Genomic DNA, 488518 nt, shown 5'->3' with positions numbered 1-488518 from the left:
CCAGTATTTTTGTAATTTTTTTTTAAAGGACTTAAAAACCAGGATTTTTTGCAAAAGAACTAACATAGCATGTCGTCTTGGGGTAAATGTTTTCAGTCTGTTTTTTTCCTCTCCTTTCCTTTTTCTTTCCCTTAGAATCTGACCATTTGGTGTCACTGAAACTGAAAGTGATGACAATCCGCAGTTTTCACATACATCAGATATTCAGGACACCTTCCAAGAACCTGTAATGTATGACAGAAAATACCTTTACACTAGGTGGCAATCGTAGAAAAGTTAACTTTCCCGATATACAGTACTTACAGAAAATAAGATGGTGTGTAGAAAATTACATTAAGAGGGTAGATCTTTTTAAATTAATATTCCCATGGAACTCTTTACCTTTTTTATAAAAAAGAAAAAAAAGGCTGTGCTATCAAGAACTGTGACTTTCCCCAAATAATAAAACTACTTTACTGCCCTAATGTTCCCCATGTTAACATGTTGCTGCTAAATTACAATGTAGAGTTGGTAATCAGTAGTGGGTTGTGTTCTTCTTTCAGTAAAACCCAGGGTACCCTGTAAAAATGCAGATGTTTTTTCAATTTTATTTTATTATTTTTTTTACAGAAAAGTTAGATGTACATGTGTAATGCAGTGTGCTTTGTCTTATTTGGACTGATATCAGTAATGTTACTGATGTTTGTAAATTAAACAGATATTTACTTCACTAACAGCTTTTATTTGTATTCTTCTGAGAAGTTTAAATTGTCTAACAGCCTTTAAGTAAACATCTGTAGTTGCAAAGAATAATTGGTAAAAAACAGAATAAAACACAACCCTAGATACAGTGTATTCTTTGCTTAAAATCTGAAAAGGAATTAACTTGGGATTATCACACCTACAGGCAGTGACATCTGAAAATGTCGGTTCATTATGAGCACAGCTGAACTCATACAAAAATTAACGAAAGGCATAAATAAAGTACACTGCATGAAAAGGCAAACTGAGTCTATCCTAATACTTTAATGGTTATACAAATGGCAGCACGACAGTTGTCTTAACAAGTAATTTGATTCTTCAGAGGGACTCATTTTCACTAATCTTGGACTAAGTATTTTAAATTTAAGCAATTGGATGGGATGATACTTAACCAGTTTTCTCTTTTGTAATATAATTTTTATATATAAGTCTCTATTTTACTTAGTCCACATTAGAATTTGTCTAAATACACAATGAAACATCCTTTGTCTTGAGGCCTTCTTCGCAGTTTCTATGATTTCTAAATAATATTCTGTAAATAGGAGTAGCGTTGAGGAAAAACGCCATTTTTGTGTAACAGTACTTAACATTCTTGGAGAAACAGTATTATTTTTCTGTGTATGATCAAAATCCATGTACCAAGTATCTGGAGTTGAACTGCTTACTGTCCTTATACTGACAGAGAAAGAGAAAGAGGAACTTTGCACTGGTGTTCAAGCAATGCTGGCAGCTACTGGTGATTCTGAGTCTATCAAGCCAGGGACTTTTTGTGGTCTCTAAGCAGAATCAAACAAAAAAATAGGAATTTAACAGAATAAAAAAAAAATGGAGGGGGAGGGGGATAAAACAAAACAAAAAAACCCAACCAACCGAAAACATTGGCAGGACCACTGTGAAGGGGCACCTCTGGATAAGGCACCCACATCAAACAGTGACTTAGCTCACCTTAGAAACCTGAACAGCCCTGTAGCCTCATCACTGAAAGTCCTTAAGCATCAACAAGATATGCCTCTGTTCATGACTAGAGATAACTTTCTCAGTCTGATGGGTCATCCTGACACATTCTTTATACCTAAATCAAGTTCCTTGTAATACTGCTATAATCAGCGGCCTTGTACCTGTATTCCTCAAAAGGGAAATGGAGAACTGCGGCTTTAGGCATAGCTAACACAGTGAAGAATTTAGTTCAGTGCAGAACACTCCAGCCTCATGGGTTTTCATTCAAAAACATAAATTATGCAGCTTTTAACACAGTCCTCAGGGATTAGGTTTCTCTTCTAGGGTCTGCCGTCTGCTATAGGAATCTCTGTCATGCAGCCCACTTTTAAGGTATTGAATAAAATGCATAAACAGCATTGGGTCTGAAGTGAAATTCCCATTCCTGAAAGCGTTCAAGGCCAGGCTGGATGGGGATTTCATCAACCTGGTCTAGTGGAAGAGGTCCCTGCTCATGGTAGGGGGATTGGAACCAGATGATCTTTAAGGTCCCTTCCAACCCAAACCATTCTATGATTCTATGACATGACTCAGTACAGTGACCAAGTTCCTCTCTTCAAGTTAATACTGCATACAATTCAAATCATTTTTTCAACAGAAACCAAGAAAACCAAAACTTGCAGATTTCATCATTTTCTGCCAGTATTCTTAAAAGCTATAAAAGGGAAAGCACATGAATATTGCTTAATTTGTACTGGCTTATGAACAGCTGCTACTGTCATCTCATAGATGATAAAAATGTGACAGAGCATGGGAAAAAGACCATTCAGAAACAAAGTAACAAAACAAGTAACAAAAGTCATTGCTGCTTTGTTAACATTGAAAGTTAATTAAGAACAGGAACTATCAGACATGAAACCAGATTCTGCAGGCTGTATTAACATTTCTGGAGGAAATGGATATGTGAGTGATAGAAACAGTGTTTTAAGCAAAACAATGGTAGGCTTGACTTTGAATAAGCTTTGAGAAAGATGGGCTTTTTTTCTAAGCTCTACTGTAATGACAGTTTTGTCTTGTGTTCCAAATACTTTTTATTGCCATATGGGGATACCATGAGAGTCTTAGTATTACAAGAATCATTGTAATATGATGATGCTCTGTGTAGGTGCCACAGTCAATATGATACTCAGATGACATTATGAAGGCATTTGCCTGGAAAAAAACAGAATGCAGAGGTTTTGTAGATGACAACAAATCTGGCAAACCTAATAATCCATAGTGTACTTGCAGGAATAGTAGCATGGCAATAGAGAAAGTGGATGTCGCTATGTTAGTTTTGATGAGATGAGTGATGATTAAGAGATGAGGGGGAGAATGGTATGTTTTGGAAAGGAGCTTTCTGTTAAGAAGAAAATGCCCAGAAGTTTTGGAAAAGCATCAAGAGTGTTGGAGGCTGTTTGCATTGGAGCTCTATTTTGGAAGCCTTATATGTTATTGCTTGAAACTTACATAAGACACAAAAATATTAAAAGGTACAAAAAATGTACACTTGATCTCTCTATCTTGAGTCAACTGTACTGTTTGAAGAAAAGTTTATCTTTTCAACGCAATTCAAAATCCTATCTTTTAATTCCTCTTCTCTTTTAGAAGCGAGCTTTATTTTTGTGGTAGCTTGTTGGGTATGCAAGTGTCTGAGATTCAGCTCTCCCACCTTGCACCGGAGAGCCTGGCACGTAATTTCAGTTCCCATAAATTCCACAATTCCCTAGCTGAGCCATTTAGGATTCTTGGCTTTTAGAAGAAATATCTATACACTGAGCTGGTATCTCCAATCTGTTTAGGATTCCTGGCATGGAAATCAGAAAATTGTTAGTAGTTGTGACTATGCAGGGGCTGTTGATAGTAAAGTAAAACTGATGTGTTTGCCTGTGTAGCCCGCTGAGCCTGGCCCATTCTGGAGAGCCTACTGTTTTACTGTGTTCTTTATGTACTGTGTTCCTGGGAGAACGGGCAGTTGTTGTGCTCATCCTTTCAGATGAGAAAGTAGAGTAGAGGGATTTTGTGTTCTTTTGCAAATGAATTGTCTAGGCTGGAAATTGTAGGCCTCTCTGGCCCTCAGCCAGGTTAAAATGTGTATGTATACCTTAACATCAACCATCATCTTGAACACCAACAGCTCCTGATGTTAAAAAAGTGAATAAATCTTGTTCTCAGTTTAATAAAACACAGATGGAAAAAGCAAACTGAACAGAGAGTTAACAGCTCTATTCACTAGTCTCCTGGGCTCCATGTGATTAAATCAGAGTTGGAGGGTATGTTGTTGCTGCTGCTGCTGTTCTGGCCAGTGTCCGTAGGGGTGATGGCCAGCAAAGGAGAAGTATTCTGTCATTGCTGCATGTCATTTGTCAAGCTGAGAAAAAACAGTAATCTCACCGAGCAGCAAGACTTCTGGCTATCCAAAGTCCCAGCAAATATGCTCCAGCTCTACAGCATGACACCCATGCTGCAGGAATTTTACTTAACCATGGGAACAGACTTTAAAACTGCCTCCCAGATGCACAGCTTCATTTCAAAATGTTGATCTTAGTAATGCTTTCTGGTCTTTACAACTCTATCCTTTTATTTCATTCCAGTTTTAGTTCTAAACATTAAGCTTTAGTAATCTTAATCCACGCCCTATACTACATACGGGAAACTAAGACTTGTTATTTGTTCCTTTTTTAGGTATTCATTAATATTTGTAGAGGGAGCAGAAGACCTGCTTTAAAGAAGAGACAGGTTACACATCCAGCTACACAGATCGGACATTTCCATGTCCCTTGTAATTTGGAAAATGTTATGTTACCTCCTGTGGAACAGTCTGACATCCACAGATAGATATAAACCTAGACTGATATAAACTTACGTATTTTATGGATTTATAGACTCAGACGAGGGGAATTGTTATCTGGTTTTGTCTGCTAGTTGGTTTTTTTTTTAATTCCTGTTAGGATATTTTCCATATCATAAGAGACAAGTAAAGGTAGAATTAATGTGCCCGGGTTGCTTACTCTGTCATTAAAGTTCCTTAAAAAGATCCAGTAGCCTTTTTCCAGAATATTTTTCTTCTTTCTCATAGCTTTTAACATTCTGGGCTTCAATCTGTTGTTTCTGTTAGAAACTTTGTTCACTTTGTTTTATTTCTAGGACAGATTTAATCCTTCTGAAGAGAGGAAAAGGATACCTTTTTTTTCCTACAGCTGTGCCTAAAATCTCTCACAGCACATCTTTAGAAGTATGTTTTCTTTCAAAGTCCTCTGAGAATAGGTTAACGTGAGCTGGTTTTACTGCAAATTTGTTTTTTTTTGCTTCTGATTAGCTTTATTTATTTAATCACATTTCTGTGTTTCTGCTATGGTAACAGCAATAAGAGGGAACCAGCTGACCTGTGCTTTAGAAGTTGCTTGCTGTTTTGAAATGGCAAGTTTAAAGACCTTAGAGTTTGCCTGTGCTCTCTCCTTTGTTTTTACTTTCTTTTTTTTTTTTTTCTTTTTTTGCCTTTTTTTTTCTTATTGGATATCACTCCTTATCCGTTCACTCATTTTTTTGCAGTTTATGATGATTCCATAGAGGAAAGGTAAGGACATGAGTCAATGTCAACAGAAAATTAAAGTGACAACAGAAGACACACAGATCTATGCCATGGTTTAAAAAAGTTACTTCTAAATTCTCAGAAAAATCAAAAATTAATATTCATTAGTTTTTACCTTCCTTTTTTGCTGAACAAACTGTTACATGATTATTGAACAAAGCTATTAAGCGGCCTCCAAGTACACCCTTAAAAGTAATTAATGCAGAGTGTCCAGGACTAGAGAAGGAAGAAAAAGGAGAAAAAGGGGCCTAACTGTTACCTAATTCTAATCCAACTTTTGTGGAGAGGGAGGTTTGGGCATGTTTCTTTGTATAAATATCCACAGTGAGACTATGTGGCACTACACAGACTCTGTGGCACTGCACAAAAAGGTTCACTATTACCTTAAATTATAAAAATAAAATAAAATCTAAGAGAAACTTTGCAAAGCAGCTTAAAAATTGGAAGCAAAAGGTTTGTTAAGTCCCACTTGATCAGAACAGTGTTCATCATTCATTATCACAAACCACAGACCAGCCTTTGGCATCCAGCCCTTCCTTCCAGCTCCAGGCACTCCAGACACCATTCGCTCCCGCCACTTCCCACCCACCCAGCTCTGGACTGGCTTGTGCCTGTCATTCTCACTGCCCTCCCAGATGAGACACTTCTTCCTTCCCTTTGCAGCAAGTCACAGCAATCATCTTCCTATATGTACAGTCACTAAGATAACGGGAGGCAGCCAGTGGGAGCAAAACACCATGCTGTTGATGGAAAGAATGCTCTCCAGATAATTCATATTTGAGCATTTAGAAATCTGCTATTATTTATTAAACTGTTACAGCAAAGTGCTTGTACCAATCACCAGAAATGGTAGCGGACAAAATGCTGAAGTAATAAAACTCGCATTCTAACATGGAGAATGGGGCCTCTTCATTTTCATTCTGAAAAGCATGCATAACTTCACATTAATTGAAAGAAAGGATAAAGAGACTTAGTGCTAACTGAAAATCTGCTCAGCAGTCACATTCAAAAGCTACAAACAAATACTATGCCCCAGTTTGGTCTTGTTGTTTGTTTTTTGTTGTTTTGGGTTTTTTTTCCCTACTAAGTGAACAAAGAATAAGCAATCAATCAAATACTTGATTGTATTTGTACATAATGTACGAGTAAATGTACAGGTAATGTATGAGTGCCTGGGAAATTAGAATGCAAGAAAGGAACCAACTCAGGCTATATCAAAATGCTGGGCAGTGAACACACAAGGGAATTAACCACTGCAATTGCTTGTAGGTAACAAATACAGCCATATGTTTTCAAAATTTTGTAGAAGGGACACTTACAGCCCAGAAAGTAGTGACCATCCACACAAGCCATCCTACTGTTACTTCATGCTGACATGAAAGAACCATTTGCGAGTAACATCTTTTAGCAAAAGTGACCACAATCCATTTGAATTTCAAATGGTAATGAAAAGGCTTGTAAAATGCAGGAAAACAACTATATTAGACCAGAGAGAAGAAAATATTAGACTTAAGACATCTAGGGCCAGATTCACTGTAGGCTTAAGCTTCTTCATGCTGTTTCAGTGGGGCAAAGCAGCTGCAAACCCAGCTTAGCTGGCCTGGAGCCACTACAACATCTATCTGCTATAAAAACGGGTTAGTGGTTCCAGTACACTGAACTTGGGTTTTGAACTGTGATCCATCCTTCAGTGTGTTGGCTGAAGTAGCCATCACTTGTATTACTTTAGAAAACCCTTTGTGCCCCTCTCACTTGGCTCTGCCTCTCTTCCCCATGAAAGAGGTGCTGAGGACTTGTGGGAAAGTAGCTCGCTTTTCAGTGCTGCTCTCCAAACTCCAGAGCAGCAAAGAGAATTGGCAGTTCCTCTTCAGCAACAGCAATCAAAAATGAAAGACAGGAGGTCTTTAACCAAAAAAATAAAATGAAATGAGTACTGTTGTAGTAAAACTTCTAGTGAAGTGATTTCTTTAATACTCACTTTTAAAGACTCACTTAATTGTGGCTCCATAAGAAAGCATTATGGAAAACAGATCCTTCTTGTAAAATCTTTTCTTTTGTGTGTGTGTATATACATACATATATAGGGGTAGAAAGTACATGCTTTTTTTGTTTGTTTTTCAGGATGTAATCTTATTTACGCTTCTTGGCTTCCCTGAGCAGCTCTGAATAACAGCAGGTATGATTAAGAATTCAAGGTAGCTGGCAGTGAGGGAGTTTGGCCTAATCTACCTTGACTTTGCATTTAAACGCATGTCTGTGTGGAACACACTGTAGTTCATTGGGGTACAGCATATCTATTTTGGTCACATGCATGCACTAAAATAGCTGTGTGCACATGTAAGTCACTTCTTTTTTTTCTTTTTTTTTTTTTTTTTAGCTAAATTAGGGGATCAAAGCCATGTAAAACCTTTTGTAATGAAACTTGAAGCCATATGTAATGAAACTGGATAGGTTTTCCTTTCTGATCTAAAGTCTTTCCTGTTTTCAGGCATTACTATAAACCTACATCTTGGTCCAGTCTGTAACTTGGTCCAGCTTGGATTAGATTTACAAACAGTTTGATGAATCTGGGATGATTTACAGCTTGAGGTAGAAAGAAAACAAACAACAGAATCTAAAGTTTGGCCTGCTTTAGACTCAAAATCAAGCATAATCTCCTACTGACTTCTTTCGGATTTTTGTGTCTTTTCAAACCCCCAAAGGAAGGTGCTCTACTGAATACTAAATCCAGGCTGAAAAAAGACACTGCAGTGTCTTTTCATAATTTATTATATATATTTATTATATATTTTTATTATATATATTTATTATATATTTCGTTTCATAATTTATTATATATTTCATAAATACACTTGCCTTTTCTTGGAAATTTCTAGTTAGACTTAGATGAGGAATTTGTGCACAGGGAGATTAGAGGAACTATTTCTTCCTTAATATCAAGAGCTGAACGTAGTCTTACTGGTTCAGAAGACAAGAAGTATATTTATCAAAGAGCACTTTATTCATGCCATCCACAAACTTGTTCATTCTCTTTTAATTTGGCTTAAAAGGAAGATGACAAACATCAGCAGGAAGCTGTTCAGCTAAAGGAAGTGTAACATCCTGAAAAATCAATACGGATTCGCAAAGAGACAGTGGCTTAAAATTAGCATTAAAATACTGTGAGTTATAGCAGCTCTAAGGGTTCCCATTTCCTATCTACTTTTAAGTATAGTGAATCTAGATATAAGGTATGTCTTAATAAGAGATATCTGTGAAGAATATCCTACATGATTAATTTTACAAAGTGGATTCTCTAAAAAATGCTTCTTTACTGGTTTAAAGAAATCAATACAGGCAGGTTTTCTTCAGAAATCGTGCTGGTTCATGGTATTTCTACCTGCAACCTATGCACAGGCACCAGGTGACACTCTTATCTGGGCCAGGCCATGTCTGCTTTTGGCATCAGCAAGGAGAAGGAGAACAAACCAATCCCACAAGAATCTGCTGTGCAAAATATGCCTTGAGCAACATCCGAGTGAGCATATGCTTTGCTGCATTGGACTGCTGTGGGTGACACTCTGTCCCACTTAAGGAAGAAGCTCAAATATGTAGCTATTGAAGTTGTTTGTGTATTCCAGTATTTGGGCAGAAGGAATGGGGTATATATAGAGAGAGACATCTTAATTCCCATATAACTAGAAAATAATAGTATCAACAATCACAGGTCTTTAAGAACACAATACTGAAGGTAGCTCTGATTCTTGGAAAAAAGCCTTTAATGCACAGAAGTAAGATTGCAGAAGTGCACCCCTACAAGCCTGAAACCATAAATCTTTTCACTACTAAGATTTACTTCCTGGGCTAAAAGGATTTCAATCTGTAACACATCACAATATATCCAATATTTAAATTATGTTATTTAAAGGCATCCTAAACAAGAGATCAGTGTTTATGTTGCAACAGGTCATGTTTCCTATTATTGTCAGCAGTGGGTACTCTCAAAGGACAGATGGACAGTTTAAGGCTTAGCAGCCTAGCATGAAATCTATCCACACCTTGTGTAAGGTCAGTCATGCACAAACCTATTTAGCCACCCTTTAAAATACACATGAGTCCTTTAATTTAATCTAGATCAAAATGCTGTTTCCCTCCATCTGAAGCATGAAAATGCATATAGCGTATTCAGAAAAAATCCACATAATTATCCTGGTTGGATGTGAAGTTTCCTTCAATCTTTGATCTATAATGTAGTAATGTGTCAGCCCAACCAAAGTAGTTTTATGCACAGGAAATAAGACGAGCTGTGTAGGTTCATGGTTAATTGATTAAAAGGTTCTAAAGAAGGTGCAAGATCAAAGAGCAACTTAATGGTTTTATGTTACTCTAGAGAACTGTTGGTCCACTTGTCTGACAAGACTGACCTTGGGCAATGAAGTAACAGGCAATTAAAAAAAAATTGCAAAACTGAAACACAGATCATATTTATCTAGTTCAGCATCCTTATTTCCTTTAGCAAGTAATAGGTGGCAAACCCCAGTGCTCTAAGTTTTGTTTTGTTAGCTTTTTAAGCTATACCATCTAAATACTGAGCACACAAAATTGACTGTTGCCTATACTTGCCCTGAAGAGAAAAAAACAAGCTCACAAACTCAGAATCACAGGATGCAATGCTGTTGGTTAAAAACCTATGAAAGCAAATAAATGCCAAACTATAGCTGAAGGATATTCTTTGTAGGGTCCTTGGCCTGTGGAATCACTATGCTTGCTCCCTCAGCCATCTTCGCTGGCACTGGGAACTGATAATGCCTCGTAGCTTACAAGATTGGATCATTTTGAGAAATGTATTAGGAAACAGGAGCTGCTCTAAAGTAATATAACTGCTTGCAATAAAGGAAATAAAAGAATTATTAGTGCATTGACTCTTAAAGAAGAATTTAATAAAGCCATTCTCTAAATGGCAAATTAAAACACTAATACTTTCTGATTAGGCCATCACCAAGCTATTCAAGACTCTCATTAGCACATTTTGGTTTACATCTTCTGTATATCAGCATTATACTTACACAGAGGTAAAAGAGAAATACTGGAATTATTAGGCAAATGAAGGCAAGAACTGCCCACAGCAAGATTTCCGCAAGTTGCATATGACCAGAACCCAAATTTTTCTGAGTCCTGATCCAATGTGGTATTTTGCACCTATGACCGGGTAATAGTTTGCTTTACTTAACAGCAATGACAATAAGTTAAGGCACAACACTAGTATGGAGTTGAGACTCAGTCTGGCTCTCAATTCTACCAATAACTCAGTCGCCAGCACTCGGGCTTCTGGAAAACAGTATTGCAGGTGCTTACAAGTCAGACACAGTGTCCCTTCACACAGCAATGGCTTCACAAGTCAAACACAGAGTTATATTAAAAGAAAAAAACAAAAACAAACAAACAAAAAAAAAACACACCACAAGACATTTATCCTGTTTTGCATTAATCCTACTCTCCTCAAAACCAAGGTACTGTAACATGTTTTTCCATGTATTTTTCAGTGCTTCTCTAGATACTCTTGCCACTCACCAGCAAATTCTCACCTTATTACTGCGAATTAAGGCCCCTTCCTCAGGCAGTCCTGCCAGGTTTTCCACCTTAGCAAAGAGAACTCTTTCTTTAGGTATTTATCTGCCTCCAGTATCATCAGGAGACCTTAGCCTTGTAACAAAAGCTGTCACAAGATGCCCATCACTTGGAGCAAAGATATGAAGGGATCTTTGATTCTGAAAACAATTTCCCTTGAAGGAAAGCTATTCTACTAGAGGCATCTAGGCAAATGACTTGAATAGTCTAAGCTATTGCAGAGATAGACAGTCAGAGAAAATGTCACAGGACACAGCATTTTAGGAAGACTCCTCTGTGGATTATAAATTAATTAACACATCTGCCCAGTGTGTTAATGACACTGTAGTGTGCTCCACCATTAATGTCTTCTATTTACCCGAACATGACTTTCAGGTCAAGAATTTAAAAGTTTCCTGTTGTTCTATTTACTTAAAACAAACAAACAAACCCCTACTACTGCTCCTGCTGGCCTGCCTCACTTCACAAAGAATACCCGACTTGAGCTGACCAGCTGACAGCTCTGCTAAGGGCCTGATACTTTACTGGGTCACCACTGAGTGGGAACTTCTGAGCTGTGTAATGGGATTAGCTTTCCCACACCATTCCCGGAGAGCCCATTGTCAAAAGCGGAATAGTTTTATTCATGGCAACAAGTCAAACACAAACCCTTGGCAAATCAAATTAAGAAAAAATAAACAAACAAATGGAGTTTTGGCAGAATCTGGAATTTGCCCTATTGGAAATTTCTTTGTAAACTGATGGACAAGTTGACCGAGCTGGAATGGACCACTACATTTACAATACAGCTAAAGAGTAACTCACTAAAGACTCCTCTTTTGTTTTGATAAAAGATCTTTCATTACCTCAAAGATTTTTACTTAACAAAAGTCTGGAAAAAACAATTCCAACACAGCAGCACATCTTTGGGATGAGGGGGAAAAATACTATTACACTTTCTGAGGAGTCTAGAATTAGTCATTTTATAGTTTTGCAAGGACAAAAGGCAAGGAATTGTTGTGATTTAAGAATATAATAATTTCCAATGCACAAATTCCCTTTACTGAGTATAAATGGTGTCTTGAGGGCACATGACAGCACTGAACTGGGCCTGGCAGAAACAGTTTTATTGTATCCTATTGTGCAGAAACAATCACTTTAGTACAAATGGTCACATGCCATTTTTCAGGCTGATCAAGTTCAGTCTTATGATTGTAAATTACTTTATAGTTACGTGGCATATCCAAACATTTGAGGTTAATGCTATCTTGAACCTTTTCTTTTATAAACTAAAGTTCTCTTTTTGTTTTGCTCTAGCAAGGAACACTTTTGTCCCCATGTAAAATTTTACAGCCGTGCTTCCAGTCCAGGCACTTTTCACAATTCTTTTCTAAGCCTCATTCCATTCTCCAAATGGTTCTGCTGCAGTGCGTAACAGCACTTCAAAGAGATCCACTGGAACTGCTGCTTCCTATTTTGTTTTCCTAAATCTTTCATGGACCTAATGTGTTTCCAATGTATCGTTATCAACAGATTGTCACTGAGGATTTGTCGGTGACAAATCTTTTTGGTGCTTCTATTTTTCATGTGGCCACCTATACAGTTAAAATGCATGTGCATGTGCAGTTGAACTTTGGACTTCAGCTTGGTGAACCGCTCACAATTTAGTTAGCAATAATAGTATCTTCATATATCACTTCTTTTTGTTCTTAATGCAGCAACCAAGCACATGGGGAAATAGGGCATTGTGCAGAATTTCACAAATCTCAAAACTGAGCACAACTGAGAAGAGGGGTGAATTGTGCTGGGGCAGGGTCACAGAAATGCATATATACTGCTGTAGGGATTAGCAGAAAGCTCTGTGAAAGGAGCCAGGTTTTGCTGTGTAGACATACCAGCTCAGCTGGAACTAATTTGGGAAACCCTCATCACTACACAGTGTGATTTTAAGTCTGAAATATCTCAGGGTCTTCTGAACATAAGAATTCTCTCTTATTAAAATAACTATTGATCTTTCAGATTGCAGAAAAGACTTCTGGTACCTATAGCCACCACACCAGGAACTGGAGAAATGCAGTGCTGAGCTGCAGTTAATAAGCCCAGTCAGACCTTGATGAGAGCTAATGAACTCTTACGGCTTCTTGCTGACTGTAAGGCGCCATGCAGTTTTCTTGCTATCCTTTCAGGTCCAGGGGTTCAGTGTGGTAGCTGCTGGCACGAGTCCACAGGTCTTATTAACGCCACAGCCCCTGCTCTGCATGGCATAGGCACACACTGCTTCTGGGCCCATGCTGGCTCTGGAAGCAGTACTACATTTGTACTTGCTCTATACCTAGTTTCACAAGCTCCCCGGCACAGCTGACACTCGGGACCCAGCTCTCAGGTTTTGCTCTGATTAGTGGTGAGGAAACAGCACTCCAGACAATTGTATTTGAACCCATAAAACTGAAGGAAGTTATATAAGCAGATTTTAAAAAGCACACACATCAAAACTAGAATACCTAGATAAGTTTGTATCAACTATGAGATTCAGCTAAAGAATAAAATACCCGGAGCTTGTCAAAGCAGTGGATTAATCTTTTTGGTTTTCCTTTTGACATGGTCCAGTGTCCAATAGTGAAATACACTACTGGACTACTAATAGACTACACTACTCATACATGTACCCTATGAAGTACAACATTCATGGCTAGGATGCAAAATATTGTTGTAAGTAATAGATCAGGTCAACAACAGAAATCAAAGAGCAGGTTTAAATATTACCTCTTCAATTTAAGAATAAATTATTGAATAAATTCCTAACTGCCACTGTCACTATTCAAAGCTATATCATAAAACCGAGTGCAAATTTGCACTTTGGTGGAGAAGGATGGTGTAAATAATATTATTATTATTTGAGTCAAAGAAATAATACACATGCTGAAAAAAACACTTATGTGGTGTGGCATTTCACGACACAGGCTCAAGTTGATGTAGAGACTCAAATCCTCGTTTATTACCACCAAGCCCTTTTTATCCCCCTGTTCGGTACTTTCCCAACCTGCACATACATACAACAGTCTCATTGGTCCCTGTAAAACTCTGCAGGTAAATAGTCCAATCACAACATTGCAGACCCTCTCACAATCCCCACGTCCTCTGGCCTCCAACTGAGATTCCTGCCACAACTACATCCTGGCCCATCTTCTCAAGGCTTGCTTGTTTACCTTCTCTGTCCTTCAACATTCCAACTCATCACTCTAGGGCTTGTCAAAGCACAAGGCCTCAGAGCTCATTCCCAAACTCTTTTTCATGCAAATCTTATTGCCTTCACTCCCCACAATGTGGCACTCCTTGCCCTTGATAGATAATTAATACTCAGCAAAAATCACAAAGCATTAAAACACTTACACAAACAAGAATGTAGCTAGTCAGAATAAACAAAACCAACCAAACAAACAAAAAACCTCCAACTGGTGACCTAACCTCCCCCCCACACTGCTTTTCTTCACTACTTGGGGAATGCACACAATATCTGCCCTAACAGATACAGTCCTTTTGTGACTGTGCAAGGACACCTGCATATTTACCATTGTTCATCCCTCACTGATTGCTTCACTTTCCACATGAATAATAATACCACTATTATTTACTGAATCGTCTTTAGAACACTGTTAACAGTTTGCAAGACTGAATACCACACTATAACTTACAGGATCATTTTAGAAGCGCATTCTTAGTATGCTAAATAAAGTGAATAGACAAACAGGATGGAATAATACTACATTGCTCTCAAGAATATATTTCACTAATATTTTCAGTGGAATACTGAACTTATGAGATTGGGCTGGCAATGAAAATGGTGCCATTTTCACTTTTGTGGATAGAAACTTACACCTACAGTGACTGATAAAAGCATGTGAGAGGTGGGGCTGGAACAGCGAACAGACTAGAGTGGCCTGTCCAAAAATTCTATCTATTTCAAGATGAGCAAAAGAAGCAAATAAGCAAAATAAACAGCAAAAGAATGAGGATAACAGGAGAGAACACCTTGAGGTCTTCTATGTGTTGTAAAATTTCTATACACAGTGTGAGCCATCTGACAGTTACAAAGCACACACTGGCCCACTACAGAATGAGCTGCTTTACATTACTGAATAGAAAAACTGTTATAATTAAACAAATTGTAATTTTACAGAATGTCTAGAAAAGTTAAATCCTAAAGAAGTTTGGGACTTTAGGAACAAAGGGAGGGTACTGAGAATCTGGGAAGTGACACCATATTTTTCATTAACTAGTCAAAAAACAACCTGTGGAATGACATAAACTTTTCCTATTCTTGCTTTAACCTTGAAAAAACCTGAGCAGAAGCACTGTTTGATAAGACTTAGAGCTAGCAGGTAGCAAATTCACAACCAACATGAAAAGGTGAGTGTGAGCCATGAGACAACTTGTCACTGGCTACTGTGAATACTAATAGTCTCCCGAGGTTCAACAGGAGAAATCCAGATGAGAGAAATCCATTGAAGATTACTGAATATGCAGCAGTCATCCCTGGCTCAGGATGTTCCTGAATGGCAAATGGCTGAAAGCTGGGAGAATACTCAAGGGAAATTTAATGTACAGTTGCTATGGTTCACATAGGCTTCTGCAGGCACCCTCTTTGGTCGTCTCAGATGGAACACTTAACTACAGGACACTGATCTCTTAATCTTTGACCTGACCCAGTGTTCAACGAAATTCTTTCAGTTAGAACACACAGTACTTTTAAAATGATTTTTTGGTGAGGTGGCAAGTTCATAGTAGTTTTTTTTTAATACACAGTTCTCTTGTGAACTTAATTACCTTTCAAAACTCAAAGCTGATAAATGATACACTGGTCACTTGCCTCATGGCAAATACCTGTACCAGACAGGCTCAGTAAGCTTCCTCTTTTGCATCCCATACTACATAACTATTAGATTTTATCCTACAGAGACTACCAAATTTCCAGGTCATCACATTCCCAGCCTCTCTTACAACCACACTACTCTTTTCAACCTGCTCTTGAGATTAGTCCCACATGCTGCAGCACCTTCCACAGAGACATCAGCACATGAGTTTCACCAGCCAACCCAAACACGTGGGATGATGTTAGCATTCAGTGACAGCAGTGCAGTCTGCAGCACAGCAGTGCAGTGAGGTACTCATTCCCTACCTTTACCCTTCCCATTCTTTCCTTTTCCTTTCTTAAAAATATACACGCTTATATTCTGCTATTTCAAATAAAGACTACGGAAGTGTACTATGATGAGGAATATAGCAAAAGCTCCTGCCCCGCCAATACCCCTCTAGTTTCTCTTTCCAGGTCTCTTTGCATACAGAAAGTTAAACTGTGGAAAACCAAAATTATGTCTGAATTACAGGAACTAGAATCCATGAATAGAAGTCTAAAAGTCATGATCATGCCGTGCTCTGCTTGTGGTTCCCTCCTGATATCCTCAGTTTTAATCCCCCCCCGCCCCTTCCTCTGCAACCCCAGTGCACTGCTCCTTTTCCTCCCCCAACTTCCACCACCCTTTCCTAGAAAGGCATTATTTTTCTACTTTTTGCTTCTTTTTCCTGGTGTGTTTGTCTGTTTGTTTTACAGAGTCTGAATTCCTCTTCCTCTGAAATCCAGTAGAGAAAGTGACAGCAGTACAGCATTACTACCCCACTCCTGTGTGGGCAGGAACAGAGGGGCTTGTGGGCTGTTGCTACACCACTTTCTGAAAAGAGTAACTACCACCACCACCTTTGATTCTATCTATATTACCACAACTCTCATCCTTATCACCATCACTATAGCCAACACTCATAGGCTGTTACCAGTCCTCAGCCATGAACTTGAATTGAGTTCTGCGAACCTTAAGTCTGTCTTTCAAGCCTTTGCTATATCATAAAAAACATATTTATTCTTACCATCCCTGGACTTGTTATCTCAAGTACCTGCTGTGCTTGGTGTGTGGAGGACATCAAATGCTTTTGTGAGGCAGTACATCCAAGCTGTGTGTGCCTCAGAACACAGCCTGATGCTCTTGCTGCAGCTCACCTCTATGTCTGATCCACCAAAAGGAACCTCCTGGACTCAGGGAAAAGCTGAAAGATCTGTTAATGTTATAAAAGACGACACTGTGCCCAGCTACAGCTTCTGCAGAAATATTTTTGGTTAGCCTGGGCAACAACACCTCCGCCCCATTATGTTCGCTGTAGACCAAGAAGTCCTAAATACATGGATTTATTCCTGCTGTTGGGGGGGGGGGGGGGGGGGGGGTGAGAAAAGGAAAACCAACTAAAAAATAAGCACTCTTGTGATGCCTTCTTAACTCATAGGCGACTTTTTCGTATTTACTATTGTTTACCTCATTCTGTACAGGCCTATAAAGCCCAGTAGACTTGCTCTTAATCAATGCTTTATATACCACTACGGATCCATGCCCTAAAAAAGAACAGTAAAAGGTTTCCTAACAAAGAACACAATTTCTCTGACAACTGAAGTATGGAATACTTCCATTTCCACGTAACAAACTCTTTTATTTTGCCAACCTTGATATTTGAAGTAACAGAAAACTTTGGGGTTTCGCTTGTTTCTTTTACCAAACCGAGGGACTGCAGAACACAGAGCACTAGCTTTCCCAGAGAAACCGCAGAAACAGGAAGGCACCACAGTGAATGATTGCCACCAAGTGGGAAAATAGAAAACTGCAGAGTGTGCCTCAAAGGTTTTTAGTTGTACTGTTTTTTATTATGCAGCCCTGATAGGAAAAACATGTCGGCCAGCTCTCATAGCAGCACCCTAACAATCAGCTGCAAGTTTTCAACCTTTGCTTAATTATTTTGTTAACTAGAATTTATATTATGATTATCCTTCTTTAGAAATTTAGTAGAAAGATTTTATTTTCAAACAATTATAAAGTCATTTGGTGAGCACAGTTAAAGCCCATGCATGTCTGTCTTGCATTTAAAGAACATTATCCCATGAAAACTTTCTTGTATGCCTAAAAGCAAATTCCAGCTTCACAAAAATCAGCAGGAAGAGAATAATGGCATTCTCGGGGGGGGGTGGGGTGGGGGGGGGGGGGGGTGGTGGAGAGAAAGGCCAGCTTACTTGCTCTTCTATTTGCGTAGAGTGGCACTCATCATACAAAACTATCTGCAATATAAAACAGTGAAGAATATTTCTCAATGCACACAAAATTGTAATAAAGTAGTTACCCTTGAATATTCTTGTCCATTTTTTAATGGTAGATTCTGATTTATGTAGAGAACGTGCTGTTTCTAGTCCTGTTACTATTTTCTGGGACACTTGGTACCAGTTCATCTTTCAGGATTGCTATGCTCACAGATACAGTCTCTCTGTATTTTTCAACCTACAGGTACTTGCACCTGTTTGGTCAAAAGCATAATTAATGAAAGTTGGTACTCTGGGACAATCAGAGACATCCTAAAGCAGCCAAGAATAACACTTGGATATACCACCTTGTATTCCTCAGGTTTGGGAGGCAGGAGAGCCTGGGTTTGAGTCTATGCTCCAAATCAGGCAAAAGCAGATTTTTGAACCTGAGTTTTCCATAACCCCGTAAGCCCTCTAGCACTGCTTCCAAAACCTTTTGTTAGCTTTGAGCACTTTGAGCACTGTAAACTCCAGACAAGAATTCACAGATAGATACCCAACTCCCTCTTTTCTTTCCCCCAAGGGCTTGGCACCTACTTTCCTCTGAAACCGCAGCTTTCTCGTTAATGTTCCCCATGAGCTACTGCTGGCCACTGCCTGCTCACCTTTGGTACTTTCTGTGAGTCTTGTTCTTAGTTGTTTACTTATAGACATTTTGTGGTAAGGACTCCTTAAACAAATTAGGACTCAAGATTCCAGTGAACAGCAGGGAGGCAGGAAATCAACTCTCATAAAACTTGGATTCAGATCCAGTGATTCAAGGAAATATAGGTTCCCAACTGTTACTTTTTTGACTGTGGGAATGGATCTTTCTCCATAAATAAGCAAAGTACTTTTACAGAAGTAGCTGTGATTGTGCCACCATCTGAGAGATGGCAATGGAATTAATTGTTCTTCCTGAACAATTGGCATCACCAGAATAAAGAACAAACTGAACTGCCATTACTGATGGCAATATGAAAATTTAGAAGAATCAGAAAGAAAACAAACAAATCCTTATATATCTCATTTTAATCCTAATTTCATTTTTGAGGCAGTACAGTTCATTGATATGTGGGTATAAGTGGTCTATTTTGGCTTCTGACAGTACGAGCTAACTACAGGAGATAGGAATGTTGGCTTTGTATGGCCATAAGTACAAGATGAATAAAAGTATAACCAAACAACTGCACAGATGCTGTAAGCACTTACTTTCATAAGTAATGAAAAGTTCCTAAATTTGGGTGTCATGGTTGTATGCATTTTTGTTACTCACCAATATGAAAAACTGAAAGTATTCCTTGGATCAGTCTGGTTCTTGGGAGTTTGCCTGCAAATTTTCCACAGGACTTTGATCTGCTAATCCAAAATCCTTAGAGCAATTTAGCACTTAATAATAGGTGATCAAGTAATTACTAGTGTGTTATGGAAAAAAAAAATAAAATAAAAAATAAGCAATATTAAGCAATCCAGTAATATCTATGGATTGTTATCTGGCATACTTCAACTGCACTATTTTCATCAATTTTCACTGAGGATATAAGGGAACATTCACAGGTCTATCAATTTCTGACAATGCCTTGTCAATGAAAGTCCCTGGAGCATCCAAATCTTTGCAGAGGAACCTAAAAGCTACAACTAGGTATCCACAGTCTATTCTGTAGCTCACATATATTGCCAAACCCTGTAAAATAGCTCCTTTTTATGGGGTACAATTTATAATGCATGCAGAGTGGTAAAGTCAGAATAAAATCTCTGGGGAATGGTGTTTGAAGACTATCTAGGAAAACACTCCTAGAGATTTGAGTTTTAAATGTGCACTTTTTGAGAGACCAGTGAGAATTTCTGACTTTTCAGTTACTGGAAAAATTAAAAAGGATTACCAAATATGTTGAGGAAATGTATTTTGTTATTTTACTGTTCTTACTAGGTTATAAGAGCTGTTAGCCTCCAACTGGGGTTAAAATTGCACTTGGTTTAGAAAAATTACAAAAATCCAAATACCAAATCCCTTCCTTCCACATCCAAAAGTCTGTACTTGTGAAGAAATATTCTCTCCACCATTTCCCAATTGCAACTGGCCAAAGGCCAAGCCTAAACCATACCAAACAAATTAGCTTAAAAAAAACACAAGTGTGCTCAGACAAAAAGACCTAACACGTGACTGTTTTATGTGATATTCTATTAATTAGCCATAGCCCAGTAAACCTCAGTTTTAATTTCATAAGCCTCAGAATTCATTTCGCCTTGTTGAATTCTCCTCCCCCTAAGCAATTAACTATTTAACTGTGACTAATGAAAAAAGGAGTCAAATTGCATATTGGTTTTATCAGCAGTAATGGATAATTAACTAATCATTGGTTCTACTTAAGTTGGTTGAGTATTGTTATTATGAAAAACTAATTAGTGCAGAGTTAGCTTTTATTTTCAAATTTATATATACTCACCTGAACACAACTCACGTACATGTCAGTGACCACATTTCTTTTAATGATAAAAACTCCTTGCAAATTATTCATATTTTTGTCTTTTACTCATTTTCAATCATTCAGAGAGGCTTACTGCAGTTAAATTAAACAAACTAAAAAATACATAATAGAGAAACTCTCAATAACTGGAGCTAATGCTACACAAGTTTAGAATAATAACAGCAGCTCATGACACCATATTTAAGACTGCAAAGTGGCATCAACACAATGGACAAAAAGCTAAAGTTGGTCATGTTTTGTTGAACTATACACAGTATAGTTCTTACAGTATTTTTCCTTCTAAACTGTCCATCCACCAAATATGTTTAAAATGTCATAGACTAGATCCTATTACAACTGTCAAAATAGTGGGACACAGTATGAAAAGCATTTTATTTTAACAAACACATTTTAATACAAGTATTTTGACCCATATTCCCCATGACAATATTCAGCAACACATCACCTCTCATTGCAAGGCAAGCAGTGTAGTCCGTATATTCAACAGTAAACGTACAGCAAGACTCCCCGTTGTACCATATACATCACCATACCGTAACACTCTTTTATTTTTCGTTTTTCAGGAAACTGATTGAACTATGAACTAAGCCCTGCTCTTGCACAGAGGCTGGAGTCTAACTCATCCTTTTACAACCCAGCCATTTCTGTGCCTCCAGGAACTCAGTGGGAGCTGTTGACCCCACAGAGCTGATCAGTGGTATTTTGCTTCATGCAACACAGCAGTTCATACCTCCTACTGACTTAGGAATTGTACTACTACTTTCTTCCATGCTTGAATGTAGTTGTAGTCTGCTCTGCACTCCCAAAGCAACTACATCAGATATATGTATAAAATGACACTAAACCACTGAGCTAAATATAAACCTTGCTCAGAAAAGCAGTTCTTTTATTATGGAGATGATCATGCTGGTCTGTACTTAGTAGTTTGATTTTCAAAGACTTGCACAGTCTGCCTTAGAATTACTGGATTTTTCTAAGATCATTTACCACCCTGTAAAATTTATGGATAAAAAAGACATACATTCTCTATTGCCTTTAGTACTGTGGAACAACACAGTAATTTTGTGAACGTACCGTAATGTCTGTTGGGTTTAGTTAAAAATACTTAGAAACAAATTTTAACTCTTCCCTTCTCCAGCATTATTTTTTTTTCCTTCTGTATTTCCAAAAGGCCTCTTACACTAATGCATTCCAAAGGCATTTAATTATGCAGCCCTATTTTAACTCTTCAAATGTCCTCACTTACAACTTCCCATTACTGGCAGATACGAACTATTCATGTTGGAGAAACTAATTATGAAATGCCAGCATTCGCCAAACTCTAATGCCAATGGTAGTTTTCAAATAGTAGACAACTACTTCTCAACACTGTCAGTGCATTCCCTTCTGGGTTTTTGTGGAAAACCAAAAAGTTTCTCTTATCCACTTCTCTAGTCCCAGTCAATTTCTTGTTAAAAATTACATAAATGAGAAAGAATGCAGTGGCGGAAAGGTTGTATCCCACACAATTCAAGCAAACTAAGAAAGTATCTTGTATGGAGATTTATTGTTGTGTGCATGAAAGAATAAACCCATCTCTTGAAGAAAGCAAGGAAGCGTTCTCATAATTATTTGGGCCCTTTTAACCAAAAGGTCATTTACCAGATTCAGATGTGATGTTGCATGAATAAACACTGTATTCATGACAAGAGATTTCAGTACCATACAAGTGGGTTAACTGAAAAAAAAACCCAAACAACCAGAAAGTAAAAATTAACTATTGGAACAAAAAGGATCACAAATGGGAATGTCGCCCTGTCCCTGAAAGCCAAATTTTTGTCACATAAAAATAAAAGGAAAATAAAGTATTTCCCAAATTGCGTTTCCAATGGGTAGTGGATAAAAATGAGTGGCAATGTCACCTGGAAATGCACCATACGCATTCTAATCACAACCATATATGGAGCCTTTTTATCTAATTTTTGCCCTTTCTTCAGCAAGTACTGAACTCTGATCAGTTGAAGACGGTGCCCCAGCTCCTGGCACTTCCTAGCAACCGAGCTGCCCCGGCAGACATCGCCCAGCACGGCAGGACGGCGCCGGGGTAACCACAGGCCGCCGGCGCAGCCATATCAGCTCCCCGGTCATCGTGCTCGGTCACCGCTGAGCGCCGCTACTCCCCTCCGCCGCGGGCGCGGCCTGCCGGGGAAGATTGGCCTCTCGGAGGCCCGTAGTTTCCCTGGCAACCGGCAGGAAGCGTCGTAGGTCTATGTATCGTGCGGCTGGGATAGGCCGGGCCCGCGGGGAGCCCTCGGAGGGGCCGTAAGGATCGGGAATACTGCTGCCCACCGGGCCGGTGGTGCCCTCTGGGAGGGGTGCGCCTCCCGCGTCTCACTGGGTCTTTTGGTGTCCCTTGGAGAGGATCGGACCTGCGGCTCTGTGGTGACTGCCAGAGCTTTGCCTTTTAAGCATCTTGGAGGTGCTTGATGTCCCTTACTTCTTTCTCTGTCTGCCCTAGGTGCGCTCCGGGAGAACTGACACAGGGGTAAGGGAACAACCTCACCTTTAAAATCCTACTTACTTTCATTCTGCCTTTCTTAAGTGACTTCTAGAACCCAAACTCCAGGGTGCGCTTTTCCTGCTTTGGAAGACGTCTTTTAAAGGTGCCTTTTTTATTTCTGTTCAAGGGTTTCTGTCCTTTGCTTGAAGTCTGTCCTCTGCCAGTAGGATGGTTCACTTCTGTATCAAACCTGGTGTGATAGTCGTTTGACTCAGACTATACTTCTGCTCTCTGCTCTCTCTACAAATGCATGTGGTGCTCCCAGCTCTTGACTACACAAGAACTTTCATCTTGCCCTGAAGACTAAGGCCTCCTTGTGAAAAGTCCTTTTTCCACTCTCTGCCACCTCCTCCTCTGCCAATACATAGGCATGTTGTCTCAATTTAGTTTTTACAAAACCCTTGTCACTGTCCTCAACTCCTGTCTTTTGTCCCAAAGGGCTAACGTTGTTCCTGCCTTTTGTCATGCCCTTTATTGTTTACTTTATCTGATGGTAACTCTTTAAATGCGTCAATATTTTGTCATTATTTAAAATCTTAGTGAAGTCGTTGGCATGCATCTTGATTACTTCTTGGAAAAGAAAAGAATTTGAATATATCTGAATTACTTCTGAATAATTTTCTGAGAAAAAACATTGTTAATAGCAAGATGGCTGCATTATGAGCAATTGTACATTGAGAAGGTTGACACTGATAGCACTATTTTGTGATATATAATGCTAATGTCAAGAATTTATCTGGTGTTTTTATACTGTAAAGCCATTTTGATTCTTATTTTTCTGATAGATAAAAATGAGTTTTCTAACACTAGTGGGGTTAGAGTTTTGTGATAATGAGCTGGCACTTACAAAATCATTAAATTTTCTTCCTATGTTATTGTTTATCTGTTAGGGCTTCGGATTATTTCTGGGTTTAACGATCTGTGCTTTACAAGCAGAACAGTTCCCATAAGTGTCATGTAAGTTTTTTAATGCTCCGAAGAGAATTAATTGTCTAATTGTGGTATGTTAGTTCTTCTTTTAAAAAGATTGTCAGTAGAAAATTATTATTATGAACATAGTAGGAAAAAGAAAACAAGATGTGCAGTGGGTGAACTGATGTACGTCACTAGTCCTGATCAAATAGTCAAGCAAGAAGTATCGATTTATCCTTTCAATTTTAGTTTTTCTTTGTATTTTAACAAATATGGTGATCATTATTGCATGTTGTTTTTCAACATTCAGTAAAAACAGACATCACGTTTAATTCTTTTTTGCAAGTCATAAGGACATAGCATACAACATAAGTGCTGGGACCTTATCACTTCTTACCAGAAATAATCCTAAAGATTTGGAAATAATCCTAGTACCTGACTAGAAATTCTGTTTGGAGGGAAGAATTAGAAGCTAAGCAAGGGCTGCATGTACAAGATTCTGGCAGAGATTAGGGCAGGTGGCTTATAAAGCTGAGGGCGTGGAAGCAGCATAGCAAAAAAATCAGCCACTCTAGTTCATCCTTATCACAGTGTTTGGAATGTAATCATGTTGTAGACAAAAACAGGTGTCATCAACTTGGGAAAGGTGATGGCTGGATGGCAAGCACCATGATCATCCTTGTGGCAATATTTGTTTGTGTGTATTATTTAATTGGCTTCCCTTTAATTTCTATACAGTGTCATTTTTTGTTTATTAAAGGAATATAATTTCTTATTTACTACTTCTTTTTTTCCACCCAGACTGCACCGCAGTATAAATTACTGAACATTAACAATATTCAAAGCTAGCATTTTCACATTTTATAATTTTATTAACGTTTGGAAACCTCTTGCCAGGTTTATTCATCAGCGTCAGGCTTGGCAAGTTAAAAGGCAGTAGTCTGTTACTTTTGTTAGGGACATTTTAACCCAATTACAAACATATATAGTAACACCTGTAGCTGGTGCGTTAACATTTAGAAGATATGTATACCTAAATCAGTGTTTAAGGATGTATGCAGAAAGCTATTTTTTGCATTCTTTTTAAGAAAATACTTTTAATTCTTCTTACTGAATGAATTAGAATTAATTTCCTGTGTTCTTCCTTTGCTGCTTTACATTTCTGTTCTCTTGTGTTACTGATTCTGCTTTGTTTTTTGTGTTGTGAATCCACTTGCTCTTCCGTTTATTCCTTCATCCTGGCCATTCCTCAGATTGTTACTGTCCTCCGCTGTAACTTTACGCAACCAACTTATTTCACTCCTGGCTGTTCTGCTGAGCACCGTAATACTGCTGGGATTTCAGTAGGCTACCCTAAAATCAAACTGTAGCTGATTTCACTTTTGCTGCAGGTGTCAAAGTACAGAAGTAAAGGGGAGGATTAGGAAATGTGTGTATTTGACAGATGGAGTGACAAGACTGTCATAATTATTGCATGTACTGCATAAGATATGTAAGAATAAGCATTTGTTTTCTAGTACACTTACTGAGATTTTCTTGATTGATTGTTCATGTCAGTCTTCAGGTTTGGGGATTCTAACACTTGACACTCTGTCATATAAGAATGTTAATTATTATATGATTTTAATCTTTATCTTTTCTAGAAGGCAATGTTTTTAGGATGTCATCAGGTATCCAAATAAAACCAAAGACTGCAGTACAGAAGAGCGAGACGTCTCCTTTGCCACATTCTCCACAGCCTGCAACTAAACCAAAGCCTAGTGACAAGCTGAATCCTAAAACTATTGATCCGGTATGTATAAAATCATAGAATCATAGAATGTTTTGGGTTGGAAAGGATTTTAAGATTATCTGGTTCCAATCTCCCTGCCATAGGCAGGGACACCTCACACTAGAGCATGTCATGCAAGGGTCTGTCCAACTTGGCCTTGAACACTGCCAGGGATGAAGTATAGGTGATGAGTTTTCTGTTTGTTTTAAACAGTTCTCCTGTCAGAAGAAATTTCATTACTTTATGAAATACATGCAGGATATTCTTTTTCTGGTCCTGTTGTATAAATTTAAACTAAACTTTTGTTATTAATCATACATTCCCTAATATCTAAGCATAAAGACCTGAGGAGTAAATACGTTTATTACTTTTTTTAAAGAAGGGGAAAAGGGGGCTTGGTACAATTGTGGCATGGATGGTGACATTTTTATTTTATGTGTACTTTTGCCCAGAAAAGAGATTTAGAACTAATTGTTAAAAAGCGTTGGAGTTCATTTGGTATAGTTATAAATTTTGACACCTGCTACTTTACAGGAGCTAATTCCAATTACGCAACAAAACCAAGAATCAGGTATCATCTTGATGATCATCAAGAACTCATAAAATCTAGCAAAATAGAGCATCACTTGAAACTTGCAAGTACTATGAATATGTAATACTTTGGGAAGAATTTGGGTTCTCAGGAGAAGGATGAAAGGAGTTATTTATTCACGTAAGACTTGCAAGGAAGGTGTTTGATCTGAAAATTGAATGATCATGCTAACAAATAATATCATATTTCATATATATAAGAAGGATGTAGGTGATAAAAAGCCAAATTTGGATAGGCTTTCCTCCTGTGAAGCTGCTAGTTTCCTTCTCCAGTGAGTCTTTCCTAGATTCTCAGCCAGTGTGAACCTTGCTGCTGATTTCTAGTGACCTTATACTGTCTAACCCAACATTTGGAATTTCTCCCACATCTTTCCACCTTGTCCTTTTGTCTCTACTTGGGCCACGAGGATGATCAGGGGACTGGAGTACCTCCCATATGAAGATAGGCTGAGGAAGTTGGGGCTGTTCAGCTTGGAGAAGGGAAGGCTGTGTGGAGACCTCATAGCAGCCTTCCAGTACCTGAAGGGGGCCTATAGGGATGCTGGGGAGGGACTCTTCGTCAGGGACTGTAGTGATGACAGGACAAGGGGTAACGGGTTAAAACTTAAACAGGGGAAGTTTAGATTGGATATAAGGAGGAAATTCTTTCCTGTTAGGGTGGTGAGGCACTGGAATCGGTTGCCCAGGGAGGTTGTGAATGCCCCATCCCTGGGATGGTTTAGTGTGAGGTGTCCCTGCCCATGGCAGGGGGGTTGGAACTAGATGATCTTGAGCTCCTTTCCAACCCTAACTATTCTATGATTCTATTCTATGATTCTAAGATGGAACTGGAGTTCATGCCTTCTGCATGTTACCAATATAACAACAATAAGAGCATCAGGAAAGTGGGACGTCCTTAATCAATTAAGGAGAGAACCCATAAGATTTCTGAGTTAAGATTTGCAAGAGATAACAGAAGTACTGGGTATTCCAGTAGGAAAACCCTGATCCCACATTATTTACTAATTTTCTCAACTTCCTAGCCTTCTGAAAAGCAGTTTTCTGGTAAATGTAGCAATATGTTCTCCACCCCCATAGCTGCAGGGTTGGGGTATTTTATTAGTTTTAGAATCATATGACTAAGTTCCTTCTCTTTGTAAACTGGAGTTGTAACATATTCGTAAGAGTTATCAAGCATTGTTATTAATAAATAATGCTTTTTTTATTTTTCTGTTCTTAAAGTTTGGTGCTTATTCTCGACCAACTACTGCATTTGCTGCTATATACGCTAAAGGTGGCATTCCGTGCAGGTGGGTAGGCTGTCGTTTATTTTTTTACTAAGTATATGATGGTTAGGTAGAATTACACAGATTGAAATACATCTATTCATGTTTGATCTTTTAGTTAGGCTGTTTGATTCCATTCATTTCCGAAAAGATTTTTGATACATATCCCTTTTCAGAACAGAGAGCAATTTTCCATGTCTTTGAAATTGTCTTCTTGTGGTTCTTGTTTTTTTTTCTTATGTTGTGCGTTAATACCAAAGCTATTTTTTAAAAGTGCAGCTAGGTATTTGCAGGTTTGCTAAAGCTCTTTCATGAAAGAAGTTTATTTCTTCGGATAATGGTGTTTACTTCTCCCTACTAACAAAGACAATAGAATACGTGCCACTTTAGTAAGTAGACATCTTGCAGTCTTTTTTGTCTGGAGTAGTATAATAACATTTCTTGAATGTTTGAATTCTGTAGTTGTCAGCAATATTACATTAACAAAACTACTAGCAATTAATAGTTTGTGGTTCTTTAAGTTACTTTTGTTCATTATATATTTGCCTAGTCAATAAGCACTTTAGTGTTTTGCAAGTGGATGCAAAATTACATAACAAAAAAATCAAGTAATCATTAATGCATGAATATACATGTATAAAATAGTCATTAATACACAGTATTTTATGTATCTTAGGAGTAACTAATGGATTCAAATGTGATTTTCTTTTAGTTTCAATTGACTTCACTTACCAATTGTTATTTGAGGAAAATGTTTATTTATATTTATCAAAATAAGTGACTTTGCAAGGAGAGCATCTTCTGTGTCATTATGAGAGGCATCTATGAATTTTATACTGTTTTTTTCTGATTTCTATGTGATTGGCAGCAGAATTTTGAAAACCGCCATATTTGGAAATAATAATAATTGCAGTGTTAAATACCATTATCCATTTCACTAAGGATGTATTGAAATTGTGTATATAAAATTTTAGTAATATTGCAAACCAATTTGTGATGTATTAAAAGTCAATAGTGTTAGCAGTAAATTATATATTATTATATGTTAATTTGTTAATAATTTATTTTTTATATAGGTTAGTGCATGGATCAGTAAAGCACAGACTGCAATGGGAATGCCTTCCTGAAACTGTTCCCTTTGATCCTCTTCTTGTGACATTGGCAGAGGTAAACTCAATTTTCTTGCAGAGTTAGGGATGCAGGATTTCCTAATTGAAAATGGCACTTTGTAACAAGTTAGGCAAGCTATCTCAGACTCACCTCCTAGGGAAGTACAAAAAAAAAAAAAAATAATTGTGAGGATCTTGTATGAATGAAGATGGGCAAGAACATTGCCATTTGTAGTTCTTTAGTTAAGAATATTCTCTGAGCAAAGTTGCAGTGGCTCCACATGGTGGGGTTAGCGTACTTCATGTTTTGAAGTGATGTAATAAAATCTAAACATCTTGCTGGTATGTGCAACTTCTTAATTGTGTTTTTGTTTAAAAGAAGACTCGCTGTTAAGCAAACATGTTTTACATTTGCAACAGGGTCTGAGAGAGACAAAACACCCCTATACGTTTGTTTCAAAGGAGGGTTTTAAAGAATTACTTATGGTTGATGGTGCTACTGAAAAAGCAATTCCCTTATTGCCTCGTCTAGTTCCAGTCTTAAAGGCTGCACTGGTATGTCTTACTCTTCATGCAGACATTTTAATACAGGTTGTTTTGTTGTTGTTTTTCTTTTTTTCTTTTTTGTTGTGCTGGTGAGGACTACATGGAAAATATTAACATAATAAGTCTATTGCATAGGCTTTTGGCTTCCAACCCGAACAATTCTATGATACTCTGATTTGAAAATTCAAAACCTGCTACAAAGATAAACAGAATATGCCAATGAGAAAAAGGGAGGAATACAGTTAAAATCTCTAACGTCATATTCTTAATTTTTTAAACATTTTTAAGTTTTCTACTCATTCAGAAAATAAAGTGAGGTAAAAGTATGGTCCTCAAAAGTAATCTCTTTTGAATCTTTTTCATAACTTTCAGAGCTCTTTTCTGGTTCAGCTTCTTGCTATCCTTCAGTCTACGTGTGTTTTAGTTCTGGTTTTACTGAGGTCACTGAAAGGTTGAAAATTCTTTGTGATCTCAGATCAGAAGTGTAACAGAAGATCAGAATTGTGTGTTATGAGTATCTTTGGTTCAGTTTGGAAGACAAATTAGAAAAAAATATTCTTATGTGTTCTTCCCATTACTGTTATTCATCTGGTAATTTTCACTGCTGCACTACTTTGGTATAAAGTCTTGTTAAACCTTCTACTACACAAGTAGCCAATGACTTCTAACTAACAAGAAAATGTTTGGGGCCCAAATGTCAGAGTGGAAAATAACTTTAAATAAAGGTCAGTATTAGTACAAGAACAAAATAGATTGTTGTGAATCAATTTCTCTGCTAAGGGAAGAGTGAAATAACTAAACCATTAGAGAACTCAGGTATAGAAGAACCTTCCAGTGGGAGTAATAAGAATGACAGAGCACCCTAGAAGTAGATAAGAGCCTGAGCACTGCTGCAGGTGACAGAACTGGCAAGGGACTAAATTAATTGAGCCAGAAAGTCATTGGCTCCTGTGTTTCTCCAACAAAGACAATTATTGTTAAGTATTACATAGATTCAGGGTACTGAACCATTATATTTGTAACTAAAATGTGATCTCCCAATTTCAACATATCAGTATTTGAAAGGCTCTTTCTAATATGCTGGGAGCACTGAAGTTGTTGGTGTAGTAAACTGTTTGGTTTACATGCCAAATTTTTTATTTCATGATTAATAAATTATTAGTTTCCTTGTTTCAAAATAAAGGCAAGAATTTCACTGACATTTTATGGATAATTTTGTACTCTAAAAATACATGGTTTTTAAATGTTACCTCTAGATACTAATACTGTTACATTGTACTTGATTTCTAAACTTGTAACATTATAGCAAGTAGCAGTTACACAGTAATTTTGATTTTTAAAAATAACTTGTGCATTTGTCTGAGTATTGCTAATGGAATTTTTCTTTCCCCCTCTGGAGGCCCATTCAGATGATGAAGTATTTGGAAGAGGATTGGATGCTTTAGTTCAACTGAGTGCTGTGGTTGGCCCGTCACTTAATGATCATCTTAAGCATCTACTCACAAATGTAAGTTTTTACTGCTATAGTAAAATATGATCTGTATTTTTATGGTACTTTCATTGGGATGTTTACTATAATATCTGCATAGATACAGTACAACTCAACAGTTCCATGAAAAACAAGCTTCATGTATTCCCCTGTGTAAGTCCATAATGCTTTAATAATATGGTGACTTATAAAGTTCAAGCAAGGTTCAAAAACTGTTGTTAACATAAATTAGATAATAGCGGAAGATAAAAATAATAAAAAGATGCAGCTTCAAGCCTGAGGTGAAATAGCGGCTGTGTTTTGAAGGGAAGTTTATGTTCAATTTTGCATTTGAAGTGTGAACATTTTAAAAGATCAGTGAAAGTTCAATAAATTAAGCAAATATTCCCACTTCTTTCAGATGAGAATTTTGCACAAGAAAATTTTCATTAAATAAAATTAGAGGGGGATTATGGAAAGTATTTTTATATTGAGTCCTTATGTAGACATCCTTCCTCTGTCAGACAGGCTTGTCATGGTTTCATTTAGCCTTCTTCCAAAGTGTGTTTTTACAGCAAAATAAAAGGACCTTTTAGGCATCCAGTGCAGAAAGGAGAAATTGCAGGAAGCTGTTTTTTATTGGGGTTTTTTTATCATTTGCACGATATGCAAATGATAAATGATATGCACGATTTGCATTTTTCAGTGCATATGAAAAATGTGTAAACTTTTCATCTGGACAACACTTTAAGAATTACTTTTTATAAGTTGATAGGTCTTTAAAATTTGTTTGATGAAAGAAAAAAGAAGTATTTGTTGGCGAACAGATGAGCTTTCTTTGAATTAAAGTTTCTCATCACTTAACGTTTTATTCCTTTTACCTTCACTGAGTTCCATACTTTGACATCAGTGACAAGCTATAAAGTAGTTCGTTTTCATCTTTATTTCATCTTATCTGTGGAAATTTAAATAAAATAGAATTATATTGGCCTCTTTGCATCTACTGTACTATATTGTGCAACTAACCTTTTTATTTTACATTTCCAATAGCTTTCAAGGAGATTAATGAACAAGAAATTTAGAGAAAAAATTACTGTTGCTTTACAGAAGTTGGAGCAATATGGTGGGAAGGTGAGCTGATCTCATGACTATTCTGTACTCTTCACATTTGAATGCAACTTTGCCAAAACAGCTTCCGTCTCTGGCTTTCAGATTCACCCCATTCTGAAAACTGCTTATTTTTACATGTCACTACTATTCATATAGCATAAAACACAGAATTTTGCACTATGGCAATCAGCTGAGCTGTGTTCCAGTCCATAGTGAAAGAGTTATTTTAGTCTGTTGATACATTGAGTTTTAGCAGAAATGACATTAAATCTAGTCTGGATAATCCATATCCTGACAGTTAGGCTTCGTTGTCACCCATTATTTATATTTCACAGAATCACAGAATCCCAAGGGTTGGAAGGGACCTCAAAAGATCATCTAGTCCAACCCCCCCGCAAGAGCAGGGTAACCTACAGTACATCACACAGGAACTTGTCCAGGCGGGCCTTGAATATCTCCAGTGTAGGAGACTCCACAACCCCCCTGGGCAACCTGTTCCAGTGCTCTGTCACTCTTACAGTAAAGAAGTTCTTCCTGATGTTAACGTGGAACTTCCTATGCTCCAGTTTACACCCATTGCCCCTTGTCCTATCACTGGATATCACTGAAAAAAGCCTAGCTCCATCATCCTGACACCTACCCTTTACATATTTGTAAACATTGATGAGGTCACCCCTCAGTCTCCTCTTCTGCAAGCTAAAGAGACCCAGCTCCCTCAGCCTCTCCTCATAAGGGAGATGTTCCACTCCCTTAATTATCTTTGTGGCTCTGCGCTGGACTCCTTCAAGCAATTCCCTGTCCTTCTTGAACAGAGGGGCCCAGAACTGGACGCAATATTCCAGATGCGGCCTCACCAAGGCTGAGTAGAGGGGGAGGAGAACCTCTCTTGACCTACTAACCACACCCTTTCTAATGCACCCTAAGATGCCATTTGCCTTCTTGGCCGCAAGAGCACATTGCTGGCTCATGGTCATCCTCCTATCCACCAGGACCCACTTTTCATTTGTATTTTCCATTGTTTTAATCTCTGAGCAGGAAATTCAAGAGAATGTCTCAGTAAAATATTCCAAGGGATCCATATATACATAGGAAGTTGCATGGCTGGACTCTTACAGAACAGCACACCAAGCCCCATTCAGGAGACCTCTATTTTTTGGAGCAAGTGCACATACATGTGGATTCCTGCCTATAACATTTGCTTGGAACATTTTATTGTCCTTGGTGGGAAGTTTATACAAACTTAGCAGTTAAAAGAAATACTTGCTGCTCTTTCTTGAAAATTCTCCTTTTCTCTAGAAAGACTTTTTTCCCTCCAGGGTTTGAACTGGTGTGACAAATGGATTAGTTGTGTGGGGTAAGATCTAGGATGCCTAAGTCCTTACTCCAAGTAAAGCATTGCAACACTTCTTAGAAAGTTAGTTAATGCTTATGTTGAAGAGTAAAACTTGTGAGGTCCTTGTACAGTAGGGTAGGCTAGTTGTCTATGAAGAATGATCCAGGAATTCACCAAATGTCAACTAGTAAATAGCTTCCTTCCTTTTCTGGAATATTGACACCTGAGTCGGGCTGGATGCAGGCTATGTGTTCCTTTCTTTTTGTGAGCCTACATACTTTTCTCAACAGGATTTACTCTGTCTAAAAGAGACTTTTTGCTGTTATTGATGATGGCTGACTATTCCCTCTAATAGCTTATTATGGAGGTCATTTACTTACTGTGGAAATCAGATAGTCACATTCCAGCCCACCTTGGTTAACCTAGAGGTTAGATCTACAATTTCTATAAATTAAAAATCAAATATAAAAAAAAATCTTTAAGTAGCAGATGGAAGATATATTTCTGCTGAACACTGTTGCCATTTTTGTCGTGTTATACGTGTGCAAAGAGAGAAGAAAAAAGAGTATTGGCTTGGATATTCATGCAGAAGAGAAAATATTGGCTTTCTTGACCCTATGAAAACTTGCATGTATTATATTAAATGGTCATTGGTAAAGAATAGGAGTAGCCTAAAGAGTAGGGACCATAAATATAAGTCTACCAGTTCTAAGCTTGTACTTCATTTTCTGTGTGTGTGCGTGTTCTCATGTTCATTTAAGGGCAAAAGCAGTGTTTGTATTATAGACCTGAAAAACATCACAACAAATAAAGCAGCAAGAGAGTTTTTTATTTAAATGAAGTGAGACAGGAAAAGGAAAACTGCATCTCATCTTGATGACCTGAAAATTCAGTTCTAGATAATGTAACTAATCCAGAGAATCACTGACCTCCAATTCTTCTGTCTGTCCGCTGATTTATTGTAGTCTTACCATTTTTGTAAGTAGATCTTTCTGTAAGTCTTTTAAAAAAATACTATAATAAGATAAACTGGAAACAAACTCCTAAGTTGTGATTGTACTCACTATTATATAATACAACTAACGAATTTATAAAATTTCTATTCTACTTTGGTTATAATGTATATGATTCTTACTTTTATTGGAAGGCCCTTCCAGAGTATTACTTCTCTGTTTAAAAATCCATATTATTTCATGTCTATATTTATGCCCAGTTTTATGTATGAATTTGCATGTTTACTCTCCAGCATTAGCAATTACAGTGGTCCATTTTTTCAGTTCATTGTTTTCAGCATTTTTGATAGTAAATTTCTCAGCAAATAGCAACTTTTCATTTTTTTACGATTTGATAATAATGAAGATAACTAAGTAAAAGTTGTGAATTATACAATTTATAGAGACTATATGAATACTGTCATATGTAGTACTAGTGCTTCTTGTTTCGATTTGTTTTATTTTCTCAACAGGCAACTGTGGCTATCATCAAATCTAAAATTCCAACGTATTGTTCCATCTCCTCTTGAACAAGAAAACTGTAGCAGTTTGTACTGTAAGGTGAAGTTTGGAAAGAAACTGCCTGTGAATGTCACTGACACTTATTTGGGGTATGATATACTCTCTTAAAATAATCACAACTTCTTAGTATGATGGAGAGTGGGAAAAGTCCTATCAATTTATGAGTATGTAAAAAAGTTATGAATATTATTATATGTATGAATATGTAAAAAAAGTCTATATTGGCTGCTTTTTGCATATGCATTGTGCTTACAATGACATTGACTAACTGGCTATTATTTCAAAAGCAGAGTAAATATTGATTCTTATTTTGTTGTAAATTACATTGTCCTTTAATATATCAGCAGTTCTTAATGTTTTGTTCATTTGTGTGATGCAAAATAATTTGGCTTTAATTACTAAAATAGTATCTTAGTATTATATATGTACACCCACTTTTCAGACACGTAACTTATTTTGTGCTGCAGGCACAGCTGATGCATTTTTGGTTCATCAGGATTTACTGGGTTAGATGTAAAGCTATGAGAAATAATCTGGACTTCTTGAGAGTCAGCTTTTAAAGGTATGAATAAGAATACACTAAACAGGTGGCGTGCAGTGCAAAACTGAACTTGCTGAGTGCATTCTCAGCACATTGTTTTGAGAAGCTGGAGAAGCTCTGGAGAACACAGTGCAGAGGCATCATGTTGCTCCATATTGCCACAGCCTAGGTTTTGCTCAACCAATCATTTCCAGTTAGCTTTGGGCCTACTGAATATAAGCTAGATGTATCAGGCATCTTTGGAGTATTTACATTGTGCGCCCTTTGCATTGAGTTCTGTAATGCCACAGATATGCTTAAGACCAGCCTGTGAATTCAGCACCAGACAAGCTAATACACTTCTGAATGTAGAAGCTATAAAACCCCCCCCATGAGTTAAAGACAATAAAAAGATTGCAGAAGTCAGCTTACCTGGCTGTCAAGCCTTGTAGGGGGCAGCATTTCTCCATGAACATATTTGAACTTGATAATAAAATAATTCCTAACATGTCTTGTAATAAATACCATTCAGGGTTCTCTGTGAGGGAGAGCTGGCAGAGTAACAATATATGCCACAAAACTTTTTTTCCCCTGAGGAAAACTAAATTCCGGAATTTAAATTTATTTTTTAAAGGTTGTGTTTTGTTGTTTGGGGTTCTTTTTTGTCATCAGAAGATACTATTTCATGTGCTATTAAAAAAGTTTGTTGTATGAGCATATGAAAGTAATTTCAGATTTTGTTTTTAAATTACCACTGCTTGGCTAAATTAAATTTACTTCAGGACCATGCTAAGATCAGAACTGTGCAGGAGCAAGATCTATGTATTTAAGCCTCTTAAAAAAATTAATCTTGTTGGTAAAAATGTTTAATTTGAAGAAATACAAGTATTTGCTTAACAACTTAAAGAATTGATCATGCTGCTCATTTTTCTTCATGTTTATTTTATTTTTTTTAACAAAATGTGCACACTTAGTTTACACAAACACACTACAGCAGATTTCAGGTGTACATGTATTGTACTACTCTTATCCTACACTGGTGATAGCAGAGCAGCCTTCAACATGCCTCTAACGTCCCATCTCTACACCAGAATAGATACCTGATTTATTTTTCCAAAGAATTCACTCGCAACATTCTTTCTATTTCATTAATCCCCTTTCACATTTTCTGCAGCAATGTCACAACGAAGATTGGCCTATATCTAATAGCATTTCATCTCTTTTGAAGAAATCTCTGTGGACTGTGTATCTTAAAAATTACATGAATAGGGGGGCAGTATTATATTTAGGTATATATTTTTATAGAAAAGTCTTTCCAGGTTCAGAATTAATCTAGCTCCAATCTTAATGAAGATGTGATCCTAAAAAAAATGTAATGCATTTATTACACATAGATGATACTGTATAGCTGAAGTTTCCCATTTTTCTTGATTCTGTCTCATAATTAAAGATATAGCAGAAAGCTGATACAGATGTTAGCCTGTCTAGCAATCAGTCATTATTAATATATGCTACTACATAGTAATATTCATTCTGAGCACTGAGGCAGGATGAAAGATTCCAAAGTTCATGCCTTTTTCTTCATTAAAGGCAGAAAGACACATACTCATGAAAACAGTTTTGGGTTTCTTCATGAAAAATTGAAGTTGGAAGATCCTTAATTTTAAGCAAAGAACTTTGCAGACACGTTGAAGAAGAATTAGAAATACAGTATGTAGGACTCCTCTCATGATAAATTAAATGCAGATTCATTAGTTAAGTGTGATTGATAGAAGCTTACTCATATTTGTTAAGGAGTATATCTACCTATAAGCAATGTCTTTTTTGTTCTACAGCAATTCTTCATTTCAAGTTACCTATTTCGTTAGGTTTGGAGGGTTTGGTTTTTTCTTCATAGAAAAGCAAGTCAAAGGTGGAAGGCAATAGCAGCATGATGTGCATTGCACTTTAACTCAAAGTATTATTTAAAAACTGAGGACTACACCATACAAATGTGGAAAACAAAAAACAAACATGGTAATGCCTCTATATAAATAAGAAGCTAATATTTGAGAAATACACTCAGACATCTGGAGCTTAATCCAATACAAATGAGTAGCAAAACTCAGAATATTTAGTTAATCTCCTTGTCATAGTATCTATTTTATCAATGTGTTGGAATTATAATAATGTAAGGTCTTATTTTGTTTGGGTTTGGAGTGAAAACATGACTTTGCAGAGCAATCTTATTAACTAACTAGCCACTGCTGAAGTGCTAAATTGTATAATTTAAAAATTTTTTGGGGGGAAAAGTTTATAATAAAAAATTTATTTGCATAATACGTCTCAGTGTAAAGCTGAGTAATTTTATTTATGATAAAGTGGAAATCCATCTTTTAGATAATATTGCAGAATAACATATTTGTCCATTAATTGTAGACCTAATGTCTTCATTAAATCACATTTTCAAAGAGCTGCATGGATCGCATTATGTTCTCGTCCTGTAAAAAAAGAAGACAATAAACCAAAAATTATACACCATTACAAATATAGTTGGCCAGTATCTATAGTGCAATGGGGTAGAGCTAACTGTATTTTAGTTAATGCTAACATTATTTTTGAGCTTGTTTGGAGAAATGGTTAGGAGAAAAAGGCTGGTAATGGATCTATGCTTAAATAGGTTTGTGTATATATTAATTAAACTAAAACTATTCTATCAATAATGCAATAGCATGTTAAGACAGTTAAGTCTGCAAGTTTTTGGCGGTTACAAGTTTATATGCAGTATAACAAAACACATATAGACAATAAATACCCAAGGAATAGTTGTACCTCAAGCGTGAATACATACATGAAATTTCTAGTCCTGTGTATCGCACACAGGAGCCTTCTTGCAAATCTACTGCATTCTATTGCATAGCTAGGGGTGGCTCAGATCTAAATGTGCATCTTTGCATGAACTGAAGGGTCAGTCAGTTCCATCACAACACTCTGACTCCTCAGCTAAGATTTTCTGTGTGCTCACACTGAAAGATGTTTCCCATGCTACTTCTGCTTTCTAATTACTTTGCATTAGGTGGGTAACAAACCCTTTGACACCCGGGTTCTGCATAATACTTTCCGATGCATCGCTATGTACTTTGGTTTTATCAGTAACTAACTCAGCAAAGCAGTCAGCAAAAATTTTTTTTTGTAAAAAAGATATACCTTTCAATGTATAGAATAAACAGTTTACTTGTAGTAGCCCATATTTGGTGGTGTTTTTGGATCAACAGTTGGTAGTACAATAAAAGAGATATTCAATACAAGAGTATATTACATGCTCATTTACAATTTGCTGGTCCCCAATGTAATAATCTTCTCTCTTAATTTTAGTGCAAACCCTTTAGTACTTGGAGAGATAATCTAGCTATCTTTAATTCCAGAGAGTGAAAAGACTGAATTTCATACACTGTTTTAGGAAGTTTCATGAAAGAGGTGTATGAAACCCCCACTTGGGAAAGTTGTCTCATGCCATTCTCCTATGTAGGCTTCCTGTACATTAATGTCCCAATAACACATGTTCAGTATCCATTTCCAGATAAATTATTCACTGTTCAGTCTAGTGGATGAATTGCTTTATAGAAATGTCAAGTCTGAGTAATTTTCTTAATTTATGTTATGAAACATGCACAGTGGGGTTTTTCATCTTTGATCCTGTATGTCATCTCATGTGATGTTGCTGTAAGAAGTAATTTGTGCACTATTTTGTGCTCCTGAAGTAACTTATGAAAGCAGTAATACATAATTTTTTTTTTTAAAGAAGATTAATGAATAAAAAACTTGTATAGGAAATTTACTGTATTGCTGGAAATTAACTATTAAACTAACTTTTTTCCCACTACACTGTTTTGAAACACCAATGCACTGTTGAAGATAGCTGACTAATGTAATGTTAAAGTTTGGTTTAACTGAGGGAATTTGTCATTTAATTGTTTACAAATGTTTTTTGGCAACTAACATTGGCAACTAAGCTCAACGTGCCAAGCAAGCAACACTAATACAGAAAGTGTTTTGAAACTTCCTAACAATTTTATATGTATCATAACTAATCATAGAGTCGTACCATAGAATGGTTAGGGTTGCAAGGGTCCTTAAAGAAAGACCATCTAGTTCCAACCCCCTCAGGAATACCTCAAAGCCCCGTCCAACCTGGCCTTCAATACTTCCAGGGATAGGGCAACCACAACTTCACTGGGCAACCTGTTCCAGTGCCTCATCACCCTCATGGTGAAGAACTTCTTGCTAATATCTAATCTCTTTCAGCTTAGAGCTATAACGAAACTAGGTTTTCTAAAATCAGCTCTATATTCAGGTTTGCTGTTTCCATATGGATAGACTTCCAGTGCCCTTCCTTCAGTCAAATGGGAACAGTCTTCACAAGAAAATACAGGCTTCTATTTGGAACAAGGTGACTTTTAGTAGCTTTTTATTCCATCTTCAAAAAAGAAAAAAAAGCAGATGCTTGCATCAGAATCCTTTGGCAAGTATATCCTTCTCATTTGTCCCCTTTTTTTAGTACATTTTTCTAAACAATTTTTTTGTCATGGATTTGTTTAATGATTCCTAACTCAAGACATTAGGAAGTGTTAGTGCATATGAAAAGATAGTCCATATGACACACAAAACATGAATCAGTGAACTTTCCTAGGTCGGACACAACTTTTAAGCCGACTTCGAAGTTTGCCTTAGTGAAGTTTGAGATTGCTCATTTGTTATAATTTAAGGCTAGCCCAGACCATCAGCACTGTGTATGGAATAGGTTACTCCTGCAGAAAATATCTATCCCAGAAGCCTTTTTATTATTAAGACCTTTACGTCATTCAACCTGACATTCGCCTATGCACCACGCATGCCTTAGTCCTTTGCCTCTGTAGTAGTGCTGCTGTAGATAGGAAGCAATGCCTGAGTCAGAGCATTTTCCACCAGCACCAAGCAGTGAAAGGAGGAAGGTGGGGAACTGAAGAGCACCTCACCCTCAAGTTACCGAACTTCTGTTTCCCAAGACCTCTCTCTGCTGTTTGGTACCTTATACAAAGCAGGACACAGAACACCTGCTTTTGCGGGCTCAGTCAAGCATACTTAGGGCCGTTTTTGCTGTGGGAGCAGCTAGACTCCTGGAGTCTGAATGGCAGACTGGCATTCAAGCACATGGGTAGGGAGGGCAGGGAAATCAGGTCATACACATTCCCTGTCCAGATAGAGGGATGATTAGGGGAAGCACTTTTGCTGTCCTCACTTAACTGTGGGCAAAGAGTGGTCCTTATACCCAGTGACCAGAGACAACCACACTCAAAACCTGAATGATTTGTAAATCCATACTTAACTGTTTAACATTCTCTGAGTGGACAGCCCATTCTTTGTATTGGGACCATGAATTAAGAGTCTTGAACTTGCTGTATACTTCATGCTGTACAGTGCTACTGCAGTGATAGCTGTGCCGAACTAGTACTTAGCACAAAGTACTACATACTTTATTAAAAAGCACGTGTGTATGAGTGGTTAAGAACACACCAGAGACTCCTGATGTTGCAAAAAAATCTCAAGAATCTATCCCAGGAACCTGAAATGAAGTCTCTCTATTCAGAGTGTGTTTACTTTAAGAGCGAGAAGGAACACAACAGAGCATATCTGAATATCATGCAACGTGTCTTTTTAATAAAGTACCACCAGAGCTGTCAAAGCCTAGAGAGCAGCAGGTGTGCTGTGCCACTGTCCTGAACATCCTGATTTTGGTAAGCAACAGTTAATAGAACTAGCAGTGGTGTAGAGAGAGGGCCAAGTGTGATTAAGAGTGTGGACTGGTTTCCCTAGGAGGAAAACCTGAACAAATGAGTACAGCTCAGAAAAGATACTAAGGGAAGGGCAATAACAGCACTATTTTACGTAACATCAGAACATATAGAAAACATAAAAATATTGCATGGTAGGTCTAAAGCACAGGCAAATTCACTACAGAAAGGATCACAGGATCATTTAATTTTGCTTTTGGCATTATTAAATGCTTATGAAAGATGAGACACCTCACTCCTGGAGTGGTGTGACTCACTGCATGCTGAGGCAAGACAGGAACATGAACCTTACCTTTTCAGGTCGGTCTTGTACCTATTAAGATATTAAAAAGAGGTTTTCCTACAGCTGTGTTTTAAAAAGAAGCAGCCACTACTGTCCTTTGTGAAAAATGTAATGTGAAAAATGGTTGAAGCCATGTTAACACCTGAAACAAGTTTCCTGAAGGATTCAGCTTGAATCCTAACCCCAAATCTCATTTCTCAACCAAGTCTTGATACAAGTATGAATTACACACTTTGCAGCTCAGATGTCTTTATAGAAGAACAGGTCTTAGTAGGTAGAGAAATAAGAATTTAGGCAGCAAGATACTTTTGTATCAAAAAACATTGCCACCTTTGAAGTTAAAAGCAAGAGAAGGCAAGTGTCAAGATGAGAACGTTGTCTGTCATGTAGCAGTTTAGAGAACATCTTTCTCACATATACTCTGAATACTCAGAAGAGGTAAAAAAGAAATCTAACAGATGTAAGAACCTGTTGAACCACACTGGAAAAGGAGACCAGGCAATTCCTTACTGAAGGTACTAATTTTCATAAATTAATCACCCAGCCCATCACCATAATTGCTGTCATATCCAGATCAACCTGTCATTTAACTTCCAGAACTTTGCAGACTCTCAGCTGGGAAATGAATCTCTTCTGCATTTCTAATGGTCACTTCGCTTTAGCAGAGCAAGAACAAGACTGACAAGCTAGAGCCACTGCAGTAGAGCACTGCTGACAGTCAAGACATTACCCAGTACCGATTGCTAAGGGTATACAGAATAGCCACAGAATAGCTGTTTCTTTCTTTTCATCCCCCCAAATCAGTGGATTAAAATCAAACAGAATCACTTGTAGGCAGCTGTGCTCATGAGAGCAGCCCCAAGTAATAACTACAGAGGCATATAAAAATAGAACAATTCTAGAGCTTCTTTTCTATTTCCTTTTCACCTTTCCCTATTGCAGATTGTTAAAAATCTTATCACTCACTAACTGCATTTATCTTGCTAGTCTTGCTCTCTCCTGTCTCTTGTCTACTACTCTCGGTATAGAAGTTAAGCAACACACAGAGGCCATATTGCTGGTCTATGTCAGCTTCATATTAATCAGTCAGCCTAGAAAAGGGATCAGTAGGACACTGTAATGATTCCTTATATTTATCACTGTTACAAATAGCATCAGGTTTATTTACTACATCAATTTTGATAATGTATGATTACCTTATCACTGGATCTAACATGACAATTTACAGTACTTAATAACCTCTTATCACACCAGAGTCATCATCATTATTCTGTACTATATCCGGTTTCTTGCATTTTTAGTTGACAAATTAACAGTAGTTCCTTACATTTCTGAAAATACAACTTATCTTTCATTATAACTGCTCCTGGTCTGAGTACAGGCTGTAATTCCTGCTGCAGAAGTTTATTCTCATTCCTGGCTCTAGAGGCAAAGAGCTGCTTTCAGCAGCTGAAGGAAATTAACAGCCACCTGGGTAGTGTAAACACTTGCAACTGATAATCACAATCAGTTCTCACTCCCTTGCCTTGACAAAACTTGCCTGCTGTTAACTCCTGCCATCCAACACTGCAAGTTCCTTGTACTCTCGCTTTTTAAGGCCTTCAGCATGTCATGATTTGCTGGTGGAGAAAACTCCTATAGATGACAAATTTTCAAGCAGTATTAATATTATTGCTATGCCTGTGTGCCAATTGTAAGAGGGATGTGTTCCCCAGCATGGGCAGAAGATAGAAATAAATATTTATCTGAATGTGAAGAAATCTTCTACCATCAGATACAAACAAAGCACTGTTAAAGAGACCAGGGATGCAGACAGTTTTCCTGTGCATAATGACAGCTTGCATATAGCATTTCTTCTAGAGATTCAGGACACAAATTTATTTAGATTGTTCAGTGTTTTTCTGTGATGGTGTACATACATACTCTACCTTGGAAAATACTGCCTCTGGTTATTAGGATTACCATCACTGTCACTCCAGAAATCTGTGTAGCGCTATGATACATCTGACAGCATTAACAGATAAAAGTTCAGTACTTATCACTGGGTACTTACTTTCTGGCAGCTCTCGATGAATTCATCTATGGTAACTACTCCATCTTTATTTTTGTCCATTTTCTGTTGAGAAAGAATAAGAATGTATGTTTATCCTCCTGAAATCCTGTGTAAAACAAGTCCTTTTTATTATCAATTTCAGCTATATGTCAGCCTAAGGAATGACCAGGCCAAAATGCTGTAAAGATGTGGTAAGCGACATTGTAGAATAAGTGTAAGGAGCTTATTGTTGAAAAAGCAAGGTGTGATGTGTAGACCTGAGAAACATGGGACAGAACAACATAGAAGAATAAGGATTATAAAATCGGTAGGATATACAATGTAACATACCTGCTAACAGAGCCAGTTTTTGGCTCTATGTTACACAACCCACCTGGAAAAACGTTTCCACATGTTGTCTAGGTGCATCCTCCTTGAGAATAGGATAGGTGCATTTTCCCATCATATCATATATTGCTTTCATGATATCAAGCATTTCCTGAAGAAAAAACAATATGTCTGTGTAACGTAAGGTGCATTGTAGATACTGCTTTAATGCAGAACACAAAAATTATTTTAGGATTTACATTTTAGAATAAAATTTTGACATTGTGCCTGTCATTTTGTATCTGAACAGCTTCAAGGAGGAGCTACTATGTTCCGATGTTCCTAGAAATTCTAGTGTGTTTGTTCAGTTTTCATAGACACGCTTCTTAAATACATGCAGGTGTATAATTTTGATTTTAAATGGATTGTGGGAAGAATCTCCTGAGGTCTTGTTAAGAAAACTAAACAGAAGAAGTTCTGTAACACCAAGTGAATGGTCAAAACACATCAGCTTCTTACAACTGAGTTTTTCATAGAGAAAACAGAAACACCCATGCATACACTTGCACATAAGCATTCTTCCTTTTATATCAAAAACTTTGAATTTTGTTCATAGAATGGCTTGTGAAAACTAGAATAATTATAAAAACAAGTCTTATGCCAGTATGCGGCAAAATTATTCTATAGATCACCCTTTTGTAATAATTATGAGGTGATTTTTCTAAAAGTGTAAAATTATGTATAATATTTGCATAAAGACCCACTTTGAAAAAAAGTTCTATTTTTGTGTGTCTTAAACCATGACATTATGAAAGCACTTATTTGGTCCCACTGTAATTTAAGTACATGTTTGAATCCTTCCAGAATAAAAGACGTAGAAATCTTTTGATATAAATTTTGTTTCAAATAAAAATTTTTAGACATAGGTTCATAAAATGAGTAACAATTATGGCCCACATACTCTTTCTGTCCAAATAGCCTACCAGACTAATTTACTCTAGTGACTCTCTGTGCAAGTACATAGGCATAAGTTGAAGCCAAACATTTCCATACCTGAAGAACCATGACCTTTTACATTTTCTGTGAAGAATTCCCCTTTTCAATTTTTATATATGCTTTCAAAATGAGAAAATTGCTTTTTTTTAGCATGTCTAGTTTCATAATATGTTTATTTATTAATCTGTCTAATTTGACAATGAAGCCATTCTTCTTTGAAAGCAAGACTTACATATACAACCTCTATTTTCAGTGATTAGTGTAAAAAGTATGTCTTACCTCTTTAGTTATATATCCATCCTTATTTATATCATACAAATTGAAAGCCCACTTCAGTTTCTCTTGTACTGTCCCTCGGAGTAAAATTGAGAGACCCATAACAAAATCCTAAATAGACAAGAGGTCTTAGTCAGTTTGGGATTGAGCAGTTTTTCACAAACACTCAGCAATCCATAATAATACATTTGTCAGAAGCACAGGTGTCTGGAAAAGTGGGTTGTTTCTATTATTTTTGCTTCACATTAAGTCATAAGGATTGCTGTTTTTTCAAATAATTAACAATCTGAGCACTGTTTGCCATATTCAAAATTAATAAGTAAATTAATTTTCTATAAAATAAGCCATAATTTTCTGTTAGTGGATTTACAGAATCACAGAATCACAGTAAAGAAGTTCTTCCTGATGTTAACGTGGAACTTCCTATGTTCCAGTTTACACCCATTGCCCCTTGTCCTATCACTGGATATCACTGAAAAAAGCCTAGCTCCATCATCCTGACACCTACCCTTTACATATTTGTAAACATTGATGAGGTCACCCCTCAGTCTCCTCTTTTGCAAGCTAAAGAGACCCAGCTCCCTCAGCCTCTCCTCATAAGGGAGATTTTATCCTCTGAAATGCCTCACATAAGCAGTTCCTCAACTTAATACCAGGGAAAAGCAATTCCCATGGTTTAATGGCCCAAAAAATAGCTCAAGTGGCAGTTAGAATAAGCACAGGAGACCAATTTTTGAGAAAACTACTTACTAAGGAACATTAAATTCTTGTTAAATCTATACCTTGTTGGAAGTGGAATATGTGGTCCCAAACGTATTAGAGGAATCTGTTTCAGCCAACATCTGATATTTCATGTATGCTACAGTACACCTCAATACTTAAACCTTTTATCACAGGTATTATAGGGAGTAATATTTATGATGTGTATAACCTTAAAGCTTTTGTGACCCACCAAAGCTCTATTATTGTAGAGCTATTCCACAGAAATAAATTAGACGACTTTTGACATTATATATAGGTTATAGATTTTTGTTTCATAAGTAATACTCTTTAGACAGCACAAACCTTATCTACATTTAGTAAGCATCTTCCAGACAGGGGAAAATATCAACTGGGATGTGCCGTCACCTGTCTTCTGTATTTCTTAGCATATTAACTTTTTTAAAACAATGGTTTTTTTCCTATCTTCTCCCCCTTTCCCATTTGATAAGCTTGTAAACCCATAAATCTGTGAAACTCTCCCCATAATAGGTTGAGCAGAATATGGCAAGAATTTATATCTAAGTATGCACTTCTACATCATTGGTTAAGACATACAAGATGTCTTAGAGTGACATTAAAACAGAGATAATAAAAGCTGAAAAATTTCTTACTGGCACCAGCAAAGTTTATGCATTTCCTTAAAATAGTAACAATGGAAAAGACTGCACTGAGGTTAGACACCAATTACAAAGGTCTGATGTACTACACAGTCAAGTATACCCAATAAAGTGACGCACACACAGATATCATGGCCTCTGGTGATCTAGTAGGGATAGACATCTCCTTTGACAGCTTCAGGCTTCTTAACAATTCAAGTAGTATGTTCTGGATTTGCTCAGCCTGTCATTGGTATATGTGCCCTTTGGGGTAAATGGATACATGAATCTTGAAAGAGTTTTGCACAACTTGTCTACATCTCGATGACTAATTGAGGGTCACAGGGTTAAATCTCCAAAAGCTCTTTAACAATGTACTATTAAGTATTAAAATGTTCAAAAAATTCAGAACAGATTTGATCACATCACAGCATTAGCAATTAACCTTTTTAATTCAGTACTATCTCTTTGAATCTTTTCTGCAGTTTCACATTCTTGATGTGGCTTTTCCTGAAGTCCTTACCAAAGGTCTCCAGTAACTTTATTTCCTGAGAGTTCAGAACTCTGAATTAATTTTTAATTTGGTACCAGCAACATTTTTGCACTTATTCTACTTGAACCATATATATTTTTCTTTTTCTTATTATTTCTCTTTTTTCCTTTCTTTTGCATCACTGCACCACCTGTATGTTAGCTGGCTTCCTGGCATCATTTGTATCCCCATTTGCAAAGCTGCCCTTCTATCACAGGTTTTAAAAACCATGCATAAACCCCCTTGACCTTATGCTGTTTTGCATGGCACTGACTGTCTTTCCAGGTGTGTGCTCTAAACATTGCAAGAATGGGTCTTCTCCTTTCATGTTGCATCAACAATGCTTGAGAATCATACATAGTTCAGTTCAGAAGCATTGACTTCATCTTGAGTGTTGTACAGGAGCCATCTCAGGAACAATAGAAAGGATTTATGGTAAAAGTGGGGGTAACTTTTCTATGTACTTACTTTCATGCAATTGAAGTATACAGAAATAAAATCATATAGAAGCAGAAAATCCGATTCAGTTGACATAGGCAAAATCCACAGGGTATTTTGGACTAGATCCTCAAAGAGAAAAATGTTCTGCATGGTGGAAGGCAATGTATATGTCAGGAGCAATATACCTATGCTAGCTGTTAAGCAAGTAATCCACTGCAGAATGCTGTAGTAAAGCAATGGTGGTAGGGTTAGCAGCTAAGCTCAGAGAGTGTCTGTCTATATGCTTGTTACCATCAACTTAGTGACACAAGAATCAGGCACACCATTTAGAAGGCAACATGAACATGATGCCCCATTAGAGTATCAGAATAGCCAGATGTGCTTTCATTTCTGGTTTAGACAACTCTTCATTAGGAACTGTAGTGGTAGGACGAGGGGTAATGGGTTCAAACTTAAACAGAGGAAGTTTAGATTAGATATAAGGAAGAAGTTCTTTACTGTAAGGGTGGTGAGGCACTGAAATGGGTTGCCCAAGGATGTTGTGAGCGCCCCATTCCTGGCAGTGTTCGTAGGTGGGGTTGGACAGAGCCTTGGGTGGGATGGTTTAGTGTGAGGTGTCCCTGCCCATGGCAGGGGTGTTGGAAGTAGATGATCTTAAGGTCCTTTTCAACACTAACTATTCTATGATTCTATCCTATGATTCAATGTTTCTAACTGATTTTGGAGAGAGGAATTCTACTTATAAAGCCTATTTATTTTGTAAAAGATTCACAGTACTTCTTAGACACTTACATGCCCTAAAGATGCCAACACTGTCTACTGAGAGGGACAGTCCTGCTCAGCTGAGCACCTGATGAGCATGCTAATACCTGTGAAGACCTCCATTAAATGCCAAACTGTCCTGTGCTTAACTTTGATTCTGCAAGAAAGGGGGATGTCTCCCTGAAGGGTGACAGCCTCACCTGTACTGGAGGCTCTCTGTGCTCGCTATCACAACTTGCTCACATTTCCATTCTGCACTACAGCTGTATAGAGCCTCCGGCTATCATTTAGGATTAACTTGCATTTGTTTGGGTTGTTTTTCCTGAAGTAATTATCTCTTAGAAAGGTTGTTGATGACTTTCTGATTGCTTTATCAAATCTTTGGGGAAAACTAGTTCATTAATAAATTAATTTACAAGCTTAATAGTATGCTGCCCATATATCCATAGGAAAGCTTAAAATTATTTCACCTGATCCTTCGTTCAATACCAGAAGTAGCTAGGCAGGCACCTAAATCCATTTTTGGATTTAGATCTTGGGATTTTGGAAAGGCACCAAGTGATGAATGTCAGTCATACAAGCGGTAGAGCCCTGGCATGCACAAAACAAAGAGTAGGAGCTGCTGTTAACAGGAAATATATTTCTTTGTAGCTACAGCTGGTATTAAAATGCTCATGAGATCACTACCATCCTGAGAAAAATTAGCTTATTTCCTACATGACATGAACAGGGCTTTTTGCATTGAACACAGAGAACTGCACTTGTGAACCTCATGAAGTTCAATAAGGCCAAGTGCAGGATCCTGCACCTGGGTCAGGGTAATCTCAAGCACAAACACAGGCTGAGCAGAGAATGGATTCAGAGCAGCCATGAGGAGAAAGACTTGGGGATGTTGGATGACAAAGAGCTCAGCATGAGCTGACAGTGTTCACTTGCAGCACAGAAAGCCAACCACAGACTGGGCTAAATCAAAAGGATCCTGACCAGCAGGTTGGAGAAGGTGATCCTGCCCCTCTACTCTCGTGAGACCCCACTTGGAGTACTGTGTTCAGGTCTGGAGCCACAACAAAAGAAAGATGTGGACCTGCTGGACTGAGTCCAAAGGAGGGGCAAGAAGATGATAAGAGAGCTGGAGCACCTCTCCTATGGAGACAGGCTGAGAGAGCTGGGCTTGTTCAGTCTGGAGAAGGCTCTGGGGACATCTTAGAGCAGCTTCCAGTGCCTAAAAGGGACCTACAAGAAATCTGGAGAGGGATTTTTTTACAAGGGTATGAAGGGACAGAACAAGGGGGAATGGCTTTAAGCTGTCAGAGGGGAGATTTAGATTAGGTATTAGGAAAAAATTCTTCACTGTGAGGGTGGTGAGGCACTGAAGAAGGGTGCCCAGAGAAGCCCCATCCCTGGCAGTGTTCAAGGCCAGGTCGGACAGGGCTTTGAGCAACCTGGTCTAGTGGAAGGTGTCCCTGCCTGTGGGAGTGGAACTGGATGATCTTTAGGGTCCCTTCCAACGCAAACCATTCTAACTATTCATTAAACTGCTATCCTCATGTTACTGCCTTGCAAACAATGACTGTTTATCACTGTAGTGAAATATCAAAGTTGTGTTTGATTAATATCTGAACTGTCCTATCAAACTGAGTTAACATGCTTGTTAATTCATTAATTAATGCAAACTTCTCAGGTAACAATTGAGGAATAAAGGAATCAGAAAATCCTTTGATAAATTCTTTGCTAAGAAGTTAGTTTTGGAGAAACAAATGTAAGTTTGATTTTGTTTTAAAATGTCAAAACCTTTAAACATCTCCATTACATTTAGAATAGTTAGGGTTGGAAAGGACCTCAAGATCATCTAGTTCCAACCCCCCTGCCATGGGCAGGGACACCTCAAACTAAACCATGTCACCCGAGGCTTTATCCAACCTGGCCTTGAACACCGCCAGGGATGGAGCACTCACAACCTCCCTGGGCAACCCATTCCAGTGCCTCACCACCCTAACAGGAAAGAATTTCCTCCTTATATCCAATCTAAACTTCCCCTGTTTAAGTTTTAACCCGTTACCCCTTGTCCTGTCACTACAGTCCCTGACGAAGAGTCCCTCCCCAGCATCCCTATAGGCCCCCTTCAGATACTGGAAGGCTGCTATTAGGTCCCCACGCAGCCTTCTCTTCTCCAGGCTCAACAGCCCCAACTTTCTCAGCCTATCTTCATACGGGAGGTGCTCCAGTCCCCTGATCATCCTCGTGGCCCTCCTCTGGATTTGTTCCAGCAGTTCTACGTCCTTTTTATGTTGAGGACACCAGAACTGCACACAATACTCCAGGTGAGGTCTCACAAGAGCAGAGTAGAGGGACAGGATCACCTCCTTTGACCTGCTGGTCACGCTCCTTTTGATGCAGCCCAGGATACGGTTGGCTTTCTGGGCTGCGAGCGCACACTGCAGCCGGCTCATGTTCATTTTCTCATCGACCAGCACCCCCAAGTCCTTCTCCGCAGGGCCGCTCTGAATCTCTTCTTTGCCCAACCTGTAGCTGTAGCTGGGATTGCTCTGACCCAGGTGTAGGACCTTGCACTTGTCATGGTTGAACTTCATAAGGTTGGCATCAGCCTACCTCACAAGCGTGTCAAGGTCCCTCTGGAATGTATCCCTTCCCTCCAGCGTATCAACCGGACCACACAGCTCGGTGTCATTGGCAAACTTGCTGAGGGTGCACTCAATCCCACTGTCCATGTCAGTGACGAAGATGTTAAACAAGACCGGTCCCAACACCGATCCCTGAGGGACACCACTCGTTACCGGTCTCCAGCCGGACATCGAGCCATTGGCCACAACTCTTTGTGTGCGGCCGTCCAGCCAGTTCTTTATCCACCAAGTGATCCATCCATCAAATTTATATCTCTCCAATTTAGAGAGAAGGATGTCGTGTGGGACAGTGTCAAACGCTTTCCACAAGTCCAGGTAGATGACATCAACTGCTTTACCATTGTCCATCAATTCTGTAGCCCCATCATAGGAGGCCACCAAATTGGTCAGGCAGGATTTCCCCTTAGTGAAGCCTTGCTGGCTGTCACCAAGCACCTTGTTGTTTTTCATGTGCCTTAGCATGCTGTCCAGAAGAATGTGCTCCAAGATTTTGCCAGGCACAGAGGTCAGACTGACTGGTCTGTAATTCCCCGGGTCTTCCATTTTCCCCTTCTTGAAAATGGGGGTTATATTTCCCTTTTTCCAGTTGTCGGGAACTTCACCTGACTGCCATGATTTTTCAAATATGATGGCCAGTGGCTTAGCAACTTCATTCGCCAGCTCCTTCAGGACCCGCGGATGGATTCCATCAGGTCCCACAGACTTGTGCACGTTCAGATTTTGAAGATGGTCTCGAACCAGATCCTCTCCTACAGTGGGCCCAAGGTCTTCATTCTCACAGTCCCTGCATCTACCTTCTAAGACCTGGGTGGTGCTGTCAGAGCCTTTGCCAGTGAAGACCAAGGCAAAGAAGTCATTCAGAACCTCAGCCTTCTCCAAATCCTGCGTAGCCAGTTCTCCCAAAAGCTTCCTCAGGGGGCCTATGTTGTCCCTAGTCTGTTTTTTGTTTGCTATGTACCTGTAGTATCCCTTCCTGTTATCCTTAACATCCCTGGCTAGGTTTAATTCTAACTGGGCCTTAGCCTTCCTAACCTGGTCCCTAGCTTCCTGGACAACATCCCTGTACTCTACCCAGGCCGCCTGTCCTTGCTTCCATTTTTTATAAGCCTCTTTTTTCCTTTGAATTTTCCTCAGCAGCTCCTTACCCATCCAAGGAGGTCTCCTGGCCCTTCTGCTGCACTTCCTTCTAGTTGGGATGCAGCACTCCTGAGCTTGTAGCAGGTGATCCTTGAATATCAACCAAGAGTCTTGGGCCCCCCTGCCCTCCGGGGCTATATCCCATGGAACCTTACTACGCAGGCTCCTGAAGAAGCCAACACCTGCTCTTTTGAAGTCCCGGGCAGTGAGCTTGCTGCACGCTCTTCTCACTGTCCTGGGGATCTCAAATTCAACCAAATTTGGGCACAGCTTTGCACTTTAAGGCACTGAAAATTAGTGAGGTTACTGAGTAACCTTCCCCTCATCAAGATCACATTCAGAATACCCTTAACCTGCAGATACAACAAACTAAACTGATTTGGATATTTGTATGTAGTTGTAATGTGCTTTACATTTGAGTATTGAAGTTAATTAGCCTCAATATTCCTGACTCTATAAATAGGCTCGAGGGCCAGATCTTCATTTTGGTTCAGTTATAAAATTCATGCAGCAAGTGAAAACTTTGCTGTCACATCTGTCTCTGTCTGATTAAAAAAGTTCACTAATAAGCCAAAAGACCTCTTCAATAGCTGGGTCACTAGATTGCCTGAAAGTTTTTCACTGATGTTAAAGCAAAACTAGTTGGCATAACTAATTTTGGAAATAAATTGATGTCAAAATTGATACAATCATGGGATATGGAAATACAGGTTCAAGCAGTTTCATGAGTTTGTTTTTTATGCTACATAAAATGCTTCAGTGGGAGGGCCTGACTCTTATCAGAGCATATATCGATTTAGGGATAACAAAACTCTAAGGACATAGCAGTCTCACCAGGCAATCTCATCCAATGCAGGTATGTGTTTAAATTGTCCTAAAGTCTAACACTTAATTGTTGATGATTGAAAATCTGAGGAAAAAAGAGCAAAAAGATGGAAAAGATTTTCCCTTTTTAATTCCCCACAACTCCAGCTACCACTGCTTCATTAGAAAAATGAGAGTGCAACACCTAAAATGTCACTTACCTACATTCTTTCAGTACCATTTCAGTTTTTCATATCCTTTTTACATAGAAGAGAGTGTTTTCCATAATTAGTTGTTATATTAAATTGTATTTACTCCTACATTTTGATGCAGAAAGTAAATTGGGATGATTATTTATTTCCCAAATTTTCAAATCACTCTCTCTTTCTACCTTTTGTGCTGTTTGGTTGGTTGTTTGGGATTTTTTGGTAGGGGTTTGTGGGGTTTTTTTGTTTTTTTTCTAATAGAAATTAGAAAACTAGAGTGCAGATTGGCATACAAAGAATATGGCACAGTTGCACCTGTGATAAAAAGGAGCAGGAAAAAAATGATGATTGTATTTTTCACATTTCACAATACCTACTTTTCACATTTTGCAGCTGCTTTCACATGATTAGAAAAGAACCTTAATATTTCTAACATAAGAAGGATGCTTTTAGAATAGCTGTCGTATAGTTTGTAAGTATAATGTTGCAACATGGCACAAGGACACAGAAGCAAGAGTATTTTGATGGCAGTCGAGTAATGCTGGTTTCACAATTAGTGCAAATAATAGCAAAGCCTGTATCACTCTTTTGAGTCCATATTGAACAAAAGTAAGCTGGAAATCTGTTTTGCCAATGACAAAACTCCCACTGCTTCTTTTATTTTCCTGGTTTATTTTATTCCAAAGCCTTTTTTGTACTAGTCCTGCACTTTTGAGGTATTCAAATCCCTTAAACAGGGACTCATATTTACTGCATTTCTTAAAGCTTTCTATCTGTGATACAAATGTCAACAAATTGTTCAGGAAAGATACAAAAGCTTCTTTTATTCTCATTATTCTTAATGTTAACAGCAGAAATACTTCTCAAATACTGATGCCGAAAATGTTTTCTCTCATTACCTCTGCTTTTGCTGATTTAACCAGAAAGATTCCTTGTAGAAATAGCTTATGTAGAGAAGATGTGAATAAAACCTCCATTCCTGTTTCTACCTTCACACAGAGCCCATTGATTCCAGCTGCCCATGAAACAGGTAGATGGGGTTCATGTTTTTCTAAATAAATGCAAATAACCCCCCCGAAAACGACCTGGTTATGGTCCCAGCTGAAGTATAGATTTCCAATTGCAATGCACCTACCTGCCTGGTGAGGCATCTCCTTCTATATTACATCAATAATAAAGCAATGGAGATGTTTTTAAGAAAGTTCTGGCAGACCTCACATCATCGTTCACTCAAGTAAACCATAAAAACATGTATAGGACATTTGAACATATTTAAAGTGGGTGTATTTATCACAATCCAGTCTCAAGCTATAAGGATATAATTTGTCCATTATAAACAAAACAAGGGAAAACATGACAAAGCAAACATATGCTTTTGCTAATGAACCAAGACTATTTAATTTTATCCCTCAAAATAATGGCTCCCTCACAGTGTTTTGTACACCCTGCTTTAATCTAAGCTATTGCAGTGAGTTGCCTTTTTACCATATTGCATTGATGACCTCAGCCTTAGCAGGAAGGGCAGAATTTTGAAAACAGATTAGGCAGTTCAACAGAGGGAGAATGAATTTCAAATTCTTGTGCTTTTAAATGCATTTGCTTTAAAGCCTTTTTTTCTGTAGAACCTTCTCCTGGAAAATAATACAGTATGTGAGCAATCCCATTTTGGCTGAGTCATCCCCATAACATCAGTTGTTAACAGTCCTTCTCACCTTGCAGAGGCAGGGAGGATGATAAGGATTATTTTATGTAACTTGCTTATAAATTGGGTTACAGATTTATAAAAGTATTGCATAGCCGTATGGTTTGAGTTACCATTTAGGGATATACAATTATAAAATAATAAATATTACTGTTGTTAATACTTTGGAAAAACTTGAAATCTGAGTCATATAAGCTAAAGTTTTAATAATGTAAGAAAGACATATAGTAAAAGCCAACAAACTGAACTTAATTACAAAGCATGGCAAAATATTCAATTGAAGAGAAAGCACTAACAGCATCACTTACCTCAAAACTTACAGATCCATTGTGATCAGTGTCAAATGCATTAAACAGAAAATGTGCATAAGTTGTGGAATCTACAATTTAAAACAGTAAAAATAATTCATAGTAAGCACATCTTATCTGAACAAATAACAAAGTCACATTACTGTAGTCTGAAGCAACCTGTCTTAATGGGAAAGCTACCTTACCAGTTAAATGACTGCGATGGGGTCTATCTCACCTGTTAAAAAAGAAAAATGTGTTCATTTGCTCACTTTAAATGAGGGAAGCAGACGCTGCCATCTGCGCATCTGGCATATTGGTTTTACTCAGAAGACAGGCCTGTCAGCCAGGTTGAAGTTGAGCTCGTCAGAAAGCTGCTGCTGCACTTGCATCGTATGCTCAATTACAGGTGAGATAAAATCCTGTCCAGAGAAGCAGATTCTTAAAGCTGGTTTGCTGCTTAATTCCTGTAAACATTTCATAAGGGCTAGCTACTTAAAAACTGGCTGTGACTAAGTGAAGTGGTCAATAAGACTCTGAATGATGACCTTAAACAAGTGATCTCTTCACTATTTTACTTTACTCTTCAAACCTACTAATCAGGGCATATTGACACATTTTAGAAACCCAAGACAGCATGAATATAAATTTGTCAAACCTCTAAGTTTTTGTAGAGATCTAGCTTTGCATTTCCTTCCAACAGGCACAACCTGCTCCAGGAGATACCTAGGAAAGAGAGAACTCCAGAGGCTGCGCTGCTGATGTGAGCTGCTGCTGGGGTTTTGGGAAGACAGCTTTCTTCAGCGTCTTTTCCCTCCCTTAAAACCTATGGAAATTAATGTAGGCTGAAGTATTGTTTACTTTTAATAGTTATTATTTTCCTCTTTCTACTTTGTGTATTTACATTAATTTTATTTTAATTAACAATGACCTCGCAAATTTTTAGTAAAGGGAGGGTGTTATGAAATCTGAATCCCCTTTGTAGGAGAAAACCTTTCACATCATCAGTTCTGAGAAGCCTTTTGATGACTTCTTGGCACTAAGCCATTTTAACTTTCATATTAATCCAGAAAAACTTTTATTTGTCACAGCTCAAAATATTGTTTTGAATTAAACTGAGTGATAGTCTTGGGTCACTCACCTGAAATGCCACCTTGACCCCAAGGAACCAAATATACCAAACCTGAAAACTCTGTACTTCACAGATTCAGAATTGTTATTAGCAAGTAATGTCTCTGGTCTTACTTTAATTTATTAATTTAATATGATGTGAAATAACTACAACAAGAAAAAACTCTGAAACCTTTAAACCTGTGTCTGTTAATCCATTTTCAGAGAATAAAAAAAAAAAAAAACAAATGCCAAAGCCAAAACACTATGGAGCTATTGAGACATTCATTCATTCATTCATTCATTCATTCATTCATTCATTCATTCATTCATTCATTCATTCATTCATTCATGTATCCCATTATAAGTGTAATTGCTCAAGCATAACCTAGGAGATATATTCCTACTTTAACAGAAAAAATGAAAATTTACTTCAATTTATATTTAGGATTTTAATAGTTATATTTTCTATATCTACTGAGACTTCTGTTGTGCAACAGAATACACTATGCAAGCCATCCTTAGGGAAAATGCATATTACAGTGGCATAATTACTTTAAACTGAATTTTAAATAGCTTCCCAGTCTCTTAGTATTTATTTCTTAGAAACACGTGGAATATTCCTAATTATTTTCTGTAGATTTACAGAAAACACATAGGTTACCACAAAGATTTTTTTCTGTTTGTTGCCCATACGTGATATAATATACGCCCTTTCTTGTATGACAGTATATGAAAAAAAATCCCCAGTTGAAGAATCTTTTCTTTCTAGTAACCCCTTTTTAAAATATAAAAAGAGATATTTTTCAGGCTTTGTTCAGGTAATTCTGGTCTGAAATTTTACCTCGAAAAACACAGCAGTATGATGTACGCTAGTCTTTAATTAGAGCTCCTTAATGTCATTCCCTTCTGCCCCCACCCCACTAAATCTTGAACATTAATCATGTTAGACAAAAACTTGACTTTCTAAATAAAATATGTTTTCTTTGTAGGGATGTGATATCATAACTAGTGGGCTAAATTGATATTTTGACAGGTTGAGACAGGAACAGATATTGAAGCAGATTTCCTTTGAAATACACTATTAAATCATTTTAAACATCAGAGAAAAAATGCTAGTCATTATACATACAAGACTAGGTCTTGTAAAACCCTGAACATAATCTGTTCTGTTCATAACATGAAGGAGGAGTGCAATAATTAGTCAGTGTGTGGATTCTTATCTACAACTCGCCCAGCCGAAGAACAAATCCGAAGTTATACGGCAGCAATCCACTGCATGAATGCAGGGGGCCTATTCATTCACCTGTATGGCAATGGGTTTGTAAAAAGAAATTACTGGAGTGCCTTTCTGTCATGGAAAGCTCTTTACAAATCTACTTCTGCTTTTACTGCAATCCGGTGTAATCTCCTTTGTTGCGGTTGTTCTTTCTATTCGTCCTGTACTTTGTCCTAGATAGTCTTGAAAGTTGCTTGATGAAGTGATTTGCTGGTTGTCGTTGGAAAATTAATTTCTGGTGGCTTTTCACCCTGAAGCTTAAAATCTTACACAACATAATTCTGTTTGCTCAGATATGAGTTGTTACAATGACACATCATATTGTATCTGGTTTGGCATTACACAGGCATTTGGTATCCAGTCTGTCTGCTTAACTAGACACTTAAGTATGATGATCTCACCCTGTTGTTAGCATGCAGGGATATGCAAATAAAGACAATTAATTGGGCTTTGAATATACCTTGGCTAATGCGAGGAACAAAGAATAGCCTTTGGCTCCCATACCTCTCAGAAAATGGCAAAGCCAACACAGGCACCTACAAAACAGCACAAAACCTGCACAAAACAGATCCAGTCTTCATGGGTGCACAGAAATTAAAGTATTACCGATGTGAGCTGTCACTCTTCCAAGAAGACTGAGCTCTTCTTCTGTTTGCACTGAATATTTTTCCTGAAATTTTGAGGAAAACTACATTAGGTTTTCACACCTGTTTGTGCTGTCTCTTCGTACCACTAGGGCTGCATGACCTTGTGTGGAGGCCATGGAGGAGGGGGGACAACTTTTGAGTGTCACTTCCCAGGACTCTTCATTGAGATCTCTGAAAATGCTTTATTATGAAAGCTAAAAATGCTATTATGAGTGCAGAACAGCATATTGTTGATGAGTGAATTATCTGTATTTGGTACTTGTCTACCCTGCTAAAAATCTAACTTTTCACTGTATTTTACTGAAGTTAAATGAAGCAAGAAGAAATAGGTTTTTATTTTTCCCTTTTTTGTTTTATTTTTAGGAAAGTGTAGCTCCCTTGTTGCAAAGAGATTAATGGCATTTCTGAAACTCCAATGAACCGTGTAACCGTGTATTGCCATTGCTAATAAGAAGCCACAAGCTTTATAGGATGCGTGCCCCAGGACAGAGGCTCATCAGCTTGCAGACATGTTTCCTGTGGGTTAGCTGTGACAGCAATCTCTCAAATTGATCAGGTTTCTTAGGCTCATTGATTTTAGTTCTGTGGTGCAACTACAGCTTTACACATGTAACAGTAACAGGCAGTTATTTTATGTAGAAGCAGGTATTCATGACTAACATAATGATGCAGTGGAGAGAAGAACATTTTGCCCCATACACCAACACAGACCTTGAGCAGCTGAGAGATGGGATTTAGCACAGAGGAGAGCAGGTGTGTTATGAGAGGGCTCAGGACGAAGACTGCCAGTAGGGATGCCACAGCTACAAACAACTCACTCAAGGTCAGTTAAAGAAACGTGGGTATGGAGCTAGACGAAACTGGTTTTAGGGGTAGCAATGAAAAGAAATAGTATCTAACACATGTAAAAAGTCACCACCTATATTCAGACTTGGGTGTAATGTGGATCTGCAAACAAATGGAGAAATATAAAGGCTTAAAAACATGTTAGCAAGCATGTAGAAATGACCCCAGGTAAATCCTAAGTGAGGAAGTTGAAAGCACCAACATGAACATCCTATTCCTCCTGGGGAAGTACTCCAGATGCCGACAGTCCACTGCAGTCGCCACCTTCTCCTCCACATGATGCCACTGCCCTAAAGGCCCAAAGGAGCAGTGGAAGGGTGGGCATTAGCACCAGGAAAAGGGGTAGAAACTAAGAATTGAGTATCTGTCAACTTCAACTACATTAATATTCTTTCTGTAACAATTAGGTCTAGACTAATAAAGATTAGGCTTTTCAGATTACATTTATCCTCACAATACGTTTTAGATCTACTTTTAGAAAAGATGTGCCTTCTCTTTGCCCATAAACAATTTTGAGTGTTATAATAGGAAATATTATTAAAGTGTAGTAAAGGTGTAGTCACATGCAATGAATTCTTTTTATTAGCCAGGGTAACTAAAAAAATATAATACCTGAAGCTGTAATTGTTAGCTTGATTTAAAAGCTTAGATACAGAAACAATCAGTAGGCAGGTCAACTCTTCTAGCCTTTTGTTCTTCCCTATTGAGTGTGCCTACTTAGTAAGGATTTCAGTGATGGTAATCCATACTGAATGCTACTCTTTACCTTCTGAGTCTTCATTCAAAATAAAACCAATTGCTACATGTTTTGTTCGTACCAATTAAGTGTGTGGGTTTTTAAAATACAAATGAACAGAAAGAGCTATGAACAGTCCCAGGGAAACATGCAAATCTCAAGAGCTGTGGGAGAAGATGAAGAGGCAGCACTGAAGTGCTGTAGGAGAATATGAAGAGGGAGTATTGAATGATAAAAACAAGAGAAAGGGAAGAGAGGAAAACAATTCAAATTGAAAGAAAATCCAAGGTTTAGGACAAAAAAGTGTTACACATTTTTGTATTCTCTTCATTGCACTAAAAGGTAATAAAGAGAAAGAAAGCAATGAAACTCCTGGGAGTTGATTAATTGAAATTAAGGTTAGCAAAGAAAAAAAGCCCTCATATAAGTAGAGAAATCACATAGAAGTCAAAGGGGTTCGTCCATTAATATTAGAGGGTACCTGTAGTGCCTCCTAGAGTTTTCATTCCTACTGTGAATGAAAGATTTTGTGGAATAAAACAGAATGAGGAAGGCTGTGTAGAAATTTTAAAAAGAAATAATCTGCTTGGAGAAACCTGGTTTTCAAAGGTACCCAAACACAGCTAGCAACTTCATAATAGAAGACTGACTGCTTGTAGGTATCATTGCATTTCATTCAGAAATATATACGTTAAAATGTGACCATTCATCAAGAAATCATCCCTTGAATTCAGATAGAGCTTGAGACAGCAACCTTGTCAATTGTAGCAATGGGTCTTTTGTCAGACTTGGGAACTAACAAACAAAGCTCTTTGTTCACTGTAGTACTAATTACATGCACTCACCTCCCTGTGGAAAGAACTGAGAGTAAATCTCTTTGAAGGTTTCTTCATTGACAACACCACTGGGGCATTCCTGAAAAAAAGTGAAAGACAAGAAATGAATAGCATCCAATCTGGTCCAGTCAAATTATGTGTTCATGAGACTCTACAGAACATGAATGTAACTGAGAGTTTAACATGTCCGATTTTGCACTCTCAACCAAATATTAATGCATTAAATGTTTATCACTTTGAAGCATCTTCCTAAAAAGTTCCCATGGAGCAAATATTTCTTCTGTGCCATATAACTCAACTTCGGTGTTGAGACCTGAGTTAGATGTGAGCAGCAACCATTCTGCTGCAGTGCATGGAGTTATTGGTGTTGCTGTGGGACATGGGTGGTTGCTCCTGCAGCTGCCAGCAGCATTTGTGTGGTATGGAAACCAAGCATGAATGTAAATTGCATTTGCAGTTAGGAGTACTAATATATCATGCAGTCATATTATACTGGAACAGTTATACTCAATGAATTCAAAAGACCTTGCAACAGAAGATTCTATTCAAGCCTTGCAGATCCTTCTGCCTCTTTATATATTTTTCATAAGCTGCAATATGTAAGAAAGAATAAAGTGTCAGAGCAGAGTTATTACAAAGAAAAAGAAAGGAAGTAAAGGGGAAGAAAAGAGGATTAGACCAGTGAGTTTAAAAGAATTACTTATGTAAAGAGGCAGGAAAAGCAGAAGGAATACTATTTTGTTTACTAAGTCACACATAAACATCAAAGGCCAGACAGACAACTTCTAGTCTTGAATTTGTCAGACTGAGCAGATGACTCAGGCAATGCACTTAATTCCCTTTTGTATTTATTCCTTTAACACAGAGGGTGAAAAAAGCTTCTCAAGCTCTTTAAAAGGAAAGTATTTCTAGAAACAAAAGTAAATAAAAAAAGACAAATTAAGTACTAAGATTTATATATTTATTTTTGTCTATTGCTATGCTATGTGGAGTGATGGCTCAAACTTACTGTACTCCTAGTCCTAAACTGGAGAAAGGAAATAGCTTTAAATGAAGGTAATGAACAGTGCAAGATCTTTTACCAGTGTAACAACGGATTTTCCTGTGACAGCAGATGATATTTTTATTAGCTCAAATAAGGAACACTGAGATATTCCTAGTTATGACAGCTTCTGCTAAGAAACAAACGGTGTAATCTTGCTAACAGAGAGACAAATGCAGTGCCTGAAAAATGCATATCAGATCTGTAGATCTAGGATTATTTTGATTTATGTCACCTATCCTCAGCCAAAATCAGCTCTCCACCATAACTAAGCACATGCAAGCATGGGGTAAGAAACAATTCTGTTTGATCAGTACAGATGTAAAACAGATGTAAAACAGATGTCATAGAGACAGAAGTATGAAATTTGTTCCTGGCCACAAAGCCTGTCACTGATTAGACTTAGAGCACACGTCTCTGTAAGACAAGGTATATACTGACCACAGGGCCACATTACCTTTCAAACCAAAGCCTTCAGGGAATGGGAGGAACAGGAAAATTAATGTAGCATCTCTGCCCTTCGTCAGGAAAGGAGGAATCCATTAGGTGAGGCGGTATCTCCCTGCCTGTCATGTATTTGGTTGTGAGGACATTCTAAAACATCTCTCTCTACTTCCCAAAAAGACTGTAGTCAGACGGTATACCGTTTTTGTGGTCCCCAGCATGTTTACTAGCTTGTCCTTTTATGTGAAGCCTTCTGGTGTTATATAAGCGCATGCAAAAGAGCAGTGGTTTTACTTGTATTTGAAGCACAATAAAGAAAACATCAGAGAACTGTTCAGGTACTCGTTGATAAAATGTTATTCAGCGTTGAAAATTTGACAAAAGTATTTCATAAATTCCAAGCATACATTGGTATGCAGTCTACACCATTCCCAGACTTGCCCCAGGAAGAATAAGGCAGCCTTCTCCCCAAGATGGGTGGGAGTGTGAAAGGACAATGCAGTATTTTAAAATCTAGAAAAAACTGCTGTGGCTCCTTTTCTGCTCTATATGCAGTATCTTTTCAGACAAAAAGCTAGGCATATTTTGAGTGAACTAAAAAAGAAAACCAAAACAAAATCCCTCTATATATTTGAATTTCTACAATTCAGATTTTCCTGTTTTGTTTTTTTTTTTTTTTTGTGTGTGTGTTTTTTTTTTTAAATAGTGAAGCTTAACAAATAACGAATGACAAGATGTGCTCCTATGTCCATCTAACTCTGTGGCTCATTAACATGTACAGCAATTTTTCTAACTTTTCCTTGGATAAGAAAGATATTCAAAATATGCTCATTTTGCATAGAGTGCAATTCCCTTTTTTACAGGAAATGCCACAAACTCCATCTGTGCCAGTCCTTAGTCCGAAGCTGTGAAGAATCAGAGTCCCATTTCCCAACTGCATTTAAATGTTGTGATACTAGAGGAGAATTAAGGGTACTCTGGAAAAAATTGTCTGATTTATTCTTTGTTAGTTCAAAATGAGTTAGCGGCCTAATTTTAGAGAAATACGTGATATACATACCTCATTTAAAGGTAATACCTTTTTCTGTCACTGTTTGAAAGAAACGTTGCTTGAAAAGGCAACCTTATTTCACAGAATTACGCATTAAGTAGAGGCAGGAATGACCTCTTGAATTTACCTAGATTGACCGTTTGTATTTTCCTCTGCTCTTTATGACATCATTGCCAGTAGCACCATATCTTTTCCATTCTTGGAGGTCTGTAGTAATCGTATCTTAAGGACATTCATTAAAAATATGTGATGCTGGCTAATTACTCTTATCAGAAATACCAGTTAAAATCTTTCTTTAGCTTGGATCTTTCCTTTGAGACTACAAGACAGTGAACACTTCTGCTTTTAAATAATTTAAGTCTAAACATATATATATATATGTAGCCAGCATCATTTACGTCCAAGACTGCTGTTTTCATGACTCATAAATCTGGCTTTATTGTGTTTATCAGGAGATTTCTCTAATTCCATGAAAGAGATTTAATACTGTAATTGTAAAGTATGCTCCATGGCTTTATGTCAAGTTATTGCTGACTTTGTCCATTCTACCCACTATAATGAAAAAAATCTTTCTAACCTTTCATTAAACTCTTACAAAAGAGAGGAAAATAATTAAATTGTTTGAAAGAAAAATGTGAGCCTTATTTAAACCATTTCATAGATTCTCTTTTCCTCCAGCTGTATATAATTTATTTTGTTACAGAAAATTTTTGTTTGACAGTCTTTTAAAATTGCATTAATAATGTATTATGTTTTCCTTCTGGAGAATAAAAAGAGGGAAATTTCATCTTGAGCTCTTTTTCCTGAGTCCGGTGCTCACTCCTTTAAAAAGAATACAAACTGACAGAAAGAAGAGACAGAGAATAATAAATATGATTCTGCCTTTTGATCTTTCTCGCTTGCAGTTCTACTGCTGGGAGATTACACCTCCAGCACATGGTCTTACGAACCACTCCAAACCTGTAAATTATTTACAAGCTTCATGCTGTCTAAGCTGTCTTTTTTTCAATATCCCTAAGAATACTGCAGTGAGTGGATTCTTCTTTACCACCTAATCAACACACTTTTTAGACAAAATACAAACCCCAAAAGACAAAAAAGGAGAAATAGTGAAATGTAGGAAAGAGAATGGAGAAACAAACTCAAAGCTCAGACTTTTGTCTGTATAACAAACAATCTTGTATGATAGATAAAGCCGTATTAAGAGCTTTGGCAATTTAAAATATATTTATATGCTTTTGCATGACAGATTCTTCATCCCATGCTTTATCTGCTGTCAGTTTTCATTCTGTTTATTTTAGATTTATGTTCATGTCCATTGATTTCATTATTTCTAACTGATAATATTTTCTCTTTTTGCATGGACTTCTATTTTGACCAAAAATTTAAATGTTCCATAAACACAAAACTTGATGGAAGAACACATATGTAATTTTGAAATAGCATGCAGATACTTTCAAGCTAATTCTACCAAAAATCCCACAACATAAACTCACAGTGGCTTTTCATAGTCCAGCCCAGTGCAAAATTTTTCATCTGCGTATAATAGTGTTTTGATCAAAACAACATGAAAATTTAACAAATGGCCTGATCTAATAACATAAATAAGTCAAATTAATAATGAATTCTGGGCCAATAGGCACCTTACAAAGCTCAACAAGAATCACAATGTTCTGTGCCTGGGAACAAATCATCCTTTGCCCCCGCTGAATGGCAGCTCTGTGGGGTTACAGCTGATGTCAAGCAGCATATGAGCCATCAAAGGATTCTCACTACAAATAATATAAACCACCTATTGGTCCAAGGCCAGCAGGCTGAGGGAGGTATTCTCTCTCTCTCTACTTGGGACAGTCCTGGGGCCCCTCCAAGGATGTGGAAGAACTGAAGAGGGTTCAGCAGAAGGCCATGAAGACTACTAGGGATGAGAACACATAGCTAATGAGGACCAAGAGAGAGAGAGCTTGGCTTCTTTAGTTTAGGCCATTGTTAAGGTCTGAGCTAGTTAGCAGCCCATCTTAAGGGCAGTGACAGAGATTAAGGAACAAAACTCTTAGTAGAGACAGACAACTTAAAGTTTGGTGGCCACAGTCTGAAGTTTGTCAGCTCACATTAGACACCAGGAAAACTTTTTGAACTCTTCTTGGTAACCTGAAGTGTAGTGATGCTTCAGACAACTCTTAATTTCAGTGGAAGTCTGTGCTGCCTTGGAAACACAGCCAACAGCCTTGGAAAGTTGTCTATGTACGTGGCAGAGCTTTTCTAAGGGATGAGAGGAGAGGCTTTGACAAGTGGATTTTGATAATTTGCCATTATGAGCAGGAACATACTGACCGGGCAGAAGAGTGTGAGTTAGGGACTTGAGACAATAGGTTCTGAAGCTTGTGATTTTTTCAGTCTTCAATGCTTTTAAGGATTATGTAGTTTTATGCACCTCCTACTTTCAAAGCTACATACCGAAGGTTGATTGAAGTTCACTGTATTTAATGTTCATTCTGATGTATGTGATTGAAATTATAGTTGTGCAATTCACATGGGTTGCAATACAAATTAATTTACCCCGCTAGTGGTTTTGGACCAAACATCTAGTTTTATTCAGAAAAAAATCCACATGTATTTGCTGTTTAATCAGTGCACATTGATGTGCGTTTAGCCTATATTGCCCTCCCATGGCAAAATATCAGTGGCTTTGTAATAAAATTACTCAGAAAAATTATCAGCAATCCATTAGTCAATGTGTTATCTGACAGAAGCATTTTTAGTGTGGCTACAGGAATGTATTATATCAGCAAAGTTTATACTTGAAATGTACAGTGTTTTTTCTAAGCTTATAGAAAATTTAATTGCAAGGGAACTCAGGTGATCTAAAAATCCAATTGCTAAAGTATTTAAGCACTATATAAAATATCTGGAACAAGCCCAGGGATACCCAGCTCACAGATTACTCCTATTTTGATCCTCCTCCAAAATAAAATGTGTCAAAAGCAGCAGACATAAGAAACAGGTACTAGCAGCCCCTCCAATGATAGAAAACATAAAGGCTTAGGTGAAACATGTCTAACATGATCTCATGCCTTGGAAGAAGCAGAAACACCAGATGAATCTCACGCTAAAAGGACCCCTTTTTGCTCTGACACTTAAGCTGACACATTGACACGGGAGGGGTGTTGGAACTAGATGATTTTACGGTCCTTTCCAATCCTAACTATTCTATGTTTCTATGACATTCACATGACATCCACCTGAAGACTTTTGCCAAGAACAGCATTGATCAGACATTTTACTGCAATTGTTGAGCCAAGCAGATATTTTTTGTAGATATGACACTTGATCCAAAACAACAAAACTTACAAATCTTACCAACTGCCACTTTCAAAACCTAAATATTAATCTCAGATGCTCGGTAGCCTCCCTAGGTTTTGCCAGTATTCTTTTTCTCAGTGTTACTGCTCAAGTAATGGCTCTGTAGCCATAGGCTGATGGGAACCAGGAAGGTAAGTAGTTACGAAAGCAGAAGGGTGAGGGTGGGAGGATCAGAGACAAACAGAAAAAGTTCTCTCAAACAAACAGTATCACATAAAAAAAAATGGTTTGAGTTTGTTGAAATGACAAATATGATTCTAAGTGCTGCTAAGATTAAGCTGCTGGGTCATTAAAAATGCATATCTCATGTTTAATTGGAATAACTGGTTGATTAGCGGTGGTGAAGTTATACTGAAAAAAAGTTAAAGTTGCAAAATAAACCCAAAAACTGGAAGTGACATAAAAGCCAAAGAGCAACAATAGCATGGTGATAGCAATTTCATTGTCAAGATTTCTGAGGAAATCAACTTTCCTTCCTACAGCTGCAAATTCACAACAGCTTGTTTTAAATACCTTCTTTGAGTGCCTGCTGTTTAATGTAATATCCCAGTTCACCTCCAACACAAGGTGGCCCAAGCTCTTTTTCCCAGATTTGCTAATCCACTTGGCTTGGTTGTGCGGAAGGATGGATCTTGTAATTTCCACATTCATTTCCCTCCACTCTGCAAGGAGAGCTCTCCCCAGAGCTTCTTCTTAGTTCCTCTGGCTGATGCTTTATTTCCGCCTGCCTTTTCCCTTTATCTTTGCAATAGAGCACCAAGCCCTGTTTCACATAGTCTCTCTTTCCTAGTTCTTTGAAGAAACCATTTTAAGAGCCCCTCTCTGAATCCCCACATCTCAAAATCTTTTCCAGATCCTAATCTTTCCTTTCAGAAGCTCCATCACAAGTAACCCTTTATTAGGCTATCACCAAATATTACGCAATTTTTCAGACATAACAATCCAAGGTCACACCAAGAAGGCATCAGATAGATGCAAATCTCCAGTCAGACAGATGTAAAATCTCAGCTCACTTTTAAGAACTGGCACCTTTTGTGAAAAGAATGAAAGATTTCTCTTTCCTAATATTCTTCTGCATTTTCGCTTTGTGTCAGATCTTGCCTTGTGCTGTTTCTGTAACAGAAGCCAAAGGATGCAGAGAGAGAACCCTTTCCTGGGAAAAAAAAGAGGTGAAATTCAGGATTTCCAGCACAAGTGATAGCAACATGATACACCGATATGGTAAATTCTTATGGCAAACAGGAAAACCCAATGCTCTTTCAGCAACTGCTACATTTCTGGGCTACAAGAAAGGGGTGATACTAATCTGGCAAGCAGATGCAATATTGAAAAATTACATATTTGGACATTAAAAAAAAAAACCTATTAGAAGATGATGTAAATCAGTATGTATGCTATTAATCAAAATGTGTTTTATCGCAAATACTTAATGGTAGCGGATAATGTCCTGACATAGGACATGCAAAAATGTTAGTTAGAAGTTTATACCCTAAATTTGTCTAAAAATCTTACAGCTTGCAGACACAGGAAGAAGAGAATTCAGTGGCTGCTGCGCCTTTTTTTCTTCCAGGACCAACGCAGGAATTGGCTTTTTAGAGTTTTATTATGCCTTACGGCTTTGAAATTTAGCTAATATCCAGCTGACATGGTATAAAATGATTTAGTCATGTCTGAAGGCCAGTGAATATACTTCAAGCAGAGTAGAAAACGCAACTACAAGCTAATATACTTCTAGACTAAACTTGTTTATATTTTATTTATACTTAATAAAACTGTTTATATTTTATAAGCATGCTGCTCCTGGCTGAATGCTGGCTTTTGTTAGGTTATGTGGTAAAAACTTGTCTGTGCACCCACAGAGGAGCACAAAGAGACAATGGCAGCTTGGGGAGCCCAACTAACACCCTGCCGTAGCTGCTTCCAGGACATCACAGGAACCACCAGACCATCAAATGCCCTGCTCCACAAGCCCAGAGGAGCACAGAGGTACAAAGGTACGCAGGAACCCACACCCTGGCGCTGTCCCAGGAAAGCCTCAGCCCCAGTGTCAGGGCACCAAGATGAGTGAATGCTTGGACTGAAGAGGGCTGCTGCTTCAAGGTGATGGACACATTCCAGCACGCAGGGGAAGAGCATTTGGGGATTGCACAGGTCTTATTATGGGATGTTTAGTGGCAAAGAGGAGTTGGGGAAAGGGAGGGATTTAGGTGATTTGGGGAGGAACAAGTGTAGGAAAATATCGGTGTAAGGGGATAAAAAGTCCTGTCGATATGTACACGGTTAGCTGGTCAGTTTGCTTATCTGGCCATGCCCTGTGCCTGACCAGGGCAGTCTGTCCTATCTTCTCAAGCTCCTTTCCAACAATTCCCTGGGCAGTGGCTTTCCTTTCTGTGTGTGCATGAGTGTGTACAGGGGTGTGGATGCAGAAGCTGAGGTCAGACCATGGGTTGGAGGGCCCATGTATCCCTGGGGCAATAACTGGAGCATGTGCAGGGGTGTGAGTGCTAGAAAACAGCAAGCTGGATGAGCTGGTGAGCAGGTGATGTGACCTGGGACCCAGGATGTGAGTGGGTCTCTAACTATGACACCATGGTGGGGTTGGCTCCTGGGACCCAGGGAATCCTGGCCAGATTTGTGTGTGCACGTGAGATGGTCTGTACCAGCAACTGCAGTGGGGCTACAGCCTCAAGGGCTCTTATGCACAGTATCTATGTGTGTATATATATGTGTGTATTCTCATTTGTAGACCTCCATCCTGCTCAGACTCGGAGAAGGCTGTTGGTGCTGCCTGTGCTTATGTGACTGCTCTGTGCAACTGTGAATTGTGCTGCTGGCTATGTATACAGGTATATATATATTATGCATACATGTGCTCTATGTGTGTGTGTCTACTGTGAATACATATAGAATCATAGAATAGTTATGTTTGGATAGGACCTTAAGATCATATAGTTCCAACCCCCCTGCCATGGTGTCCTGGGGTTACCAGGAGCCGTTTTGCTCCTTCTTAGTAACTGGTGCAAGCTGTGTTTTGACTTCCAGCCTGGGCAGAGAGCTGATAACACCGATTGTTTTCAATTGTTGCTAAGTAATGTTTATTCTGGCCAAGGACTTTGTGAGTCTCATGCTCTGCTGGGGACGAGGGGAGACCGGGAGGAAGCAGAGACAGGACACCTGACCCAAACTAGCCAGAGGTATTCCATACCACAGCACGTCATGCCCAGGGGGGTAACTGGGAGTTACCCGGAAGGGCATGGTCTCTCTTCATGGGGGTCAAACTGGTTCGGCGGTGGTATTGTATTCTCTTGTTATTTTCTCTTAGCAATATTACCACTGGTGGTAGCAGCAGTGATTTGTGTTATACCTTAGTTACTGGGCTGTTCTTATCTCAACCCCTGGGAGTTACATTCTCCTGATTCTCCTCCCCATCCCTCTGGGAGCGGGGAGGGAAGGGGGGGAGGGAAGGAAAGAAAGAGGGAGACAAAGAAAGGCGGGGGGGAGTGAGTGAACAAGTTTTTGTGGTTGGGTTTAAACCACGACACATGGGCAGGGACACCTCACACTAAACCATGCCACCCAAGGCTCTGTCCAACCTGGCCTTGAACACTGCCAGGGATAGATCATTTGCAACTTCCTTGGGCAGCCCATTCCAGTGCCTCACCACCCTAACAGGAAAGAATTTTTTCCTTATATCCAACCTGAACTTCCCCTGTTGAAGCTTTAACCCGTTACCCCTTGGCCTATCACTACAGTCCCTAATGAAGAGTCCCTGCCCAGCATCCCTATAGGCCCCCTTCAGATACTGGAAGGCTGCTATGAGGTCTCCACGCAGCCTTCTCTTCTTCAGGCTGAACAGCCCCAACTTTCTCAGCCTATCTTCATACGGGAGGTGCTCCAGTCCCCTGATCATCCTCGTGGCCCTCCTCTGGACTTGTTCCAACAGTTCCATGTCCTTTTTATGTTGAGGACACCAGAACTGCACACAATACTCCAGGTGAGGTCTCATGTCATGAGAGCAGAGTAGAGGGGCAGGATCAATAATGAAAAGCAAGTTCTATTGTATTATGTATGAAAACAAAACAATATAAGGCTGTTACAGGAAAGAAAGTAGGGCCTAGAATTTCTCATTCACTACAGTTTTACCTCCACTGGAGATAAAAGGGTATGATCTCAGCTGATTTAATGGGGTTCAAGTTAGTCCTGCCTCCTAACAGGGATGCAGTTTTCAGACTAAGACCAAAAAAGAAATGAGGAAAAGAACACCCATAGCCAGACGCTGTTCCCAGAGGAAGACTGGGGGGGGGGGGGGGGGGGGGGAGGGAGGGGGGAGAGTGGAAAAGGGGGAGGGAAAGAAAAGAAAAAAATTTGTTTCTGCTATAAAAAGCTGCCTTTGGGTAAGTATTTGTTAAACCATGTTGTACTTCCAACAACTTTTCAGCCATGTTTGAAGTCAGTTCTATAAACATGACTCTATCTCCACCATGAGTGGTATCTGCAAGAGGAGCAAAAGTGAGTCCTTGAGCACTTGACATGCCCATCCCAGCAAGTGCTCAGCTATAAATATGTAAGTAATCTTTTGAAATTACTGAAGAACAAAGTTAACTATCTGCAGGACCTGATCACATCTTCAGCCTCTCTTCTGGTGGATCTGGGAGCATGGCAACAGCCTCTTCTCTCTCATGCTGTTGAATCTTGCCCGACATTTTCCCCTAAGAAATGTAATGATTTCATTTATTTGATTTAATACATTTATATAATTCAGCACATTAATTCATCACTATTGTATTGATTTTATTTGGAATACCTTTATATATATGTTGGTATTTGGTAAATACATTTTTAATGTATTTACTATGTTACCATTTTGAATGTATTTACCAAATACCAAAAGGGCTAAGATCAAGTTTTAACCAACTTTAGAGCTGCATGCTGAGAAGAAATGTTTGCAATTTATTGTAAATTAAACAAATAAATTTGTAATTTTGTAACTAACTTCCTTGTAGGAAGTATAAATCTACTTATCTTTGATATATTCATCAGGAATAGATTTCATTGCCTTTTTATTTTTAAGTGATTACTAGTGTGATGAACTTTTTGTCCTGAAAGTACTTTTAGAATTCAGGGCTCATTTTTGTGCTCTTTGTTTTGGTTTTTTTTTTTTCTATAAAAAGGCAGACCACATATCAGAAAAGGGAATGGGTGGCACTGCTGGAGTTCAGGTCACATTATTGGTCAATGTAGGAGAAACATGAAGAGCAGGGTTAAAAACAGCAGCAGCTAATAAAAGCAAAATTATTTTAGCAGGACTTCAAGGTAGATAATATAAGCAAAATGAGGTTTCTGGGGGAAAGAAGGTTTTGATGTCATTAAAGGAAAAGCTAATGTAGTCTGAAAAATACATGAAAACATGTGCTTAAAGAAGATGCCATGCACTAGGCTAGCTAGCCTGTGAAGCAGCCTCAAAAACACTAACTCAGAGAAACCGTCTCTCTTGAAATATTTGAAATGTGGCTGAACAAAGCACTGGAAATTAAGACTGGGAAAACTAACTTGGGAATAGTTAGATAGTTCAAAAGATCTTTTCCTTTACTCATTAATACAGATTAAGAAAAAAGATGCCAAACATATTTATACTCCTTTTCATTTTTCTTTTCATTTGCTCTAAATACTTCTAGAAGAAGAAATAACAGAAGAAGATATGGGGAGAGGAAAGCAGCTGCTTTTCTGCCACAGTTAGATTCCCCCAAGAGGACAATGAATTCACAGAGATTGAACTATAAGTATTGTCCATTAGATGCTGGTAAAGTTTCAAGGGGTTATTTCTCCTATGAATTAAAAGAGAAAAAATAAAACAACCCTGTGTCTTTGTAATGTATTATAGACAGTCATTTCTCTGAAGAGCTTCTTTGAACTGGCAACTTCTAGAATCCTGTATTGTCAGTATTTGGGCTCCTGCTTTTTAACACCTCTTTTTGAAACTAGATGAATAATAGAAACATTCAATTTCCTTTGTCTAGACATATCATTCAAAACCTCAACACATCAAATGGGAGCTTTGAGGGTTCTTAGGAAATCAGTGCATGTAGAAGATAATCGCAGTGACTACAGAAGAGATACCTGCTTCGGCTCTTTTGATCAGGCAATTATATTATTCCCTCACCTCTGTGTTCCTCTTGAGCTTTGCTGTTTGCCTGCTATAAAAGCCAGTTTGTCAAAGGACTGGAAGGGTGATTGGCAGGACAGTGTCTCAAACTACTCACAAAGGATGACAATTGGTTTTATTCTATATTTACACCTATCATTTTGGGGTCTGGCCAGGCCAATGATATAATGGAACGAGTCCAGAACTTACCTGCCTTTCTTCTGCAATGCTGTTGAAGGAACTGCTGTTAATTACTGAGAAATATTCAGAGATGGGAAGATGAGCAGAAGCAGGCTGCACTGGAAGAGATGGGTAAAAGATGGGTTTCTCATTTTAGTTTTCTCAGGAGTGGGCTATAAAAAAGAAGATTTCACAGCATCTTTTCTGTATTGAAAGAGTTCTTAGTTTACATATAGAAAGATGCTGTAATCAAACAGTAATGAATTATGAAATATGCTGACCAAAGGTGTATCTCAGACCAGATTTATTTGATGACTTCAAGAGGCCCAAAATTTCTTCCTAAAACAGCTTACTATTTTGTTCTCAATTATTGCAGAATTAAGCTTTATAGATTAGAACATAACATACTGTAGTCTTATATACTTGAATATACTTGTGAGCCTTGAAAGCTAGAAACAGAGGTGAAGAAATATTTTCTCTTCCTTGTAGAAGCTGTATGGCATGAAAGACAGAGTAATGAGAAAGGAAAGTGTTTTTTTGTTAAATGGTTAGGGATGGTTATTTCAGTCTTTGTCCCTACTCTAAAGCCTTCCTACGAATTTGCCTATTTATAGTTACAAGTGTAAAGCATAAGCAGCTTTTGAAAGAGGACCTAGAACATAGGAGGCATTCCCAAATGGAATGCACTAATTGCTGGGTCTAAAGGGACACCCTTCCTTTTGATATTTCCTCCCTGATCTAAAGTGCAGTGGAATTACTTCAGTTAAAGGTTCACAAAGGCAACACCTCAGGTTGTTGCATTATAATTTCTACCACAGGAGCTGTGGACTCATTTTATAGCTTATTGGTGGCAGTCTGTATTTCTAGGAACATCGTGGAAGCGAGTGGATTTGATAGCATAAGTCTCCATTGACATCCACTAGTGAAATATATGTAAAAACTCCTTCTAAGCCTTGTCCTACCACATAAAATACAAAACTTCTTTCTTCTATTTAGTACATAGGAGAGTTATGATAATGTTTCCAAATGGCACAGCAAAGATGTACACGATTTTGAGCCTCCACTGGAAGATACTCTAATGAACAAAAGCCTCTTCCCACCCTCTACTTGCTATGGCAGTTTCAGAGGAAAACAAGCAGAAATAAAGGAACTGGCTCACATCCAGCATAAGCGGCTTCACACAGTAAATAACAATCAACACATTGGCTGCTTCCACTATGCAGTGGGAAAAGCGCCAGCAACACTTTAAATCAGTGCTGTTCTTTGTTTAACAAAGATCCTACTAACTAGTGTAATTTTTAGTTTATTATTAGCACGGGCAGTAAAACAACAGCTAACAACATGACTAAAGATTTGAACTTAAAAGATCACCCCGAAGCTTGACACACCAAACTTTATGGATGAGTCCCTGGCATCTGAAACATACTTACTGTTTCTGGCCTTACTTGTCTCTGCAGGAGAGCATTTTGCAATCCTGACTTCTCAAATTGGCAGGAGCTATAATTAAACTAAATGTAGCAGAACCCATGCTTCAGATACTGAGCATTGTAGCTTGCTGTAAACACTTTGGCAAAGACAAAATACTCAGCCTCTTGGGAAAAGCTGTATTTAGGAGAGCACTGATTCTGTGTGAGATGCCTTTCACACATTCCTGTGTGAGTGCTTTTGATCATGTCCCTTCAAATTAACTGACATTCTAGGTGAGAGGAGGAATAGCTCCTTGCTGGCAAGTGCTGGTCTCTCAGGTGCACTCCCTTAGAACAGTTCAAGCAATTGACTTCAGCAGAATGAAGGACATCACCAGTCCTCAACAGCGATAGTCAAGTATATGTCAATTCTGTACATGAATGCCATGAGGGGTTTTATTTTGATTTTCTTACATGAGGGGGTTAGAATCTAGAAGTTCTGCTGGTGCTTTTGCTTTCCCTGCAAGCTCCCTGTACCCTCAAAAAGTAGAAGATTCACTAAGGAGGAAACCGTTCTAACAACCTTCTGCTTAAGGTTAGCAAGCTTGCTCCATCATAATTGCTAATATTTTATAGCCATATCTGACAATGAGAAAGCTTGAATTTATCACAAGATATTTATGAAGCAACCTCAGTGTGTCAGGGTAAAAAAAAGACAACAACAAAACAACTATATTCTGTCTAAATGCTGAGCTGTTTTTTTGTTTGTCAACCAGCTGGATGAGAACACTAAGTACTGACACCGAATCAGATTTTCATTTTAATCATGAAGTAAGAACACTGTGAGTTTTTTATTCCTGAGACACACGTCTACGTGAAAGACACTCAGCCTGAAAGTGTGTCCTAACTCATGTTATTTCAGTATTTTTCAGAGTGGTGGTTCTTCCTTTACTTCAAAGATGTGCAGTGGTAAAGGCAGACGGGTCAATATTTGCTTAGTGCTAACTATGATGAAAAGCACCAAGGAATTTCAGCTCCTACAGAATCCTGTCTGCTTGCAGAAATGGCAAAGAGCATAAAAGTCAAGGGGAAGCAGGTCAGAAACTGGAAACCAAACATTGTACTCATTATTTATATTTTATATAGTAATACATTTATACTTTAACAAAGGTTTTTGCTTTCATCCTTTAAAAAAGGTTTTTGTTTTCTCCACTATTAGCAACACTTACTCTCAGGATAAAGTATCACAAATATAAGAACAAAATTGTTTAGCTGCATAAATATTTATAAAACTGACATTACAATACATAGGACCTGATTCACAAAGTATAGTGGTGAAAATCAGAACCAGTTAAGGGAATGAGGTGTATGAAGCTGCTCTGAGTGAGAAGGATGCAGTCCATGGCAATAAATATTTCCTCCCTGTTAACACACCGAGGGCAACGTGCCTCATCCAGGAGGCTCTCTGGCATTCAGTCACAGGCTCCCTTCTCTATGTTCCAAAACCCCCCTGTCACACCTGCACTCCCATCACACCATCTCCTTTATTCTGCTGCCCAAAGGGCTCCTTAAAGCATCGGTCCATGATATGGAGATATCTTCACCACTAGAGCTCTGCTGTTCATGGGCCAGAGTGGGCTTCATGGAAATACATTGACCTATAAATCTAAATGCCTTTGAGAAGGAGAAGTGAAAGGTTCCATAAGAAAGATATACCATTGTTACTTATAAATGATTGTTTCTACATTGTTCTCTAAAGCCATGAGAAAAGGAACAGAATGGAATTTGAAGTTTGGTCAGGAATATGAGCTGATACCTTTTTAGCACAGCAAAACAAACCTAAACAAAATACATAAATGTCCTTTAGCCTATTCTGAAGCTTTCCTTGTCTCATATGTGGATATTCGATACATTGCTTTTGGCAGCATATGTAAAATTTGTAGCATAAGTCAAATCGTTGGAACTAAATACTGGGATAAATCTAAATAAATGGTGTTGATATTTTCTGGCCTATTTTGTGAAATGTGAAAACATGAACAGCATAGAGAAACAAAGAAAAAAATGTCAAAAGACATTTCCCAGTTAAAACAAATAACAAGAAGTGAAAAAGAGAATCAGACCTATCTGAAAAAGAGTTATCTATTGTACATGCTATGCCTAAGAAGGAGCTTTAATTTCTCTTAGTTGTATAATTCCCTATGGAAACTGAAATTGCTGGGCATAAGCACATCTTGCAAAACCTAACTTTAGGGCTCATAAAATTTGTCTTCATTCTAGAACTACAGCTTCTGAGAATGGAATAAGAAAATAAGGCTGTTATAACTTGGGCTCCATTACAGGGGATGGTCCTACATCTCTTGCTCAGTAAAGCAGATGCTATATGACGATTTATTTATTTTCAACACTACTGGAAGTGCATATTGAATACTGAAATCATATTCAGTGTGGTTATTTGATCAAGTCTGAAGGATCATATGAGACTCAGATCTGGAGAATTATCCTACTTAGCAATAAGAAACAGAAAAAATAATTGATCCCTGTGCATAACCTTCTAGCCTGTTCAGGGACTGTTTAGTGTTGAGACAGTTACATTAATAGAAAAGGGATGGGCTTCTATTTTAGGATCCTAATTAGGTCTTCACTGGAAAATGAAGCAGAAAACTAATTCTCAGAGTACCTTGAAACACTGCTCCAAGGAACTTTAAATGTGGAATGCAATAACCAGATGCAGAAAGGCATCTTGTTTGCACAGCAAAAAGTGAGTTTAGGTCCTCAGTTGAACAACTGAGAGCTCTGAAGAGGCTTGGCATGCTCCCAGTTGAATGGCAGGAATGTCTTGACTGGGATGCATACTTTTTCCTGGCTTACTAATGTAGGAGTAAAGAAATAAAATATTCTGAAGAAACCAGAAAAAGGATTAGATTTTTCCAGCATAGGGCAACAAGGACATGTACCTGCTTATCTACTGGTTAAAAATTAATATATACATTTTTGGTATTGCCTTGTAATATCTTCCTCTGGAACTGGACTGGAAGATTTTGGAGCCAATTACCGCTTAATTACAGTTGTCTGGCAGACTGTAAGAACAGTTCAGCTCTTTTCATCACAGACAGTTAATGTGGTGGGGGACGACCCAGCTGAACAAAACTGTATTTGCTACATTTCTTTCTAGAGTTCTGGAATCCTTGAGAAGGCACTCTTGTAGTGAAAAACACATGAAGAGGGAAAAAAACCTCTGCATGACATTTGGGCATGTTCCATTAAAATAAATGATTTTTTGCAGCTGGTTTTTTTAAAAGAGGCAGGATTTTTAGCCTGGAGGAGTAACAATATAAATTCACAAGCTAAGTGTTATAAGTATCTAGAATTGGTGAATCTATAGAGGCAGTTAAAAACCAATAAACAAATATTCCATTACTCTCTGGTGTCAAGATGAATCTTATTTTGCATCTGCTTTCATATTAAAGTTCTTTGCTGTTTTATATTGTGTAACTCTTTTCTCATCTTGCTCTGGCAGAAGGTAAGAAACACTACTGGTCTTAAAACTTTATTAATAATAATGCATCACCTATGGTACAGTAATTTTTACCAGGGATGCATTAATCAGGGCATGGAGAAACACCAACAGAGAGTTTATGCCCTAAAAACTTAGGAAAGAGGTGAAAAAAGAATGTGAGATTAATTGGGCTGTTCAGCAGGACAATATGGCAGTTAGTTATTGAACCTAGATTTCTTCCCTATTGATCCAAATCTGGTAGCCTTCACAATATGCTTCCTGTGCACCTAGATCCAGTGCTTCATGCTGACATTTTAAATCACAAGCAAAATCATGTATCTGTTCTATAATTGCTGGTAGATAGTGTGCCAGAGATAAATACTGCTATATCCAGCTATTGGGGGTTTACTTGAAAAAATTATTCTTGACACTTCTTTTTGTGAGGCCACAGTGAAGCTGGTTACAGCATCAGAGATGCATAAATTGAGCAAGTAAATAATTCTTAGAAATACCACATAGAATGCTTCCTAGGTCAGTGCTCTTTTCAGGCATGAGGTTACTGTTATTTCCACTTGACAGATACGGAGCTCGGTCATGGTGGGCTAGACAGTCTCACTCAGATATGCTGTCCACAAACCACACATTTAGTCTTAATGCTGAGGAATTCAGTGTTCATTTTTCTCTCCTTCATTTTTCTGAACTTCGAAGTTCAAAGGATTAACTTTGCTATCTTCAGCTCCTGGGAAAGTTCAGTTTCCCACAGCCACCAGCTCCCCCACTGTTGCTCCCCACTTTGTTCCCGGGGCCCGTTAGAGGAGGCTGGGAAGCGTCTCTCAGATAGCTGGGGATGCTCTAAAGGTTTTGGCTGTCAGACCAGAGACATTAAATTAGGCAGTTGTCAATGTGGAGCCCATGTAGGCAGCAAAGCTCTGGTATAAAGCACTTTTGCAACCCAGAAGACTTTTTAGTGTGACAGTTAAGGCTTTTAAAGGTGTGTGCCGGTCAGTAAGACAGACAGAGAGCCAAAAGGCTGGTCTTTTCACTTGTAGTTTCATGCTGTGTTTACTGAATCATGCCATCTTCTGAATTATTGGCTCCTACTTCTTCTGTTATCCTCACCATATCTAAGGTCCTTTAAGTATATTCCACAACAGAATTGATTGGGTTGAATAAATTCCCTTACTTGAAAGTTAACAACAGAGTGCAGAGCAACTGTGCGAATGTCCAGCTGATCTAAATATTATAGCCTCTGTCAGATACTTGATTTTAGACTTTTACTCAAGGGAAAATGCAAGTTGGCACAAGACTTGACCTTAATGCTTTGTCACTCGTGATTTGCTGTTTTATTTGAAGATTTACAAGGGTTTATTTTCAGCATATATATAGATCTAAAGACATTTCTAACCAGAAATTAATTCTGTAGAAATCAAGAATGGACTTTTGATGTGTTTCACTGCTTTCTGATGAAACTTACACACTGCTGATTTTAAATTGCCCTGGAGTTTAAACAAGAAAAAAATTACAAAAATCCAAATTTACTTGGAATTTGCTGGTATTCAGAACAGATCCCTGAGTCCAGCACATATAAGATTTTGACTATAAAATTTTGAGTACTCAGGACCAAAACAGATGAACTGCTACATCCGGCAGTATCACTAGAATATGTATTTACTCCCTCTTCTCTCATTTTGCAGGCTTAGGATGCCCATCTGAAAATATGTGTGTCCTCTGTGCCCCTGAACTGCAGTGCAACAGGGAGATAACTTAGTACAGTATTACTACAGAATTGTTTTACATAAAACCTCTTTAAAAGTAAGAAAATCAGTAGCAAGAAATACAAGTAAAGAGATTTTTGAATGCTGTTTTCTCAACTGATATTTTAGCTGTGCAGTGTTTATAGGAGTACAGTTAGTATTAATCTCGCTTCATGAAGAAAAGGGGACAAGTGGGAGAAAGGGGAATAAGAGGTGACTATTCACCAAATTTTTAAATGACAGGATTATCAGTGATGCATTGCAGCAAGTGTTACCTTTTATTACCCAGAAACCAAAATCCAACAATTTATATAACTCCAGTACCAAGCTTGGTAATGTTTATTCCAGATGCAGCAAAAAAGTAACTGCATGGGCTGTAGCCAAAGAAGATATTTTGACGCTCATATTCTAGTACATCAAAATTTATGTTCCTCAGATATCACACATGAAATCTCTGTGGTAGAAAACAGCTCTACTAGCAGATGAGTTACACTGAGCAGCTGGCTGGCAGAGCAGAAGGAATATACCATGCATCAAGCGTCATCCTGGCACGAGTGATGCCACGCCTTACCGTGAGCCCCTGTGAGAGTGCACAGGACAGGGTACTGCCCATTTCAAATAGGCAGGACTGACTAGCACACAGAGGAATAGAATTTTACTAGAACATAATATTGACATTTTTAGAGTAAAGAATAACTTGAGAGGTATTTGATGCTCTGGACTATTACAGATACTGGGTTCTCCTTCTATATGCTGCTTGTTAGCGACTTGGCATCTACATTTTTTCAGAGATAATCACTACTACAAAGACAGTCCTTGGTATACTAGATGCCAGTTTTTCCCAAGTGAACACAACGTGAAGTATCTCCAAGAACAGCAGTAAGTCATGAGATGAATAGAAGTGTAGAGACCAAGTTCATTATTAACTTTCAAAAAGAAGATTTCAATCTTTGCCAGCAACTGCGAGACTAAATGAAACAAGTATCTCTGCTGAACACACTAAGGTCTGTAAATTTGTGACGACTGACAACTATACACTAGATCTGTCAAACTGTACCTCCAAATTATTTTCACTCTTCTATTTGAAAACTTCCAAGTTTCCTGACTCACTAACTCCTGATGGAAATATATAATGCACATAAGTGTTATTTATTGCTCAGTTTGTTAAAAGATTTTCACATAGCCTTGTTTGAAATATGAAAAAGTTCCCTCTAAGCCCCTAGTAAACAATTGCCAGTGCTTTTGAAACAAAATAACAAATTTCTGCCAAGTTTCTTGGTTTTGTTTTTGGCTTTTAAGTTTTTTCTTCTGTCATCTCAAGTTGAGAAAACAGTTGATCTGAAGCACAGCTGGTAAATAATAACAACTCAATTTTTTAAAAAACGGAGTTTTGAGCTATGTGTATTACACATGCCTTCAGGAACTCTCTTTAGGTAGAGAAAGATAGATTCACAGAAATCGGGCTGTTGACATATTTTGTTGACAAACTCCTAGGTTTACCTCCTTGGAGTTTCATCATGCTGTTGTCTATTGTTGAGTTTATTAAGGCTAAGCAAGTCACAGGAGTTTTCTAACATGGGAAGGTGTTTATTTTCAGTGTTTATTATTACTATCTGATTTTCTATTAAGATTGAGAACTTCCTTGTTTTTTTCCCATTTTATTGGCATTTCTATGCTATTAATTTAGCAGATTCATATGCATGAGGCATGACTCATGCTTGTTTGTATACACATCCTCTTTGTATCCACAACACTACTATTCATACAGTGCCTTTGCAGAACAGTCATCACCTCTATAAAAACTTACAGCACAATGACCACATTTCATGCAGTGTTATCCACTAGAGCAACCCCATCCCCTGTTTGATATTCAGTCACAGAGGGATATAGGTTAAATGGTTTAAGTGTTGTTTCATGCTAGCCAAGAGAACTAGGTGGGAACATTTAACTGACATATATTTTTCTTCCAGGCTCTCTTCTGTTTGGTCAGAAGAAAGTCTGCATCTAGAAAGATCCTGTTCTTGCTAAAATTAAATCCTGTGTAACCCAAGAAGTACAGACAGTTGTCAAATCTTGAGGGAAAAGCAATTGTACTGACTGTTGGTGAAATCAAATATTCCTTGCTGTCTCCATGGGAAGGATGAAAAACATATTTAAGTTCTAAGCTACCTGATCTACAAAAGCAAGCTTTGGAGGACCTATGTGAGTGGCAAAACACTCTTGTACTAGTGTGATTGTCACTCGTGCTCGGTTTTGTCTTTTCTCTCTATTCTGGTCTATATTAATCTTGAATCTGCACATATTCATTACAATACAAACACATGGATTCAGTGTGGAACTGAATGGGATCACAATGAACTGAAAATATCCAATTGATTGTGAGATGGGGGACACTGATGACTCAGAGATAGCTGTTCCAAGCTGAAGTGTCATTTCTCATAGTATGAAATCCTGTGTCTCATAATACATGGTGTTCCAGAGACCTAAACTAAGAGCATTATGTTGTCTTTGCTCCTTGTCATGCTTTGAAAAAAGTGGAAAAGTTTAAGTAAGGAAGCAAGGAAAATGGAATGGACTTTCAAACTCTTTTCGAATGATCACAAAGGTATTCAAACTCTTGACAATCACCCATTTTCTTAGTTTCTTTTAAAGTTAAGTGCCAATGTTCCTTGTCAGCCTTTACTGTCCCACAAATATAATGCAAGGAGACACATTTCTATTTGTACTAAATAAATACTAATCCAGTCATTGATTATCATAGAAACTAAGTTTGAAAGCCAAAAGTGAAAGACGAAACTGTACATCTTTAGTACTCCTAGATAAGAGGCTGTGCAAACAGAATAGCAGTAAACATAAAAATGTTATAAAAATTAAAAAAAAAATATTTAGGACATTGAGATGCATTTCTTGTATCTCCTTTCTTATCAAGTAATTTCCAATTACAGTGAACAAACCAAACATATTTAGTGTTTCTAGAATATCGTGCATACAAAGAAAACTTGAACCAGTTTAGAACATTCAGATGCTTCAGGTTTTGCACAAGCTATTGCATGTACTGCAAAATGCACAGAATATACCTAACTATCTTCATCATTAAACAAAATATTGCAGGTGTAGAGAAAATACTTATACAGAAAAAAATATTCTACTGGACCAACTTAATTTTTCCAAGTCTTTTATCAAATTTATATTTTTTTTGTTCACTTGTTCACATGAAACTCATGCCATGGGAATATTCACATCGTAAGTGGATTGAAGTTTTGAGGGCATTAGGCTGCTATGCACAATACATAAACAGAATTAGCTTGAAACCACCAGTTAATTCTGTATATTAAATTACTTATCTGAATGTGGCAGTTCAGATCACACACTGGTGGAACTGTTCACAGGAAGAGACCTCTAGAGGTCACCTAGTTCAAGTTATCAAAAATATCCTATGAATATTCTTACAATAAATATGTATGTATACCTTAGAGGGATAAATCCCCATGACATGAACTGTATGTTTTTATTTCCTACTCATTAGATTGGGAATATAGTCTATCAGATAAAACAAGCACTTTCTCTTTTTTTTTTATTTTTTCCTGTAAGATACTAACAGAAAAGCAAAGAAAAGGAATTTTACAGTAAAGGACAATGAGAATAGTTGTATTTTGTCATGCAAAAGTCAACTACTCTAGACAATCAATAAATGAGATTTATAACCTATAAAATGAGTTTTCATTAAAATTTCTGCAAGACTCACAAATTCAACATATAGTCATATACTGCTTCCACCAAACCATAACTGAAGCAGAAAAATCTTTGAATAAATTAGCATATTTTGAGTCTTGCACAAATGTATTCTTATATGGATAGGTAGTGTGATGGGCGAACCTATCTCTGAGCTGTAACATTATCAGAGTTATTTTCTTACTATCATTGTTGCCTCATTTGCTAACAGCAATAGGGAAGAAAGGTGACTGAGAAATGTTTTCTCAATAAATGTCACAAATATGAAGCTGCCAATTTAAAGCTACAGTATGTATCCAGGGACGCTTTTGCGCATGCACAACTTCAATTTACACTTTCTCTGATATACAGCTGGGTAAGATAAATGTTTGTCAAAAATCCTTTCACTTTTCTGGGAAAGTCTAGTAGTTTCCCAATGCAGGGTTCTATAGGTTTGTTATTTTTTATGAGCATAATCAACCAAAATGAAAAGATCATTAATATTTACATTTAGCACAGAAGCATCTTTTCTGCAGCAAATGCATTATCTAAGTATTCTTAAAATGGAAATGTGCCATAAAACAGGGACATATTTAAAACTGAGAGACCTATCAACGGACAGAAGAGAAAGACCACATGTTGAGTGCATGCTTGATAGTCTGTACAATTTATTGTGAAGTACCACTTGTACTAGGCCTGCCACAGAGCCATTGGCTTGAAAGGTTAATGACTGAAGCAATCACAATTTCAATTTACAAGAAATGGGATGACAGGAAGCCAAATACAAAATGGAAAGGTCCTACTGTGATGGCAGCTGAGCAACAATTCATCAACAAGAGTGCAGGTAGATTGTAAAACCAGAGTGCTGGGGACAAACTTTTGAGACTGGGGAGGGCTTAGGACTTCTGTTAAACTCATTTTTCAAGGATAGTATAGAAACTTCAAAATGGCTAAATCACCAAATACAGGCGTAAGTTCGTGCTTATAATAAGCCCTAGGTCATCTCAAAGTGCTTGTCCCACTTTCTGTTTTCTTTAGTGTATCTTCTGTATTTTAAATGTTGATCTCGACCGCTACCAAAATAGCCACTGTCATGACAAGCATTTTAGTGATATTTGGGCCTTTCCTGCAATTACACTGTACTCTTGTGTCCTAGAGCATCAGCTATACTACAGTGTGATCTGAGACTTTGTAGAGGCTTGCAGGTGTGTACATATACACAGAAATGCTTCTGAGACCCTGTGCTCCTTCTGCCTGAATCACATTTTCCTGGATTTGGCATGTAATTTGTCTACACTGGAAAATCAAATTAATGAAAATGTCCTTAAAGGTTTACAAGGGCAGCCAGTGACAGGACAAGGGGGAGTGGCTTTAAACTGACAAAAAGGAGATTTAGGTTAGATGCTAGGAAGAAATTCTTCACTATGAGAGTGGTGAGACACTAGAAGAGGTTGTCCAGAGAAGCTGCGGCTGCCCCATCCATGGAAGTGTTCAAGGCCAGGTTGGATAGGGCTTTGAGCAACCTGGTCTAGTCAAAGGTGTCCCTGCCCCTGGTAGGGGGGTTGGAACTAGATGATCTTGAAGGTCCCTTCCAACTCAAACCGTTCTGTGATTCTATGATTCTGTTGATAAGATCAACCTGATCCTTCTCTTTTTGAGGCTGATCAGACCCAGCTTTTAAACTTTCCTTGCAGGAGTGGTTCTCCAGTCCCTTAGTCATCTTTGTGACCCTTCACTGGACCCTCTCCAGTATGCTGATGCCTCTGTTACTGGGAAGCCGAGAACTAGACACAGCACTCCAGGTGTGGCCCCACCAGTGCTGAGCAGAGGGGAAGAATCACCTCCCTACACCTGCTGGCAATATCTTTCCTAATGCATCCCAGGATACCGTTTGCCTTCCTTGCCACAAGGGCACATTGTTGGTTCATGCTCAACAAGCAACGCTGCTTTCTAGCTTGGTGGTTACCAGCATATATTGATGCATGAAACACACACGTAAAACATACATGGAAGGAGATATTGGCAGGATAGCATTCAGCTGCATCCAAAAGAAATGGAACGAGAAGGGAGGTGGCCTGTGGCAGGCAGAAGCAGGTGACTGATCACTGTCAGGGGAAGACAGGAATTGTGATCTAGCACCAAATTTTGCAGTAGAAACTCATAAATATAAGAAACAAAACAAACATGAACTCAACTGAAAGTTTTGAAATCCTTCATTTCTGAAGTCTCTCGGCTAAAGACTATGTCTTTAAACTGATTTATAACAGTCACTAGCCTTGGCCATGCTTTACAGCATTTTTGAAAGTAATTGATAACTTTGCAACTATATTAAATACAAAAAAAAACCTGAAGCTCATGCTTATTAATTTTATATAGTCAACGCTATTTATACGTGCATGTCTTGAATTATCATGTACTGATAAGGAAATGAAACACCCAAATAAAGATGTACTACAACATATTACCATAGACACTCTTTTGATGTAAGTAGAACTTACATCTTAGAACACAGAGACATACAAACATCTGGATTCCTCTTTTCAAAAAATGATGAAAAGGTAATAAATTAAAGTATTTCCTTATAACCTATTCTCTTTTTCCATACCTCACATTACATAGAGAATTATAAAGGTCCTTCATTTCTGAGAGTCTAAAAATAATCATCCTTGGAGAAACAGACAGAAGGCTTATTTTATCCACTATACTTTGTACCTTTTTGCCTTCGATCTAGGGACATTACTTAATGATTTGCAATGCCTAGGGAATACTGTCATTAGCAGGGGAATGTTCTCTGGTACCCTGAGGAAATGAAAGGCTTTTAAGAGCAATCACTGTTAATCACTAACATGCCAACATTATATATGTTCTGGAACTGAGGATGATATATAGACAGGACGCTTTAGGTGAATCCATATTTTACTTGCATTGTAAGCTTCTGATAAAAACGTATTTTTAAAACATCCCTTTGCATGGCTTGCTTTCATTATAAAATACATGTTAACTAAGAATTCTGCAAGATTTACACTTGCCCTTGTACAAGCTATTGAAAATATCCCTCTGATTCCACAGTTGACCTTTATTGTCTTTTTAGCATTATTATACTTTGTTACACAATTTCATTTGAATAGTAAATGCCGAGGTCAAGAAGGTAATCCTTTTTAAGCGTGAAAGAAAAACTAAATCAAAAGGTGATAAATGCAATTAAATTCATCTTTACCTTCAGCTCAGCAGAAGACTAAGCACCTTAGCACAGCTGCAGTATTCACAACTGAGTTCACAAATTACACACAAATTATTCACAAGCAATTTCTGTTATTCATTTTTTTAATATCAAGTGTTTTCTATCCAATGTTACTTGCATGTTATATCCTACAGAATTGTTAATCACATGAAAGATAGTAGAGGAAAACAGAGAGAAAAAGCCTTTTTTTAACAGTTTTTTTTTTTTTTTAACATAGAGTATTAATAAAATCGGGGCACCTCTTAATTTTAGTATAGAGCCAGAATTTATTATTAATTACTAAAACCTTTCTGCATCTTATTTCTCTGATATTCTAACCATGGATGCCTCACATATCAACAACAAACCCAGCACCACAGGACAGCAAGTACATGCTGGAAAAGAAGACAGACTGTACCCGTGTACTGAGGTCCTCAGTGGGGATCCCTGCCAACTAAAAATGTTTGGCCTGCAAATAGAATGCAGATATCATATATTGCTATGAATGACTCCTAGCAAAGGGATCAAACAAATTTACAGATTTAGATTACAGAACTAGAAAGGACTAAAGAAGTCACCTACTGCTGTTCACCTAACAAAAAATCCCTCTAGTGCAGTTTAAACCAATTACTTCTCGTGATAGCTACTGTGAACACAAAAATCAAAATCTTCTTTACCAAACAAATTCTTCAGGACTTACATTCTCTCCCATTATTGCATTTTTAGACAAACTACCTCAACACAATTTTCAATCCGTATTTGAACAAAGTCCTATTATACTAAATTATAATTATATTCTTCTGGATACTTTTCTAATTTGTCTACATCTTTTGGTCATTAAACAGACCAGTTGTTGCAGAGCGGTTGTTTCCTCACCTGACCAGATATGCAATATTTAGCTACTGATCCCATGAGCTCCAGTGTCAGTCATTCTCATATTGATGGAACTGCAGTGGCCTATCCGGTAAACAGATGGTAAAGTGAAAAAGGAAGTGCTTACATTCTTGAAACCTCTATATAAGATCTGAAGTTCCTTCTTTGTGAATTTACTCTGTGCTTCCAGTAGTTCAAGAGCTTCAGGTCTATGTCGTACTGTGGCCATTTCCATTTCATCTTCTACAGTGTCTGCAGAATACAAGAGATGGAAAAGGAAAGCTCAACAAGAAATATAGGATACAGAACCATCTAATCCTTGCAGAGAAAAAAAAAAAAAAAGTTAAATGACATTCTCTTACAGAACAGCTTTTGCAACTGTAAAGAAAAATGACATGTTCATTTCAAACTCATAGGGAAAGGGTACCTGATCTGCTTCTGTGGCTGCACAGAACAGGGAACAGCAATGATGATCCAGCGGTCTGGATATTATCACATCAGTACAAATAGCAATAAACTGAAAAGCCAACATTCTGCAAGGGCATGCATGACACATTCAGTATGGCTTTTCTGTTTCTGTCACTCTCAGACCAAAGAGAGCAATTTTATTAAACTTCAGTAACTCCAGGATACTAGAAATTTTTCTTTGGTTAGTTAATAGATGTGTATTCACTGTATCAGACTGTGATTTTCAGTGTCCTCCTTTTACTGTGAAGCTGTGCTTCGGAAAGCATGTGAGAATGATGTTGCACATTCAACAACAGACCTTACTTTCAATATGGTATAACAAAACCTCTAAGGCAAAAATTATTATTTGTGGTGAGCAGCCTAAGTGGGGAACAAGATGACTTCATTGACCTCATCAATAGGTGAATAAGAATGTGGTTATTCACATTCAAGGCTTATAGTTGAGTGCAACCCTAAACAATGAGAAACAGCAATGCATTTTTTCCAGGTAGCGTTTTAAATGTGAAAGGAAAGTTCAAGAGAATAGCTAAAGAAACTTACAGTATGATTTTTTTTTCTATAGGGTGCCAACCATATGCCTGATAAAAATATGAATGTGTGTATCCATCTTAAGTACTCCCAGTATTATTGTGTAGTACTGCAGACTAATCAAATCACTGCCTTATTATGGTTTAAGAACTATACTGACTATAGAAATGTAACTTGAGATAGCATGTTGAATTGTCACTTCCACAGTGCTGAAGATACGTATTTTATTTTACCAGTGTGTGGGACTGCATTCTTAAAATAAGTTTTATTCAGTTCAGTTTTCATAAGAGCACAATATTAGGATACTGCATTAAAACAGTACTATGCTTACATCTTCACGTATTTCCTTTGTGCTACAATGCAGTAATAACAACTTTCAGCTGCTTGGCAGAAATCTGGCATCAGAATATATAGCTCACTTAAACAAAAAAAATGAAACCACTAGATAGAAATAATCATAATATATAAACTATTTGGATAAATCTTCACAAAACTGTATGGCCTTGTCTCTTGTTTTGCAAAGAGATGTTGCTATTAGCACTCATCTCAGGAACATAATCTTGGCGTAACCCAGATGATCTCAGTGCCACACACAGTCTTATGTCAGAATGTCCACTGGTTTTTGGCTTATGGATAAACTATATTATGTTTCTTTTTCATTTTTCTTTATGCATTACTTCACGTGAGTCGTAGAGCACTACCATCTTTGTGAAAATTTCCAGTCTAAATTCTATTGACAAACCCAGCAACTGTCACAACTTTAACTGACTTTATGATGCTTGATGATAGTTTTAAAGGGCCAGTATCTTACTCACAAGATTATAAAAAAAAAAATCAGCTCTCTTTAAAAGAAATCCTGAGGTGGAAAGAGGTCCTGTCTTTATAGATGAATCTGGAATAAAGTAGTTCCAAAGCTAAGAAATCGTCTTCCTAACCTATGGAAGGTGTAGCAAAGTACTTGAGTCCCATTTTAATTCTGCATAAAACATCCAGGGGGAGTTTAGATTGGATATAAGGAAGAAATTCTTCCCTGTTAGGGTGGTGAGGCACTGGAATGGGTTGCCCAGGGAAGCTGTGAATGCTTCATCCCTGGCAGTGTTCAAGGCCAGGTTGGACAGAGCCTTGGGTGATATGATTTATTTGTGAGGGGTCCCTGCCCATGGCAGGGGGGTTGGAAATAGATGATCTTAAGGTCCTTTCCAACCTTAACTATTCTATGATTCTATGATTCAGGGTTTATTTTGTACAGTTCCTAAATCCTTTCCATCATGTTTTAAGGGATTAATCTTTTTATATTCTCTATACTGTCACTGAAGTATCTGTAGCAATGTCAGGATATACATATGCAGCCGATTATTTTCTTTTTTTTGGTCAACTGCAAGTCAACACCAGGTGCTTATTCTAAATTCGCAAGAGAATCAATCTGAGAATAAACATACTTGAAGTCACTTATATTTTATATTCCAAGAGTTATATGGAATTTAAATGGACCATTATTTAGACAGAAGGCGACTTAACTGGAAATGAGCTCCCTGAGCATCCATTTGTGAAACATCTGGCTACCTAGAGAGACATCTAGAAGCTTTTCTAGAAGCAAAATGAATACACATAATAAATGTGAGGCTAGAGATAAAGGCCAGACAGTGTGATGCTGTGTACAATGTTTGGCATTTCCTTAATAATATTTTTATAGTGTTTTAACTATATGGTGATAATGTAGAAGACTGCAGTGTGGTGATAATGTTTTTCTGTAATTAAAAGGTTCACTATAACACTCTTTTCACACTTTATTTCTCTAGACTCTGACAGATTTAAACAGTCAAAAAATAAAATCACCATAAACTTCCTTATAATGTGCCAAGTATGCAGATTAAAATGCTATAGCATTTACGAGTTGCAGGAGTTTTTTTCTTCACACTTATGGCTACCATTATCAAGGCTGGGAAAAAAAAACAACAAAACTATATACATTGAAAATATACAGTGAAAATGTGTGAAAATATATCTACTTCCAAACATTCGTGATTTCTACGGCATTAGCAAAAAAATAGTTATTTCAGTTCTGTAGTTTCTTCAGCCTAAGAAAGTTGAGGGTTCTTTATTCATTTTATAGAAGGCTAACATATGTAAACTGAAAAACAGAAACGTTCATATTCACTCAGTATATTGAACAAAATATTCTTATTGATTTCATTGATCAATAGATTTGTTCTAGCTAAATAATAAGGACAGTTTTTAATGTATTTCCCACAGGAGCTATGCTTTGAACCTTTCATTATTCATTAAAGAACAAAGGAAAAAAAAGCAATGCAAAAAGCACACATACTCTTTAAATAATGGCAGCTGGAGAGGCATGTCCAAAGTTAGGCCTCAATTCATATCTGTAAAAACTGTGCACATGCATTTGCCGGCACAAAACCCAAATTATAGCTCCTGAATCTATCTAATGACTGCATGCAAACATGCTTTTCCTTTCCAAAACCATTCTTGAGTCTAGTCCTATCTCTAACACATGCCTTTAGCTAAAGAAGGATGGATTTAAGTTTAATTTTACTAAGCTAAACCACAGGTAACCTTTGTCTGCATATATTCATAGAAGTTAAGAGCAGAAGTGCAAATTCATGCTATTTATATTTCAACAAAGTACTAGTTTTAAAAATATTCCCCTTAAAATTTCTAAGGAATTCACATTATGTGGCTGTCATTGTAGGTAGCATTGGCTTCATTCCTAGTACATTATCATGTTGCTTATTTCATGTTAGCAGAAATCAAATATCACATTATGTCAAAGTGGTATAATAACAATGTGTGGCTACAATAATATTTAATGTAATATTTTCACTTAGTATAACATTCATACTTAACATAGCACTTCATTATTGACGGGTATATGGAAAAATGTCAAATTAATCTGGTTTTATGTTTTGGTTCTACAATATGAAATATTTAATACAAGGTGAGGTTTACCCCTTATTACTCAAACCAATTTTGTATTCTATGATTTCTTTTATAGTCTAAAACTATATTATTCAGGCCTTGTAGCTGAAAGCAACTTTTACATAATGAATTCCTACTGGGTGTCATGACAGCAATGGAGCAGTTTAAGAGATCTTATTTTCAAATAAAACATCAGTTGAAGCCACCATGAAAAAAAAATCACATCTTTAGTCCTTCTCATCTTTCAGACGTCAAACACCTAGAAAAGAAAGCAAGCACCACTGTCTTCTCTCTAGAGAAGCATGAAAGGCAGTGATGTGTGACAACAAAATGAAAGCCTAGATCCATACCACTGAGGTTCAGACACTTAATAGGGTCCTGTATTCACACCCAAGTTGCCTTGGGTTTTCAAGTATTCACTGGACATGGGGAACTGCTTCTGGAAGTATTTTTTCACCTTTGATTGGGATACTTTATCAGAAGAGGAACCACATATACAGGAACCACAAGGACCACTGATCTTACAATTTTAAGTGCTTAGATTACTGCCTAGAATAAAGCCAAATTAATCTAGACTGAATTGGGTACACAGGGATATTTTAAAATCATTTATAGTAGCCAATTTATAAAGGAAGACATTAGTTTTATTACTAAAATTAATCTCTAGGTATATATACATATATTTATGTACTTTTGTATGGCTCACTTTCTCCTTCACTCCCCCTGTTTTTATCTGTTATCTATCCTAGAGAAATGTTACTTCCTCACAGCATATCAAGACTTTAAAGGTAGTGTCAGTGTGCTTTTCCTATACCTCCACATTCACACACATTTTTTTCAATCATCTCATTATTTTTTTCTCAAATGCAGACTTTAAGTCGCATTCTCTAAATAGTTTGATTTAGTCAAAACCTGCTGAGGCAAGTCTTTCCTCCCAGACTAGTACTGCTGATACTATCATGTGTAATGGATAGCAAGCATACACAGACACATGCACACACGTAAATGAAAAGATACCACTTTTCAAATACATTGAGAGCAGGTATTTAATTGAGTCACTTCCAGAGCATACGTGCCAACCCAGCACCTCCTACGCAGTGGACCCTGGCATTGGTATACTGCCATAGTGCTCTGCACAGACAAATCTGTTACCAGCCCACAAATCTGTTCATCATTTTATTTTAAACTGCAATAGAGCATACATTTATTTCAGCAGGTATCGTCTCTCAAATTAGCAGTTAATGAAAGTGTAACTTTTGATGCATGCAACCTAAAAAAAATCAAATTAAAAATAAAACTTGCTTTGAGTAACAGGAGAGGTCGTTTTGGCAGCCGAGCAGGGCAAGAGCTTCATAAGTCGCTCTTTAATACTGCGTTTGGCACTGTTCTGAGCGTAGAGGAAACCTAAAAAATATATTATCAGGACTGTTAACACAGGCTTGAGAACAATTTCTGTACATGCTGCAGAGTTCATCATTATGAAGTATCCTGATGGGAAAAAGCCAGATAGACTGCAGCCATCCTGAATTGCAAAAGGCAACCAGAATTTTTGAACAGGACAACAAAATTATATTGTCTTTGTATCTTTCCAATTAAGGGCATTTTTTTTTTTTTTTGTAAGTGTGCATCTCTTGTAAAGTTCTTATAACCCCCTTCAAAACAGCTAACAGAGAAGTACCAGATTATGTATTTCAAACAACCCAAGGTAAGAGTGTTCATAAAAATTTTAAAGCTAAAATGCTTAAAAGATAAGTCAAGTCTATTTGATTTTGAAGTTTAATATGGAAACCAAAACCAAAATCAAATTAAATCCCCAAGATATCTTTTGTTGTCCTTTCTGGCAGTTTTCTAGTTCTGCAGCTGAGTTTTCCCATATATGTCATTTGGCAACTGTAATAACAAACCTGGTACTTTTGCCTTTTCTGAATATTAAAATGTCAACCATGATGTGTAGTCAGTCTCCCTTTCCTTTAATATTTGCCATTCTACATATAAACAAAAGTATTATTTATACTTTCATCCTTAAATACTGACATGGCTGAATAGTTAATGCACACATGCCGTAAAGCAGGTGAACAGGATTACCCTTCCTTATTGTGAAGGAACTCATCAGAGTAACTGCCTGTAAGGCCTTGGTAAACATTTTATACAAAATTGGTGATATAAGCAAGCATCCACTGGATGGATATCTACTGCAAATGACAGATTTAACATCTGTAAAACAGATGAGTAAATTATTTTTGCTCCTGAGAAAGGTAGAGCTCAGTCTGGATATTACACAGCTCCCTCACTTTTCATATTGATTGCATGTGCTCAAATGTAAAAGCTGTTCTGCCATGGCTCTTGCTACAGCAGCATGAGTGTAAAACAGATGGAGCAAGAAATCAAACACGAGACTGAAAGTTGCTGTTCTAGCAGCACAGTCACTAGGATAATCCTGGGTTAGCCCCACTATTGCACTTGTGCTGAATACTAGTGCTAGTGGCATGATGTAGAATAGTTTTTTTTCTGCCAGCAAACCGTCTTGAGAAAGTACATACTTGTATTTGGGAACAGAAGGAAAAAGTGAGAAAGCTTCAAGGATATTAAACTTTGTAAATGAAGAAAAAAAAAAGGGGGAAATTACTCAGTTTGCATATGAGTAAAACACTGGGGGAAATGAAATCAAAGAAAAGGGGAAAGCTAGGAAAGACTTAGCCACAGCCTTTAAAAATCAACTATTACCAGGCAAATTCTGCCCCTGGGAGAACAGGAGCTCTGGTGAATGGATGAAACAATCCAGTCTCAGCATAAGGTCAGATGGACCTAAATGGCCATCTCTGGAAATGTCAAAACCTTTTAATACTACTAATAAGAATGAATGCACTCATTATTTACAGCATTTAACTATCAGCTCAACTTGGAAACACTATGCAGATAAATGCATAAAAAAGAAGGCACTGAGTGATCCAATGGGTATCTCAAACTCCATATTTTTAGTTTGAGAACAAAACCTGAGCTTTTAAATGTATATACCTTGTGGTCTCAGCTGGCAGTATGTGCAGTATCATGCTAATACTGTACTGTAGATACCTGAACACAAAGGAAATCTGTTTCTCTTAAAGATTTTTTTTTTTATGTATTAGGAATTCTTCTAGCATAGACATGATCTAGAAATATCTACTTCTAGCTTATGAATTTGAGTTGAGGTTTGCAAAAGTTTAATGCCCATGTACTACTTGCATAATTATATAGATCCACAATATACGTAATTACTGAAGATGTATACAGGGCTTTGCAAAACTTAAAGGGATTTATTATTTCCAAAGCCTGGAAGCCCAAAGCCCTGAGTAAGCAAACAGTTTTGCTACTTTTACGCTCAGAAAAGCTCATGGAATTCAGTGCAAATCATATGGGCTTATGATATCTTATGGGCTTATCATATGATCACAGTCATATGATATCATATGGGCTTATCATATAATCACAAAGATAAAATGAAATATATGGGAGAGAGTTCTATCAGAGGAGTAACTTAGGAGGACAGTATAATTTTTGTACTCACTTCTGGCAGCTAATTTAAGATGTTGACACTAAGATCAGGGCAAAGGTTTAGCTTCTCACAGCATCAGAAAGCGACATGGAAACTTTTTGCTTCCAGTGGCTGCAGTCAGTTTGTCCTGCAGCTGTTGCAGTCGACTGTCACAACAGTGTGGATCACCACTACAGCTTTCAATGTGACTTTTCTTGAGTAAAGGGCTATTTAATACAGAGAAAACATGTTTCACACTGGGCCTATGCTGAGCCAGTGTTTAATACACGTCGAAACACTAAAAGTGTTAAAATGAAATACTGTTATAATCTCTGTGAATTCTGTAGCTATTTCCCCTGTTTGAAATGCATTGAGGAAAAAGTTGTGGCCATTATGAAGCTAATTAATCTAAGACAGAAGCACCAATACACTGATAATGATGGACTGATACTGCTTCCTTCGAACTTTCAGAGTAGAGTAATAGTAATTCTTAGCCTCAAAACAATATTCCAATAAATTTTCCAAACACTTCTTGATTTTTTTTTTCTTTAATAATTAGTTGACTAGAAATTTCATAGCTGTTATTCCCAACCCAATCAGTCAGAAACTCCTCCGGGCTAAGTGTGAAGATTCTTCAAATTTAGGTTAGTTAAATAGTGCTGCTTGCTCTTGGGCTTGATAACTTACTCCTTTCCAATGAAATTTAAACTGTGAGACACACTTTTCCCCAGAATTCACTGTGGGAATGTCCCAGAACTCACCTCTTTAAGACACTACCTGGAATTGTGTGTGATTGTCCCAAGAGGTGCCTCACCTTCACAAAACACTCTGTAACTGGAGCACAGCTTACTTATTTAAGTACTGCTGTAGTGATATAGGTGCTGCATATAGACATTGGGCACACTAGACACCTTAGGAGTGACTGCTACTTAGCATGATTTCTACCTGCACTTACAACTGATAAATGCATCAATGGCTTAAACCTGATTTACAGATATTTAAACTAGAGAACTCTAACACTACCACTTTTTTATTAAATATTCAGTAGTGAGAGTATCATGCATACTTATGGTCAGTAGAACCATTTTCTAAATTCTTACTTTTAAAAAATATATTTGGTTATGTGTGTGACCTAGTCAGTCCAATAGCACAGTGATGGCAAGCTGACGTAGATCTAATTGGTGGAGAAGTGATTCAGAGCAGCCCTGCAGAGAAGAACTTGGGGATGTTGGTTGACAAGAAGCTCAACATGAGCCGGCAGTGTGCACTTGCAGCCCAGAAAGCCAACCTGGGCTGCATCAAAAGGAGCGTGACCAGCAGGTCAAAGGAGGTGATCCTGCCCCTCTACTCTGCTCTCGTGAGACCTCACTTCGAGTATTGTGTGCAGTTCTGGTGTCCTCAGCATAAGAAGGACATGGAGCTATTGGAGCAAGTGCAGAGGAGAGCGAGTATGATAAAAGGATGGAGCACCTCCCATATGAAGATAGGTTGAGAAAGTTGGGGCTGTTCAGCCTGGAGAAGAGAAGGCTGCGTGGAGACCTCATAGCAGCATTCCAATATCTGAAGGGGCCTACAAGGATGCTGGAGAGGGACTCTTCATCAAGGACTGTAGTGACAGGACAATGGGTAATGAGTTTTAAACAGGTGAAGTTCAGGTTAGAGATAAGGAGGAAGTTCTTTACTGTGGGGATGGTGAGGCACTGGAATGGGTTCCACGGGGACGTTTTGAATGCTCCATTCCTGGCGGTGTGCAAGGCCAGGCTGGACAGAGCCTTGGGTGGCATGGTTTAATGGGAGGTGTCCCTGCCCATGGCAGGGGGTTGGAACTAGATGATCTTGAGGTCCTTTCCAACCCAAACCATTCTATGATTCTATGATAGTACTGCTGGTTACAGAAAAATACACAAAGAAGCCCAAATATATTTCCTCATTAATTAAAAATTAATACAGTCTAAAACACTAGGAAAAAGGATATGTTAGAATATAAAAAAATCATTTATAAATAATAAATGATTTATAAATGACCATATATTCCTAATCATATACATCTATTCCTATGCTATCTTAACTCTACATATCCACTTTTCTTCAGACCTATGATCCCTAATTTAGAAAGACAGATATATGACATTTTGCTCTGTTATTACAGACAGGTGAGACTACCCCAGGAAAGTCTGTCAAGCCAAGAGATTTTTGCAGGATTTTCAGAGGCAAAGTATTTCTCTTTCTAAAAGTTGATAGTTTTCTTTGCAAACTCCTTGTATTCATGAAAGTGAGGGCAGGTAGGCCACTTCTTGCTGGTGTGGCAGACAGATCTGTCTCGCATCCCCACTAAGTCCACAGGATGGACTGTGCTGTGGTTGCCCTTGGCCCCAAAGACCTGCCCACCTTTCCTGCCTGCATCAAATGCCGTCTATTCAAAGAAGCACTCTGCTGCCCTGCCTCTCGCCTCATTGCTGCCTTTTTGTAATAGGAATTTGGTGGTAAGCCTCAGCTTAGTAGGCAGTTATCTGAGTACTAAAGCAAGCATGTGGGGCAGGTAATCATCCTATTTAATAGAAAGTTCAGAAATTATAAACAGTTCTCCTGAGAAAATCTTTCTTCACTGCCAGTGGAAGAGAGAAGGCACCTGTAAAGCTACCTCTTTTCTGCCCACTCTTTTTCCCTTCATGTCTTTTTTACTTTTGCTACTTTCCTCCTTTTCAAAGTCTCTGTCCCTTATTCAGCAAAGGCAGCGGATGAGCTTCCAGTGTTTGTCTCACTCAACATTTTACACAGAAGTATCCACAATCCCTTGGCCACATCCAATGCCTATACAGTACAGCTAAACTCCCAGTAGTTCTGGAATCTGTATTTTGTTCACCTACAGAGTTATATGTCTTTCCATAATAATGGGGAAAATGCCTATCTTGTATTAGTTCTGAATGTGACCTTTTTGGAAGAGGGTTAGTAGAAGACCTGAGAGCCAAGCTGCACAAGGCACTTTCCTAAACGAAAAGTTTTGGTAGGAAATGACAAAGATTCTGAAAACCGAAAGGAGAAATGCATGAACGTTTTTCTCAGCATAATGGTTTATGCTCAATTTCTGTTCTACAACGGAATTTCTACCAGGGCCTTAGGTGCTGGCAGCCCCACTAAACTGTTGATGGTTCAACACAGATGGAGAGGCAAGGGACACAAAATGTAGTGCAGATTTCATATTCACAGTTCAGCACTTGTGGAAGAGAGCCAGCTCAGAGTGTGTGTTCCTTCTGTGCATCGAGTCTGGGAATTAAATAAAATTATGTACAACATAAATATTTATAAATCCCAGCCTCAGATCTTTGGAAACACCTGCCAAGAGACTGTGTGAGTTGTCAGTAGGCTATTCCACAGAACATCAGCATTTTTTGCCAAACCATGAAAACATTCTCACCATTCGCATTTTCTTGCACATACGTATTTTTAACGATTCTTCCTCCACTGCCCCTAACTTTTCTGCTTTTCATTACCTAATATACCTATCAGCTTCATAGCACACTTAAAACCTATAAACCACATCAGACCTGCTACAAGGAGAAGCCATGAAAATACTGAGTTGAAAAAGTGGATAGCAGTCATATCTTAGTAAGGACTACCTTTAAACACTCATTTGAGAGTGAGATTGCTCTCCTTCACTTTAAATTCCCTTGAACATACTGTTTTAAATCAGCCTCCGAATGGCAGACACAGATTAGGAGTCGGTAGCCATACTTCCAATAAATTGGAGGTCAGAGTCAATTGAGAAGCCTGGAGACCATTAGTACTTCAACATGGATTAAAAATTAAGAACAAGGAACAGTGATCTTGTCAAAACCAGTAACTACATTTGGGAGTCTGTGGGATTGCCAAATGGAAAAGAATGAAATAAGAATAGAAAAAGCTAATGCCACAGGAGAGAAAAAACAGCGTAGAGAAGTGTTGAAGTATAAAAAATATAAACCAGAAAAATGGCCACACTATCATCATTACAGCCTTTATTAAATTTTCCAAATATACCTTTATTATTCAGAGTACATCTTCCCATGATGTATCAACCTGAAAAACTGCTCATGTTATGAACATATTCTAAGCAAATGTTTAATGCAAACATTACCTAAAACTGTTATAAACATCTCCAGGAACATGAGCACTGAAAATTACAGTTTCTTAAGAGCAAAGATGGAAACCTTACTATTCTTTCAATACTGCTTTGTTCATTTAATACCACTTAATACACTTGCACACACACTCCCAGTATATGTGTAAAACTAAGCTGGTCCACTATGACAGGAAATGTATTTATATCAGATCACCTGTTTTCTTTAGAAAGATCTCATTTGGAGTGCACCATCTGAGTATATAAGAGAATGCAAAATGAAACAGATTTGTTTAATTGGTACTCTGAACTACGTATTTTCATTCATTTTATTGCCTTCTATTGTTTATAAGAAGAGCATAGGAGTTTTTAACTAACTGTAATATATACAGATGATTATAGAATAATTACATCTACAGAAAGTTAGTTGTCTTGTGGTGAGGTAGGAAGGAGACAGATTAGAGGGAAGTGGTTTGCATGTCAAAGGAGTTGAAAGGAAAGCAATACTTGAATAAGAATGTATTATATGGGGAGTGAGGGGCTCAGTGCTAGCAGCTGGATGGCGACCACAGGTCACAGCCCACGTCTGGTGCTGGCTCCTGGAGGGTGAGTGAGTGCCTGTGTCTCCCCCCGATTATGCATATGGGGTGTGTTATAGCACCCCTTAACAAGCATGTCTGTACTTTGTGGAGAAAAGTCTTTTCATATTCATGAGGAAGGTTAGATAAGACCAGAAAGAGATACTTCTAGTTAATAATTTCTGGAGCATACCTTCATAGCTTTCACATTATTATCCAATTACTCTGAGTGGAAATAATTAACCTGCAGTGCTCTAGACTGTCACTGTAATGTGTTTTTTAAATGCTTTATATGGATTTAGTTATTAGGACGGATGTTTCGCTGGCAGTTCGGAGAACTTTCACAAAACGATGAAACAAAACCAGTGCACACTTTTCAATTCTGCTGGACTATGCAGTGAGCCAGCTCTGACCTAGATCATTCAGGAGTAGGTCACTTCAAAATCCACTATCAAAGTCAACAGCAGATTTTCCACAGAGTTCAGTAATATTTGTCTGGAGCTTAAGTTTTATATGCCATACTTGGATTGCTCATGTTTTCCTGCAAATTTTGGTGGCTTGTGTAAAGCTAAATGCTCCATCCCTGGCAGTGTTCAAGCCCAGGTTGAATGGGGTTTGGAGCAACCTCCTCTAGTGCAAGGTGTCCCTGCCCATGGCAGGGGGTTGGAACTGGATCGTCTTAATGTCCCTTCCAACCTAAACCATTCTATGATTTTATGATAGTGACACTATATCACCTTTGTACAGAAGACACAAGCCAGTTTTACACACTGATAGCTTTCAGTTCCAAAGCTGCCAGTCTCGAGGTAAACTACTTTCCATTGATAATCTGTATCCTGCTCCCATAAAAATAGTATTTTTATACAAGACGGTAAATGGGTATGGCAAAGGAATAACGAATACGCTTTTCTTTTGCAAAGAGATTTAAAGAAACCAAAGCCAGTGCCATGCATTAAAGGATTAATTGAAAGAATAAATAGAAGAAAAGATTATGAAGTCCTTCCTGTTGGTCAACTAGCCTTAAAACCAAGTATAGCATGATATTCACATTTACCTTTCCTTGGTACGGAATTATTATAAATTAACATAGATGCAGCACCGTTTTCCTGTCAACAAAGTAGTAAAAGCAGTGTTTTATTTCAAAAGTGTTCCGGTTTCCTTAAGAATGATGCAGCTGCTCTTGTACCTTTTACAGTTGTGTGTATTTCCAACCTGAAAATCACTTCTAACCATGCAACCGATGACAACCTTAACAAGAACTACTTAATTAAAAATACTTAGGATGTGCACATGATGAATTTTAGAAGATGGGTAAGTGCGACGGATTTGTGATTAGGCTGGCTAGAAGTAACACATTCTTGCAAATCTACATAAGAACTGGTGTGTAATTTGTTACACAAATGTGACCTTGTGCAAAAATGCTGAACTTCTACTCAGTCTTCTAGTCCATCCTGAGTGCAATTGCTTGCTGAGACTATAATTAATCTCAATTTAAGAATTAATGATCTGGATAGCACTATTCAAATACTGTCAATTTTTCACTAGTGTTCTAAAAGTCATAATTAAAGAATCCACTTAGAAGAAAAAATTCTCCTTAGTGATGAATATAAGATCTGAACTGGTAAAAATTTCATGACTTTACAGGCTCACTAAAATTCAGCAGGCACATATTTGCAAAAATGTAGAATAACAGAATATGTTTGCACCATTTTGAAATAATGTTTAAATAATGTACAAAGTACAAAAAGTACAAAATTTTCTCCTCTTACTAAGTTTGTGATTCAATAGCAGCCCCCAGTTCCCTGAGCTGAGGGTCTCTAGTCCTCTCTTCCCTGATACTAACTCCCATCACAACATCACACTACTTAAGAACAGCACTTTCCTTTGCAAACCTAGTTCTATCTCCTGATGCAGCCGACAGCACAGCTCTGCCAATAATTTTGTTTGCACGCCAGGGGCAGGGATGTATTTGGGTGGAATGAGAATGAATGGTTAACCCGGGAAAGTGACAGCTTCTTAGGCCTGTGTTGCTGTCAAAGCTCTTATAGTGCTGAGCCATGACCCCATTTTCTACACCACAGAACTGGGGGGAATGTTCAGAATATTGGGACTGGCACTGTGCAACATCTTTATCAGAGACATGGGCAGTGGGACTGAGTGCACCCTCAGCAAGCTGGCCAGCAACACCAAGCTGTGTGGTGCAGTCGACACACTTGAGGGAAGGGATAACATCGAGAGGGATCCAGACAGTCTCGAAAAGTGGGCCCATGTAAACCTCATGGAGTTCAGTAAGTTCAAGTGCAAGGTCCTGCACATAAGTCGGGGCAATCCCACACACAAACACAGGCTGGGCAGAGAAGGGATTGAGAGCAGCCCTGAGGAGGACGACCTGGGGATACTGGTTAAGAAGAAGCTCAATATAAGCCAGCAGTGTGCACTTGCAACCCAGAAGGATGGACTGCATCAAAAGAAATGTGTCCAGTGGGTCAAGGGAGGTGATTCTCCACCTCTACTCTGCTCTCATGAGATCCCACCTGCAGTACTACCTTCAGCTCTGGGGTCCCCAGATGAAGAAGGACATGGACCTGTTGGAGCGAGTCCAGAGGAAGCGCCATGAAGATGATCAAAGTGCTGGAGCATCTCCTTTACGAAGACAAGCAAAGAGAGCTGAGCTTGTTCAGCCTGGAGAAAAAACAGCTCCGGGCAGACCTTACAGCAGCCTTCCAGTACCTAACTTTCAATAAGAGCAAGTAGTGACAGGACAAAGAGGAATGGCTTTAAACTAGAGGAGGGTAGATTCAAGTATTAGGAAGAAATTCTTCACTATGAGAGTGGTGAGATATGGAACAGGTTGCCCAGAGAATCTGTAGATGCCCCATCCCTGAAGGGTTCAAGGCCAGCCTGGATGGGGTCTTCAGCAGCCTTGGTTTAGAGGAAGGTGTCCGTGCCCGTGGCGGAAAGACAAAAAATCTTTTCCTTCTAATCCTTGCAAAAGAGAGAAGTTGAAGTATTCCAAGCAACTTTCTGAGATTAGAAAGCAATTGTCAGCTTTGTTCATCAGTGTATTGAAAGGCATCTATTCTATTTCAGCTGAAGAATTTAATGTTTAGCAAATTCATTAAATTATTAACTTATAACAGCCTGAAAAATGTTAGATGATTATACACTGTCCTAACAATGAGATTTATCTAATGCATGCAATAGGTATGTGGGAAAAAAATAAACCAAGAAAATCTATTTCTGTTAGTTTTTCTGTGAGTTACAACATTTAAAAGGCTGGTTAATTCACAGAGAATTCTGAGTACAATTGCAACAAATTCCTTTTCTTTTCACCAGCTAAAAAATGATAATGAATTTTTTTTTGCTTGAACAAGGAGATATGAGATCTGGCTTATAAAAGAACTTCGAAACCTTTGCATAAAAGCATTAGGAAAGAAGTTTTAACAGACGACTGACTTTTCATACTGATGCTTTTGCTAACTGTTGCAAAGGACCTAAGGAAGGAATAACACTGAAATATAAAAGAAAGGTCACCTACTGAAAAGTGTTCAAACCTTTGGTTTTTGCACATCTTTTAAAAGACACTTCTCTATAAATCAACACTTTCACACACAAGTATACACACAAGCATTGACTCCAGCATTCTGATGCTGATTACAAGTCTTCCCTTTGGCAACTCAGGTCGCAAGATAAAAGAAATAAACTGCTGCAACAGATGGTGATGTTTGATTACATCCTCTTGATTTTGCAATTATTAAACCATGCAGTTTCCTGTGGTCACAGGGCTTTTCAGTTGCCAGTGCTCAATTTCATCTCTTTTCCCTGCAGCTTCCATTTCACTTCATAACCTTCATATTACAGTTCTCAATTCTTGTGCATTTATTACATTTCTAGTGTCACTGAGTATCTCCTGCAGTCTGTTCAAAATCTGCTGCTAAGATAGTTGTCTTGCCCTGACATAAACTTATTGCTTGCTGCAATGTGGTCTGGCTAAACATCTCTCTCAAACTTCCCTCCCCATATCCTTCCTCCAGCAGCAATACTCTTCGTGTCTTGTGGAAACTCACCACAGTTTAACTACATACAATTCATTTAGACTAGTTACCTTAATACAAGGTTGATGACTCCCTTTGCTCCCTTGGTGATCTCAGCATTTCATCATCCAGTTCCCTGAATTTCTAGCTAAGAATTTCACTCTTTCTACTCATATCACTGCATGCACAAGGAAATCACAACTGGACCACAATCTTTAGCCATCCCTTTAAACTCTTCTATTTGTGGATTCGGCTACAACTAGATTGAATTTTTACATAGAAACATGGGGAGCTGTGAATGACATGAATAAGGGCATTTAAAGCCTGTGCTGCTTTGTATGATATTTGTCTTTTATTTTTGCTTTTATCAATGGCTCCTCATCTATTTACTGGTCGCTTAGGTCCCACTATGTGTGGGAGGACAAAGACATTAATTTACATTCACACGGTATCTACTGCCATAAATCCAAGCTGACTCTGATTCTTAGGCAATAACCTCATACAGAATGTTTAAAAATAACAAAATATTTTTTAAAAACTCAAAACAATTACTAGAAAGAGCAGGAGAAAGACTAGTGGCAGCTACTGAACAGAAAGAAGTGCGAAAGCGGCTTGGCAGTTCTCTGTCATGAGCTACAAGGAGCAAACTCTGACAAGCCTAAAAGAGCTTTCAGCTGTGAAGAAAGAATATGCGCTGGTCACACAGTCCTAATCCTTTTGTTTTAAATTGGCCATTTACAAACAGATCATAATTTCTTGAAGAGGATACCGTGTCTCATTTTTTCTCTTGCTTACTTGGCATTCTTGAAGAGGATACCGTGTTTCATTTTTCTCTTGCTTACTTGGCATCAATCAGCAGAAATACATCTGACTTTTGAACTTGACAGATCCTTGTGTAAATCAGTTGTGACTTGTTTGCTATACATAAAATCCCTATGTCTTTTTCATTCCCTGTTACTAAAAGTTTTTCCATTCAGTGTTCAAAATTTTCAGCTAAACCAAAGAAAAGTAACCTCATGTGATAACATATGCCAGCTTGTGTTAAAAGGAGCAACCAAAGAAGCATCAATTTGTGACTGACTAAATGTGTGAGAGAGAGTAGGTAGGAATATCACTGGCTATCATAATGCTAGCACACAGGAAACACAAAGAAGCAATCTCCCAGCAGAGAACCCCCCTGCCCTTAATGTCTTACCACTAATAAAAAAATGAATTTGCAAAGTCCTGTTAGAGCAAGGGTTATTGATTTGGGAGTTCTTGCCAGGGCAAATCAGTTGGGATGAGAGTGATTCCACGGGCATTCTGACAAACCATAGTCTTGCTATACTACAGTAAATTTTCTTACTGGGTACTGGTGTTTAGTAGGCCTAAAAGCAAGCAAATCCACTTGCTTCTTTCTTTTACAAAAAGCTCTGATAGGTTGTTTGATGGGGTTTTTTTTTAGTTTTCTTTTCCAGACCACTTCCACTGTAGACTTCAATTAAACAAAATGCCTTAGACTTTTGATTATTATGGTTTGGTAACTGTTCTCATGCTGCTCTCTTCCAGCAGCCCATTCACACACCTATCTCAGCCTCTCAGGCACAGCTGGAAACTGCTGCCAAGGATAAACTGAAATTCCTTTTGAGTTCCTCAAGACTTCTTCAAATCTTTGCTTCCTATTTTATACAAAGTAGTAATTTCATGTTTTTTCTTCAGAGTGCTCATAACCCGCCACTTCAGACTAGAAGCCACAGAAAATTCTTTAAACTCTGAAGTATAGAGATTCAGCAATAACTCTCAGACAATGTAAACAAGGCAGACATGACAGAGAAATTAAAAACAGTAATTATGGATTCTTACACACACGCACAAACCCACATAGCACAGCTGTCTGATGTCATCTGCTAGAGACAAATGGTCTAAAATGCTATCTGTAAAATTAAATGGTTTTTGTTGTGCAGTTTAAACTTAAGTGAGCAGAGATGTAACCGTATTAATATATGGATAAGTATACGTAGTTATAAAAATATAATTATAGCATATGTCATGGTTTAAACAAAGTCAGCCATAAATCACGTAGTCACTCTGTCACTCTCCCCCCTTCTTGCCCTCCCCCTACTCCCGGAGGGACGGAGAGGAATATCGAAAAGAACGCAACTCCCACGGGTTGAGATAAGAGCAGTTTAGTAACTAAGGTATAACACAAACCACTGCTGCTGCCACCAACAATAACAATGATAAAGGAAATAACAAGGTTAAAGAATACAACACCTCAACACCAGCCGACCAACAACTTGCCCAACCCCACCCGAACGAGCACTGACCGATACCTCCTCCAACACTGCAGTCCCCTAGCCCTTCCGGGTAACTCTCTGTTACATCCTGGGCATGACATGCTGTGGTATGGAATACCTCTTTGGTCAGTTTAGGTCAGGTGTCCTGTCTCTGCTTCCTCCTGGCTTCCCCTCCTCCCTGGCAGAGCATGAGGCTCAGAAAGTCCTTGGTCAGACTAAAACATTTGAGAGGTAACTAAAAACATCAGTGTTATCAGTGTTGTTCCCAGGCCAAAAGTCAAAACACAGCACTGCACCAGCTACAAAGAAGGAGAAAAACAACTGCTACTGCTGAACCCAGGACAACATAAAATGCTTAGGTCATACTAAAAAAATCCAGAATTATTTACATTTTTAAGAAATAATTTCTAATTAAAATACAAATACATGCCATATGTAGATATATAAGTAGATATATGTGGCAAGCAAGTCTGTAGTAATTTCTTAGAAGAATCAAATAAAAACAGAAATTTAGAGAGCCCTTGGCATATAATTCTCACCTGACGTTTGAATAAAGCACTTGATTTTTCTAAAGTAAATCCAAGCAGGAATAGTACTGCTCTATTTGCAGTCCTTCTCACTAGCTTCCAATTATGGCATTTTTGCAAAACTTTCCATATCGTTTTGTAACAGGCTGCAACAGAACAGCTTTTCTATCTGGTTGGCTTTATTTACTTTTAAAGAAAGAAATCTCCTAAGTATACTTTTTCTTTGTAAATAAAAAAAAAATACAATAAATAAAACAAGCAGAAACCCACCAGTTGGTATTTTCTAAAGAATGACAATTCAGTAGTTTTTAAAGGTCCTCTAGGAGACAGTGAACAAAGTGTTGCTGGTGACCTATAGAACACCGACAAAAATTAGATTCATTTAAAAAGGAGCAGTTATTGCTTCAGATATTATTTCTGAAGTTAACGACAAGTTAATGACAAATTTTGTAACTTATATGCATATTTTCTTATTAAGAAATAAAATCACTCTACTGGGTTCTGGTGTCCTCAGAGATAATAGAATCATAGAATCATAGAATAGCTAGGGATGGAAAGGATCTTAAGATCATCTAATTCCAACCCCCCTGACATGGGCAGGGACACCTCACACTGGACCATGTCACCCAAGGCTTTGGCCAACCTGGCCTTGAACACTGCCAGGGATGGAGCATTCACAACCTCCCTGGGCAACCCATTCCAGTGCCTCACCACCCGAACAGTAAAGAACTTCTTCCTTATATCCAATCTAAACTTCCCTTGTTTAAGTTTGAACCCGTTACCCCTTGTCCTGTCACTACAGTCACAGAATCACAGAATCACAGAATCCCAAGGGTTGGAAGGGACCTAAAAAGATCATCTAGTCCAACCCCCCTGCAAGAGCAGGGTAACCTACAGTACATCACACAGGAACTTGTCCAGGCGGGCCTTGAATATCTCCAGTGTAGGAGACTCCACAACCCCCCTGGGCAACCTGTTCCAGTGCTCTGTCACTCTTACAGTAAAGAAGTTCTTCCTGATGTTAACGTGGAACCTCCTATGTTCCAGTTTACACCCATTGCCCCTTGTCCTATCACTGGATATCACTGAAAAAAGCCTAGCTCCATCATCCTGACACCTACCCTTCACATATTTGTAAACATTGATGAGGTCACCCCTCAGTCTCCTCTTTTGCAAGCTAAAGAGACCCAGCTCCCTCAGCCTCTCCTCATAAGGGAGATGTTCCACTCCCTTAATCATCTTTGTGGCTCTGCGCTGGACTCCTTCAAGCAATTCCCTGTCCTTCTTGAACAGAGGGGCCCAGAACTGGACGCAATATTCCAGATGCGGCCTCACCAAGGCTGAGTAGAGGGGGAGGAGAATCTCTCTTGACCTACTAACCACTCCCTTTCTAATGCACCCTAAGATGCCATTTGCCTTCTTGGCCACAAGAGCACATTGCTGGCTCATGGTCATCCTCCTATCCACCAGGACCCCCAGGTCCCTTTCCCCTTCACTACTTTCCAGCAGGTCAACCCCCAACCTGTACTGGTACATGGGGTTGTTCTTCCCCAGATGCAAGACTCTACACTTGCCCTTGTTAAATTTCATCAAGTTTCTCCCCGCCCAACTCTCCAGCCTGTCCAGGTCTCGCTGAATGGCAGCACAGTCCTCTGCTACAGTCCCTAGTATGAATAGTCCATCCCCAGCATTCCTATAGCCCACCTTCAGATACTGGAAGGCTGCTATGAGGTCTCCAAGCAGCATTCTTTTCTCCAGGCTGAACAGCCCCAACTTTCTCAACCTATCTTCATATGGGAGGTGCTCCATCCTTTTATCATACTCGCTCTCCTCTGCACTTGCTCCAATAGCTCCATGTCCTTCTTATGCTGAGGACACCAGAACTGCACACAATACTCAAAGTGAGGTCTCACGAGAGCAGAGTAGAGGGGCAGGATCACCTCCCTCGACCTTCTGGTCATGCTCCTTAAGCTGGTCTTGAACCAGATCCTCTCCTACAGTGGGCCCAAGGTCTTCATTCTCACAGTCCCTGCGTTTGCCTTCCAAGACCTGGGTGGTGCGGTCAGAGCCTTTGCCAGACCAAAGACATCATTAAGAACCTCAGCCTTCTCCAGATCCAGGGTAGCCAGTTCTCCTGATAGCTCCCAGAGGGGGCTACGTTGTCCCTAGTCTGGCTTTTATTCACAATGTACCTATAGAATCCCTTCCTGTTATCCAAAACATCCCTAGCCAAGTTTAATTCTAACTGGGCCTTAGCTTTCCTAACTTGGTCCCTAGCTTCCCGGACAACATCCCTGTACTCTTCCCAGGCTGTCTATCCTTGCTTCCACCTTTCGTAAGCCTCTTTTTAACTTCAGAGTTTCCTCAGCAGCTCCTTATCTATCCAAGGAGGTCTCCTGGCCCTCCTGCTGCACTTCCTTCTAGTTGGGATGCAGCACTCCTGAGCTTGTAGCAGGTGATCCTTGAATATCAACCAAGAGTCTTGGGCCCCCCTGCCCTCCAGGGCTATATCCCATGGAACCTTACTAAGCAGGTTCCTGAAGAGGCCAAAGTCTGCTCTCTTGAAGTCCACGGCAGTGAGCTTGCTGCACGCTCTTCTCACTGTCCTGAAGATCTCAAATTCAACCATCTCATGATCGCTGCAACCAAGGCTGCCCTGAAGCATCACGTTTCACACCAGCCCTTTTTTTCCTTGTTGGTGAGCATGAGGTCAAGCATGGCACCTCTCCTTTTCATCTCCTCTATTACTTTCAGAAGGAGGTTGTCTTCTACACAATCGAGGAACCTCCTGGATTGCTTGTGCCAGGCCATGCCGTCCCTCCAAAATATATCAGGGTGGTTGAAGTCACCCATGAGAACAAGGGCCTGTGAGCATGAGGTTGATCCTATCTGTCTATAAAGTGCTTCATCCACAGAGTCCTCTTGTTCAGGCAGTCTGTAACAGATCCCCACAGTAATGTCTCCCATCGCTGTTCTCCCTTTAACCCTGACCCACAAACTCTCTGTTAACTGCTCACCTGCCCCCAGACAGAGTTCCATACTCTCCCGCCTATCCCTAACATAAAGGGCAACTTCCCCTCCCCGCCTGCCGGGCCTGTCTTTTCTAAAGAGCCTGTAACCTTCCATTCCAACACTCCAGTCATAGGAGCCATCCCACCATGTTTCTGTGATGCCTATTATATCATACCCCCATAGACATGCACACATCTCTAATTCCTCTTGTTTGTTCCCCATGTTATGGGCGTCTGTATAGAGGCATCTGAGCTGAGCTCCAAATGAAGCCGGCTCATTGGCTGGAGTGGCTGGGATATCTCTACATTGCTCCAAGCATTTATTATAGGTGCTGGCAACTGACTGGGTGTGTTGGGATGGAATGATGCCCCCCTCCTCCAACACAACTAGTTTAAAGCCTCCTTGACCAGTCTTGCAAGCCTCCTACCAAAATTGATCCTCCCCTTCTTTGGCAGATCAGCTCCACCAGCCCCCAGCTGAGCTGGCCTACTAAACTGAGTCCCATGTTCTAGACACCCAAACCCCTGACTGTGGCACCACCCTTCTAACCATTTATTAACCTGGCCAATCCTCCTAGCCTTGTTAAAGTCCTCCCCTTTATCCTGGAGAATTGATGAAAAGACTATCTGAGCTCCAGAGACCCTAACCACCTCTCCCAGGCCTCTGTAGTCCTTTATGTTCTCTGGGCTACTGCTATCTATATCACTAGCACCCACATGGATCACTAGAAGTGAGAATAAAATAATAAATAAAAAGAAAAACAATAAAAAGGTAATGCAAACCAGAGATTAAACATACTCAAAGAGTTAAATTATTAATTGCAACAAAACAAGCAGTTTTTTTTTATATATAAGCATGCTTTTCAAATTGATGCTGCTAGTCTAAATCTAAGGTGCTATACCAGGAATGTTTGTATTAAAGCCTGATCCTGTGAGTAGGACAGCAGCCTCTCAGAAAATGCTTTTTTTGATGACCTGTGTCACAAGGAGGCTTATTAGCCAGCTCAGAAAAGTAGAGCAGCACTCTCTTCCTTTCATTTTTCTTCCAGATCACTTGTGATTAGGGAAAACCCATGTCCTGGGTTCAGCAGTAGCACTCATTTTTAATCCTTCTTAGTAGCTGGTGGGGTGCTGTGTTTTTGACTTTCAGCCTGGGAACAGCGCTGATAACACCGATGTTTTCAGTTACTGCTCAAATGTTTGGTCTGACCAAGGACATTCTGAGTCTCATGCTCTGCCAGGGAGGAGGGGAAGCCAGGAGGAAGCAGAGACAGGACACCTGACCCAAACTAGCCAAAGAGGTATTCCATACCACAGCATGTCATGCCCAGGATGTAACAGAGTTACTCGGAAGGGCTGGTTCACTGCTCAGTTGGGCTGGCTATTGACAGGTGGCATTGTATTCTTTCCCCTTGTTATTTCCCTTATCATTATTATTACTGGTGGTAGCAGTAGTGATTTGTATTATACCTTAGTTACTGGGCTGTTCTTATCTCAACCTGTAAGAATTACATTCTTTTGATTCTCCTCTCTGTCCCTCTGGGAGCAGGGGTGGGGGAGGTAAGAAAGGGAAGGAGTGAGAGAGAGGACTGCGTGGCTGACTTACGGCATGGGCTTAAACCACAACAGCCTATCTATAGGGACTGGCACTCTGGACAGTCAAACCCATTTGAATGGCTGCACTCCACTAGAAAATGATGCAGTCAGGCTTATATCATTCTGTCTGCAATTACCTGTAAGGGAAATCTGGGTCTTGAAATTTCAGGAAATTACTGAGGTTCAGGAAGTGGGTCAGCTGTAAGAATTTCCTTTGAGACACCTTTTAATAAAAGAGCTTGGACTGACTGAGAAAAAAGATACCTAATAAAGCATCTTTTGACAATCACTTTGGCAACTGTTTAGAATAATCAATGATAGCTATATTAATGCTAGCTAATTAAGCTTTAAAAAAAATCTGTAGGTATTTGGTATTACTTTTGCTTGAGCAATTTAACACAATGTTGGGTTTGTTTTTTTTTTCAAAATGTCACTTCTATTTATAATTATTGATTTTTAGAAGCTCTTTACACTCTTTAATCCTTGTAACTAAAACTGTAATGCTTTAGCCATTCTGCAGCACTAGCATTGGTCAGCTTTGCATACTTGCTAAATTAAAAAAAAAAAAAAAGGAGGAAACAGGATAAGGAGCATTGAGAAATCAGCCTGATCACCCATCAGTCAGTGTTTCAGAATCAATAACCAATTTACTACAGTGTTTTATTACAGTATAGCTTAATGAGTTTTTGAGATCAAACCTGGTTACTTTTCAAGGCACATTTTACCCTAAATCAACATCTACCATTTCCTTTTCCTTTCTTTGTGTAACCAGTGACACAACCGCTTTGGCAGTTAATTCAGAAATAAAATTTCATTACTCAACATATATATATTCTAAGACATGTTAACAAAATACTATTGAAACTGTTTACACTAATGTGGTTTATTTTTGAGACTGAGCTAATAGATCTGGGAGGACAATAATCTCCCCAGAGTGACAAATGGCTGTGAGAAAGCAGTGGATAATAATCTCTCCTGCTGGCAGAGCTGTAGCTGGAAGTGATTAAACCTTTAGGGTCCTACTGCTGTCAGGGTTGTAACAGTTTCTTTTGTCAGGCAGGATAACTATGACAAAATTAAAAGAAATACCTATCATTAGCAGATAGAAAATACATGTACCAAAATAACTGTTTACATTTATATATAGAAAATACATTCCTAATTGCTCTTCAGCTCTGAGTCAAACATTGTTTGAAAGCATGATGTGCAAAAGAATTTTATCTTTTAATCACAGGTGCAGGGAAGATGTATCATAGAAAAGGAAGCATATTTTCCAGTGATGCTTTTGTTCTGATGGTATTTCTAAGCTGAAATGTTATTTTTCCATATGTGATTTTTATTATATTCTTCAAAATATTAAGAATATTCACCTGGGGAATTAATAATCACACATTTTGTCCAAACTTTATCTACTATTGTTCTTAAACATTCATTACATAAATCTGTAGGACTAACATGTCTCATTTGGCATTTGATATTTTTATTTCATTCACTCAATGATGCTACTAAACAAGATGTTCCACCACTCTTATCAAAAACCCTCCTAAACTGACTTAAGCATATAATATCCCCTAAGTGAATTCATAACAAAAGCAAAAGAAACATAATATTTTCTCCCCTCATATTACCAGTTAATACCTTCTACATTGTGAGCTTTTTCAGATTTGTAGAAAATTTATCTTTCTGCCTTATACAGTGCAGGGCTCATTACAGCTGAATAAATGAAAGTCTAGCAACTGCTTACTTAAAATTGACTTCACTTGAAAATGCATGTTTAAAAGGGCTCCTCTCTATCCTTGAAATGCTTCTTTAAGAGATGATTGCATACATTATATTTCTAAGCAGTGTCAGTAATTCTTTCAAAATAATAGTGTGAGAGACAAAATTCTGTCCAAACATAGCCTAAAGATCAGGATTAAACCTTTTTTTGTAGTGGATGACACATTTAAGACTTATTACATCAGAAGCCTAAGCTTCTTAAGATAATATTCTGAAATATTGTTAAAATTTGTTGAAATCTCTTAGTGTGAAATTTGTAAGACTGGTTTAGCAATGCTCTAACCTTTCTGAAGAACAACGCAGGAGGAAATCAAAGCCTGGAAGCAGCACACTGTTGTGGTTTAAGCCACACAGCTCCTACCCCTACAATATTGTCTCACACAAAAGCAGTAATTCCATGAGCATAAAGCAAACAGCAGCAACAGCAGAAGAAGCAGTAAAAGGATTCAGCAGTTACTTGCAATATGAAAAAAGATAAACCAAAGGGTTTAGAATTTCTCTTTAGCATTAGGGTCCTGCAGAGCACATTCACATTCTTCACAAACATAGCCCTGTGCTCTTTTCCAGGTTCCAGATTCTTGAGATTCTATTCAATCAAACCAGCTGGACTATCCTGGGACACTGCACGATAAATCTGTCAGCATAGTTCAGACTTAGACAGAACTAGGCCTAAGCAAGACAGAAAGTAAATGAGCAGTAACATTGTGCCTTCATGGAAGTGGCTTTAAATAACTAAAATAAAAAAAAAAAAATCATTCTGAATTAAACCTTCTGAGGATGCTCATAATGTACACTAGAATTATTTAACCAAGGTACATTTCTACAGATTAAAAGGAACAAGCAATCTAATGATATTTGAAAAGTCAAAGAAAATGTGGCTTTATAGGCTAAAAGCTGTGCTGAGTTATTAGCCAGATCTTTCATGAGAAAAAATAATATGTCAAGGACGCAGAGAATGTGGTCATATTTTCTCCTTCACAAAGTAAACAAATCTTTCAGTTCTATAAATTAAATCTTATACAAAACAGAGATATTATCTAGTGTGACTCCCTGTTACACTTAAAGATAGAAAGAGTGGTAGTGTCAGAAGTTTCCGATAGGTTTCACTGCAACCACAATGACATTCTCACAGCTAATATGCTGAATGACCAAAGCATGATTTATTTATAGTGATAAAATCATGCAATAAAGTCTGAGCAAAGTAAGACTTTAAGGACTGTTAATTTACAGGGGTGGTGAGCATTCTAGGCATTAAGACAGCAAAGCCTTAAAGCATATAGGTTTGATGGATTGGGGTCAGAATCATAGAATCATAAAATCAAAGAACAGTTAGGGTTGGAAAGGACCTCAAGATGATCTAATTCCAACCCCCCTGCCATGGGCAGGGACAACTCACACTAAACCATGTCACCCGAGGCTTCATCCAACCTGGCCTTGAACACTGCCAGGGATGGAGAATTCACAGCTTCCCTGGGGAGCCCACTCCAGGGCCTCACCAGACTTACAGTAAAGAATTTCTTCCTTATATACAGCCTAAACTTCCCCTGTTTAAGTTTTAACCCATTACTCCTTGTCCTGTCACTACAGTCCCTACTGAATAGTCCATCCCCAGCACCCCTATAGCCCCCCTTCAGATACTGGAAGGCTCCTATGAGGTCTCCACGCAGCCTTCTCTTCTCCAGGGGTGGCTGAACAGCCCTAATTTTCTCAGCCTATCTTCATACGCGAGGTGTTCCAGTTCCCTTATCATCCTCATGGCCCTTCTCTACAGTTCCATGTCCTTCTTATGTTGAGGACACCAGAACTGCACACAATACTTCAAGTGAGATCTCACGAGAGCAGAGTAGAGGGGCAGGATCACCTCCTTCGACTGGCTGGTCATGCTCCTTTTGATGCAGCCCAGGATATGGTTGGCTTCTGGGCTGTGAGTGCACACTGAAGCTGGCTCATGTTCATTTTCTCATTGACCAACACCCCCAAGTCCTTCTCTGCAGGGCTGCTCTGAATCTCTTCTCTGCCCAACCTGTAGCTCTGCCTGGGATTGCTCTGACCCAGGTGTAGAACCTTGCACTTGGCATGGTTAAACTTCGTTGGCATCAGCCCACCTCACAAGTGTGTCAAGGTCCCTCTGGATGGCATTCCTTCCCTCCAGCATATCAACCAAACCACACAGCTTGGTGTCATCGGCAATCTTGCTGAGGGTGCACTCAATCCCACTGTCATTGCATTGTGTCAGTACACATTGCATTTCAGGATTAAATTATGGGTCGATGATATCACTTTTCTTTTGACCTTATGAATGAAGAGTCATCATGAAAAATATTTTGAAACTTAGGTCAGTTAGTTTTATGCTCTAAGTTGTTATAGATCAACTGAACCTTACTCTTTATATGTCCCCATATCTACAGAGACCCTGAAACCCACGGCTACAGATTCCGGTCTTACTCAGATGTTCTTTACTGTATTTTCAATGATGAAAAAACCTGAAATAGGTATCGGGATCTGTTGCAAGAAATTCTATGAGTTATAATGATAGAAATAAAGGCAGCAGAGTAACTAGTAGACCTGTTATTTTTTTCCAGATCCTAAATCCAGAGCTAGATTTGTTGAGATATTTGAAAGGCTATCCTCATCATCCTCCTCTACTGCTGGCTATGTGGAATATACACTGTATTGTGTATTTTACCTTGTAAACTGTATTTGTATTTGTAATTGTATTATTTTACCTTATTTTCACTTAAGAGTTACAGCTGAAAGCAAGAGAAGAAAACTGCGTACTATATGCATACACTTAAAGAACTGGGCTTTGAAAGGCCCATGTACTCTTGGAAGATCTTTCATGAATACCTGGAACAGATGATTTTCACAGAAAGAATATCAAATTAGCCTAAATTATTTCATTAAAAATGTCAAAATGGGACTCTAATAGACTTTGAACCCTCCATAAAAATCCAGATCACTGTTGGGTGTTTTCCATTATATTTCTTTCCGTACTCCAACAAGAATCAAACTAATAATCTCAAATGAAAATGTGCCCCAGGGAACATTTGATTAAAGTGTATAATATTGAGGAACAATGATTCATTGGTAATCATAAATTTGTAATACTGATGGCAGATGAAATTGTATTATTTTCCAGAAAGCAATATCTTTTCCAAGAACAGATGGATTTGAATTAATGGCTAACACTGAATTATGTAAACAGAAACTATACGGAAAAGCACATGGAAGTGACCTTTAGTCTGATTGACTAACACATCCTATTACACATACATGTTCCCAGAGACTGAGATATCTTCACTGATTTACTAGATTAACGTCGCTTGGGTGTCACTATTGCATATCATTATGTCACACAAATAAGTGTAATCATAACAATTAGAAGTTGCATTAAGAATGTGAGAGGCAGACAGTGGGTGGATATAAACTGCTGTAGCAACAATGAAGTCATTAAGGCTATACTGGTTTGGATTTGGTTGCTAAAATGCAATAATAATACAGAACTGGATTTGTATTACGGCACTCTTGAGCAGGAGGTTAAAAGGGAGTAAAATGCACATTCCAAGATGCACAGCAGAAATGTAATAGTAGAAATTCATAGTAGAATTTTTTCATAGTAGAAATTTTACCTTATCTGGTAAAATATGCTAACCAGAAAGATCTCTTTGCAAGTTGTTAACTTCACTTCTAAGACAAATAATTTACATTTTTGTGTAAATAATAACGCAGGTATTCTGTTTCAGTACTTCAGCTGAAAACTGTTGATGAAGCAAAACTGAAAAACAAGCCAAATATTCACATCAATTTTAGTATTGTAAATACTTTAAACTGAGCTTATTGATTACATCAAAAGCAGGGGAAAAACTTATAACTGCCTATATAACTGGCTGATCTTGCTATGATCAGAAGGCTTTTCTGCCCCAAACTTATATCTATTTCAGATAATCATATCCCAACACCAGCAAGTTACATGAAATATCTGCACAGACAGTAAAATTAAAATTACCTTCTAGCGATTGTTTTAGAAGAACTAGAAACTCACTGAAGACAGGATTAGATTTCAAAGAGATTTGGACGAACCAGAAAAAAAAAAAATTAAAACCTCAAGAATACAAGTCAGTCAAGACAAGTGCAAATTGCTCCCTGAAGAAAGAACTACTTGGCAAAATTAGTAACGCTTCAAATATGGGTTTATGTCAGTGTCAGGGAACTGGTTTTCAAGGACACAGACCTGAAGAAGTGAGTTCACAGATGAGTATCAGGAATGAAAAGGATTCTAACAGAAAGAACTTGAAAAAGCAAGGGGGTTTAGGACAAGGAGGGTAAGACTGAAGAGAAATAACATGACGGTTTTCACTCTGCAAGTTTGTCATAAAAAGGAAAAGAACCTTCTAATGTTTGTTGGGTAACAGAGAGTAAGTAACAAATTTCAGGAAAGATTTATGGGAAGAGGTTTTTGGGTTTTTTAAAATATCATCCAAATAATATGAGCCAGATTTCCTAGCATGTTATGAGTTCATCACTGCTTTAGTTATTTTAAAACATTTGTCAGAAATGGCTCAAGGCCCGGAGCTAAGCTAAATGATCACCTGGCAACCTTACCAGCACTGTTTTTATGTTTCTACAGAAAATGATACTGCCCTAAGAAAAGCGAATGACCCCTTATAAATTATAAAACTCTTTCTCTAAGTACAGCCTCAAGGATCTTCAGATGGGTCAAATATGACTTTAGATTGTTAAATATTTGAGGCAGGGACTGTGCATCTACTTGAGTCTGTAATATGTTAGCACAGCGATTGATAAAAACAAACTAACAAATGATACCAGTAACCTTGTTCAGAACAGTCTGGTATAGCACCGTGAATAAGCTCTCAGTAAAACCTATACACAATTCCTGATGATAGGCTCCTTCCACTCTCTTCCACTCCCTTCCACTCCAGATACTTGGATAATGTGGTGGCTCTATTCAATATTCAGGTAACTTCAGTCATTAGTAAACATTTATTAAGAATTTTTTATCAAGCGCAGGACGAAATACAATGCTATATAAAATCATTTAAAGAAAATATTAAGATTTTTAATTTTACAAACATACAGAAATAAGGAACCGTGTCAGCCTTCGACTACATCAGACACTTTACAACCTTAAAGGTCCTGTTACTAACAGCTGCCTTTGAAATCAAAGCCTTTCTGGTTTTCTTTCTCATTTGGGGTGTTTTCCTAATCAGCATCAGAAAAAAAAAAAATTCTGACCACCCAAATAAAGACAAAAAAAGATGCATTTTGATAGATACATTTTAAAAGTCTATTTTCTTCAATATATATTTCTGTGCCTGTGAAGAATAACCTTTTAGGAATCAGAGTTGCCTTTATGGCTAATGAAACAAAAGACCTGCATTCAAGATCAAGTGCACAGCTTCAGTTATGAAAACAACATTCCTTCTGGCCTGTAGGAACATTAATGCTGCCTCGTTCTCCTCTGCGGTAAAGTGTGGAGAAAGCAGCTATTTACCGGTGTTTGAGTTTTGTAATGTTTCTCTTCAGCACTTAGAAAAATCTAATTTCCTGTGAATGCAGCTTGTGTTATCATCCATCAGAACCCTTTTATGCTGGCTCGTCACCAATATTGGTCATAACAGCTTGGACTGATGACTGTGGTCTTCTCCAAGTACAGATGCTTGGACTTAAAACAGATGCTAGTCAAACAATATGTATTAGGGCAGTACCAGCAACACACAGTAAGCTTTCTCTTCTAATTTTTTCTCTGAGGTTAATAAAAGATCTTCTTTACCTAATTTGTGGTGTTTGAAGTATTACCCTACTGCTGTCATCAGACTGTGTTATTAGTAATTTGACAGCACTGAAAGCTGAAAGAAAGCAGCTGTCAATGGAATTCTAAACAATCCAGTTATTTGATTTTTGGTGCCATACAGTGGGAAGCATACACCAGGAATTTTGGATATTATTTTTTCATGTCTTTCTATATATGGCTTGCAACTCAAACCTAGGTATTTTTGATATTGAGATATTTTGATAGAGAGATCTGTGCCCTGAATAATTAGAAGCACACAAGCAAAACTAAGACATACAATAAGTTTAAGTACAAAATGCATGCAATCCCTGCCAATTTTGCTTAGTTCTGAAAGATAAGCCAAGTTACACAGCAAGTTAATTGCATCAATAAGATATTCAGACAAATTTTCAGTACCCCTATTGCTTGTCTACAAGCTGGTAGAACAATACACTGCTTTCAGAGAGCAGAAGATAATATGCAATTCTGCTTTTGTTCTGTGCTGGCGTTTTTTGCAGCTCTTTGATAACATGATTACAGTAAAAGTTACAAAACGCTTTTTAAGACCAATTAGGTACAAAATTCAAATTATATTAGTAAAGAATTATTGGTTGAAGACCTCAGCAAGAGTCTTTGAAAGCTGGACAACTACCCTGTTTTTAGCCAGATAAAGATTTTCAGAACCATGAGATAACTTTTTTATACGGATAAGAGACTTACATTTGTCATACTGATGAACTTAAAGGTTTGAATTCTAAGTAAAGAGCTACCTGGAGCTGGCTAGTAACAAAGCTCATGGAAAGGTATTTGTGCAAATACTTCTGACTTCTCTGGAATAGATTCTTCTGACTTCTCTCAACAGAGAAGGACTTGGGGGTGTTGGTCGATAAGAAACTTGACATGAGCTGGCAGTGTGCACTCACAGCCCAGAAAGCCAACCATACCCTGGGCTGCATCAAAAGCAGCGTGACCAGCAGGTCAAAGGAGGTGATCCTGCCCCTCTACTCTGCTCTCGTGAGACCTCACCTGCAGTATTGTGTGCAGTTCTGGTGTCCTCAGCATAAGAAGGACATGGAACTGTAGAGGAGGGCCATGAGGATGATCAGGGGACTGGAGCACCTCCCATATGAAGATAGGCTGAGAAAGTTAGGGCTGTTCAGCCACCCCTGGAGAAGAGAAGGCTGCATGGAGACCACAGAGCAGCCTTCCAATGTCTGAATGGGGCCTACAAGGATGCTGGAGAGGGACTCTTCATTAGGAACTGTAGTGATAGGACAAGGGGTAATGGGTTCAAACTTAAACAGGGGAAGTTTAGACTGGATATAAGGAAGAAGTTCTTTACTGTGAGGGTGGGCAGGCGCTGGAATGGGTTGCACAAGGAAGTTGTGAATTCTCCATCCCTGGCAGTGTTCAAGACCAGGTTGGACAGAGCTTTGGGTGGTATGGTTTAGTGTGAGGTGTCCCTGCCCATGGCAGGGGGGTTGGAACTAGATGATTTTAAGGTCCTTTCCAACCCTAACTATTCTATGATTCTATGATTGACATAATGTGTTTAGTATTATTTGCACTTGAAAAGCAATTGCTATCATTAGTAAATGATACATTAAAATATGTTTGAGATGTTCAAAAGAAGTTAATAAAGGTTCTCAATTGCAGGACAAGGAGAAAAGTAGATGTCATAAGGGCAGAATACATCTTTTTGCCTTCAGCCTTCCATGTGTTTTAAGTCAGGCCCCTATCAACAGGTTATAGCTGTGGCTTAATTTAGAACCTGCAGTGATTTCAGCAAAGCTCTAGACTTGTTTGAAGGGTCCTTAAAACTTCTGAAGTTTCTTTCTATGCAGCTCAGTTTTGCAAATATTCTCATCAGACTTGTGAATGGCACTGGTTCCTTCTCAAATGTCTGAAGCACTAAGTGGCTAGAGATGGGGAGATGTGTACTGAGTGGTACTGAGGTCACACTCACAGAAGAAATTATGCTGTTGTAACAGATTTTTGAATTTGAGCATGGGAATGTTGTCAGGGAAGAAAATTTTAACAAAGTTTATCCTGTCACAGAGAAAAATTTTATTTTCCTATCTGTTCCCTTATGCATATGCACTTTTACAGCAAAGATATCTAAATCCATTTATCATATTTAATTTCATTGTTACTATATATAACTGAAATCAAAGAGCCAGACAAAACAGAGTCTTTTCTACACCAGAATTTTCCTTCTTCTTAAAACATAATGTCATAAAATTGTCCCATCAAAGTTAAAAGCAAATATCAATTGTATTCTTCCATCTGAAGTTGACATGGAAACGGAAAATTATCTTTTTCTTTCTACCTTACTGTACAGCACAAACGTAATACAATGGGGGATCACCATTGCTTTCATACTGCTTTCAATCAATACAGCTGTATTCAAACCTTCTTTTTTAACTATGGGAAGAGCCAGACTTCTATATCTTGTGTGATATACAAGCTTGCATTGGTGGATATTAACAGAAAATGATACTTGTTCTAGCTTTCAGTGGCACTGTAAAAAGTGATGTGAATTATAAACCAAGATAAATGGTTTAACAGAGCGCTAACTTTAGTGATTATTGGCATTTTATTATTTTCTAGACTTACTTCAGAATTTCATGTCATCTTATACTCACAAAACCCCTGATGACTTGAAACAAAACAGTTTTTACATAATTTCTTCCTAAAGATGACTTTCCAGGAGTCCTAACTGGCATCCTGTGTAAGCTGTTGAATCTTGAAACAAGGTACAGCATCAAACAGTGTTAATTAGCAGGGACAGAGTTCAGAGCAGATACTTCTTATTTGTAGAAATAAGTAGCTTGTAGTCCCCTGATAACAATACCTTGAAAATCTTTGATTCATGGTGTCCATGAACCAACTAATGTGCCACTGATAAAACTAATGCAGATAAGTGGAAATATAATAGGGAAAATTACTTATTTTCAGAAAACTCTATTAAATGGTCAACATTTCTAAGGAATTCTCTAACAAAGAAAATTATCTCTTTAATTTTTGTCCACACAGTTGTTGTATGCATTTAATTTTCTGAGGAAAGTAGCTGATCTAATAAATTACAAATTGACCAACAAAAGCAAACATAGTGAGAACTAAAAATTTCCAAATTTACTGTAGCATTATTAGGGGGCTTCTTTCCAAGTGAAGTTCACTTATTTGTTCAGTTCAGTTTTAGTATTTCACTTTTTTTTCTTACTTTTGCTTGATTTAAGCAACAAATGTAGCTTGACAGGCAAGGAATATGTGAAGAAGCCAGAAGTCCCCCAGAAATCATAAGCCTATGCAGCACATTCCATTAAAGGCTCTAATGCAATCTGTCTCAAATTTGAGGTGACTGAGAAGAGCAATTCCTTGAGGTGGGATGATGGCATATGTCTGTGGGAGTAAGAAAGCAAAAAGAAATGAGAAATCCAAGGAAAAGATGGTTTACCTAGGTAAGGAGGCAGGGTGTGTAATTCCTCCATGTCGTATCACAAAATACAGTATTAGACATTGCAGGAGGGGTTGTAAGGCTTTGTTCTTGCTGTCAGGATATGCCCAGAATACTGTTGTGCTGCAGGTGTCAAGGCACAAAAGTTGTGCCAAAGGGACCTCCAGGAGAATCATACACAGCACAACACAGCAGTCTGTCACACCTATACACACACATATGTGGTAAATTTCTTGAATCAACATGTCGCTGCAACTTCAGGTTTTTCAGAGCTCTAGATAATAACAACTCTCTTCCTTTAGAAGGAATAGCATTTCTTGAGAAATGTGGTTCTTGTGATCTAAGAAATATATCATCTGGGCAGCCAATATGTGGAAACAAAGCAAAAAAAAAACAAAACAAAACATTGCAAAACATCCTCTGTGGGAGTTGTAGGATGTGCATTAAAACTTTACTTTCAAGAATCACTCCTCTGGGGTATTTCACAAAATGGGAACCCAAAGAAGGCATTCAGAAGCCTTCTGAAGAACCAAAACGATTTACCCCTAAGCCTCCTCTTTTCTGCATGAAAAGCAAAACAATACACTTATCAACAATCAAAGCTGAAAATGCAGAAGGCTTGCCTGAGCTATTTTAGGAAGAGGTTACATAAATTATCATCATCCTCGTTTTACAATTTTGAGAACTAAAGAACAGAAATTTTAAATCTCAAATCAAAACTTAAGTGGATCGAATAAGCTTGAGTATTTCATACTATATCCAATCCATGAGTTCTCACAACTTGAAGTACCATTCAGGCATAGTTAGGTGCATTGGGATTTGGGTGGTAGCTCATGTATTTGCTTCAAATATCATCAGTACTAAATATTGGCACTGGTATAGGTACAATACCCTTATTGCATGGTGGTACCATGCAAAGTTCTGCTCAGTCGTGTTTGTGAAAGATGGTCTCAAATTGAAATAAAGACAAAAGTTCCCACAATGACCTGCAGCTTGTTTAGTTTTGTGAATGCAGTGACAAGAAAGGATATGGCTCTTGACTGCAAATATACCAAAAATGCAAACTTGAAAGCTGGAAATAATGCTTTTTAATCCAAAGAATAATATCGGCACAAATAGATATGAAGTCACTGCAAATACTGTTAAGCTAGAAACTAACATAAGTTCTTCAGCTACCGTGAACCGGGAGTCCTTGAATAGCACTAGGGTTAAGAACATATCTAGCTTCAAAGTAAATGCTTGATCAAACAGCATAAAAGATTGTATGTCTGTTACCTTTAAGCCTGTTGGATTCTGTGACAAAGAACATATCCAGTTGTTTATTTGTACTTGTATTTGGTTTAAGTAGCAAGATCTTGGTAGTGGCAGGGTGGCTGCAGAGCAACCTCTGCAGTGCAGAGGAGCCCACGCCAGAACAGGAGGGTGGGTATTCCTGAAAGAAGTTGAAGCCAATGGAGAGATGAAGCTGGAGCTGCAGATCATGGGAAGAACCCACACAAGAGTAGGGAAAGTGTGAGGAGGAAGGAGTGACAGAGGTGTTATGAACTGAATGCAACTCCCTCATTCTTCATATCCCTGTGCCAATTGGCACAGAAGAGGAGATAGAGGAGCCAAGAATAAAGGTGTCAAGTTAGTTATTGGTTTTCAGTATCCAACTCTAATTGGCAATAAATTAAATTAATTTTCTCTTTTTTTTGCCCAAAATGGTACTGTTAAGTAATCTCCCTGTCTTTATGTCCATCCATAAGCTTTTCCAAGACATTTTCCTCCCCACCCACTAGTTGGATCAGAATTGCAGAAGTTGTATGATCATTCCTTGCCTCTTGGACATGAACTTTTTACCCCTTAGCAAAATCTCTCTCATCTATTATCCCCCTCTACAAAACACTGGATCAGAAAATATCTTTTACAACTTCCACACATGTTCACCAGATGATGTCTAGTACCTCGCTCAGGTAATCAAACATTACCTGTGGCAACACCCAGAATTGTTTAAAAGACTTGCATGTAAAGGATAATCAAAACTTGACCATCCTCTGTTGAAAAAAAAAAAAAAAAAAGAGGTAGAAAATGGAGTGAAAATGGAGTTTTCAGCCTGACACAGATGCAAGTAGAGAGTTCATATTCCCAATGGGAGTTCAGAAATTACACATAAGCATATTCCCTAAATCACCACTGTAATTATTGTGACCTAGAACAGGGACCTTCATTTAATATAGTGTTAGTTATGAACATTGGTGAATTGCAGAAGTCTGGGAGAGAATCTGAGGCAAAGCTTTGCCAGATGTCAGGTGCAACACAGGGGCTCCAAAAGAGCTCTGGGAAAGAAGCCTCTGTGAGAATATGTCAGGACTAAAGTCCTGCTTCAGTTTTGGTCCCCGCTCCTTGCAACACCTAGAAGTCCTTTAACACTTTTCAGTGAACTTCACTAAACTGCATTGTTGCGTTATGGTTTGACCAAAACCATATATAGCAAAATAATCTACTGATCATAAATATGTTTAAGAGCTTTATAGGTCAAAATACTCACATGAAGTGACACCATTTAAACAGCTTTGTGCATATTAGAATGCTGAGAAAATACCAAAGTAAACAGTAAATAACAAAGGACTTGAACTTTTAGTGTGACTATTCTTATTTATATTTAATAAGTTTGCATACCTTTTTTCACTGGCTGCTTTCGACAGTTGTATGTGCACTGTGGCTGCACTTCAGTCAAAATTTCATATACTATAGTCAGCTTTTAAACTTTTGATTGCTTAGCTGAACCGACAGTTTAACAGGGGCTTTTTGGTTATCTCTTTAGACATAAAATGGATTTTGAAGCCGTTATAATTGACAATTTGTTCGCCTAAGCACTTATTCCTTTTAGCTAGGAAAAATATCCCAAAATACCTGTTAGGAAAAGATATATGACAATCATTTGAAAAGCTAATAGACTGTCTCCCTCATGCATATCCTACATTACGCTTACCTAACATTGTGTTTATCTTTCCGCAATTAATACAAACAGTTTACCTCAGTAAACTCATGCCACAATAGTGCTTCAGAAATACCTAATAACCCCTCAGTAATCTCTCATGCCTTTCCCACAGATGATAACACTTCTTTCTAAGTACTTCTTATGCTATCAGTGTGGCTCACAAAACACCCAGGAGCTATTCTGGAAGCATTTTTTCCTGTTTTTCCTAGACCTGCAGAACACAGCAGAACAGGACCTGAATATTTTATTACCTTCTCTAAAAGGAGGAAGCATCTATGAGTTACACACCATTTCTGTATCAGCAACATTACAAAACTAATCCACAATAATACCATTGTCTAATCAGTTTCTTACTGTGGCAGTGACTGAATCTACACATTAATATAGCACAGTTTTAACATGGTTTGTTGGAGACCCATAAATTTCCACAAAAAAAAAAAAAAAAATCCAGCCACTACCTCATCTCTAGCACAGCCAAGTGCTCAGACACCTGCAGGATTTATTTATGTTTTTCAACTCGGCAAGAGAATGTATGGTTTGTAGAGCAAAGGCTTTTGCATGTGCATGAAACAACAGCAGTATCCATGTATCACTCTGGTAATTGTTGGGAAAGGTTGTTTTTATAAAGATGACTAATGCACATTTCTAAGTACACTAGAAGCAACATCAAACCTTGTTTAAATAAAAGCTTTTTATGATTAATGTATCTTGCAATCTTCCTTAATTTTTTGTGCCATAATACAGTGACACCACATGACAATGACTAGTCTCCAAGTTGTTGACTTTCACTGGTTTTCACTTTATACCTGTCACCTCTATCACTGATAGTTTTCAAGATAAACCCAATACAGCACCATAAATTAGACCTAACGGCTAACCATGTATTTGAGCCTTTCAAGCTCTAATTACTCTGATGCTATCCTAACTTTGTCTAAGTTTAAGCGCAGTGCATTCAACTGATTTTTAAGTGCACAGACATTAATGGTAATAACAGCCTTTTAATTTATGCATTTCTGTAATTATTTTTCTGTACAAGTGAAACATGATTAGCACCCTGCAGCATCAAATTATTTGTAAATAATGCTTCTATAAAGATAAGCGACAGATGAAGAGTTTCAAGGCCATACAAATGGCCTAAGTCACATCTGAGGCACAATATTTCCAACACTTGTAGCATGCAAAAAGCTATGGTACCCATTTTGAGGGTGGACAAAGGTATGATCTGATCTGGAATTAAAAGTTCAATCACAATATTTTTATAAACACTAATCAGAAAAAACACATGTATTTTATTGTTTGGTTTACTATGGTATCAACTGAAAATGTCAGTCTGACATCCAGTCTGTCTCCTTAATCAACTCTTTTTTTTTTTAAATGTAGACAGGAAGAATGAAGCTGGGAGAAAAAAAGACAATACATCTCTACATCACTCTTGAACACTTTCTCAATCTTCAACACCACTAATTTTAACCGTAACAAACATTTACAGAACAGACCAAGTTCACAAAGCTGAGAGGTTATTATAAAGGTGAGTCATGGTGATAACTTATTAGAGTGATTCCTGTAATGTGTGGAAGTATATTTAGAAATAAATAAAGTACCAATTTTTCAATGTAAAAAGGAACTTCGTGAGCAAAAAAGTTAGAATTTACTATCATTAAAAAGCTGGATAGTGGGGAACATCTACTTGTTTACCATAAGGGATCTAACAACAAGGAGTTACTACAGCTTCATACTCTAAAGCTTGACAGAAAGCTCCCAGTAAATTAGATTTAGACTTGTGGCTGCAGATAAATTCCAAAATTTAGTCGACCCTGAGTGAGGGTAACTGATTTCTCTCTCAAGCAGATGAGGTTTACCTGGCTTACTGACAAATATAAATGATAAAATCTTCTTTTGAAAAGAAGTGAAATCATGACAGTCAAGATAACTTCTACCTTGGCAGCTGTAGCTAGAATAACTTCCAAGCTTGAAAAATGTAGCTGCAGACTGCTCCAGAACAGTTAATGACCCTTTTCCTCTCAGCACTTTGTTCAGCATTTTCACCATTTATCTTAAAAAAAAAACAAACCCAGGAATTTATTCCATGGGAAAAGTTTGCTCCTTGCTAAATCAATCAATTTTGTCTGGCCTTTCTCAAAGCAAAACTTGTAAAATAATTACTTTCCAATTTGTAATTGTCTGTGTTATAAGTGTTTGTATAAAAGAGCCTGTATACTATATTCAATTATTTCTTTTATTTATGGAGATGGTTGATGTTGCACTACATGTAATCATCACAATATAGTAAATTTCCTTCAGGAGTATTTTGAATGATCAACACTTATAAATAAATTGGAAATTTGAGTTGTGTCTGTCCCACTACCAGTATCTCCAGCAGTACTTAAGTGAAGCTGGATATCTCTTCTTTAGACAGAAACTTTAAATATTAACTCTTCAAATTAGCAAAAAGTAAAACATAACCTTACACTAGAAGGTTGTGAAGTTTCTTAATACACAATAAAGTACTGAATAAATGAAAAGGGTTACAACTCAACAAACTCTTAGATACCCTTGAAACACATTTATATAAGCTTACAATGCAACATACTGTATTGTCTTTCTGAGATATTAATCTCCTTTGGGCTGTAGTACATTGGGAGATTTGCAAATGGTGCTGTGACAAACAGACAACAAAGTACTACATGGAGGTCTCTTCTATAGAAAGGATAGGAGATGAGTGACAGAAAGAAGCATTTTTTCCAAAAATACACAAGTTATTTGTTGCATTATATACAAAAGCAGATAAGTTAACTTGCATATTCATGCATGACTAAGCTACTGGTTATTATTATTCCCATCCTGGTAACCTTGTTTTGGTTATGACTCTAATTTTACAAATCCAGAGGTGTTTGAAACAAGATTTCCCATACTTTTCCCTGGTCTGTGGAAAAACATTTCTGTTATTCTCATTAGTAGGAAAATATGCTTTGTTTTCCTGACTTAAAATGTTCCCGAAGGCCTTTGTCAAACTGCCAGCTTTGATATTAGAAACTCAAATTTAGCAGGTAGTTACTTGAATAGACCTTTGGACTCTCCTTTAGAATCTACTAAAATTTGGCCATGACTGTAAATCTTTGAAACTGAGGTTCACAAAGACACTGTAGAAATCATGAGAAACTCATTTCCTTCAAAGGCTCAGGCAAGGAAGCCAAGGATCCACAGGATTTTCTCAGCATTAGGCTGCACACAAGTAGCCTGAACTGAGAGTAGGGAATAAAATCTAGGCAACATGAAGGAAAGGTCTTCCCAAAATTAAATACTCCAAGGACAAGAACTGGACTGGCTGAAGTAGTAATTTGAGAATCTGAATTTAGAAGGCAATACGGAAACATTGAAAAAAAAAACAAACAATGAACAAAATCAGGATTGGAAAAAGTTAAATAGAAACTCTGCAGGAAAATTTGGAAACTATTTTTTTTTAAATAGGATTTAAATTAAATTCTAGCTCCAGAACAGTTTCGGACTGTGAACTGAAAAGAAATCCTGTGAAAATTGACTTTACATCATGATTATGCCAATCATTCAAGCATGTGAGTCATTCTAGATTAAGCCTAGTTTTATGTGTGTATGCTGTATTTCTGATGAGAAAGGAAAAATTTTGGCTATGAACAAAAAAATATATTTTTTCAAGTTCTTTAATACAAATAGATTATGTTATGAGGTTGTACTGACTTCCTGATTCCAGATGGACTCAAAGAAAAGGAATTAAACTACTCAGACTTTTGCAATCCCCTGTCCAGTATAAGTAAATAGTTTTAAATTAGATCTTACTGTTTTCAGATAGTTTTCTTATACTTACTACACAGGATGTAAGAGCAACCTAATATTTCATATTTTACTCAAATATTGAAAATATGATGCAGATTAAATTTGTCAGAGAGCCAAACTTCACTTTTCGCCATTCGTATCTGTATTTTCAGGCAGTTAAAAATTCCCAGTAGAGAACTCTGAATAACAGACCAGCTGACAGGACACTGCTTCACTGTGAGAGTTATACTCCATATGAAACACCATCCTTCACAGAAAGAAGTTCACATTTTGCCTTTTTTTTTTTTTCCCCTTTTCACTTTTTAGCCACAGTTAAATTAAACAGTTAAAATGTGGATCTGAAATTAATAATTTAAGAATTTAAACACAGTATACCTGTCAACCCAAAATCTATGCAGAAGCACTAAGAAAAAGATACAAGTGCATAAAAAGTAAACCTGAAAATAGTTCTCCTTCCAAAACCTGCCCAAGTTTATCTGCTGCAACTCCTTTTATAAAAAGAAATTGAAAAAAGAACTTGGGTTTTTTGGTTTTTTTTTTTTTTTGGTTTTTTTTTTAAGAACTATTTTGAAGCTAATTTTTAAAGAAGGGCTGGTTTTCCCTCAATAAGGAAAGTAAGGTAAAATGAACCCACATCTGGCTTGCTTTTTACTTGATTTTGTAGATACAGTGGGAAGATCCCCACAATGTTTACAAGGACAAACATATATTTTTCCTTGAAGATCTTGAATTTCATGGCCTTTCAAGAATTTAGACCCATAAAACTGAGAATGTCAAGAGAAAGCTTAGCATGCCAAGTGATCATTTTTTTGGTTGGAAGAATTCCACTGACCCAGAGACAAACAGTTTCTGTGGGGGTTTTGCAGTACTAAGTGAATAACACTAGTGATTAACTTTGATAGGACAAAACCATAAAGGTGGGTGGGCATTTAAGCAGCAGTGCAGTAAATATAACAGCAGAGTAACTTTTGCTTAGCATGTGAACTGCTACGGACTGGATACACAGGTGAAGATTTATAGTCAGCAATACCCGGGAAAACAGATCAATATTACAGTTAGAATAGGCAGAAATTTTTGGAGCCTTTTCCGAAGAGCCTGGTAGAAAATGCACTGTGTCATACTGTGAAAAATTCTTTCAAAATGGTTGCTATTGCTAAAGAGGAGCAGAAGTATTTCACTTTACTTTCCTCATATATTAAGTTTCCTGGAATATACTTTTGCTACATGCAATAACCAATTAATTTATACAAAACATCAGTCAAGTATAATAAATATTCATTTTGGGGGTCCACTGTAGAGAAATAAACACAGCAAGAATTTACTCTTCTGAAACCTGCAAAAGCATGACAAATTCAAAAACCTGATTCTTGAAAAGTCTTTACCAGATGTTCATAGGTTTACCTTTTGTATCTATGCACATTTCAGACTATATTAAGATTTAGCTCTCCAAGAGTCTGAAACAGGAATTGTTTTATGCTGTCTTGCAATGCTGCATTCGGTGGCATTTGACATTTACTTTCCAACTTTAGGCTCAATTTTTAAAAATATGAAGGCAAGTGTGAAAATATTAATGCTAATTAAGCTTCATTTTAGAAGGATGATGGAAAAGGAATTGTGGAAGTATGCATTCTGTTTGCTTTATTGGAGGCAACTGACAGCAGAATGGATTAAAATTATTAAAAGAGCAAACTGGACAATTGGAGCAAGTCAGTTAAAAGAGTTCAAATTCTTAAGAAAATCTGATGGGAAAATGAGTAATGTCTTCCACAGAGAGGCAGGGAGTAAGATTCAATTATTCTCCAGACTGGCTGTCTGCTTCCATGACACATACACGGTGGTTCTCCAGGCAATTTCTCCCCTGGGAATGCAGATGCCACTTTGTTACTGTGAAAACGGTAAAGAGGGTCCTGCTGAGGGTTAGGCAGAGCTGTGCCATCCCCAGATGGCCCAGATGTGACAGCCTGCCAGTGAGTCTTGAGAAAGGACTAGTGCCTACGTCTCACATTGCTCCTGGAGACTTTCACTATGATAATTTAGGGCCAGGATATTGTCCAATCTGTCCCTATCTGTCAGCTGTCAGAGGCGGCCTCACCCATGTTGCTTTTGAACTGTGGTGCTCAGTGGCTGGTACTCTGCATGGCTGAAAGTCCGGGTGGCAGAGTGGCAGCCTCCATGTTCCAACTGGGAGAGCCTTGCAAAACCAATTACCTTTGCTGAACTATTTTTCTCTGCTAGCCTGTGACCAATGGAGATTAAAGGTTTCAAAAGCAGCCAAGAGGTGATTTTACTACAAATGAATTGCCCAGAAACATAGATTATAACAGTTGGCCACTGTGACACAGTAGCTTGGTTAAGAAATGTCTTTCAACTACTATATATGTGCTAGTGGAAAAAACTAAATGAAAAACTAAATGAAAACCAAAAGGCAATTACTATTTTATGTCAATAAATGTCTCATTCTCAGAAGGGAATTTGTGAAGAGATAAAATTGTGCATCATCTGAAAAGGAGACTGAAAATCCTTTGACATTTAATTTTTTTTCCTCTCAAAAAAAAAAAGTTCATTATTAATAGGTCTTATTAAACTAACAGTAGCAAGCAGACAATTTCAATCTGTAAAATACAGGTAGAAGCTGACCTTTACACTATTTGAAAAACAGCAATTTATTCATATTATCTGAAGGTTATTGTTTTGCTGATAACAATAAGAATGACTCATTCTGAATTTCTTATATATTCTAAACTCCTGGTGACTTTAACAATGAAAATTATCATCAAGTGTTCTACATGGGGAAATGGCAGAAAATTCAGGACTGGATCCAAGTAGCTATACATTATGAATGTATAATGAGAACTATCACAAATGTGTTTTCTTGTTAAAAATAGCTTTTATATGAAATAGCTATTCAGAAAAGTAACCAGCATATGGTTCAGTGCCTTCATTTGAATGTGACAGGTAAAGCGCCTCAGTGTGTATTACTGTAATTTAAAATAATGTTGCAGAAGGAATAATAAGAGGGGGTTTAACCCAAAGTTCATTTCAATTACACTGAAAATATTATTCCTAATAGTCTGTGCCATCTGAAATTTGCATTGGTGCTGAAGTGTTACGTGGCACTCCATGTATTTTAAATGCATATTTTAAAAGGAGAATAAAGAGATTATCTGTCTCCAGAGACACATCATGGGCACTGACATACCCCCAAGCTCACTGCTCAGTGGTGTGGTCGCCTATTTGCCATATGGAGCCAGTATTAGACTAAACGTTTAAGTGTGGTAAGATATAGCTTGAAATGGGTACAAAGAAACTTTGTAGATCCAGCCAGTGAGTAGCTAGAGGAAGATAAGGAAGCAACACTCTGCAGTACCCAACGGTTAGAGAACACAGAGAAGTCTAATCCAATAAATATTGACAGAAGTTGTACATTTTCAGTTAGCTTTGACAATGACCTTTATTCTACAATTAATTAAATAGCCTTGCTTCTGGAGATTAATAATGATAGCGGTTTTTTTTCCTTTTTATGTGATACTTTTTAATTAGAGTCCCTAGTGGTGTTCTGGGAATTTGTAGACAAATATTGTCCTGGTGATACAATACTTAGATAGTTCTTGTTCCAAGAAGCTTTTGTTACTTTCTACTACAGTGTACAACAACAAAATAAATCATTATTAATGAATTCTGTAAGCAATCTTCAGATTGCTTTGACTCAATTTCTACATTTTAAATAGATTGCTGAAGTATGGTCCTAAACTATGTGACTATCTTATGACGTCTTTGACATACATGTGCTTACTGAGCACTGCTTTTCTCCTTTAAACCTATTATGCTTCCACTGCATATCACACCTTCACACCTTCATAATCCAGTACTCTATCATATAGTCATAATTGTAAAGTATAATCACTCTAGTTAATCCCAGACCAGTTTTTCGCATGAATCCTTCCCTTCCAGGAACAGTTGTGAATCACAAAACTTTGAACTAACTTTTGCTGTTATTTTTTAATGTCTTACTACTTTCAGGAGCGTAAAGAATCAAAAGATGTAGCATCAAAAAATGTTACTTGAATTTATTCATTAAAAATGTTATCTGCTACCATGACATCTAGAAATTCAATTTTTAAATGAATTTTAATTCTCACTATAGTATAACTTGGCGTTTAAGCTACTCAGAGGTTATTCCCGTCCTCCTCTTGTTTGCAACTGATGAAACATGGCATTTCCGAGAATCACAGGAGGACACCTGTAGCAACTGAAGAAAATATCTAAATTTCAGTTCTAATTTAGAATAGCACTTTCAGAGATACTTCCTATCTTCTATCTTGCTGTTGAATGACAAACTCCTGGCTGGTATTAGACATGTGAAGAACTGACAAACATTAAACAGAATCTAGTTATTGAGCACTTAGTGTCATTTGATCTTCCACAAAACAAGCTGAAGCAGCTGATTGCTAGCTGAAAGTATATGATTATACACTTGCAATTTGGGGGCTAGAAGAAATTTGCAACTCAAATAAAAAAATAAATCTGCAAAACCAGATAGTTTCTTAGAAAATCCCAACATCTATTGCAAGAAAATAATCATAGCACTATGCAAAGTAAATATGCAGTACATTTTCATACTTCATTACTTACAGACTATGGCCCTGTTAATAAGTTAAAAATCTCATGTTATATGATTAATTTCATGTACATGTTTAAAGATATGGTAATTCAAGGAAAATTAATTATTTACCCAAAGCATAGAAACATAGAATCATAGAATAGTTAGGGTTGGAAAGGACCTTAAGATCATCTAGTTGCAACACCCCTGCCATGGGCAGGAACACCTCACATTAAACCATACAACCCAAGGCTTCATCCAACCTGGCCTTGAACACTGCCAAGGATGGAGCATTCACAACTTCCCTGGGCAGCTCATTCCAGTGCCTCACCACCCTCACAGTAAAGAATTTCTTCCTTATATCCAAACTAAACTTCCCCTGTTTAAGCATGAACCTGCTACCCCTTGCCCTGTCATTACAGTCCCTAATGAATAGTCCATCCCCAGCATCTCTATAGGCCCCCTTCAGATATTGGAAGGCTGCTATCAGGTCCCCATGCAGCTTTCTCTTCTCCAGGCTCAACAGCCCCAACTTTCTCAGCCTATCTTCATACAGGAGGTGCTCCAGTCCCTGATCATCCTCGTGGCCCTCCTCTGGACTTGTTCCAACAGTTCCATGTCCTTTTTATGTTGAGGACACCAGAACTGCACACAATACTCCAGGTGAGGTCTCACGAGAGCAGAGTAGAGGGGCAGGATCACCTCCTTTGACCTGCTGGTCATGCTCCTTTTGATGCAGCCTGGTTGGCTTCCTGGGCTGTGAGTGCACACTAAAGCCGGCTCATCTTCATTTTCTCACTGACCAACACTCCCAAGTCCTTCTCCGCAGGGCTGCTCTGAATCTCCTCTCTGCCCAACCTGTAGCTGTGCCTGGGATTGCTTCAACCCAGGTGCAGAACCTTGCACTTGGCATGGTTAAACTTCATGAGATTGGCATCAGCCCACCTTACAAGCATGTCGAGGTCCCTCTGGATGGCAATCCTTCCCTCCAGCCTATCAGTTGAACCACACAGCTTGGTGTCATCAGCAAACTTGCTGAGCATACCAGTCAGGAACTCATTTTAATTGTCATGAAATTACTATACATACATATTACTCAGGTTGCTTTCTTTTGTCATTGTAAAGCCATATTTCAGAAACTGAAATTTTATTAACTGGGAAAAAAGATGTAATTAAGGAGTCACATACATATATAGCTGTAATGCAGTGCAATGCATGCTTTTATAGAAGAATATGAAGTTAAGGCACTATAAAAATCCAACTTATGACTTACTCTGAGGTATTAAACAGTTCTCTGTGACTTAACTTCTGTACAAGTTTTGTATAATTATTTTCAAAGAGCTTTCCACACTATTACTGCATTTAGGCAGACAGATGTGGTTAAAAATTTCACAAGAGGCGGGTTCTCACAAAAAACTTTATCCATTAGGAACTACCCTCTACAGAGTTTTTCTGAAACCCATTGCAAAGAGAGTCTGGTATTTCTGTCTGCTTTTGAACCTTCCATAGTCTCATCTTGAAAACCGCTAACTACTTAGGATGACTAGAGGATAAATTTATGTTAAAAGAATACATTTGGGCTAGGAATGCAAAGATTTGAAATTAATTAATTTTATTTCCTCCTTTTTTTTTTTTTTTGTAACACTATTTTTGCAAGTTTTGGCAATGAAGAACATTATTTGAATGTAAAATATTTATCAAATACAAAACCAGCTATTAAATAAGATAATCAGAAAACATTGAATCAGGCGAAACTTTACCATATTCTGTCAATTCACATTCCTACCACACCCAAGAATTCCTGAGTTTTAGCCCTGTCAAAAGGTTGCATTTTCAGTTTCTCTCCATAAATGCTAAAGGAAAATAGATAAAAACTCAGTTCCAATTTACAAGCTTATTCTTCCTTCCTCCTACACATAATAAGCCAGAAAGACTTGACAAAATTCTCTATAAAATTTTTTAGGAACTAAGGTTTCATCTCAGAGAAAGAGCACAACTGAAAAGAAAGCAGTAGAAAATATGAATTATATTCCCTATGTTTTAAAATACCAAGACAATACGTTTTTTTTCCCATTCATTTTTAGAAGTAGACTTTCTTAACTATTCTCAAATACATTCCAAAGCAGAGCAATGTTCTAATTTATTAATTCAATTATAATAAAATTAAAGTAATAAAACTATTATTAAATTAATTTTTTTCTCAGAAATGTGCAAATGTGTAGTACAGTACTAATACATTGTGAATCACTTGGTATTAAATAATACTTCTTACTGCCTGCAGGGTAAGATTAGTCTTTATAGAAATAAGAATGAGGGAGATTATTCAAAAAACAAGTCTATAAAAACTGTTTTCTCCGTGGGAAGTGGTTTAATGTAGTTTCCAGGCAGCTTCCTGGCCATCTGGGTGCACTACACTTCACACCAAACCACAGGCCTGCCTGGATTCATCTCAGTGATGAGACTGATCATGTAAAAGTCCTAAAAACCATCAGAAGAAAAAAATATTGTCTTCTGAGGATAAATACCATGCAAAAAACCACCAGTGCTTAAACTGCATTTTCAAATGTAGATGCCTAAGACAGGTCACGAAGATTAATATCTAGGAATTTGAATTGAGGAGGCCTAATTTTCAGAAAAGTTTGTTCTGAAATCCACCACAGTTGTCACAGTTCAACACTTCTAAAAATCAGCATCCTTATTTTTATTTCCACATTGCCAGCTACAGGCTCCTTTGTTTGAAAGGTTTCAAATGTTCGCTTATCACCCAAAACAGTAAATAAGAATCATTATCTTTGCCATGAACTGTGAAGCCTATTGTAATTGTCCTCCAATCTTTCTTACTCTTAAAAGACTTCTAACATCACCAGTTCCTTAACAAACCCTGCTGATATTCCTTCCTTTCAGTTCCTCAGGTGTTTGACTCTTCTAATGAATTAACCCATAATAGCTCTAAGCCCTCTTTAAAAACTGCATTCAAAATGTGTTTAACTTTTTTCTGGGCCTGGCTGTAACCCTTCTACATAGCACATACAAAATGTCCAGCTGCCTTTGCATGCTGTTGCACGCAGATGTCAGGTCATTCGCCACCTCCCCAACTCTGGAGAAGAGTTGAGGACCTGCTCTGTCCTGCTTTCTGCTCAATGCAACCATTGCATTGAATCTCCACTCTCTTCCTCCCATGATTAGGATGCTATGCAGAGTGACAAGTTGAGCTGCTGTAAATATTGACCTGCTGCTACTTGTTCCTTCTCAGCAGCAGAGAACTAAAAATGAGACTGATGCTCCCTGAGTCACCAGCTTTCTCTCTGGCTGCTTCTGAAGCAGTACCACTAGAAACAGCCCTGGAACTGTAAAGCCTTTAGACAGAAACTCTCTTATTTTTAAAATAATAACCAATAGAATGGACATGACTACTGTCTGTGGTTAATACAAATAATACAAAATTGCACAATTTAGTAAAATTCATAAAAGCAAGAATTTGCTACTAAGGATTTTACTTAATTATGACTTTTCAGATGCTTCTATTCAAGAGTTCATCCAAGAGATACTTGTTTAACCTGGCACAGATAAAAGAGATCTGAATAAAAGCTTTTAATAACACCATTTTCATGAATTTTATCTCCATTTGGAAAAAAGCTAGGAGCAAAAATTCACAGTAATGTATGGGTACACAGTGAAGCATCCATTTATTAGTATTATTCTGGAATTCTCTACTTCTACAAAAACAGCCCATATTTCTGTGGCAATTGCTATATTCAGAATGAGCTGTTTCTTGCACAGTATTCTGCTGAGAGAATAAAGTGATGGACACATAACCTCTGTTAGATAGTATAACCTCTGTATATAGGACAATGCATTAGACTTATTCATCTGAGAAAAACACGTATAAAAGTTACAGTTTTCTGACATAGCTGAGGGGGCTGAACTAAGTCCCAAAATGATTACTGCGAGTTAATTGATTGAGCTCCATTTAGTGACTTAAGTAATTAATTGCCCAGAGGGAGAAAGAACTGGAAACAATTCTTTTTTTAGCAATGTAAATCATATTACTTATTGAAATATAACAAAGGAATATTTTTTGCAGTGCATCATTATTGGAACATGAGGAAGAGTCTCTGTTATGTTAAACTGTAAAAAAATCCTTCTGTTATTATTTATAATTTTACAAGTTTAAATTAAAAAGAACTATATTTATGTTTGGGAAAATAGAAACATGTAGAAAACCCACATTTTAATAACAAAAGAGCATCTTGTGCTGAAATAAATAGTACATTTGTATTACAAATATGTTGCATTAAAAGACTATTCATGTAAGAAGGTTAAGAAATAGGGCTTGTATTTTGAAATATTTCATAGGAAATACAAATCAGCAAAGATTTTTTTTAAGCTTTGTAGTCTGTGAAATACTGCAAACTGATCTACTTGCACTTAATGCACCATAAATTGAAATCTAAAACTATTTTCCATTTATATTTCACTGCATATTTATATATATGTATTCTATATGCTATGTATCTCATAAAGGAGTGCATTCCTCTCTATACATATACATACCAGTTCAAATAAATTATATTGCTCATAATAAATAAAAATGAAACTGCAAGGTTTGTCTTTAAAAGAACAGGTGATATGAAGCATTTATAACTGAAGAAAGTATATACTAGCACAACCTAAGATACTATGCTACCACAAAAATCTTACTGTAATTTATTTTACAACAGCTTTTTACTGGAATTTGAAATGAGACTAGCTGTTTTATCTACAAGAAAGTATATACTATTTGTAGTAAAAAATAAAGTCTTGCATATTGACGTAGGCAAACACATTTCTAGTTGCATTCAGTGTGCCTTTTTGTTTAAGAAGTCTCAACAGGTTGAAGCTGTTTATAACTCTATTGCATAGCATGATCAAGTTTCAAACTTGGGCTCTTGGTTTGGACGGTGAGATAAAAAGAGATCTATCGATGTGTGTCTCTCAACACTCGAATGGCTTTAGCCACTTTAGCATCTGGTGCAACTTTTAATCTATTTACTCTCACAACAGGCAGTGAGTTAGGTAGTACAATTTTCAGGATTTTCTAGATGTGCTAAGCTCACAAAAGAAAGATGAGGGTTCCTGAATGCTAACTCAGTTTTCTTAATATTTGTGACTTTCTTAATCATGTAACTGAAGTTGCTGACAATTGGGATCGGTCTGACAGAGAAATAATGAAACACCTTATAAGCAACTCAAACTACATGAGAAATATAGGGAAAGGCTGAATGCAGACTAGCTAATAGTCTAAGGATAAGAATCACACATATTCCTGTAAAAAATAACTAGCAGTAACTATTTTAATGTAAACAATGCCACAGCTCTACCATAGTGATATCTTTCACCAGGAGTGATATTTCACAAGTGGAACATTCTTCTGTTGCCATCCCAGAGGAAGGAATTCAGATTATTGCTTCATAAATATAAGTTTGCAGGAAAAATGCTGACATACCCAGTTTGCCTTAGCTCAAATTCCATGATGACATTTAGAATCCAGAATGTCATCTTTTATTGAGAAACAAAGAAATCTAAATAATTCACAGTACAAGAAGGATATAGAGCAAACTGCTAGCACATAGGTTAAATATGGCTGCATTTTTCAGATGTAGCTAGGCTGAAACCAGTGCTTCTGTCACTGTAGGTATCTAGAGAATCACAACTTAGGTCTTCCCCATAAGATCACAGGGGAATATAATACTCAAGTTTTTTTGAGCATGGAACGCTACATTTCCTCTCCTTACACAACAGTAAATACTCAAACGTAGTATGATTGACGCATGACAAAAATCTAATTCACTGAAACTCCTGAGCATTCCTGTTAAATTTCTAATTATTCAATCTGATTTTAAAAAGTTTGAGGCCCTCCTTACCTTGCTACTTAGTTATTTGGTGACAGGTCACTAATCAAACTACACTTTTTTTTCGTTATTTCTCAACCATTCCTGCTAATATCACTCTCCCACTTCAAACCCAGCAGTTTTGTCTGCAAGTAACAAACCTTCTTCAGGAGCATCATGAAACAATCACTGAACTATTGAACTTAATTCTGATTTGACTCCTTTCAATGAATTTCAGTCAGTATCCCTCCTTCTAACTTTCAATAGCACTATTTGAACAAAGATTTGTTTTACATGACATAACTCATTCTTTCTTAATTGATTAGTGGAAGGCTGAAAATGTGCCCCAAAAATGGGCAGATGTCCGTCAGATATACTCAAGGTCTGTTCAGCTACATACATATCAAAAAATCACAGAATCACAGAATCCCAAGGGTTGGAAGGGACCTCAAAAGATCATCTAGTCCAACAGCAGATGCATGTATGGAATCCTTCCATCTACTTTCAAACATATATAAAATAACCTGCACAACAGCTTGTCATTTTAGTATGGAAACAGACTATTCAGCAGTAACATATTTTACAGAAAAATAATGGATTGATCAGTAGTGGCAGGACTGTTTGTTTTTAAATTTAAAAGTGACCTACTTGCACCTCTATCAGACCTACAAACCTATCCCTTGGGATACAATACCCATTAAAAGTTATTTAGTGTTAAATTTGATAGACAAATACATAATTTTAGATTATTTCTTTCCCTTCAACAACTTATGTACACATATGTATACACACATTCACTCAACCTACCATTAAGCTATTTCTGAAACTTCACAGACTACAGACTTTGGAAGTGCATATTACATTTCTGTAAATGGACCAGTCTGATTTGAGCTTTTTTTATACTGCTACAGTAAGATGAAGCAGTTATACATCATTAAGTATCCAGATGAGACTGTAAAACCAGCTTTATGGATGCTTTTGCAATTTTTCCCAAAGGAAATTCCATAAGCATTTTTATTATGAGCTAAAATGCATACTAGACAATTAAATTATTCCTTGTCTAAAAAATACATTATTATTTTCACTTTACATGGAATAGATTCAAATGCTTTGTAAATCTTGATATTTCATACAGGTCTGCACACAATCATATATATAAATTCCTACAAAATTCACTGAGTATCTCCCATGACTCAATATCAAAGGTCAAAAATACTGGTCAAAAACTGCATCAGACATGAAATAAATAATTTAAGAAGTCAAGAGACCAAAGGTGACTATGTTATTTCTGTATCAGTGTGCTACTATGGATGCGTTTTTTCATTCAGCCATTCCATCATTGCGCATATTTAATCTTGTTCTATAATGTCACTTTAGGCAATGATTATGTCATTGCAAATATCATATTCTAACAGTAAAGCCTACTAGATTCTCAGCCATAACATACATTAGTGATTAGGTAATGCTTTTCTCTCCTCACCTATAGTCAGCTGAGTGTAGATATTTTTCAGAAGCATACTTTGTCATACCAAATCTCTGTCATCTTAAAATAAATTACTTTATATGGAGCTACATTTTAAAAGCAGCCTGAGCCTGAAGCAGGAGCAGAGTGCAAAAGTAGTAAACTCCCAGACTTCTTTAGATGAATGATCTTGTTAAGATGAATACACAGCATCTCTTGAAGAAACTTCAAAAAATGCTCAAATGTAACTATATCTTTGCAAAGACAAGAACAAGTTGAAGCTGGCCTACCTGCTTGTCAATCCCTCAGGCTAAAATGACTATCATCTAGAATGTTCTCTTGGGGGAAAAAAAAAAGGAAAAAAAAAGAAATAAAAACAAAACCAAAACCAACCAAGGCTAGGAATATAAATGTCCAAGTGGATCATCCAACGATTGAGGGGAAGGGTTCTTGCAGAGCAGTGGGGTCAAAAGGAGCTCTCTTTAAGTTAGGATGCAAATGCACTGTGTGATCATGAGCCAGAGAATAAAGTTTTAGTACAGTGGATGAGTGCATACTAAAAAGAAATGTTTTATCTAAGCAGTCAAAAAAATCCATAATGCCTGATCCTTTTGTGAACTCTCATGTGAAGAGACAGTACATTCCTTGCAGAAATCTTCCTGGTTTCTACCAGTACCTCAAATATTTCTCTCCACTTTTCACACAGACAGTATCTAAACAGTATCTATGTCCATGGGAAGCAGTTAATGAAAAGAACTCCACGAAACAATAAAGCCTTCCTTGAAACTCTTAAGTAAATTGTCTCATTTAATTCGTAGTTCACTAAAAGCAAATGTTTAGGCTGATGCATGATTTCCCTGATTTTGATATGAAATAATGAATTTTACTCTTTGTAAAGCACATTAATTTACATTTGTATGTCATTTGTGCATCTTATCACCAGGTTCAGATAGGAAAGTCACTAAGGTAAAAGCAAAGCAAAACAAAATTTTTAGTTTCAGTATAATTATATTAATGTTCTAGTGTTATTACATAAGGTGGTTAGTCAAGATAGTGCTTCCCAAACCTGAAAGAGCCTGGTCTTTAAAGAAAGGTGAAGAGTAAATAGAACATCTTCAATAACCCTGAGCTCAGGGTAATTTTCAGCAAGTTTCAGCCTGTCTCAGACCCAAATATAAATATAAATATACGCATGTGCAAGAAGACATGACCTTGTAAATGAGTGTACTGAAAATTGCACCTTAATTTTTACATCAATTTGGATCAATATTGGACCTAAAGCACCAACTTAATTTTAGTCCCTGCTGTGCAATCTAGAGATATTTCTATAGACTGACTTTCCTAAAGTGACCTTCCAGAATCCAGAATCTCTGTCAAGATTTACAAAGAGGCTTGGCAAAACACCCAAAGAAGAAAAGTAATCCAGGATTTTCACTTATGAGGGAAAGAATTATGCTTCTGGGAAGGTAATGTTTGAAACTTACCAACTTTCATCTACCTGTATTCAGGAAATAAACAGTGTATGCGCACAGGCATTAATCCATTTGATGCTGAAGGGATTGCTAATTCTCATTTCTGGTGTGAAAGATTGACTGGTGATCAACGGAAACCTGACAGTACCTGGATGTCATGAATTGGCACTGAAATATCAGCATCCATGAAAAGGAATTTTTTGAGGCAGGCAATAGATACTTACTCAGAATACATTAGTTCCCTCAATTCTAACTATCTCTGGAGAAGCAAAACAGTAGAAAATGGTCATTTCACCATGTGAAAACTGAGCAGCTTACTGATATCAGATCCTAAATCAGGTGTTATAAGCAGCTGCTGAAAAAAAGGCAAAAGGACATATACTCCTGTGTTGTTTGTTCCTTACTTTTCTGTTTATTGTGGAGTTCTGCTACATTGCATCCTATTTGGCTGAGAGAGGCAATACAGGAGAGGGACCACCTGTTGGAAGCTGGACTTGTAGCACAGCACCAGTGCACAGGTAGGTCATTTAAATTAGGGGGTTTCTTTTCAGCCACATGTAGACAAGGAGAAAACTCCCTTGCTTCTGGGAGTCCGTTTCCTTAGAAAAATATGAAACAGTGGAGAATTTCTCAGCACTGTGTCTTTCCCTATATCATTCATTTCTAAGAGTGACAAAATACAGCACTCAAGACAACTTTTTAAACCTTATTGGTTTTGCTGGACCGTAAGGGTAACTAACAACATGTTAACACAGATGGCGGCAGACAGACCTAATGTTGTCCTCTATGTGCTTTTAAGTATTTGAGCTATGAAAGAGGTCACATTTTACAGCACATTAGTGTGACAGAACAGATGAATGTACTAACACGATTTCTGGACTGCAGGTGGCTTTGGTCCACACAAATTAGATTAGAAACAAACAAACAAACAAACAAAAATCGGTCTTTCTGTACCTGCAGAGGGCAGATACATCCTAAAACAGAAAACTACCTCTGTTTGTAGAAAATACACCCCCCTTTCCTCAATTTCCAAAGTCTAGTCAAAGCATCAAATTACTCTGTTTACACTCAAAGCCAACTGTGCAGTCAAATGTTTATTGATAACTGTTAGTGAACTGCTTTTTGCTTTGTAACACAGTAAGAGAAACTAAAGATCAAATGTTCCTACCTATCTTTGATGGACTATTGAATTGAAAGACATGTAGAAGTCAATGGGTCCTACTAGCCAAAAGATGTTGAGTTTGTAGGACATCCATATGCCAGTCAGGAAATTTATACCTGAATAAACATTTGAAATGTAATAACAAGCTCTGGAAACTGTTAGAGATTAGCAGAAGGAAAAGGGGAGGAATAGCAAGGTCTAAAATAGATTGCAATGTTGGTTGATTCTACTCACAAGTGTAAGAAAAACATTTCTGTATGAGGTGTTACATTTCAAAACATAACCAATGCATGATGAAGAGGCACAAAGTTTGTCCTTTTACAGACTCTGATTTATACAGTCCCCTGATGTTTACAAAATTGCTCACACATATTTACATAACCTCTTTGTATAGCTACCACTTGGCACATATTCTGGATACACAAATGCAAGCTGAATCCTTCATTTTGCCATTTGTTCCCTCCAAGTTTCTGGTGGATGAATTCCCTGTAAGCTTGGTGCTGCTACTCTGCTTCTCTAATCCTTTGCTTCAGTTCTGATTGCCCACCTTTCCAGCTGACTAACACACTTTGCAGGGATGATGCCCAGCAGCAAAAGTGTCAGGCAAGGAAGCTGGAGAGAAGATACTGATCAGTGTCAAACCACTTTCAAAGTAATGGAAAGAGAGGGAAAGGAGAGAGTTTCATCAGAGAGGGAGAGTTTCATCTCTTCTAGTAAAAGCAGTATTGATTAAATTCTGTCCTTATAACTGAAATAGTTTGCTGGCTGCAGGGAAGCCAGCTTTCTTTTTGTTCTAATCTCTCCTTCCTTGAAAAGTGGAAGATGGATAAAGTAGAACATAGTCCCTAGTCTGGGATATGGGATCAAATCAGGTTTCCTATTCTTCCAAATGTTGAACACTGTGACAAAACTAAGCAGATTGCCTGGATTCTCCAAATTTCCCACAGAGTGAGGGCAAACCAAGCCCTTCACTATACCTCCTTTGCTATGTAAAGTAAAGGAGGGTGATTGTCCACCATAGCACAGTGGGTGACCCATTTTTTGCTTGCTCAACTGAAAGTCCATTTTTGCTGGAGAGATGATGTGCACACTGAAGAAGCTGTACTGAGTAGAACACTTCCAGTAGTTGTGTTAAAGAATAAGTTTTTCTGCAATTAAAATATACTATTTTATCTTTCTTCTTTTTTAAAAAATAATACTGAAAGAGCCTATAATACAAAATATAGGATATTTTATATCTTGGTATAAACAGCTATAAAAATAAACAATAAACAAGTTGTTGCATTTTCACAGTACAAACAAATTAAAGAATAGAGCAATGAAGCTAAAGCTACCTCTACACTTCTGTGGACAGAGAAGAAAAGTGAACTGGAAGGATGGACACACTCCAGTTACTCAGTCCACGATGCTTCTGTGGATCACTTTAATACCGCTCTTATTTCTGCTGCTGACTCTTGCTTTGGGCTTAGACAAGTCAATCTACTGATAGAAATTGCCATAATGCATCTTCACAACCTCACTAAAACCAGTGGAGTCGTAACAAGTTAGCAACTAATGATTTGTCATTTAGCTCTCTTATTTGTCTTGTAATAACAAATATCAGGACAAGCATGCTGCCTTATCCTTCTGTGGTATTTTCAAAACAAGTCAATATATCAGGGGTATTTAGACAAGAATGTTAAGGTATCAGAAAGCCTAACTACAGTAGCAGCTTTGCTTCAGCTCATGGCTCATGCCCTGCCTCCACTGGGCGCATGGGGAGGGCTAATTGCTCATTTTGGCTTCAGGATCAACACCGACTATTCAAATATAGTCCTGCTTGTATACCAACAGAAACCCTGTCCTTGCATTCACTAGAATAACAACAAGCCACTAGTTCTGAATACCCTAAGAAATATTCCTTAATCATCTGGGGTGGAATTCTTGTTTAATGGTGATGGCAGTATCCCAAGCATGGAGAAGTTAAATAGCACAAATCAGCCCTAGGGGACTTGGAAATCCCTTGAGTCTCTGAAGCTATTCACACTGAGGATGATATAAATATATCCACTGTACCTTTTAATGTTGTTTAATCTTTTTACATTTAGAGATTGGTTTTATATTGCTAGGATGTTTTGAGTGAAATTATTCCATTATCATGTGAAGACAATGCCATAGCACTAATGGGTACTTTAAAACAAAAAGTTATATTTCAAATTATATATCTTCTTGAACTTATTTATATTAACATCAGTACAAATTCTACTGGGGGCTTTTTTTTAAAAAAAGGTATTTAATATCCTTGAAAATATATGAAACATCTTCTCACAGACTTAATGGAAAGATCATTTTGTCAGAAATCAAGAATAGGATCTCACTCAAGATCTGCTATAAAGCAATATTGTATTTTAATCTTTTTTTTCTGTCTGTTACCATGTGTCATAAAGTCAAAGCTAACACGTTTCTAGGAACTGGAGTTTTTTAGATGTAAAAAATGCTACACACCAAAAGCATAAAAAAAACCCCAAAGCCAAACCAAAACAAAATGAGCATCAGTTACGAGGGAAAAAATACTCATTTGTTTAGAATTCAAAAAGTAATTTTACAATTCCATAAACAATTCATTATATAGATATAGTAATATAGCAAATGTTGTACTTATCACCACATACAGTTTTAAGGATTATTTATTTCAACTGTTCAGTAACTGTAAAAGTGCTGTGTTAAAGATTTCACATTTTATCAGCACCCTGAACAATTTTATGAGGTGATGATGTGAAAAAACATCCATCAAAGATGCTACTCCATGATGAAAAGTTAATGTTTCAGAAAACTGGAGTGCTCTCCTTGGCTGTGTGATTCTGACTGAAAGCAGTTACACAGCAAAAAGGACTGGTTTGGGCTCACATGTACAAACATACTGCAAAAAGCAAGTATTTTTTTGTGTAAGGGCTTCAGTAAGCGAACAGCTTTTGTTTACTAGAGCAGTCCACACCAAATGTTCTCTTAAAAAAGCTGAAAAGTTGTCAGCAAAAGATGTCATTAACAACTGAATCAAAACAGCTTATTTCTATGAAAACCACCTCACTACTGAAATAAAAATCCTAATAAGTTAATGTGAAGCCCTCTTTAAGAGTAGGTGACCCCTATAGTAGAGAGCAGACAGAAATCTGAGCAAGCAATCAGGAATTTTAAAACATATATTCATTATATATATTTCAAATACCTACATTTAATGTTGGCATCTCTACCTTTTTTTGAAAGATATCATACAGACTTGATCCTAAAGCTTAACATGAAGTAGCAGTTTTGCATTTATCTATGAAATGGAGTTTTAACACGCAGATTCTGATACAGAACAAAACTCTAACTGCATGATAAATCAGAAGAGCAAAGCATGTTATAAACATGAACTGAACTAAAATTCACTGACTCTATCAAGTTCAGCTTTCAAAGACAACTGACAGACAGGCTTTATGTTCACTATTTTTAGTCTTTCCAATAAACATTGACTCATTGGCACTTGGAAATTCACTGGAAAATACAAATATTATGCTATCACCTACTTCTGTTTTCAGTAACAAAGTAAAACCAGCAGAAGCACACCAGGATTTTCAGTCTGAATGTTATTTTCACTTTTCAAGCCTTTTCACAGGTTTTATACCTGACACTCTCTATTTTAGCAGATCGGACACCACGCCTACAAAGAGCACAAACTGTGAGTGACCACTTTACCTTCTGAAAAATCAATCAGTCCCAGCAAATGAAGCAGCTTCAGAGATGCAAATATAATCACAACAATACCCACTGTTTGCAGTCCCTCCGACTCCCACTCGAGAGTCAACATTCTTCCAACAGGCAAATCATTCCAGTCTTCACACTGGTTCACAATCAGAGGAAAATTAGAGGATTTTACCAAGAGTTTGCTTTGAAGAAAGTTGCAGCAGTGTAAAGCAGCGCTGTACTGAGCTGTGGGGATTCACCAGCCACTCCGAGATGAAATATTAGACAAAGCCCCACATCTCATGCTTCTCTAATCATTTGATTTCATCAGTAGCGAGTCCTCTTAGAAAGCTGAGGTGGACCATGAACCCCTGGGTATGACATTGTATCTGGCGAGCAGTGTTACTTCAGAGCTGCTGGAGCAACATCTGTGTCTGAGCTGGAGACTTGCCTGTGTCAGTGCCAAGAAGAAACTTGCACTAGGGAGCACGCTGCTATCAGCACTCTGCACTCCAGTGCTTCCAAACCCAGGCTTTGCAATTCTCCCCAGCTTTGGAGCCCTTCCCCAGCTATCCTTAGCACAATTTGTGCTAAGTTTGACCAATGGCAGTTTGCTAAAGGCAGACATCTGTTTTCACGTGTGCTAAATGCTGCGTATCAGATATATACTGCCCTCTGCATTAGAAAGAATAACGTTCAGAGAAAACACTGTCCTTTCATCGTCTTAAGCATCACCAGAATCTAATTAGACTCTTCTGTGGACATGAGAATGGAAATTAAAGAAATATACATCAGCTAGCAAAATGCCTCCAGCTGGTAAAATACAGAGCTGTCAAGGAAACATGCAGCGCCCAGACCCCCGTTCTGTAGCCAGGGAGTGTGTAGTTTTTATTGACTGAAAAACAAAACAGTGCTTTTCTGCCTAAGGACATGTGCTGAACCCTAAGCTAATATATATGAATGGGAATTAGGCATTTTACACAGATCCTGGGAAGATCTTGCCCAGGCTACGCATCAGGGGAAAAAGAAAAGAGACTTATGATCCCAGCTGATTTGTTGGATAGTCTGTATAAAACTAGTTGTCCTGTGTTTATTAATGCGATTACCACGAGGATACCCAGTGGACCCAGCGGGAAGGACAGGCTCTGAAGAATATTTACGCAGCACATAAACATTATGAGTTTAGGCCTAAATGCTTATTATTGTGCCCAGCCTAATTGTTTAACTAAACCCTGCCCACTGGTATATAAGGCAGTAGGATAAAATGAAGCCTCAGAAAATATAATTTTAGACACCCCTATTACTGAAGAAACACATATGATCTTAACACTAAAATCAATCTTGTAAAGGATGTCCAATATCGACGATTCAACATAGGTTGCTTAACTCTATTAGAAACAATTTTTACTAACTTTTGACAAGCTCAGAAACTTTTATGTTTTGGTCAGAAAGCCATTATAATCTTAAAGCACTACAATAACAAATTCTAATATTAACAAACTATTGTTTATGGACTACCAGGTAAAGAAAGAAAAATTTAATCTCCAATTTTCTCTCAGCTTTTTCTTTGTTTTTCTTTGAAGGCTTTCTGCATGGAATTACAATAGATAATAGGAGTCACAGATTTTTCCACATAGGCAGCAGACTATAATCTGCATATAATTTGTTCAAAAAAATATGTGTCTGTTTCAGTTAATTTCAGGTTCTAATTAGGCAATATATAAGCAACAATATTCTTTGATTTTGCTCATTTGGGTATTTAATATTACAACGTCATGAGTTCTGTATTATTTATATATGCTTTCAAGCTGACTGTCAGTTCCTTTCTCTATTAACCTGTAGATCTAAAATGGTGTCTAAGAGGAAAGCACAATAAAAATAAATCAGACCAAATACACTGTCCCAAGATTTGCACTTTCCAAATACATCATTACCTCTGTCTCATTCTGAAAGACTTATTTATTGCATTTTCATGTTAACTTCCATTCCTTTTAAAATAAAATTAACATTTTGTGTGCTCTTTTTGATTTATAATTATTCCATAATATCTTCTCCTTTTAAGGCTCTGACATGTTCATTTTTAACTCATTCTCATCTCTGTCTTCTATTTTCTCATTGAGTTTATTCCTATTTATTTTTATCTTTCTCTTATTTTTCCCTCCTTTCCTCAAAAGATAAAGCACAATCAAATGCTCATGAAACTGCAAGGCTTAATGTGATTCTAGGATGCAAACTTTGACCCATACTGTTTTATGGGCATTAAAAAACTATAATCGTAATATACTACAAACAACCATATTAGAACAGTGAAAGAGGCCTTATTAATTGTTAACAAACAGTATCATGGAACTATTAAAGTGGAGAAATCTGTCAGTCTACATTCTCATTTCATGCAATAGGTCCAGGCTACCTTGTGTTCTTGAGAGCATAGGCCTTTCTACTCCACGAATGAATGTGCCAACCCATGTGCAGAAATCCACCCAACAAGTAGTCCCAGCCATAACCAGTGTTTTGTTTTCTGCTTCCACACAAGAAGGGAGACCTAGATTCTGTCTAAAAAAATGAAAAGGCTGGAGATTATTATTTTTTCATGTTGTTTCACGTGAGAGTTCTCTAAGTTACAGGAACCACACACAGACTTTGTGAGTCAACAAGTCTTAGCTCTGAAAAGTAAATCAGTGAGGGTAAGAAACTATGTGGAAGGAAAAGGAAGTCATATATGAAATGTTTTCTTTAATACACCGTGCAACAGATTAAAACAACAGTGTCATTTACAGACATGAATTCTTCTGGAAGTGTTTCTATCAAGAAAATTCCATGTCTCAAAGCATTTGAAAATGAAATCAGTCTTGGCCAAGAAGATAATAAAATTCAATTATATATAGGGCACCTCTTTGTATTCTGATCCCTACCTAAATCCACAGTCAAATGGAATTTCTCTCTCTCACTTTTGTATTTTGTACAAGTATTTCAAAATAAATATTTCTGTGACATATCCTTATGGGGTGCCTGTATTGACACTAGTAGCAAATTAGAAAAGCTTTTCAAAGTAAAGGAGTTCATTCATCAATGCCACCCTCAGAAAACAAAAGAACACCATCCTTTACATGAAGTACTGAAACCAGGGGCTGACAGCTTGCAATATCCAAGCATTGCTTTAGCTGCAAGTCTTTCTCTAATTCCTACTTTCATTTTTGACACTGCAATGCATCCTCGTGATGATTAAGTAATATATTTAAATATTTGCATAAAAACTTTCTTGTGATTTTTCAGTAGGTTGCATATTAAAAAAAAAAAAAAAAATTGCTAGCACTGTTAGGAAGTTAAGCCATCTAAACTGTACATCTTCACCAGCTACAAATTCCTCTCCACAAAAACTTGAAGTCGAACCTTTATTGTTTCCTGGAAACTTGGGAGCTATCACCCTGTGGGTTTACTGAAGCATGAATCATGAGAAAGCATAACCATGTTAGTACTAAACTCCAACACAGAGCACTCCTGAATTAGCAATAAACATGTACACAGAGCTACAGCATTAGGCTGATTTGCCTCTGTTCCTGTCCATGGCAGGGGGGTTGGAACTAGATTATCTTAAGTTCCTTTCTAAACATAACTATTCTATGTTTCTGTGATATGCTGCAGTGTAAGGTTGTGGTGGGTGTGGGTACATGGCACGGTATGGTGCTCCTCAAGGGATGGGGTGGAATTCATGGCCATGGGCGTGTTCTCACCAGTTCCTTCCCGCTGGTGATTAGCTTTGCAAACATGAAAAGATGATCTGCCATTTTAAAACACTATTCCTCCTAATTTAACACACCACAAGAAGTAGCAAATGTCGAGAATAACATGTAGGATGCTATGAATTGAACAATTAAGGAAATAATAATTATGTAGTCAGTGTATTAGGGTATAAAATCTTCCTATCTTTTTATATGATTGCATAGTGTCATGGTTTAAACCCAGCTGGCAACCCAGAACCACCCAGAGCTACGCAGCCGCTCGCTCACTCCCCCCCACATCCACCCCCCACTTCCACCCCTCACTCCCTGAGGGACGGGGAGGAGAACCGAAAGAATGTAACTGCCACAGGTGGAGATAAGAACAGTCCAGTAACTAAGGTATAACACAAAAACACTGCTGCTGCCACCAGTAATAATAATGATCAGGGAAATAACAAGGGAAAAGAATACAACCGCTCACCACCCACCGACCAAAACCCAGCCCAATCCAAGCAGTGATTTAACCCTTCCTTTCAAACTTACACAGTATTATCATACGTTTTTTATAAATACTGGTAAACTACTTTAATTCCAGTAAACTCTGTTTTTAACTATAATCTGTCACTGAAATTAGCACACCTAAATGAAGTGTTTTCCTTTAATTACTTTAGTTTTCACAAAGAATTTTCACATTTTTATTTTAATGCTTACAAAAAGTTTTCACTGTAACTTATAAACTTCCTCTTTTCAATTTCTTCTGACTTTTGTACATGAGATTAGAGAAATATGAAAGCCTAGCTGATCCCAAGTACATAGAAGTGGTTTATGTCTTTCCACTATATTTTGGTTGTAACATCTGCTTGTAAACAGTATCAGTCTTCTCAGGCTTTTCACAAAGAGGAATCTCTTCATACTTAGAACAATTTTCATTTCTGTGTAGACATCCTGGATTTGCTGTTGTCTAATATAGAATGAAGCTGATCAAAACTGAACAGTTTTCAAAGCAAGAATGCATTATTATTTATTAATTTACTTGAATTACACTGCTTTCCTAAGTGATGAAATCTTCCCAGTATTTTAAGTAATTTAGAGAGGGTGACAGAATAGGGGAAGAGGAATAGAGAAGTGGTATCTTAATTGGCTAGCAGTTATAGTTCATTAGACTCTATCTGATACTTTACCCCGATGTAGCTGAAATGGGAAACTGCTGATGAGTTAGAAATAGAAACAAAATCTGTAGTATTAATTAGCTGCCATTCTTTCTTTACTCTCTTTTTTTCCAGAGGGATCCAGTCAACCAGAAGAGAAAGAAACTGTCAGATAAACACAGAAAGGGCACCTGTGTACAGGTCAGATGAATTGCTAATCTTCAGCTTCTTGTTTATGACAGATCTAAGCTTATTAGGAAGGTTATCTTGTGGATAATGAACTTAGTCCTATTAGTTAGCCAGTAAGAAATCTGTTCACAAGCAATAATCTACGGTTTTCTACCCAGAAATTTTCTTAGATCTTCAGAAGAAAACTATGTCCACTATAAAGCATTTCAAGAAACAGGAAAAGCAGTTAGTTTACACATAATTCTTAGGATAATTCAAATTCTTAGGATAAAAGAATTAATATTTTTGAATGCAACATGCTGCTGCAGCTAATCACAGAACACTGTAAAATCTTCATAAAATTTTTGAATGCAACATGCTGCTGCAGCTAATCACAGAACACTGTAAAATCTTCATAAAATGTTAGAAAAGTGAGACTAATGTTTGGAATTACTTTGTCAATCTTGTCAGCACTGCAGCTGAGCACAATATTGCACTAGCAGATAACTTATCCAACCCAAACTGCAGATAAACTTTCGCTAGTCAGAAGAGCTGAGTGTAATTACCTAAGATTCAGGCTTCACATATCATCTACACTATTTACACTAAGTGCCCTACACCTTTAATGGCTGTAAGTGAATATAGTCTAAGAAAGAAAAAAAATCAACACCTGTACAGACAAGATAAGATTCACTGGTTTGTAATCAAGGGAGAAAATATGATATCAAGCTTCTGAAGGTTTGGTGTCATGCTTAGAAGGAAATTACACCAAAGTAATATTGCAGCTATAGCTGCATGAAGTTGATTTCCTCATTTTAGTGGTCTAGTTCCATAGTATGGATGGGATTTTGTTACCTTTTTTTCTTCTTCATTTTCACCTGACTCTCACTTGCTCCTAAGAACCCTTTGTTCTTGCTTTGATCTAAATCAAAGGACAGCTGCCATTACTGATCTGAAAACAAGAGTTGAAAAGAATCCCACAAGACAACAATTACCAACTCCCCCTATAATATAACAGCTACAGGTAGTTTCATTTTACTATAAAATTGCTTTAGCATATTATACAATTATGATTAAAATAGCTAGTATAAATGTGGATTGCAAATTAAATGACATGTTGATGGGAGTAACAGTAGCATTTTAATTTATCAAGCTTTAGGAAAGCATTACAGAGAGGTTTTTTCTTTCCTAGATAAGGTTAAATTACATTTAGTAAGAGTAAGCAATCGAATTCTAGTTTGTTTTACTGCAAAGCTCACTGGGTTGTTCAACAAATGAAATTATCTCTAAATTATGTGACTAAGCCTTCAGCCTACAGACCTGTTTTTCTTTTTATATTAAATCATACTTGATCGTGCAGCAGCAGGAATTGCCACCACCAAGTTTTTCAGCATAAATGTAAGTTGACACAGTTTAGTGGAACTACTAGGGGCCAGTCAAACCCGACTACATTATTAGCTGTGTTATAAAGCTCAGACTGGGTTAAGCTAAAAAACAGAGAACCATCAGTAAAGATAAATTTGCTAAAAAAGGAAATCTTGCTGTAGATTGACTTTAAAAGTAAATGAATTAAATGACTGCTGTCTCTGGCCATTGAACTACTTGAGTGGGAGTGCAAAGAGTATTTTTAAGAAAGCTCAAGCCCAGGCCATGCCTCACCTGAATATCTTTAATTCCCACACTTTCTCTTGAAGTATTATCTGAGTAAATCTTTCACCTACCTTCATCTGACTGAACACTCATGGCCCAGTAGTGTGCACCTGCAGCCCAGAAAGCCAACTGTATCCTGCATCAAAAGGATTGTGACCAGCAGGTTGAGGGAGGTGATTCTCCCCCTCTACTCTGCTCTCATGAGACCCCACCTGGAGTACTGTGTTCAGCTCTTGTGCCCCCCAACACAAGAAGGACATGAAGCTGTTGGAGCAAGCCCAGAGGAGGATAGTCAGAGCCCATACATCTAAGAAGCTATGTTTTTATGGACTGTGTAGTTAGGTGACCTCAGATTGAATTCCTAAAGAAAGAGACAAGTATTTTCTGCGATGATGAATGAGAAAGCAAATGAACTGTGTATGCTAGTAATAAAAGCTAACATTCTAGTAACCAACAGGAATATTCACCATTCCAACCTCCAAACCAACCATCTATCAATTTAAAATCTTCAACCTGACAACATTGTTATCAAAACTGGTGAGTGTGGTCCAATGAATGGTTAGCAACTAAACTGAAGGAAAAAAATGTATTATTAAACATGATCATAAGAACAACTCTACTGTGCAGCTCTTTTCTTGTGATGCCCCTGTCTTTCTCTAATATAAAGTACCCCATATACAATAAATGTTCTATTTCTCTCCCTGGCTTTTAGAAAGGTGAATCACTCTTTTTTTGCCATAGCAACAGGAAAGTATTATAAATGAAGTCTGAAGAGGCTGACATATTTCTACATTTGATGTACTTGTTAAAAGATGAGTGTATTTGTGCTATAATATGAGCTACAATAAATTAACCCGTATTACATGGCTGTAGCACATTCAAGAAACATAACAACCCCCCCCGTAATCACAATGATCTTGTCCCTGAGGTCTATACAATAAGATCTGGATTACATACTACATATGCACAGATTTGATTACAGATCTGCAGCATGTGGTTACCACACAGAATTATTCAATATTTAGAAACAGTCCATAGCATCTGCTTATATATTATTGTGTGGTTTATTAGCAGCTCCTGAAGCATGACATAGTTTATTTCTTTTGTCACTGACAAAACAAACAAACAAACAACCCTCATTAGATGAGACCACACCTGAATCACTCTGCCCAGTTCCCAGTGCAAGGGTAACATGGACATACTGGACAGAGTCCAGCAAAGGGCCATGAAGATGCCTAAAGGACTGGAGCACCTCCCCTGTGAGGAGAGGCTGAGAGAGCTGGGAGTATTTGGCCCATCAGTGAGAAGGCTCATCAATGTATATCAATATCCAAGGGGGGCTGCAAAGATGATGAAGTTCTTCAGCAGTGCTCAGTGACAGGACCAGAGGCAACGGGCACAAACTGAAATACAGAAGATTGCCTTTGAATATGAGGAAACACTTTTTAATGGTGAGAGTGACTGAGCACTAGCAAAGATTCCCAGAGGCACTGCATAATCTGCCTCCTTGGAGCAGAAAGCTATCTGGACACAGCCATGGGCAACTGGCTATAGGTGACCCTGCTTGAGCATGGATGTGGGACCAGATGAAGTCCAGAGGTCCCTCCCACCTCAAACATTCTGTGATTTACATCCCTTCCAATAACATTTTAGAACTTTCTTTCCTCAGCAGACCCATTTTCAGGTGACCTAGTTTTTCATGTTATAAAATTTGATATTTTTTTTATGGGCAGCAACTTTAGGTTTAAATCTAATTCCAAGTACACTTAAAAACAAAACTGACATAGATGACTTTATTTTATTTCCAGTGTAGGGCCTGAAATTCACACAGAGTGAATGGCTTTACTGGTAGGAGTAGCAACAAAGTGAAATGAAGATACAAGAATATAAATGCATATAGTCCCAACACTCACTGACAGTCCTCTACCAGAGCTTTCACTTGACTGGGAAACTCAGAGGTATCTAAAGCTTTCTAATTCCCTCATCAAAAGTATAAGTTAGGCTGAGTACTAACAGTTCAGGAAATGTAAAGGTTTTGTGAGCAAGACTCCCATTCTTCACAGAAGGGGGTAAGGGGGAATATGGGGAAGGGATTGGAAGAAAAAGCATAACTTGATGTTTCTCAGCTCCTAATGCAGTTATTTGTTGGCTTACAGCCCTATCCCAATGTAGTGATATTTGAAAATTCATGCACAATGAAAAATTTTCTGCTCCAGCAAATATGCTGTTCTGGCACTCAGGAAAGCAGAAGCAGTATAAAAACAAAACCTGAAGAGAGCAATGAACTTAGAATGCCTTATCACTTAAGTAAAAGGAAGGTTACAGCTTTTCCCTGAAGAAGCATTGTAATGTCCAGCCAGCTTCAGTATCGTGAGGTTCTTGTAGTTGCTGATGTGAGGGAAGCAACAAAATACAGAAGCACACTATCTTGAACCTTCAAAAAAATCCTGTAGATGCTATTAATTGCATAATGCTACTGCAGGGATCAAGTATTTTCTTCTTTAGTAGCTTTGCAGGGTTCACCACAGCCTCTATACTATCAACGCTTACAGCTTAGACAAGCAGATACCGCACTTTGCGCAGTGGGGCTGCAGGTCATGAGTAGTTTTTCACATGCTTTTTGACATGCATATAGCCATATCCAAATTTCATAAATGAGACAACTGCAAGTCTTCCTCCTACTAAACCAACATAATTTGGACCTGTCTGGATTTTTAAGCCATTTTAAAGATATTTTCAGTCATTTTTAAGGCCAAGAATATTTTTGCTGCCATTAATACTTCAGGCATCATTTTGTCCCAATAATCATCTGTGCACTAGGCTATGAATTTTAATTTCTCTAATCTTCTCAGAAGCAATTTCCCTAGCTTTCCAATCATGCTGCTCTTTTCTGAACTCACTCTAATTAGGCAACACAGTTATATGGAAAAAATTTAGTACCTAGTTTTTAGGCAGAGTTCAATCAGTCATAAGCAAGATTGTATGACGAGACAGGCAGCCATAGTCGTAGCATTTCATCAACATCTTCCTCTCATAAAAATAATATTAAGTATCTAATAAAATTTTGTCTTGCTTATTACTGAAAAGCAAATAAACTTCAGGTACCCCAAGAGTGTGCCAAGACTTTAGCCCATTTCCTCACTGCCACTGACGCTTGATTCGGTAATGTCTATTCTTAGAGATCTTTCATTGCTAGCAGTGACAGTAACACATGCTGCCTTTCACTGAAGCAACTCTGGAGAATAATTAGGCTGTTCCAAGGTTGCCTGAACCAGTCTCACAGTTTATTGCTCTGTCTCTAGCATGTTGTCCTTTCTGCACTTATTTTGGTGCTTGTTTGATACCATGTGAGCTTTCACAGATTGTTAAGTCAAGCAAAATACAATTTGATCAAAAAAACCCAAAACAGTGGAGCCTTTAGTCCTGTCAATCCCTAGGGAAAACAAGATGGATACACGCCAGGTGTGGAGGAGTGGTGTTCAGCTCACTTTTGCATTTCCAAGCTTTCTGATGGCTAAATCAGTATTTTGCAGAGTATGCCCTTGTGCTGATAAGCATCAAGAACAAGTGGAAGTTTTGAGTCCCTATTTGGCAGAAGCAGCAATTTTAGAACACTTGTGGGAAGAGAAAAAGGGTCGAGAGAAAAAAGATCCAGATATCAGATCCCAGATGCAGCCTTATATACAGTCTAAATGATTGGTTCAATAATCTGTGCAATGCAGCTGTCCTAAAGCAAAAGAAGAAAAAGCAGGCACCACCATGCACTGCAGGGAATAATTAGCTAATTAATGTTTTCGGGATATCTGCAGCATTTGAAATACATCAAGAGCTGTTTTGCAAAGAGTAAAGAGGTTGATACTAGACACACAGTCCCAGACATAACTGAAAACTACTCTATGAAGCACTTGTTGGCCAGTGACCCTAGTGATTTGGTACAGTATCCTCTTTTTAGTTCAAAAGTGACTCACATTTTGAGCGGATAGCTTTCACCTTATCATTATTTCCATTATGTGCCCTGAGCTATCAACTGCTCAGCAGTAAAACAATGTTGAAAAACATTTTCAGCCAGAATCATGACCTGATGTACTAAAGGACACAAAAACAGCAGTGAGAGGGCAATGAATAGTGAAAAGCTTGTCACTTTTGTGTGTGTGTGTTTTAAGGATAATTTGTCCAAATGATTTCTTGGTTCAAATTTGGAGGTTTTTGTTGTTTATCCTTTTCTCATTCTGTAAAATTCAAACAACATTTCTGTGTAAGTGTTTGAGTTTTGACATGTAGAAGTAAATCTTTAAATGGACACTGCTCCTATACATAAACATAGCATGAAATAGAATACTCGGCCACTGCATGTACCAACATCTATCAAGGTACGCTAATCCCTATACTATATAGTTTACTGGTAAAGTTGGTGATTTCTGTTAGAAGATACAGGATTTTTGTCTTTTTAAACATGATGTTGTTAAAACCAGCCTTTTGCCCTTGGGCAAAATTACTAATGACCTTCAATCATAACACTGTAGTATTAGAATTTAGAAGTTTAAATTTTGAAAACATTATCTTTAGGATATGAGGGAAAGACTGCCAGTTCTGGTTTTGCTTAAGAGAAACAACAGGAAGAAACATACGTTAACAGGCTGCTAAGTCCAAAGACTCAAAACATAACAAAAATCTGAAACTATTAATGAATCATAAATTTTTACTCCCTTTAGACAACGATGAACTATATAACCTATATATATGTGTAGACTCTTTATATTTCTTTCTCTACTCCTGTACTTCAAACAAACTCCCCTAGGATATTTATAAGCAATACCTTATTTTACCAGTGGAAGTACATATTAAAAACACAGACTGACAGTAGGTAAATGTATATCTGACATCTAAGGCCTACTTTTAGAGGCTCAGGAAATGTATGTATAAAAAAACCCACATCCACCTCTGCCAACTTCTTTAAAACTTGTAAAAAACTGATTGGATCACAATATCATAGCAAATGCAGTTAGGAGACAAACAATGTAGGAAAGCTAGATAAAACATGTCTCATGATGGACACTTGAAGATTTGTGGAAGAAAACTTCAGGTCCTTAGGTACTTCCGATTCAAGGATGCACATGTCAGAGTGCCTGCCCCAGCCCAGGATTTTAGCTGGCTGTGCTCAAGGCCAGCTTTCTGGGGGAGCAAGAGCTGCTTTAGGGGCTGCAGCTGGCCATGAAGCTGTTCAAGAAAGAGCTGGAAGAAATCACACTATTTCTCTTGGGAGCTACATTTACATGGAGGCTGTTGCTCTTGCTCCCTCCCTGGCTACATTGCAGTCATACCCTTAAGCAAAAAAAATACATCATCTACATCAGAAAAGATTGCATGTAGAACTACTGATATCTTTAGAGTCAAGGAAAACATTTTTTATTTCACAATAATCTATAATATACAAGTAAATATGACATGAATGTTTGAGAGGAGAGATCTCGTATTAACCAACAACCATGCTTGTAAGAACACAGGGCACCACTGGCAATCTGTTTGTACACATTATATCATACAGAAGTTATTTTTTTCATTTTTGGAATGCTAGCCAGTCGCAGAATAAATACCAAGGAAGATTTATATTGTTACTGCATTCAAATACCTCAGGGACTTGAGTCCCTATAATACTATGCCACTTACATCCATCTGCCATCTTTATCTGCTGTTTTCATTTTCCGTGAGAACTAAGAGCAGCTTTACTCACACAGCTATAATCTTTCTAGCTGTGCCTCCAGCACTCTATAAAAGAGTGACCATCTACATCTGTTAAATCTATTTCCTCCCCAAGTTGCAAACCAATTTATAAAGAATAGCAAGTTACCAATCTGCTTCTAAATTTAATGGAAGAGATAATCATTATTCTTGCTCATCAGCTGCCCCTTCCTTCCACAACAACTGTATTTGTATCTGTGAGACCTCACCTGGAGTATTGTGTGCAGTTCTGGTGTCCTCAACATGAAAAGGACATGGAACTGCTGGAACAAGTCCAGAGGAGGGCCACGAGGATGATCAAGGGACTGGAGCACCTCCCATATGAAGATAGGCTGAGGAAGTTGGGGCTGTTCAGCCTAGAGAAGGCTGCGTGGGGACCTAATAGCAGCCTTCCAGTACCTGAAGGGGGCCTATAGAGATGCTGGGGAGGGACTCTTCGTCAGGGACTGTAGTGATAGGCCAAGGGGTAATGGGTTAAAACTTAAACAGGGGAAGTTTAGATTGGATATAAGGAGGAAATTCTTTCCTGTTAGGGTGGTGAGGCACTGGAATGGGTTGCCCAGGGAGGTTGTAAATGCTCCATCCCTGGCAGTGTTCAAGGCCAGGTTGGATGAAGCCTTGTGTGGGATGGTTTAGTGTGAGGTGTCCCTGTCTATGGCAGGGAGGTTGGAACTAGATGATCTTGAGGTCCTTTCCAACCCTAACTATTCTATGATTCTATGATGATCCCCTTTCCACTCCCAATTAAAGCCTTTTTCTACTAACAGATAAAACCACTTTGGTTTCCAGTTCTGTACATTTGTGGACACATCAGACTCATCAGATACCACTGCTGACACACCAACAACTCTGCTTGTGCTTTGTTTAATTGTGTGGTTAATTTCTGCTGCTTAGCAAAGACAAAATGATTATGCTTTACAAAACCAGACTGAAAAAAAGTAAAAGAAAAACAACAGAAGTGAGATAGAAAACCAGATACAAGTAGTAAAAAAATCTCTGGAAGATTAGCTCAAACCAAGGAAGACCGTGCAACTTTATCTTATTTGGTGATCCTGCCTTTATTTTTAAAAAGGCTGGTGACAATCACCATTATGGAATTACTAGGAATCACTGGAATATCTCTCTCCAGTGGCCACTGCTCCTTTGTCAGCAGCTGCAGTGTTGGACAGCTGATTAAAATCTTACAGTAAAAAAAATAAAAAAAAAATAAATCCAACTTAAAATAAAAAGTCCTTGCTTCTAAGTTACCTGAGTTACTAAGATTCTGCTCTAGACAACTAGCCCACTAAGCCCCAAATAATGTCTAATTAAACTCCAGGTGTATGTGTGTGACCATATATACAGTCAACAATAAGTGAACAATGTTTACTAAGAGTACAGATGTAGGAGCAAATGAAATTCAGGATCCACCTTTATTAGGAGATCTCAACACATGCATCCCTCCCCCAGAAATGGGCTACCATTTTTCTTCTGGATGAACTCTGACTTCAGAATGTACCATTTCCCAGCAAAGACAAGTATTGACTCTCCTATAACATGAAGCCTGTTTTTCTCTTAAGGTGCCTTTGCAACAAAAAAGAACCAATCTGCCTAAAAAAGAAGATAAAAACCTGTTAGTTTCTCAGCTGTATTTTCCCAGACTGCTTCTGGGAAGTTCTATATCAGACATTTATTCAGATATATCTTTGTGCCCATTGAAGACCTGAGAAAACTCCCTTCTACTTGTATATTGATAGGTACACTGTATTTCAAAAATAGCTGGAGAGGGTGAAGAACACCTAAAGGGGAGTCACAGTCAGAGATTTCATGGTTTCCTTGACATCAATCTTCATAGACTCCAGTTCTCCTCCCTGCCCACAGCCACCCCTTGCTTGCTGCCATCCCAACTGCCCAGCCATTTGGGAGACAATATTGCTCTTCTCTTTGAGATTTTTCACTTTTCCCAGGTCTTTCACTGTCCCACTGGGAATGGGAATTGCTTTTCTTCCTCAGTAGAAGCAGTGGGAAATGAGGGGCATCTGGACATGGGAACCTTCACTCCCCCCGTATCAGTTGCTTTTTTGATGGGACACTGATTTCTTCCTGGCCCTCCCAATAGGAAGAAAATAAAAAAAGCTTAAATTTACCAAGCTATTACTTGTTAATATTGATATAGTGTCTGTCTTTGAGTCAAGCAAAGCTGGATTTAACTTTCTAACTAATGCAAGGCCCCAGACTTGGCTTCCAACCAACAGCATTCTTGCAGAGGTCTGGGCACAGCTGCTCATATGTATAAAAGCACATTCAAGAGACAATTGCCTAATCAGCTGGCATTTCAAGTCACTAAGATTCAATCTCCAAGCACATTTAGTGTGCATCCTGGCATGTTTTATTAGGCTATTATGTCTTTTCTGTAGTACAATTACTTAAGCACAGAATCCAGCATGATCAATATAGTGGGATAGATTATTTACTATAACGGTCTGGGTTTTTTTTCCGCACCTCTTCCATGCATTCCAGCAAGCATATTGTCAAACTGACTTAAATTTCATGAAGCATTTAATTGAACAAATGCAGAACAGAAACTTGATCACAGTGTTGTGGTGAAAAATCCTGCCCTGACCACCCACTGTTCAAATACTAAACCGATGTGGAACTGTGCAGTTTCAACTATTCTTTTCCATTCCTCCAGATTATTACTACCATTATAATTACAGTGTACATTCAAACATTATTCATTCACATACATTAGAGAGCAGTAACCCCAGCTGGTTTAGCAGCACCGTCCACTTTGAGTTGCAGGCTTTCCTGCTGCTGCATTACATTGACGACTTCAATAAAAAATAATACAATTTTAAATAGCTAGCTTTCACTGTCTTATGCAGTAGAAAAAGCAGTTTAAGAAAGATGAATAAATATATTTTAAATTATGTATTAGTTCTATACATTAGTTCTATACATCTTCCTTATCAAAACCAGTTACAAATAAATAAAACATCCCTGAGAATAGGTAATACATTTTATCAAAAGAAAAATTGCAGGGAATAATAACTTATGTTTGGAAACTTTTTGCAGTCGTTAAGCTGCATTTTATCATTAAACTCCTTTGCTACGAGTGAATTGATTGGTGTCTCGCAGTAAATTGACATGTATGCATTTATCAGGGTTTTTTATTCCCATCTCGGACATCTATTGGATTTCTACTCCATCCTGCCTGTGTGGATGATCCCTGGTGTGCTAAGTTTCGTGCTGGGCAATAGAGGCAGAGAAGTAGGATCACTGTCAGCAGAGCCATTTTGAAAGCAGGTATGGCATGTTTTGACATACTGTTCTTTATAACAAGCAAAATTTTCTAACATGGCTTTTTGCTCAAAGGTGTTAATATTCTCACCATGAACACCTCATGACTCATCTGCTCAGTTCTGTCAAAACTGAAGAGGGTACTAAGATTTCTACAGGATGATAAAAATTTCATTAAATGAGACAAGATAAAGAAGACCAAAAAGTTATTTTTAGTGTAAAAAGTGTGAGCAATCTAACCCTGAAAGCATTTGTTCTCTTATTACATTTTACTGAATATCTCAAAGAAAATTTTTAAAGTAGATGATTCTTGGCCACAGACACATCAATGATAAGTTTGCTACTGTTTCAACTACAGTAATGTTTTCACCTGCTGTAGATAAAGACTGTGTCCATTGAGACATACAAAAACAAGCAAACAAATGTTTTTTATTGCATGTTTTTATGGGCTGTGTGAATTAGCTTTTGAGTATTAATGGAAGTTTAGTGTCTACTTAATTTAAATACTATGAATTTCTAATCCAATTTACATCTCCAGATACGGACAAAGCTGAAACAAGCAATAATGATAGTACCATCTAAATTAATACCTTCCAACATGGTAGTAATGCTCTAAATGACAATGCAGAAGTGCATTAGCCATCTCTTGAACGATCTTTTAGCTGTTACAGTGTGGATCACTTGTTAATATTCTATATAAAGAATAAAGATTGTACTATTATCAATTACATTATTCATTAGTCCTATTTCCTAACTAAAATTTATTTTCACCCTGCAGCTTTGCTGTGCGTACTGTGGTACGGATCTTACATTCAGATTTTCATGCTAGGTAAGAATAATTTCCTCCTGATGTATTATGCAATTTATATCATTTGTAAAAAGAGTTAAAAGCAGAAGATATCTGACTGACCAGAAAACATCTGTAACAGATACAGCGACATCTTAGTAGCAAGAAATACAAGATCTGCAAAACACAGACAGAATTAGTAGAGAGGACTTCAGCTTTGCAAAGAAGTGGAAACTATATTTTTCCCCCACTGGAACATGAGAGAAACCTGTGCACAACTCTCTGTTCTGGAGAGAGATACTGAACCAAATCACAGCCAATCCAATTGCAATGTTTTCTGATAGGGCATCTTTGGTTAATATTACATAGAAGTTAGGATCAGTGTGTAGTCATTTGAAAGAGTAATTTCAATTTAAACAAAAAGATGAACTTTTTTTCCCCAAGAATACATTCCTGAAATACTGTCAAGATTATGTTGCTATGCATGGTCTCCTAAATGAGACGCTTAGGTGTTTCTCAATGATATGATTTAGTCAACAAGAGTTTGTGGGTCATGGTTAACGGGAGAACAGAGATGGGAGACATTACTGTGGGGATCTGTTACAGACCGTCTGATCAAGAGGAATCTGTGGATAAAGCACTCTACAGACAGATAGGAATGGCCTCACGTTCGCAGGCCCTTGTTCTCATGGGGGACTTCAACCACCCCGATATCTGTTGGAGCGACGGTACGGCCCAGCACAAGCTATACAGGAGGTTCCTCGATTGTGTGGAAGACAACTTCCTTCTGAAAGTAATAGAGGAGCCGACAAGGAGAGGTGCCATGCTTGACCTCGTGCTCACCAACAGGGAAGGGATGGTTGGAAATGTGATGCTCGAGGGCAGCCTTGGTTGTAGAGACCATGAGATGGTTGAGTTCGAGATCCTCAGGACAGTGAGAAGAGCGTGCAACAAGCTCCCTGGACTTCAAAAGAGCAGATGTTGGCCTCTTCAGGAGCCTGCTTAGTAAGGTTCCATGGGATATAGCCCTAGAGGCAGGGGGGCCCAAGACTGTTGGTTGATATTCAAGGATCACCTGCTACAAGCTCAGGAGTGCTGCATCCCAACTAGAAGGAAGTGCGGCAGGAGGGCCAGGAGACCTCCTTGCATGGATAAGGAGCTGCTGAGGAAAATTCAAAGGAAAAAAGAGGCTTATAAAAAATGGAAGCAAGGACAGGCGGCCTGGGTAGAGTACAGGGATGTTGTCCGGGAAGCTAGGGACCAGGTTAGAAAAGCTAAGACCAAGTTAGAATTAAACTCAGCTAGGGATGTTAAGGATAGCAGGAAGGGATTCTATAGGGACATTGTGAATAACAGACAGGCTAGGGACAATGTAGGCTCCCTCCAGAAGCTACTAGGAGAACTGGCTACCCTGGATCTGGAGAAGGCTGAGGTTCTTAATGACGTCTTTGCCTTGGTCTTCACTGGCAAATGCTCTGACCAGACCACCTAAGGCTTGGGAGGCACATGAAGGGACTGTGAGAATGAAGACCTTAGGCCCAGTGGAAGAGAGGACCGGGTTCAAGATCATCCTAAGAACCTGAACCTAACCCATGGGACCTGATGAAATCCATCTGCAGGTCCTGAAGGAGCTGGTGAATGAAGTTGCTATGCCACTGTCTATCATATTTGAAAAAATCATGGAAGTCAGGTGAAGTTCCTGATGACCTCAAAAAGGGAAATACAACCCCCATTTTCAAGAAAGGGAAAATGGATGACCCAGGGAACTACAGACCAGTCAGTCTCACCTCCATGCCTGGTAAAATCTTGGAGCAGATTCTCCTGGAAGGCATGCTAAGGCACTTGAAAAATAACAAGGTGCTTGGTGACAGCCAGCATGGCTTCACTAAGGGCAAATCCTGCCTGACCGATTTGGTGGCCTTCTATGATGGGGCTACAGAACTGACGGACAGGGGTAGAGCAGTTGATGTCATCTACCTGGACTTGTGCAATGCATTAGACACTGTCCCACACGACATCCTTGTCTCTAAGTTGGGGAGACATCAATTTGATAGGTGGACCACTCAGTGGATAAAGAACTGGCTGGATGGCTGCATGCAGAGTTGTGATCAATGGCTCAGTGTCCAGCTGGAGACCAGCAGTGTTGCTCTGGGACTGGTCTTGTTCAACATCTTTGTCTGTGACATGGACAGTGGGATTGAGTGCGCCCTCAGCAAGTTTGCTGATGACACCAACTGTGTGGTTTGGTTGATACGCTGGAGGGAAGGAATGTCATCCAGAGGGACCTTGACATGCTTGTGAGGTGGGGTGACGCCAACCTGATGAAGTTCAACCACGACAAGTGCAAGGTCCTACACCTGGGTCGGAGCAATCCTAGGTACAGCTACAGGCTGGGAAGAAAAGAGATTCAGAGCGGCCCTGCGGAGAAGCACTTGGGGGTGTCAGTTGATGAGAAAATGAACATGAGCTGACTTCAGTGTGTGCTCTCTGTCTAGAAAGCCAACTGTATCCTGGGCTGCATCAAAAGGAGCGTGACCAGCAGGTCAAAGGAGGTGATCCTGCCCCTCCACTCTGCTCTTGTGAGACCTCACCTGGAGTATTGTGTGCAGTTCTGGTGTCCTCAACATAAAAAGGACATGGAACTGTTGGAACAAGTCCAGAGGAGGGCCACGAGGATGATCAGGGGACTGGAGCACCTCCCGTATGCCCCTGGAGGGCAGGGGGGCCCAAGACTGTTGGTTGATATTCAAGGATCACCTGCTACAAGCTCAGGAGTGCTGCATCCCAACTAGAAGGAAGTGCAGCAGGAGGGCCAGGAGACCTCCTTGGATGGATAAGGAGCTGCTGAGGAAAATTCAAAGGAAAAAAGAGGCTTATAAAAAATGGAAGCAAGGACAGGCGGCCTGGGTAGAGTACAGGGATGTTGTCCGGGAAGCTGGGGACCAGATTAGGAAGGCTAAGGCCCAGTTAGAATTAAACCTAGCCAGGGATGTTAAGGATAATAGAAAGGGATTCTACAGGTACGTAGCAAACAAAAAAAAGACTGGGGACAAAACAGGCCCCCTGAGGAAGCTTTCGGGAGAGCTGGCTACACAGGATTTGGAGAAGGCTGAGGTTCTGAATGACTTCTTTGCCTTGGTCTTCACTTGCAAAGGCTCTGACTGCACCACCCAAGTCTTAAAAGGCAGACGCAGGGACTGTGAGAATGAAGACCTTGGGCCCACTGTAGGAGAGGATCTGGTTCGAGACCATCTTCAAAATCTGAGTGCACACAAGTCCGTGGGACCTGATGGAATCCATCCGCGGGTCCTGAAGGAGCTGGCAAAGGAAGTTGCTAAGCCACTGGCCATCGTATTTGAAAAATCATGGCAGTCAGGTGAAGTTCCCGACGACTGGAAAAAGGGAAATATAACCCCCATTTTCAAGAAGGTGAAAATGGAAGACCTGGGGACTTACAGACCAGTCAGTCTCACCTCCATGCCTGGTAAAATCTTGGAGCAGATTCTCCTGGACGGCATGCTAAGGCACATGAATAACAACAAGGTGCTTGGTGACAGCCAGCAAGGCTTTACTAAGTGGAAATCCTGCCTGACCAATTTGGTGGCCTTCTCTAATGGGGCTACAGAATTGATGGATAAGGGTAAAGCAGTTGATGTCATCTACCTGGACTTGTGCAAAGCGTTTGACACTGTCCCACACGACATCCTTCTCTCTAAATTGGAGAGATATCAATTTGATGGATGGACCACTCGGTGGATAAAGAACTGGCTGGATGGCCACACACAAAGAGTTGTGGTCAATGGCTCGATGTCCAGCTGGAGACCGGTAACGAGTGGTGTCCCTCAGGGATCAGTGTTGGGACCGGTCTTGTTTAACATCTTCGTCGCTGACATGGACAGTGGGATTGAGTGCGCCCTCAGCAAGTTTGCCGATGACACCAAGCTGTGTGGTCCGGTTGATATGCTGGAGGGAAGGGATGCCATCCAGAGGGACCTCGACATGCTTGTGAGGTGGGCTGATGCCAACCTCATGAAGTTCAACCATGACAAGTGCAAGGTCCTACACCTGGGTCGGAGCAATCCCAGGCACAGCTACAGGTTGGGCAAAGAAGAGATTCAGAGCAGCCCTGCGGAGAAGGACTTGGGGGTGCTGGTCGATGAGAAAATGAACATGAGCTGGCAGTGTGCGCTCGCAGTCCAGAAAGCCAACCGTATCCTGGGCTGCACCAAAAGGAGTGTGACCAACAGGTCGAAGGAGGTGATCCTGCCCCTCTACTCTGCTCTTGTGAGACCTCACCTGGAGTATTGTGTGCAGTTCTGGTGTCCTCAACATAAAAAGGACATGGAACTGCTGGAACAAGTCCAGAGGAGGGCCACGAGGATGATCAGGGGACTGGAGCACCTCCCGTATGAAGACAGGCTGAGGAAGTTGGGGCTGTTCAGCCTGGAGAAGAGAAGGCTGCGTGGAGACCTAATAGCAGCCTTCCAGTACCTGAAGGGGGCCTATAGGGATGCTGGGGAGGGACTCTTCGTCAGGGACTGTAGTGATAGGACAAGGGGTAACGGGTTAAAACTTAAACAGGGGAAGTTTAGATTGGATATAAGGGGGAAATTCTTTCCTGTTAGGGTGGTGAGACTCTGGAATCGATTGCCCAGGGAGGTTGTGAGTGCTCTATCCCTGGCGGTGTTCAAGGCCAGGCTGGATGAAGCCTTGTGTGGGATGGTTTAGTGTGAGGTGTCCCTGTCTATGGCAGGGAGGTTGGAAGTAGATGATCTTGAGGTCCTTTCCAACCCTAACTATTCTATGATTCTATGATTCTAAGATAGGCTGAGGAAGTCGGGGCTGTTCAGTCTGGAGAAGAGAAGGCTGCTTGGAGACCTCAGAGCAGCCTTCCAATAGCTGAAGGTGGGCTATAGGGATGTTGGGGATGGACTATTCCTTAGGGACTGTAGTGATAGGCCAAGGTGTAATGGGTTCAGACTTAAACAGGGGAAGTTTAGATTGGATATAAGGAAGAAATTCTTTCCTGTTAGGGTGGTGAGGCACTTGAACAGGTTGCCCAGGGAAGTTGTTAGTGCTCCATCCCTGGCAGTGTTCAAGGTCAGGTTGGCCAAAGCCTTGGGTGACATGGTCCAGTGTGAGGTGTCCCTGCCCTTGGCAGAGGGGTTGCAACTAGATGATCTTAAGGTCTTTTCCGACCCTAACTATTCTATGATTCTATTCTATGATATCTTAGATGAGATGCATTTTATTTCTTACCAGTTTTTTGTGGATGGATGGCTAGAAAAGAAAACCTGCCATTGGAGAGGGTTGCAGGCAGAGTACTGTAGCTCATGAACAGTGCTTTGTTGCACAGCTTGGTGTGGTAGGAACTGTCTGAAAGTTCCATGGAGGAAAAAGCAATATCCAAAATGATTATACAGTTTACTCCAACTTTTTGTTTGTTTGTTTTATGACTTATCAAACTTGTGGTCAGTGCTACCAAAAGTTGCAGATAAATCCAAATGATTACTACACTTGAGTTTTATTACCTATATAAACTAATTATAAACTCATTTGATGCAAATGAAGAATATAGCCTATCAGGCTACAACAGTGGCTGAATGGAAATCATTTTAAGAAATTGCAAATGATTTGCTAGCTGCTGTCACAACTGACTTGATACTGTGTGAAAAGAAAGGAGATAGCTTTAGTGGTTTTGCCCTGAAAATAGGGTCTTATAACTCATGTGAAAGAAACATAGAACCTTTAGCATGACAAGGCGTTAATGATGACAACAAATCTCCCTTGATCTTTATGACTTATCAAGAGACTCACAAATCCATTTCAAAATCCTAGACTGTCTCGTCAGTGAACCTCAATGACGAGCCAGGTGTTAAAAAAAATAAAGTTATTGTAACTCCACTTCAGAGATTTACTGTGATACAAAAAGGCAGTGAGCAAAATAATCGGAGTAAATTCTGAGAACTTTCTAGCAGGAAGAAGCCATGCACTGTGTCAAAGCTATCCAGACAGAAGCAAAAGTTAAGGAGTTACTTCCACGACTTAAAATGCACAGATAGCTGCTTTGAGACACTCTAATAATCCATATGGTCCTATGCGTATCTTTGTCTTTATAATGGATACGACTGTTGATAAGTATAGTGCTGTAAAACCAAAGAAACAATGCTTGGCTATAACAAATTCACTTTTCAACAATAATTTCACAGAAACATGGAAATAAAAAATTACTGAAGTATACCCAGGGATAGATGAATCTGGTTTCAAGAGCATATTAACAATGTGGACTTCATCAAACTTTATGCTGACATTACACATTCCAAAACAGAGTACAGAAGTTGATAATTTTCTGCATTTTTTTCCCTTATGAAAGATACATACAATAGGATAGAATTTTTCATTTGGAAGAGATTCTACAGTGATCAACCAAGTCCGACTGCCTGACCATTTCAGGGCTGACCAAATGTTACAGCAGGTTGTTAAGGGCATTGTCCAAATGCCTCGAAATACTGACAGGCTTGGGGCATCGACCACCTCTCTAGGAAGCCTGTTTCACTGTTTGACCACCATCTTGGAAAATAAATGCTTCCTAAAATCCAGTCTGAACCTCCCCTGGAGCAGCTTTGAACCATTTCCACATGTCCGATCGCTGGGAGGAGATCAGCACTCCCCTTTTCCCCTTCCCCTCCTTAGGAAGCTGTAGAGCGCAAGGCTCAGCCTCCTTTTCTCCAAACTAGACAAGCCCAGGTCCTTAGCCACTCCTCATAGGACATTTCTTCCAGACCTCTCAAAAGCATTGCTGCTGTCCTCTTGGATGTATTCGAGTACTTGAACATCCTCCTTAAACTATGGGGCCCAGAACTGCACACAGTACTCAAGGTGAGGCCACAGAAATGCTGGATACAATGGGATAATAACCACTTTTTTTTTTTTTTTTTTTTTCTTGGCTGCTTATGCTATGTTTGATGCACCCTAGAGTGTGGTTTGCCCTACTGGCTGCCAGGGTACACTGCTAGACTTGTATTGAGCCTGTCGTCAACTGGCATTGGAGTCTCCTACACTGGAGATATTCAAGGCCCGCCTGGACAAGTTCCTGTGTGATGTACTGTAGGTTACCCTGCTCTTGCAGGGGGGTTGGACTAGATGATCTTTTTAGGTCCCTTCCAACCCTTGGGATTCTGTGATTCTGTGATTCTGTGATCCCCAGATCCCTTTCTGCAGGGCTGCTTTTCAGCCACTCTTCTGATTTATAATTGTGCCTGGCATTACTGTATTCCAGGTGCAGAATCCTGCACTTGGACTTCTTAAATTTCATGCCACTGATGGTTGCACAATGCTCCAAGCTATCTAGATCACTCTGCAAGGTCTCTCATCCTTCAAGAGAGTCAGCAGCACCTCCCAGTTTGGTATCATCAGCAAAATTGCTAATGGCACTTTCAACTTCGGCATTCAGATCATTGATAAAAATATTGAGCAGAGTTGGCCCTAGGATTGAGCCTTTAAAAGCACCACTGGTGACCATTTCCCAGCCAGATGTAGCCCTCTTCAGCTACTTAATTTTAGGTGTTAAAAAATGCATGCCTTTAGGAAAGAACAATGAAGAAATAGCAGGATTTGGTTTCTTATTGAGGGGAGTGCTAAAAATGCACTCAAAACCTCAGGCTCTTTTCCACCTTTGTGCTCCAGTATGTCTTGCTATATTTGAGCAAATACTTCACTTTTGGCCTTAGTTTGCTGATCCGTATATTGAAGCTATGCTTCTTTATGGAAAAATGTAGCTTTCTGAGATCTAGTTTTATCACATGAAAGAAGTTTGAATTATTGCTTTTATTATCTTTCTCCCTCTGATCTAACTTACGATCTCAGAGAATTCATTTTATCCTCTTCAGTCTTTCACATTTATCATTTTAGGGCCTGAGGAACATACAGTAAGAACAATGACAAAGAGGTGGAGTCTGAACAGATACCAGAAGTATTTTATAGATGTTTACACAGCCTGCTATATTAAAGCTTTCTCATTAGTAGCCTTATGTTAATGGGTAAAACAAAGGCAACGAAGTTACAACATTTTAACTTTTCAGTTATTACTAGACTGTCAGAAAAAGAGCACACCTTGTCTTCCCACGCTGAAATATATACATCAAAAATGTTACAGGAAAATTAGTGGAAATACTGGCAATTATGTAGTAATTATAGCCTTAGAACTAAGTATCTAGTTCTCATAAATTACTGCATGCTTTGCTCTATCAAGTTTTGTCTACAATTTTTCAAACACAGGGGGTTATAGCTACAATAGCCATGAACAAAACTCACTGCAAACGTTCTGCATGAACTATTTTATGCCAGCTTTTTTATTAAATCTCTTGAACAGTAAAGATGCAGAGGTCGTAGTGACACATTCTCCTGCAGATACAGATCTTTAAAGAAAGTATCACAGTAGTCAGATTAGCTGAAAATGATGAAAAATAAACTCTATGCAACATATGTATTGTTTTTAAAGAACCTAATTAATGAAATAAAAAGTTGATGATGTAAACTTTGATTTATTTTTGTTTTAATCTTGAAGATTATGTAAATTTGCTGGTTTTATCACATTTCCCTGTGGAAAGGGAAAGCACAATACACCTGTATTGGCATAACTTTACATATAAAAAATCATGAAAAATGTGGTGTGACTGTGCTTTCAATAATCGTTGGACTTCTGAACACAGGAGTACATTCCATTGGTAATATCCCGTACATACTTATTAACTATACATCATGTTGTACAGCATGCTAAATAAGTATTGGCTGCTCCGTGAAAATCACCTTCCAATTTCTCAGTAATCAGATCTTAGGAGGCATTCACAGGGCATTTCATAGCAGGTGTGAATGTATACACTCTGTTTACATCGGCTCTTCAGATTACGGATTAAGTACCAAGTTCTACCAGCAGTAAACAGAAGTGAGAGAAGTTACCCTGAAGTCTCACATTCATCGTGAGGCAGAGACCAAAGGTATAAACACAGGCTCAGAAACATTTGGATCACAAAATGAAACAGATGAAAAGCTGTAAGTAGAGGTTAGATCTGCTTTCCATGATTCAGCTTTAATCACCAACTTATTTTTCCATTCCAAGTGATTTACTGGATTTCCAGAATAATGAAGGATTTGCAGGATCCAGTTCATAGGAAGCAAGCAAGCAGAATTTGGCTGACTACTCAAGAATTCCGTCTTCCAGGAAGTTAGAATAAAATACTCATATTTCTCTTTTGGTATTCAGTGAAATCCCTCAGCTGGAGTCACTTTCACAATGGGAACTACCTGAATGGTTACTACCTTTTGTTCTTCTTAAGTATTCACACATCACAGCACACTGTGAGATTAATTTTGATTTAGTTATTTACATTTACTTATTAGAGAGAAGCAGGTATTTCTCTACTTACGTTTTTCAACACCAGCAATAAAGAAATGACCCAAAAGAATATACCTTTCTATAAAGGATTTTGTCCAACTAAGGCTGTGCAAGGCTGTCGTGGTTTAAACCCAACCACAAACCTCTTTTACTCACTCCCCCCCTTCTTGCCCTCCCCCAACTTCTGGAGGGACGGAGAGGAGAATCAAAAAGAATACAACTCCCACGGCTTGAGATAAGAACAGCCCAGTAACTAAGGTATAACACAAATCACTACTGCTACCACCAGTAATAATGGTGCTAAAGGAAATAACAAGAGGAAAGAATACAACACCTCAATACCAGCCGACCAATAACTCACCCCACTCCCCCCAGCCAAGCACCGACCAATACCTCCTCCAACCCTGCAGTCCCTCTACCCCTTCCGGGTCACTCCAAGTTACATCCTGGGCATGACATGCTGTCGTATGGAATACCTCTTCTGCTAGTTTGGGTCAGGTGTCCTGTCTCTGCTTCCTCCCGACCTCCCCTCCTCCCTGGCAGAGCAGGAGGCTCAGAAAGTCCTTGGCCAGACCAAACATTCGAGCAGCAACTGAAAACATCGGCGTTATCACCACTGTTCCAAGGCCAAAAGATCAAAACACAGCACTGTACTAGCTCCTAAGAAGGAGAAAAATGACTGCTGCTGCTCAACCCAGGACAAAGGCATAGGTTATAATGCTCTAATCTGAATTTGGACTAATTCATAACATATCTTAAAAAGGTATTGATTATTACTGTTACCTTTTTCATCAGAAAAACAGAGCTAATATTTACCAAAGCCATTTAAAATCAGCTCAAGAAATGTACATATCCTTTCCATCTTACATGGCAGACAAGAACATCTATTGAAACAAGTGGTTTTGACAGAACTTCACAAAGGAGAAGGTGTTTATTGCAGTTTTGAGGTTATATTTGAGAAAAAAAATTCAAGGAGACTGAAACATGATTTCTTATTACTAGAGGCTACCATAAGCAATCATAGCTCTGCTATATTATACCATAATGCTTGTCAAAAACTTGCTCATTTTTGTAAGCCTTTGTGGGTAAAAAAAAAAGTGTTTTCATAAAATCCTGAAAAATGGCAGTATAGATTTTTCAGAACTTTGATATGATTCATTTATTCATTTACTGAATAAAACGTAACAGAGTATAATACCTAGAAGGACTGTGCAGCTTACATGACAGAGACAGTGCCTTAAAACCACAAAAACCCCACACCCACAGGCAGAGAAACAAGTGAATGTGTGTTGTCATAGATTTGTACATCAAAACCATAGCTAAATAAATTCAATACAGCCAAGAGAAAAACTGAAAAGAATTAGTGATGATACATTGTTCCTATTCGTATAAGAACAGCCATAGCCCTACATTATATAACACTGAGCAAAAAAAAATCTCTTGAGCAGTTTAGGAGAATAAACAAATTGTATTCCATAAATACTTTTCAAAGAACTGCTATCTAACTTAATAAAACACATTGCTCACTTGGAGTCAAAAAGCATCTTTGACATTGCTTCACCAGTATCGCTACAAAACCAGAATTTGAAGAGAGTCCTGAACATCCACCATTTAAAAAAGACTAAATAAAAATTATTAATGTTATAATCTCATTGCTATCAAAGGGCAATTACTGGACTAAAAACTAGTAACAGTAACATTTTGCATAGAAATTGGATTATTTAAATTTCAGGTTCCAGATGCTCACTTGCAATATAATTGCAAATTTGTTATCTTTTTAACAAGCTGCTTCAGACTCCTGTATAGATTATAAATTTATGCATTCTTCACACACATATTGAATCAAACCTACTGCAAGATACCTGTTTTAGCCTAGTTTTAATGTAGTAGGAAAACAGTCTTGAATAATTTTGTTTGTTGGGAAGTAGGAAGTTCTCCAGCTGTGATGAAATGTTACATTTTAGAAGCTCTGTTAATTTGGGATTCAGGGGCCCACATTTCCAAGCCTGAAAGGTAGCACCATTTACCCCTGTGAAGCAGATGACAGCCATTTATAATTTTAATGGTACAGGGGAAAAATAATACCAATTCTCTGTGATTAAGTCAAAATGAAGCACAGCATGTTGGCTTTAGCAGGTGGTAACAGTCACTCACAGCTTAAGGCAGGTCTGCTCCCATGGGTTGTTTTTTATTGTTTTTTTTAAATCTTTTCACCTGCTAACATGACTTTTAATAAGTTTTTGAATCTCTCTGCTGTGAGGTTACCCAGATGCCTTTTGTTCCAGTCCTTTCTGCACCTATTTCTACTTTTACTAGTTCAGTTAACGAGGGGTTACCTACCACCAAATCACATTATTAAGCTAATGGAGAGCTGAAATCATACAACCAACTGTGCTTCTCAGGAAAACAACAACAACAAAATAACAACAACAAAAAACCCACAAACAAACAAAAGCAACAAAAAAAAAAAAAGAAAAAAAAACCCACAAAAAAAAAAAAAAAAGCCCAACAGAACCAAGCAAAGATGCAGAGAAACAGAAAGGCCCTTCACAATTCACAAAGTGAAAGTTCCATTTAAGAAAAAACAGGGAGACTTTTCTTCAAAATGGCATGAGAGGAAGGAATAGTTTAGGAAACACTGTTAAGCCCCAGAAGTAGAAACTAGAGTGGGTGCAACTCCTCCTCCACTGCACACCTTGCCAAAAGAAAATTCTTCTCTAAGTTTAAATTCAAATCACGAATTTCCCAGGAGAAATCTAACAATGACAGTCACGCAATGAAAAAATCAGACACAACCAAGGGGAAACCTACCAAGACTAGGGAGTGGCAGAACTCAGACTATTTACTTGCAAATTCTACCAGATCCATATTGCAAGAACTAAGACACACTCAGCAAAGGAAACAGTGATTAGTGAAACCACCACTTACATACACATCTTCTACATAAGATAGGGCAATATTAGTAAATTAAAGGCAGAGTGGACACAAATTATATATCATCTTATTAAAAACTAAGAATTATTACTAATGTTAAACCTTCAGTCTGTGCTTTGACCCTAGAAACTCTCCCGTTAACACACATTCCTTGTTGAACCTTATGGGTTCCCCTCACATGTGCAGCCCCATCAGGGCAGGGGACCATCACCCCCCTCAAGACCACTCAAGTCTTTTGCTCAGGTATGGCTGGGAAACCACATCCTGCAGAGCTCCTACACACCTCCTCTGTCCATAGGCCCAACAGGTCCAGTTCAGCTGAGGCCTGGGCACCGTGCCTGAGCTATGTCATGGTTGTACCCATTTTTGGCCATTTCCCTGGGGCCTTTGAACCTCTGCTAGCAGTATTAATGGCTCTCTTCCCTCTGTTCCTGACTGGGCTTTCAGGATTGACCCCCCAGATCTGACTCATCACATCACTTTCTCTGATGACAGTGGATGGTTGACATCTGGATGGTTGACAGTGACTCTATCAGCACCGTTGCCCTGCTCAGCCCCTGTGGGACCATGCCCTGGTCTATGAGGGCACTGCTCCTGGCTTATCTGCTTTATGGAGATACTTCCACAACTTTTTCCTCCCACCTTTAAAAAAACAAACAAACAAACAAACAAACAAACAAACATAAAAGCAGTGCTCTCTGGCAAGCCAGTGGGCTCACATCTGCCCACTGAATGATGAAGACTGAAAAACTTAAGAAAACACCATTAGTGAAAAGCAGTGCAAAGTATTCCTACAGTTAACTGAGCCTTTTTTTTTCTGTAGAGAATATGACATATGGGAATACATGCCGTGAAAATATTCAGGAAAAATGGAGGCTTAAAAGTACACAAATAGTTTCTTGCTGTTATGACAGAGGTATGACATAGGGGTACTAATCCTACATCAAATCTTTTTATATTACGTTTTTAAGTTACAATAAAATTTAAACTTCCGTGGTCAGGATCCTTAACCTGAACCTAGCACATTGAACAAAATAAATTCCCAAAGGAAAACCCAAACCCATCTCATTAATAAATAGTGGCCAGATAACACAATTCTTTCAGATACTTTTACTCATAAACAGAAAAGATTACAAGTACAGAGCTGCAGGCTGAATCCTATGCCTGGCTGCATTGTTAGAACTTTAGGTGCAGTTCGGAAAGTACAACAGAGATGTATTTCTGTCTGAACGGAAGAGGTGCAGGATCAAGGGTCTAGCCAAATAACTGGACAGAATAATTCAGTACAAAGTATAGCCTTCTAAAGTTTAAGACTCATTCCTAATCTGCATTTTTGCAGTCTACATCTGAGGACAGGCAATTGTCCAAGATACTCTTTTTATTAAAGAGAATTAAATTTCAAAGAAAATTACAATCACTGTTTTGTTTTTATTACAGCTGTGTTGTTGACATGTCTTACAATGCTCCTTAGAGATCATCTAGACTACAGCATTATAACAGAACAGCAGTACCAAACTTTTGATTATATTTTAAGTACTTGTAAAGGCTCAAGATGCTCATGCAGAAATTTTTTTACCAGAAAGTAGCAAGATAGAGTAATTTGCTGCTGAGTAAATGAAGCATATGACTAAAACCCCCAAGTGTTAAAAGAGCCCTGATCAAAGCAGGCTGGAACTGAAAGCACATATTCAAGAGATAAGACATTTATATATTTTGAAACGTTACAAAGTGTGCTAATTATGATTATTACAAAATCTTGAAGTGAGTAACAAAACCAAAGTTCTTTTCAATGCATGTAAGGAGGACACCACTTGCCTCTTCCCCAAATGAACAATAGTTGATAAAGATTAATTAAATAATTAGAAAAAAAAAACCTAAAGCAAAATATATATTTTTCACTTATTAAAGGCACAATACCTTAATGTAATTTTGTTACTCTAACTTGTTTGGAACAGCATTTGCCACACAGTGGGGAAAAAAAGGAAGAATGGAAGCTCTTCTATTCACTACCTTTGGAAGGCCTACTAGCACCTCATAGACTCTTCCTTGCTGTCTCTCTAGTTCAATAAAAATAATGAGTCTATTTCCTCCATAATTTTCTTAATCATAGTCTGTTCTCTGCACTCAGGAGTACCAAACTATTCTATGCTTCCTAATTTTGAACACAAGAATCTGCTTTTCTCTAACGGCATTTTTTTCTGTCTGCTCTCGCTTTTAGTTTATTCACTCTTAGAATCTCAAGACCAGTATGTTGAAGACCTATGGTTGTGGACTGGTAGTTTCTTGCTTTTTTTATGAATTTCCACATCATCTGTATATAGCCTGCTTATCTACTATTTGCAGGGGGTGTGAGCACATATGCGCATTTCTAACCAGGGATGCAGAAGCACTTCATTTTGCTATTGTTAAGCAAAAAGTAAGAGTACAGTGTGCAATAATTTACTTTGTATTATGTTCCTCAAAATACGTGTGCCTTCAGAGAAATAAACAAGTTGACTTTTAGATGGCAGAAGAGTTTATGCCAAGATTATCCACTGGGGAAAAAAAAAAAAAGTATCACAAACATCTTTGTTGTGTTGTTCTGCTCTTTTAATTCTTAAGGCACTGCTAATGTCACATGAACAAGAAAATTGGACACAGATTCCATAAGACTGATGAACTGAATAAATGAAATCAAGTTCTTTTCTGATGCATGTAGATTCCTTGATTTGCACTTTGTTATCCAAGAGAACTTTGTGGCTCAGTCGTTTCCTCGTTCTTATATTTTCTGATGAATACATAGCAAAACAGAAGCAAGCACAGAGTACAGACTCCAAAAGCATAATTTGCCCTTTCAGATGGCTCAGATGGTCATAGTTTTAGAAGCTATAAATAACACCATAAAAGGATCAAATCTATAGATCCCAAAAGCCATTCACTTGTGAGCATTACTCATACAATGGGACACTTGCACTGTATTTCAGTGGCTTTCTTCCCTCAAGACTGCAAGATATAAGATGTGATACTGCAATTAGGACTAATAAAACATAAACAAAATAAAAAAAATAAAAATCATAACATCTCAATGAAACTGATCCAAATTTTGAGCTAAGAATAAAATTGTAAAAGACAAACACACTTCTATAAAAATTAATATCATCTTGTAAAGGCTGAGGAGTTTTTAAATAGCAGTATAAATAATTGCATTCCCTTCTTGCCTGTCTTCTTCTATTGCCACTAAAATTACACATTTTCTTACTCCAAAGATCATCCAAAATACATAAGAACAATAATATTTCACAATCACTGCTTCAGAATGTACTTCAGTACACTTTCTTTCAGATCCACTTATAGCCAATTTATTATCTGTAAAATCCTGTTCCTAGCTCTATTACAAAAAAGTGAGCTTTCCCTTAATGCTAGGAAACATTTAGCAATTAGAAGGCTAGGAAAAAAAAATGTAGCTGATACTGCAGTTTTACCATTTCTCTCAAGTGCTGAATTAACTGTTAATAGTAAGAAATATATCATTCAGAAAAAGTTGGCCCCAACTCAAACCCCACAATATCCTGAAAAATTAATTAAAGTACAGTCTTCGCTTTTCAACAGTCTCCAATTTCTTTATCACCTTATTTTAGCTAAAGCTGAGGTTCCATTGTTTCCTTGGATCAGGAACAGGTTATTTAGATGTCTTCAGAATTATTCTCCAAGCTACTTAGTATTTATAAGCCCATGCATATGTCTAAAATTGTGTATTCTTTGAGATAGAAAACAGAGTAGTTCATGATCAAAAATCGCAAAATATACTTTTTTCCAGGTTAGATCTTGTGTATAAGTACAAGAACTTGCAGGGGAAAAAAAAAACCAAAACCAAACCAAAACAACAACAACAACAAAAAACCCCACAACCCAAACACTAAACCACAACAAAGCCAACAAACAAAAATTCCACCAAAAGAACTTAACATATTGAGTTTGGAATAGAAAGCGTTTGCATGTATTGTTTTGTCAGAAGTCTCAATGAACTGAAAAATGGTTAAAGCATCAAGTGACAAACTACTGACAAATTCCTCTATCTAAGTAATACCTCAGCCATGGAAAAACCATTGGCTTGGATGACTGGATCTTGTTACATGGCACAACAAATCACTACTGTCTCCTGTAAGTTCCAGATTCCTTGAAACAAGGGCCAGACCGGAGAATCATCTCAGCCTCTCTGCAGCTGCCAAAGTTTTGACTTCCTTGGCCACCACAGCATGCTGTAAGGATAGATCACAGTGAAGTATCATTATTTTACTGGTGAATTGATTGCCTAACACTTAGTTTTCTTTCAGTTCTAGAGCTAAAATAGTGCTAAAAAGACAACTAATCATGCTTCCCTTTTCTACTTTATACATGAGAAATTGGAGGCAAAAATTAAGAGATCTTCTTGTTTTCAGGTACACAGATAATGGTCCTAGTGGACATGCCTACAGACTGAAATCTATAACTAACTTGTCTTACACAAAAATTGAACTTAAGATTTGCAAACTATCAGACTACCAATAAATGGTCTGAACATGAGATTATTTTCTTAATCAACAGTCTAAATTAATTAAATCATCATACTGATTGTGAATTTTATTAAATTTAAAAGCTACATTGAATCCCACTCTTCAAGCTTCATTGCATTCATGTTCAGAGAAGTCAATATTAGAGCCACAATAGCAGCCTCAGTGGCATCACAATACAGCATGTGGGCTGCTAGAGCAGCAGTGAAAGTACTGAACAGAATCTAGCTACATATTTTTCCCCCACAAATGCCATCAACACACTGTTTAAACTCCCTTCCATAGGCTCAAGGAGTAAGTATGTGGCATTATTATAATAACAGCTGCCAGCTTTTCCTGCGGTGCAACTATTAACTTTTTTTCCAAATTTGCACAAACAAATAATTGAGTTTCTAATTCCATTATCACATTCGTATACGGGCGGATAACCATTACAGATCAACTTCACCTAAAGTAAAATCATTCAGTATCACTGTATATCCTCTTCACTTTGGCAGAACAGAGAAAAAGAGAAGGGCATGCCTAACAAAGGTGTTAAAAAATTAAATGGAAGAACACTAAGTATTTGGCAAAGTATTTCTTCTAAGAGAAAAGTGATGTTCAAAAGGAAAGGAAAAGATAATCAGAATGGGAGCCCTAGGTTCTCAATCAGAGGATTGCTCAGGGAGCTAAACACCACTTTTATACTATTAAATCCCTAGCATCAAAAGATTCAATGATATTTACTTGGTTCAAGTCCATTCATTACACCTCTGCCTCTTTGAATTCAACTGTCAATCTCGATCCTGATAAACGAAGTGTCATAAACCAAAGTGAATTCTCACAGGCTCTGATCCACATACAAAACAGGCCAATTACCCAACAGTCACAGCCCCAAATATATCAGGGAAGGAGTTAGGTCCATCAGACTTACAAATTCAGCAGGAACATCAATCTTTCAAAGCTTTTCTCATCCTTTACCTCAGCCACTTCCTCTAAGGTTCACTACTGCAACAGCTAAGCAGGCTGTTGCATGTTCCCTCAGAGGGGAGCAGACACGGGGCTTGCGTGACCTGGACCTGGAAGAAGAGCTGCAGTATCATGCACAAGCCGTGTGTCAAGTTCATTGGTGTCTGGGCCTCCTCATCTCAGGATGGCAGGGAAAGGAGCAGTCATGTTTCATGTGCTCACTGCTGCTACACTGGCTAAGTGTAAACCCAAACAAAACCAGTAAATATAATACAGGTAATTAAAGTGCCTAATGGTGTTTTTCAACTTTTGCAAAATAATTAATTCTCACAGAGATAGTGAAGCTACATTTTTGAAACTAGGGTGCACCTGATCTCCCTTCTATCTCTACTGCTACAGCTTAAGATACTCATCTCTGAGAGAGAGACTCGCATTCAAACCAATCTTGTACTCAAGGTGAAGAAAGGATCTTTCTTAGAGCGCGCACCACACCAACAAAAAATTTTAAGGATTCCTGGCTGTGCTTGTTTTCCTTTCTGCACTTGAAAAATACAATTAAAAATCCAAGGTACACAATCAAAATGTATTAGGCCAGAGAAAAATAAAGTGTGAGCATAAATTCATAGGCACTAAGTTCCTAAAATATCATATGGATTGGATGTGAAACTGGCTTCTGTTCTGGGCTGTGAACAATGTTACTTTCAAGAAAAATAAAAATAAATCACAAAAAAATAACCCCCCAATCTCCACCCAAGACCACAATTTGGAGTCTGTTAAAGAAAAGTAAAATGATTTTGAGATGCCTGTCAGACACATACATAGAGTCTGGCAAATACAGGAGAAAGCTGTATAGAACTAAAATGTTTTTGCCTTTTCAATCCAATATTTCAGTTTTTTTGAGCAAGACTGTAATAGGCAGGCTACATCTGCTCACTATCATCTGCAGTATTTCCTATTCATTGAGAGAACAGATGGAGCCTCAGTAATCCTTAGCAGATCTTACTGAACAATGTTTTGGAATAACATCAAAACAGGAATACACAGTATTTCATTGATGGAAAAAAAAACCCTCAGTTATGGCAAAAACAAAAGGACAAGCCACAAATGAGCCAGTGTTAAAAGAACTTCTTATTTTTCTGTAGCAATTTATCCCACTGAGCTCTAAAATGATATACAAAATATTTATTTTTTTCCTAATGAAAAAAGACATTCAAATTAGAGGTTTTTTTAATTGGATGGTTTGTGCTACATCAGGGCAAGCAACTAACCACATTTAGGGAATATTACTGTCTTTACACCGCTGGTTAAACAAAGCAGAGGATAATCACCTCTGGTATTTGTATGTTTGTGCACTTTGGTTTCTGTCGCTGTTGCTAGTGACATCAGCAAATAATTTTTTTCAAGCAGTTTAGATGCAAAGTACACTGCAGTTATCTCATTCAAAGAACAGTTCAGGGAATGAAATGCAATCCAGCCTATCTGAACTCTTCCATCTCCCTTCTCTCTCTTAGCATAAAGAAGTTTGCTATGAGGCAATCCTACTCCCAGCAGTTTCAACTCCTGCGTAAAACAGCAATTTAATGAACTGTGCAAAGAAGAAATCACTTCTGCCCCCAAGTCCTCTATATGGGTGCCTCAGGTTTCCAACTCTCCATCTGGCCCAATGCAAGTCCTGTTTCCCAGGCAAGGGAAATGTACAGCTTGTGTAGCATTTAGGCATACAGCCTAGTTAAAAAAAAATTAGCATTCTGCCAATGCATAACAGCAAACCTTCAAGCAGAGCTTATTGGCTGTGTCTGATTACATGTTCCTAAGAGCCTTGTTACAGTCAATAAAAGGTATGTGAAGAATGATGACAGTGTTAGGACAAGAATACATTTCCACTAAGAGAAATTTATGAGTTATAGTCACTAACATTTCAACGTAGCATTTATAGTAATCATTAAAGACAAATAATCACAAGTCTGAGGGAAGAACTTATCCTAGATGAAATATTCAAACCCCATTTCTTTTTGAGTTTTCTATTTTGTAAACCTACATAGAGTAAACAGCACATATGTTAAAAAGCATAACTAGAAGAACAGTTGCAATTTTTGGCTGTTGTTCTTCAACTGTTTCCGCTGCAACTAATTAAATATCAGATATGGTTTGTCTATGGACAACAGCTTACTGAAGTAACAAGGTCTTCAAAAAAAGAAGCAAAGTATTAGAGACCTGAAAGGAGGTATTGCTAGAGAATCATACAGAAGAAATCTTTTCTTCAACTAATAAGAATCATAGTGCCTATGCAATCATAACTGCATAGGCACTATGAATCCTCATTGAATGCAATTACCGAGTCTTCCTTCCACTCTTATTTTGCTTACATCCTGGTGCTGGGTTTCAGAAATCTTATTTAGTAACAGCAAGTAAGTTTAACAGCAAGAAACTGTTCATAAGTATAGGAATTGTTGGTTGTAACTCAACTAAAACTTGCATTTTATCACATATTAGTTAAAATGGATTTTGTATTTTTCAGAGTTCCTTGTCTGTTTGAAAGCATAAAAACATTTTTAGCACTAGTCTTGGGCTGCACAAAATAACATTTTATCAACTCATAAACCATTATAATTCCTTGAAAAGCTTAAATACTATTAGAGTTTTGCTTTCGAGTCTTAAAGCAATGTAAAACATGGGAATAGCTTACAGGAAAAGGTGTTAGCTAACTGTTTAAGAAAGCACAAGGCTCTGAAATACAGATACAAATTTTGTTTCAAAACGCTGTCTGGTTGCTTCATTCTATGTTCTAGCTTGGTTCATCTCAGAGGATATGAAAAATACCAGCACTCGAGTAAAGTACACATGTGGTATTCAGAATTATGAGCATTTCTAGAAAGCTTCTGCATGTACAGTGAGACAAGCGTTTTTAGTACTGCAGTAGCAGTTAAAATGTAAGCTAAGAACTTAGTATTTAAAGTAAACAACACCTGCAGGAATTTACACATACTTTGAGACTACAGAACTAATCTTAAGTGCCAACTAATTACTACAGTTAGCAATCATTGATGTAACAACTGTTCACAGAAGCATGACAAATATTTTATAAAAAATCATTCAAACAGCAAAAGGTGTATTTTGGCTTACCAGCGCATTCATTGACGTAAGACAACATAGCTTAACAATTATTACTCTCCAATGGATTTTCAACCATATTTGTGAAGCTAGCTGATCTAAGCCTAGTTATTAATCAAAAAAAAAAAAAAAAAAAAACCATCCAGATAAAAAAAAAAAAAAAGGAACTAATAAAATGTGGAGACTTAATTGATGCTTCATTCCAAATCCAGTGCAGGGTCTATTAAACCCTTGGTTTAATGGTTTAAGAGTATCTCTCCTTCGTCTTTAACAGATTTTGAGTCAGAACATCTATCATTACTCCTTTCTATAGTAGCTGCCCAGCTCTAGCAAGACCTGGGAAAAGAAACTTAGGCTGCTTGCTTCTGATCTTAAACTTTTTAGACTCAGGGACTGTGAGAATGATGACCCTACGCCCACTATAGGAGAGGATCTGGTTCAAGACCATCTTAAAAAGCTGAACCTAACCCATGGGACCTGACAAAATCCATCTGCGGGTCCTGAAGGAGCTGGCAAATGAAGTTGCTAAGCCACTGGCCATTGTATTTGAAAAATCATGGCAGTCAGGTGAAGTTCCCGACGACTGGAAAAAGGGAAATATAACCCCCATTTTTAAGAAGGGGAAAATGGATGACCCAGGGAATTACAGACCAGTCAGTCTCACCTCCATGCCTGGCAAAATCTTGGAGCAGATTCTCCTGGAAGGCATGCTAAGGCACATGAAAAACAACAAGGTGCTTGGTGACAGCCAGCATGGCTTCACTAAGGGCAAATCCTGCCTCACCAATTTGGTGGCCTTCTGTGATGGGGCTACAGAACTGATGGACAGGGGTAGAGCAGTTGACGTCATCTACCTGGACTTGTGCAAAGCATTCGACACTGTCCCACACGACATCCTTGTCTCTAAATTGGAGAGACATCAATTTGATGGATGGACCACTCGGTGGATAAAGAACTGGCTGGATGGCCACACACAAAGAGTTGTGGTCAATGGCTCAATGTCCAGCTGGAGACCAGTGACAAGTGGTGTCCCTCAGGGATCGGTGTTGGGAATGGTCTTGTTCAACATCTTCGTCGCTGACATGGACAGTGGGATTGAGTGCGCCCTCAGCAAGTTTGCCGATGACACCAAGCTCTGTGGTTCAGTTGATACGCTGGAGGGAAGGAATGTTATCCAGAGGGACCTCGACATGCTTGTGAGGTGGGATGATGCCAACCTGATGAAGTTTAACCATACCAAGTGCAAGGTCGTACACCTGAGTCAGAGCAATCCCAGGCACAGTTACAGGTTGGGCAAAGAAGAGATCCAGAGCAGCCCTGTGGAGAAGGACTTCGGGGTGTTGGTTGACAAGAAACTGAACACGAGCTGGCTTCAGTGTGTGCTCTCAGCCCAGAAAGCCAATCATATCCTGGGCTGCAGCAAGAGCAGCGTGACCAGCAGGTCGAAGGAGGTGATCCTGCCCCTCTACTCTGCTCTTGTGAGATCTTACCTGGAGTATTGTGTGCAGTTCTGGTGTCCTCAACATAAAAAGGACATGGAACTGTTGGAGCAAGTCCAAAGGAGGGCCACGAGGATGATCAGGGGACTGGAGGACCTTGCGTATGAAGATAGGCTGAGAAAGTTGGGACTGTTCAGCCTGGAGAAGAGAAGGCTGCGTGGAGACCTAATAACAACCTTCCAGTACCTGAAGGGGGCCCATGGGGATGCTGGGGAGGGACTCTTTGTCAGGGACTGTAGTGACAGGACAAGGGGTAACGGGTTAAAACTTAAACAGGGGAAGTTTAGATTGGATATAAGGGGGAAATTCTTTCCTGTTAGGGTGGTGAGACTCTGGAATCGGTTGCCCAGTGAGGTTGTGAGTGCTCCATCCCTGGTGGTGTTCAAGGCCAGGTTGGATGAAGCCGCGGGCGGCATGTTTTAGTGTGAGGTGTCCCTGCCCATGGCAAGGGGGGTGGAACTAGGTGATTTTAAGGTCCTTTCCAACCCTAACTATTCTATGATTCTATGATTCTAAAATGGAGAGTTCCAGCTCAATTTTGTTAATGAAGACTCTTTACAAATATGTAATGTGGAATATGTAAACACCCAGGACCTTTCCTTCCATTTTAGTGGCATGCTCATTAGACTAAAACTATGTCTTGGATGATCTTTCTTTCGCTTGTCTAGTGAGTCTGGCTATTTGGGCTGCACAGACCTGACACTTTACTGGCAGCCCTCGAGTTCTAAGTTGTCCTCTGACCTAGATCATCCAAATTTAATTCTCTCAAAGTAGGGATGGAATTGAGGAGCTGACAACATCTGTGGGATGCAGGAGACTTCTTGGCATACGCAGTACTAGGCAGTATGTTATTTGTATAGATGTATCTATAACTTGACATAGTAAGAATGCCAGTTCTGAATTCGAACTGTCTCCCATTTTGCAAACAACCAAAAATTCTACCATATAGCACCAATTTTCATATAATCGAGATTGGAAACTTCATTTCTGCAAGTTATTTGGAATCCCACAATTTTTTTCTTCTTTATTATAAAAAGCAGTAAGGACTTGTCTTTCAGAAGTGCTCAGCATTCAGGTCAGACCAATCAGACTTCATGGAAAAGAATTCAAGTTTAACATGAAAAAAGCAGAACGTCTCCATTTTTTTAGTTGATAGGCCTTCGTTTGTGCGCATGAGGAATACCTAGTGATTCTCATTGATATCAGTTACAAGTCATGTGAGCCCATGAATATTCAGACATCTTCAACAACACCAAAATATCTACAGTTACCTAGACAGTTCCAAGACTGAACTTCTTAGAACAACTTACAATATGCAATTACAAAAATGAAATTACACTTTCCTGTCAGCTCCATTTAGAAATAGAACATTGTGTTTGTGCAATAAACAAATAAGCACTTGCTATTTTTTTCTTTTATTTAAAAAGAACTTTCACAAAAAGATAAAAACCCAAAGAAATCATTTTAATTAAAAACTATGTTCAGAGTGGTGTCATCCTGTTAAAAAAAAAAAAAAAAACAAACAACAAAAACCACAAAACAACAACAACAAAAAAATCCTCAAAATGAATTCTGGATGGAAACCCAATTCCTCTCTGAGTCTTTAGCTCTTGCTTATTTTGCAATCCAGAAAATTTGTAATTTTCCACATTTTTTTGTTACATCCCTCAAACGATGGAGCCCTCCTGCCTCCCATTTCGCATCAGAATACTCTTGCCAGTTGGCTGTAGCATTCTCTGCAGAAGCCAGTATCTTCTACTGTTAACTAGAAATTTTCACTGGATTTAGTTCTAAACAAAGTGATATTGCATGGCTTTTGCATAATTAGACTTAAGGCTCACATTCAAACAAGGAAATGGGACTAAGTCAAATAATTCAGTGCTCCCCAAACTGAAACAGAATCAACTTTTCATAAACTGAAGTTATTACAGCCCTCCCTGAATCTTAATACAATAATATAGAATCTTAGTAATCTGAAATTTTTGCAAGCTTATATTATCTCTTCACTAAACAAGAAAGAATGAGATCCATTTAATCTTCATTGTTATAATCAGAAATCATTAACCTAAACTAGGAAGGTGTGAAATTAATGCTGCATCTACATCAAATTTCAGTATGTTTGCTGAGGGATTTTTTTTTTTTTTTAAAGCAGCATAGCATAGGTTCATTGCTTCAAGAGAGCTGAAGAATAAATCTTCTCCAGATTACTCAACAATCTCTGAATTTATTGTTTATTGTTTAAAATAAAAAACAATTTATTGTTTTTAAACAATGGTGTACTTTAATCTAGTTATTCAGCTTTTGCCAGCAATTTCACCATTTAGCATAATATTTGCAATTTAATTAAATGCTAATAAAATACATCACTTGTATCACCTGCAGACCAGGATGCGAGTAGCTTAATTACTTCAGTGTTTACAGCTCACTGAGCTGAGAAGGGCAAATAGAAAGTTTTTCATATTACTAAACAGCACTTATTTGAGAACTAGCACTAGAGGAAGATATGAATTCTATGTCTCAGATTAATATACTACAGAATAAATAATACAACAGAATAATAAATTGAGAGGCAAAATGGTTCTATCAATATACCCTTATGATAAAAGAAAACTGATTCATAATTAGGACATTTTAAAAGGAGCAACGTAGCATTTGAAGAAAAAGGAAACATGATTTTTGTTGTGCTATTTATAAGTGCTTGTCTGTACCAATCTTAGTCTCGTATTACTTCTGGGTTTTATACACATATTTGTAAGGTGACTTTTAGGTGTTTTTCTAGAATTATTGCTTGCTTTTTTCTCCACCATGTTGATTACTGCCTTTTTTAAAGTCATTAAAATATACAATAGCTCATCAAGGCCTGGTGAAATTCACAGGTACCCTTCACATTTTCCTCCAAGTTCTAAGCAGGTATGAAAAAAGTCTGTTCTACCCCAAACACCTTTAATGTTTGCTAAACTAAGGAAAAAAAACCAAACAAACCAAAACCAAAAAACAGGAAGGTTTCAGCGCAAGGTTCAGACTTTCCTATGTAATCTTCCTTCTCTTGGACTCATTCTAATAGAGATACTATAGATACAGATACCATATCTGCATGCAACTGCAGTCATTTTGGAAAATACTTCAATCTGTGTTCATCATGCATACCCTGGGTACCACTTTTCTTTGTTCTCTCTTTCAAAAGACATCTTCTTTACTTAAGCAGCTACCACTTCACAAAATTGAGGTTAAGCATTCCTGCTCTCCAGCTGCAAGGACCAGATGTTGGCCACTGGTGTGGTAAGCACAGGACAGCACAGCTCCACAGGAAGGGTCTGAGACTGCTGCCAAGCAATCTCTGCTGTCCCACTGCCCCTCTGATGAGGAACAAGCATGGGTGAAGGAGACCAAGAACATGAGGTAACACAGCAGATGACAGCTGACACCATCCTCATTCTCAGTTGCTATTCAAGTGGCCAACAGCATGAACTTAAACAAGTATGCTTTGAGGAGTCATCTCTGCTTCCCTGGTACATAGGACTTTAACAATAACAGACAAGCCTAGTCCTTTGTAAAGTGTCTAGAGAAGATATCTCTGGACTGTTCAGAGGAGCCAGTGGGTTGCAGGCAAACAGACACAGGAACCACAGGACAGTTTTGACAGGAAGGACAGAAAACACAGTAACATACTGCTGTCAGCAGGGGACAAGGGAGCAGTTTCAGAGGAACTTCAGAATAAAGAAATTCTAAATCAGAAAGACAGTACAGGAGAACATGGGGGGTGGAAATACCAATATGCATACGCTGAAGAATACCCCAGAGAAGTAAAGTTAGCAGGCAAAAAAAAACACCTATCTCTCTTCAAAAGAAAGAAAAAAAACCCCAAAAAAATTCAAACCTTTATGTTCACACGAGCAAAAGTAAGGTATTATTTGTGTGTCTGATTTGCATCAACCCCAGCATCAAAGATCTGACCAATGTCAAACCAGCTTTGCCTCAAGTTCTTTGTAACAATGACCAGTGTACATCTGTTCATGGTTGAAGAGCAGCTGCTGGCAAGACTTCAGAACAGAGATTTGAGCCTTTTTCTAGAGCAGCTGCTGGCAAGACTTCAGAACAGAGATTTGAGCCTTTTTCTAGATCTACAAGAAAAAACCTTAAACACAACCTTATTTGTATATGTTTTGGGAACTACCTAGAAAGTTATCAGTTACCTTCTGTTGTTGACTCATCCTAGAATTTTGCACTTACTTGAAACACTGGTGACTATTGCACAGTTAATCTACCAAGCTATCAACTCAGCTGTTATCTTCACTCAATTTTGAATCCCATCTTGAGCAATAAGCTACTTTTTCATTTAGGTATTTTTCTCTCTGCTATACTTTCTGAATCTGTATGTTCCCTATTTGAATAAGTTCAAGTTCAGCAACCTCTCTTCTGATAAAGTCCCATTTTCAAGACCCGTATAAACCGTTGTATCTAAAACATACTGATCAATAGATCAGAATTGTATATACTGAATTATGCTCCAAGGAAATCCTAGGAAATAAAGCTATTGTTTTTTTATTGTTAATATGTTAAGAGGTTAAAACTTCATGACAGTGATATGAAAATGGCTGTTTAACAGTAATTAACCAACAAACATCACTTGGCAAAACCTACTGCTTCTCCAGCTGATTTGGATGCTGTAATTACTCTTCAGACTGATGACAAAGAAATGTTAGACTTTCAGTATATAATGGAACACTGAAGGCAGAAGTTGAAACTTTTTCCTCCAAGAAAGAAAAGCAGTCCTGTTAGTGAACTTCAGTCAGATATTGAAAGAAAAGACTAAGGAAATGGCCACTACGAAACCTCCAGGAAAACATAGAGGAAAGATATTTTATATATACCCACAGCTAAAAACACTCATGTTGGACAGAGAAAGGGTACTTTAATTAGCAGATTAAGCATTCAGGAATGGAAAGTGCTGTATAAAAGAATGGAGACTAGAACAGGGGATTGTAGGGGAGCACTGACAGAGAAACGTATAAACAAAAGCATAAGAAATATGCTAAAGAGTAAAACAGTAAGCATACAAGAAAAGAGAACAAATATAGAGTTCTAAATTGTTCTTGAAACCTCATAGCATTGATTTTGATTATATGTTTGCATTTTATCATCTGGTTAGTCATATCTAGGTTAGGGGTTTTTATTGCTCATTTTCTATTCCTTCGCTTTCCTCTAGTTTTGTAAGTAAACAAGCGTATAAAGAAAGACTGGTGTGGCTACACATTTTTAATCTTGTGGAACAAAAAAAAAAAAAATCCAATAAAAAAAAAAACTAGATTCTTTATATTTTCATATGATTTGCCAAAACTGGGAAGCATGAATTTGCAGAATCGGATCCATTTTTAATAGAGACTATCATTTCACATGGAAAAAGAAAGATTCAGAAAAAGTATTTCATTATTAAAATGTCCACCACAATCTCTTTCACTGCATTTTTCAGCTTCCACGTGAAACTGTACTTGGAGGCACAGTATTATCAGGCTGCCCAAGTTTTGTCAGCATACATACACAGTATAATACACCCTCTAATACAGATGTTCATCCTAGTATAGTACATGAAAACGAATGACAAAGAATGGATGACAAAGGAGAAAGCCAAACATGTTGGAGCGTGATGCTTCCCATTCAGGAGCAAGTTTCAATAAGTAAACACATCAATCTGTACCGACTGCAACACTAGGAACAATGGATTGTGATAAACAAGTTGATTTTATTCCTTGTGTCAGTATTAATAAAAATCATAATTCAGACAGCTTTTGAAAAAATATTTGCAAATTAAATTATTTCCAAAGGCTTATTTTAACTGCATCATTCCAAAAAACTTGGAAGACCATCAAAATTGAACGAGCTTTAGTGACTCATAAGATGTTCTTACCTTTCATTGGTTAATCAAGCTTATCACTAGGGAGAAAATATTAAAATTTTATAAAAACTACAGTATGGGAAAGTCATGGCAGAGTAGAAAGTGTTATGGCTACATACTCAAATATTTTCAGAATGATTGCTTTTTTACCTAAAAAAACCCAAAAAAACAAAACAAAACAAAAAAAAACACCCACTAAACAAACAAAAATAACCACAACAAACCCCCCCAAAAAAAACCAAAAAACAAAAACAAAAACAAAAACAAAAAAAAAAACCCACCCAAACACCAAAACCAGCAAACCAAAAGTCAACTGGTAAGATTAAACATAATAGGACAAGGAGAAATTTTTTACCTTGAGGAGTTCTAACTGTAGTGGAGTCAGTAAGCCTGAAGATAAAGCATGCAAGACTTGCAAGGGAAATTTTATGGACTGTGCTGTGTAGAGATAGGAAGACATAATAATCTCTCAAATAAGGTCAAATCAGGATATTTCTGTGATGTAAAGATATTACGTCCTGCTAATCTCTTGAATACTTCAAATGAGTCAATAAAACAGTGGCATGGGTACAGAAAAAGAGGCATTAAGCTAAAAATCACAGCTTTAGGTAGCCTTTAATATTTCAGATTAATCGAAGATCAACTCATTAGATAAATGAGAAGAATTAAGTTATCAGTTCCACGATTTTTACATACAGTACTACAGAACTCATGATTGGGAGTATATGTGATGTTACTATATCCTTAATATCAGTTAATGCCCTACTTAGAAGTGGAAAGAGGTTTGGAATGTTTTTTCCTCATTAAAATCTCCAGGCATGAAGCATTTGTGGCTGATTAGAATTCCCCTGAATTTATTATTTTAAATTTTTGAAGTTAGTGACCTTTTTAACACCAGCAATAATAAATCAGTTTTAATGGATTTTTTGAAAAATCATAAACATTAAAAAAGCTACTACAAAATTATTATAAACTAATAAAAAATTAATAATAAAGGTCACAATAAAATTACTTGCTAACTCAATGCATTAAAAATGATTACTTTACATTCCAGATCAACATAACACATTATAAATAAATCTTGCGGCTGACAGAAGAAAAGATTATGTAACATTAATTCAGTATCAGAATATCAAAGCATTGTTTTCCTTTAATCTAAAATCCCAGATGTTACTTTAGCCAGAACAGTAATCCAGACCTAAGTGGTAAAGGACCCAAACAGCCCTTCTGGTTCTTTTGATCAAGAGCAGTTTCCCAGACCAAGCAGTGAAATCAATTTGGCAGGTCCTAAAGCACCAAAAATTACTATTCCAGCTCAGCATTTCAGCATTTTCTACTCATTTTTTTTCTCAGAACAATTCTCTTTTTCCTTCACCATGTATACCGCAACACTAAGTGCATACAAGGACCTTGCCTGGGGTAACAAACAGACTAGTCTTGCAGTCTAATATGTCAGATGCCGGTAATCCTTCTTTAACCCTGATGGCAATTAGTGACTTTAAGATATCAGTTGTGAGGTTTCATAGAGGTTTTCAAGGTGCAACAAAAATTGTGTGCCTGTATTTCTACAGTTTGTTGTAGTATGGAAGACATTTTCTCCCATGAAAAAAACCCAAACCCTAAATGAACTAGGAGATGCCCCTGATGGGCACCTGCCTGGCGCCTGCCCTGACACACACGTTACAAGTGTTCTGGAGGAACATCAAGGGTTAACCATGTAGCAGCACTGTTTGTTGCTTCACAGTAGTTTCCTGAACCTTATAATGAATGAATGCAGTGGCTATTGAGAGCTGCCTTGGTTTTGTGCAGAATTTAACAAACAAACAAACAAACCCCAACAAACAAACCCCCAAACCCACACAAAATCTAGGGAGGTAGCCACAGGATATAATGCACATTTACATTTGTTGCAGTATAAAATGTGTTATTCTGGATAAGGATCCCATTTTCACTGGGGTCTTGACTTCTACCATCCATTGCTGGTAAAAGGAAGCAGCGTTGTAAAATGCCTTTGGTTCACTTTCTCAGCTTTTGCTGGAAGGATTCCTTGGTCTCATGGTCAATTAGTAGCAGTAGTAGGTAACTCAAAGATTTACATGGACAATGAAGGGGGGCAAAAAAGTATACGGCAAGAAGAGGAAGGAGTGAGGTAGATATGATTTCTGGTGCAAAGAGCTTACGATTTAGATGTTTTACTTGACAGACCAAAATGGTTTAGCTCATGCAGCCTAACGATTCACAGCACAGACAAAGCACTGCTAACCCAGCCACAGCAAGGCAGCTACAGAGCTTCAGTTCTGCTAGAGCAGGCAATCCCAGTCACAGTTCACTTCCCAAGTGAAACAGCACAAAACCAATTTTTACAGCATAACAGATTGCACAGTAATGTCTTTTGGCAGTACAGCTGTATAGGTCAAACTCACCTACCTCTAACTTTGACACACATAGCCCTGTAAAATTCAGTTATGGTAAGAACTGTATGCAGATTAAAAAAAAAAAAAACCAAAAAAAAAAAAACCTTGTGAAAACCAAAAGGAAACTGAAAGGTTTATAAAAGCACAATACAGTAGTGGTCACATCAGAATTGCTACCCAGTTACTCAAACATTATGCAGTCATGACAAAAGACATGCCTTCCTTCCTAAAGGGTTGCTCTGAAGATGTTTTTCAGGGTATCTTCAAAGCAGGAGTTAAAATATTCAGTAAAACAAGAAATCCATATGAAAACAACTCCTAGATTCTTTTACTCCATTTTTCAAGAAAAGATGCAGTATACTTAGTTGGTTTAGCTACTGTGTGTTAGCACAGTTTGCAGTGTTTCTAACTTTGTAAAGAAAAAAACCCCAAAACCATTCTAGACATTTTCTGATAACATAAAATAGATTCTTTCTTTCTGATCTAAAAAAAATATAAGCTATGGAAAACAGCTGAGGATTAAAAAGGCAGTATTTGAAACTGTTAGCTTTTCCTTAAAATCTTGTTTGTTAGTTAAAAAAAAAAAAAAAAGAAACAAAAACCCTGTCAGAACAAAGACTTCTAAGCACAGTTTTAAGGGAATAATGTCTGGCAGTTCGTAACCCCCCTAGTGAGCAAGCTTAGTTTTCAATGTTAACAGATTGTTCATACATCCTTCAAAGGCTTTTAAAATATAAAGCAAAATAAAAACGTAACAAAACACAGAAAACTACAATGCCAACAAATTTCAGGCAGAGCTTTGTCAAGAAAAGCATCTTCAATTTTGGTTTAAAATGTTTCTACATTCATTTCAGATATAAACTACTCAATGCAGTATGAATGATGAGTGGTGAAGCCTCTGAAACTGATTATGAAGCTTTGTGTGCTAAACTAGTGAGAAGTTCAAATCAGAGAGTTATACTTCTTCATTCATGCAGTTATGTTGCGGAACTCCTTGCCAAGACAGAGTCATACAGATTTAAAAGTTACAAGACAAAGAGTGGAGGGGAAAAGCCCAAATCTCAAGACATATTAAATGCATGCCTTCTGACTTTAGAAGTCTCCAAGATACACATCATTTGGAACTGGAATACTAGGGAAGTGCCAGTAACACAATTTCTATGTTCTTTTACACCTTCCTTAAACATTGTCAAGACCATTCACACAGACTCAATTCAAAGTGAGAAGAATCTTTGACAATAAATCCTATATTACCTCCTATATTCCTAAATAAAAGCAAAACTAAAACTAGGACTGAAAGACACTTAATCATCCATTTCTACTAATTACGTGTTCACAATAAGGTGGGTAACTGTTAAAGAGAAACTCGGAAAAAATGTGTAATTTCCTGTACTAACCTCGTAACGGATTGCCCCAAGTAAGCATAACATTAGTGATTATATTCAATTAGAAATTTGAGAATTAACAGACATCTAGTCTATTCATCCTTCTGCTGAATATATTAACACACATCAAAAAGCCAACGTAGCTACTTTCAAAGTATGGACTCCTTTCAGATAGCTTGATGAAAGGTAGCACAAGAAGAAATAACTTGTATGATCTAGTTAAATCCTGAACTGCTGACAGACAACTTAGAGAGGATACAGTTTTTTAGGTTTAATTTCTTTGAAATTTTCTCTCTCTACAAATTGATTACCTGTGCTAAACCTACTAAAATGAGGGAGCATCCCATTTATCACCGTGTGGAAACTCTTGATAAGTACTTTTATAACACCACATTATGTATAATGTAATGGTAGCTGACAACGATTTTACTCATACCATCCTTAAACAAAAAAGAAAGCAGTAAGAAATGTTTCTTTTGAAATCCCTAAATAAATATCTTTTTTTGTTTGTGTTACTAGTTACTAGAATAATTAGAAAAAGTAATTTTGGAGTTATTTGCAAATCTAATTTCAATAAACAGAAAAGATACACTTTAGTTAACTTAGAAAACTAGCATCCACTTGTGGAAAAGACAGATAATGCTTGCAGTTAGATGGTAATCTCAGTCTAATCTTTTTTACTTCCTTGTTCTTCCCACCAAGTTTGCGTATGTTTAGACCATACTACCTCTACTAACTTCAAATTTCTTGCAGAACAGTGGGAAAACAGCCAGGTTCCACCTAGTTTATGACTTCGTCTTTCTAATCTGATTTTCTCCCTTAGTGTTGTCTTTTGAAAAAGCATTCTGAAGGGTTAAACAATTTTCAAAACACAAAACCTTCTCACCTCATATTGAAGAAAATAAGATAGAATGAAAATATTCTAGTGATCTATAGGACAGTATTAACATTGCTTACTTTAGCTGTCATAACAAATTTAACATCTAAATTCAGGAAACTAATTAGAGTCTCTACATCGCAAAACAGGTGATTAAGTGGTTCACTGCTGCAAAAAGGGTAATGCCATTCCTCCCACTCTTCTCACTGTGCGACCCTGCTGCTCTCCGTTATTAGCTCTGGTACTTGCCTGATTGCCCAGTAAACTTATTTAACCATCAACAAGGGGAGGTGCAGGCAGAATCGCTTTCTGTGCTAAGGTGGTTTTGTACAGGTTACTGAGCTGCACCGATTTAGCACAAGAACAGATAAGGAACAGAACTAGCACAGAACAAGTTATGGTATTATTCAGCCAGAAGCAGAGGGGAAAGGAGGGACTGAAGAATGGTGAGCAGACTTCCCCAGGGGTGAAATCACAGCCCTACCATCTGCCATGGACTGATCCAGACTGCACTGGAACAGGGGCAAGCTCCAGAACACCCGCAATACATTGATGACATATCGTGTGGGGTGATACAGAGGAAGAAGTTTTTGAGCAAGGGAGGAAAATCATCCATATCTTTCTGAAGGCTGGTTTTGCCATAAAATGGAGTAAGGTCAAGGGACCTGCACAGGAGATTCAATTTTTGGGAATAAATGGGCCCTTATCCACAGAGCCTGGGTATCCTACCTCTTTGCAGTATCAACAAAAATACAATTATTGTGATGTTTAAGTCACTCTATGCACTTTTTATATTGCACCATAATAAAGATATCAGATCCTCAGCTCTGCTAAAATAAAATAAAATAAGAAAGTTAATTATTAAAACAAAAACCCTCACATTTTTGACTATACGTGTAAAACAGTTTCATTGGAGAGTAGACACATTTTAGAGTCATTTGAGCCTTAGATCTGGTAAAGAGAGCAAGTTCTGAAGAGCTGCTAGAGTTCAGATCAGAGGGCTCATATAAGCATATGACTGACTGAGAGGAGTTTTGGCATATAGAGTGAAATGATTCAGCACAGTCACCAAGAATACCTAAATAATCCGTTGAAAACAAATGCAAAAAAATCTGTAAATGTAAGCATGCAGATTCTCCTGGAGGGTATGCTAAGGCACATGAAAAACAACAAGGTGCTTGATGACAGCCAGCATGGCTTCACTAAGGGGAAATCCTGCCTGGCCAATTTGGTGGCCTTCTATGATGGGGCTACAGAACTGATGGACAGGGGTAGAGCATCTACCACATGACGTCATCTACCTGGACTTGTGCAAAGCATTCAACACTGTCCCATATGACATCCTTTTCTCTAAATTGGAGAGACATCAATTTGATAGGTGGACCACTCGGTGGATAAAGAACTGGTTGGATGGCTGCATGCAAAGAGTTGTGGTCAATGGCTCAATGTCCAGCTGGAGACCAGTATCGAGTGGTGTCCCTCAGGGATTGGTGTTGGGAGCGGTCTTGTTCAACATCATTGTTGGTGACATGGACAGTGGGATTGAGTGTGCCCTCAGCAAGTTTGCCGATGACACCAAGATGTGTGGTTCGGTTGATACACTGGAGGGAAGGGATGCCATCCAGAGGGACCTCGACATGCTTGTGAGGTGGGATGATGCCAACCTGATGAAGTTTAACCATACCAAGTGCAAGGTCGTACACCTGGGTTGGAGCAACCCCAAGCACAGCTGCAGGCTGGGCAGAGAAGAGATTCAGAGCAGCCCTGTGGAGAAGGACTTCGGGGTGTTGGTTGACAAGAAACTGAACACGAGCTGGCTTCAGTGTGTGCTCTCAGCCCAGAAAGCCAACCGTATCCTGGGCTGCATCAAAAGGAGCGTGACCAGAAGGTCGAAGGAGGTGATCCTGCCCCTCTACTCTGCTCTTGTGAGATCTCACTTGGAGTATTGTGTGCAGTTCTGGTGTCCTCAACATAAAAAGGACATGGAACTGTTAGAACAAGTCCAGGGGAGAGCCATGAGGATGATCAGGGGACTGGAGCACCTCCTGTATGAAGATAGGCTGAGAAAGTTGGGGCTGCTCAGCCTGAAGAAGATAAGGCTGCGTGGAGACCTCGCAAAAGACTTCCAGTATCTGAAGGGGGGCTATAGGGACACTGGGGAGGGACTATTCATTAGGGACTTTGGTGACAGGACAAGGGGTAATGGGTTAAAACTTAAACAGGGCAAGTTTAGATTGGATATAAGGAGGAAATTCTTTGCTGTAAGGGTGGTGAGGCACTGGAATGGGTTGCCCAGGGAGGTTGTGAATGCTCCATCCCTGGCAGTGTTCAAGGCCAGGTTGGACAGAGCCTTGGGTGACATGGTTTAGTGGGAGGTGCCCCTGCCTATGGCAGGGGGGTTGGACCTAGATGATCTTGAGGTCCTTTCCAACCCTAACTATTCTATGATTCTATTCTATGATTCTATATGTTGAAACATTCTTACCTAAATGCTTGCAGCTACATATAAGTTAATGACTATTGAAATAATCTAAAATAAATACAAACCATTATCTATTAACCTGGTGAATTTATTGCTATTATTTAGGATGATATTTTCCTCAGAATATTTGTAGTATTGTCAATGTAATGTTGAATCTTTGCTTTCTAACCTGGGAAATAAATGGCTGAGTAGCAGTAGCACAGAGAAGGTTCCGATAATTAGATTGAGCTATACATTTCAGAAACTGTCCCTGCTTCCTCTGTTGACTTTGGTGATCTGGAGGAGAATCCCCTACTGGATTACTCTGACAAGTTTTAGCCAAATAAAGACACACATAAAATTAGACCAAGCAGAGACTATGACAAGAAAATTAATAAGCTTAGAGACTGTGATCTGCAAGGAAGGGCTGGCCTTAGGGAAAGAAAAAGGGCAAAGATATACGGGAACAGTATTCAAGCGTTTGAAGTGATATTACAAAAAGAATGAACAATTACAAGGTTTCCAAATCTAAAGCTGTAGAGAAGTAAATGGCATACCTCTCAATAAAGGAGACTTGGCTTAGGTACTGGGAACCCAACCACAGCGTAAACTATTAAATTAACCTAGTATAAGGGAAACACATAAACCACGGGAAATGGTGAACTGTAAGCAAGTAAGGTTCTGAAAACCAGATACTATTCTTGATACTCATCTGTGTAAGTAAGTGCTGCCCATCAGACTTGAAATTAAAGAGTCCTATATCCTTTCTTGATACTGGATCCAGCCACACACTTCTGATGTTCTAAGGCCAAAGTATGGTTACTGTGAGTTACAGCAAGGAAGTTGGAAGAACTGGAGCAGGGGAATGATGAACATACATTACGAAAAAGAGCAAAGTAGTATATATTACCAATGTTAAAGAAATACATTCCTAGCTGAGTAGTAACAGAAAGTATAGTTTCTTCTGGTCTGATATGGGAATCTAAGTTTTGTCTCCAATATATTGGAGAGAAATATACTGCAATATATTACATTTTCTAATACATATTATACCTTTGCTCTCTTCAAAAAAGAATCAATGAGCCATATCCATTTTTATTTATTCTTTTATCACACTGCTCTTCACAGGGACTGCTGTTCTCTTTTCAATTTCAGTGCAAAACAGACTTCAAGATCAATCTGATTGAAAACCCCATAAAACTGTAACTTTACACACATATATATTATTATTATTATGAAGATATGTGTGTATATATATGCTATGGTTATGCTGAGTGCAAGTTTCAACTACAAACTCTAACTTAAAAGAGGGTAACAGTTTTAAAGACAAATGATATGTAGCAACCTGTTTTCTCCAGAGACATACATACTTCTCACACCGATAGAGAATAAGAAGTCACAAAAAAAGCCAATTCTTCCATCATAGCCACAGGCTTTGCGCTTGGAAATGATTAGTGCCTGCACCAAAAGTAATTAGGTTAAGTACTGGGCAAAAAGAAATCATGGAGGTATTGAAATCTAATGAAAGTTTGCATCTTGTTATAGGTTTTGCATTATTTCTGTAGAACCCAGTAACAACTCAGAACTCTTTGTTTCACCCAAAGCCAGTCTATAATTCTTCATTAAAAGATAAAATTAAGAAGTTTTAAGGTCTCTGCAACTGTAAAAACTACTTATTTCTACTCTTCTTCTTTTATTCCCACATTCTTAAAAGTTTAAAACACTGTATTGCTTCTGTAGACATTAATTTTTAATGAATGATGGATGTGTGCGCATTTGACAAAATAAATAAATTAAAATAAATCAAATCTAAAGAGCAAAATTATTCTTAGCCCTCTGTGGCTGTCCGAGGATATTAAATGGATTTATTCAGAAGAAAGGCACAGCTGTAGCTCCAGTAGCAGCTGAGCCAGGAAAGACGACGGGAAGCACAGAACAAAGTGCACCATTGCCCTCATACAAGTCTACCAGAGGTATGTGCCCTTCCAACTTCTGACATAATATCTGTATTTTAATAAGCTTTACATAGCAGGACTACTATCTGATGGCTAAGAGTACTACCTAGTTCCAAAACTAACATTAAATCGCAATGCTGCACAATATTTCCTTCACTGAGTATTAGGGGATTTTTATCTACTGAGTGATTAACTGACAAATCATTAGTTGTAAAGGACAATGAGAGAAGAGCTGCACACCTGAGCCCAGGAAAACAGAACCATAACACCCTTCACTGATGTACACAAAGAGAATTTGGATCTTCTGATATTCTATTACTTTTAAAATACTTTAATATTTTCCTAAACTGGTCCAAAATTTTAATACATGGTTCTGGGAAAATAACAACAACTCCTTATCCTACCCCCCTCCCCCCCCAAGAATATGAAATATCACAGTTAAATGACTAAGAAGAATGGCAAATGAGCTATAATGAATCTGATTCCATTAACATTGAATGTCAAAACTACTGATAACCCTTTCAAGGATAAGACTACATGTGTGGGTTACAGAGAATAATATACTGCATCTGGAATGTCAAAGAATTCTTTAAAGAAAAAGCAGGTCTGATCTGAAAGCGATTTTCCAGTCCAAGAGGAAAACAATCACTTTTTAGGCTTTTATTACATGAAAGAGTGCAACTTGCTCTAAATAGACAGTGAACTAGTACAAATTAATATCGCAGCCCGAGTTGTCAGATCTTGTATGAATGAGTATATTCCATAATACGTTATCATTCCTGCTTCTTTTTGCTGTGAGTGTGCAACATCTCTGAAGGTTTTTAGACAGCTACATGCACCTTATCACTAGGAAAGACTTTTTTATGGGATTCTGAAACTCCACATGGAATAAATAGCATAGCATATGATGTGTTTAGCAACATCCCTGACATTCTCATTGCAAAGTCTACTTCTTTTTTTATTAATTTGAACTAGAAGTCTTTTCTTTGTTCTTCACAACCCATATTTTTTCACTAGCAAAAACATAGTCATATATAATTAAACAGCCAGAATTAGGAATTCTGAGGTTGCTTCTTTCTGTCAGGTAGTCTCCATCTCAGACCCACTGCCAACTCTTTGATATGAAGTAGAAAGTCAACCTCACTCATCTTGACAAGAGCAGGGAAAAAAGATATTCTTTCTTTCAGCCTTTTGTTCTGATAACTCTTCTAGTAAAACAAGTTTTAACTTTAAGGTATAAGATTGCTAAGAACTTGTTCATTGTGTAAATCCACTTTTGTATACAGGGTTGAGACAATTTTGTCATAAATTATGTCAATGCAAACACATAAGGAATTCTTAAAATCCAGTATAAAATAACTTCTCCCAGCTGACCAATTACATGTAACACTTATGGAACTGATAATACCATTAAATGTATTTAAAATACTTCCAAAATAATGTCTTTATCTACTTTTTTCTTGTCAATTATGATATAAGAAGAGGATACACGCTTCCAGATAACACCACAGCTGAAAATGACAATTTAAAGACATAATCTGTTTATAGTTTAAGTATAAATTTTTGCACTAACCAAACCAATATAGCTGATTTAAATAGATACTAAAATGACTGCATAAGGTTGCTGTAATTAAATTCTTTTTAAGCAGATTTAAATTTAATTAGAGCAGCCTAAGCATGTAAACAAACTTTCTGACACTAAGTTTGTATATGCCATTAAAGAAACTTAAGTTTTCATCTTCAGAAGTAGTAAACAGTAGAATAACTTCCCTGCAAATGCCAGGTAAAGATGCAAATTCTTGAAGTATTTCTTGTTCACACATGTACAGATGCAACACCTTGAATTATTCCTCCTCCATCATCAATACACTACGTAGCCTTGTGTCTTGGTTGCTAACTTTGCTTCCTTTTCACCAGTTTCTCTGACACAATGACCCAATTTATTTTCCTAGATTAAACTTCTGAAAACATTTCCTTTAAAGCCTGAGTCCTGAAAGCCATATTTCTCTGTATTCAGCATCTGCTGCACTTGAGACCAGGGGAAGGTTTTCAAACCTTTCTGATATAAATTTAGTTGCCTTTGTATCCACCAAGACACCTTTGAGTGCATCCCCCAATACACCTCACAGAAAACCAGAGGAACACACTGAACATTTAGACATGTCCACTATGCTGAGTTCAGATTTACCTGAACAGTCCAACATCAAGCACTGAAGAGAAAAACATTTCTAATCCTACCTCTCCTCAAGGCTCAAAGCGCTAGAGGAAACACATACCAATGGCTAATAGCTAAATAGCTTAACCACATACATGCAGACTTCTCTTTTAGAAGTTAACACAGATATTACTTCTTTTCTCGCAAATGGGAGATTTAGTCCATCCCACTCTCACCTACTACATATTAACTAAGCAACTAGATTTGATTTGAGAGAGTCTCATCTTTTCCTCTGTCAGTAAGAATTCAAGCTTATCCCTCCTACTTTCCAGATAACTGACTACTACCTGTGCCACTCAGCCAGTCTCTGGTCCAGTCATCTCTTCAGCTACACACTGACAAACACACCAGTTTCACTCACCTCTAATACAGGGGGAACTTTTCGTGTTTGAACTAATCTTCTGCTTTGCACACCATTCTTCCTTGCAGAAGTCATTGAAGACACTAAAGCAAACTCCTACAAGCTACAGAGCAGAGATGCAGCTCAGAAGAAACCTTAAGTAGAAGGAGGTGCCCCAGATATGTCCACTAATACACCTGTTGGCCCTCCATGTTTTTGCTTCATAGAGAACAGAAGAAAATATATTTTTCAGAGCAACACCTGCATTTTTTCCTGTAAATTATCACCAATAAAATAGGAGTAATTAGTCTGTAAGAGTAGTAGAGGGAAAAAAACCCTTTTCTTTATTTTAGTGCATGGAAGTTTCTTGTAACATTGTTATTCTTAAATGTCTTTAAAGTTTCTTTCAGCATTTTTTTCACAAAATATTCAGCATTTGTCTGATGGATTCCCAATGATGTCTCTAAGAAATAAATAGGTGGGTCAAAATGTTTTTTTCTTAACTTACACAAGGTACAACTTATCAAACTTTATTGTGGCTTACTCCCTCTTGGAAAACATGTCCCTAGATAATTATACTAGAAACATCTGAAAGCTTTTCAAAGTCTTCTCCAAGCTTTTCTGTATTCTTTCTTCCCATTTCGTGTCTATGATAGAAATTGCTTTAAGAAGCATTATTGTTTTAATTTTTTTTATAGTTTTATGATCAGAATTATCACTTAGAATTCTGTGGTTTGTTTTAACATATAATGCAGGCAGTCTAACAGCATTCATTCCTTATTTATAAACTTTAAATTCCCATTCAGTTTTTCCAGAAAGTAATAAATTCTTAATTTAAAAAGTTAAGTCTTCAACATTTTCCTTTTTGAAACTTAATTAGATGTAACAAAGGGGTTTTTCTCATCTTGCTTCACCCTGGAAGCTTCCACATATTACTATTAATTTCTGTTACCTCTTACTGACTTTTTATTTTCCTGCTATAAGCTCATAGTTTTACCATTTTCACCAGGAATCTTCTTGTAACATTCTAACAAAGCCATATGAAAACGATGCCTATGCTCTGGGGAACAAGTAACTTCAGATTCTCATAATCCTCCTTTCAACTAATATTTACTAGATGAAGAAGAAAGAAATTCTAAAATGAAATCCTACTACAATCTAGTTCCAATCATATTTTATTTGTCGAATTAAAGTTTATTAAAGAAGCATAGATTTGCCTCTGCTTAAATTTGACCTTCAAGTGCAAGATTTAATAGGCTGAAGATTAAAGTAAATCACAGGGGTTTGCTCATTCTTTTGCACTATGAAGAACTGCAAGCAGGAACTAAAACATGAAATGAAAAAGGAAGTCAAAGTTTGTGAAGGCAGATTAAGAAAAAGTATGAGCATTAGAAAGAGTAAGTTATAAGCTAGTCAAAAGGAAAATAATTATAATATTCTTTTATATATTGCTCATCAGATATATGTGAAATGTAATCTACAAAGGACAGTATTTATTTGTTGTCAATCTCATGGAGAGTACAAAAATTCAAAACAGTTTGCTTACAATATTATAGCTTTGTTTCTTAATGAATATATAATTAATAAGTAACATATAATCCACCACTAATTACAACCAAAATAATTGCATAAGTTAAAAGGTAACATAGAGCTGAATTATAATAAGCAACTGGTTTCAGAAAGTAGATGCATAGTATTATCATGGTTATACTCACAGTTAACTTTCTATTAATATATTTGAAAAAGATCTTCATTAATATGAGAGAAACTCTGTAATGCGCTGTCCCTGTGTGAACAATGGATATTGGTGTCATGTCACTTTAAATAAAATACAAACAAATTCACCAAAAATGTCTTAAAAAAAGAAAAAGAAAAAATCCAACTACTAAATGGCATATTTATCCTTCACCCTAAATAACAGAATTCCCAGCTTTCAAGAAAGTTTTTATAGACTTCATTTATCAGAACCTAGACTTGGACACTGGATATGGAGAAGGTTCATTTTAGGCCCTATGCAACTTATTATTTCATCCACACAGGGTAATCCTCTACATAAAGTGCTGCTGCCACCTCTACTTATGCCCACTGATTTCTCTCTGCTTATCATCTCCTCAAGAGGCTTATTTGGTCTAAATAACAATCAACAAAAATAATCAACAAAATTGCTCTGTCTGAATGGAAGTGGGGGAGAGGGGGGAAAGATTTTCAAAGGAGCACAAAGCAGAAACTAGTGAGGTCTCCACAAGTCAGTTGTGTTGTTGGGGATGTACAGAGTAGCAAAGCCTGAGTATGAAACTTGTCCAAGGCAAAGGCAGGAGCAGTCAATCCCAGTGCTCAGTCATCCTGGCAAAGCAGACACTGAAATGAAACAGATGACAGCACTGTTTGTTTAAATAATGCCTGCTTAACAAGAAAATCAAGAAATAAGGTGAAAATATGCACTTTCGTGTTTATGCATCCTCTCATCTGTACTGTTACTTGTATTACACTGTGTGTATGCATTAAAACATTTACATGGAGAATCTTGCACTAGCAGCTGACTGTAGCAAACATGGGCATTTCAGCTTTCCTTTTAAGTGACTTTTGTTTTTACACTCTGTATTAATGAATTTGAAAGCAAATGTTAAACAGACGTTGAAGAGTCAAGAAAGCAATGCCAAAACCAGATAGAAATTTCAGTTTACAGAAGATGCTGAAGAACAACCTCTTGCCTGCTAATTTGCTTTATGCTTTGGGCTATCAGCTTCCATTCTCTCATTCACCCTGTCTGATGGCCCTCCATATTCCCCTGTCCTTATCCAACATTTATTTTTCACATTCTTGTTATTTTTTTTTCTTAAATTCTGTAGAAGTCTTTCTGCACAAAACTCCACCTAGGAATACAATTACTTAAATAAAAGGAATTCCACCGTCAGAATCAAGATGCCATCTGCACGCAGTCCTTTCGTTTTGTTTTGGTTTTGTTTAGCCTTCATTTTAGGTGTTGCCTTGCCTACAGTTTGCCCTTGGTACTTAAAAAGAATGTAATCTCTCCCCTTCTGAGACTGAATCTCATCTAACAAGCATACTATGTCTTGCAAAATAAGAATTTAATATTGGTTCAATACAAATACTGCTGTGACAGTAATTATGGAATGACAGTTAGTAGTATCCTTCTATTTAATAAAATGATGATTTAAGATCAATGAACAACGATTCATGAAAGGGTTCTTGTAATTTTTGTTAATAACCCTCCAAATAATTAAAATAAATAAAATAATTACAGGGTGAGAATTATAATTTAATAAATATTAAACCTTTTCCATTCCTAGTTTGAGTACACTGCACCAAAACAATTTGTTAAAAAAATATTACGCAGGTTGCAGTATTATGCATTCATGTGATGAAATACCAGAAATAAATTTCCCAAAGAACTCCAAGCCAGGTGCTTTGGGCATATGAACACTGATATGATCTTTAATTACACGATTTCATTATTTTGCTTCAAGTCCTTTTTTCATTACATTTACAGAAAGGATGGTACTCACGTAACAAAGAGCTATTTCGTATTTTCTCTCCCTGTTTACCCAGTCTGTGGTCTCACAACTAATTTGTTGCACGCTATTCAAGACCTGCTCTGAAGGAAGAAGTAATATTTTCCTCATCAGCTTTTTTACAGAGCTCATAGTGATAGGACTTCAATGCTCCATAAATGTGACCAAGTTTACTTTTATAAAATCTCTGTGACATATTTGCTCCTAGTTTGCAATAGGAATACTGAAGCACAGGAAACTAAATACAAGTTATGTTAAAACTGAAAAAAGGGGAGAGCTACTGCAATTCATGTTGGAATTATGAGAAATTCGTAACGCTTTTCGGCATTGCCCAGGTCTTGTGTAATCTAAATTCAAATCGCGTTTCTAGTTTGGACCTGAGAGTTTCCTGCACACCAGTATTCAGACAGTTATACAGACATGATTCAGTGTAAGCAGATAAATTATAGCTGCCACCCAAGCTTCTTTGAAGTGTATAAGCATGAAGCAGCCCCAACTCCCTTACCCAGGGGGGCCTCGGTGTGGTGCAGAATCCTTGGTGCCAAGGGGATGTTATTCCTACATACACCTATGTTCACATGTTTCACAGGGTTTTTACTCTGAACTACATACAGTATGTCCTGGAACTGAATATTCCTTAGTGGCTGGAACATCTATTCTAGTTATATAGTTTCTGAAAGTAAGACGGCCCCATGCGGTTAGCCAGAGCGGAAGAATGGCTGTCATCTAGTCTGGAGTACCACTGCACAACAAGCATGCAAAAGCCACAGAGGCAGAACAAGGAATACATATCTCTAACAGCATTGTTAGCATACTCTGGACAGGAAAAACTGAGGCTGTCGTCCTTTCTACACTGTAAAATTGCACAAGTATCCTTGTGATCAGAGACCAGAAAAAAACCCTGTAACACTGAAGTACTAAAGTAAGGACTGTTAGAATTATTTTTAACCCTGTGTTATGAATGTCTTTACAATTAACTATTAATATATGTGTCACAAGAACAGTGGAACCCTGACTGCATGTAAGTCAGTGGAAAAAACTCCTATTGACCTTTATGGGGTGAAAATTTTACTACAAAATTTAAAATATTTACAATGCCTAGCAAAAGCGTTGAAACACAACAGCAAATTTTAAGATAAACATGAACATAACCACCTACTAAGAATAAGGGTGACCTAAAAATAGTTTAGGCAAAGTAATATATCATGTGAAAGAAATAAACAGAATGCGTTTTAAATTAAAAGGTTCTATAAATGAATGCAATTTAAAGCGGGCATATTTTGCCCATTGTTGATTCAACAGCTTTTTTCCCATACATACTTGTTCGTAACAATCATACAAAATTATCCATCCCTCATGCCAGTTCAGAACTGCAATAGGATTTTGCAAGGGCAGACTCACAGTTAAGTCCCTATAAAATATATCATTGCTGCTCTCTGCTGGTCAAAGGAATTCTTCCTTTATTTAAAACCTGGTGGAAGAAATTCAGAATATTTTGTAGGAATCACAGCAAATATCACATGAATAGGAAGCTCTTTTATGGCACTTAAATCACTGTCTCAAGTCATCACAATGATTTGTTCTCATTGGTATATTTGCATTCCTGAGACCATCAAAATTAGTAATAAGTATTGGAGTTACACAAACAACAGTCCACCTTCACAAGCCATGGCATTACAATTCATAGATGTACGCATCTAGAATCACTTTTTCTTATAATACTCAAATTTTGAAATCACAAACAAAGCAGACTCTAGAATTCCTCACAAATTAACAATGATGAAAATGTAATACTATGAGGTTCACCAGACATGATGGAACAGTACACTGTTAGGACTGAAGACAATTTCACAGACTAAAGAATGATTTCCACCACCAGGTCATGTCATTCCACATACAGAGAAGTGTGACAGTATCAGTGTGTATTAGAACAATGCAGATCCTATTTTTTATACTGCACTATGTTAGAAGAGGTTGCTGTCTGAAATTACACCAGCATCAAACTAAACTGCAAAAGTCCAGAAATGCAGAATTTAAAGTTGCAAGTCACAGTTCTGCAGGACTGTGAAAAAAGGAACAACTCTCAGATTCATTTTTTACGCATAAAACATATGACACAGAAAGAAAAAAGTTAGAATGAGAGGAATAAACTGTCTACTGCAGTTATAGAGAAACCTGTCTGAGAAACAAAACATTTAGAATCATAGAATCACGTAATAGTTAGGGTTGGAAAGGACCTTAAAATCATCTAGTTCCACCCCCCCTGCCATGGGCAGGGGCACCTCAAACTAACCCATCTCACCCAAGCTCTGTCCAACCTGGCCTGGAACACCACCAGGGATGGAGCATTCACAACTTCCCCGGGAAACCCATTCCAGTGCCTCACCACCCTTACAGCAAAGAATTTCCTCCTTATATCCAATCTAAACTTGCCCTGTTTAAGTTTTAACCCATTACCCCTTGGCCTATCACTACAGTCCCTAGTGAAGAGTCCTTCCCCAGCGTCCCTATAGCCCCCCTTCAGATACTGGAAATCTTCTGCGAGGTCTCCACGCAGCCTTATCTTCGCCAGGCTGAGCAGCCCCAACTTTCTCAGCCTGTCTTCATACAGGAGGTGCTCCAGTCCCCTGATCATCCTCATGGCTCTCCTCTGGACTTGTTCCAGCAGTTCCATGTCCTTTTTATGTTGAAGACACCAGAACTGCACACAATACTACAAGTGAGGTCTCCAGAGAGCAGAGTAGAGGGGCAGGATCACCTCCTTTGACCGGCTGGTCATGCTCGTTTTGATGCAGCCCAGGATACGGTTGGCTTTCTGGGCTGCAAGCGCACACTGAAGCCGGCTCATGCTCATTTTCTCATTGACCAATACGTCAAATCCTAGCACTAGGATGAAGCACTAGGAAATGAAAAAGCAATAGATCATTCATTACTTTTATCAAAACCAAGATTTGTCCCATCCATTTCTATTAAGCAAGAATGCTTTTCTAATTGGTCCCTATAAAATTTCAGATAATTTTCCCTTGGCCCATGTAATGTGGCCAAAAGCCTTTTACTCATCAGCTGAGAAAAAAGAAGATAAACCAAATCGACATGTAAAGCTGATTTGTCACTCAAGCTCTTTACCTCCCTTCTCTGAGCACGGGTTTGTATAAAGCTAATTGCTTGGTGGTTTTGTGGTGGGTGATTGAGATACTGAGATGGGGATTAAAATCATTTGCTTCACCTCTCCTACTCTCTGAATAAAATATGGATTTAGATAGAAGACTCGAGTTTCAGCCTAGGAGAAATTCTAAGCAGCTAATCTAGCCTATCACAAGAAATCCAGAAAATTTCTGTCTTCTACTGCATTCTTTCTGAGTGCATTGCTTTACTGGATTCCCAAATAGCAGTGGCAAATCTGCCTCATCTCCTTCTGAGTGCATTGCTTTACTGGATTCCCAAATAGCAGTGGCAAATCTGCCTCATCTCCACTTCACCCTCTCTGCATCACTGTGGTCAGACAGCTTGCATCTCCTCTCCACAGCTTTTTTGACTGCTGATTTCTTTATCATCGTGTGCTCATTCATGGCAACAGCACAAGAGCAGGCATCTGGATGTGGCAGAAGTGGTAGATTATGGTATACCAAAAAAAAGTATAGTACACTTCCTACCATATACTTTTTACCTGTTTTACAGTGAAGAAATCAAGATTTCCTAATGATGTCTCTAAAGATACAAACAATCTGGGATCCATGTCCAAAGAGATGATATCCCTCTCTATGACCTCACAGCTGAAAGCAACCAGAGATACATTAATTCAGCCACCCCTTTCACCATCAACGTATGCATAATGCTAACATCCAACTAGTAAACGTGGTAATATTGCTTTACCAATCTTTATTCCTCATGACATTTACCATTCTACCTTTCAGCTCAAGCTGATAAACCATTTAGTGTCACTGAAGTCTGAGCTCAGCATGAAATGAGAGGAGGCATGAATTGCACTGTGCTCTGGGTTAGACTCAGTGGTTTTAAATGAGTACCCCAGGATACATAATGAAAGAACTCGAATGCTTTTTCCATTATCATTTTCTGTAATGATTTTTGTTGTGACTGATTAGCTCCATCTTATTAAGAGATGTGGTAACCATTTCAAATTTCTGTATGAAGGTACGCTGAGATAAGAGAAATGTAACTAAAGTAAATTGAAAAAAAAGAAGGAAAGCTCGCTGTCATGCTGTTCAGTGTTGTTTATCATGTGCTCAGGGTGTCTCTGGGATAAAAGCACAAACTTCACACTGGAAATTCAGTTCCTACAAACATTACAAAAACTTAAAACTTCCTGGGGGCCTGGCAGAAACAGTGAGGAGCTGAGGCTTCAGCAGGGATTCTAGATACCTTCAAGGTCCTGCCTGCTTCTTCACACTTAGGACATTGGTCAAAGGGAAATGAAAGTGACACTGCTTGAGCATGGGCTTTCCTCAGGCCCTTCTAGGATTCAAACACTTGCCCAGGGCAATGCACCCACTGTAACACTGCATAATAAAGTGGGTACCCTGGCATTTCCTACCTCCCAGCACCCACTAGTGATGCAAGGTTTGAGGTTTTGCACAACTTTTGGAAGTCTCAGCACTGTGAGAGTCTGTGAGCCTGTGGCCAGATTGCCAAATGTAACTCATCATTGGTCATGAAAGAATCCACTGCCAGGAGTGAAGTGCCCTGTGTAGATCACCTCCTCACCAAGCATAAACATAAGTATCAAGGGCTTACAATTACACTGGTGTCACCAGTGTTTGTAAGCCTTGGGCAGGAAGGCAGTTTCCTTGGAAGAAAGCAGGTAAGGTCCCAAAAAGTAATCGAATGGCTTGTATACATGGTAATCTGTAACTATGATGATGCCATGGATGTAAATTCTCTCTTAACACCTGTGAAAACACAAACATGAGCCATTCCAGTGAAAGTAGAAAAGCTCACGATACATAATGCAAGCCTTATAATAGGGAGGCAGATTAAAAGCATCACTCAAGGTAAGTTCCCACAGAGTAAAGCTTGCTGTATCTTATGCACTGCAAAGAAAAAGATTAATGTCATTTTATTCATGTCTGCATTTGATTCCAGCTTCTTATCTGCAAGATAAAAAGAACTGTACAACTACTGGAGGTCTGGGCTGAAAAGTCTGTATGTGCTCTAACACCCTGTAGTGCTACAGCAAATTTTCTTTAACAGGTATTATCAAAAATTAATTACATGCTGCAAATTTGCTTTCCACCTCTGCCCTCAATACAACGTAGACATTAAGTTTTCTCTGACAATAATCCCCCATCTTTCAACACCAGCTGGATTTAATACTTTCAAAAATCTTGACTAGGGAAGTTGAATAAACCTTGAGCTAAGAGTGGGCGCTTTTCTCTAGTTTATCTCCGACAACAAATCAGCAGGGTTCTTTGCTTGATATCCTGATATACATGGACTTCCATAATTGCAGCTAAGAAAAAACATTCAGAAACAGTGGCTTTTTCTCCCACTGTATTATTTGAGCCAAACCCACAAATTACACATCATCTCTTCCATTAAGAAAAAAGCCTTTTACAGCGGTCTATAACAGTTTTTTTTATTCTGCTGGTGATGATCAAACCACCAGAGAGGCCCTGAAGATTGAAGGAGAGGAAAGAGTCTGTTTCCTAGAAGAGGACAGAAAATTGTTTTCCCTTTGACAGAAAAAAACTGAGAAACAAAAAGACGACTGAGAAATTCAAGAGCTGTTGGATAAGTACACGGTAGCCAATGGGTTGCCCTGATGTGCTAAAAGTTCACTGGAGATGAGCTGAATTTTACCAACAAAAGCAGTATTGGATCCAGTGCTCAGAAGATGAAGTTAATGAGAATATTTTGCAAAAGATGTATGTATAATAACCTGAAAAGCTATCAAAATATGTTAGCGTAAAAGTCATGTAGTGATGGATTATCCTAAGGTTAAGAAGTACAGAAGTCTTGAATTATATGCATTTATTCTCATACACAAACAGATGTTTAAACAAATTTACCATTGAACTGACTACTTATTCATTTATTTATTACTGATGCTTTTCACAGTGAGCATTTTAAGATTCAGTGAAGCATTTTTCCTTATCAGTTCTCTGAGACTTCTTAGCATATTTTAGCTAATAAGGAGGATATCTGTATTCAAAAGAATTGCTAACGTTACACGTACCTCCGTTTGTTTCCTCGATTTTAATCTCTTTGATTATCTAGCGCTAAAGCAAAAACATCACAGAGAAAAGAAACAAACAGAAAAAACAAAATAATTACAAAGATACACGGCACAAATAACTTCTAGAAAGTTATAGTACTACTGACAGTGTTTGAGGGTTGTTGCAGCTTAGATGTGATGGGATGAAGCTGTGCATTCATGCAATATTATGTGATGTAGGCCCCAGCTGGTATTAATGGAACAGCTAAAGCTGCCTTATCCTTCTCTGGCTCAATAAATCAGTGCCTGAGTTAGACTCATAAAAAGGAAAGAACTATTTTCCAGGCAGCAGGCATAGTTACACAGCAGGTTTGCCAAGTCTTCAAGTATAAAAGACATAAACAATGAGAAACTCTCCCCCAGGAGCATTTGTTTTAACCTTTTTTATCTGATTGTATAGCAATACAGCATGTAAAACACGTTTAATCCGCTCCTTTACTTTCTTAGTATGCACGTTAATGCATACACTAGAAAGCTGTGCAAGCTGTGATTTAAAACGTATTGGCTTCTGTACTTTGAGAACTTGAAATACTTTTCAGGTTCTCAAAATTCTGCTTAAAAATAAAAGTGTATTAAGATATGGATAATCACTTCCACAGTATTCTTTATATGATTTGAAACCAAAAGAAAACCTCAAGCCCCACCCATTCATAAACAGGCCTGCTTTTATGTCATTCGGTGTGAATATTTGCTGTTCAGGTTTGAGCATATGCTGTCATCACTGAATACTTTTTATCTTTTTCCTTTATTTTTTTCAAGCAATAACTGTAGTAGATTTCCTGAGCCTGGGAGCTGTAAAAAAGGGACACTTGAAACAAACAAGAATCATGAAAAATAGAAAAATTGTTACCTCAGAGAGTCCTGAGTTTATTTCTTCAGAATAGATGAAAATTAAGCTATTTCATCAGTGATATACACAGAACAACAGTAAAAATTCTCAGCTTGCATTTCCATGCAGTTATAGGATTTATGCTGAAGGTGACAATATTTTTAGTTAGGGATGGGATCCTATTTGAAGTCAGACTGACAATGCCTCCTACTGTCACATAGGAATTGCATATTACAAACCCTTCATACTACATTCACCTGAGCAAAGCAAGAGCAGATTCAGATCCATTTGCTCTTCTGTAAAACAATTATAGAAAGCAGCAGTTCTCTCTCTCAAGCTAGCTGACGGGCTTGTTTTCTTCCAAATCTCTACTGTGGTGCTTTAACTTTTCTTAAGCTAACTGTGAAGGTCAGTAGAAAATGTGCGCTATCACAACTAAATATAAAATCTTTCCAAAATGAGCACCTACCGAACTACATATTGTAAGGTATATCACTTTCTGTAATATTACTTGGCTCCATATGTTTAGCTTAGGGCAACATGAACATTTTCTTATGTTTCAGCTTCCTCCCTGCAAGACGGCAAACTAACTCATTTATTTTCTTAAAGCTCCAAGGGACAGATCTGCCAAGACCAATAAAAAGCACACTTACAGGTTATATGTTTGCTTCATGTTATCTATAAATGTTGTAGCATTTGCAGTGCCATAGGTTAATGATTCTATATAAAAAATCACATTCTGCTAGATCTTGAAAGTTTCTTTTTAACTAGAAGAAAGACAAATCTAAGAAAAATACTAAAACCTCTGACTCTGAATATGTGGCTGTACAGAAAAACAGGCCCAATACCTGCTACAAAGCTTTTTATTTTTCCTAAAGAAAAAGAATTAATATATGTGACAGAAAAAAAAAAAAGAGTGATATGAATTAATATATAGCCTAAAGAATAAAAATTTTATTGCTCTAATTGGACAGAAATTAGTAAGATTAATTTGAAGATGTGTTTTGAGGTCCCTTTAAATCATGGCCTCATAAAAACAAACCCAGAAATTACAGCAACTTTTTGCTCTCCACCAAAACACAGAAGTTACATGAAAAGAGATAAAAATTTATTATCATTCAGTGCTTTCAAATTCTAGTCAACTTCAGGAAGGAAATACACTACAGAAAAGTTAAGACTACAAAATCACTGAAAAGCTGAAAAGGATATGAGGAGGAATATTCTAGAGAAATTACTCTTCATGGGTTTAATTGCTAAGGAAAACCTACACTTAATCAAGGTCACTGACTTCCGGCTCAGCTTTAACTGAATTGTATTCCTGCCTTGTAATCAGTGATGAATTTGTGTACTGTATTCCTGTCATCCTATTTCTTAGACAACATTGGTGTTTTCTCATCAGACATGCTTCTTTAGGTAGAAAAAGTCAAGTACTGGCATAAAAGAGAATTATGGTTTATGAATGTATTGTCTTTACCTCATGTCCCTACACATACTATTAACATTAAAAACAATTAATACACTTCTTAATTATAAACTGTAGAAGAAGGACTTGGGGGTGTTGGTCGATGAGAAACTTAATACGAGCCAGCAGTGCACGCTTGCAGCCCAGAAAGCCAACCGTATCCTGGGCTGCATCAAAAGGAGCACGACCAGGAGGTCGAAGGAGGTGATCCTGCCCCTCTACTCTGCTCTTGTGAGACTTCACTTGGAGTATTGTGTGCAGTTCTGGTGTCCTCAACATAAAAAGGACATGGAACTGTTGAAGCAAGTCCAAAGGAGGGCCACGAGGATGATCAAGGGACTGGAGCACCTCCCATATGAAGACAGGCTGAGGAAGTTGGGGCTGTTCAGCCTGGAGAAGAGAAGGCTGCGTGGGGACCTAATAGCAGCCTTCCAGTATCTGAAGGGGGCCTATAGGGATGCTGGGGAGGGACTCTTTGTCAGGGACTGTAGTGACAGGACAAGGGGTAACGGGTTAAAACTTAAACAGGGGAAGTTTAAATTGGATATAAGGAGGAAATTCTTTCCTGTTAGGGTGGTGAGACACTGGAATCGGTTGCCCAGGGAGGTTGTGAGTGCTCCATCCCTGGCGGTGTTCAAGGCCAGGTTGGATGAAGCCTTGTGTGGGATGGTTTAGTGTGAGGTTTCCCTGCTCATGGCAGGGGGGTTGGAACTAGATGATCTTGAGGTCCTTTCCAACCCTAACTATTCTATGATTCTATAATTCTATCTATCCCTGGCGGTGTTCAAGGCCAGGCTGGGCAGAGCTTCATGTGAGATGGGTTAGTGTGAGGTGCCCCTGCCCATGGCAGGGGGGTTGGAATTAGATGATTTTAAGGTCCTCTCCAACCCTAACTATTCTATGATTCTATAATAAATGCTACTGCTACTGTGATACTCTTTGTGGAATTGTGGTTATTTAAAGTACAAAATACGTTCACATAATCATAGAAAATATATCCAAAAGACAATCTGATGGGTCAAAGAGCATTTCTCTTGATGAAGAAAAAAATCAACTTACACTTTGGTAATTCCTGAAAATATTTGCCTTTTTTTTTTTTTTTAATTTGAAATCCCTGTTAAGCAGTGGGGTGGATTGTCTATGTGCAGCATACATGAATTGTTCCTAATATTCAGCTTTAATAGGGTTTTAGCTGGAGTATTAATTGCAAGAAATTTGTGGACAACTTGGAGAAAGTTTGGAAGACATCAAGATTTAAGACTAGAAGACTTAAGGACCAGGAAGCTTGACCTAGCAGGGAAGACTGAAAGCACAGGGGTTATTTAACCTAGAAAAGAGTTCAAAGAGACAATGGATAGATAGGATAAAAAAAATTGCTATGCGAACCAGGGATGCTCCTTATAGCACCTAGGAAAAGAAGTACTTTCATTAAAAACTAAATATGTAAACGCTCAGTTTTCATATTTAAGGAAATCTTCCTAAAGCCAAACTACCAATAAGACTGCTGAATCTCTACCCAAGTATTTCCCTGGAAAGAGGCAAGAACAGTTGACTGTTTATGGCAAACAGGACAGACTAAATGACCTCCTGCTATTCCCTCCATTCTGGTTTTCTAAGACTTTATCCTTTTGCTAAGAAGTTGTTGTTAATACCTAACTTGAATCTATCTTTATCACATTTTCTACTCTATCCTACTCTGGTGGCAGTGAGAACAGTTTCTCTTTTTCCACTTTTCAGCAATATTTCACTCGTTTGAAACTCTTGCAATGTTTCTCCTCTGCCTGCTTTCAATTCTTCATAATGGTGTCTAAACCCCCCCCCCCCAAAAAAAAAGTCTACTTCCCTGCCATTCCTTTTCTTCTCACTTTTCAGCAATATTTCACTTGTTTGAAACTCTTGCAAAGTTTCTCCTCTACCTGCTTTCATTTTTTCCTAATGGTGTCTAAACCTGAAAAAAATATGTCTATTTCCCTGCCATTACCCTTCTTCTCACCCTTCCCTTTATTCTCTAATGTAATTTATTCTGCTAAATACTCAGTAGAAGAAGTACAACCAGGGCCACATTTGTACTAAATTAATTATTAAGGAAATTCTGATATTTTGCAGATACAGATGAACACATAGTTGAATTTTCTAAAACTGTCACCAGTAGGCTGCAAAAGAAGGATGCTAGTGAAAAATCTGTATGACCCCACTTGCCTTAAAAAGTTGCTATGGCAGGAACTGTCAAGGATCTTTAGATTAACAAATAGCAGTTTTAGATGTCTTTTCTAGAATGATACACTAGTACAACTCAAATATTTTATAAATCCATTTGCTAAATGCTTGCTATTAGATAGTTTTAAAGGGTGGGGTTTTTTTTCTCTCTTTCTCTTTTTTCTTTTTTTTTTTTTTCCTGTACTACAGCTGGAATCATAAACCAAGTAAGATTGCTCTGAAATTCCAAACAATATAATAATATATAATAACAATATATCCAGTGACACTATCGGTGGCATAATTTCAGTGGTATTTTTCTCTAGAGTACTGTTTATATGCAGCTGGATAAAGACTACTAAGGAAGTCACAGAAGCCATCACAATTCTTGTACGTTATTATATTTTGACATGCAATCATTCGATACTGGTTGCTCTTTTCTCAGGCTAAGGTAATTATCACTTCACGGATTTCCTGTTACCACGATGCATGCAAATATCCCTGCACAACACTGTCCTGTGCACTGCAGGTATAATAGCTTGTTTGAAAGCATATTGGGTATGTTTAATACTGTAAAAAGCCATATGATACTAAATAGCATTTCATGAAACTTGGGGGAGAAAAATGTTTAAATAGCTTCAATCCTTTATTCCCATGCTCTTTTCCCCACTTTGGATTCAGGTTGGTTTTGATAGTGGACATGCTAAAAAGAGAAAAAAAGCTCTACGTGTAATAACTGCTAATGATTTGGCTGGTAACCTAACACAGCTCACTAAAATATCGGGGTTTGCGTTGTTTCACCTGTGTTATTGTACAGATAAGAACTTTGGTCAGTGTAAAGAATCATAAAAAAATTTAGTAGGCAACTCAGTGAGCAGCAATGCAATCTGAGCTTTGTATTTAATGGACATTTTTTACTAATATTAAACCAAGCTTTCACTTGTCCAAAGCACATTACTGTTCAGAGTGTGCTACTGAATAGCTGTGTTACATCTCAATGGAGTAATTAATAGAAAACTCTTTAAAGAGCAGTGTGTAATGAATGGTGTTCCAGTGTAGTAACACAGGCAGGAGTGAGAAATAAAGAGTCATTGAGGAAAGTTAGGTAGAATTTAGAAAGGCAGGGAGAAGAGATGCTTTCAAATTCACAGATTAACTATGAAATGGCAAATTTACTATTAGAGGGTTTTGGTGCAGTGAATGGCAATGAAATAGCATTTTTCAAAGAAACTGGTAAGTGGCGGTTAGGTCTGTAAATTTTCTTTTGGTCTGACAGCAGTAATACTATAAAGATGATAACCTCCAAGCTAAGAAGATGGCCAAGAAACAGGACAATGAGAACAGTCCTGGGAATCAGTAAGAACATTTGTATCATGGTTTCTAACTACTACATATGGAATAATTTGTACCAAGGTACCAATTATTTCAAATGATGACCAGATTTTTGAAATGCCATTTTTTCTTGCGCCATGGGTGCTTACCTGTGTTGTGGTTTAATCCCAGCCAACAACTAAGTACCATGCAGCCACTCACTCATTCCCCTCTTCCCCACCCCACATAGGATGGGGAGGAGATTCACAAAAAGATGAAAGCCTTGGGTTGCTCTAAAGACAGTTTAGTAACTGAAATAAAGTAAAATATAGTAATAACAACAACAATAACAATGGTAATAATAGGTGGGGGAAAGAGAGGAATAAAACCCAGGACGCACAAGTGATTCACAGTACAATTGCTCACCACTTGCTAACTGGTGATGGCCAGCTCCCCCCCAGTTTATATACTGGGCATGATGTGCTGTAGTATGGAATATCCCTCAGGCTAGTCTGGGTCAGGCCTCTGCTCCCTCATGGCTTCTTGTACCCCTCCTCACTGGCAGAGCATGAGCCCTTGATTAGAATAAGCATTACTTAGCAACAACTAGAACATCGGTGACTTATCAGCATTGTTCTGAGACTAAAGCCAAAACACAGCACTGCACCAGCTAATAAGAAAATTAACTCTATCCCAGCTGAAACCAGAACAACCCTCAAAGTAAGAATTTTATGCCTGTGTAGTTCAAGAGATTCAAACCTGTGCATACAAATGTTACCACAGCTTGGCAAACATACAGCAGTGTGGTTTAACACAGCAGATGCAACTTTGTGAACACAAAGTCACTCAAGAAAATCTGTCAAGTAACTTTCCTACAGGATACAGACATATCAGAGGGCATCTTTTAACACATTATTTTTAAAATGGCTGGAAAATGAACTGTGCTTTGGGAAGTATATTTAATGGAACCCAGAGATGTAAGCATTTCTTAACTGTCAAAATCAGCTCTATGCAGGATGTCTTTCTCATTTCTCCAATTATTTTTCTTGAACAATGGGAGCAGGAAGATTTAAGAAAGACCCCTAATCTTGCAGATTTAACTTTGTGCCACCCAACCAATTTTTGACTACTCTTATTTTATGCTGCTGAGCCTTTAGGCAAAGAATTGATGATGAAAATTCCTGTTCTCAGCAAAAGCATCCCTGAGGCCAGTAGTTAGCACACATTAAAAATGTTGCAAAACCACAATGACAGCAGATGCCAGATATGGCAGAGTGGGGAGCAAATGCTAGAGGACTTAGACATCAACCAATACTTATCAGAAAACTATTCAAGCATCCACTGTGACAATACCTGTTGCAGCTTTGGTTTTTACATGTATTAGAATATCTCTAGAAAGAATGGAGTGCAAGTGAAGTTAGTATAATTTTGTCAAAAAACATCAACTGCTGAAACAATTCCTTTTGAAATAAACATCCTCTTCAGTTTTGTGAGTCAGACACTCAGGTGGCACAAACCAGTACAGCTATACTTTGGGAAAGCTGTGGTGGAACAACTGAGGACTTCTTGACACAGAAGAGTTTCCACAAATACAAGTATGTTGAAAACATGACATTTAAGGCCAGTGTTGTAAAGGCGAACTGACTATGCAGTGCAAATTTATCCTTTCAATACTGGCTTTAACCAACCCATCTGCAAAATTCAGGTCCCTGTGGGAACACCCCCCCTTCTGAAGTGCAGATCTAAGTGAATAATGCTTGAGAGAGAATACACACAAAAGTATGCTAGGTTTTTTACTCATGTCATAATTCATAAATCTCTATGTTAGAGACAGATTCAAGTATTGATTCTTCCTACAATAAACTAAATGGAAATTTACTGATAAACAAAACTATAAAATAAAAAGGCTGGCTTTTGAAATACTATCTTCTTTTGGGGAACTTGATTCAAACTTTTATTCTCTGTGCTTTCTCTGTTCAGCTCAAAGTCAATAATTCTGCTTCTATTTCACAAGAGTGATGTAAAGAATTATTAATGTCCACAAAGTCAATTGATGACAACTTGATCAATTTCTAACTATAAAATTGATCTTTGTGGTAATCCTGAAACCTTGTGAGTTGATCCACGTGACTGAGAACTCATTTGCCTTTTTTTTGTATGGATGAACTTAGATGTCAGCAAGGAGAGATGGAGAAACACCACCTACCTCAAAATTACTTTCAGCTTTCAGAGGAAAAGGCTTAGGATGTGCTGAACTAGGCTTTCATAAGATGTACAAGCACAAAGGGAGTTCTAGTCCAGTATAAACTATCATGCCTTTGCATGCGTCACATTGGTGCAAAAGAAAAGCTATGTTAGTAACATTCATCTTTCCTGCATTGAAATGTCACAACTTCACAAAGCTGAAGGCAGTAATGCACCTAAACAGTTAGGAGAACTTAATTAAGAAGTCATTTTGCTTGGAACTGCCACCACACATCTTGGTGCTGGAAAAGCCACGATTTCACAATTGTGAAACGACACTCTAGGGAAAAAAAGAAAAAAATGTGTAAAGGGGAAGACAAAACCCTCTGCCTACACAGCAGATGAAAAAAATGAGGATGACAGCTTCACTGGTGACATCAGTAACACAACCTTAAAGCTATGCTAAGCAAGATCTGCATGCAGAATTGTTAAAGGAATCTCTGCCAAAGGCCAAATTCCAATTTCCAATTGCAGTACAAATTCCAAGCATTTGAGTTATCAGTTGGTAAACATGAAGGTAAAAGAAATACAGAGCCAGTACTTTGAATTATGGCTAAACAAGCTGAAATGGTTCTAAGCTGGTTTTCTAGTTTTCTAGTGTTTGGCCACTTCTACTCATTAGAGGAATCCTACTGCATATTTGTTTCACTAATTTTGTTCAGAAGCTATTCCCAGTATATCCAAGGCTAAGAATTCATTTCATCCCTCAGTATTTGTAAGAATCAGTGCCCAAATAGATTGCTTGAGCCAATGTCGTGGTTTAAACCAATCCACACAGCTCGTCCACTCACCACCCCCACCCCCCCCGACCCTCCCTCTCCCGGAGGGATAGGGAGGAGAATCAAGAGAATGTAACTCCCATGGGTTGAGATAAGTACAGTCCAGTAACTAAGGTATAACACAAATCACTACTGCTACCACCAATGATAATATTGATAAGAGAAAATAACAAGAGAATATGATACCACCGCCGAACAAGTTCGACCCCCATGAAGAGGGAGTGTGCCCTTTCGGGTAACTCCCAGTTACCTCCCTGGGCATGATGTGCTGTGGTATGGAATACCTCTTTGGCTAGTTTGGGTCAGGTGTCCTGTCTCTGCTTCCTCCCGGCCTCCCCTCATCCCCAGCAGAGCATGAGACTCACAGAGTCCTTGGCCAGAATAAACATCACTTAACAGCAATTGAAAACAATCGGTGTTATCAGCTCTCTGCCCAGGCTGGAAGTCAAAGCACAGAGCTTGCACCAGTTACTAAGAAGGATCAAAATGGCTCCTGGCAAACCCAGGACAGTATCCACCCCTTATTCCATACCATTCACATCATGCTCAGATCCCACATTTTCAATATACCATCTCTCTTACATATATATATAGCCAAGTATAAAGGATTTCTTCTTTTTACTCATTACATGACTTACTAAAACAGTGCCATAAGTTTTATAAGAATTAAATCAGTGTAAAGTCCTTCAAGGCTTTTTGGTTGTGCTCATAATGTGGAAAAAGAAACCTCCAAAACTAGTGGAATGAATTACATTACCTAAAATTCTTTTTTTTTTACTCCCTACTTTAAAAATGTTTCCACAGGTTTTGTCCCTGTTTTCCAAATTTGATTTCTCTTTCAAAACTGACTTCTCCTTTTTCAGCTTCTCAGCTTCTTTTTATCTTAACTTATCATCAATAAAAGCTTTCCCCATGTTTCTTTGCTGTTTAGGTGTTGACATAAACATCTATGTATTCTCTGATGAAATTTTCTGTTTTTAAAAAATCACTCACTTTTTCTAAGCCAAACTCCATTTTTTGGGACCTTACATGGACAGTGCTTATTCTGAGATCCATTCTGAGCTTCCAAGAGGCTGCACTGACTGTCAGTACACAGACAGAACAGCAGATCCCATTGCCTCACTTTTCTGAGAGACAGAAGAGTAGCAACCACCTGCCTTTTTTAACCTGCTTTCCCTCTCCAGCGTCATAAGAGGCAAATACACCTCCTCTGCAATCAACAGGAGGCCAGTATCATCAGTAGCACCCATTGCACCCATTGCTCCTCATTCGCTACTGCATCCTCTTGCTTTTCTTACATATTGCATAATTCTTACAATGGCATAATTGTTCTCAAATTAAAAACCTGCTATGGTATAGCAGAGGGGAGAACCTGGGCATGAAATGGGGTGGGAACCTAGTGACAAAGAACTTTGAAAGGCTGAGGCACTCAATACCTTATTTTTCTTGGTCTTTCCTGACCAGATCTGCTCAATGGCCTCTCTGGTCCCTGGTGCCAATGACAGTCATACAGCTTATGGCAGAAGATGGGTAGACCTGAGGGAAACTGTATGTACACTGCATGTATGGAACTGGCTGGGATGTTTCCAAAGCATAGCTAGGGGAAAGCTGAGAGCACTGGGTTTTTTCATCCTGAAACAGAAAAGGTAAAGGAGAGGGTAACCAATGCTTTCCATTGCCCAGTGGGTGGCTGTAGAGAAGATGAAGGCAGACTCTTCTTGGAAGCATGCAGAGAAAGGACAAGAGACAACAAGCGAGGTGCAACAAGGGAAATTCTGAGCACATTATGGAAAAAATTGTCCACTATAAGGCTGGTCAGACACTGAGACAGGCTGCCCATAGGGGTTTGGAGATACTCAGACCTTAAATGAAAAAGATTCTCACCAATCCTGTTTAAGAAGCTGGCCAAGTTTTGAGCAGCAGATGGGACAAAGTGATTTCCAGACACTCTTTCCAACCAAAGTTGTCCTACGATTCTATATTTTATAAAATGTGAGCCTAGCTACAGCCCCATTTTTCTAGGATGAAAGATTATATAAATATTCAATTTTTTTTCTATGGTAACAGTTTCAATTGGATAACAGTTGTGCCTTCTATGTAAAAAAAAAAAAATGCAAATTTTCAGTTTGTGAAGCTTTTAATTCATCTGGGAGAGAGCTTCTATTCTAACGGTATAGGTCAGGAAGTTCTGCTCCTGAAGTGTTACATATGTGGCCAGCTGTTGCAACATTCAAATAAATAGATCACTTTCAGCATGTTTTTATTATTCACACTCCCTTTACCCACAGGGTACATATATAAACAAACAGAAAAAGCCATAGGTAGGGGCAAGAAAAATATCTGATGAAAACAAGAAACAGTTAATAAATAAAGAAAAATCTGAAAGAGCAAGCTGCCGCGATGTGCTCATTCAGAATGGGAAGAAGAAAATAACATCTGATAGCTGTAGAGCGTATCTAATTAAAACCTTTGGATAGTTCAGTTGGCAGCTGACATGAGCACTCACATCTTAAGGACCAAGAGAAGGTGCAGCAGTGTAAATGGATCGTGTGTATAATTATCTTAGAGGGCTACAGTAATGCTGAAATGCCGTTACTTCAGAGGCACGTTACAAAGAGTCACTTTTATTTCAAAGTCACTTTTTCTTACATTCTATTGAGCAGACCTGGCATCTCTGCACTTCAGTAGGGACAGTCCTAAATTTATTTCATCTGAAGCCTGTAGTAAAGCAAACTAAATATCTATGGTTATATTTTGATTAGTGTAATAAAAAAGGCACAAGGGCCTGGCCTGTAATTCAATGTAAAAACCAAACTGCCAAGCCAAAGACTTTTGCTTTGACTGAGGACAAAAGGAAAAGCTTTTAGTGACTGGGAATGAAATCATTTTAGGAGCATCAAGTTACCTTTACAGCTTCTGGTTGTTTTTCACATTCCCCCAAAACACAAAACATCCCAAACTTGTTCTTTTATTTGCTATTTGCATGGTCCTCTTTCACTAGAGTTGTATATATTTTCTTAGGATGTTGTCTTTTTGCTATGGCCAGAATTTTTAGCTATATATATATATATTTAGGATACTATTCTTGTCCTCTCTTTCACGGACACCCCCTTGTCGTGGGGTTATGGTGTCATGGACAAAGTGTGTCCATGGGCAGGATGGGCTCACTAGCCTTCAGGCAACCATCCTAGGAGAAGGACAACTCTAACTTCAAACCCGGGCAGATGGAGCTCGTTTAGCTCTGTAAGGTCATCCGTCTAAGAGAAGGACACTCTAATCAGACCTACGACCTGAGGACTTTGCTGTCACTGTCCAAGCTCCCTAGGCCCTGGCAGATAAACCCCAGGTGTAAAGGGTGGGGGCAGTTCCACGCACGCAGTGCCTCACCTAAAAAATCCACTGCGCAGGCCTGAAGGGTTTACTCACGCTTGCAAAGCCCTGGCGAGGGATGGGGCGCCTCCCCAGGCGAGGGATGGAACAGCAGGTGATAAGGTGCACTGGAAGTCACAGACCCAACCCTGCATGCAGGCGGTTCAGGACATCGGTCACCCCGTAACGCCGTTGTCTCCTTTGAGAACTCACGCAGAATTAGTCTCGAGGAGAAAAGACAATGTACAAAGAATCACCCCCTGCCTATACCACCCAAGGAGACCTTTCACTGTGCTTTTTGCAACCAGATCTGCCTATCCCACATTGGCCTTTTTAGTCATCAGTGTGCTTGTAGTAAGCATGAGTAAAGCCCTTCCCAAATCTTCGTTTGTGAAGTCAAGCCATGATGATGATGATTCTTGTCCTAGAAAGACTAGTAAGCTAGCCAGAGCAGGAAAAGTGGCTCTGACCATCCAGGATTGTCAGATACCTTCTATCCTGCACACAGTCATGGCATGGGCTTGTGTCAGCTTGGCAGAACACTCACAGTAAGTTAAGTGCTTTATAAAAAATGTGGATGATACAGACCATGCATGTAAAATTCTTTCTGGAATTGCTAAGAAAGTGAAACAGACATTGCAGCTTCACCTAGGTAGCAGTTTTCTGTGGATGGATTTTTAGCAAAGAATGGCCACGTTCCCAAGTCAGCAAGTGCCTACGTGGAGTTCGACATGAATCAAGGATGAAGGAGGACGTGGGTAAAGAAGCAAAAGTAACAGTGCAAGCAAGATAAGAAGAAATTGGAATGTGCTAAGATACAAAATAGTGAACTGTTAGCAAGTTTTAAAGGTTAAGTTCTCATGCGCTTATTTGACAAATTGTTACTAGATGTTGTGTGCTGCAAGAATATGTATCAAAGTATAGTATACTAAGCTATTGTATATGTATCCATTTATAATACAGCAAGCTATTGAAGATGTATCTAATTATACTACAGCAAGCTACTGTATATGTATCCTATAATACAGTGAGCTATTGTATATGTAGCCGTAGTTGTTGTGTGTTACAAGAATATGTATCTGATTGTAATATAGCAAGCTACTGTAAGTAGATGCAGACAACAGTATAAAAAGGATAGATGCTTTGTATTAAATGGCTTTTGTCTGATCGCATTGATCTCTGACTGAGTCCGTAATTTTTCTGCAGCAGTTTTCTACTTCTCTTTTTATGAGGTACTGTATCAGGTCATGTAACTACCTTGAAACATACCTTGAACCTACCAGTCAATGCAATAATGAGAAGCATGAAAAACATAATAGAACTTAAATAACTACTTAGTAGCAATAAAATGATTGGGAAGTATCTGGAGAGAAAGCTGCATCAGTCCAGAATGCTGTTTACAAAATTAAGACAAGATCTCTTAGGTCAAATAACTGTACCAAAGCCAAAGTACAACAGAAGCTCTGTGAAAGGAGAATGAGACAGACAAACAGTATCTGATATAACTTAAAAATGTCTGGCTTCCTCATCCATGAGAAATTCCATCAGTAACTATGAATAATTTTAGCAAGAATATTAAAATCTGATTTCAGACCTATTCTACTGATGCTGCACAATCACAAATAGATCATTAATGGCAATAACTATCAAAATAGCACTTCCATTTTTTGAAGTACTAACAATTACACAGATGTGTGAAAAGAGAATTAATCAATGCTCAAAATTACCCCCTTGAAGTATGAATTGCAAAATAAAAGTACCAGAATACCATAAAATCCCATTAAGTCACTTCCATTAAAAAATGCTGTTAGGGTTGGATATTTTGGTGCCATATTTGAATATTGTGAGGTGAGCACAACATGGAGGGGTATAAAAGCACTCAGTCACTGGTATCTACATACACTTCCCCTCAGTAGAGCTCTAAGGGTACATGTGTGGTGTTTACTTTCTACAAGTAGTTGAAAAGGACATTTTATCTGAACTCCAACAGAATCAAAGTAATTCTTTAACAACATAAAGAACAAACAAATGCTAACTTGGAACTAAAATCCAGGAAACAAAAAAGTAAGACAAAGCACAGGTAAACGTCAAAATAAATGGAGCAACATCCTTGGCTTAGACCTTTACTGAAAAGACCCCTCAGTCACAAACACTTTTGATTAACAATATTTCATCTAATGGACATCAGCTGCTTAGCTATTTTTGCCACTAACATAACTGTTTACAACATCTAACATGCTTTAAGCAGAAGTCTACATATGTCAACTGCAAGGCAATCTGAATGAAGCCCAAGTGATATAAGTAAACTACTGTGGGTGTAGGGTGTTTATGGGACAAAAAAAATCCTCCATCAAGACTAGTCATTCTAAAGGCTAGAGCTGGATATAAGGTTAATATAACAAATAAGACCAATGTGATACCCAGTTATATATAACAGGAAGAGTTTAAAAGTTGAAACATTTACCTCTTTGAACCAAAGAAAGTGCTTGGTGTGAAAACACAATGTTGCAAACACATGGGCAATTTTAAAGTTTTGAGAATGAAATGAAAGTAGTGAAGAGTAAAAGCAATACAGAATGGAATGAATATAGAACAAGATGAGACAAGTAAAGCAGGTAGCTGTGATAGGAGATTTTGAAAGCAAAGCAGAAAAAAATTGGTAATATCTGAAAAAGAGTAAGTCGAGTAAACTTCTTTTTAAAAGAGTACAAATAATTTCCTTAAAGTAAATTGTTGAAAAGAAGTTACCTATATAGGTGTCACAGCTAAAATTTTAAGAGTGCAGTGAGAAACTAAGCAAAAAACTGCACTGTTCTGTTTTCAGTTATGTTCCAGAATGCAGACACATTCAGGGATGGATTCCCCTACTAATGCCTTCAGGGAAAGCAAGCTGAGGAAACAGTTCAGATGCAGCACTAGAAACTCAAAAGTTTCAATATATGATTTCTTGCTTCAGAACACATACATGAGAGGATGACACTTATTTTCATCAATGACCTGGATGAGGGAACTGAGTGCACCCTCAGCAAGTTTGCTGATGACACAAAACTGGGAGGAGTGGCTGACACACCAGAGGACTGTGCTGCCATTCAGCGAGACCTGGACAGGCTGGAGAGTTGGGCGGGGAGAAACTTGATGAAATTTAACAAGGGCAAGTGTAGAGTCTTGCATCTGGGGAAGAACAACCCCATGTACCAGTACAGGTTGGGGGTTGACCTGCTGGAAAGTAGTGAAGGGGAAAGGGACCTGGGGGTCCTGGTGGATAGGAGGATGACCATGAGCCAGCAATGTGCTCTTGTGGCCAAGAAGGCAAATGGCATCTTAGGGTGCATTAGAAAGGGAGTGGTTAGTAGGTCAAGAGAGGTTCTCCTCCCCCTCTACTCAGCCTTGGTGAGGCCGCATCTGGAATATTGTGTCCAGTTCTGGGCCCCTCAATTCAAGAAGGACAGGGAATTGCTTGAAGGAGTCCAGCGCAGAGCCACAAAGATGATTAAGGGAGTGGAACATCTCCCTTATGAGGAGAGGCTGAGGGAGCTGGGTCTCTTTAGCTTGGAGAAGAGGAGACTGAGGGGTGACCTCATCAATGTTTACAAATATGTAAAGGGTAGGTGTCGGGATGATGGAGCTAGGCTTTTTTCAGTGATATCCAGTGATAGGACAAGGGGCAATGGGTGTAAACTGGAGCATAGGAAGTTCCACGTTAACATCAGGAAGAACTTCTTTACTGTAAGAGTGACAGAGCACTGGAACAGGTTGCCCAGGGGGGTTGTGGAGTCTCCTACACTGGAGATATTCAAGGCCCGCCTGGACAAGTTCCTGTGTGATGTACTGTAGGTTACCCTGCTCTTGCAGGGGGGTTGGACTAGATGATCTTTTTAGGTCCCTTCCAACCCTTGGGATTCTGTGATTCTGTGATTCTGTGACACTTGACATGGCATTTAAACAACAGGACACACCTCGATGCATTCAGCCAATCTGTCCTGCCTAGACTACATCATCTTTATTTATATAGTCAACTGATACTTCTCCACGTGATTTTCAGTCTTCTGTCTGACTGATCAGAAGACACAGCTGTCAGATGTGTGACTTTTCACTAGCTCTGAAGACATAGGCACATCTCCTGTGAGCGTTGGTATATCTGCTTCTCCAATTTAATCAGTGTGCCCAGAGTTACGTACAGAAGGAAAGTCACTGTTGAATTACTCAGCCTTACATTCCTTGTCTGGACCCATGAAATCCAGGCTATTCAACAAACAAATAAGGACTAGGGATGGTTCAAGGAAGAAAACTATATTCTTAACTCATACACTTTGGGAAGTTTTACTATTTACGCTTAACCCTCATCTTCAATTCAGTATCATGCTAATATTGTAAATAAAGGATAATAAATAAAAGCCCTAAACACCACAGCTTTTTTAAAAAAAATAATAATTTAAAAAGAATAGCCAAGAAAATACTATGGACTTGTAATATTACTTCCCTCTTACAAATTACATTAATGAAAGAAATGTGCATTTCAGAATTAAAAACATGAGAATATAGGATGGGAGAGTTGAGCCCTATTCCTTGAGGCTTTCTGTGCTGCAGTTCTATGTAGAAAATGCAATACTGATGTTGTAATAATCTACTTATAACTGCCTTGTGGGTGGGATGATCAGACACAGGAAAAAAATTATAAATGAATGGCTAATATGGGCCATTTGCCTACAGAGTAGCAGTAAAACATTAAAACCTAAAATGTATAGATCCTAATTCTTTGTAACATCTTCCCCCCAGACTGATGCAATTACCATTTTATAATCTCCACACTGATTTCTTCCTTTATTTACTTGATATGCCTAACTGATATATACAAAAACTACAGTGACTTCAAATTACCTGTAAGAGTTATGTTTTTGTTTCAATTCCATAAACCATTCAACTACTTTGGTTATAGATCTCCAGATTATCTGGAATTAAATTTAATTTTTAAATGTCACGGGCTTCTGTCATACCTTTTGGTATTTGACTCTTCAGCTTTAGTTCCTGTACAATGTAAGGGACCCACTATATAAATATTAACTGCTGTGAGTGCTTTTTTTAAAAAAAATAAAACTAACTAACCAACTAACTAACTAACTAAATAAATAAATAAATGGTACTATACTATATTCAAACCCAGAGCCAAACCCCTTGTATTTCAAAATCATAGGTGAATGAAATGAATGCCATGAATATGTCCAATTTTTATCTTCTTTTCAGTCAGTAAGTACACTTCAAATACATCTTTTAAGACAGAAGTCAGATGTTCATAAAGGATTTTGCACTTCGCTTGTTTTCTTCTTTTACTTCATACGAGCTTCTTCAGCTGTTGCCCATGGAAACACATGCTGCACAGCTGACCTCTAGTCTCAGCGCATGTGTCAGATCAACAGCTGGGAAAGCAGTATTATTTATTAATATATTAACCAGAATTAAAAGTGGTTTAAAATTTATCTACACTTGCTTCAAATTAAAGGCTAGAGTTATAACCACGTTTCTAAAAGGAGATCAGATCTCTGAGCATCCTCTACACTGACTAGGCAGTGTAAAGTCCCAATTTGAGCCAATCTGAGCCAAATCTGAGCCAAAATCCCAGTTTGGCTCAGATAAAATTTGAATGACATGATGTCTTATAAGATATTGTCCACAGAAATAAATTGTTCACACTGATGAAGATGTAGGCCACATATTTGTTTAGCATTTGACCCAGATACACTAAAAAGTTATTAGGTACACAGCTGCAGAGACCGATCATTTTAGTTCCATGATTTTCTGTAAAGACTCCCTGGCTAATAGATCTGCCTAATTAACCACTGTCAAATATGCTACGGATCAAGGACAGTTGTAAAAAATTCCTAGGTTAGAACCATATGGATTTATCTATTCATTTATTCTAATGCATATTATGTCAGTAACATTTTGTTAGCATATTTTAAAATTATCCATGAAATAAGTATAATCACAGGATGTGAAAAAGATAGTTGACAATGAACTGCTGGTCACGAAATGCAATAGCATGACAGGTGGCAGACTGTACATGTCCTGACAATAGGCAATATTACCTGGACTGGGGCTGAAACTGTTCATGGCTCAGGATTTTTTATTTGGTTTGGTTTGCTTTCTCCTTTTTTTTCACTTGAAAGCTAACTGAAATCAGAAATTTCTTACTTTTTCTTTCTGATGACTATTTTTAATTTAGTTATCGATGTTAAAGAGGAGAAGAAAATGCTGTTCCAGCCTAATCTCCTGGAATATTTTTTATTGCACAGAGAATAGCTTGCTGTTTAGCCAAGAAACGTTTAGGCTGAATTTCAGATACACTGGTACAAAATATATTTTTTCCAGTTATACAATTTTGGCAGTGAAAACTACCATATAATACAGTGATAATTATCACTTTCATAATTATCACAAAAGTGAAATAAAAATATATCAGCCTGTCAGTTTTAAAGAAATTTGAGTGAGATCCAGACTCAGTAAGAAGGAGCAAAAGGAAATCCTATTTATCCATCCAATTTGTGACTGATTTACAAGGAATGAATTTGTCCATGACAGTATTGTATATTTGGCCACATTTTCCCCAGTCTCATACCAGACACTGCATGGATTCTGTTATGAGTAAAGGGAAAAGAATAGAAAAATTAAAACCTACCTGTTAGTTAGTGACTGCAAAATGATGTTCTCTATAAACAGCAAAATCTCAATCCTATGCAAGTAAAAATATTTTTCCAGTTCAGCTTTCCAGCAATTCATCTCTGAAATGTTCATTCTACCTTAACATTGACTGTCTCTGAATCTAAAAATAGCCCTTTTCATGTGCCATGTAATACTCAGGTTCAGGTTTATTTGAGCTGATTAAAGGATAATCAACGTTTGGCACAAATGCTTGATTAAAACTCACATCCAAAGCTGGATATGCAGAGCTGTATGTTTACTCCTGTCACTATATTCTACATACTACAAACCAAGTGCTGTGATGTATAAATAATGCATAGATATGCATTGATATTGTTTCTCTCAAGTAAGTTCAATATTCAAATGAGAGGGGCTGGTATAACAACCTTTAATGGAAAATTGTGCATCAGAAATTGTGCTTAGAAAAAACACACCAAACACAAACAACCTTTAATGGAAAATTGTGCATCAGAAATTGTGCTTAGAAAAAACACACCAAACTTAACTGAAAAAGACATGTGGAACATGGCTTATCTATTGCTAATCTTAAAGACAGATAAAAACTTACAAGTTCTTCCACAAATCTTTCAAGAAATTCTCTCTCTTTCATTCCCTCATGCATGCATTATATCACATGCTTTTCAATATGGAGAGAAAAGAAGATAAAGCAAAAGATCCATTTTTAAATAAACTAAATTCTAAACCATTTATTGTTGTTAAAGCCTCAGTTATTAATCTATGCAGGAACAGCATATGTTTTCTCTTCAATTTTCTTTGTTTTGTACTATGCACATTATTATTACTATATTACATAAAGTTGACTTCACCACTGAGTTAAAATCTTCAATTCCATACTTAAATCTTTAAAAAAAGAAAAAAATTAAAAAAGGACAAAAAGCTAACATGTAATTATGCATTCTGTTACTGCACTTTATTGCAGAGCCCATATCTGAATGACTGGACCCATATTTTATTAATTATAACATTATCAATTCTTCACCTTTGGACAGCTGGCTCTCATTTCTCTTCAAAAAATACTCTAAATTAGAAAAAAAAACCTCAGAAAAACATAATAAACATAATAAAACCTCAGGGGAAGTTTAAATTGTATATAAGGAGGAAATTCTTTCCTGTTAGGGTGGTGAGACACTGGAATCGGTTGCCCAGGGAGGTTGTGAGTGCTCCATCCCTGGCGGTGTTCAAGGCCAGGTTGGTTGAAGCCTTGTGTGGGATGGTTTAGTGAGAGGTGTCCCTGTCCATGGCAGGGGGGTTGGAACTAGATGATCTTGAGGTCCTTTCCAACCCTAACTATTCTATGATTCTAATATTTGATGTTCTCAAAACACTCTTGAAAATAGTTTAATAATGGTTTTGTTTGCTAGGAATATAGACGGCCCTGCAAAACTACCTAAAAATAGACAAGTGGATAGCCTGTCAGTGAAGCATTATTAATTCTTGCTTATTTCTTTCTAAGATATTTAACTTCTGAATGGAAGAGGGCACAATGAACACCGTGCTCCTGTGGTCACTTTTTCTCCTTCATGTATTGACGCTGTTTTCCAAACACGTCACTTCGAATGAAAGAAGCACCTTCAATTTCTTTCTATGTTTCCAATTTTCATTAACATTTTCCTTCAGCTTTATCCAAACCCATATGAAAGATAAACTGAGTTAAGCCTTAAGCTGCACTTTCTGAACTATTTCTGGAATACATGTTGTATTCAATATACCACACGAGAACTGTGAAACAGCAACTAATGATACAGGCTTCTCTTGATATGACTCAGCAGCTCCTGGGACTTAGTATTTTTTCCTAGACTCAATAGAATAGTTTCTGCTTCAGACTACATCTCCAAAATAGTTGCCTGCATTATTTCTGTAATAAATCACAAAATGTCAACCTGACATGAACTGTAATCATGCTTTGCTCTGTCTTTCAATGAAATGTATTTCATTTACCAACTACTGACACTACAGTAGTAAATACACATCTTAAACATATTAGGAGTCAGTGATGTATAAAGATCTCCGTTTCACAAGTACTTTGTTGAACGGCTTTAACAGCCAGTAATATGTACTTCCTACTAAATAACTGTCAAGTGTCTATAATATTTGGAACTTCATTTTTTTTCCCCATGAATATTAAAAAGCCTTATTAAAAAAAGCTTTCTCTGAAGGAATTTTGTAGGGTGGTATGTAGAAATTGTTCTTTTATTTGCACTGAGATATATATTATTACATAAGTCACTATTGAATGTATACGATTAAGAAACAGAGGAATATATTATCTATAACATCTAGAAATTTTGCTGTGCTGAAGAAAGTAACCTACCGTGTGAAGAATGAACATGTACGCATTTAAACTTTGGGACTGCTGTATGCAATTTCTCTTATATAATCAGGTTGTTTTTTTTTTTTTTTTCTAGCTTTATTCTGTTCTGACAAAACAAGTACAAAAACTTGTGCTTACCAAAGTAAGACCTTCCTTAGTATGCATTTTGATACTCCAATATGTCATGCTGTCATGTTAAATCACATGCTTTTGTCCTTTCAGATTAAATCTCAAACTACTTATATTGCTTTTTGTTTTAAACTTGGAGTCACTATTAAAGCACAGTGGGGAAATAATCAAAGGATATACTAAATATCAGACTAAATTTACCAAAGGATTATGCCTGACTGCTTTTTACTTTAGAAAATGTGCATTTAGTCACAGAATATTCAAGATAGTGAAATGTCTGTTTTTCTGCCTTCCAGTTTCTTACATTTCTCTCTCTATCCTGTCCTCTCTAAATACACAAAGTAATTACAGGTTGACAACGAATTTCAGATGGTGCTACTAATCCTACTGAGAACATAGTGACTTTTCATGCAGCTTAGAAAGGAACCACTTAAAAAAAAGGGAAAAAAAGTATGCTTCTTTTAATTACATATATGAAATTTATATGTAAAAACATACCTATAAGGCCAAAATATATATTTTATCTGAAAATAGCAATTTTTGTATTATTTGGAACTAAAATTATTCTGCACTTTAAAAATCACTTTTCAGTTGCATGATAAGTGCAACTGAAGAAACTTGCTAGAAAGCCAGAGGTGTTTTTTCACAGTTATGATGGCCATGAAAATAAGAGACAGATTACAACCTGTTTTACTGTACAAGCTTGCTGAATTTTCATAAAGATGAATAAAAGAGAAAAATGACTATTGGTTACACTAAACTGCTGAAAAAATTATATGTGCTTTAAAGGTAGAAACCAGCCCAAAATGGGATGGTGAAAACAAGAAATACAATGGTTGTGCCAAGAGAAGACAGAAGAAAATTAGCAATTAAAAAACAGATGTGATTGTTGGGTAACAGAGGAGGACTGAAATATGCAGTCCAGCAATTGCATTTCAATTTCTGTAATGGATAATTACGTGTTAGACTCTAATGTGGAGGAGATTCCTTTATAAAGCAATCCCTCTATCATGCATTATACATCACTTGCAGTGCATACAAGGAAAAAAATCTCATTTTTCTTGCAAACATTGAGCAATTACTTCTATAGATAGAATATAGAATATAGATATAATATAGAATATAGATATATTGAAAAAAAATATTGCTGCACATAGTGGAGCCCTCACAAGTTTTTATTGCAAAAAATCAAAACTTGCTTTGAAATCTAGGAAACCTTCGTGAGCTTTATGCAACAATTGCATGTTAAGATTTTAATTAGAGTCCTGTAGTTTGGAGTCAGATTAGTAACTCTGAATGCATAAATAGTTCTGCTTAATTTTTGGTAGTCTTTTTTGTATTTCCAGTATATGTTCTTGACATAGAACTACCAGCAACAGAGTATCAGTGGAGATTTTCGTTTTTGTTAGAAAGAGTGCTTAAAGGAGGTGAAATTCTTGGATTTATTTTTTTAATTGATGCAAGTAATTCAGAGCTTCTGGATATCTGTGCTCCTAAGACCACTCCATTCCACAGACACCCTTCCTAGGATCTCTAATTGTGCTCTATTTAATTTGCTTAGTGCAAACCTTTGCCTTTAAAGAAACTGGCTAAGAAGTGGAAAGGTGGTAATCAGGTAGAAACATAAAAAAGGAAGATGTTTTCCAGACAGTATGTTTATGCCTGTTACATGCAAGAGTACCAGATCCTTACAGTGAGTAACAATTCTCTGGGAAATCACAATGTTGGAATTTGCTGATATGAATAGCAGTATTTATTCCTGCCATAAAGAAAATGCTTCCTATAAAAACCAATTAACTATCGCAGCTGTTTTAGTCCCACTGTCCCAGGTGATCTGCCAAAGTCCAAAACCCCAGTATCAGAAATACACTAGAAGAGTGTAGGCAGTTATAAATTCCTCTCAGATTCTGCTTTGGAGAATAGTTCTGAGCTGCTCCAACAGAAATTAATTAATCCCAGTGATAAACAGTGACAACAAATAACACTACTGCTGCTGTTGCAAAATACAGTGCAAAAAAAGAATCTAAACCAGAGAAAGGAGTAAAAGATACTTGCTAGCCACATGCAGATGAACTGAATATGGTATTGCAGCACTGTTCCTAGATAGCAAAGGGTATCTGTGAGAACTGGAAAGCAGAGATCCTGTGGCATGGACTGATTCATCAGAATGTTTGGTCTGCACTTTTAGTCTGCCACATCAGCAGCATTGCTTTCCAGGTATTATCTCTACTGTTGCTTTGTATAGATGGAAAAAAAATATTCCACACAGGACGTTTTTAAGAGAACATTATTACAAGTAGTTATAGTAAGTCAGATCAGAAATGGGTAAGAAATATCCTAGCTGAAGTTTCTGCTTAGAAAGGATGAGTCTGAGAGACTGCATATTAAAGGAAGCCACCGTCCGAACTTGTATGAAGCATCAGTAAACAAGGTACAATAGCAATAAAATAAATCATTAGTAGCAAGCTGTAGCAAGCAGGATTATATCCCTTCACTTGGGGAAATAGTGGGAACTTTAATATGAAATTATAAAGTCTATACTACATATAACATGCTCCTTATGCCAGACAAATGGCAGCAAACATAATATAAACACTCAAGATGAGCCTGGAGAGTTAGCGAGACTAGCATACACTGCTCCTCTGAGCTCTGTACACCATTGACAGAGATAGGCTCCTAGCCAGATTTCTAGGTGAACCTCAGTTACACATTCAGATGTTTAAGGAACAAAAACTTTATACTTGTTTACTTGTACCTTCCATTTGCCGCTAAATAACCTCCCTTTTTCTTTGAAGTCATTATCAGGACACAAATTCACTACAGTGCTATCATTGTTCCACTACATCCACCAGACTGAAGGAAGCTAAGAGGGCCAAGAGAGTGAGGTGACTGGGGAGAAATGAGAAAGAGGTCTGATTCTTAAGTTTTAAGGCTGAACTGGACAAGAGGGGAAGGTAACTGAATGGACCTTCGCATTACTATGTTAAGTGATGTCTGATGTACAATCCTTATGAATGCCTTTTTCAATTAAAGGGAAACACTATCATAGCTTCTCTCAAGTCAGGAAAATCCCAGCATTCTTATAGATGCGAAAGAAGCATCTATAGTATTGTGGTTATAATGAGGATTTAACTCCTAACAGGTCATGGCATGAAGGAATACCAAAGCATACACTTTTATTTCTGTGGCACTACTGCACACACTACCACTACCCGCAAAGCAAAATGTCAACTGACTAGAAAATAAGCCTGCTTCTTCCATGAGCACAAGGACTCAATGACAACGATCTGTCTTTAAGATTATGGCACTACAAAACACAGTTGCAAACCAGACTGATTCACCACCTGTTGATTTGTGCCATTCTCTAGAATAGCCACCCATAGCTATGTCCACTGTTGAAAAACACCCAAAAATCCAAACCAGGTCAGGCTGAACCTGTGGTTGACTCAGAGGGAAGTAATCATTCTTTTGCAGTAATTATCAAAGAAAAGACCTTATACTGACAAGGTATCTGATGGATGAGTGGGGATGTTTTTCACCTTGTATCTGCCTGGCAAGGGCAGTGCTGGAGGTCTTGAATTACTTGCAAATTACAGCTCACTTCCAAGAAACAGGCTAAGGTCAAGACTATAATCAGCTTCAGCTAGATCCAAATAACCATGTATTTGGTTACGGATATCACGACATTTAGCAGTTTATTGTGATTTTTGCAATGATAATTCAAAGGTGAGGTCTTCTCACTGAATGGGTCAGCCTCTGAGCTGATTGAGAATTCCTTCCTGAACTATTAAACCAATTTTGATCATGGGCAACTGAACTATATTTCATTATCTCAATTGCCAACTTGCTAAATAAAAATTTCAAAACTACATTCTGCCTTCAGTTATACCTTTCCACTTCTGTAAACCATTACTCATGCTCTGGTAACCTGATTCAACTCAGATTACTTATCCAGCCTTAAAACTGGCCAGAATGTGAACTCTGAGCTTTGTGGCAATGAGTAAGAGGGGAAGAGCTCTAACTTGTCTTCAAATCCCAAATGGTTTGGAAGCATGGCATTTACATTGGGACATCTGTGTAAGAGCAGGACTTTTATCTGCAAAATAAGTCTCAGAAGACTTAAAATCAAAATTAATTAAGACAATCTAGATGGATGCTGTAGAAAATATACATAATGAACATATTAAGGTAATTTTTGTTCAAATACATTAAAAATTTAGAAAACTTAAACTGTGTAAATTTCCTTTTATCATGAGTTGCAAGTTACAAATGAAGCAAGGGCAGCCTTTCAATGCACCTTCTATCCTTGGGATCTTGCTAGGTGTTCAGTGGCAAACATTGTTTCTAATGAAAATATGATCAAGGACTTTAATCAGATGATAGATTACTTTCCAAGAAGACAGACTACCCCTTCTATGATAGTCAGAACATGGTCTTACCCTCTAAGAGAGTTGCACACATGCATTACAGATAACCTGTACAAATTTGGGCTTTCCAGAAACCTCAGGTTCACTATTCATGCACTACAAGATAAAATTCTGCCTGCTTTTTAGGCACACAGATAAGCATGGGCTGCCACCATCAGAAAAACTTATGCAGGCTGAGTCTTGTTGCTGAAAGCTCCTCAGACACAGGCAAAAGGTCACTGTATATCAGTGATTTTTTTTCCACCAGAAGCAATTGTCTTTCCTGGTGACCTACAGCCATCCCTTTGTAGAGGTCCCGTAAGAAAAAACAGTGACTGAGTCTGAGCTTCTGCTACTAAAAGAACAGATCAATTCTGAGATGGCTTGTTTGCGGCATTTGAAATGCTTGACCAGGTATTTTCCAAGAAAACTGGCCTGATAAGCGACAATTAACATGTGAGCTGCAAGATGACTCTCTGATCTTCTGAAAAGCAGGGTGGGAGAGGAGAAGAGTTTGTTTCTGGGCCTTACTGACGTGACATGCTGTCTCACTTTATCAGTCAAGGTGTTGAAAGTTTTGGATAAAATTACTCCAATACTTACAATGCACATGGCAGATATACGCATGTATAGTAATTTATCTTTAATACAAGAGAGGGCACAAGGTTTTCTAAATGGAGGTAATAGTAGCAATTAATCTTGAAGTGTATTACATTAGCTTTGAAATATTTGTAAACTACATAATAAGAATGTTTTAATATGTATCTACTTTCATACCGCATTAGTGGACTTAAGACTGTTTTTCAAGAAAATACTAATCTTTGTTAACAACGGGGTTTTGACAATACTGTAATATAGGCACAACGCTAACCCATGTGTTGAAGTATTCAGAAGTATAGGTATTGCTTACAACTATTCATGTAAATTCCATAGTTTAGGTAGGGAAATGGCATTCTTGAGGACTCAGCTAGAAGAGTAGTCTCTAGAAGAGGTCTCTTGTCAGTTATTCATTCATGCTAAGCTAGAGAGACAGTGAGTATGGATAATGTAAGGGATTCAAAAGGCATCTTTTTCTTTTTATAAGTGTCCTAGCAAATATTCATGCAACTGTGTGGTTTGTCATTCTTTACATAGTACACACACTATTGCCTTTGCAACACCAAGCCATCACTGAACACAAAAGGTTGTCAGCCTGATGGAAAAGGGTAATCGGGACCAGAAAACTAGTGTCATGTGGATTTTGTGTAACTCATGGTCCCCTCTGGCAGAGATAATTAAATAAAGCTATTTATACAAAACGTAATTTGGAAATTAAGTTTGTCATAAAAGGCAAAGCCAAATTAGATTTACTCAAAGTATAGGCAAAGAGAAGATGAATCAGGTCTGTGCCCATACCTCCCTATCAGACCTTCCTGATGTAAGTAGACCCTGGACGAAAAGAATCTACTCTGATGTACCTGTAACATCAGGTGAGTGTTATGCATTAACATAACGCATATGTCCAGTGAAGATATCTTCCTTAGTGTCCCAAACAAATCACTTCTCTGCTAAACCTTTTTTCTGCTTCAGACATACAGGTTTATTTTGTTGGAGTTTTATGCATTAGAGTTTGTAATCTGAAATAAGCATTAAACTTACAATCATACTTCTTATGTAAAACTACATATTTCCAACAATAACTACTGGGAAATAAATATCTGATTGATAATCCGGTATTCACTTGATCAAATCTCTTTTTCTTTCATTATTTCACATTATCAACAATGAGAAGATAACTGTTGTAGCCTGCTTTGGATGGTCCAAGTTCTATCTGTCTGTTTGAAGAAGAATGGATTATTGATCCCCAAAAGAAAATGTGCTTGGAGAAGTGTGTATATATATTCACACTTCTGTAGTGTTACCAGAAAATGACAGTAAGGGCTATGAGAAAGACTAGACAACTACAATCAAAAGTTACTTCTAGAGGGTATCTCTAGATACCTCTAGGTATCTCTAGATACCATTGGGGAAAATGACAGCAAAAAGCAAACCCAGGAATATTTTCTCAGATCAAATCATCTGCCTCATTAGATTTAGATAGCATTCAGTCTGGCTGGACAGAATTTTCCACCAGGTGCTGAGCTATTCATTGTTAGCTACCACAGAAATAGGTCAGATAAAGAACCCTCCTATTAACAAATAAACAAACAAACAAAAACCCAACAGCTAAAACATATGATCTTCTTTATTTGTAAATTTATTTGTAAATCTGGGCAGAAAATTCAGGAAGGAGCCACAGGGCAATGTAAAAACACAAACTGTAATACTAAATAATAAACTGTCTAGCACACTTTCGGTAATGCTGCTTAATCTTTCACCTTTGATACAAGAATACATAAGACTAAAATGATTGAGCATATTTATCTGACCTAATCTTAATCAGCCAATTGTAAAAAAAACAGGAAAATTCAACTAAGATTTCTTGCTCCAAAAACAAGAGCATGAGAAGGTAAAATATTGGGAAATAAGCCATTTTCAATGTGATGATTATCATGATGCTGATCCACGTGGGTCTACCTGAATCAGAACATGGAATCTTACAACGGAGTGCAGAAGAGAGTATGCTGGTCAGAGACTAGCCGAAGCAAGTAGCAGACTGAGTTAATCATAATGCAAAGCTCACAATCACAAGGCAAGGACATGCCAAAGCCTACAACAGGTTTTCACAGAGATACTATCAAACTACAGAATACAATTACATATGTAATCTGTGATGTGAGAGAGACACAGACTTGAAACTGCATGGTATAAAGTGCCTGAAATTTGGAGTTACTATTCTCTAACAAAGAAACATTGAGCTAAATATAAGTTATAGGTTCAATATCCTTAAAATAGAAAGACACTAGGTCAAAAGTAGTCAACATAAAGGCATGAGGGCCTCTTTGCATTGTATGTGAGCAAAATTAATGTAGTCTGAATTCAAAGGGTGTGTATCTAATATATCTAAATCCATATATCCTTTGTGTGTTGAAAAGCCTGAGTTTACGAAGCTGAGGAATATTTTGAGTGAAGGTGACTGATGGGAAAATCAGACAGAAAAATATAATAAAAATTAGGAATTCAATAGGAAGATGCATTAGATAGCCAAAATGCTCCTTCTCTTGTCATCTTTAGAACAAGTCAAGGTTTTGGATTCGCCTCACCTAACTTTAGAAAGCCTGTAACTCTCACAATTTGAGATATCACTGACCTTAATGTACAGATCCCAACTAAAAGTTCACTTGGGCTCTCTAACTAAATACCTTTCATGTTTTAATGAAAACATGTTATGGGCTTCATAAAAAAGTACCGAATGGATGAACGTTATTGCCCTGTGGCATGAAGGACTTTCGAGCATATGACTTCTTATCTTTGTGTATCAACTTGTGAAACATTACTCTCTGGCTTAATTTTCTTGATATATTTGCATATATCAGGAGATAATTCTATTTGCTGTTGTAAAGTATTTTTAATTCTACAGAAAAAAAAGTGCACAAAGTATTATTTGCACTAATATATTTCTAACTAGAAATGGTAGACCTCATTTCACTACCCAGTTTATTTTCTTCTATCAAGTTCAGTATGCTATTTTCCCCCTAAACATTTACAAAACTGTGTTCTTAGAAAAAAGTTTACTCTTTTACTCATGAAACTAATTAGCTCTAAATATCGTATCTTAAAAAAACCATAACATCAGTTTAAGTTTTATTGTTCTTTGATAATCAAAAAAGACAGGGTTTTTTTTCAGGGTTTTTTTTGTTTGTTTGTTTGTTCTGGTTTTGGTTTTTTGCTATTTTAGCCTTAAGTCCTGAGAAGTAGTAAATTTTCTCAAAACTTGTTTAGAAACTATTGCATGAGCATATTTTGATTTATACCACCCACATTTACTGATAGCTAAGAAAGTGGAAAAGTGAAGAAGTGTCAATAAATATAACAAGAGGGCATTTATAGGTTTGCATTAAGAGGGAACTCAGTCCTTGTAGTAAAAAATACTTAAAAGTAAAGGCATTTACAATGGTAGGCAAAGACTGTGTGATATATAATTTTCTTCTGCTTATGGTGGCTCTTTGGCAGTAGGTAGGTAGTATTTACTTATTCAAAGTAAATAAATAAAACAGTGACTTTGAAAATATAAATTCTATATTGAGTAGCCAGTAGGAAGCAGGAGAAGTAAATCTCAGAAGTTATCCCCTTGTGGGAGACAAAACAGACCACCATCCCACCTCTTTCTCATACCCAGGTTATTTTTGTAAAATTTTCTAGGTTATCACCTAAAATTACAAGAATAAAACTGAACAATAATATTCTAGTATTTTTCCATTTCATAGTAGATGAGATGATTTATATAAATTTATATCACCTTTTTCTCACGCACACTGCCAGCTCTGGCTAATTATTTCACATATTGGTCCATGACTGCCTTCATAGTTCAAAATTCTGTGATAACTCTCTTGAGACATCAAGACTGATCTTAAAAACAAAGGCAGAAATGACACTATATTTATTACACGACACTATATTTATTAATTTATTAATTACTATTTATTTCTAATATGAATTGCTAGTCATTATGAATCTTCTGAAATGAATATTCCTCCATTTCCATCTATGAAAAACACTGTGAAGAGGGACTTCACTGAGGAAATTCCCATCAGATCATAGCCTGGATGACAAAACAGCTTCAGTGGCTGCTAATTTCAGAGGAACCCAAAGTAACTTCCACCACGTTCCTAGCCATAACCAGTCATTTTTAAAAAGAGTTGCAAATATCACAAGCAACAATCTACATGTGGTTTTGCTGTTATCCAGCTGATGAATGGGAAGTTTTCAATAGCCAGGATTATTAAAATGGGATCAGAAGCTGCTTTGATATTTTAGGGGAATCAAGTGTTTCAATAATTTAACTCAGTTATTACAATTTTAGCTGTAAAGTTCTACTACTGCCACTCTCAGTGCTCCTAAACCAGGAGTTTAGACAGATATCAATACAGAAACATGAAATCCATATTCCATAGTAACCTATGATCACTTCTACACCCTTTTATTTTTCCTATTAGAGGTAGTAACTGCTTAAGAGTATTTTCCAACAAACAGGGTATTCTTATGTAAATATCTTTAATCACTCATATCCTTCATATTTCTTCCCTGAACTTTATCCCCACTGGTGTAGGTTTCAACGCTTCCATTGATGAAAAGTTGATTTTAAATAAAAAATAGTAAGTGATTTGGCTTTTGAAAATCAGCCCAAGTTTCCCAAGAAACATTAGGACAAAATCATTTTAACTTAGGAAAGGGCTGATCTCATGACTCTTCAATCACTATCTCCAACAAATTGCCCAGAATAACTGACACACAAGGAAGATACTCACAAAAAAACCCTCTTCTATGTCTTGATTAAGTTTATATGATCCTTACAAATGAAGATCACAATCTTCATAAAAATACTATAATTATACTGAAATCATATAAACCGATATCCTGAATATTGCATAATCTTAAAATGCCAACATACTGTATATTCAACTTGATTAATTCTTGTATCTCATTTTAATTATACAGGACTTTTGGACAAACTGGACATACAAGAATAAATATGACTTATTTTAAATTTATGCCTAGGTATATCTAGGAATAAACCTTCCTGATTAAGTAACAATACATTACTTCTTACACCTAATACACCTGTTAAAAATAAATAAATAAAGTTTAAATAAATCAGTAAAGTTTATTAAGGAGGACATAATCTAATTTATGAAGGATTAAATATCTAACCCAGAGACAAAGTCTGTGCAATCCACAACCCATGAGAGTGAATAAATCAGTTCTGCTACTGATCACTTTAGAAGCTGTCACACAATATTAAAAAACATCTATTTGAAAATAGTTTTACAACAACAGTAAAATCACTCAGCAGTAAAAGAGAGGCAAAACCACAGAAAGCATACTGTGATCTAAGTGAGTGCAATACATCATAAAATAACTGTTGTGGTTTAAGCTAGTGCTGAACCCAGGACAATAATATTTAACCTAAAGTCTCTGCAACTTTGTATAAATCTATTCTGCTACTTACCGCTTTCAGAGCTGTCATACAATATTAAAGACATCTATTTGAAAATACTTCTACAACAACAGAATCACTCAGCAGCTGAAAGCAACTGGGCAAAACCACAGAGAGCATACTGCTGAGTGCATACCTCAGAAAATAAGTATAAACAAGTATATACAATTTGTATACTGATTTTTTAATTATTTTTATTATGAAAATAATTGCATACTTTATGATTATACATGTAATTTGTACTGCGGAGTCTGAAGAAAACCCGATATTATTTGCACTTAATTATGACACTGAAAAGAGGAAAATGAGATTTTACTATTGGTTTACAAAATTGCACCTGATTTTTCCAAATTAATGTGGAAGTGGTTCACAAAGTTCACAACCATGACAACCCAGTGTAGGAAGGAGGGTAAGTTTGCTTCAAGCTTTTGTTACCACGATAGGGACTGATTGTGAAACCTAGATCTCTATCAAAGCTTCAATCTGATTTAGAGAGTTTCAATTTAACATCCTGCTTTGGGTGCACTGTATTACAGATTACTTTTGACTCTATGGATGATTTCCAGATAGACACAGGATGTGTTTCATATGCCATAAACTATTAATTCATATGCAACATATTAACCCTTGAGAGAACAACAAGAAGGGATATAATCTATCCAAAACCAGACAACTAAAAATATCCTTAAACCAGAAGACTTTCAGAAAACTGCAACGAGCTTCCTCACTGATTTCTGGAAAAGTACATGGATAGTCTGAGTACACTTGTAAAATTCATTTTATCTTAACATTCTACTTAAAAACATCTCTAACATTTGCACAATTTTATGATGCTTGCACTTTTCATTCATGGGTAGAAATGAATAGCCTTGATACTTATTTAAATCAAGACAGTTCTTCTCAACTCCCTAGTAAAAGTGTATAAAACTACCTTTTTTCCTATTGTAATTGGTTCAGATCTTTAATTATCAAGTTTAAGAAAAAAATAGGCAATAAACCTGCACTCTTCCTGAACTACAAGAAAACAAATTCCTAAGTCTGTGACATTTGGCTAAGCCCCATTTTCATGCATCATTGTTTATTACTTGATTCCCATGTAACATGCCTTTTATCTCATTCAAAGCAGTTGAACACCACAGAGGAATGGGGCATCTATGTCTTTCTGTGGTTTCATCTAGCTGGCATGCTAGAAACCTGTCCTACACTATACTATGCAAGAAGAAATTTTTGGCCACTGAGGCAAAAAGGGCAGATGAATCAGAAACTTATTTCTTACAGAAATCTTATAACCACTTACAGGCAGCTTCACTACATTTCTAATTATCTTCTTATTGCCAGCTTTTTCAGCCCTAAAAATAAGTACAAAAAACAATCAAGTGCTAAATTTTGCCAGGGAACCTGACCAGATGCAGTGATCAGACTCGACAGGGTACACACAAGCCTGCCGACAAATCTGAAAAATAAATATGGCTTGTTTAATCAAATCTCTGCAATCTCTAATGCTGGAGATAATTTATCATAACATTTCTTAAGTTAATTGACATTTCTATTTACAAGTGAACATGAAACGAAAAGCAGAAGTTCATACATTTGAAGGGTATCTCTGCATTGTCATTTAAATATGCACTCTATATTATAACTCAATATAATGCACTCTAATGGCTACATAAAATCTTAATAAAAATGCACTCGATAACATGTTTTTGAGTCCCTTGCAGGGTTTTCAGATCAATACTAGCAAGTACGCACAAGACAGCAACATGGAGAAACAGCTGTGTGACTTCCTTATTTAAAATCTGTAAAACTGTGTTTCTTGAAAGGGTTAAATCAACAGGATTACTTTAGACCTTTTCATAGGAGCAAATTTTGCTTATATTCTCACTCGTTAACACATGCGACCACAATCTCTAAGTCAACAAAGTTCCCCTTTTCTTAGGCATAAGTATATACATGGTACTCAAATGCTAGCTTACAGGAGATTTGAGAACACAGTATTTCTTCAATATTTGAGAAACAGACCATTTTGGTCTGGAACCTAATAAAACACTGGGATGCAATGAATATCATTACGTTACCAGCCACGCTGCAATCAGTGTTTTTTTGAGACTAACTTCTCATAACAGCACTTTCAGAAATGAGGTATAAAAAGCACATTTAAAGTAAAGTAAGATTGCTATTTTTTTATTGTTACTGCTTTATACAGAAACAGTATTGCTAAGAAGTGGTGATCTATGATAAACAAAGCATCCATCAATAAACGTTGCACTTGATTGTCCCAAGTGAATGTTAGTTACTTATTTTGAATCCAAGTATTGTAGTTCCTTTTCCTCACACACATTTTATAATGTTAGCAGTAAATTAAATATTCAACAGGTTTTTAAATACTGTAAAGAATATATTTTGGTATTATAACAATTCCAGTACAGATGTTAACATGAATAGATTACCAAACAATTCTGGATAGATTGCAAGACAATTTAAAGGCAATATAACTTGTATTTGCATGTTAACACCTTGAAATCTGCTTTGACCCCTACTACTTTAAATTTTCAGATTTAAAACAGGAATAAGAGATTTAGATTTTGAGCCATTTATCTTTGATTAACATCTATGTTTGTACTTGTAGTATTCAGGATATCAGTTTATTTTTTTGTGAAAGCAAATCACCTCAACTTCAACATCAACCACACACAGCCACTGATGTGCACATCGCTCTCGAGGTGGATCAGGTAGTGCCTTACACCCAGTTTACAGGTGCCCTTTGCCTAGCTGCAAGAGGATGACAAGAACACAGAAATGACAAGCCACTGAAAAGCACTCCCTTACCTTCTAAACCTGCTTCAATCAGCCCAAACTGTTCCAACACTTTAACAAAAAGCACAATCACGATCAAAACTGCTATCATTTCGAGCCCCTCCAAGTTCATGATGAGTTAGGTCATGGCCTGACCACCGCCACTGAGAAAAGTGCTCTTCTGCCTGGCTTTCTTTGCAAAACCATTTAACTAGGCGCAGAAGGCTCCTGCGAGGTAAGGGGGCGAGCGGGAGGGGAGCGGAGGGGAGCAGCGCATCCTGTCTGCCCGGGCGGAGGCCAGGCGGGGCTGGCTGATCAGCCCCAGCCCGCGGGGACCGCCCGGCCCGCCACCCATGTGGGAAGCGAGGGGCCGGTCCGAGGTCACCCCGGAAACGTCCCCGGACAGACGCCGCGCGGGAGCGCCGGCAGCGGGCTGAGCGGGCTGGAACCGCTCCGCAGCCCGGCCGCGGCGGGAGGCGGCGTCGGGGCCGGCAGCGCGTTGCCTGGGAAACGGGGACCGGGACGGCGCCGGGCACCGGGGGACCGGCCGGGCGCGCAGGGCTGGCCGCATCCCTGCCAGGGAAGCACAGGCGGGATCGGGTGGAATCCCTGCCGTTAGGAAGGGGCGTTCACAGCCATAGCCGCCCATCACCGTGGCGAGCTGCGGTGGTCTCTAGTTGTGCTGAGATAAGGATTTGGCAGGTGATGGGTTGCCAACTTGTCCATTACTTTCGCCGGGTGAAAAAGCTGCCCCAGGACTATGAGGTACAGACTGTTGCATGTGATAAGTAATACACAGCATTTTATATGCAGCAGTGCATTAAGATTAGAACAATCAAACCATGCTGTCTCAAAAAGGCTTATTCAGTGGGTTTACCTGGAAAACAAAAATTCAAACACTGAGGAGAACAAAAAGCAAGCTCAATATTTTTGATAGTTTCTCACTTCAGTAATAATTGCTAAACAAAGTATTTTTAATGGAAAATATGAGAGGTGAAATACAGGAATACAAATCACAAGACTGAATCGTAGAATCATAGAACGGTTTGGGTTGGAAGGGACCTTAAAGATCACCTAGTTCCAACCCCCTGCCACGGGCAGGGACACCTTCCACTCGACCAGGTTGCTCAAAGCCCTGTCCAACACATCTTACACCAGTAACAGCCACTGGCCTATCCGTAGTGGTTTGCAGTACTGGCATTGCCTCACCCAATGCACAACTCTATTCACAGCTAAGGATTTACTCTCTAAATCCCTTCATAATTTAGCATCTAAGAAGGAATTTACATTAGAAACACAGTGCTTCTATTGCAGCAAAATGAGCAGAGGAATAATTGCAACAAATTTAATCCTGTCTGGTAGAGTATTGTCCCTCACACAGTTGAAATCAATTACTGCCAAGGGCTCAGTTTTCTTTCTTTCTTTCCTTAGATAAGATTCAAATACAATCATAGTGTCATGTGAGAACTGGCAGCAACTTCTTGGTCCCCCAGGTATACTTGCATTATGATGAGTATTACTGAAAACAGTGGAATGAAGTGGGAGTAAGGGGGCTGGCAGATAGAAAATAGGTACCTATTGGAATACAGAAGGAGCCTGGCCTGCATGAGTAAAAATCAGTTTGATTTTTCAAGAAGCTCAGATTAGTGATCTGAGCTAATCTTGATGACTGTGCATCTGGGATGCACACATGCACTGCTGCACTAACAAATCTGGGGGAAAGCTATCACTAACCAGGTGGTTAGTGGCAGAGCTAACTGGCAGAGCTGGGTGCAAACAGGACAGCTATGAAAAGCATGAGAAAGCCAAAATGGAATAGCACCAGAGAGAGTCCCAAATCACACATAATGTCTGAGAACAGAGCTTCTAACAGAACCAACAGTTTCTCAATTTTGACTGAGAACAACCTAAATAATACTTTTCAACATGTATATGATGAGGTTAAAAATCATAATATAAAGGTAGGTCCGTCTAAGATAGTTTTAGAAGCAATGTCCCTGCAAATTATTACCAAGATAAATACTGTTTTCTCCTATCTTTAATAAGAACAGCTTTGAATAAATATTCTAACATCCAATAAAATCATTAAAATATTCTGTGTCTATATAAAATAAGTTTATATGTTTTTAATCTTAAAAGGGGGTAAATCACTCTTATTTCTAAAGGAAAAATGGGCTACAAAATCTTGATATATCATAAGTGCAAATACATTATTAACTCAGCAGCTGTCATTACACTTATGTCTCCCTTTTTCTGTCTCTTAAATTTACTACTTGCAAAAGAAATGAACAAAATAAAAAAAAAAATCCTGTACTTTTTTTAACATATAAAACCTGGCAAATCTTCTAGCCCATCAAATCATTGAGCAAAACCAGCAAAAAGATACAAACTTTTGTCTTTTAGTTTTCATTTAACCTATTTTCTTAGTAAATATTTAATGAATCCTAAGAAAAGATACAAAATGCTATGATTCATTCAGCCATTATAAATTTTAAATCTTATAATACATAGTGCATCTTCCCTCTAGGCATTGTGCTAGCACGGCTTGGTTTCCATAGAATCTTTCCCAGATCTAGCACTGGTAAAAAAAAAAGTAAAAAACACAGCAATCTGATATTACAGTGCCATATTTCTACCTCTTCACAACTTTTCTCTAAGTTTACATCCCAAAATTTGTCCAATGCTTTTCACTTGTCACAACTCATGGAGTTACCTCAGTTCAGACATTATGATGCTTACATCATATCAGAAGAATAATACTTCCCAGTCCCCCCCAAGAAGCCATACTAGTGATATGCCTGATGACACCATAAGGAGGCACTTCAGCCCTGTGTCAACAGGAAGCGACAATTTTGTGGGCTGGCATGAAGGTTGTATCTTACCCAAAATGTCTCTGGTTGTGAAGGCAGGTTGTGGAGGCAAGATGAAGTCATGAAGCAGAAGTCCTGACTCTTCACACTTGGTGCATATTTAGATGGCAATATATAAATCCTGTGCTTTTACATAACTGATTAAACAGAAAAAGTTATGTACTGCATAAGTAGGCTTTTCAAAGAGTTTGACATAAAACATCCTCACCAGCCAACTGAAATGTAGTCCTGGTTGAAAATTATACCTGAAGATATGGATTGTATCATAAGCTCACTTTTCAGAAGTTTTGGGTTGTTATAAATGTGAGAAGCAGCAGAATCTGTCAATATGTCCATTATTCTAAATATTCTTCTGATATCCTTCTGGGTATTCTGGAGCCTATAAAATGGAATTATATTTCAAGTTTATCTCTTTCCATGCAGTGAAAATACAGCTCCCTGAATCTGGCAGTGTATATTTCTGGAAATGGATACAGGTATCATACTAACTGTGACCTTGAACTATATGTCATTAGAAGACAGAAATTTTCTTATCATATGGAAAACCCCCATTCCAATGACTCCTTTACTGAAGGTCTTTAAATCTCATTAAAAATAAAGAAAAATCTTCAAAAAGGTTCAACATCTTAAAATTACAAGCATATTTTAAAACTCTCTGAGGAAACTGAAGCTGAAAAATTCTTGGCTGTTGTAATTCCACAGATGAAGCCCAACTGTTCTCATGATTTGTTTATGCTACCTGTTTATCAGCAAGGGTTTTTCTCACTTGAATTTTCAAGTGTTTTCAATTGAGGAAACATCCTGATCATTTTCCAAACTACAGAGAAAGTCCTGTCACATAGAATTACAAGAGATTTATTAACTGTCATTTGTAAAAGTCCTATGCATTTTCAGCAATGAGAAACTAATGCAGCAAGCTTCATTTCAAATGTTGAGATAGTCACAGTATGTCAAGGGATGGTGTTTCATGGTATTTATTTTTTTCTGAATACACATGGCCTCAAATAGCTCATGTTCAGTGCCTCACACAGCTGTGGGGATGCCGCAGGTGGTAGCAGGCTCCCGACAGCTTGTTTCACCATGCTTTCCTAAGGCTGTTAGTACATGACCCTCACCTCCATTATATTCAATGTTGTTTAAGAAACTGTTATTGTGCCAAAGTGTAAGCATGTGAGCTAACACTTGTGAGTGACAAAAGTAGTTTCATTTAAACTTTCCTAGCAATGTCAGTCCTGCAGCCATTTAACCTGGGTATCGTGTCTTAAGTTATTTCTCCCACTATACCTTCAAATCTAGGGTATATCTGATGCCTTCAGTGCAACAGCTCTAAGATTCAATATTTATTCCATGACAGATGACAAAACTTTTAATTTAGACTTTCATGGTTTTGTTGCTCAAATACTATGACCTTCTCTTTCTGTCTTTGTCAAGTGCTGTCTTGCTGGTTTTTATCCACTCAGGATGCTGCTGCAAAACCACCATTCTGGCTTACCACTTCAACTATCTCAGCCTTCTCTTTACATTTCTAATGGATGCACTTCCTCATACACAAACTATTTGCCATCACCTTCAAGGCCAGTCTTAACATTATACTGCCATATCTATTCACTGTTGACTTTTGGAGAACATCAAACTGTTAACCCTCTCAAGCAATAATGCTAGCTTTACTTGTTTGTAAATTCAACTTTACTCACAAGAGATGTTGCTGGCTCTAATACAGCCCCTAATATTCTGAAATATTGCAGCATCTGTTCTCCCTGTGCTACAAAGTTTCTGTTATACACAGCAAGTAGATGCTGATATTTTTGAACCCATAGCTATGGACAGAGGGTGAGAATTTCATGACACAACATCGTAAAAATTTCGTACAGATAGCAAAGGAAGAAGACATATAATTAATAATTAGACATATAATTAATAATTAGAAATACATTCTGCTTTTTGCTACCTTTTTTTGCAACGCATTATTGGAAAACTGCCACGCTTCTTTCAGACTTTAGCTGTGAACACTGTATTAAGTTAACTTTATCATAAATATGATTAGGAAACTTATCTACGGCCTTCAAATAAGAGACTGACAGAAGAGTTCCTCCAGTTCAATTGATGCAGCATGTGGATATTTGCCAGCTTTTCTTCCTAATCCCTTGTTGCTTCATTAGCAGCTCACTGCAGACAAGAGACTGTTATGCCAATCAAGAGTAAAAAGTCACTGGAAAGCCTAGCTCATACACCTATGGAAAACAGAGAGGTTGAAGCAGGACAGCATCTTTCATAGTTCTGCTTAAAAAAAACCCAGCAAACCACAACAAACCAAATAACCACTAAAGAAAGCAGAACAAAAAAGCTAAGGAAATCTGAAGCCAATGTCTATTGAGCCTTGAAGTCTGATTTAAGCACTAGCGTGCTGTTAGGGTGCATTTCTAGTCCAAAGGGTGAGCTTCTACCTTGCCCAGAGCTACTCATTAAAACAAGAACAGAAGAGTGTTAAATTCAGTATCTTGTTTCAGACTGGTTATACAATGCTAACCAACATACATAAAGGAAATAAAGCAAGCCGACAAAAGTACTCAGTTTCCAACTGCCCAATTAACCTACTTGGAGCACTATAAAGGAGCCCAACAAGTTTTTTCCGAACAATTTGACAGTGTCTCTTAATTTCTTTCCTGCAGACCTCAACCATGTATGAACCTGATACAAACAAATCTGTGTGCCTAAGCAAAGATTGCTGTGGATTAAAACACAAGAGTCTTAGTTTTGCTAGGAGTTTTGGATTTGCTAGGAGGTTGATGCTAAGTTATCTTATAACAGAAACTCACTGAAGGATGCCTGAAGAATCAAGGGGGATTGTTCCATTTTTCTCATAGTGAAAATGTGTCTTACAAATAACTTATACCAACCATATATTCAATAGTAATGTTTATCTCATTGATAGACAATGATTGTTAATGGTTGTTTTAGACCAGCTGACAAGGATAGATGGCCCTTTCATGTGAGCAACTGTACAGAAACAAACACAAAACATTTAGGTTGGCAGTCTCAGCAGGCAGTCCTAATAGCTCAGTTGCATGTGTGGTCTTTACAGCATAGGTTTGAAGAACACTAGTGCAACAGTCCAGAAAAACATAAAGCACTGATATTTGCTATTTAAATGAACAGAAGATTTCTGTGCATTGAGCACCAAGACTGGGAGACTTCCAACACTGCTAAACTCAGCACAGCTAGTCTTTAATAGTCAGGAAATTCTTCTTGTCATCTAAACTCCTCTCCATCTTCTGTCTTTATGCAATACGGATGCCTGTATTACCACTTCCTTCCTCTCTTAATACACTCTTTGGTGTGCAGTGAATATTTTTCTTTATAAAGTGGTCATTTGCATGCCAAAAATATGACTTCTTTTCAAACAGCTTAGTAATTCTATAGATTGTTTAGTCTGTATCACTCTGTGCTTTTTATTTAAATTCAGACTTGCTGTGCTGGAAAGATTAGGTCTTGATTTATCCCTTCTCCACTTAGATCTCTAAGGTGAACATGTTTCTGTGTGAGCTGGTAACCTTCCAAAATGGTGTGGAAATTTCAGGAGCAAAGACAGGCCCAGTGGAGACAAAAAGAACAAACGAGACACTGGAATTTGTTTACATATTAATCCTTAAATGTGTCAAAAGAGTGTTGCTCTTTCATTTTAATATCTTAGAAGAATTTCCATGAGAGTCCAGATAATATTTGCTTTGCTTTTATATTCACTGGCAATATATGATGAAGAGAGCTCTGAATGTTCCAGGGAGTTCAAAAAAGTAAAACAATATGAAATATAACGTTTAATGCACCTTACTTGTCAAAACAAACAGAAAAACAAGTGCGATGCCTGGAAAGCCTCACTTCATTTAGGTGTTTATTTTGTGTTACTTATTGCATTCTCTAAATAGCTCATCAGTTTTTTGATTGAAGGTCAATCCCCATATTCTCTTCCACCATGAAAATGACACTTCACTATGGATAAACTAATCTGGTAGGCAACCATGGTCTGTTTTGTGCAAATTACATAAGAAAGTATACATAAGGGGTAGATGACTGTGACAAGACATCTGTTTTATTCCTCAGGAATGAAAAAGAACAAAGAATGAAAACACAACACCAGAGTTACAGTAATTAAAAGTGAGACAGCAATCAAAGACAGCAGGTACCCATAGATCTAGTTTGGTCACTTCAGGGCTTTGAGTGGCCCAGGTCTGCCAGGTTTAAAGGATAGACAGGCATGAAACAAAAAAAGATCAAGTTTTTCTTTGAGACTTTTTGCTACCATTATTAGCACAGCTAGCATTCCAGACACCGTTGGGTAAGACAGTCCATATTTTCTCCTCTTCTGTTGAAAACATTAATGGGCCTACTCAAGAAGCACTGTAAGGGCAGTCATCAGAGGATGCATTCAGAGCATGATGGCCCACTAAAACTCTTTCACCCAGCTGTCTGTCAATTTATATGACAGAGGAAAGATCAATTTCCACAGGCTGCCAAGTGATTAGAATATCCTGCAGAGTAAAACAAACAAAAAAAGTTGAATGCTTCCCTTCACATGGAAGGACTTAAAAAAGTATTTGAAGCAGATTGTGTCTGTGGTCTCAACTGGAAAAGTACTAACACTGAAGTTTTGCTAGATAGGCTAAAAAAAAACCCAAAAAAAAAAACCGTAAAGAGCTCCAGACCAGTATTTTGAGATTGTCTGCAAAACCAAGAAAGTCTAAAACCGAGCAGAGCTAAACAAAAAGAGCACTACAGAAGAAGGAAAAGAGATTCTGAAACACTTTCTTTTCCCCCAGCTGGGAACCAGATAAGGTTCAAATCACATCCTAATACTACCTAGAAATTAATTTCAGAATGTAATTGAGATTCAGCCATGAATACAGCCTTCTCAGAGCACAGGAGAATTCTGGAATTAAATATATATATACTTATATATACAACATGAGAGTGGCTGGAGGTAACAGTGATTCCCATCTTATTTTCTTCAGCATTTTCAGTATGCTTCAAATTCAAAATTCCTCCTTCAGACATTCCTTGGGTTTTCTTCTCTCTGAGGAAAGTCCCTCTGATGCATTTGCAGTGTTTTACAGAGAAAACCTGAGTTCTGTATTCAAAGCAAACAGCAAGGTCTGGCCAAGGGTTCCCAGGGGAGGAGAGGTCTTTGCCAGTAGCGAGCTCTTCCACAGAAATTTAATGCAGCAGGACTGATGTCTGGAGCAGAGTTCACCACTTTTTTCAGTCTTACTGCATATGAGGAAGGCAGCCTGTAGGTAGATAGCAAGATGAGTATGCTTCTGCTTCCCAGTATCCACCTTCTCCACAATGTAGGCTCCACTGCTCCCTCAGTGAAAGGATCCTGCACAGCCAAGCTGTACACATCCATCTAAACCCTATATAGGATCCCAACAGTATTTCACGATATGTCTTCCACCTCCCGGCAACAGAACCAGGATCAAGATTTTTCCCATTATTATACCTCTAGAAATCCCACAAACCTAAAGCAGTGACATTTTGATTCCTGTTTTGCAATCTGCCGGCCATGGTCTGTGAGCTTGACTTTCCATGCTGGCAGAGTTTTGTGTGACTTCACTTTTGAAGGAGTATTTTCTTCTCATTATTTGCAGCACTTATAATTTCAGTATATTTTTTCTGCATCTTCTCTGATTGTTTTGTAGCTTTGCACTGTTTCCTGCTGACACTGCCAGTCACTAACAGCATGTGTCATTCTGTAGCATTCTGTAGCTCCTCTTTTGGACAAAGCTCTCACTCTTTTCCTTTGTCCCCAGCACTCATAATTTGAAATATGAACATCAAATTGCAAGAAAAAGGTTTGCTATGCTTTTTTCAGGTTCTATTCTGAACTGTTATTGCAGTAAAGACTAACTTGCAGTTGAGCCACAAATCACTGTATTTTAACAATTTAGTTGTGTATCCAAGTGATAACACACCGTTCTTTATCCATGTCACACATTAACCATCACTTGCTATCTGGTATTTCACTGTCAAAGTAAAATCCAAGTGTAATCTTTCCTACACTGCCAAGCAATGGATGGATCAAAAATACTGCTGCAGTAACACAAAGAATTCTCTTTGAATTTATCAAAATACTAAAACATACATTCACCCTCCAGTGAATAACATATTGGTATGAGCTGCATGTAATATCCTACCCATTCAGTATTAGGATTCTGGTCTACTGTCTATGCTCAACTATGGCTTCATGTAGCATCTTCAATACATTACATTACCTGTGACACCCTAACAAACACCCTCTTTGCTGTGGCTTTCCACCATGATCTTTTTGGTAGTTCTGTCATTTCTACATAGGAAGTTTCTTCAAATTTTAAAAAAGTATACATGCAGATGTAACATGCTGCATATGACTACAGGAAGAACTGAACTTCAACTACGTTTTTCACAAATCCATTTTGATTGTATCCTTGCTAAGAGGTCTTACAGTATGTTAGTTAAGACTCTGGCAAGCACAGCATGAAAAGCTACAAAACAAAGCCCAGGATTTAGGGCTTTTTGCTCAATAATAGATTTAACGCAACTGTTATCCTCATTAAAAGTAATGGAGTGCCTTGTTCTGATGAATGTAGGGAAAATACGAAAGAATTATTTGATGCAATATTCAAAGTACCCAAAGTGACTTTTAAAACTATGCTATAGTCCCTATAACTGGTAGGCTATGAATCACAGAATTATAGAATGGTTAGAGTTGGAAAGGACCTCAAGATCATCTAGTTCCAACCCCCCTGCCACAAGCAGGGACACCTCACGTTAAACCATGTCACACAAGTCTGTGTCCAACCTGGCCTTGAACACTGCAAGGGAGGGAGTATTTATCACTTCTTTGGGCCTATTCCAGTGCCTCACCACCCTCACAGTAAAGAACTTCTTTCTTATATCTAATCTAAACTTCCACTGTTGAAGTTTAAACCCATTACCCCTTGTCCTGTCACTACAGTTCCTAATGAAGAGTCCCTCTCCAGCATCCTTGTAGGCCCCCTTCAGATACTAGAAGGCTGCTATGAGGTCTCCACGCAGCCTTCTCTTCTCCAGGCAGAACAGCCCCAACTTTCTCAGCCTGTCATCATATGATAGGTGCTCCATCCCCCTGATCATTCTCATGGCCATTCTCTGGACTTGCTCCAACAGTTCCATGTCCTTTTTATGTTGAGGACACCAGAACTGCATACAATACTCCAAGTGGGGTCTCACAAGAGCAGAATAGAGGGGCAGGATCACCTCCTTCGATCTGCTGGTCACGCTCCTTTTGATGCAGCCTAGGATATGGTTGGCTTTCTGGGCTGCAAGTGCACACTGAAGCTGGCTCATGTTCATTTTCTCATCAACCAACACCCCCAAGTCCTTCTCTGAAGGGCTGCTCTGAATCTCTTCTCTGCCCAACCTGTAGCTGTGCCTGGGATTGCCCCAACCCAGGTGCAGGACCTTGCACTTGTCATGGTTAAACTCCATAAGGTTGGTATCAGCCCCCCTGACAAGTGTGTCAAGGTCCCTCTGGAGGGCATCCCTTCCCTGCCGTGTATCAACCAAACCACACAGCTCGGTGTCATTGGCAAACTTGCTGAGGGTGCACTCAATCCCCCTGTCCATGTCACTGACAAAGATGTTGAATAAGACCAGTCCCAATTCTGACCCCTGAGGGACACCACTCGTTACTTGTCTCCAGCTGGACATCAAGATGTTGACCACAACTCTGTGTGTGTGTCCATCCAGTCAATTCTTTATCCACTCGGTGATACACCCATCAAGTTTATGTCTCTCCAGTTCAGAGACAAGTATGTCATGCAGGACAGTGTCGAACACTTTGCACAAGTCCAGGTAGATGACATCATAGGTATGTAAGCCTGTGGAATCTAGCAGTATGAAGACATGCTCTTAAGCTAAACATGCTAAGTTATGTGAAAGCTCTAACAGTATTAAGTTTGTGATGTCAGAATAATGCCGATCCTTCTTCTCAGCAAGATGTTAATTAACGTGTTTAGTAGTTGCTTAGTAATAGCGACTTTGAAGTGTCATCAGCATTAGGCATTTCAAAGCTTCTCATTAAAAAAATACCCAAACAACAAAAATCAAGTGAAAGAACCAAACATTTGGCATATTACAACCTGACACTTAACTAGGTATGACAGCTTTTGAGATACTCCTCTCATCAAAGTTCTGCAGGCAGGGAAGGTTAGCAGACTGTCTGTGTTGGGTTTTTTTAACTTTTGTATTGGGACAGCTTTCAATGACCCAGAATAAATTCAGAGACATTTTGAAGAACTGCACATTTTGCAGGGAGTCATTCCTCATTCTGATGACATACATTGGTGAAACTTGTTCTGTGCATACAGCTTTGAAATCTGTCCTATCCCACATCACTACTTCATATTTTTGTAAATATAGTATAAATGTCAGGTCAAGATTTTAATATAATAATTATCTTGAACTACAACAATGTTTTAGTGATTATCATTGAGATGCACCTAGCTCTGCTAAGAGTTAAATACATATAGACTCTATGCTTCAAGTTTCAGAAGAGGGATCACTGAAGTTGAATAAACCCTAGAAAACATGGTATATGCAAGTCAATAGCAAAACAAAAGAATTCCTTTGGGAAAGAAGACTTAAAATATAGCTGTCAAAAAAAAAAAAAACAAAAAAAACACTGACTAAAAATATTTTTCAAAGAATTCTTTGACTCAAAATTGCAAAGTTGTAGAATTTTAAGGGCTAACAGGAATTTGCCTTGTCCAGCCTCTGGAATTGTACTGTACTGACAGTCATTAAAAAAAAAAAATGAAAAAGAATTAGAGCCCAAGCCCCCGCCAGGACTCTATTATTTTATCACTCTCTAAGTTGACCCTGACCCCAACCCAGTGTTTCCCCAGTCTCTTTTGCTGCCATTTGAGACCATTTATTCTTGTCTTTTTCATGCATCTCTTTAAATCTGGCCCTCATAGAAGCAGATCTCATCTAAAAAGTTTAAACTGAAGCTACTAGAATACTTTGAAGCAGTCACTTAATTTTCGTATGTCCTTTCATATACATCCTCTGTATGATGCACTGGTGCATTTTTTTTATATCAGAAAACTGAATATCTAAAATATTCTGTCTATTTTTAAAACAGTTTTTCAAAAAAGAAGAAAAACATTCTCAGAAATGCATTTTTCCTAACATAAAACTGTAGAAATTTTAGAATCACCCAGAATAAATTCTAAATTATTCCACAGCTGCAGAAAAGATAACTCTCATTAAAACTGACTACTGCATACTTTGCTTTTACATTGTACTCTTTCCTCTATTTTTCCTCATTTTGGTTAAATGCTTCCCTTGGCATTGACTGTGTTGTTGTATACATTCAGAAAGTCATCCCAGGTGTAACATAATCTAAATTATAAATTTTAATAAAATGAAGCTAAGCATCTGAGATATCTGTTTAAGTTGAACATGACTTAACTGAAAAGCCTAATGGAGCCATGCTTTCTATTTCATTTGGAAGTCACTGAATACCGCTGTCTCTATAAGATCATTTGCCTTCTCAAATTCAGATCAGCTGCAGCCAGAACAATTATGAGTTATACAGCATTTAATGAAGGTCAGCATGTATCCCTGATTCCTATGTGTCCTGAGTTCGGCAGTAGCAGTCATTTTTTCTCCTTCTTAGTATCTGGTGCACTCCTGTGTTTTTGACTTTCAGCCTGGGAACAGCGCTGATAACACCGATGGTTTTAGTTGCTGCTTTGTAATGTTTACTCTGACCAAGGACTTTCTGAGTCTCATTCTCTGCCAGGGAGGAGGGGAAGCTGGGAGGAAGGAGAGACAGGACACCTGACCCAAGCTAGCCAAAGGGGTATTCCATACCACAGCACGTCATGCCCACTATATAAACTGGGGGCAGTTACCTGGAAGGGCTAGTTCACTGCACAGTCAGGCAGGATATCAGTTCGCTGGTGGTGAGCAGTTGTATTCTCTTCCCTTGTTATTTCCCTTATCATTATGATTATTGGTGGTAGCATCAGTGGTTTGTGTTATACCTTAGTTACTGGACTGCTCTTATCTCAGCCCATGGGAGTTAAATTCTTTGGATTCTCCTCCCCATCCCTCCGGGAGCTGGGGGGGAATGGGGGGAGTGAAGAGAGACTGCGTGGTTCTGATTTATGGCTGGGTTTAAACCACGCCACTATGAATGCATACTATGATCACATTCTCTGAAAAAAATAAGCACATGGAGACTCAGGATGTTTGTCCATTGCACTGGAAAATAAACTCCCGTCAGACATCCCACAAATACAGAGAATGTTTCTGCATTTTTAGCACTACATTAATTGGAAGACAAATTAAATTAGAAGTAGTCATAGAGCTCCTGACTCGCTAAAACAATTATGCATCTTGTATACAGTATTTATTCAAGAAAAGCCAGTGTCTGGTGCATGAAATAAATTTTGCACTGATATGGTAGTTTTGTCTGGAGAGACATAAACTGTAAGATATGTTTAAGGCAGGACTCATTTCAGGGAATTCTGATCAGAAATACATATTTCTGACCCAACTCTTTCAGAGAAGTTCACTATTCCATAAGATAGACTGCTTTATACTCAGGGAGCTACTTCCAAATAGTCCATATATAAATTATTCTATTCTTGAATATGTTGATCTCTTGGCAGAGATTAGCCCTAAATAACTGTCTCATTGCATGTTAGCAGTTTATGTGGCTGGATATCAATTCCATGTAATTTAGTGAACACCAGAGAGCTTTATTATAAGGTTCATAATAAATTAAATGAAAATCAAGTACAAATCAAGTATGGGTCATCCATCAGCAGCATTCAAAGTGATGCTGGAAAGCAGAATAGCATATATCAACTGCATCCAGCAAGACAGATGGATTTCCAGTGCATCTGTTTTTAGAAACAGAAAGTGGTTTGGCTGAAGTTGGACTGTATCTTCTAAGAGAAGATGCTCAAAGAAATTGGGCTAAGAATCATCTGGATACACTTCTGTCTCTGCTTCAGTGTAAACCCATTCTCATTTTGAGTACAGAGAAATAGCATGTGATTTCACAGAGATCAGGGAAACAATATGTGAGCTTATGTCTCTCCTTCTCCCAGTTGAAGTAGCTCAGCTAAAAAGAAACAAACAAACAAGCTAGCAGAATCCCTATGCAATTTGTAACACAATCTGTGAGCAACAAGACCTGCATAAACCAGTTGTCCCAAAGGTACAGGACTTCATTTGCTATTGGTTTGGTATATACAGTCCTTTCCAAAAGTACAAAATGGGTGTAAAATTTTTCCAGTTCAAAATGATATATGACATTTATTTAGTTCTGGAGTACTACATGGCATGTGGCATGCTTGCATTTAGTATTTAATATGAGCATGCCAGCATTAGAAAGGTGACCAGGGTCAGCTGAAAACTGCACAGCAAGACTTCTCTCTTTCTGAAGTTGATGCTTACAGTTTTCATCTCATGATTTATGTTTGACTTTACTAACTAAAAATGAAAGGAAAAAGACAGAATGAGTTATTCTGTACTTTTTCTTTCCAGCTGTGTTCTGGCCTTGCAGTATATTGGCTATGATTTCTGATATATGGAGAGCATACAGTTACAAGGAACTTTTCTCTGTGGGGCACTCTCATATTGCTGAGGCCTGAAGATGGAGGACTGATTAGTCTTGTTACAACTACTATTATATCTCTGTGCAACTAGTTATTAATTTACAGAAGGAACAGGTAGTTATTAAGTTATGCCTACTTATTAATTAGTTATTAATTTATGTCTTAACTTACACGGGGGACAGCTATGACTTCAAGCCTTCTCTCTCAGTCAAGGCACTCTCACTACACACACCAAGGAGGACACAACTGTATACAAGTTGGCACCACAGGCCTGGCCTGTCACCACACCAGGGAACTGGCAGGACCATGTCCTGCAGGGACATGATGGCACTCCTGCCATGGGCAGCACTGCTCACTACCCCAGCTGTGGCTCATGGGTGTACACCGGAGTCCCTTATGAAGAATTGTGACCAATATAATCATGCACGCTTACATCAAATGCAAGTAAAATACTGCTTGTCAGAATTCTCTGGTCATATTGGCAGGTACTGCCGCCTTTAATTTGGACACCTGGGTGCAGCTTGTTCGATAGGGGAGGAAGAAGACAATTCCCAGCTGCTAGCATCTGCATGGGCAGCACAAACCGCAATGGAAAGCCTGCTTAATATAACTCCTTTTTCTGCAGAAACAGACAAGCAAGAAACATAGGCCTTTAGTCATTCTGAAAACAGGCACCTTGTATTTTGTATAACTGTAGTAAAAGAAAAAGTTTATATTATTAAAGTATGATTCAGTTCTTTAAAAAAATCACAGCCCAGAACTCCCACACCCCACCCCCCTCAACTCCACCCCAGAACCCAACATTGATTGAAACTCAGTACCTTATTTAGACTAGGCTTTTTTAATGTGGCAGAAAATACCACGTAAAGGCTATTCACAAACAACATTCAGCTCTATATTTCTGCTTGCTTTAACACAGCCTGATGGAGTGCCTTAGAGCGCAGTTACATTTTTAAAAATAGAAGGTACATGAATAGGCATGCACCTCAGTTTTTAAGAGAAATGAGTCACAGCTCTTCAATTACGTTTCTTTGATCCTGTATTTTAAATTTAAGAAAAGACCTTTTTGTGCATCCTACTGCATCCTTACCAAAATCCTGTGAACAAAGTTAATCTCACTTCATGTGATCGGGATAACAGCAATAATAACACTGTGAAAAGCAATAGACCTCATTGTTAATGTGGTTTATTGAAGCAGATAATGAGATCTGTTATTTTACCTTGAGGAATATTGACAAGTAGCACTTCACTTGGTAAATATTCTTGTCTATGAGTTGGATTCCATGCGAAGGAAAATTCAATTTCTACTATGAATTTAACTTCACCAATGTAGTCTTAATGCATTCTGGAAACTGAAACTACTTCTGGCTATATGTGCTTTTCCCATATTGTAACCAAAAGTACGTAAGTACTATTTTGGGGAAGGTACTAATAAGTACCTGCCCAAAAATCTCAAAGTATTTTGCAAAAGTGTTTTGCAGGAATACTTGTTGCTTACCTTTAGAAAGGGAAAAAAACTAAGAGGTAATGAGCTGTTTTTCATAACACATCTAAAAGTATAACCTGCATATCCTGTTATCCATCCTGGTATTCAGCCTGTCTGCTATAATAAAGCCTAAAAGTATCTACAACAACGCTCTAATTTTGTTGTTGCAATTTCTGTAATTACTTTAAGTGTGTTAGTCTGCTGTGAAAGATTGAAGGAAAGAAGGCTGAGTACGGTTCTTGCTGTGAAAAAAAAAAGTAATTTAGAAAAGGCAGAAGCAAAGTTTTACTTCATAGAGTAACAGCTGACTATGGTGTTAAGATTAAAGAGTCTCCAAAATACTTTGAAATTTGTCAGCTTAAAGAGTTTCTCCTTACGGAGTCTCAACAGTAATGACTTAACTGTTGAAGCTCACAAACTCTTTAAAATCAAAACTCTGAAAAATGTTCTAGCTGAAACAGCATAGGATGCTACATGACATGGAAGCTTCTGGTAATCCTGAAGTTAAATACAATCAGGATAGCAAGAACTCAGTTTAGTACTGCCCTGCTTCCAACCTCTTCCTAGAGTGATAACAAATCTTGATCCAAGCATTGTGAGAAAGAAGTGGAAGACATCCTAGAATGAAGGAGCTGAGCCCACTGTCTGATTGTTATTAACCATCTCTCCTAATTTTGCACTGCATTATTTGGGCTAGATAAAGTGTTGGAGTTGACAAACTAGATTTTTATATTCTGGGAATGAAATATAGTCATTTAATTAATATAATTTCTGCCTTCATAGTAACAGCAAAATCCAAACGCCTTAGTTTATATCTCCCTATTGATGCTGAATGTGAGAAAGGAAAGCCTGGAAGCACTTAGAAATAACAGGCGGATAAAATTTTGAGTTCATATACGCAGTCTATAGCTGTGATGAGTTTTGATTTGAACTGCACATGCTATTGGAACACATGCTCTCAAATGCATAATATAATTCCATAAAATGTATGCAACTTAGAATAAAACATCTGGATTTTGCCACCGCCTAAAACTGACCCATTACTACACATACAGTCAGACCAGTGAGCGGGGACATGTCCTGCCTGCCAGGACTATATTGCTTTTGACTTTGCAGAGGTGAGTAATTTTCATGGCAAGGAGAACCCCTTGGAGTTGTGCACAGAACTGTCCACAGCACAATCAACTGGGGCTTGGTGAGATCAGCTGCTGAAAAACTGACCTGAGCCTGTCTGGTGGACACATACCCAGGTGTGAGCATGACTGTAGCTATGTTTTTAAATGAGCTGGCTGATGTTTAGGAAATTCCATCAAATTGCTGTATCCCGCTTTTTCCATCTGCCAAGGTGATTAGCTCCAGAGAGAACGCCTTCAGCATTGGAACATGGTGAAACGCAGTGTTCAGAAGCCTTGATCACAAACAGCCAGAACTACCAACAGAGCCCCAAGGTCTTACCAGACCTAGCCAAGGACCTGGCACCGCTGCAGACCAAGCCACTGATTCATAGAGGTGGCACAGGTGGGAAGGCACCGCCCCTGTGAGCAGATAAACACTGCCCTTGGGGACACGGCAGCTCCCGCAGGCAGAACCTGGTATCCCAGCAGGATGTAGAGGTGAGCTCAGCCCAGGGTCGTAGAGAGAGTGCTCTAGGATGGCATCCTCTTGGCTGAAACCAAACTAAGTCCTCTCTGCTGGCCAGGAAGGACATGGCGACCCAGACAGATGCACCTCATGAACACGTAGCTGTCCCAGCATCTGGCTGTAGTGAGCGCCAGAGCCTGATGGCAATGGTAGCTGTGTAAGATGTCAGCAGGTTGATGATTTGCTCTGCACAGTGGCAGAGCTATTGGAAAATGTGGAATGGCTAAGGAGCATAAGGGAATCTGAGGAGGAGACTGACTGGTGGGCACACACTCTACCGTCCCTCAGAGAGCAAGCCAGCCACCTGAATCAAAAGAACTTAAGGATCCCCTACCTTCTTGCCACCAGGCGGATGGAAGGGACCTAGGAGACAGGGAAAGCTGGAAATGGGTTTCTTCTTGGAGTAGATGGTGTATTAACCCCCCCCCCCCCCCGCTCATGTCACCTTCCCAAATACCCCTTTACAACAAATTTCAGGATCAGTAAAGTGACCAAGATGATGATAAGGGATCATCCAGGTCAGAACACTTCCTATGAAAGAGTCGGAGAACACCTCGTTTTATATCTAGCTATACTAGAGGAAAAAAAAAAAAGAAAAAAAAAAAGACGACTGGTGGTGATTGGTGATTCCACCCTAAGGGGAACAGCGGGTTGTTTAGTCTGGAGAAGTGAAGGCTCAAGGGGAATCCTATTGCTCTATGCAACTACCTGAAAGGAGGTTGTAGTGAAGTGCGGGTTGGTCTCTTCTCCCAAGTATCAAGTGACAGGAGAAGAGCTAATGGTTCCAAGCTGTACCAGGGGACGTTTAGATTGGTATTAGGAAAAACTTCTTCACAGAGAGGGTGATCAGGTATTGGAACAGGCTACTCAGGGAAGTGGTGGAATCGCCATCACTGGAAATGTTCAGAAACTGTGTAGATGAGGCTCTCAGTGACATGGTTTAGTGGTGGTCTTGGCAGTCCTGGGGTAAGGGTTGGACTTGATGATCTTAAAGGTCTTTTCCAACCTAGTTGATTCTATGATTCTATGAAATGTAAACCATTCAAACAGAATGCATATTTACTTTGTAGGTTCAATACAAAGTGTATCAGATATTTCTGAATCTGAAACAATCAAAAAATTAAGTAGATTTGCATTTCCCACCCCAGGTATTTATTTGAAAATCTTTAGTTATTTGTCTCTGAGAGGGTAAAATGCTGAAATAAAGCATAATAAAATTCCAAGGCAGAGAGAGCGACTGTGATGGATTTATCTGTGTACTATCAGAGAGGTCAAAGGGAATCTGACTGAAAGTTTCACTTCTCTTATTTGAGTTGCAGTCAACAGTAGTAAAAGAGAAAAGAGCCTCCTATGAGGCTTAAGTACTGAGAAAAGGAGGAAAATTATTTGGCCCAGAAATGAGACATTCTGAATACTGCCATTTCCCTACCTGCTGATACACAAGATTGTTTTTGTCTTTAAAATGAGGGTAATGGAACAAAAGAACTGGAAAGAGGGCAGGCTCACTACAGCCCTTATCAGACTTCCCTTTTACTTGGTTAAGAAAATAGGAAGTTAAAACGGAAAAAGGCGCCTATCACCATATCTATTCTGGGTATCAACAGGTGAGAAAATGCAGTATTTTAAGTCTTAAAAGCTGTTATTTCCTTCACGCAGTCTCCGTGAAGATGAAAAGACAGAATATAATGTTTATGTGCGGAAGCCATTGAGCAGTTTGTGGAAGAAGATGTGGGAGGCTTGCATTAAACGAGGTATTTAAATTAAATATTGCATGTAGCTGAAGGACACAAATGTATCAAAATGACATAAAAGGAAAAAAAGTTCAGAGTTATAAGGATACTGTGAGGATGGGTTGAACTGAAAGATAGGTGAGAAAAGGAATGCTTGTAGACCACAAAGAAACTGGCTGAAGAGATGTAAGAGATTTCACTTTTCCTTATTTTCTCTGTCTTCAATTTTTCCTTCCTTTTTCTTTCCTCACTGGGGATCTTTTCCTTAAATTCTCACTATATAAACATATTTACATTTACACAGATCAGAATTTATTTACCTTTCAACTTTGCATATCTGTTGGTTTTTTGTTGTTTTTTTTTTTTGGTCTCAAAGACCTTGGCAGAGGTACCTCCATTCTCGTATGAGAATTTATGAATATACATAGCTAAATAAATCATGTCTGACAGCTTCAGCTAATGTGGGCAGGTAGATTTTACTCTATGAGATGCACTTCATCCATAACAATTGAAGTGTACTGCAGAAGTTACGTGAGCAAGAGAGGCGAAGTGAGTGAAAAGAGTTAAAGCTTCCATGGTAACCTCAGCAGTGAGGATGCAATTGGCTCACAGGTCCCTTCTGTCATGTCTTGATTCCATGCCAGCAAATCATGAACTGTCCATCATTTCACACATCTATTTTTAGAGCATCCTCAGCTGCTTTCAATAAAATGATAAATGATACACGTTCACAGGGGGCTTATACTGGTCATAGAAAGGGCTGTTTGCCTCTGAAATGCAAGCTGGAGTTTTGGAGAAAAACAACATGACAAAGGTACTGACCCTCAGTAAAAGCAGATTAGAGCTCTTGGTCAAACTGCCCTTTGCTTTTCTTAGCAGCAATCTGTTTGGAACTAAAGGCAAACAAAATCTATGCCAAACATGATCAAATATGCTTGTAGCTATTAGGGGAATTGTTCCAAAGGGCTAGTCTCCCTCAAGTGAGAGACATTTAAGTATTGCCTCATCTACACTGGAGTAGCTCCTCTTTTGTGCTTTAAACAGGAAGGAAAGCTGAACATGTTTAAATAATGAAATATGGGTACTGCAAACAGAGAATCTTTAATAATGCATTTCTCTGGGAAACAGCTCTATTCATACAGGATGCCCAATGAGTATAGTCAAACAATTAACAGAAATTGCTTCTGTTGTACCAGCAATTTGTTGTAGTGTCTGCACTATAACAAAAACAAAGGCAAATATATATATAAACAAATGGGGGAGAGACACTGTGGAAGGGGAAACATAAAAATAAAGTCCTTGGGTGGTCAGATGTACATCGGCAGAAGTCATAACATGGCATAGAAACTCAACACTAAACTTTCCACCCAAAGTGCCCTCAGTGCCTACAGATGATAATGCTTAAAAGATGAAAAACAATACCTCAGTGACAGCAGTCTTCGTAGTTCTACTTGTCTCTTTCTGTTTGACCTTTATTACTTGTCTCCGTATTCTGAATGCTCTGCCCATAGTTTGCTGTCCTCCAGCATCACCTGCTAGACATAAAATATCTTCTGGACTTCCAAACCAACTTTTATATACATACTCAGATTTCTGTATTATTTCATAATATATCCTGAAGACACACAGCTCCATCATTTCTAAGCACAGAGAATTAACTCAATATTTTATAGGTTACAAATACTGATTGGCAACAAAGTTTGAACTGCTACTATTTTGCATTAACTTCATGTAATTTAAAATATGGACTGAAAGGTCTTTGAAGAACAGATAGTAAATTCTTAAAGCTGTAATCAGTCCCCAAATTGAAACTCCACTCTTAATTTAAAGGTTTTTTTCTAAATAAAGTCAATTTGCTTTTAGTGTTAAAAAAGCTTTTGTGCACGTATACTAATGAACTTATTACACCGAGGACAGCAAACTGCAGGTTTGAGATTGTTTTCCTGACAGACAGAATAAATTCCAAAAATTAAGAACAGGAATAGCATTTCCTTTATTTCATTTGCTAATCTGCCTGTTTATGTGACATCAGAGAGCTCTTTCATAAAAAGATAAATTTCTATTTTAATGCATTATGTTTGCTTCAGAAGCAGAAAAAAGGCTTGGGTTTAATATATTCTTTTCTATATATTCCTTGTCTGAAAGCAATAAAATATATAGGTAATTGAGATTTTATATACTTTAAAATTACATATTTTTCTAATAAAAGGCTGGATGAAACTCTGCAGTCCTGATATGTCTGAAGTATCAAACAAAACTTTAGAAGTGTTGCTTCATCAATGTTTCTCTCCTGTTCTACAAAAGAAATTTTCCTTAGCTATGAACAAGGCTCATTTTAGCATTTAAGAAAAGATTTGTTTTTGTTTCCATGCTACTGGAAGGCACTGGAATGAGACATGCTAAAGGTATTTCTTAAGAATGGTTCACTTGCAGTTACCTTAATCAAGACATGTTGCATGTACTTAGTAGGGAAAATAATTCATAAACTTTTCATTAAGTGTTTAGAAACCCCATGAAATGAAAAAAAAATCAATTAAAAAAACCCAGAGAATACCTTTCAAAAATGCATCTTTTTAGAAAATCAGCTTTGTTACAAAGCTAATTGTAAGTGTGTTCAAATGCAATAATCTGTTAGCTCATAGATGAGTAGAATTATGTCAGATTCCTTTTCTCTCAGTCATTTCACTGTTTGGCATCAGTAAGAATTAATTTTCAAGGCTCATTAGAAAGTTCTTAGTTCTTTCAAAGCCACTTGGGTATTAAGATGACATAGTGACATAGCAAAATAAGTATCCTGCTCATTAGTAAGATCTACAAGGGCAGAGGTGCTTTCACGGTACTTCTAAACCCAAGGTTTAAACATCAGAGTCACCTTAATTGGGGAAACTGTAGAACGCAGCTAGGCATAAAAGACCACCTCCTGGGCAGTCCCATGGCATGAGGAAAAAATGTACCCCCAAAACTCCTCGTTAGAGTATATTGAATTAAAGTGGATGCTTCGATCACACAACACCTTCCTTCGTGTTTTTTACTGTTACTGCCAAAGTTATAAAGGGAAACAAGTAAAAAGGGAAAGGGGAAGGAGTAAACCTGAAAGCTGTCCTGTTGTTTACAGGTCAGGGAATAGTCATCTGGCTCTGCTTGGCACTGCCTGCCTGTTCCTGCCTTCTGCTCAGGTACCTCCTTCTTCAGGAGAAGAGGGGAAGGGACTTCTGACCACTTTCCAGTCCCTCATGGATCACTAGTGAACAAAGACACTGCTGAAAGGAAATGAAGAGTCACTCCTTAGGAAATAGATATTTTATAGGTTTTTATTTTTTTTTTCTGCTGTTTTCTCTGATATTTCTTTTTTCATTCAATACAAATAAAAGCATTTGTGATTTTTTTTATTTATTTATTTATTTAAATGTAGGTGCTTAGCTGCATTCTGGCCATTGTGTCAGCACTGCTTATTTTGTTTGCCATTCCATAGTATTCTGTGAAAATACTGATGTATGATTGATGGGAGTCTTCATTTACATACAACTGATACAGCACATATACAGAGTCACCTACAATGGGGAAATTTAAATTCACAGGCAGTAATTCTTTGCTCCTCAAAACAGCTAGATTAATTAATTGGGTAAGTTTCTGCGCCATGTGAATAAGAGTGGCAAAACAAGGCTTTTAGAAAAATATTTTCTTGAAAAAAATGGATAACCATGACCCTATTGGTGCTGTCATTAATAATTTGGAATATTTGCATAAATGTGAGCAAAGATGGATGACTTTAAACAACAGTCACTAATTAAGAGACCAAAAGAAATAAAGGACTAATAACAACTTATAAAACAAGACAGGCATATTAGCATACTGTATCTCATATCATTGTGGTAATGTCAGAAAGACAAATAGTCCTGATTACACCTGAAGCCATACTATAACTAATGCAATCAGTCACAGCATAGGACTTTTGCTTACTGCTCATTTCTTACATAAACTCTGATTTTTAAATTAGGTATGTTGCTGAAATGTACATATATGAAAATGAATAAAATTTGTTGCAATAATATACAAGCTGAAAGATCTCCCTGCAACTGAATTGTTAGTCGCCATCTCCTAAAAGTAGCTAATCATTACACAGATTTCAATCTAAGTCATACTGTTGGAAGAGAATGACAGATCATTAGAAAAGTCTATTTTTCAGATTTCTTGCCAGAAAAACTGTTTGCTTTCTACACAACAACAAAATCTTTTTGGATTAAACATTTGTGAGACTTTTTTGAATTAGCCAAAGGCTGAAAAATTACTGAAAAAGAAGTAATAAAAAAATCATTTAACTTCAGTTAGCACTGCTCTGTACTAATTAATGTATTGCAACTATTTTGAATTACATGCTTTGGGACATGTGCTGTGTTAAATCCTTAAAACTGATATTCTTTTTCTTTGCATCAGCCTCTGAAAAGCAGTGGTTCCACTTTTCAAAGACTTCTCAAAACTAAGGCTGCACACATTCTTGTATATGATGTGAGTCAGTAGACAAAGTTACAGGGGACTAAGAAATTATTACCATATTTTCTACAGGGTATAAGACCTATGAGGGAATGGATGTACTCTTACTCATAACCCTGAACTTTGCGAACAGTGCTGTCACCACAGTTCCCATGAGCATATGGCAGGGCACTCCATCAATTAATAATATCAGTCACCATTCTTAATAGCAATCTACAATAATCTAGTCCCTTCGGAGAATGGTTCCTGTAGTATTTAAAGGATTAATTATTTTTCTCTCCCAGGAAAATATAAGCATCGTTGTATCTCCTACACATAAATAGGTGAAAAAAATAGGGAAAAAGAGATCATCATTCAAAAATGTCTTGTCTTTCTGGATCTCTCAGTTTTTCAGTGCCCCTTCAGGATATCTTTGCAAGTACCTTCTAATTTATTCTGCACATTCATACCCTTGTCCTGGGAATTTGGATAGGCCCTGGAAATAACTATGGCTTTGGTTCTGGTCTGTATTCAGTAAAAACAAACAAAAGTGTGTACGTCAACTGCTGTTGTTTCCTACTCACACTAGAAGATGGGGGCATCTACTTCTCAGGATTTTTATACCGTGTTTTAGCCAGACTCCTTGACCTGTCTACTGACAAGCACTCCTCTTTTTCCTTATTGAGGAGAGAACATGATGGTAGAACTTTTACAGCAAAGTGGTGGTGTTGTAATCACAGATGGTTTCTTCTCTTCTAGTGAAGTAAAGCTCTTGATTCTACTTAGAAATCTGGGGAAAACAATGTGCCAGCAATGTGACAATAAGACAGGCAGCCTTCAAGGACACTATTTATTGCATCTTGGACAATCTCAATACCAAAACTTAATGCTACTATGATTTCTTCCTACCTCTTCAAAACACTTTTGATGAAATAAATTTAACCTGTGATGCTTATTTAAATAGGTAGGTAAATACTAGTAATAGCAAAAAACTAGTTTTTGTATTCTTTGTACTATTATCTGTGATTAGAAAGGTTTGGTTTGGTTGGGGTTTTTTAATGAAAATTTTTAGAGTATGTTAAACACTGAAATGTGCCAATAATCAATATGGAATAAGAGATAATTTATTTTCCTAAGCGATAACAGCTTAATTTCATACTGTTTCACTATGGAAACAAAATATTAGTTTGATGTCAAGTGGAACTGTGAGTTACAGGTTCAAGTTTCAGATTCAGTTGTTCCATTTTATAAGCCTCATAGCCCAAATTCATTGAGAAGCCCTTGGAAGTGAACACAGCATAATTTGTGGTTCTTGGAGGCCAGAGAAAATGAGCTGTATTTTGTCGGTGCTCAGTGACAAACACTCCCAGAATGATGCCACAGGCTTATAACCCTGAGGTGAGTGGAGATTCTTACTGCAGGTTCTGCCTGGAAATTAGAAAAATTAAAAAAAGAAAAACACTACCATTTCAGTTCTTTTTTTACCTGTCCGTACCCATGAAAAGAAAAAAGAAAAAAAAACTCCACAAACAAACAATACCACAGATTAGTTAATACAGAGAGAGCATTAGAAACTACTGTCTGGAATCCCCAGAAACACTCTCTTGCTTCTGAAAGCCAGACATTACACTGTTAAACTGTTCACCAAAGATCTGGAGTTTAAGTCAATACATCACTACTGTTTCCTTGCATGACCCTGGCTAGGAAAAATTAAATATATATGGCAGCTCCATCATATATTTGACAACAGTGACTAGCAATGGCATCTGGCACATTTGCAGTAGTTTTAAGTAATACTAGCTCTCACTCATTATGCTTACAGAAAGCAGCAACCAATCTGACTTTAAATCAAAGGAATCTGGGGCTAGTTGATAGACTCAAAAATCAGTTATCTCTGCATCAGCTGAAATATCAGAATTTATACAGAGAATGATTACAACCAGGAAGAAATCGCCTCCCTCTCAAGTATTTCGGTTCACTCTGCACTTCTGCACAACAGTGTGCAATTACCCATGCTGCTAGCGCTCCCAGGGCTCTCTTCATGCTTGTTAGCACTAGCTTTTGGAAATGCAGAACCTGAGCAAGAAGCTGATCCCTTCCTTACTCTTCGATCAAAGAGTTGAAAGAAATTAGGAAGGGAGTTCTCTGCTTCCTCTCGACTTTCTCCATAGATGTAGTTACCACTGTCTCTGACAGAAAAAATTATGTAGGGCTGCATCTCCTGCTGCTCTCTATTACTGTCTGAATTGAAGAAAGGAGACAGACCTTCAGCTTGACATGCTGTTTCTTCACGTCTGTGTTGCTTTTGCTGTGCTGGGTAAAGAAAGGCTGTTATTCTGGTCTCTTCCATTACTTATTTTACCATATCCATAGAAACAAATGCAGTAGAGACAAAGCATCCTGCTTCTAATGTGGTCTTACTTCTCAAAAATGTAATTATAAAACTCTCTTTTCCACATACAGTGAGTGAAGTTCAAAAGACATCAAAGCCTTAGCTCTCCTCCCCAATACTGAGAACAGTTTAAACAAGAAAAAAAGTGTGTGCCTGCTCTTCTGGGAGTAAGAAGGAAAACTCTTGACAAAAGTCATGATAATGAATCCATCCCTGCTTCAATCAGCTTTCTTCTTCAGCCCTCAATCATTTCTGCCTCTGTTTCGTCTTTGCTCTTTCTTCAGTTATTGGCAGTCTTTGCTCCCAGGCCACATAAAAAGTCTAGGAAACTCTGGGAAGCTAAAGGTTTATTGGTTTAATAAACATGAATAGACAAACTCTAGTGTGAGCAATTGTTATAAGAACAAGGAGACATGCTTTTTTTTTCTTCTTCAGTACTGATACGGTGTTTTGGTTTGGACTCCTTCTACTTAGAGATAATTGTAGTTTTACTATGCTAAACCGAGCAACACTGTACTGAACAAATTGCAAAAAGGCTATTGATAACCAAAGAGTCATAACACTACTTTTAACCTCTTCTTTCTGTCATCGTATTTCAGCTTTGTCCTAATAATATAGATAGCAGTTCTTTTGCTTTCAGGACCTCTTGGACTTTCAGCCATGATTTTTTTCTCTGAAGTGCTCTTCTTAACAAAAATTGTTTCACTTTCCTTCTACAATGGCAGGGACTGTTTTAAACCAGGAAATTCAGACTGAGAACATTGTAAGTAACTATCATCAGGGATAAATGAAAAACTGGAATGGAAGATATAATAACACAGTAATCTTCCCAATTTACATGTCATAGTAGAAATAAACTTCTTACCCAGTTTGCTATATTTCAAAGATTTAAAGAGCAGTCCCTTAAATCCTATTTTGCAAAAGAAGCTTTCCACTAGAGGAAAGAAAATGTTCAAGTAATGCCTGAGATAGTTAAGACACTCTTGCAGACATGATAACTTATTTTTTGTTTTCTGAATTGTTCAAGTTAATTGTCAGAAGCTGCTCTAAATTTTATTAGGTTTTTGTGGATTAATTATTCCCAATTATCTCATAAAAAGCATTTAAATTTTGACTGAAGGGTACAACATTTCTTAATGAATTAGCAATGCATATGAGATGCATTCACATATTTTTTGCTTGCAAGCTGAATCTTAACGTTGATAGCTATGCAAGAATAAATGTCTTCAGAGCCATTCCCAACCTATGTGATCCATAGCATATGCAAGATTAAGCATACACACAGAAATAACACAAAAGTCAGCATTTGAAATGCTAAAATCAAAATACACAGAGTAAAGCACTGTGAGTACTACAGTAATGAAAGTGTATGAATTGCATGGTATTTCTTTTGGACAAACCTCTTTTTTTGTTTTACTTGCACAGCTGTACTTCCTTAGCTGACAACAGTAAAGTTGATGGAGCTATGAGGCCTTTTCAAATTTTTAGTGATGATCAGTTCATACTGTACAAGAATTCTCAGAACATTCTAAACTTGTTTCCAATGGTATTTTTGAGGTTGAAGGGTTTAAGAGCTATGACAGCATAGTTCCCATTGATGAAAACCTGTAAAAGTAACTGTTATGCAAAAATGGTGAAAGAAGAAATATTAGAAATATGTGATTAAAGAACATGCAAGGGGAGTAACTCCCAGGCAAGATGAAAGTATAAACACCATGGAATAAGAAGCTACTAAGTTACTAATATAAAATCAAGTACACATCTCTGGCCATTCCAAGTCCAAGAAAAATTAATTTGAACTTGATTGGAATAGGTGAAAAAAAGAGGATTTCACTGTTTTTTAAAACCCTGCTCTCTTCCATGAAGAGGCAGACATTGCAGACTTCCCCTTTGTGAAAAGTCAAGAAAGGTTGGCTTGCTTGTTACAGCAAAACAATGGGTAAAGATACTAACTCTGGCAACAGCTGAATGAAAGATATAAATACAAGGGACAGAGACAAGCTATTTAAATTGAAGATAGCATCAATGATTAAACTGCCCATGAATAAGTTTTGACAGGAAATTGGAAGATTTTCTTAAAGTTCCTGAAGACTCACAGTCTTAACCATACTGCTTTTTTTGTTTCTTTTTCTTTCAGTAGCTTTGAGCCTGGACTGCAGTCTTTCTTGCAAGCTTCCTATCTTTGATTGATAGCTCTTAAATTGGGTTTTACCCCACTGGTTCTGTCCAGATTAAATATATTTCTAGCACAGCATGACACAATGAGACAAAGGAACAAGTGACAGCTACTTTGCCTACATTTGTCTCCTACATGGTTAACTATCATTTAAACACTGAAAAAAAAGTTGGGAAAAAAGCAAGTTGAGATAATAGGATGAATCAAACTGATGATGTATAATCTATAATAGTTTGCAAATAAACTTTTAGAAATGTTTTTGTTTTTTTTTTTTTTAAATCCCAGGAATGTTATTTCAATGAAGAGCCAAAGAAAGAGGCACTAACCAAGACCTTGACAAGCTAAAACATATCAGTACCAAAAGACCGATAGAGTGGATGAAACCAGCTCGTTGTACATGACTTGCAGAATGTTTTTTATTTAAAGTATGAGTGTTCACAGTTCCTTCGGGTGCTAACAGAATAGTAAGTAAACATAATAATGGTTTAAATAACATTTCCACTGCCATGCTCTCGAAAAGCACAGAAATATTTTCTCCTTATTAGTAACCACATCCCTTGTTGACAAATACTTGGTAGGACACACGAGAGGACCACAACACCAGCAGACAGGAAGTCTTTGGGGGACATAGCCACTTCCCATGCAGTAGATGTTTTCAGGAGCTTGTGCAGAGGTTTTAATTAATGCACTGCAGATGACTAAAAGGGTGTATGAAAAGACAGACAAATGTACACCTGTTTCCAGATGTAAAACCTAAACCTGTGGACAGAACCCTCTTTTCATGTCCATCCTGACAGTCACAGAACTCATACAATTAAACCAAAAAGAGATATATAGGCTTTGAAAATATGGCAGTACATATACATGCTACTTTATGGTATTCATGTTATAAAACTGATCAGATAAATAGAAAACCTAGCTTTTCTTTTCTCAGACAGGAGAAGGATGAGTATATATATGGCCAGAAATGTTTATCTTAGGTGATGGTGGGAAACATTTAAAAAGTACAACAGACCTATAATCTCATTCCTTCCATTTCTCTTCTGTTAGGTTCTTCCCTCTTGTGAAGAGATCCAAAGCCTAACTTTGTCAGAAAGTTTAAATGAGAAGCCTTTATTAGTGTGATTTGTGGCACTGATGGTAGACTCCCTACTTGTTTCTATCTACTGAATCACATACACAAAAAAAAAAAAACTTGAAAAGCCATTTAAAATGCTTTCCTGATAATTGTCCTGTGTACATTTGTTAAACATAGATTTGGTTGCATGGCAGTGCTTTTACAGATCTCGGTCTTACTCTACATGAAATTTTGACATAGGCATCAAGAGGATATTCCCCTGTCACAAAAATAAAGCTGAGGTGATTTTAGGTATTTGCTGCTGACAAGTCAGAATTGCTTTTATTCTCAACCCTGAAGACATTGCTCACTTAAGAAAAATATCACAGGCAAGTCAAATTTTGACAAGGAGCATGTCCTAAGCTGCTGTTGACAGTGTCACAAATGCATCTCCACTCTAACTTTTTAAGTTTGTTATTTTCCTACTAGCTCCCCTGGCTTTCATAGTTATTGCTTTTGACAACTAAGGCAGCTACTGAATAGCTGGGAGCCTACAGGTGTATGCATTGAATCACAGCAGGGTGTTCAAGCAAACTGGATATATGGGTGTTTGCTGAAAGTGGGAATCATCTTTTTAAAAGTTTAGGTGTGATGTGCATTATTTTGAGAGGGATTATCATAACCGTGCAATTCCTACCTTAGTGAGCACAGGGGGTGATTTAATCAAAGAAACAATGAGTGTTTTTTATTCAGCTGGGAGTTTTGGCAGTCTTCCTCCTGCCAGCTAAAATTGCAGGCTGCTTGCTGGGGCTATATGCCAGGCAGTTTTACCCAAAAGAAAGTGGAAACATTTTATGTTATCCTTCACAGTGGTGTGTCACTGACATTAGTGTCAGTTAGCTCTGTGTATTAGGAGGTGTCCTAAGTGGCCCAGAAATCATACCTATCCTCAGTTTCCTTTATTTTATAGCTGGTATATTTTCTGGTTGAAACCTTTTGGTAACAAGCTGGAAGTGTTCATCTTCTGCAGCTTTTAACCCTTTCTGTTATGTTCCAGCACTGAATCCCTCACTGATACTACAGAAGCAGGAGGAAAGACCTGAGGTCTAGCTCTCCAGATCTGAAAGTTACTGTCTCTCTATGCCAGGTGCACATATTTTAAGACTCCTTCCGCAATGAGCACAGACCTTCCATTGTGCCTGCGGCATTGAGAAATTAATGCATTTGGTACAAAAGACTCCATGACCCTTTTTTTAAAGCTACTTTTGAACTAAAAATCTGAATCAAAAATAACGAGACGCATAGTGTACTACTTCTCTCTTTTTTTTTTTTTTTACTTCTTTTTTTTATTCCTAAATTATTGCTTTGAATGGCAATATTTGTGGTAGCTCACATGCAGGAGGAAAAACCATATGCCAATATGCCAGATTTTTAGGCACCACAAAAAAGGAGTCCAGTAGGTCAGCTATTAAACAAAAGTCAACACTCTCATTCAAAAAGCAGTAGTTTAGAACTTCAGCTTCTTCCTATTTTAATTCAGGTATATTTAGACAGATATATGAATGAACACATTAATGCTGAAAGAAGCTCAGAGTATCAAAAGCTGCTAATTGATAGTTACATGTGAGCTTATTTTTCATGTGAAACCGTTGTACTATATTCATTGTTGAAATAATAATAATAATTTTCTTTGTGACATTCTCTTGAGGAATTTTAAACAAAGCCTTCAATAATTGCTTAGTTATTTCAGACCTGCATGGCAATTTTCCACTGTATTAAAAGGTATTTATTACTGAGAGTGATGGAAAAAATGTACATGTCTGCTGGATGGAGCTTTTACTTATTTTCAGTCAACATAATTACCTTTTATTAACACACCTGGTGTCTGAACAATAGCCTACTTTTAATATATTTGACTAATACTTCCCTAGGTTCGTATCTGTAGAATATCTATACCCTTCAAATAGCAATGAACAAATAAGGCTGATTATATGGACAAGACTGCATTTTCAGGGTTTTTTTTGGAAAAAAAAAAGTGGTTAACCCTACTCACAATAGAATAATTGTGGTTATATGTAGTTGTAGGTGAAAACCTAATCCAACAAACTGAACTTATAAGCCTCATTTAGAAGAACAAAAATAACAGCACTAGTACTAAAAAAGCTATTTTCATAGCATATGTATTATACTCTGGTCACTTTGCAAGGTAAACAATATTATGAAAGGTATTTACTATTCATATATTGGAGTATTAAACAACTATCATCCATCTAAAGGTCATCTTGATCACTAAATATTATGTGATTCTCATGGTTAAGCCCCAGCCAGCAACTAAGTACCACACAGCCGCTCGCTTACTGCCCCACAGGTGGGATGGGGGAAAGAACTGGAAGAGTAAAAATGAGAAAACTCATGGGTTGAGATAAAGACAGCTTAACAGGTAAAGCAAAAGCCAAGGATAAAAGCAAAGCAACATAAGATGACGAATGCATTCACCACTTCCCATGGGCAGGCAGGTGTTCAGCCATCTCCAGGAGAGCAGGGCTCCATCATGCGTAAGTTGGGAAGACAAGCATCATCAATCCAAACATCTCCCCCTTCCTTCTTTTTCCCCCAGCTTTCAATGCTGAGGATGATGCCATACGGTTTGGGGTACCCCTTGGGTCAGCTGGGGTCAGTTGTCCTGGCTTCATCCCCTCCCAACTTCTTGTGCACCTGCAGCCTACTCACTGGTGGGGCGGTGTGAGAAGCAGAAAAGACCTTGACTGTGTGTAAGCACTGCTCAGCAATAACTAAAACATCACTGAATTACCAACACTGTTTACAGCATAAATCCAAAACATGGCCCCATACCAGCTAATATGAATAAAATTAACTCTACTCCATCCAAAACCAGAACAGTGATGTCATTTTTGTTTCTTATCAAACTGATTTTGTTACTAGATCCTACAGTACAATGAAAACTAATACCCCTTCAATACTTTCAGTATCTTGCACCCCATGTAGGAATTACAGTGAGGTCAGATGTGAGACCTCAGAGTAGAGGTCATCACCCAGGACCTCATCAGTGTGATCACCAAACAACATAAAGTGTGTCCCTGTACTTTAAACCACCCTGGGCTTCATTAACTCTATAAAATAAATCCTGTGATGTGTTCTGAGGCTTCACAACAGTAGAGAGCTTTTGTTACACATTGCTATTTGTGATCAGCTTTTAAGAGCAGCTGCCATGTTTTTATTGATCAAAGATGCCCCGAGCACATCCTCCTCCCTTTTGCCTCCAATACAGACCCATGATCACACCTACAAAAACACACTGTAGTGTTTCCTGCTTTTATCTCTGCCTCTCACCTGCTTTTGTGCAACAGGATAAGCTTTGTTTGCAAGGGACTCGGGGTATCCTGTAAGGCCCTGATTCCACAGCACAAAGTCCTCCCACGTGGGAGGAGTGTGTAAAGCTGCTGGGCTGCCTGCTAGCCGGTATGTGGAATAGGTGGTGAGTCTATAAACGTCTCCTTCAGCAAGTATCATACATATGAACACTATTCTCACATAGGTTTAGGTCAGAACATGTATTTCAGCTCTAGTAGCATAGGTCCAGCTGTTTCAGCCTTAACACTGATGTCTACATGTTCCTTCAGCATGTTGACCTGGTCTGGCCCAAAGAAACAACCTTATCTCCCTCATTCAGCAGATATGCTCCAGCTGGAACAATGCATGGAGAAGAATGCCATTTAACTACATTTATTGAATGCTCAAATACTGTTCCCTTGACATATTACTTATTTAGGAATATTACAGAACATTTTAAAATGAGTTATCTAAGAATATTACAACACATTTTCAAATTAAAAACCATACTATTAAAGCAGGAACATAAAAAAATGGATTCAAATTAATGCCAGACTATTTCTGTTGCTTGGTAATTTAAATTAAAAAAATATAATTTTATTACTGAATTTTAATATAACCTATATAGGCTCATTTATAATTTTCCTCATAACTTCAGAGTTACAGATAATTTTTTATATATATATATATATGTATTTAAAAAAAAAAAAGTAAAATCAACCATGAACAAAGGATTTTTCAGTCAATATGACCAGAAGTAATGATTTACCATGGCATGAATTTCTGTAATAGATGTGTGACCCTTCTCATATTCAAAATCTCATTTATGGAGTATGCATTTTTTTGAGGAGACACTAAACATATTTCAGAAAAGTTGATTCATTACTTCTCAACATTAATTATCTTTTGTTCTCCACATGCAAGTTCAAAATTTAGAATTCCTATGTTTGTTTTTTTTACTTTGTACAAGAAAAGCTTGAATTTATAGTTGTGTTAGTGAAGTTAGTGAACCAAACTCTATTCCGTTCCATTCCAGCTAACTATTCCTTGGATCAGCGTCTCTTCCTTTAGAACAGTCTCCTTACTGTTTTGTAATATGAACAAAAGTTTCCAGGAGCTGAATGAAAAGCAAGTTTATTTTACTGCACTGCTGTTCTAAAGTTACAGGATCAGACAGTTCATGGTATATGAGCAGCATCCAAAGGGAAAGCAGAGAAGAGTTATCAACAAACACTGAAGTTGCTAATAGTTAAAAAATATAAAAAATTATTTAAAAATATTTAAAAAATCTTTAAAGTACTAATGTTCCACAGGTGTCTCTCAGTCTAATCAATAATAGTAAGCTGAATCTACTTGATGAGTTCAAGAGTACATTCAATGGTTTCTGAAATATACAGCAGGAAGCTTCGAGCTTAAGACGCCAAAACAAATGTCTGTTGTTAAAGTTGGCACAGGAGGAGACTGGAAGCAGAGCTGGGGACTTCATTGAGCCAGCTCAAGTCTACCATTTGCGCTCCTATGGTGCAGCATTTTATAGGATTAGAGTCTTTAAAGGCTCTTTCTTAATAGTAAACCAACATCTTAGAGTACCTTTTCCTGTTTTAAAGAGAAGGATTTACTAACATGTCAATCTTGGTAATCATAAAGTCTCATTCATTTACATTCTGGGTATAGATACCAGACAAACAGGCTTTCCTATATATAATTTGAGCAGAGAAAAATATGCCCTTATGATTTAAGCACTGCTTCTCTCCAGAGAGAGATTTGTGCTCAAGTTCTGCTTAGCCACAAATACTTCCATCACTCAGGGCATGTTGTTTAGGCTGAACTCAAAGTGTCAAAATCCCAGTTCAGATAGAAGATGCTCATGTTTCCAAAAACAAATTTGATTGCCTGAGCCAGGAGGCACTTTGAACCCACTGGATTCCTTATTTGGGACTGTGGTGACCGAGTGGTCTCACCTGTGGTTTGGAGGCATATGAGTAAAGCCTCAGTCACTCAGCTGGTGACAGTATAAAGCAAAGTACTCCAGTTTCACTTGACTTTCCAAAAGCAGAGTGGAGGGAGGAGAAAAAGAGACAGGTTTGTTTTGCACAATGACTGACTAGATCAGGCAGTAATCCAGGAAGAGATGGTGCTGAAAGCCATTTCCAGCTGGCATCTTGTAGCTTTTTACCACAGGACCTTAATCGCCAGGCTAACGATGGGACTCTGGCAAAGCAGTCCTCACCTGTCTATTGAACTGGACCCCAATTTAGGGCAGGAAGAACCACCCTGTCAAAAAGCAGAAGGCATGGTGTCCAAAAGAGCCCAGCAGACCGCCCAGGACTGGGTTCAGGTCTGTCTTCACAATATTATTTACACATTTTATTCAACCGGTCTTCAGTGATGCTGCAAGCACATTCTTTTTCATTCAGCATGCCCATAAGGCAAGCACTATTATCTGACTGTATTACAATAATCTTATTAGTGGTAATATAAACATGCAGCAGGAAGATTACTCTGGTTGTAGAAAAACACATTTTCAGGAATGTTCTATCTATTAGCTTTCCAATCATTATTTCTCAGTCACTTTATAATTTAAAACTTTCCACTGAAAACAGTTATTACTTTATATTGCTTTCCTAATACAAGCATTTTTACTTCTAGGAGCTTCTCTGCTGCCCTCTTAAGCACTTTGCTAGAACAGCAGAGCTGAATGAAAAAAGTTTATGTTCGGCAACCAGGTGTTTGAAATAGTTTCTGCTTTGACTCTAACTACTTTCAGTAACATAAATATTTTCTGATTATATATAAAAATACTCATCCAGAAATATATTTTCTAACCAGAAGTGTATATTGTATATCAGTACTATATTATATAACTAATATAAACTTTCTAATATTAACTATTATAAAGTAAAATAGAGTTAGAAAAATGAGGAAACCAATAATATGGACAAAAGGACAATTTTTTGTGGGCCTATTTCATTATCAGTAATTGCCTCTTTATTTCTATATACACCAAGATAGCGTGTCAATTTTAATTTTGGTCCACTTTTAAATTTTTTTCCACATATTTCTGTCTTAATATCTTCCTGCAGTAAACCAAATTCAAAAAACCTTTTAAATCATTCTTATGAAGGACAAAAATTATGGATCCACTCATTTGCCTTTTTTTTTTTTAGTGCCGTGAAAACCTGTACTTGCTAATAAGAAAAGTGTAAAGGCTAGTTTTATCCTAAAATGGAAAAAAAATATTAAAATCAATTTATTTATATCCATTATTTTCTGTGTTAACTAGACATTATTATTAATTTGCCGTACCCTGAAGCCTTAAACTAACTTTTTTAGAAAACAGAAGCTAAACCTACTTATTTTAACACCTACCTTTACTTATTTTCAAATACTCACTTTGTATGACAATCCAAAGATCAGTGGCAGAGGGAACAGGAGGAAAAATTCATATTTTCTTTTTCCTCATACCTCTACCTGTTGAATACTATTTGGTCTTGCAGCCAATTATATACTCTTTATCAAAAACATTTCTAAGCTCTCCTAAAGGCAACCTTTAATGCTCCTGAGATGTCTTGAACTACCTGGTGTACTTCACCATGCATGAAGAAGGCAGAGGAAGCTATCAAGGCAGATTTGTACAAATCCAAATATCATCTCAAACAGGGACAGCAAAGAAGTCATTGCAATCCAATTGCCCAAAGGCACTCTTACTGCTGAGGAAATTATCAGATACTGAAATAGGGAAGATAGGAGGAGTCGACAGGGAGAGGTGCCATGCTTGACCTTGTGCTCACCAACAGGGAAGGGATGGTTGGAAATGTCACGCTCCAGGGCAGCCTTGGTTGTAGTGACCATTAGATGGTTGAATTTGAGAACATCAGGACAGTGAGAAGAGCGTGCAGCAAGCTCACTGCCCTGGACTTCAAGAGAGCAGACTCTGGCTTCTTCAGGAGCATGCTTAGTAAGGTTCCATGGGAAATCGCCATAGAGGGGAGGGGGGCCCAAGACTGTTGGTTGATATTCAAGGATCACCTGCTACAAGCTCAGGAGTGCTGCATCCCAACTAGAAGGAAGTGCAGCAGCAGGGCCAGGAGACCTCCTTGGATGCACAAGGAGGTGCTGGGGAAAATTCAAATGAAAAAAGAGACTTATAAAAGGTGGAAGCAAGGACAGGTTGCCTGGGAAGAATACAGGGGTGTTGTCCAGGAAGCTAGGGACCAGGTTATGGAAGCTAAGGCCCAGTTGGAATTAAACTTGGCTAGGGATGTGAAAGATAATGGGAAGGGATTCTATAGGTACATTGCAAATAAAAGAAAGACTAGGGACAACACAGGCCCTCTCCAGAAGCTATCAGGAGAACTGGCTACCCTGGATTTGGAGAAGGCTGAGGTTCTTAATGACTTCTTTGCCTCAATCTTCACTGGCAAAGGCTCTGATCACAACACCCAAGTTTTGGAAGTCAAACGCAGGGACTGTGAGAATGATGAAGATAGGCCCACTGTAGGAGAGTATCTGGTTTGAGACCATCTTAAGAACCTGAACGTGCAGAAGTCCATGGGACCTGATGAAATCCATCTGCGGATCCTGAAGGAGCTGGCAAATGAAGTTGCTAAGCCACTGGCCATCATATTTGAAAAATCACGGCAACCAGATGAACATCCTGACGACTGGAAAAAGGGAAATATAACCCCCATTTTCAAGAAGGGGAAAAAGGATGACCCAGGGAACTACAGACCAGTCAGTCTCACCTCCATGCCTGGCAAAATCTTGGAGCAAATTCTCCTGGAAGGCATGCTAAGGCACATGAAAACCAACAAGGTGCTTTGGTGACAGCCAGCATGGCTTCACTAAGGGGAAATCCTGCCTGATCAATTTGGTGGCCTCCTATGATGGGGCTACAGAACTGATGGACAGGGTTAGAGCAGTTGATGTCATCTACCTGGACTTGTGCAAAGCATTCGACACTGTCCCACACGACATCCTTGTCTCTAAATTGGAGAGACATCAATTTGATGGATGGACCACTCAGTGGATAAAGAACAGGCTGGATGGCTGCAATGTCCAGCTGGAGACCAGTAATGAGTGGTGTGCCCTCAGGGATCAGTGTTGGGACCGGTCTTGCTCAATATCTTCATCACTGACATGGACAGTGGGATTGAGTGCGCCCTCAGCAAGTCTGCCGATGACACCAAGCTGTGTAGTCCGGTTGATACACTGGAGGGAAGGGATGCCATCCAGAGGGACCTTGACACGCTTGTGAGGTGGGCTGATGCCAACCTTATGAAGTTCAACCATGACAAGTGCAAGGTCCTACACCTGGGTTGGGGCAATCTCAGGCACATCTACAGGCTGGGCAGAGAAGAGATTCAGAGCAGCCCTGTGGAGAATGACTTGGGGTGTTGGTCAATGAGAAAATGAACATGAGCCGGCAGTGTGCGCTCACAGTCCAGAAAGCCAACCGTATCCTGGGCTGCATCAAAAGGAGCGTGACCAGCAGGCTGAAGGAGGTGATCCTGCCCCTCTGCTCTGCTCTCGTGAGACCTCATGACCTCACTTGGAGTATTGTGTGCAGTTCTGGTGTCCTCAACATAAAAAGGACATGGAACTGCTGGAACAAGTCCACAGGAGGGCCACAAGGAGCACCTCCCATATGAAGACAGGCTGAGAAAGTTGGGGCTGTTGAGCCTGGAGAAGAGAAGGCTGTGTGGAGACCACATAGCAGACTTCCAGTATCTGAAGGGGACTTATAAGGATGCTGGGGAGGTACTCTTCATTAGGGACTGTATTGATAGGCCAAGGGGTAATGGGTTCAAACTTAAACAGAGGAAGTTTAGATTAGATATAAGGAAGAAATTCTTTACTGTGAGGGTGGTGAGGTACTGGAATGGGTTGTCCAAAGCAAGCTGTGAATGCTCCATCCCTGGTGGTGTTCAAGGCCAGGTTGGACAGAGCCTTGGGTGACATGGTTTAGTGTGTGGTGTCCCTGCCCATGGCAGGGGGGTTGGAACTAGATGATCTTATTATGGTTCTTTCCAACCCTAACTATTCCATGATTCTATATAATTCTTTATTCTTAAGTTAGGCTTTCAACCTGTCTATCTCTCTGCAAACACAGAAACTCAGAAAGCAGCAGCTGATTCACCAGCAAGAAACCCACAACTTCTGGAATTGCTCCAGTCTAACTCATGGGACACACAACACAACGGCATGTCAGATTCATGTTTCCCTGAAAACATAAACCAAATGTATTCCAATACAAAGCAAGTTTAGCCTTCTCATCCCCCTCTTCACAGATATTATATCATGGTTTAAGGAATTCCCAAGACAAAAAAGTTTCATCACTTACAAGTGTATTTTTACACCTAAAATTTGTTTTTATTAAAAAATATATGCTATGTTGTTTAAAACTAACTGCAATAGCTTAGTGAAGCCAGTGAAGACTCTTTAATTAAGAACAAATATTGTCCAAAACATAAGCTCTTTCAGAATACTAGGTATTTTTGAAGGAAATGTTTTATTCATTTCATAATGGTGCATCCAAGAGGGTAACACAATGTTATATGATCATACTCTGCCTGAGGAGATTTCAAAATTCAATTAAAAAACACCCCAAAACCTTCTTGTTAGAGCTGCACTTTTATTGATGTTAACTTCGTGTTTGGTGACACAGTATAGATCCTAGGCAATTATGCTGTGAGTCCATTGGATAATTCTGATTTCATCTTATGTGTTTTGCTTGAATGGCTTTGAATCGAGTAAGCATTGTGTATCAGGCAAAAGTAATCACTTTGCATGACAGAATGTATCTTTGGAAAAGTTAAACAGTGACAGATTAGTGAAACAAAGGGAAGAACTGTGTTTATACAAATTGATGGGAAACGATGGGCCTGGTCGACACGTGTCACCAGCTTTGGAGGAAAGCCTGTTTTCTAGAGGGAATACAAATGAAGAATTTCATAGGTGAGTTGCCTTAAATGCTACTGGTTGCCTTAAATGCTACTGGTTTTCTTCATAATTTTAATGATTAATAAGAAAATGCTTTTTATCCCCTATTTTTGTAGACAGAATTCTTCACTTGAACATAAGGGATCTCTATCACACTGGTAAGAAAAAAAGGAAAGGTCCTTCAAGGAAAAATTGTGTGGAACCGAAGTTTTTAAGATGAAAACAGCAACAGACTGAGCATGTGGCCATCTTGCTGGACTTCTAGCAAGGTATCTGGAGATCCCAGTTAGAGCTTTTGAATCAGAGAAACTGAAAGTGGCAGTTTTTAAAAGCATTATTTTAGGGCCATCCAGAAACCCTGAAAATGCATGTTATATATTCAAGTCTAAACAGTAGTTGACTTTATGTGCTATTCTGCTATATAACCAATGTTTGTTATGATTTTATGCTTTTGCTGTTCAGTTAAAAAATTAAGAAAGAGATAGAACAAAAGCTGTTGAAGTGATAGATGCAATGTATTTATCACTAAATTTTATCAAACTTAGTGTAATTTATGACACATAATTAATCAAAGCTTTACTTATAATATCTTTACTGAAACTGTAAGAGCAAGATTCAGGAAGTCATACATTTTACAGAGTATAGAGGCCATGCTACAACAATGTCGCTTATATTGCATTCATTTCAAGTAAATAAATTTAAATGTAAAGTTCTTAATTAAAATAGAGAAACGATTAAATAAATTGGAAAATAATAAACATAAATTGATTTTATCTTTAATGTTCCACAATAGAGGTAATCCAATGTTTTAAAATTACATTAGAGAGGATGTGAAAATTATGTTCCCTTTTCCAGGCTTTAATATCACTCATTTAAACACTTTAATTAAAATGCAAATTCATCTATAGAGGCAGATGTAAAGACAAAAGCTTTAGTGAATATGGAACATCTGAGAAATCATTAGCCAACATCACAGCATATTAGATTACTGCCACTGAATTGGAAATATAATGTTCACCATGATGAAAATATTATAAACTAAATCAGATGGTTGTACCACCTAGTGTTTTAATTTCCACAAATTTAACTCTGAAAAATCCTTAGCTTAAAACACTGCCTTCTCTTTGTATGATTTTTCACCGAAAGAGTCTTTTGTATGTCATGTGTTGTCAGCTGGCAAGCAGGGTCAATGCGGTCAATGTGTTATATATATATATGTGTGTGTATATATATATGCTTATATAAATAAATAAATGACAGAAAAATAAAACAGTGCTTCCTGGGAATGTGAGAGCTCAGCAAGTGGACAAGTAATTGACTCTGAGGTACATTTGCTTTCAGTAGATTTCATTAACTAAATAGTTTTTACTCATGAATTAGAGGTCTACAAACCAAGCACATGCATATTTCTGTACAGATGTGCAGACAGATCAGCATCTATTGCTACCCACAGCTGCCAAAGCACCCATTGCTGTTACATGCTGCACCCCCAAGCTGACAAGGCGTTGAGATGTTTACAGTGATTTGCACTTTGCCACATTGCTTTGTTTTGTTCTCTGAACAGGCACCTTAAATGTTAGTTAGGTATGAATATTCCTGTGCTTTTCTCCATATTAGCGAAGACAACATAAGCAGGTGACATGGCTGTGCTTCCAGATATAATCTGAATGACAACTCCCATGTCTCGCTTACCCACCTGTATCTGCCCACCCTGTCATTCATGCAAGCACAACTGCCTGGGAGCTGCAGTCCACCAAGCTGTGAACTGACCCAGCTTAAAATACTGTTATTCCAGGAAAAGTGAGCAGGCAGCCCAGGCTGGAAGTCAAGGTGTGTTTCCCAGGTCATCTGAGCCTGCTTAATAGTCGTCCCTGTGGAAGGGCACAAGGTCTGCTTGCCCTGTGCTACTCATTTTGACTTGGAAGCTTCCATGCCATAAAAAGTGTAACCAGACTTTCCAGGTTATCTGCAAACCTTAGGCACTTTGCTTTGGAAGTTCATTTTAATGCAATATCAAAACCTGTAATAATTTTGCTAAATATGTGACTACAATCACAGGCATGATTTTTTAGTGTTTGGGTCATGCTGAGTGTTGACTGCATTTAGTTCCTATTATCGAACTAGTGAGCGCTCAGTAATTCACAGCATCCTTTAGAGCTTAAAAGTGCAACATAACACATGGTCTGGTGTAGGCAAACACAGCCATGTGTTACATCCCACACATGGAATGTGCAATGTAAGTGTAAATGCCAAGATCCCCTGGGTTTCTTCCCATGAATGAGCATGCCAATCTCAATTAACCCCACAGTGTTTATTTAGAAAGTTAGGATCTTAATTTCTGAAGGCAGCATAGGATGTGAGCCACTTTCTTCAAATACAGACAACTGCAGTACAAATTGACTTATACTTCTTTTCCAGATGTAAAAGTGATAGGTGAAAACACATCTTAATTGAGTGGTCCTAGTTTTCATGGTCCACTCCTTCTTTGCTGAAAAGAGCAGACTGTAACATCATTGTGACTATACTAGCTGTGTGCTGCAGTAAGATTTTAAAGGGTTCACTTTAGTCATATTTTATACAGCTACTGCCTAATAAGATATTCGATCTGCTACTGACATCAGCTGGATGAAAGGAGACTTTATGCTTACAACCTATTGCAGAGTAAAATTAATTCCTTAATTCATCAGCCTAGATTATTGTCCCCAATATAATATAAACACAGCTGCCACCTCCACACAAATTTGACTTATCATAAAGCCATAGCCTTTTTACTCCAAAAGCTGTACTGATATAAGCACCTTCTGATTCCCTGCCTTCCCGTCCTGGATCTCCTCCAAGGCTGCTTCTCCTCCTGTCCATTCTGCTGGCACGACCGTTCATGCAGCTGGATGGGTCAGGGATGGTTCAGCTTAAAAACAACTTTTCTTTTTCCTCCCTTATTTTTCAGAGGCATTAGCTGTCTGATCATCCTGTGAGGAGCAGGGGTTGTACTCAATGATTCTTACCTGTCCATTCCAACTCAAGATATTCTATGATTCCATTCTGTGATTCTGTAATCTAGACCACTATGTGTGCTGCATGCAACCATCACTCTGCAAGTGGTAGTAAAATAGAGTACGAGTACAGAAAAGCTGGGGTCTTGCTGCTGCTGGAGAAATTGAAAAGCCTAGTCTGAACTTAGTTCTCTAGATTTCACCCCTTTGGCTCTAAAGCAGCCTGGCCTTCTGGAAATATATTCCCTCCCATCTGCTGTGCAGCAACAATGGCCACTGGTGCTGAGTTACAAAGCAGAAGAGAGGACTGATTCCAAAAGAACAATGGCTGTGCAAAAGAGCTGTAAGAAACTCTGATATCTTTTATTGATGCAGTAAAGCCAATCACAGCTGGGTAAAACAAAGACACACACACATACAAAAAGATATTAAAATTGTAGGAAAGAGTTTTCTTCTCCACAGATGTAACAAGATTACTAATTATATGAGACTCTGGAAGAAGCAAATATGAAATGTTAAATATATAAAGGGAATATAAAAGAATGCAGTTACTAGTGAAAAAATATGGATAGCTACTTTATTTTCCCTGTTATTTTCCCTTATTTGTACAGGTAAGATTGCATTCTACTATCGTTACCTTGAAAAGATAAAATATGTTGGAAAATATCACCTTTGTTTTTGTACTAACACATTAAAAGGAAAAGTAAAGAGGACATAAAATCTCAAAAACCTTAATTCTTCTGAAATATTTAGTGAAATGCAGAGACTGAGTAGTGACAATTATTTTACTGACTACCTGGGTGATTTACGAGTTGCTAATTCTTCTATGTCTGTTATAAAGCAACTGTATATTGTAACAGAGTCAAGGACAGTCTATACCAGCTATGTAAAAATTCTCAGTTAAAGGTGCTCAATTATGTTCAGCTGTAATGTAAATACATGTGTACTAATCAAGGCAAATACAGCTTTAGACACAGCAAAATATTAGCAAACATTAGACCCTTGCCTGAGTTGCAATTTGTAGCTGCCTGGATACTCCTAGGTGATATTTTATCAATCCTCTTTTTCATGGCTTTTCCCCCTGTACTACTCTGTACTAACAAGCTTCTTTCCCCCCAGAGTCTTGAATTTTCATGAAGCAGGTGGAAATGAATACCTTTAAGGAATCCACCCTCCACCAAATCTGAATGAAATTAGATTATTTTCAAACGTTATCAGGTCAAAGCTAGACCCCACACTATGCATGCCTGCCTCCAATTAAACACACGCAGGGTAACAATACTGGATACTTCGTTTCCATGGGAAAAAATGTTAACTGTATTTCACTTAAAAGCTTCACCAGAGCTGGTAAGTATCATCACACATGTGATCAGAACATGACAACTACAGCTTTCAGAATCATATATGCCTTGTTTTATATGTTTTAGCATGAAGTCTGTTAAATTTTTTAACAGCACATTGCGGGTGTGCTAAGTACTCTAGGACATCTCTCTTTTTATTTGCACACAGACCTTGCAGACTTTACTGAATTGTGCCTTATAAATTTACTATTTCTCTTTAAACTGACAAGTACAGCATGGAAAACATATTGATGCTCCATATGGCTTGAAAGCTTATAAGAAATTTTGTTCCTAAAATTGGCATATTTCAATGCTTTTAGAGCTGTGAAAGCCTTCTATGTCTGCCAGCCTTCTACACCACTACAGCCCTGAAGCAGTGCTTATCACTGGAAAATACCAGCTGGTTCCAGGATCCTGTATGCTGTTCTTCCACATTTCCCTCCATGGATCACCTGCCAATGAATCACCAAGGAAACTTGTTACCAAGAGCTTAAACTACACTGAACGGTTCTGCTGACTGGCAGCAGACAGTGGTATTCACTGGACCACTCAAGCGTGTTATTTCTTCAAATGCTGTGCTTCTGTCATGTTGAACGGCTGTGTTACGCTGTTTCTCATTCTCATTTGTCATTTAATTTCAATCTCATCTGACTCACTGGTGTGGGTATGATGTCTGAGCTTCTGCCAGAAAGTCTGTGCAAGGCTATTTTAACGGCTATGAAAAGACAAAATGCAGTTCTCATTCTTTTCACTTGTCATTTATGTTGAAGAATTAGCTTTTTCATTAGCTTAGCTTGGCCATATCATGTTCTGGATGAATGAAAAAGAAAGTGAATCCTTTCCCACTGCTTAATGTTCACCTGCAGTTCACATCAGGCAGTAATTTTCCTATTTCGGTGCTGCCGATCTCCAGAAAGGTTCAGCAACTGCTAACACAAAGATCATGACTCGTCTAGACCTCATTCTAAGGTTTAAGCTGCAACCTGAATGCTCCATACCTTTTTCAAGATGCCTGCCAGCACCAGGAAAATATTTTCAGTGACATCTTGAAGCCCTCCATAATACTACCTTTGAAGGCTTGGGTCAACTTCTGCCTTTCCCACCTACTCTCTATATCTATTTTGGACCCTCACTTGTATGTATTTTCCCAGGGACTCTGCTGGGACTGCAGCAGTTGGTGCGGTGTCCTGGCCAGCTATCTGCACTGTCCCAGTGTAGCTCATTTCTTTTTATCAAATGTAAAGAATGAGGGTCATCTCATTTGCTCTTGGACATCCACTCACAGATTTAAGGGAGTGGCTTCTCATTAAAGGTGCTGTATCCATTAGCCAACCCACCACAGCACAGCTCAGCAGTTCAAAGCTGATCTCACCAAATATTTTAAGCCACCAGACGTCACTGCTCCCTAACTTTACTGAGCAGAGAGTCCTCCACAGACAGTTCGGTTACCTTTCATCCTGATGAAGCTCTGACCGGTTTTATGAGCTCTTCCTACTTAAACGAATCTATCACACTAGTGATCATATTAGTGCAGTAATTTAATCCTGGTTATAGTTTCAAGATTCTAAAATCTAAATTAGAGGGTTTTTTTGTTGTTATTGCTGTGTTTTTGTTTGTTTTTCTTTTGTGGGTTTGTTTGTTTTTTTTGTTTGTGTGGTTGTTTGTTTTTTTGTGGGGCTTTTTTTTGCTTTGTTTTCTGTTATAGCTACCTTTCTATTACTATAAAACCAATGACAAGTTCTTATTTGAAAACCTGACTTAGCTATTACTGGCACATCTTTGCTCAATAATGGCATCTTTTTTTTTTTTTTTTTTTTTTTTTCAAAAATCCAGCAGTGGACATTGACAGACAGAATTTAAATGAGGATAAAACTGGAGTGAAAAATGAAGACCAAAACAGCTCAGGGACACTGACTAATCTGAGATATTTACTGACATGAAAAGCATGGCAGAGCCATGGAGATAAAAATCTATTTAATCTACTGATAGATTAAAAACTTAGACGATAGTTACAGTTATCATCTATCCAAACACCACAGATTTTTAATAATCATGAAGAAATGAAGGGTGATTTTAGAATGTGATTACAGTAAAAATAACAGTATTCCTATTTTGAGTATGCATTGTATGCTGACAGACATCTGACAAGATTCAGAGATTCTGTTGAAAGTCACATCACCATGTCATCATTTCAAAATGTCATTATTTTATTCAGAGACCATTCTTGATAAATACTTAAATTCAGGATAAAAATTAAAGAACTGTGTTTTATTCTTCCTATTACTGATAATAACACTTGTTAAGAAATCAACTTAAATCTACTGTGAATCACGCATCACTAAAACAGTAGGTAAGGCTTAGATTATTTCTCAGTATAGGTACTGATGGTAAATTAACTGCTTCCAGTTACAAAAAAAAAAAAAAAAAAAAAGGAGAAAATATTTGTTTTCACTCTTTGTTCAGGCACTGAATTTAAGCAGTTGGGAACAATGGTCCTCAAATCTAGAGGTCTTAAGGATCACTTAAGGCATTCAGGCTGGTAAAGATGTAATAGAGCCTTATTAAAGCAAATGGCAAAACTTCTGACTTCTTTGTAGCCACAGAGCTCATAAAATACTGCCTTCCTACACATGTAGCCCCATTCATTTCTGTAGATCTGGTTAGGTGTATAAATTTTGACTTGGTTGTCTGGTTAACAGAAATAGTAATGACAACAATAAGCAGTGCCCCTGGTGAAGGCCAGATCTGCAGCACTTATTTTGAGTGGAAAGTCCTCACAGGCTTGAAAGATTGAAATTGCATGTGAAAGGAGTAAAAAATTGAAATATGCTCTAGAAACAGACTGAAGACCTGGCACAAAGTGCTTGTTTGTAACAAAGAGGAAAGCTTTGATTACAAGGCTGGGAACATTGTATGAGAGCCTTGAAGTTGGAGTAGTTCAGGAAAATTTTTTAATAGTTCTGAAGTATCATGAGCAACTTCAAAGATAAGGAGTGTTTGTTGAGCAGAAGCAGCATTATCCTTTAACCTTTGCCATCTACCTTTTTTTCCTAGGGAAAAACTATCTTTACACTTATCTTTTTTTGTTCCCTCAAAAACGTTTCAATGAGTTTTCATTGATATTAGCAAGGATGTATTTTAAGACAGTAAGACTGATGCAAAACATGATGCAATATATCGACAATCTTTTGACAATTGTCAAGATTGTCTTTCTTGACATTCCATTTTTTTATAAGAAAAAAATATAATGCTGGCAGACTGAGTTTACACTAGCAGCTGTAATGTTAGATCACATGCTTCCATCCCCATGTTTCATCATAACTGAAATTGTTTGTCTTCCCATGTAGCACAAAGGTGACAAATTAAACAGTACCACTGTAACTCCAGATTGTCCCTCTGGTTTAGCTGGCATAATACAACAATGAACCCTAATCAGATCACGATCTGATCAAAATCAACCTGGTACTGATGAGTAATGCAGGAGGGATGATACTGCTATCACAGAACCATGCAGCTAAGCTTAGATGCCATTAGAGACTTAAAAGTATAACATTCAAAATCCTTCGGAAGTTATATTTAATATTGTAGTCACAGGCAAAGCTTACTTTTTAATACAAACTTTGTGTTGTTATTTATTACAAAGCAGGGAAAAGCTCCTTTCTTATCTTTTCCCTCATTTTGCTTTCAGTCATACATTTACAAGATGTGGTATTTACAGAGAAATTAATGTCAGCTACTTCAGGATTCATTCCTTCAGTGGCCATACCACTACTTTGTGAACATGTTCTGCTGCACTTCAATTACTCAAGACAAAGTTGCCTGGTTATAATTATCATTAAGAAACCTAACTTAGATTCCTATTCATTCTGACGTGATTTATATTGCTGTGACAGTTTTCTGCTTAGAAGTCAACTAAACAGCAGCAATGTTGCTTAGACAAGAATGACAGTTTGTCTTTCATTTAACCTAAATTTACCAGGAGTGCATTATAGTGAAATATAATTTATCACATCACGACCTTTTAATCTCTTAAGTAAGAAATTCCCAAAATGCTTTAGTAGTCTTGATCACTTAGCAGCACAGTAGCAAAGATTTTAAATGTGAAAACAATTAATAGAAGAAATAATACTGGGCTAAAAATACTAAAAAGACAGAAATCTTTAAAGTCTTTCTATTTTGATAAAGACTCTGAGAGCCACTGCTCTCAGACACTGAATACATCCAATATCTTCCAGATATTGGAAGACAATACCTGCTCTCAGATATCACTAGAAGGCACCACAGGCACCTGTGCACCCTCTTCAATAGAGAGATAACTATCAAACATGACTTTAATGCAGTTATGGCTGCATATCTTCTGAAAACTAAGTTTTTGCAGATTATTTACGCTTTAAAAAAGAAATGTCTTTGGGAAAGCTGCATCTCCAGGAGGAAAGTCCTAAAGCACAACAGAATCTTTCCTGTTATAATAATTATTTTCTTATTCTGTGATAGCTACTGAGCTACCATAAATTAGACAGAAAAATAACAAATGTCCTACATACTGTCCTCACACTCTAAAGTTCTTCCTGATTCATCCCCTCTTTGGCTGCACACATAGATGCACATATCCATACACATTTGCATATATATTTAGGAAGTACACTTGGAAGTTAGTGTCTGGCCTGGAAAACTCTCTTGAATAACTGCATTCTAAGGTTTTCCTTTCTTCTTTGCTTTACCTTGTAGGGTTTTCTTTAATGAAAGTTTTCCCATCTGTCTGTGAAATTACAGTTACTGCTGTTGGCATGATGAATAGCCTAACCCAAGGTGCTGGTCATCAAACACAGAATGTGACAGGGACATCTGACTGCCTGCAACCGGAGCCTTGGAAGCTGCAAGTGTATCTGTACTAGGCAGCTAGTGTCCTTGCTGTAATACCCTGCTAGAGTGTCCTTGCTGAAGTCAGTTCTGCTGTTATTTCCTTTTACTTACGACTTTATAAATGGCAAACTGAAGAAAAGTTTTTGCTCAATCAGAAACCCTAAACCCGTAATTATCACTTCCTAAAACTACAAGCAAAATCTAAACAGCACCATGGAGTCAACTTTCACTATGCTGGAGCTTGACTGATATGAGGAAAATTATTGTGAATAATTTATTTAAGACAGCTGATTTACTTAAGACTGCTTTTTACGTCTAAGTAGTTAGCATTTCAATTTCCTCTGCAGATATTCAGGGTTTTTTCTATTCTCAAAAAAGCCCCAAATAAAACCAAAACAGTAATTTAATTAAAAATAGTGCTTAATACAGCTCATTCTATGGCAGAGACAATTTCAAAGTTTAACTCTATATAGAAATCACGTATGTATGCATAGAAAAATAGTCTGTAAACTTGCAGGCAATGCTTACGTGGTTCCATATATGAAATTGAAACAGGTCAACACTGCTTCTCCCCTCTTTTATAAACAAGAAAAAAATCACCATCATAATACTGGCCTTCACCTTCTGTCCTGTATCTCTGTTTCTTGATATCAATTTGCCGCATTAGGGATTCTCCATCACACAGTGTATGGAAAATGAGCTAGGATTGTAAAAATAAAACCAAAGAAGGTAACAGTTGTTACCAACTGCCCTCTCATGAGCATATGTCTCTTTACAATCTAACCATTAATATGCCTGGCTCTCCAAATTTTCTATCTTGATACGCATAATCAGAAATCAGAGGCATAATTTAGTGGAAAAGCTTGAATATCATCATAGAATCATAGATGATATGACACAATATAGCATCTTGCACACCTCTTCAAATTTCAAGTGCTATTAAGATACAAACAAAATTGTCTATGTTAAATAGCCAGTGTAGGGCATAGCACATGGTAATATTGACTAAATAAGACTAGATTGTGATGTGGTTCTGGATAGGTAAAGGTAGAATTAGTTCCTCCTTGTTAAAAGTTTCTAGAAAAAAAGTTTGCAAAAAATTAATATTTTTATAATCTTTACTCAGAAATTTCTGAATGTCATATGGGCCCACAAAGACTGATATTTCACACAGTTATTATCATCAAATCCTTGTCCTTTGATGCTCTTTAAAAAAAAAAATCCATCCATTTTCAGGTTCCTTTGTCTGAAACCTCAGTGGGACTGAGCAATCATAACTCCCAGGAAAACTAGCAGAACTTCGTCATTTCTAAGAATTAAACCCATTAGAAGTAATAAAATGTAATCACATAATATTTGAGTCAGGATCTGTAAAATCCACAGGTCACATCCCTGTAACAGAAAGAAATACTTTACCTCCCCCTAGATGAATTTACTGCAGTTACCACTGATGTAGAGTGGTTTTTTTCAGGGAACTGTGAGAACAGAAGAATTAAAAAAACAAAAAAAAAAAAGTCTGAAAATTTGCTCCTATTTTCAAATGCTGTAATGCAAGACAAGGTCTAAGCATTTCTGGCTTTAATCTTGAATAGCATTGCTCCATAATACACATAAATAATAGTGGTTAAAATTAATCAGCAGAAAAATGTTTTCTCCCTCAAATCATAGATCAGATTCTTGCCTTGAAGCATCACAGAAAAACCGCTATTTCTAACCCAAAATTAATTACAGTCCACAACTTTGAAGCACCTTTATCTTGTTCCCACTGATTTTAGAGCTCTTGATTTAGAGACAGAGTATATTCTCAACATGCCTGCTCCGCAGACTTTGTATAACTCTTTGTCCTGCTAAAGAAACTTCAGCGGGAGGATGGCCATGCATTGCAATTATATGAAATGCAAACAGAGGCATGAAGAAACAGCTGTTTTCCCAATATAGCAAATCCTTTTGGGAAATTTGTGCAGAAGGAAGCAATAAATGCATCAGCAACCACTGACACACTCTGATAATTACTGCAGAGCAAAAGAACATCTGCATGCAAGAAGCAGTAAAACCAACACTACAGATAATGAAAAGAAAAATGAAAGGAAAGAAAACAGCCTTATGATGGGGAGTAGAAGAAAAACATCTTTTTCCTGAAGACATCTCTAGCATACTTCTCAAGAATTTAATTCTGGTGTATTTTTGATGCCTGACAGCTTGTGCTTTTTTTGACTGAAACAAATTATGCTCCATTCAGCATCAGAACCTTCCCTACTTCTTAAAAAACACCTTCCATCGAGAACCTAAAAAAGCCAGCTGTGATATGCAGTGGAATTATTTAATACCCAGCATCCATTCCTGGGCAAGCCCATAGCAAGTCAAATTCACCTTGCAGTTTATTGAAATCAAATGAGCATTCTAGACTCATCCTAAGACAGGACATGAAAATATTATGCAAAACAGCAAGTCATCCTATTCGCTCGATAACTTTGCAAAAGTTCATAGGAGAATGTGAAGCAGTATGTTCAAGCACATATTGGAAGGTTTGAATAAACCAGCTGGATGGAAATCTTATATTTTTATCAGAAGAATAATTAACTTTAGAATTGTAGGTTGTTTAGGGGTAAAAATGCCCAGCTAACTACTCTGGCATGTTTCTGTTTTGTCATCCCAAAGAAATGGGACCCAAGGGACACAAAATGGATTATTCTGGATTTGAGTTGCTGTTGGTACAACTTTCTTTTTAATCACAGAATCATAGAATAGTTAGGATTTGAAAGGACCTTAAGATCATCTACTTCCAACCCCCCTGCCATGGGCAGGGACACCTCACACTAAAACATGCCACTAAAGGCTTCATCCAACCTGGACTTGAGCACCGCCGGAGACAGAGCATCCACAGCTTCCCTGGGCATCCCATTCTAGTGCCTCACCAGCCTCACAGTAAAGAACTTCCTCCTTATATCCAATCTAAACTTCCCCTGTTTAAGTTTTAACCCATTACCCATTGTTCTATCACTACAGTTCCTAATGAGGAGTCCCTCCCCAGCATCCCTATAGGCCCCCTTCAGGTACTGGAAGGCTGCTATGAGGTCTCCACGCAGCCTTCTCTTCTCCAGGCTGAACAGACCCAACTTCCTCAGCCTGTCTTCATACGGGAGGTGCTCCAGTCCCCTGATCATCCTCGTGGCCCTCCTCTGGACTTGTTCCAACAGTTCCATGTCCTTTTTATGTTGAGGACACCAGAACTGCACACAATACTCCAGGTGAGGTCTCACCAGAGCAGAGAGGGGCAGGATCACCTCCCTCGACCTGCTGGTCACGCTCCTTTTGATGCAGCCCAGGATACGGTTGGCTTTCTGGGCTGCAAGCGCACACTAAAGCCGGCTCATATTAAGTTTCTCATCGACCAACTCCCCCAAGTCCTTCTCTGCAGGGCTGCTCTGAATCTCTTCTCTGCCCAACCTGTAGCTGTGCCTGGGACTGCCCCAACCCAGGTGTACGTCCTTGCACTTGGCATGGTTTTTCACAATTTCTGACTGATATTAGCCACCCAACCCACCTCAAAAAGTCCATAAAGAGGAAGCAAATAATTTTGAGGTGGCTTCAAATTGTCAGTACTTTTTCGTGGTTTATGTCACTGTGAACTTTACAGAATCAGACTGGGACTTGATATCATCCTACATCTACTTTGCCTTTCTGTGATTCTATTCCATGCATACATTTTCCCTTGTTTTTAAAATAGTTATAAAATCAAAATTTTAAACTTGAGCAATTTTAGGAAGTAGGTATAGAAAACATTTATAATCCAGATAAAATTAACCACTGCTACTGATATTCTGTGAAGTGCAGAAGTCCCATGAAGACAAAAATAACAGAAAAAGAATCGTGTTCATAGCTATAACACAAATTCCATACGTCACAAATGTAATCCAGAGTGAATGGTGATGATAGTAACCATTTTACCAGTGAATTAAATGCTAACACTTGATAAATGGTGTTTGTTATCAGGGGGTATTTTCCCTCCTTGAAGAAAAACAGAAACAAAAAGATGCAAAGTTTTCATTTTAGGCGGCCCTCAGATCTTACACATCTAAGATTGTGTGTTTGGAATTTTAGTTCCCATGACCCATTGATGGGAGAAAGTTATCACCTCCAGAGCCCTGAAAACTGAGGGAATTAAAAATGACATTTTCTGCCAGCCAGCTGATTGAGTTTTTCTCTATCTTGACTGCTTATATCGGTAGCTCTTCTGCTGCTTTCTCTGTACTTGTATCTGGAAAAACGGAATCCTGGTCTTTGTTCCTAGGGACTGCTATAAAAAGCATAGACCCAGGGGCCAGTGAACACCAAGCTGATCATGAGTCATTGTTGTTCTCTCACAGTGACCAAAGCTATCCACACGCTCAAATGCATCAGGGAGAGAGTAAGCAGCAGGGAAATGCTTTTTCTCTACCCATGGAAGAGGGGTTGACTAGAAGATTTTAAGGTCCTTTCCAACCCTAACTGTTCCATGACTCCTCTCCTCTATTTTGCACCTGTGAAACCTCATATGGAGGACTATGTCCAGCTTAGGGCTTTGCAGTACAAGAAAGACTCACAGCCAGGGCCAGAGAGATTGATTGTCAGGCGGCTGGACTATATGACGTTATGATGCTGCTGAGAATGCTGACATTTTTCAGATTGGCAGGAAGAATATTAAGGGTCTCCTCTGTAAGGCTCTCTAAGAGCTGCCTTCCACTACCTAAGGATACTCATAGAAAAGATTAAGTCAAATCTTTCTTGGATGCACACAATGACAAGACAAGAGGCAAAGTACAATCTAAGGAAAATTCCTTAGACATAAAGTTTACCATAAGAAAAGTTAAGTGCTGGAGCAGCATGACCAGAGAGACTGTGAAAGTTCAATTGTGGGGATTTTCACAACTTGACTGGACAAGGTCTTCCACAACTTTAATTTCTTACTTAGCTCAAATTTCAGCAGAAGCAGGTTCCTTCCAACATTAAATGTCTGCTGATTCTGGTTCCAGGACTTGCAAGTTCAACTGTTATTGAGGCTGTTATTTATTTATTTGGTAAAGAGGAAAACATGTAGATTCAGAACTGCCATCATTCCTTTCCAAAGTTCTGAGAAAATTCAGAGTCTTTCAATACAGAAAGTGTACACTGGGGAAGACTGGTGAAGAAACTGATTTTCATTGTTCTCATACTGGAAATTAATCCCAGACTGATTGACTAAACTGCTTGTTAAAGGTTTGGAAATCACCTCATGGCCCCACATTACAGTGTGTATATCATTATTAAAAAAATTAAATGAAAATAAATACTAAATGTTCTAAGTACAAGTTTACAATTTATCCAACTATATGCTTTCATTTTTTATTATTTACTGCAATGTATCCCACCAGATTTCTAGTTAGGTTTTTTCCATGTAAATTTCATCTTGTTTCTAAGACTAATATGCATGTCTTTACAGGTAGGACAATCTGGTTTTCTATACCTTAGAACTATGATTATCATAGGACTTAGTCATGAGACAAGGCAGCATTAAATTTCGTCAAAACACCAGCTGATTAACTGACAAATACCTTCTGTTGCAAAGCTCTTTCCAAAAAAATCCAGCTTTGAGGGAAGTATGTGAAAAGTGCATTTACTGCATTCTACTGTCTCATGCATGCTCACAATAAACCAAGATTAATGTTATTTTTACCTTTTAACTACAGAGAAGTCAGTTGATACCTTTTGGTGGCTTAATTAACAATACTTTCATTTATTTTTTTGCTTTTTAATAATCATGCTTTCTGCGATACACAAATTATCACTCCAAATATTGCCCTTAGGTTTTGCCTTTCCTTTCAAAAATCTTTGTTTAAAAAATTCTTAATTTAAAAGAATTGAAAAAATAACTTCTTCACCATCCTTAAGATAATCACTTCAACATTATACTAAATAGTAAGTAGATTTTATGTTTAGTGATACAGTGAATATTTTTTCAGTATAAAAAAAGTCATCTGAAGTTCATTTCCCTAAGAGATAGTTAAACATATTATAGTTTTAGACATGGACACCAAAGGAGCTCTGTGAAAATTCTAGGTAAAGGAAAAAAGAAAAATGAGGTAAGATGGATAATTTTACAAGCATCAGTTTTGTCAGCTGTCATATTTTGTTGTTTAGGTGGTTAGATCTGGCTCTAATATTTCCAATGTCAGAAGTAGATTACATTATTTAACTGCATGCAAGCCAAAGTATTTTAATTATACGGTTACTGGTTTCTATACTGACGTGTTTACAATGCGCCTAGATTTACCAAGTTTGAGAATCTAGAAATTTATTTCATTTTTTATAATTCAAAAAAACACATCATGGTTTTGTTTTATTCTTCTGTGTTTTCATGTATTTAATACCTTTATTAAGAACTCTTAGAACAGTGTAGACACCAATATCCTGGAAGTATTATGAATTAGTACAATTCAGCTGTGTCATCTCATGCTTCACTTGCAACTGTTTACTGTGGCTCAGCCTATGATTAAAGGATCTAATTCTTGGTTAGAGCCTGAAAGCTACTTTTTATTAATTTCCACTGCAAAACATCATACGGCCAGGAGTGCATGCCTCCTCTCCTCTTTAGCTTAGCCAGAAAGTTCAAGTTTAAAAACAAGCTATAAAAGAAACTAGGAGAAGGATATAAAATAGAAAATGTCTATATAAAAAGTAGAAAGCAAAGAAATAGCAACTTGTGAAATGAAAGATGTGATAAGGGTAACATGAAAAATTATGGTTTTGTATTGAGAACAATCTTTTTTCCTAAGTTTAAAGTCTTGTAGATATTCATGGCAGAAGTTGCTGCCCTGCCTGAGTCCTGTCACATAATTTTGCTTCATCAACATTCCATGTAAGATGCAAATAGCATTTTTAAACTAGGAACACAGAGAACATCTTAAGGCAGTCCGGTAAGAAGATTTTATGCTTACATGTATGCTTACAGCTCACATGTGTGGATGTGCTAATGGGAGGACCTTGCCTATGGTGAAGATAATGACCTTCCTACAAGGTGACCTGAGCAGGCACAGGGCTGTGCCATCCTGCACATAACTTCACCAGTTATTCCTACCCAGGGAGCCTGCATGCATCTCCCACTTGGTACCAGCAACTATGCCACCCATCTGTGCTTATCTTTAGCTTAATGTGAAGCAGCTTGTTCTCATGTGAACATTTGCTTGGCAGTAGAAATGATGCACAGAATTGCTCACTACTAGGAAAACCAACTACAAGCAGGATCTGAGCAGTATGTTTTGCCCATTGGTCCATCTGAAGGGTTGTAAGTATATCTACACTGTCCTCTTTTCCTTTCTACTGTTAGTGCCAATAAATGGTATTTTTATTCATTACTTTGTGGAGTCTGAGTGCCTTTTGTACTGAAATCTGTAACAAGCACTAGCTTCAGTGCGTTACACCAGGGCAGCATTCTGGTCATTGAACCTATCTTTTAAAATATAAATGAAAATTAAGAAAATAAAACTAGAAACAAAACAAACAAACAAACAAAAAAAAAAAAAGCAACAGAAAAAAAGAAAAAGGCATGCTCAATTTCTGTCCTTTGGACATGCCTTACGTTGCTTATACAGTAACTGGTGTCTTGGCTGATTTAAAGCAGAAATTAATCTGGAATGGAAAAAATGGAAACATTAATTGAAGGTTGGAACTAGATGATCTCTAAGGTCTGTTCTAACCCAAACCATTCTGTAATTCTATGAGCTCAGAAGAGTCACATCGGAAAACTTTTTTTGGTTCTAAAATTTCATTTTATTTTATTTTTTTACTTATTTCCAGTTTATTCTTAATATCTGCAATGACAGAACCTTATATATATTTGTTTTTTTTCCTGGACCTCTCATATATAAATAGGAGGAATCCTTAAATTGATTTCAATCAGTCCTCTATTAAAATCACTTTCTTCATATTATTGCCATTGTTGCCCTTCCCAACACTGTATTTTTTAGTTTATAGTTCTTTGGCTGTCTTTTTGAAGGGTGGATTGGATGCTGAGAAGACGTGGGAACTGAGCTTGTGTGTTATTTATATCTGCAGTTAAATGGAATAAATACTTTTTTCCCCACAGTGTGGCAGCAAAGCCTTTTAAGAGGCACATCTGAAGAACAACTTGCTAAGTTGAAAACTATGAATAGCTGAAGTCAGAATCCATGGACTCCTTGTCTTCAGCGAACCGGATTCTGTTTGGAAGACTAATTCTCTGCTTTAGAATTCCAAATCACTGCAGGACCCTTTTTCTTACTTTACCACAGTTACTGATTTTGTTAATGGTCCTTTTCCAATAATAAAAGTCTTGAAATGCAAAATGGTTCACAAAAATTTTGCATGGTGTTTTTTGCTGCATTATACAACTATGCTGCAGACCCACAGGCAAAAATGTGAAAGAAACCTTCTTCTGTAATGCCTGATTGGAGGAACTCAGGAGCACGCAGGCAGGCAGTAAGTGTCCTGCAGTTCAACAAATGAACCATATACAGAAAAGGCACAGAGCATTCAAAGGCAATTTATGTTGGCTTTTTTACTTTTCAATGCCTTGTGTGTATGTGTGTGTGTGTGTGTGTGCAAATGGGCAAGAAGGCAAACAAAATCTAAATCCTGGAGGTAACAGGTGACAAAAACATCTACAGCCCCAGTCTGTGATCCTCTAGATTTAGAATCACTACTTAAAAAAGCAAAAATCATGACCACATTTCTGTAATCTATAGCTAACTCCCTCCTGATTGCAGCAGTGTTCCAGCCCAATTTCCCATCTTATTTGAAATCATTTGAAAGAAATTAAGGAACTGTATGACCAACCTTATAGCCTTCTATGAGGAAGTGACTAGGTGGAGGGATGATGGTAGAGCAGTAGATGTAGTTTTTCTTGATTTCAGTAAGGCATTTGATACTGTCTCCCACAGCATCCTCACAGATAAGCTAAGGAAGTGTGGGCTTGACGATCAAGTAGTGAGGTGGATCGAGAACTGGTTGAGAGGAAGAAGGCAGAGAGTTGTGGTCAATGGCGCAGATTCTAGCTGGAGGTCTGTGACTAGTGGAGTTCCTCAGGGGTCGGTGCTGGGACCGGTGCTGTTTAATATTTTCATCAATGACCTGGATGAGGGAACTGAGTGCACCCTCAGCAAGTTTGCTGATGACACAAAACTGGGAGGAGTGGCTGACACACCAGAAGGCTGTGCTGCCATTCAGCGAGACCTGGACAGGCTGGAGAGTTGGGCGGGGAGAAACTTGATGAAATTTAACAAGGGCAAGTGTAGAGTCTTGCATCTGGGGAAGAACAACCCCATGTACCAGTACAGGTTGGGGGTTGACCTGCTGGAAAGTAGCGAAGGGGAAAGGGACCTGGGGGTCCTGGTGGATAGGAGGATGACCATGAGCCAGCAATGTGCTCTTGCGGCCAAGAAGGCAAATGGCATCTTAGGGTGCATTAGAAAGGGAGTGGTTAGTAGGTCAAGAGAGGCTCTCCTCCCCCTCTACTCAGCCTTGGTGAGGCCGCATCTGGAATATTGCGTCCAGTTCTGGGCCCCTCTGTTCAAGAAGGACAGGGAATTGCTTGAAGGAGTCCAGCGCAGAGCCACAAAGATGATTAAGGGAGTGGAACATCTCCCTTATGAGGAGAGGCTGAGGGAGCTGGGTCTCTTTAGCTTGCAAAAGAGGAGACTGAGGAGTGACCTCATCAATGTTTACAAATATGTAAAGGGTGGGTGTCAGGATGATGGAGCTAGGCTTTTTTCAGTGATATCCAGTGATAGGACAAGGGGCAATGGGTGTAAACTAGAGCATAGGAAGTTCCACGTTAACATCAGGAAGAACTTCTTTACTGTAAGAGTGACAGAGCACTGGAACAGGTTGCCCAGGGGGGTTGTGGAGTCTCCTACACTGGAGATATTCAAGGCCCGCCTGGACAAGTTCCTGTGTGATGTACTGTAGGTTACCCTGCTCTTGCAGGGGGGTTGGACTAGATGATCTTTTGAGGTCCCTTCCAACCCTTGGGATTCTGTGATTCTGTGATTCTGTAACTCAGCACTTTTCATTCCATCCACTCTCCACCTCTACTTACTAGGCACCACTTTTCTTCTAATCAGGTCAAAGCTGTCTAACTTTGAACACACATCTATTTTGATCATCAGTTGACTTCTTACCGTCTCGCAACACTACTTACTCTTTCATTCCTGAAGTCAAATTCCTTCTTAGACATAGCCTACTCTCCACCCCACTCCCCCTGCCCCGAAAATTATTTCAGTATGTTTCAAAGTAATCCATCACAGAAAAGATTTTATATAGTCATAAAAATAATCAAAGATTTTACTATGGCTATGCCAACTAAGCAAAATTAAGCAGTATGGTTGATTTATTATCTGCAAATAGACAAAAGAGAAATTATTACATTTTAGGAAATAATGTGAAAATATATAGTATTGACTGCATTATAATCAGTTAATTAAAAGTACTATTGTATATCATCCTATGTGAAGTGTAGTATATACATAGTATCTGGTTAAACCCATGTCTGCAGTGTAATTGAATAATGAAATTATAAGAGAATCTCTCTGAAAAGATGTGTGCTCAATATGAACATATATGTATGTACTTTCCTATGCATCAGTTGTGTTAATCTAAATCTTCCTATGCTAAATTTGGATTTGTAGAAATTCAGACAATCTAAAAGGGACACAACATGCGACATTAGAGAAGTTCATTTCTCATCTGGGACTTGCTGACTCATGTTTTGAACGTACAGTGATAAATTACTTCTGGGAAAGAGTCTAATGGTGTGTATCAAACAGAAGAAGCTATTAAATTCTAATATTTAAAACTGTGGGAGGAAATAAATATTTGGCTACATTCAAAACAGTCTTGAAAAAAAGGGAAAGTTTTTTTATTATTACAAAAGTAGCAATTTCCTTCAATTTTTAATCTCAGCAATGCACATGAATAGCGAATGACTCAGAATATAAATCTTTCAGAAATCCTATTGTTATTGTCGTATTCTGTTAAATCAATACAGACTTCCTGTCTTGTCACCCTCCTTTATCTTTGATAATGGAACAAGGTGGTTTTATCAGTATAAATCAGATTTATCACTGCTTTGCTACAAATGACTTTAAGTCCATTTACTATGAAACTACTGCTACAAGAACATCCATAATCAGATCTTAACTTCAACATATTATAAAACATTTCAAATTAATTTCAGAAATGTTTAATGAAAAGAGTTAAAGGAACAGAGCATAGTAGCTGCCTGTGTGCTGCCTGAAGCTATGACATGGCCTATTGGTTTTACAGCAAGGTATTACCTATGTTCAAAAGCTTGTTATTAAACATCAGAACTTCATAGTCATATGGTGTAATTTGAAACAGACATTTTTAGCTAACAATTTTTAGGTTTAGAGTAGGCTAAATGTTCTACTCTATTAAATCCCTGAATTTAACAGGAATAAGGAAGAATATATAGCAAATATTTTACAAGGATACCACTGATAGCTTCGACTCCTTACTGAAGAAAGCTGTAATGACGCATACATACACACAAATATACTTGCTAGATAGTTACATGTATTTTACAAAGAGAATCTGGATTGCCTGATTATTCCCCAAGTTTAATAAATACTGCTTTATTCTGCTGAATTAAAGGAGACTGTAATCTTCTATGGACTTCTGAAGGTACTAGAAGCATTCCTAAAAGTATACAAAAGGAAACTTAGAAGATAAAATTTATTATTGTGATGCCAAAGTTCTCTATGCAGTGTTCTGTTTCACAGAAATAAAAAAAAAAATAAAAATCCTGAAATTATTGCTTTACTAGGATTGACTAGCACAGTCACTAGCAGTCAGCATGTATGACCACTAAAAAGGAAATGTCTTGAACTTAATGAGAAGCTGGAATCAGTTTGAGTCAAAATTGGACCTCTGTTTGGCTTGAAACCATGTATCAGTATCTTTTCTTGCTACCACTTTCAGTATCTGCTCTCCAGCAAGGCAAAGTAAAGATAGTATTCAAATAAACCAAGGTAGGTACTGCAGCAAAGCAAGCATATTAGGGAAGTGAGGTAATTTATGTCATGGAGCTCCTTACTGCTGTGATTAGTTAAAGTTTAGCCAGCTCTTTTTACACTATAATGCAGTCATCAGGATAAATATTCATATTCCAGCACTGTCTTTAACAAAGTCCTTATTATGCTTCATATGAGTGACAGTGAACCAGTCCATCACAACCAACAACATGCTCTGGCGAGTCCTTCCTTGTCACACTGGGAAACATCTGCACAGTGTTCTCTTAACAGGTTATCTTTGCTTTAAAATCACTATAAATCAAATTAAAAATACACACACAAATAAAAGAACTGGGTTTAGAGGTTTAGGGGAGGCCTAAATTTTTACTTTCCTTCCCATCCTCCCAATGTTTGGTGCTTACCTAGCTTCAGGATAGGGAAGGTCACTTCATGAGAAATGGGTTTAGCTTGCATGAGAAAAAAAATCAAAGTTTACCTCAGAGAAAAACAATTAACAGAATTCCAAGATCTTGTAAAATACTTTAATTGCTCTAGAAAGGAATGAATGTTCCACAAAGTGGATGTGATGGCTTAATGAAGCGAGAAATTATTTTTATATGTATGCATATAACTTGTGTGTTTGCACACAAACACAGAATACAATTTTCTTTTATTGGCCCATACTGCCTCCACAAGCAAGCATTCAATAAAACTACACAGCTATAGTTTATCTAGTTATTCCAATTGTCTGTTTGTTTTTCATGTTGTGAAGGAAGTAATGGCATAGAAATAATAAGTAAGACAAAATGTTTTGAGACAAGGTATTACAGACATTTAAAAAAAAAAAAGCTAGCAGTCATTGGGTAATGCTACCCTCTTAGTCCTTAAATTTACATTATTATACATGCATATATGCGCTTCATATAGTTAAATATTGCAATAGTATCTTTATGTAACATGGGTTTAGAAGATACTGTGAAGCCATAATTTTGGTCTCATAGGTAGCGTCTCTACTTACTGTCCCTGAGCGGATAGTTAGACCATCTTCACGAAAGGAATGAGGCCATGTTATTTTGATCACATTCAGTCAGCTGTCCCTGCCTTGTTTTCTATATATACTCAGGCTATGCAATGGACCCACAACCATCTTCCCATGTGGCCTTTCCAACAGTTCTCATCAACACTACGTTCAAGTGTTTCACAGAGACTGCTGAACATGCTGAACATGGAAGAAATGGTGACTTGTCCTGTCAATACAGTGTATCAGGGTTAAAAAACAGATTAAGCATCAGGCTCTCTAAGTTAGAAGACCACCAAATGTGATGAGTCAAAACATTTAACTCCACCTAACCAGAACTGGGGGAGCAGTGAGTAGTTAAAACTTTTTCAGACAGGTAAAGATTTTCTTTCTATTTCTCCATAACCGCAGTAGGGAGAGGGTACTTACTAGATTTTGCACTTGGAGTTCACCTCGATCTTTTCAGTTTGCTTATTAAGTCATTCCCTTTAATTAATCCCAGTTTAGCACAGTTTTATAATCATTTACTCTAAACAGAGTGCAGCAAAAATACAAAAAAAAAATAAAAAAAATAAAAAAAATCAGCACCTAAACAGATGTGCAGAACAGAAGGTATTCTGGACCTTCCCCTTTTCCAGCCATAGTAATACAGTTCTGAAAAAGCACCCTTTACCTTCAAAAAAATATGGGGTCCTAAAGAAAACAAAGTAAAGAATGGGCTGGCAGAGGTATCGTGATATTCACCAAAAAGTTAAAAAGTTCTGGCTAAGTAATTATCCAGAAAGAAGTCATTCAAAAACAGGAGGCACTTTTAGAAATATAAGGCCAAAAATGTACATACACTTATCAGCAAAATTAACGCCATTACTCCTGAATTGCAAAATATTTGTGTACATCTGTAGTTACAGAGATGCTCCTCTGTAGAAAACTAAAACATGACCTTCAAATGCATTGTTTATTCATGGCAGCATCTTTTTCCTACATTGTTAAAAACTTTCCACTTTCTTACAGATATTTAAACTACTTCACATTTTTCAAGGGAATATACTTGGGAAATTACTGTTTACTAATTTTATGGTATCTTAGCTCTTAGTAAAAGCTAATGAGCCCTATCTTCATTTCTGTAACAACAAATGAATAGCAAACACTTTAAAAAAATAAAGGTATATATTCCTCTGTAATTAATAGAAGAATTAAGTTCATAGAAGCTAGGAATAAGCATGGGGGTTGTGAATTTGGAGGGAAAAAAGGAACTAGTATACCAGAAAACAAAAGAATGAGTATGTCAAGCACTAGTACCTTCACTCTCAAAGAGGAAATCAGGCATAAATGAAATCAAGTACAGCTGTGCCAAAGCTTTTGAAGGATTCACAGTATCCCTGATGTTTGGGAAAACATCTGCTTTCGGCAGAAGGCAACTTAGAGCTGTGATGTCCTCTCCAGCTGAGGTAAAAGGATGCTTATCCTTTGCAGGGAAGCACCACGTGGCCAGGATGAACTAACACAGGACAGACACTACAATTTCTCCATGTCAGCTTAGAGGACAGTTAAAATTTTCTTACAAAACAGTTATTCAGCCCAACTGTGTGGGCTGAAAAACACAACCAACCACTGATACATCACCAGCTCCCCTGCAGTCTACACACCTCATGATGAAAGTGTATGTGTTTTGATCCCATGGCACATGTGCTTCCAGCCAGGTGAAGAAAGGCCTCCCTAGATAAAAGGGCAGCTGGGAGGGATCTGCAGGTAGTTGGAGTGGCTCATGCAGCTCTGCCCTTCTTCTTCTCCAATGATGAGCAAACCTGACATGCACAAGCCATCTGTCTCCTGTCAAGTGTAATAGCCAAGCTACTGTTATTCTGCGTTGAGAAAGAAAAACAGAGGGGGTGTAAATTTATAAAATATGTACAGCTTTAGTAACAGAAGTGTGTTCACGAAAAGTGGTATATTTGCCTATTCCATTTTTAGTTTAAGAGGGTTGTGCTCACAGATACTTGTACACTTTTATGAGTACCACACATATTGGTGAAAATAACTAAGCTGTTATCCTTAAAATTTCCCTCTCAGAAAATCATGTTTTTTTTTTTTTTTTTCTGTAGAAATTCATGGCTACCCCACATTTACTTTTTTCTTCCCAGTTTCTGGCACTCAGAGCAGAAGACCATTTGACACAGGCTTCTGAGAGTGCAGAGCCAGTCATGCTGCCTTTGTTTGAGGCAAGGAGTGCAGAACACTCCATTGCTTTATGATGGTGTTGTCTGGTGCTGATCGCAGGGCTGTCAGAAAAGTGCTTTATTTATAGCAGTCTGCTGAGTCTGTCTGAAATTATTCGCCTCTCACAAATTATGCTTCATGACTGGCTTTGTTATGAGAAAACACGTCTGCATAATTGATAGCAGAATACAGGAAGGTGCTAACAACTATCAATTTCTGTTGTCGAAAAGCAGCTGAGGCTGAACTGTGCTGCCTAATGTACTGGCAAGAGTATTGGATACATATATAAAATTGTTTAATATCTTATAACTTGGAACCAATTTTATAATTATTTTCTTGTTTTAAAAAATACAGAATAAAACCAATCTATGATACTGGACTTTCCACCAAAGTTTCAGAATTTGTTTCTAATTCTCAGTGTATTAAGTGGAAAGATATAAGAATTTGCAAATGTAAAATATTTATCAAATAAAAGACATAGTTAGAAATACAAATCAATATTATAAGTGGCAAAAGAAATCAAATAAAACTATTTGCTGCTTTGCTCCAATTAATGTTTAACTACATGATATTTCAACCTCAGTCTTTCAGGCAGTGACTGCTTCTCTAATAGCAGGGACTAACCAGACACTTCACACTTTGCTGCAAGGACACAGGAAACTTCCCTTTGGAATTATTTAAAACCCTTTGAATGCAGCTAGGGTTCACAAACCTGACAGTCTGTTGAATCTCATGCTATGTTGCATTATCAGAAGACTAAAGATCATTGGCAGCTTGATAAAAAAAGAATTGCTCTCTCTACCAAGCAGAAAGATAAAACGTGGCAAAAATGAGATAAATGACTATTTGTTAATGTCCCCATTTTTCCACATGGATTTTTACTATTCTGCAACAATTATCAACCTCTCAAATCTAAGCTAAAAAGTAGCTGTCTCTGTGGATTATGAATTTAAAAACTAATCTACATTAATGAGTGTAACGTATGTCCAAACTCACAGACCAGAAAAGAGTATGATAAAAAAAAAGCCCTAATTTCACAAATCCAACAACTTAAAAAAATATTTTGACAGTTAATATCAGAGAGGAATTTCCTGACATTTTTTTCCAGAGAGAATTACCAGTCTTCCCAAAATAACAATAACTTTAGTAGAAGTATTGTAAATGCAGTTTCTACATTGCAGAGAGATTTGCCAGTATGACCACATACTGCTCAAAACATTCTGACGTGGAATTTGGAACTGTCCTTAAATGGGCACTTTCTCTGTTCTGAAATAAAATTCTGTTTAATGGGCTCTAAGAAACCTCCGATACATGTGTCTGTGACTGAAACTCTTTCTGTGATTTTGTAGCATTATCCAAGCCCTATTCACTATTTAATCTTGCTACCTACAGTAGATGGAATTCTCTGGCAGAAGGCTTTGGGCTCATTTCTGCAGTCTTTTCAGGGCTTCTTTTCTGCTATGAGATGAAGAAAAGATTCTCATTCCTCTGCCCCCCCTTGCAGGATTGCAGCTTCTTTTTTTACTTCATTTTTCACAGGTACAAGTTTTTCATTTACTCAGATTATTCTTCCTTTGTTTGTTTAGCTAATCCTAACAGAGTAAAAAGTCTTATTTATCAAAACCAGGGCTGCTTCAAGGGACAATTTTATCATGGATGATCAATTGATCAGTGACCCAGAAATATATGGGCACTTACCAATTTTAAATTGGATGCAAGGACATAAGTCAGGGCAGTATAAGAGTCAATGATAGCACCACTGAAAAAAAAATATGAAAAAAAGTAAAATTAAATAAAACACAGTTAAAAAAAGAAAACTAGAGTGTTGAAAATGCAGAGCTTACCATCCAGGTTTTATTTTCATTGGGTATTGGATACAGTTTTATCAGTTTGTGATAGAAGTTCAAGGTATTAGTATCATAATACTAAATTTTTTGTCTTACCCAAAACATGTACTCATTAGGGAAGGATGAAACTGCCAAGGAAACATTTGCAGATGCCTCATAGTTTTGGAAGGAGTCTATAAGCACTGTAAAGAGCTGAGGTGAAGGCACTCGATCATTTCACAGTTGACACATGTAGAAACTTTATTGCCATGTCAAGGGAATACCAAAATAACTCAGAAAAGGTCAGATGTTTACATGTGCAAGACAGAGAAGAAAGAAAGAAAGAAATAAAAGAAAAAAGAACAAACCAACTAGTCAATTGACCGATTAGTCATGTCAAGACCCAAAAGATTTAAACAAGCAGATCAGAACTGAGAAATTTCTTCCTTTACAAGGGAAAACCTTGTTGGAAGGATAGCTGAAGAACTGCATCTGATGAATTAATAGAGTTCTGTCAGCTTCCTTTAGATGAACAACATGTTTGTGCACATTTGAAATTCCCTTTGGGAGAGTGTTTCTTCAGTTTACCATTTAGGTTCTACTGTTTTCAGACTTTGAAAATTTAGAAGAAACTTTACGTTTTTGATGGATGAAAGGGTACAAAGATCTACAAAAACGACTTTGTGATCAGGAAAGGAAAACTGAAAAGCACAACTAGAGGCTGTGATCAGGAGAAGGTCAGAACTCTTGGGCTACAGCCAAATGTATACAAATATTATACTGTGTTCAAAAGAAAAAGCCACTTGGCAAAAAGTTAACCTTGCACAGTATGGCCAAATAACAACTAAGCTGACGCTTTCACAAACAGGAATAGCAGAACAAAGATCTTACTTTAGCTAAGTTAAAAGCCCACATCGGTTACCTGATAGCAGTACAGGAACGTCCTAATGGTCGCAAAGCTTACTGAAGGCTCTGAAAGCATTTAACTGAATTGGCCAAAGTCCTAAAATGCAATGTCTGTTTTCTTGGGCATGCACAAAGAATGGCATGACATCCTAGTGAACATGAGAGGGAAGAAAGTAAAGAGAATGAGATGCTAATTCACAAGTGAAGACATAACCGGGACAGCAGAGCTTTGTGAGGCAAATCACAGGACTGAAAATTTGGTGTGGAACAGTCACTTGTTTATCAAGCTCTCTCAATGGAAAAAAATTGCAAATATTGTCCTCTGTTTCAAGAACATGTATAAATGCTAGAAAATAAACAGATTTAAACAAATAAACAAAAAATGTTTGCTGCAAATCTTGGGGAGTGGGTGCAAATTAAAAAAGGAAAAGAGCAGACTTGCTAAACTGAGACAGAAAGTAAGCACTTCATCTTTTATGACGGGTTCAGGTGGTTTTTGTGAATGAGAAACCTTAAAAGGACCTGAAGGTGATGTGACAGAGACTTTAAGTACTTAAGGTACCACATGAGAAAACTAAGACTCAGGTTGTTAGGATGTTACATTGAAGGCAAATTGTCATTTCAGAGTAAAGGAGCTACCATGGGAGTGGTTGTTTTAGATTTGATGCTATCTGATAGGAAAGAATGGATTAACAATATGAAGAGAGGTCTTCTGGGGAAAGCAGTGACAGACTGATATGTTAGGAAAAATAATAAATGACAGCTACAGAAATACAACAGACACCCTCCCACTGCACCACTACCATCAAAACCAACAGATTTCAGCACACTGTGGAAATTGATTAAAGGTATTTTTGAAAGATTACTTAAGGATAGACATGTGCAGGTATGCTGGCAATTTAGGCTACATGAAATGCACAAATCATCCCAAAGAACGGAAATAATAGGTAATTTTATTTGGAAAGAAAACAAGTGTCAGTGGTAACAGGAAATGAGACAAAACAATGCAGGGAAAGGTAAAACATTTATCTAGTATGTCCTTCGCTCCAGCCTTCGTAAAATGGTAAAGCTTGACAATGCATTCAACACAACTTAAAATAAAACAACACCAAAACAAACACACACACACACACACAAAAAGCCAAACAAAAAACAACAAAAAACCCCACAACAAAACCACAAAAAAACATACCAAACCATATAAACAAACAAACAAAAAAACCCCAAACAAAAAGCAAACAAAAAAACCCAATAAAAACCCTAACTGGATTGCAAGTCAAAGTATGCAATGAATGAATATTTAAATAAGATAGATGTGTTCAAATTGTCTGGGCCTTATTAAATTCACCTTAGAGAAACTAGATAGTGAGTTCTGAATCATTAACAATTATCTTTATGAGGACAGGAGAGGTCCAAAAGGACTACAGAAACAGATACAGCATTTGTGTCTTACAGAGAAGAGAATGGAGGACTGATGGAATGACAGACCAAACAGCTCAATTTGATTCCTGGAAAGATCCTGTACCAAACTACTAGGCAAATATTTTGTCAGTGTCCACATAATTTTCAGAACAGACTCTTCTTATTGCAAACTGTAATCCTTAAAAGAAAATAAAAAATCCACACAAACCAAAAATACCCAAAACATGTTTGTTTGTCAAACCAGTACCAAGAAAGTACTTTTTTATAGGGTAGGTGGGCTGGTTGAGTACAGAAGGCATGGCAGTTCACAAAATGCACAAGTAAAACATGCATTTCTGGCATTTATGTGCCAAGAGAGATAAACAGGGTCAATATTCTTCCACAGAGAATATGATTGCAAGAATAAAGTAATACTTTATGGGAAGTCGCTTTAAAGACTGACTCAGGAGAATTACTGCAATTGGCAAGGAGAGGCAGAACGTACAGAAAGGCTTTTCCCCATTAAGAAACAAAGCTTTATAAACTGATTTCAAGTCCAGGAGTAATACGGTAGTTGCACATTCTCTGCTGGCCATATAGGACTAGATTACACAGGCTCATGCACTAACACAATTATAAAGGCTGGACACAAACCTCTGCAAACAATCTGGTCCAGCCTCCTGCTGGAAGCTCAGCCAACTTCAAAGATGGATCCATCATAAAAGTTAGTTCAGGCTGCTCAGGGCTTGTCCAGCAAGATCTGAAAATCACTCAGAATAGAGATTTCAGTCTATCTCAGCATCCTGCTCCAGCATTTGATCACCACCACTCAGAGTTGAGTTTTATTTACAATCACACAGAATTTCCCTTGTTGTAGCTTGGGTACATGCACAAGTCTTGCTTTGTCTCTTCTATAACAATCCCTTAGGTAGCACAAGTTCCTCTTTAGCTTTCTTTTGTTCAGGCTGAAAAAGGCTATCTCTCTCAACTGCTCCTCTGTATCATATAATCCAGCCCCTTAAACCTCTGACTGGCCTCAGCTGGACTTGTTCCAGTTTGCAACCTCCCTTTGCAAAACCAAAGCTGGGCACAGTCATCTGCAGCACTCATCCTCTAATCTCACAGAGCAAAGAGGCTCTGCTGCAGAACAAAAATCTGAAACACAGAAAAAGCTAAGACCTTCTCTCATTTTATTAAACTTGACTGTAAGTCCTCTAGAGATGAACTTGCTTCCTACCCCACAGTCACCGTTAGGCTACAAGGCGAGAAATCACTCTCAGGCCTACTATAGCTCCCTTGAGGGGAATTATAGCTGAAGTACGAACATCACAAATGTTAATTGATTAAATAAAAAATGTATTTTTAACTGGTGAAGGAAATCAATATGAGTTTAAATCACCTTATTGTCCCACATGCTTCGCTAAACTGGTCTAGGAAAAGCCATTTCAGCCAAACTGCTGATTTGATCTTTCTCCTCTTTTTCACGTTCAGAAAAGTAAAAATAACACAAAATAAAAATAGCCTCTCTTGTGTACTGCCTCAAACAACACTCAGACAAAACAGCACAGAAAACATCTTAGCAAATTCCTAGGTCAGCACAAAGCAAGCAAAGACAAGTTCCACACACAAAGTTTCTCCCACTGTAGGTGCGTTGAGAAGCAATAAGCCTTCAGTTGCCAAAGGACTGAACTTATAGTAAGCTTTATACATACATGGTTGAAGTATTAAAGTTCACAGTACATGACTAAAGGAAACCCAACTAATCCCTGTTTTTAGACTCTGTCTCACAGGTTCTGTCTGTATTCTTCCATCCACATTTTGAATTATTCTGGCTCTAAAATGCATGATTTTTGGCAGAGAAACAAGGCAAGGTAAAAACATTTCCAAACATTAACCATTCATGCATCTTCATAAGTTATGATACATGTAAGAATTCTTAATACTGCACAAAACATGGATAAAAGCTATTTACAGTCCCTTTGTAAAAGCCGAGAAAACAATTCTAGAAAAGCCACAGGGATTTGGAACTTGCATGGTCTGAAAAACCCATGATTCAGTAAAAGCAGTCAGCTCTTTGTTTTCTAGAATACTTTCAACAGGAGCATTAAGCACAGTGGTATTTGTAGTGGAATAGAAAATTAATCATATTCTTTGTGTTCTCCTCATAGCCCAGACTGTAGCTGTATTTGGGTTTATGTCAGTATTTTCTAAGGAAGGTATTCTTCCTCTCTGCTCATTACTTCAGGGCCAGCACAGGCCAGCTCCATAATTTAAGAGCTTTTTGTACTGGAGCAGGGCAAATGCACCTCCAACTTAGTACCTTGTCTCCACTAGTAGCCAGACGTAGATGTGTGGAGGAGACTAGAAAAGTGATATTTCCTTCAAGGTGTCTTTGATGTTTTCAGCCAGGGCTTTCTGAGAGAGAGCTAAATCTCCTGCATCCTTTCCCTGTTGGATTTCTCTTCCATGAATGTATAAAATTGTTTTTTTATGAATCCTTTTGAGCTTTGGCCAAAATAAATAGCATTTACAAGTTGCCAGCATGCACTGTGATAGGTACATCCCTGCTACATTCTGAATCCTTATACTTCAGTTATGAGAAACAACAAACCTCTTTATGTCCCTTCATGCCACTCACTTTTATAACCTTCTATCTGGTCTCCTCCATTAGTAATTTTTTTTCAAGGCTGAAGAGCCCCAATCAGCTTAAACATGTCCTCATACTAAACCCTTTCCATACCTTTGATCATGCATGCTGCTTTTGTCTGTACCCTTTCTAGCTTTGTATTGTCCTTTATGAGACACCAGAAAGAACATACAGGTTTCAAGATAAAGGCAATAGATTCATATAGTCATATGATACTTGCTTTTGTTCTCTTTTCCTTTCTAATAATTCTTAATGTGATATTTACTTTTTTGATAGCTACTCAGCACTGAGGTGACATTTTCAGAGCACAACCTATTATAATTCACAGATCTCATTCTTGAGTGATAAAATCAAGAACACATGCCATTTGAGATGTAATGGGAGGAATGTTTTTAACATGCACATTACATTTATGAGCACTGACATTTTATCACCCATTCATTCTACATTCTTCTGCAATTCTTCAGTGTTGGCTTTTTGCCCATCCCTAAAGGGTACTTCTCCCTCCCTGGCTGTCCCCTTTTGCCAGGATTGTGATAGCAACAATGAGGATGAGATTTAGACTTAAGAAGGTCACTAAAATAAAACACAGTGGTTATACTTTTTTTTTTTTTTTTTTTTATAAAGCTTGGAAACTACTTTTTCTAGTAATATGAGCTATTTTCCACCACCTGCAATTATGAATCAAAGGGTTTATTTTAAAAACTTTTTTTTTTTTTTTTGTTTGCACTGAAGGGCAAAATAAATCTCCAAAAAGATAAACAAGGTAACAGAGACTACCCCTTAGTTTTAACTACAGCAATAGTATTTCACAGGCTTTGCCTCTAGGGAGTCAGTTACACGTGAACTGTTTTCTACTCTTGTAGAATACTTCAATCAATATTTAAGTAACAAAATCACTTTAAAGATCATTTGATACATTAGTTGAACTTTGTATAAGATAGTCCTCTCTGCCTGCTGCTCTTGTTAGCCCTACTTTGCACCTCCTCCTTCTGTAACACTTGCTCCTGTCATGCTTTAATAATCTCCCCCATTTAGTTAACTTCACAACTTTTGCCAAGTGTTGCTGTTTCAGTTCTTTGAACATAGTGTGCAATGTAAAGAATAAAACAGTTTCTCATTCCACAGGAAGCATTAAGATGGTTTCAGTGTTCCTCTGGAGAAGACTACCCTGCAGGTCTTCTTTTCAGCCTTTGCACACTCATGCTAGATGACAGCACCCAGGTTTAGGGAGACCTAGGGCATATATCATCTTGTAACACACAGCCTGTCATACAATTGTCTGTGTGAGGAGATACTCTAAGCCCTTCCCCATCCTTCACATGGATATAGAAATTCAGATTCATTTCGTCTTTCCACTTACATAAAGTACTCTGTGATTACCTATTGGTCCTCTAGACTCTCTGTAAGGCTTTCTGCAGCTTACACAGGGCAAACTATCTTTTTGACATTTTTTATGCCTTTACAGAATCACAGAATCACATAATCCCAAGGGTTGGAAGGGACCTAAAAAGATCATCTAGTCCAACCCCCCTGCAAGAGCAGGGTAACCTACAGTACATCACACAGGAACTTGTCCAGGCGGGCCTTGAATATCTCCAGCGTAGGAGACTCCACAACCCCCCTGGGCAACCTGTTCCAGTGCTCTGTCACTCTTACAGTAAAGAAGTTCTTCCTGATGTTAACGTGGAACTTCCTATGCTCTAGTTTACACCCATTGCCCCTTGTCCTATCACTGGATATCACTGAAAAAAGCCTAGCTCCATCATCCTGACACCTACCCTTTACATATTTGTAAACATTGATGAGGTCACCCCGCAGTCTTTAGCCAGTTATTTTCAAGATTTCATTGGAATGCGATAATATTTTTATAGTTAACTGTGTAGATTTTTCTAGTTTCCTTTCTTGGACCTTCTGAATATTGACTTTCTAGGTAGTAATTTCTTTAAGCCTTTTTATTGAACAACACCTTTTATTTCGACACTAGAATCTGTTTTGATATGCTAGTCTGGGTTTTTAACGAGCCTCTAATTTGACATTTTAAAACCAAAATTATCCCCATTACATCTGAATGTACTTTACCCTTGTGAATGGTCCTTTCAATTTTCTTTTGATGAACTTCTAACTTTAACATAAATCTTCTTTTCAAGTTAGGCACTAATATAATGAGTTGTTCTTTTCAGAATATTGAATCTAATTACATTACACTGACCTAAAGAGTTGAAGGGTAGCTCTTTGTCAGTAACATTTTGAACTGGATCCTGTGTACTCTTTCCAATCAAATAAATTTCTTCTTTTCTTGTGATTCCTTAAGTAGCTGTTACATGGGACAACCATTTGTGGGGTTTAAAAATTGAAGTTTAGAATCACATTTAACCTATCTTCAATGGGACCAATGGAATTTTCCCATTGTAATTGTATTTTTTTAAGTGTCATGTCCTGTGGCATACTTCAACTTAGATTCACATACTAAATTCTTATATTTGTTGCTGAATACTAAGAATAAAAAATAACCATGTATTACTATTTAAAATTGTTCTTTGATACGGAACATATCGCTCAAATAGGATGGAATGCCAAAAAAGCATAATGAAATAGTAGCAATATGTTAAACTTAAAAAACCCCAAAGCCCTACAGATTGACACCCAAGGCATCAGAAAAATGTCTGCAAAAAATCATCCCAGAGCCTGACTCCGATTTGTCACAATGCATATAGACAGGGAAGTTTTGATTTATTATTTGCATTAGTTATTAAAAATTACTTTACCAAAGAGGTTAATGTTAGTAACTTATTTTCCACAAAAAGCCCCATGACATAAATTGCCTTGTAAAAAGGAAAGATACAGAGTACTGAAAGTTTTATGAACATTGTTAAAATGTGGCAAGCTAGAACAGAATTTTGCTTCAAGTACAATTTGCATATTTCAAGAACACAAAAGCTCAAAAAATGTTACAGAAAAGCAAAAATATTTACTCTCAATGCTCTCATTGTCCTTCAAATTTTTATTTCAACAGTTTTATAGAGTGTGGTGAATGAAAGGTTAGTTTCACCCGTCCGGAGCGGAGAGGGGAGAGATCAGCGTCCAGGAGCCTCACCTCAGAGCGACAAGAGCCACTGAGGAGGGAGCCTCAAGTCCTCAACAGGACTTGCCCAGGACTCGGAAGCTCAGCTCCCGCGAGGGGCTGACTCACAGGGGGCGGAGCCAGGAGGAGTGGCACCAGCTGGGAGTGGCTAAAAAACCTTCCCAGGGAGCGCGGCGAACAGAGCCGGCAAACAGAGAGCGTCGAGGCAGAGGGTCGAGGCAGTTTGCGCGGCAGTTCGCGCGGGCAGGCGAGCGGGCAGGCGAGCGGGCAGGGAAGCGTTCCAACCGCCTCATCGAGAGGACTCGCCTGGAGTACAGGAGGGGGAAGGAGTGCTGAGGGACGTAGACGGATTGATTGACCAGATAGATCATGGTTACAACACGATCGAAAGCTGTAGTGAGTACTAATGTGGGTATCCAGACTGAGCCTTCCTGCAGACATGCAGCTGTGCAGGTCTCTGGCTGCAGCGAATGCCTGAGCCTGGCACTTGTATTGGAGGGAGCCAGTGATACTGCTTGTGTTCGCTGTGAGCAAATAAATGACCTGTTCAGGCAGGTGGCTGAACTGAGGGAGGAGGTAGAAAGGTTGAGAGCCATTAGAGAGTGTGAAAGTGAAATAGATTGGTGGAACCACACCCTAAGGCAAGGGCAGAGGGAAGTGGTTCAACAAGATATGGATCCCCTTCCCTCCTACCATCAGACAGAAGGAGAGAGCTTAATGGACAAGGATGGATGGAGGGAGGTCCCTCCTCGGAGAGGTAAGCGAAAACCCTCACAATCCCTTCCTCCCTCCCAATTGCCCTTGAATAACAGGTACGAGGTCTTGGAAATTCAGGGCCAGGTGAATGGAGATGGTGAGGCAAATCTATCTAGTGAGTCACCCAGGGCTAGTCACTCACCCACATACCTCAGAACTTCCCCAACCAAGAAGAAAAGAAGAGTAATTGTGGTGGGTGACTCCCTTCTGAGGGGAACAGAAGGGCCCATTTGTCGACCGGATCCACCCCACAGGGAGGTCTGCTGCCTGCCTGGGGCTCGGATTAGAGATGTTAAAAAGAAGCTCTCTGAACTGGTGCAGCCGTCTGACTACTATCCGCTGCTGGTTTTTCAGGTTGGCAGTGACGAAATTATTACGAGGAACGTAAGGGCGATGAAGAGAGACTACAGGGCCCTGGGACGGCTGGTTAAAGGGTCTGGAGCGCAAGTGGTGTTTGCCTCCATACCTGTTGCAAGCGAGGGTGAAGGGATATATAAGAAGACTCTGCAGGTTAATGTATGGCTACGTGACTGGTGCCAAAGGCAGGGGTTTGGGTTTTTCAGTCACGGGCTGCTGTATGGGACACCTGGTTTGCTGGTGACAGGCGGGATACACCCGTCCCAGAGAAAAAAAAGGGTTTTGGGGCAGGAGTTAGCAGGGCTTATTGACAGGGCTTTAAACTAGTTAGGAAGGGGGGAGGGGATTTAACTGGGCCTGTTGGGGACAAGCCCAAGAGGAACATGCTAGGGATTGAAGGATGGCGGGCTAAGGAGGACTATCAATCTCTTGTTTCACTTGTGGGAAAGGATAGCTCTTTAGACCCTGTCCCGCAGGGGAAAAAGGGTACTAGGACTGGCTCCCTGAAATGCCTGTACACCAATGCACGCAGCATGGGGAATAAACAGGAGGAGTTAGAAGTCTGTGTGCGGGCTAAAGGTTATGATCTAGTGGCGATTACAGAGACATGGTGGGACAGTTCACATGACTGGAATGTGGTCATGGATGGCTGTGTCCTTTTTAGGAAAGATAGGTCAGCAAAGCGAGGTGGTGGAGTTGCTCTTTACGTGAGAGAGCAACTAGAATGTATTGAGTTCTGTCCGGGGTCGGATGAGGAGCAAGTGGAATGTCTGTGGGTACGAATCAAGGGGCTGACTGGCACGGGTGATACAGTTGTGGGGGTCTATTACAGACCTCCTGATCAGGACGAAGGAGTTGATGAGGCTTTCTACAGGCAACTGGAAGTAGCCTCGCGACTACATGCCTTAGTCGTCGTGGGGGACTTTAATTACCCCGATATTTGCTGGAAGACTCACACAGCCAGTCATTCACAGTCTAGGAGGTTCCTCGAGTGCATTGAGGATAATTTCTTAATGCAAATGGTGGACGTACCAACTAGGGGAGCAGCGCTGCTAGATTTAGTACTCGCCAACAAGGAGGGTTTGGTTGAAGTGGTGACGGTCAATGGCAGCCTTGGCTGCAGTGACCATGAAATGGTGGAGTTTAGGATCCTGTGTGGGAGGAATAGAATACCTAGCAAAGCCACAGTTCTGGATTTCCGAAGGGCCAACTTTGGCCTCTTCAGTCAACTGCTAAGGGAAGTCTCATGGGAAAGTGTACTAGGCGGTAAAGGGGCTCAAGATAGTTGGTTAGCATTCAAGGACCGCTTCTTCCAAGCTCAGGATCGGAGCGTCCCAATGAGTAGGAAATCAAGTAAGGGATCTAGGAGACCGGCGTGGTTAAACAAGGAGCTGCTGGGCAAACTCAAGTGGAAAAGGAGAATCTATGGATTATGGAAGGAGGGGCTGGCCGCTTGGGAGGAATATAGGACAGTTGTTAGAGGATGTAGGGAGGCAATTAGGACAGCTAAGGCCTCCTTGGAACTCAATCTTGCTAGTCGGGTTAAAGACAATAGAAAGGGCTTCTTCAAATACATAGCAAATAAAACTAAAACAAGAGGCAATATAGGCCCACTGCTGAACGAAGTGGGTGCCCTGGAGACAGAGGATATAAAGAAGGCAGAGGTGCTGAATGCCTTCTTTGCCTCTGTCTTTACTCCTGCAGACTCTCCCCGAGGGCCCCGGATTTCTATAGCCCCAGAAGGAGTCAGGACAAAGGAGGAGTTTGCTTTGGTAGATGAGGATTGGGTTAGGGATCAGCTATGCAAACTGGACATCTGTAAATCGATGGGTCCGGATGGAATGCACCCACGGGTGCTGAGGGAGCTGGCGGAGGTCATTGCTAGGCCACTTTCCATCATCTTTGGTAAGTCGTGGGAAATGGGCAAGGTGCCTGAGGATTGGCGGATGGCAAAGGTCACACCAATCTATAAGAAGGGCAAGAAGGAGGACCCGGGTAATTATAGACCGGTCAGCCTTACCTCCATCCCTGGAAAGGTGATGGAACAACTTATTCTTGACTCCATCACTAGGCATATCAAGGATGAGGGGGTCATTAAGAACAGCCAACATGGTTTTATGAGGGGGAAGTCATGTATGACCAACCTTATAGCCTTCTATGAGGAAGTGACTAGGTGGAGGGATGATGGTAGAGCGGTAGATGTAGTTTTTCTTGATTTCAGTAAGGCATTTGATACTGTCTCCCACAGCATCCTCATAGATAAACTAAGGAAGTGTGGGCTTGACGATCAAGTAGTGAGGTGGATCGAGAACTGGTTGAAAGGAAGAAGGCAGAGAGTTGTGGTCAATGGCGCAGAATCTAGCTGGAGGTCTGTGACTAGTGGAGTTCCTCAGGGGTCGGTGCTGGGACCGGTGCTGTTTAATATTTTCATCAATGACCTGGATGAGGGAACTGAGTGCACCCTCAGCAAGTTTGCTGATGACACAAAACTGGGAGGAGTGGCTGACACACCAGAAGGCTGTGCTGCCATTCAGCGAGACCTGGACAGGCTGGAGAGTTGGGCGGGGAGAAACTTGATGAAATTTAACAAGGGCAAGTGTAGAGTCTTGCATCTGGGGAAGAACAACCCCATGTACCAGTACAGGTTGGGGGTTGACCTGCTGGAAAGTAGTGAAGGGGAAAGGGACCTGGGGGTCCTGGTGGATAGGAGGATGACCATGAGCCAGCAATGTGCTCTTGTGGCCAAGAAGGCAAATGGCATCTTAGGGTGCATTAGAAAGGGAGTGGTTAGTAGGTCAAGAGAGGTTCTCCTCCCCCTCTACTCAGCCTTGGTGAGGCCGCATCTGGAATATTGCGTCCAGTTCTGGGCCCCTCTGTTCAAGAAGGACAGGGAATTGCTTGAAGGAGTCCAGCGCAGAGCCACAAAGATGATTAAGGGAGTGGAACATCTCCCTTATGAGGAGAGGCTGAGGGAGCTGGGTCTCTTTAGCTTGCAAAAGAGGAGACTGAGGGGTGACCTCATCAATGTTTACAAATATGTGAAGGGTAGGTGTCAGGATGATGGAGCTAGGCTTTTTTCAGTGATATCCAGTGATAGGACAAGGGGCAATGGGTGTAAACTGGAACATAGGAAGTTCCACGTTAACATCAGGAAGAACTTCTTTACTGTAAGAGTGACAGAGCACTGGAACAGGTTGCCCAGGGGGGTTGTGGAGTCTCCTACACTGGAGATATTCAAGGCCCGCCTGGACAAGTTCCTGTGTGATGTACTGTAGGTTACCCTGCTCTTGCAGGGGGGTTGGACTAGATGATCTTTTTAGGTCCCTTCCAACCCTTGGGATTCTGTGATTCTGTCAGTGGGACTGAATAATATTCCTAGGGATAAGCGAAATAGAGGTTCAAATCTCCATTCTTCCAAGGTTTCAGCATTTCCATACCAAGGCCAGTCATTTCCACCTCCTATTATGCAAGGGTTAAGAAACTGATGCCAGTGATTTTTTGTTAAACCTCTTTTGCAGATAAAAGCAGTTAATGCACATCCCTCATTCTGGGATATAGCTCAAGTCACTTTGGGGAGAAAGGACCCCAACATCAGCTCCTCATTCTCTCAAAGGCTTGTGAATTTAAGCTAGGGTTTTTACTAAATGCATAAGAAGACAAGCCTTGTTATTTGAACACACATATTCTTTCCTTGAAAAGTCTTAAAACCTTTTTTATTTTTGCTTGATTTGATTCACTTGCTGACCAAATTAAAAATACATTAAAAAATAAAAATATATTAACAAATAAAAAGAAATACTGCTACTAATAAAAAAAATATATTATTTATATCGCCAATTTCTTTTATCACAGCAATGAAGACTGGAGATGTGGCTGTAAATGATGCTATGGCTTTATATAATCCTAGAAGCCTATTCTGTCAGTGCTCACCTGGCATATCCATGACCGATGCCTTTAAAGAACAAAGCATTTTACTTCATTTAACTCCAAAAAGCCACAGACCCGTGTGTTTATGTGATCCCACAGGAAGGAAGAAGGTAAAAATAAACAAATAGCATTTTAGTTTAATAAAAAGATTAAAAAGCTGTGTCTGCAGTCTTATGTGCATGCTTTCAGAAAAAAAAAAAAAAGTAAATGGCAGTCCAAAACTACATAAAACATAACAGTTTAGCCTACAAAGGACAACAAATCTCAGTCTGGGTCAGAGAACCCTTATATGTAATGAAAATGCATGTTCCTGTGCCATCTCTCACCATGCCTCTGAACACTTTCTGAAAAGGTAAAATAGCCTAAGCTCACTCAAAATGAATAGATCATATGGCATAAATGCTCTTGAGAGATAAAGCATTCGATAACTTCATTGAGGAGTCAACTAATCACTGTAAAAGAGATCAAGTTACAAAAAAAATAAGTTCTTTTACCATAATCAAAAGTTCTTTAATAATGACTGAGGAAAAAAAGGTAATCTTTATGAAGATATCTGCTTTTCAGCACAACTTTTTCTTGCAAAAGATACCTGTACTACACAAAATATAAGAATGTTTATTTCATAAGCATAGAAAGATGATTCAAATGCAAACAGCCATTGCTCTTTTACAAGGGAAATGAGTTTGGGAAATGTAAAAACAGCTAGAAATCTCTTAAAGGATGGTCCTTGGTTTCAAAGATCCTAACACCCCCCACCCCCCAAAAAAACAAACAAACAAACAAACAAACAAAAAAAAACAAACCCAAAACCCTAAGACAAATAGTTGGTTCAGTTTCAACTTGTAACAGGACTAAAAGAGGGACAGAGAAAGGCAGGGAGCACAATCAAAGATAAAGAATTAACAAAATGTGTCAAAATATAAAAGTAAAGACCAATAGCTCTGTAGCTGTTCCATCTGAAAAATTAGAGAGCACCCAATGAAACAGGATGGTGGAGAAAGAAATACTTTCACACACTGAACAGTTAAGATACAAAGCTCTTTTTGACAGAATGCTGCAGATTCTAAATAAAGAGATTCATCAAAAAACAGTTTTAAAAATTCATGGATGAAAAATATGTCAAGAACTATTAAATATAATGACATTATCTCCTGTTTGGGAAGTCCTTGAATTGTAAATATCTCAGAAACAGAGAGCTTTCCTAGGACGTCTTAATACATGCTTTTCTTATTCTTTACCTTCTCTAAACATCTTGACCTTGATATGGAGCTACATGAATTTCAGTTCATTTAGTCTGACCTACAAGAGATTCTTATGTTCTTTTTGTCATCTATATGCCAAACTAGAATTGTATTTATACGCCTTTAAACCCTCACAAACTCTTCAAAGAGGCTAATAATTCTTATAACAGGTAAACAGCTATACAGCCTAAAAAATTAAATACTTGACAGGAAAAGTTTGGAACCTACCATAACCTACTTTAGGGTGAAGATAAACATGTTTATAATATTTTACAACCTCCATGGTGTCAATACCATGCAAGACTACAAACACATATTCTACAAGTGTGTGTATAAAACAACCAATTATGCATTATAAATAGTAAACAGTACTGTGCATTACATTGATATCTCTGCTAACATGACAGGTTGACATGAAACTGGAATACAATAGGGAGAGGGTCTTACTATGTCTGGAGGCATTTTCTGTCAGCGATCAAGCAGGCAGCAGAAATAAAGAATCCTCTCACCTTCTTAGAGCTGCTGAAATGAAATGTTTAATTGACTAGTAAGTCACAGTGTAGACTGTGAAGCCCAAGAAACAAATAAATTTAACACAGCCTCCCATAGAAGTAGGTCACCTCATTTTCATGGAAGTCATGTAAATAAAAAGAGAAACCACCTAAAATACAGATAGACACCCTTGCAATCTGAGCAAGATTAGAGGCTAAAAGACTCTGGATAATTTAGCCTCTCTTTAACAGAATAAAAATATCTTGTGTAGCTTAAAATTAGATTGCTCTTGCTTGCTTTTAAAAAGTGTTTATGCATTGCATAGTATTGAATAATAAATTGTGGTGTGATTATTGATCTTATTTCTGTATCTACAGCTCGTAAAGAATGTCTTTGTTTAAGACTTATCACCCTTGTTGCAACCAGATTGTGTCAACATAGCAAGAGACAGTTCCTTCATCACTGCCCCAGAGAGCTAATTCTCAGAAAGCATTCCCTAGTGTTTGTTGTATGTTAGGGGAAGCTCATTAAACACAGTAGAACAATCCCTGCCATAATATTTCAATTTTATAATCCCATATTGCTTACAAAATCCCACTGCTTTTGTAAATAAATTGCTAAATATGAATCTTAATTTAATCTTTACCAAAGGACAAGATTGCATACTGTAACCTGATGGGAATCTATGAGTCTGTGTTTCTTGGGTTTAGGTTTTCACCTGTAATATTTGTACCCTCTACCTAATCATAGATGAATCCCTTTTTGTGACTTTTCCAAGGAGAAGCAGACTAAGCCTTTCATGGGTTTTAATCTTAAAAAATATAGATCAACTTCATGTTATAGAAACCTACCATGAGGTTTGAAGAGATACCACCACCAAATCACTCTCACAATTGAAGAGTCTGAATGACAAAATGATGAAATAATATTGCAAGAAAATATTTGAGGAATCAGAATTTGCAGCCAGTAATCCTTGCTGGATTAGAATCTCGGGTTTTGTCCAGCAGTTCACACAGGAATACGTAGGCTAAAATAATAAATCAATAAAATTTAAGCACTAAAATCCATCTTAAAACACTGAGCACAAAAACGAATGATTATTCACAGGGATTTATTTAAATCCATTCAGAAGAGATTCAGGGGTCAGTTATCAGAAAGTATCGTCATGGTGACTGACTGTTAAAAAGGCAAATATAGCATTATGGATTTTTAGGAAAGGACAAAAAACAGAAGGACATTTTTGTGCCTTTACATACTACACTCCTGATACTGTGGACAAAGACTGATTTTCCAGTCTTTGAATATAAAGAAACAAAAAACTTTCAGAGGAAAAGACAACAAGGATGGTCAGGCATACAGAATGATTTCTGTGTAACAACAGTTCCCACCAGAAAAGAGATAGCTATGGAGAAGTGGACCAAAACCATAGTATGCTCCAATTAAAATATCAAGTAGCAAGTTTAAAACAAAGGGAAGGGAGCAATTTTCCTGCCTACCATGTATCTAACTGTGGCATTCGTAGCCAAGGGATACTGGGAGGTACGAAAGTCTCCACTTTTAAGTAAAAAAAATCATAATTGGAGAAAATTTACTGCTCAAGAAGTTCTTAAATACCTGCTTGCTTGAGCCTAAGATGCCATTCAAAGGGAAGAACACACTAAATTTACACTAAATTTCTCCTATGTGTACAAATTGAATTGAACACTTAATCTGACACAACTGCTGGTATGTTTTGATTTCATTATTTTATCACTATTTTCTTTTTAAATATTTTTTATCTTTATCTTCATTGCAACACCAGGATATTTATTCTGAAAATTTGGCTGATGTCCTTAATATATTTCTCTTTTGTCTAAACAGATTTTCCTGATTTGAAACACAAGAATCTCAGAAAACCACAGGAGCACAAATCAATATTTCTCAAATTCTGTTCTGACCTTCACCCCACTCACTGCATGTCCTCCTTTTCTACTTAACACTTTTCTCTGACAACTCTGCTTTCCTTGAAAATCATTGAGCCACAAAATTTAAGTGACAGCTATCCTCCAGTGGAAGATTAACTCTGTTTAAAAATTATTCTTTATTAAGTACCTCCATATCACACTAGAATGAGATGCTTGGATTAACATTGCAAAATTTAGAAATATGATTATTGTATTATCATTTAATGATTTTCATTTTACAGCTAACTTTTTTAATAAGAAAGCCATTTCTCCATTTTATGCTCACACTGTGCCTACTGACTTAGAACTATACATCTAACTATTGTGGAACAAAAATAGCATAAAAAAGAGTCTGCTCAGAAAGAGAAATTACCATATTCATGACTTTCCAGATAAACTTTTCAGAAAGCAGTAGAAGACAGAACTTGAACCAGAAAAAGTTATTGTCAAGTTTTCTGATTAAACAGAAAGCTCCTCAAAATAGCAGAATTTGTTAAAAAGAATTATGAGGGAACATGTGTTTAAAAGTAATTAAATAAAATTATACATTCAAGAGGTCTAAAGTGCACAAACAACGTTAGATGCTTTTTCTACATGCAAATTCGGTTCATTAAAGCCAATAAGGGATAAAAGATAAATATGTATTTTAGAAAAGCAAAGTAGATAATAAAAAGCAATTTTCCAATTTTAATCATTGAAAAGATTAATCATAAGTTTGATGAAGTAATAGGGTGCAAAGCAAGCAATTAAGGAATACAGACTACTTGTGTTTTTGTAAAGCAAGCAATTGATGAATACAGACAACTTGGGTTTCTGAAGCACTAACTCATTGTCCTCCTTTATGTTTCTCTCCCAAAGTGCCCTATTGTGAGAACCAAAGAAAAAAAGTGTCCTAGATCTGTATTATCACAAAAATGCTGAGAAATTTAAATGTATTTTATTGTTTAAATGTCTATTTAGACTCTGAGTCACTGAGTTTCTGTACAGTGACTGCAAGAACATCTTTTTGTATTCAGATCACATTTTCTAAAATAGTTTGGTCAACACCTTTCAGAAAACTGGTAGAGTAAGAAAACTCATCCCTTTTTGGTCTCAAATCTTTCTCATAATGAAAAGAATCCAAAAAGTAAAATCACAAAATAATACCCCAATAATGATTACAGCAGAGACTTTAAAACCCATTGTCAAAACTACTTTTATTTTAACAGCCTGCTTCACCATCTAAATTTCCAGTTTGGTTTAGCTAAGCACAGGTAAGAAACAAACTGAAGAGAATATTTGTTCTCCTTCGGACTATAAGCACTGTTTCCTACTGAAAACAAAACACTGGGTGACAAAAGGAGGAGCCTGCACCAGAGCACTGTTTGTGCGGTACAGGTTGTTCAGATGCACTTATTCCTGCCAGGCTGGCAACTCGCTGGTGTTTCTTAACATCTTAAAAACTAAAACATGTTAGTATTAGGCTGCCTTGGTTTAAGCCCAGTCAGCCACGCAGCTTGCTCCCGCACTACCCACCCCACCCCCCACCCCCCCAACTTCCTCCATGGAGGAACAGGGAGGAGAATCAAAATAATGTAACTTCCATGGGTTGAGATAAGAGCAGTCCAGTAACTAAGGTGTAACACAAAACCACTATTGCTACCACCAATAATAATGATAAGGGAAACAACAAGGGAAGAGAATACAACCACTCACCACCCGCCGACTGATATCCTGCCCGACTGAGCAGTGATCTAGCCCTTCTGGGTAACTGCCCCCAGTTTATATAGTGGGCATGATGTGCTGTGGTATGGAACACCTCTTTGGTTAGCTTGGGTCAGGTGTCCTGTCTCTGCTTCCTCCAGCTTCCCCTCCTCCCTGGCAGAGCATGAGAATCAGAAAGTCCTTGGTCAGACTAAACATTACTAAGCAGCAATGAAAAACATCGGTGTTATCAAGCACTGTTCCCAGGCTGAAAGTCAGAAACACAGCGCTGCACCAGCTACCAAGAAGGAGAAAAATGACTGCTAGTGCTGAGCCCAGGACATAGGCTTATTTTCTTGAGTTTGTTAAGTTTCTTGAACAATCTTGATTCAAAGTATGTCAGCAGCGTGACAACTGAAAGTGAGAATATTTAGACATTTAAGATGGAACAGCACTTTTGAACAAAGATTCTTTTGCCTTCCCTCAGAATTTAATGGACCATGACTGACTTGCTTGACAGGCAAAGAAAAAAAAAAAAAAAAGAATATGATCATCTATATAGATCATTTGAAAAAAAGATCAGATATCTAACTTGAACTTCAGTGTTTTAGTTTGAACCCATTACGTATTCTCCTAATGCCACAGTCCCCGATGAAGAGTCCCTCTCTGCCACCCTTGTAGGCACCCTTCAGATGCCATAAGGCTGCTATAAGGTCTCCATACAGCCTTCTCTTTCCCAGGAAAAATAACTGCTCTACTGAGTTTGTGGCCCCTCCAGATTGGCAAAAGATGAATACAACCATAGTTTTTGTCCTCACCATATCATAGCTGAATCTAAAGACTGATAAATACCTTAATTATCTCTCTACTGGCACTGTTTATTTTCTTCAGGACACTGAATACCTAGTGAAGCACACCTTAAATTAAAGGCAAAGTAAATATCAGAATGTCAAAAATCAGAATCAGAGCACAGAACTATTACTGGGACACTGATGAACTGCTGACAGGATCCAAATCTCTCTCTTCAGGAATTTGCAGCTGTCTGTCCACAATATCTAATTCCTTCCTGCAGAACCAGTTATGCAATGGTCTTGTGCCTTAAGGCATAAAAATACTCAGATCTTTCTACAAAATCATCTCTGTACAGCTGGGAACATAGGGCATATAAGATTTCCTGAACTGAGCACATTGGTATCCTTTGACTAATGAAGGAGGAAGTTTGCCAGGCTTGTGCAGGTGCTGAAATGGTATCAGACTGGGGTTCATGTGAGCAGCATGCAAAAAGACACACAGTTGGAACAGGGCAAGTAAGAACTTCATGTTAATTTTGGGTTGCATGCAAACACCAAGACAATAAAGAGAATACCAGCAGCGCTTGTTAAAAATAACAGATATTCAGTTGCTGTGAAACTTTTTCTTAGACCATTATGCTTTGAATACTGGTAAAGAACGTACTTAACTGAGATGCAATATCAGGCAAACAGTTATGTGACCAGAATGTGACAGATAAAATCCTGCAGGGTGGCTACCTTTGCATTATTCTAAGCTGTAAGGATATTTTTCCTTAACATACCGAATTGGAAACTAAGAATCAGGTTAAGTATAGTTTAAGCTGCATCGTTTAACCAAAGCATAATTAGCAATGATGAGTTGTTTGCACAGTGAGGTGATGGGAGTATCGTTAGTTACAATATAAATTTGCCATTAAAATATTAAAGAAATATATTTAGTGGTTAGTGAATAGGACTTAATAGGATGTCAAATGCATTCACTGATTTATCCTGCCTCATTTATTACTGGCTCCATTCAAAAGGGATTCTCTTTATTTCTTAACAATATCTATTCAGATACTATTATATGTTTTGAAATACTATATAAACACTTCAGATTGATTCTCTTCATGAAAGCCCCCAAAAGAGAGAAAAGCAGCATTTCATTCTGGCGTTTCATCTACATTTCAACATTTACAAATATAAACATGCTAAACAAAAAGCCACATGCAGAACTAGAATAGCTGTGGTGGCAAATTTTTAACCGCATGAAGTTTAGTTTTGTACTATGAACCTTACAGTAATTTCAACTCTGCTGGCCTAAACAAAAAAAGTAGGTCTTTTCCGGTGTACATATATAGAAGATCTGTTTCAGTAAGCTTTTCTCAATACATATTACACTTCACTGCACACTCACTGTGGACATGATGGAAGAACAAACAACAGTTGACAGATGTTAGTCACATCACCCAATGTACCAGCAGCAGGCAGGCAGCAGCCAACATATCACAGACATGAGTACAATACAACACTGTCTGTATGCTAAAACACTGTGTTAATTCACTTCTACATAAGGAGTTGGGTCACTTTTGAGTAATTATTTGGTGACAACCTCACTGATTTAATATATTAGTTTCTATTTCCTCTCTGTTATACATGGGAGTCAGAAAAAGAACATTTATGTTAATAACTGTAATATGCCTGGAAACGTCTCTGAGTACTGGCACACTGGCATGGCAACTCATGGCTCTGTTAGCAAACTCTCTTATCCTCCAAGATGGCATAACTTTGTGCAGCCATTTGGGAATAATCTCTGAAAAGTTTAAACTCCTGAATGGTGTTCAGGAATTGATGGAGAAAGAATGAGTTAGCACACACCAGAAGCTTCCCTGGGACCACAATACAAGTATAGATTATTAAATCCCAGTGTCTGGGACATTCCTGGGTAATATTTAATACATTAATACAGTGGCAGAAAAGTAATAAAGGGAAAGCCTTACACTTTGAAGCAGTCTTTATTTCATTGTGTCACAGTACCTACACATTCAGATTGGGCTACGTCTAAACCCTAAACCACGGCCTCTGGGAGGTGAGTTTCCTTCATGCAGCAGAAATGTCTAAATGCTGGAAGCCATCTGAGAATCATTCAGTGATGGCATTACAAAGCTGTATAAGATGCTATGAAGACCTCCTAAAAGATAGCCAACCCGGAACAAAAAAATCTGCAAGAACATCAGCAGCTACTACCACTAACAGTTAAAAGTGTGCTGGCAACAGAGTGCCTGAGGTAGTATGTATCACTCTGTTGCATGTAATGGTGGAACAGTGAATACTTCTGTCTATATTAATATTCATAAATCTAGCAGAGCAAACAACCTTTAGTTAGGATAATATGAGCAAGGACACGTGAAAGATAGATGATTTATTATGTCAAACAGACACAAGAGACTACTAAAAGCAATAAGCCCAGTAGGGATAGACACTTAACAGCTGCAATTCATTGAGTACATATCCAATAAAAGCAGCAATGTGACATTTTTATTGGTATCCCACTAATGCCAGATTCAAATGGAGTAATTTAGTTTAAGCAACAGGTCATGCAAATAATCTTTTTAGCTTAGTCACAAGCCTGGCAAGTTACATAGCACTTCAGTATAAAAGACTGCTTTTTTGGTATTATTCTTAACATCCTTATTATTATTCCAAGTTCTTTATTGTAGCTTGTAATCCAAAAATAAAAGTTTCTTGGTCTTTGATGAAAAATCAAAGCAATTGCCATCCATCAAATTTCTCTGTCCTATCACTAATACATCCAAAGTACTACAGAAGCTTAGTTAGACATGACTTCTCTTGAATGAATTCCTATGTTTTCCTTGAACAACCCTTTATTTTCATATAACTTAAATGACCACCAGTTTCCAGTAATCACTACTAGCTCAAAACCAGCTCAATTTAGCAATAACATAAAATTGTGATTTTAGATAGCTGATGGACCATCCTAATGTTGTTTGGTCATATTGGTCCAATTAATAATTACAATCAGAAAAATCAGTGCCAGCCCTCTCCCTTTGATACAGTGCTTACTGGGCAACCAAGAATTAAAAACACATGACATCATTAATCCAGCTTCTTAGTGTTATATGTGATTGAAATAATGCCATTATTCATTCCAATTTTTAAATCCAGATCTTCAGTACCAGCTGAAAAAGTCACTTAAATAAGATCTTCCATTGCTAACCAATTTAGAGCACCTCTGAAGTCTTAGCGTAACCAAGTCATCTTAATCCATTTTATTCCAGTCACATCATAGTTTAAATTATTCTGCCTCTCTCCCTTTTACAGTCTGCAGTGCTGTTCAGGTAATCACAGGGTATTGACACTACCAAACTTTCACACAAACTTTTTGGGACAGCTCTGATTTCACTGTATCCAGTGGAACTGCTTAAAAATGTTATCTTGCATGCAAAAACTAAAGGTGCGTCAAAACTATAAATACCTGCTTATTGAAATAATGGCCATATTGAGGCTGCTAACACCTGGGGATTTTTGCATTGCAGATGAGATCTAATATTAGCCTGTGTCTTGCAAATCTTAGTTTGGTTTTAATATGTTTCCAAGTACAAATAAAACAGTGTTATCTTGAAACCACACTTAGGCTCCTTCTAAAAATAGGAAAGTTCTGGAGGTGACTGTGTGGTGAAGTGAACACACAGAAGAGCATAAGTCATTTCAAAGATAACTTGGAGTCTGGTTTTAACATTACATCTTGCTTCATTTTAGCTACATCTATCTGCTTCTTTGCATGTGTCTGTTAAAACTTCCTAAAGGATATTTGAGAAACTAAGTCTGTTCAAGAAATAAGGTGTCCTGGGTTTACCAGGAGCCGTTTTGCTCCTTCTTAGTAACTGGTGCAAGCTCTGTGTTTTGACTTCCAGCCTGGGCAGAGAGCTGATAACACCGATTGTTTTTAATTGTTGCCAAGTAATGTTTATTCTGGCCAAGGACTCTGTGAGTCTCATGCTCTGCTGGGGATGAGGGAGGCCGGGAGGAAGCAGAGACAGGACACCTGACCCAAACTAGCCAAAGAGGTATTCCATACCACAGCACGTCCTGCCCAGGATGTAATGGGGAGTGACCCCGGAAGGGTGGGAATGGTAGGGTTGGACGAGGTATCGGTCGGTGCTCGGCTGGGGGGAGTGGGGCGAGTTATCAGTCAGCTGGTACTGAGGTGTTGTATTCTTTCCTCTTGTTATTTCCTTTAGCATTATTATTATTATTGGTGGTAGCAGTAGTGATTTGTGTTATACCTTAGTTACTAAACTGTTCTTATCTCAACCTGTGGGAGTTGCATTCTTTTCGATTCTCCTCTCCGTCCCTCCAGGAGCAGGGGGAGGGCAAGAAGTGGGGGGAGTGAGTGAACAAGGTTTGTGGTTGGGTTTAAACCACGACATAAGGCCAAAACATTTTCTGAGGGGAAGAATCATAGAATGGTTAGGGTTTGAAAGGACCTTAAGATCATCTATTTCCAACCCCCCTGTCATGGGCAGGGATGACTAACACTAGACCATGTCACCCAAGACTATCCAAGCTGCCCTTGAACACTACCAGGGACAAAGCATTTACCACTTCTCTGGGCAACCTGTCCAGTGCCTCAGCACCTTCACAGTAAAGAATTTCTTCCTTATATCTAACCTGAACTTACCCTGTTTAAGTTTAAATCCATTACCTCTTCTCCTATTGCTACAGTCTCCAATGAAGAGTCCCTCTCTGCCATTCTTGTAGGCTCCTTCAGATATTGGAAGGCTGCTATGAGGTCTCCATACAGCTTCTCTTCTCCAGGCTGAACAGCTCCAACTTTCTTAGCCTGCCTTAGTATGTTTTTTTACTAAAAAAACTGTAATAAATTATGGTTATTTACTATGGTTATTTATTATTAAGATTTATTAGTACTTTCAAATTATTTTTACAAAGTGAAATTGGCACTAGTGTTGTTGTACACATTGCTGTGCAAATCTGAAAGATCTGCAAGGAAATGGACTGAGGGTAGGGGTACAGTGTATACAGTATTAGAGTAAGTGAAAACGAATTATAGAGGTTTTATTGTTTCCTATCTGTACTTCAAGAAATGTGGTGGAACTCCCAGAATGGAGGATTAATAATGTATAGACAACTACTGCTCAACATTTGCACACATTTTTCTCTCTCTAGATAGGTACATGCAAGGTCAGATCCAAACCACAGCCAGTTTTGCTGGTGTGTTCTTGTCTTTACCATGTTAAATTTCAGACCTTAATTAAATTTTATTGCTTCTCTTCAGTAACTGCTATTATCTAATCCAGTCTGTCTGAATTGATTTTGTAAGTTGAAAACATCAGTATGAATCATAGAACGTTTGGCTTGTTGGAAAAATAAGTATAATGAAAACAAACATTCGAAAATTGAAGAGCTGGCTGGTAGGTAAACACAAACAAAAACAGGGTTATATTCATGATGGAGGCTGCTGCTCCTCAAAGGACGGTCCTTCTCTGAATGCAAGACGTTTGATATCCCTCAGGACATCACCTTCAGGTTTACTGCTGTCTGTTACAACAAATGTGCCTTTGGGGAAGCTGTTTACTTGCATCTACTTTTGGGGTGGTTCACTGTTATGATAGCAGCTAGCTTAGAAAAGCTAATAAAGGGGGTTCTGAAATGAGAAGATATATTCTGGAGTACATAACATACTCCAAAAAGAAGTCAAAACCAGGTCTGATTGTAGGATTGTATCACAAATTTTGTAATTCATAATTTCTTACAACACATAATTAGTGTGCAAAAGTTGAGTAACTTAAATAATTTCAGTTCCTTTACCTTTAAGAAAATGATGACTCTCCCATGGAAAAACTTTTTCTCTTCATGATACTTTAAAACCCTTAACATATTAATCTGGATTTAGAAACAAAAATTGAGGTGGGATGAAGTATGTTGTGATGGGGTTACATAATAAGGAGTCTTAGGAGGGAAAAAGAAAAACAAAACTTTGCTCTAGTGGCAGCTGAACTCCAACACCTATGAAGTATGGAAGGTCCTAACTCTCCACTCACACTCAGCATGATGTCAGGATTCTAAAATACCAACAATGCTACAAGAAAAACTGCCTGGTTCATGTGAAGTGCATCCCAAGGGAACCAAAGTTATGCAGCTGAGAAGGCAGTACGGAATATTTAGAGTTACTGTGAATGTGGAGTTTGAGCAACTAAAGCACCTTCCCTTACTTTAGGGTTAAATAGTGGAGACCTTCTGTTCTCCTTACCTCCTGTGACTAGTGACTGCACTCAGTTAATAAGCCATTTAGAGTCTTTCTGCATTTCAACTGCACCTTCTCCTTTGGGATATTCAGCCAATTCCAGTGACTATGGCACACAAACCTGAACCTTTTTCTTACTATAATATCAATGAATGAATTCCAGAACACTGCTAGGTCCACTTTCATGTCTATACAGCTTCAGAAACAATTTCAAGTGGCAAGGTTAGACTGTAGTTGCTATTTAGCATCATTGGCCTTGTAAATTAATTACTGATCTCATTCTCAAGTAACAGATTTAAACAGACTCCAAACTGTCTTAATTGTAGGTTGTCATGCTGAAGTCATTGCTCACTATTTTCAATATTTTCTGCAACCAGTTCATTTAAGCTATTCTGCTTTCATTGAGATAGTTACTTCTGATGTCAAAACAGCCACCAGATTAAGTGCAGAGAATGGAATATAAGACTGTATGCAGTAATACAGTAAAAACAGGATTTCACATAAACTCTCAGCTGTACCAAGGGTGTAGAATCACCTTAAATTCATACATACTTGGAAGGTTACAGATAAAAGGCTAAATTTTCCCTCCATGAAAGAGATAGATGATTGTATTCTGGCTGTCCAAGAGCTAAACCTCACAAGGAAGAAATAATCTTTGCTTCTTTCCACAAACAAAGAATTTGAAGAGCTCACACACTCACTGGTCACGTAAATTCCCCTACTAGTACAAATCCCAACAGAACGAAATGATACAATCAGAATTATCCAACAGAATGTAATGTTCCCATTACTGTTCCTGAAGATACTACAAGGAAATACCTTAAATCCATGCTTTGTGTTTTGGTACCTGCAAACTATCAACTAATTGATGTCATTAAAAAAGGATCTGACCAAACATGCTAACATCTAAACTGAAATTACTTTGACAATATGTACATTTACTGTGGGAGCACACTTAGAACTGCAGCTTGATACTAAAGGTATCAAGCAGTTAACAGTATCTTGAAAACATATCCTTCAAGGGCATTCACTATCCTTTCTTACAAATCTCAGGCACCAAAAAAGATTTTTTTTCAATCATATATAAAATATATGTCCTGTGTGTTTCCTATTAGCAGAAAGCATCATGTCTCTGAAAGTAGGGCAATATGTAAAATGACATCTCCCATATCAGTAAGAAAGGCTTTGTTTACCATAGTCAAAGGGCTGAACTAGATGCAGTCAAAATGAAAGCCTGAGAATTATACAAAAATGTAATGGACAGATTCAAAAATTCACAAGGTGCATGTCAGTGAGGAAAGTGAGCCTAAAGTGAGATTCATGGACTTCTGAATCCCTAATAGCTTCAAAACATGCACAAGCAGACACTGCTGTGTGATGAAACAGTTTATCAGTAGGAGAAGATATTTTTATCTCTAATCAAGCAGGTATAAGTGTATGCAATCTAGTATTTCAACTCTCACCCCCCCCCAAAAAAAGCCCATCCAGAACACATTACCATAATTGCAAGTGTCTTTTTCAACTTTGCAGGAGAGACAAAGTGTCCTACATCTAACTCTAGGCTTAAACAGAAAAGCCTCATATATTTATGCTTAAAAAAAAAAAAAATAGATTAATCTCAACAGGCAGTTGTCTCCCATGGCTTATTAGGTCTCTCAAGAAAGCTTATATAACCCACACAGGTCTTGTGATTAGCTTGAAAACCCAAGGAGACATATTATTATCCTCTTAAAAGTAGAGGGCCATATTTGCAACAGGGGTTTGAAGATAGAAGTTATTCCAAGTTTTTCTGATTTAAGCATTGCTTTTTACTTCAAAAATTCTTTTGACTTTTAACTCCAGCATGTACAGAAAGTTATTAACAGGGGCACAGAAAGCACACCCTGCAGCACTAGATAGAAGAGGCTGATGTAGCTGTGTAGGAACATTTGCTATGATAAGCTTTCACATAAAAGTGAAAAACAGTGAAAATTTCAACTCATGAGATAGGGTGAATGACCAAATTAATCTATTCACCTGCCCTACTCACAAACCCACAACAGTTCAAATGGAAAAGAGCATTATTCAATATGAAGGGCCAGGCCTCTAAAAGTGTGGATTTTGGGGCACAGTCATACAACAGCAAGAAGTGAATGAAAGTCTGAGATTACTTTTTTTTTTTAACCTGGAAAATCTGACTGGGTTCCCTTTTCTATATTATTTACTTTTTCCACTTTTATTTCTTTCTACATTTGTTTTCTTGTACTTTTTGTTGTTACTAGTGTCAGCATCTGGAGCCATTTTCCTGCTGTTGTTTTATCCCTCTTTGTCCACCCCTAGCTTCTTTACCCTTTAAAAGCTCTCTAACCCTCTCAATCTATTCTTCCCTTGCTGGAAAATCAGCTCAGATAAATCACCCACAACATATAATTCTGACACTGAAAAGTGTGTGTGGTCTAGCTATATGTGAAGATGGGAGGGCATTCTAAAGATCATTAGGAGATGCCGAGATGAGAAGAAACCAGGGAAATTTGAGTCTCTTTTCTCAGTACCCTCCAACAGGCTGTCCCGCATCCCACCAGATCTTGACAGGATACAGCAAACACAGTAGCTGTCATGCTGAAATGACTTAACCACAGCAAAAAGGACGTTTTCTGGTTTAGATCATGCTGGTCACTAGATTGACAAGGAAGAAAAATATCTTCAAGCAAAGATAACTGAAAGAGGATTTTTTAATCAAGTAAGGAAAAAAGAAAAACAGAGCAAAGCTGCAAGTCAAATGGAAAGCAGAGAGGAGAGTATCCTCTGTGCTTGTAACACCATGACAGCATACTTTCCACCCCAGACAGGCAGAAGGAGATCACTGGATCCTCCTCATTGCAGAAAGTCATCAGTGCTGATTCCTTCCCAGGAGGCTGAATTGCCCTTTTGACCAGCTCAATGGAGATCTGTAGGTTTTGAGTACTAGTTTGTATCTAAGATAGCATCAAAATCAAGTCTACTTTGCGGAGTATTTTCAAGTGTTAACAGGACATATGCATGTACCATAAGATCTCTTCGGTACCTCCAGCCTCCTAGATAGCAGGTGTAAATTTTGTCCCTTCTATAAGTCTCACAAGATCAGTGGAGTGATGAAAGATGACACAGTACTGAAATCTTGCTGGGAAATACTATGTCCATAACGAAAAGGCAGATGCAAAGTGACCCATTTCTGGAAATCAACCCACTGGAGGTGAAAACCTGAACAAGTGAAAACAGCGCAATTGCCTCATTTCGGTAAATGTGGTCTTCAATATTACTCAGAAGCACACAGTGCAAAGTCTATGAAATGTTAAATACTCTTAAAAGTGACTGAAATTATCAAAGGATTTAAAAATCTAATCACTAATACTATTATTTTAGACTTGCTATACTCGGATAATCCTCAGTGACACCTGCAACTTTCATAAACAAAGAATATCCTTCTGGTTGAAAAATAAGCCCATTCATGCAAAACTAATCCACATTTCCCAATTAAAATTTGCTCAAGGGGGTTCTGCAGTTTTCTTCTTTTGCAAGCATTCTTCTAGCAGATGCTGTCATTTTAACTCCTATGAAGTGATTCTTATCCTAAATTGGGTATTACACATTGTTTCTGTTCCTCTTAACAGAGCTTTGTGGAAGTTCTAGCAAGGAGAAATCAGCACTGCTGCTAAACCAGCTGTTAAATGTGAGAAAAGAATTCAATAAGTCATTTCGCAGGGTATTTTCTATTACAGCATCTGTTTGATTATATACTACCAGATTTTACAGCTGTAAAATGCTCAGATGTGTAAAATGCTATATCTATTGGTTATAGACACACACATGCCCTAGTGCATAACTGAGATTCAGAAATACTACTAAAGAATGAATCAGACAGATTTTTTAATTCAGGTCAAAATAATGTACTTTATGAAAACTGACTACTGAGTAATTAGTAGACCTGATTTTACAGTTCATAAGGATTCAAGATGGAGAAAATGGTATATACAAAACCAAACATAAAACCACGGGGTCTGTAAACTTTTAAGTCATGCTTTCAGCTCCAAGGAACACAATCTAACCTCAAAAGCTGAAAGGAACAGAAAAATTCTGTAGGTCTTTATTTGCTAACTAAATAAACATCACAAAGGCCCAAATATTGCCTCTTTTGATGCTCAGGTTTCTTTTTCCTCTATAAATTACAACAAACTTCCTATAGAAGAAAGTGAAAAAGACAGTTTTTTATGTTTCTGAAGCAAAAAACACACACCCAAAAGACTGTTAGGATAATGGAAATTATTGGTTTGAGAGAAAAGCATGCTCTTAGAATGATAGAATCATAGAATAGGTGTCAGGATGATGGAGCTAGGCTTTTTTCAGTGATATCCAGTGATAGGACAAGGTGCAATGGGTGTAAACTAGAGCATAGGAAGTTCCACGTTAACATCAGGAAGAACTTCTTTACTGTAAGAGTGACAGAGCACTGGAACAGGTTGCCCAGGGGGGTTGTGGAGTCTCCTACACTGGAGATATTCAAGGCCCGCCTGGACAAGTTCCTGTGTGATGTACTGTAGGTTACCCTGCTCTTGCAGGGGGGTTGGACTAGATGATCTTTTGAGGTCCCTTCCAACCCTTGGGATTCTGTGATTCTGTGAATAGTTAGGGCTGGAAAAGACCTTAAGATCATCTAGTTCCAACCCCCCTGCCAAGGGCAGGGACACCTCACACTAAACCATGTCACCAAAGGCTGTGTCCAACATGGCCTTGGAAACCATCAGGGATGGAGCATTCAAACTTCTTTGGGCAACCTATTCCAGTGCCTCACCATCCTTATAGTAAAGAATTTCTTCCTTATATCCAATCTAAAATTCCCCTGTTTAAGTTTGAACCCATTACCCCTTGTCCTGTCACTACAGTCCCTAATGAACAGTCCATCCCCAACATCCTTCTAAGCCATCTTCAGATACTTGAAGGCTCCTATGAGGTCTCCACGCAGCCTTCTCTTCTCCAGGCTGAACAGCCCAAGCTTTCTCAGACTATCTTCATACGGGAGGTGCTCCAGTCCCCTGATCATCCTCGTGGACCTCCTCTGGACTTGTTCCAACAGTTCCATGTCCTTTTCATGTTGAGGACACCAGAACTGCACACAATACTCCAGGTGAGGTCTCACCAGAGCAGAGTAGAGGGGCAGGATCACCTCCTTCGACCTGCTGGTCATGCTCCTTTTGGTGCGGCCCAGGATATGGTTGGCTTCTGGGCTGTGAGTGCACACTGAAGCCCGCTCATGTTCATTTCCTCATCGACCAGCACCCCCAAAGTCCTTCTCTGCAGGGCTGCTCTGAATCTTTTCTCTGCCCAACCTGTAGCTCTGCCTGGGATTGCTCCAACCCAGGTGTAGGACCTTGCACTTGGCATGGTTAAACTTCATGAGATTGGTATCAGCCCACCTCACAAGCATGTCGAGGTCCCTCTGGATGGCATCCCTTCCCTCCAGCGTATCAACCAAACCATACAGCTTGGTGTCATTGGCAAATTTGCTGAGGGCGCACTCAATCCCTCTGTCCATGTCAGCAACAAAGATGTTTAACAAGACCGCTCCCAACACCGATCCCTGAGGGACATCACTCATTACAAGTCTCTAGCTGGATATTGAACTGTTGACCACAACTCTGCGTGCAGCCATCCAGCCAGTTCTTTATCCACCGAGTGGTCCATCCATCAAATTGATGTCTCTCCAATTTAGAGACAAGGATGTCGTGTGGGACAGTGTCAAATGCTTTGCACAAGTCCAGGTAGATGACATCAACTGCTCTACCCCTGTCCATCAGTTCCGTAGCCCCATCATAGAAGGCCATCAAAATGGTCAGGCAAGATTTCCACTTGGTGAAGCCTTGCTGGCTGTCACCAAGCACCTTGGTTTTTTTTTTTCCATGTGCCTTAGCATGCCTTCCAGGAGAATCTGCTTCAAGATTTTGCCAGGCATGGAGGGGAGACTGACTGGTCTGTAATTCCCTGGGTCATCCATTTTCCCCTTCTTGAAAATGGGGGTTATATTTCCCTTTTTTCAGTCACTGGGAACTTCACCTGACTGACATAGTTTTTCAAATATGATGGACATATTGAGATGGAGATTGAGATGAGAGATGGAACTCTTCCTCCAATCTAAGCCAGTCAAAGGTGGAATTTATTTTGTGGTGCATTTACAAGAATTACATTGTCAGCAGTTAGCAAAGAAAAATGAAACCATGAAAGCACCGGGCAGCATTTTTCAACATTTTTCAAACAGAGATTAAGAAAAATCTGCCAAATCATTTTGTTTTTTTCTGTGAGAAGAACACAAAAAAATGTTAATTTGTCTTTGTAGCTACAAAATGCTAATATATATAGTTCTGAGATTTGTGTTAGTGTGTGTGTATACCCATGTGTATGCGTATTTTGGTCTTAACATGCTGGGAAAGCAAAAAACCTGTCATGACAATCCTGCTAGCACACAACAATTATAAACCACATATCTCCAGACACAAAAGCGTGAGCTGGCCACAAACTGTGAATCTGCCATGAACATGCTGCAAGCACATCACCCTACCTTCTCAAGCATAAAAAAGCGAAGTTGCCTACAGAACAATTGCATGTAAAAATACAAAGCTGTTTCTAGTTTTCTTATGCCAAGTAGCAGCCATCCATGCAAGGAAGAGAAAAACATAAAAGGTCAGAATACAGTCTCTATTGCACTACTATACCTATTGTTTGTAAGTTTGAAACAGATAGTTGAGTTCAAGAGGAGAAAGACTTTAAATAACTCACTCCAAAAGAAATCACTGGACAATATAAGCACATATATACTGCCCGATATGTATACCCTATTGTTTAACTTCTTTAGGGATAAAAAAGTTAGATAGTTAAATGGCTTTACTATGTACTAACAGGTCCAAGAAAATGGAAAGCTGAGCTGCTACTCTCTGACATTACTCTGTTTCACCAGCTAAAAGAGTAAAACTAGAGTTCTTGAAAAGGAAGAAAGATTTTTTTTTGTTGCTGTTGTTGTTTAAAGGAAAGCTTCGTTACAAAAATATCCTACAATACAAGCTACAGCTATACAGAAACAGTCTAAACACAGATAAACTAGGCCTGACTGGATTACAGCAATTTCTGTAAAACACATTACATGGCTTTGCATTTCTATTCCTTTAAGAGCAGTTGGTTTTTTTCTTTTTTTTTGTATAAGGATATCTTTGAGTTGCTCTGACAGGTTTATCTTCATGATATATGGTTCCCTGCCCTATTTTGCTTAGTACAAATGAGACTATAGAGGGGAATGTAAATGAGCAAAAACAGTATTAACCCACATTACTGAGCCAGTCCTTCACTGTGTATATAGTATATATTTTAAAATAAAGGCTCTGCAGAGAAAACGTAGGCATGTAAGTAGCAAACTTAATTCTTCATTAAAGAATAATTAAGAGAAAATCAGATGAGGCTGAAAATTAAAGACTGTTTATGTAACTGCAGTTAGAAAGAATGAACAATCTTCTCTATGTGCCTCATCAAATCAACCATCAGTAGTGATTAGGGGAAGGAATACTCTGCAAGTAACAGTCTTCTTTCAAGAAGCTTCTTTCCACAGCACCAGAGGAGCACAGGTTTTTAATCCAGCTGAACTGACCACTGAGATCAACAGCTGCAGGCATCTCCATGGAGGCTGTATCTCTCTGAACCGGCTATTATCTACAGCCTCCAGCAGAACTTACCCAAACTCCTGGCTGGCAACCAAAGCCAAGCACCTGTGCCCTAAGATCCCTTCCAGAAAGTTACTACATAGAGTCACATCCATCGTAACTGTACCCTATGCTAAAGGGAAAAAAAGAAACAGCAGTGTATGGAGAATGCCCTAGAGTATTCAAAGATCATGAATACTAGAAAAGAAGTAGATGTCGAGCGATTCTTGACATTAAAACCAAAATTTACTTTTAGATGGAATGGAATTCCTAAATGGAATCAGGACAAGGAGGTAAAGTAATCTTTTACCCTTTACCAACCAGAGATCAGCCCTAAGAAAGCTGGCTATTACTTGCAATTCCTCCTAGTATTGACTGAAGTTTTCCTGTTCACAGAGTCATGGCAGTAACTGTTTACCTACCTCATCTAGGATGCATTATGACGCTATATATATAAAGTTTAAATGGTATATCTATTAATATACTATATTTAATATGGGAAGGATACAGAGAGAAAATTTTTGCTTATGAAAAAGCAAGATAATATTTCACTCCACAACAATGAACACAAGTTATCTTATCTGTTAATTAACAGTACATACAACACCCACTGAGCAATCAGAACCTGGACAGAAACCTGGAAACACAGCAGTGGAAGGCTTCTGTCAAAACAAAACCACCTGAGGTGGTTTTTGCATTCTCAAAGATCAGATTCCAAAAGAACAAAAAAAAAAAAACAAACCACCACCACTAACAAAAAAAACCCCACACCAAACAAACAATGCACAAGTTTGGCCATCCTTCAGCCCATCAGTCCGAAGCCCTTCTTACTATTCTGATCTAGCCTGCAGAGTAACCATTCATTATCAAAGGGTTACAATTTGCTCCATTAATTTACTAGCGCTTAGCTCTTTCTTCCCCATTTAACACAGCAAACCTCCACATGTACTTTATGACTTCATTCTTGCATGGCACTTTTCTTCAGATAAGATCCACTTATAAAACTTCAGGGCAGGAACAAAATTTTCTGTTTTCCTTTATCTTAATAAATCCTTGTTCTCCTGCATGTCCCTTCACTGCAGTCTAGTGAAAATTCATAGAACGTCTGTTCATTTATAACTAAAACAATTGCTACCTTGGAAGTTTCTTTCTGCCTTAAAGACTTTACACAAGCCCATTATATTTAGAGATTCTCCCAGGGATTATACTCAATCGTCCACTTCCTTGTGCTTTTTGCTATCAGATATTACTAGCCTTATTGTTTCCCAAGCTTCTGAAAATCTGTTGTCCTTTTCTGTCTCTCTAATACAATCCATAGATTCTTCTTTCATAGTTCCTTGACATTTTTCAGGTCAACATGAAGAGCCATCTGTTCTCCTTGGCAGGTAATTCCTATTCTTTAACTTTAAAAGGAATACTTAATACATACAAGCCTTGAGCTTCAGGAGCCTCTTCATATTTTTACTTCAAAATTTTTTATGATGTCCCATTCATCATCTTCATCAGACTTACAAGTTATAATAAGCCATAAAGTAAAACCTGTATTAGTCTTGTATTTGCAGGTTGTGGTTGGAATAATTTATGATGCATTTTGTAGCATATGTTCAAACTGAAAACTATTTTCAACAACACTCAGAAGTCTATTTTCTCAAAAAAAATTGCTTGTTTGTGGTTTTAATTTTTTTAAAATATAGAAGAAATGGTATTATCTGGTTAGCATACAAATGCTTCCAGACATTTTCCTGCAAACCTTGCTCTCTCTTTCTCTAGATCTCAAGCGAGACATAAAGAAATGTGACTGGAAAGATTTTATAGAAAAAGACCCTCCATACAACCAACATGGACATAAACAGGTAAGTGCATTGTAAGAAAACAAAATAAAAAAAAAAAATCATCATAACTACTGTAAGCCTCTTAAAGACACCATAATATACCCAGCCAAGTAATTCAACATTCCTAAGGAAATAGTAAGAATGATAGTCACAGTTCTAAATAAAATAATACAGGAGAATTATAGTGGGTTTTTTTATACTAAATATGAAGCTACACTTGAACTGAGTACCATCAGCTGTCTCCAGCTACACTTGTTTCTACACAACTGCATTTCAATGGCTCAGACAGAACATGTAATTCCTGTGCCGATCCATTTAAAACTACACTACATGACAGTATAAAGCACAGACTTTACAGCAGCAAGGGTCAAAGTCTGAGTTATTTTTAAACTATACTGTACAACCAGAACCAACATAGCCACACCTAGATGCAATTATGTTCCCTTGCAGAGCTGTTGATAAATACATATATCAATTCAGAAGGCTAAGCATACAAACAGAATAGGTCCAAATGGAATGAGGCAAGCAAAATTTAGGTGGCAAAAAGTATAGAAGTGAAACAGAATTCTGAAAAAGCAACAGTAACCTCAAAGAGAAAGGATGTGCTAATTCAAATTATTCTTATAAAGACACACTGCTAGCATTGTGGGAACAGATGTACAGTTCACCATAGAGAAATGACCACAACATCTACTCAGTTAATGCCTCAAGTGGTGCCCTCATAACATCCTCTGGACTCCATGGAGTATGGAGGACACCTCGACAAATTAAGGTTTCTGATTTCTCAAAAATGTAAATTTGGGTTAAAGTGAGTAGCAATCAGAACTACTTAAAGTTCTAATTTAGCAGATATTGCAAAATACTGTAAAAGAATTGAGACTTATACTGGATGTTCCCAGGGATATGTCTCATCCAGGAAGCTCTGTTTAAATACAAGGCAAACAGCAATTTTGTAGTTTATTGTGGACCTCTCATTTGGATTGTTTGTTCATTTGGATTTCAAATTCATTAAAAGAAAATTCCATGTAAAATTTAATACCTTAGTTACAAGATGTTAGCTAAATACTGTAACAATTAATTAAACACCACCACTATTAGTCAGCAATAACCATGAACAAGTCCCACAAATTTCAGCACTTTTTTTGTGGATTTACACTACTCTGACTTATTACGGAAAACTGCTTGCAAATATTTTATTCCCAGTTTCAATTTTTTTCCTTTAAATCCCACAATCTTACATTATTGTCAAACTTCTATTGCTGAGATGCATATTTATTTTATATGAAAATCACTGTCTTGATATGATGTGATTCTGCATAGGGTTAGCTAGTTTTGCAAGAAAAGTATTTATTTTTTCCTAATAAAATTACTGCATTAATACTGGAGATCTCAGAACAGCAAGGTTCCTAAGAATCCTCAAGAGAGCAAAACCAGTTTTTTCGTGTTGCTGAACTGAGCTACAGACAACAATTTCTTGACACAGGCAGGAATAACTCTCATATTTTATCACATTCAGAAGATAACCAGACACCTTCCCTGAGATGCTGTTAAATGTAACAGGGCTTCTTTATTCCTAGGAGTCTGCAGAAACACAGAGTCTATGAAGTCAGAAGTGCACTTTGGTTTCTAGAACATAGGGTAGGCAGCATTTATTCTCCGAGGATTCCCAATAGATAATGTAAAAAGAAACTCCTGCTTCAGATGGCAACAGGAATGAGACTTTGTATTCTATTTTCCTTAAATTTAATTTAAACCTTCAGAGTTGTTTCCCATCCTTCCCAGTATACTTTTACATTTTTCTTCTGCCTTCACATTTTTCATGCAGATTTCCTTCCATGACAGGACAGCCACTGCCAAAGCACTTTTATTGACCTCTCTGCTTTGAAAGCTGCTAGAAGCCCTAATGCATTCTCTATCTTGCTTTTTTATCAACAGAGAAGCAGGTTCCTTTACCCAAAACTCAGAGGAGTAATTGGACTCAATTAAATACTGTCAAAAAGCCCAAGTCTGTTGAAAGCATTCACAAAAAGATCAGTTATTTACATCAGGCTTTTCAGAAAGGTAAATGAGGATGGCTTATAAATTAAGGGAAAGAAAAAAGCAGGGCAACCAATCTCTGAGAAATTTCACAAAACCGCCTGCAAGCATCTTCTGCAGAGCTTCTGCTCACCAATGCAAACTGCTTAAAAGGCAGAATGGAAGCAGCTACCGTAAGTCTGCTTGACCCAGAGTGATTTCCAAATAGTACTTAGTATCAAAAACAATTTATGAAGCAAACAAAATTAATTCGCCTAAGTGAAAGAATGAAGTGCAACTCAGAGACAGGGAAAAGAGCTACACATGATGGGAACAAGGAAGCATGCTGACAACAGCTGATCCTAAAACTAGGCAGTTCTTACAGTTTCAAGTTAGCTCATCATGGCAGGGCAGTAAGATTTTATCAAAAAGTCTATAAGAACCAAACAAGAACATAAACAACCAACTAAATTGTCTATCTGGGCCTTTTCCGAATTCACAGAGTTAATTTCATAAATTTGAGGGTTAAATAAATTCCAATGAAAGAATGATTGTGATTTAAGACAAAATAAAGACTAGCAGAAGACCGCAAATAAACTTTTCTCAAGGAAAAAGGGGCACTTAGCTCACAATCAAGCTGTCAGAATGAAAATGCTCTTTGCACTGAATACAGAAATACAGAAACAGGTCCTGAAGCAGAAATGCATGCTTACCATTAAGTCAAAAAACCTGTAAGCCAAAACTCAACAGCAATAGAAAAAGAAAGTAATAAAATTAGCAATTTTAGCAACCCTCTACAAGAAAGCGTCATAATCTGACATAGCTAATGCTGCATACACACCATCTTTCATCACTTATATCCAAATTACTTTGTTTACAAAGATCATTCTGAAAGATTTTAGCAAGTGGCTAGATCTGCATGATCGCCATTTCATCCCAGAGTACTAAACAGTACTGCTTGGGACATGAACCTGAAAGCAAACAAGATATTTAACATAAGTGGTCAGAGTTGGACAAAGCCCATAGGAGCAAGAGGAAATTTAAAAGCAGTCAGGAGATTAAGCTCTTGTGTAGCAGCCACTAGCAAAGGAATATGTGAATTTAACCTATGACTAATAGCAAACTGGAAGGATACAAAAATGCTTTATTACAAATCAAAGCAAACCTTTTACAAAGCAAAGGAACGCTTGCATTGCAGGGGTAAGAGAACAAAAGGGTAAGAAATGTGAAGAGCTTTTCAGGCAACACAGAGCTCTCAAATGAATACATGGAGAGCTGCTGAAGTTAAACCACCCAGAAGTAAAGGGCAGAAGGGTGATGGACTGAGTCCTTCATTTCTGTTTAAATGTCAAAAAACCCTCAACCAAACAACACAGAAACCAGTGTCTTTAAGACAGGATGTTTTTGGGGGTCAATGCAGATTAATATCTTTCTATGATACTCAATACCTTAGCAAAGTCATTCAAGTCCATTCTGAAAACAGGCTGCTTTGATATGCTATGAAATTTTTCTTGCACAAAACCCCCCACACACATACACACCCTCCTCGCCCCAACAAATTCTTAGTTAAGTTCTATTTCTTAACTGAGTAGTAATCAAGAGGCTGGAGGTCTACTGCAGGGAAATAAGATTTTGAGCCTATAGACAGCACTACACAGGTCCTACAGAAATGAAATACATATTTGAGATATTTATTACCTATTTGTTAGATATGTCAAGAAAATAAAGAGCCAGCTACAAAAAGAAAACAAGTTACACCATTTTCTAGCACTGAGCCACATTTTTTCTGTAACAAAGAAGCTGAGTGTCTGGGAGTACCTCACAGGAGGTATCACACAGAAAAGTGATCACCAGTTTTGACAGCTTACATGCCCTGTGTATAAGTAATTGACATCCATTTGGGGGCTTACTGGATGTTTTTTGGAAATATTTCTTACTTTTTGCTTGCTAATTAGACATTTGAGAGTAAGAGCAACCTGTCATCTTCATTTCACTCAGTAGCTTGAAGCAGGGAAAAAATAAAGAAAGGAAACAAACCCCAACATGACAAAACCCAAGGCCATAACCATATGTTCCTAAGAATGCCAAGAAATGGAATATATGGCCTTTGTGGGTTTTGTACTGTGTATCTATAGCAAGGGAAACAGCAAAATGGACTTCTTGAGTTAGGGCCCATGTACTTCAGGTTTCTCCCCTATATCTATTGTGGCAAAGCACCTTTGCCTTTTGGAATCTGCATATCTGCAGTATGACAATTACTGCAATATGAAAGACATTTGTGACAGAGTCAAAACCAAAGGAGCATTTACAAGCATTAGCGTTACAGATAGCAGCACCGTAAAATTAAAAAAACAACAAAAACCCTAAACCCAACAAACCCCGAACCCAACAAAAACCCCAAATACCTCCCCTCTTAAAAAACATAAAATCCAAACAAATAAACCCCAATCACACACTAGTTTACCCTTACTTCTAGAGCTGATTAGCTGAAATCTTAAAGTAAGAGCAGAATTTTTCACACTTTCTCATTTCCCTTGCAATATATTTTTTTTTAATTATGATGTAGTATAATGGAATTGTGCAAAATACAATTTAAAAAGAAAAATATAAACACCAGTAAAAATTACCTTTTAGAAACAGTGACCTAAATGTAAGTTAAACAGAAAACAAACCCACAAGAAACCCAAGCCCTCACCATAAGAACACTTTTCCCTCCTCTCCATAGTACATAGTACAGAAACAAATTAAATTTTATAAACACCCATCTGGGATTCAGGATGTTTGACTGCATTTTTACAACATACTGAAATGAAAGTTAGTAGTCTATTTTAGCAGTCGGTACAGTTCTATGCTTGCAAATTTATCATAGTTTGCCATGTAATTTAAGCTCTCAGTTTCCAACAGCTACTGCTCTCAGCCTGGGGAGGCAGCGAGGAGAGAAACAACTGCAACAAATTACACATGATGAATTTTTAGTAGCCTCAATATGTTGGGTTTTTTGTGTCACTAGGAGACAGTCACTGTGAAACAGACTGCCTGAAAGAAGGTTAACAAACTGGGCAGTAAAAATAAGAGTCTGTGTAGAAGGTGACCTTCTGAGAAGAGGTATTCCAGCCTCTGGCTAGGATGAGGAAAGGCTATGACTGCTACAGAGTTGTATTAAAAGCAGCTTATCATTCACTTCTGAAAGAGAGTTGTCCTGGCAACTTTGCTTTGTATTGAGTCATCTGCTACCGCACTTATGCATTTGTATGCCTTTGACATATTTCCTTGATTTGACTTTTCAGGAATCCAGTGATGGGATGCTAAGTCTTTAATCCTACATCATAAGACAGATACCAAGCTACTTAATTTTACCAGAATGACTTCTGCTCCAGGACTGCAAAGGATTAAAAGCACAGGAGGCAGTTTTATGAATGTTTTCTTGGACTTCAGCAGAATTTAGGCACCAGAGTCCCAATGTACTTACCCATGGGCTGAAATAGCTTGTCCTTGTCTGGGAATTGGTGATGGAACAAAAGTATCAAAAGACAGTTTTGCATTCTAGCTACTCAGCTGTGCATTGTTTTAGAATAGCAAATCTTTATATCTGTCAGCAGCATTTGCGGAAGAATCTCTCCAGGACATTATTGTGTCTCCCAAAGCATCGGACAGTGATTTATGTTTTTCTCATGTTTAGAAGAAACATGCAGCAGCTTACATGGATATGTTCTGCCTCAATAATGTGTTTTAATACCTTGTTATTCCAGTAGAAAGCTTAAATTCATTTAAACGAATACAACACAGCAGACTGGATGTAAGAACACTTATTTCTTGAGGCAGGTCTCTTAGCTCCAGTTTCCTTCAGGATGTGTATGACCTCTCAATTTGGATTCAATACTTTAAGGAGACAGCCAATCTTTAAAGTGTTTTCACCCTCCTCTCTCTTAGCTGCAACTTTTGACAAGGTGACAGAAAAACAAAATGAGAAGAGAAAAAAAAGAAAAAAAAAAAAAACAAAGACAAAGGCAGGAAATGGAGAAGTAGTAACTGGGCAGACATCACAGCCGAGGAAGGTTATGGAGGAGTCCTTTGGGGTCAATGCTGAAGCTCCTAATGTTCAACACACACATAAGAAAAATCTGTTCATGACATTCAGTGAAAGGTTAGTGCAAAAACTGCAGAAGTACCACATGGAACTGAGTGAAACGGGATGGTGATGAAAGACACCAGGCAGATGAAGCAACATAGCCAACTTAACAAGAGGCATGCAGGAAAACCAACTTACTCTCACACCACAGAGAGCTGAACCAAGACAGACTTCAATGACCAAAAAATGAAAACACATTCTCATAATTCAGACTTCTAAGAAAATATTAGCTCAGTGGCACTTAAAAAAAAAAGGCAAAAAACCCACTTAGAATTATTACAGAAGTATCACAGAATCAAAGAGCAAACATACAGAACTGTTAAAACACGGTGTTTGTACATTTTTAAGTCCTACAAGATGTCCTGGGTTCTCTAGGTGAAAAACGACAAGTAGAAAACAGCAAAAAACAAAGCACTCAACTATATGTAAATAGGTGCCTGCACTACCTGAAGAAACCACTGTGAACTTCAAGAATAATATTTTTAAATCTTAGTATATAGTATCAGTTTTGTCAGTTCAGACATATCCTACAGGAAATGGCCAAAATAAGTGGTGCCCTAAATGGACAGAGATAATTCAGCTAATTCAAAAAATTTAAGCTGAGCACTATTGATCCTCCTAACTGATGGCCTTCATAGCAAATTTTTACAGTGCCAGGATGAATATTTAGGAGAATTCTATCACTTTTTGAAGGGCAGTTTTCTCCCTGATGAAAACATACATCTTTTCCTAAATGACTTGGTTGACAAAAACATTTCAGTAGACTAGTTGTGAAAGAACAGGCCTTATTCCTACACTGTCTCAACAGGATGACATGTCAATTACTGACACAGTAAGACACTGTACAGGCAACAGGGAAGTAATTTAATAGATCAGTCCAGAACTTCCTGTAACAATACATACAGTTCAATTAGTTTCTCACAATAGACTACAGCAGGTATTTGAGAAGCTTCAAGCACTTCATCTGGTAAGTCTTCATGGGGGCAGGAATGCCCTGCTGCTTCCATTCACATCTGTCACTCAGCATTAAAGTTTCAGAGCACTGTGAAAGTGGACACAGTACATGGCGACACTTAGATTCACCTGTGTGCAGTAAGAGGGAGAGAACCTGAATCGCAATGAAATTTTCAAAACCAGCAGTCTGGGTAACAGATGCACCAAACTAAAGAAGAGAGGTGACTGTCAGCCACCATCAGCATTTCAGTCCTCCCCAGCTAGAATTTCAGTTACTGCTGTAACTCCATATACACAAACCCACAAACAGTCCATTTTTTTCTGGCATAAATATCTCATTGTATTTTAGAAAAATCATGAGTTTGATAATTTTGCCTTCAGTCTTACAGCTTCAGAAGGCTGAGAGTTAAGACACGACACAATGCTGTCCCCTAACCCTTTCTCTTGGTCTAAACTCTTCACTGGTATGGATTTGCCAATGGCTTTATACCAAGGATAAATCTAGTACACAATAACATGTACCACCGTATCAGATGCATTAGTGTGTGTGCATATATGCACATTTTTATATGCTAGTGTCCCTTGTACTCTTCTTTCCCCTCCAGCTTCCCTCCTCACCCTCACTCTCCTGGGCATGTGCAACTATTTTACTTTAGGTAGGGGTTTTTTTTCAGTCTTATTTTCTATTTTCCTTTCTCTTTGGCATTGATTTGCATCTAATTTTCTTTGGTTGATTTCATTTTTTAAAGTTATTTAGCTGACTGAAGAAATTAAAAATCTTGCCCTCGCTAAAAAGCCCTGTTGCCTTTTCAGGGATCCAGAGGAGCTGTGCACACAGGCTAGTCAGAAAAGTTAAACATTAATTAGTCAGTATGGTGGAATAGTCAAAATTAATTCAGTCTCTGTTGAGACCCTCTCATTCAGAATTAAAACAGACTTTGTTTGGTTTAATTTCCTTGAGAAATGAATTATGCTAAATTGAAATAAGGTCACTTTAGCTCTTATTCTTCTGTAAAGTAGCAGTTTTACTTAATTTGAATTAAATCTGCACATGAAGACAATTCCTTAGATTTCTCTTATTTTGCAATTAATTTCCTGAACTGGTAATGGAAGAAGTTTACAAAAGTTCGGCTGCAGTACAGCAATTCAAGAGCACTTGATCATTGGTGTTTAATATTTGTTTGTCTGGAAACAAACATGATATTTTGGGGTAACTCACTAAATGTACATAATCATCAGATTCATATTTACAGTAATTAATTTCAGATGCATTTTCTACAGAAAATCCTACAGATTTTATAGTCATGTATTCCAGAGGCATCACTGCTAGTAAATTAAAGTACTGACTGTACCTGACATAGATGACTGAATATAAGCACATTTAAAACTTGCAATTGAAAATGAAGAAAGGTTATTTAAAGGGGTGAAACGGGGGGTGAGTTTAAAAATGGGTGTATTTATACATTTTGAATATGAATATTTACTAATGCAAAAATCATACCTTTTTCATAAAACATAATCTAAATAATTAACATAGCAGTTACTATATGTACTCAATTAAAGACTAAGCTGAATATTTGCTCAAAGCTGGATGCATCTGAATGCATGTACCAGTACCACATTTGACCAGCAACTGCTCTCTCAAGTGCTGCAAAACCAGAGCCTAAGGCTCCATATCTGAGGAGAAAAACTGACCTGGAATTTTCAAGAAATTCTCCAGCTAATGAAATGAAAGGCAGGCATTACTCTGAAGAATCTACAGACAAACTTTTGAGGAGTAAATGACGTAAAATCCCAAGTCCTATTTTCAGAGTTGACCAAGGAACTAGTTATGAACGGGGGAGGGGATTTAACTGGGCCAGTTGGGGACAAGCCCAAGAGGAACATGCTAGGGATTGAAGGATGGCGGGCTAAGGAGGACTATCAATCTCTTGTTTCACTTGTGGGAAAGGATAGCTTTTTAGACCCTGTCCCGCAGGGGAAAAAGGGTACTAGGACTGGCTCCCTGAAATGCCTGTACACCAATGCACGCAGCATGGGGAATAAACAGGAGGAGTTAGAAGTCTGTGTGCGGGCTAAAGGTTATGATCTAGTGGCGATTACAGAGACATGGTGGGACAGTTCACATGACTGGAATGTGGTCATGGATGGCTATGTCCTTTTTAGGAAAGATAGGTCAGCAAAGCGAGGTGGTGGAGTTGCTCTTTACGTGAGAGAGCAACTAGAATGTATTGAGTTCTGTCCGGGGTCGGATGAGGAGCAAGTGGAATGTCTGTGGGTACGAATCAAGGGGCTGACTGGCACGGGTGATACAGTTGTGGGGGTCTATTACAGACCTCCTGATCAGCACGAAGGAGTTGATGAGGCTTTCTACAGGCAACTGGAAGTAGCCTCGCGACTACATGCCTTAGTCGTCGTGGGGGACTTTAATTACCCCGATATTTGCTGGAAGACTCACACAGCCAGTCATTCACAGTCTAGGAGGTTCCTCGAGTGCATTGATGATAATTTCTTAATGCAAATGGTGGACGTACCAACTAGGGGAGCAGCGCTGCTAGATTTAGTACTCGCCAACAAGGAGGGTTTGGTCGAAGTGGTGACGGTCAATGGCAGCCTTGGCTGCAGTGACCATGAGATGGTGGAGTTTAGGATCCTGTGTGGGAGGAATAGAATACCTAGCAAAGCCACAGTTCTGGATTTCCGAAGGGCCAACTTTGGCCTCTTCAGTCAACTGCTAAGGGAAGTCTCATGGGAAAGTGTACTAGGCGGTAAAGGGGCTCAAGATAGTTGGTTAGCATTCAAGGACCGCTTCTTCCAAGCTCAGGATCGGAGCGTCCCAATGAGTAGGAAGTCAAGTAAGGGATCTAGGAGACCGGCGTGGTTAAACAAGGAGCTGCTGGGCAAACTCAAGTGGAAAAGGAGAATCTATGGATTATGGAAGGAGGGGCTGGCCGCTTGGGAGGAATATAGGACAGTTGTTAGAGGATGTAGGGAGGCAATTAGGACAGCTAAGGCCTCCTTGGAACTCAATCTTGCTAGTCGGGTTAAAGACAATAGAAAGGGCTTCTTCAAATACATAGCAAATAAAACTAAAACAAGAGGCAATATAGGCCCACTGCTGAACGAAGTGGGTGCCCTGGAGACAGAGGATATAAAGAAGGCAGAGGTGCTGAATGCCTTCTTTGCCTCTGTCTTTACTCCTGCAGACTCTCCCCGAGGGCCCCGGATTTCTATAGCCCCAGAAGGAGTCAGGACAAAGGAGGAGTTTGCTTTGGTAGATGAGGATTGGGTTAGGGATCAGCTATGCAAACTGGACATCTGTAAATCGATGGGCCCGGATGGAATGCACCCACGGGTGCTGAGGGAGCTGGCGAAGGTCATTGCTAGGCCACTTTCCATCATCTTTGGTAAGTCGTGGGAAACGGGCGAGGTGCCTGAGGATTGGCGGATGGCAAAGGTCACACCAATCTATAAAAAGGGCAAGAAGGAGGACCCGGGTAATTATAGACCGGTCAGCCTTACCTCCATCCCTGGAAAGATGATGGAACAACTTATTCTTGACTCCATCACTAGGCATATCAAGGATGAGGGGGTCATTAAGAACAGCCAACATGGTTTTATGAGGGGGAAGTCATGTATGACCAACCTTATAGCCTTCTATGAGGAAGTGACTAGGTGGAGGGATGATGGTAGAGCGGTAGATGTAGTTTTTCTTGATTTCAGTAAGGCATTTGATACTGTCTCCCACAGCATCCTCATAGATAAGCTAAGGAAGTGTGGGCTTGACGATCAAGTAGTGAGGTGGATCGAGAACTGGTTGAAAGGAAGAAGGCGGAGAGTTGTGGTCAATGGTGAAGAATCTAGCTGGAGGTCTGTGACTAGTGGAGTCCCTCAGAGGTCGGTGCTGGGACCGGTGCTGTTTAATATTTTCATCAATGACCTGGATGAGGGAACTGAGTGCACCGTCAGCAAGTTCGCTGATGACACAAAACTGGGAGGAGTGGCTGACACACCAGAGGACTGTGCTGCCATTCAGCGAGACCTGGACAGGCTGGAGAGTTGGGCGGGGAGAAACTTGATGAAATTTAACAAGGGCAAGTGTAGAGCCTTGCATCTGGGGAAGAACAGCCCCATGTACCAGTACAGGTTGGGGGTTGACCTGCTGGAAAGTAGTGAACGGGAAAGGGACCTGGGGGTCCTGGTGGATAGGAGGATGACCATGAGCCAGCAATGTGCTCTTGTGGCCAAGAAGGCAAATGGCATCTTAGGGTGCATTAGAAAGGGAGTGGTTAGTAGGTCAAGAGAGGTTCTCCTCCCCCTCTACTCAGCCTTGGTGAGGCCGCATCTGGAATATTGCGTCCAGTTCTGGGCCCCTCTGTTCAAGAAGGACAGGGAATTGCTTGAAGGAGTCCAGCGCAGAGCCACAAAGATGATTAAGGGAGTGGAACATCTCCCTTATGAGGAGAGGCTGAGGGAGCTGGGTCTCTTTAGCTTGCAAAAGAGGAGACTGAGGGGTGACCTCATCAATGTTTACAAATATGTAAAGGGTAGGTGTCAGGATGATGGAGCTAGGCTTTTTTCAGTGATATCCAGTGATAGGACAAGGGGCAATGGGTGTAAACTGGAACATAGGAAGTTCCACGTTAACATCAGGAAGAACTTCTTTACTGTAAGAGTGACAGAGCACTGGAACAGGTTGCCCAGGGGGGTTGTGGAGTCTCCTACACTGGAGATATTCAAGGCCCGCCTGGACAAGTTCCTGTGTGATGTACTGTAGGTTACCCTGCTCTTGCAGGGGGGTTGGACTAGATGATCTTTTGAGGTCCCTTCCAACCCTTGGGAGTCTGTGATTCTGTGATTCTGTGATCTATCAACCTGTACACATATTGCCATAAATCACATGATCAACTAACACATTTTTCCTGAAATTAACTGGAGTTTACCATGGCCATACACACACAGGCCTGCACATCACAAATGTTAAATGCTATTTGATTTTAATCACATGACTCATAAAAGGGATTTAATAACAAATTTGCCAATAAAAAGCATACTACTAAGATGCAAATTATAGTACCTCATTTCGAATATATTCAAATTCCTAAATTAATGAAGTATGGCTGCTGCTGAAAACAGACTTCTGTGAGCTTACTTATATTAAAAAAAGCACATGGCATGATTCTAATAATTAGGCTCCAAAATGATGTCTTAAAAAGAAAAAAGTGTCAGGTTTGTTTTTTTGGTTTTTTTTTTTTTTTACAACTCCATGCAAACTACCCATTTTAAACTTCTCATGATTGGAGGAAGGGGCTCAGGAGAGATGATTTAGTTGAAAACATGTTCTAGGAAGAGGCAGAGGTTGAAACTGTTAAGTACTCCCACATCCCCTGAAGCTGTGATGATATCCTAACTGCAGAAAAGTTTTATTTCAGCTTAAAAAACATAATGATTGTGTTGGTTCAGACTAAGGATACATCTAGCACAATATCCTGTCTTCAGCAGCAGCTATGAGTGTACGCACAGGGAAGACAAGGACAAGCATATTGAATACTACCCCCTAACACTTTCCCAGACATGGATTATTTTCATCTCAGGGATTCCTCACATATGCTACAGTTAATCTAGTTAGCGACTCCCAAAAGATTTGTCTTCCAAGTGCTTGCCCAGCTTGTATGTCTGAACTCATGCAGGACTTCTTGCATTTACATAGAAGGAGTTTCATAGGTTTCAATCCTGACTGGCAATGGTAAACTCACCACCTAGCCATTTAGATGTAAAGCTCATTTTTCCCAGCATGCACCACTTTACATATTAATCTACATTCAATTTTATCTGCCATTTTACTGTCTTTGAGAATCATTGCACAAAATACAGCTATGATAGAAGGCTCCCACAAAACAGTCACTCAACCAAAACCCAGTCTTTGTACTCTAAGGTAGTATTTATTACAGTTTGCATCCAAATTTCTAGTCTTAGTATACTCTATTCCTTATTGCTTCTATACACCAAGTTACTCTATACAATGGCTGAAGGAAAAGTACGCATACAGTTAAGAACTGCATTATATCACATAAGGCTGAGACGTCTTAACACTACCATTTCCTAACATTTTGTGTGCATAATTTGGTAACTTTCTAAGAGTTCCTTTAAGAATACTTTTAAACATAATGTCAAGAGCTGTGCCCTACATACAACTGAAATTTGAATTTTTTCTTTACAAACCATATCAGCAGTTTGGACTCTTGTGAATGGACAGAATGTAGGACTTCCAAAGACAGATCATTAAGGACGGCTATGGGATGCTTCTCAATGTGTCATTTTTAAGAGAAGCTGAACTGTACCTTTCATTATAATTAAGATTCAGATTTGGAATGAGAGAATGAAATCTCAATCTTTTTTAAAAAATGCTATACAGCATGGCCTGTCCTTTTCCCATTAACATAGCACAAGAAACCTTAAAACTTTAACAATGACTCTTTTGGAAGGATCTGGAAAAAAAAGATTTTTTAAACTAGGTTACATGATAGTTAATATGTTAAAAATATGGGACATTTGAGTGACATATTTAAATATTCAGGAGAATATCTTTAAAGATTAGGTACTGCCTTTATATCCCCTACTTCAGGATATCCTTCTACCCACATGAATTTTTCACCACTGCTTGAGTCTGCTGAATGCATATCTACCATATGCAGGATTATAAAAGTTGAAGCTGAAACATTTTTGCACAACACTGAGTTTTGCAGATATTGCTTAAAGGAAAAGAGATGTATGCAAATTAGCAGTGTTTTATCATCATACATTTTCTAATTAATTACATTAGTTAAAATGAGTGATCTAAAAAAAAAAAAAAATCACTAGCAGTTCACAGTAGTTGTATGGTTGCAGCATGAGAGGTATACAGCTAGGACTGGGTTTTGGGTGAACAAAAGAAATATTTATAATCTGCTCCAGCTTGAAGCAGCACATAGCATAAACACACTAAATTATCACATTCTCACAATTTCCCAGAATTTCTGTTAAGCTAATTGCTGCTAAATTCAATACATCTAGTTTTTGTCTCAGAGTATTGTCTCTCTGTATCCACTACACCCTTCAACAAAATGATTTCTCTCTGAGGTAGACTAATACCAAGACTGCACCAGAAAAAGTTGTCAATGATAATCAGGAAAATCGAGAAAGCATAAAGTACAATGCAGAACTTCAAATGAAATCTTGATTGGTTTCTTTAAAATTAATGAGGCTTCTTTTCCTAAACCAGACATGGCAAATATTTTACCCTTGCACATTAGAACTTGTGCGAGAGAACACTGCATCTCTGTAGATGAAAAATATATGAAAGCCTAGAGGTTCAAACTACCTCACAGGCAACAGTCAAAAGATGCAGACCTTAAAACTGGAATTCTTTTCCATAAAAAAAAAAAAAAAAAAAAAAAAAGACAAACAAAACCAAAACACAGCAGGAAAAAAAACCCCACAAACAAAACAAAAAAAAAAAAACCAAAAAAATCAAACCACAAAACAAGAAACAAAAAAAACACCCACAACCAAACCAAACCAAAAATCAAAACCCAAAAAAACTAACCAGGTTCATGAACAATACTGATTTAGTATCAGAAGTAGTATGTCAGCAACACAGAAGAAAACAGATGTGTTTGGAAACATACAAAACTCTTGTTTTCCCACGAATGTTGACATTTTGACATTTTAGCTTTTTCATGACATGTTCGAGCTACAAGCTCCTTTTAAAATAATTTTATTTTAGATATTATTTGCATAAATATTATTTATTATACTTCTCATTTCATATGTATTTTCAGTAGCAGTTATTGGAACATTATTAACCTGCATTCAAAAATGGTAGTTAATCTTGGATTTACCAAGAAGCGACCTTGAAAGGCATTCATAATAAAATGCTGTCTCAGACAGAGTCAGACTTCAGGCACTGGTAGGCAGGTGAGCTACAACAGTCACAGGAGTACTGTTGTAAGCGCCTGAGTGCCTCTGCTAGTGACCCCCACACCCTCAGGTCTATGCTTAGATGGCACCTCCCTCGTGGCAGTGTGCTTCAAAAATATTTCTGTGCAGAAACAGGCACAACTTAAGACTAAAAATTGCCTTCTGATAACCTGTTTTCCCAAAGTGCCATCAAAAAGTATATTCCACAATCACAAATAGATCTTTTTTCAACTAAGAACACTCTCAGACCTGTGATAACTCCTACCTTACACCAATGTCATTAATCTCCACACCAAACAAACCCAAACAACAATCCATAGCTTAAGCTACATAAACCTAGAAGAGTAAGGTTACTTCAGTTTGTTAGAAACAGAATGCAGCTCCACAGGCAGATTTGTTCTTTTCCTTCTTTCTTTGTAAATGTACATGCTAACTCTGGATTTGAATCTGCCCTGGAAACCTAGCCTCCTTTATGACATTTAACGTCACAGCAGGCATTTAATAATGAACATGCCTGCAAATGATATACTTGTGAAAATTTACCACTGAAGTCAACGGCAGTTTTGGTTCTATCATCTCTTTTATCCCCATACTTTATCAGTTCTGACAGTTACGAAAAATTTCCCAGCCATTGCTCCAAAATTGTTTTGCATGTTCCAAAATAATTTTTGATCTATTTCTTGATCTTGTTACTATACAAAAATCTTGTATGTTATACAAATTCACATTGCATCCAAGAACTGAAATGTTCTCAATAGCAGCACTAACTTCCTTATGACAATGTTTCAAAGACTGAGCACTTCCAACACACCTCCAGAGGCAGCAGTCAATAAAGTAGGAATTGGTATGACATTTGAAAAACACCATCTTCAAGCATTTGACAGAGTCTGTTTCACTTGTAGAAACACATCAAGCTGATAGATAGCAGAAATTGTGGAAAATGGAAAACTCCTTTTCATCACATTTTACTACATTTTGCTGTCAAACATAGTAACTTGCTGTAAAACAAAGGAAGAGATTCAGATGTCTTCAGGCAGAGACTGCCACTTAAAACCCATTGTAAAGGTTTATGCAGCATTTACTTTCAAACAAGGTGAGAGTTTCATTAATATTACTTACAGCTGAGTTGAATAATTGAACAGAACTCCATGTTTATTACTAGCACAGAGACCTATACGAGGTAATTATTTGAAATACTGAGATTCACCACAGAACAGGTCTGTACTGCTGTAAATGGTTAGGAAACACAAGCAGTAAAACCAGCAATTATCAGTGACTTCTTAGGTGGGGCTACAGCCAGTAAATCCTCTCTCGTTTTCTAATCATTGTAATCACACCAACCACAGCAGAGCTTGTACCAATCTATATTGATATAGATTAAGTATATACTCAACTTGCCTACCCATAAGAAAGGGGGAATGGATTGGATTCAGTGCCTGTGCTTTCAACAATGCAGAGCTCCAAATTATTAACTATAATTTAGACATTAAAGAACACCTAAAAAAAAAAAAAAAAGGAAAGAAAGAAAAAACCAGGAGCCAAATTCTGTCAACAAGGAAGTTAAATTGTGTTCATCACTGTGCTCCTTAGTAAACATATACATTTTGAAAATAATTGCTCACTTGAGTGAGCAGATTGCCTGCTTGTAAAAAGCTACATAAGCACACATTTTATAGTTTGATAGCTATCCTACATTTTTTGAATGCTCCAGATATAAACAATAATATCTTTAATATACAAGTTAAAGTATAACATTCTAACACTTTCAACTAGGCCTTCTCATTCATCTTCATTAATTATCAACTGATTCCTAACATAATAAATTATGCACTGGGTTTTGCAGAGGGAACAGTAACTGGTATTGCAACAGTTGAGGTGAGAAAGTAGACTGGGTTATGCAAGAACTGAACAGTGGAGCTATACCTCTCTTAGCCTTTCAAATATGATCACATTTTATCTCTCTTATTTGCTACATCATTTGACACAATGAAGTCTATTAACCTAATAACAGTCCTAAGATACTGTTGCCTGTAGTAAAAATGAGCTGAAAGTTTCCTAGGAAGTGTCTCAGTTCTTCGCAGTTCCTAAGCATGTGTGTGGGGTTGCTTGCTTGCTTCCTTTAGGGAAACATGCTTCACAGAATCAGCCACAGAATGGTTTGGGGTGGAAGGGGTCTTTACAAACCATTTAGTCCAATCCCCAAGGTTGCAAGGGGTTTCCACCATCCACATACTCCACACCCCTGGAGTTTCACAGAATTTGTAAAAATATGGATTTAAAATCCCAAATTTATCAGCCTTCACTGCATCCCCTGAACCTCCTCATGACCCTTCATTTCAAACCAGTCCTTTTGGTTTTTCAACAACTTAGCATTAAAAATGTGCTTTTCAATTATAAAAGAAAAAACTTTAGTAGTAACATAAGTACCACTACCCACAATTCTTAAAAATGGTTTGAACTATGGGCTTAGAAAGCTTGCAGCAGGAACATCAGTCTGAAAATAACAATGTGCATCATTTGCCAGTTAGGGAAGGAAAACCTTGAATGACTTTGTAAAAAAGGAGTACTGGTGTTCATTTCTAACACAGCTTTCTTCTTGCATCGTATATTATTTAATTTCCATAGCAACTCACAGGAGTAAGAAGCCAGAATTTTCAGAGAAATCTGAACTGATGCACAAAAGAAACCACAATAGACTGGGAACAGAACAGGGAAATTCTATGTTACTGGGCACCCAAAGTTGCTAAAAAGCTGTATCTGATTTCCACAAGTTAAAAGTATCCTATGAAGTACTCATTGCCAATGTTGATGTCATGACTTTTACAGCACTGTAACCCCAAATTTGATAAACTGCACACATCAATACTTCAAATTATTACTGAAGAGTCAACTTTACTCTCAAATCTTTCCACCAGTGCCTAAGCGAGGGACGGGGGAGAGAGGCACGACACAACGAGACAAAACACAATAACAAAAGAAAACATCAGCAGAAACTTTCAGAATACTTATAGTAAAATGAACTCTCAATAACCATGTCAGTACAATTGGTTATTATCTGCTGGTGCTGCAATTGCACCTCTGCTTGACAATTTATCTGAGGGGAAAAAAAGAAATTTGAAGTTGAGATGGAAGCACAATTATATTTTATAAGTATGGAATGACATCATGTAAGCTATCACATTTGTCAGCTGTTGGGAAGAGACATAGAAAATGCTGAATTATGAGAAAAGTGTATTTTCCAAAGTGCTAGGAGGAAAATTACACTGTTCAGTCTAGCTTAGAAACCTTATCTGGTACTGTACAATCTGTCCAAGGTTACAGAAAAAATTACTTAAATTTGGCAGCCAAATAGGTTTCAAATTCTTTAAGGGCAAAAAGTACAAGTGTTATTTAAAGTTTGCAGCAAGATGCTATGACATTATATTGACAGTTTGCAGTTGATTTACACCCTAAGACAAGCAAAAACAAGCCTCTAAGAAGAAGAATGTAGTTTGCTTTATTTCCACTGCAAGAAACAGTGGAAATAAAAAGACCGGTCTTTTAGAAGCATCGTGAGGATAGTCAGCATTACCTCCAGCACACACAGGTACACAGGTGAAAGCACGTAAACTCACATTCCTTTTTGGATTCAGGTATGTAAAGGCTTAAGAGAACATTACACTCTCTGAATACCGAAACAAGGTAACGCTATATATGCTGCTTTTATTATGCTCAGCCACAAAATAGTTCACAGATTTCTGTTGTATTATAATTTACAAGCTTAAAGGAATCATAACATAAACCAGTGCCATCATTAGGTTAGCCTTAGGTAGTTTTCCTGTTATCATACTGCAGAGCTCGACCAGAAAGAAAAACAGTCATTACCTGTGTGAAGAGAACCTGTGATTAGCCTGAGAAGGTACTCGGCAAATTTCAGTATTTCACGCTTACACCGCTTCCGACAGCCACTCATCTTCGGCAGTACGGTATTCCTCTGGGAAGGGCCCGGAGACTGCCAACAGATCGGACAGTGCCTGCCAGCAAACTTCTGGGGCAGCTGACCGCCTCCACAACTCCTCACTGCCAAGCAAACTCCCTCAGTTTACCTCTGCTGCCTGCAGCAGGGAACCCGCGGCGGCGGGCGCCGGGCGCTGCCACAACGCGGCGCAGCACCCGCGTCCCGGTTCCGCGGCCGCGCAGCCCGGCGAGCGGGAGGGGGAGGAGGGGCTGTGCCGGCTGCCCTCCCCGCGCAGGCACACACCCGGATGCGCGGTATGTCCGCCGTGAAACAGCAGCGGGAGCCAGCCTGGGCTCAGCACCCCACGGCTTCCGAGTTGCGAGAGGAGGGAAAAACCCCACCAACAGCAAACCCCCAAGTCGTCAGGAAGTATCCCTGTGCCAGATACAGCATCCCCGTGCCAGGCACCGCCTCCCGCTGCTCAGGGTCAGAGTAGGTGAGTGCCCTGCCTCTGTCCCACCTCCAGGAATGAAATCTAGTGATTCCCCACCTACTTCACTTTGCACGTCGGACAAGGGACCCGTGCCTTGCCGAAGGTCATGGAAACCCCAAGCCACTGCACAACTGTACAGAAGCAGTAAAGTCACCCCAAGTGGTGTCTCTGTGCACGGAGCAACCCTGCTCTCCAGCCTACTGACCTGGGGCAGGTGGGGCAGTTGGGAAGGTGGCTCTGGCACAATCAACATCTTGTGCTTAAGACCTCTCCAAGAAAGTCTCTTTAGGAAGCTATATGCATTCATCACTATTCCTTTATAAAGTAATTATTTTCCATCTTGTGTGAGAAGTGTTTCTTATAATGAAAAACGATCTGCTGAAGGCTTTATCCATGACCAAAGAACCCAAAGAATATGTTTTAATTTCTCTTGGAGTACATCCCTGTACTGCATAAACACAGTGAACAATTCTATTGCATTAGATAGTGATGCAGTATGTAATGCCTAATACAGTTAAAAGAAGACAAAGGATCCATTAAGGTAAAGCTTAGCAGAAGAAAATCACTGATCTCATTGACCATAAAACATTTTGGTGAATGCCTTTAAAAAAAAAAAAAAAAACACAATAAACACAAATCCACATCCTCAAACTGTTCTTCAGATTACACACTGAGTAGAGATAAATACATTACAGACACAATACATCAAAGCATTATCAAAGTTGCACTTAGATGACATAGTTTCTGTGTCTGTTATCTAAATCACAAGCTTGCTGTCTTATGCTTTCAGTGAGGCTACATATTTAATGGAAAGAACCAAAATTAAATAGCTCCCAGAAGCCCCTGTTTAGCCCAGCAAAAGGGGAGGAACTGGGCAAATTTAAAGATTTCATGTTTACTGTTTACACCACTTCCTACAGCCACTCACTTTAAGCAGTAAGTATTTTCTGTGTTTTTTCAGGAAATCTGCTGAGATTGACCAAAAAAAAAAAATAAAACCACCACCAAACAAAAACAAAAAAAAAAAAAAAGCAAACAAAAACCAAAACCAACTGGGGGGAGAAAAAAAAAAAAAAACCAAAACAAACAAAAAAACCCAAAACAAACCAAACAAAAAAACCCCACATCAAATTCTGAGGCATTATTGATTGCACTGTGCTTTACACATTTCTAAACCCTGGTCTCTGAAAAGGAAATTCCTCATGTAGCTGGTATTGTTAGAGAGACTGAAAACAGAAGCTTGTATCTCTCTAGAAGAGGACTGAGGTGTCCAATGCAAATGGTTCTCAGCTACTTCTTAATCCTTTGACATTTTTAATTGCTTCATACAAATTTCACTAGCAGCTACAAGAAAATCTTAAAAATATTTCTCATCATGTCAAGAAAAGCAAAGCACAAAACTATCAATTTATGAAATTCTGTTCCTTTAAATCTATAGATGAAATTCCACATGACTCAACCAGGGTCTCAGCATCACTGGTCTATGTCCTACTCACATATGTTGGCAACTGAAGCACACCTTAACCCTATTCAGAGGAGGGTATACGCTGATGTAGGTTTAGTCTCATACTAGGAAAAGCAAAACTACACAAATTTTGTAGTTCAAAGCTGGTCAGTATTGGCCAGTATGTAATCAGTGCTTTTCCTTGTTCCTGTGTAGGAATAGTATTTCACTATAAATTCATTCAAAACCAAAGCAGAAATCAATTGACAGCAATATGAAAACACATTTTAAAATACGAAAAAAAACCCTGATTTTTAGATTGCAGAGGTTGCTGGGACAATCTAGTCTAATCTCCCTTCAAAAAAAAATCTTAACCCCAAATGCACTGCCTGCCTCAGGACAGAACATTGTGAGGCCTAGCATAAAATTATAACTAATGCTGAATTAGCTGTCATTATAGTTGGGTTTAGGTTTTGGTTTTTTTTTTTTTGAGAGGGAAGGAGTACTAAATACAGATTGTATTTAATAACAAAATAATGCAAAACCACCTATTAAAACACTCAAGAAAAAATAATTTTTGCTGTCATCATATTAAGTAACAATGGCAAAGACTTAACTTGCAAAAAGCCAAGCATAATGGTTTAAAGGAGGGGTGGGGGTGGGGAAAAGCCATCACAAATGTTTGGTGAGAAGAAGAAACCCCTGCAGCAAGGAATAAGGATGACAGCACATAAAAGATAAATTTGCTAGTCTGGTAACGAAAAAAACAACCCAACAGTGCCAGCTGAAGTGACACATACAGAACACGAGTTGTTTGGCTTCTTGGAAAAGATGTGCCTTGTATATCTCTTTGATTAGCACACATTATTTAAATATCCTTCTGACTTCAAAGAGCAAAATTTCCTCCTGAACTAGCCTGTGCTATTGACTAACAGCAAATTTAAGTCTTGTAACAATAACAAAATCAACTCAATTAGATGCTTCAACCTCATCAGGAAGGGTGACTGCAGGAAGTCAACCAGGAGCACTGAAAACCTGTATACACAGTTTCCTTGTTGTTGGCTCCAGAGGCTTGCAAGGGTTTTTGTTCTTAATGCAAATGCTGAATTTTACAACTGAACATTTTTATCAGAGGATTTCTAACCTCCTTATGTCAAAGAACAGAGATAAATATTTACAACCTAAGCACATGGCAAGAAATAACAGATGGGTAGAAACAAACAGATGGGTGAACACAAGGTAACAGCAAGATGTTTACAATCAGCATAATAAACAGCTGCCACAAGTAGATGACCATCATCAGATCTTTCAGTCGCTCCTTCTCTGTCATTAGAAGTAAGGGTCTGCATAAATCACAATCCCTAACATATTAAATAGCTCTTCTCTGAACTTCTGCTTCACCAAAACAGTATTGTGTACTGACGTGTCCAAAGTTGGCCACAATTATACTAAAGTAGATGCAGCAGGATTAGAGTTCTTCCTCATAGATGTTGCTGGGAACTGTAGGACTAATTCCAAACTATTCACCATGTTTATGAACATATCAGCCACCACTTCTAGATGCAGCCAGTGAAAAGCATCAAAATTCTCGACACCTCATTTGCCCAAATATAATCTTGGATATTAACACAAACCAGACATGGTTATATGCTAGTATATGAGTTGGGGAAGCAGAGATGCAGATACTGTTTCCTTCCTAACTGATTAGTAGCAATGTGATAACTGAATTTCCTTAGTTCAAAATGGTTATTGCTCATTGTTCTCTACCCTGATTTTTCCTATAGAGCCCAGGACAGGCAGGGAGGGGATTGCCAAGGTCCCTAGTTATGAATACAGACTTGCTGGAGTTTATTTTAAACCCTTCATAGCACAATTGATAACTTTCTAGTAGCCCAACCATTACTTACACAAACTGCATGCAATGCTTCTTTAATGTGGAAGAAAAAATAATAAGGAATCGTTATGCTGGCCTATGCCACTGAAAATTAATACAGTCTTCCTGCTTTTGTCTATAGCTTCTAACTTCTCCTGAAATCTTGCTAAGAATAATATCCTCAAAATCAAACAGCTTTATTGCTGTGCTTAAAATAGAACCACAGAGGAATGACTGCTACCTCATGCTGTTCACACAACATCAACAAATGATACATGTGCTCTATTCTAATATCTAATATCTGCATAAAGTAAATTACTTTCATTGCCGTTTTAGTTCCGGACTCTATAGGTTCAAACGTCATTTTCTGTTGTATTTGTGGAGCTTAATAAAACATGGTGGCTTAGCCCACCAGAACATAAAGCCTCTAACCAGCGTAACAAACTCACTTAAAATATTTATTTCTACTATTTCTAACTTCCCTGTAACTAGCTACTCTCTCAGAAGGCCTTTTTCACCTACTCAGTGCTTGAAGGTTACCCCAAGGATTCATTTGCACACAACACTGCGATGATACTGGCTGCCTCCACCTCCCACACAGCCCTGACTTGCCTAATTAAATATTCATCACTCCAGAATGTTGTAGTGTCAAACATGAGCAACTTCTCGGCCTGACCTTCCACAGCCAGCCTGCTGTTCATGCTGGGAATAAACAGGACTGGGACTTACCTGCCGTAACATAAAACTGCATTATGCTGTTTTCCTGACACATATTAAGTTCTTCGCATGCACTGTAATATTCTTGTTGCAAAAGCTAGAGTACCATCTTCTAATGGTCAATATAAATTGAGTAGCAGTATGCAAAGCTAATTATAAAACCTGAATGGGCAGAGCTATCAATAATCTTTCTGCAGAACACTAGAATCTTTTCTTCCTTATTATGCATATCCTGGTTCTTTTGTGTGGTCGTATCTTCCAACTTAATTAAAAAAAAAAAACAAACAAAAAAAACCCAACCAAAACACAAACCACACAAAACCCAAACAAATAAACCAATGCTGGGTATTCTCAAACAAATGAAAAGACTGAGGCACACCACTATTAACAAGTATGTGAGGGTTTTTTGATGGCTATGGACTCCTTAGTTTCACATAACCCATTTATAAAAAAAATTACATTTTACCTCCAAGACAAAAGAATTTATTAATTCCAAACATCTCTCATCTGTGGATGGAATGCCTGGAACTATTATAACGCGATTTAGTTGTACTAGATTCTGCGCATATTTACATCTGCATTTAATGGAACACAAAGCTGAACTGAACAAATCAGAAGGAACCAGCTTCCCTGATAAAGAATCCATAGCCTTTATAGTCTATAGTTTCTGCAGATCTTTCAACATTTCATATAACTGAAGTATACCCATATCACATCCATACACAATAAGAACATCGAAAAGCTTGCATTTTAACCCCAACAGGTACACTAACCTGTTACAGAACAAAAACATATCAGAAATTGTGTGCAAACATCTTTCATGAACGCGTACTAGGTATGCGGTGTCCTTAAGACTATGGACTAGTCATTGTACCAAATCAGCTATGAGAATTCTGTAAACATAATAAATGTGTATGTACAGTTTTGGCCAGTAAGTAAAATTAATTACAAGAAAGATGCTTTCACTACATATATATGTAGCAATACATACGTGTATACATATTTCTATAAAATATACCTATGGTTCTAAAAAAAGTTTGATTTCATAGCTTCAATATTCTATTCAGTCACCTGTGAGAATCTTTTTGCTCCTAAGATTTCCCATAAATGCTCAAAACTTACATTCCGTCTTCTCGGTCAAGGGCTTCCCTGCACTTTTCAGGGATTTTCTGTCCCTTGGCATTTTTTGCTAGCCCAAAACATTTGTGGATGCTGTAGAGATTGCAGATGAGGGTTGATGAGCTGATTAAACCAAAAAGTTCAGATTTAAAGGTGCAAATCCTTAAATCTTCACTTCCTTAATCAGGCATGAATTGTTACACATTTGAGAATATGCTGTAGCTACTACATCAGGGAGGAAAAAGACGAAAGATGCTACACCCCAAACAGTTCTTGAAAGCCAACATCTTGGCTGAAGTAATTTTGGAACAGCTGTCTTTCATCCAACATTTGAGTCTGTTAATTATTTCATAGGAAGTATGAGTATTGAAAACAAGTTAAATTACCACACTGCTAGGCCTATGATGTCTGTCTGTTCCCTCCTAGCAGGCTCCTGCAGATACTGAGAAGAAAAACCTCATGTCAGCATTCCTGTAGGATCCTTCAGTAAAGCCTTTTGGGGAACATGAAGAGTTACTTGTCTACTCCAGATTTTCCGGAACTGTTGTGACTGTAATATTGGCACATAGATCTTCCTCCCACATAACAGAAGTGATTAGCTCTCCTAAAGCATGCAAAATTTAACTCTGGCAAATAGGAAAACAATTTTAAATAGACTTAGAATTGATCTGATCATATCTATAGTCTGATAAACCTGAGATGAACCTTGCTCATAGGAAATAAAGGTTCATACGTGCTCAAAACACTAACACTCTAAACTAAATAACACTTTTTTTTCTATTCTGCACTCTTGTTTCCATTAGAGGCAAATTAAACACACATTCCAAAAACTATTTTATTATAGTTCCCAATCAGTTGGAGATTCATTCAAGTTTCATGCTATGGACAAAGCCTGAAGAAGCTACCCACTGTGCACTTCAGGTAGGAAACAGTGAGCAAGGCTATAAATCAAAGTATAATAACCATTTGGCATTGCTGGCCCTGTAAAGGAGACATCTGAGTCTGCATTACAGTGTTGAAGTTGCATACTACATACAGCTGGCAGATTTGCATGGCCTTATTCAATATCTGCACAGTATTATCATGTATCTTCCTACCTCCTACCACACGTTTGTTTGTGACCATACATACCACCACTTCTCCATGAAGTGCAGCCACAACTATTTATGACTTCAGACAAGCCTCCCTCATCTGTCCTATTATTACTTCAAATCAGCCCCCAAGAACCATAGATGGAAGGAGGCAGAATCAAAGTAAATCTTGGAGATTAAAAGCAGAGGAATAGAGCAACTAGGGAATTCAATCTCACATGTGACCAACAGGTATTACTGAAAAACTTTGCTTCACAGATGGGAAAACTTGATGTCAGGGAAAGTATTTGGGACCTTGAGACCTCAGGAAACTGTCGAAGTTGAGTATTAAATCACTGCAGTCCCTTAGTCACAACAGAGTCTAAGATCTGATTAAATAAACACCTTAAGCATAAATCCAAATTTTCCAACTCTATAGCTGAAGAAGTGAAGTAGGTTATATTATGAACTCAGCTACTATACATGTCAATGATAACCTGTATATGATCTAGGCAAGTAAATGAGAATTACATTAGTTGGCTGCAAACTCCCAAATCTGAAGCCTAGAACACGAAGTTAACTGTAAGGCTGGTAAAGAGTATTTCTCCCATCTCTACAGATGAGTACAAAGAACAGTAATTTTGATACAGTGCAAACACACATACATATTACATAAAAAACACTGATGCCCAGGCACAGAAAGATACAGGGGTATACCAGTACTTGTTTCTCTCATTGTGAGAAGAACAAATACTATTAGAAGAAAACAACTCCTAAACACTAGGTAAACCTTTATGACCTTATACAGTATGGTGTGAATAAGGATATTACTTCTATTTAAGCCCAGCAGAAATTTCTTATTTCAAACCAGCTGCTCTATGTGCCTGCATATAGAACTTCAGACACCAAGTAGAAATCATGTCTTATATTTCATAAATGATAATTTAAAAATTTTCCCCTCAGAATTGGGCAGCCACCTCTACTGCAGAAATTGTATTAAAATGGAAGAGATAACTCTAATAGATTTTTTTTTTTTTTTACTGAAGAGCTTATATCCACAGAACTAGATTAAAAAAAATAATAATAAAAAAAAAGGGACAGTTTTCTTTCTTGTCTCTTGATTAAACTAGGTAATTCCACTCTCCTTAAGTTACATTTGAACCAGTAATCACACTTATCGTACATTATTTTATATTACCATTAGCCAGACTCCCCCATATGATGCCTTAAGATATCATTCCAGTTGGTCACATTTTAATAGTTTACTGCTTTTGTTTTCTACCAAACAAAAGATTGAAAAAATATAGAAATAAATGGGTAATAGATGTTTTAATCAATTTATTTTCTGTGAAGGTAAAACATTTCTCTAAAAACACCCATAGGATTTCCTCACTTTTTTAATATTAATGTTTCTAAATAACATACTGCTTTGGCTTCCCCAGGAGCACTCCATCTTCTGAGACACAAACCAAAGGAGAAAAAACCCTACCAAAACCCACAAGAGTGGTTTATGCGGCTCACTGTGTTGAAAATGATGTATAAAAGTAGAATAGTACGAACATGTCGTGGTTTAAACTGATCCACACAGCTCGTCCACTCACTCCCCCCCTTTCTTGCCCTCCCCCTGCTCCCGGAGGGATGGAGGGGAGAATCAAAAAGAATGCATCTCCCACGGGTTGAGAGAAGAACAGTTTAGTAACTAAGGTATAACGCAGAACACTACTGCTGCCACCAATAACAATGATAAAAGAAATAACAAGAGGAAAGAATACAACACCTCAACACCAGCCGACCAATAACTCGCCCCACTCCCCCCAGCTGAGCACCGACCAATACCTCGTCCAACCCTGCAGTGCTAGCCCTTCTGGGTAATTCCCAGTTACATCCTGGGCATGACGTGCTGTGGTATGGAATACCTCTTTGGTCAGTTTGGGTCAGGTGTCCTGTCTCTGCTTCCTCCTGGCCTCCCCTCCTCCCTGGCAGAGCATGAGGCTCAGAAAGTCCTTGGCCAGACCAAACATTTGAGCAGCAACTGAGAACATTGGCATTATCAGCACTGTTCCCAGGCCAAAAAATCAAAACACAGCACTGCACTAGCTACTAAGAAGGAGAAAAATGACTGCTACTGCTGAACCCAGGACACAACAGAAGCATACCTTATCTCAAAACATTCTACAGTCCCAGGGGAGATTTTGGTACTATACAGGAAAGGATAATACTTAAGCAGTATTATTCCTGAAGGTCTCTAGTCATGAATTTGTTGAACTACGAGTTTCCATAAGCATATGAACATTTAATATTATTGCAATTGGAAGAATAATTTTTCTGTATTCTTTTTATACCATTCATATTTTTAATAAGGTAAAAATAGTGTTCTGTAAACATACATATCAGGTATAGAACTACAGCATTCTCCCTCTCTTGTCCATAGCAAGAGTTCATGCATAGCACAATGAGAACCTGTTTGCAGGTCACTTTCCTTTCAGTGGCTTTTTACAGAAAGGTATCCTAAAAGGGTCTAACCACTTTCATCATCTAGGAGCAGTGCTAATTTCTGAACTTGCTCAGCATTATGACAATAATTTATCAGAATTGTGCCCACTGAGCTCACAGTTCACACTGGTCACCCAAGTACACATACTTGCCCACAGACAACAAAGACTGCAAGAAATAAATCAACTTTTACTTCAAATCATGCAAGGCATTCCTACATCTGAAGTAGTTCAGGTGTCTGAAACAGGGAACACCACACTATTTTTACATCGCTCCTTAGTTCTTTAAGGTAAATTATTGGGCTAGGCCCTTCCCCTGCCTCATCCTGAAACTCCTGGTTTCTCTTCCAGAACATGGACTTACAGAACCATTCACACTCTTTGCAACACAGAGCTACTTTACTTTTGTTGACATGTCCAGTCTTTATTTACTTTTCCAAAGAGGAGTTAAAAAAGAAAGCATTCTTATCTGGTCCTTTACTAGATGATCTATTGCACAGATGTTACCATCTGATACCTAAACTACAAAAGTCCTCCAAGAGCAATTGTTTTTACTTTTCCAAGAGTGCTTTATTTGACTAAAAAAAAAAAACAAGCCCCAAAACAAAACAAAACCAAAACAAACACCAAACAGAAACCCCACTCAGGCGATATTTTAATGATCCTCTTTTGATAGCTTAAACCAAGCGCAAAAACTTCTCCTGTCATTTCCTTTGGATTCGAAGGGTATCAGCAATGTTACCGATTTTATAAAGTTTTTTGGTGGTGAAAATTCAGGTATTTTTAAAGAGTTGGTAAAAGTTATTACAAAAATGCTACAGAAAACAAAAAATGTAATCAAACAACTAAGGCGAAGACATTCCTCCAACAAAAAGGTGAAGGACCCTTTAGAAAGCAACACTGAACCCCCAGTGTTTTTCTAGAGATTTTATTTTGTTCCATTCATGAAATGCATGCTCTAGTCTGCATTTAGGCTAGGGAGGAAAGTCAAAGCCTAGCCACAATTGTTACTTTTTGTAAACATGTTTAGAAACTGGGAACTCCAATTCTAAAAACACACTTCTGTGAACCCCAGGATTGCATGAACAATCCACACCACAAAATGTGATTTCTAAAATGGCTGAGACTGTATGACTGAGGCTGGTAAAAAACCCACCTTGGAATAATTTGCCTAGAAATACATGTGAGCCGTCTCAGCTATCACAAAGTGCACATGAGGATAACGCTTTAAAAATTCAACAGAACTACCACTGATGTCCTTCACATAAAAAGGCTCAAACTTTTTGCCAAATCTCAGAGACAAAACAGAAGTTGCCAAAGTTGCCCTATAAAATTGTTGCTTTCCAAAAATTCCTTGGCTCAGAATCCTTGGCAAGACAACTTTTTGCTGTCACTCTTCCAATTTAAAAGGTCCATCAAGTCTGTAAAACTAAAGTACATATTTCTTTTCTTTATGCATGAAATAACCAGATTTTCCTTCCCTTCGGGGGTTTAAATAGCTTCTTATCTTTAAAAATTATAATAACTTTAAAAAGATGCAGTATGAGTACAGCTCTCACTGGCTATTTTTGAATTGTCTTCCTGTATCACTTTGGAGGAGAGACTGTAAGTTACCCTCTGTTTTCTTCTTTTTTTTTTTTTCTTCCCTTTCTTGATAATTTAGGGAAAAATTTCATGGTAGAATAATATGCAAAAGGTAATAATGAAACGGTTTTACTCTCACTCTGTAGAGCTGCATATAGAAAATGAGTTATGGAATAGAAAACACTTAAGGTTTTTGGGGTGTTCATGGTTTGCAGTTGTAGGAGGGAGTTTTGTTACCCCTTTGCCTATAGGAGTACATGCAGCAATATCAGACTAGAAATGACATCCTAGTAATCAGAAAACACAATGTGATGTTTTCTAAACTTGAGGGCAAAGTAACAGAGCTTCAGGATTACACTGAGAATATAAAGGCCAACCAGAAAATCATGGCTAGAACACTCAGCAGAGCTTCAGAAATGTCTGTTTGTCTCTGATAAAGGTTTCCGTTGCCATCACAATGCAATTCCACTAATGGTTGCAAATTATTAGTCTTTATTGTGTTATTTGCCATTACAAACAGCATCAGCTCAATCTGAGCTTCTGAAGGTCTGAAGCCCTGTTTGTTTGCTATTGATCTTGACTCACAGCCACAAACCACTGCCTGTGTGGCCACTGGCTCCAAAGCACAGAACTGAAATGTTTGTCAATGCAGATGCTTGTAGAATTAAAAAACAAAACAAAACCAGAACATCAAAGCCAAAACCCACAAAACCAACCAAACAAATCACCTATGGCTCATGCTTTAACTAGAGAGAAAGGCTCAATCTTTAAGCATATGACAGCAAGAACATAGTTACTGTTAAGATTATTTCCCCCAAAATTACAGCAATGAGGAGACCACTGGCTCCACAACAATTTGTAAATACAAGCAGAGACTGAAGCATTGAGTTGTGAAGACAGAAATCCTAACACTTGAGTCAAAAAAAAGTTAAATTGTAAACACAGGACTGGAAAGCACTTTCTAGGATATCCACTCTCAATCGTCCTGAAGATTATTTGGATCTTTTCAGCCAAACCATTTGGTGGAACTTGTTCCAGATCAATTTGCTATTACTGCCGAACAATTAATTCTCATTCCTTGCTGCTGAATTTACATGGAGTACTTCCTATCACTCTTCTCCCAACTCTTCTCATCACTACCCCTGTGATATGGGCATGTATTTTGCTATAGGAGACCACTGCATAAGCTTTCTGCTTCTTCCCACCCTTTTTTTTTTTAAGAGGGTTTCTATGAAGAAAATTGCACATTAAAAGCATGAAAAGCTCTATAACAGAAGAGGTGGTGTTTCCCATTACATGACAGTACAGTCACAAGCTACTGGAGCAGAGTATCATAACGGACATTTTATCATGAGTGATCCCAGAATTACTTCCTAAGTGTGTTATGAAAGAGATTATGCCAGCTTGAAAGGAATCGAAGTTCGTAGCAAACAATTTATTGAAACTGCACAAAATAGATACATAAAAGTTACTGCAGTTTTTTATTTTACCTTTCCAGATACCAAAGGGAGCAGTGTGGGGAAGGAACAGGAGCCAACCGATAAAAAGCTCAGCACGGACTACAAGACTGTGAGCAATACAGAAAAAAAGTTCATGAGAGACATCCATGGAGATACAGAAGTGTTCACTCCACCTATACGAGTTGCGGCATTTAAAACTTGAACAAGAATTCCATCAAAGATGACAAGACAGAGAGGAATATTTTGAAAAAGAACTGCATCTTTTACTTTATTGTGCTTTGTGTTATTCAGTCTAGCCTGCCAGGAAGGAAAGACATGCTGTTCAAAGCATTCCTACTTCAGTTTCTTTTTTTTCCAAACTGCAGTAAGCACTATTTCATTTAAGTGTACAGTAGTCTAGGAAATTTTATGCGTATTTCCAAATTGAAGGAGAACCTGAAAACTAAGCAAGAGTGTTGATATGTAAACTCTGAAATTACACTCCAGCCTGTGACAAACATGAGGTAGGAAACAAAGGACTAGCCAGAAAACGACAAGGGAAGAAATACCTGACAGACTCCTAAACCAAGTCCCTGGACACAGCGTAACAAGAAACAGCTAATATAAAAAGATGACAAGCAGTAACTATTCATGCGACAATTCAGTTAACAATGCAGGTCTAAGACTTTTTGTCCAGAGCATTTAATCTGAATCCCATTTCGGATTCAGTTTAAATAAATCTGTCATATTTCACAATTTATATTAGCCCGATTAGATCATCCTATTCCCTCAGGATCCTATTCCTACTGAGAACAACAGATGCCTTCAATATTCAGCCTTGTTCTTTTATGTTTATCTTTCACAGTACAAATATTCCCATATATTAGAAGTATATAAAGCCAGAAAAGAAAATTATGCCTCAAGAGACATCCTGAGAATTAAACTATGCAGTTAATTCAAAATTAGAGTGAAAAATTTAACAACAGAAGGAAAAATTACTATTTGTTAAAGACTCAGGAATCTGCTACCTGTCCTTGATTTTACTCGCCAGAGCCACTATGGGATGTGAAAAACCTTTATACTGATAACCTAAGCTAGTTCTTTTTTGGTCACCATAAGTAAAAATTAGTATCAACAAATTCTTGAGAAATGTTTTGTACCGTGTTCTGATACAACAATCCCCTCTACAGTTTCCATATGTTCTTAGCTACTTTGAACTGTTACTCATGATTCCACCCAAGTTTGATACTCCTTTCTACCTCTTTAATACAACACAAAAGAAGTTTACTCTAAGAGACATTTGGTAAACTGTTTAATCCTGTCTACACCTCTATTTCCACTTATCGCCAATTTTATCCAGCACTCCAGCCTTTTTTTCAGCATTCCAGTCTTTCCTTAGCTTCTCTGACCTCTCTCCAGCATACTGAACCAAACTAATTCTCAGTTCCCACTATCTAACCATTTCACTGCCTCTCCCTAAGTAACATTCAAAGCCTTTCCAGACAATTTTACTCACAGATAACAAGTATCCTGATGCAGTCTATTACTCTTTGATACATGAATAGGTTTTTTTGTTTGTGACCAAAAATATCAGTAATTTGATAATCTGCTTTGATCAGTATGTATACAATACCAAAAACAAAACCCCACACAATTTGAGAAGTAGCTAAAGAAACATCCTATACTTAAGAACACAGGCACAATTAACACATTACTTTCCTTGTATGTTCAAGTATCTACAACATCTGTGTAGATTCCTAAAACACATGGATGAGGAAGCAAAATGGTATGTCTGTAGGCTCCACCGGGACAGAGAATGATGAAGAAGTATGTTCATGCAAAACTGAGTTTGTGATTAGACTCAAGCCAAGGGTAGAAAGGGAAGCTCACAGGGGAATGGAGTTTCTGTTCCTTCATAGCCATACAGAAATGCATTAGTACAAGGAGAAACAAAGCAACTTAAATCAGATCTAACTTTCCACAAACCTCAAAATGCATCAGATCTTAAAGATCAGTTCTTGAATCAGCACGGGTATCTATGCATTATCAGCACTCTTTGCAAGCTTCTTTCCCTCTGGGGAATTTTCTGGTAGAAATATTAAATTCAGAGATAATTTTTACCTCCATCCTTCCTTTGACATTTACAACACTTTAGGAATGCATTTGCTCTTCAAGGATATTTTCATCTATTAAAGAATATCTATGAGTGCTGCTTCAAAGAAAACCACTGGAATGAGAAGTCAAGCAAAAGCTGAGAGTGAAGATTTCCATTTGCAACTACTTATATGTTAACTCCTAGCAAGATAAAAAAGCAACACCTAAAACGTATCAAAAATTGGGTTAAATAAAGATAACAGTTCATGAATTACATTATCTGTTGATTGGTTCAAAGTCTGATACCAAAGTACACCTGGAGAACACAAAAAAACGTAAAATATTAGTACAATTTAAGTAGGAGGAAATTAATTCACAAAACAAAATGAAGGCAACTAAAAAGAGTTAAAGAGTTAAACAGCTTAGGTTTGTTCTTCTGACTCTCCATGCTCTCCTATGTAAACCTGTGACTAATGATTTTGTGAAGCAAAGATGATATGTGATTTCACAAAAGCCTCAGAACTGAGAGGCTTTATAAATGTTACCATTCATATGGATCGCTAGCATACACCTCCAGAGGAAAACTGCCCTTTAAAATGCTAAATTCAATAAAGGGTTCATACCCTGGAAGTCAGGGCAGCAGCTGATGACAGCATCCAAAAATTCCACTTAATTCACTCCGATCCTTGTTACAGAAGTTTGTTGATATTCCCATACCATCTGCAGACTGGCTTTGGAGCTCCAAGGTGTTTGCCACATCTGTTGACCCCAAGCAAGTTAACATTAAATACTAAAGGGACAGGTTGCATTTTCAAGAAGTAATAGGGAAATTACTCTTATACAGAAAAAAGAGAGCCCATTGTTAGCAGCATCATACTGCATGTATTTTTCTCTGAAAAGAGTAATTGCACATAAACCAAAACTAATTTCCACACAAGAATGCACTTGTTAGAAGTCTGGCCAGAAAAATCAGGCTCATAAACCCACCATCTGTGCATATATGCACATAACTCCTTTGAAAACAACTGGAAATTTCAAATGTTCAGCTTTTTTTTTTCTTTTTTTTTTTTTTTTTTTTAAGGAAGAGGAAATCAAATGCTTCTGTACACTTACAGATATTTATGTAAGGGTGTAAGACTTGAATACAAAGCACTAATTTTGAAAGCTTTCATGAAGAGTATCCTAGAGAGTAACAAGATAAATACACAAATTACTAAAATGGGAGCTACATTTATCTAACTATTCCTGGTGAAACTTAGAAGCCAAGGGGGACAAAAAGAGCATATTTGGCTTACTTAATTGACTTGGAAGACTGCAATATTTGAATCATGAAACTCAGCAGCTTTCTGAACAGTTGGTACACTGACATTTAATGCCAACCTTGAGAACACTGTTTCCAGAAATGACATTTCTAGGGAAACTGTTACAACTTCACACATTCAGAGGCAGTTACAATCAGTTGTTCCCCAAGTACAGAATTCCCTTATCAAAACACTACAGTTGAAAAAATGATGCATTATAAAAGCCTGTGTCAAAAATGTCTAGTGAATGATTATTCAGAGCAGCTTTTGCTACAGCTCAGAAGGCAACGCTATTTTCAATCAACCTAAACTTTGACATAATCTAAAGACGGATTAAATACCATGAGTCTTCTCAATATCCTGTATTTATTAACAATATCAAAATTACACTTCCATCAAAGGTCAATTCTCATTTTTTAGACAATACTTGCTTTGCTGAAATTTGAATTTATGAAATTGCTTAAGTATCCTTAGTTTTTAAAGCTTGTGGTTTTGTTTTGATAAACAGCATTTTTAGCTTTGCAATCATAAATCTGTAAATGCTCTATGTACTTTCATGCAATAGGAAGGCTTTGATTTCTTTTATCCAGCACAATTATTTTCTTTGTAGCAATCAGAAATCCACTATGTACTTTGAAAGTATAATGCCTCCTACTAAATCTCACAGAAATGAAAAAACATACAGAACTCTGGCACTCAAGACAAAGATGCATGAGGAAACTAATATATCTAATGCATTTATTTTATTGTATTTTTATGCAAGATGGAGTGGCTTACTCATATGTGAATCGATTTTCCAATATAGTCAAAACAACGTGGAAAGTCCCACTAGTGCTAACTACAATGAGGATTTAGCTATGTTTATTACTGGGGGAGATTAAATGGTACATTTCAGGTTACAGATGGCAAGGAGCTGAACAACTTCTGGCAGCTTTGAGCAAATATCTATCACCCTTATTAATTAATTACAGGAGATAATTAATTACCAGAGGTATTCTAATGCACTATGCATTTTGCAAACATACAAATGGGGAGAATTACCAGTCTGAGGAATTTATATTTGTGGAAAATCAAAACAGAAATATTGGACTTATTAACAGAAAGCAAATAAGCACATAAGACTGAGTAAATGTAGATACCTTGTGTGATTGAATGAGGTCATGTGTATGGTATTGTAAAAGCATTAGGCCCTTGCTATCCCAGACAATGAAGCAGCCAGTATTTTCAATTCACTATCATGCCATTACCTGTATGAGTAATTACAGGTATTTGACCTATGAATCATTTTTAACAAGCATTATGCTTGCTGCAGCACCATAAGACATTTCCTAGAATGGCAGATAAAACCAAGTTAGAAAACATTTAGTAGTCACAGAAACACTCCTTTATTCTAGAAAAAGGGATCTACAGATAGAATCCAATCCAGAAAAAGAAACACATGGAAAATTGAAGAGGAAAAAAAAATTACAATTAGTTCTCGGGGTATTGCTATTGCCTCAACTTACAAAGAGAAAGAAATTAACATGAAAAGTGTTTTTCAGCATGTTCCAGCAAATTAAAGTGTTACGCCTCTAAGAATTTGCATGTATGAGCCTTTAAAGGATTTGACTGAAATATAAGTAATCTTTTAGTAAGAAAAAAGCCCAAAACAAAACAACAAGAGTTCACACAATATGGATGACATATTGGAAAATTTGGCTACTTTGAGTGATATCTCTTGTTTTTCACTTTCTTCTGCAAGACACAGGTACAATCAAGCTAAAGGTTAGATTTTGAGTTTTTCTAGCTGTACCAGTCAGAACCAGGGAAAGTAATTTAATTAAAGAAAATTAATTATCTATAAATTCCTATTTAGTCTCCACTTGTTTGATTCTGTATTACACAATACTTGTATTTTAAAAGCTAAGTCTCAAATTCTTAGGTCAGTAAAAATCCCTGTATCGTTAGAGGCAATTTTGGTCCCATACGATCTTCAGACAACATATGCATAGCTGTAGAAGTTGTGCAGTCTCATGCAAAATATCCAGAATCAACTTCCCTTATGTCAGTAAAGTTAAATTACTAACAATAAAATTAATTGTTCTCTGAAGGATATAAATGTTAGGAAACTAAATTTCTAACAGCAACCTTAGTTTCTAAGAATAAATTTTGAGGAAAATGAGTTGCCTATAAAGTTTTCTAATAACCAAAAAACAAGCAAAAAATCAGTTTGATTTTACAACTGTACTATTCACTTAAAGGAGAAGATATGAGTTTAGACAAAACTTCAGCAAAGCACAGCTTTTAGGAAATACGACTTCAGTAATAAGTGTCATCCACTATCAGAGGTATGGACTGTGACAAGCTCCAGGAAAAGGCATTGCTAAAGGCTTTTATTACTTTTTATGTACTGTTACCCAACTATTGTTAAGGAAATTCAATTACCAACTGAAGGGTCATTTATCCAAATTATTGAATGCTACAAAGGATATCTGACACGCAAACAATTTAGATAAGGAATCCTAGTGATCTACAACCCCAAATTGTCTGCAATTTGTCACTTGGAATCTGCTTTTAAAGGTAAACCTTCATTGCCCTTAGAAAAAATAATTCCATTAAAAACATACTGAAAACTACGGAAGCTGATGATACACATACATAAGACTTTATACATCTTCTAGTAACTGCCAAAATGCTTCCCTGCGTAAACACTGCAAAAAAACAAATTGTGAAAGGTGAATACTGTACCTAGCGCTAATATTATATATATTGGGTGCTCCCTCACACTCTGACAAATGTTTTTTCTGCTGTAAGTATGTATATTTTTTAATAACCATGGCTGGTTATTGAGGCATTGCATGCCTCTACCAAGGCCAGGTTGTATGAAGCCTTGGGTGGGATGGTTTAGTGTGAGGTGTCCCTGCCCATGGCAGGGGGTTAGAAGTAGATGATCTTGAGGTCCTTTCCAACCCTAACTATTCTATGATTCTACCCACAGCAAATACATGTGCTGCACACGCACAGCAGCAGTTTAAATTAATCTTTCAGTTCTCAAGCTCCCATCCTTCACCTAATTTCTTGCTGACAGATTTGAAAGAAAAAAAAAAAGATATAACTGTGCAATCAATTCTGTATGTAGATGCCTATATAGGAATAAAACCTGACAATAAAGGGCATCACAGGACTTCCTTTATCCTGCATCCCTGTCCTCTTTGCTACCAACTCTTTTCAAAAAAGAAGTGAGAATAGTAAATCTCAACAATTTTACGCCAGCACAGGGATCGCTCCTGGGCAGGTTGAACTCAGCAATAATCCCTCACCAGGAAGGGAGTAGAGAAGGGCTAGCAAAAGCTTTGAGCAGACAGTTAGAAGAGATGACAACAAACATCCTTTCCAGCCTAAATTACATGTTGGCTTCTGGATGCTGATGAAGTGGTAACAGGGAACATCAGCTAATTGCCCAGGCAGCACATGGAAAGCAAAGTGCTGCACAGCATGTCACCTCTTGTCTCTTTTCCTACTAATGTCTGTTTTGCTATTAATGCAAACAATAATCAAGAGACCAGTTTTCTGTGACTTTTATTTCTATTGCAGGTCATCGTATCTTCACATCTAAGTATTTTCTTAAGTGAAGAGAAAAAAAAAAAAAAGTCCTAATTCTGAGGAACTGACCATATTTACAAGGAAGACAATCAGTGAAAATAAACTGAATATATGAAGTCAAGTTTTATTTTCAAGAAGATGAGAATATACTTACTTTTCTGCAAAAGCGGTTAAGTACACACACACACACACAAATAAAAAAGAAGGTTAAAGCATAAAAGCTTAATTATGTAAACTCAAGGTTCTCTGGGTATGCCATTTCTTTTCAGAAGCAAACGTAGGAGAAAATATTAAGTAAAATCCAAGTAATTTTAACAAAGCATACTCTTGACTCATAAGTAGGATGTTTATTCATGGACTTTTCTTTTTCCTGGTGTTTCTTGGTATTACAACACAAATAAGAATTTATCAGTGGTCCTCAGGAGTCAGAAGAAACTGTAGCAAAGTGATAATCGGTCTTAAAAATAAGTAAACAGTAAATTCTGAAGATTAAATTTAGGGAGTTATGAAGAATCTGCATTTGTTTACATGTCACTGCTAGCATTCTAATTTGGAAATGAATAGATTTTTTCATGTCAAAAAGGTATTGGCAAAGCATTAGACAAAGAAATGGCTGCTTTCAGAAATAGGCAGTGAATACTAAAATACGCAATGTTAAATATGTTTGCGTATTTTAGTCATACCTAAAGATAAAAGTTTAAGAGAAAACCTGGAGAAGACTTCTTGTTCAAAAGTTATTTTTAATTTTATCAAAATTCACATATGTGCAAAGAATTGCATGGATATCTACAGCACAGTGCTTGTAATGTATCTGCAAAGCTGAAGGACATAGAGGTTTCAGTTTGACAGGAGCTGTCTGCATGCTTAGGTTGAAAGGGTGAATTAGCTCAGCCAGAGAAAACACTGGGGATGAGGGACAGAACAGTTGCGTGTTGCTATGACATTCACAAAACAGTGACCAAACAAGTCTCACTGGTGCTAGTTTTCCATGTTTTGTCAGTGAACTGACAAGATAACTGTGCCTCTTTACCCAGCAGTCATGATGGGGGGAAAAAATATTAGCATCTCCATGGTCACTTCATTACAACACAAGGCAAAGCATATACCCTACCGAAATTTGTCTGTAACACAGGTATAAATTCAGTCTCGTCTCATGGTGATGTTGTGAATATCAGTCATCCTGTAACATGTCTTAGATTCTTCCAGAACGATCACTAATTTTAAATTTTACAGGCAATTAATAATCTTGTACATCAGGAACATGAAGAAGGGCAATGAATAGTGAAAACTTATTTCCATATTATAAAGGAATTGGTTTAAATGAGTCTTTTTCAGAAGAAAATAAGATCCTTCTCTGTTTCAAAACATGACGACAAGAATTTATCCTTTCATTATAACAAACTAAAAACTTGGCCTCTTTTCCAACTTTAAACTGGAAACAAAGGTCACTGAACATAATTTTTTTTTTGTGATCATTATATCCACACTCACAGCAATCTCCGGTTTTGACAACATAACACATGTGGAATTTGTTCTGGTAGCAAGTACCTTACATCTTTAGTAGTTTAGTGGATAGTACTTTAGGGATGAAGATGACAGAAAAACACTTCTTTCGTGCCTTTTCTATATAGGCTATTTCCCTGGACACAACACTGGTTTACATGTGAATTCATTCTGTTCAATACTTTAAACCCGTTGTTCCTTCCTTATCCTCTTTTTCCTCCTTTTAGTTACAACTTGCTTTAATTTAAACCCAAAATCCACAGATGATTAAACATAATCCCTTATGGATTTTACTGTGGTTTCAGGTAAATGTAGCATATTTCAGCATCAAGACTCCTACTCTGCATACAACAGTACCATAAGCATATGTTATGGACTACAGAATCTATAGCAGCTGAGTAGATAAGTCTGTTGGTCCAGGACCAGTGGCAACAGAGTCAGCATTTTGCAAGCTTCAACTCCTATTAGAAAACACAGCTTTTGCCATCATTTTAATAGTTTAACCATATCACTTCAGTTTCACATGACACCAGCACACAAACAGCTCTGGGGAAGATCTTGCAAAGTGATGGTCCATGACTGAAACAGCTATCATCAGGGTTTTGCCTCTGGAGAGAGTGAGACAGCAACATGTCTCTGCCTGCATATGGCAAATAAGAACTCTTTCAGAAACATCCCAAAGAAATCAATACTGCAGAAGTGATGCTTTTACAGTCTAGAAATGCACTTTTGAAAAATATGAAGAAACTTGCAGAATTTTCTAGAAGCTGAGATCCAGATGAGGATTCATGGATAAATCCATAGAATACAGTACAACAAAACCAATAAAATTGGGAACAGATGATAGACAAATACATGTGACCTGTCAACTTTAAAAAAAAAAAAACAGCTTCTTTCTCATGGAGCTGTCAGAGAAGTAAACAAAACCCACCAACTGATCTGAGGACTAAGCTATATATCAGAAGACAAGAAAATGAGGACCATGAAATCTTTATGAGCACCTGACACTACAACATAACAGGACAACAAACCAATACAGACAGCAGCACAAGCCTTAGATGCACCTGAGAAACAGCCTGCCCAGACATCAGCTCCATAACAGTGGAATGTGTTTTCCCATTAAACCAAGGATGCATTAGAAGTATATTGCATAAACAAGGCAGACCATGGAGATAACATCTTAAGAACAACAATTTTCTCATACATTTAAAAGGCATGGAATACTGACCTCTAATATTCCCACATTTGCCATCTTTGCTCATTGTCTTATAAAACGAGAAAGAAGATGACACAGGAGAGCAGGAACTGAAACTATCTTGAAGATATCCAAGAGTGCTATTGATTTGCTTTTTTTATTCCAGTGCATGCTCAATGAGGAAATTAGATTAAATCAGTCTGCTAAATATATTCTTGGAACCAAGCTGATGGTTTTAGCTATTAAAGTAATAGGAAGGGAAACAAAACAGAAAAGCCAAGTTGCATTTTAAAACATCAGCCTAGCTTCAGACAGTGCACGAGAGCCAATTTTTACTGTAAAAGTAGTGAAGATTCACTACTTTTGCAGTAAGACTTTGTTGGATTTATCTAATGCTATTGTAATAACATAGAAGATTGCCAGTTTTGATTAACCTTTAAAAAAAAAAAAGATATATGTGTATATATATGTATATATATATATAAGTAAAAAAAAGATTTTAAGGTAACTGATGACACATTTCCTGCTGAACTTTCTCTAAAGTTGTCCCTGTTTAAGAAAAGTTACCTGTGTATAGAACAATTCTATGCTCAATGCGTATGCAAATACATTCCAGAAAGAAAAAATGGAAAGCTAAAAGCCACCTGGTAATTAGACATCACAAATTCCACTTAACTAGCCATTATCCTACCCACGATCTCTCTTTTAAAAGAAAAAAGAAACCCAAGAAGTAAACAAACCCCAAATCCCCCCTTAGATCTGTCTAGGTCTACAGACCTTAGCACACTTGCAAATCAGATACTGGAAACCCCATCTCACTCACTTGTCCAGTACTTGGTAGATTACAGGCTTGGTAATACTGAATACTTCTGAATAGGTTTAATATATCTAACAAGCGTCAGCGGGAATAATTTCTTTATCCTCTCCAAAAAAAACAAAATAAAAAACCCTAAAAAAAAAAAAAAACACTTTATAAGGAGACTACTTAGACAGAATTCAAGGTGAAATCCTTCTGATTATCTAAGATACCATTAAACTGAAACTTGTTTGCGTGCATCCTAAATGTACCTTCCCTGCTTTTTCAGGCCCCAAAGGATTCAATTAAAGTACATTTTTACTGGATTAGTAACAACAGTGGGTTTTTTTGTTGTTGTTGTTGTGTTGTTTTGTTTTTAAAAACTACAAAACTGCTTTCCAGTCAGAAAATGCTAGTTCATTCAAACAGCCATCTGAAAATGTACTCTAGATGGAAATCTGCATAACTACCTGCTTGTTTCACCAGCTCTCTAGAAGTTCATCCTGCACGTTTCTGTGCCTTTCCAGGGCTGTGTTTCCCATAAGCAGCTCAGCACCTCCCAGGACTCATGGGATGCCAGGATTCACTACAGTTCCTACTGAACCCACCACCCTCGGGCCACCCAGAGCTACCAGGGTGCAAGATTCTGGCTTTCACTGGCACTTTTCACAGATGAGCAGAGCAGACCCACAGCACAGCTAGCCTAAATTACTCCACAGGACTCATAGCTCAGTATGTAACAACTACAATATGACAGGGTTCACTGTTGCCACATGGTTGATTTGGATGCCTATAAATCTTGGTTTGCAGGATGCTTCTGCAGAGGGAAAAACACTAGGAAGAGCAAGCTGGCATTGCTTTCATCTCCCTGAAAATGCAACATAATTTCTCAGTACTTTGCCAAGGGTTTTGTCAAGTCTAATTTTAAGCCTGGCAAATAACTTGGCTTTTACTACTTCCTTTGGGAAAGGAGTCAAAAGCCTATTATATTTCAATGGCAGCCACCTGGCACGAGGGTAGGACACAATCACACCACAGCAGTCAGCTCAGAGAAGATGAAACCCAAGGACTTTCCTGCATAATTTCCCTATAGCAGACACATTGTTTCCCCACCTCTCAAAGCAGCAGCAGATTTTGCTCATTTGCTCACCCCCTCCACAAACATACTCCAGTTATGCACTGCCCTTTACGGAGTGCAGTACCTCCACCGTTATGATTGGTACCGCAACTACTATAGCTTGTACAGGAGATCTGCTTCTAGACATGATTTCCCAGACAACTTAAGCCTAAGGATACTACATCATCCTAAAACATGTTGGCTCATTACAAGTTTGTATGCAGAAAGGGGCACTTCATATACTGAAAAGACTTGCACTCTGCTACTACATGTCTGGGGACAGGCAATAATCTAAGTGAGCTGCAGCATCCATTTCCAAATGAACTGAGTTTTTCTCTGCTACACACCACACTATGTCAGAGATGCAGTAAAAAAAGACTTCTGCAGAGTTTAAAGAAAGGACAACCCTTCCTCTCTGCTTGAAGCCATAAAACAGGTCACGTAACTGCACCGCTATAAACAAATTTAATGTTTGGCACAGATTTAGGAATTGTGGTACTGTAGATATACAAGCTATGCCATTAGGAACAGACACATTCACAAACAACAGATGAACATTAAACATATTTATAATACTATATACAATGTCCTCTACAGGACAAAGCTGGAAAAACTGCTGTAACTCACCTCCATATTGGTATATCTTACAGGATACACATATATCATGTATCTGGATACAATGACAATTCCCAACAGCTAACACAATGCAATTTTTATTTGGTGGGGGAATACCCACAAAGGCATTTCAGTAACACTCCGAACACAAACCGTGGGTTGTTTTTTTGGTTGTTTTTTGTGGTTTTTTTTTTGGGGGGGGGTGGTGGTGTTATTTATTTATTTTTTAAGTTTTAGTAGAACTTGAAACTCTACAGGCAGCATTTCAGAAGTTAACATCAGATCCTCTTTATTGTCAGACAACAGTAATGAGCCTGTTTTGTGATTTCATGGTTGGATTATTAAACTATATTGGAGTTTTGATACTTTTAAAGTTTTACCTGAAGCTGCAAGGAAATGCTTAATGGCTTCAAAACCAAACTAAGATACTATCTGAGAAATACGCACAGTTTGTTAAGACAATGGAACTGTATCTGAGATGACAGCCATGTTTTATGATTATTTCTGCAATTTATAAGCCTTGGGAAATGTATTAGTAAGTTAAAGTAGTAACTATTTTCAAAATAAGTGCAGCATAAGTTATCACCCTGGACTATTTTCTGAGACATTACATTTTTCCTTGGAAATATAAAGGAGAGATTTTAACAAAGATGGCAACTCTCAAAAATACCTTTTTGATATGTGAATGACTACAAGGAAACATTTAATGCTGGCTGATCTAAAGCATTAAAATACTTGTATGGAACAACATAATGACACTTTTTTTTATATTTATCAGGGCACAGTTTCAGAGCATCGTATTTACCGGCATGAATGAAGCCATTTCAAGCACGCTGTGCTAGTCTGCCACCATGGCCACTTAAAAATTCACTAAACTATATTAGCGTTCCTGAATGATCTCTGGGAGAACAGCCAAAGCCTTTAGAAGAGCTCAACTTCTGGATCTGGCCAGCAAAAGCTGGCAATGTACTTCAAGCAGCAAACAAAACACCACTTAATTGAATGATATTTATTTAGCTGAAAACATTCAATGGGCAACACCATGTCTACTTGGAGAATAGTGTATGAGGCAATCAGAAATGCTACCGAAATTCAGCTCTGTGCTGGGGCTCTTTTCCCTTTGGGAAAAACTCTGTTCAGAGGCATCTAAGAGGTCCCACAGCCCGGGCAGGTTATTCCCTTGGGGAGCCACACCAGTGATGCAGAGTCTCTGGGGAAGAGGTGCAGGTGTACCTGTGCCAGCACTTCTCTTATGCCCCACTGCAGCGCTGAGACTGCAGACAGCTTTCACAATGGTACTCTCTGCAACAACTCCGCTTCCCTGACCACATAAACTTGGGTACAAAAAAAACCTGTTTGTACCCCAGATAGTTATCCACAGCCTTGAGCAACAGCTGCTGTTTATGCTGCAGAAGCTGGCAGACTGGGAAGGACAGTGTTATTCCACCACCTGAATAATAATTGTACTTTTTCTGAACTCCAGCATTTGACATTGAGTCACCGTGCACAGCAAAGTCAGGATGCTGTTATGACACATGAAGCTGCACTGCATGACCTATACAAGGGTAATTTTCTAATGCAAGAGCTTAAAACACATCATTTATACCCAGTTGAGCACATTTTCACTGCAATGTGAAAACTAAAAAAAAAAAAAAAAGTTAGTCCCTGCATGTATAAAGAGGAAAGAGTGAAGTATCTTGCAAAATAGTTTCTACTACATTATTTCTAGCACAGCTCTGTAAACAGCCATGCTAACGCAGAGACCAGATAAGAAATGCAGAGTATGGAAGCACAGGCTACATTTAACTTGAATATGTGTCCATCCATTATCCAACATAATCTGATATTTGTTTAAAATTATGTAAGGTGTAAGAAATCAAACCCAAGATTTTATTGCAGACCTGCAAATACACAAAGCTCTAGTCTGATTCCTCCTCTCAGCTTTATTGTTCCCAGGTAGAATTCTGTCCTCTGTACCCATCTGCCTGTCTTTCTGCTTTTATCATCTTTTCTAAAACGGTGAAGGAAAAGCAAGAGAGATAAAAAGAAAAGATTCAATAATGAAGCTTAAGATGGAACAGCAGAGGGCGAGAAAACTCCCTAGATAACAGGTCTGTTTTATCTGTCTACTGGAGAAATTCCAGAATTGCCAATACCGTGTACTAGAATGTTATGAATCAGTGTTTAAAAGAAAGATTTAAATATGCCTCTCTATATTTTAATCCTTAAGGATTCATAGACTACTAAAAGTTCTCTAAATTAAAAGCAATTTAAAATAATAAAAAATACAGTCTTGTGTTTACAAGAATTCAGTGGTTCATTTTAAAACTGTAGTCTCATAATGGTAGGATCTTCTTTTGTTTTACCTGATTCAAGCCAGCTAGCAGAAACTGGGACTAGGCTCAGTCTACCAAACAAGCTTCTAGTTCATAAAGATCTAAATTAGAAGAGGCCAAAAAGAGCTGAAACCAAATTTAGGTGATGCTAAGCAGCTCCTTTTCTGCACATCCCATTCTTCTTCAAGCATTTGCTTTGTATTTTCAGTATTAGGACAGGCAGCAGTTTGAGAACATTTAACAGATAATGAGAGTTCTGAGTGGTTTGAATACTAAGCCATACAAAAGCTCACATCAATCAATAAAGTCTGACAGCTTCTCTCCTGCATTTCTCAAGGAAGGGGGAAAGAGAGGGATTTATACCAATTTTGTTTTGGATTGCCTTTCCCAGCATCATTCAATTTAACATAAAATGAGCAACCTGGGTAGTCCAGTTTTATCATGTCACCTTCAAGTAGCTTTCAGTTATATTTTTCCGATTCATAGAACTGCTTTTTTATAGTGCTGTTTTTACATTAATGCATTCAGTACATTTAATGCTATTTCCCATACTCCAATTATGTTAAAGGTAGGTAAGCAATTAAAGTGGAAATGAACTTTGCTCCTTATCTGTACCTTTCAAATACAGGAAAGCAATTCATAAACAATTAATATTATTTCCATAGATTTGGTTCTTGCTTCAGTTTCTGAATTTAGTAGGAAGCAGATGATCAACCTATCCTACATTGAATTGTGACAAGCAAAGAAAACTTTCATACTGTTTGTTGTAAAAGACAATTTTATCGTAGTGGATATACCCATGAAGAAGATTATGAAATGGAGGACAACCTTCAATTTTATCCTCACTGGAAGGAAGGAAGGAAAACTAGCAGCTGCCAGGATAACACAAGTAGCCACTGTCAAAATCTCTCTGGTTCTGCTTGCCACTGCAGGGAAGATCTGGAGGTTAACTCGACTGGCACTTCAGAAAGAGAGAAGGAAAAAAAACAACCAACCAACAAACCACAAACAAACAAACAAAAAAAAAACACCAAAAAAATCTAAAAATTAACCCCCTCCCAAAACCAACCAACCAAAAAAAAACAACAAACACCCAAACAAAACAAATGAAAACCAAAAAGCAAACCCAAAAAATCCCAGCCCTCCCCCCAAAAAAACCCCAAAACAAACAAAAAAACTCCACCAAAACAACAACAAAAAAAAAAAAAACTCCCTTCCCCCCCCCCCCCCCCCCCCCCCCCCCCCCCGAAAACAACAGAGTTGCTGCAGTCAAAACAGGATGCAAGTACTCTGCCAGGGGTAGGAAGGAGGAATTTACAGCCTCCACAGGATGATGCATTGGTCACCAAGAACCACCAACCTAACTTTCTAATTTGAATTTAAATGACAACCTTTGGAATCTAGCAAAACTGTCTCAATCTTTATCAACTGCTCCTGTGGAGAGATCAAGCTTTAAATAAGCATAGCACTTTAACGCCCAGTTACTCAAAATATACTTTTTCTTAGGCTCAATACAGTTACTTCATGAATACCTGACTTGCTCAAAAATTCCTTTTCTAGTATCTGTTCTTGAAGAATCCAGTTTTCCAGGAGTTACTTGAATAATTATAATCCAAACCAACCCATCAACTTTTATCAACATCTTGAGCAAGCACTACATAAAAGTAATCAAAATCCCCAAAGAAGTAAACAGGTGAAAATGGTCCACAATCAGGTGTGAAATCTGTGTAACCTGAATAAGCAGGAACCTTTTCCCAAAACCTCCAGAAACTTGACTGAAGGCTAAATAAAGCAATTCCATTATTTAAAAACTGTTAACACAGAGCTCTAGCAGCTTTTTCACAAGTAGCAATCCAGTTACAGCCTGCCTATGTCTACCAATACCTGTACAATTTGAACAAATGCAAGTTTAAGCAGCCGCATGCAAAAATTTAGCATAAGGTTCAATTGAAAATGAAGCAGTCAAGTCAAGTAAGGGCAAAAAATAAAGTTTTGAATGCCCTTAAGTGATTAAAACTCCTTATTTCTTTATGTGCAGCTAGGGACAGAGAACATGAAAGCTGGCTTTAACGCTTGCTCTCCCACTGCCACCTAATAGGACTCCAAAATTTCTACAATTCTGAGTAGCCAAAAATCAAGCTGGATGCCATCAGACCTAATAATTCCAAAGCTGAAGTTTGCAAATGTATATTTTTAACATTAATTACACTTTTTAAGTGGCATTAATGAAGATTGTGTCAGTTTTGCTAGAAATTGAATTATTTCACATTATGTACTTATATGGATTTACATTATATATTTAGACGAGCCTGTAACATAGAAGCCTTGAGGTTTTCACATTATGTACCTGCTAAACGCTTCGGAGTTAACCACATATGCATTTGGGACGGCTATCTCTTTCTGTCAGATAAGCAATATGAGAATCATTTACTTTCATTTTCTCCTAACATTGTTTCAGAACACGCTGTCCATAATTAAATCACCTAGGCATCATGGTATGTCAGTCTTGATGCTCCTCTCTGGAAATAGCATGCAGTTAGCTCCATCATCCTGCAGTCACAGCAAAACATAACAAAGGACTATACTATGAAAAACTACTAGCTGTGTGTTTACCCTTTATAGTAGCTATTTTTCTTCCATTTTTTTTTAATGTTAAAATGGCTAATGCTTCTTTCCTTCATATATTCCGAAAAAAAATTAAAGATTATGGAGTGTGGGGGTGAATATCAGTGGGATGCACTGGGCTCATTTAATACTATCCACAAATGAGCTCATTTTATTCATTGCTCATTTTATGGACAGGCTAAAGTTGGGGATGGGGAGTAATCTAACTTTTCTAATGGATTTCAAGGGAGTTAAAATCATGTGCCAGCTAAGGGTTTGCTCAAGGTCAGTGAAAAGCTAGCTAGTACAAATGCATCTATAACAAAATGCATGTTCTCTTAACGGTCTCTATAATCAAGGAATTAAAATGATTTTCAAGGTTCGTGAAATCAAATATCATGAATAACGGTTATAAGCCGGCCTAGTTATTTTGCAAGCAGCAATAAAGCTTTCATTTTTCATACTGAGCTTTATATTCCATTTTTCAACTGCAGCAGAGCCTGAAAAAGAAAGCAGGCATTGCATTAAAAAAAGAAATAAAAATCACAATGTGTCATCTTCTGATTATCCTTTGAAAACACAAGGGCCTTCTGTAGATCTTATAGCTACAAAGAAGTTAATATTTGTAAATAATATGGGTTTTTAAACGGAAAAACAAAGAAGTCATACACGTGAGAGACAGCCAGGAGGGCACAGGGCACACAGGTGCTCCCACCTGCTGCTGGCAGGAGGTGGCAGGGCTGTGCTCAAAGCAGCTTAAAACTGTGTATTCCAGTTCAGGGCCTTTCTAGCAAGCTACAGTCGCACCATGTTTATATTACTGCTCTATAAAATGATCAAAATTAAATCTTTCATAAACTTTAAGTTTTCATAAGGCCAAAGTTGGTCATTTGATGTATTTTTTTCCTCCTCTTGCCATTTCAGGCAGACAAAGCTGGAAGAAGGAAAACTCAAAACTGAGAAGTATCCTCAGGGCAGGGAGTGTCAAGAGCTCACAAGGTACATCATAATTCCCAGGTATCGCTGCCAATACAGCAGAAAGTGCTAATTTAGGCCAATGTCAGCAGAAGTGTGAAAGATGCAATTTGAGGCCCCATGGTTGCCAGCTACTACATACAACAGGCTTTGGAAGATTCGATGAACATCCACCTGTGGAGATGCTGGTAAGGTCACAACACTTAACCCTGCAGCTAAATCTGGAAGGCCAGATGTTGTAATGATATTTTGGTGCTGTGATCTCCACCTGAGAGCAGATTTCCTAACCTAGCTAGGAGCTATGCAACACAGAGCAGATGCAGAAACTGCAAGTTACTCAAGTATACCGGCTTGAGACCTTCAGCTGGGACCCCTTTCCTGAACCTGGATGAATCAGTAAGCACACAGAGAGAGCACAAACACTTACTTGCAAGAGAGAAACAGTACAAGCACATCTATGATGGAAATATTAAAAATTATAGAAATTATGTACTCGATCAAAGATTTTCATGAAAATTTCAAAAGAAAAACCAGGGCAAATAACCACCACTACTGCTCCTTGTGCAGCTTTCCATCATCCATCTGTGGCTTAAGGGTAAACAGACACTTTATTCAAACACTGTTTTTAACAGCGCTTGACTCATTTTTCTTCTTTGAACTTTTCTAATGGCTTTTGAAGCTATTAATAAAGTGGTTAGAAGTGAACTCCCCTATTTAATTTTGCATCATGTGGAGAACTATTTATGTCTGGCACTTAATACTTTAATTCATATTTGCTGACTTGTCTATCATGAGGAAGACTTGACAATCTTCCCTATTTGCTTTCCTTTCTGCATTTACATGCCAGTGTCCATTATATTGACATTTGTTTTCCAAGCATTTTTCTAAACTTTCTAAGTTCTCCTGACGTTGAAGCTTCTACCCTCTTGATCCCTTTCACATCCTATCTGAAACAAGTGGACACAATTTACGAAGAGCAATAGTGATATTTTTTTTACATTCTTCCTTTCCATCAAGGCTCCCAAGGGTATGCATGCTTCCAGACACTGAGTGTTAATTCTGAAAACATATATCTCCATTTGCATAAGCTACATTTATTAATATTTTTAACTCCTTTTTTTTAATCAGCTAGTCATTAGGATTTGTATTCTTCTGCCAGTACCTCTACTGAATTTTAGATCTGAATATGCCAATTAATTTGGGAAACTTCTTGAATTTGTCATTTTACCATTCACCTTCTTTCCCAGATAATTTATTAATGCAAAAAAAAAAAAAAACAAACCCATAAATCCATTTCCATTAATTTTTATCCCTTTGGTTCTTACATTTAGCCTCTTAGCCATTTAGAAGAGCACTTTCCTTGTTATCCCACTGAAAGTATTTGGTGAGAAAACTCATCTAAAAGTCTTTCAAATCGTTATCATATTTTAATCAATCATTTTTACCCAAAAGCTTACTCTAATTGAGGCCCTAGTGTGAAATTTCTCATAGAAGTAGCATTTATTCTTCCCCTTTGCAACATATTTCTATTAATCACTTCAATTTTTTTATTTTTTTTTTCCTACACATCAGATTTATAAGTCTGTAATTTCTGAAATGTTGTTAAAGACCATTTTTACTTCCTCTCATCCCTCTGGTACTGGAGTGTCCTGGGTTCAGCAGTAGCAGTCATTTTTCTCCTTCTTAGTAGCTGGTGCAGTGCTGTGTTTTGACTGGGAAGAGCACTGATAACACTGATGTTTTTAGTTACCATGCCAATGTTTGACTCTGACCAAGGACTTTCTGAGCCTCATGCTCTGCCAGGGAGGAGGGGAAGCTGGGAGGAAGCAGAGACAGGACACCTGACCCAAACTGACCAAAGAGGTATTCCATACCACAGCACGTCATGCCCAGGAGGTAACGGGGAGTTACCCAGAAGGGTGAGTGCACTGGACGAGGTATCGGTCGGTGCTCGGTCAGGTGGGGTTGGGTGAGTTATCGGCTGGCTGCTGCTGGGGTGTTGTATTCTCTTCCCTTGTTATTTCCTTTACTATTATTATTATTGGTGGTAGCAGTAGTGATTTGTGTTATACCTTAGTTACTAAACTGTTCTTATCTCAACCCATGGGAGCTGCATTCTTTTCAATTCTCCTCTCTGTCCCTCCAGGTGTAGGGGGAGGGCAAGAAGGGGGGGGGGGGGGGGGGGGGGGGGAGTGAGTGAACAACTGCATGATTTATGGCTGACTTTGTTTAAACCACGACAGGGAGTCAGGTTAAGCAAGAAGTTATGCTCAGTACTGAGCAGCTTGACAACTTCATGCTTGAAATTAAGAAGCGACCGTGTGACTTTGGCAGTTTGTTGATGCTCATTTTAAAAGCTTGACCTACATGTTTTAGCAATACTTCATTTTGATGCAGGCACGCACTGGAAAATTTAAAGATTTGTGGGAACATCGAGGAGCTCACCAAGGCCAAATGAAAGATAATGATACAGAGATCAAAGGGGCTGGGGCGCAATCTTACTGGTCTCATGGGTTGAGCAAGTAATGAGGACAGAAGTTATGATTTCCTTGGACTTGTTCTGCCATACACCTATTCCTTCCCTGACCCATCTAAACTCAGTCATCCAACATCCAACTCCCAAAGTACAACCTATCAGTGGGTGAAATTCTCCCCAGAAGCAGGACAAGAAGCCACTTTTGGAGAATAAGGGGCCCAAGGTCAGTCAGCACGCCGGGAGGGGAGCCAAAGAGAAAGAGAATGAAGTTCTGGGGACTTGCTTTGGTTCATACCAATGAGGTTCTAGAGTAGGACACAACTGGAAGGATAAGGCTTCACAATGAGTTGAGGAGAGGGAAAAAAAAAAAAAACAAAACAAACAACAAACCCTCAACATTAATTGAATTGAAATGGGCTATACCCTACCTCCAAAGCCTTTTGAGCCCCATTTGGATTGACTGCAAAAGACAAGGCTACAGAAATGTTTATCAAAGTCTACATACAGTAAATTAATAGTAGGTTAGTTACACTTGTGTGCATTGCATGTTCTAAATCTCTAATCAGTGAGTATACTCAGTCTGCAAGAAAGGTGTGAGGCTGATTCCTTCACTTGAGTACACTCAGGAAAGCTACAATAAAAACATGCAGAAGTGTCTTCATGCTATGGAAGTCTATCACAAAGCAATAACAAAAAAGGGCTAACTGTTTTGCACTCACAATTTTTAGTCAGTTTAAAAAAAAAATGACACACCTTCTATCTCCTTAGAAAACAATCCAATAGAGTAGACTTTTTTCCTCCCTCATCACAGCTCAGCAACACTAGAAAGAAAAGGCATTGTCGGGAGCGCAATGACAGATAGACAGACCACACAGCCAACATTTGTTGTGAAAAATCATGCAGTCACTAAGAGTGTCAAAAAATGAGAGCAGTAGGCCAGACAACGACCCTTACAGACAAATTTTCACTTAAAACATCAGATGAAATTATAGCAACTTCAAATAGAGTTCACCAGATGGCACACAGTACTAGGGGGTGCCACCTAATGGGCTTTCATTTATTGAACACTGACCTAATTTTGTGCTCTGGTTCCAGAGCAAAGAACACGCATTTGGTCACAAATGTTTTGAGAAAGTATGTTCCTGTAAACAAATCTATCGATTAAAAAAATATTTCTGGGAATTACCATATAAGTCATGGGATGCTACTTTAGTCATTCATTTTCATCCTTTAAACCACAGTCCTTCCACTGAATACTTGCAGTGTAGCAGAAACAGAGCTGCTAAGCTCTCTTTCCCTTAAAGCCCATAATTTTCAGCAGCCAGACCTCCCTGACTTATTTGCTTGATGGCATGCAAGTGGTACAACTTTGAACAAGAACTTGGGGTACTGCCAATATCATTTGCAGCTGTATTAGTCATTATCATATTACTAATACTATGTATTAATAATTATCATATGCCCACTTAAATTTTTTCATTTTGCCATTTCTAAATGCCAAATTAGTTCACTCCAGTGGGATGGAAAGAGAACATTCTACTTCACAGATTCTTCTATCATTCCATCAGGTACCTTTCCACTGCCATCAGTGTTATCAAGCCAATTGATCCCAGGAGATATCAGGGAAGTTACTCCACTTTACTTCCTGTTGAAGTTTACTGCAGCAGATTTATGAACTGTATCTTCCCCAAAACCTTGAGAAGCATCACAGAAGAGGGGAGAGAGATTAGGAGACTATAAAGTTGTGGCAAATATGGTGGAAATACAGCTGATATTCTCTTTTCCTATTACGTTGGTTAAGGAAACACGGAAAAAAAACAGAAAAATGACACATTTAAAATGAAAAAAGGAATTCAAGTGTGTAGTCAGCACATGACAATGGTGAGGGAGGAAAACTAAAAGATCAGCCTGTAGTATCAAGAAGCCCAAACTGCAATACAAACTATCTGGACAGAAACAATAGTCAAAATTCATCCAGAAATACAAAAATGTAAGTCACTTCTTCCTGCCTTTTGTCCAGTGCCAGGCCATCACTGGTGCCTTCAGCAGACAGCAGTTTGTCTTGCCTTCATCTGCTACCTGCTGACTTAGCATTGATGCAATAGTCTAGCTCAGTCTAGAACACAGTTTAATGAATGTAACTGGTATGACGAGAAGCACCTACCAGGGCTAAACACATAAGCCCATATGAATAGTAGAGTGCTGAAAAACAATTTGCTAATTCTTCAAATTCTCACTTGTAATATGACAGCAGCTAAAACTCTTATAAGATGGAGAGTATCATAATTAATTCAATATAATAAGACATTAAAGAACAATGCATAATTAAAACATTACAATCTCTTCAGACAAAATACTAGTAATCAGTACTAGGAAAAAAAAGTGAGAAGGGCAGAGATAAAACTAGAGCACACTGTATCATTTTGCCTAAGCAAGCAGCACACAACTTGATTTTGGTTGAAAAATCTTATAAGCTCTTCAGCAGAAATAATTTCAAAACATAGCACAGCTTTTATTTACTTTTCCTTTTTTTACTTTTCCAAAACACTACTAGATTTGATGAAACTGTTACCTGAAGAATACTAGTAATTCTAAAGATAAAAAAAGTTTTGGTATTTATCTTCCTCACTAAAACAATCAAGATTATTTAGAAAGCTAACCTCAGGTGTTTTACATTGAAACTTTAAGAGGTGTCCAACAAAGCAACCATGGATTTTGCTACATAAGGGCTAAGCCTAAACATTAAGAGCAAAGGGTCAAAAGAGGCGAGTTACCAGAGGAAACCTCCCTGAAAACACAGGCAAAAGGTGTTCAGCCCAAAAGGGCAGTAAAATACCTTTCTAACACACAGAATCATTTGTGGTTAAAGAAAACTACTTCTATAAGTAGAATAAAATTTTATGTTCACATTTGTCAAAAAGATCACTTTGATCACTTCCTCCCTTGAGGGAGATTATTTCTCCCTCAAGATATAAAGCTGCCATTTACTGTGAACTACAGCACATAATCTTTGTGTGCTCAGTTCATGCATTTGGACAAAAACCTGCATTTCTTATCAGGCAATTTCATATTTACATAACAAATCCCAACAAAACTGAAACAAAGGCAATGGAAAAGAATTTTGGTAAAGCAGTTACATTCTAAGAAACATAAGGAAGTTTAAAGCAACCAACGACTTTCAGCACCATTAGTAGTTTTCAAAAGAACTTGGAGAAAGCCAACCGTATCCTGGGCTGCATCAAAAGGAGTGTGACCAGAAGGTCGAAGGAGGTGATCCTGTCCCTCTACTCTGCTCTTGTGACACCTCACTTGGAGTATTGTGTGCAGTGCTGGTGTCCTCAACATAAAAAGGACATGGAACTGCTGGAACAAGTCCACAGGAGGGCCACGAGGATGGTCAGGGGACTGGAGCACCTCCCGTATGAAGACAGGCTGAGGAAGTTGGGGCTGTTCAGCTTGGAGAAGAGAAGGCTGCGTGGAGACCTCATAGCAGCCTTCCAGTATCTGAAGGGGGCCTATGGGGATGCTGGGGAGGGACTCTTCATTAGGGACTGTAGTGACAGGACAAGGGGTAATGGGCTAAAACTTAAACAGGGGAAGTTTAGATTGGATATAAGGAGGAAATTCTTTCCTGTTAGGGTGGTGAGGCACTGGAATGGGTTGCCCAGGGAGGTTGTGAGTGCTCCATCCCTGGCAGTGTTCAAGGCCAGGTTGGATGAAGCCTTGTGTGGGATGGTTTAGTGTGAGGTGTCCCTGCCCATGGCAGGGGGGTTGGAACTAGATGATCTTGAGGTCCTTTCCAACCCTAACTATTCTATGATTCTATCAGTGATCACATTCCGTTCTGGTTCATAGCAGCCATCCATGTAATTAAGATAATAAAAGAAAGCATAACTCTTTTTCAGAAACAGTCACAGTGTACAGAAAGGAAGTAGTTAATTTTGGCAGGCAACACGAAGAAGCAAAAGCACTCCTAAGAAGACACTATTTGAGGGACAGTGAAGACAAACAGTATCTACGTAAGCACAGAAAAACTGACAATTGGTGCTATGCTCTTGGTTTATCAGTTCACTAAGAGTGCTGGAGAAGGCCAGTTTTGGGCTGTGAAGCAGAAGGGTTTTTATCTTGCTTACTTTTTATAGCTCAGGTATCCCAATGTGGCACAGTATAAAGCTTTGTGGATATAGTGGCTTATGGCTCAATGACGCATTAACATGGCTTTGAAGCATGTTAATTTACCCAAAACTATGTAGACACAGATTAAAAGAGACACAAAAGCTGTCAGCAATATATACTTCCCTGTGTAGAAAAGGTACAGAAAATAAAATATTTTCCAAAAATATACTGCACTGTAACCATGCTTCAAGACATTCAGAGTTCCCAGCATCACTGCTTTTAGCACCTATCTACAACTACAGAAAAATATGCCCCATTTCATCCGTAAACATACCAGATTGCATCTATGAAGAAATCATCCTTCTTTCCCTGTTACTAGTTAGATACCCACTTCAGACACTTGTCTCTTTAATGATCAGACCTCACTGGGAGTCTTGTGTGCAGTTCTGGTGCCCTCAACATAAAAAGGACATGGAACTGCTGGAACAAGTCCAGAGGAGGGCCACGAGGATGATCAGGGGACTGGAGCACCTCCTGTATGAAGACAGGCAGAGAAAGTTGGGGCTGTTCAGCCTGCAGAAGAGAAGGCTGCGTGGAGACCTCATAGCAGCCTTCCAGTATCTGAAGGAGGCCGATAAGGATACTGGGGAGGGACCTTTCATTAGGAACCGTAATGACAGGACAACGGGTAATGGGTTAAAACTTAGACAGTGGAAATTTAGATTGGATATAAGGAAGAAGCTCTTTACTATTAGGGTGGTGAGGCACTGGAAGGGGTTGCCCAAGGAAGCTGTGAATGCTCCATCCCTGCTGGTGTTCAAGGCCAGGCAGGATGAAGCTTTTAGTGGCACGTTTTAGTGTGAGGTGCCCCTGCCCATGGCAGAGGGGTTGGAACTAGGTGATCTTAAGGCCTTTTCCAACCCTAACTATTCTGTGATTTACATGGTAACTCTGCTCTTCAGCTCAATAGGTTTTTCCATGTTATCTTTTCAAGGCATTGAGGAGCAGCACCTCATTATCTTTGCCCCACAACTCAGTTTCTCTACGCTAGACAAGCTCACTTCTTTTAGATAGACTTCTTTTTTCCCCCCCTCTTACAGTTACCTCAAGCAAGAAATAATAAAAATGACAGTTATAGACCATACTAATGAACATAAATATTCTCATTAGAGAACTGAGAAAAGCCAAGCCCCCAGTAAATGGCTTATTTGAGGTGTGAGCCAGTCCCCATTCCAGAAGCATTGGGGCAGGTGCAAGGATCAACAATGATTGCTCAAGAAGATAGAGAAATGGAGGCAGGCAAAACACATATTTAAGAAGGTATCAAAATTCCAGGACTCCACCATCAGCCTGCTTCCACAGATGAGCTAGTACACTGCTTACTGTCCATGCTACTGAAAGCTAGTTTTACTTAAAAAGTGAAAGTGTTATCAAAAAAGATATTAAATAAATATCAAGCAACAATACATTCAAACAAGTCAGTACAGAGTACATATAAAATATAGTTAGGTGCAAGCTGTAGTTTAGCTGTCAAAACTTTTCATTATATACTAGAAACCTTCCTTTCTTTTAAACATCAAAACTCCATTTACAACCCACCAACACACACACGAACATAACACTGGTGCCATAGTTATTTGTATCTACAAGTAATATTTTAAGGAAAGAAAATATTAAATAAGTAACTACTCATTACCAAGTTACCTTACAATACAGAAAGAGCTGTTAAAAGATAAAAATAGTCACGGATTACTCCTGCATTTATTAACTTTAATTTCCTAACTAAGTTCATCAATCCTATTGCTCCTACGTATTCCACAACATCCTACAAAAGCACAACAGCTAACAAAAAGAAAACCAACCCATGCTTGAAAGAATCTCCACGGTTTTGTTATTTTTATCGTTCTTATTTTACCACTAGGTGGTGATAGCTCAACACATACCAGCTTCTACTCGCTTAAAAGTGTGAACTGCAACGGGACAACACAGTTTTACATAAAATGTAAACAGTTTTTCGTGCTCTCCGCGCACTAAAAATATGAACAAATAATAATTTTAACTATAAAAACTACAAATTGCTGTAGCAAAGACTTACCTGCTTCAGCTGCAGCCTTTCCCCCTGTTCTTTGTTAAAACACTCACAGATGCCTTGGAAACACTCATCCCAGATTAATTCACTCCAAACAGCCTTTCACCTTACTTCTGGCTAAGTCACACAGTCCTTGTATGCCCTATAGCCTTCTAGCAGATTTTTCTAAAAAATCATGACTAGACATATCTTTAAAGCCTTTTTCCACAGCACTATTTGTAAGGCTGCTTATGCAAGTCTATGAAAGCCATCAAAGACAAGACTGCTGGTTTCTATTAGCCCCAAATCCCCTACATTCCTAGAGCAGATAAAATTCAGTGCTTTAAAATAATACCAATATCACTGCACTTTTTATCAAAATAAACCCTCAAGTCACAACTTTCACCTAAGATTCAGCCTCTAAATCTGATGGTGAGTCCCATTGTCCACAAATAGGTTAGCAAAGCTCATGTGCAGCCACTTGAGTGAAATAAAGGCTTGCTCCCAGCAGGCACATTTGGTACACCTGCACCCCATTATCCTCCCTGGATGCAGCCATAAAACATGGCTTGGTTGGTGTGCTGATGAGGTGTGTTCTTGAACTTCCTGTAGGGGGTTTATTTGCAGAACTTTTTTATCCAGTTTTAAAAATCACCTCTGACCTCTTAGTCACAGTAAACATTTTGTGTCTGTGTGAAGCTGCTTTTGCTGTTAATGTTCCTGCCTGGTACCTTGCAAATGGTGTTTGTTCCCAACTCCTACAACACCCCCTGCATGGTGAGGCTGAAGCACCATCTTCCAGTGTGCTACCTGTAACCCATAACATGGATCATTTCCCTTAGTACCTGCACCTGCATGACTCTATGACATACTTGCTCAGTTCTAGGTGTTTTATAAACTGCATTAGGATCTGCACGTAGATACAGTCCAGCTACTAAAATCATAAAAACCTGAAAATATGAAGAAAACCCCACATGGTTTCTCTCTTTTCATGTTGCTTACAACTGTATCCATAATAGATGATGCCTCTGACATACGATTATGCTTTTTTATGAGTAGAAACAAGTTAAATTATTTCTTACCAGCTTATATCTGAATAGCTGAAACCAGTTAATTTAAAATACATTTCCAAATTGAATACTATATATATTAAAGGAAAATTACTAATATGACAAAACCATAAAAAATATGAAACAGTATTTCTGCCTCCACCGTCATCATACTTTACTACACCAGTGAGGATACTCAAAGCCCTGTGATGGTGAAAGTGCAGTTCCTAGACAATTTGGTACCACTTCTTACAGAAATTTATTAGTGGGGGGAGTTGCATGGACAGGGTAAAGACAAAACTAATTACAGAATATATACAATAGGGAAAACAAAAAAACACCGAGTGAGATTGTATTTCCTTTGCATTACCTTAGCTTCAATGTCTGCATCTAAGTAATTTGTTAAACATACTATCTTTTCTAGAAAACTGGTCTCTCTTTAATTCACACCAATTTGCTGCCTTGTCATTTATAGCTCAGTGCACATAAACAGTTTGGAATGAACTGGCTAAGTATAAATTACGTCAAGGAAATGGGAAAGAAGGCTGAAACAGGTATATTAGCTAACAGCATGGCTTAAATAGGTTTCAGACTGAAGCACAGAAACTTCTACTTAAACCACAAGCAATTTGACATAACAAATCAATAGGAAATCAGTTATACAACAGTAAAATACATGGACCATTCCCCAGAAGGGACAGGCTTTCTCACTAGACTGTGAAAGATCCCATGCTGTTCTTAAGTCTGCGTCAGTCTGTCACCCTAAGGAGCGCATAAGAAAATTATAAATTCATGAAAAAAGTAGAAACAAACTTGAATCCTTGATTAAATAACTTCATCTCCTAAAAGCCTACTCTTTCTCAAGTAAAAGTGATCTAATAGTTCTTACCACTTTGCTGTCTGTTCCACCTTACCCAGGGTCCAAGCTAGTGCCTCTTCCATGACCCAAGCTACAGGGCATGAATTGTACAGTTATGTGCCACAACATGTATAGCCTCTTCTTTCCACCCAGCTTCATAAATGGAATAAACATGGACTGTAAGCCAGCAGCAGACCAAGACCTTGGCCCCCAATTCTGTCCTGCAGCAAGGAAATTTCATGGATTGATTATGGCTTGTATAAAAACAAAACAAAAAAATACAACAAAAAGAAAATCCAACCCACAAGTCAGGCTCGTATTAAAGAAAAAAGAAAGAAAGAAAAAAATATTGCACAAAAATCTGTATTTTTTCCAATGCTTAGTCTGTTTCTTTTATAGAATCATAGAATGTTAGGGTTAGAAAGGACCTTAGGATCATCCAGTTCCAACCCCCCTGCCATGGGCAGGCACCAAGGCCTTGACAACTACCAGGGATGAAGCATTTACCACTTCTCTGGGCAACCCATTTCAGTGCTTCAACACAGAGTAAAGAACTTATTCCTTATATCTAACCTGAACTTCCCCTGTTTACGTTTAAACCCATTTACCCTCTTTTCAATATATACATTTTCTTTTTGGCCTTGTATTGATCTAAAACCCACTGAAGTTAATGGAACAATTCTCACTGGTGGCAAAGATAATCTTTCTAAAGAAAGAGTGATTAGAAACATTCAACATAGGTCTGCACCACTGAGCACCTGGTCTGCTCTAGCACCTCTTAGTAATAGTCCACAGTTGTAGAAGAGCTACTTGACCACGTAAGGCTTTTCAGCCAAGCCCTGGACAGAGCTATCTTCACTGGGCATACTTTTGCATTTTTATAGGATTCTGTTTCAGGGAGGAAGTTTATGTTGCTATCATTCTTTTCACCACCTGCCATACTCCCTCACTTCATTTCCAAAAGAGAAATAGGGAACAGGTCTCGTTCCTTTAGGCTACAAGAAATATCACCTGCTTTTCTGGGTTGGTATGAAATGGATTTTCTTCCACTGAGTTAAACTCACAGTACTGTCACTTTGTGTGAATTTTAAAACATTCAAAGCACAAAATAAAATAATAATAACAACCTCAGGCACTGTCTTCAGCAAACTACAAAGTATAAATAGCTCAGCTGAAAGCAGCACAAAAGTTGGTTTGTGCTAGCATGCTGCTGAGCCAAAAATAAATTCTTTGGAAATTCTGTGGAATTGCCGTAGAGAATCTCATAATTCTTACAAATCTTAATACCTTAATCTTTCCCTTTAACCTTTCTCCAGCTAGATAAAAGGAATTAAAATAAAGCTTCTGATTCTGAGGAATGGAATGTTTGGTATCTATTGTTGATAAATAGAATACTAAGCCTTTGAACATTGCTTGACCTGTCCCATTGTATTAACCTAAAGACAACATTTTTGTAGGCATTACATAATTTCAGTTCTAAAGTAGAAAAGTTCTCTCACAGAGATTTTCCTTGGATCATTTTTACATAGTAAGTCACGTAAAAAAACACGGCTATGAAATAGAAGATGCAGTTGAATATTTAAGTATTTCCCTTGATTTTCTGTTGCTAAACAAACCAAGTCCAAACCACTCAAGTCTTAACACAGCCCAAACAAAAAAAAAAAGACTCAAAGAAAATAATATTCTTTTCACTTTATTATGACCAACAGAACCTCAATTGTTTTCATGCCAATGTGATTGCAAAAGGGCACAAAAGAAGAAATTAACTAAAAGCAGCCATCCCTGCACAGAATCATAGAATAGTCTGGGTTGGAAGGGGTCTTGAAGATCATCTAGTTCCAAACCCCCTGCCACGGGCAGGGACACCTTCCAGTAGACCAGGTTACTCAAAGCCTCATGCAACCTGGCCTTGAACACTGCCAGGGATGGGATATCCATTGCTTCTCTGGGCAACCTGTTCCAGTGTCACACCAATCTCATAGTAAAGAACTTCATCCTTACATCTAATCTAAATCTAACCACTTTCAGTTTGAAGCCACTGCCCCTTGTTCTATCCCTACCTGCCCTCTTCAGATTTGTTGCAGGCTCCCTTTTTAGGTACTGGAAGCTGCTGTAAGGACTCCGTTGACCCTTCTCTTTTCCAGACCGAAAAAGACAAAGTCTCTCAGCCTGTCTTCATGGGAGAGTCCTCCACCCTCTCCAGTCTTCTGATCATCTTTGTGGCCCTCCTCCAGATTCACTCCAAGATGTCCACATCTCTCTGGTTTGGGGGGCCCCAGAGCTGAATGCAGTACTGTGGGTGGAGTCTCGTGAGAGTGGAGTAGAGCAGGCAATTCACCTCCCTCGACCTGCTGGCCATGCATTCTTTTGATGCAGCCCAGCATACAATTGGCTTTCTGGGCTGCAAGTGCATACTGACCATGTTATGAACTTCTTGTCAACCAACATCCTCCAAGCCCTTCTCCTCAGGGCTGTTCACCATCCATTCTCCACTTGTATTTCTGCTTGGAATTGCCACGATCCAAGTTCAGGACCTTGCACTTGGCCTTCTTAAACTTCATGAGGTTTGCACTGGCCCTCCTCTCCAGCCTGTCAAGGTTCCTCTGGATGGCATCCGTTCCCTCCACCATATCAACCAAACCACACAGCTTGGTGTCATTGTCAACTTGCTGAGGGCGCACTCAATCCCACTGTCCATGTCACTGACAAAGATGTTGAACAGGATTGGTCCCAACACCAGCCCCCGAGGGATACCACTCATTACCCATCTCCAGTTGGACATTGAGCCATTGACCACAAATCCTTGCATATGGCCATCCAGACAATTCTTTATCCATCGAGTGGTCCACCTAGCAAATTGGTATCTCTCCAGTTTAGAGACAAGGTTGTCGTGTGGGACAGTGTTGAACACTTTTCACAAGTCCAGGGAGATGATGTCAACTCCTCTGCCCCTATCCACCAGTTCTGTAGCTCCATCATGGAAGGCCACCAAATTGGTGAGGCAGGATTTCCCCCTAGTGAAGCCATGCTGGCTGTCACCAACCACCTTGCTGTTTTTTATGTGCCTTAGCATGCCTTCCAGGAGAATGTGCTCCAAGATTTTGCCAGGCACGGAGGTGAGACTGACTGGTCTGTAATTCCCTGGGTCTTCCATTTTCCCTTTCTTGAAAATGGGGGTTATATTTCCCTTTTTCCAGTCGTCGGGAACTTCACCTGACTGCCATGATTTTTCAAATATGATGGCCAGTGGCTTAGCAACTTCATTTGCCAGCTTCTTCAGGACCCGTGGATGGATTTCATCAGGTCCCACGGACTTGTGCAAGTTCAGTTTCCTAAGATGATCTTGAACCTGATCCTCTCCTACAGTGGGCCTAAGGTCTTCAGTCTCACAGTCCCTGTATTTGTCTTCAAAGACTTCAGCGTCATGGCTAGAGCATTTGCCAGTGAAGACTGAGGCAAAGAAATCATTGAGAACCTCAGCCTACCCCAAATCCAGGGTAGCCAGTTCTCCTGACAGCTTCTGGAGAGGGCCCACATTATCTCTAATCTGCCTTCTGTCTGCAACATACCTATAGAAGCCCTTCCTGCTACCTCTGACATGCCTGGCCAGACTCAGTTCTATCTGAGCCTTAGTTTTCCTGACCTGATTCCTGGCTTCCTGGACAGTGACCTTGTATTCCTCCCAGGCCACCTGTTCTTGCTTCCACCTTTTATAAGCTTCCTTTTTCTTTCTGAGTTTTCTCAGCAGTTCCTTATCCATCCATGGAGGCCTCCCTGCCTTCTTGCCTCATTTCCTTCTTGTTGAGATGCAATGCTTCTGATCTTAGAGCAGGTGATCCTTCAATATCAGTCAGCATTCATGGGCTTCCCTGCCCTCAAGGGCTTTATCCCATGGAACCTTACTGAACAGGTCCTGAAGAGGCCAAAGTCTGCTCTCTTGAAGTCCAGGGCAGTGAGCTTGCTGCATGCTCTTCTCACTGTCCTGAGGGTCAAGAACTCCACCACCTCATGATTGCTGCAACCAAGGCTGCCTTGGAGAATCACATTTCCAACCAGCCCTTCCCTGTTGGTGAGCACGAGGTCAAGCATGGCACCTCTCCTTGTCAGCTCCTCTATCACTTGCAAGAGGAATTTGTCTTTCATACATTTCAGGAACTCCTAGATGGCTTGTGCTGGGCAGTACTGTCCCTTCAACAGATACTGAGGTGGTTGGACTCCCCTGTGGGAATCGCCGGGAGACGAGCTCATCAGATGATGATCAACAAGTCTCAGTTTATTGCTAAGCAGATGGATACTTATATACCTTGCATACAGAGATCATTGGCTTATAGCTTTTACATGTTACAAGATCATTGGTTTATAGCTTCTACATTTTTGCAGCTACACCGTACACACACCCCCCCCCCCCCCATCCTCCTTCTCATGCACTTATCACTTAGTGGCCTTGGCTGTGATTGGTCATAGTTTGTTGCTGTTTGCCGGTGTCCTTCATTTCCTCATTATCTGGTGTGAGAGGTTTGCACCATCTTCTACACAGATGTCTTGTTTCAGCTCGTTGATGGGAGCGTGACCTTTTGACCTTTTTCGACAAGCCAATCCTCCACACTCCCCCATCAGAACAAGGTGAGGCTGCTCCTATCTGCTTGTCTACACAGTCTACACATCCTCCCGACTGGGTGGCCTGTAGCAGACCCCCCAGTGATGTTCTCCATTGCTGTTCTCCCTTGGTTGGCACATCACCTGTCTCCAGTCAGAGTTCCATACTCTCCAGCCAGTCAATTGACATAAATAGCTACACCCCCTTCCTGTCTGCCTAGCCAGTCTTTCCTAGAGAGCCTATAACCTTCCATTCCAACACTCCAGTCATAGGAGCCATTCCACCATGTTCCTGTGATGCCATGTAGACGCGCACACATCTCTAATTCCTCTTGTTTATTCTGCATACTACAGGCATTTGTATTCCTCTTGTTTATTACACATAATATGGGCATTTGTATAGAGGCAAGATAGACATGACATTTATGATAAAGAATCTGGTATCTCAGAGTAAGATTATGTTAGTCCATGAAATGCTCTGAAAAGACACAACCTGGTGGAACATCTGATTGATTCTTAAATCAGTCACTTCATGAACAATGCAAGGTAGAATTTATTACCAATTTATTACCAATAACAAAGAATGGTTAAACAAGACTGTCTCCTAAAAAAGCCTGTGTACTCATTCCTCATCCAGAAAATGCATAATGACTCAACTTCAAACAATGAGAAAAAGTTGATATTCCTGAAAGGGAGTATTTCACAGGGGCCAATTCTTACCACATTTTCAGAGTTAAAAAAATTCTCCTTTACCAAACAGGCAACTAGTCCATCCTTGCTCAGAACTAGCATGTGCAAGATTTCCATGAAAACCTCTATTTATCATCCTAGATAAGAGATAAACAGATTGTTTTCTGTGGGAAATCATGACATTAGAGCCACAGAGCACACCACTTACTGACATCACCTAAGGTAGACAGGGAGCCTGACCCAAATGACAGGGAGAGCCTTTGAGATGGCAGGACCTCCTGTCACAACTTGACAGTTGTAGGACAAAAGGCATTTTCTGAATATTTCTGGCTGCATTTTTAGTTTGCATAATGTTGTTTTTTTTACCAACCAATTTTATGTATCATATATACTGCTACTTGCCGATTTAAGCATTTGAATATATGTGCTGCACTGCTGTAAAAAGAAAAGCAGAGTAAGTAAGTTATTAATCATAATTTGCATCCATTAATTTCTTCCCAAAGTCTTTGACCAACTAGAATCTTTCCAGGGCTTTTCTGAAGATAAAAAAAAAATAAAATAAAAAGTAAAAAAAATAAAAATAAAATAAAATAAAAAATAAATAAAATAAAATTTAAAAAAGTAAAAAAAAAATAATAAAATAAAGTATGGAAAACAATATGTATCTAATTAATTAGGGGAGGCATTAATATCATGATAGACTTCAGAAAAAGAGATAAATATCTGTAATATTATCTTCTGAGAATGGCTTACCCTGAACAGCTACAGTTTTGGCACTGTAACCACCTACTCATTACAACTTCTGAGAATGTTTTTCTTTATTACAGAAACTGACTCATAGCTGGACAAAATTTTTATCCAGTACTTTTTCCAACAAAAAAAATATTATTTGATTCAACTGAAAGATTTTGTAGCTATGTTGACATCAACCAGGTTTTCTCACTTCAAAGACACAAACCCAAGATACTCTTTTTAAAGCACTTTTTAACTCACATCTTGTACCAAACATACATTTTCCTAGCAGTTCAAACCAGAAAAAAAGCCAAACATTATCTTTGGGGTGCACTAAGCAGTTCTCTGAGTCTCAAATTGTAGTTTTCCAGTAGTTTTGGAATAACCATCAAAACTAAAAGCTGTCTGATTGCAGATCTCTACTAAAAGGCACTAGCAAAGTTTTTACTGATGTGTCAGTAATGCTAATTATATGAAGAAATGGAGATTTCCTTGGACAGTTGTTGCGGCGTCTTCCTTCCAAAGTTGTAAGGAGCTGCCCAGTTTTAGAGATAACAGGAAAGAAAATGGCTTGCTCACACTCACTGAGCAAGTGGCAGCCTGGCAGCATCAGCAGTGATGGGCCTGAGACTCTGTGTCTCCAGGAGACTCAACCCATAGGTGAAAGAAACTCAGTGCCATTTCTCTTTTAAGTTTTTCTGTTGGAAGCCGCCTTCTTTCCTCCCCACTCTACGGAGGAGCTAGACGCATGCAGCTAGCTCTGCATAAGTTGTTAGGAGTTCATAATTGCCAAAAATAGCATTGTGTACAGGCGGTAGCTATGTCTGAGAAGTAACGCAGCTCTGCTTTGTGGCATAATACCTGCTATAGTTAGCATTGCTTAGTCAGCTAATTAGCCTAGTGAAGGTCCTGCACTAGCACTTGCATATTATTTCCCACTGCAGAACTAGTTCAGCTGAGGTATTTCTGCATAGTACATCACCGTCTAGAAAAACAGCTGGATTCCTTTTATGTCTGTATGGTGATGATCAAGAAGATAAATAACTAATATACATATATCTCTGGTTTGACCCACATTATCTAAAAAAATGTTGCTCCTAAGCTAATCAAGTGAAAAACAAAATTCTATCTTTAGATTACATGTCTCAGGGTAACATATTAAGTTAATATTTTACCTTACATATATCAGAACATATACATAAAAAAATTAATTATTTATTACAGCTTCAGAAACTTAAATCGTCACTTTTCAAAATATTTTCATAGTTTAAAAACAACTACTGCATTGTAAAGAAGTCCTCATAGCAGAAGGTATAGCGTATTTGAAAGAATATTTTCATTATATGACAGAAAAAAATTGAAGTGGAATCATTGAACCTTTCCAAAGTATAATTATATGATACCTTTGACTTAGGTAATTAACTAAAATATGGCTACTTTATCACATGCTTTTGACACTTCATTTACGAAAATAGTACATGATAATGATCCTAAATATTACCTGAGTAAATTTGTCATTATCTTACCCATGTAGGGGGACATTTTCTCCTCTAGGAATGTCTGCCTCATATGGAATAATTATAAATAAAGGAACTTATGAATTCACACAGTATTTTGATTGCAATTTTTTTACTTGTTAAAAAGACTAACAATGAAAGCACTTATCAAATAAATGAAAAATAAAGGTAGCTAACTTCTCACCTGGAACTTGAGAACATTGAGGATGAAATTAAGGTAATAAAAAAATGATTTAAAAATCACCCAGAGGATCCCATAGAGTATTGCTAGGTTAGTTAGAAAAGCTCACAGATTTAATGTCTATGAAACACAGAAGGTCCATTTCCCCACAGCCTTATGCTTAGTAATTTATTTCTAGCATAAAATAAATATGGGTTTAAGTATTATTTCTCATTTGGAAGGGTTTTTACTCAATTTGTAGATCTGCATCTTACTATGAGAAGTGAAAGGCAATAAAAAATTGAGCCCAGGCTCTGCTGTGCAGCAATGAGCAGCAAGAATGATGGTATCTGCATTCCTCCAGGAAAGGTTAAGAATATGTCTATAAGTGACATTGAAAAAAAGAATAAATCATTTCCTGTGCACCTCTCCAAGAGCCTAATGCAGTGAAAGGCAGCTAACAATCAGACCTTCTGCTCTGAAAACAGATGTTACATTCTACAGTTAATTTCAAATTATTATATGAGCTACTGAAACACACTGATATAATCCCTGTTACATTAAAATTTGGAAAGTTTTCCTTTTTTTTTCTAGGTCAGTTCAAGTTGAGGATGATCAAACTAAAAATGATGAGGAAGTAGAATGCAAAAAACTAAGTTTGGAATTTAGTGTGTGTCATGGTTTAAGTCCAGTCAGTAACTCAGAACCATGTAGCCACTCACTCACAACCCACCCTTATACTGCCTCACCCCACCCACCCCCACCCCTTCCCCCCCCCCCCCCCCCCCGGCCGGCTCCCAGAGGGGTGGAGAGGAGAATCAAAAGAATGTAACTCCCCTGGGTTGAGATAAGAGCAGTCCAGTAACTAAGGTATAACACAAATCACTGCTGCTACCACCAATAATAATAATGATAAAGCAAATAACATGGGAAGAGAATACAACAACTCACCACCAGCCAAATGATACCCAGCCTGACCCGAGAAGTGATCTAACCCTTCCAGGTAACTGCACCCAGTTTATATAGTGGGCATGACGTGCTGTGGTATGGAATACCTCTCTTTGGCTAGTTTGGGTCAGGTGTCCTGTCTCTGTTTCCTCCCGGCTTCCCCTCCTCCCTGGCAGAGCATGAGGCTCAGAAAGTCCTTGGTCAGACTAAACATTACTGAGCAGCAACTAAAAACATCGGTGTTATCAGCATTGTTACTAGGCCAAAAGTCAAAAACACAGCGCTGCACCAGCTACTGAGAAGGAGAAAAATGACTGCTACTGCTGAACCCAGGACAGTGTGGAAATTGCTCAAAACAATCTCATATATATCTTGCAGTTATAAACACAACTAGAGTACTCTGCTGGTTACTGTAAACAAAAAGTTAACTCAGTTTGAGATTTTATGCTGAATATGACTCCTTCAGCAACTACATGCAATTCTAACGTGTGGAGCAGTGGCACAGACGACAAAGTCATGCATCAATCTTACCTGCAGTTTCCACACTTTCAGAGTCTCCAATCCAGGTGTAAACTGTATATTACACACTCAAAATCTGACACCCATAGAAAGGACAACTGTAGGATGCATTTAACAGTCAGTGTAGACATTGTGTGAAGAAGAAGCAAGATGTGTATATCTGAAAAAAACAACCTGGAGTCCCAGAATTTCATTCCTGATTAAAAATTAACCTCTCAGTGAATTGTAGCACCTCTCTTAATTGTGAAGGAGGTTCATAGAAGTTGAAATTATTTATATAACATCAGCTTTACAAAACAGAACGTTTACAAAAATTTATACTGAGATAATTAAGAAGCTAAAGATCGTGATAATTATTATTATTTTAATATTACAAGACTGGAAAATAAAACAGCTGGCATCTCAAAGGTCTGATCAAAAATGCTTTATGATACTGAAGGAAGGCTCTTCTGAACTCTTCTCAAAGAGGAGATCATAACCTGTAGTTTCCCAGCAAAGAAGGAACAAATTAAAAATAAAATTAAAAATAGAAATCAGAGAAGAAGACTAATAAAAGGTTCAGGTTAATCTTCCACTTCCTATGAATGAAATGGAAAATTTTTACCAACTTGGAATCTACAGCACCCCAGTGAAAGTAAAAAGACAAATGACAACATAATCTCATAATATCTTTACTCTTACCCCCATTTCCTGCTTCCCTGATTTTGCAAATAACAGTGTGGACTTATTTCCTAATATATTAAACATATCCCTATTTTTAATAATACAAAAACAAAATCTGGGAATCAGATTTATATTTACAAAAAGGCAAGAATGTTAAACTTCAACAGAGGTTTATTTTGAAAACAAATGCTAGTACAATTTTGTCCTATGTCAAAGCACTTCAGTCCCTATACAAACAGTAGAGTCAGAACGATCTTACTCCTAAAAAAAAAAATCAGAAAGCTCATGAGAATAAAACCTTTCTGAGGGATTCAGCTGTTTCCATAAATTTCTCTATTAATCCTCCTTAAAAATACAAGGAAGACCATTTAGATAATATCAAAATTGTCTGGCAATCCTTTCTTTCAAACTGATGCATTTAATATGTTGATGCCTACTATGGCATATGAGATTTTCCAGAACAAATGACAGTTATAATAAAGTCACTGACTTCACAGTATTGATCTTAGTATTTACTCAGATTTGTGGAATATAAATGTATCAATTGTGTGATTATAAACTGATTAGACATTTTATAATGGAAAAGAAAAATCACATGTTCATATACTCAACTCTGTGCCAACACATTATCTTTATCCCATTAAAGAGCCTTATGCCATCTGTACCATCTGTGACACCAGCTGGTACATCAGTCCAAAAATATCTCTTCAATTATAGTATACTGATTAATTTTTAGTATAGAATCAATTGTAGCTTAACTGAATTATAACAATAAATTGGTATTATATTTTTTCTCATTTCTGTGATTTGATTTTGGTAATGAAAATACAAAAACTTCCTGTACTTTTACTACTATTTGGAGATTTCATAATTTGCTTCACATACAATGAAGTAAACAAACAATTAGAGTGGGGACATCAGTTAAATAAGTTAGGTATCGGGACCTTGCTTAAAATGAGACACTAATCATTTATAGCAAAAATCAAATAAGGACCTCTTTTTCCCCAAAATTCCCTTCTAAACAAACATGGCATATATTAAAATGTAAGTTTAGAAAGCCAGAAGATGGGTGAATTTTTTTTTCCCTACATAAAAATTTATCTTATTCAGTGTACAGTTATTTTTATAAAGCAAATCGAACAAAATTCCTGCTATAATGAAACTTACGGCAAGATTCGTAGCCATTTCAACAAGCCAAGAATTCACACAATTAACTGAAAGATGTACATCTGTCTGTATGCACCACACCTTTCACACACCAGCTACTAAGGAGAAAAATGACTGCTACTGCTGAACCCAGCACAGTATCTTAGGGCCTGAGCCTTTGATCAATCACATTACCCCTACTTTTATGCAGAACTACAAGCAAAGATGTGAGGTTTATGCTATAAATCCTTCACACTCAAATTTTGCTATATATATTAATAACCTATGATGTATACATCAAAATAACTGTACTGTGATCCTAAACACTAACAGCACTAGTTCAGCCCCTTTCTATACATGTATTACGGTGTGCCCTTTTTAATGACATGATCATGTGCCAGAGTTTGAACAGGAGTTTCTTTTGATAATTTAGTTAATGGATATTACCTATTTACCAAATTCAAAACTTTATTCACACCACATTTTGTGCCCCTATAATTTACTTACCAAACATTACTGAAAATCTAGTTTCTATGATGTTCATCACTACAGTGTCTGAGTACTTCACAACATTACTACATTTATATTCACAACATCACTGAGATGAGAGTACCATTATATCTATTTTATGCAGAACAGAAGCACAGTGAGAGTAAGATCAAAGGTACTGACTAATTTGGGCACTTGGTAGAAAACTCATAGAAGCTCATTTTCACAATGCTTAATACACAGCCTTTCATATATGTTTATAGCCAAGTTAATAAAGCTGCAAGTGGTCAACGTTCTCTAGATCAATCCCCAAGGATTCACTCAGAAAGTAACACAGTGTCAATCGCTAAAGTCTGTCTTAACTGACTCCTCTAAGCTCACATATGAACACTGTGACAGAAGAAATTTAGTTCTCCAGTATGAATTAACCACATGGAACTCTTTTCTGTATCCTGTTTTTTCCATTACTTTCTCAATTGTTCAGTCAACAACTAAGAAATTGCACTGTTGTCTTTCTTATGGGCATTTCTAAAAATGTCTTCATTACATGAGAGTTTCCACTCTATTTACTAAAAAGTAAGAGGTTTTGATTTCAGGCAAAATCAACAACTAGGAAACTGGTAGCTGCAATACGTTATTGTGTCCCCATGTAATTCAAAACTTGAGGGAGATGAAATAATTTCTGGGTTTACAGACATTTTCTCACAGGAGAGAATACTGAGATTCAGGAACACAAGGATCCATTTTAAATTGTTGTAGGGACATAGTGTGATGCTTCCACCTCCATCTGAGTTTGATTTTTCTCATTGTTCATTCTGCATCTCAGTTGCATCAGAAGTGGTATGAACTAAGGGACTTAGTTACAGCAGTCAAATATCACAGCTTGGGAGGAAGGCAGCTCTTGTCAACTGAAGGGCCTTAAGTTGAAAAATTTTACCTGTCAACCAGGAAAGATAAACAAAAAATTGCACAAAGATAAACACAATCTGTGCAAAATAAACACAGAAACATTTATAACAGCTCAGCTGATAGATGCTACACTCAAAAGCTATACTAGTTCATGGCTTTAAACACATATATATGAGGCATGACAAGGAAGTCAGATGAAGTGATGCTAGTTATATTCAGAGGAACTGGGTGATGTGAATTGACAGAGGTTTAAACACTATGATTTTAACTAACTTGCTGTTAGCCAATCGTGCTGTTACATTCAAAACAACATTAACCAGAAACAGTTTTTTCTGCTGTTGGAAATGATGACCCCACCTCACTCGGGTATCTTGCTTTTGCACTTACAGGGCCGAAGATATAATAAATTAGATTATCTATTAGAAAAGGATTTTTAGTATCAATCTTTCTCAATGGGTTGGCCTCTTATAAGTTTCTTTTTCGCAGGCTGTATAACAAAGAAATCAGGTTGGCCTCAAAGGTAGAGTACAAAAAGTGCTTAGCTATCTCAACATTTCCAGCACCATTTTCTGTGACATATGTGAAATCAACTATGCCTTCTGCTTTGCTACACAGTACAGGTTTGTCGAAGTTTGGTTGAGGTGATCCACAAAAATAATTCGCAGTGTTGCCACATATGATTAACACAGTCATTACACCTACTAAACATTTATATGGCTCAATGAAGGACCTTATGGACTTAGTCTCTTGCACATAGAAAGGATGAATAAAAAATTAAAACAACTGAGAACACATCTCCTTGCCAAGAAGACAATGCTACTTGAAGGAACAGCAGGGAGGTCCCAGCAGGATGGCATTACTGCAGCAATAAAGAACACCAAGTTCTCCCACTTACCCCTTTTGAGGTAAATCTACCCTGTCAAAACTGTCGCCTGCCAGAACTGTCAGGACCACACTGCAGACTCCCGTGGAATAAGCATTCAAGAAAGGTGACAACAGCAATAAATTAAATGAGGAGAAAGAAGCAAATAAAGCAACATGTAATTTTGTTGTTCTAGTCATTCTGGTTTATTTGTTCCTTTCCCTCCCTTCTTCTGCCCTAAATTTCCACTTATAAGTTGTTTTTCCTTTTGTCTTTTGTGGAAAGTTACCCAGATGTAATGCTTCACCATGCCCACAAAAAATAAAAAAAAAAGGAAGAAGAAAATGAAAACGGAAAAAAGCTGGCTTTGCATACTTTAAAGAAGCTGCTTCTAACTGCAAGCTCTTTCTAGTTGGAGGACTTTTTCCAGGGACAGGTGCTCACAAGCACCATTGTGTTATACTGCACTAGTATACACTTTGGTACACAAAATGCAGATATCGTTAACCACCACAACAAATTCAGTTCTTTATGGGCCATACCATTTATAAAAAGACATTCAGAGCTACCATTTAATCGGGAATACTCTTAATACATTTAGCCATTTAAATTGCTGGAATAATGCCCAGATAGAAAGTGGCAAGATATTAAAGATTGATTCCATTTTCTAACTATGCCATGAATATAAGTCCTTCCACTTAATCTCATACACTTCTTCGGCTTATTAGTTTTTGATTGATAGAATGGTTTGAAATAAAAAAAAAAAAAAGCAACAGTTCGCAGACACAGTAGAAATCAAAGATACTGAGAGTACCAATGCTAAATACAAGGGCATACTGTTTTCATTAAGGATCTGAGTTTCCCCAAAATGGTGATCCTCTACATTTATTATATTCCAAACCTCTCACTGATAGAACTTGATTTTTAAGCAACAGATTTTCGATAAATTAGCAATTTTTAATTAATTTATTTTTTTAATGGGGCACTGACCTTTGTCTGAAAATTAAGGAAAATCCGAGCAAACAGAACTGGACATTAGATTTTCAAATGGAGATGTCAGAATTTCATAGTTTGTTTTCATGTTTAGGGCATATAGATTCTATATTTTATTGCAATGGATAATTTTTAAATAATATTGAAGCAGTAACTTCAATTCTACTAGAGAAAAAAAGGAGCGTTAGAGAAACAATTATACTTCTGATATAACTAGATGATTAAAGAGAAGTTAATCAGCTATTCCTTTTATTCTTCAGCCAGATTCAAGAAGATGCTAGGGTTCTTTTTTCCAACAGTTTAAATGGATTGAAGAATAAGGTGATCATTGGTAAGCAGGATTAATGATCTCAACAATAAAATAAAATTTCATTATGCCGAGTACAGAGTGACATCCCTGGTAAGGTTCCAGTCAGCTCGCTGGTTTCTCATGCTTTCTATATGAAAAGAAAACACACATTCACTATGATAAATAAAAAACTAAACGGTTAATAAAACAGGTCCATTCAAAGCTCTTAATTAGAGCTAGTTTAAAATTGTGCACTGCCTCTATCTCTGTACAGACTAAGAGGTTCCCAGTGTCTGTGGAAAGTAAGTCCCTGACACAGAGATAGGATGAGAGGTAACAGCCTCAAGTTGTGCCAGGGGAAGTTTAGATGATGTATTTGGAAAAATTTCTTCACTGAAAGGATCATCAAGCATGGGAACAGGCTGCCCAGAGAAGTGCTTAAGCCACCATCCCTGAAGGTATTTAAAAGATGTGTAGATTGGGCACTTAGGAACATGGTTTAGTGGTGGACTTGACAGTGCTGGGTTAACAGTTATACTCGATACGTTTAAGGGTCTTTTCCAACCTAAACAGTTCTACGATTTTGTGATTCTTAGGAAGCTTATGCAAACTGCTTGGTGCTTGGCGCTGGTCAGCAGGAAAAGAAAGAGAAGTAAAGAGCAAAAAAAGGGACTTCAGCATACTCTTCTGCAATTGTAGAGTTTTTAGGCAGCAACCTGCCATGAGTTAATGCTTCATCTTCCAATACCATGTCCCTCCTAGAAACAGCAACACCAGGATTACAATGGTGGCAATTGAAGGAAACCACAAAAATCCATTTTGACAGGAAGGACATAGAGCTCCAAGAGAAAAGGAGAAACATACCATGTTGTGTGATATTTATATAGCCAGGGAAGCATAAAGCAGAAACTCCATAAAGTGGCATGCTCACATTTTCCTGAGCCATATTTTGAAGGGGTTAATTGTGGAGCATATTTAATCCTTTGCATGTCAAACCCCAGGGAAATCTAATTCCCACAAAATATCCTTCTCCTCACAAGTACATTCACTCTAAGGAGAATTGAATTCATAATCTGGACTTTGCAATTTGCTATCTTTGTGTTACATGTCTTTAAAAATTCTGTTATGGATAATACTTACTTTGATAGGCACTAGTAACTGTTTCAAGGGCTCTGAAGAAGCATTTATGATTTCTCTCCAAACTGTAAACTACTGGTTTTTGCAAGATCTACGCAATTTTATTTTAACATCTGGCAATGTTTAAAAGCTTGTATGTACACAGTAAAAGCAGCAAGGTCTTAAATCATGACTGTGTCCTCGAAGTATTAATTTTAAAATTTCAAAGTATTAAAAGCTTCAGAAGATATGTGGGGGGTTTGTTTGGTTTGCTTTGCTTTGTTTTTCCTAATACAGAAATACAGAAAAGTGATAGTTCAACTTTCTGGAGCCAAAAATGGTGATACATAATTTTATACATACTTACAAAAGTATATATTAGAGCCTCACATTTTCTTTCGATATATACATTGCTCAATTTAGCAAGTCTGTACACAAATACACAGTAACAGCTCATTTTAAAACACTGATTAGTCTGGAATAATCATTCTGGAATGATTCAAAATTGTGAGATCAATGTTTTTCTAATTCCACTTTCAATGATCTGAAAGATAACAAACATTCCCTCATAATACACATGCCTCTTAATTTGTGCCATTAACTATTACTGCTACCCTGAAGAGAGTATTAGGAGTTTTATTGAGATTAGATCACTCCTACAAATTTAAAAGAAAATTACATTCACCAGGGAGAGCCTATAATTTTATTGCCATGATTTGTCTTTCAGAGTCAGCAATTGGCAAGAAGGGAACAAACTACAAGGTTCCCCTTTTTGCCAGAGAGACAAACTCCTTTGTCTGAGATTATAACGGGTAAATATTAAAATTGAATTACTTCCCCTTACCTTTTTTCCTTTTCTTTCACCATGTTATTTGAGAACCTTTAAACAATCTTTTCATGCCTAGTAAGTATGTACAACTCCATCTCTATTCCAATATGGAGAATTATTCAGCTAAGAATAGAGTCCTATATTGGTTTCAGGGAAAAAAATAAAAATAAAAAAAAAAGCTCACCACTTGCAATACTTTTACAAATAAATGGAATATACCCACCTTTTCTCCTCAGGTCAGTGACTTATATATATACAATGTATGCAATATTTGTTCAGAAGGCAAAATTTTTGTAACATTAAATGAAATATTTGCATAGTGAGCCAGAAGGTGTAAGGTACCACAGAACTTTGATTTATTAGAGCTGAATAAGAAAACACTGCTAATTCAGTTAATTTTAATTAAAGAAATATGTAAAGCAATACTGAGCAATGTTCATTTTCTCTGAAAAAAAAGTTATTGAAACCACAAAGTGAATCAGGTTTTAATCCTGTAACTTTTCCTGAGTTCATAGCTTGCTTACTTAAGATTAGCATGTATACCAAATATCAAATTGTAAAATGTTTTCATGAATATTTCAAATATACAAAACGGGCTAAGCATTGCTCATTTTGAAATCCCAAGTTAATTTCTCTTCTTGTAGTTTTTACAAAAGAAAGATGTCTGTGTTGCCTAAAATAATGAAAGGTTTCATTTTTAAATGGGTTTCTGTGTTTGTCTTCAGTGCATAAAATCTCAGATATGTTATTCTCTTCAGTGGTTGATATACGTAATAATAGGTTACATGTAAAACCTGTTTACTGAGTATTCAGCAAAGATTAGAGCATAGGATATGCTCTAATTATTTACACATTTACCACCTAGAGAGGAAAGGAGAAGGGGGTCTGACAAGGGACATGGTCCTTGGTCTCTCTCACTTCTCCTTCCCTTCCTCCATCTCTCTCTCACTCCTTTTTCTTCTCTCAGAGTCTTTCAGACTCAAAATAAAAGTCATGTGAACTTCAGTTCCATAGGCACATAGGACATATTTTTCCTAGTGCCCATATAAAGTCCTGTGAAGTCCTCTCATGATGTAAATTAATAAATTCAAAAGAAAACAGACATAGCCCAAAGCATCTGTGAGATAACTGGGGGGGGGGGGGGGGGGAGAAAAATCCAAGGAGTAGTTTGACATGAAGTCAAAACTGACACATCTGACAGGCCATAAAAATTCAATTACTGGGCAAAGTCTGAACAGTGTATCAGCAGTCCTTTAAGAGAGAACTGATACTGAAGAGCAGCTACTGGGACAGTGGAATGAACTCAGGAGGATTTGCTATTCCTGACACTGGGTATCTTTTATTTATTGTTCTTTTCTGTCATTTTTATCTATGACATTTATTTCATATTCTTGTAGGAAAGGGTGACTAGGACGAGGCAGATTTCAGTAGCTATCATTCCATGCACAAGGAAACAAAACAGAACATGCTTTTGCTTCAGTAATACTGTTAGGAAACAACTCTTCTCTCCTAATTACAAGTCATGATAGCTTCTAATCAAGGCAGTTGGCAACTTTGATAGCAGGTTACAAACCTTGTACGTAATCCTGCTCTCATCACTGTCTACCTTTCAGGTTGTCATTGCCACATCACTTCACAGCTCAATAGAAAAGGGGTACGAACAGGCACACAAGAATTAATGCTGATAGTAAGAATGTTTCAGTCCAAATGACCCCTGTTCAATATTAATAAAATTCTTGTTAATTTTGAACAAATGGGAGCAAGATTTCTTTTCATGGTCTGAGATGTGACTGAATTTTTATGCAATGCTCAACATACTTGCATAGGAAAAGGCAAACGGGTTGAACTAAGACCCTGCTCACAAGAAGTCCATATTTCAAAAAAAAACCAAAACAGTACTGACAATTTCCAGTAGGAATTTTTTGAGTTATCCAAGGTATGAGATTCTATGAAGTACCCTAAGGACAGCAGAACATTTAACTAGTTCTCAAACAACATGAGTTATTTTTTCATTAAATAAAATATTTTGTCAAATGTACTTTTGACAGGGAAATATATAACAAATGTATTTGACAGGGAAAAATGCACACATTAATTGACATCTTGGAACTATTCCAACAATAAGTTTGTTGGAATAAGTGGTTTGAGAAAAAATATTAGAAACAATATTAAAAAGTTTATAAATAAACAGGTGTTAATCTATAACATTTTTTACATAAGTTAGTATGCAATGCAGAGTCATCCATACAATTCCCCCACATTTATCTTTGTGGTAGAAAACTTGCGGTCTTCTTGGTGTCTCCCATTTGCATTTTATAAAATCTGCAGCAGAATGCATATTCATGGCATGGAATGATCAGGAAAAACTCACAAATGCCTTAGGTTAACTGAGTAGGTTGCCAATTTAGTGAGGAGATACTTCAGGGCAGTCATAGTCTGTCCTCTTTCCTTAGTCACAAGATACCTGCTTTGTGAAACTACTTTGTTAGGGATTTAGTCAAATTACTGAACATTAAGCATTGACTATAAAGTGTCTTTTGTGTTGAATTGTTTCCCATTGACAACTATGTCATTCTGTTTAATTTTCAATTAAATAAAAAACACTTTTTTAATTCTCTTGATCTTCCTTTGGAGCAATAACTCCTGCATTAAATTTATGCTGTTTAAATACTGCATATAAAAGGGTTAAGTGTAATTATCTTTCCAGTACTGGTGTTACAATGTTCTTATTCCTAGGACAGATGTTAAAATGGGAAGACCAGAAAGATATCTCCAGTGCCAGGATATTCTAAGATTTTATCATAAGAATGAAGACTATTCATTCTGAAATTAGAGTTAAATCATCTGAACAGTAAATCACATATTTATTTGCCTGCTCCAAATTCATAAATGGAAATTGTCTCTGAAAATATAATTAATTCTATGAAGATAAAAGAACATGTTGACAAAGTCAGTTTCAACATCATACAAATAAACTATGAAGAACAATTTGTGAAGAATAATCTCTGTTTCAAAAGAAAGATCAAATATGCATTAATTCATGATATTTCTAGCCACAAACTTACAATAGCAGTGGATTACCAAATAATTCAGTATTTACAGTTTCATGTTTTAGAAAAAAAAATCAGCTGTTTTTAAGCAATAAAATGCAAGCATCAACTGACTAATAACTATTTTTATCCCATTTAACTAGTGTAAGGTAGCTTAAGACAACCAATAGGGAAGTTGATTTCTGTAAAAGAATACTTTGGTGGGAATAAGCCACCATGATACCATTCGCAAACCCACCTTCATTCCACTGGCAGAAAACAGTAAGTATTGATTGAGTATCTCAGTATCCTGGTGCTCTGTAGCTACCATGGCACCGTGGAAGGATAGGAAGGTTAAATTACAGCAGACTTCTTGCTGACTTAACTTATGCCAGAGGACGGATGAGCATCTCCGTAGCCAGGCCTAGGGGTTTTCAGAAATGTCCCACTTGTTTACATGCGTGAAATATTACCTATATGTGGCTCAGGAACATAGCGGGATATACTGTATACAACTTGTGTTACAGATGTCAGTAGGTTCTAGTACTGAAGTCCAAGAAAACCTTTTGAGCCAGTGCGGTCACCTTGGGTTACAGAACAGCGCTGAAAAAAGCACCTCAGGATGTCAGTCTTCTCGATCCTGATAAATATTCAAAGGTTCTTGTAAAGGTATCCTTAGGGAATACGCTTTCTATCATTCAGTACTAGATAAAGCAAAATTAATATCTTCACGTTGAGCTGTGTCAGATTTTGATTTTGCCTCTGTTGGAGTAGCCCAGAGTAACTTAGCTGAGCCTGATTTTACAGTAATTCACTATATCTACTAATTAGCTTTACCAAGAAAATATAAATCCTTAATTTTATCATTACTATTGACTGGTTTAACACCCTTTCCAGAGATGCAAATTATTAGCCAGTTTAAACATACTGAAGAATAAGACCTTTTAATTTCAGTGCAAGGTGCTTCAGATTCACAGTTTCTAGAGAGCTGACTTCTTATGCCTACTGAGATTGCTGATAAATAACCCAATGGAAAAAAAAATAAAATCTAATATTCCTGTGAATGAAAGGATTAATGTTTTGAAAAGGTTACAGCAAATTCATTTGTGCTTCATTAGCTCTACTAAAAACACAGAACATAAATGAAAGTGCAGAGAATTAAAGGTACAAACTGATACAGCAATCAGAAATCAAACATGTATTTAGCAAACCATAATATTAATGGAGATTAAAGCAGACATTTGTTGGAAATATTACCCTAGAGCTTTAAAAATGAGTGGCCAAAAATAGCTAAATGATTATGTAAGATTAAAATGCATATAAACACTTGTTTACTTGGATAACACAGAGATAAAGCCAGTTTAAAATCAGATGTAGGCTGCATTTAGACAGATCATTGTTTCTAAAGGCTGAAACTAAGCTCCTAGAGCATATCCTTTAAAGTAAATGTATAACTAAAATAACATATCACTCAGGATCTGGTGACTTAGCTCTTCATGACAAAACAATGTCATGCATTTTTTTATTCTGTTTGACACAAATTCAATATACTGAGGACCCAGGGTTTTTGTTATTGTCAGAAACTGTAAGCAAGGGATGAAAAATTCTGCCAAAACACAGAAGGGTTGTTCGGGGCAGTGTTTTTTGCCTTTTTTTTTTTACATAGTGTTGCAAATTACAAATATGCAACATTAAGAGGTAAAAAGAGGAATCTGAATAAAACCCTTTACTGTGTGTATGCTCCTGAGGAAAACATTGTGAAGCAGATCAGCCATCACTTCAGGATGGTTGCTGTTTAATTTATTATTCATAAGAGAGTTAGACTTTCAATGGGTGAGATATTTCACAGCCAACTTTCAATTTAAAAAGAAGCATTTCTTTCAGTGTTTATTAATAAATACAGTACATAGCATCATTATGTACAAAAGTGACAGGATGTTACCTTTCCCTATTTCCTCAAAGACAAAGGGATATATCATGTAATTTCCATGTAAATATACTCTGACAGTGATCAAAGGAGGTGATACTCATCAAAACAGATTTTTTGTTTGGGCACCAATAAATTGATACATTTAATTGCTGGGATTTTACATGTACTTATTAATGTTCTGACTGAAGGATTTTTTTTTTCTGCCAACCATGTATTTTGATGTGCTGCAAAATGAGTGCTCATGCAGTACAATTATTTATATCACATTATGATAAAGCACTTTCAATCAAAGCTGTACCATTTTTAAACTCTTTGAACAATAGACCCAAGACAGCAGAGACTTTTTGTACATGTAACTTGACTGATGCTAAATTCAGTAACACCACTGTATCAAAAATTCAGAATTTTTGGAAAGACAACAATTTCTCCTACACTAAACATTTCAATAGGAAAGGTACCTTTAGAGCTTAAACTTTTCCAGGCAAAAAATCGCTTTATCAAGCAGCAATTCCTAAGCAATTTCTTGCAGTTTGCAGGCTTCTGATGATACTGCTGCAAATCTTCATTCTCTTCATGTGTTTTCTTCTCAGGGGCTAACATTTCCATCCTAAACAAAAACTTAACCTTTAGTTTTCCTGAAGGATACATACACAACTTAAATCCATAGACCGGGGGTAAAGGAGATGGAGAGAGAAGGGAGGATATAGACTGGGGATAAAGGGAAAAGACATTATTCTTATCTCATGCATTTATATTATTAACTTATATTGAATTATTGTATTTATATTCTTGTGTATTTGAATGATTTATCTGAAACATTAATGTATTTGTAAAAAAACAAACTGGGGAAAAATCAAATTTTATCTTCTACTTTAAAACTTTTATTTTACTTACATGATATAAATTACATAATATCTTTAGATGTCAAATAAGTATTTACCTCTTACCTTAGTCAGTTGCTTAGGTAAAGGAAGTAACGTAATCCTCTATGCACGAACTTATTATCCTTCCTATCTTAGCTTACATCAGTGTCATAGAGGAGAGCTGCATTCCCCTAGCTGTTATTGAAAGACAGCTGCTCTACCCAGAAAAGATGAATAGTTGGGATTCAGTGCTGCCTTAATGCCACTGTCACTCAAATGCAGAAAAGCAGCTGAGCCACTTAGAGCCAGTTGTACACTCGGGGACCATTTCTCTACAGTACCTTCTGATTCACACAAGCAGACCAATAAATTTTGATATAACATTATTTTCCTTGATATACTGCCACCTTGAAGGAGGCAGGGGCCAATAGCAACAACCAACACCTACCAGGACCTAACAAAAGCCCTACTCTGGGGCCAAAAACCCAAGAAAAGGCACCTACCCAGTGCTCCAGGACTTTTATGCTACTCCAAGGTCACGCAAGAGTCTTAAACAGCATTCATGTTCGCTCTTCAGTGAGCTCCAGCCTGAGATGCCAAGGAGATTGCTGCTGAGGACAGAAGAGAGCTGCAAGCTGCGGCAGCCCTTTGACAACCAGCCATAGACTGTACCAGGGGAGCTACTCTAATTACAAACAATAAATGTGCCCAGCCAGGAGCAGGACACCTAAGTGGCCCATTTCACTTCCCTCCTTTTCCCTCTTACTGTGCTCTCACCCATAATTTGAATCTAACATTAAACACAAGTTCTAAAGGCAAGAGGCAGAAAACAGTAAAAGAAAAAAAAAAAAAAAAAACAAACAAAAACTAGCATTGGTCACAGTACACACTGGAGTTTGGGAAACGAAGCTGACTTTTCAACTGTAAACTTACAGCTTCCTAAGGAAAGAAAGCATGATGTAAAGACATGACCTCACTGCATACATTTGTGTCAGGAGTTTCTATTAGTTATGCAAAACAATCAATAAAAGTTTCCCTTTCCTGAAGTTTATTTTTTTTAAGATCCTAGCAATCCAAGGGTTTTTATCAGCCAGCTTTCCTTCTAACTGAATTAATCTTAATGCCAATTACACAAATTTGCAAGTTTTATGTATGTGACATTTTCTGCATACATCTGAACTATGGCTTAACTCCTTTGCTTTGTGAAAATGTTACACACAAAACCCCATACCTACCTATAACAAGTAGAGACACCTCAGATCTAGCAGCACAAAGATGGAGATTTCCAAGCATACTAATTCCACCTCTGGAAACAGCCTATCAACCAGCAGTGAATTCTGTTCGTAACAGCAGATCATGGGACTTAACCAATTTTTAGGCAGCTAAAGGAAAGGGGAGCAGTTGCATTCAGATGCATATATAGGGTTAGATTTCAGGCCCACCACTACTTAGAACTGAACAAGGCTTGCATTTGCAGTGTTGGAGCAGCACTTGCTGGTGTCAGGTCCTTTTGAGTCCCACAGCATGACACAGCATTCCAGTCATGGCTGTATTCCCATCACAATCCTCTACCAAAGTGAGCTGAATTTCAATCTGGTAACAGTGTCTGAAACTTCCGAAACTTCAGCAAATAAACTTTTTCCAGTTTCAGCATATTTCACAGCTTTCTTATCTTACGTTTTTAAAGGCGCCATTTTCAGAATAAATAGTAATTTTACATTGGCGTTTTACTGTGCTAAGAAATACATTTTCACTGCAAAAGATTCAGTCTGGACTTCCAGAAGACTACTGGAGCAGAATTTTGACTGGCAAGAGTGAAGCACGAATGCTAGCTATTGCATAGAAATAAAAACTGTATTTAAAAGATAATGCTCTCAACTATTTCTATATCCCATCTTGAAAATGAAACTCGTACTCTAGAAACCAGAGTTCATCCCTCTGAAACTGGAGGTTCAGTTATGATCAGTCTGTGCAGGGCATCCACAAAATAACCCATCTTCTCCGATGGAACACATCTATATCGCTTCTCTCCAGCTCAGAGAGAAAACCAGTACTATGCCCAGCAGCACTGGAATATAGCATCATGTAGTGTATCTCCAAACAGCTAAAACTTGCAAGTGTCATTGACGTAGTTTAAGTTCATCTTTTTGATATAAACCTTCAGAGAAACTGCCTGTCCATGAAAGGTCAGCTACAAAATCCTTGATCCTCCAGCTCAAATGTTAGCTCTCATGACATATTCTGTCACACATATTCTGCCAGTTGGGAGCGCCTCATCTCAGAGATTCATTAATCCAAAGGAAATGTGAATGGGGAAACAGACACAGGAGCTGAGACAAGCAACTGTGAAAATGATGCCACAATGTAAACATGAAACAACTGTTCACATGCAATAGGAGAGGCTGCTGGATCCCCTGCATTAGCATTTGAGTAAGGTCTTCAGGACGGAGAAAAATACAGAGGAGCTTTGCCAGAGATGATATGACAGCACAAATTCATGACACATCTCAAGAGGATATGGAAAGGTAGAACCCTTGCTGGAAATCTTTAGGATTTGCTTATGCACAGCTGAAAACTGTGTCTTATTTGCCATGATGTGAATACTTCACTTGAGATTTAACTCTGGAAGGCAGTATTTTTTCTAAAAATGGTTGAGAAGATGTCAAAGAGTTCAGATTACACTGTATCTGGTTCCTTACTTCAAGCCTTAATCAGCTCATCGCAATTTTCTTCTATAACAGAAGATTACATGAATCAGATGTTCTTTGTGGCTCTAATCATCATGCTAGGATGTTGTAGTGAGTTTAAAATAAACTTAGCCTGTAGAATAGTAAAGTTCAAGGCACCAATGAATTTTTCCAAGCAATTGATACTGTACCTCACATGTCCCTAATACTTAATTTACAAAAGGAATGAACATCACTATTCAGAGGCAATGCACTTGATTAACCTCTATCTCTTCTGCAAATTATGTACTCTGAGAAAAGGAAATGGATTGGTAGTAAACACCACATGTGCATAACCAAGGACTGTAAAACATTCATTACATGCAAAGCTGGAGAAAAAAAAAGGTCATGTTGTAAGTAACATGTGAGAAGTATCATATGTGGAAAGGATTTCAATCCAGGATGTACAGAATCCATCCTTCTCCTACATACATTGAATCATTGAATAACTTAGGCAAAATGGAAAGGAAGCCAAAAAAGCACTCTGGGGGTACATTAACTGTGTGTGATCAGTGCAAGGCTGAACCCTTCAGAACGTTTAAATGAGCAGCCAGTTTCTGAAATTAATGCACATTGTTCAGGGAGCACCTATATGGGACTGGTACCTACAAGGTACTAAGCTTGAGCAACCTCAGGATCTGGGGATGGACAGATCTTCCAACTGAGAAGAAACAGTTAAACAAATAAGAAAGAAAATAAACAGAACTATGTATTAGTGGGAGCATTAACAAGATGACAAACGTGGAGAAATTATCTGCAAAACCCCTGGAATGCCTCTGGTTTGAGCCCCTACACGCTACTGCAAAAGCAACTGGGAACCCGCAGTCATCCTGACCACATGCCTCAGGTCAGGAAAGGCAAACATTTACTGCAGCAGTAACTGCACAGAGATGGGGACTGTGTAAGAAAGCAGGGGTTTATTATTTCATGTTATTAGATTTCATCTGTAATGAGTTACACTCAAAAATAAAGCTTGGGTTTCCATATATAAAGTTGTTAATTTCCTATTGATGGTTAAATCACTGTTTTTATGAGTGATCTAAATCATGTCAGTTAAAAACTCCAGAGAATCACAAGCTCATGACTCATATAAGGCTTATGTGATACCAGGCAGCTATTCTCAGTTAAATCATAACTATTGGAGCCCATTTCAGATGATGGCCACTACTTTCTAAAGTGCTATGCTTTCTTTTTGATTAGGTTCCTACTTTGCCCAATATTTGTCAGAATACCCCTAGAAGCCACCTGGAATTTCTTTTCTTTGTGGATGTTTATCGTTTACACATACATTATAATTAAAGAACCATGAAACAAAGTTTCCTTCCTTATTTTGTGGCATGGAGTTTCCAAAACACAAGAAGAATAAATTTGGCTAGGATATGTAAATATTTTTTTTTCTCCATACTTATGGATCACTCTCTTTATAGGGTACAGAGACAGAGGAGAGGTGTTCAGTTCCCACATATCCATTTTATTCACTTTTATAATGACACAGAATTAAGAACATATCCAGTAAGTCTCATAGGGACAGTGACTTATTTATGATCATCTAAGTAAAAAACTACATATGAAACTTACCTTGGAAAGCTTTCACAGACAAATTAAAGAGAAATAAGCTACCTATTCAGCCCAACTGAAGATTCCTTTCCTATCCTACAGGATGTTACATCTTTCAGACACCGTTTGACAGCACTGAATAACATTTAGCAGCAGCATACCACTAGTAAAGGGCAGAAAACTGCTCATCAGAGAGCATCCTGCAGATGGGGCAGCACCAACAAATGAAGCTAATTGAATAATGACAAAGCATTTCCAAGATGCCTTTTTTTGCCTTTTATAAACAATTTATTACTAGTATCTGAAATGATTATTTCTAGGTATGGTATCATTCATCCAATGCATTTTCACACATAAGCAGCTTAGAACAAGAAAACACTACAATAAATAACCTACAAAATGAGTTCTTAACTGCTACAAAGCAATCATTGCTGTCTTAGCCACTGAAGAATAGGAACAAAATCAGAACCACTTCAGATGCTATAATGTCATGTTGATAAAGTCCTTTAAATGGTTAAAAAACATAAACCAGCAACAAAAAAAAAAAGGGGGGGGGAAGGAAAAGGGGGTGCAACTGAGCAAATAACTGAATAGGTGAAATCAGAAGCTTCTAAAAATTGATTTGACCATAATAAGGTCACTGGAGAGGCAACTGGAATAGAAAGAGGAATGCTACTGTACAGTAGGCTTGGGAAAGGATGCAAAACAGGTCTCATATTCCAGTTTCAAATAAAATTGATTATGAACCAGTAGACAAGAAGTTTTATGATTTCATATTTCAGTAGAACATAACTCATACATTTCCTCAAAGAGACAGAAGTCTCACTTAGGGATATACAGATTTCTTGGAGACACTACATATGAATTACTATGAATACCTTTGTTACTTGGATTCCTAATGAAGTATCAGCTGAACTCTTAAATAACCTTCCAAATTTTGGAGAAAACAATACAGATTGGATACAAACTTGCATTTTTAGGTTGCGACATTATTTTGCTCTAAATAAAATTACTGTCTCATTAAGCTTCATGCTAGCCTTATGTTCAGCAAAATAACACTAAAAACCTTGAGGACAACAGAATAGGAGTTAAAAACAATAAAGACATTTTCAGACAGATGTTAAAGCTGTGTATTTATTCTATTCACATGCACAGTGAACAAAGTCATGAAGTAGATAAAAGTAGTATTTCTGAATTTTAAACAGACATTCGTATGTCGTCATAAAATTTTACTCCTATGAAACTGTTCTAAAATAATTTATGCTTTTCTAGATATTAACAGCCTCAAAGATTGAATAGAGCTTGAGAGAATATAAATTCAGAATATAATCAACTGCACTATATTGCAGTCACACAAATACTGAGTCTTGATTCTGTGATATGCTGAGCACTTCCAGCTCTTACTGTAGATAATGGAAGGATGTAGTATTCAGCTTTTGCATGATCTGGCTCAGGTGATTATCATACATTGACAAATTATCCTTTGAATCCATCTTTGCTTTTTTACATGCATGATTTCTTCCTTAATGGTCCTGAAGTGAGACTAAACACGATAGCAAGTGGAAATTCGCATCATAGTCAGCTGGGAGGAGCTAAGGAAACAGAAACAATGCTGGCAAGCAAGAAAGAAATTTATTATTTAAAAAGGTAACAGGAGGACAAAAATCTGTTTGTGCAAATTTGGAGTGACTGTATTTTTATGTTACTTAATCACAGTACTATTTAGTAAGTTAAAATAATAGTTGACATGGATTTTACTGCCTCATGCAAATAAATTTACCAGAACTACTGCAAAGAGACAGCAAGTTAAAATTTTCTCATCAGAGGCATATAGCATTCTTACATAGCAGCTTTCTCTCTTCCTAGGGTCATCCCGCAGTGTTTAGTCTTTATGAAACTAGACAACGTGCACAGCAATCAAAAATAATTGCATGCACAACTATCTTAATAATTATTAAGAAAAGGGTTCAAGCTCTTTATAACTATTCAGAGGCCAGGCTGGTCAATACTTGTAACTTAGGTTCAAGCTGAATAAGCATTTAGTAGGCTGAATACCACCTCCACCAGTCACTTGGATCACCCACACAATTTAAAATGCTTACTTTACAGAGATCTAGTCTTTATTGTGAATGCGCCTGACAGCAATGGGAACAAAAACCTTCTGTTTTGTCACAGAACAAGGAAATCACAAGTGCTGCAAGAGCTGTATCTTTAGCCTTCTACTGGAACAGCTACACCTAATGACAATGGTTTTTTTCCTTCTGAATTGTTGGCCTAATTAGAGAGACTAATAGGGCAGTTAGTTAGCAAAGCTGATAGTTGCGGTGTCTTGTGGCTGCAGTTTCAGAGAGAAAATGAACAGAAACCACACAAAGTAGGTTACCAAACAATTAACAACTAGAGATTTACCATTAAAAGAGACAGATTTCCTCAGTAATTAGTACACAGACTATCAGCAACTGAAGAAAAACTCTTTAATGGCCATGTTCTACCTATTGATTTTCTATCAGCCTAATGATCCTTATGCAAGACTAAAAGTGTATATGAAAGAGTGCCATAGGAGTTTGGAGCTTCCCATCAATTTCTTAATTGCTATCACAGATACACATAAGGATAATTATTTTGAAACTGAAGTAAAAAAACACAGTCTTGAACATTTATATAAATATACACCTACATAAATGCACTTATACATTTCATAAAACTGTGCTTTCATATTTCTGCCTAGCTAGAATTCCTTCTGGAGTACAGTGTAACTGAAGTGTACAGCATAGACTTTCTACAGTCGCCAACACATTCTAGAATTCACATAACTGGAACAACTGAGAGCCTTTTCTTCCTCAAAATAATCTTGAAATATTGAACCAGAATTTTTCATTAGAGAAACAACTTTATAATCTTGAAATATTAAACCAGAGTTTTTCATTACAGAAACAACTTTATCAGCATGGCTCTTAATCTGGTGACATGGAAAAAGGATAATATATAGAAAAAGGGAAATAAATGGAAAATGGAAATACAACCTCCATTTTCAAGAAGGAGAAAACAGAAGACCTGGGGAACTACAGCCAGGTCAGTCTCACCTCTGTGCCTGGCAGGATCATGGAGCAGATTCTCCTGGAAACCCTGCTAGGGGACATGAAAACCAAAAAGGTGCTTGGTGACAGCCAGCATGGCTTCACTAACGGAAAATCCTGCCTGACCAATTCAGTGGTCTTCTGAGATGGGGCTACAGAACTGATGGGCAGGGGCAAAGCAGCTGATGCCATCTACCTGGACTTGTGCAAGGTGTTTGACACTGTCCCACACGAAATCCTTGTCTCTAAACTGACAACTGAATTTGATGGATGGACCACTTGGTGGATAAAGAATTGGCTGGATGGCCGCACGCAAAGAGTTGTGGTCAACAGCTCAATATCCAGCTGGAGACAGGTAATGAATGGTGTCCCCCAGGGGTTGGTGTTGGGACCAATCCTGTTCAACATCTTTGACAGTGGCATGGACAGTGGGATTGAGTGCACGCTCATCAAGTTTGCTGATGACACCAAGCTGTGTGGTTTGGTTGATATGCTGGAGGGAAGGAATGCCAGAAGGCATTGACACACTTGTAAGGTAGGCTGATGCCAGCCTTATAAAGTTCAATTAAGCCACGTGCAAGGTCCTACATCTGGGTTGGAGCAATTCCAGCCACAGCTACAGGTTGGGCAGAGAAGAGATTCAGAGCAGCCCTGCGGAGAAGGACTTGGGGGTGTTGGTCAATGATAAAATGAACATGGGCCGGCAGTGTGCGCTCGCAGCCCAGAAAGCCAACCGTATCCTGGGCTGCATCAAAAGGAGCTTGACCAGCAGGTCAAAAGAGGTGATCCTGCTCCTCTACTCTGCTCTCATGGGACCCCAATTGGAGTACCATGTGCAGTTCTGGTGTTCTCAACATAAGGACACGGAGCTGTGGGAACAAGTCCAGAGGAGGGCCATGAGGATGATATGGGGGCTGGAGCCCGTACAAAGATAGGCTGGGAAAGTTGGGGCTGTTCAGCCTGGAGAAGAGAAGGCTGTGTGGAGACCTCATAGCAGCCTTTCAGTTTCTGAAGGGGGCCTATAAGGATACCAGAGAGGGACTCCTCACCAGGGATTGTAGTGATAGGACAACAGGTAATGGGTTTAAACTTAAACAGGGGAAGTTCAGGTTAGATATAAGGAAGTTCTTTACTGTGAGGGTGGGGAGGCACTGGAATGGGTTGCCCAGGGAGGTTGTGAATGCTCCATCCCTGGCGGTGTTCAAGGCCAGGTTGGACAGAGCCTTGTCTATTGTGATGCGCCTCTGCTCATCACAGGAGTGTTGGAACTAGATGATCTTAAGGTCCTTTCCAACCTTAACTATTCTAAGATTCTACTTACATGAGATCATGCCAGAGAAAAGCTGATTATAATATTACTTGTGGGGAAAAAAAAAAAAAAACCAGCTTTTTTAGTTGGTTTACCAGGCCAGCACTATTCTAAAGTGAAGTTTGCAATTTGTGGATATTCAGGATATGATTTTATGTTTGATTACGTACTGTCAACTTATGTTAAATGTCTGTCCAGGTAGAGCAGTGACGGTATTTACAGAGTTACTGTGAAATTCTCAAAGGGAGAAATGATGCAGGGTACTCAGAAACTACAGTGACAGATTCCATCAGCAGCATGACTTATTCTAACACTTCACAATAACAGAAAATACTCTGCAAGCTTTTAACTCTTCCACTGCTACCTTTCAGAAAATCAAAGCTGTCACTTCCTAGTGAACTTGTAACCTCTCAGAAATCTCCATATTATGCTGTTACTGCACAACAGCAGTGCAGGAAAGAAACAAATGCTGTAATTTAGTAGTCTCACACTTTTGCAGTCCATCAGATTTTACATTATTTGGAAAACAAACTAAAGTCTCATCTTTATTAAATGAGACAAAACTCAGTTCTTTCTCATTGCTAATTAATAAGAATAATCATTTCTCATTTTCCTTGTTGGGCACATACACACATAAAGAATATTTTTTCTTTCGACAAGTGAGAATGGAATTAAGACTGTACTAATAAAGGATGGAAAATAAGAAAAAAATGTATGCATTTCTATAGTGCCTATGAAGGCAGCACAGCTGGAGACTGTTCATCTTTGATGAATTATAATAAACTTTAGGTTCAGTAACTGCATATTTTGACAGCTAAGCAGCCATTAGTTTGTTATGAACAGAAGTCTGTAAGGATACCAGCAAATTAGAACTGTTACTTGTCTTAATATAATAAAAATACCTGTGGGGCATTTTTATGTCCCTTCTCTATCAAGTGATATAAAGAGTTCTCACACAGCACCTTCGTTAAATCCTCTGTTGTTACTAGTGTGATCATCTCCACCAGCTTTAATGTCTGGCTTTCAGCTGTCTCTATTCATTAAGTTTTACTATTTCATAGTTAGGATCCTATTAAGCATAAATGGTAGGGATCACTCATTAATAAGAATACATCCATGAATGCAGAAGAGTGGCTCTTGGTCCAACTTGTCAATGATTTTATCAGCAATTTAAAGAACACTATGAATTCCTTACATGGACAAATGCAAAGATTTATGGAGTAAGTAATCAGGAGGACATTTTACTGTTACGGGATAAACCCAGTAGATTTGGGGATTTTTCGGCTCAGAAGACTGAAAAACACCACTTCTAAGAACAAAGAATAGAGACTCTATTTTTGTTCAAACAAACAAAAAAAAAAACCAAATTAAAACTATACCAGAACAGCATTCTGGTTTAGAGTCCACACTCCCAAAGAGATGAGAGTAACTTCAGAGATTGACTGCAAAGTAAAGGAAGCTAACGGATGACTACATCTCTCTGTGAAGATACTCACAAACAGAAAAAAGATCTGATTATGGAAAATTTTTGAGGCTGATTGACATGGACCAAGTATGATGCAAAAGGTAAAAACTGAACCTAGAAAATCTGAAAATAAAATGAAAATTTAAAGTAGTTAAATATTAGTGGTGATCTCTTTATTGTTTTGTTAAAAGCAATCATATTTGAAACATAAATTATGATTTAATATCCATGAAAAAAGACCTCTGCCTGAGAAGGTCAGTTTAGAAGATTACTGTGATCATCTCTAGATTTTTAAAAAAAAGTTATTTTTTTGCAGATGGAAGGAAAAAGCACTATGTTGTTCTCCCCTCATTTCACGGGTTGTTTGCAAGGTTACCTTCATTGCCATTAAAAGATGGAAATATAACTGTAAATAAATGAAATAGAACACAGTTCTGTAGCAATTCTGTCAAGATTTTTCTGCCAAATTCCAGAGCTTTTAACAATGCCTCTAACAGCAGCTGAATTATAGCAAATGAATTCAAGATTAATCAATTTTTTAGGATTAAGTCATTTGTCTGCATTTGCTTATGTTGTCCTTCAGCGACAGAAAGTGTTAAAGCGCCATACAAATCTGTATTTAATCAGATGATCATCATTTATCAGTATGTTAAATACCCAAGTGATTAGAACACCTGAATAATTGAAAGGATTCCTAATTGAATAATTACAATAATGTGCTTTCCCATATCCTTATTTTCACAGCTTTAGGCAGTATCAAGTAGTGCAAATTAATAAACCATCTCATAGATCAGATTGTTTTCCAGCACCTACAGTTCATAACTTGAAGTTATTGGTTAGGAAAGCAGTCATAAACCCTGAAAATAATAACGAGATTTTTGACCTTCCACTGCATGAAACTTGATGTATTCCTGACATAGGCAGACTTAGAATCATAGAATCATAGAATAGTTAGGGTTGGAAAGGACCTTAAGATCATCTAGTACCAACCACCCTGACATGGGCAGGGACACCTCACACTAAACCATGTCACCCAAGGCTCTGTCCAACCTGGCCTTGACCACCACCAGGGATGGAGCATTCACAACTTCCTTGGCCATCCCATTCCAGTGCCTTATCACCTTTACAGTAAAGAACTTCTTCCATAAATCCAGTCTAAACTTCCCCTGTTTAAGTTTGAACCCGTTACCCCTTGTCCTGTCACTACAGTCCCTAATGAAGAGTCCCTCCCCAGCATCCTTATAGGCCCCCTTCAGATACTGGAAGGCTGCTCTGAGGTCTCCACGCAGCCTTCTCTTCTCCAGGCTGATCAGCCCCAACTTCCACAGCCTGTCTTCATACAGGAGGTGCTCCAGTCCCTGATCATCCTCATGGCCCTCTGCTGGACTTGTTCCAACAGTTCCATGTCCTTTTTATGTTGAGGACACCAGAACTGCTGCTAAACTCCAAAGCTTTCAGCTTTGTCATTGCCCCCATCTTGTAATTGGATGTGTTAACTCTAAAGGAGACTAAAATAGAAGAATAAAACCAGGCAACAGAGTTAGGAAGAAGTGAATATACCTTTTCAAGTATATACATATTTCTAGCTCTTGTAAAATGAAAATTATTGTGATTTCTCAGTTGAATCCTTTATACAAATAGGGTTTTATATCACATGCTGCCAATTAATTAAGATCTATAATAAAGCTTATTCTCCTGTACCTAGTATTGCATATTGTAAAAGTCAGGTGCAAATAATGAGAAACAGGCACTCATACCACTTATTTTTTTCCTATGAGTTGCTTCTGATACGCTGATTTTCTTTCTTTCCTTTTCATTCTGACTTCTATTCATTCTTCCATTCATTCATTTATGGCATTTCCTAGCTCTGAGTAACCGGAGTCCACCATCTGAAATATTGCAATTCTCACACTTTGGTGTTGCCACTTTCTGTCATATTCTGTATAATGGTCAAACAAAAGAATTCTATCTTTTGGAATGATAACTGAGCAAATTCTAATGGTAGAGTTCAGCAAGCAAACAGAGTTGGTTAAGCACCATTTTTATCCCATATTACAGAAGGGGAAACTAAGAGGCTAAATTAAATTACTAGATTAGAAATATTAACAGACTGGAGGGACATCAGGAAAGAAAATTAAGTGTGTGCACACTAACAAGAAAGACCCAAATATTCAGGACAATAAGCAGGTACTGTAAGGTATGAACTATGCTCCTGATACAGAGTACAGCAGTAGTTACCGTGTATGCTTATGACGGGTATTACCAGCAGGATAGTGTCACACACTGATACCAACAGACTACGTCAATACTGCTACCCACTACTTATCAATGCTACCTACTATTCAGTCAATGAACTGATATATCAACATCTGTATATATTAAACAATGATTATTTTAATGGACTTAAAGAAACTTCCAACTGTGATTCTATAATGAGGGAGGGAGACTGGAATAGGGACAGGGGTAAGGAGACTGAGAAGGGGAAAAGGAAAGAAATGTTGCTGCAGTTAGGATTCTCCCTGCCATACATTTCTTTTTTAATTGAAAATTCAATTTGTGATGCAAAATGAATGCTGAAAATAAGAGCTAAAGGTTCAGGACACATGCCATTATCAAATTCCTTTTTTAATTTCCCTATACGAAAATAGACATGAAAGGAAAGAGTACCAGCCCATGACATTGATGACAGTTGTCCCACAGCTCCCCAAACTCTTTTCTGTTACTGCTCTTCATTTAAGGAGAGAAATACTAAGAGTGCAGCTCATATTTTGACCAAGTAACACTTTGCAGAAGGATGAGAAGGTGATTTAGCATAGAGATACTTGTCCCAGACCTAATTCTGTACTGTGTTAGAGTAGCTAAGGATCCTCTGGGGTTCTGATAACTTAGGGTAGTCAAGTACCATGGCACTTCTTACAATGACTAGAACAGGCAACTGTATTTTGGGTTCCTACATTTCTCTGACTATTCATGGAAACTACATTGTAACACTGAGTTTCTTTTCATGTAAGCATCACATATCCAAGGGGACAGTGGTAACCCAATCCATCTTCATGAGACACCAGATTTATTTTCACCTTACTACACTAATATATACTACCTTTTACTAGTTCAAAATGGCCAAATTAATCTTAAAAGAGGAAACACACTACTGAATAATCTCCAACCTTGCTAAATGCCCGCCAAAATACTTCATAGTCTCATTTCCATTTTAAGTGATATGTTGAATTATAAGTATAGACAGATTTTTACACCATGGCAAATCACTCTTTCTAGATACTAATTTTGGACAAAAAAATAAAAAACTTACTGTAATAACAAGTCTGTGTTAAAGGATAATGTCATAAGATTTTCAGAGGGTGTTTCCGGGTAAAAAACATGAATCCAAACCCACCATCACTAATTTGTGTGCAGGCACTTATAAAGTGCACATTTTTTTTACAGTGGCAGCAAATTAAGGTTTTGTGTTGGAAAGAAATACCCACCTGAATAAGATAATATATATATATATATATCAAAAACTGCTGCGTTAGAAGGGAGTAAAGAGTAGAGAAGCTATATGACTTTTAGTACCCAATTTCCCCATTGAGTGGATAAATTCCCTTGATTCAACCTATAGTCCTGCAGAGAGATGCCCCATCAGAGGGAAATGCAGAATTCCTGCATGTTCTGCCCAGAGCTGCCCTCTTCCGGCTTCATTTTCAACCTGATCAAGTACCTAAGTTAGGCAATGTGAATGCATTTTATGTCTGTTCAATTTCTATCAAGTCCTAGCACTCATAGGCACTATGGGATCACAAAATGCAATTTGGCCATAAAAATTAAAGTTTTATTACTAGCAACACAACAGAAGCCATTATCTATCAATAGTTTATGTATGCTGGTTACTTATAATGTTCTATTACAAGGGTGCTTGTGCATGGAGAGGGTAGGCAGGATGAGGGAACTCAAACAATAATAAATGCTGACAGTACTAATTATGGTAACCACAATATGGTAACTAAACAACAAAATTTATAATCTGCCAAAATGACCAGGAGAAATTTTTACACTATTTCAGGACTGGTCTGAAGTGGACTGCAAATACATTCTGCAGAATACCCATTAAAAATGCTTCTGCCTAGAGGCTGTCATCCCTTACTATACAAACATGTTTTAAGAAACATTTATTTTTCCTCTAAACCACAATATAAATACGCAAGATGAAGGCCAGGCAGAAGGATGCATCCATTGTCTCCACTGTCTCCATTTGACAGATGGAAAATGGAAGCCCAATGAGACTCAGTTATTTGCCTGAGGTGGTGTACAGCAGAGCCAGGAACTTGACCCAGACAGCTGGAGTTCCAGGCCAGTGCCTTCTTGCATTAGTATCTGCATCTTTATGCATTCTTTTTGTCATAATTTAGCAATTAAAGGAGCTCTGCTTTGTCCCAGGTTTAATAGGATCATAGTCTTAAAATGATATAAAGTAGTCAGTAACTTCAAAAATCAGATTATAAATTTTAGGTTGTATTGATTTTAGTTTCTTCCCTCAGCTCCTATGTTCTTTAAACCACCTCCAGTAATTTGATTCAAGCTTCAGAAGGAAGTCCTTTGAGAGCATATGAAACACTATTTCAGTTAAACCACTAATGTGATTTTTTCATCAATCAAACATTAAATACTTGAAGGGAAAATGAACTTGAACTATGAGAAATGCTTTTGATGGCAGTTCAAAAGATGCACATCTGTGCAGTGCTACAAATAGACAATATATTCACTTTCGTGTTGCAATACTGAGTGATTAGGTTCCATGCCTCATTCATCTATCTTCTGAAGTGTGAGAAACGGACAACTGTAAATATGGATAAAACAAGAATACAGTCTCAGATACAACAGCTGCAGACAGTTTTTGTACCAGAGATTTCTTTACCATTTTTTGTAACACATCACATATAAAAGCTGTAATGGCCATATTTCAGAGTTCAGAGAATTGCTACTTTCCTAAGTTCTAAGCCTATTCAATCTAATGAATTACATATCTGTGAGATTTGTTTGAAAGAGACAGAGATTTAAAAAAATCAATGAAGAGAAACCCAAAACAAACCAACATACCAGAAGTTTGGTTGATAATAATCAGTAGAACTGGGGGAGTGAGGAAACAAAACTCCCTAAATAAACACTAGACTAATTCAAGACTTAACATTATATAAAAAATCACAAGAAATTAACGTTATTAGATGTACTAAAAAATGAGACTTGGCTGGGTTTTAAGAATAATATTGTTTCTCAGAGTCTTGAGAATTGCACAGTACACTCTGAAGTCCTGTTTCTGGGATAACTGCAAAATGATAGCCTCATCTGAAAAAAGTAATGATGGAAGAAGCAGGGCAAATGAGGCTGCAAAAATAGAGAGGTTACACAACCACCTAGGTGCCTACTGATTTTCATAAGCAAGTCCTCAAAATTTGATCCTGTTTACTGCAAGTTAATTATCCACACCACTCAGTATATGGAAAGACAAACCATTAACACTGCAAAAGGAATCAAGACCCTTTGAAAAAAAATATAATAAATTCAGGTTCTGCACATATACCACAAATGATGAGCAAATTGATACTGGAAATAGAAAATGTGAGAAAAAGCAACCTGATAACAAAACCACTGAAATACAAGGAAAAAGTAACAGTCTTCTGCTTTCTAATTATATCACAGCCAAAAGAGCCCTTGTGGCAAAAAACGTCAATACCAAAGCCATGGCTTTGTCACTGTTCTGACACTTCTTATAGGAAGTAAAAATGAATTTTGAGGCTAATTCATGCAACAGACTAGAGTTCTTGAGTGAGAGACTGAATGAAGAGAAATGCTGGTACAGTAATTGGTTGCAAACAATATTTATCAAAACTTTTGGACAATTTGCAGAGAATATCTGTGAATTAAAGCACCTCCTGCCTAAGCAGCTCAAAAATAACTGCTGTCGGAATCTTATTCACTAGTTTGTTTGGGCTTTTTTTGTCTAACAATTAACGCATTAAGAATCATGCAGTCTTTCAGGGAAAAGGTAAGGAACTGTCAGTCACTGTTATGGGAGGAAATCAACATATATATTCCCATCTTCTAAACATCCCTTATTGCTGTCATACTTTTGCCTTGCTTGCAAGGATGATTTGTGTCCTGCTGTACATGGGTACTCAAATTTAGGCAATCAAAGCAATTTCAGTTCTAGGCTGTCTATGTGGTTGGAGGGGACTCTACAAGAGCAGTTTGGAAGTAAATAATTGATCCTTCCAGGCTATTACCAATGAGAGCTATTGGCTTTTTTCCTCAAAGTTGTGGGGCATATACTCAGAGACTATTTGAGCAGAGCACTAATTAGGGCTCTGCTAAACACCTGGTTCTCATATGTGCTTAAACCAGCTGAGAACCTATGCTGATGTCAATGAGACTGTGCACAATCAAACCTTTTCTGCACATCTAAAAAGTAGTGCAACCCAACCCAGACCTGTTTTCACTGTGAAACTCAAGTATTCTTAAACACAGGGACACTTTTTGTAGGTAAGTCTCATCTTTCTGTCTTAATTGCGTTGCAAAGTTTTCTTTTTACTAATAAGGTGTCTCCCTCTCCATGTTTCATGAGGAAGGTTGAACATTTCTCTCCTTCATAAAGACCCTTAAAATTTCATTCTAATGCAATCAGGATCTAAGAAAGTGTCGTGGTTTAAACACAACCACAAAAGCTCATTCACTCAATCCTCCCCCTTCTTGCCCTCCCCCTGCTCCTGGAGGGACGGAGAGGAGAATCGCAAGAATACAACTCCCATTGGTTGAGATAAGAACAGTTTAGTAACTAAGGTATAACACAAATCACTAATGCTACCACCAGTAATAATAATGATAAAGGAAATAACAAGAGGAAATAATACAAGACCTCAACACCAGCCAACCAATAACTCGCCCCACTCCCCCCAGCCGAGCACCGACCAATACCTCGTCCAACCCTGCAGTCCCCATGCCCTTCCAGGTAACTCCCAGTTACATCCCGGGCATGACGTGCTGTGGTATGGAATACCTCTTTGGCTAGCTTGGGTCAGGTGTCCTGTCTCTGCTTCCTCCCAGCTTCCCCTCCTCCCTGGCAGAGCATGAGGCTCACAAAGTCCTTGGCCAGACCAAACATTTGAGCAGCAACTGAGAACATCGGTGATATCAGCTCTGTTCCCAGGCCAAAAAATGAAAACACAGCACTGCACTAGCTACTAAGAAGGAGAAAAATGACTGTTACAGCTGAACCCAGGACAGAAAGTTATAGGAAGAAATGAAACATCTGCAGATAAGCATTATAGTTCATCAGCTGCAGCAGCAGATACAGCTGATTACTGGAACTTGAAAATAGAAAATATAAGGGCAAAGTTTCAGATTAAAGTAATTACACTGGAATAATTTGGGACTGAGTTCATTGTATTACAAGATAGTTTTAACATCTGAACCATTTTGAAAATATATGCTGACTAGTACTGAAGTTGAAATCTTCCTTAGATACAACATGAAAAGCATATTAAACTAATATTCTGAATGCATCGCTGTGAATACACAGTTTGTTTAGTTAGTCTGTTCAAACACAAAGTTAATGAATGAGAAAAATATAATGGTTTATTCTATTGCAGTCAGAAAGTCACAAAGAAATTTGAAGTAAAAGGTATACAATCAAAATACATTTAGGAAACTAATCACATTTTGGACTAACAAAATATTAAAGACACATCTCTTTAATTCTTTTCTCATGTTATCAATTCTGACAATGTGCAAGTTTAGTAATGATTATATTAGAAAGACATAACTTTTAGTAAAAATGCTTTTGAAGGGTATGGAATTCAAGTGTTATACTCCTTTTAAGACTTCTGATTCTTACTGTTTATTTAACTCAATCATCAGTTTAAGGGGTGGAGTGGAATAACCAGCTTTACACAACTGCTTAAGTCTTGATGATGTCAAGAACTTTTGAGATGTCATACATTTTGTACATTTGATAATAGTAGGTAATCAGACCCAAATGAACCATCTCCATCCTCTGGATCTTACTGCTGTTCCTCTCTGAGGCTTCATGGGAAGCCATTTCACACCTTCACTGTTCAGACGTTACAATTCTGACTCAATAAAACACCTGTATGTAAAAAGCCTCTTTGCTTACAGGATTTAGCAAATACTTGATTGCCACAGAAGGCAGTCTACCAGAAACACTTTTCTACTTGCAACCCTAGGTAAAATGAAATGGAGAGTGAACATTCAATTCATGACTCTTCAACATGTGTTAATAAAATGGGTTAATTTGAAAATGGATTGATTTTACCTACTTTAATGCCTCAGGAACTGCAGTCTTAAGATACCTAGAAAACCTGCAAAGATGGGAACCTAGCAGGAGGATACTTTGTGGCTTCGTATATATTCAGTTCTGAGCACAGAAAAATTCTGAACCGTAATTAGCACTCATTTAACTTTATGCCAGCAGCCTGATGGTGGCACATAAAAATCTCGCCTTTTAAGTAACTGAGAAAGAGAGAGAGGTGAGTTAAAGGTTGCAGAGCATTAGAATACTTATAAACAGAAAGGAAAGTTCAAAGAAAAATCATTTGTATAAGCTCCAGCAGTGCACATTATTAAAAGCTATTCATATACTGGATGGCTACTGAATTCTATCGCTTAATTTGCACTCAAATTACTACAGCAGTGAGCCTCAAAATAAGAAGTTAATAGATATATAACAATTTATTGCTTTAAAACAATCCAGTGCACTGATATGGCCAGATGGTAAAAGGAAATCTAAGAACCAAGTAGCAAACTGAGACAATGCAGTCTCTTCATTTGTGATCTGAACTGGCTTTTCTGGTTTCTCAGAAGCCACCTGAAGCAGTTCTCCCGCAGTTTTCAAATAGCTTTGAGAATCAGATCATTGGTTCTAAGGGAGCTCTAGAAACAACTCTTTCCTTTTAGAGTGCAAAAGAGGTGTTTTTTTTTTCTCCTAACACTAGACATCTCTTCCATATTTTCTAAGAAAATAAATAGCTTTTGTTCTTCATCTAGACCATATTTTTAACTTTTCCCACATTTGCATATAAAAGAAGGGGGATATTTAATTCGACATACAACGCAGAATGAAACAACCATTTCTTTAATTCAAATATCTACACATTCAACAATATTTTCCCAATAACATTGGAAAAATACCCAATATATGCATATTCACTATGCCTATTTTATTATCATATGTTAACTATCTACAAAAATAAACTGGACACAGTTATGAATAAAAGTACTTGCACCATTTAAAGATATTATACCTGGGGCTTCAAATCTAATTTGCTGTCCATTTTTGATCAACACTTCTTAGAATGAAAAAAGAGCAACATTTGTTCACTTTGTTCTCATTTATTAGCTTGTGAATTCCCAGATTATTAGACAATATTTGAAGTCTTTAAATATTCTGATGGTAAAATTACCAAAACTTTTGTATGTTCATTTTAATTTCTTGATTAACTAAAAAAATAAATAGTTGGAAACAAATGCATAAACACACCATTGTGTCTTCTGATGTCAGCAGTTTTGCTAAATTTAACAGCCACAAAATATGCAACACCAGATACTTTAGATGTGAAAACTATGTACTACCATTTTAACCAGTTCTGAACTTCATTCATAAATTCACCCGATATTTTATGTAATAAGCAGGATAAAGCTATGCAAAAGTATTACATAAATTTCCAAGGCCCCAAGTCCACCAAAATCTTCATTAATAGACTTTCAGTAAGTTGATCAAGAAGGCATTTTCAATTATTGAAAGGAAGATAAATCAGAAAATGCTGGTGCTCTTCAAAAATCATTACTAAAAGACAGTGTATGGGTTATCACACCTTTCTAAACAAGAGACATGTCCCAGAAGTGCCCAAATCTTTGCCAAAGCCACTTAATACAAAGAAATACTTCAAAATCCAACACTGGGGTTATTCCAGTCTTTCTGCAAGACTTCCAGTACTTCCCAGTTATCATTTGGCTAGTAAAATGGAGAAGAAAATTTCACTTGAAAGCAGAATGTTTGCTTCTTGAGGCATCCATCCGGTGAAAGCTGGAACAGGGAGGCACTAATATAATCATTTTTTTTTAAAAACTGGAAGATTAGGATTGTGCTTTCAAGTATAAGAAACTGATCACTTCTTGGTCATCTGAGGAAGATCCAAGCTGCAGCACAGATGTTTTGCAATAGTCACCTCCCTGACCTTGGCATGAGGCTTGGGAACGGGAGAGTAATGCAAGAAGCAGGTGATTGTACATAGCAGCATGATGATGGGATTGATCATTATCATGCAAATCACTAGGGCCCTTGAGGGGCCCACAGCAGCTGGAACTGAAAGGCTGCAAGTACAGCTCAACACCTGCGAAAGCTTTCGGTCCCCTGCACTGCAGCCTTTAGCTTCACACAGGCTCTCAGCCCTGAAATTTGTGTAAACTTTAAAGTGTCTGCTTGACTGAAAAAAAGGTTCAGATGAATTCTGCTATGAACAGCGAATTTCTTATTAGTATATTTACTTCAAAAAACTCTACACTGTCTGTTAACACACCTCCAGTTCTCTTAAGCTATAGTGTTTCCAAGTGAACTGCATGAACTGAGCAGAATATTGTTTCTCTGTTGTGTCTAAAAAGCATCCAAAGCAGAGGGAAATCATCAGATTATTTTAGCATTTGAGCCAAACCAGCCTATTGCAATTAAATCACAAAACGATGTCAATTATGGCCTTTTCTTACTTCACTGAAATTTCAGTATAGTGCTTTCTGCTGTAAAGTGCATGTTAAATATTCTTCTCCTGAGTCTTCAACAGAATCAAGCCAAGCAATGACAGTACGATAGAAACAGAGGCTGACATTACTGGTAATTTTCTATCTCCAAAAAAAGTCAAAGCAAACCTTTGTTCCTTTACACAGAAGGCTGAAGTTGCCGTAACTACAATACAGACAGAAGAAAGTGTTATGAATAAATGGTTTTTAGATGGCTGTAAGAGTTTCCTAAGAGGCCAAATGAGAAAACAAGTGACAGATTTTTTCATTCCCTTAAAAATAACCAGATGGCACTAGAGTTAAGTAAACTTGTCATAAAGCTGTGATTTGACCAGTAATATCTATATATATATATTTGATTTCTTCATCATATTAAGTCTTTACCCAGTCTGAAAACCATTAATATTCATGGGAAAGAACATTTTTCTGTCCAGCACATCTGTCAAAACCCTATATACTTGTATGAGGTACTTCTGAATGTCTCCATCATAAAACAAAACATACACACTCTCCCATTGCTCTTGCCAAGATGATCTTTATTTGAAATTCTTCTTCCAAAATAGTTAATTTCAGAATTTAGTCTCAATCTTCTTTTTATAGTGGGAAAACTCAAAGGAGAATTTAGGACCCTACAGTGCACTTTGAACAGCACAATTGTACTGTAGAACTGCTACTCTCTGCAGAACCCTTGAAATTTGATGTCAGCAAAAAAGAGTCATTAAACTTGAAGATTTCCACAGAGAGAAGCAAAGGATTCAGAATACTACTCCCCTGCCTACGGATTTATTTTTTCTTTTCTTTTTGCTGTTTAAATAAACTACTGACATTAAGAATAAGAAGAAAAGATGTCTCTAAAAATGGAATGAATCCTCAAGAGAAGAACCATAATGCCATTGAAAGTGAGTCAACCTTACCCAAGTTATCCCATTAGAGCTTCCTGAACTGCATTCAGCTTTAGTAAGTCTAAGTTTGCAAGTCCTTAAGGGTGCAGAACTCTCATAGGAATCCATCAGAGCTCTATGAATAGAGAAGTTGTAAGGGGAGGAACTACCATCAATATTTGATTGGTTTTGTTAAAGGTTAAATTATCAGTTGAATGGAACAGCAGTGCCCCACCTAACATGCTACACAGCAGTGTTTATTACTTATATGGTGCCCTAAACTTTACTAGCCTACAGAAAGAAAGATCTTGTGTTGTTAATTGAACAGCAGGATGAACCAGGCTGCCAGGTTTAAAGCATGGTGTCATGGTTTAACCCCAGCTGGCAACTAAGTCCCACTCAGCTGCTTGCTCACTCCCCCGCCCTCAGTGGGATGGTGAAAATAACTGTAAAAAAGGTAAAATCCATAGGTTAAGATAAGAACAGTTTAATAATTAAATTACAATATAATACAAATAATTATAATTAAAAGGGAAATATCAGAGAGAGTGAGAGATAAAACAAGAAAAAAATCCCCCCAAAACAGTGATGCACAACACAGTTGCTCACCACCCACTGACCAATACCCAGTCTGTCCCAAGCAGCAATCGGTCCCTTCCAGCTAATTCCCCTCACTTTACATACTGGGCATGATGTGCTGTGGTATAGAAAACCCCTTCAGCTAGTTCAGGTTAGGTGTCCCGTCTCTGCTACCTCCCAGCTTCTCGCACCCCTCCTCACCGGCAGAGCATGAGAGAGACTGAGAAGTCCTTGATCAGGGTAAGCATTACTTAGCAACAACTAGAACATCAGTGTGTTAATCAGCACTGTTCTCAGACTGAAGCCAAAACACAGCACTACACCAGCTACTACGAAAAAATTAACTCTATTCCAGCTGAAGCCAGACACCTGGTTTAAATACCCTGCTACACGTAGACTATGCAGCATCAGACCTATTCTCTTTCTGCTTGATTTCTCATTTTCTGTTAAAAGGAGTTACAAGAACAGCACAAATAAACTGCTGCATCAACATTTTAAATACTAAGTCACACAGACATCTGGTCACTGTAACCATGTAAGAAAGCACTTACTTTCAAAAAGCAGTGGCAGAGCTGGGAAACTAGACAAGACTCTTTGCCTCTTTTTTTTTTTTTTTTTCCACCATTCAATTATTTTTCTTCTATTTTCCCTTCTAATTAGAGATCTGTTTAAGCCTGATGCAATGTGTCTTCATATCAGATATATTTAAATGTACAGAAAGGGGAAAAAAACATTAAAATTATCCCTTGTTTCAAAAGTTTACAATATCAAATGTGCTTTAAGCAAGTGTTTATGGCACTCAAAAGATAGAAGAGCTATTATAAAATGATCACGTAAAACCACAAGAAGTGGCTCTTCAGTAAAACAATTTAAAGTATAAGTGCTTCTCCTATTACTAGTTGTCAAATCTTTTTCTAGCTGAACTGCAAATTAATCACAGGATAGTATCCTAGCCTGCTATAACCCACATTAAAGTAATTACCAGTTCATTAGCAAAAACTTCAATTTTAATAAATAAGACATTGAAAAAATTATCACCTTTCAGTACAAATTATGTCCCAACCTGAAAAGCTACACTTTGATAGTGTACAAAAGCTACACTTTGATAGTTGCAAGACAGGGGAAACAGTATAAAAAGAATAAATTACTTCAGTAGTTCTCTGCTCAAAATTACTGTTGGTTCACTACTTCCAGAGCTTTAGAACTGCATTTATGCAGTTTTAGTTCCTAAAGGTGATGCCCACATACAAGACTTAGCACTAGCTTTAATTAAGGTTTCATGTATCCCTATATTGCCCCAAGACATCTTATCTAATGAATGCAGGAACCATGGTCTTGAGCGGGTTCTACATTAATTTGCTAAAAGGCAGCAAACTAATATAACTAGACTTTTCTGAATGTTCTGTTTCTTGCAGTCTAGAGACAAGATTTTCAACTTCAGTAGTGACGATCATGTCTTGGAGCTTGAAGGAGCCAAAAAAGTGTGCAAGCTCTCTCCTGGTCAAAAACACCTTTCATTCCTTACTATTATCAAATTCAGTCATATTTTACAGCTTATCTCTTCTGTGGATGATTCTATACCTTCAAACAAAGGTGTTAATAGCAAAGGAGTTCCAAAGTTTCACATATCCACTTTGAGACGCATAAGCCAGCAGGTTTTTCAGAAACAAATAATTATACTGAAATTGGCTCTCTGTAATTCCATGTACACTGTTCTGTGCAGTTATAACTTCACACCTTTGAATACGACACTTGTCTCAGCTAATTGAATTACTCCCTGAAAAATCCTAACAGCACTTCACAGAAGGCCATACACTTCTTGGGACTTCACCAAGAAGCACCACAGAGGTGTCTGTTGCAAATATAGCTTGTCAGCTTGGGCAGAAGCTATTTTCCTCTTAGTCAGTTGTCCATGGGAGATTTGGCTAATAAATGACAATTTCCTTTACTAGTGTGGAAGGGTATGAACATTCATAATACAGTTTACAGTTCTCATGATCAAAATAAGAAATCAGTGAAAAGGTTGAAGCATTTTGAGCATAGCTCATATCTAAAAAAAACAAAACAAACAAACAAAAAGAAAGGATACTTAGGGTGTTGAATTTAGTTTATTTTTTTTTTTAGCCAAAAAAGTACTATCCAATTAGCAGATATAGTATAGTTAGATGGCATGTGCTAAAAAGTTTAGCATAGTAATTGTAGTATTTCCTGAAACTCCTTTTTGTGGTTTTAATTCTTATAATATTTAGTGGTGTATTTGAGGCACAGCTGTAGCCATGTTTTATTATATGGAAATCCTAATTTACAGTTTTGAAAATTAAGGATCTTGTTCTTATTTGCACTTTGAAAAATATGGATATTTTATAATAAATAAACTACTAATTGAAGGGACTGAAAGTTTATCTCCTCTCTACTAAAATAACTGGTTAAGTATTAACAAGTTTGAACAGAACATTTTCTCAGCACAGAAAGATAACTTCGACCAAATGTTCCACTGAAGTCTTTAGCATAGGGCATGCAGGTCTGAAGATATTTATTGAAATCTGTCTTGCCTTTCAAACAGAGAGGTAATGTGCCCATCAGGACTATGTCAGAGCTCTAAGCTCTTTTTAATCTCCCATGAGTTTGTAAATTCTAATGGATAATTTTCTTATACGTGTTTTCAATACAAACTATAATTTAATAATCAAAATTTAAAAACTTTGGAAAAAAATAAGAGGTTGAGATTTTTGTGAGTTGGGGCTTTTTCCCTTATTTTTAGCCATGCTACAAATGCTCACAAACAAGATTTAACTAATACTATGTTTAAAGTATGAATAAGTCTATGCGATTCCATTCTTTACAAGAAAAGAGAGTACTGAAAAGTACAAATGTTTCAGCTCATGCTTTTGCCTCACACATTTTTATTTGTGGTTTTATTATTTATATGTGGTTTTATTAACACAATAGTTTTTAGTAAGAAAATTTAAGAACTAAAGATTTCCTTTTCATCAGCATGAAAAAAGATAAAGGAACAAAACCATAATCATGATATCAGTATCTCACATAGCACTGAATAAGGCCCTAAGGGAGACAGAACTTCATGTTACATAAAAATTTCCTATATTTGCAAATAAAGACAAAAAGAAAACTGTACCACTATAAATCTAAAGTACTAGTTCTGGGTTATGTTATGATACAATCACCAAATATTTTTCTTCAAGAAATAGGCTAATATTCACCTGAGCTCAGCTGTGCAGCTCCCTGTGTTCAACTAGTAACGGCAAAATTCTTTGACTTGACTGGAAACATCTCTATGCAAGTTGATACACAGTCTTATAGCATCTGTTCTGACTGCATTTCTTAAGCGGGCAATTATGCAACATGTAGATGCTGCTGCTGTGGGCTACAACACATTAAGAAACTTTCAAAATCACTTAAAGTGAAAAATGTGAAAGTGCTCCATAACCCTTAAACTCGTTTACATTTTCCTGGGAAGAGATGACAGCTTAGTACACATCCCAGACTTAGTTTTTGAAAACTTCTGTAAAACCCAGCATGAAGTGATATATTTATTTTACCCCACCTGACCTACTCAGTTCATTTAGAGATACTATAGATGTAACACACAATCAAGTACTAGTTACACAGACACAATGAAACGGGAAACAAAAATAATTTCATTTTCTTGCATGCTATATATGCATATGCATACAGATCCAACATTTCCATGCTGTGGCTCAAATCTGCAGCTATTGATGCTCATCTAGGCCACTGAAGGTTCTTTGCAAGAACAGGAGACCAAATGGCAAAAAGGACAGACCCCATTCTACATACAAAACTAACAAGAGTCCTAACAGATAAGGAAATTCTACTGACACAAGAGTTGATTCTCAAAATTAGTTTCAGATAGATCATGGCAATAATATGTAATGCTTGAGTGCCTACATCTTAGAGTACATATTAAAGAAAACCATTCTTTTTGGTATGTCTATGCTTTGCTCAAATTGAGAACTTAAGTACTGAACACTGAACACAGCCCTTCATCTTTGTGGACCTGCACTGGGCTCTCTCCAGCATGTCCATGTTTCCTTTATACTGGGGAGCTCAGAACTGGACACAGTACTCCCTCAAAGTGTGGCCTCACCAGTGCTGAGTAGAAATTTCCAGTCACTTTTAAGTTTCAAGATATTACTACTAATAATTTCCATTTTTAGCTTCCATCATGGAAGAGATTTCCACTTACACAATTCTGGGAAAAAAAAACCCAAACAACTGTGTGTCTTTTCTTAAGTTAACTGAATATGTGAGACAAGGAATGAAGTTCATGTATTCAAGATTTTAAAACATTTCTATAATAGGCTGAGATGGCATTTATATAAGCTAAGAATAAATCTGGCAGCTGCGTCATCTCTGAAATAATTGGATTTAGAAGCAATTGAGCAATGTTTAAAAGAAGCGTATTCATTCTGAAAATAAATTTGATTCTTTAAAATAAAAAGACATTGCAAGGTGTAGATTTTGAACTTGAAAATATGGCCAAGACAAAATTAAGTTAGTTTGGCTTTGTGGCCATTTCTATAGCAAACAAGAGTACTATTAGACTTTATAGTCATGGTGTGCAAGGAAAACACTACCCAATTGCTATGATCAAGCTCTCAATGTACTTACAAACATTCCTGAAATATTCAGCGAGCTGTGCTTTGGCACAGTATTTTAAAAGTTCCAATTCAAGCTGCAATAACAAATTAATTTGTAAAATTAGCCAACCTTCACACAGACTTACACTCCTTGCAGTGCTATTGACTTAGTTTTGCCTCTGATGTTTCACTTCTTCTGTATATTCTCTCTGGGCAAGTAATTGTATCCTGAAACACAGAGATTACTAAAAGTTACCAGGGTGTGTCTGCATCATGCTGCAGAACGCAGTCTGCAATACAGCCAATCTAAGAAATCCAGCACTGAAATCCTAGCAGGTATGTATTCTACTTTTAAAACCTATGATGTGTATTTTTGACACAGCTATACATTTTCCTATTCGAGAAGACATATAGCTGATGGGAGTTCTGTGCTACGTTCTGCATACATGGTGTTCCTCAGTCACAACGAAATGAGCAGCCTGAATACACACAGTGAGAATTAATTGCAAATTGTCAATCAGGCAAGTGATACAAGATATCAAATAGTGAGGAATAGCTTCTGCTCAGTGATGCTGATGTTTGTTGATGGTGATTAGATGTTAGGAAAATCTCTTCCAGAGAATTTGGCTCTAACGAGACATATACATAGGCCAAATCTTTAACAAACATCCCTAAAATATTAGGACTGTCTCTAAACATGTCTCTGTAAGTTCCCTGATCTAGGAAGGACCAGATTTGGATTCTGCAAAAGAGACCAAATTGTAATTCAACAGACTCACCCAATTTCTGGGCCCTCAAAAACAGCAAAGCTACCACAGTGCTGTCTGACATGCAGACATACCAGCATTTCTATTCAGATCAGAAATATGCTTTCAGAAGTCCCCTAATAGTTCCCAGTCACCACGTTTTGGTTCATTATCATGGAAATACACTTGGAAGGCACAACTGGATTATTTTAGATAAAACTATGTGGGAAGATGTGGTCCAGAAGCTCACTTAATGCACTCCAGCTATTAGCAGGCATTTAGTCAGTCAAACTAGACTAGCGCTAGAAGTTAAACCCTGTAAAAAATTGTTATTCATTATTACTCAATAACCCCATTTCACAATACAAGTCTAAGCTACTATTTCCCAAATTCAAGAATAGCCCAAATGCCTAGACTGAGAAAGTTAGGGCCTTCCAACTAAGACTTCTCAATTTAATTTCTCTATCACAAATTACTCTTCAAGACACCAGAAAGCATCCAGTAATTTTATTTTAAGATGTCAAAAATTCAGATTAAAAAGCATTGTGAGCCTATCATCCAACAACAATACAGTTCTCCTCACAGACTATCATAGGTACATGATTACTGGCTTTATAGCTTAATAGAAAACTAATGACTAGACTAAATAAAAAGTTATACAAGAAAAGGCACAACAAATAGAATTCGTTGCACACTTTACTTCCAGCTAAGGTCAAGTGTCCAACAAAGCTGTTCTAAAGGAAAAAGGAAATACTAGGCTGATGTACTTGCAGAACATTTAAAATAATATTCAAAGGAAGAATAAATGCTGTGAAGGCAAAGACACACAGTGTATAAAATACATCAGTTGTGATTACTGTTAACAAAGTAATTGTGAATCAAACGCTGTGAAGTTGATGAAGTATACAAAAAAGAAGATGCTATATATACATATAAAAATCAAGTGTAACATTTTCCCAGCAAGGCCAACACAAGAAATGTTTAATGGCATAAAGTCAAAGTGCCAACTCTGTGCCTTTAGAGGACTGCCTGATAAAAGTCTCTGCCTCATATCTCACAACTGAATCCAAACACACAGTTTAATTTATTAACATCCACAGACTAGCTATCACTGAACTCTCCTGGAACTACAAGCTTAAAAAACCATACCCCTAAACTATCAAACCATTAAAATGACTTTGCAAAAGGTAGCTAATAAATATTGTATGGCCATTTGTATGCAAGTGCCATCCTAATGGTGGTTTTGATTAGGCAAAAGTTAATATTTTTGGAGTATGTAAACCCAAAATTAAAAGTAAAAAGGCTGACGCCCGTACCAAAGTTGAAATATATTACATCTTTCCTGATTAAAGCTTCCTAGATACATCAGCCTTGAAAAATATGAGAGGAATCAGCACACTGTATTTTATCATTATAATAACATTTGGTAAAGACATTCATAAAAGTGGTGGCACATCTTATCAAGTGTGAGATGGTACAGCACTGATAAAAATAATCTGAATAAGAAATGTTTGAAACTTCAAAAGCTTTGCTATTGCCTGTGACATTGACTTTTCATGTTAGAAAATGTTTCAAGTAACCGTCTTCAGTTTTTATTTATGGAAAAAAGAACTAAGATGTTCATGCTACATATCAACTGTTCAAGAGCTAAAATATTCTTAGAAAAGATACAGTTCATAAAAAGGTCTCCCACAAAGTTTCCTTTCTAAAGATAGAAATCCAATAGCTGGAAAACCATGCATACTGAAGTTGCACTTATCTCTTTCACTTATTTGGAATACCTGTTCAGCTCATAAAAGAGAAGTTCTGGAGGCCCTTGAGGATCCCTGCAGTCCTTCATCCAGCTTCCCAAAGAAATGACGTAAAGTTGATGGCTATTACTTCTTGTAAGACAATGACTGCTACCGCATCCCCAATTCTTGAGAGCTGCTTCACACAAAGGTAGAAGATTTGCTTCACTGCAAGGATGTAACTTACTCTATACTGACTGATGCTCAGACCCAACAGGAAATGGGAGCTGCTGATCTCATATCCATGGAAGCAATAACTCTTAAAGAGCTCTTGCATGATGGGTAGAATTGCCATCAACAGAGGCAACTTGGAATCTCTCCTTTATGCAAGGCCAAAACTCCTGGAGCTAAGTTGAAGTCTGTACCATACTTTTTCCAATTTCAAGCAGCATTGTCAGCAAGCTTCCAACAGGTTTAGAAGTTAAAAAATAAAAAGCAACCCTAAAAGAGTAGTTATCATTTGTAAAGTAGAAGACACGAAGCAGGGTTCCAGAGAAATAATCTATCTTACAGAAACAGAGGGGAGGAAAAACTGTTTAGGTAAGACTCGTCTATCTGAGAAGCCTGACACTGCTGAACATTTTAAATCACAGGCTGAAGACAGGTGAAAGGCTACTGCAAAAGGGGCAGCAGTTCCTACTTGAAAACATAAACAAGACAAAAGTCTGCAAGATATACAAAATAACGCTTTTGTCCTCTTCAGCAGTGTAAAATCTTAGCCATGTATTTCAACCAGTTGGTGTACCAGGCTTTAAAGGTAAGAAGACTTACTTTAGAACTAGGAAAACTTCGTATCAGGAAAAAGAAATTCTGGAGTAGATTATTACATTATGAAGCACCCAGTACTGGTGGATTTTAAATACATTAGACAAAAGCTGTCTGAAATACCATATAAATATTTGATCCTGCCTTCGGCCATCAGGATAAAAAGTAAGTCCAAAATATTTATCTGCGATTCCATGGGGTTTTATTGCTTTTCTCTGAAAAGTACAAATGAAATCAAATCTAACAAATTTTGAGCTGGATTTTGCATCAGTCTTCTGCCCCAAGTAGGCTGTATGGGCTACATAGGGCTCCATGTAACCAGCCTGGTTAGTCACTGTCTGCCTACCATTTAGAGACAAATATAAACCTAGAAACTTGACAGAGTATATGATATTTACTTTCTCCTCAGTCAGAAAATCCACAACTTTCTTGGTTGTGTGGGTTTTCTTCTTCAAATACAAGTTTCTCAAATCATATTACACAAAAATCTCAGCATTCCTTGAGTTCTGTTTCCCAGAAAACAAACAACTGACTCTTAAGAAGTTGCAGTATTCTGAGCAGAGAAACAGACTCTCTTTTGATATCTCTTTTTGTTTCTCATGTTCTTTCACATTATATTAGCATTACATGATTGCATTAGCATTCCAAGGTGTATTGTCAATGTAGTTGTGTATCCCCTAAAGCCACAGACTATTTTTGGTTTATGAAATTATGTACTATACAGGAAGAGAGAAAATCTTTAATTCTTCCCATCTCTGTAAGGCGTTGAAGAATCTGAAGGACCAAATTCTACTGTTCAAATACTTATGACCAATTATATTTCTTAACAGGGTGATTCTCAGTTGTAACCACCACACCATTGCAACTATTGTAAGATCAGGCCTTCAAATCAAAAAGCAGGCACTGATGAATCGAAAAGATCTATATTAATTGCTCCAGTGCAAGGTGCATTTAATCAATACATACTCTTCTTGGAACACAGACCATCATTTTAGTGTTATTGCAACAAGAAATTGGTATCAGTTTATCTAATTAAGTGTATGTTTACTATTGAATACACATTTCTTTCAACACTACTCCTGCAAAATGGATGATAAACCATCTACATGATCAGCATTGCAAGCTGCCACTTACTAAATAGTGGTTTGACAATGCCATCAACTTTTTCTTGTTTGTTTTCAATGAGAAATTGTCTCTCATCTGACAGCATGTCTGTATGTACTCTCTGTGATGCAGTGTATGTGAAAGTACACTATTAATATTTTGGGCTCTTGAAAGGAAAAAAAAAACACACAAAAAGCCTACTTTCTTCTGAATTATTTAATTGAAAATGTCCTAACATGAAAATGTCTAGTAGTAATTTAAAGTGCTGTTGATGAAAGCAACTGTTGATAAAACGCTGCTTAACAAGATGTTAGAAAGTTACTGATATGTTTCAGGTAGCTTTATGTTCCATTCTGAAGAGGTCAAAACGATATTGCTTTTGCATTTCTAAGTATAGTCAGTCACTTTTGAAACCCAGTAATGTAAATCATATAATTAAATTATCAGTAGAGTTGGTTTTGGGTGATTTTTTAATACAAATGGGGCTTTAGCTGAACACCCTCATATTATAGAATCATAGAATAGTTAGGGTTGGAAAGGACCTCAAGATCATGAAGTTCCAACCCCCCTGTTATGGACAGGGACATCTCACACTAAACTATGTCTCCCAGGGCTTTATCCAGCGTGGCCTTGAACACTGCCAGGGATGGAGTATTCACAGCCTTCCTGGGCAACACATTCCAGTGCCTTACAGTAAAGAATTTCTTCCTTATAACCAATCTAAACTTCCCCTGTTCAAGTTTTAACCCATTACCCCTTCTCCTGTCACGACAGTCCCTGATAAAGAGTCCCTCCCCAGCGTTCTTGTAGGCCACCTTCAGATACTGGAAGGCTGCTATGAGGTCTCCACACAACCTTCTCTTCTCCAGGCTAAACAGCCCAAGCTTTCTCAGCCTGTCTTCATACGGGAGGTGCTCCAGTCCCCTGATCATCCCTGTGGCCCTCCTCTGGACTTGTTCCAGCAGTTCCGTGACCTTTTTATGTTGAGGACACCAGAACTGCACACAATACTCCAAGTGAGGTCTCACAAGAGCAGAGTAGAGGGGCAGGATCACCTCCTTCGACCTGCTGGTCACGCTCCTTTTGATGCAGCCCAGGATATGGTTGCCTTTCTGAGCTGCGAGCACACACTGAAGCTGGCTCATGTTCATTTTCTCATCAACCAACACCCCCAAGTCCTTCTCTGCAGGGCTGCTCTGAATCTCTTCTTTGCCCAGTCTGTAGCTGTGCCTGGGATTGCTCTGACACAGGTGTAGGACCTTGCACTTGTTGTGGTTGAACTTCATAGGGTTGGCATCAGCCCACCTCACAAGTGTGTCAAGGTCCCTCTGGATGGCATCCCTTCCCTCCAGCGTATCAACCAAACCACACAGCTTGGTGTCATTGGCAAACTTGCTGAGGGCACACTCAATCCCACTGTCCATGTCACAGACAAAGATGTTGAACAAGACTGGTCCCAACACCAATCCCTGTGGGACACCACTCGTTACTGGTCTCCAAATGGACACTGAGCCACTGACCACAACTTTTGCATGCGGCCATCCAGTGGTAGTATCCACTGAGTGGCCCGCCTATCAAACTGATGTCTCTCCATTGTAGAGCCAAGGATGTCACAGGAGACAGTGTCGAATGCTTTGCACAAGTCCAGGTAGATGACATCAACTGCTCTACCCCTGTCCATCAGTTCTGTAGCCCCATCATAGAAAGCCATCAAATTGGTGAGGCAGGATTTCCCCTTAGTGAAGCCATGCTGGCTGTCACCAAGCACTTTGTTGTTTTTCATGTGCCTTAGCATGCATTCCAGGAGAATCTGCTCCAAGATTCTGCCAGGCACAGAGGTGAGACTGACTTTCCTTCTTCAGGAAGGAAAAAATTCACTCATTCTCAAGAAGTCTGGAATGACTGAAAGACTTTAGAAATCAGAAGTGATCTTTATAATTCTATACTGAAGTACAGAATTGCTTTATTCTATTTTAGTATCAGAAAATTAGCTGAATGCAAACAAAAGGTGCAACTGAAGAAAAGATTTTTACAGTTCTACACAATGTCTAAATTCTGTACAACCCTGCAAACTAAGTAAGCAAGGTATTCAGGTATGAATCTGTATAATTTTAAGTCTTGCTAGCTCGTATGTTTAATAAAGATTTAAAGTATTAGGGGGAAACTTGACAGCAGGTGCACCATGTAAAGAGCTATGTCGCTGTATACCCTCAGTCACACCTATTCCCTCCTCACCTTAATCTCAATGTTTTTTGTTTCCCTGGAATTCAGTTTTATGAAACACGCATTAGAGACCAACCAGTTCCACTGAAGCCATCACATACTCTCCTTTCACTGAAAATCAACCAGTCTAGGAAGAAGTGCATAACCTCAAAGCAGCATTGCTCTGAAGTAACAGATCAGGCAGAAAAGGTGAGAAAGTACTCATTCAGCTGAGGGTTTCACATGTGCTTTCCAAGTGGGAAGTAGAGGCAGAAGTGGAGAACCACTGTCTGAAAGAGTTGGAGGTTTCAAGCTCCTCCTGCAAAGAGGATCTTCATCACTACATAATACAAGGCAGAAAGGGCAAGACCTATCGCTTTTTTATCAAACCCATCCTGATATTTGACCTCCTAGATGATCTTAAGGTCCTTTCCAGCCCTAACTATTCTATTCTAACACCTCTGTCCCCTGTTTCCCAGATAGGGAAACAAATATGTAGTCCTATGGAGAGAGACTGAAAGCAGTGGTTTTGAAGCAAACAATGAAGCAGGTTGTTAGGTCTTAGCCACAGAGGTAGTTCTCGCATTTTCCCAATTCTGGAAATGGGCTGGGAAGATGTGTGGCATATTGCAAAAAAGCAAAAGGGGAAAACTCCACCTCATCAGCAACAGAAAGACTGAAGAATGACATAGTATGTCAAGTAGACGTAGTTACTGAAACAGTAGTATGAGATCCTCTGCATATTAATCGTACTTCACACTCACAGTTTGCAGGTATACCTCCATTGTTTTATTATATTTTTTTCCTTAGGCATCTTAGGTTTGGTAGATTGCAGACCCTGGCTGTGCAGAAATCAGGACAGCATCTAAGAGTCAGTGTGTGTGTGCATTCAATTACAGCATCTTTTTAAAAATAACAATGCACTTTATTGTGTACTTGTTTCAGTTACCAGCAGGTGGATGCTGCCAGCACACAACACTCTGGAGAAACAGTCTAGATTTATCTTTCTCTACAGACAGCATTACAACCTGTGATACTTTTTATAACGTTGCACCTGAGAACACAGCAAAATGACCTCAAATGTTGATAAATCAACATGGGAAATGATACATAGAATAGAAAGAGTGAATCATCAGGTATACAGGGTACCATTTACTTACTGGGCAGTGAAATACAAGTCAATAGCCAGAATGTTTAAGGACGTCTGGGTATCACCTTGTTAAAACCAGCTACACTGTCAAAACTCAAGACTGATGGTGATCTGAGGAAACACCCACCATATAGTTAGCAGCACACAATAAAACGTGATTCTATGGCTTGATCTGCTTGATACACATCTTTTATATTGCTTCAAAAGAGTGTGTTTACTGATGTTTCTCCTAATTAAGATAAACATAATTCATTTATCCGCAGCTAAAGGTAATACAACAGCAGATCTCGGAGTTGGCTTGCTCAGATACCACTGAAGCCACATACACAAAAGGCATTTCTCAGTCTTTTTCCTCTCCTTTTTTTTCCTGCTCTGGCAGGGACTGCCATCCCACAGCCTACTTTTTATTCTCCCAACACCCATCCACACTGGAAAACCATGTGCACACATACAGCATGTCCCTGCTATGACTGGTGCTGTGTGTGTATGCAGAGGTTTTCCTGGCCGGCCGCAGCACCTGGGCACTGAGGGGGCACCTGCTGCTGCAGAACACCCAGCAGCAGTTGGTATAACACACTTGGGCACACTCCAAAACAAACAGCCTCAAAAAAGGTCACTCCTTTCTAGTGTGTTCTTTGAAACTATAATCAATAACATTCATGCAGAAAAAGCACTGTAGTAGTACTGGTTCGAGTATCTTGAAAATGTGATACAGATTGTGAATTTATTGTACTTAGCATGTGCACAGATAGCTCTACATACTATAAAATGTCTAATCTTCATAACCAGCTGCAATAATGCTTGTATCGGACAGATGTTACACAGAGTGTGATTTTCAGATCATCATTTCGAAGTGCATCAGGTAAGTATGTTACAATTGAAAAATAAACACCAAACTGTATTTTTCCTAAATTACTACTTACTCCATGCATTTAGGGTAGTTCTCTTCATCATACTATATTTATCTTTTGTTTGGTACTATGTTATCTGCTTTTATTATAACATACATTGTAGTATAATTAAAAATCCTAAGTTAAATAACTACATATCATTTTTAAGTAAGAATTACATATATTTTGCAAATTTTCCCCAGCTTCTTGAATACTGATTAAATCATACTGTACTGATAAATTGATAAATGCTTGTGATGTAGAATGCAATGTAATTTATTTGTTATATTAATGGTACTTTAAATTAAAACACGAATCAACAGAACATACACAATAACTCTTATAATAGCTAAATAATGAAAGACTGTTTTGGAGCACAACCAACAAAATACATAAATAAAAAAATAATCAGCAGCACTGATTTCTATACAACGGATATTTGTCAATATTGCAGACTCTATGTCTCCAGTGACTCAACGATTTAATCTGAATCATATTGTTTCATTTCTATTTAATAAAACTGTTCAAGGATTGGAAATCAATTGGTACAGATTACCAGAAATATTTATGTGAGATTGCACAGAAAGCAGAATTTCTTACAAAAAAAAAAAAAAAACATGTTAGAGATTTGACCCAAGGAGTCCTCAAATAGCAAAGTACCAGCAGGACTAGGATCAGCATTTCCATTGCCAGAAGACAGTACATTACTGCAACACCTGTCCAGTGCGCGTACCTTTGGCAACACTGGTCAGGCTGCACAAATTATGAAAGCCTCCATGTTATTGTATTATGCAGATATTATGAGACTGAAGAAGGCATGCCTAAATGTGCTGTTCATTTCAGAGTAAAACATGTAGATGAATGATTCAATAAAAGGTTTTGGTCATTTGACTTTATTTCAAGATATCTCAGAGCTATAAAACTTTAAATTACTCCTAAGGACTTCCATCACAGCAGTTTCCTTCCTTTACATGAAACCACATAAACTCGACCTGTGTTTCAGTTCCAGATTTAGTGTTCTCCTGATTTTCAGCAATATTAGGGCCAAAATCCTTATTCGATGCAATTATTCCTGTAGGTCTCAAAGGGTTTATAGGAATAGTCATGGTAGTCAAATGAACTGCTGTGATGAAGAGCTGTTCTGGTTGTTCCCACTTTTGGCAAGGATTAAAAAATCCACGCTATGAAGAATCAGACCCATCATCACGTTTTATGACTACCATTTACCTTTCTAATAAATCTAAATGTTTCACCTTGGTTATTAACAAAAGTAAACTTTGGTTCAAAGACAAGAAAAATATTTGTTTTACTAAAGCCTTATGACTATAGTGATATTCATAAAAACTCTGCTGGAAAAGTAACTGAATATTGTGAGAACAAGACAATATATCAGTAAAATTGTTGGAGTTTTTTTCTGTCATTAAAATAGCAAAACCTTTCATACTGACTGCATGAAATATAGCAACTACCTAGTAGTCTATGTCTTAGGACACTCAAAGCCTTTAATGTCGTTCAACCACTTCTGTCCTGTCACCACTTAGGCATTTTTGTGGCATACTGAAATAGAGTGCTGTATAGTAGTAGATGCTTCACTGTGCTCAGGGAAGCTTTTGGGGTTACATTTTATTTGGTGAAAACATCTGGTATAAAAGTAAAGATATTTTCTCTTATGATAAAGTCCAAACATTTAAATGTGAATTATTGTTCTTAACAGTGAGAAATGTTTATGGTTAAAAGTTCCTTATTATCATGACTTTCTCCAGTGGACATAAGCGTCTATGACTTTTATACCACTGTGTCTCTGCAGCATAAATTATAAACATACAACAGGGGATCACAACTATAAGCTGTAAATCTAAAGAAATCTAGTTTATAGGTGAAAAAGAATATAGAAGAGCAACACTATATTTTCAGATCTCTGACAGAAAGCTCCTTTTATTACCATATTAAGTCTCTGCTGGGCTGCCAGAAATAAAACACAGTATGTGTTCAGTTCTATAGCTTTTATTCTGTTTGGGTTTATTCTTAGAGGTAAATGGATCCAATATACTTTCAATCCAACTACATGTATTAAACTGCTGCCAGTTTATAGTTGTCTACAGACCTCCCAAATTTGCAGCAGCAAGTGTAGAGCCCAAACTCCTCTGCTGCTGTATGCCCGAAGGTGATCACACAGAAATCATTCCTCCTGTTGAGTGTGAGAATGGAAAATGAAGAGTAAAAAAAACAGAACAGAACAAACCATGATCTATATGATCCCAAGATTCCTGTAATATCAATTACAAAATAATTAAGAATATCACTAAATAGTTGGATTCCATGATCCCCATAGTTATAGACTCAAAAAAAAATATACATAAATATACATTCCATATATTTTTGCATATCATCCACATTCCATCTGGTGTACTTCATGGGAAATCTAGGCCAAATACTGCCTAATGATCAAAGCAATAGCAAGCAAAGATCTTGCCAGAGAAAACAGGATCTGGAAAAGATGACTACTATCAAAAATTAATTCCTATGTCAACCTTTTATCCATTTACTTTTGACACAACCACACACTACAGTTCAGGCCAAACATTGTGGAGACAAACTAACCCATTAACCTTGCTATTAACTATGTCCAGCTATGCTGCCACACTGTGCTCCAAAGAAAGGTTTCTATATCTGCACTCCTTACACCCCAGAATAGGCCCAAGCTAACAAATAAGAGAATCCTACTTGGTTCACATTGCATTAACTACATCTACTGAAAAACTGATTTGGCTCCTGGCCCAGTCCACAACTTTGTGCCAATGTTTTCTCTCTCATCTCAAATAGGAGTAATGGCCTCTGATAATAAGAGACAATAAATGGCCAGTGTTCGTTTGGCAAGTAAGGTTTCTAATACAGTGTATTTCAGTTCTTGAAACAGAGGACAAGCAGAATTGTGGGGGGGAAGGATAACAGGACAGCCTAGCAAGAATGCACATATCTATAAAATAGTGAAGCAATCAGACGTTGTATTTTTAGATACTTTCTTTTTCAAGTGCCTAAGATTACGAATAAATCACAATGGCAAACTGAGTAGCTGAGATGGGATAGATTACTGAATTACAGATGAATGCTGCACAGATCAAATATTCAGCTCCAACCCAAAGCATGACTCCTAAGTGCTTATCTGATACACTGTAAAAGCTTTCCATGACAAACCATAGCTACTTCTGTTACGGCCACACTAGCTGCTAGATACCGTATATGCCTCTATATATTTCATAACACCTAAAACCAACTGGAAAGAGACAGTTCTTTAACCCCAATATACCAGAAATTTGTCCAGATGTTTTGTTTCTTATGTATCAACTCTCTGAGCATGGGTAGTAACCTTGAAATAGAGAATAATGAAAAGGAAAGCTGGATGTTGTGCAAATTGATATTTATTTTGATATAAAATTGATATTGATGGAAAGCCAAGGTACTGTCAGCATTCATATCATATATGACCCTCCATACTAGAATTCTGCTTATAATTACTGCTTCACATGTTCATTGAATACAGGAATTGGAAATGGAGGTAGAGACCAAATTTTACACAGAGGACTGTGTTGCAGCCACTTCTTTCAAATCATCAATTACTTCCTCCTTTATTAGATCACGAGTCTAATTTATTCTTTCCCTTGTGGATTTGCAACTTTCACAGTAATGTGTGGCATTTGGAAGCAGCATTTCTAGCTGACCGTGGCTCCTCAATGAGAACATATCCATGTTACTGAAGGCTCAGGGCAGAGACCAAGGATCAAGTGTGTAGGATAAAATGGCCAGAATGTCTCTCATACCTAGGAAGACATGAAGAGTGTTTACGGACAACAGATCATTAGTTGAAAAAGTGACACTACCTCTTGACTGACAGCACGTCTTATGGACGGAACTGCTAGACAAACCAAAGCCTTCACATTGATACGAGTATTGGTGGAAATCACCTGGAAAGTCACTGCCTGCTTTACGTTGTTCAGATGAATCCCAACAAGGGTTGGTCCAATACATAATGGGATTCCAGTATCCCTCAATAGGACATATTTTTTTTTTAACATCAGCTGTTTCTAAAGGTATATAAGAAGCTGCTTCTTCATTTCCCTCCTCTCACCTTTTTTCCTGTAATTGTTTTCAAGAGCACTTTCTCCTCACTTTCATTATTTTTCTCAGCATCCCTAAATTCCTATTTCCTAAATTCCTATGTTCAGTTTTTCCCATATGTAGTTTCTTGCCCTTCTAGCACTACTTCTTTTGTTTTCTAAGAATTCCTCAAGCAAGAGCACACCATTCATTGAAAGCAAAAGTGAACACTATTGCACAAGGATCTCTCACAGATATGACAGAGAATACCAAACTCTAAGCAAACTTGAAGTTGGATAAGCACTTCTCAATAGTACTATTTGGTCCATCTTCTGCACATGCTTGAGAAATGACAGCCTCTTCCCTGACACGCGGAATTTGCGACTGCCCCATCTAGTCAGAGAAAATCTTCCAAATGTGTCATAAATGACTCCTTTTCAAACAACAGAAATATTTACAAAATCCATGAAGGGCATACTGGTCAGCACAATCCCCATTCTGAATTCACAATACCTTAAAGCAAAGCAGCCAGTTGCTGTGACAGCATCTTATTCATATTAGTATTCCCAATGGCTTAAGTTTGTCCTAGATATTGAACCCATGGGACACCTTGTGGTTAAACTTATTCTTACCCATACAAACTTTTCCTGATAATCTCCCTCTGCTCTTCTCATTTTGCCAAGATACTTCATGCCTTTACTCAGCAGCAGATGAGTTTTGGCTATCACTAGCACAAATAGAACATCCTCACAGATAAGACATTGACAAAGACTGTTTCATGGGGCACAAGGATGAAAAGGTTCACCCTTACAATGGCTCAGTATTGAAGAGAGAATTTAACAACTCTCGGTGGTTCTCCAACTGACATTAACTTGAATGGAGAAGATGCCCTGCAAGTTGCAATAGAGTAAATAGAGAGGAAGAGCAGGTTAAGGGAGTCATTACTCCTTAAAAGGTACAACATATTTCCTTTGTCATTAGTAATTTTCTAAATTTAAACTGCTCATGTGTACTTGGGCTTTGTTTCACTTAGAAAACAGAAATACAGGAACAGTTGCACTTCTGCTGGTTTTATTTTCTGATTCTCATGCACTACTGTAAAATCCCTGTAACAGCTCTAAGGCAGGCATTACCATTTAAAAGTAACTAACATTTTAAGCACTGTTTCTATTTGAAGAGAAATAATGAGGTAAAAAATCCACCAAATTCTTCCTTGTTAAGCAACCAACAGAGATACATTCAGAAATGCTAATGGCACTGAAAGCAAATTAAAAGTTTAGGAGCCTGGATGGATAGAGCTAGATAAAGGAAGGGTGGAAACAGAAGTGTAGATGAAAAAGGGACAAATTGGGAAGATGAATATTGGTGTACTCTGTCACATAAGGAGAAAGCTCAGAGCAGTAAAGCTAGACACTTGTTAGCTTCACATCTCATCAAGCTAATGACGAAATGCAAGTTGAGGGTTGATCTTAGCTCTGTTGTTTTATCTTTCCATGTGCTGTGTCTGGCACAAGAACTTATTTTTGAGAAACGTTTCTCCTACAGTAACTCATGTTTCAGTTAGATTTTGCTTTTTATTCTGAAACAGTGCAAAAGTGCATCTTACTACTGCTCACCATTGCAAGTCTAAAGTGAGTTAAAGTTATCATTAATTCCTAAAAGCTACAAGGCATGCGTATCAAGAGAGCCAAAATGGAAAACTCATATAATACACAGTTCAACTGAAAATATTTTCTGTAAAAATATCATCTTGATATTTCATATTATTTGTATGACATGGATTTAGACCATATTTACTCAATTTTCATATAGACATTTCCCTGTTACTGCTATCTATAAGATAAAATATCAAGCTGCTAACTCTTCTTATGTTTCAACATTTATAGTAACAATCCATAAACCAAATTATTCCTCAGTAGCGGTTTTGCAAATCCACTGTGTCTGAATTATGACCTTAGTTTTATACAGCCCAAAGAGTCCTGCCTGGTGATTGCACAGGTGTAGCTAAGAGCCTGCCCGGTGTTGTCACAGGTGATGTATCATTATGTTACAGAAAAATGGTTTGACTTCCAGATCTCTAACTAGAGCTGTAAGGGTGACAGTGGTATGTGGAGGGAAAAGTCTTAAATATAATGGGGGGGTGGATCTGAAAAGCAAAGAGAAGTATCACTACATCGCTTTGTTTGCTGAGTCCCTTGATGGATAACCAAAATGACTAAGTATATATTTTTCTTTTTTTCTGAAGCTTTAAAGAAATGCAAAGATGGATTAAACAATTGAGCTGATAGCCTAAAACTAATTGCATAGGCAATTACAAAAGTTCAATATCTCTAAAGCAAATGATCTAGTATCCTATCTGAAGGGCTACAAGCTCTTACCCATGAGAAAAGCTGGGACATTAACGAAGGAGAAAAACCAAGTATAATCCAACAGAGGACATGTGGCTGTGAGCCACTTCCAGCAAGCAAAAGACTATTCCAAAGCACCAGAAATAAAGCAATAAAGCTGGGTCCACTTGGTCTTAGCAACTTGATGCTAAGACTGTTATTCTACAATGGCATCACACAGTTTATGAGAAATCCAGCAACACAGCAGGAAACATGAAATAGTTCTCCATCTTTTCTTAGAAAACAAGTTTCCCCTGATTTTGACTGGCTATTTTGCAAGTTTTTCATTAACTGTCCAACCATCCTCTTGCTTAACCAGCTGCACTGAACTGGACACCTTCCTCAACAACATCAAGTTACACACATTGCACCCAAGGAATTTCTGCGTAACTCATTTCCTACCCATGGTGGGAGAAAACTCAGACACTCCAGGCATCACAGTCACCATGGAGAACAGCAAATCTCTCTTTTCTCCTCCCTAAAATGAGAGTTATTTTGTACAGGTGAATGTGTAACTGCAATGTGCAACATAGAGAAGAGAAAGGCACCTGCCAGCCTTTGGCTTACTAGAAGACCTCGTTTCTATCACATAGTTGTTACTTAAACATCACAAAGGTAAAAAGCAGGCAGGTGTTAAGTAGGACTGCTCAAAATTACCTCTTGGGAGTTGGTAACCAGAAAGGATGTGCATGTTTTGCCTGGGAGGTTCATACCCTGTTCCAGGTCATTTCAGCAAAGGCAAAAGTACCAGTTAGGTGACAGCAGGCACCGTACGGCGGGCTTCGCAAAGACCTGGACTCCGTTTCTTAGCCCGAGATCCCAGGCATTAAGCGTTTGCTTACTGTCCCCATAGACACATACACAGTTTGAGAGCACAGATGCGTTTACCCCGTGCAAGCAGGCAGTTCCCCCTTCCTCACCCCACGCCAAGTTGCAAGACTTGCTGCTTAAAGGTGGAGGGAGAGACCCCAAAATAACTAGGAAGCAAAGCCTCGTGCCCCCACGCCACTCGCGTCCTACCGCCTGTGGAGCTGGCCTCCTCCAGCTGCGCCGAGATGCTCTCCACCCTCCTCACATTCATGCTGGGAGGCAGGAGGCGCCTGGAGCCGCGGCGAGGCGGGACGCAGCGGGGGAGCGCGGCAGCACGGCCGCTCCGGGGCCGCGAGAGCCGGAGCGGGGCCGCGGTGGATCGGAGCGGGGTGAGGCGGGGCCGCGAGCGGCGGAGCTGGGCGAGGCTCCGCCTCGGCGGCGACACCTCCTCCGCCATCTACCTCGCCGCCCGCGGCGGTGTGGGGTTCTGGGTCCCCATCTCGACTTCCCTGCCGAGTGGCGGGGGCTAAGCCCTGGCTGCTTGTGCTGCCTGACTGCCTCTGCAGCGGCAGGGCTGCGGACCGCTGCCCGGGGCTGCCCCCCTCCTCGGGGCTGGACCGGTACCTGTCCCCCGGGCCGACGTGGAAGTGGAGGCGTCGGTGGGAGAGGGAGCAGCCGTGGGGAAAGCAAGCCCTGACGAAGGGCCGTACAGCCCGCTCTGCTCCGCGGCTGCACAGGTGCTCTCGGCATCACCTGTTGGACAGCAGGGTGCACGGGATGCAGACCTACACGGGGCCAGGCCCGGGGGCGTCCCCGTCCCACCTGCGCGGCACCATCACCTCTTTCGTGATAGCAGCTGCCGTGCTTTGCCGTGTTGCCTGCCCGCACTGCAACACCAACACCAAGACAGCTATCAGCCCAGATCTGAAGGAACATGCCCACAGTGTATCAAACCCTTTCTTTTTCTGACAAAACACTGTATTTGATCAAATTATGGTAAAGTGTACTATAGGGTATGAAATTCTAAGAAGCCACGTGTGGAGCACAGAAATAACACCAGGCAAGAAATTATGTAGTCAGGCACTTCAAACAGTGCTGGAGGAAATTCATGGATCTCCACTGAAACCATGTGATAGCAGGACTGATTTGGCTGTTGTGCTTAAGACGAAGGGAAGGGGCATTTGAGGGACCTGCATTTGGTCTCATTATCAGGATTTGAGCTTACTTACTATCAAGAGCTAACCTTACAGAAAACTGTAATTTATCACAATTTTTCAAGAGTCTTTGTTGTCGCGTAAGTATGTAGTTTACAGAGTAAGACAATTCTGATTTATGGCTGTCCCTTCCCTTCGCTCTTTCTGCTCTACCCAAACGTTGTAGCAGAACTCCATGAGTTAGAAAACCACTCCAAATATATGAGCAGCTGGTCATAACAGAGTGAACTAAGGCAGCAGCAGCAGTAATACTTCAAAAATACCTTTGCAGTTGCCAGTTAAGCTAGACATTCATCTTGTGTCTTAGAAAGGATTACAGGTATGCAGCTCAGCACAGAGCATAAGCTCCAGAAGTGTCTGCCAAGTCTGTATAGAAAAGGTAGCACGTGCCTTCTCTATGATCAGTTGTGTCTGATTCAAAGGAAAAAGAAAGTGACCAAAGTAGACGGAGTCATCTCCATAAATCTGCATGTTTCTCTCAAGCTCATCTTCTTTATTTTTCTGCTTGCTCTCTTTATTTTCATCCACCTGCTCTCCATCTCCTGTTCTTCTTTACGGGCCTTGCTTGAAGTAGTTTGATCAATTCCCTCTGCATACTTCTCTCAGGATGTAAATACTTTTCTTGGAAAAAGCCATAGTCTTTCCCAAACATCCTTTTGAATTTTTCCACTTCTTAGCTGTTTAGACGTATTAGTTTTCTCCTACCTTGTTGTACCTTCTCTTACCTATTTTCCTTTTTCACCACCGCTGCCCGTGAGATCTAGATGTTATGGTATTATTTACCCTTTACTTACAAATTAGGGGTGCAGTACATAAAATGAAAACCTATTTAAAAAAATAGTGGAAAAATCCTCAGTTAATGCAGTTGTATATAATCATCTGACTTCATAGGAATTATAGCAATAATAGAATTGTGCAGATTTTCAGCCAATGAGCATCTGGTTTAATTTTATCTAACTGTACATTATGACAATCATTGGCAGTAATTGACAGACATAAAGATTAAATATGTGTCATTTCAATGCTCTGTTTAAAACAAAATATATATCAGATTGTGGAGTTTTTCCAAATTTGTTTTAAAGGGCAAATTCTTTATTGTTTACCAAACCTGATTTGGTTTCCTCCAATTAGCATGTCAAGCCCACGTATCTGTTCTATATAACATTTAGTAAAAATTGACATCAACTGTGATTTCATCCCTTCTATATAATTACATTTTGACATATAATTATATTGCTGTGAATATAGAGTTTCATTCTAGTTTCTACTTTTCAAAATATATTACTTTTTCCTTTCTTCTTTATTTATTTCAAATATTTCTTTTGGAGCTAACTGCTTGAGCATATATTTAAAAGGTTCATGTATGGCTAAAAATTTCTTCCATCACCTGTGATAAAATATTAATTTCTTCTTGAAATAGTTGATTTAGTTTCCATCTGATTTCCTTAATTAGAATCTGAATCAGCATATTTCTGTTAGTCTCAAATGTAATCTAATTGGAAAGACTTAACATAACTATGATTCAGCATGTCCAAATCAAGCTCAGATTTCCTCAGCTGTTTAAAATATGTAATATATAAAATTAAGTGTTAAATCTTAAAGCTAGAGTAATGATCAAGGAGGCATTTTTCATGCAAAAGAGAAAATAATATTTTGTGAATATGAGGTATTCATCATATTCATGATTTCTAGCGGTTGCACCTTCCTGTGACGGAGGACCTGTCAGGTTTTTTTCCTATCTATTTGTGTGAATGAGATGAGGCTCAGACTCAGAAAGTGTATAGCAATACTCAAAGATTTAGTCTTTCCAGTCTCTTCTAATCCCCCATTGGTCTTGGGACATCTACAAAGGGCTAACACAGTAGTTCAGCTACCCAAATCGTATTTGCACTAAGGAACTAAATCATTTAAAATTAAGCAGTCAAACAGAACAAATATAAGCCAAAAGGATTCAGCATGTCCATGTTACTTTCTAGGCCTCCAGAGAAGCCAGTGCTTTGTCTGCTGGAGAATGGTTCTCTAGGTGAGAGCTTTTTTGGTTCCCAGAAGAATTTGTCATTAAGTTTATACTGCATGTACCTTCCAATGTTTTTCACAAGAAAACCACCCAGTTAAATCTAAATCACTCTGTTACTTACTTCTAGGTCAAGTATTCTTCTTTCTCCAAAAACTAACAAAATTCCATTTTGCTTTTTTTTATTCAGGCATGAGAAAGAAACTGTTCTTCATGCTACAATACATTTCTAAGAGTATTTTCATTGTCAGAAGTATGTTTTTTTTATTTTATTTTACTGTGTAAGAATGTATCCCATAAAAACATTTTATGTGTACTTTAAAACACAAAATAATAATCATAATTTGGCTGTACTCAAATATTTAGCACCTGTGATAAAAATACTTGATATAAAGCAATCCTTGAGAGTGCTCTGGTGCCCTCTTGTAGGGTGTGCATTGGGTGTCAGTGACAAGGTGTTGTTGGGGGGCAGGGGTAGGAAGAGAGCTGCAGTCTCTCCGAAGAGAGACTAGGGGTGCCCTGTGCCAGGTGGTTGGCTCCAAGCGTCTCTGCAAACGGCCCACCTCAGGGCACAGCTAAGCCCATCAGTCAAATTGAAGGCACCTTGAGGAAAATATGTTTAAGGAGGGGCACAAAATTTTGAGAAGGGGGAATGAGAGATTGGTGCTCCATGGTGAAGTATGTACATTCCCAAAGGGACCAAGGCCCAGGGGAGACCCGTGCTGGAGAATTTACACCACAAAAAGACTATGGCTCATGGTTAAACCCAAGCCAGAATAGGGGAAATAAGTAATAATGAAAGAGCAGCTCTATAAGAGAGAAACAAGAAGCAGCAGAGAGAAACCACTGTGCACTGACCCCAATCACCTGCAGTGCCCATCACCTCCCTGAGTGTAACCTGCAGTGTGAACAAAGATGGGAAAGAAGTGTCTGGAGTGAATGTGAGCCTGGAAAGGGGGAGGAAGTGTTTTTTCCTTAAATGTTTAAATGTTTTTCTTCTTTATTTCCCAATACCCAAGTCAGTGATTAAATATTTATGTTGACTGTCAATAAACTAAGTAAAACTCTCCAAGTCTGTTTTACCTGTGACAATAGCTGCTGAGTGATTTCTCTTTCTTTTGACCCCAAAGTTCTCACTGTCTTGTTCTTCCTATTTTTTCTCCTGTCCCTTTGGGGGTGGTGGGTAAACAAGTAGGTGTGGAGGTGCTTGGCTGCCATCTGGGTCTAACCCACCATAGGGTGGATATGGAAGAATTCAAAATGCAAAATGAGATTGTAGGTGTAGGAAAGATGTCACAAACTATTAACAAACCCCGTGTCCTTGAAACAGTGGAGCTTCAATGTTCAAGATTTCCTGTTAGCACATGAAGTTTTAGATACTGTCAGTGCTTTCAGAAGGAGTAATCTTTAATATTCTGATTTTTGTGCCTATTAAACCTTAATCAGGACATTTCTTCAAAAGAACATTGTGCACAGTGTATCCTTACCCTGCACAGAAATAAATAGCAAGAAACAATGCAGGCACTTGGCAAAATTTGCTGCTAGTATTACTATACCTTATTCCTGAAAAGGTGAGAGGAAAGGTGAAAACCTACTTTCCTTGAAACTCAATTTTTTTTTTTTTTTAATTAACATTTTGTAATAAGTTCTCTCGGGGTCAGAAGCAATTTGACTTACCATGAATTACCATGAATTAATAAACAAGTCATAATTTATATGTGGTAACCAGAAAGAGAAGAGAAAACACTAATTTAACAACCTTCCAATTTAAATGTTGTTTCCACATATAAATCAGCCAAGGTATGGATTGACTTCTTTGTTGGGACTTCTAAAATAAAACTCAGGGAAGTATGGGCCCACCCTTCCCTCAGTGACAATGGGAAGTACTCAGTTCCTTCAGACCTAAAATCCAACTGCGTTTTTTTTGTATCTATGTTTGTTGGCTTCACCGCGGTGTGCTGCAGGTTACTGCAGTACCTTGATTATTGAGTGGCAGTATTTGGACATTTAATGTTTTGATTTGTGAGGGTCTTGTAGTTTTGTATTTCATTTTAACTGTCATTCATGGTTTAGAATAGCCACACTGCAGATATTTTAGAAGAAAGTCATTGCAAACTAATGCAAGGTTAGATTCTTAAAAAGCACATGTAATATTCAGCGTGACTTTGATGTGCTGCTTAGAGACTTCCTTGGCATAGTCTGTATCCTTAAATCTAAATTGCTGTTGAATTGTTTGTTGTCATTATTAGACTGTCACTGAAGTTATTTCATTAGTAAACCTGAGCCAATATATGGTTTCCTATTTACATAAACATCATGTAAAATAATGGCACTGTAGTTTTTAAGCACCTCATTCTTAGCCTGACAATCACAAAATGTTTTAAAGATAAAAGCATGCTGGGAGCAAATTCACCTACTGCTGAAATGTAGCCAACTTCAGAGGACACACAGCTGAATAACAGTGCTTTAGACAGGTGTAGGGTGAAGAAAAACATTGGCTAATTATACTGCAGCTATCCTGTGTTCTTGCGGAAAAAATCCATAGTTTTTTTTGTATAAAATATATCATGGTCTTTAAGACCTTGTGTGAAATACCAGCTCGTAGTGATCTGCACTATGCACAGAAGAGACAGAAAAAAGAATAAACAAAAAAACAGCAACAAGCCCCCCTGAGCTGACCCTGGTGTAGGACAGTACCCAGACTGAGCCAGTTTATGGCAGCATGATTTCTTAGCAGTTTTTCTGGCAGTTTTACCTTCAGCTGTCTGTTGGCTTCCCATTGCTTTTCATCCTTCATTCTTACCAGGTAATTCTGCTTCAGTAAACTCTTCTCCTACTCTACTTCTCTGTCTTCTTTCCCTCTATTTCCTTTTCCCTTTCCTATTAACCTCACACATAATTTCTCATGAAAAACTGAATAACAGCAGAAAGAGTAATGGATTTTGTGTTCAGCTAGTGGATATCAGAGACCAGTAGTGCTCTGTACAGCTGATAACAGGATGTAACTGAATGCAGTGCTTCATATTTTCCATTTTTAAATCCACATCCACAAAGTTGCCAGATGATAGGGTTTTAAGAATGAAAGTCTAGGGAGTCCTAGCTAACTCAAAAGCCAGTTCATAGAATATCAAGAAATCATTAATAATACAAAGTTAACAAATTTCAGAATGTTTTAAAGCCTTTTTGTTACTATAATATTTCCTCCAGGGAATAAGATTACTAGATTTATGGCACTAATGATTCATTTATGGAAATATGGAAAGACAGTAATCTCATCTTTTGTTGGTACATCTAAATACAGAGACATACAGCCAAATTCTCTTTTTGATGGCAGCAATACTTTTTTTTTGAATGATCCCAGTCTATATGGGGAGACTAAAAGAGCATGTTCATCCTCCTATGAAAAAGTCCCAGAGGACATATTGTTACTATATAAATATATTAAAGAAGTAAAAAAACAGTGAGGGAAAAAATAGCTATTTCAGATAAAGGTCAATGCAAGCATCAGAACAAATGTTATAATCTATATTATATAAATTTAGGTTGTATATTAAGCAAAAGTTGCTAAGCATTAAAGAATTCAAGTACTGGAATATCCTTCCAAAACAAAGACGAGGAAAGGCAAAATAAATATTTTAAGGCGTAGCTTGATAACTCTGTGAATTATGTGATGCAATCTATATGATCATAATAGAGAGCTCTATGATCATAAATCATATATATGTTTTCCTTCCTTTTAACTAGTAAAGCTCCTGAACATAATACAAAATCCATAATATAGCATGAGTCATAGGAAGAGAGCTACAGTGCTTACTCAGAGCTTACATAACACAGCATATGTAATAACAAAAGCCTCTACAATAAACATAATTTATTGTATCCTGAAAACTTACAGAATATGGTAACAGCATTTCACATATAAGTAGTTGCTCCAAGGAAGACAGTAATCAATTGTTCTGTACGGCCAATGGCAGTCTGACAGGAGAAAGGAATTTACATTGCAGCAAAGAAGTAATTAAAATGTAGGGAAAAAAATCTAGCTTCTAAGATACTGAAATATTAGGACAGTTTTATGAAGAATTTAGTGGAATCTCTATTGTTAAAGAGTTTGATTGAGCTGCTATATAGAGGACCTGCTGAACATGGCCTAGAGCTTTTGATCTTGTCACAATACAGCATTACTATAAGTTCTGAAGTATCATCTCTCCATATATATCCTTATGTTTTATGATTAAAACAGTAGTACTGATTTAAGTGAGAAGGAAATTTGGCTAGCAGCGGCCCTACTTTCTCTGCTACCCATCCACATTTCTCCTACAGAACTGGTGCTGCTGAATTGTTCAGGTTTTAGTCTATGAAACAGAGGTGTATTTCCTGATTAATTTTTAAGATGCTTTGTTTCTCAATTTGCATACCTAAGTATTCTGTTGTCATGGAAATCTCCTCTCTAAAGCCCTTGAAGACCAGCTTTCTTGCTTCAATTCTGTTTCAAATTTCTGCATCAACTGATTTTAATTCCTACTCCAAGTTTTCTATATGTTGTCTTGCCACATCTAAATGACACAGCCTTACCATTTCTTGGGCCAAAACCTTACCCTGTCCTTTCATAATACAAGCTTCACTTAGAACAAGTGTACTAACTCTAGTACTTGTTGACTAAAATGGATACAGAATTTTAATTCTTTCACTGAAGGAGCATCCATGTTGATAGATGTTTAGCAGTTCAGCAAACAAACAAGAAATTATATAAAAAGAATATAATTGTAATGACATTCAAATAGAATTGTTTGAATAATCACAGTATAAATGTCTTGTCTGTGACTGCCTCTTTATACTGGTTGGAGAGAGTCTCACAGTCTGACCTGAAAGCTGAAATACTTGATTAAGTACAAAAAATAGCACATCAGCTTTCCTTCCATGTAAAAACTAACCTACTAGTCTCTTCAAGTTTCACCAAAAGCCAAAGGAGATTTAGGTGCTTTCAGTGATGCCAGGTAAAAATACTTACAAGATTCAGGGAGGTCAGGTCAGGACTTCCGTGGTTAGTAATGACATTATTCTACTGGATATTTTCAGAAGCTTGGAAATAAATACTGTCCTCTACAGAAGAAACATATATTTAATATGCCTATAGGAAAAAGACAACTATGTGACGAAGCAGGCTACTATCTAGGAAGCTTTAGCTTGTGGAGGGATTTTAGAATCCTCATCATGCCAAGTCACACCAAGTTCATCATATAGTCAATGAAAGTTCCGAAATAATATAAAAATGAAATAATCTTAATCTCTGAGCATCAGACAAAAGGTGTTCTTGCAGTTTAATGTTCAACCTAAGGTCAGCCTTGCAGCTGGTGGCCTAAGTTAGCTAAGGGCAAATATACATTCTTGATGAAAGATGCAAGAATATATCTACTTTACTGTCCGGTCTTCTCAGCAGTTAACTGACCCAATGTCAGCTAGATTTTTAGCCAAATTACATTTCTTTCAGCCACAGCTCCGACAGAGAGAGAGCAAAGCAATTTTCATTGGCAGCTGGAAACGCAGATATAAAGGTGTGTGTTACTTGCATGCTGAAGCAAAATCTGCTTGCTTTATTTTTTTCAACAGCCTCCCATATATGCATATAACTTGATTAATTAATGCATGTAGAGTATAAATTAGTGTCACTGATCATATTGTTATTTATTATTAAATCTATAAGGCAGGTTTTGATCTCTTAACTGCCATTGTAAGCTTTCACATCCACCTGATTGACCTACTAGACTAGGATAAAAGCCAGAATTCTCTCTCTTAATTACTTTGGTTTTATACTGTAGAATTCTAACTGCTGCAGGTCAAATTGGGACCACAGTAGTAGATACCTGGGTTTGTTTCCGTAATAAATAATAATAAAAAAAACCCAACACAGTGAAATTTTATTTAAGATTTTGTGTGGGTTGGTGTTCTAAAATTGAAGTTGTTATCATGACAGGACACTGTAGTGAATAAGTATTAATTATTGTACTTATAAGTCTGTACTTTGTAGCCTTCTAAACACTTTACTCCTCCATTAGATATATATATAAAAGTTACCATCACTTTGCTTACCTTATTGCATCAAATTCTATTCAGATTACCCTTTCTGGGTTTCAAAGATTAAATATGCATTTCATTTTAAGCCCTTCAGAAGAGTATTAGGATCTTAAGAATAAAAAGATAAATTCTCAGATATGCCATTCCTGCCCCAATGTGCTCATTTATAAACAAAGGCTGAAGGCCAAGTACATAGTACTACACATTAAGAGCTTTGTACTATGTACTGCCTATTCTGACCATTGAAAACCATGAGGTTAATTCCTCCTTCCCAGTAAACAACGAGTGGCACTGTCTGAAATTCTGTAAGCCTGAAATTCATTTTTATTTCCACTTGCACATCACAGAATCACAGAATCACAGAATCCCAAGGGTTGGAAGGGACCTGAAAAGATCATCTAGTCCAACCCCCCTGCAAGAGCAGGGTAACCTACAGTACATCACACAGGAACTTGTCCAGGCGGGCCTTGAATATCTCCAGTGTAGGAGACTCCACAACCCCCCTGGGCAACCTGTTCCAGTGCTCTGTCACTCTTACAGTAAAGAAGTTCTTCCTGATGTTAACGTGGAACTTCCTATGTTCCAGTTTACACCCATTGCCCCTTGTCCTATCACTGGATATCACTGAAAAAAGCCTAGCTCCATCATCCTGACACCTACCCTTCACATATTTGTAAACATTGATGAGGTCACCCCTCAGTCTCCTCTTCTCCAAGCTAAAGAGACCCAGCTCCCTCAGCCTCTCCTCATAAGGGAGATGTTCCATTCCCTTAATCATCTTTGTGGCTCTGCGCTGGACTCCTTCAAGCAATTCCCTGTCCTTCTTGAACAGAGGGGCCCAGAACTGGACGCAATATTCCAGATGCGGCCTCACCAAGGCTGAGTAGAGGGGGAGGAGAACCTCTCTTGACCTACTAACCACTCCCTTTCTAATGCACCCTAAGATGCCATTTGCCTTCTTGGCCACAAGAGCACATTGCTGGCTCATGGTCATCCTCCTATCCACCAGGACCCCCAGGTCCCTTTCCCCTTCACTACTTTCCAGCAGGTCAACCCCCAACCTGTACTGGTACATGGGGTTGTTCTTCCCCAGATGCAAGACTCTACACTTGCCCTTGTTAAATTTCATCAAGTTTCTCCCCGCCCAACTCTCCAGCCTGTCCAGGTCTCGCTGAATGGCAGCACAGTCCTCTGGTGTGTCAGCCACTCCTCCCAGTTTTGTGTCATCAGCAAACTTGCTGAGGGTGCACTCAGTTCCCTCATCCAGGTCATTGATGAAAATATTAAACAGCACCGGTCCCAGCACCGACCCCTGAGGGACTCCACTAGTCACAGACCTCCAGCTAGATTCTGCGCCATTGACCACAACTCTCTGCCTTCTTCCTTTCAACCAGTTCTCGATCCACCTCACTACTTGATCGTCAAGCCCACACTTCCTTAGCTTATCTGTGAGGATGCTGTGGGAGACAGTATCAAATGCCTTACTGAAATCAAGAAAAACCACATCTACCGCTCTACCATCATCCCTCCACCTAGTCACTTCCTCATAGAAGGCTATAAGGTTGGTCATACATGACTTCCCCCTCATAAAACCATGTTGGCTGTTCTTAATGACCCCCTCATCCTTGATATGCCTAGTGATGGAGTCAAGAATAAGTTGTTCCATCATCTTTCCAGGGATGGAGGTAAGGCTGACCGGTCTATAATTACCCGGGTCCTCCTTCTTGCCCTTCTTATAGATTGGTGTGACCATTGCCATCCGCCAATCCTCAGGCACCTCGCCCGTTTCCCACGACTTACCAAAGATGATGGAAAGTGGCCTAGCAATGACCTCCGCCAGTTCCCTCAGCACCCGTGGGTGCATTCCATCCGGACCCATCGATTTACAGATGTCCAGTTTGCATAGCTGATCCCTAACCCAATCCTCATCTACCAAAGCAAACTCCTCCTTTGTCCTGACTCCTTCTGGGGCTATAGAAATCCGGGGCCCTCGGGGAGAGTCTGCAGGAGTAAAGACAGAGGCAAAGAAGGCATTTAGCACCTCTGCCTTCTTTATATCCTCTGTCTCCAGGGTACCCACTTCGTTCAGCAGTGGGCCTATATTGCCTCTTGTTTTAGTTTTATTTGCTATGTGTTTGAAGAAGCCCTTTCTATTGTCTTTAACCCGACTAGCAAGATTGAGTTCCAAGGAGGCCTTAGCTGTCCTAATTGCCTCCCTACATCCTCTAACAACTGTCCGATATTCCTCCCAAGCAGCCAGCCCCTCCTTCCATAATCCATAGATTCTCCTTTTCCACTTGAGTTTGCCCAGCAGCTCCTTGTTTAACCACGCCGGTCTCCTAGATCCCTTACTTGACTTCCTACTCATTGGGACGCTCCGATCCTGAGCTTGGAAGAAGCGGTCCTTGAATGCTAACCAACTATCTTGAGCCCCTTTACCGCCTAGTACACTTTCCCATGAGACTTCCCTTAGCAGTTGACTGAAGAGGCCAAAGTTGGCCCTTCGGAAATCCAGAACTGTGGCTTTGCTAGGTATTCTATTCCTCCCACACAGGATCCTAAACTCCACCATCTCATGGTCACTGCAGCCAAGGCTGCCATTGACCGTCACCACTTCGACCAAACCCTCCTTGTTGGCGAGTACTAAATCTAGCAGCGCTGCTCCCCTAGTTGGTACGTCCACCATTTGCATTAAGAAATTATCATCAATGCACTCGAGGAACCTCCTAGACTGTGAATGACTGGCTGTGTGAGTCTTCCAGCAAATATCGGGGTAGTTAAAGTCCCCCACGACGACTAAGGCATGTAGTCGCGAGGCTACTTCCAGTTGCCTGTAGAAAGCCTCATCAACTCCTTCGTCCTGATCAGGAGGTCTGTAATAGACCCCCACAACTGTATCACCTGTGCCAGTCAGCCCCTTGATTCGTACCCACAGACATTCCACTTGCTCCTCATCCGACCCCGGACAGAACTCAATACATTCTAGTTGCTCTCTCACGTAAAGAGCAACTCCACCACCTCGCTTTGCTGACCTATCTTTCCTAAAAAGGACATAGCCATCCATGACCACATTCCAGTCATGTGAACTGTCCCACCATGTCTCTGTAATCGCCACTAGATCATAACCTTTAGCCCGCACACCGTATAGTATACACAGAATTCACATTTTCACACTTTCATGTTCTTCTCAACAACTGTAACATTAGGAACCTTCATTTTAAATTTCATTTAAGGAGACAAAATTGCTCTGAATCTCAAAGAAGTTCCTGTAAGAAGAAAGAGTATCATTACCTGTACGATACAGTTTATGAGAATATTAAATGTGGCATTTGCTGCTTTTGAGATTTGAAAGATGGAATTCATTAGCACCTGTGAATGTTTGTATTTCCAAAACAGATAGATAGAAAAGAAAAGCAATTACCAGGTCACAGGCTAGATTAATATGCGAGGGCATCCTAGTTATTCTTCACACAATGGTGAGCTCACTGAATTCCACATACAGGGTAGTTACAGGCTGTGCTGAAGAAAATGGATTTATTGCAAGAGTTAGCTTAGAAGATCCATTAAAAGTAGACTACCCTTGCTGCTTCTCATTTTTGGGGGTCATGAGAAGGAAGCTTCACAGGCACTATTCTCTGCCATTTAGATGACTTTGATGAGCTCTCCAACTTCAGATTCACCACCCTTTTGACATAAGAATCAAACTTCATCCTAAATTGCCAGTTTTAAATCTTAGGCCCCTTTTGCTCTTGGAAATTCCAGGGCTTGATTATCTAAGATTCATGCAACTTCATATGAGGTCTGTCTTGACAGCAGTTACACAGAATAAGTACATCTTCAGTTTCCTACATGAGAATATTGGGGTTGGCGTGAGATCACACAGCAATGCATTTGCTTTTGTGGATTTTATCTGTTCATTTGCTTCCCTCTTTTATTTTCCTTTTCTTTCTGCAGTACAATTCCTACTTAGTTATTAGAGAGGCAATGATTCATTGAGCTTTATTCTGAACACCACCTAACAAAGCCTTTTTTAGGAGTGACAGCTATATAAAGAAAACACTGCCACTCATTTATTAGGGATGACCTGGCCCAAACTACCTATGGCACATGACTTTTTCTTTTTTGTGGAGTGAGTTTATGACTGAACTGTTGAATCAGAAATTAAATTACAGGTTTGTATGCTTATAAAATCTGTTAATCATTTAATCGTTTCAATCCTATTTTAACAGGATAAGCAGAAAGACAGTGTAGAGAATAAATAACTTATTAAATTGCATATGTACACGTTTAATACTATTAGGGTGCAAACTGTCAGACAAAATGGAATCAGAAATGGAGATGGGATGGAGAAGGTCCCCATGGCCAGAGCAAATAAGGTCAGGAAATGGGGAAGAAATTGATTAAACCAAATCAAAAGTCTATGAAGAAAATATTGCCAGGAACTGTGCCAAAGTTTAGAAAAGCAAAGATTAGATTGGGTGATCAGGACAAGCACCAGGCAACAGGATTGAGCGAGTAAGGCATAAATTTAGCTAGGAAACAAGTTTAATAAACAAGATTAACCTGTGTAATAGCCTTTAAAATCTGTTAAGTTTGTGGTAAATCAACAATTGGGCTCACAAGCCCATCTTCACCTTCCAAGATTTTTTGAATGATGGAATATGATGGAAGTTTGGGTTTATAGTTTGGTTTGGATTTGTTGTTTTTTTTTTTTTTTACACACATTCAGGGGGACCTGGTCTCAGTAGACTTTCATGTCCTGATTACAACAAAGGAGAAATGGAGCACCATCTGCCATAGTACTCTCATTAAGCTGACTAAAGTCACCAAATCTGAAAACCACAGGGAAAATAGTCTAGAATGGAAAATGCCAAAAATGGCAATGTTTAAAAATAAGTGTATTTGCTAGCCCCATTCCCTGAACATCAAACAGCAGTAAAGTAGTTAGTATAAATTTCAAGCTTTTTACCCAAGTGGCAAATAATGGTTGGTTTCTCAGGAAAACTTCTAGTCTTTCAGCTCCTTCCAACCAACTGATGACACTCATCTACTAACTAGCCTTCTTCCAATGCCCAGCTTTAGGCAAACATAATTTATCTGTATCTTAGGTGGCAGGTGGCTGTAGTTCACTAATCACTAAGAAAAACAGTGATATTTCTTGAACAGAATTTATGACAAACTTGTAACTGTACAAAAATAACCTCCTGACACAACCTGTCCAACACCAGCTAGCTGGGTTCATGACCTAGAGAAACAGTTTTTAAAAAATCAGAAGGAGTTCTATGTCAAAGTAACTCCACCTCCAAAAGACTGCCAACATTTCAAAAATGTATGAGACAGACAACAGATCTTAAGAAATAGCATGACATTTGTTACTTGCTGTTTAGCAAGATCGTCAAACATAAAAGCATAGGTGTCAGAATACTGCTTGAGTGGGGAGTTTTGATGTAGTTTCCTGTAGGGAAGACCTAATAGTGTCCATCAATTACTAAGCCAGAGATCCAAACTACACTTTCTAGTCAGTTCAGAGAAGGCAATATAAAGTCTTTGAAAACTTACTTGCTGCTAAGAGCAGATTCAGCATTTG

General features: G+C 38.0%; 2 protein-coding genes and 1 long non-coding RNA gene across 11 annotated transcripts; 1 reads left to right on the top strand and 2 right to left on the bottom strand.

Moving 5' to 3' along the window:
- Positions 1-22752: 22752 nt before the first annotated feature.
- On the top strand, positions 22753-56116 carry PACRGL (parkin coregulated like). 6 transcript variants are annotated; one of them, XR_010616832.1, is made up of 10 exons: positions 22753-23057; positions 23963-24029; positions 25628-25776; positions 27568-27635; positions 28688-28778; positions 29141-29275; positions 30666-30773; positions 31785-31865; positions 34643-34780; positions 55510-56116. XR_010616832.1 is itself a non-coding variant. In XM_065699809.1 (10 exons), the coding sequence occupies exons 4-10, from the start codon at positions 25645-25647 to the stop codon at positions 34697-34699; spliced, it is 672 nt and encodes a 223-aa protein (XP_065555881.1). In that variant the 5' UTR covers positions 22753-22954; positions 23031-23057; positions 23963-24029; positions 25628-25644; the 3' UTR covers positions 34700-35045. The 6 variants fall into 6 exon arrangements, 4 of the variants coding, with proteins under 4 accessions (XP_065555881.1, XP_065555901.1, XP_065555864.1 ...); XR_010616833.1 differs by lacking the exon at positions 55510-56116 and adding an exon at positions 43500-43623; XM_065699809.1 differs by lacking the exon at positions 55510-56116 and having other exon boundaries at positions 22753-22954; positions 23031-23057; positions 34643-35045.
- KCNIP4 (potassium voltage-gated channel interacting protein 4) lies at positions 36147-473938 on the bottom strand. 4 transcript variants are annotated; one of them, XM_065699756.1, is made up of 9 exons: positions 473842-473938; positions 92175-92276; positions 87067-87191; positions 60270-60339; positions 54828-54898; positions 44939-45046; positions 43731-43835; positions 43358-43420; positions 36147-37691 (listed from the first exon to the last, which is right to left on the bottom strand). In XM_065699756.1, exons 1-9 carry the CDS (start codon positions 473900-473902, stop codon positions 37644-37646), a joined length of 753 nt encoding a protein of 250 aa, XP_065555828.1. In that variant the 5' UTR covers positions 473903-473938; the 3' UTR covers positions 36147-37643. The 4 variants fall into 4 exon arrangements, with proteins under 4 accessions (XP_065555828.1, XP_065555852.1, XP_065555844.1 ...); XM_065699780.1 differs by lacking the exons at positions 92175-92276; positions 473842-473938 and adding an exon at positions 367410-367702; XM_065699772.1 differs by lacking the exons at positions 92175-92276; positions 473842-473938 and adding an exon at positions 247455-247783.
- LOC136024470 (uncharacterized) lies at positions 396556-401988 on the bottom strand. Its single transcript, XR_010616836.1, has 3 exons — positions 401880-401988; positions 401061-401128; positions 396556-397356 (listed from the first exon to the last, which is right to left on the bottom strand). It is a non-coding gene; the product is annotated as an uncharacterized LOC136024470 (long non-coding RNA).
- Positions 473939-488518: the final 14580 nt, after the last annotated feature.

This window comes from Lathamus discolor, chromosome 1 (assembly GCF_037157495.1).
Source record: "Lathamus discolor isolate bLatDis1 chromosome 1, bLatDis1.hap1, whole genome shotgun sequence".
NCBI classification, from domain to species: Eukaryota; Metazoa; Chordata; class Aves; order Psittaciformes; family Psittacidae; genus Lathamus; species Lathamus discolor.
Note: the sequence above shows the minus strand (reverse complement) of the source record. Positions and strands in the feature narration are given on the sequence as shown.

Coding starts and splice junctions, on each gene's coding strand:
- PACRGL (XM_065699829.1), top strand. CDS start 25,645: ATGTCATCAGGTATCCAAATAAAACCAAAGACTGCAGTACAGAAGAGC. Junction 28,779..29,140: donor TTCTTGTGACATTGGCAGAG/GTAAACTCAATT, acceptor CATTTGCAACAG/GGTCTGAGAGAGACAAAACA. Junction 29,276..30,665: donor CAGTCTTAAAGGCTGCACTG/GTATGTCTTACT, acceptor CCCCCTCTGGAG/GCCCATTCAGATGATGAAGT.
- KCNIP4 (XM_065699756.1), bottom strand. CDS start 473,902: ATGAATGTGAGGAGGGTGGAGAGCATCTCGGCGCAGCTGGAGGAGGCC. Junction 87,192..92,174: donor GACCTCTCCTGTTACTCAAA/GCAAGTTTTATT, acceptor TGTATTCTGCAG/ACACTGTAGAAGATGAAATG. Junction 60,340..87,066: donor TATATAGAGGTTTCAAGAAT/GTAAGCACTTCC, acceptor ACTTTTTTTCAG/GAATGCCCCAGTGGTGTTGT.